Source organism: Nematostella vectensis, chromosome 10 (assembly GCF_932526225.1).
Source record: "Nematostella vectensis chromosome 10, jaNemVect1.1, whole genome shotgun sequence".
NCBI classification, from domain to species: domain Eukaryota; kingdom Metazoa; phylum Cnidaria; class Anthozoa; order Actiniaria; family Edwardsiidae; genus Nematostella; species Nematostella vectensis.
In genome coordinates this window covers 9,588,299-10,149,106 of record NC_064043.1, presented here as the reverse complement: position 1 = coordinate 10,149,106, position 560,808 = coordinate 9,588,299, and the positions used below count along the sequence as shown (strand labels likewise).

Genomic DNA, 560,808 nt, shown 5'->3' with positions numbered 1-560,808 from the left:
TGGTGCTGGTGGTAGGGGGAGGGGGTGGTGTCCGCACCCCTTTTTATCTTAAGTATAAGTAGAACATATTTCCCAGAAAAGCATATATGTTAATCTTGGCGCAGTGTATATTATGTGCAAATAAAAAAAAAACGCGAGTATGAAAACCTGTTACAATACAGCATAATTTCGGAGTGCAAAATAAAAACAAAAAAGGCAAGGAGATCTAACAAATAATAAAGTTTTCGGAAAATCTCTCCATTCAAAAGGTTCTTTCCTTTCTAGCCCCATTCCCATCCCTTTCATCACTCCGTTTACCCCCCCCCCCCCCTCCCCCTTCATCCCCACCCCTTTCCATTAAACTCACGTATAAAACACGTATAAAATCCTATTTTCATAAATATAAAGCCAGCAGTATAAAGGGGTTATTTTCGCTGATTGAACTGCTTGCCTTACTGACAAGGTTACAATAAAAACAATAAAAATTCACTCTCTAGATGCATTTTATTGTCAAGGCGCCACTGAAATCCATATCTTGGAAGTCTCTCCGGAATCAACACGCTATAACCGGCGCGACAAAAGTCAGAGACCGCCATTGATGCCGAATTTGATTCAATCAAGCCTTAAAAAACGCGCAAGACATGTCAAAATACTTTTATCACAAATACTATGGATTTTCCTTGACTATTTAGGATGAAAACCACGATTTTGATGAAGACAAATAGCGCGACTCCTATAAAGAAGTAGCTTTCAATCATTTTTTTCCTCAGTCAAAACAATACTGATGTCAATTAGCCAGAAACTCTTTTAATTGCGTCCTTCGACGCCCTCGGGAAAAAAAGATCTTAAATTTCTTAAATAAACCGATATGACCGCCGATAGATAAAGCGTTCAATTCTCCAGGAAAATGAGTTACGCTTTTAAAAATTGGTGGCCTAATGAATTTGGGCCAATTGGTTATTTTGTCCCACATTACTCCATATAGCCCTTGGTAAATTGAAAGCTATAGGACATGGTATAAAACAAATGAGAGCGACGAAATGATTGGAACTTTTTTCACTTAAGGTTTTAGCTGGTGGAAAATGATTTTTTTTTCTGGTAAAAAAAAAACTGAGAATCCAAAATTCAGAAAAAGTTATTCTGCTTTGATTTTTGTTGTTACTGTGCAGCTGTTCCTGACTTTGTTATTGTTTACGTGTTGTTGGTGTCTTTATTTTTGTTGTTGTTGTAGTTTGCTGTTAATGTCGGCGCTATTATTGTTGTTGTTGCTTCTGTTTTTATTCTTTCATGATTGGTGGGTTTGTAGTTGTTACTTTTGTCTTCATCATCGTAGTCTTTTTTATAACAGTAACCTTAAAAAATGTAACAGGCTGCTGTTGCTGGTAGATATGGATGATGCTGCTGATCATTCATGAAGCTATGTTGCTGTTTTGTTGTGACATACAAACGAATCGAACCCGAAGCTTTTGCGATGATAACGGTGTAGTACGTAAATCGTTAATCATGCCTAGAAACTTACAGTCTCTTACAATAAGAATATTTTTTTACAAAAACACCAAAAATTAAAAAAAAAATTAACCGCGAAAGGCGGAGCTACATAATCTGCCAACTGAATGAAACGTCCTCAAAAAAAAACTTCTTGTAGCAATTACACTATTGCTCACAGACGTAAACATCTAGACGATCCAAGAGTGCAAATATGTCATTGTGAAGTGCGATGGGCTGGGATAGGTTACAAATAGAGTGAAACGCATATATGATACAACTAACTAGACAACCGACGCGCGATCCTCTCATATACCCGGCACAGGTGCCTAGCTCAACTTTGCATAATATCATAATCACAAACGATCTAACGTTTCAGAGACCATGCGTACGAGACTTGCGAAGATGAAAGCATATATCAAATGATAGACGAAGGATTTGCTGTGGGAGAATAACATAAAAGATGCCTCGAGTTGACCGGCACAGTTTCAAGCTGAGAAATCCCTCCTACAACCCTCATTTGGGCATTCGTGGGCTGGTAAGTTAAAACACTGTGGATTTTCCTAGCAGAAAGGCTTATTATTCGCTTATTAGAAAATTTCTGTAATAATTGTAGAAGCACAAACAGCAAAATAGGGGGATTTGTAAATAAAACAAGAAAAAAATTATCCCTTAGAGAGCATGAATTATATGTATCGATCGATATGGTTTTGTAGCAACACTATTCATTGTTAGTAAATGGCTTCATCCAGTAAAAACTGCAAAAATGAAACCAACGTTTAAAAAATACCGAGCTGGTATTTTTGGATTTGAGATATCTTTGCCTCCTATGTTACTATAAATTCAATGATTTTCTAAAGCCGTAGAAAATAGAAAATCGATTTTTTTCGCTCATTCACTCACTCTCTAAATTCGTTAAAAGCACTCCAATCGCTAGTGAGTTTTTCCAAAACATCAAACTGCTCTTCTATTGAACTTCAATAAAAACAAATATAGTCTATATACACAAATCAGCTGTTGAAAGTAAATTAGAATTCATAATTCGGATTTGAAAAGTGTTTGTAATACATTTTGCAATGAAGAAGTTTTTAAGACAGCTAGTATTTGCATTTTTAAAATTTCCGGAATCTCGATCTAGGTACTCATTTGCCGGCCAATAAGCCTTTCATTTGATTTCCACTAAATAGGATAAATATTGGTTCGCAGCACTTTGCGATCAGAAATTTCTCCTATACACTGTTTTAAATTAGAAAATGTTAGCTTATGTATTCACAGTAGCTCAACTGCGTTTTTTTGTTTGAGGAAGAACTGATTGTCTTTTAATTTATTTCTTCACAGCAATTGATTTTTTTATAAATTGTATAAGAAAACAGCAAACAAATCGCAGTTTATAAGATTTTGTTCAAATATTTTTTTCTCACTTGTACTTCGGCCTTGTCTCAATAAATTCGAGCTATTAAATATGTTTGTGCTCGACCGGTGGACAGTCAAGGTGACATTATCAATGAACAGTTCCGCTGTTCATTTGATCAGAAAAAAATGGTAATAAATTTAACAGGAAAAATGTATTCTTTTTCTTTTATTATTTAAAAACTTAAGTAAAAATGTCCTTAAGAGTACAATTCTTTTTTCTAGTTTTATATATGCTTTTGTCTATTTTAATGTAATAGAACTGTTATCCGGTTCGAAAGTTTATTTTGTTCGACTCAATCTTCTAATTAACTGTTCTTTTTCTGGGTTTTACCACCCTTGACCCATGATAATTGCGAGTATTTTTTTCCTGATTAGCCAATAAGACCAAAATAAACTTCAAAGCACATTATCAACTAAAATACTGTCTTTTTTCTTTTTTTTTTTCAAACAAACGTGTTATTTTTTGTGTGAAAACCGTTCCCAGTATAGCGATCTACAATCTTTTATTCAAACTGTCCATTTTCAAAAAGTTTTTGCAGTTATTTCCTTTTATTTTATTTATTTTATTATAGAATTACTTAAATCTTGAAATGCAAGGAGGTACCTAGTACTTAAATTAACCGGGGAAGGATTTCTAGTAAAACACACAAACGGGCTTTTGCTTTCATCGCATTAATATTTCATATCAAGGTAGTGGTTGTCGGCTTTCCTGTTTTAATTTTTTAATACGTTTTGAGCCAGCCTGAATGTGTAGTTTTAGAAAATATCCATACCCCCCTCCCCCCACCCCATTGAGGGGATTGGAAATTCCGGGGTTGTGGGGGTTCAAACGCCCAGGAATCTCCAGAGGGGAGGGGAGGGAGTAAAATTCCCTTTTTTCTTAACAGTTACTGTATTTTTTTTCTTTTTTTTTTTTTTTACAGGGGTTTGGAAATTCCAGAGGGGTGGGGGGTCATACCTCCCACCCCTTCAATAGGGGAGGGTATGGATATTTTCTGGAACTACACAACAAAAAAATCATTGAAAACAAGTATATAGATGATTTCTCTAAACAATTTGCAAGATTTTATGACTAAAAGTGAAAATAAATGAAAATAGTAACTTTTCCAAAAAGGTAAGTTTGATTGCCCGACGGTGGGGACAGGTCTTGGATGGACCCGACAGTTTTCAATTTATTCAAATAACCCAGTAAATTGTCTTCCTAGTGGATTCAAAGTATTCTATATTTTTTCAGAAAGGGCAAGCGAATCTAAATTGAGCTTAGTTGTCGGTATTGGATGTTTTCCGTTTGTCTGTACACCATAAAACCGTTATCAAAGTGACACTGAATTTTATCTCCCCTACAACTGTCGGGACATGTCTTCAATGAACTAAATGCCCGACAATTTGCAATTTATTCAAATAAGCCAATAATTTGTAAACCAAGTGAGTTCAAAGTATCCTATATATGTCTAGAAATGGCAAATGATTCTAGATTGAGCTTTTCTGTCGGAATTGAATGCTTTTTCTTGCTTGTATAAACCATAAAATCGATGTCAAAGTGACACTACATTTGTTAAGAGAGGGCAAGCGAATCTAAAAAGAGTTTCGGTGTCGGTATATATAGGATGTTTACTGAATTGTACCGTTTTCCTTTTTATTTGATTCGTGTCAACAAAGCTGAATTCAGATTTTACCCTTTCACGACAAATATAAAATATTTTGAACTCACTAGGTAGACAATTTGTCGTGACGTTTTCGTAAATTCAGGACTGTAGACACGTAAAAAAAATCATGTCACTAAAATTACGATATATTTTATAGTTACACAGACAACGGAAAGCATTCAATACCGACAGCAAAGCTCAATTAAGATTCGCTTGCCCTTTCTCTACTAATATAGAATACTTTGAACTCACTAGGAAGACAATTTACTTGGTTATTTGAATAAATTGAAAACTATAGGGAATTTAGTCCATCCAAGACCTGTTCCGACTGTCATATAGCCACTGCGTAACTTCAAATGCCACACTTTTTAGAAATAACACTCGTTTCTGATCAGAGCTGGTCACTCAACAATGAAAGTTTGCATTATATCTTAAAATATGCCAATGCCTGAGTTTGATTTAAAAACTAGCTGACGGCGTTTTTAGAACTAACTCAATACCACCTTCTTTTTTATCCTCAATGTCAACCGCAAATTATCTTATTTTGTTACACATTTTGATTAATTCTCTCGAAGGCTAAGAGGAAAGCTTTTTCGTACTCTGTTTCTAAGTAGAAGATCGAACTATCAATAAAGATATCACATAAAGCGGTTTTCAGATGTGGGCTCCTTTGAGCCTGATGCTCAAAGGAGCCACACACAAAAGGTCTGGTGCGAACGCATATTGAGACTAAAGCTTACCTCGCTGGTAAAGGCGCTCTTTGGGCGGGAAACGTTTAACTCCTCGGAGTTCTCCTTTTCTACTTATATGCCCTGTAACCCGTACACTTTTCAGTTGCTAGTTGTCTCGCAAAAAAGGTCGCACGCGCCATGTCACACGTAAAGTTTTTGCTGCGACTTCAAGAAATTTGTTGGGAAAGTAGAAGCGCCATTCTACTTTTTGTGGGACTTTGAAGTGTCACATACGTGAAAAAAACCCACGTCAGACCTGCGATACGTTTTTGGCGAAACTTATTGCAAAAGAGAAAATGTACTTGTGATAGAGCCTTTATACTTGCTATTGTAAGTATAATGAGAAAGCATGAAAGCAACTATAAAGCACGTGCTTCAACCAGGATGAAAAACCAAGGCTCGTAAGTGATTGTGAAGCCAATGTCAGTTGAGTTACTCTTCACAGGTGGTGATGACGTCATTGGGCGCTCGCGCTCCTAATAAGGCTATACCTGGCAAGTGCATTATTCGCCATGACTCCATCTTCAAGGCCGTCTGGGACTGGGTAATACTCGTGTTCGTCATTTACACGGCGTTCGAGATTCCTTTTTCAGCCACATTCCTTTTACCACAGGTAAGTCTTGCTCGATCCCATTTCACCTCTCACCTCACCTCACCCAGCCTCGCCTCGCCACGCCTCGCCACACCTCACCTAAGAACGCCACACCCACTCCACGAACGTCATACCACCTCAAACCATCTTCCACTCACGTTGCAGCTCCGCCCACCTCTCTTAGCAGCACCAGCCTTGAATTGTATTCAACCAACCCCAGCTTGGCTCACGCGAGAAAGGGCCTTACCAGGCATTTTCTAGCACCAGGAACTATCCGCTAAAATGATATCATGTGGTCTAGGAACTGTCGCGTATGAAGTCCAGTAGCCGATTCGCAGCACTTGTCTCAGGCTCCCCCCTCGCCATATGCAACCTTTGTGTAGATCTCCTTTTCGTAGTGGACATTCCCATCAACTTCCGCTCAACCTACGTCAGAGAGGGCACAGACGAGCTTATTGTTAACCCCAAAAAAATCGCGCTTAACTACTTCAAGAGCTGGTTCCTGATCGACTTGCTGTCCGCGATCCCGTTTGAGTTCATGGTGGACCACCGCAAGGATGGAGTAAGTAACCAGGGAGTAAGTATGCCATTGACAGGTCTAGTTACCATGTATGCCATTGACAGGTCTATTTACCAAGTATGTCAATGATAGGTCTAGTTACCAAGTATGCCAATGATAGGTCTAGTTACCATGTATGCCAATGATAGGTCTAGTTACCATGTATGCCAATGACAGGTCTAGTTACCATGTATGCCAATGATAGGTCTAGTTACCATGTATGCCAATGACAGGTCTAGTTACCATGTATGCCAATGATAGGTCTAGTTACCATGTATGCCAATGATAGGTCTAGTTACCAAGTATGCCAATGATAGGTCTAGTTACCAAGTATGCCAATGATAGGTCTAGTTACCAAGTATGCCAATGATAGGTCTAGTTACCATGTATGCTAATGACAGGTCTAGTTACCATGTATGCCAATGATAGGTCTAGTTACCAAGTATGCCAATGATAGGTCTAGTTACCAAGTATGCCAATGATAGGTCTAGTTACCATGTATGCCAATGATAGGTCTAGTTACCAAGTATGCCAATGATAGGTCTAGTTACCAAGTATGCCAATGATAGGTCTAGTTACCATGTATGCCAATGATAGGTCTAGTTACCAAGAATGCCAATGATAGGTCTAGTTACCATGTATGCCATTGACAGGTCTAGTTACCATGTATTCCAATGATAGATCTAGTTACCATGTATGCCAATGATAGGTCTAGTTACCATGTATGCCAATGATAGGTCTAGTTACCAAGTATGCCAATGATAGGTCTAGTTACCAAGTATGCCAATGATAGGTCTAGTTACCAAGTATGCCAATGATAGGTCTAGTTACCAAGTATGTCAATGATAGGTCTAGTTACCAAGTATGCCAATGATAGGTCTAGTTACCATGTATGCCAATGATAGGTCTAGTTACCAAGAATGCCAATGATAGGTCTAGTTACCAAGTATGCCATTGATAGATCTAGTTACCATGTATGCCAATGATAGGTCTAGTTACCATGTATGTCAATGATAGGTCTAGTTACCATGTATGCCAATGATAGGTCTAGTTACCATGTATGTCAATGATAGGTCTAGTTACCATGTATGCCAATGATAGGTCTAGTTACCATGTATGTCAATGATAGATCTAGTTACCATGTATGCCAATGATAGGTCTAGTTACCATGTATGCCATTGACAGGTCTAGTTACCAAGTATGCCATTGACAGGTCTAGTTACCAAGTATGCCAATGATAGGTCTAGTTACCATGTATGCCAATGATAGGTCTAGTTACCAAGAATGCCAATGATAGGTCTAGTTACCAAGTATGCCATTGATAGATCTAGTTACCATGTATGCCAATGATAGGTCTAGTTACCATGTATGTCAATGATAGGTCTAGTTACCATGTATGCCAATGATAGGTCTAGTTACCATGTATGTCAATGATAGGTCTAGTTACCATGTATGCCAATGATAGGTCTAGTTACCATGTATGTCAATGATAGATCTAGTTACCATGTATGCCAATGATAGGTCTAGTTACCATGTATGCCATTGACAGGTCTAGTTACCAAGTATGCCATTGACAGGTCTAGTTACCAAGTATGCCAATGATAGGTCTAGTGACCATGTATGCCAATAATAAGTCTAGTTACCATGTATGCCAATGATAAGTCTAGTTACCAAGTATGCCAATGATAGGTCCAGTTACCAAGTATGCCAATGATAGGTCTAGTTACCAAGTATGCCAATGATAGGTCTAGTTACCAAGAATGCCAATGATAGGTCTAGTTACCAAGTATGCCAATGATAGGTCTAGTTACCAAGAATGCCAATGATAGATCTAGTTACCATGTATGCCAATGATAGGTCTAGTTACCATGTATGTCAATGATAAGTCTAGTTACCAAGTATGCCAATGATAGGTCTAGTTACCAAGTATGCCAATGATAGATCTAGTTACCATGTATGCCAATGATAGGTCTAGTTACCATGTATGTCAATGATAGGTCTAGTTACCATGTATGCCAATGATAGGTCTAGTTACCATGTATGCCAATGATAGGTCTAGTTACCAAGTATGCCATTGACAGGTCTAGTTACCAAGTATGCCATTGACAGGTCTAGTTACCATGTATGCCAATGATAGGTCTAGTTACCAAGTATGCCAATGATAGGTCTAGTTACCATGTATGCCAATGATAGGTCTAGTTACCAAGAATGCCAATGATAGGTCTAGTTACCATGTATGCCATTGACAGGTTTAGTTACCATGTATTCCAATGATAGATCTAGTTACCATGTATGCCAATGATAGGTCTAGTTACCAAGTATGCCAATGATAGGTCTAGTTACCAAGTATGCCAATGATAGGTCTAGTTACCAAGTATGCCAATGATAGATCTAGTTACCATGTATGCCAATGATAGGTCTAGTTACCATGTATGTCAATGATAAGTCTAGTTACCAAGTATGCCAATGATAGGTCTAGTTACCAAGTATGCCAATGATAGGTCTAGTTACCATGTATGCCATTGACAGGTCTAGTTACCATGTATGCCAATGATAGGTCTAGTTACCATGTATGCCAATGATAGGTCTAGTTACCAAGTATGCCAATGATAGATCTAGTTACCATGTATGCCAATGATAGGTCTAGTTACCATGTATGTCAATGATAAGTCTAGTTACCAAGTATGCCAATGATAGGTCTAGTTACCAAGTATGCCAATGATAGGTCTAGTTACCATGTATGCCAATGATAGATCTAGTTACCATGTATGCCAATGATAGGTCTAGTTACCATGTATGCCAATGATAGGTCTAGTTACCATGTATGCCAATGATAGGTCTAGTTACCAAGTATGCCAATGATAGGTCTAGTTACCAAATATACCAATGATAGGTTTAGTTACCACGCATGGCAAAACTATTAGCGGTTTATTTTATGCTTCCCTAGCATCTGCTTTTTTAGTACAAATTCCGATTAAGCTAACGAACGTAAACAGGTATAATTTTAGAAATCCACCGACTTCAAAGATCTGGTAACCTAGTGAACTTTTTTAGAACTATGAGGGGTATGAGGGGTGTTTAAGGTGTGATGATGATAACTATGGTTGTGGCTATGGCTGTGATGGTAACTATGGTTGTGGCTATGGTTGTGATGGTAACTATGGTTGTGGCTATGGCTGTGATGGTAACTATGGTTATGGCTATGGTTGTGATGGTAACTATGGTTGTGGCTATGGCTGTGATGGTAACCATGGTTGTGGCTATGGTTGTGATGGTAACTATGGTTATGGCTATGGCTGTGATGGTAACTATGGTTGTGGCTATGGCTGTGATGGTAACTATGGTTGTGGCTATGGTTGTGATGGTAACTATGGTTGTGGCTATGGCTGTGATGGTAACTATGGTTATGGCTATGGCTGTGATGGTAACTATGGTTATGGCTATGGCTGTGATGGTAACTATGGTTGTGGCTATGGCTGTGATGGTAACTATGGTTGTGGCTATGGCTGTGATGGTAACTATGGTTGTGGATGTGGCTGTGTCTATTGTTGGGGTTATGGAGTTGGCTATGACTGTAGGCTTAGGGTTAGGTAAGGGGTTGGGCTCTTTAAAATCAAACATAGTCCTCGTCAAACATATAATGTGATTAAATGCTCCTATACAGGCCACCACACTTATGGGGCTCCTTAAAACCGCCCGCCTTCTTAGACTCGTCCGGATTGTCCGAAAATTCGACCGGTATTCCGAGTACGGTCAAGCCGTCATCATTTTACTGACGTGCTTCTTCCTCCTCGTCGCTCATTGGTTGGCTTGTATCTGGCACGCGATTGGTCAAGCGCAGCTCGGGGACCATAACAGTTGGATCGAGAAGTTATCCCGCCACAGTCAACACGTTTCATCGGGAAATGTGACGCACACACCTGGCCTTCAGACACGGTACATCACGGCGCTCTATTTCACCATGACGAGTTTGTCTAGCGTGGGGTTTGGGAACGTGTCGCCGAATACGAACGCAGAGAAGGTTTTCTCAATCTTGGTTATGATCGTTGGAGGTACGTAAGGAGTAGAAGCATTGTCAGAACCATCTATGTAAGAGTGTGCTTTTTCAAAACCAAGTTTCTGTTGCTGTTAAAGACTGGAGTCGCCATTGGCGGATACACGGACAGGCGCGTACAGGGGGAGGGGAAAGAGTGCGCAGATATTAATACAGGGGTGACCAATATCTAATAAAATGCCGCTTATAAGATGTTTTAAGAGTAAGGGTATTTCATAGGCATGCTTCACTTTATAAATTTGACATTATCGACAATCCCATATACTTTTGTAGCCTTGATGTACGCATCCATATTTGGAAATATGACTGCGATCATCCAGCGGTTGTACTCACGAACATCACGTCACCGGCGCAACCTGCGCATCATCCAGGATTTTGTGCGCTTTTACAAGATCCCGCGGAACCTGCGGGACGACCTCGAAGAATACTTCCGGCACGAGTGGTCGTACACCAAGGGCATGGACATTGACACAGTAAGATAACCCGAGAGAGGGTAGGGGAAGTCGGTGCTGATGAACCATAGGGGAGGGCTGGGTTTATAACGGGGGAGGTGGACCGGTGATGATGGCTGCGCTTGAATAGTACTGCCAACACTAGTGGTCGCACAAGGGTATTGATATTGTCACGTAAAGGCTGGTTGCGACAGCACGATTTTGTCGTATGCGACTTGCCCGCGACACCTCTACAACTCGAGTCGTAGAGTTTAAATCAGCCTACTACTCCGCTAATATATAGAATTTAGGCACTGCCTAAAAGCGGAGCCAGCATTTAACACCTTGTTGTGTTGACTGATAGGGGTAGTTTTAGAGGGCTCTTGGTGTCTCTAGAATGTTTTATTTAATGAGATTAAAAATATGTCAAATTTTACTGCCATGTAATTATGAATTGTATTGGCCCCTCCAAATGGATCAAGCAAGTACTCATTCAATAATATTAATAAATATGCAGTATGAAAGTTAACAAAATACTAAAACTTGGTGTGAAAAAGGCTGTCAAAGTTAAAGGTGTCTTAGTTGATGAGAATGTTATTTCAAGAGTCTAATGGTCAATTTATATTTCCCTTTATAGAAGTTCCACTATGTATATTTTTTATCAAAACACCATTCTAACAAGCTTTGACCTTGTGAAGAATATATGAAGGATGTAACAGCATTCCAAAGATTTAGATGCCATACTGTAGTTCAAGGGAAGATCTAGCTTTTTGCCAAGGGGGGGGGGGGGTGGATTTGGCCAAAACACATTTTCGTCATTATTTTTCATTTATTTGAAACTAAACTCCACAAATATACCTCCTGTCATGCATTACATATTGGTGCACCCACCCGTTGTCCTGTTGGTTTTAGAAACCCTGGATCCACACATACTGGCTACTCAAAAATGAATGCAATAGAGGCAAATCCTAAATTATTACTGAAAGAGCTTAATTCCAATTTCTAATTTCAAACCAAACCATGTTAGGGTTATAGAGAAATAAATATAACAAAAAGTCAATGGGGAGAAGAAAAAAGGAGAAATGAATTACTCTATTTGAAAAAATGTGACTACTTTAAAAAAATATATAACAATAATGCAATGAAAGCTTAAATGAGCATATTCCTAATACTTTCCCGTTTCTCTTTACATATGGGTTTGATATAAAACTGTTTTCTTTACAGATTTATTATTGAAAAAGCACAAGTTTGATGTTGTCTTTATATAATTTAAGTACCTTGCTCCCAGGGGGGAGGGGGGGGGACTTTGAGAAACGTGAGTTAGAGAGACAGGGGTGCTCGACAGCATAATCAATTTTAACCCTAAGGGATAGCACTAAGGGCGTGGTAAACAACAATTCTTACCCCTAAGAGATAGCACATTGGGTGTGGCCATACGAATTTTTAACCCTGAGAGATTAAAAAAACAATGCTGGTTTTAATTTGGTGACGGATCCTATATTGTTATGTTACTGAAAAATAAAGTAGAAAGCATTAACCAATCAGTTGACTTGTGGTTTATTGTAAAATACATGTCAAGCGGGTGAGACACCCTTAAAGATAGCAGAATTGGAAAAATCCTAAAACACACCCTAAGAGATAGCAGTTGGTAAGAATTTTATACCGTAAAAGATAGCTCGAGCACCCCCGTATATCTTTCTGGAGAGTCCCCCCCCCCCCCCCCCCCGGGGTTTCTCTAATGAAAAACCCTTCTCTTGATAGGAGTTTCATTAATGTACACTTGTATCAAAGCTACATTCTGACCAGCTTGCAAAGAAGCAAATGATGGATGCAACAGCATTCCAAAGATAGAATGATATAGTTAGATACACATCAGGTGCCATATGGAAGATTAATAATTAACTTATTATGCCTGCTTTTTTTTTATAGAAACCATCGATCCACATATGCTAATGCTACTCCAAAATTAAATGCAATGGAGAACAAATTGATTGAAAATGTCTAATTTCAAACCTATTACCTATTTTAATTTATTTAGGGTGCAGAGAGGAAACAGCAAATAATATCAATAGTCAAGAGAGAGAGAGAGAGAAAAGGAAGAAATTGGACTATAGCTTTGATAAAAAAAATTATCAGTAATGCAACAACTTGGTTGAGCACTCTCCTAACATTTCCCCTTTCCTCATTATCTTTAGGTTGATAGAAAAATGTTTTCTTTACAGATTTATCATTGAGACAAAGTATCTTGCTGTAAAAAGACTATTACACTTAACGGCTGTATCAAAGTGAGAAATCCCCTATTTTATTATCTTTAAGACATTTGCCTATTCTCATGCCTTCCAGCCTTCTGCATCAATCATGGCCTTTCGGGTAGTCCTTGGTTGGTTTTACCTAAATCAAAGTGAAAAAAATATATAAGTATTTTTTTCTTTCAAAACAACATTTTCATCATGCCATTTTTGACCTTATTAACTTTCCACAACTATTTGAATAATAAATAAATTATTTGAATATTTGAATAATAAATAAATAAACACAATAGATAGTATGCAAGATGCAGACAATATAAGCTAAGCCAAAAGAATATAGGTAATAAGGGTTTGCATTTTGTGTTTTTATTTTCGATGAGCAAATTCTCTTTTAACTGTAAAGTTAAGTATGTTAATGTTGAAAAAAATGTTGCTGTATCTTTGAAAAGACTAAATACACAGAATATAAAGACAAGAAAGGTCTTCTTTAGCAATATATGACAGGATGGTATTTGTCAGCCTTTATTAAATAACTCAACGCAGTCAATAAAGTATAGAGAATAACGAAGAATATAAAATGATGTTGTTATGCTCAAATTGTTTGATTTAGACCACGAATTCTCAAAGCTAACTCTATAAACAAATGTATAAATCGAACAAGCTAAGTGACATTGATGCAGTAACTAGACTACTACGTATTTCTGTCGTTAAATTCTTACTTTCCGTGAGGAATATATGCCTGAATTTATAGAACTTGTAAGTATATACACTTTCATGGCAATTGCCAATTTAACACTTTCATGGCAATTGCCAGTGGAATGAAAACCACTTAAGTGCACGCCAAAATTATAAGCTAATCGGAATCCAAGTATATGGTATTAGCCAATCAAAACAAGGATAGATGACTTTGATATGATATCTTGACGTCGAACTGGTACGGTGTTTTAGCATGAGCGATTGGTTTTGGAAAAAAAACACAGGAAGAAACGAGCATTATAAAAGCACAATAAAAGAAAAATAACTGTGATATTCTCAATACAAACCGTCTTTCAAAACTCACCTTGGCAGTGTTTTTTGTCGCTTTCTGTTTGTCGCTTGTGTGGTTGTGTTCGCTTTTTGTTGTAAACTGTGAACTGCTAGCAAGCGTCGACACAAGTGAATTATTTTTATAGCTGAAAACATACATCAATCCAAGGCCCTTTCTTCTTAGGATCTCCTTATAGATCTCCATAGTTATATAGACGTGAAGGAATATTATTAGAATGGTAGTGTAGAGCCTCTAAGTAGTCCTCTTTTCGCTGCTGCAACGGTTGCTTCACGAACACTCGAGTAGATTTTACTATTGGCTCGTACTTCAGAAAAAACGGTTCCTCAACGATTTCAGCCCATTTGAATCCGCATATTTTCTCATTAAATACTATTTTTAATCTGCCTTTTTTGCTGTGAACATACGAACTTTGAAGGCGGTAAAAAAATAAAAATACGTAAAAACGTAAGACCGAGTGGGGCCTGGGAGTTGCACGATTGACTGGATGGATTGTGACACCACAGGATACCCGCGCGATGACCACAAAACCAAGTCGCATAGCTATACCATATTTCTATACCTATGGAGCTCCGCGCTGGCTCCGCTACTACTCGATACGACTTTCGACTACAAAAGGCGTAGTGTGTAATTCAGGGCTAAGACATGTCGTAGGCAGGTTGCATACGACTAAATCGTGCTGTCTAAAACAACTTTAAGATTACCCAAGGGAAGGACATGGGGGTGGATCGGTGATGATTAACCATGGAGAAGTAGAAGGGAGGCTGTAAAAAAGCCAACCGTAGAACAGGAGAAATTTAGAGTTTAGAATTTTGAAGAATTTCCATATGTTTTACCATTAAAGAATGTCGATCAACCACTCCTTTGTTATTGCTTATAATAGAAAATACAACAGCTTATTCGCATTAAAATGGCGGCGTGATTGGCGTTCTTTAAATAATTTGACAGGTTTTGAAGCGCTTCCCAGAGTCCCTACAGGCTGACATCTGCGTCCACTTGCACAAGAAGCTATTCGCTGAGTGTTCCGCGTTCCAATGTGCGAGTGAGGGGTGTCTTCGTGCGCTTGCGAGACGGTTCGATATTCGGCGACATCTTCCTGGCCAATACCTCATCAAACAAGGTGACGAGGTCAAGAAGCTTTACTTTATCGCTAAAGGCTTTGTCGAGGTGCTCAAGGACGGACATTGTGAGCTGGTGCTAGGTGAGTGCAGTTATTTGAGATTCTAAACTGAATTACCAAATGTTTGCCGAACGAAACTTAGATTTTCGTCGGGTTTTCGAGGAACTCACCTGGTTTTAAATTCCCACCGGGTCAACTAATTTTTATTTACCGCCGGTCACTTAATTTCCCAGTCGGGTAAGAAAGAAATTGGTCGGCTTGATTTAGAAATTTCACCGGGTGCCGGGGAGGCAAAAAGCTCGTCGGATAGGCCGAAAATTTCCGTCGGGTCGGGTTTCGTCGGATCTGTTACAGGGGGTTGTTAAAGACTTTTAAAATCCTCGATATGTTTGTTAAGTAATCTTGCAAGGAAATGAAATGCCAAAACTCTAGTTCGCTTAAACCTCCTGAATGGCCGTGTTTATTTATCTTTGTCTTCGTGGCCACGGTAGCGCAAGACGGTATCGCTAGATATACATCTTTTTTTTCTTTTATTTTTCTTCTTGATAACAGGGAAGGGAGACGTTATCAGTTGTGACTATACATCCCGGCAGTCCTTGCGCACCGCCAAGGCGAATGCGAGCCTTCTAATTCAAACCTACTGCCAGATCCACGTGGTCGATTGGCAGGACTTACTCTCCGTACTCAGGGTCTATTCCAAGTTTAGGGAAAGTTTTACAAACCACCTTAAGCTCGCCTATAACCTCGATGACTCGGAGGTAGGTCAAACGTGTGTCATTGAGACCCACTCCCCCCTCCCCCCTGGGGAAAGTAAGATGGATATCGTATAGAAAAATGCACAAAAGTCCCTACAAAAAGGTTGAACAAAGTCTAGGTCGTTATTGTCTACAGAATGAGGTCATCGAAGACGAAGCGCAATTTATCCTTCGTTGCAATCAATACAATAAACTGCGCAAGGATTTTTTTAAAAGATATTGTACATTACATTGGGCTACCTTCTGGTCCAAGGCTCGAAATGTTAATATTATAATCAACGACAAGTTTCATAGCGGCCCGAGCAGGGCGTTATGCATATGATTGATTAGCTCTAAGAGCCTCTGCCCTGTAATGTAATGTAACGTATCCGTAGTCTTTTACAAAGTTCCAATATCAAATTTATCTATATATCGTTAAAGATGAACATCCTCGGGGACCCAGGGCGTCGCGGAGATCGAGCACACAGGGAGCGCGCGAGAAAGAAAGAAAGAACACTGCCTGTTTCTTTCTCGAGCCTCGCTCCCTGTGTGCCCGATCTCCGCGACGCCCTGGGTCCCCGAGGATGTAAAGATGAATAGATGAAACAAATACGCCTTATACACGTTCGAAAGTTGAAGAAATATTTGCTTTGCTGATTTTTGTCGTGCGCTCAAATCATTTAATTCCCTTCTGATCTCCAGTTACGGCTGACCTCCGTTATGACTTAGCAATTAATTTTTACCATATAGCAGGTAGACTAGGCAGCCAAGAAGATTTTCTCTGATCTTTCAGATCGAGAGTCCCCTTTACCCGCCCCTGAACCAACACGTGTACAACCCAGAGCACATCGAGATCGGCTACAACAACCGGCCGGACTGCAGCATCGTGAGTATCGAGACAAAGCTCGATAGTCTGGAACGAAAGCTGGAAGATTTCGACAAGAGGTTCACCGAGATGATGAGTAATGTACTTCCATTAGTTAAAAGACTGACAGACGGACCAGAATGCACCGATTCGCCACGCGACACTGGCACGCGACACATCGCGGAGATCAATCACGTGGCCAAATGAAACGGGAGGGACGAGAGGCAAGGGCTATATATAGGCAAGAGACGTACCGACAGGATCCCCGAAAGCTGTTTGAAGAAAGCAGGGGTTGATAAACCGGACATGTGCTTAAGGAGCAGCTATGAAGAAAGCATTGGTGGGCTGGGAGCAACCCTCCCTTAAAGCAAAGGGATGAGTGGATACAAGAAAGATGTGTATGGTGAAATGCAATGCTACAAAAGAAGGAAGGCATAGTGCTATGGTGGAACGCGGATATATCGAAGCACAAAAGACGTAGCCAGAAGGAAGTCATAGGTTAAGCTTGTATCACCGCTTAATGTAACAACTGCCGCCTAATGTAACACAAATCGCCGCATGTCACACTAAAGCTTAATGTAACAAAAATCGCCACTTAATGTAATACTAACGCTTAATGTAAGAACAAATCAACGCTATATATTAAAACAGTTAACGCTTAATGTAAGAAATTTTCAACGCTTAATCTAATAACGGACTTAACGCTTAATGTAAGAACACTCGACGCTTAATGTAATAACCATAAATTTAACTAAGGACGAAAATACTCATATCTCGTGATAAAAAACATCGTCGGACAACCACACTTGGAGAATGTCATGTTGGTGTCAAGGGGGTGCATAAACAGTCATGTGAGATATGACGTCATGCAAACGAAAATACTCAAATCTAGTGATTGAAACATCGTCGTACAACCACACTTGGAAAATGTAATATCTCTTGATAGAAACATCGTCAGGCAACCACACTGCGATGACGTCACACCTTACATGACTGTTTATGCACCCCCCTTGACACCAACATGGAGACTGGGGACTCAGGCATAAACTTCATATGTAAAATATCTGTAAAACATACCGCGTTTTTTTAATAAGAAAGAGGGGGGTTGGGGTATTGCGATTCTCCAATAAGGGAAAAACGCTTTTACGGTTGAGGGTGGGTGGGGCCTGCTAGAGCCTACGAGACTACTATGCAGACAATTTTGCTCCGATAGAGCAACCCTCCCTTAAAGCAAAGGGATGAGTGGATACAAGAAAGATGTGTATGGTGAAATGTAATGCTACAAAAGAAGGAAGGCATAGTGTATGGTGGAACGCGGATATATCGAAGCACAAAAGACGTAGCCAGAAGGAAGTCATAGGTTAAGCTTGTATCACCGCTTAATGTAACAACTGCCGCCTAATGTAACACAAATCGCCGCATGTCACACTAACGCTTAATGTAACAAAAATAGCCACTTAATGTAATACTAACGCTTAATGTAAGAACAAATCAACGCTATGTATTAAAACAGTTAACGCTTAATGTAAGAAATTTTCAACGCTTAATCTAATAACGGACTTAACTCTTAATGTAAGAACACTCGACGCTTAATGTAATAACCATAAATTTAACTAAGGACGAAAATACTCATATCTCATCATTGAAACATAACGGACTTAACGCTTAATGTAAGAACACTCGACGCTTAAGTAATAACCATAAATTTAACTAAGGACGAAAATACTCATATCTCATCATTGAAACATCGTCGGACAACCACACTTGGAGAATGTCATGTTGGTGTCAAGGGGGTGCATAAACAGTCATGTGAGATATGACGTTATTAAAACGAAAATACTCACATCTAGTGATTGAAACATCGTCGTACAACCACACTTTGAAAATGTCATATCTCGTGATAGAAACATCGTCGGGCAACCACACTGCGATGACGTCACACCTTACATGACTGTTTATGCACCCCCCTTGACACCTACATGACATTCTCCAAGTGTGGTTGTCCGACGATGTTTTTTATCATGAGATATGAGTATTTTCGTCCTTAGTTAAATTTATGGTTATTAAATTAAGCGTCGAGTGTTCTTACATTAAGCCCATTAAGTCCGTTATTACATTAAGCGTTGAATTTTTCTTACATAAAGCGTTAACTGTTTTATTATTACATTAAGCGTTGATTTGTTCTTACATTAAGCGTTAGTATTACATTAAGCGGCGATTTTTGTTACATTAAACGGTGATACAAAGCTATGGTGGAACCCCGATAGATCGAAGCACAAAAGACGTAGCCAGAAGGAAGGCAGAGGTTGAGCGATGGAGGAACTCCGATAGATCGAAGCACAAAAGACGTAGCCAGAAGGAAGGCATAGGTTGGGCGATGGAGGAACCCCGATAGATCGAAGCACAAAAGACGTAGCCAGAAGGAAGGCATAGGTTGAGCGATGGAGGAACTCCGATAGATCGAAGCACAAAAGACGTAGCCAGAAGGAAGGCATAGGTTGAGCGATGGTGGAACTCCGATAGATCGAAGCACAAAAGACGTAGCCAGAAGGAAGGCACAGGTTGAGCGATGGTGAAACCCCGATAGATCGAAGCACAGAAGACGTAGCCAGAAGAAAGGCAGAGGTTGAGCGATGATGAAACCCCGATAGATCGAAGCACAATAGACGTAGCCAGAAGGAAGGCAGAGGTTGAGCTATCGAAACACAAAAAAGCGTGGTCAATTCGCTGGGCGCAGGGGGGGGGGGGGAGGGGACTCAGGCATAAACTTCATATGTAAAATATCTGTAAAACATACCGCGTTTTTTTAATAAGAAAGAAGGGGGTTTGGGTATTGCGATTCTCCAATAAGGGAAAAAGCTTTTGCGGTTGAGGGTGGGTGGGGTGGATGGGGCCTGCTAGAGCCTACAAGACTACTATGCAGACAATTTTGGCCGAGGCGGAAATACGATGTGACTAAAAGTTAAATAGCTGATTTGGATAGGAGGTTCCCTGTAGTAGGTGTCGAGAGAGAATTCTGGCTACGAGTGGATAGTATAAATATTTATTATTATTATTATTATTATTATTATTATTATTATTATTATTATTATTATTATTATTATTATTATTATTATTATTATTATTATTATTATTATTATTATTATTATTATTATGCTTACTGTAACATATACCGATGCAGAAGATAATATATACATTTTGACATTATTTTGTATAATATTAGTTTAAATGAAAGGACAGTTTAGGAAGTTTTATAATAGTTCAGAATAGTAAAGGCACAACAAAAAATCTTGACACTACCAGTCTATCTGCGTTTTCAAATCGTAAAGCCTGTGTCATATATCTTTGCAATGGGTGTTGTAATAAAAAGAGTGCACCGTATTCATATGTATATTGGGAAAATATTTCGGAAAAAAAAAAGAAAAGTACCCCTGCTTTAAATAAATGTCCGCCTAGGATTATCCAACGGATTGATTCACCCCTTTGAACTAGTTTAGCATGGACTAAAAGACTAAAAGACTAAAAGACTAAAAGACTAAAAGCAGCGATAATAGAGAGCCAATCGTAGCGAAGAAAAGCAAGAAATCTGCTACTTTGCACTGTATTGACTCTGCCATGAAAAACGAAGGTTTGAAGTGGACACAGTAAAATGACAGGCAAGGACCAAAAATGGACACGAAAATCTCGAACAGAATAAAATTATTCATTTCAAACGTCTTGAAAGTTACCGTAAAGAATGATACAATCATCACGCAAGCGTTACCTAGGAGACAGCAGAACGCGAGGCCGCTGACCAGCACTACTTGTACGCTCATCGTGATTATTCTGATTTTGTTGCTGGAAAAACAATTGATGATTAGGGTTAGTTCATTTAACAACAAGATTGAGTTAATAGTAATTCTAGTGCCTAAATATGCCTTATATAACCCCTTGTTTTGAGGCAAATAATAACGGGGGGAGAGGGTGAGGGGGTTGGGGCAAAACCAGTTCAAATAAATGCACTTGAAGCAGCATTATCTTGTATTATTGCCTCGTCTGAAGAAAATCTAAAATCTATTTATTTTATCAGCTTGAAAAGATATATGATTTAAATGTTACAAAAAAGGATAGCAGGAGGAGGATAAGTAAAGCGACTAACGATTGATTTGATTGACGATGTTTTGAAAATGCCTTCACTATTTCATCGAAAATTTGATCTCAAGGCAATGAAATAGGGAAAACCAGCCGCAAGAGTTCTACTCTTGTAGTAAACCCGTTTAAGCGCTTTCATATTTAATAGATATATAGAAAGTTCATTGAGATCTACGAAGATTATTTGTTACAGGTTAAATAACAAGAAAGAAAAAAAAGTCGTTTGTCACCGCTTTCCTCGGAACAATCCTTCCATAGTATTACATAAAAATGTGTTCTTATGCCAAGTTAAATAATCAAAACACCTACCTTCTGCGAGAATGCTTTTCAATGCCGCTCTCTTTCCAATTTTCGCTTTTGCTCCTGTGAGCGTTGTGAATGAAAAAAAGATCAAAAGGTACCAATAATGAATGTGAAATCACAAGAGAGAGAAAGCTGAATACTCGCGATGCGTGCGAATACTACCTTGTGACGTCAGCGACTACGTAGCAAGGACTATCGCTACGTCATCATTTATCCGGGTTTGGATTGGTTCGTTATGTCAGTGTGCATTTAATTTGGTGGTTATGGCATGGAGAACAGTTACAATTCTAAGACTTCAAAGAACTATATGTTAACTAAAAAATGAATAATACAAAAAAACCAAATAGTCGTGTTCGTGAACCAGAAGAATGAATACAATACACCAAAAACTGGAATTCGACTCTGCCAAATTTTTTGTCTTTAATAAGACTTCTTCAGGGCAAAAAAATGAATTGAGCTTACAGCTATGCTCTCCGGATCCTATGGGGTGCCTTGGTCTGTTGTGTATATGAAGATGATCCTGAACAGAGTCGCAAAATATCCATGTTTCGGACTTTTATTTCATTTCGAAATGTTGGTGCATTTGCATTTTTTATAATTGATATAAGCATACGCTATAAACATTAGAGGATATCAAATCTAAAAATACTAGAGGAAAAATACGGACAAGTTTTTCAAGAAAAAAGCTAGACTTAGACCTCAGGTAATTCAATGTAACATAATATTTTACAACATGAATTGGTGGGTAGGCAGATAAGAGTGAGAGGAAGCGATCCCCACCTTTCCCTTCCCCCAGTTCAGATGTATCATTCAAGTGTCTTTACCTTCCTCTAAAATTCCCTCTTTTGCCTTAAATTCCAATGTCTTTTCCTTCCTCTAAAATTTCCTCTTTTGCCTTAAAGTCCAGTGTCTTCCCCATCCTCTATAACTCCTTGACTTCCCTTAAAGTCTAGTGTCTCCCCTCTATTACTCCCAGCTTTATTTAAGGTCCTGTATTTTCCCCTCATCTATACCTCCTTGCCTTCACCTAAAAATTCATTATTTTACCTTCTTTTATATCTCCCTTCTTCTCCCTAAATCCAGTAAAATGCATACAGTATTCAATAGATGCCGCGTTCACTCTCATCCACGAATGGGCTTGAGTTGTCAGGAACTTCTAAAGAGCACTTTCAAAATACTCATCTAAAAAAGGCGGTGTGAGGGATACTTCAATATCTTCCTGCTTTCTCCTCGAGTCCAGTTTATTTCCATTTCTCTAAAACTCCTGCTTTCCTCTTAAAATCCTGTCTTATAGGATGCTGACCGAACTAACCGGGACATCCTTACCCCAAGCCTGGTATTGAGTTTCCAGCTTGACTAACTCCACGGAGCCCTTTTTCCGATTGATGCGTGTAGCAAAACGGCAGCATTTGAGCTTAAATATCATCGTTACGAAAGCTTCTCTATACTCTTTTGATACTAGTGGGTAAATCAGCGGAGAGAACACAGGGCGAACGTAAAGCAGCCATTCAGCAAATACTAGCAAGAGCTGTGGAACACTGACGTCAGCTGTTGACATAGCAACTGTCACATAGAACAGCATCCAGCCAATCAGTGAGACAAACGTGGCGACGACTTTGAGCTTCAGGAACTGGATGTTCTGCTTGTCTTTTAAGGCGAAGTTAGTGGACCGGAAGTGGGCTAGCCTAGTCGTAAAATGCTTTCGGTATCTATAACTTCGAATGTGGGTGAAATCTTTAGCTGAGCTACTTTCAGCTTGCACATTTCTTGATAAGCTAGTCGCACCCTCTTGTTCTTCTTGTTGATTTATTTGCTTGTGCCTTACCGTTACACTAGGAAAATCGTTCTTTGAGTTTGCCAAAGCAACCAGGAGATTTTCAAAGGAGGAGTCACGACTGGAGTTCCCGCCTGAGCTTTGCACGGTGGTACATCCAGGATCATTCACTCTGCACTCTTGAGCATGCCGCAGCCACTGTAAACACAACTTGTGACGTCTATAGGACCGGAACGCGTCACCACGTGAGCCAACACACTTAGCGAACCAATCATGAGCGTGTATCCTCGACCCTTGTACCCAAGATTCAGCCAGCAGGAAGTTCAGGGGTGGCTGAGGTGAGTATGCGTTCCAGTTGACCAGCGGTGGAATGGCAACAGCTAAGCCTATCACCCACGTGACGAGAATAATCACGCGTAGACTTTTCACCCGAATCAGACTTTTGGATTTTCTCCGTCGGTAGATAACTAAGCTTAGGATTGCTAGGGGTGAAGCGATGTGTGTGAAGTTTCTTACAAAGCCAATCGCTTCGCATGACCCGTGGACGCTTTCGAGCCACTTGGTACCGAAGCACGCGGTCAGGAGCGCTATGATTGGACCGACTATCGACGAGAGAAGATCCAGCCCTGTTAGACTAAGGAAGTACTTGGCGCGGAAAGACGAGGTGAAGATTGAGTCGAAGAGGACGCATATGTTACCAAGGAAACCAAAGACAGCGGCGACCGCGAACACTGCTACCGCTAGGACTTGCATAGCGAAAGGAATTCTGGGAGACAAGGGAGACAATTCAATTTGTGGCGAGGGAAGGGGGTGGGGGGGGGGGTTACCCAAGTGACAATAGACATAGATAGGGGCATGTACCAAAAGAAATTGTCTGTGTGCCTATGACATTTTCCCCTGCTAACACAAGAGGGAGGGGGGGGGGGAGGAGAAATCTCTTACATATGCTAATCATCCGCCACTGAAATGATATACTACACGAGAAATACACGTGCAAACGGTGAGAAAGATGTGAGACACAAAGGAAGATAAGTCAGTTGGTAGCGAGGGGCATATATAGATGATCTGCAATTTATAGTCAGAGGAAAGATTTGAGACAAAGAAAAAGGCATTGCTTAATAATTTGTAATTGTGGCGATTAGCATCGATCAGAATAAAATATACCTAGATACGAGTATTGTCAAGAAAGTTTTGTTGTCTCATCCAAGATAGGATAACCTTGGCTTGATGGCAGTCAGCTAAAGATAAACAACAACTAAAAAGAAGGCAACAACGTGTTATTATACTCTGAATGCACACTCGAGACAGAGAATTTGGTTACGATTTCACTTCCGTTACGACTTCTCGCGAACAGGTTTTTTTGCTACACATCCCGATGCAATGGACAAAAAAACGTGAATTTTGAGTGAAAAAAGTCCCCTGGTAAGTGGAATGAACTAAATTTGAAATCGGAAACAAAAAATGGATTATTGATAGCCAAGCTCAAATGATTTTAACACTCAAGTGTTCTCACTTTTGATCAAAACAAAAAGAAAATCCAGCTATTTCATATCAAAAGCTCTACCGAGCATTTCCTTGACATCCAAGCAAAAAGAATTATAATAGATTAGAATAAAAAAATCTGTCCTTTCCCCCTCTATGAATCGTCCCACCATATAACGATTTTCATGCTTTTCGAAATCCTTACCTGGGAAAGAGATCGAAAGAGTTCGCTCTAACTTGACTTGGTACGAAATCCAAATAAAATATTGGCAGAAACTACCGCGGCAGTTTGTTTGAGCGCAACCAATCCGACAGTCGAGAGACTATGCAAATTATTCAGGTTTTGGAGACCAGGAATCCTTACATAGCTACAGTGAGCGGAACGTGTGCTATAAATACCTTGGAATAATTAGAATTGCATTCTTTTAATGAGATACTTTTATCAGGATTTTTTTTCGCCTCTCCTATCCATTTCAGCTTCATATAGCGCATTTCCATCTAGTAACTAAGCTCGCCTTTTCAACGAGTCGAATTTAGTCCATTAATTGTATATCAATGTTTTTAATTCTGCACAACTCAGACAAGACGACAACGAGTTATTTACAAGCATTTGCAAGCATCTAAATTGCAATCTGCTTCGTGACCAAATCAACGCACCATTTGTTATGTTCACTCGTCTTTTATTTGCAAAAAAGACGAGACTTTGCTGGAACATACAGGAGACGATAAATCGGCGAATGCGTAGTTGCAATCTGCTTCGTGACCAAATCAACGCACCATTTGTTATGTTCACTCGTCTTTTATTTGCAAAAAAGACGAGACTTTGCTGAAACATACAGGAGACGATAAATCGGCGAATGCGTAGTTGTTCCCCAAACAGTCCTCTGATTGGATTACTATTAAATAGCATGGAAGAACCCATGAAACATAACTATCACAAAAAGACCAATCATGGCACACAGTGCTATCATAGAGTTTCTATGATTCTCTTTTCAACGGGGCTTTGATTGGCTTCCGATAAGACCAATCAGGACACGCGAAACATCGTTAACGTTACGCATGAAACAAGCCAAGAAAGACGCGACTATGTAACCATGAGGAGACCAATCATGGCATGCGCAGTATCATAGGACTGGCTTACAAGAAGGCCAATGAGGGCACGGGTAACTCCTTTAATGTTACTCTGATTGGCTCACTATCTTAGCCGTGGAGAAAGCATGAAACAAGCCAAGAAAGACGCGACTATGCTGATTACGAGGAGAACCACGCAAACACGGCTGACGATCATGGAGGCCGCTTGCCAGTACTCATGGTTTTCCCGCCTTTGCGCTTCCCGTCTCGAGTGCTCAGCTATGAACTCGAGAGAAACATCGAGGTCTCTCGGGTTTGACAATACAGCCAGTGATGGACCACTGCTACCAGTGCCTAAATCTGTCTCTTTTTCAGCATCAGTGACTTCCTTGTCACCCTTTTGAATTCCAGTTGACTCACTTGATCGGGCTCTACTACTCCTCTTCTCATCACGATCCTCTTTCTCGACTGCCTCCTGCGCATGCGCACATAAGCCCGAGTCATCAGGTTTAAGGTCGTTTACTTGCTCCGTGTATTGCTTCTTGGATATACTGTTTACATCAGTGATATTTGTTTGGGAACTTGTGGCGACATTGATGACAGTCGGAGTAATTTTTGAGCGTTTGAGGGGTTTGTATGGATATCTGTTTGGGGGTCTGTACGGGTATCGAACCAACGGTCCTAGCCAATCAAAAATCATCACCTGGAAAGCAAAGCAAGCTCATTAGTTCATCTTCATAGCGGTAATTAGAAATTCTAGAAATAGCCGATTTTGATGACCTATGAGAATATCGCTGCGGTTTTTTTTTTTCCCGGATTTCAACACAGGTGTCAAATGAAATTTAGGTCAAATTCTCCAGGAAAGTACCTACACGCAACTCGAAACAGCGATGGGAGATGACGAGAATGAAGATGGTACCCTTAAACTAGTTTAACTAGTTTTTAATAGCTGTAAAACAGGCGGCATGTGATAGAGGTCCCATCCTGACGGGTTCGTGAAGTAAAGTGCGTACACGAAACTCGAGCAGCGCATGGGGATGACGAGAATAGAGATGGTACCCTTAAACTAGTTTAACTAGTTTTTTATACCTGTAAAACAGGCGGCATGTGATAGAGGTCCCATCCTGACGGGTTCATGAAGTAAAGTGCGTACACACAACTCGAACAGCACATGGAGATGACGAGAATGAAGATGGCGCATGCGTAGAATTTTGTCAGGAGAGGGAAAGTGAGCGAGGTACTTGGCATCTTGGAGTTAACAAGCAGAAGGTACACGGACAGGCTCAGCAACAGGTTGATACCAGCCTCTAAAACGACAAAAATAATCTATGAATGCATGGCAAGCAAGCACAAGGCATTTCGTGTTAAATCCCTCAACACATCACGTTACTGAGCGTCACGCAAACGTCATGGAATCACATGACAAGAGTTAAACACATCACCTTATGCTACAACACGTATTGTTTTCACGCTAGGCTTCAGCATGTGATAAATAGCGTGACTGGTCACACATCACGTCACATCACATCTCGTCACGTCATATTATGTCACGCTACATCATGTAGCACAGCACGTCAAACGGTATGCTTTGTGACGGCATGCGCAGAGACCCAAAGGTCTTGTGCGGGTGCTCTCTCTTGCTGGATCCGTCAGCACGCGTCACATGATCACGTAACGACAGAAAGCATTGTGTCATGGCACATGTTTAACATCAGGTTCTGATAAGCTTATGGGGACAAAGAAAAAAGGTAAACTTTGTGCGTGGGGGTGAGGGGGCTGGGGGGGGGGGGGGGGGGGCTTGTGACATTTTTGTCTCCTACCTCTTGGGGTTACGTACCCATGCTTTTGCCAACTTCGGGAGGAATAAGAAAAACCAGGAGAGACAACACAGCGATATTAATGGCCGGAAAGACGTAGTTAATCGTTCTAAACAGCGGTCGCCTTGACAGAAGTAGAGGGAAAGATATGTACCCATAGGGTCCGGGACAACACTGATCGTAGAATTCTTTTTTCCTAATTTCCAGCGGGCTGAGATTCCATTCGTTATGAGTAGAGTAGTCTGTCAAAATGAGGCCCATGGAGATCACATTCACTGCGGCAGTGTTCATAGACCAAGGACCGATCTCAATGAAACACGTATGCTCGTCAAACGGGTAGAAAGCGATGTTGACTTCACAGGTTGTCGAGATGGACGTTGGTTGGAATATTTTCACTAAACCTTCGTGGGTTATGATGGCTCTAAACTCCAAACTGCCTGGAATGTCTCTCACAAATTCTACAATCTTTCCAGTTCTGAAAATTTTTACATACAAAAAAGAGATCTAATTAGGAGATTAGAGATATATTGTCATCTTATTGTACATACGTTGCGACAATAGATTATCAGTAATCTTATAATCCCTGATAATATTACATATATGGATCTTTTATCTCAATACTATTGTTATCATGTTGTTGCGTTAAAATCATTTAATGAGTTTTTAGAATTGTCCGCGATTTGCCAATGACATGATGATGATTGGTCATGGGCGAATTGGTCGAATCCATGATTTCTTGTAGGAGGGGGATTTTCTTTTGCTTTTAGGTACCATAAATAAAAATAAAGCAGGAGCCATATGTGTGCCAATGTATTTCCTGAAAACAATTAGCCCAGCTTGATGTATATAGCAGTGGCTATAAAAAATGAAGAGAAGATAACAAATTGGGTGTAAATGAATTAGTAATAACACCTTCGTGCAACTCACGCTAACGTTAACATCATATCCGGGCTCCAGATTTTATCCACCTTCATAGTCAAATAACTTATGTTTCCGAATTCCGTTGGGTTCCATGTGAGACGTGGGTCTTTCCACAGCTGAACAAAGAAGAAGACACAATAATAAGTATCTCCATTAGCTAGAACCACTCCCGCAAGTGAAGTCGTGGATAACAAACCGCCTTATAAGGTGAAGTCGTGGATAACAAACCGCCTTATAAGGTGAAGTCGTGGATAACAAACCGCCTTATAAGGTGAAGTCGTGGATAACAAACCGCCTTATAAGGTGAAGTCGTGAATAACAAACCGCCTTATAAGGTGAAGTCGTGGATAACAAACCGCCTTATAAGGTGAAGTCGTGGATAACAAACCGCCTTATAAGGTGAAGTCGTGGATAACAAACCGCCTTATAAGGTGAAGTCGTGGATAACAAACCGCCTTATAAGGATGACAGGGGCAGATTTAGCTTTTCACTAAAGCGGGGGGGGGGGGGGGGTGGCTCACGGGCAAAGGGGGAAGGGGGTATTGGTACATGTGGCTTTCTGGCAGCCCAAAGGGGGGCTCAAACCACCTAAACCCTCCCCCTAGATACGTTACTGCGGTGGTTCTTTTTTAACGCTACCGTGGCTACCTAGAAAGTTTTGGGAGGTTAGCCAATAAGAATGCGAGGAACGTACTATCTGAAACGATGCGCGCTACCGTGGCCACCTTGACAGTTTTGTGAAGTAAGCTAAAGGATGCAAGAAACGTGCTATCTGATACGACGCCAGCTACAGTGGCCACCTTCATATTTTTGTGAAGTAAGCCAATAAGGATCCCCCTAAAAAGTTTACTCAGGACTAAATGAGGGGTGCGCAGTTATTATATTGAGAAAGGATGGTATATTTGGCGGCCAAATAAGGGGGAGGGGAGGGTACGCAACTGTGAGCCACTGTAGCGCGCGTCGCACTAAGGAAGTGAGGTAAAAGAAACTTACAAAACTCATCCATACGTTAAGCGCTATCTCTCCTTTTTTGACGTCCTGGAAAAAATTACCACATTTACACTGATATATTCCTCAGTAAAGTACCCTTCTGTATTATGCGGGATTCGAGATCACACAAAATCTAGTAGTCGGTCCAGCAAAACTTCTTGTATTACTTAGTTGTCTGTATCAAGCTAAGAGAAAGAGAGCAGGATTTGGCCCCAAGTGCTCGCTACAGAAAAAAAAATAACTTTGTAACGCGATGCAAATATACCCATCTTTTAAGAATGCGAGATAAGAAACTTAAGATTTAACCCGCCGTCGGGCTCTAGTGTGTGGGATATACCATCCCTCTTCGGGACGCGGGATGACACGCGGGTTGCGTGATGGTTTTACCCATCTGGAAGCGGGATCACACAAAAAATTGGTGCGAATGAAATATTGGCCTATTATTCCCTATATTTAACAATATACGGTACTACTTCATGTAGGACTGCTCACCATGTATTTTAAGTTCCTTATTGAAAACCCGACGCTCACGTTGATTGGCTTAAGTTCGGAGTGTGGATGCGAATGCTCCCCTTCATTAAACAGTTTCTTAGTGAGCGCGTATTCGTGCACGTTTCTCCCGTTTGCATCTGTCAAGAAGAAATCATCCATGTCAAGTCGGTTGCAATAAAAAATCAGGCTTCATGTGGTAAATAACTCACTACCTTGAAAAGCCGCTGACCAGTACATGACGGCAAGCACAATTCCGACCAAAGCGGTCATCGCACTTCCCTGTAGAATTTATGGTTTCATTTCTATACAAAAAATAAAAAAGAAAAGAAAAGAAAAGTCTGGCAGTGTTGAATTTGAAAGCAAATGAAACTCTCCGAAAAAAAGAAAAACTAGCGATCGTTCTCGCCTGCATTTTGCAATAACATTGGCACGATCTTATTTTATTATTCATCTAGCACTTTCGCGCTGAATTGATAACTAAATGCACGAAAACAAAAACGTAAACAAAAAGAAAGAAATTGTAGTCACCAAACAAATATTATGCCATTGTATAAGTCGATTATCAAATGGTTGTTGTCTTTAGCAAATGCGTTCTGGAAATTCAGGCGTTTGCAGGTTGCAGGTTGCAGGAAGTTTTCATTTTTTTTCGCAAGACAGTTCTCCTCTCTCGGTTATTAAATCGAACTTGTTGACTGGTAATTTCTTTGATAATAATTTGCACTTCTAATACGTAATACACAAGAGACCGCCCAATAGCGCATTTTAAGCTTTATACCACGGTTAAATATATATATATATATATATATATATATATATATATATATATATATATATATATATATATATATATATATATATATATATATAAGAGTTGAAAAAACAACTGCTTACCTTAGAGAAAAAGTTGCCAGTATTTCGTTGATTTGTTACATGCCATTTGTTTTCTATTTGAAATTGCGTTTCCATAGAAGCAGACAATTTTGGTACCAGTTTTAACCATGAATAGGCGAAGTATGCAAAAATAAATTCAAATAAATCATTAAAAAGTTCTCAATCCCTGGCATTTTTCAGGGTCCCTGTGGTTCATGATATGCTCGGAACCGGCGAGTCTGCTCTGACGAAGGACTAGCGCTCGAAACGTCAGCGAAATTCTTTGTTTTCACTTCAACCGAACCTACCTTAACCTTTCATTTATCTCCCTCGCCTTTCTGGTTTGGTTCTCCCCAGTCCTTCTTGCCTCATGGCAAACCACAGGAATTCCAAGAAAAACGCAAGCGTTTAAGCTTCCCTATTCCTAAGTCATTTCTGTAAAAAAAATCGTACGAAATTATACAACACAAGCGAGGGATTTCTATTTGATGAATAGAGGGGGTCGAGTAGTAATCTATCTGCAGTAGTTTAGCTTTTCGTGCATTTTACAATGACACGCCCACAAAACAACAGTCTTTTTTACTTGGCGCAGCTAACTGTTAAACTTCAGGATTCTGTAGATACCTCCGCACACGATCGGTATGATCGTTTAGTGGCGGATATGTTTGATTAGGGGCGGTTAGATTTTGTCGTTAAGCTTCGAAAGCTTACCCTTGCTTTTGATTGGTACAATATCCTAGAGCTTCCGACCCTACCGACCTTTGATTGGCCTTTGATTGGCTCCCCCCTCCCTCGAAAATAAAGACGACACTGAACACCTATATATACGGTTTAATTAAATTAAACAGTAACTTAAATTTATATTTGCTTTTATTGTGCATGCTTTGCTATCTTGTGTTCAAATTTGAAATTCATATATGATTTTGTGTGCTGGAAATACCGCACAAAATGAAGTAGTTCCTAGCAATTTTCATAAGAATTCATAAGAACTAAATATAATTTGAAAAAGTGTTTGTGTTCGTATATTTATACTATTGTAACATTTATCACTGATTTCAAGTCCTTTGTAGACGGCTTGTTTGTGGTATGCATTAATTGAGCCAAAAGTGATTTAATTTTGCCAATTAAAAGACCCAAGTATCGACACTTGGTGAAGCCATTTTGCTTGCTTTTGAGCTACATGCTTTCTTCCTTCCAATTTCTCTCTTTTTCTTCTTCGTTTTCTTTAAATACTCTACCAGATTCTCAAAAAGAAGAATCTTATATATATAATTTCATTGTTGGCTTTGAAATTCTAATAGTCGTACTATTCAGCTTCTGGAACTACGATACTCCGTGTCTTTACATGGTTTGGCGCATCTTGTGCTTTTGATATCAAATACTTTTTATAAATCATCTCGTCGGAACAAGGCCCCAAACGAAACAAAGGGAGAGGGGTCGATAGATGTTACGCGCGTATTTTGCAGATGTTTCACTCATCCCTAACTCAATTTTTTGTGATCATTATGTCCTCGTTTATCCTTATAGGTAGGAAGACTCTTTGAACATTCCATTGGAATCGCTCCGACTTTTCTTCAAAAGGAATAAAATCTCTTCCAGCCTGTCCTCGACTCTCACTAGTCTTTCATCCAGACTGTCAATTCTACACAAGACTCCGTTGAAATCCGGCTTCGTGCCACATGGCGCTGAATAATGCTTTGCTCTCGTGCTTCCATTTGCTTTACCAGGTAACTTCACCGGGTTTTCCGCTTTAGAGTTTACGTATAAAGTGTTCGAGTTCGTGTCATCCTTGCTAATGCTAGCCTTGCTTTCTTTTACCATTCTTTCTTGGGATGGCGTTGAGGGCACGTTCAGTGTAGATACGCCGAGAGGAGCACTCAGTACTAAGGCTGACCACGGGACATTGCCCACTAGACCTGACTCCGCCTGCAAATAATGAACACTAATGAGTGAATCGAAAGCTTCATTACGAATACCCGATCTCAAAATTCGATATGAGCTTGAAAAAATATATTCATTACACGCGTCCCTGAATAACTTTTCAATATTCGGGTTCCTGCAGTGAAAAGGCCGTGCTAGCATCAAACGCCATTTTCGCTTCGATTTGATATGAATCTTAGTAAAATCCGTTTTGTATATGAGAATGCGTGATGGGTGATTCATACACTTGGTCAGAAGATGCAGGGTTTATCTTATGCAAACTAGGCCACGTTAAGGTTCGTGCGCGGGGGAGGAGGGAATACAGACGCAAACTAGGCCACGTAAGCTAAGGTACGTGCGCGGGGGAGGGGGGAATACAGAAACATTAAGAAAATATTTGAGGGGGCAGACATGCTCTTACTGGTCATTTCCTTTTAATTTTAGAAAATATTGGGGGGGGCGGGCTGGTGGGGCATGCCCCCATATCCCTACCCCTTGCTATGGCCCTGTGCAGGTACGGGGAGACGTGCATTAAGCTCCTTATTTGCGGACACATTTTGATTGTAATCTCTATAGCCGCAGTTTGGGTTTGTTTGATTATAGGCCTTCACGGCCAGTTACACAGACTGTCAATGCTCTGGAATGGTTTTTATCATTCCTGAAGGTGTCCTTTTATATAGAGTTTGGCAGACTAGCAATCCAATAGAACGTTTGCAATCCTATTTTTGGTCTCGGGGGGGGGGGGGGGGGGGGGGGGGGGGGGGGGGGGGGGAGGGTGTCCCTTTAATCGAGGTACCGACACATGGGCTTCTCGTGAATAGGGCGTGATTTGTGGTACATGCTTCGTAAAATACACTGGTGATGCATAACGTGTGATAGTGATTAAGTATCTCTTTTACTTCCATCCTTTTTATTCTTTCTTGTGCTCAATTGAAGCATCACAAAAACTAACAAACAAAAAGCGGTACAGAGTCTTGGCCTTACCTCAACCCACTCCCGGACCTAGGGAAACATAAGACTAAGTTACATACAACCCACTCCTGGAACTAGGGAAACACAAGACTAAGGTACATACAACCCACCCCCGGACCTAGGGAAACACAAGACTAAGGTACATACACCCACTCCCGGACCTAGGGAAACATAAGACTAAGTTACATACAACCCACTCCTGGACCTAGGGAAACACAAGACTAAGTTACATACAACCCACTCCCGGACCAAGCGAAACACGAGACTAAGTTACATACAACCCACTCCCGGACCTAGGGAAACACAAGACTAAGGTACATACAACCCACTCCCGGACCAAGCGAAACACGAGACTAAGGTACATACAATTTTACGATCAACTGAAATGTTAGTTGTTCTTTGAAGCACAAAAGCACCAAATCTTTCTGTAGATAATTTGTAGTGCCGGAATTTTTTTCCCTGAAATGCTCGATTTATTGGGATCAACTGCATAACTGCATCCTAAAAAGTCTTTTGCGTTTTTCGCATCCCGCGCAGAGTCTAGTCCAAACCCCGCGATCATCCTTCCAGGCCCTGATGTATTGTGGGAAAACATCAACACAAGAATAAAATGATTATTTTTCACGCTTCTGTCAAAACAGAGTAGTTGCGAGCGTTAGCCTTTCGGAGGAACAGCAACTAGAGCCGGATGGGGAATGGTATATATAGTGTGGTATGCGAACAATAGGTGGTCGGCAGACGCTGTTCACGCAAGCCGAGAAAGAGTCGAAGAAAGACAATTAGGCGATTAGAGCGGGGTGCGCTAAGGGGGTGGAGTACTGATAGGGTACATACCGAGATATATCTGCCGAAGTCGTGCGTAAATGTCATTTGCTCACTCATTACTTCTGCCAACTGTGGAAACGAGTTGGCGACATCATACAAATCTTCTAACTTGACATAATGAACTTCTACATAATGACGAACCATCAAGCTGACGTTAGCCTTCAATGGCAAATTACCACGCATCTCATCATAATTTCCACCGGCGCTGTCTCCAGGACCTGTCAATCAATAAAATTGATGCTGTCAATCATAAATAATACACCAATCCTCCAATCAAACATGTCACGATTGGAGCTGTCAATCACACAGGTCGAGCTGTCAGTCAAACAAAAGAAATGTAATGACGTGCCAATTAAAAACAACATGTCTACCAAGCACGTAAAGGCCTGTCAATCAAAAACATCATACGTCAGACCTGTCCATCAAATAAACTATACGTCAGGGTCTGTCAATCACATAGTACATACGTCAGGCCGACAGTGCTGAATAACGTTTGCGCGTGCGCGTGTTCTGGCGAAAACAAACAAATTCACAGTATTGAATCGTTCGAGTAAAGGTACGAAAGGATGACTTCAGTCGTTGTTTTGACTTACTGTACAGCATTAAAACCATACTGTACAAAAGATGACAGATTTGTTTGATAATGAGGGAGTCATAAAGAAAATTATAGCCTTAGCTATGCGCTAGTTTTCTTAGCATTCGCCGAATTGTGACAGTTTGCCGGTAAAACGCCGCAATTTTAAAACAAAAGGCTGGTTTAACCCTTGCGTTTATCAGCACTGCTCGTCAGGCCTGTTCGTCAATAGCAAGTTGCACCTCACGTACACGTTAAACGTCGTACGTCAAACGCCAGTAGTGAGAATAAAGACATAACACTATATCCAAGGTCTTTTAACTCTTGGTGGAGACATTACATATTCTCAACCTCTTATCAATGATGGTATCATGACAAGGGGGACCATGGCCTTATATGGTCAACATACCTAATATAGACAAAGACTTCCCACTCTTGATGACATCTACCGTTCCCTCCACGACGAAGTACAAATATTTAACCTCGTCCCCTTCCTTGATAATATAATGCCCGGGTAGGTAATTCTTGATATTGAACTTTACAGAGAGAGCCCGTACGCAGCCCTCGCCGAGCTTATGAAATACATGATGGCTGCCGAACACGGCGCGATGAATATGCACGCACACGTCAGACTGAAGGCTGTCGGGGAACCGCCGTAACACCTGGACGTTAAAGGAATATATTCAGGAAGCGAAGTCATACTAATGGCATGAAACTAGCCCCTGTGTTGCGTGATTTGATTGTGTTACTTACTGAGACCCCCCCCCCCACAAGTCAACCCAAGTGTTGTGTTACGCCATATGATGCCATGCTCTAGCCCCTGTAATGCGTGACGTCATGGTGCTGTTTATGATCTCCAAACGAAGCAGGGGCGTATCTAGATAACAAAAACGCAGGGCGTGGTCCAGAATAGTAAATCACTGATCACGGATCAATTTTAAGATCAAATCGGCATTCTTAGTTCTGTTCACTAGATCCATCAAGAAACTTTTTCTTTGCAAATGATTACATAAAATTGACCGTCTTCTTTTAACTACCAACAAAGGGGTCAACCGGAGTCAAACTCATCTCATCGCATGAGCAGATAGGGTGACCCCTTGGGCACAACCTCCACACACGCGCATGCCAAGTACACCTTAGTGTTGAGTTACGCCCTCTTTATGTCACGATATAGCCCCTGTATTGTGTGACGCTATTGTGTTACTTACCGTGTCAAGCTGTTGGTCGTGTCGTGACGACCACTCATGGGTAAAGTACTCGGTGAGCGTGTCTCGTAGAGTGTCGGGGATGTTGTGAAACCGGATAAATTCCTTGATTACTTTCAAGTCTTTGTGATAACGTGCAGTTCTTGTGTACAACCGCTGGATAATAGCAGTCATGTTTCCAAATATGGCAGCATACATCAAAGCTAAAAATAAATGTAAGACATTAAGAGCTAGGCAAGGTTGGGATGTCACATCAAATGGGACGGAAAATAAATAAAAGACATTAAGAGCTAGGCAAGGTTGGGATGTCACATCAAATGGGACGGAACTAAAAACAAAAAGACGCCCATAACATTTGTTTTATTCGACTCGTCGTTTTTAAGCGTCGTGTAAACAAGGAAGTATATCATGTCCTATTTCTTCAGTGTGCGTCCTTCTTACTTCCCAAGCTCCTTTCCCTCGCCCGCTCCCCATCCCTCCCCAGGCGGGAACCTAGGATTGGCTGAAGCGGGGGGGGGGGGGGGGGGTAGGGGGTCATAGTTATCATATGGATAAAGCTTAGTATTTGTAGATTTTTCAATAAGAAATGACTTATTTTTGGCCGCCAAAGGGGGTTGCGCACACACCCTGCGCCCCCCCCCCCTGTGTACGCGCCTGTTCCCTTCCCCTCTCCCAACACCCACTCTGTCTAACTCTAATGACTTCAGTCTTTCCCAGGCTGACTTCGCCATGCAAACATGCTCACAACTCACCTCCCACTAACATCATCGCCACAGCAAATAACTTCTCCGCATTGGTGTTCGGCGCAACATTCCCAAAGCCAATACTAGTCAAGCTGGTTAGGGTAAAGTATAATGACGTCACATAACGCGATTTCATAGAAGGACCACTGTTCTCGGGGGCGGACGTGTTCACGGGCTGGCCGGTCTGTTCCCCTAGCAACGTTATCCAGCCATGCTTGTTGCGTATTTCCCCTCGACCAATAAAATACCAGATGCATGCTAGCCAATGGGCGACGAGCGTGAACAGACATGTAAGGAGAATCACGACAGCCAAGCCGTACTCGGAGTAACGGTCAAGCTTGCGTGACACTCGAACCAGTCTTAGCAACCGCGCGGTTTTGAGGAGGCCGGCAAGAGAGATGGCCTGGAAACAAAGAGAACATGAAATAATGAAGGGATGTACATGTTCTTGCTTCCCTCTTCTTTCTTCACTTATGAAATTCTACCGCACGTGTTTTATTGAGAATATAGTCCTAGTCTATCGTTTGAAAATAAAAAATAATTTGCTGAAAAGAAAATTGCGTTTACTATTGGGTTTATATTCACGTTTTGCGTGTTCTCTGGCTTTATTGAAGCGTTCTGAACATTGATTGAATCGGATTCTTCAAAAACACCAAAGACGCTTTAATATGGCGAGTTATTTGTTATTTCTCGCTGTTCTGTGTTTCGTAAAAAGTTTTCCGTAAGATCAATAGGCAGAAATACAGAACTTGGGCTACCTGTGAGTTTATGTGGTGAGAGGGCATAGGCAACAATGCTTGGAACCTTCTATTTCAAAATGTCAAAAAAGTTGTTCCCTCTGTTATTACTTGTCATTATGAAGGCCATTATGAAGCCATTATGATTATTAATAATAAACGTGATGTTCGATTAGTTACAGCAATTAACCTTTACAAATTCTCATTAAAAAGCCCCCCCCCCCCCCCACTGTCGGCCTTTACATTTGATCTTCATATGAATCCACAAACCCTAAATCATATTATACTCTCTGCATTTTATTTAATATGAAGATTAGAAAGGTGTGCATGGGATATTAAAAAAATTAATGAGCCCGAATCTAGAAATGGGCGAAAATCATTTCAAAATCTAAAAATTGACCAGTTCAACGGGTGTCTTTATTAACGGAGTACACTTAGAATGACTCCATCGTGTCATATACTACAATAAACGCTTCCAAATCCCCTAAGCCCTCTCCCCTAAACCCAGACCCAGTTGACAACGCCCTCAAAATTCAATTCTCTTCAACACTCATCTCGCATATTAATGGCGAAAACTTCTACATTCCTTTAAAGGGGTACGTGGTGTTATCAGTTGTGCTTCTAGTCATCTGCGCATGTGGCTTTAAGGGCCACGATAAAGAAGACAATCACAAGTATTTTTACGAAATTATTCAGAATTCTCCAGGCTAAATACTTTTTTTTCTAATCGATGTTTCGTTTAGTAAACCATAATCCAAGGCCACAGTGCATCTTTACATGTTTATCCATAGATTCCAAACCGTCAGAGAAAATCATAAACGCTATCATAAAAAACCTTCTCCATCGAGTACGCATCCTCTTGACATCATCTGAGTTTGACACATTGTCTCATAATCGGGTAATATTTCGGACAAATTCTTCTTCCTCTAGGAATTCGTGACGCGCAAATAATGCCCCATGCTAGGCTCTTGGTTACTCTCAAAACAGTTAAAATTTTTTGAAAATTTATTCAGAGAGGAAAAAAGATAAGAATTTAGAAAAAAATCATTTGTGTATCTAAGCAAGATTTGTCGATGAGACATTCTAACCACTAAACATGACTAATTCCTCGATCTACTTATCAGTTCAAGCCATGGCTTTTCACTTATTGTGTCTCTATATCATATACATTAGCTGTCTTACATTACCACACGGATCATGCGATGATAAGCTGGTTTTAGGAAAGAACAAAATGGTCATTTTCACGAGAACCAGAGACTATAATATCGCTAATAAGCATTACCTATTGATATATTAGTTTTCTTAGTTAGTCGATAAACCATAGTGTAAATATTAGTTTTTCAAAATTGACGTTACATCAAATATTCACGGTATATCTGGAAAAATGATATAAAGTCAAAAGAAACTAGAATGCCTGTCGGACGGGAACACCGTCATGTTTAGGGGTGGAGTCCGTAACCATGAGTGTTTAGCTATTTTGGACGATTTTCGTCCAAATCTGCATGTTTAAACGAGAAAGTCAAGTTTGTGAATTCGTGATGAATGAGTTGAATTCATTCATAAAGATTATGGCAGGTGTTTATGGCGTGTTGCAGCTGGTAAATATTCGCAGTATACTATGCATACAAAACGAGACTAAGGCGAAAGCATTTGTAACCATTCTAAACTATAGAATTACTTGTGTTACATTTTAGAGTAAAGTTGAATTACTTAGAGCTACATAGAATTTCGTACCGTGTTGTAAATATTACTAAGAGACTTGCAAGTGAAACAGGCTATACTTCAGCTAGGTAATATTAGCAATAAGCAAGGCCCTAAATGATCATTGCTCATTACGCGTAGAAATTATTCTTCAGCCTTAAAGAATGAAGTTTGAGTATTAGCTTGCTCGACGTGCAAGCATTAGACAATCACTCATTGTCAAGACATCTTTAATAGGAAATACGGTCTGACTGCTGTTTGCGAATGTTGAATAACATTAAAGTTTATTAAAGATATTCCGTATGCTCAAAGCACAAGTCGAATATTCAAATATTTCTAAATGCGAAACCACGTAACGACAACGTTAAGTGATTAGTACCGCAGTATTGAAAGAATAAAGACTCTCGAGATTTTTTTTCGCGGGGAAAATAGAAGTGAATGGGAACGGGAATTATAAATATGTCTCCACACGACTGGTTTTCACGCGTAACGATATCGTAGATAAAATAACCATCGGCGATAACTTACATGTCAACAAGCTGAACAAGAATAAAACAGAGAAGCAGCCTTACCCCTTTTCCACCGGCTTCGACGAATAATTCAAACGGTATGGCAGCCAGAAAGTCAATAACAAACCATGACTTAAGGTAGTTGCAGGCTATCTTTCTTGGGTTTAAGACTAGTTCGTCTGTTCCTTGTCTTGTATAGGTTGAACGAAAATTGATGAGAATGTCAACAACAAACATCAGGTCTACAATCAAGTTTACGATGCCAATGGCGCTGCCGGCTTTGAGTTGTTGTAATGGAGACTTTTGAGATTGTCCAAACGCTGCCGTATATGGAATCTCTATGGAAGTATAGATCACTAGTAATAACACGAACCAATCCCAAACCGCTTTGAATTTTGAGTTGTGCAGTATAATGTATCGGGGAAGCTTTCGACCCTTTGCATTTTCTCGAATGTTGAAAGTAAGCTTGTCCAAAGCTGAGGGCTCAGGCATTTCCTACGGATAACAGCAATAAAGTACTATTAGTACAACCTAAACACGTATACTTACTACTTAAATGCGCGCGTAATCTTCATTTACGCATAACTGTGGGAAATAGTACCTTGGATTTCTTGAGCGGGGTGGTCAATTCGTGAAGTTCGGGTGCTGCATCTCGCTCGACCTTTTTAAAGAATCGCATTATTCAACAGTTTGCGATCTTTGGTGTACAAGACTTCTAGCTGTACAAGTTAGGGTTTGATGTTATTTGGGTACAAAGTGTAAAAACATTTCCACTGAGAGATCCCAACGAGGAGTTCCAACTTAGAATGAGGAGAAGAAGTTATGTACCTTGCGGCAATTAGCCAAATAAATCGACTTAAAAAAAGGTCCGGTCTACCCTGGCTGACACAAGACCGATAGAAGCATATAAATAAAGTATAACTTCTTAATTTAAACTTTGTTTTGTTCTCAAGTAATAGAGAATTGTGACGCTCCGCATTCTAAATGAGTTTTTGCCGCAGCAATACTAACGTACTCGTGCCGCGCAATTAGCTTTTTTAACCTTTACAAATTGGAAGTATTTAATAGCATTTAGGGTCCCACGAAGGTGGTTTGGCACCAAAAGTCGTTTTACATACGAAACTCGGTTGCATTTAACATTAAAAACAATAACACATTATGGAAATGAACTGGTTGTGTTCAAGGTTATTCAAGTTATCTGCTAAACATGAACTTATAAGTCAATCACAGTTGGCAGTTTATCAAAAAGCGGCGTCGCGTGCATATTTTACAATATTTCGGTACAGTGAGTAAATTTGAAATTCGCCGTTATGGAATTTGAGTGAGATCTGTTGCCATGGAAAGAGACTACGCACTGCAAATTAAGACTGCTGTTTAATCATTTAAATATGTCATGTTATCGGAATACTGCTCAAGACCGCTGTCCCTAAATGCCTGATAAGTAATTCACTACTTAGATACAGATGGCAGTTTTGTAACTCGTTATCGATCGCGTGATAGTATACTCAAAATATTCGCAAAAAGTGAATTGTGCGTCGGTTAGAATTCCTATTCTGCTGATAAAATTCACTACGTAAGGGCCTCGTGGCCCTAAATTAAGACCTTTTTGCTAAAAAATAATTATCTTTAGCGATAATATTTGCGTAATTTCTTTGTGTTTGCATGTTTTAATTTCTCTCCCAACAAAGGCTTTGCTAGATAAAAAAAAACATTATTATTGCTAGCATGACACTATGTTTACAAAGGCCCTTCAAGGGATAACTCCGTCGCATGGTGAGCGCATAATAAATTCTTTTCATTGATAAGTGAAAAATTGAACGAGCAAAACAAATAGTGATGGAAAAGACATCAATATTCATGATGGAATGAAACCCCCAGCTAGAACGGAATAAGAGGGGTGGGGACAGGCTGGTTATTACAAGGGTGAAGGTACGTCACAATAAAAAATTCTAAACATGGTAGAGTTTTGGCTGTAGAAGGTGTTTGATGAATTCGTCACTCCCACTTTTTTAACACACATTTCGCTTAGTATGAAGACCACCTTTAACCCTTATTTAGGTAATCGTTCTTTAAAAATTGATTGAGAAATTTGTCAGTTCCAAGAGTTAATAGTTAACGCATTACTAAAAATATAGCCATGACCTGATAACAACCATTTTCTTACTCAATAGCATAACCCTTGAAGACACGTTTGTAAAATCGTGCCGAATTTTAGTTGGTATTTTTTAAATTGTTAGGAAGAGCCTTTATCAATAAGCAATCAATCTCAATAAAAGATATCGTTTAAATCTCTCCCTATTACGCACGAACCTCCTACCATCCCCTTATCACACTCAAAGCGAAACCAACAGATACAGAAAGGGCTTGTCTGTTTAGTTGGAATTGTCTTCATTTCAGAAAAGCCTTAATGCTATCAGTGAGTGAGCTGATATCGCAGATGTCAGGGTTAAATTACCAATCGTCGTGCTGCGCTAATTAATGTAATAGTCGCGGTATGTTCTGTAGGGCTTAATGCGACATAAATTGGTCGAATGTCCTGCCCAGAACACCGCAATAAACGGTAATGAAGGATCCGAGGAGCCTGAGTAATTAGTTTAAACAGACACGCCTTGAACGATAGAGCAAAAAAATGGCATGAAATTTTCAAATTCTCAATATATAAGCTCAAGATTCCGCATACAAGGAGTTCCTCTCACCAAAAGGTTAATTCCAAATTTTTAAGAAATTTAGAAGATATGAAATTTAGATATTAGCGAGCAAAGTTGGCTTAATTTCTGATCAGAGCCCGACTTCTCCCTAAAAACGAGGAGAATTCATACTTTAAACATTTGAAAATTGCACTTCAAGTTTTATATCTCGAAGACATTATTTAGAAAAAAACATTTTTTGATATGTTGGTTTACATAACATAAGGAACCTCTATGCAAAAAATCAAGCTTACCGAAGTTAACCAGACCTTATTTTGGGAAAACTTGCCATTTTTTTGCTCTGTCGCCTTGAACGATTATGTATTATTCATAGTGGCTCAGGCCTTGTACAATGAACTTATCTGCAAGGGGGATATAATTAATTATTTTATATAGATTAGGGGGAAGCAGATCTTGGGTGCTTCGTTGCGTTGTTCAAATTTATATTTTTGTCAAGAGGCATTTGAAAAGATTGCAATTCATCAAGCGTCTGTGTAATTGTGCACATAGCTCTTCTTGTATATCGTTTTGCTGTTACAAGAAATAACGTGTCTTGTGGTCACTGATGATTTCATGTATAAAGGAAGGGAAGGCACTTCCCTTTCAGTTCCCCCCTCTTTCCTCTGTTCCTGTTAAAAGGGGGAGGCTGCCTCTACATGCCCCTACATTTAGAACATGTGAGTTGAATCTTATAGCTTTTTTAGGCGTAGGATTGGGTAAAGAAGACAGGTTGAGATGTTGTTTGTGTGAGAAGTGCGCTGTCATAGAAATCATGCAAAAGAAGTTTGCTGATTTAAGTAATAGAAAAAGATCGTTTTATGGGTTGGGAGCGGGGAAGGTAACACACGACACGTCACAGACAAACGATAGGGCACCCTAAAACACGGCACGTCATAGATAGATGATAGAGCACGATAACACACGACGTCACAGACAAACGATAGAGCACGATAACACACGACACGTCACAGACAAACGATAGAGCACGATAACACACGACGTCACAAACGATAGAGCACGATAACACACGAGGCGTCACAAACGATAGAGCACGATAACACACGACACGTCACAAAGGATAGAGCATGAGAACACACGACACGTCACAAACGATAGAGCACGAGAACACATCACACGAACAAAGGATAGAGCACGAGAACACACGACACGTCACAGACAAACGATAGAGCACGATAACACACGACATGTCACAGACAAACGATAGAGCACGATAACACACAACACGTCATAGACAAAGATAGAGCAAGATAACACACGACACGTCACAAACGATAGAGCACGATAACACACGACACGTCACAAACGATAGAGCACGTTAACACACGACACGTCACATACAAACGATAGGGCACGCTAACACACGGCACGTCAACGACAAACGATAGAGCACGATAACAGACGACACGTCACCAACAAACGATAGAGCACGCTAACACACGGCAGGACATAGCGAAAAAATTAAATTCCCTTTTCTTCACAAATTTTATTCAGATGCAAATATATTCTCACTACGGATATAGTTTCAGAAAATACCTATATTTTTTCCTATCGTATGGTAATAAAATACTTTCCCTTTTGATTCTATTTGTCTGTTTTACTGACAGTGACACGGAGACCATTTGATCCTTGAGGAAGGAGTTTCTTGTCTGTGCAAAAAACGTTTTTGTCATCAATCGTGGCACACCTTATGTCGAGCAAGACGACTTTTAAGCCATGGATTTTAAAAGGATTTTCTGCACAGGCTGAATCATCCGCCCCACCCTCGAATATTATGCCTGCTTGCGGATGGCAGACTGAGTTTGTATCCTAAACTTAACAAAACGTGCAGCCTTAATGAGAGGCTATTATTTTGAGAAAAAAACGCACTCTCATACGTCCACTAACTTCGAGCAGGCATTAAGCGCTATTTGATGGTCAGTGGTTAAAGGTTAATAGCACCCCAAGCACCGGTCAGCGGTTCACTTCAGTAATATACCAAACTGGAACAAATTCTCTCGGATTTCTTTGAAAATATTTGTATTTCTATCTAGTCCTTGACTGTCACGAAAAAGGCAGTACAACTAGCGCACACCCCCAAACAGCAGATACAGAAACATATGGATCCCATCAGAATATAACTCGCAGTGATGACCCAAAACGCGAACATGTAGAGCGTAGGGTTACAGTAGTTCAAAGGGTCTGTCACCGGAGGTATCGGGTTAGGCTTGTATTTACTGTACACCCAAATGTTCCCAGCTATAAACCACGTGAACAAGAACAGATTTAAAACGCCGTCGATGAATTTGCTGGACATTGATTGGTCCTCGTCCATGTCAAGGTCGTCGTCATGACTACGCGCCCGCTGACATAGCACAATAATTGTCTTTAGCATGCCAAACGAGCCCCCCACTATCAGGTAGATGGGGATGAATGGCTCTACAGGGCACTCGTCCTTATACTTGGCGCCTGGAAAAAACAATCAGAAAGAACCTTCAGAAAAAAATTTCTGAGCAGCTCTCAAATAAAATGCAAAATAACTAAGGGATGGTACTTGCGTAAGCTTACCATATATATAGCCTAAAAGATAAGAAGTTTCCTCTGGGAAAGCGGAAAGATCGACTTTCGCAAAGTGTCAATCTTTAACAAAAAGTCAAGGCAAGGCGCAAGAGAAAAAACGTACGTGTGACACGTATTAACAATTGAAATCTATGAATCATTCAACATCAAGCAGATGACCAGGAAGAACCATTAATATTCATGACGTGTATTCTCTTCTCTAATACCTTTTTTTTTAAAAGTTAATCGTAGCGCACGGGAAACTCTTGGCGTGACCCCTTTAACAATGATGCTTTTACTGAAACTTACCCATGATGACCATAGCCATGGGTAAAGCCATAAGTAAGCTTAGGGCTACTGTGCACCCGACTGGAAAACAAAAACAAATATGGATCTTCATGACGTGTAATATGGTTCTTTAATATCGTGTACGTATACTTCATTGGAGAACATTTGACAACGTAATAATGCGACCGATAAGATAATGTTTTCACGCTAAGCGATCACTTCCAAAACATTTCCCTTGGAGAATATGCAGGTGTCCTATTTTCCAAACAAACAATAGCTGTCCGGCTATCAAAACAATAACGGCCCCCCCCGGGATAAAAACGATAAATTGCTGCCAATAAAGTGTGGGGATTTAGCCTTTCTAGTCCCATACCCCTATCTGATGCTCATTTTTGAATAGCACAATCACATACTTGTTCCTGCAAATAGCTGCACAACACGTTTACAGAAGTCCAGTGAACCGTCAGACGTTTCCTTAGCCTCCTTGATCTGTCCGAACAAGTCAGCCTCATATGGTGGCGGCGGTGACTCATCCCAAATCTTCTCCTCATCTCCAGCCAGGTTATTCTGGCTTCCCTTCTCTTGATACTAAAGTTGAAAATGCTAGACATGAATAACAGGAATTCAAGAAGTATAGCTTTAGGGCATCTCACGATAGCGTTACTTTAGGTGTGGTTAAGAAAGGGGAAAGCCCTCCATGGGGCATAGCTAGGAATGGGTGTAAGGCCTCTCATTTTAGTGCTACTTGGGGCGTGGCTAGGAATGGGCGCAGGGCCTTTCATGATGATTGTACTTGGGATGTGGCTAGGAATGGGCGCAAGGCCTTTCATGATGATTGTACTTGGGATGTGACTAGGAATGGGTGCAAAGCCTCTCATAATAGTGGTACATGGGAGTGGCTAGGAATGGGTGCAAAGACTCTCATGATGATTGTACTTGGGGCGTGGCTAGGAATGGGTGCAAAGCCTCTCATGATGATTGTACTTGGGATGTGGCTAGGCATGGGTGCAAAGACTCATGATATTGGTACTTGGGGCGTGGCAAGGTGTGAGCTCAGGGCCTTTTTGGTTGGCACAATACTTGATCCTGTCAGAGGGAAAGTTTTAGAGTCATTTTTTGGTAATTATTTTTGGTATGGAGCAATAGTACATGTAAGTCTAAAAAAACTGTCCTGAATATCTTGTACTAGTAGTGTTCAATTATCTTCAAATGCACTCTTCATTCTCATTGTGGTATATTTTTTTTTAAATGAGAGATATGACTTTTGTGAACTTGTCTAATTTCTTGGACAACATTAAATGGTATTGGCAAGATTAAAACCTATTTAAAAGAATTTTTTAATTGCAAACAGAGAACAGCAAATTTGTGGTTTCAGGATTGACTGCTTATGGTGCTAATGGATAATAATGGATATTGGATGATTTTTTATATTTTCTTGTATTCTGTAAAAATATGACTCTGTATATCTCTCTTGATAGTGGATCTGCTATTTGACGCTGGGAGTAAGATGAGTGGGAGTAACCCTCGCCCTAACCCCTCCCCCAATAACATTAAAAGTCATATAATTTCCATCTGCCATGCAGTGTTTTTCAACTGATATTTTCGTAAAGACAACAATAGTGTGTCCAGCCAGTAATCATGTTTGCCTCCCCAATATTCACTTTTCTACAACACTGCTTGACAATTGGCATTTGTTATATGGATTGACAGTATTTTTAGAAATAGTTGTAAATATTTTCATAACAAAATTCTTAATTCTAGTATGTCAAAATTAGTATGCTATGTTGTAATTAATGTAATAATGTTGTAATGTAATAATTTCTCATGCAACAAGCGCTGCTATCAGGTAATTTATATGCAAATAATAAAAGTAATATTAATTATAATCCATCAGTGAGTCTGGAACTGCATTGTTGCAAGGCAATCCTGTTGTCATAGCAGACAATGAGATTATCAATACTCCTATTCCAAAGACACCTCAACAGACCATGATATAACAAAATGTATAACACAATTCTAGGGATTTTTGATAGTTGTAGATTTGAGGGGATACTGTCTATTTTATCATAAATTCTTGCATGTGTATTTCCTGTGTATTTTTCAAACAACATTTGCTGAAGGTAAAAACCCTGTGAATTCCTAAAATTTTTTGCATTTAATCAAAAAGGTTCTTTTGAAAAAAAATATGTTCCAGCATAACAGTAAATAACCCACAAAATAATAATGTAAACTGTCTTCTGCACATGCTGATGTGTACTAGAATGACACAAGTGCATTCTGTACTGATTTTTCTCTCTTTCTTTTGATCATAGTTACAGTAGTAGAGGAGACTTATAAGGAAATTTGATGATCCTCCAAGGCCAAACTCTTTGTTTAGTTTTTGGCCCTGACCATGGTCAAAGCCATTTTACAGTTCTCATGGAGTTTTGTTGCGTAGGTCCATAAGAATCCACCATAAAGGACATTTCTTTTCTGACAATCTTTTAGAGTGATTCAGCTTTTATTGGATCAGATAATCCATTAGCACCAGACATCTTACCCTGGTCCCAGAGCCTCGAGCGTCTCTCTTTTCAGAGGCCAACCTCGCTGGCCACTAAAGAGAGAGACGCACGAGGCTCTGGAGCCAGAGTACAGACATCTAAGAGATAGCAGAACCAGGAGAAACTTTGAACACCCAATAAGGGATAGCAGTTATAACCTATAAGATCTAGGACAATCACACTAATCTACTATTGGAGAGTCCCCACCCACCCCCCCCCCCAGGATTCAGGGGTCGTCCACACTTACATGGATTCGTTGGGATCCGTATACTTTCCCGTCCACACTAACACGCATGCTGGATCCAGTGAATCCAGATACTTTTGAAAACGCAGTCGAACTTGAATAAAAACAGATCAGTATTTTTTTAGATATGCATGCGCATATCTTAAAAATGACATCACCCCCTACCTTTCAGCATTTTCAAACGTTTGAATCTGTGTTAGTGTGAACCACTGGATCCAGGCGAACACGCTGCGAAAACAATAGTGTGGGAGCAAATCAAGTGATGTGTTTCGACGAAACGAATCCTAATTCTTTTGAATCCATGTTAGTGTGGGCGGGGACCCCTCAGAGAGCGCCCTAAAAAAACATTCTTTTTGAACCTTCATCACACCATGGTTTTTGTTTAGGATTCTAGAGCAGACATAATGTATGGTCTCTTGCTTGATTGCTTGCTGTTCGAAATCAAACTCATTCGAATTAGAAACTATTTAAATGTTTGATTCTGTGTGATTATCAAAAATAATCGAATCCAATCATTCGATTATGTTCGATTGCGTTCGATTTCCGAAAATGCTTAGTATCACAAGTTTGGTGCAATTGCCACTAAACAGATTAAACTTAAAACCCCATTTTAATATTGCCTGCCTTAAAATGCACCTTGACCTTATGGCAAAAGAGCAAGGATAAGAGAATGGAGGGAAAATTAAATACCATAATCACGTATATCAAGTTACACAACATATTTATCTAAAAAGAACAGCGATTCAAGTTATATAAACGGGATATACAGAAACAGATAAACGCTATTCTATTGTGCTACTAGAGAAAGTACAACATATTCATAGTTTAGGTTTTATTTAATTTGAAACCAAATTTAAATTGGTTTTATGAATCACATTGCAACTGGAAAATGACCGCTTCTAGAAGTTTTTGGCGGTGCCAGTTATTCTACATGAAAGGTTGTACTGATAAACACTATAGAATTATAATCAACGAGAACAATTAAACCCAACCGTTGAAAATGAGCAGTTAGTTCTGCTTTAGTGATTCTAGAATTTTTCTATTCAAAACGTTTCGAGAATTCGTGACATAAACTTGGGGTGCGGGAGAACATACAAATTTATAGCGAGAAATTAGTGAAGACCGACTCAATGATCAAACGCTATATTTTATCTAAAAGTATAAAGTCAGGGAAGGGTAAATCGACTGTAAAATATCATGTAGATTTTACCTTCAGCTGAAACGCGCGGATATTGTTCTCAAGTCTTTGGATAGTCCGCATTTTATCCGAGTCGAGTGGCAATTTGCTAGTAAACCGAGGACGACAAAACATAAGTCTTTACTGGAACAACTAAACGACTGATATCAGCTGTTTTCAAAGAAACATCTGCCTCTTAACCGGCTCTATTAAAACATAAAAGTGGAACCGGAATATGAATATGCCTCCGATAACAAAAGTTTAAAGGATCCGGTTCGGGTGAAAAAGTGATCATGGCCAACACATTATTCCATCACCTCAAATTTGATTACGACAGCCAGATATAAGGTTATAGATAAAGGGAAAATATGAAAGTATAAGCCATAAATATATGCACTTACCATTTTATTCTAGGACGGTTGGCACACAGGGAAGCACGATAAAAAATAGGTAAATAATTCTAGGGGCGAAAGGTAGCAGATTTGACTTGTGAAGTTTCGTCTCCGGCCATCTTATAAAGCAACAGGTCCTTTTGTCAGGTTTTTCAAGGCCAAATCTTCATATTCATTCTAAAATTCCTAATAAGCTTATACAAGGAAATATATATTCAAGAAAAATGCAAAAAACTACGACAAGGATTCGGCGCCAGTGTTGTGATCCACGTTTATGCGGACGTAACGGAGTGAGAATAAGGTCGAATTATCAGCCAATCAGAGCTCACGATAGAACAAAGGCCATATACGAAATCATAAATATTGTACGGTTTGCAGAGGTCCGATTACGATTATTGCCCCTGGTTGTGCTTCTTACGAAATTATAAGTCTTACAAAAATCCAAAAATGCACAATGTAAAGTTTGGATAGCATCTATCATCACAAGTTTTCTACCAATGGTGCTTCGCTTTCTTTTCGCTTGACTTCCCATCTTGGCTTCGCTTGTCTCGCTATGCGGTTATCAGTGACGCGAATCAGCGTCTAAAAAAGCGTTCTTCATAAAACCCTGTAGGTAGGGGGGGGGGGGGGGAGTAATAGAAGATTTCCGTCCAGGACACCTTTTAGAACAAAGGCTCATAAGTTAATAATAGAATTTGAATGAAATTCGTTGTGTCCGGACGGACACAATGAAGCTATTACCATGATACTGCCCCTTTAAATTTCGTAAGCCTTCCATTCCTAGTAATATATTTTTTCCGGAGCGCGCCTTCTTCAACCCCCACCAACAACAAAAAAACGGAAAAATGAAAGCTTTTCTTTGTGGTATTTTTTCCTATCCTTAGAATCAAAAGATGCCCTTTCGGTACCTTGAGGGTGTGAGCAAACCCCAAAACAGCTGTAGTAGTCTATTTCTATTTGTTTTTGTTTTTATCATCGTTATTGTTTCATTTGTACATGTTAGCTGATCCAGCAGTTATGTACTATACACAAGAATTTGAAAATGATCTAATAAAATTGACAACTGGACTCAAGCTCCATCCACAGAGTTTCAAATCATACATGAAAAATTAAAGAATACAGAACTTGGGGGGGGGGGGGGCAGAGTATGAAAATGGTTTGCAACACTGGCTTCAGCATCTTTGTCTTCTGTGTTTATTTAGTAACTTGAATAATACACATTTACTTTAGTTTGCAGTTATTTGATACAACAGATTATTTACTTTGATGCCATTGTGTAAAAAATATTACTTTGATCCACATAATGCATGAGTATGGAGAACATATATTACCATGGTCGTCATAAAAACAAATCTATCAAATTCAGTTTAATGAAGAAAAAATGCATATTCGTTGTTAACCTCAAATAAGTCAAAAACAGAAACAGCTTGGAATTGGAAATAGTGGATCATCATATCAAGAAACACCCTAATTGCCTTACTTTTACTGCGAGTGATATGTATCCCATATACTTAGACAACGAACATTTACCTAATGATTTCATTGCTAGGGAAATAATTATTAGGTTGACCAAGTCAAACAATTCTGACAAAACACAAAATCACAGTTTCTAGTTTTCTTACAGCTGATTATATCATTAACACTATACTTCTTAACATATTGCTTGACTATTTTAAAGGTTTTCACTAGCACACATTGTGCCATGATAATACCAATGTCCTAGAAAAGAATGGTATTCAACTCTGTTTAATCAAATTTTACCTTACAGTAGTTCACAATCCTAAGACTCAGAGATCGCAGCGGCACAGATACCAACGCAGCACAAACAGAAACAGATGGTACCTAGCATGATGTATGTAGCTGTTGTCAACCAGAATGCAAACAGGTACAGGGTTTGATTACAGTACGCGTTCCCTGAAGAAGGGTCATAGTTTGGCTGGTAGTTGGAGTAAATCCAGACATTGCCGGCGATAAACCAGGCTGTCAAAAAGCAGTCAAGGACAGACTCTAATGGGTTACGGCGCTTCTGTTCTTCCTCTTCCCCCTCTTTCTTCCTTGCTCGCTGGCACAGTGATACTAAGTTTCGAAAGATCCCAAAAGAGCCACCGACAATCAGGTAGATTGGGATTTTGTCCTCAATGGGACATTGGTTCTTGTATTTCGCACCTTAGAAAGAGAATTTCATAGACATGAAATCTAATAAAACATGAATGAACACAAAAACACATCTAACAATTTTACAGTAGGTATTCTTAAGAGAGGGCATAACAAAAGGGTGTAACAAAATTTACAGTCTGCTTGTTATTCTCTGTGATTAGCCTTTTAAAATAGAACTCAAAGGCTAAACAGAAAGTATGTGAAAATAGCAGTTTTTAACTAATTAATTTAGCTGAAAATAGGTTCTAATACAATTAATTAAGGGGATTAGGCTATGCTTGTTGTTAGCAAAAGAAACATGTTATTTCTTGATTCCTTGCAAAACTTTTGTTCTTTTATAAAATTACTTTTTTGATAAAATAATCTTCCATCCGCCTTCAAGCAAAATTCCACTGTTCACAAAAAAGTGAAAAAATTCTCAACCTTTAAAATAGTCTGGAAGAACCTTTTAAATTGTAAATATTATCTTTTTGTAATACTCACCAATAACAATCATAGCGATTGGGATAGCCATAATTAGAGCAATAGCAACAGTGCATCCAACTGCAACAATAAGGGGTGATTAAGAACACCTGAACATATGATCTTATCATGATAGCATTGATCAAAGATTATAGAAAATAACCTAGATTAAAAAGCTCCCCTTTTTAAGGGTTTGCCCAAAAAAGTCTTAGCCTTGTTGTAAAAACAACTTAATGTGATGTATTGAATGCTATGATTCTTTCAAAGAATGATTTGTTATTCTCTATTCTCCAAGGGGGGACTCCCTTGATAGGGATATATTTTTGTTTACTTTTGAGTGTTTTTTTTTGTATAAATGACTGAGTACACTCACTTGTGCCAACCAGGAGAATAATAAGCTTCAGCAGGAAGTCAAACACTGATGATGACCTGCTTCTCACATCTTTTATCTCACCAAAGAGTGATGAGTATGGTGGAGGTGGCTCTGGAATGGAATGGTGAAAATGTTAAAAAAAATGTTGAGGGCAACAGTAGAACAGTAACACATATATTACTTCAGCTTAAACATGGCCTTCTCACTAAGCAGATATTGTTTTGATTTCATTTTCTGGATAAATAGTACTTTAGTATTTGTTTATAATTCGACTTGCAAAATAGCTCTTGGTGACTGTAGTCCAATTCCTCCCCAAAGGAAAGGATGTAAAGACCAACTACACCAAGAAAAGATTTAAGGGAGATTAATTTCTTGACGACTTATACTTAGGGCGTATTCAGGGGCATTGCCTGGAGGGGGTACACAATAATAGATATCCTACAGAAAAAGTACAATATTTGACAATTCTGAATAAAACAGAATCAGACTATGGTAGTCAAGGAGGCGTGTGAGTACCTCCTGCTCATCCCCCTAGCCACGCCCATGAGGGCAAGAACCAAATGAGCCTCCACTGCATTAAAGAACAGTGTACACCAAGTAAAGACTGTAAAGAGGTTTCAGGGGAGATAGTCAACATCTACCCTCTTTAGACACAGGATGAGGTCACATCGAGGTCACACTGAGTATGATGGACACACACCTGTTGCCTCTTGGTATGACGGCAGACCCCCTGTCTCGGTGCCACCGTAAGAGGGCGGAGCATTTGACTGTGCTGCTGCTGCAGCTTCTATATCCTTAAAACAAAACATGTGTTTAATATTTAAGAGTGACTATCATTTATTAGTGACTATCATTTATTTTTCGCTCCTTCACATTACCAAGTCACACAAGGCACCCTTTCCATTGGCTATTTCAAGTAAGTAACATGGCCTGCACCCAGGATTTTTTCTGGTGGAGGGTGGTGCGAAATCCAAAAAAGTTGGCCTAGTTTTTCCGGGGTGGGGGTCAGGAGAGATGAGGTTTCGGATTAAAACCTTACCATCCCCCTTTCCCTTCAAAAAAGGATATTCTAGGCCATTTTTATGCCACATTTATAATCGGATTTGTCTACAAAAAAGTTTGACTTATTGATTTATGACATCCCAGATTGATCTATAACACCTTTTTTATCTAATTATCTTATGCTTTATAGTTTTGGCTACAAAGAGCATGTTTATTGTGAACCGTAAGTTTACTCTCCGCCGTTTTGGGGGGTGCGAACGCACCCCCTGCACCCCTCCCTGGGTACAGGCCTGGTCACCAATATATTTTTAATCAAATACCATCAATAACGTATCAGACTTCATTTAAGGATTGTCATTTCAAAGTATTCTAAAAAAAATCGCTTATCTTACAATTGTAAACAATAGCAAAGAGTGGTTGATCAACATTCTTTAAAATACACAGGTTATTATGTTTTTGTAAACACACATTTAAGAAAGATATAAACTTTTGAAACATTTAAAATTATTATTTTGTATTGCATTCTTGAGCCCATCAAGTCAATATCCCGGCCCAAGTGGTTTAAGCCATTAAGTGGGTTTACAAGAAATCACTTTAAATTAACTGTGTCCCAGATTGTTGGTCAAATTTCTTTTAAGGCACATGAAATATGTACAGTCTTTGAGGCATTGCAATACCTTATTATACCAGTAACAAATTCATCGGGTATGGTAAATGCCTTTTATACAATAATCTTTTTAAATTGGTAAAAGGATCTATTCTAAAGTTGAAAGAATGGAAACATATAAATAATCATAAATACCTAACATAAGTAAGGGATATATAAACGTATCAGCATAACATCTAATAGAGCTATAGGCCATTTGTGGTTAGCGGTTGTTTTCCGTGCCAGGGAAACAAGTTCTGTACTACAATAGAAACACATTTAAATCTGTGTACACAACTTGGGGAGGGGGAAGCTCATCTTTCTTCGGCGATACTCGCTTCCTCCTTGACGAAGCCAGAAACCGAATAACGCTCCATTTCACTATTCTATTTTCTAGTCAAAATAGGCATTCGTATTAATGCATTATTAGTGTTTTTAAAGCTTAATGTAATCTTCTTCACACGAAACAGAAAAACGAACGAATCCGAAGAAGATAGGCAGGCGTTTCGAAGAACAAAGAACCGGAATCTACATTTGTGGCGATGAGTTACCTTCACTTTCTCGATTTGCCTACGAAAGTTCTACATCGTAAGAAAGATCTAAAATATCGAGAAAGCTTTAGGTAGATACTCACATCTAAAGGCCTTTTAGCTGGCTCCTCCATCAGGAAGAAATGTTAAGTCAGAAGTACAAAACTAGACAAGAACTCTGGTTTACGCAAAACCCTCTTTGCCTTTGGTTTCGCTCTGCTTATTTGCGACTTTATTTGGTAGTCATCTGTACCACTTGATCGGGTACCCTGTGCTCCTCACGTGACTTGTCTTATTTTTCGCATAAAGAAAACAATCGATAAAAATAATAAAATCATAGTTAATTTTATGTGATATTTTAAAGTCAAAAATCGGCAAAATCTGCAGTCACATATATCGGGAAAAAAATTCGACGTTAAATTTTCAACAAATAGATCCGTGATCCGGCAAACCGCTTTATTTTTTTCCTTTCAATCCGTAATACGCGTGCCATTTTAGGTCGGGATCCGCCGATCACTCCCCAAGTAATAGATGTATCAGTCTTCTGCTGTTCGCCTCTCACCGTACCCCGGTAATGATCTTCCATTACAAAAGGTCCCCCCCCCCCCCCCCATCAACTTTTAACTAACAACTATTCTGTCATCACTGGTGTCTTCATTGTATTGGCTGACTCACATGAATTTATTTTCAAGCAATTCCGGAAATTAAATATGATCTCTTACCATGGTGCCACGCGCTAGCGTGACATTTTTCCGACAGCAAATATCAGCGGGAAACCTTTTACCTTAAAATTAAGGCATTAAGTACAGAGACAAAGGTGCGACAGCGTAAGTTAAACGTGAGAGCCGAAGCATGACAAAAGGCAGTAGCGGATCAGCCCCTTGGGCTGCCAGAAATCCATATAAAAGTAAAAATAATGTTTCTTTTCTCGCCCCCTCTCTCCTGCCTCGTACCCAGGCGTCTCAAGTCAGTAAAAACAAGTGTACCCCTGCACGCGCTTAGTCCTGTCACGCTAGTAAGCGCCTCCCCGTCCAATACCCTTGAGATGCTACCCAGGCTACTGAAAGGACAGTTTGTTATCACAATCCAGCTATATCCTATTACGGGTAGGGAAACTTGCCTTCGAGCTTCCACAAAAGCAGGTTTCATCCTCGCGATATCGTCATGTCCTTTGTCGCCATCGCTTTCATCGGGGCAGTACTTGCGTTATGGATTGCCTTTAAGTTCCTTGTGCCTAGAGGCCGGGTAGGAAACTACAACAACAAGTATGTTCTTATAACTGGCTGTGATACAGGATTTGGACGGGACACCGCCATTCGCTTAGATCAAATGGGATTTAATGTGTTTGGCGCTTGTCTCACTGACAAAGGAATAAAGAGTCTAAAGGAAGCTTGTAGTGGAAGACTAGTGGCGTTTTTGATGGATGTTACCAAGCACGAACAGATAGAAGCAGCGTACGCTAAAGTAAAGAGCTGTTTGCCGCCTGATACGGGTAGGTACGCGCAGACTGTCAAAACAGTCTAGCGTCAAAAATTTATTTGTTTGAACATCACGGATTGTAGAAATAGGAATTGGCTCAAGGGAAAGTGGGAAATCGATGGTTGAGTTATATATGATATACTAACAAGGCATTTATGGTAAATTATAAGTTTATAATGTTTATATACCACACATCTAACTACAGTGGAACCTGGATTTTCCGATACTGCATTTTACGATAACCTCCCGGCGGAAATACAGTGAAATGTATGAGTAATAACCTCGATCTAACGATATTGGATAAAACGATATTCTCGATTTTACGTTACAAATCTGTTCTCCCAAGCGTAATTTTGACCTCTAATGATATTACTGTTTCTGTTTATAAACAAAGAGAGAAAAACACCACACACGTACAGTACAGTTAATCGATTTTCTTGATTTGACAGATCTTGTTAAATGCAGATTACATACAGAGAGTAACTGTACAGTCTTACACAGAGTAAAGTTACAATATTATTATTTTATAAAAGATGATAATTAACCCGACCTCTCTACAACGATATTCTCAATAGATTTACTTTTTTATTGTAAAATCGAGGACCTCTTTCTAACGATACCTCGATTTTACGATACATATTCTTTCTCCCGAGTCTCGTTTGCGTGACTCTGATACGAGCCTCTACAGGAGACTGAATCTAACTCGGCAAACACGCAGTGCGAAATACATTGCTGCTATTTTTCGCGTCTCTTTTATTTTGCGATTTTTCAAAAATCGAAATCGAGACGCAAAATTAAACTCCCGCGAAATTAACCACTGCGAAATTTAACAACCTCTCAGATTAAGTTTCTCTCTTTTTTAAAAAAATTGATGAGACGATTAAGAACTCTGCAATTTTCACTTTTGTTTTACGGCCTTGATCTAAATATGTTCGAGTCAAGCATAAAATGAAGCATTTTTTTTTGTGTGTAAAAACCTATAATAACATTCTCGAGGAAAAAAGCTTTATAATTTTCGCGAAATTCAATTCCTTTAGAAAATAAATTTGTCTCCAAACACGGGCTATAAAATAACCACTGCAACGTGATGTCTAATGCTTGTAAGAGCCGAATAAACTACGTTTTCTTACTTCAACTTACGACCTTTCAAACGACGCTCTATCTAACCGCCTCCTGGCGAATGAGTAACTCGACCCCCAGCGTAAGCGCGTAGGGACTGAGCTCGCTGGAGGAACCGAAATCAAAGCAAATAAATCCAGTTGAAGTAGGAATAAGTAATTTATTTGGCACTTACAAGCACTATACATCACTTTGGAGTAAAGTCGTCCTATAGCCCGTGCTCCAAATCGCGAAAGAAAGCCAATGCAAATACCCGCAAGTTATACAACTCGTGTTGATGACGATAATTAGTTAACGTCAAACCTACCACCTATACCAAAATTCAAACGAATAGCCAAATCGACATCTAAATGACCCCCCCCCCCAACGCACAGACCTCATAGTACGTTTTATAGAGAAGTTGTTATCATTTAGGTCTATGGGCGTTAGATAATAATGCGGGGTACATGGGCCTTGGTCCACTGGAGTGGTTCACTATGGACGATTACAAGATGCAAGCCGACATCAACTTGTGGGGGCTGATTGATGTGACAAAGACCTTTCTACCACTTATCAAGGTCGCTAAAGGTCGCGTGGTTAATTTCTCTAGCATTGCAGGTGAGTCTTTTTCAACAGATTCGGTTGACATTTTTTCATTTCACCGTCATGAGATTATGCCACTGGAGCCAGTGTCATCCGATAGACACTGTTCGTTTGCTTACTGTTTAACTTACTGTTTTGTTGCAGTTAGGTGTGGTGACACTACATCCTAGTATACTTCATTTAGGGGGGGGGGGGACGTTGGGGGGTCTAATTACCGCAATACCACACAAAATTTTCGAAAATACTGCAATACCGCAGAACAAAATCGGAAATATCGCATACCGCACAAAAGGACGAGATTTTGAAGAGAATGCGCGACACCTCGACATTTCCTAGATTTCCCGCTAAATCATCCCGTACTACCGGTAAATCCGTGAATCGCAGCACTAACACCGCAATAACGCAATATTTTTTACCGCAATACCGTCGTTTAAAAAGCAAAATCTCGCATCTCGCAGTGTTTTGAAAATCGCATCCCTTCTTTTTTTTTTGTTCTTTTCCCGCAATATCGTACCAAAAAAGAGGCCAATACCGCAATACCGCAAACCCCAACGACCCCCTAGTTTTATTGTGACTTGCTGTGTTGCTTCTACCCTTAGTGTACTATTTGATTGTTACAATATGTGTTGGTCTGTCTAGTAAACTGACTGTGTTTTCTTATGGTGTGTTCACCCTATACTACTGTCTATTTTGTTGTGACTAGGTGAAGTCACCCTACACTATAATACTGACTGTTTTTGTTGTGACCACGTGGTGTCACCCTATACTAGTATACAGTCTATTTTTGTGACTAGGTGTAATCCTATACTATAATACTGACTGTTTTTTTGTGACCACGTGGTGTCACCCTATACTAGTATACAGCCTATTTTGTTGTGATTAGGTTTAATCCTATCCTATAATACTGATTGTTTTTTATGTGACTAGTTGTGGTCACCTTAATTAAGCATACTGTTTTTTGTTGTCACTAGGTTTTACCACTCTTTACTAGTATAATAATACAACAAATAGAAAGTATACTAGTATAGGGTGACAAAACCTAGTCACAGCAAAACACACTCATTATACTAGTATAGGCTATTTGCTGTGACTAGGTGTGGTCACCCTATACTAGGTTATACTGTCTATTTGTTGTTGTTGTAGGTGTGGTCACCATATACTAGGTTATACTGTCTATTTGTTGTTGATGTTGTTGTTGTAGGTGTGGTCACCATATACTAGGTTATACTGTCTATTTGTTGTTGTAGGTGTGGTCACCATATACTAGGTTATACTGTCTATATGTTGTTGATGTTGTTGTAGGTGTGGTCACCATATACTAGGTTATACTGTCTATATGTTGTTGATGTTGTTGTAGGTGTGGTCACCATATACTAGGTTATACTGTCTATTTGTTGTTATAGGTGTGGTCACCATATACTAGGTTATACTGTCTATATGTTGTTGTTGTTGTTGTTGTAGGTGTGGTCACACTATTCTAGGTTATACTGTCTATTTGTTGTTGTTGTAGGTGTGGTCACACTATACTAGGTTATACTGTCTATGTGTTGTTCTTGTTGTAGGTGTGGTCACTCTATACTAGGTTCTATACTGTCTATTTGTTGTTGTTGTTGTAGGTGTGGTCACCCTATACTAGGTTATACTGTCTATGTGTTGTTCTTGTTGTAGGTGTGGTCTCCTTATACTAGGTTATACTGTCTATGTGTTGTTCTTGTTGTAGGTGTGGTCTCCTTATACCAGGTTATACTGTCTATATGTTGTTGTTGTTGTTGTTGTAGGTGTGGTCACCATATACTAGGTTATACTGTCTATGTGTTGTTCTTGTTGTAGGTGTGGTCTCCTTATACCAGGTTATACTGTCTATTTGTTGTTGTTGTTGTTGTAGGTGTGGTCACCATATACTAGGTTATACTGTCTATGTGTTGTTCTTGTTGTAGGTGTGGTCTCCTTATACCAGGTTATACTGTCTATTTGTTGTTGTTGTTGTTGTAGGTGTGGTCTCCTTATACCAGGTTATACTGTCTATTTGTTGTTGTTGTTGTTGTAGGTGTGGTCTCCTTATACTAGGTTATACTGTCTATTTGTTGTTGTTGTTGTTGTAGGTGTGGTCACCCCTGCTCTCCGTGCTGCCTATAGCGTCACTAAGTACGGCGTAGAGTCGTTTTCTGACGCCCTTCGGCGCGAGATGGCTCCGTACGGAATCCGAGTCAGCATCATTCAGCCCATGCCTTTCAAGACAGCGCTGTGGGCAGGGATGGCGGAGCGCAAACTGATGTCACTTTGGGACAATTTGAGCGAGGAGATGAAGCAGGAGTATGGTATTGAGTACAGAGACAAAGGTGCGACAGGCATCGGGCTAGCCTGACAAGGCTGGAGAGAAGTCATTACAAAATTTAGAATCAAAATGGGAAAGAGGAAGGTTTTACAGTAGCACTTCTCTTTAAATGCCTCTATTTAGCGGTCACCGATAAAACCACGAATCTTTGAAGTCCTTGCCAATCTCAACAGCGCCTTTCTAAAAATTTTCATTAAACCAGGGGCTCCTGATTAAACCCATATCAAGTTTTACTAAAATCGTATTTCCATGGCTAGGAATTGTTTCTTTTTTTTGCAGTTTGCCAGAGCTTCGAGAAGAACTTTAACAACGCATCGGCCGAGACCCACCTCGTGATAGATGACGTCATAGATGCTATCACGTCATGTGACCCGCAGACGCGCTACAGGGTCGGTACTTTCACCAAAGTCTTCACCTTTCTTGCATCGCTTCCTACTGCCGTGCTAGACACAGTCTACCAGATTAGAAGCCCGGTCGCCGTACCACAGGGAGCCAAGAACTCAAAGTAATATCGTACCGTGATGGTGTTAATTAACGAGTGGGCTTCGTGGAGCATGGAGCTTTATTCTAAACTACAAAAAAATTTTTTTAACATCCCTGGTTTTAGTAGTTTGTATATGTCCCCGATATCAGGGATCTTACGCCAAGGGAAGTCAACCGTGACGATTGCTAACCCAGTCAGTCATGTGGCTCTCAGACTATGTGCAAAAATAAATTGGAACACCGTTTTGTTATCGAGACAATAATGTAAACATGTTTTCAAATAAATGAATAAAAATGTCGCTTTTGATTGTGACAACGATGAAACAGTTATTGTAGGAAAACGTCACACTTCAAATGAAGGAAAGTTGGAGTACCGTATTTGAGTGGGCCCAGTGCCGGTGATTAGGTGCAAGCTTTGTTTCGCGCGCATCGCAACAAAAGTGTAAACTCACACTAAACTCCGCCAACCTGTAGCATTTTAGCCGTTCCCTTTTTACCGATTACAGGTAATCCAGAGAATAATATATATTTTGCAAACACGTACACTTGTAATCCGCATTCCAATCGCGTATAAACTCTTCATCCGAAATCCTGCAGATGTTGAACTAACTGACTTCTTGTAAACAGGTAAGGGGATGTGAGTGCTTGGTACCTATTAGTTAAAAAAACACATATATTATCCATCGATCTACTGAATGCTTTCTAACTTTATGCACGCGAGATATCCATAATTTAATAAGTTCAAAGTTCCGCGCTCACTCACGATTAAATCCTTCCCAAGTCCTTTGCGTTCGTTGAACTAACCAAACCAACAAACTGAACTAAATAGACGCGGGACACCTTAAGAGTGGTGTCGTCTATTCTTCAAGTCCTGTTGTTATTGGATAGATTGATCCATTGTTGTGAGACTACATAAGGCATAGCAGAATCGGAAGTATTTTTGAACATCCCCTAAGTGATGGCAGTTGGTATAACTTTTTACTCTGAAAAACAGGAGGACACACCCAAAAAGCAATATATGTTTGTCATTTAGGGCAGTCAAATAAAGTAAGAAATTGCGCGCGCGCACGATCTGCCCTTTTTTCACGCTCAATTTACATTTTACGTCATTTCTACTATTACGTCATGAAATTTAGTCAATATTATTCGATAGCCCAGACCCGCGTTTGGGATCGGTGCGAGGACGTCTTTAAAAGAGAATCCAAGATGAGTGTTTTCAGCAACAAACGCTTGCTAGTCGTCGGAGCTCTAGGATTGGGCGCTACAGCTTTCGCGGCTTTGAAGTTTTTCTCGAGTGGGAGGAGCTTTGGGCGATATGTCAGTCATCGTACCTTCCACGCGATGGATGATTACCCGGATCTGCGCACCCATAACAACTGCATGGCCAGACACCTGTCGCCTCGCTTGTACACGAAGCTGAAGGATAAGGTCACTCCTAATGGATACACGCTGGATATGGCGATACAAACAGGTATTACAGGGGGACATCGACAACCAAATAGGGGACTTGCGCAAAGAGATCACGTGACTGTTTGGGTGGCAAACAAGCGAGCGCTCAGGTTTTTAGCAGTAAAATAATAGCAACAAAAAGCAACTTATTCAGCGCTTTTTTATAGAAAAGGTTTGGTTTCATTTAAAGATTTTATTTCTTCGGTTCTCTGGTGTGACAATCGCAGTCATTTCTGATTTGTTTGATCATTTGGTTTTGAATTTACCACCCAAAGAGGTCACGTGATCTCTTAGCGCAAGTCTCCTGTTACTTGAGTCAACACGCATGATCTGGTCTGCTAATACAGAGATTTCAAATTTTCATGTTCATACAAAATGTCGCAAGTATAACTGGAATTAGACAGTTTTTTGTCTGTATTTCAAGAGTCGAGTTTAAAGAATTACTTCCCTTTTTCAAACTTGTATACCACATTGCAGTGTTCATTGATATTTTTTATTGTGGGAAAAACTGATTCTTCTAAGCGATGAAGAAACCCTGTTGTGATTCGTTTTGTTTCATAGGCTGTGTGTATTTTTTTGTTTGTTGTTTCATAGGCAGTATGTATGTTTTGTGTGTATTCACATCATTGGTACACCTTTGATACCCGTAACCGGTCATTACCTAGTCGTAGGAAAGCTGATCTCTTGAAAAAGGTAATGATGGCGCGGTAGGTCTCTTGCAGCGGCGTAGCCAGGATTTTTAACAGGAGGGGCCCCAAAAGGCCCTTTAAGGCATTTTCTCCTGTATTTTAGATAATGTCTCATACATTTACTGTATTTTTGACTGCTTAAAAAGGGGGGGGGGTGGCCCCTCTAGGCCACCCATGGCTACGCCCCTGTCTTGGAAGGACTTAGAAAAATAAACAGCCTGATTATGGTAGCAGTTTTTATTGTACTTTTCCCACACCGAGATGTTTGCTTGTGGTCCCGCAGGAGTTGATAATCCCGGCCATCCGTTCATAAGCACTGTAGGACTTGTTGCTGGTGACGAGGAATCTTACGATGTGTTTGCCGATCTCTTCGACCCCGTCATCGAGGAGCGCCACAACGGCTACAAGAAGACGGACAAGCACGTGACGGACCTGAATCATCGCAAGCTGAAGGGCGGTTCCTTTGATGAGAGGTAGGCGCGTGCGAAAATGTTGTTATGTCGTCAAGAGGCTTCATACAATTTCTAAGAAAATCCGAATGGAATTTGATGGAGTGTGTGCACATAGGCCTGTTTTTTTTTTTTTCGATCGCGTGTGCCAAGTAGTGATATCCCTTCTTTAATGGGGACTTTTTTCGCGTCACGTCAAATTTCAGGTATGTACTGTCGACACGGTGCAGGACGGGAAGGTCCATACGAGGATTCAGCTTACCACCTCATTGCACACGCGCAGAAAGACGCTCCGTTGAGAAGGTCGTGGTGGACGCCTTAGACCAGCTCGGAGGTGGGTTACACGACTATACACCACTACCATTTTCTACCATTACTCATACTTAAGAGAAAGAATGCGTGAACAATTGATCTAAGCCCCTTCAACTTAATGTGAATGACGGCTTAGGTGCGATTCATAAACGGGTCTTGATAGAACCGATAACATCAATAATCGATTCCAATTTTACAGGCGACTTATCTGGTACGTATTACCCTCTGGGTAAAATGACCAATGAAGAGCAAGAACAACTCATCAACGATCACTTCCTGTTCGACAAGCCCGTCTCCCCTCTTCTGACGTGCGCTGGAATGGCACGGGACTGGCCCGACGCCCGCGGGATCTGGCATAACAAAAACAAGAACTTCTTGGTGTGGGTGAACGAGGAGGACCACACTAGACTCATCTCCATGCAGAAAGGCGGGGACATGAGGGCGGTCTTTGAGAGGTTCTGCCGGGGACTGAACCAGGTACGATGGAAGGACCACAAGGGGATGGGGATGGGGGGGGGGGGGGGGGGGAGGTTAGCAGCGAAGGTGTGTGGTGTGGATATAGAAGAGACATTGAGGGTGTTGCGACGGACAATAGGGGCTTTCAAAATGCGACAACGGCTACGACGGAGTGACCGAGATAACACTTTAACGCATGGCGACAAATTCCAGAGTAGTTTCGATGATATTACCTAGACTTTAAATTCAGGAACTAACAGAAAGTAACCGTAAGTTTTTTCTAGGATAGGAAACAGAGAAAGGCAAATTTATACTCCAACTGACCCGTACTCGCCAGACCGTAAAACTTGGAATTTCACGTCATGTTTTGGCGGAAAACCGTTGAAAATCTATCAAAATGCATTTTCACGTGCAGCCTTTCAATTCTCAACTTAATTCAATTGTTTTCTACCGTCGCCGTACTCGTAGCCGTACTCGTATCTTAAAGACCTCGATGAGGGGCTGAGGGTACGTCACAGGATTAGCAAAATTTCACCATAAAGCTAGTCTAGGGACGGCGTTGGCGAAACTAAGAACGCCTTTTGAGCAAGCTAAAAGGGGAATTCTAACACTTGTCATTACATGTTCAGGTGGAGGCTTCGATAAAGAAGAAAAATCATGAGTACATGTGGAATGAGCACCTCGGTTACATCCTCACGTGTCCTAGCAACCTGGGCACTGGCCTACGCGCAGGCGTACACGTCAAACTACCGCTGCTCGGAAAGGTATCGCAGGCAGCGTAACCTGATGCTATGTAGAAACCTAGAAAATTCATTTTGAAAAATTTAAAGATAAAGAATATGTTATTTATCACTCTGATCTAGCGCAGCTTTGGTGTACTTTAGTAGAATCTCCGATAACAGATCACACTAAGTTTTAAAACATGTTTTCAACACGTTTTTGTGATAGTGTGAACACAAAACGAGTTGTCAGAAGTAGCCAAGAATTAGTCTAGTAGCTTTTGAGAAATCGTCGTATGGTTTTCGGGAAAACTTGAGTAGGACATAAAGTGTACGCTTTACTAGCGAAGAAAAATATATGTCACCAAAGGTAGTTTGTTTAAATTTTCATAATTGCTATCAGATCAAAGTTTATGTTTTCAATATTGCAGCACGCGAAGTTTAACACGATTCTGGACTCGCTGCGGTTACAGAAGCGAGGCACAGGTTAGTAGTAGCTAAACTATAAGTTTTAAAGAACTCGCGCATTTTGATGATACTTCACTTGACTTATGATGCTCCAATCACAAAGTGCTCTCGTGCGTGTACTTCAGTTCAGAAATGCACCAGGTCTTTCACGGGTTGTTTTGTGATAAGCGGGGTTTTATTTCACGTGTGCTCTACTATTCAAAATGCTCAAAGCAATGTCTTATTATAGGTGGGGTGGATACAGCGGCCGAGGGTGGAATCTTTGACATCTCAAACTCTGACAGACTCGGATTCTCCGAGGTACGACCACGTAGGATTGAAGTGTGTCATAACGGCACCAAATGTAGCTGTTTTTGTTTGTTGGCGGTATTGTTGGTGATGACAATAATAACTCTTGAAGATGATAGCGTGATGTCTGTTATTATGTAAATGATAGGAACTTTTATGATGATGAAGATGATTTCGGTGATAGCTAATAAGTGATGATGAGTATTATGCCCATGACAATTGATGGAGGAGGCTAATTGATGGAGGTGGTTAATTGAGGGTGGGGGTTAATAAATGTTGAAGGTTATGACGACAATGATAATATGATGGCGATGTTACCTCCATTGTTACCACCCTCACCATGCCGTAGCAGGGCCTTCGGGTAGCAGGGGGTGGGTCACTCAATTAAAAGGAAATGACCAGTAGGGTGTGCCCCCGATGAAAAAGGTGATCTTCCTGTCATCATCCCATGTGTGGTATCTATAGGTGCAGCTTGTGCAGAAGGTGATTGACGGCGTCAGCCTGCTCATCCAGATGGAGATGCGACTTGAGCGCAATCGCCCGATCGACGACCTCATCCCCTCGGCCTGAGCACCCAGCCCTCACATACTTGACCAAATGACCAAGAACACGGTGAAATTGAACCACGTAAATGCAAGAGAGATTTGTCTGGATAATGTATAAACAGGATTTGTCAAATTACTCTTTCTGAGGAAGCTTTAACCAGGAATGTCCGTAAAACATTAAAACATGACGTCTGTAAATAACTAGAACAATAAATCAACTTATGAAAATTTCGGGAGCTGCCTGCATCATATATGACTCGCCGATACTTTTGGAACGAGATAACAAAGAAAAGGCTGAGCATAATATTGTCCTCAAGCCAACCTCGTGTGCGAGCCACGTGTTGTGTTTCGGCGCACTCACTGATTCTGACCAATCAATCCATAAATCTGTCTCACGTGACACCAAGTCTTCGAAGCCCGTATGTTACCTCTTGTCACGTCGCGTATTTCTTGTAGCAGAAGCCAGCAATGGCTGCGCCCGCTATGCCGAGGAGTAAAAGCGGAGCCATTATTGATCTTGATTTCTGTGAGCCTTCTGTGCTGTACTTCGGGTTTATCAGATCCGCGGATATAAGCGCTGTCTGAATCGAGAGCTGAACATAAAAAAAAATGATTACAGTTTACTAGTGTTAATGACCATGTGTCCGATCTATTGCAAAACAATCTATGGAAACAGAATGTGTATTTCCGTTAGTAAAAAACAAAACAATCAATCCTTCAGTAAAAACGGCGCCTATATTGTTAATACATAAAATATTACATGCATTGAATATCAACGATTAAATAATAATAACAGTAGTGTAACACAAATTGAATCCAGGATCTTAAATACATCATCGAAGTAGGAGTACAGGATACTTACTTCATTCACACGTGTCTGCAGGGCAGCCATGTCATGCTGTAGAGATGCAGCGGTTGAGGATGCTTCTCTGGCGTACAATACAAGTCCCTCCGCCTCGCTAACATCCTGAAATCAAAACAGACAGTTCCAATAATAGAAACTAGTAAATGGTGGCGATCAGGGCCAACAATGTTGGGAAAACGAGGCGTTGCTTGGTCAAGTTATATGTATGTTTTAGACACGGAGCAGTAAGTAGTATTGCTTGGTCAATTAATGATTAAAACACATAGCTTTGCTTGGTCAATTGGAAAACATTTAGCATTACATAGCATTGCTTGGTCAATTGGAAAACATTTAGCATTACATAGCATTGCTTGGTCAAGTAACGATTGGACAAGCATTGTTTTGCATAATGATGGTTTGAAATATGGCGCATTATGGAACAGTGCTTGGTCAAGTTATGTTGAAGCACGGAGCATTGCATTGCATAGCATTCCTTCGTCAAGTGGTGTTTGTAACATGCATATTTGGACACTAAATCGCACGATGCTTCGCAAACATTTTCCTATCTTGTGGTCAACAGAGCGTTATCAGACTTTGGAGTTGGCGCTTTTTGTTTCATTTTATCTAAGCAAACATACCTTTATAAACATAGTAGGATCCGAGATGGCTTGAATCTGTTTTTGGGCGTAGCCGACACTAGCATGGATAACCGACAGATGCTTGCTGATGTTTGCCAGTACGTTTGTCACCTCCGGGGCACTGGGAATAAAGATGGGAAACTTTGAAGATCATAATATTAACAATTACATCATTACGGTCACAATTAACATAATCATTAAAACATAATCCCAAATGGCTACCAAAAGGACATCATTATTATCAATGCAACAATCATCATTTACCCGAAATAACACCTTTGTCATAACAATCAAGTTATCTAACCAGACGCAACATTGACCACCATCACCAGCAGTATCACTATTGCTATTATCAATCAACATCATCAACTCACCGCCACCAACATAAGCATTGACATCACCACCAACACCAACACCAACATCAACACCAACATCACCACCAACACCAACGTCGTCCCAAAAATAATCATCAACCAACACCAACACCATCAACCACAATAACCATCAACACCAACACTAACGTCGTCCCAAAAATAATAATTAACATCACCACCAACACAATTATCTGTATTATCAACATCACCATAAACATAAGCATCATCAACATAAATATCAACACCATTATCAGCATAACCACCAACAACACCATAAACACAACACCATTATCAACATAACAATACCATTATCAATACCGTTATCTGTATTACACCATGTAGAATCCATTCATAACACTTATAAAACAGTATTGACGCCTCCTGAAGCCCACCTAATTAACTTTTTATGTTGCTGTAGCGAAGTGGTTGTCCATTCTTTGCTGTGCACATCACAGATGGCGTCAAGAAGCTTCTTGCGTACCCCAACCTGTGAGATTCCCATCTGTGGAATATTAAAAAAAGGAATATTCGAGATAAACTAACTAAGGCAGTTCTCCATGTCTATATCTATCGAACACCAGCATTAGAAACTGAAGCCTTACAAATTATGTATAAGAAACTTGTGTAAAATACAAGCTACATACAAGAAGTAGCTGGTGAAAATATGTAATTAACGCTAAGAAGAGACTGATTTGAAAGAAGAAATTAGAAACCGTAAACTCTTCTCTTCTGATGTTCATCATGTAAAGGTGGGCTACCCCTTGTAGATACCATTCGCATTCTAAACACACCTGTTTAAGGTCATGTTCTGTCATTTTTAGTAGATCTGTAAATACAACCTTGTGCTCCTGGAATGCAAGTCAAGGATGAGTACTGAGTGAAAAATAGTAGATGTTTACAGGATATTCTTTAAAAAGTAAGAAAAGAACACAGCAAGAGGTGTGCATACCTTGAATTTTGGTACTAAATGCCCAAGCTCAAGTCCACTCAGAAACAAATGGAGCTCATCACAAACAGACTCGCTGGGGAACAAGGGACAGGGTTTGAATTTCAGGTGAAATTCAGGTGTTATAACCTCCTTTTCAAAGGAACAATCACTCTGGATGGTTTGCTACTGTTTCTCTGAACAATTTCGGGGTTTCAATAAGGTATATCAGGGATCAGCTTTATTTTTTTGGATCAGGGATCGAAATTATGTTGGCTGGATCAGGATCAATATATTCTCAAAATGTTGGGATTGGGGATCATTTTTTAACGCAAGAATCGGGATATCACTTGAAAAAAAAAACACAGGTTAGTACCTTGCAATTTATAATTTGGACTAAGCCAACTTTCCCTATGTCTTATTGTACCTGCACAGTAACTGTCTACTTTGCTACTTTAGCACTAAAGCCTTACTTGTCCCCCTCTACTCTGTTAACCCTAGCCAGCCTTAGTCCCCCAGATGAAGCAGCCTCAAGGATCTCAGCTATCTGTAAGGAACAAACAAAGGAAGCATATCAGCAAGCTTATCACAGGAGCAAGTAGAACAGGCTATAGATGCCACATCCTAGGTGCCACAGCAGACCACAGTTAAGTACAACAGGATACAGATGGACCAGAATATATAAAGCAGAAAATAATGCCATGGACCGACATGATGGAAAACATGACATGATGCTTTAAATAAGCCAATTTCACATATAATAAGGCGGAAAATTTCTCTAAGTACTTAGTGAGTAATAGCAAACAAAATATCAAATGTGACTTTTTTTAATTGATGCCACTTTTTGTAAAGTGTCATTGAAAATTGGGCTTTTCGTCCCTGAGCCCATACATAGCGCAAGGATGATCAAGGAAAAAATATCTTAAAAAGCCAAAGTCTTGCTATGTGCTTCTCGACCTCACGTTATTTGTGAAAATCAGTTCGGAATACAAGGAACTGATGGCAATTTTACAGGTTTTTCCGTCATGTCCCATGGACCCCTTCTATTATTACTAGATGTCTAAAGCACCAAGGGTATTTCCCTTCTATTTTTTATTCCCTCTTGTTCCCCATTTGCTTGACTGCAGTATTTGGGTCCCTGACAAAGAACTGAGGTACAGTAATCTGGTGGGCCCATGGAAACCTCAGCCAACAAAAGAATCCATTAGAATCTGCGCTATTCAACAGGCTATCTGCTCTAAATTATCAGTCACATCCTCAAAAAAACTTCCAATATACACACTGCCTTTGGACGTTTTCTGTTAAAATCATGGCTTTAGGGAGCCTAGGAGCTTAGAGATTATTATGTAACTGACTGGAAGTAAACTGGTACAATTGCCGCTTCAATACTTTTGCCACTTACCGTATCATGCCCTTTAGAATAGGCAATATCACAAGGCGCTTGGCCATCACTACTATAGAGCTGAGGGTCTGCCTTGTAATCTAGCAGCACCCTTACAAGCCTTCCATGGCCCTCTGATGCAGCCCATGATAAGGCCTAGAAAGACAAATAATGTTTTTAAAAGTAGAAATCCCCTCAAACAGGACTGGGGTGGGGCTGAGAGAGGGGTGCGACAGCTCAGTGGTAGGGGCTTTGCTTCTCAAGCAAAAAAACTGGCTCTCTATGTAGCTTAGGGACTGTGTATCACTTGTTGCTCGGGTGACTATGTTAAATGGCCATCATGTCTTGTAAAAACCTTGCCAACCAACCTGTTATTGTGGGATGTGAAAGTTTGATGTCGCAAAAATTTAGTGTAATCTCTCTTTGGGATCTGCAAGTAATGATTGAGATGAACTCTTGCCATCAGTAACACAGCAAGATGCTACACCTTACCGTCCACCCCCTGACGTCCTGCTTGTCCACCTGTGCACCCTTTTCTATTAGTTTCTTGCATAGAGACACTCTTCCTTGACGAGCTGCATACATCAAGGGCGTTATGCGGTGCCTGCGATACCACAAACATTTCTTTTTAAAACATATTCCCTATTCAGTGGAAAAAACAAATTTAAAGAGCGGTTTCATAAAGTTTCAGAGTGGAGACTTATAAGTAGGGTGTGGAAGTTATTTCATTCTATTAGTTCAAATAAAACATTCAAATTGACATTTTTTAAAATTTGACGGTGCTTGGAGCTGGCAGTTCCACCGGCCGCCAGGCCCTTAATAAAGCCCCTGTTAATCAAACGAAGTATACCTGTCATATACACCTGTTCTTGCACCATTCTCAAGCAGCAACTCACAGCACTGGAACGCCTTCTCCTCCTCCACACTGGGTGCAGCATCGCACACAGCCATCAAGACTGTGTACATATCTAATAATCCCAGGATATTGTCAGTCACACAGACCTCTGCAGTTATTGACCTCAGTTACTGAAGACACATACTAAAGAGCATATATGCAAAGCATAATCCTAAGCAAAGATTAAATGCAAAGAAAATACTCCATACTTCCCCATACAAACAAGTTTATACTATTTACAGTATAGTATATTACAAGTAAAGGTTATTATCCTTTACAATAAGAAAAATTACTAATTTTAATCTTAAAGATAAAAAAGGACTGAATAGGAAAAATCAATACAAAATGCAAGGAACTGAAGGCAATTGTAAGAAATTGTCAATTATTTAGTATACTATCGCAATACACATATGCAAGGTTTTTCCATCATGTTTCATTTGCAATGTTTGTCACATACCTTTGTGGAAATTTGCATTAGCGCCTTGGCTCAGGAGATTCTTTACCAGTTCAGTGTTGCCAGAGTTTGCCGCATGCATTAGAGCTGTCCAACCAGAACTCAGCACTACATCTACAGGAATGCCTGAAACATAACAGTTCAAGTTTCACATGTAAACTAAGTTATTTAAAACAACTTAATTTTTTTGTCTTTTTTTAAACAAATTCATAAAAACATATTCAATGTGAACCCAGGCTGGTGCATCAGGGATATTTTAAAATAATTTTCTATTTTTACTCCATACTGAAAATGCATCAAAGTACCTTCATCAATAGATTTCTGTACTACCGCAATATTTCCTTTTACAACTGCTACTTTAAAATCTTCAAGTTGTACTGGACTAGGGCCTGATGGCTTGTGAGATGCACTTTTCCTTTGGTTCCTACAGCAAAAAAAGGTTAAGTTTACAAAACACACACAATAGACAGTAGTCCTCTGCCTCTCTGATGTAAGAGAACCAGCCCCGTTAAACCATAAACGTATGGGCTTTTTTTCTCTCGCATTAACTGAATTTGGTGTTACAGTAGCAGCCTTCCTCTGTCATTTTACTTTTTTCTCTCAGCCATTTCCCATATTTAGAAAAACTGCTATTATTGTTGGAAGAAAGAAAAAAGAATACAGACAAGCTGCAGAAAAAATAGATGGTCTGCATAAGAATGGTGTAGACAAACTATTAATAAATACAAGGTTGAAAAAGTACTGTATGATGAATGCCTTGGTGAAACCTCTGGGGCCAGTTGCACAAAGCTTGGATAAAACTTATCCACCAGTTAAATCCGGTTAAAACTTATCCAAGTGGCATGATTCGGTTGCACAAAGCCTGAATAAAAGTTATCCAGCGGATAAAGTTATCCGGATAATACAGGTCGGATAAAGTTTTATCAACCGAATAAATGTGAAGAAAAAAAAATGGTGTCTTGCTTTCTAATTTATTGTCGGAATTAAGATAAATTTTAGACTCAATGCAAGTTGAAACACATGCAAACAACTAATTTTACAGTTGATTATTATTATCCCCCGGATAACTATTCACTCGGTAGGGTTTTTATCCGGTGGGTAGCGCCTATCTGGCGGATAAGTTATTCAGGCTTTGGCAACCGGCCCCTGACAGCCAACTACCCATTGTTCGCAGACTACACTATGAATACCACAACCTATCTGGCTTCAGTTTCTTTATGTTTTAAAAATCCTTTGAGTTTATGTGATGTAGCTAAGTCTTGGTTCAATTTACACTTAACAACAAAAGTTGTAGACATGACATTGCGATGTTGCATGTACTGTATGACTAGATCAGTTTTTAGGCTCGGAATATGGATACATACCTTTTCCTTCCCCTGCCAGATTGTGGAGGGGGAGTTGGGGTACCAAAACCTCCCCTACCCCTGTTGTCCAACATTCCCCTCCCTCTGCCCATTGACTGCGGCTTTTCCACAGTGTTCCCAGATGTCACTACCTCTGAACCACCACCATTGTTTTTATAACTTGTGGTGTTTTTGGAAACATTTCGATCTGCAAACGATCCAAAGCAATCAAAGTCGTCGTCTGAGGATTCCGCACCAGCTGGGATGCCATACGAAGTCGTCTTTTTAGTTGAGTTCGTTGTGTTGTGAGATTGAACGTTTCTTCTTGGCTCGTAGCTAAAACTAAACCCATCATCATCTGAACTTTCCTCGGCTCCAGCTGGTAAAAAATTCATCTTGAGAATGACAGCACTCTCTCCCTTAGGAAATATGGCCGAAACTTTTAGTCACAATGCTCATAGTATACGAGTTATCCCCAATGCATTCATTCACATGGCAGTGCAAACATGGCGCCACGCTTTCCTCGGGCTACCTGTGGATTAGTAATTCCAATTCGCCACAGAAACCCCAACAGGACAATTAAAAAAAAAAATCCTGCGCGGCTGTCACTGATATATTGCGTGCATTTTTTTCCAAAGAGCGCATCCAATTAGGCTTTGTGGCCTCTATGTGATAAGAAAGCAACCTCAAATACCATGATGATGTACAAATGAGAAACCGCTTCGTCTTGTTTATTGACTGTCGTAAATGATTAACAGTGATTTGGAGGTAATCTAATAGAAAATCAAAATTCGACATCTGAGCTATTGTAATTGCCTGTCATGTTATCTTAGCTGACTTCACGGTTTTAGCGCGTCCTTTTGTGGAACTAAACTGTTTCCATCGTCTCCAAGCCTTACTCGTCGGAACTTCTTCAGAATGCTTCTTGTTCACAAAGTGGTTGTGCTGTTTAGTTCGGTCACAGTAATATCAGTGATAGCAACGGACCCGTGTTTCGAATCGCGCTATCTGCAAGCAGTTCCAAAGGATCATCTGTTCCATACAAAGACAAAGCCTCTTGTAATAGGGCATCGAGGCAATCCGGTGCGATACCAAGAGAACACTCTAGAAGGGTTCACGAGTCTACTTGGGACGAACGCAGATGGATTCGAACTGGATATTTATTTAACGAAAGACGAAGAGCTTGTTTGTTTTCACGATGATAATACAAAGGTGAGCAGCTGTTACGTGTCACTCGACAATATATTCGTAGAGTCGGTCTCAATTCAGTTGTTTTTTCGGCTTGCATCGCTTACGTTTTCTCTGGGGCGTGTCGTCTTTATGAGGCCTCAAGGCTCAATTTGAGAGATATGCACTCCAAGATGTACCGAACAGATTCAAAGCCAGTGATAAACATCTCCCGATAGAGGGGGGGGGGGGGGGGGGGGGGGGAGGTTGAGCCAGTGATAAACATTTCCCGATAGAGGGGAGGAAGGCGTACGTACCACTATACTGCTTTTTTACAATATATGTTTAACGAATCCTTTTGCCAGCTTGAAGGAAATGTATAATACAGACAGCATGTAAAGTTGGCGAACACCGCGTTCGCGTATTCAAGCGTGCATCGGACGAGTCGGACAAGAGAACAGCAGACTTGAACAATATCGTGAATCTCGCCGTACTGTTTATAAGTGTCTCCTTCTAACACGAAGTGTTTTGTTAACCTTTTACTCGAGCAGAGTATTCAGTCCCTCCTGGCTACGGCTCTGTGACAGAATGGAACGTGATGAATAAGTTGTTTATTGTGTCTAACTGACTAAACATGTTGTAATTTTTTAAATAACCTGTTCCTGCACACATGCGAAACAATATACATGTTGTTTCAAGATTCACGATAACATTGATTTGCGTGTTTATTTAATATCCTGAGGGGGGGGGAGGAAAGGTTTTGACTTAGGACATCCAAAAAATCCAGAGCTTTAGAGCGTTCTGTACAGGACCCGAAACGATCCCAGGACCCGAAACGATCCCCCAAAGCCCCCCAACTGATCCCGGGACCCGAAACGATCTGTACAGGACCCGAAATGATCCCAGGACCCGAAACGATCCCAGGACCCGAAACGATCCCCAAAAGTTCCCCAACTGATCCCGGGACCCGAAACGATCCCCAAGAGTCCCCGAAATGAACCCCAAGGAATTGCAGTAATGGACAACAAAAGGAATGTGTAAGGATTGGCTTTCAGTTTTAAAAACATATGAAACATTTAGCTTTATTTGTGTTATCAAAAGGGAATTTACATTAACTAAAACTATAGTATTAAGATATTAAAATAGTACTGCGGGGGAAATACAGTGGTTGAGTCAGAAATTGGTGTCAACTAACAATTCCTGTGATAGTAATTTGAAGAACACGGCGTGGATAAATCATTTTTACATAACAAGCCAAAAAGAAAGGATAGGACATGCTGCTTTCCATAGGAAGCGAAATGTGTTAAGGTTATTTTTTTGCATGTTTGTATTCGGCGAATGAAAGACCTATCCTATCATGAGATCATGCCGGGGTGTACGCACGAGGAAATTCAAAACTCACATAATATTGCTTTCAACAAATGCCACATCCTCTTAATATTTTGCATCGGTGGTAGAAGGGTTGTTCGAGTGTATTACTCAGTGACCATCTTCTCGGCCAAACCGGCTGCCTAAATATAATGTGTCGGTAAATATTCGCTCGTGTAAACAAGAATTTCGTGGTGAAATACATGTTCGGTTGTCAAATGAATATAAATTTTTAGGGGTGATGTTTACCGGAAATGAGATTTATAGTGTCAGAGTCATGTGTCGGAACCGCAAAATGTTTAGAGTGTGATGGAAGGTCAAAAGTATGGTTGATCTGAGCAAAGCTGCGCTATGTTTATGCTATATTCCTTTCAGTAGCAAGTTAAAGTTGTGTATTTGTTTTGGACTCTGTTTATGGGTTTAACGCCGGGCAATGTAATAAATAGAAGTATTGCGTTGGAATTAAATATTTTTAAGTCGCGTTGTTTAGAAATCGAGTCGCTGTTAACCCTTTATTATGCTGAAAGAATTGAAAGTATTTCTTCTGCTTTCCCTTTGTCCATTACCGCAATTCCTTGGGGTTGATTTCGGGGACTCCTCGGTATCGTTTCGGGTCCGAGGATCAGTTGGGGTACTTTTGGGGATCATTTCGGGTCCTGGGATCGTTTCGGGTCCTGGGATCATTTCGGGTCCTGTACAGATCCCCAAGAGTCCCCGAAATGAACCCCAAGGAATTACAGTAATGGACAACTAAAGGAATGTGAAAGGATTGGCTTTCAGTTTTAAAAACATATGAAACATTTAGCTTTGTTTGTGTTATTAAAAGGGAATTTACATTAACTAAAACTATAGTATTAAGATTTTAATATACGACTGCGGGGGAATACAGTGGTTGAGTCAGATATTGGGGTCAACTAACAATTCTTTGTGATAGTGATTTGAAGAACCCGGCGTGGATAAATCATTTTTACATAACAAGCCATAAAAGAAAGTCTTTGCAGATAGGACATGCTGCTTTTTATAGGAAGCGAAATGTTTTAAAGTTTTTTTTTTGGCATGTTTGTTTTCGGTGAATGAAAGAGTTTGTTTTCGGTGAATAAAAGACCTATCATATCATGAGATCATGCCGGGGTGTACGCACGACTACATGAGGAAGTTCAAAACTCACATAATATTGCTTTCAACAAAAGCCACATCCTCTTAATATTTTGCATCGGTAGTAGAAAGGTTGTTCGAGTGTATTACTTAGTGTGCTTTTGTCATTCCATCTTCTCGGCCAAACCGGCTGCCTAAAATGTGTTGGTAAATATTCGCTCGTGTGAACAAGGATTTCGTGGTGAAATACATGTTGAGGTTGTCGAATGAATATTAATTTTTAGGGGTGATGTTTACCGGAAATGAGATTTATAGTGTCAGAGTCATGTGTCGGAACCGCAAAATGTTTAGAGTGTGATAGAAGGTCAAAAGTTTGAATGATCTGAGCAAAGCTGTGCTATGTTTATGCATGCTGTATTTCTTTCAGTAGCAATTAAAAGTTGTGTATTTGTTTTAGACTCTGTTTATGGGTTTAACGCCGGGCAATGTAATAAATAGAAGTATTGTGTTGAAATTTATAAGTCGCGTTGTTTAGAAATCGAGTCGCTGTTAACCCTTAATTATGCTTCAAGAATTGCAAGTATTTCTTCTGCTTTCCCTTTGTCCATTACCGCAATTCCTTGGGGTTGATTTCGGGGACTCCTCGGTATCGTTTCGGGTCCGAGGATCAGTTGGGGTACTTTTGGGGATCATTTCGGGTCCTGGGATCGTTTCGGGTCCTGGGATCATTTCGGGTCCTGTACAGATCCCCAAGAGTCCCCGAAATGAACCCCAAGGAATTACAGTAATGGACAACTAAAGGAATGTGAAAGGATTGGCTTTCAGTTTTAAAAACATATGAAACATTTAGCTTTGTTTGTGTTATTAAAAGGGAATTTACATTAACTAAAACTATAGTATTAAGATTTTAATATACGACTGCGGGGGAATACAGTGGTTGAGTCAGATATTGGGGTCAACTAACAATTCTTTGTGATAGTGATTTGAAGAACCCGGCGTGGATAAATCATTTTTACATAACAAGCCATAAAAGAAAGTCTTTGCAGATAGGACATGCTGCTTTTTATAGGAAGCGAAATGTTTTAAAGTTTTTTTTTTGGCATGTTTGTTTTCGGTGAATGAAAGAGTTTGTTTTCGGTGAATAAAAGACCTATCATATCATGAGATCATGCCGGGGTGTACGCACGACTACATGAGGAAGTTCAAAACTCACATAATATTGCTTTCAACAAAAGCCACATCCTCTTAATATTTTGCATCGGTAGTAGAAAGGTTGTTCGAGTGTATTACTTAGTGTGCTTTTGTCATTCCATCTTCTCGGCCAAACCGGCTGCCTAAAATGTGTCGGTAAATATTCGCTCGTGTGAACAAGGATTTCGTGGTGAAATACATGTTGAGGTTGTCGAATGAATATTAATTTTTAGGGGTGATGTTTACCGGAAATGAGATTTATAGTGTCAGAGTCATGTGTCGGAACCGCAAAATGTTTAGAGTGTGATAGAAGGTCAAAAGTTTGAATGATCTGAGCAAAGCTGTGCTATGTTTATGCATGCTGTATTTCTTTCAGTAGCAATTAAAAGTTGTGTATTTGTTTTAGACTCTGTTTATGGGTTTAACGCCGGGCAATGTAATAAATAGAAGTATTGTGTTGAAATTTATAAGTCACGTTGTTTAGAAATCGAGTCGCTGTTAACCCTTAATTATGCTTCAAGAATTGCAAGTATTTCTTCTGCTTTCCCTTTGTCCATTACCGCAATTCCTTGGGGTTGATTTCGGGGACTCCTCGGTATCGTTTCGGGTCCGAGGATCAGTTGGGGTACTTTTGGGGATCATTTCGGGTCCTGGGATCGTTTCGGGTCCTGGGATCATTTCGGGTCCTGTACAGATCCCCAAGAGTCCCCGAAATGAACCCCAAGGAATTACAGTAATGGACAACTAAAGGAATGTGAAAGGATTGGCTTTCAGTTTTAAAAACATATGAAACATTTAGCTTTGTTTGTGTTATTAAAAGGGAATTTACATTAACTAAAACTATAGTATTAAGATTTTAATATACGACTGCGGGGGAATACAGTGGTTGAGTCAGATATTGGGGTCAACTAACAATTTTTTGTGATAGTGATTTGAAGAACCCGGCGTGGATAAATCATTTTTACATAACAAGCCATAAAAGAAAGTCTTTGCAGATAGGACATGCTGCTTTTTATAGGAAGCGAAATGTTTTAAAGTTTTTTTTTTGGCATGTTTGTTTTCGGTGAATGAAAGAGTTTGTTTTCGGTGAATAAAAGACCTATCATATCATGAGATCATGCCGGGGTGTACGCACGACTACATGAGGAAGTTCAAAACTCACATAATATTGCTTTCATAAAAGCCACATCCTCTTAATATTTTGCATCGGTAGTAGAAAGGTTGTTCGAGTGTATTACTTAGTGTGCTTTTGTCATTCCATCTTCTCGGCCAAACCGGCTGCCTAAAATGTGTCGGTAAATATTCGCTCGTGTGAACAAGGATTTCGTGGTGAAATACATGTTGAGGTTGTCGAATGAATATTAATTTTTAGGGGTGATGTTTACCGGAAATGAGATTTATAGTGTCAGAGTCATGTGTCGGAACCGCAAAATGTTTAGAGTGTGATAGAAGGTCAAAAGTTTGAATGATCTGAGCAAAGCTGTGCTATGTTTATGCATGCTGTATTTCTTTCAGTAGCAATTAAAAGTTGTGTATTTGTTTTAGACTCTGTTTATGGGTTTAACGCCGGGCAATGTAATAAATAGAAGTATTGTGTTGAAATTTATAAGTCGCGTTGTTTAGAAATCGAGTCGCTGTTAACCCTTAATTATGCTTCAAGAATTGCAAGTATTTCTTCTGCTTTCCCTTTGTCCATTACCGCAATTCCTTGGGGTTGATTTCGGGGACTCCTCGGTATCGTTTCGGGTCCGAGGATCAGTTGGGGTACTTTTGGGGATCATTTCGGGTCCTGGGATCGTTTCGGGTCCTGGGATCATTTCGGGTCCTGTACAGATCCCCAAGAGTCCCCGAAATGAACCCCAAGGAATTACAGTAATGGACAACTAAAGGAATGTGAAAGGATTGGCTTTCAGTTTTAAAAACATATGAAACATTTAGCTTTGTTTGTGTTATTAAAAGGGAATTTACATTAACTAAAACTATAGTATTAAGATTTTAATATACGACTGCGGGGGAATACAGTGGTTGAGTCAGATATTGGGGTCAACTAACAATTCTTTGTGATAGTGATTTGAAGAACCCGGCGTGGATAAATCATTTTTACATAACAAGCCATAAAAGAAAGTCTTTGCAGATAGGACATGCTGCTTTTTATAGGAAGCGAAATGTTTTAAAGTTTTTTTTTTTGGCATGTTTGTTTTCGGTGAATGAAAGAGTTTGTTTTCGGTGAATAAAAGACCTATCATATCATGAGATCATGCCGGGGTGTACGCACGACTACATGAGGAAGTTCAAAACTCACATAATATTGCTTTCAACAAAAGCCACATCCTCTTAATATTTTGCATCGGTAGTAGAAAGGTTGTTCGAGTGTATTACTTAGTGTGCTTTTGTCATTCCATCTTCTCGGCCAAACCGGCTGCCTAAAATGTGTTGGTAAATATTCGCTCGTGTGAACAAGGATTTCGTGGTGAAATACATGTTGAGGTTGTCGAATGAATATTAATTTTTAGGGGTGATGTTTACCGGAAATGAGATTTATAGTGTCAGAGTCATGTGTCGGAACCGCAAAATGTTTAGAGTGTGATAGAAGGTCAAAAGTTTGAATGATCTGAGCAAAGCTGTGCTATGTTTATGCATGCTGTATTTCTTTCAGTAGCAATTAAAAGTTGTGTATTTGTTTTAGACTCTGTTTATGGGTTTAACGCCGGGCAATGTAATAAATAGAAGTATTGTGTTGAAATTTATAAGTCGCGTTGTTTAGAAATCGAGTCGCTGTTAACCCTTAATTATGCTTCAAGAATTGCAAGTATTTCTTCTGCTTTCCCTTTGTCCATTACCGCAATTCCTTGGGGTTGATTTCGGGGACTCCTCGGTATCGTTTCGGGTCCGAGGATCAGTTGGGGTACTTTTGGGGATCATTTCGGGTCCTGGGATCGTTTCGGGTCCTGGGATCATTTCGGGTCCTGTACAGATCCCCAAGAGTCCCCGAAATGAACCCCAAGGAATTACAGTAATGGACAACTAAAGGAATGTGAAAGGATTGGCTTTCAGTTTTAAAAACATATGAAACATTTAGCTTTGTTTGTGTTATTAAAAGGGAATTTACATTAACTAAAACTATAGTATTAAGATTTTAATATACGACTGCGGGGGAATACAGTGGTTGAGTCAGATATTGGGGTCAACTAACAATTCTTTGTGATAGTGATTTGAAGAACCCGGCGTGGATAAATCATTTTTACATAACAAGCCATAAAAGAAAGTCTTTGCAGATAGGACATGCTGCTTTTTATAGGAAGCGAAATGTTTTAAAGTTTTTTTTTTGGCATGTTTGTTTTCGGTGAATGAAAGAGTTTGTTTTCGGTGAATAAAAGACCTATCATATCATGAGATCATGCCGGGGTGTACGCACGACTACATGAGGAAGTTCAAAACTCACATAATATTGCTTTCAACAAAAGCCACATCCTCTTAATATTTTGCATCGGTAGTAGAAAGGTTGTTCGAGTGTATTACTTAGTGTGCTTTTGTCATTCCATCTTCTCGGCCAAACCGGCTGCCTAAAATGTGTCGGTAAATATTCGCTCGTGTGAACAAGGATTTCGTGGTGAAATACATGTTGAGGTTGTCGAATGAATATTAATTTTTAGGGGTGATGTTTACCGGAAATGAGATTTATAGTGTCAGAGTCATGTGTCGGAACCGCAAAATGTTTAGAGTGTGATAGAAGGTCAAAAGTTTGAATGATCTGAGCAAAGCTGTGCTATGTTTATGCATGCTGTATTTCTTTCAGTAGCAATTAAAAGTTGTGTATTTGTTTTAGACTCTGTTTATGGGTTTAACGCCGGGCAATGTAATAAATAGAAGTATTGTGTTGAAATTTATAAGTCACGTTGTTTAGAAATCGAGTCGCTGTTAACCCTTAATTATGCTTCAAGAATTGCAAGTATTTCTTCTGCTTTCCCTTTGTCCATTACCGCAATTCCTTGGGGTTGATTTCGGGGACTCCTCGGTATCGTTTCGGGTCCGAGGATCAGTTGGGGTACTTTTGGGGATCATTTCGGGTCCTGGGATCGTTTCGGGTCCTGGGATCATTTCGGGTCCTGTACAGATCCCCAAGAGTCCCCGAAATGAACCCCAAGGAATTACAGTAATGGACAACTAAAGGAATGTGAAAGGATTGGCTTTCAGTTTTAAAAACATATGAAACATTTAGCTTTGTTTGTGTTATTAAAAGGGAATTTACATTAACTAAAACTATAGTATTAAGATTTTAATATACGACTGCGGGGGAATACAGTGGTTGAGTCAGATATTGGGGTCAACTAACAATTCTTTGTGATAGTGATTTGAAGAACCCGGCGTGGATAAATCATTTTTACATAACAAGCCATAAAAGAAAGTCTTTGCAGATAGGACATGCTGCTTTTTATAGGAAGCGAAATGTTTTAAAGTTTTTTTTTTGGCATGTTTGTTTTCGGTGAATGAAAGAGTTTGTTTTCGGTGAATAAAAGACCTATCATATCATGAGATCATGCCGGGGTGTACGCACGACTACATGAGGAAGTTCAAAACTCACATAATATTGCTTTCATAAAAGCCACATCCTCTTAATATTTTGCATCGGTAGTAGAAAGGTTGTTCGAGTGTATTACTTAGTGTGCTTTTGTCATTCCATCTTCTCGGCCAAACCGGCTGCCTAAAATGTGTCGGTAAATATTCGCTCGTGTGAACAAGGATTTCGTGGTGAAATACATGTTGAGGTTGTCGAATGAATATTAATTTTTAGGGGTGATGTTTACCGGAAATGAGATTTATAGTGTCAGAGTCATGTGTCGGAACCGCAAAATGTTTAGAGTGTGATAGAAGGTCAAAAGTTTGAATGATCTGAGCAAAGCTGTGCTATGTTTATGCATGCTGTATTTCTTTCAGTAGCAATTAAAAGTTGTGTATTTGTTTTAGACTCTGTTTATGGGTTTAACGCCGGGCAATGTAATAAATAGAAGTATTGTGTTGAAATTTATAAGTCACGTTGTTTAGAAATCGAGTCGCTGTTAACCCTTAATTATGCTTCAAGAATTGCAAGTATTTCTTCTGCTTTCCCTTTGTCCATTACCGCAATTCCTTGGGGTTGATTTCGGGGACTCCTCGGTATCGTTTCGGGTCCGAGGATCAGTTGGGGTACTTTTGGGGATCATTTCGGGTCCTGGGATCGTTTCGGGTCCTGTACAGTTCTTCAGTAGAACTCGAAAACATTCAGAGCCAACCCGCCTTAGAAAGCCTATTTTTTCAGAGCCCCATAATCTCCCCCCCCCACTCCTCAGAATATTTAAGGAACACTTCCTAACGGACTAGATACAGGCATTAAAAGCATGTTTAAAAAACTGCTCTCACACACGGCTTTTAGCCTCACCCTTTCATCCGGTATTTGCCGTGACTTGTCGTGCATGTTGATGCGTTGCAGTTTTTGACCGGCGAAGAACACGTGATGTGGGAGACAAACGCTGAGGATCTCACGAAAGTGTACACGCTGCAGTCATTCAACTTCAGTACGTACAGAATAGCCAACCATGAGGAACCCTCCTCCACAAACACTTTTTATGGTGTTCCGCGTTATTATCATTTTAACTTACAGCAGCTCTTACTAGGAACATTTTGCGGTCTGTATCTGTGGGCTGAAGGGTTCATCAAATACCCTTCCAGTGTTGTTCGTTGGCCCCTTATTAACAATCCCAAAAAAATCAGAGCCCTTACTAAAAAGGCTAATTAATCCCCCCCCCCTTTTTTGGTTGGTCAGGGTATTGAACACTCCCTTAGACTTGCCTGACTTGCTGTTAAAGGTGGGAAGGTATACAAGTTCGACAAGAAAAGGCCATTACCGATGTTAAAGGATGTTCTTACAAAGATGAAGGACACAGGAAAGCTTATGTATCTAGAGGTAGGGTATATTATTTGAATTGTGAATCAAAGCGTAATTTATGTCATCCAATCTAGTGGAGGGGGAAGGGGTGGGGACAATAATAATCTTTGTTTATCGAGGGTAGCATATTAACCGAATTTACAGTTTTCTAACATATGACCCTCGTAAGCATTGTAAGCACTGTCCTTGCGGGTGGTCACTGCCAGAGGGTTTATTGTGTCGTTTTGTTACGTCCCTTACGTTCAGGTTAGTGTAGTGCAGCTTGAAGAGACGGGACCTCCGGTTTAGTGTCCTTATCAGAGAAGACTGGAAACACGGGAGAATAAGGGGAAGTAACACGGGGCAAACTTATGTACCTCGTGGAAAGATGTGTATCGTAAGAGTGAAAGGGATGAGAAAAAAAGCGCCAACTATCCGCATTGGAGGGGGAGAGGGGTGGGGAAAGCTATTTCTTGAGGTAGAATATGCAACTTCACTAAAGGGGGATCAAAGTACCATTTTTCTAAAGGCAGTGGAGAGAGGGGGGGTAGTGAATAGATGACACAGGAAATGTTGTAGGGTGTAACCCTAGTTCTGGCCCTCGCCCTTTAAAAGAGGTATGAAGTCGCCAATGGCTCCAAGTCTTTTGATGAATCAGTCGAAATAATTCATGTCAGGCTGGCTACACACCCCTAAAATAGCTCTAGTAATTTATTTTCACTGTTCCTCTACACTTCCTTGGGGGAGCACTGGTGTGCTGATTTTAGTAGCCGCCATGCTCTACCTACAGGTGATGGGGCGGGGGAGGGGGACAGCTATTATGACTCTTCCAGCCCTAGAAAAAACTGCACCTTTTTCTGTATGTTTTGCGTATTCGTATTTATGGGTTGTTTAACTTATTTCAGATGAAACCGAGCCGATTGAGGAACATGACCGAGAGCAATAAAGTCGGTAAAGCCGTAGCTAAACTAGTCACCGAGATGGGCCTGGTGAAACAAGCAATGCTCAACTCATTCGATCCGTTTAAGACTCTGGCAGCCAAGAGAGAAAACCCCGACATCCCAATAGGGTTCTTCTATTATTCATCTTACTGGAATCCCTCCACTGCAAAGGTTCTGAGAGATACTATTCGCCAGCTCCCGGGAATGGCTAGCTGTGTAGATACGAGCCCTAGCGGAGTGGACTTCATTCACAAGATGTTCCAGAGCGGTGCAGCGGCCAAGTCCATCAACGCCTCCTTTCTCGACATGGACTACAAGATATACGACGATCCGAGGTACTCCAACGACACGTTTCAGACCCTTCGCGGCAACTACAGCGCCAGTATCAGTGCAGGGGCCTGGACACTATACAGTATGAAAAATAGCGACGAGCAGGACAAAATCCAAGATGTGTTGATTGACAGATTGGTGAGACAGGGGGCGGAGCGTCTGATAACTGATGATGTGTACCGGATGCTGAAGAAGCTCGGTCGTCCCCAGACTCCTCCGATATCCGCCGCTAATTATGGCCGAGTGAGCCTGTCAGGCATCTTGCTTTTACTATTCTTGTCTTTTGTTATTTACCTGTGAACTGTTTAGCGCATAAAGATTTTAACCTCGTATTACTCAGCCGCTTTATTTCATCCAGCTCCTTATGTGATATATCTGGAACTGCGTATATGATTGACTAAGAGCTGGGCGAATACAAGAGAAAGGATTCAAACATTTTAAATTGCTTGTTTGTAGCCTGTGTTCGCTCGTCCTTTCTTCCCTCCACAATATAAAACGAGGGGGGTAGGGCTATAAATTGCCTAATTGCTTGACGTATCAATAAAAACACTCATAATATTTTATCATTGCAAATTCAACTTTATTACTAATTCTTATTTTAAGAAGAACTCGTCGAGTTTCAGGGATGTTTCCTGCGCAAATAGTGTCAACATCGCGAGCATTTGCTGGTACCGCTACTCCCCGGTTGACCAACTACTTCTCAGTACCTCCAGACATGGTTTGGAAACTGAGCGAGCGATGCCTACCAAGCAATGCTGGCATGTTTTCCAAAGCGACGCTGTCACTGCTGACTGTTTGCTAAGTGGGCTTTATTTGCCAAACGAGACGAATTTAGTACCTTTTTTACAGTAAAGCCTCGTAAAAAAAGCGCCAAAACCGGCCAGCATTGCTGGCGAAGTCTTGCACGGACGAACACAGACAAAGGCAATGCTGGCGAACTACTCCACAGCACACCCAACATTGCGCTAGATTCACTAGGCCATCGTCTCATCGCCACCAATGTTAACGCTTTTGGCACGGGGCTCCAAGCAAGTAAAGTGTAAGCAAAGCACCTCCCTACATGGTGCACAGGCAGCGCCAGCATCGCTGGTCCAGAAATGTTGTTGGTTTTGGCCAGCAATGCCGGTGCTGTTTGCTTGAGGCTGTAGCCATGTGGACAATACCTTCAGCTTTTTTTAGACGAAAAGCGCGCGTGAAGATCAGAGGGCACGCAGCCCGCAACTCTTTCCCATAGAGGATATTTCAACTTTGGCTACGTTCAAACTACGTACTATCCATGAGCCGTATTCAATGCAAATGCGTGCAAATGAATATAGTCGATTGTTTCATCTTTATTTGAACGCATTTGCATTGAATACGGCCCATGGATAATACGACGTTTGAACTTAGCCTTAGTTGAATTTAGGGGTGGACCACTAGAAATTTGGGGAGGGGGTGGCAATTAAAAAAAAAAGCGTGCATAGCCGATTCTAAAAAAAAACTTGCAGAACTCCAAACAATAAAAAAAAAAGAAAAACTTGCAAAACCTAAATGTCAAAGTCTGCTTTTGTAAGCACAATAATTACCTGGAAAGCTGTAGTCTGTTAAAAGCGGTTTCTTTTCCTTATTTTTTTATAACATGTTTTCCTTTTTTTTTGGATTGACTTACAAAAAATCTGTATTTTCTGCCCTTAGAAGTATTCAATTGAACACCTCTACCCAAATCTTTTATGGGCCTAGGCCTGTGATCACCTCAAGGATTTCTTTTGTCACACTGTTTCTACTTTTCACTTCAAGTGTCGGTGTCCCGTCGGTATGTATTCAATATACCATGTAGAAACGCAATTTGCGAGTAATCTCAAGCAAAAAAAAAAAACGTTCACAGCCTTTCTGGTAAAAAAAAAATCCTACACACTCCGGGCCCACGAAAAAAAATTGCCAACCCCCTCCCCAAATTTCTAATGGTCCACTATTTACAGTCTTTCGTAAATATTATAAGAATCCCTTGGCTTCATAACGGCTTTAGGAAGTTTAACGTCGTTGAGTTCGCATTTGGCGCCAAACGCAGCATTGGATGGATTGTACTCATAATTGAAGGAATGACACCCTTTGACCAAAAGGCATTCACGTGCACACCGCATGACGTCATCGACGAAATACCACGCAAACACGCTGCCTTCAACAACTGCGTCGTGCTTGGCTTTGGCGAAACCTCCGTTCAAAAGAGGCAGATCTATAAAGATAAAATGAAACATTAACAATGCTTTAGCCCCAATATGTTTTGGGATAAGGATGTCTTATTGTAAGCTACTGGAAAAGTTCTCCTCATTTCACAAAACAATATACATTCGCACATGTCAAAAACATCAAAGACATCTAAAAGAAATATGAACATACCATAATTGAACGGGTTAACAATGTTGGACGGTAAAAGAACAGCTGATCTAGAGATAGCACATAACTACACACTACCCGAGGTATGTTCGAATATAGCACATAGGTATGTTCGAAAAGGCTAGTTCATGTAGCTTTATCAACTTTAATTTCACGGACTTTAGCCCACCCCACCCACCACGATTATAGAACTCTTCTCCGCCAATATTATGAAGAACACCCCCTCCCACACCCCTTGATGACCAACCTCTTTCTCTCTGACACATCACACTGCCATCTTGGTAGTTGCACGCAAGCACGTACCACGTGAGAGCACCGTGCTTCAGAGCACAAACATAATCCCCGGAGCTGAGTGGGGGAGGTCCGAGAGTGGAGTTGTAAGTCTCCCAGAGCGGCAAAATGCCTTTGTAAGCTCCTTTGCCCAGCACAATGACTTTTGTAGAGTTTAATCGGTGCTTCTCGTCTAGCGTACGTATGAGGCGATCTGCCATAGTGAAGTCTCCGGAGGAGGTGGCTAGGAAGAAGGTTCCCCCTAGGAGGCGGCAGCGCTCAGCAGTGCTTTCGGGGTAGGTGGCGTTCGGCATGAGGTATATACAGCGAGATGTGGTTGAGTGCCATCCTGACTTACATCCTGCAAAACAATAACAATAGAAATAAGGGACTAAGTTACCAGTAGCATCCGGAAATAACAGGTGTATACTGTAATCTACAAGAGACAGCGTTTAATTAACCGGCTAAGTCGTAGCCAGGTCGCATACGAGTAAATCGTGCTGTCAGCCTTAACCAAACCAAAAACCCAACTGTCTCCCTCCTTCCAGGCCCGTAACCTTTCTTGGAGGGGAGGGGTTCTGTGATAAAGATCTAACCACCTCCGAAAGAACAAAAACGGGACGTTTATTGTCGGATTTGGTTACATACCAGAGTGATCACGCTTATGACTCTTAGTTTTATCTACAAATAGCACGTCTATGTGTGTGTGTGTGTGTGCGTGGGGGGGGGGGGGGGGGGGTGGCACATCCCCCTGGGTACGGGCCTGTCTACGCCATCTTAGAACGTACACTTGCTTACAACACGAATAGTGTGAACATTTATAAGGAGGCAGAGAGACAAATGGAAATAAGGAGAAAAAGTTACAGACTTCGCAAGTAATAGCAATGAAAACATCACTCAAATCACCGTACCTTCATCCTTTTCGTGAGTTTCGTACAATCTGTAGACTAAGACTCCGTCTGCTCTGCCAACACCTCGGAGGCAAGATACTGACACGCCGTTACGAGCGTAAGTCTGGTCAGCGTTATCAGCACCTGCTCTACACTCTCCGTAATTGTGAACACCAAACAATCTGCAGTGGAACAACACAGTATGAGAGGGGACTAGTGTCTCACGTAGAGAGCAGTGGAAGAAGCCACAGCTGTGAAACAGTGCCGATGGCAAGTGACGATAGCAACAAAAACACACACTAACTACAACCGTACCATTAGAACATTGCAACAAAACCAGCAGTAATACAAATGGCAACAATGATAATAAGACAGTGATATAAACAGCAGAAAATGCACTCAATACTCAAGATAGTAAAAGGTACGTATTAATAATGGGCTCTGGGAGCGAGATTGTACTTACTTATAACCGCGCGCATGCGCTAACGAGGCACATTTCTTGATGACGTCATTGATGTCGTTCCATGTCATGTTTTCACGGTAGTTGTGAAGCAGCTCAGACAAAGGGCGCGGGGATTCACCACTATCACCATAGCAACCAATTTCTGCGTACTGCATACTTAATAAACCTAGTAATAGAATATAGGCGTTTGAAGGTCGGGTACTTGTACCCTTAAATTATTCTACTTACATTTTAGTTTTATCATGTACAAACATAGTTATAGGTCTGACGTTGAAAGAAGTTTATACAAGGTAAATTGCATTTCCTTTGCCATAAATGATGGAAAAGCATATGTACAAAGTAGTAGTATTGTAATAATATGTACAGGTTCAGCAAAAAACCACTTGCTCGGGTGAATTTTAAGATCGTTTAAGTTTCACCATCAAGAAAGCATATAATGCCACATAATCCCTCTCGACTAAATCAAACACTCTTCTTGAAAAATCTTTATCCATAGCATTTCAGTCGGAGAAATGTATAGGAGAAAATGGCAAAAAAAAAGTCCACCTATCCGTAAAAGCTCGATTCATTTAGAGTACGCAACGAAAACAATAGCAACATTAAAATTCAAAACGCGGTTCACCTAAAGTCAAACATATAGTACTTTTAAGTCAACAACATCTATTACCGTAAATTGTATTCATTTTGTTAAATGCTTCATAAAGGTTTCAAGGCATTGGAAATCCGTGCTCAGTGACAGAATATGGGAATCCTTCATACCTTTTTTGCTATTTCATATTTCACTCCACAATATATGAAAAGATAAATCTTTCATAAAAATACATTTGTGTCATTTTCTTTGTATAAAGGCAACCCTAAACAGGAATACTCACCAAGAACTGTTGAGAATTGTAGGAGTGTAATATTGAGCATTGCAATTATTGCCATAACTTGCAGGAAAACCAGTGCCATCCTGTGCTCGAGTGTCTTCGTCTTGTAATCGTCAAAAAAGCCCAAACGCAAGGGCAAGCTGTCAGAAGAAACAATCCACCATCTGGCGCTATATTTGACTTGGCCCCTGCACGGCCCGAATAGCTAAGTACGCAACAGTCAATATCTAGCGAACAGATAATTGCATTTCCCACAATCCCTTAATTTTTACTTTTAATTTATTATTTCTAGGTGGGGGCGGCTGCCCATTTTATTGGAATAATTTTCTAGGTAAATGGAAAGCGTACTGGGTATCCAACAAGACTAAGGGATTTTACTAAACAATTGGTTCACCGCCAAGACAACTTGGCGAAGTCCCATTGAATTGGCACGATATTATTGTAGAAATAACGTTATTTGGAATCTGAAGATTTCGCCTTTAAGAATGCGAATATCCTTTTGAAACCCGAAAAACTATTCAGCCATTAAGGTTTTTTTTCTTTTCGCCATATTTCGAAGCTATTTGAACAGATGTTAAGTGAAATCTTAAAAGTCGCAGCATTGAACTGTTATCAAGAAATTAGCGTACGTGAATTAGAAATGTTAGCTAAGCAGTGCGTTAGCATAACAAAAACAGCAAACACGGGGGTGAAAACTTTCTATGGATGATACATTTAGGGTGTCGAAATGGGAATCGAAGGGGGAAAAATAGAAGTAGAAATATTTCGGCTTTAAACTTAGGAGTTGGTAGCAGAAATTCTCTGTCATAAATTGTAATTTCAGACGACTAATTAAAATCATATCTATTATAAATTTTCACAAGAACCCTTCCTGTTTCCAGTTGTTAAATACGCAAAACAAGAGAATTGCATGAAATTAATTTCCCTGCCAACTGATTTGTTTTCCAGTCGTATGGCGGAACCGCCATAAAGAGCCCTAAAACAGTAATAACGATTCAAAGAATTAGGGAAATTGGTCTTTATTATGCCCTCGCCATCTGCTTTTTTTTCTGATGACTATTCAGTTTTTTTACGGTATAATGAGACATGGAAATTCTGCATTCATTTCACTCCAAGGAGACAACTTGCTGTAGGCATAATAATGTATGACGACTATATTCTATTCTATATTCTGTCCTTGCATAACTTTTGAGGAAGCCAGTATTTCTAAGTAGTTAAGAAAAATAATCAAGAGGTAAAAGATATATACATTTTGCTACCATAGCAACACATGTTTCTTAAAATGCAAACCATGTTTATATCCAAATACTTTTACAATAAAAACGTTTTGAACCTTTTTACTATATATTTTTTTTTTTTTTTTTAACAATCTCTCATTTTTTTCTTTGTTTGTTGCGGTGACGGTATACAATACGAACTGCTCGAACTATCCAAATCGTACCGTCAGGGGGTTCCTGTGTTAGTAAGCCCAGCTCGCGGAGACTTTCGGAGCTCCCCAGACCTGGCTTGTCCATTGAGGCATTATTCTTTCGCAAAAGGTTTTAGTGGAGCTATCGGTATCGTACGTCAGGGGGTTCCTGTGGTAGTAATCCAAACTCTAGGAGGCTTTCGGAGTTCCCCAGACCTCGGTTGTTCATTGAGGCATCACTCTTTTAGAGGAGCTATCCGTATCGTACCATCAGGGGTCTCTGTGACGGTAACGCCAAACTCTCGTATCCGGTCGGAGCTCGCCAGACCTCAGTTGTCCATTGAGGCATCACTCTTTTAGAGGAGCTATCCGTATCGTACCATCAGGGGTCTCTGTGACGGTAACGCCAAACTCTCGTATCCGGTCGGAGCTCGCCAGACCTCGGTTGTCCAGTGAAGCAATCAGTTGTTGATTCGCCTGGTTATTCTCGAGTAGGTTTCTTAGGGCAAATACTGCCCATTGGCAAATGTCTACACTTAGTCAAGGCTTTGTTTGTCCTGTCGTACGCAATGTTTCAGACCACGGGCACAGTGTTTCTCAATACGATCTGACTTTGTTATTGTTGATACGAATAAAGCCTGGTACGTTATTGACGACATTCTATTGAAAATATCTGGGTTACTCGCTTGAATTAGCCGATTGAAATGTAAGTAAATCAGTCAAAATCTCTCGATTCCTGATTTCTGCCTGTTTGCTTGACTAGTGCGGGCGAATTGCTAGCGTGCCCGCAAGACTGGCAAGGATACATGGGTTGTAGTCGTCTACGTTGCAGTGGTCCAGTATTAATGGGAGCCCGTCAAGCTCTCGCGTCTGGAAAATAAATAGGCCATTGGAATGTGCTATATACCCCCTACTCTTAGCCCTAAAGAGCCTGACCTTGGCCCTAACCCTAAACAGCCCTGACCTTGACCCTAACCCTAAAGAGCCCTGACCTTGACCCTAACCTAAAGAGCACTGACCTTGACCCTAGTCCTTAAGAGCCCTGACCTTGACCCTAGCCCTAAAGAGCCCTGACCTTGACCCTAGCCTTAAAGAGCCCTGACCTTGACCCTAGTCCTTAAGAGCCCTGACCTTGACCCTAGCCCTAAAGAGCCCTGACCTTGACCCTAACCCTAAAGAGCCCTGACCTTGACCCTAACCTAAAGAGCACTGACCTTGACCCTAGTCCTAAAGAGCCCTGACCTTGACCCTAGCCCTAAAGAGCCCTGACCTTGACCCTAGCCTTAAAGAGCCCTGACCTTGACCCTAGTCCTTAAGAGCCCTGACCTTGACCCTAGCCCTAAAGAGCCCTGACCTTGACCCTAACCCTAAAGAGCCCTGACCTTGACACTAACCCTAAAGAGCCCTGACCTTGACCCTAGTCCTTAAGAGCCCTGACCTTGACCCTAGCCCTAAAGAGCCCTGACCTTGACCCTAGCCCTAAAGAGCCCTGACCTTGACCCTAGTCCTAAAGAGCCCTGACCTTGACCCTGACCCTAAAGAGCCCTAGACTTGACCCTAGTCCTAAAGAACCCTGACCTTGACCCTAACCCTGAAGAGCCTTGACCCTGGCCTTACTTTAACCCTAAAGAGCCCTGTTTGCGAAAAAGGCCAGTTCTTCACCATCTCATTATGTATTCCTTTATTTGGCCCTTTTGTACCTTGTCCTGATTAACACGATGTCTGTAACACAGGTTACCCACAAGTCGCACCAAGTCACGCTTGAACCCATGACTCGGGCTCAGGTCACCTGAATCAGCACCTTGTGGCACGTGGCTGGTTCGACAGAATGCTTCACGGTTTTCCTCTTTGTTTGTTTCGTGTAGAAGCTCTTTTGGGAATAAGGAATAATTGTTGACAGTGTGTATAAATACAGCTATTATGCTTTATGAAAGCAATCCTGCCCTCAGGATAATAAGATAAGCTATCCTGCGAACAGGAAGCATAACACAATAGACAAGGGCCGTATTCACACCATTATCATTATCAGTAGCATGGTGAGGGAAGCATAATACAATAGACAAAGGCCGTATTCACACCATTATCATTATCAGTAGCATGGTGAGGGAAGCATAATACAATAGACAAAGGCCGTATTCACACCATTATCATTATCAGTAGCATGGTGAGGGAAGCATAATACAATAGACAAAGGCCGTATTCACACCATTATCATTATCAGTAGCATGGTGAGGGAAGCATAATACAATAGACAAAGGCCGTATTCACACCATTATCATTATCAGTAGCATGGTGAGGGAAGCATAATACAATAGACAAAGGCCGTATTCACACCATTATCATTATCAGTAGCATGGTGAGGGAAGCATAATACAATAGACAAAGGCCGTATTCACACCATTATCATTATCAGTAGCATGGTGAGGGAAGCATAATACAATAGACAAAGGCCGTATTCACACCATTATCATTATCAGTAGCATGGTGAGGGAAGCATAATACAATAGACAAAGGCCGTATTCACACCATTATCATTATCAGTAGCATGGTGAGGGAAGCATAATACAATAGACAAAGGCCGTATTCACACCATTATCATTATCAGTAGCATGGTGAGGGAAGCATAATACAATAGACAAAGGCCGTATTCACACCATTATCATTATCAGTAGCATGGTGAGGGAAGCATAATACAATAGACAAAGGCCGTATTCACACCATTATCATTATCAGTAGCATGGTGAGGGAAGCATAATACAATAGACAAAGGCCGTATTCACACCATTATCATTATCAGTAGCATGGTGAGGGAAGCATAATACAATAGACAAAGGCCGTATTCACACCATTATCATTATCAGTAGCATGGTGAGGGAAGCATAATACAATAGACAAAGGCCGTATTCACACCATTATCATTATCAGTAGCATGGTGAGGGAAGCATAATACAATAGACAAAGGCCGTATTCACACCATTATCATTATCAGTAGCATGGTGAGGGAAGCATAATACAATAGACAAAGGCCGTATTCACACCATTATCATTATCAGTAGCATGGTGAGGGAAGCATAATACAATAGACAAAGGCCGTATTCACACCATTATCATTATCAGTAGCATGGTGAGGGAAGCATAATACAATAGACAAAGGCCGTATTCACACCATTATCATTATCAGTAGCATGGTGAGGGAAGCATAATACAATAGACAAAGGCCGTATTCACACCATTATCATTATCAGTAGCATGGTGAGGGAAGCATAATACAATAGACAAAGGCCGTATTCACCCCATTATCATTATCAGTAGCATGGTTTGGGAAGCATAATACAATAGACAAAGGCCGTATTCACACCATTATCATTATCAGTAGCATGGTTTGGGAAGCATAATACAATAGACAAAGGCTTTATTCACACCATTATCATTATCAGTAGCATAGTGAGGGTATGTACATGTTAAATACCGTACAGTATGTACATGTTAAATACCGTACAGTATGTACATGTTAAATACCGTACAGTATGTACATGTTAAATACCGTACAGTATGTACATGTTAGATACCGTACAGTATGTACATGTTAAATACCGTACAGTATGGACATGTGCACTGCTGGACCCACTAAGATTGCAGCCACAAAGGAACAAAGTCACTTATCATTTTAAGTACAATTGAACTGTGAATATCTGAGTAGTAAAGAAAAAAGGATTTTTGAAATGGGTCTATTTCAGAAATATCCAGACTAAACATCAAGGCTAAACAATGATAGAACCCTGAATGAGAACACAAAAGTGTGTTTCTGACACAAAAGGTACAAATGCAAGCTAAATGACTGCAAAGTGTAGGGAAAGGGATGTAGGGAAAACCATTGGTGTGAAACACAAATACATACTGTTAAAACCTCAGGTCTACTTGACACTTCATTAACTAGTAAAGAATGTGGTAATGAATATCAAATAATAATGCTTCAAAAAGTGTATACACATATTTCAAATACTGTTGTCAGTGCAAATGACAGTGTTTCCATCCAAAACTCAGGCGTGTTCCCAGGGTTGGCTGAGGGGGGGGGGGGGGGGGGTGCACAGTCATAGGTATCATATGGAAAAAGTATAGTATTTGAAGATTCCCCAATTACCCACTTTTTGGCCACCAAGGGGGGGGGGCACCCTGAAAACCAGGCCTGAAACTACCAAGGGACTCCTCATATTTCGCCGAGAGCAGGAAAATGTGTGAATAACTCGTGCGATTGGTTTAAGAGTGTATCCAGGAGTGGACCAGGCAGGGGTGATACATGCCGTCTCACCGATTTCAATGAAACTTGGTCAGATTGAAGTATCACCCAACAACTCAAACTGCCGAAGTGGTTCAGATTTTGGAATAATCCGGGGGGAGTTATGACCACCCCCCTGGTTTTTGGCCATCAATTCGGGAAAATCGCCGGAAATAAGCATGAAATGTTGACTCCACTCCTGATCACGGATTACAAGGGAATTCCATGATGTTTTATGTGAGTAAAGATCCATCCTTTCTTGATTCACAACCAAGGTTTCAAATCATTTGGAGTGACAGGTGCCAATCAAGGGCTATACGTGTCTACCATGTCACGCATGATTTCACTGATCGGGCAAAATAGCTCCATTTCAGTGTCAAATATCTCCGATGCGCAACTTTCTTTTCACAAATTGTTTATACCATTACTCAAACTCATCTTCAAACCTAACAAATCCGTAAATTCTCAGGACTTGGTATTTTTTCCGACAAAAATTATTCTAATCACCTGTGTTGACTGAAGGTAATATCCGAATAAATATCCGTCACAAATTATGTACGTTACTGCAACAATGTCAGTTTCAAATCAACATTTTAGTAAAAAGCGCATTTGTGCCAGTAGTGCCGTTTTTTTTCGTTTAAGGCTACTGAACTATTTACTTACAAGCTCAACATGATCTTGTCTTGCTATCTAATACATCCTTCTTGCGCTTTTCAACGACTGGACCTAAATATCTTCTTTGTGCAAAATCGATAAATTAATGTAGTGCACATCGGTAAATCGGTGCACCATCTTTTTGTTAAACATCTTGTTTCTGAAATACAAGTTCCTCGTAGTACATAATCAAATGTATGGCTTATAATAATTTCAAAAAGCAGCTTTCTTTATAAACAATAAGTACTAGGTGAGTCAACACCAGGGGTCAACACAAGAACAATTCACTGATCATTGCGTGACAGCATTGTCACGCAATGATCAGTGTGATTGATTGTGTGAATGATTTGTGACTGAATGTCTACCAAAGTCTTGTTGACTTTGGTAGACATTCAGTCACAAATGGTGCACAGCCGCGCGCATTCGCAGTATTTTCATTTTTTTTTTTACAGCCAAATTCATTGTTGCGCGACCTCTGCGAATCCAAAATCCTTGTCTCGTTGGGGAATAGCGCGTAGTCAGGCACAAGCTTTTGGGGGCGGTTTGTCTTGTTTTGATTGTTTGGTTTGATTGACTAAGTTATCCTATACACAGGATTTAGCAAAGAGCGATATCATTAACAACCTAACCGCAAACCAGGTTCTGATGATAATGAATTGGGCCATAAAATTTGTACCTGCCAGTTCAGAGAAACATAGCGAGACTCAGGCGCGTACCCAGGATTGGCTGAGGGGTGGGAGCGCGGTCATAGGTAACACTAGCGTTTGAAGATACCTTAATAAGAAATGACCCACATTTTGGCTGCCAAGGGGGGGTGCGCGCGCACCCTGCGCACCCCCCTGTGTACGCGCCTGAGACTGGTATGTTAAAAAAAGGCAAATCATAGCATGTGACCGTAGCGATTACCAAGAGTATGGATGCTATTGAGGTAATATATACGTAGTTAAAGCAAACTAGATTTTGACTTACTTTCTACTTGTTGATAGATGGTGAGCAGCCAAAAACACAAGCTTTCGAACAAAAGTATTGGTAGAAAAAGGATGCTTTGAAAAGCTAGGGGAGTATACTACGAGTAGTATTCTACGAGCAAAATAGTCAACACGGCGCTACGCCCCTCGTTGATTAGTTACTCATAGAAAACTCAACTCTTTATGTTAAAGATCGTGTAATATTTTATGTAACATCTCTGATAAGGTATATACATTTTACCTTGCTACCATGACAACGCCGCATTAACGAAGGAATTCTCAGAGCCCGTTGTACATAAATCTTATTTGGTTGTTATGATCGTATGTAGCCTGTCGTTATATGGGGGGGGGGCATATTACACGCACAGCACACCACAAAGAGAAACATGACAGAAACCAGCTGTAAACAAAATGTTCTGTCCATAAATTACAGTGTGACTAAAGTATGTGTTATTTTTACTCTTCTGTTTCATACCACAACGTACATACGTGCATTTGAGGAATGTACACAAAACTAGTTTGCAGTTGCTTCAAGAATAAAGCACACCCTTGAAACCCTTGAAGCTGCCAAACCACACCTCACCAAAGCGTTCCTCGGGATGTTATCATTCTGCCTACCTTGTCCTGTCCCTGCCCTCCATTGGGGAGCGTGCAGGCATAAACGTAGCCAGGTATGATTTTAGTGACCCACAGGCGGGAAAGGATGTATGCGACAAGCGCACCGCTACAGTCAAGAGCCACATTCGAAGGTTCATCAACGAAGGGGACGACATAAAATGTGCAAAGGCGTGAAGGTTGCAATGGAGTCGTATGGTGGAATAAAAGGATGCCTGGCAGAGGTTGCTAAGGTCAACGAGGACAGCCAAACCATGAAAGCCCATAAAATATCCAGGCTCTTAACAACTTCTGCTTTGAGTCTAGAGATCTCCGAGCTTGGAAAGCCTACAATGTAGGGCCTGGTAAACGTTTTACGCCAGAGCAGCTAAGACGGTTCGGGCCAACCCAGGGTGCAACACGTCTAATTGTCTGTCTGCCATTTGGTAGACTGCAACAAACTGGCATTCTAAGATCAACAGTCCACAGGCAACCTCGTCAAGACCAACCACTGCCTACTCTCCTGTCCAGAAGATGGATGTATAAAGACATACCCGTCTTTTGAGAGTCTTCAAAACCACCTGGACACAGAAAAGCATCTGATACGACAAGAAAGAGAGTCTACTTACGACACACTATAAAGAAGAAGTGGGCATAAAACGACAAGGGAGATGACTGGTAGCTACTTGCATAGGGTAGTGCCAAGTGGAAACGTCGCCAAGATTGCACCATCTACGTCTAGCAGCCCTGTACGCCAAGCTGGTTGGGCGCTCAAGACAACCCATAAGGCAACAAGATTCTATAGCGACTGCTATAGATGTCTGTGCAAAGATGCAATCAGCTCATGATGCAAGCAGCAAGAAACTGTTCAAAAAGGGAGGGAGCTTTCCGCAGATCAGATTGCCCGATATTTCAGCCGATTGTCCTTTCTTTATAGGAGTGGGCGACTGGCCATTGATCAGGCAAATCTCGACCCCGACCAGGACAAAGAGGACTTTGTTCAAGACGCTGAACAAATGCAGACAAGACTCGAGATCCAGAGAGAGCTAGAGCTTTAAAGATACACAGATATGTACTGTCTCAAAGACATTCACTCCTTGCTGTTTTAGTAGTTAATTCACTTTGTGTAGTGTCAGGCTGCTATTGAAATGAGTTATAACGTCATGAGTTACATGGCGCAGCTATATTACTGATTTTTGTCTAAAATTCCCAACTGGAATGGCATTGTTAGCATACCTTGTCCCTTTTTCTAGCTTTTTTAGGAAATTCAGTTTACTGACAAATCAAAGATGGCGCCAGCCTTTTTCTTGTCCATTCTTGAAAATGTCACGACCCCCTGCAGCGCCCTAATATATGTAGATGTGGAGATATGGGTTGGCGTGTACGTCCGAACCGAAGGTTAAGGTAGTTATTGCCGTTATTATATTAATAGAAGAATAAGGTCGTGAACAACTTTTAAGTAAACAATTTGATCCCTGGTAACTGATATATCAGATGTTTTGCTTATATAGAAAAAAATGGGATTTGACATTCCCCCATTATTGTTGTAACCATGCCAACCCAGTTCTTAACTTATGCTTAACGTATAATTGTCAAACATATAAGCTGCGAATTGTTGCCAAAGAATCACAACCGCTTTTTTTATAAGAAATTCGAAATTTTCTACATACCATCATCAGTGAGTAGTAGGATGATTAAAATAATTACTGTTGGAAAAAAATATCAAGTCCCGAGAATTTTATTACGGATTTGTTAAGTTTAAAGATAACTTTGAGTGATGGTAAAAACAGTTTGTGAAAAGAAAGTTGCGCATTGGAGATATGTGACACTGAAATGGAGCTATTTTGCCCGACCAGCGAAACCATGCGTGACATGGTAGACACGTGTAGCCCTTGATTGGCACCTGTCTCTCCAAATGATTTGAAACCTTGGTTGTGAACCAAGAAAGGATGGATCTTTACTCACATAAAACATTATGGAATTCCCTTGTAATCCGTGACCAGGAGTGGGGTCAACATTTCATACTTATTTCAGGCGATTTTCCCGAATTTATGGCCAAAAACCAGGGGGGTGGTCATAACTCCCCCCGGATTATTCCAAAATCTGAACCACTTCGGCAGTTTGAGTTGTTGGGTGGATACTTCAATCTGACCAAGTTTCATTGAAATCGGTGAGATGGCATGTATCACCCTTGCCTGGTCCACTCCTGGATACACTCTTAATTACTCTTTACTCTAAGGGGTGTATTTATACCTACAAGCAGTGATTTGCTTTTCAACTGCCATTTGCACTGACAACATTTATTGAAATAGGTGTATGTACCTATTGCTGCATGGAGAAGAGCAGGCCGATCTTGTAAAGGCGAAGAGTGCAGACCAGACACGGTGCACAGAAGTCTAAGGAGACGAGATATTACCAGAGCATCAAGCTGAAAAGACATGGTGACATACAATTAACTGACAATCCTTGAGAATTGAGGGAAGGAGGAGAGCATGTGATAACCAGGGCACTGAGCTATGGTGCGCACTTAACTGTTTGCTAGAGGCATGAAAGATTGCCATAACATCAAGACAAAAATTTGAGGCATTGTGGCAACTGTCAGCTTGTTCTTTTATTTTACAAAAAATACATCCATGTGCTGTAATGTCATTTCTCCAAGGACCCAGTCATAATGTACAATCATGGTAGTAATATAACTATGTCAAAAAGAAAATGAATAATTTACTGTGGCATAAATTTTGAGTTACAATTGATTAGTGAAAACATCAAATAGCTCCAGTAATTGTGCAAAGTGAGCAAGAAGAGTGAAAAGGGGAGCAGGCCACAACCAATTTGTCTGGTTATCAGCAAAACGTTGAGTGATCTTTTCATGCCAAAAGCATTTTAGAGAACTTTTTAAACTTACAATATGTTCAGCTTCTGAATCCTCCTTGTGCTCTTGGAAAATACAGATGTTGCAATTCTCTTCAAACTCTCTTGATAAGAATAGTAAGGACTCCTCTGAGAAGCCAGCAGCAGATATATTTGCCATCCCATCTAACCCTGACATCATTTTTGGGGTAGCCCCTTCTGTGATATAACAACCAAATATAAGAGGTAATTGGGCTGACATCTGTGATTTCACATCTCTCCAAAAGCTATATTAATCATGTCACACAAAAAGGACTTTGATAAGATTACTGCACATTACTAAATTCTATCATTAAATATCTTTGTTTGTAATTCTTGATTTTTCCACTCTTTAGGAGCTTACTCTTAGACTTTAAACATTTTATTCAAATACATAAATAACTTTGGTTTGTGCCATTTTGCATAAACATGGAAAAGACCAGGCACTTTATACAAATGTAATAAGCATTCAAAAGATACAGTACAGTACATAAAAACCTATTTCTGACCATCTTTCTCTCTGAGCCTTAAAATACCATCTTAAAACAAAAGCTATATGCAGACAACTTCCAATCCTTTTGTACAGCAGATGTCATGTACTTTCTCTAAAGACCCATACATAGTGATGTTAAACATGAATGGGATTTCTGAGAAAAAAAAATAATTTAGCACAATATTTGAGCTACAAGTTGATAGTACTAATTGCACAATTTACTGAAGCTATTTGATGTTAATTTAACATCAAGTAGCTTCAGTAAATTGTGCAATTAGGACTGTTATACAAAACATTGTAAACAATTTTAAATCCAAAATAAACAACAAAACAATAAACAGTACCTGAAAGTTGGGCCCCAATTAGATCAAGAAGAATTATTCTGCCAAAAAGAAGAAGTTAAAAAATATAGCAACAAACATTATTGAGCCCACACAAATAGTATAAAAGGGAGTTTGAAGCAGGATTGGCAACAAGGTCTTTCAATCTTTGTGCTCAATTCCAAATGATAAGTACAGTAGCGGACAAGTTTTCCTGACAATGTTTGCTGGAAAACAGCTGAAGTGTATTAGACAGGACAGAATTTTCACATACTGCTATTTCCACATGCTGAATATCCTATTCTCAATCTTATTCTCATGCTTTTTGCTGTTATCATCCACATTGTCATCATTGTTACCCTTATCCAGCAGTATTTGGGATAATCTAGGCAAGTGGGTGTTATAGTCAAACTGGAATTGAAGACAAGAGACTAATAACGGTATAATAGAACTTTGTTTGAGCACATTAGAAATTAGCTTACAACATGGCTGCCACGTACTGTATGTGTGGACCCAGAGGCAGCAGGGTACAAAGGACTTGGTCATAACTAACACTTTTAGAGTTCCGTACCTGGCACCAGGGTCAAACACAAGTCCTCGGTACAAGTCAGGCATTTGTCCATTCTTTTGAAGCTCATCAAAGATGAAATATCTACAGTAAGATCAGAAGTTTCATTAAATCATTATACCCTGACAATGATAGTGAGGTTCGATCACTCATATTTATGAGGTCAACCTGCCTGTGTTGCTAGTCATGATACCATATTTACCAGTGTATAACAAAATGACCTTGAAAATTGGGGTGCGCATTTTAACGGAACCCATTGTTCTCAGTGTAATAAAAAGCGGAAATCAAAAAGAAAATGTGGCAATCCCATTGTAGGTGGGAAACAGTCGCAAAATTTCTTAAAAATAACGTAGTAAAAGATATTCCAAACAAAAAATAATCTTTAATTTCCTCATTGTGTGTTTTGTAAGAAAATAAGCCCAAAAACTCGCCAGAAAGACAGCAATTGTTTACGCTTCTTTCTTGATTTTCTTGTTGTCCGCCAAGTTGGAATCTGCTCCACCAAGTCTCTCTGCACCTCGTCCAAAATGGCGGTAATTGCCATGAACAAACACAAGCTTGCATTTTGATGTTCCACGTGAAAATACAAATGTTCAGCGATACGAATAACAGTTTTACAGTTGTGCTAAGATGAGCTGCTTATGCCTAAGAGGTTCAAAGTGATTATCACCTTCAAGTTCAGATGTAGAAAACCATTTAAATTACCATACTTATGCATAAATAAAATAAATTGTGAATCGAGACATTTATCTCATCTTGAAACTTCTGTTTCCTTTTTTGGTCGTTACTCATTTCCTTGCTATTTCTATTGGAGTTCGTATTATACGTGGGTTTTCAAATTTTCTTTGTAAAAAGGCCTTGAAAATTGGGGTGCAGATAATGTGCGGGTGCGCAATATTAGCACGTGAATATGGTACTGGCACAGCCACTTTTGAAGGTCATTTTGAAATTTCGGTGTCTTGTGCATATATGTCTTTGATAAAGTACCGTACAAGTGTCAAGTCTTCAAAAGGCATGTATTAACTACTTTTTAACCAAGCGTGAGGGCTGTACGGAGTAATATCAGACCGAGGTCTTAAAAGTACAGCCCAAGGTCCCAGAAAAGAAAGAGGTCAGATATTTCTCCATATACCCCAAGCAAGCAAGTGCATCGATATTCGTGCATTCGCACAAATATGGATCAGTTTATGGATCGATTTCGAAAAGGCGGGAAAAAAGAAACCCTTGTGCCAGTCAAACATTCAACTAAGACGAAGACATACCTTGGAGTGAGAGATGCTGGTATAAATAGCCCTTCAGAAGTAAAACGAAGAATGATCCATGGGCCCAAATGAATGGAAAGCGAGGCAAAAAGGCTAAAATACTTGGTTTATTTACAGTTCAGCATGGTTTTCATTGTTATGGCAAGCATACCCTGGTTCCAGAGCCTCGTGCGTCTCTCTATTTTGCGGCCAGCGAGGTTGAGACGAGGCTCTGGCCTCTCGAAGCGCAATTTCGACTTCTGCTAGGTTCAGAATCTGAACTTGGTCGCTGATTGGCCAATTGATGTGTGGTCATGGAAACCAAGAAATTCTGACAGTTTTCTATTGTATTTTCGCTTCAAGTTCAAAAGGTCATAATCGGTTTTTAATTCTTATTGTTCGCAATAACAAACATCTAAACGAACGAAGTACATGAGCTAATGTAAAAATTGTTCAAGAGGAGTCTCTTTACGAGTTAATCAAGCGGCGAGATGTCTTCTCTGTGCTGCCAACCGGCTACGGGAAATTGCTGATTTTCCAGCTTATTCCCGGCGTTTGCTCTCGCCTCAACGATATTGGATTCAACTATCACAAGAATGCGATTGTTTGTCTCTTGAGTTCTTTGATAGACTCATTCCGAGGAAAACTGAGAGCTTATCCGTGATTTTCTCCTCCTTGAAGCGCTTTCCTGAGAAAATGTTGTATTCTCCACCTCCTATGGGCATATTCTTGTCACTAACTCTACAGTAGTGATCCCATGGGTTTTCAGATGAATGTTGTTTTTAAATAGGGTGTTCATGCGCTTTTTATACTCGTGAATTCAATTCCCGAGCCAAGAGATGTTTACATCCAAGGTAGCACCACGTGAAACTGACACATGCTAATCACAAAACATTAACATGGAAGTGAGGCAGAAGTCAAATAGCGCTTTGAGAGGCCATAGCCTCGTCTCAACCTCGTTGGCCACTGAATAGGGAGACACTCGAGGCTCTGGGAGGGTATGACAAGCACCGTGATATCATTCAATGACTTTTCAGGCAATTCATTCCTATTTTCACCTTTTGGAAGCTACAGGCTTCATCCCAAAGGTGCTATAGATCCAAACAATTGGAACGATAAATCAGATATCAGTCTTCACATCATGAATGGACTGTTTGGTGTGAAAACTACACGGTCTGTAGAAAACATAGTTTTGTTTTGATGTAAAAGAAAACACCAAACACTTTGTGCTGCTTTATGATTTGATGGAAATATTGCATTTACAAAGAAGCTGCAGTCTCTTGAAAAGACTCTTTTGGGTATTTGCACCCCTTGCTATATATTCTTTTGTTTGTTTGTCTGATATAAATAAGCTTTGTTTTTCTTGGCTATGGGTCGCGCTTGCCGCTTGTCAGGTTGTTTTTCTTCTTGCCAAAATTTAATTTCACACAATCTTGTCAGGATAATAAAACTCAGACTCGAAGTGCTCATCGCCTATAAGTTATCAACTTCTAAGACCAGTTTCTTTTTTTTGGTTGATTTTGGTTTTTTGGTCAAAATTCTCCAAGTCATTTGTCTATGTAAACAAAGCCCACTGCAAAAAATGCTGATTCAAAAAGGGCATTAAAACCATTTCTCAAACCCTCTTTAATTGTCTAGTACTTAGTAGTCACATAAAACATAGCCACATAAGATGTAGTCAAAAGACGTTTTAAACTGCTTTTTATATCTACTCACCCCCAATCTAGATCCTTGTGATCCGCACACAAGTGCAGCACATAAGACAGGACTTTATTTCCCTCATAGCTGTCCACAAGTTGAGCCCTTATAATGCCCAATAAATATTAATTAGTCATGGTTTGCCTTGGTTAACAAGCCCCATCATCATAAACCATCAACTATCAGCTACTGGTGTATCTTTGATTAGCATCGAGTGGTGTTTTGTAAAAAAGGTATAAAGCTGATGACAAAGATCCCCAACATCACCCAGCATTGTCAATATCACTAAACACTGATGGCAAAACACCTCAAGCATCAAACATCAGCCATCTACGCTGGCTGTTCAGTCCAACAAAACAAGAACTGTTTGCATGGAGCTTTACCCTAAACATTTTCTAAGCAATCCAGAGCTGCTTGCACAAGAATGACAACTCTTTACCTGGTTTGTTCTGACAAACAATTGAATATCACCATGCATACGGCCTCCTGTGCTTGATAACATGCCGAGGAGAACAACTCCCTAAAACACACCAAATTAGTACACACAACAAAAGCTGACACTGGTGTGCAGTATCCACTGTTACAATTATTGCTTTCTATCATACAGCTTTATGGCAATTCCTAAATTATGCATTAGCTACAAGAGGTTATAAATAGTAATAGCTTGTAAATGCTATTCGTCTGTTAACTGCTCGGTAGGATTTCTACTTGCCAAATGGCACTGGTTACAGCAGCAACAGTACAGTAAACAGTTATTAAATTGCACTTACATGAAAAAAGAGGGAAAGCATTTCTTCCAAACATGCTCTTGAGTTCTGTTGTTTTTGACAACAAGGTTACCAATCATCTGGAGACCACTTTTGATGGATTCTTTAACAAACTGTCCATCTAGGATTACAATCAGCATGAGTTCTGCATACTGTACTGTAAAATGATAATGATACTAAAAAATGATGAGAATTTTGAATATTTAAAACAAAGACAAAACAACATGCAACTCAGATCTATGGACTTTAAGTTTAGTCATTTGCAAAAACATAAACTACAAAATTGTCCTCATTCATTATTTAAATTTATCATCTTAAGATAAAGTCATATGTCAAGTCATATGTGCCACATGTTGTTGTGAGATATACATATTACAAAAAGACATATTCCAATATATACTCCTTGGAATGTTTTAATACTGGAGAGTGTGTACCTTCCTTAGTTGATTCTTGGTATTTTGGTTTCAAAAGAGCAGTGATAATTTCTAAAACCTGATCCACAATTCCACAATCCCTAAGGTTAAAACATGGTAGATTTAGTACAGAGACATAAAACTATTTTTTCAAAGCAGAGCTATGGCCCTTCTCCCTTTTTTGTTAATAATTGAAAAAACAATGGTTCATTTGCAGTCTGATAAGTAATTGACAATATTTAAAGAAAAACATCTTTGTTATTATTTGCTTGAATCCGCCAATGGAAATGTTTTTTATGGCACTCGTGATTGAGCGGGAGCATAAAATGGTGGCGTGATTGGCCTTCTCTAAGTCGAGTGAGGTACAGTATAGCTTGTCTGCGCCCCAGTGCTCCACCTAGCTATGAGCCTAGGTAAGCTGTATTTTTTGATGATGATACAAATGATACAAATTTCACAACCCACAACATAATCTTCACATACATAATCATTATCTGGTTTTCTGGTACTTCTGCAGCTGTGTTTCGGAGGAAGCGGAAGGCTTCAGTAGTTGAACTGAGACAAGGATTTTCCAGATCATCACCTGCACCTTGGTAAGCTTTTATTACTAACAAGCTTCTTGACAGAACTGAACTAGCCAGTTTGACATCCGATACCTCTACTTTTACACTGAAAGAATAAGTGAAATCGTCGAAAATGTCAGATGCGGGTGTTTACGATCTCCAAAACCTGACTTTATATTATTTATATCTTCTTAACAACTTAAAGTTTAAACTATTGAAAAGAGTACAAGATTGAGGTGTACCCTCGATGTATGTCAATCGGAAAGACTCGTGGACACGGAGTTCAAAGACATGGAGTTTTAGTTTAAATTGCTTTTTAGAGAACACCACGTACCGGTTGTCGCGATTTCTAGTCCAGGTCTTGAGCTTTTCCAATATATCCTTTATCTCTTTCCATCCATTTCCTCTTTTTACACTAGATTCTAAAAAATAGGCCAATTTGTGGCACAGCTCGATTTTCCTCGTGTCGGCCGCCATCTTGAATATCTTGTTGGAAATCCTGCTACGCGCATAAAAGCAAAGACCGCTGTCCTGCAAAACAGTGGAGCACGGACAAACCAGACGAAATGTTCGTGTATCGAATAATATTTTTAATTTATTCACCAAATATATCTGTAATAAAGCCATTTTTTAAGCTGTTGTCATAGATTGATCTGGTTCCGTTTTAGGCGTGATTCATAACAGTTTAGGCGATCTTCCTCCCTCATCTCGGTTCACCACCTCCACACTCGTAATAAAACGAGTGGAGAGGAGGTGAACCGAGATGATTGTGGAAAATCGCGTAAACTGTTTTAAATCACGGCTAAAAAGGAACCAGATCAATCTACGACAACAACTACAATAAATTGGCTTTATGACAGATATATAATTCAGTACACAAATTTAAATAAATATTCGATACACGAACATTTCGTCTGGTTTGCCCGTGAGTGGAGTAGCGAAATCCGAAACCATATGTGATACTTGCACGGCTTCCGGTAAAGGAGGAAAAAAAAAACTAGCTGCACGGCTGTCTCCCATTTTCTCGATTTTTAGCCTAAATAACAAGTTTCTGGCTTTGAAACACTTCCACGATTATTATGAAAAGCCAGGAGATGTTTTTTTAGCTTGAAAAGCTGTGCATTGAGGGGGGGGGAGTGAAAGGGGGACGTAAATCCCACGATCCGCTACATTTTCGGGGCAAATCCGTGGATCCGCAGATATTTTTAGATCCGCATGGTTTGACAGATAAACAATAGCATCGACCGAAATTCATTTAAAATCCGAAATTGGACAGTCAAAGCAGTCAAAATCCGAAATCAGCGCCCTAATTGTCGACAGATCCGTGATCCTCCGTATTTCCAAAATCCGCCAATCCGCTGAAATAATCATCAAAATCCGTAATCCGTGAGCATTTCGGGGCCGAATCCGCCGATCCGCCCCCCATTAAGTGACCCGCAAATGCTCGGCACAGTATATGAAGCCTGGAGTTCGACACCTCGTTTTCGCCATGTGCAAGGAGAAAAAAAAGTAGATGCACTTCCCTTTTTTCTTTTTGCCATTAAGCCAAAATGAAAAGTTTTGACTTTAAAAACCTCCCACCGTTAGTTAGAACCGTCAAACGATGGCTTCGAGCTTGAAAAAATTCGCTGAAGGCGACATGCGAATGCTCGGCACATAAGGGACGATGCATGAAATGTCGAACTCCACGCTTCGCTTTTGCCGAGTATTTGCGGGAAATACGCATTAGATCGATATATATATATATATATCTTGCTACGGAAGATGCCCCTAGCATGTTCTTACAATTTGGGCGAAATCTCAGTGTTCTTATAATAAAAAGTATGTTAGTCTTAAACAGCCAACTCCCTCCCCCCAATAATAATCTGCTTTTCTTGGACAAACTCTTATCAACTGTTTGTTACATATTTTTCTTACACGTTAATATCCGAGTTTCTTTAGTTCCAAATACAATAGGAAAAAACTCCAAGCGTTAATTCTTGTTGGGATGATAATGTTTCTAACAGCATCAATCAATCAATCAACTCTATTCTATTATATATAATAAAAGCTTACATGGCTTTGAGGGCCATGCGCTAGAAAAATGTAAATTTAATTAATATGCTACCCTCGATAAACAGATAAATAAAGATAATTGTATCGCATTGTATTGTATTGCATTGCACATGTATTGTTCTTACATGTTGTCATTATTTCGAGGATAAAAAACCTACTAAAAGTCGTAGACTTATTGGTCCGTTTTGGATTATTTTAAAATAAAGGAAAATTAATCCTAAAATATAATGATGATGATGAAATATTACAAATATCAACAAATCAAGAAATATGAATGTGCATGAATGCACAGTGCATTCACTAGACGAAGTTTCCAGTGGAATTGAAAACTGTGATTTATCATTGGCTTTTAAGTTTTTAGTTTTTTCTATATTCGTAAAAAAAACAGTTGCAGAGGACAATTAAAGAAGAATATAAAATAGTAAAATAAGAATGTAAAATAGTACTAAAACATGAAAAGTTAACTCTAGTAGAAAAAAAATTGTAAGATATTGTAGACTCTATGCTAGAGAGCTGCGTTCGGCATAAGCTCTTTGTCTGTGCTTTAATACTCGATACAGTTGTTTATCGTTTCTCGATAAGGCACATGACTCCATCTCTGGGCTGAAGCGTTCCTGTCTGTCTGAGGGCCGTGGTCTGGCCTGGACACAGCTTGATGCGAAACTTCTGCAGGAATCGAGCGAGTAGAACTTTGGCCTCGAACTACAAGTAGGAAATAAAGAATTATTACCCAGACAATACAAGACAATAACAAGAGCAGAAGGAACATGATTTGTTAGGCAAATTCTAACGATAAAAGCAACGAAATCCTCTCCAAATTTGCTCTGCGTGTTTACCAGGTCACTTTCCGTTGCGCTGGAAAAAACAGACCGTTTTCACGATGTTGCGCGCGCATCCAAAATACTGCTGATCCAAAATGCAAAGAAGGGGTATTTGACTCTAGCGCCAACTACACTTCGTGCGCCCTGTTATATCAGCAGTAGCCCGCCAGTCTGTGGCATTTTGGATGCGCGCAACATCGTGAAGACGGTCTATTGGTTAAAATGTGCCTTGCTTTCGGACGTAGGATTTCCTGGTTTTATTAGAATTTAGCCTTTCAAATTCTGCTAATTCTGCTCTTGCAATATTATATTACAAAAGAAGTAAAGTCGGGGAAATAAGTGGGGAACTGGATTAATATATTTTTTTCTTTTATAACAACTGAGGGGCTAGAGTGCCTGACACCGCCTCAAACTAGAAAACAAACCTGCGCGAAATGCTGCCCAATACAGCTGCGAGGTCCCAGAGAAAAGGGCAAGAACGTAAATGGTTTTCTAAGTAGAAAAACAAAGGAATAAGCGCTAATAAAGTGCTCCACACCACAAATACATTATAATTGAGGCAAGTTATTACAGAAATACTTACATATTTGGCGCATTCTCAGCATTGAACCTCTCTGGGTCGAAAACCTCTGGATCTTTCCAGTTTGTGGGATTATGATGAGCCCCGTAGATATTGAGCTGAAGAACGCAAAGAGCTCATAAGAGATTGGGGGTGCCCAGGGTGCCCTATTCTTTTTTTTTTACTTCAATTAATAACGAAGAACAAACGATTAACACTGTTTCTTGTCTCGTCTCCTCAGCCGACTAAAACAGAACCCTTCCCCCTTTCTCTGTCCGTCTTTTCGACATATCCATTCACTTATCTTACCCCTATTCCAGTCCCCGCCGGTATCACGTGACCATTCAGAGTGATTTCCTCCGGGGAGTGACGAATGACGCCAGCGGCTGGTGGGTACTTACGTAATGTTTCCTTCAAAACCTTCAGCACAGAAACACGAAAAGTTTTCTTTAAAATATACAGCACAGAAACACGAAAAGTTTCCTTAAAAACCTACAGCACACAAACACGTAAAGTTTCCTTTAAAACAGCACAGAAACACGTAATGTTCCTTTTAAAACCTCAGCACAGAAACACGTAAAGTTTCCTTAAAAACATACAGCACAGAAACACGTAAAGTTTTCTTTAAAACCTACAGCACAGCCACAGAAACATGTTTTTTTTTCTTAATACTCAAAATATTCTTCATTTCTATTTTACCTGCGTCATGTAGGACAGATTTGCCAGGTCGTCATACTCGACGAAGTCCACGTGAGATCCGATGACTTTGTCTACCTCCTCTACCACCCTGACGAGATACGCGAGCTTTTAATAGGGACAACTTTTCCAAACACAGAAGAATTAACCACAATCCTAGTATTTCCAGTTTTCCAACCTAGACATTTGTGGTTCCCATATAATGGCACTCGTGCCTGGAAACCAAATATGTTTTAAGTGTCCACGAGTAATTTTCTAGACTTTGAAGACGGCTTGTTTTTGTTTGTTTTACAGAAGGCCAACCCGCCCGCCATTTTACGCCCCAGCAAAATACCGACTCACTCTAAGAATCCATGACTCAGATACTTTTAACAAAAACATCGTTAATTAGGTATCAAACTTCAATCGTGGGTTGTTATTTTAAAGTTTACTTAAAAATAAACCGGTTTTTCTCGTGATTTCATACTTTGACACGCTTTTTCTAGACAGCGGCGTAGCCAGGGTTTTTAACAGGAGGGGGCCCATAAGGGGCTTTCAAGGCATTTTCTCCTGTATTTTAGATAATGTCTCATACATTTACTGTATTTTTGGGCTGCTAAAGGGGGGGGGGGGGGGGGGGTGTGGCCCGGGCCACCTAGGCCACCCCATTGGCTACGCCCCTGTTCGAGCTACTTACTTGTGTGTTATGTCCGGATGCAGCCCAATCTCAAGAAGAGCAAAAGACAGCTGATTGGCGGTAGTTTCTTGCCCTGTATAATTCGCCAATACTGCTTGGTTATTACAGTTTGTAACTGTTGAACACTAAGTTAGTGAATGGAAAAGAACCAGCCTAGTCCCAGGCGTTTTTACTGGGTCTCCTGTGTTCAGCCTAGCCCAGGCGTTCTTACCGGGTTTCCAGTCAATCTCGTTCCCAGAGCCCACTACCTTTATGCCAGCGGCAAGGTACAAGGCCCTGGGATAATCAATTCCTAGGGCGATTCTTATTGGCTTTCGAGCTTGCTTCAGTGAGCATGCGCAAATAAAACGGAAGTAAATAGAACAATAGAAAAGCTTCACGATACGCTTGTCACACATTCTGTCATTACCAGTAAGATCTACCCCGGAAACCAGAGGCTCCGAGGGTTTCTCGAGCGAAGCAAGATTTTTTGAGCGAAGGGAGAGTTTTTTGAGCGAAGTGGGAGTTTTTTGAGCGAAGCGGGATATTCAGCCTCTGGAACCCAGGGTAAGTAAGATCTGTTTTGAAAATAAAATTGCAGAGAAAAGTCCCACGAACCAGCGTATATATTTAAAACCAAATTTTGTTATTGCTGCTACAAACGTTTAGTACCTTACAATAATCAATTGTAGCTTTTTTGGTCTTACAAAATAGAGGGAGGCCTAGTGGAAAGCCTTTGGGAAAATAAAGAGAAATGTAGAAGCGTGCGTTGGCAACATGGTTGGCAACATATACAATATACCAAAACCATCCTTTCTATAAACGATGATTGACTTCAAAATCTGGGATTGAATTTCTTTCAGCGTAAAATCTTTGGCTTTTCCTAATTTGTTAAGTAGGGAAGATCGATCAGTGAAAGAGATCAACTCTTGTTCTCTCCGGTCGCTATTTTGTTTGGACATGCGCAGTAAAACCGGAACCAACAGATTCTGTTGGTGAAAAAAAAAAGATTATCCGTATCTTGCCGCTGGCACAAAGGTACGTGGGCTCTGGGAACGAGATTGGTTTCCGGTGGATGGTAAGAGTTGTGACGTCACAGGAGACCGTCTGTGGGTTAGCTCTTCCCAGCCCCCCACGCTGTCTCACAGTTCATCTTCGAGGACAGGAAACACAGTATGAACGCCTGGTACTAGGCTGGAAAAGAACGTCTTTGATTCGTAAATTACATACACGCTGACAATAATGTCCTACCTGCGATGAAAAAGGTAACGAAATCATCCAGCAGTTCCTCAATATCCAGTTCCCTCGATTCTGAAAACGATGAATAACAGAGATTCAAATTTTAATGGTCAAGCAATGGTCAAGCAATGGTCTAAAAGGCAGACGCACGAGAAGACTCAAAGGCTTGATTTTCTTGCAATTGAGCCAGCTGTTTGACCGACAGCTAATGCTGTCGTGTGTGCGCTTTTGCTTGCGTCTCTAGTGATGATAAAACTTGAAGAGGGGCAGTAAGGCTAGGAATATTGTATAAGGGAGTGCTTTTTTAGTTCCTTATCAACATTTTAGAAGAAAAACTAATCTCCCCGCTGCCTTGTTCTCGCGCCTGTGACCTCGACGCCCTGTGTTTCCGAGGACGGTCTCATGCCATCATTAACAAACCTTGCAGTTCAAGCTTCATAATGGTGGATAAAATATCGTTGGGTATTTCCTCCCCCTGAACGATAGCTGCTTGTCGTTCTGCGATACAGTTTCTCCCTGTTTCACGGATCATCCTCAGACTGTTCGCCACTTCCCGCTGGTATTTAAACGTCCGCGGATCATACTGAGCAAAAACAAGAAACAGAGATCATCTTTCCCTTAAAGAATGTCGATCAACTTCTCCTTTGTTATTGTTTATAATTAAATATATGACGGTTTATTTGCAAGGAGACTTCAAAATAACCATCCACAATTGAAGTCTGATACTTTATTAATGATATTTAATTGAGAGTTTCTCAGTTACTGTCTTTATTTAGCCGATGGAAATGGATTCTTTGAGTTACTTTGCATATATTATAGCGGAAGCATAAATTGATTGGCCTTTTGAGCGGAGCGAAGCGAGGCGCCGCGTAAGCGGAGCCCCATACCTGAGAAAAAGTAGTATAAGAAAAATATGGTATTAACAAATATTGGTAACCCATCGACTCGAGTTTTGGTGAGGCGTTTTGGCAGGTATCATGTATGTGTCAAGGGAGAGGCAAAACTGTTGTCAGGTGGTTTGTGACCTCATCGATGACGTCACTAGAACCAAAAATATAATGACGTCATCAAAATAAAAAATATTTATATTTCACGAAGGAATCATCGTATGGAAACCAAACTCGGTAGGTGTCATGCAGGTTACAGGGGGGTGCAACAATATAATCATGCGTTGTGTGACATCATCGATGACGTCACTAAAAGCAAAAAACGTGATGAAAAGCAAAAACATTCATATCTCTTGAAAGAAACATTGTTTCACAACCAAACTTGGAAGGTGTCATGTTTGTGTCAAGAGGGGGTGCAAAAATATGGTCACGTGATTTGTGACGTCATCGATGACGTTACAAAACTATCCCGATGTCATGAATATAGATATTCATATCTCATGAACGAAACATCATATGACAACCAATCTTGGTATGTGTCACGAAGCTGTCAAGGGGGTTGCTCCAATATGGTCTAGTGATTGTGACGTCATCAATGACGTCACTTTAAGCAAAATATTTTGACGCCATAAAAATAGAAAACATTCATATCTCGTGGAGGAAACATTGTATAACAACAAAACTTGGTAGGTGTCATGTATGTGTCAAGGGCGAAGCCAAAATATGGTTACGTGATGCGTGAAATAATCGATGACGCCACTTTAAGCAAAATTATCCCGATGTCACATCTATATTCATATCTCATGAACGAAACATCATATGACAAACAATCTTGGTATGTGTCATGTATGTTTCAAGTGGGGTGCAATGAGATGGTCAGGTGACGCCATCGATGACGTCACTAAAAGTAAAACTACCCTGACACCGAAACATCGTATATGACAGCTAAACTTGTTATGTGTGTGTTATGTGGGGGGAAAGGGGTTAAACAAGTTGGGCGCGTAATCAGTGAAATCGTTGAAATCGCCAAAAACAGCAATATAATAATAATATTTAAAATTTCTTAAATTATTAAGCGAAAATAAAGCAAAGATTTGTTCGTTTGGAGCGCCGCTTTTAGGCAATGCCTAAATCAATATTTTAATCTGTCGTTTAGGAGTAAAGGTGCCATGTTCGAGGCTCAACCTTCATATTAACTTTGTCGTATTTGAAGAAGCGCTTTGTGCATTTTGCTCTGACTTTGCGCTTACACTAAGGCCTAGGGCAAACGTCCGTCTCTTCAAGTTCTGTTCCGGATGCAAATGCCAGCAAATACGTGAATAGAATTGGTTATTAGTATGGATTTGAATTTGGCCCAAGAGAACCAAAAAGCATCCAAGTCACACAGGATAGACTAATCACCTTATGCCAGGGGTTCCTGAATCGAAACATAACAGCTTCCAGCATCTTGTTAACAGCTTTAGGGAAAGTACTGTCTTTGTCGTCAAGCGTTTTCAAATCCAAACTGAAGGCGACCTAAATAAAAAAGGCATGAAGTGGCATAGGGAAAGACCCACTGGCATAATATAACTGTACCTAAAAAATCAAGGGCGGGTCTAGAAGTGGGCCGAGGGGCACCCGGCCCCTGCTATTTTCAGAACAATAAAAATATATGAAAATCAACGGAAGAACAATGAATCCAGCCCCCCTTTCTTGAAACCATCGCTTCGTCCCACCCCACCCCCCCTTTTTCAACTCCTGGATTAGTCCCTCCCTAAACAGGATTTCAAGGCGGTAACTTTCCTCTTTCATGCAGAATTGTAATAGTGTCTGAACTTATGATGACTGTAAAACGTTTTTGCTTGATATTGGCGATATTGGTAAAAGTGCTTTTTTGTTGACCATGTTGAATGATGCTAAATGGCATTATATACTATACTAGTTTGTTTGGCTGTTGGGGCTTTATAGCATTGTCTGACCACATTTTGCATACCTTCATTATGACATCCATGGTGATACGATGGAACTGATCTAACATGCAGACCTCAGTTTTTCCATCTGCTAATGGCTTCAGGGTTTCTATGAACAGGTCACAGCTCTGATTGAATGATGATATGAGAGTCTTGAGATGTCTAAAGATTCAAACAGGGGAAAGAGTGTTGAATATGCCTTTCCAACACGAAATATCTTATTGGTATTCTTAATTTAACACTCATGAAGGATCCGTTTTCACTTCTATTCTATAAGAACTAGAAGTTTTTCTGAGGAAAGAAATTCACACAATGCTACAAGATAGACAAACATACTCATTTTAGATGGGGCAGGGAAGATCATGACATAGATTGTCTGGGGCTTAAAAACGTTTTTTATTACCAACAATGTATTTTGGCAAATTCAAGGGTACAAATTCCAGGAGTTTGGGTGGGGGGGTGGGGGTTCTTGCTAAGAAAGGGAAAAAAGTTACTCACGAGCGAAAGAAAGCTGGATTAATGGCATTCCTCTTCTTCTTCCAAACCTCATGATAGGGGATTGTTACCAGCCCATCCTTCATAAAACGTACACCAAACATCTCAGACATGCTCTGATAGAATTTGACAGGCTTTGGCAAATTGTATTTGATAATTGCTTCCTGTAAAAAAGAAACATTATGCATATCAACATATCAATTGAAAGTTCAATTATCAAAACACCTTACCCGCAAAGCATCTGGATGAGAAAGCGTAACTGAGGGATGCCAGCCTCCAAACCAGGACACATACACTCCATCGTAACGATTAGACCTGGAACATTGTAGAAATAATAATACATATCGGTAGCACTATTGGGGGGGGGGCATTACAGTGCACAAATGATGAAGTCCCCCTCCCGCTGCAATGCAGGCATTTACCTGGTGTTTTTATAGCGGTTCAAAGGCTTTGTGAGCCAACTCGTGTGCATAAAAGATATACAGGATACTGAACAAAGAATGAACACATTCAAGATTCAAGATGCTGAGAGTACATAAAAATGTCCAATTATACAACTAATTTTTAACCGGAAGATAAACACTGGAAGGTTACAGATGTTCTAAGGATTGCTGTGTTTTGAAAGCACAGCAAGACCACAAAAAGTTTACGGATGATCCATCCGAGGATCGAGTGTCACAGAAGTCCCTCCAACACTTTGCAAGCAATCACAAGTTAAAAACAAGCCTTGAGCGATTTGTAGCTGCCAGCTTGGGTTTTGAGCGAAAATTAAAAACAGGGGGGAATAGGGGTCCTCCGTGAGTCGCAAATTTGGACTTCATCCGCTGGCGGACAAAGTGATTAGATTGGCCGGTTGGTTGTCAATGAATTTGAAATAACAAGTAGGAATGTGTGACATTGTTTAGTTTACAAAATGATGAATGTGAGATCAATTGATAAGATATAAAAAGAGCTTTACAATTTATGGTATTCATCAAATAAAAATAATTGTAAGTACCTACTTCAAATACCAGTCCTACTATAAAAGGATACTGTATTGTTCATGTGTTTACTGAATGCAGGAAATTTTGATAAAGCATATATAACTTTACTTTTTTTCTTTATGCCCTCAGACAGCAGCAGTCAAGCCACTGACAACATTTTTTTGTATTATTCATTCAATCAATATCAGCAATCATTGCAATTTATGTGTAGTGATGTGTGTTCCAGAATCGAGAACTGACTTTGGACCCTGTTGGTCTGGTCTGGACAGTTATTATTATTATTGTGTATTGTTAAATTATTATTAGTACATTATTAGCTTAGTCGAGTTCGTGCAGAAAATGGTGTTTAGTAGCTAGCGTGCTCAGTTTTAAACCAAAACATTCCTACGCTTACATAGTCTCCAAACCACAGATAGCCACACAAGCTCTTTATTGGTCCCTATTAATTATTACGGTAAACATAGGGCGAAAAACAAAATTAGTAAAATATAAAAAACAACTTGTTGAGAAGACGTGTGTAGCAAAGTGTTGTGTTTATGTTTACTTTTTGTTTGTTTTCTGGCTAATTTTGTTTTTCGCCCTATGTTTACCGTAAAAATCAATAGGGACAAATAATTAGAGGTTGGGCTACCTGTACTCGAACTCTACCAAACTAATAATACATACTCACTATGCTTACCATTCAAGTAACAACTCCTGCAATTCTCTGCCTTTCATTATATTTTCCTTTATCAGTGGAATATGACCAAAGAAAAAACTGAAAGAAAACAGGGAAAGGGATGGACCATTAGAAAAATGAGGGGAGGGGGGGGTAAGAAAAAAAAATCATATGATGAAAAGACTATTAGAAAAAATATGCATGCAGCCCAAACCAGACAAACAAAAAAAAATGTATACAACTATGAGAAAAAATTCAGGCCACATTTGTTATAATGAAACGTTCTGCATATTTGTAATAACAGACACATTTGTAATAAGGTGATATGTGACGTCATAGATGACGTATACATAGCAGCCCTCGCCCTGTTATACAGGGTGCCTTGAAGTGAAAATTCTATCAAAAAATATTTTTGCATCTTTAAATTCCCTACTACATTACCTTTATTATAGCAAAGAAAATGTTTGGATTTTTATTATCTTCTCGATATAGTAATTTTCGACAGCAGGATAGCCTACGTGTAGCCGCTGACTCGCGAGATCCTCTCGTTAGACTAACAGCAGGATAATAAAAGTCGATTGTTTAGTAATAAAAGTCGATTGTTTAGTAGTACCGTGATACCTTTCGGTCTACGTTTGTCTTTACCCTTTTGCACCGACAACATTTTTCGGTTCATTGAAAAGGCTATATTTATTGTATGAGACAGTGTATTGTAGGATGTGGTTGCGTAAGGGAGGAATGCGGTATGATGAAAAATATACAGATAACGAGTGATTATTTGGGAAAATGGTATGATAGAGGCTGTATTGTTGGAGATATATGGATCAAGGACTATTGTGTGATAACAGATTTAAGGTTAAAAATAAGATAGAATTACCTATATACATACCTTGCGCGTTCTGGACCAGGTAAGTGATCGTATTTCTTATGGAGAAGAAATAAATACAGCGAGACAAGTAAAAACACTAGCGAAGCAAACCCAACTACAGTAGCAAAAGCACCGAATATTATCAAGAAAACCCCCATATTTTGTAGAAAAGGAAGAGCTTTCTTTGAATAGAATACTAGAAGCGCGGAGGCAATGGAGGAGAAAATTATTTCCTCATAGGACACGCGACACTTTTGGAATGCATGTTCAAGAGATCGAGACATCACCTCTTTACACCACAGGCAGCCCAATTGTTTTCTGGCGTAGACTCCCGTAACCCGGCTTTTCGGAGAATTCGAAAAATACCCCTAACAATTCCTGAACACCAAAAACACCCCAAAAGCAAAAACTACCCTTAAAAAATAAAAACGTAGGAAAAAAAAAACACCGGACACCCTCTATGGGCTCTATCTGCTGGTGTGCGTCGGACCGTGTGGTCTGCGTCGACAGTTGCCGGGATAACATGCAACAAAAACATGGATACGATATATTGTATCGTATCAATTCTGACATGTTGCAAAACAAATGTTACACGGAATAACTTTCCATATTTCCATATTCTTCATTCTGTGCTGCATGTTTTTGAAGCGGGTTCATAAACACGCAACATGTTGCCGAGTGAAATAATGCGCGGAAGGTTGTGTTGCGCGATATCGTTACACGGTCAAAAACTTTCTACGATACAATGTATCGCGAAAAGTTTTTGTTGCATGTTATCCCGTGTAACCGGCAGGACAATCCCTGCCTTCTTCAGGTTATAAAAATAACCTAAAGAATAACTATACTGACGTGCGTGCGTAAATATTGTTTGAAAAGAACAAAACAACAGTGACGGATCTAGCTTTTCGCTGAAGGGGGGGGGGGGGGGGGGGGGTTTGCTCAGTGACTAAGGGGGATGAGGCAATTATTTTTTGTTGCGTGTGGTGGCAGCCCAAGGGGGGCTAAACCCCTTAAACCCTTCCTCTGTATCCGCTACCGAACAAAACAACTCTGCGTTGTTGTCGACTTCTTTTAAAGGTCTTACCCAGATTTAAGTAGTGGAACCTGGATTTTACGATACTGGATTTACGATGACGTACGTACCTTTCTTCCGGCGGAAAATACAGTGAAATGTATAGGAAATTACCTCGATCTTACGAGATTACGATACAAATCTGTATTCCCAAGCGTAATTTGACCTCGATACAACGATATTACTGATTATGGCTATCATAAAAGGGAAAAACTCAAGACACGACCCACGTTGTACTGTACGTTAATCGTTTTTGCACATGACAGAACTTGTAAAATGCATATTACAGAGAATAGCTGTACAGTTTTAGGGTATCGATGGGTAAATCCGGGACTTGCCGAGGCGCCGAGACTATCAGAGCACAAGACTTTTGTCAAATTTTGGAATCCGAGCCAGCCCGGGCTTGTTTTTGGGTAACTTGCTCGAGGTATGTCATAAACATCATTTGAAAACAGAATAAGTAGAGTTACAATACAATCTTGCTACAGTAGCTTAAGTTTCTGTTTAGAGCGGAGGCTCAAGAAATGGAGACTCGAAAAAGAAGGGGAACGTAGCATGTTAACAAAAGAAAACAGACCGCGTTTAACAAAATCATAAACTGCAAGATCGCGCTTAAAATTCCGAGACTCCAAGACCACTAAAATTGAAAAAAAAAAAACGAGACTTCGAGACTTGCGTAAAAACCGTCGAGATTTGGGAGACTGCGTTTTTTTTGCGAGACTTTCGAAATTTCGAGGTACCCATCGCTACCCCTACCCCTAGAGTACAGTACAGTATTATTATTTTGTAAAACTTATTAACAGAATTAACCAGACCTCGCTACAACGATAAATGGATTTTCCTTTATATCGTAAAATCGAGGACCTCTTTGCAACGATACCTCGATTTTAGGATTCATATTCTTTCTCCCGAGGCATATCGTAAAATGACAAATTGTCAAAGTGTTCAGTGTTCTGTTTAGGTAGGAAGTATTAGATAATGCAATGGTCAATTGAAACCCTCACCCCCATGGTCCCGGGGAAGGGTGGGGGATTAGACTTTGACACTGTACAAAACAGAGAAAAGCCCCCACCCCCTCGGGACAAAACTACAGTCAAATGCCCCTATCCCTTGGGATGCAAACTATAGACAAGTACCTGACATTTAAAACAACAAGTCATCTAAAATAAACCTTTATCTTTTAAATCTAGTACACCTCAACGAGTACATTTGTACTAATAACTATGGATAACAGTTACTAAAAAATGAAAAAAAAACTAATCATCTTCATCTGGTGTTAGTTATCGTTCATATTCGTTTTCGCACATTTCGCAGTGCAGCTTGCCACGTGCTGCTGATGCTGATACATGGAATTGCTTGCTACAGAAGAGAAAGAGTCTCAAACCAGAAACTGACATGACTTTTACAAAGTACATTTTCTTGAAAAGTACAATTGTCCCCAGGGTTGGGACAATTCTTAGAGTCGAAAAACTGTCATTTCCCCCACCCCCTCGGGACAGATTCTCGTTCACAAGTGCCCCTAAACGAGCAAGTACGCAGCTGCTTTGTCTCCTATTGTCTTTGTTCCACAAAGGAGTTCTTTTGTCTCTATTCTTCTCGTTCTTTGTGTCGAGGTGCGGATATTGTTCATTTGCCCAATCAAATTGCAGCTTGTAAGAGCTGCGTACTGACCCCTCTAAACCCCCACGTTAACCCCACCCTTTCCCGGGACCATGAGGTTGTGGGTTTCAAATGAATAGTGCATAATCTAGGAAAATATGGCTCGTACCGCCTCTTTCTGCAAACCAAAAACCGCTTTGGTTTCGAAACAGACCAGTAAACCAACTAAAAGAGAAAAATTACATGTGGTCAAGCCTTCTATACTACCCTAGGTACCAGAGCCTCTAGACTTCTCTGGTTCTGTGACGCTCAGCCATAATGCCCCTACAAGTTTTGGCTGAGCGGGACTGGACGAGAGAAGTCTGTAGGCTCTGGTCCCCAGGGTAGGTATCTACCACTTGATCCTCGAGCACAGGGAGACTGGAATCATAGGATTTTTAACTTTTTTTTTGGTGGTGGTGGTGGTGGTGGTGGTGGGGGGGGGGGGGGGTGGTGGTGGGGGGAGGGGTCACATGCCCCCAGTGTCCCATGCTTGTCATGGGGGTAGTCACAGAAGTTTTTATTAATCTAGATATTTCTAGAATTCAATGCACCAATTTCGTGATTTTATTAAAGTTTACTCCTTTCTGATCCTTAACTAGAATGAGATACTCTTGGTAGCAGACCTACAGGAATATCCCTAGGAAAACTACTTGGACAGAATGTGTGCCCAATAGAATGACATGGGTTGATCTAAGGGAGAGCGGGCCCTGCCCCTCTCTACTTTCAGATATCTGGTTTACAAATTACAAGAAATAAAAGGAAATATATGGAAGAGCAATGAAACCGGACGCCCCCTTTTTTGAAACTCTTGCTTCGGCCGCTCCTTTATGGGTCTCCTACATATCCACCCCTGAATTAGCAAGTGCATGTGGCTAGTCCAGGCAATACAGTAGACTCATCTTTACCATGTGGCCTAGTGATTCTTTATAAAAGTTCTTGCAATGCTTGACAAAGTCAACAGAGAGCCCCCAATATCTATTGCTACTGTTCCATGAAATCCAATATTGGACAACACTGTCACATACTCGCACAAGGCAAAAAGGCTATATACTGAAGAAATGGTCAAGGAATAGTGAACAGTACTTATATTATTACATACAAGATTAGTAGATAGTAGATTATTTCACATAGTCTACCATTTAACAATTCAACAACTATACCTCTTACTCAGAAGATTAAAGATTGATCTATATCATGTTGAAGAGAAACAAACTCAGATGTTCAATCAAAAAAGCTGGTTTAAAACCCTGAGCACATCTTGCAACTTTCAGTTTCAGGAATATTGAGAATATGAATACAGTGTACATTTCCATACATATAGAATTTCATCTTGGGGTCAGAGACAAGCCTGAAACAATATTCCATATTTGTTTATTTGGGGAGGAAAGAGAATGAATGAATTAGTTATTAACTGTATACCCAACCCTTAAAAAGGATACCTCCACTCTCACAGTACCAGTTATGCCTAAAAAAGAAGTACACTGCCATTGCAAAAGAGCTATAATTGAGAAGAAGACATATCACCTTCCATCTCATGGAAACTGATTCCTGAAACGGAAACAAAAAACAATGTATCAAACCAAACACACAGCTAAAGATGAGCATGATTAGGCTCTGAACAGATAAAGCACAATGATTCGTTAGAGGATAAAAATTCTATTTGATTAATACTATCCCATGGATCCACTAGATTTCTACAAGACTAAAATGGCTAAATTGAGGTTCAAACATTCTGGACATGTTGAAAAATCACCGGAATTTATAATTTGTAAAATAAAAACCCTGAATACCTGATGTGTAGGTGGAGAAGACAATGTCCATCTGAATATTATACAGTTAGTAAGCATATACACCATAGCAGAGACTTGGAAAGTAATAAAGCTTGCCTCATGGACACCTGAAAATGAGCCAATAAGAATGCTATACTTAACAAAGTGTCTTGTTATGAATGTAGAGTAGTGTACTGTATTCTTTGATATAAAAACATGACTTATTTGGATAAGCCAGTATAAAACAAGATGGCTTTCAAGACAGGATGCATAAAAAAACACAATGTAAAAGTATGCAAGGAGGCTATGGCATCATTGTGTGTTGGGTGGCCAAACAAGACAAGAGTTATCGAAGTTAAGAAAACTCAACATTAAACTTGAATGGTTTAAAATAGATCCAGCTATCATAATGACAAATGTACGTAATGTACAGATAGATAAAAATGTACGCAGTTCTTGCAGAAATGAACCATGCACAGTTTTTATGTAAATGGCCTTGTATTCTATCTGGATATAGCAACTATGTTGATCTCCCTTCTCTATAGTCAACACTAGAGCCTTCAAAAAGACTCTTATGTGGTTTTCTGCATGTACTATAAATAAGGAAATGATTCCAAGAGCAAGAAGGCTTTCTCATGCAGCATTGTCACCAGCCTCCCCCGCAGGCATTTTTAAAAAAATATTTCAAAATTGTTATAAGCAGTGTGTCTTTTGGAAATTTCTTTGAGGATTTGACTGATAATTCAGAGCAGATGGCCTGTTAAAAAGCTTGGATTCTAATAGATTCTTTTGTTTCTTGTCAGTTAAGGTTTCTGTTGTCCCTCTGGTGACAATGATACTTTAAAAACCTCCTTCCTAAACTGTTCTCCCAACATCTTAATGTGTTACCAACACTTACTATAGTTCTCAGAAGAGGAAACATAGGTAAGAAGTACGAGTGCTAAGTTTTCTACTACAGTGACACAAGCATTCAGAAAATTAAGCCATGGAAACCACTTGCTTTTGATATTAGAGCTGGCCTTGTACTTGTAGAAGTTGTAATTCACAAAAGGAAACACCATCCGCAAAAGGCTGTGATAGGCAATGCCAATACGCCAAATGTACTTCTCTGGTGAAAAATCTCCAGTTGCTGCACTTATGGAGGGAACATAATTTGGTACCTAAGAAAAACACAATATTCAATACATACTGTCAAGGAAAAAAAGAGAAAATACATTGTCATTTCTAGCAGAGGGAATATTATTTTACACAGCTCCTTTGATTCAGCTACCAGTTTAATTGTAAAGAAATTAATTTTTAATCACAAATAACCCAACAAGATTAATTAATAAAAACAGTAACAATGAACTTGATAAACAATGACTTGGCTTTATAGTAGTTAGGATTATTGGTTCAATTGGAATCATATACATCCTTTGCACTATTTGTCAGACAAATGTAAAATGATTCTCAAAAAAAAAGGAAATATTAAGAAATGAAAACTGAAATATCCCTTTATGGCTTTGTGAATAATTAAGCTGCCTAAGCTGTTTGATAAAAAAGATAAACTGGGAATGGTGTGAACAAATGTGATATTAATTAAAATCAAAAACATTTTTTTCTGTCCTGTATCAGATTCACTATTATTGTCAATGGGAACATAGACTATGATGGGAATAAGCCTTTGTATTTCAGGAAAAATACTCCCTTATATGGCACAACCGACGCCATTTAAAAGACTCATGTTAATGAAGAGATTGATATCATAAAAGAAGCTTCTTTAATTAACTGTTTAATAATGAAGTCTTGGAACTATTGTAGGTTTATTATCATTATACAATAACTACACCCAAAAGATGAAAAACATGTTCATATTAAAATTATAAGTACTATCTGATAACAATACTACTAGCATGTAAGTAATTCACTTTATTTTCTCTATCCCTTCTATGATAAAATATACTTATATGACATACTCCTTAACTCCTCCACTGGCTCAAAGAAATTCCATCAACCAATACCGCCATCTTCAATCAAGACATGCAGTCTCTACGACTCCATGTCTGTACCTATATGTTGAATTTAGATCGCACTTTTTGTCACACTAGAAATATTCATACTCCAATCTCATGGTTTATTATACTTACATTGCAGTGTGTTTTGGTTACTTGATCCCAGTGAAGAAAGATTGAAAGAAGGATACAAATCACAAACGAGCCAAATGGCAGAGCGCATGCTAGAGCGATCACGCTGGATCCTCTAACTTCAAAAAACGGCTCCGAAACCATATTCATCCCAGTTGATGCTTCAAAACTCCTATTAGCTCGTTGTCGTCCTACTACTCAGTTTGTTGGGCCAATAATGAGGGGAAGTGACAGATAAATTGGACCACATCAAATAATCCTACCCTTTGAACACATCTATACCCAGACAATAATGCGCCGACAGTTTTTGTATTAGCGGATAATAACACAGGTAAACCACCGATAAGTAATTTATCAGTAGATAAATGGATAAACCTTTACCAAAATCGGACATTTTTTCCATTTGAAACACGTTTTGTGGGTATATAATTCAAAATAAAAATTGCACACTATTCAATTGGCAGTGAAATGCTATGCAAAATGAGCTTTTTGGTTAGCGGGTTTCCTGTGGACAATTAGAATAATGTCATGCGCATTGAGTGGAAACAACATGGCGGAGGCAGCAGAGGTAAAAATGTTCTCGTCTTCGTATAATGTATTGGTTTCCTCTCTGTCCTCGTCTTTGCTGAGCTGTGTGCTATTGAGAACACTATGAATGGGATTTTATTCTTCTATTTATATCTAGTAGGTAAAAAAGATAAATTGAGAAATGACAGGTGTGACTTGTTTTTATCATTTCCAGTCTGAAGATCAGGCTATTCCTGGACCAATCACGTTATCCAGCCAAGTATTTGACGTGGGTTTCCATCCAGAGCGAGATGTGATCGCAGTGGCTCAAATTGCGGGTACCGTGTCCTTGTGAGTCACTGTCTTTATTCCCAATAACAGGGATGGATCTAGACCTAAACTTGACTGATTCCAAATGGTCACGGACCAATCAAGGGCGGGGGGGGGGGGGGGGGGTTGCTAGGGGCTACCCCACGGGAAATTTGTGAAATTACATGTTTGAAACATGCAATCTGCAGAGTATATAGTCAGATAATAAATCCAAGTTTAAGTTTCACCGGTGCTGTATTAAACTTATGGTCATTTAAAACTGAAGGACTTCATTCATCCATTAGTCAGATAATAAATCCACTATTCTTACCTAATTCAGCCAAATTTGTGTTCTTGAAAGTGTGGCGAGGCAAGTACCAGTTATTTTTTTCGAATACCCCTTGGCAATATCCAAATGGTGTGATAGCAATATAAAAAACAAAAACCTCCCTCACATTGTAATGTAGCTCATGCCGCGGACAGTAACTTGTATCAATAATTGACTCCATGACCTCTTGATTCCAAGCAATTTTACGGCGCATCATCTCATCTAGTTGCTGATCTATTGACATTGCTCCTCTTTGCATGTTTCTCCTAAATTCATCCATTAGAGGAACCGAAAATGCGTGTACTGGGCAATTTGCTTGTGTGGTATCATGCACTAATGTCGAAAGTACAAGAGATGATTTTACCAGCTTATTTACCTTACTAAAATAACGGCTGAAAATCTTCCAAAATAATACACAAGGCAAACAAAAATGCCATTAATATACTTAGAATACCTTGCCCAGGGGAGGTGATGCTAAAAACTTTATGTATTTTACTTACAAAGGCGACCATTTTTTATTGTTATAGAGAATTTTAAAGAGCAATCGTGCGGTCGCCACACTTTCACCATTAATTCCAACTTCTCGGGATCTGAATTAAAACAAATTCTACACCATAATCAAAAGGATAACAGTCCTTCTTTTGGCAGACAGGCTTTCCACGAGAAATGTCTGCATTTTGTGAAACCATGCTTCGATTTTCAAGATTTCGGTTCGAGAGATGTGTATAAGAGGTCACACACCACAGCAAACAGAGGCCTTCTTTCTCACGGGTAGTTTCGGGATTTTATTGTCAACTGATTTCAAACTGATTCACACGTTATAGCAAACAATCAAGACAGAGTTTGAGTGATCCTGCATGGACTGTAACCAATCGGTGAAGAGCTTGAGTGGTTCCAGAACACGCACAAAATGTCTAAATGGGTCCCCTCCCCCATCAGGAGCAATATTTCCTGTGAGGGGACCGGAAATGCCGTCTTAGTGGTAAAGGAAATAACAGCGAACAACCCAGGAAGCAGGTATAATAGTGGTTATAAATAACAGACAACAGATGGATGTTTTTTTACCACCTTTCTACCACCAGTGTGTCAAAATTGTGTGACTTGTCTCATTCTAAATATATCGATATAAACACGAAGTGTAAACAAAGGTCGGTGTTAAACTGTATCACTGATCATACCCGAGCTACTGAAATTGAAAATAAATAGTTGCTTGAAACTATGTATAGATATACAGTTCAGAGATCAATTTGGTGTAAGTTTTGTTGGGATTCCTAATATAATGAGAAAATAAAGGAGAAAGTTTTGTTCTGAGTTCGTGTTGCTTACAGCTTCACAAGCGAAGCACAACACTTGTCTCTGATACCCAGGTTGCATTCAGCTAACACTCATGGAATACTCTACTGATCGCCATAATCTTGATGCTCTACTGTTTATGGAGGAAACAGCTGGCGTTCATTTCAGAAAACGTGGTCATGGCATAGTCTCAACATTTTCTAATCCCTGATTGCATTAGCACCATTTTATGAAATAGATGAGATTGAAGATTACAGTATACAGGATGGTTTTCTTTACTTAAATTAAAAAAAATAATTAAATCCCAAGTCAGTACTTCTGATGGTTTTAGTACAATACTAAAGGTACCATCACATTTTTACTTAGTGAAGGAGAATTTGGATAAATTATATGATGGATTGGCTGGAGTTTGTTTATGGCCTTTATTCTTACAATTAATTTATACCCATTAGCACCTTTAAACACCCGGTCAATACTTGATTGTTTCTTTTGCAGACACTCTTATGAGGCTGGCAAGGATAGCAAAATGCTAATGGAGTTGAATCATCATAAGAAGCCATGTCGAGCCCTAGCATTTTCTAAAGATGGTCTGCGTAAGTGTATTAATTAGTAATTTACTGTAGTATATATAGTGATATAAAAAACCTTATTGAATGGAATAGAATCACATTTGATTACAGCTAAACAGCTAAAAATTGTTTCCAAATATAATGCTTAATGAAACAGTATTATAAAATAATTGAGATAGTACAGGCGCTCTGATTGGTGGGATTGGTCACTTTCACTTCATGATGAAGATCATGCGATGACGCAGCATAAAATTGTGTAAGGGGAATTCTTGCATCATCAGTCAACAACCCTGTGAATTCCCACAAACTTTTACCTTTTAACACTAAAAAATATTATTCTTCAGGAGAAAAATGTGTCCAAGGTAAATAGGAAATTGCAAAATAAGTCCAAATAGATAAACCACCAAACGATGAAGTAAATATTGCTTGGAATTTGAAGCCAGTTTTTCAAACTGTTTTCTGTGCGTGTGCTGACCTGCACGAGAATGACACTAGAGCTGGTTTTTTTTGTCTTTTGCAGGATAAGAGTAGGAGTAGGATAAGAAATAATTTTATATAAAAGAAATAAAACATTCTACGCTGCCTTCATTGAGTTTTGAAAACCTCAGTGTTTGTTTGGGAATTCTTGAGCAGATGTGATCTCGAATTCTCCCAAACAAAAACACCTGGGTTTTCAAAAGTCAATGAACACATGCAAAGAATATTTTATTTCTTAACTGTCAGTAGTTTTAGACTATTACATAAGACTATAATTTTCTCTTCAAAACCTGCTTATATTTTATTAAATGTATGTTTCCTTTTTTTTAATACTGTATCTTTAAATTCAAATAGTTTTGTATTTTATTAAAGATTTGTTCACTGCATCAAAGGATAAGTCTTTGCAAGCCATTGATATGAACTCAGGATCTATTACACATGCCATTAAAAAAGCCCATAGGTAGGTACTGGATGATATTTCTATGAATATCTATTCCCTATCTGTTGCACATGTCATTTAAAAGGCCCAAAAAGGTAAGTACATACTGGATAATATTTCTATTAATACCTTTTACCTATTTGTTGCACATGCCATTAAAAGCCCCTAAAAAGGTAAGTTGTTGATAATATTTCTATTATATAGCTATGATCTTTCTGTTGTGTACTGTAGGTTGCATTTAATAAGGATAATATTTAGTTATTAAAATAACTGTTCTATCTTTTCTCATCCCATTAAAGGCCTATAAGTAATCAGCGGATAATATTTTGCTGTTATATCTTATTATCTACATATTGCACATGCCATAAAAAAGGCTCATAAATAGGCAGTATTTGGTGTTTATACTATGACATGTAATATCCAACGAGCTCATTACAGCAGCAGGCATGGCTCATGGTTTCGGAACCCTTCACTCACATGTGTGACCATTGATTGCAGCTGCCCCGTCAACTGTTTAAAGGTGATCTCAGATCATCTTGTTGCAACTGGTGATGATGAAGGATCTGTCAAGGTTTGTGGCTGACTTATCAGGGCCGTAGCAGGTGGTGGGGGACTGGGGGCACGTGCCCCCCCCCCCCCCCCAATAATTTGAAAAATTATAAGGAAATGACCAGTGGGGGCTAGGCTGTGCCCCTCCAATATTTTCTTAATGTTTCAGTATTATGCCCCCCCCCCCCCAATATTTTGAGGCCTGCTACGGCCCTCCTCATTATTCTCCCATTTAATGGGTCAACAAATTCTAGTGAGGGAGAAGTTGAAAACACTACATACCAACTCCGTCTCCAGCAGATCCTCAATGCTGCTGCTCGTGTTGTACAACTAGTAGTTTGTTTCAGTTTCAGTTTAATCTTTGTTTATCGATGGTAGCATTTTTAACCGAATATACAGTTTTCTAACATATGGGGGTGGTCACTGGGGGTGGTCACTGCCAGAGGGTTTATTGCGTCCCCAGTGGTTCTTTTACGTCCCTTCGGTTCAGGTTAGTGTAGTGCAGCTGGAAGAAACGTGACCTCCGGTTTAGTGTCCTTATCCGAGAAGACTGGAAACACAGGAGAATAATTTCAACTCACTTGTGACACAAATTCGAATCAAGGCAGGAACCCGAAAAAATCCCCAGTTTGAGCCAAGATTCGAACCTGGGCCACAGCGGTGAGAGGCCGACGCGCTAACACACTAGGCCACCCATGCTTCCACAGGTAGTACCTAAGTTTGATCACATCACACCCATCCTGATTTACTTACATTGGCTACCTGTGGAATTTAGGATACAGTTCAAGATTGTTCTTTATGTTCACCACAGCATTAATGGCAACGCTCCCTCCTAACAACTGCAGTCGCTTTTCCTAAAACCTCAGATCAACACTGCTAATCTCCTGGTAGTCCTTAAGACTAGATGCAAAACCCTAGGAGACAGGGCATTTGCACATGCCAGTCCTGAACTATGGAACAATTTGCCTATTTTTATCATCAGGCGGATAAGAGGACTATAATTATTATTATTGCATGTGTAGGGTCTATATAGTCAGATACTGTATATTTCAGAATATCAGATTTTGTTATTTTTTTTATTGTGGCAGTTGATGGTAAAATTGTTTGAGCTAGTGTTGAAGGATTGACCTATTGTTCTTGTTTTCATATGGAGCACCCCAAAAGGCTGGTACAAAATCTTACTAACTTTAGTAGCTTGTAAAAGTGTTGATGACACAAGTATGATTGTTGTTAGGTGTGGGACAGTAGGACTGTTGCTTGTGTGATGGAAATGAAGGAGAATGAAGATTTTATTTCAGACATGGAGTGTGATAGTGATTGCAAATTACTATTGGCCACCAGGTAAGACACCACCCCAAACGTTACAAAGAAAGGACATTTGAAATTTGGCACACAGTAGGCTCGTAGCTATGATTTGCCAAGAGAGGTACCTGTATATGCAAAGAAATTCGTCAAAAGTTAATAATTCTTTGATGACAAAGAAGGAGCTATGTATTTCTTGCTCTGAACCTCTTTGAACCATGTGCGATTGTCAGACATAATCCATAAGTATTTTGAAGGCTATATACATAATGTGGGTTGCTGGAGTTGTTATTGTGAAATATACCTCTGTTAACTGTTTATTAATACAGGGTCATTCTTTAATTGTCTTAAAAATTTACTGACAAAAATAAAAATAGTATAAGCTTGATGCTGATATGTCCTTATCATGTGTGCTGCAAGACATATAAAGCTGTGTGTTGGTGAGGGGTTGGAGGGCAGTGACTTTGTCAGTGTTAGGCTGATGTTGGTAATTGGAAAGGTTTTTATATAATTGGTCTGGGAAGGTTTCCACGATAGGTTGCAGCAAGATACTTCCCAGTCCTTGTCCAACCATCGCTGTCAGAAATGAAAATATACGGTGGGGCTTGGGTTATTACAATACTCCAATATACATTTGTCAATTATTGCTTGCAGCGGTGATGGTTCTCTATCCGTCTTCAATGTGCGTCGCCATAAACATGAAGACAGCTCCGATAACGTGGAGACAGAGCTTCTCTCCCTCGCTATAGTCAAGGTACAACACCTTTAGAACATCCCCACAAATGTGACATAAAAGCATTACTCTTAGTGAGTCTTTTTGAATACCATTTAAAATGCACAATTTTACACCTTTCATAAGGGGTAATTATGCTATAGTTTCTAGCGAACATTCTTAAAATGGCCTTTATTCATTAAATCGAGGGCTCCTTTATAAAATTAGTTCGTCTAAGCCATTTTTGCATACTTTATTCTGGTCTGGTTCCTTGATGAATGGCCAAAATCACACAGTCTATAGCCATGTTTATTAAGTCTTTCATTGCCATAACGCCCTGAGACGCCTGTAAAATATAGGCCAAACTCCAAAACGTCAAAAATGCAAACTAAACATCACCAGACCCGGATACTCATAGATTCATCCAAGGCATAGACGACCTTCAAAAGCGCATCGAAGCAATGTAATAGAATTGACTCTTTTGTCAAAATATCAACCATTAATTTCTGACCAAATCATGGGAGTCTTGGAAACACCTTGACAGACAGGCGGGCAATCTCCTCCCCCACAATCATAACAGTTTTTTTATAAGTCTCTTTGCCCCGAAGCCAAACAAAACATTTCCAGGTCCAAGGAACCCAGAATAAGCCTGAAAACAATTTTTGAATAAGGTTGGGTAGCAAAGATGGCCCACATTGGAGAGTATGAGGCCATTCACCAGAAAATTCAATTCTCACTTGGTGAAGCCCAGACAAGGAATTATCCCATTGAATCAACCTCAGCGTGCAAACATCCATAAGCACAGCATTAATTATGCCCAAAAAGACTTCATGATGTCCTAAGGCACTCTCCAGATGTGAAAAAGCTGTAATTTTTAAGCAAATTACAAGCAAAACTGTTGCAAGCAACAGGCTGTAGCAGTGCCGTCGCTAGAAAGAAAAGGCACCGCAGTGCATTGTTGGAAACTTCAAGGCATACCGTCTTGGGTCTTGCTTTTTTGGGATAAGCGTATCGGTAAAAAAATGACAACTATGGGTAGGGTAAATTAAGAAAACTCCCGTAAAAGCGTAGGCGTACTAGCAGATTATTTCTCGTAAATAACCAGTTCTTATATCAAGGTACAAATACCGCTAACCACAAATTTAGAAAAAGGGCCGAAGAAGACAAATGATGAATGTTTTTCTATCATTTTATACCGTTACTAAGAAAATATTACGTAAGTGCAAAAGTGCAGATTTTGATTTTATGTTGTTTGAGTGCTCTATAGTACTTAATACCTCATATACTTCTGCCTGCGGTGCTAAGTAGCCTACTTAGCACTGTATGACAGTGGTTTACGAAAAAGCAGCTGCAAAAACGTCTAGAAGTCACGCTTTTCGTCAAATCTCGCTCGCTCCCAGCAGTAACCTGTTTCATTAATTATATTTTCACCTTTGTCCCTAAGATCCAATAGTGAAATTGTCTCCATTCAGTGGTATCCCCAGTTAAGCAGCCACGGTCACGAATTTCTGGTACATACTGTATTTAATACCTATATTGAGCGAACAGAAAACCTGCCATTTGCCCAAATCACCCTTTGGTAAAAAAAAAATAAAAAAAACTTAAACTAAAAGCTACTTATTTTGGCACTGCGCTCAACTTGATCGAAAAACACATGCCTTCTACCGCGTAAAGATCAACTTTATAATTACATTGATTTCTTGAAAAAAATGTTTAGCAGACCCCCCAAAGTGTTGGACCTTTTATTTCATCAAGCTAAAGAAATTTCTATCGCGTTAAGATCAATTTTAACATTTTCTCGAAAATTGCGCTGATTCCTTGAAAAAAAATGGTTAGAAAACACCCGAAATATTGGAAAAGCTATAAAAATGACAAAAATAAAGAAAGTCGCCGCCGCTTTTTTTTATTATTATTTTCATGTAAATTCGGGAATAAAGAAGAGCTCACTAACAAAGAATCTGTCTGTGTAGATTCGAAACTTGAACTTAAAACTCGTGCCTGACAAACAGCGCGAATATCTTAGGATTATACATGCAATATCTTCTACCAAACGCCCACTCAATAACCCAATAGAGGTGATCTAAGAAAACAGTCAAATTCGCAACAGCAATTCCGGTTTATTCGTTACAGTAATATCTATTTGCAAAGCAGGGAGAATACTGTAATGAATAATTTTTATCTCATTTGATTTACCTACACTATAAAAAATTTAGACTATTCATTGCAATCGATTTTCGCTGCCGGTGTGTTTGAATTTATCGTTGTGTGTCCAGCGGCATTTGCTAAAACCCGGTAATATGACGTGGGCGGTGAACATACACCCCCGAGCCCGAGAAATCTCAACCTCAATTAACCTTTTTATGTATTTATTATCAATTGGCCCTCCTTCTCCATTATTTGGTATCGTGTTTGTATCCGTATCTTACACATTTCGAGATAAAGCTAGCATAAGCAGTGGGTTTTAATTTTACATGACGCCGTTCTCTAAAAGTAAAGAAATAATAAAACACCAGATGTTTGAGTTGACTAGGCTTTTGCGCGATGCAAATTTAGCGTACAAAGCGCTGAAATAAATGTTAACAGTTCAACAAACTCTATGCACACCTTATATTTCAAATAATGTTGCAGTCGAGAATCCACGTGTCGTGACCCGCGTTGGCTTATGGGTATCGTATAAAGGTCTGAATCCTTGTCTTAGAAAACCATGTGAATGTTCACAGGTACATAAATAAGAATATGCTACGACTTTCCAAAAATAAAATTATTTCTATTTACGCCTATTTCCTTATTACTGCGGTTTACGGCATATGGATTCTTCTAGAGTAACCTTATTTAAAACAGATTTATACGGTCACCAAAGGGGACTTAAACACGAAACCGCGCTATAAAGGGGGCGTGCCCAAGGCAGCGACACCGATTCTCTTATCGAAATCGAATATTTGGTTCCATATAAACTAGCAAAGGTAGAGAGGAACATTAAGTTGAAAAAGATGAGGAAGTTTTTTTGGTTTTAAAGGATGCATTCAAAGTTTTATTAGGAAATTTTGTGTCTATCGCTCTGCCTAACGGTTAGTCCGCCATGTTGGTTCTGATGTCAAACTTCTCGAGGTGTGGAAAGTGGGCGTCCCTATCCCTTTTATAGAGCGGTTTCGCGTTTAATCATCGCAACCTCGTTCCCAGGGCCCTCTCCCTTTTTCATTTCCCGCCGACCTAAATGACAGGAAAGGGAGAGGGCCCTGGGAACGAGGTTGTCAATCATCGTTGCTTCGTTGGTTCTAGGGAGGAAGAAAGGTCGTTTGTGGCACGGGTGAGGGAACACTCAACATTTTCAGCTGGGGGGAGTGGGGAGACCTAAGCGATCGCTTCCCCGGCCATCCCCAATCAGTAGACGCTTGTGTTGCTATTGGCAACAATGTTGTGTGCACCGGCTCGATCGACGGAATTATCCGGTAAGTTTGACCCGGTAGTATGTTTAGCACTATGTTAGGCACAGCATGTCATTCTTTACGATTTGCAGATGCTTTTACGGGTATAATTAATTTAAAAAAACACTGGGTGCGTTAAAGTTAAATTTCATTTGCCATCTCTACAATGTCTTTTGGGGGGGGGGCGTTAATTTTTTACCCGTGTTTGTTTATCAGTTTTTGATGGATGAGGAGCGTTTGATAGAAATACAGGCATGAGCACCACCGGATTGTAAAGCTTTTGTTAAAAATTTGAATTCTTAAAAATAATACAGAAGAAGCATATCGTTTTCTTTTCTGACAAATTTTATTGATATTATCGAAGACTTTCTACCCGCAGTGCTCCACAGAGCTTTTTTTAAAGTAATGTTCAAAGATTGGTGCATTGTGTATTGAAATCGCTAGTTCGAGCTTTCGATCCCAAACGTAATTGCCTTTTAGTCTCACCCTGATTAGTAATAGGAGGTGATGCGGTTAGTGCGAGGGAGGTTTTATTATTGCTACGCGCTGCTTTCCCCGCTAACAGAGAAGTTTCTTGTGTTGTCGCGGTTGAAAAGAGGACTACACGAGATACCTCTGTTAGCGGGGAACCCGTCGCTCTGAATGACCCCGCTGTCCATCTCTCTACAGCGCCGTACACATTCTCCCGAACAGACTTCTGGGGCCTGTCGGTGAGCACGCAGACTTCCCGATCGAGCGCCTTCGTTTGTCACGTGACGGGAACCTGTTGGCTAGTTGCTCGCATGACCAGACTGTCAAGTTTTGGGATATCGAACACTTAAAGGATACCTCCCTCGCCCCAGGCTCCAAGAAGAGCGCGGAGTCTACAGATGCGAGTGATTTCTTCGCTGATTTGTGAGATGAAGTGATAAGTAGGTATTGGATCAGATAGAAGTGGATTCTCACATTGGTTACAAATCGTATTTTATTAAACTAAATTAACCGGTGTAAAAAAAACTGCCTACGATACGTATATTGGGATTACCCCGCCAGGAAGAGAGAAGAAATTTGCTAGCCGAGCCGTACGGCTAACGATTCAAACTTTGAACACAATTTTGAACAGCTGGAAAATTTGCGCTCCTTCCTTGCTCTTCAGAGTCTGGGTTATAAGTATGGCAAAGAAATGCCTTTGTGCAGGAAAACTTTTTGTGTAGCGGAAGATCTTATCAACCCAACCTGCGAGCTCCGCTCTGTGGCAACTTTGTTACTGCTTCGTCGTGAAGCCGTACTCCCACACTCCTAGAGCATTTCTCACTTCAAGCTGAGCCGTACTCCACCATCCTACAGCGTTCATATATCACTTTTAGCTGAGGTTTTAATCAAGCAAGGGATGGCCGAGGACGTTCTTTTTTCGCAAGAAAAAAACACCCTAAGATATGTTTACGAAGAGTTAAAAGCGAAACTCGAGGCTTTATATTATGTAATACCCTCAAGCGCCAGGTTAACCTTTATTTAACGGACACACTTTTCAAAGTTCAGATATTTGTTCACAAGAAAAATAATCCCTAAGATATGTTTACGAAGAGTTAAAAGCGAAACTCGAGGCTTTTTATTATGTAATACCCTCAAGCGCCAGGTTAACCTTTATATAACGGACACACTTTTCAAAGTTTCGATATTTGTTCACAAGAAAAATAATCCCTAAGATATGTTTACGAAGAGTTAAAAGCTAAACTCGAGGCTTTATATTATGTAATACCCTCAAGCGCCAGGTTACTTTTTATAACGGACACACTTTTCAAAGTTCCGATATTTGTTCACAAGAAAACTGTAAATTGTACCCACATTAAATAGACCTCCCGGTTACACTCCCGGTGTGTATTTGTTTTTTTGTTTTTAAGAAGATGGGATTGTGGGGAGCTTATCATGTCGCGTGCGAACAATGGCACTTTGTAAATAGCACTTTGTAAATAGTTTGTTATTTTATTCTCAAAATATATTACATCAAATAAATATTTTTTTTCAAATATATCTGTCTGGTGGATCATATAAATATATTCTTTGACTTTTTTTACTCAATAAATATGCTGCCATTAAATGTAATTTCATAAATAACGTGAAATGTTCACTTGTTTTTCTCACCCAGTTTGCTTTATGTCATCGTTACTCAAGCTTGATTTCCGTTCTTCTAATCTCCCTTATAAACCTATATTATCTACTATCAGTTTAAGGAGTCAACAGGGTACTTCATCTATCAAACGCTTCTAAAAGGTTGACATTAAAATAATAGGAGAGGCTAGCATTGCTGAGATTGTTGAGAAATTTGAGGTTTTCTCTTTTGTCACGCGGATTCCAATTATAAGTGGCCCAGCAATGAGTAATTTCAAACAAAAGTTATTTCAATTAATTGCTTAGCTTTTTGTTTTCGTGACTTCGTAGGTGACTAACGACTTCGTTGAAATAACTAAACTGTATTTATAATGTGTAAAATCTGTGCGGTATCTTTCAGCTTTGATGAACAAGAGTAAAACTGTAGTGGACTCCTTACTTTCTGTGATAAAATAAATATTCGTTCAAGTCTACTTTTCGCAATGTCATGTTAGCGGTTCTTGTATAGCACGTGGTGCGTGGGTGTGCCTTGAATAATTCCTTATTTTTTAGATCGTTTTCTTGACTGTGCTTTACTGTTGCCTTTCTAATTTAGAATGTATCGTTTTTTGTAATTCTTTGCCGGGTCACACGAGAGTTCTGATACGGTGTACACCGAATCTTGTCTATAATGTTGACTCAGTTTTTTTTTCTGTCTCCTTAGTCATCGCCTGTGCGCGGATTCTCATTGCAACTGCTTTTCTATGTCGAACAACTTGTACATCAATTTGAGCGCTTTCTTGTGTAGCATCGCCTTGCATTTGTCGGCACAGCGTTGGTACGGTTTATCGCAAACTTGGCATCCAATATAACCATTGCAAGCAAGGGAATTCTTACAAATTCTGTACTGAGTAAAGCAATCTGTCCTGCATTGTCCGAGGGACATAACAGGCTTGCTGTCGGCCAGGCACGCCATGCAAATGAATAGTGCTGCTGCTAATAGAAGTACAGTCTGTGCTTTTCCCATTTCTGAAAGACAAAATTAGCCATTAGGAATCCGGCGCGCACTTCAATAGTGGCGTTGCATACTTTAGTGAGTTTTGGTGACGCGTAACATTCTTTGCGTGTTGTCTGAAGCGGCTTTACACGTGGCCTTTAAAAGCAAATCATTTTTAAATTATCTCTTAAGTCATAGAGCGTGTATTCACGTAAGATAACTTTACATTCTTTCTCTTTCAATAATTGGGACTCAAGAAAGCAATGGCTTTCAGGGGTTAGAAAATCCAAGATAAGTTTTTCAGATTGCGGCATATATATATCAATTTTATTACATGTGCAATGATGGAGATATAAAACAATTTAGATATTGAATAAAGAAAATGTATAGGTACCTGTTTTTTAAAACGCGCCCATTTCTAACGAGATAAAATCTTTTAACCGGTAAGCTAAAAACGGCGCATCATAATTTTTAAGACCTTAGAAATACTACAGTATTTTTTTTCTGCGTTGAAATATAAAGTAAATATTAAAGTTAGTAAAATAAATACCAAATTGAAAAATCTTACCTGTTATATTAATTGGTGGGTGCCGCTGAGTTGAGTCTAGGGTGATGTTGGTGCTTTCGCGACTGAAGGTTGCTATTTATGAACGTTGCCAGAGCTCCTGCTATAAGTACCACTTAATACCGTCCCACGGGACTCGCTGTTCGCTATCGCGCGCATTCTTAGCATTTCGCGTGGGGGGGGCTCTGTGATTGGCTGACGCACGCACGCCTTCGCCATATATGGCAGTCTGGCAAACCGGAAGTAACTTGGTATAACAAAGTTTCAAGGCATGAGCATCTTACCGGTGATAAAGCACGTGTTAGCAGAAAGACTATCGAAGCATCGAAACTTGCAAGAAATGCACGCAGTTTTAAAGTCTGTAGCTTTTCTTTTCGCTTTAAAAACTGGTTTTGCTAAAATTCAGACGCGCATACTGTATTTGTTTGTGTTACTATGGTGTTGTTTGTGTGTCATTCTATTTCTATGGGATTTGTAATCGAATGCTGCGGCTTTACTTGCCACCTGTCACGCATTACTCACATTCCTAAGCAGTAACGTAATCCGCTTGTATAGTAATAGTCACGCTCAGCTGTATCCTTCAATATTCTCTGTGTTCCTGTTTTTGTCACCAGATCAGAAAAGCAATTTGAAACCCAGCAAGTGGTGGTGGTAATGTAATTATTGTTTAATCGTTGTTTTTTGCCATTCTAAACTAAATGATGTTTTCTCCCACACTCGTGTGGAATTTCAAGCTACTTCCTTGTCATTGCTCTTTGACGTCTTTTTCGTCCAAACAAAGCCATCAATAGATTGTTCTTATTAACATCTACACCCTTAAAACACTAGCTAAACACTGCCGGTATCTAGCAACAATCCAGTAATAATGATGAGATCGCCTAAATTTAGTTTAGTCTATTTTTATTGTTTACAGCTGCCTTTGTAACTCGTTTAAACGTAGTTTTGTTCTTGTCTGTTCGTTTGGGTGTGTTTTTTTTTTCCTCTCATGAAGATCAAATTTAAATTTAACTTTCTAAAATTGCATTCTTAGCCTTCTTTTTGTGGTTTGAGGGCATTAAAACCTTGAAGCCATTATGTTTAAACAATTTTTATAAGTTAAAAAATTATTTCCGTTGGCAATTACTATTGAACAAAGTTTTTTTTTCGTAGCTTAAAGTTGATAGTTTCGTTTGGACTATTATTCAAATTATTCTGAGGCTTTCTCAAGTTAATGTGTAAAAGATCATTGGCACTTTATTGTTTCTTATTATAAAGGTTTTCGAGAGTTCGTCATAAAAGTCAAGCGAGCCCGGTTACGTCATTTTTTTTTTCCGCTGCCGGCGCCAATAAAGGAAAGGCAATATTGAATTTCTCAACAAATATGTGAATTCAATACAATATTTTTTTGTGTGTTTTATCGCGGATAACATCGCATTGCACAAAATTTTCCTTGACTTGTTGAATCGTTATCGCAATTATGACGAAATTGTCAAGCGTTCGTTACCGTTAATACTATAATACTGTAGTTCTTCTAAAGCCTGTAAGCACGAAACAATCCTAGATGTTTATGTTACTCTAAATCCGTTGTTATGTTTGAATGCCGCTTAGTTAGGTTTTTGTCCTTTATTAAACGGCGTTCCTCCCACATTTCGGATGTAATCTCCACACATTACTGATGTAACTGATATAGAATACGACTTTCTTCTGTAGAGATCGGTGTATGCAAGAGCTTGGAAAGTTTGTAGCTGCTTATCACGACATCTTTTATTCCTGTTCTAGTGAGATTTCCTCCTTCTCTTTGAAGTTCCGACTTGGAGTTCTCTAAGGTAATTTAAGATAGTCTGGCTATATCGTCAAGTGTTACGTGATGAAATATCTTGGCTCATTTCTCTGTTGAGGTACTTTCACCTCTGCTGGATACTGTCTTAAGTCTCCGCCGACGCGACACACGCAACTCTTTCTTATTTGTTAACTGCATGGCATGCTTTGTCTCACGTAGTTTAGAACGAAATCTTGTGAAGAGGACAGTGGGTGGTATAAACCATCGTTTCTAGAAAATTGAATCTCGCACCTCGGGCACCTCCCATCTTACGCTAGTCCCCCGCCTTTTTTGAACTGCCTAGCATCGACTCACGTTTCCATCGATCTTTTTTCTGTTAGTATTGAACTCTTAAAATAGATCCGCCTCGTGTTTTTCACTGATCGATTTCCTGCGGGTAGACAATTTTTGTAATGAGCTAGGCAATTTTAGATCCGGTTAAAAGCGTTTGAACAGCCTAAGAACCCACGCATTTTCTAGAAACATGATAGTTATTATTACCCAAACAGTCTTCACGTGCTTTATTTGATTCCATCCAATTAAGCTCGACCTCACCATTCAATATTACTTCGCCAAAAACAAGACCCTTGCGAACTCATATAGAGCCTATTAGTTCAATTATTGCATCTCATGCACGATCGTATCTATGTAATCGTAATAATCGTAACATGTAATCGTAACATGTGGTGAAGTGAGGCACTTAACTCAGTCATGTTTAAGAAAAACTTTATCTAAATAAATCGATTGGTCTCTATTTATTTCTCCATGTTTTCTTGTTCAAGAAGTTATGTAGACTGATAGTCTCATACGTGAGAGACCGACTATTACATATCTTACTCCTTGAGGCCTTGTCTTGCTCGAAACTCTTTTTAGGATTTTCTTTACCTACCCGTCAATGTATCATACCCTAAACAATCAGGCATGATTCTGAGCCCAGCATCCTTTGCGGGCGCTAATCAAGGGTCGAAAAAAAAATAATAACGCTAGACCCTCGATAATGTTAAATAAGGTTTTGTTCTCTATCTTTTGCGTCTGTCAATCGCACATCGTCTCATTAAGAGGCTTTTCGCGGATTATCTGTCTACATTTGCTTATTCGTCGGCTCAGCCGTCTTACACTTTATATTCGCCCCCACGTCAGACATCCCTCCGGCCCCTGCCTGAAAATCTATATATCACAATCATTTTGTTTCAAAGAAACAATGTCTTGTTTATTTTCCGCAGACACACAGAATACCCCGGATGTCGCGTGCAAGCATCGTCAGTCTCAGACTCGTACCCAGTCCTTATTTGCTGTTGCGGGGGCATCCACAGGAACCCTGAAGCGGACCCCGAAACCGCATCCTGACCGTCATGTACCGTGCGCGCTTGTTCAACCTCTCCAAAATGCATCGCGCGGCGTCTGGGTACCAGACTTCGTCAGTCTACTTTGCTAACAGAGGCTTTTTACTGGATTTTAACGGTGTACTACTTGTATTCGCGGTTTTGGCTACCGCGTTGTTTTGGCCTTCTTCTCGGCATAAATATAGACTAACAACGCGAAAACCCGGAAACGCGAATCGGCAAATAAAGTGCTAAAAACAAAGAGAAGAAATGCTCTGCTAGCAAGGGTACCGTCAGTCAGTCGGGCTTAGAACACCGTGGTGCGTTGGTGTGCCTTGTATAAATCCTTTTTTTTTTAATCGTATTCTTGACTGTGCTTCGCTGTTGCTGACCCATAAGTTCATAGTTGCGGAGTGTAGGCGCCTCTTTTGGAATGAGCTTCGTTCCAGACAAACGCGTCCCCTAGACAATTTAAAGTGCCCCTAGTGTCTAGTGGACGCGTTTAGGTACAGGCTTCCAAAACTGGTGTTCGAAGCACCACATCTTGTAATCATAAATCTTCCAAAACTGGTGTTCAAAGCACCACATCTTGTAATCATAAATCTTTCATCCCGCCGGGACCATCATCATAGTTACATCATCATAGTTTATAGGAATACAAAAATCCTTTCCAAATGTGCCAAATTATGCCTTTTTGTTCAGGGCTCGTGCCATCCTCGAAGTATGCAGTCTTATCTGACGCACCTTGCATCACCATTCTCCCTTCGGAGCTCCGTCTTGCAACGCCCAGTTAGAGAGGGCGGGACTATTATGTCGGTCAGGCGTGCTCAAGCTTGCACCGTTGTGATAAGAAGAAGTGCCCGGCATCTCCTAGGAGGGTATGTAAAGTGTGCTATCAGCCACAGATGGACAACCACTTGCAGGCTCTAGAGCATTTGTTGGCCGCTACGATCGCGAAACAAACGCTATTAAACAACCGCATTCAAGCTTAGATCTTCGCTCTTGCTCAAAATGTTTAAGGAAAATTGTGTTGTCGTACACTATTCATTGTGGATATATTTTCCCTTTTAAAAAGAGGCGGTTAGTCCTCAAATCTTGCAAATGGTATAGAGAAGTTGTTTTCAATCTGGTCTACCATTATTTGCATAGAAATTAGTTACACATTTTAAACATAAAGTTCCGGTGTTTTGCTCAAAATTGGAAGCTATATTTTGATACCCCACATACTGAGTTCTCTCACCAGTATAGCCGGTTGCTGTCAGTTGTTGTTGTTCGCAGTAGTTGTTCGGCTCATCATCCACACAAAAGCCGCTGTACTCAGCGTACCGAATATTTCCGTCCCAGTCCTCCATTTCCTCACGGAGTGTCATTGGCCCCTGATTTGTCAATCGCTTGATTTGTCATAGATTTGTCCAGACCTAGCCAAAACTCGCATGACAGGTAACCAAAACCGGTTTTGTGGGTGGTCCAGCCGCGACTTACAAAGGCAACACCGTCGTCTTGTCTTCTTTTAAATAAAAGCCAAGTCTTGGCAGTTGTAATCGGGTAAAATACTTGCATAGACTAAAATCACAACAACAACAAGCGATTGTCTTTCCGTCTGTCTGTGATAAGAAGGTTGTAAGCTTTCCAGCGTCTCTTAAACACGAAGACGCGCTATAAAAGGGAACGCTCCGCTCCCTTTTTGCATAATAATTAGGTTCCAATATGGCGGTTACCGTTAAGCTTCTTGAGCGTAACAGCCGATCTAGAATATTTGCTTTTTCTTTCCTCGAATAGTCCGTTTTTAAAACATACTTTGAAGTTAATTTAGCTTCCTTGTGTGAAATCACCCACACACCCACTTGGAAACCCCTTCAGCGCGAAGTACTCACAATCCAGCTTTGGAAAAGCAAAGGTAAAAACGACATTTTTCAAAAGATTTTTAATATTTATAAATCCGGAGCGCACGGCCAATTGTAACCGCCCTTTGTGTTGCACGTGTTTTGTTTGTTTGTTACATTTTAGTCTCCCAGATACACATTTATTAAGATCTGTGGTAAAACAAAGATTCATCAGCGTGCACCATGTACAAATATCGTTATTATGTTTTCTATAATAATGTCACGCAAAAATAAGATTTTACATTCGATCTTGAGTGACACAAGGCTTGACGTAACCCCAATATTAGAAAAGTGATAGGGGGGGGGGGGGGGGGCAAAGCAAAAAAAATTTCTGGCACGCAAAAATCAAATAAAATAAAAAAATAGCAGCATTAGTGTGCCACCAAAAAAAATTAATGCATGAAGGTCATTGCTTCTGAATCGACCAACACAGAAAGACTGTCAAGCCAAATGATGAAGAAGGACTCCAGTTCTAAGGAATGATAGCTATCCACGGGCACCTCTCCCTTTAAAGTGTGTTCTTTTGGTCACCGGCAACCAGGAGCAGCCATCCATACATTGTTCTCCCTACTCATGCACCAGAATTCCCATGGATTCACCCCTGATGCATGATTTTATAGTACCTGGTTCTTTGAGAAGAGGCACATCCCAAAACGTCAAAATGTTATTCAGGATTAAAATATACGCTAACCTGACAGCCATGGCATCCCTTATATCCTGTTATACCAGTAGAATATATTAGACTCTGAGGACATTATCATTGTGAATCAAAATGCAACATCCTACCCTCTGAGAGGGGGCATAATGATTTGCAGTTAGACAGTTTTGTCTTAAAATTAGTGCAGTTTATTTGTTTTGTAGCTATTTTTTGTGAGGTTTCGTAGTTTAATGTGAAGATGTCATCAATGTAAGCTACAGGTAACTTATAGGCACTTTTATCACCAATTTCATACCAGAAATGTCTCAGAGTAATGGTTTTTAGTTTGATTTGTGTAGGAAGTTAGGATGTAAAGGTTGTTTTGATTGTGGGTAGGGGGGTTGAAATGTGACTTAAAATGATGCAAAACTTTTGGTGTAGTCTCATCTTTTTTATTTGATCCTGGGCTAACCCAGAAGAAGGACCTTTCCACTGACGGCAATAAAAAAAAAGATCAGGCAACATGAAGAGGGAGGGGCTGGGGGCACGGCCTCACCACTTATTGCGACAGATACAAATAATTACATGAAAGATAGAAGTGAAAAAATATTTTGAAAAAAGCTTTCAACAGCTTAGTCCAAGAGCACAAGAAACCCAGTACCTGACTTACCAGGCCCGTACCCAGGTGCATGGGGTGCAAACACCCCCCCCCCCCCCCCCACAACAGCCAAAAGTCCACTTTGGGTTCTCAATAGATGTGCTATTTGTAGACAAAACTATAAAGCATAAGCTAGATTACTCTGGTATGTCATTGATCTATAAGTCAGACTTGTATTTGTTGCCAAATCCAACAACACGCCCCGTGAAGATACTGCAAAGGCAGTATCAGGGGTGGTCAGATTATTATCAGAAAACTCCCTCCACCCCAGAAAAATTAGGTCCACTTTTTCAGATTTTGCACCCCCCAAGAAAAATCCTGGGTACGGGCCTGCTTACTATAATATACTACTGTGTACACTACACTGCATGTAAGGCGGGGGGGGGGGGGGGGGGGGCATACAAAATACGTTATTAAAATTAATAAATGATTATTTTTAAATGGCTGGATAAAGCATGTTTGGTTTAAAGAGTCTCAAAATTATCACCAGGACTCATTTCTCCCTCATATGACTGAATATGAACCCCAGAACTTCCATCTTCTTCATTCTGGAACATATGATGATGATGATGAACCTTCCTAATCCCAATATCACAAGAGTACCCAACAGCAAGCAATATAGCAACACTTAGCAGCCCTATACCCCCTAGCAACCAGTAGTACCTAGCAACCTGGCGTTTGTTAAGGTAGACCATATCACTTTCCACATGGGATGGGTACCAATGGAAAGGTACTACGATTGCCATGGTAACGAAACTGAGAATGCTTCCAATGCAAATCATGATGTTGTAGATGGCAGAGGTGACACTCTGAGGGGTGCTTGGGCAGAGAGAGTAGACAATCTCAAGACCTGTAATCAAGAGGATACTAAATGATCTTGTTCATAAAAGACTTTAAGTACAATCATTTAGATTCATGAAAACATTGATACCCCTACCCCTTTTACTTCATTTTCGAAGAGCCCCCCACCCCTAACCACCTCCTGGGATTTTCATCCAAGTTACTTTTAGTCATTGTATTCTAATTCCACTTGGATTATTTTTTACGTCCATATAAGGTGTTTATAATGGCTGAGCATTTGTAAGGTGAGAGTTGACTCATTCCCAGTTGAAATTCTAACAAGATACAGTGAAGAGGTTGGATGCTTGACGGAGGTTCCCAAAAAAGCATTTAAACTTAAAATATGGTAACGTTCAAAGCTGCTGCAAAATGTTTAAGTCACATTGTCAATTTTGATTAGTATCTGGTCAATAATGAGCTTATTTGGTTGGACTCGGAAATGGTTGCTGTGGTATGAAAAACAGTGTTTGATTGAAAAATATTTCAGAACTTTTGGAAGTCTGCACATTTAAGAGTATACCTGTCATACTGGCAAAGACTTCGCTCATGCCGAGCAAGGCATACTGGGGCATCTGCCAGAGTATATTGAACCCTTTGACCACATGATACACTTTGCAGCTTGTTGTCTGGTTGGTGAAGCCATTCTCTGTGAAGTAATCAGCTTTCTCCATCTCCAAATAGCCAGCTAATCAGGAAAATAGTGGAAACATAAATCTCAAAATTAGTATAACATAGGCAGTTCTAACATAATTTCAGTTACTTCTATTCATTTCCCTGGTGCTGATTCAGTGGCCTCAATAAGTATTTGAACAGTGGTTCTATTCACCTGATGTATATATTAATATTAACTAAATGTCCTATTGTTAGTTCATTTATTATCATGAAAGAGATGTGTGAGGGGGGGAGGCAGTTAATTTTAGCCCTTATTTTCATCAAAATCCTTACCCCACCCCCCCCCCCCCTCCTAGGGATAATAAATGAACTTTTCCCCCTTCCCTACAGATCAAAGTTGTATATTATTGAACAATAGGATACCTTTAATAACAACTTGCTAACTTTGTTTAAAGGTTAAATTTATATTACAAAGAAACATTGCCAGTGCAGCCTATTTCAAAGTAGCCTACATATTTCGGTAGAAGGGGCTTAAGAAGTAAAAAATGTATCATGATGATGGAGTAGAGGGGCTGATTCAGAAAAAAATAGTGAATGTAAAAAAGAGTAAAAATAAGTTAAATAAATAGATATTAAAGGCAACCCAGACCTCCCTTCTTGTCACACCCATTCAGATCAAACATATAAAACATACCCATTGCCACCGATGCTACAGCAAGTAGCATTCCAAAAGTCACCCTCCATAGAAGTGGCAAGCTGAAATTGCATTGAATGCACACTGGATAAAGAATCTTCTCCATCAGGGGGAGCATGACGAGAACAACGGCAATTTCCAGCAAGCTCATCCATGCAGCAGGAACGACCAGTATGCCAAAGTCTGCATGTAGGTGAAGTCCTTGCAAGATATACGTTGTATACAGCTGGCAAGACAAACATTAATGCCAAAGACATGAACCTAGTTGGCACTAAAATGAGCTATGACTTGTGTTTTTCATGGGCCGCATATGGCACACCCATACAGATTTACCCCAACTACCTGTCATTTGAAGAGAATGAGTCACATTTGAACTACTGTTTGCTTAGTCAGTGCACAGAGGTGATACCTCTGTGGTCAGTGGGTACTGTATTAATTTTTTGTCAATTTATTTAAAATAATTTTTTGTGAGTATTTATCCAACTGGGAACATCTAGACTCAAAGGGCAGGATAATTGTTTTATGTATCCCAATCACAACAGGAAATTCTTTTTAGGCAGTTTTTTTGTTTTGTTTTTGTTATCTGTCATTTAACATATTAACCAATAATAATGCTGCATTTGTATTATACAGTCATTTTTATATTACCATATCTGCTCAATTCTGTCAGGTTCTTTACTCTACCTGGGAGTAGATCATCCAATATGGTATAAGACAGAGGGAAAAGGCAAATGCTTTTCCTAAGGACTTGACCTCACAGACTTCAGAGTTTAGAAATGTCCCACCATATTGCACACTGGCTCTGTCGAGCCATGTCATCTTGGATTTGGATTTATGTAATGATGTGAATTCCCTGGCAGAGAACAGATGAGATACTCATAAACAAGTTGTCATTGTGTCCCTAGAGACAGAGGATTGTGGGGATTTGGGATTCTGGGAATTCTAAATTTTTGTAAAACTTAAAAAAAAGGGCAAACATAAATAGAAAAAGGATCTCATTGGCCCCACTTCCATTAACGTATGCTAGCCTTATTTATGGCTCAAACTTAAGTATTTAAAAGGTAATGTTTTACACCTCTGTGGAACAGGGTAGTTTCCCTTCTGCTGTTTTGATAGTTAGCTCCTTGTAAGTGCATGAGGAACTAAAGCTAGATGGGGGTTGTGGCCTTGTCAAGAGAAGAGGTACATATGATGATTGGCAAAAACAGTTTGAATTGATAGGAACCATTTGGTCCTGATACTTATATTCTGTTTATGATATGTTGCTATTTCTAGCCCAAAGTAATATATTTACTGCCAATAAATATATGTTCTAAGTAAAAAGTCAGACTGTCATCTTGGAACAGCACAGGCTACAAAATTGACTTCTAAGTTCCCGGCCTTATAAAATATGGTACAGCTTTCATGACCAAGAGAGTTCTTCTTCTGCAAAATTTAGCTGGCAACCCTTACTTATGGACAACTCTGCAGTACATACATCAAGTAAATAAATCCACAATATCAAACTTTAACGCTGTGTGGATTCATTTACCTGATTCCACAATACCTCCACTGCTTGACCAACAATAGGCATACCTTGTTTCAACTGTATCATTTCTTTTACTCCAAGCTTGTTTAATGATCATCCGCACATTCCGCAGCCCTGTCCCACGAGGACGATTTATTACAAAATGTTTTGAGCTACACAGAAAGGCTGCAGCAGTGATAGTAAGTGACACCAAAGGTATCCCAAATCCCAATGTGTACCCATAAGTCCAGGATAGGTCTGTTTGCTGAATGTAAGTCACTGCTGCTAGCCCAAACAATGCAATCACATTAGAAAACCAATAAAGACAAGTAAAAATTCCTTTCCAAGAACCACTAGGGCTTTCTCCTTGAAACTGTTCAGCACTAAATGCTGATAGGTTCGATTTAACAGCACCCTCACCGGCAGCAACTGAAAGCATTATCAGAACTAACCAAGGAAGAATCGGTATACTGTCTTGATCACTCGGCTCCTTGTGTCTGTAGTCCAGCCAGACAGCCAGTAAAACGAGCAATACACTGCCGATGTAATAAACTAATAAACCGCTAATTATTGTAGAATGTCTTCCAAATCGTCCATCCGCAAGAAGTCCTCCCAAAGCACACATGAACCAGGCGACTGATGTATAAACAAGAACTCCTCCCGCAGCTGCAAACATGGACCAACCAAAATTATCCAAGAATAAAACAAAGTTGATTGTTATACCATAGTAAGCAAATCTTTCGCAAACCTCTGCTAGGATAAGGCAAGCGATTGGTAATCGTCGCATTCTAAGTTTTCTAGGGAGTTTTGTGTGGTTTAGATGGCGCTCTTTGAGTGGTGTCGTTTCTGTGGGTTCTTGCTCGGTTGATGGTGTTGTTATTTCGTGTGGTGAAGATGTATACGATCCACCAAAACTCCCTTCTGCTCGCACGATCAATGGCATATTTCTTGATCAAGATTCTTTAGAGAAAAGACAAGGATTATGTCAATAGTCCATGCTTAACAACAAACGCAACACAGGAAAAACCTGAAAAGGAAAAACCCAGTCTCGTACCTCGTACCCAGACGCCGCGCGATGCATCTGTCCCCGGGTACGAGTCTAGAAAAAACCTGCATCAATCAACGGTCATCCTGTGTGAATCACCACAGGAAGACCACAGTAAAAGCGTTCTCAGTTTACTCCCGGTAACAGGAACTCAAAAATGGCGGCGATATCAGTCAGCTATGAGGGCGCCAAAAACTTTTTCTATCAGCTGTTCTCTAGACGAAATGTGATCAAAGGTACCATTTATCAGGTTTATTCAAGCAGGTTTTTACTGGACTTGCTAGTATTCTATGGTAATCTTTCTCTTTCGTTTGACTGAAGAAAAATGGCGGAAGCACCTAGTACTAAATATCAATTTCTTTCTAATCTTTATTATACTTATTTCAAGGCTCAGATCCAAACGTTGCAAGGAAATGTGTTTTTTATATGCGTTTTCTTGCTTTTTTTTTTTTTTTTGGGGGGGGGGGTGGAGATTTTCTCAAAAATTGGGAGTTTTCCGATAAATCTTATCTTCGGTCATTATCTGCTCCGATAGTCTACAGAAACGCTTGCTTTACATGCTAAGTAATTAGCATTGATCAAGATTTGATTATTTTTTGGTTTGTTGCAATTTTCCCTTACAGAGTTCCCAAGAGCCGCTGGCAAGGTTGCCATAGTGACTGGTGGTAATTGTGGCATTGGTTATGAGACAGCTAGAGGTCTAATCAGATCAGGGATGACTGTGATCATGGGTGAGTGTTCACATCAAAGACAGCAGCACATAGCTTTTAACCCAATATGGACAGAAATCTTGTGAAATCAAGTGAAATACAGTAAATATATAAAAGAAACCCAAGAGAGCCAATGCAGGTAAATACAGAGAATGTATGAACATTCTCACAAAAATTAGGCTTGTGATGAGGTCCAAAATCTTGCGACACCCGCCTAAAGCAGGCGAGTTGACAGCTATGGAGGTAAATTATCAAATACTAATCAAGTGTTCTGCAATAAGCAGAATAAACCACCATCCCAACCTTACAGCAGGCTACAAGACCCCTTTTAGTGAAAATGTGAAAAAAACTGAAGCTGATACCTTGAGGAATCAAGCTAAAAATTTTTTCGAGAATTACAGTAAAACTGATATATGTTGTGTCTTTCATATATGATTGATCCTTTTTACTTTATAATTTTTTTTTTTAATCTGTGCCTTAATGCCAATAGGTACCAGTTCCCCCAGGCTATGCCCCCCCCCCCCCCCAGTTTTCTTGATATCTCTTTTATGGTGCCCTTCCAGCCAGTTTTTCAATGACTGTTACAGCCCTGTCAAAAGAAGTTATTGTTATCATCTGGGAAAATGATTCCTTTAATGCACTCTATGTCTTTGTTGGATACAGACGGAAGATTGAAAAGGGTTTTTTTTTTTAAAAACATTCTCTTTATCTGTTTGATACAGGCTGTAGATTGAAAAGGGGGATTCCTTTAACATTCTTTATATTTGTTGGATGCAGGCTGTAGATCAGAAAAGGCAGCAGAGAGTGCCATCCAACACCTTAAAGATGAACAGCCAGATGCAAGAGGTACCAAACCCCCTTAGAACAAGCCTTCCTTGTATTGAACCCCTTGATGCCCCACCTATACCCCTTACATAGACAGATGCTCAATTTAATCTCCCCTTAAGATAAGCTTTTCTTGCCCCCCCCCCAAATATTTACAAAAATGATTAAGAAAACGAGGGGCGTAGTAAGGCGTGGCTAAGCCCCCATTGTTTTCTTAATGTTTCTGTACCATGCCCCCCCAATAATTTAAAGTTTGCTACACCTATGCCTATTCTGTCATATGCTCAAGGTAACCACCCATTCTCACAACAAGCTTTTCTTGTCCTGATTACCCCTGACCCCCCTTACTCTGCTTAAGGCAATTACCATCTGCAATGCTTGAAAAATCTAGGTGACAAGGAAGAATATTTGCCATCCCTGACCTGCTCCCACATGGTTGACAAGATATAATTTGTTAAATAACTCCTTTATCTCTTAATTTTAGTGTGATATTTACTTCAATCAAAGTAATTTATTCCATTATCTTTTAGTGCGATACATCCATTTGGATCTAAGTGACTTGTCTTCAGTCAGAGCATTTGTAAAGAGTTTCCACCAATCAGAGAATCAGCTAAATGTTCTTGTTAACAATGCTGGAGTCATGCTTACTCCATATGCTCTCACTAAAGATGGATTTGAACAGCAGATCGGTATCTGCCATTTTGGGCACTTTCTTTTGACCATGCTTCTACTAGATACTCTAAAAAAGTAAGTGACTGTATATAACCATCTACCTAAGATGTTTTTTTAAGAATGAAATTTTAAAAGATAATGTTAAAGTTGTCTCCTAATAAAAGCTGACATAAAAATAGATGCTGCACATGAACCTAAGATTTCAATTAACAGTCAATGAGAGCGTCCATATAGAGTCAAGTGACTCTTCAAGCACTCTATCAGTTACTCCATTTCATATTGCCTAGATCTGGGACAAAAGACTGTCACTCCAGAATTGTCACTGTATCTTCAACAGCACATAGCTCTGGCTCCATAAACTTTGAAGACCTACAGAGCAAGTAAGTATAGAATGGGTGTCATGTATGGCATGCATATACACCTATTTTAAATAAGGCTGCACTCAGAGCATATGTGTATCCTAACCTGCAGTGCTTCATGGGTTTCAAGTTAATTGAAAATATGGATAAAATCTAAATCTGGTTTCAAAATCTGTAGAATTCTTGTTTATGTTCTTATGAACATTCACATGGCTTTCAGATACAATGATTCAGCTGTTTATCCTCTACCGATGAACCACTGCAGGTTATGGATTCTTGAGTGCAACTTCATATGTCTGCCCTATTTGCAGAATTGACCAAGTTTCAACTGCACTCAAAATCCACAAAATTCTCAGCCACGAAAGGAAATGAAAAGAAAGCAAAATAAATTTAATAAGGTATCTTTATCCTATCTTCTAGAAAATCGTACTCCAGATTTGGCGCTTATGCCCAAGCTAAAGTTGCCAATGTCCTGTTCACCTATGCTCTACAAAGACGACTGTCCATAGACAGTACTCATGTGACTGCCAATGCACTTCATCCAGGCGTTGTCAACACCGAGCTGTTTCGACACCTCCCTTGGATTGCTCGTGCACCCATGGGACTTTTCTTTCTGGTATGGGCCACTCTTGCATAATTGAAAACTGCTTGTAAACACAGTATAAATAGAGAAGATGAAAATCCATACAATGGTTCAAATCTTAAAGATTGGGGTAATAGGCCATTCCAGCTATAAGCATGCACGCACACTCACCATGGCAACCTACCTCAACTACCAGCATGCAGCCCGTTCTCGTTTGATGTGAGCTTAAAAAAGCGCGCGCTGCATTCTGGTAGTTGAGGTAGGTTTCTATGGTTATGCGGGTGCAAACTTATAGCTGGAATGGCCTATTCTCCAGTGTTAAATTTCAATATATCCAGACTGGACACAGAGAAAAATGTGCCAAAGCCTTGGACTATTCAGTTGAAGAGTAACCTTTTTGTTTAACCCAAACCCCTTACATCCAACCCTGCCCTTTCATATTATTGGCTTGTAATTATAAATGATTAATTGAATTTAGGTCCTTTGTTTTAGGCCTATATTTTAGAATTTTCTAGTTAAATAATTTCATGCATTATTTCAAGTTTCACCTTGATTTGCTTAAGCAACTGAGGCTTGAATACTGGGGCCCTTAGTGTCAACTTGACACCCTAAACAGATACTAATGTCGTTTTCATTCTTTTATCCTCAGACTCCAGAACAAGGGGCAGCTACAAGTCTTTATGCTTGTCTGTCACCAGATTTAGAGGGAGTCGGAGGCAAATATTTGGCGAACTGTGAGGTACAATCGTCGTCTGCTTACAGCTACAATGAGGATATTCAGGAAAGGCTGTGGTGTGTAAGCCGCGAACTGACGGGTATTGGTAATGAGTAATCTGGTAACAAGGATGCCGAATTGCCTACGGATTTGCGGGCATTTGTAAATGTTTTGACTAGCCGAAAGAACACTTTTGTATTTAGGTTGCAAATTGCTATCTCTGATAGATCAGATTAGTGAAAAGGAAAAAGCGGTTTAGTTAACGGGCCACTTCTCAATCAAATATTTGTTGGTGCAGACAGTTTATTTGTAAACCCACCCCACTTATCTTAGAAACCGACCGTCAGAGGAAGGGTATTAACCACTGAAGGTTATTTTATTTCCTTATCAATATTTTATTATTATTTTACCTAAGGGGTTCCGCTGTATCTTAAGGCTTAGATTTCACCAAATTTTAAGTCTTATGTGTTCTAACAAGCAGAGTTAAATTCAATTGTAGGGATGTCAAACTAAAAATTGGATAAATTCACACATCAATTTTGATGCATATATCTTCAAGAGCTCACCATTCTGAGCATTTTGATACCACCCCCATCTCTGAAGCACCTTTGGTTCAAAATTTATTTTTTTATAAACTAGGTGCCAAAATATGGCATATAATTAGATTAACACATTGACCCCTCAACCGGCCTGTACCCACTACCCAAAATATTCATAAATGCAAACTAAACACAACAAGATGAAGATACTCAGGCATCAGTCTAAGGGATAAATGGTCTTGAAGATATGCATCCAACCAAGGTGTTGGCAACTACTCTTAAGCCAAATAATAGCACAGGTTATTTGACAAATTTCAAATCGAACAAGGAAAGAAAAGCAGAATCACCCCTCTCAATAAACTCTCGAAATACAACACAAGGGAGAGAGATCAGCAAACACAGCTCAAGACACAAATAGATACCTTTATTCTGATCCTCCAGGTACATTTCCATGGCCTCAAAACACAATGTCCACTCCTTGAAGGATTGTAAAACCACGAAGATGCCTTTACGGATTGAAAGGCATTCTGGGGGATCCAGGGAAAAATTCACGAGGGAAGGGCCAGTCAACACTCCTCTCCCCAAAGTCAGATGGTTTTTTATAAGTCTTTTCACCCCGAAGCCAAACAAATCAAATCCAGGTCATACAGACCCAGAATAGCAGTGTAAACAATTTTGAAATCAATTTGGTTTCAGAAAAGACAGCATTTAGGAGAGCTGTGGTGATCCATTAGAAAATTATTTTCTCATCCATGCAAAGCCAAACAAGAAAAAATCATCATGAATCCACCTTTGCTTGCAAATATCCATAAGCAAAGCACTCAATTATGCCCCAAAAGACTTCATGATGTCCTGAGACACTCTCCTGATATGCTCATAGCTGTATTTTTGATGAAAAATTCAAGCAACCACCAACTTGTGCTGGCTTCAGCACAACGACGAGGGATTAAAAGTGGGGACCGCAAAGCACTGTTGGAAAGCTTGGATACCGCTGACTAGGTGCAGCAGTGTTTGACTTTGACGGGCTGTATAAAACTCAGAATAGGGAGGGAGGTATCTGTTTTCAGTTTGTTTTTTGTAAATTCAGCTCGAAAATAGCCAGGAGTCAATGGGTTAAATATCGCCTATTTTAGTTACAAACAGCCTATACTGTGATGGCACCATTGTTGTGGTGAAACTTAGCAATATGGGAATATTAAATATTTAGTCATAACTTTTGAATCAGCCAATGGATTTTCCTCAAATTTTCAGGATTGCTTGGTTGTCATGAGAGCTTTCGAAAAATATCAAAAGTTGGTAACATGGTAACAAATGTGACATCACCGAGGGTGAAAACGCAAATTTTAACAAAAAAAGCATTTTTTTATGTAAAAGTGTATTTCTTGTTAATACTAATGTACCCGACAGCTGCTAAAAGACCAATTATAGGTGCATATTAACATTTTGACACCGTTACCATGGTAACAAACTGAAATTACCCATAATAATTGCAAATGACTAATTGCACTAGCATAGTAGGTAATCATGATATTGACCCCCCATCTAAAGTAGTTCAAAATATTGGCCAGGTATTGACTTCAGTTTATGGTTGCCATGGCAACCAAAAGGAACGGTTGAGTACCCTTAACCATTTGTTAAATCATACTTTATATCAGCCAGATAATAGAATTTGGGTGAAAATAAAAATGTGTTAACCCTGTATTTTTATAGATTATTTAAGCATGACCTTAAAGATTTCTCATAAGCACCCTTAAAGAGCAGGTCCCCAAATAACCATTCAGAATTGTCTGAGAATCTATCCATCCTCACTACTTTTGTCCCAATAGCATAAAAATATTCTATAATAATGATGATTAATGATAGTTTATATAATGCAGACACATGTTCATTCCATATTTAATAGCTTTAAGTTATGATAGATTGTACAAGTTGTAAAAATTGTACAAGGACCAAGCAAAAATGGAAATAATCAGATGTCAGTTATGAACTCACAAGACCTCTGGCAGCACCAGTGGTACCGGCCTGTTTCACTGGTCATGCTGATACAAAAGAAAGAAAACATACTGCAATTACTTTATTCAACTAAAGATCTCAAATGACAACAATGACGTCACAATTTCCCAGTGTCCTTTTCGAAAAACAAAATGGCGGCGCCCTATAAATAGCTACTTGAAAAAAACAAGACAAAGCAATAGTGACACAATGACGTTTAATCGTTTTTTTTCATCTGGGGGTGTCTCGGGGTAGCTGAAGTGTCAGATTGACGGATGAGGATTATGAATGATTGAATTTTTGAAATTAAAATTAATAAACAACAGTTGTAAAAAGCCTGGGTAAATCTTTTTCCAGCGGATGGAACTTTCCCAGGGTGTAGGGACGAAAAAAATCGACAATTCCTTTTGCATCAGTTTATCCCAACAAAAAAAATATAAAAATATTAAAAATTTCCATCAAAACCAAGTTATTTTTGGTGAAAATACTCTAAATAATTTTTTTTACCGAATCACGCGTCCGCCAATCCGTGTTTAAGGGTCTTCCAAACAGCAGTGTTTGAGCGAATTTAAATTTTATTGTGGTTATTTTATTATGGTTATGTTTGGGATGGGATGCTGGACAGCATCGCTAATATAATCTGAATCATTTCCCTAGTTAATTGCGGACATAGGATCAAGATACTGTTGAATTTATTCAATAGGTGTTTCGGTAAAATTGTGAAATAAAATTTAAAATACATTTGAAATAAAATTTAAAATACATTTGAAATAAAATTTAAAATACACGATCGAGTACCCTGGGTACCAGAGATTCCGAGCTTCGCGGCGATGCGCGCCGACAACGATTTGAGCTCGGAGCCTCTCTGGTACCCAAGAAATATTGAACCACGCGCATGCGCGCTAATAACCAGAAGTTGAACTAACGGCTTTCAAGAAACAACGAAGTTTGTTAAGAAATGACTTACGCGTAACCCTAAAACGAATTTTTAACCGTATCCGAATGTGAAAATGAAAAAACCTGCATCAGAATCGTATTTTTCAAAGATTTAACATAACAGATATAGAATAATGTTCGACACATAATGAAAAAATAGTTCGGTTTTGTAGGTTTTAAAAATAGCGTTTTCATTGTGTTGTTCGCTAAAAGCGTCTAAATAAAATAACGTAAATTTGTCTCAGACACCCTTGAAATAAAACCTAGCACTCAGTAATAATACCTCTTGGCTCAAAACCTGCATCGGAATCATTATAAAGACATGTTTACCTTGAGTCTTCATCGAGAAGATTGTCTTTATCGCTTCATCGTAATTCGGTTTTTGCGATATAAAACGCATGATTTCCACATCCCCCTTGAAGTTTTGTTCGTAGTTTCCTGACATTCGAATGACAAATCGGACGTTTGTCGAGAAAGTTGAAGCATTTTATCGCGCGCCATCTCTTTGAAAACTGGCTGTTGATGTTGCTACGAATTGTCTAAGACTGCCGGGAGCCCTGTATTGCTAAAGGCCGTTCCTTTCCAGGCTTTATCTGTCAATCATTTTGAAATTTAGCGGGAATTTCATTGGCGGGTAGTTCATGAATGAAGCTGTAGTTTTATCGTAGTACGCGTGTAGAAAAAAAATACTACGCAATGTTTACAGTTTATAATGACTGAGTAATCAAAGAAATGGCGACGTAACGAGAAAACAAAAACACCAGTCGGTAGGTTTTCATCCTGGCAACACACTATGTCGGATATATTACAAAGGGCGGATCCATTCTTCGAGTTTTTTACTTTTGGAAAGTGACTTCAGGTACGAGCACAAGCAACGCCTTGCAGAAAACGATGTCATCAGTTATACAGTCGAACCTCTATTAAGCGGCCCTCTATTGAGCGGTCACACTCTATTCAACGGTCATTTACCAAAGTCCCGAATTTTCCCCCTTATGTTTACTGTAAATTTGACCTCTATTGAGCGGTCACCTCATTAAGCGGACGCTATCACCAAAGGAGGGTCCCAATTAGTTGATTTCATTGTTTTTCACCTCTATTAAACGGTCATCATCAATATTTGTCAGCATGACAACAGATAGTGCACGTCATATTTCGTCATATTTTTAACTGTCTAATCTAATTACTATGGCTAATCGTCTTGTGAGACTTGTGTGGTCTTGTGCGAATCAGTCGCATCAAATTCCTCGATTACCAATTTCCGCTTTAGCCAGCTAGAAGAAAAACTGTCACCTTCAAATATGTATTCACAAGGAATCTCGAGTCCATAGCCACCACCTCTGTTCACCCACTTCCCTTTGACTACGACTTTCTCACAGTTCGTAGGTCTCTTGAGATATTTGGTAACCCACGTTGACATCAGTTTGGAAATATGCCTGATAACTTCGTAATCGTCAACTAGAGTATTCGGGTGACCGGCTCCATCCATCACCGTTTTGTCGGCTTTTTCTCTTACGATTGCAACAGCATTCGGATCCTTTATGTTAGTTGGTTCCCGCATAAGTTTGTAAACATCTTCTAGTGCTGGTTCTCACTCAGTCATGTATTCATGGTATCCCCGAATGAATGCAACTGGGTCAGATTTGTGAGTTTTTGGGTACGGCAACGCACTGCGAGTTTTTGATTCGACTTCCAAAATCGCGCAAACGCTTAATGACGGATATCGACGGAAACGACGCGTGTAACATCAACCTTAACGCACTCACTTACTTTACATAACGCCAGCGAAAGTAGCTCATGCCTATAGAATTGGGCAAAGCCACAAGAGCCGTATAGGCAAAAACAAACTGACTAGGCGGTTTCAAACATTTCTGGATCAAATTGGAATGCACCAGGCCCCGTCTTAGGTCTAACATGATTGTTACTGTTGTTTATTATAATAAAAAGTTCTTACGTATAATTACAGCCCGATTTACGCTAATTTATGGGCGAAAATAGCGAAACCTCTATTAAGCGGTCAACCTCTATTAAGCGGTCACTAAGCTAAGTTCCGAGGGTGACCGCTTAATAGAGGTTCGACTGTATAACTTTGCCGCGACCCCTACTTGCTGGCTGGTATTTAATCAAAACGAAGGACATTCGGTACATCGACCTGCTAAAGTCTATAGGGGCCACTCTGAATATCAGCTCAGAAAGCGTCTTACTTGAAAAAAGATTGGACGATCTATGCAGGAGAAGTTCGGCACAGAAAAAGAAACTAAACGTACGGGGATCGGTGAAACCACGCTTGGACTTTTGCACCAGCGCTTGCAAAGTCCGACTCTTGAGGAAAGAAGTTGTAGAAATAAAGGATTTGGTGGAAGAACGAGTCGAGGAAACTTCTTCCATTGCAGAACGTGATGAACTAGTTAAAGCCTTGAAAGATGAGGTGCGACGGCTCAAGGGTAATGACTCCTTGAGACAGCAAATTAGGCACTTGAAGAGAGAAACATGCGATGCAAATGTGGGGACTCCCATCCCTGAATTAAAGTCCGAACAAAGTAAAAACCGAAAAATAAAAATACTAAAAAATAAAGCAGAGAAAGCACTTGCATTTATAGAATTGTTTGGCTTAGAGCTTGATTTTCTCCAAGTAACTGACTCTGTCAATGAGAAAAACTACAATCTGGCCTTGTCAACAGCATGTCAAGGTGGATCCAAAACAACAGGCCAGAATGCCCAATACCTCTCACTTAATGAAAATGACAAAGCCACTGTAGAAAGTGTTCTATTTTTGATGGACAAATTTGGTGTTGGGGATGATTTTATCCAAAAGGTGTCAAGCATAGTCGATGGCTTCGCTGAGGCTATATCATAAAACAGTGTCACTCAGAGCTCAATAAACAGTGCAACATCAGGCCCACTCCAGGACAAGTTCCAGGAGCCCAGTTCTATTTCAAGGAGAGACTGGTAGAGCAAATCAAGAGTCTGGTGAGCTGTTAGTAATTTTAATCAGAATTGATTCATGTACAAAAATGTATTAAGAACTGATACCCCCCCCCCCCCCCCCCACACACACACACACCCCAGGAAACAACAATGCAACAACAAATCACACCCCAGGAAACAACAATGCAACAACAAATCTTGATTTGTACATACAGTACAGTAATGATATTTACAAAAATAAGCATATGCAATCATGATATTTACTAGATAATCTGGTTGCTGGGAATATTTATAGCAGGACTGCCTGCTATAAATCATAAATACCCAAGTTAAAATAGAAGTGGTATCCCAATTCTTTCAACATAGAGCAAGTGGTATGGTTACAGACCATGTCAGGATAAAGCTCAGTGGTGACGGGGCCAGAATGAGCCGCTCCTCAAATTTCATCCTTTTTAGCTTTGCAATAATGAATGCACCTGATGATCTGCTTTCCTCGAAAGTTTGTGTACCTCATTTATATGCTATACCTCTGGCTATACATGGAACAAGGCTATACATTCCAATGTTTCTCATACCATCATACAATTACATTTTAGGTACGCACGCAGTGGCAGTTATCAATGGGCCAGAGAAGTATGAGACAATAGCAGAGAGCTTGAAAGATGTTCTTGATTGATGCAGTGCAAGATGATGGCTATGTAGAACTTGATGGCAAGAAGATAAATGTAGAGTTCTTTCTGGGCGGAGACTATAAGGTAACATTCGTCTACAGGTTTGTTATAATATTATTTGTTTTGGGCCCCCTGTGGCCCCTTATTTATCTTATGGGCCCCCCGAGGATAGGGCTCCTCGTTGTCTTATGTTGTAGTTTTTCACTCGGTAGATTTGATTTTGTAGAGCTTTATTGTACAAAAAACAACCGAATTTTGAAGTAAACACCATTTATTACATGGTGTCAGAAGTGGTTAACCACTGGAGAATATTAATTGTTAAAGAAAAGTCGACAAAACAAGGAAACGATGGCCGAAAGTGGGGAAATGTATCATCGAGCTCCGGGACCTTTGGTGTTGGATGCGAATGCATCAGAAAATTGGAGAAAGTTCCTAATGCAGTTCGAAATTTACTTGGTTGCAAAAGGAAAGGACGACAAGGGAGATAAGTTAAAAGTTAATTTGTTACTTAACTGTGCTGGACCGAGTGCAATTGAAGAGTATAGCCACTTTGTGTATACTGCAGGCGAGAGTAATGAATCTTATGGTGATGTGTGCCGAAAGTTCCATGAACTTTGTCGAGCAGCTAAGAATGTCATTTATGAGCGACTGCTCTTCAATCTTAGAAACCAAAAGGAGGGTGAACGAATTGACAACTTTGTTAGTGAGCTAAAACGGCTTTCATTAAACTGTGACTTTGGAGCACTTAGAGATTCATTGATACGAGACCGTATTGTGGAGGGAGTAACCAGCGATGAATTGCGAGGGGAGTTGTTGAAAAAGCCAGACCTTACCCTACAAACCGCGCATGATTACTGCAGAACTTATGAGGCGACTGAGCTGCAGAAGTATAAGTTTGTTCCACAGACAGTAGTCCCAAGTAAAACAGTGTCTGTGCAACCAGTCCAAGTTAAGAAAGAACAGCCGTCTTGTAAGTTCTGTGGATATCGCCATTCATTTGCACACCCAACACGATGCCCAGCCTTTAAAAGGAATTGCAAGATTTGTAGCAAAACAGGCCATTTTGCAAAGATGTGTAAAAACAAACAGAAAAAAGATCCAGAAGTGCATGTGGTGGAACAGGAGTATGACTCAAGTGACAGCAACGAAACCCACACATACTTTGGATCCATTGAAGTCGGAAGCGTGTTACAGAACCAGCAACCCAAAAAGAGCTTGATAAAAGTCATGATAGCAGGAAAAGAGGTCAAACTGAAAGCAGACACGGGTGCGGAGGCTACTGTCATCCCCTACAACTTGTACAAGAGCATCACCAACAAGCCGTTGAAACGTGTACACCAGCCTTTGAAGGGCTGGCTTGCGACTAAGCCCATCTACTCTAAAGGATGTGTCCGCCTTCCAACACAGTACAAAGATCGAAAGATAGATCTGTTATATCTTGTAGTTGATGGAGAGTTCACCCCACTACTAAGTTGTGAGGCTTGCCTTGATCTTGAAGTCCTACAGTTCATGGATCTCACATTGCTAGATTCACCATCAGCACAAACATCAAACATCGACTTGTCCAGAGAACAAAGCAAAAGTACCACAACCCTCACAAGTGACCCTGTTCTGAAAGATTACCTTGATTGCTTCAGTAACAAACCAGGAATGTTACCCAACAAAGTACACCTAGAGGTAGACTCTGCAGTAACTCCAGTTATACACGCACCCAGAAAGATCCCAGTATCCATGTTAGACCCAACTCAACAGAAGCTGAGAGAGATGGAAGAAGATGGGATCATTGTTAAAGAAGAAGAACATACCCCTTGGGTCTCTTCGATGTTAGTAATCGATAAACGAAAAGGCAAAGAAAAGAAAAGCCCACCAACCAAAGACAACATCAGAATATGTATAGACCCACGTGACCTCAATAGAGCCCTCAAGAGACCCCATTATCCGATGGCCACAGTGGAACAGGTTGCCAACAAACTCACCGGTGCTGAAATATTCTCAACGTTGGATGCATGCAGCGGTTTTTGGCAACTACCAGTAGACGAAGAAAGCTCGAAGCTCCTGACTTTCAATACCCCCTGGGGTCGATACAGATTCCTGCGGCTCCCATTCGGCATAAGTTCCGCGCCCGAGATTTACCAACGAGAGATGGACCGACTCTTCGCAGGAGTACCAGTAGAAATAATCGTTGACGACTTTTTGATACATGGTGGAAATCAATGTGAGCTAGATGACAAGATGATTGCAGTATTGAAGAGGAGCCGTGAGATAGGTCTAAAGTTAAATCCACGTAAAACCAAACTTCGAGTTCCTGAAGTCAGCTACGTTGGACACCTATTTACTGCAGACGGTTTAAAGCCTGATCCTGAAAAGGTAAGAGCTATCAACGAGATGCCTGCCCCGACCGATAAAGATGGCATACTACGTTTCCTAGGAACTGTAAACTATCTGGATAAATTTATTGAACATAAAGCTGATCTCCAGGGCCCTATCTCGCAGCTAACAAGGAATGATACCGCATTCGTATGGGAGACACCTCAACAGCATGCATTTGACAAGCTCAAAGCAGTCATTACCTCAGCGCCAGTTTTAGCCTATTTTGACAACACCAAAGAGACAGTGCTTAATGTTGATGCAAGTGGCACGGGATTAGGTGCTGTGATTCTGCAGGACGAAAGACCTGTAGCATTTGGCTCAAAAACACTATCACCTGCTGAGACAAGGTATGCCAACATCGAGCGAGAGCTTCTGGCAATTGTCTGGGGAACTGAAAAGTTCCATACTTATGTTTATGGACGTCGTGTTGTAGTTGAAACCGACCACAAACCACTAGAAGCCATCTTCAAAAAGCCCTTGAATGAAGCACCACCGAGATTGCAGAGGATGTTGTTAAAGCTGACAAAGTATGACCTTGATGTTCGTTATGTGCCAGGAAAGAAACAATTCATCTCAGATTGCTTAAGCAGAGCCCCAGTTAGTGACACTAAACCAGTTAGTGAACCAGAAGAGATGATTGGAATCAACTTAATTGACAGTCTTGGTGTAGATTCAAGCACTTTGCAAAAATTCAAGGAAGCATCAAACTGCGATGTTACCTCTCAAGTGGTCATGGAATATGTCGTTAAAGGTTGGCCAGCAGAAAAACATCAACTTGATGAGCTAGCGAGAGAATACTGGAGTTTTAGAGAGGAACTTAGCGTAGAAGATGGTTTGTTATTCAAAGCAGACAGAATCATTGTCCCGAGATCGTTGAGGGCAGAGGTGCTAGAAGAAATTCATGGCGCACACATGGGTGAGAACAAAAGTCTCAGTTTTGCAAGAGAATATGTTTTCTGGCCCTCAATGACTGCACAGATCAAAGACAAGATTAGTTCCTGCTCCATATGTAATGCCTTCCGAAACCAACAGCCAAGAGAGACCCTACTACCACGTGAGGTTCCTGGATTGCCTTGGCAAGTGATCAGTACTGACATCTTTGAATATGCCGGACATTCCTATTTGCTTGTTACCGATTTGTATTCAAAGTACTTTGAGATTGAGTTGTTACGCCAAACCACTGCTAATTGTGTTATCAATAACTTAAAGAAGATTTTTGCAAGGTTTGGGATCCCGGTGGAAGTTCTGAGCGACAATGGCTCCCAGTACAGTAACACTAGAAACCTTTTTAATAGTTCACATGAGTTCAAAAAGTTTGCAGATGAGTGGGGTTTCCGTCACACCACAAGCTCTCCAGAGTATCCACAATCAAATGGAGCTGCCGAGAAAGCAGTTCAGACCGCAAAACGGATTTTAAAGAAAGCGGCTGCTGACAACAAAGATCCTTTTGAAGGATTACTCAAATACAGGAATACACCCTTTGATGACTTAGGTGTGTCTCCAGCTCAGCTGCTAATGAGTAGGAGAACACGTACCCAACTACCGACTCATCGACGTTTGCTACTGCCTCAGCCTGTTGACCCAAATCAAGTTGTGAAGACATTGAAACATCGTCAGAGTGTTTCAAAAAAGTATTATGATAGTCATAGTCATGATCTCCCTCCTTTACAAGTTGGAGATAAGGTGCGTATCCGTCCAAACCGGGAGGCTGAGTGGAGGAAAGCAGAAGTATTGCCCCGATCGTACTTATTAGGAGATGAGCGTGGGCGTGTCTTCAGGAGAAATCGACGAAAAATCATTTCAACACCTAATGATCAATCGATGAGCACAAGTCCTTTTGTTATACCAGCCATTCCTCAACTACCACCAGAAAGTACCAACAACCCCACACAGTTAAGCAATAATGTGACAGCATCGCCTACACCACCAAAGTCTTCTGAGAGGCAACACGAGACGACACCGATGAGCACAGCATCTGGCAGGGTTATCAAAAAACCACAAAGACTTATTGAACATTGTTAAGAACATTTATTGAACACTTAACCTAACACTTTGTTGAGAAGGGAGATGTTATAATATTATTTGTTTTGGGCCCCCTGTGGCCCCTTATTTATCTTATGGGCCCCCCGAGGATAGGGCTCCTCGTTGTCTTATGTTGTAGTTTTTCACTCGGTAGATTTGATTTTGTAGAGCTTTATTGTACAAAAAACAACCGAATTTTGAAGTAAACACCATTTATTACAAGGTTCTTAGCAGAATGTGACATTTTAAAAAGAAAAACATCTAGTAATTTGCTTCTTTTTTTTCAGTTCCTCTTACAAACAATGGGTTTGAGTGCTGCAAACTCAGCATATGCTTGTCTTTGGTGCAAAGTTCACAAGAAAGACAGGTAAAAATTGTTAAGAATACTAGGTCTAAGTGACCTACAATACAAGGTAATTGTTTTGTAATTTCCCCAGAGGTGACATGAGCAAGGATGATGAGTATTATGAGAAGGACCCACTACGCAGGACCCTACAGGATATCATCGAGTGTGGAAAAAGAAAGGAGAGAATTACTGCTGTGTAAATAAACCCCTATTCAACATCGAACCTGACCACATACTAATAGATGAGCTCCACTTAATGCTGAGGGTGACAGATATCCTGATAGATAATGCAATAGAAGATGCAATGCAGTGGGATGAAAAGGAAAAGGTCAATACAATCTACCTGATTATAAACTTTTTATGACAAATAAAGCACTTATATAGGACACGAATCTGTCCATGTACAATTACTATAAGAAGTGGAAAAACTGTAAGCAATGGAATTGTAGTACGTTGTAGTAAAGTTTAAAAATGTAAAGCGCCATTGAGCTTTAGGAAATGGCACTACAAAAAGTTGACTCAAGGCAGAAAAAAATGTTTATATTTCAGATCAGTAAAAGATCAAACAAAGGAAGCACAAGCCATCTGAGTCAATTAGTACAAACTACACGGTCGTGTGGGTTATCGTTTCAAGTGTGGGAGAAGCTTAATGCAGATGGTAGGGGAAGTGGTACCTATGACTTCACAATTTTGATGGGTAGCGATAGAAAGAAACTTCTGAAAGAGCTCCCAGAGAAGCTCATTGGTGTCCTACAGCCATCTACAGCTGCTAGGGTAGCAGAAATCTGGAAGGTAAATTTAGCATTCTCACTGAAAATTAAAAAGTAAGCTATAGAGATATAAATAAATTGTATTTTCATGATTTCCACCATTTGTATTTTGATTGTGTTTCTAACTGGAAACCACCATCCATGAAAGTCTATCAAAAAGAGGTAAAGCTAGAAGTGTTTTAAATTTAAAAAAAAAAACCTGTATGATCTTGATAGAATCTGACAAAACTACTATACCTGTTTTTTGTATCAAAAATTCCACAGGCTAAAGAATGGATAACCAAATTTGGTAGCCTTGGTGATGTGAGGCTTGGCTACAAAAAAGAGCGAATGACACGCTACATGCATGTTGCAGCCTTGATAAGGCGCTATCAAAACCTGAAGCAGTTTAGTGGTCAAGGTGGGTAAATAATATTATTTTTAGTAAAAATCAAAAAGTGAAAAGTTTTGAAATGTTCGTATATTATAAATACTTTTATAGGTCTGGAGAAAAATAATGATGATGCAAGAAAAGTGGTTTTGAGGAAATCTAACCACCTTGATGACCCCTGTGAGGTTCTGCGAGCAGAGTTTAGGTTGGGCAAGCTAATCACAGGGAGAAACTCCCTCATCCCTATGTCAAATGGAATGCCCAATATTGGGAAGAGGAAATTAAGATGAAGCGAAGATGAGGGAACACAAATTAAGGCTCTACTAACTTTATTTGTCACCAAGTGCAACTTTAACGAAAGAAATTGTTACTTTCTCTTGAAAAGCCCTAGGTAATGAAAAGGCAGGGGTTGTCTGGAGTATTTCTTTTTTGTAAAGCTAACAAAGCTTCTAACCTTCATGGGATAAAATACTTTGATCCCCTGTCCATGCATGTCAGCCAGCTGATCCCAGCCCTTTGGAAAATATGTGGCAGGGAACTGATCTCTTTCGAATAATTCTGATTGGAGTCATTAAAATTAAATAAATATCTAAAAACATCTCCCCTGAAATAATAGGTTACTGGTAACCTTGACCTAGATTTCAAAAGCACTTCAACCTCAGCTCGAAAGACTGCGACATTGGAATGAAGGACACTTCCATCAGGCATAGGTGGGGAGTAGAACAAGCTGAAAGACAAATACATAGGAGGATTTAAGTAAAGCATCTGAAAATAATTCTGAGCTAGATTTTGTGAAACTTTCTATTGTGGATCTGTTACATATGCAACTTGCCTATTATTTATTATTCTGTAGCCTCATTTTTTTTTAATTTGGAAACTAATAGGTGAAAAAAGCCCTAGTGGTAAATAGTAGGTTCGCATCCCAGTAAAGTTGAGCTTCTGAAGCTTCTGACGTACCGGACACACTCGGACGTCATGTTTTCGACAGGTTCCCATGTTGCATCGTAGGGAGAGAAGCCCTTCCATAAAACGAGGTATTCATGCTGATTATCAGAATGCAGAGTAGTATATTTTCATCTACAATATCGTAAATAGCAAGAAGCCATCGGGGGCAATGGACCCAAACAAAAATACGATGACACGAGGCCGGTAGCGATATGACCTGTAAGTTAAAACTTTGTCAAACTCACCTTGCCTTCTGTTGTCTTGCGCTCTAAGACAAGCCGAACAACTTCCCAAAGCCGACCTTTACCTTGAATTCGTTTCAAAGGCCGATCGCAAAAAAGATCAACGGAAGAGATCGAATAAAGCGTACGATAAAAACCCTTCTCTCTTCTAGCCGCCATTTTTCCCCGGGTCTTCGAGATGTGGATTTTGGGAACCAATCAAATGCGCGCAAACACAATAGATATGCAAAATTGGAAAAGCTCGGCCCAACTCCTGTTTTGGTTCAATATTTCTGCCCATGACGAAATCTATAAATAGAAACGCGTCACCTCACAAACAAGGGAAAGACCCTAGTTCTTGGAACTACGGAAAATAACATATATAGATGCCAAGGAAACTGAGTTGAAAACTAAGCACAAAAACGATGGCATGGTATTTCGCGCTTGTGGGCTTTTTGTGTGTTTGCATAGTAGTTTATTTTCTCGACAACTGGCGAAGAAGCAAATCGACCATAGATCCTAAAAAGATCCGTGGCAAAACAGACTCGCGGACCAAAAACGAAAGATACCTAAAATCTGACAACAACCTGACAATTGCAAAGATACGGCAAGGCAGAACTGTACCTGTGAGTGTAAACTATCACTTCACCAGGCAATGCAACTACCAGTGCGGATTCTGCTTCCACACAGCGAAAACATCGTTCGTGCTTCCCATAGAAGAAGCAAAGAAAGGGCTCTTGATGTTGAAGAAGGCCGGTGAGTGTTTGCAAGAAAAGGATTGATACTGCGAGAATTTTAGCTGCAGATTTTTTTTCTGGCGTTCTTTCTGCATTTTGTGTATGTGGGAAGTCGTGTGTAAGAGGACAGCCGGGCCGCCGGAAGCTGGTCAACGCATGTTTTTTGGTTTTGGTTTATGTTTTATATGCGAGAACTCGCGAGTATTTTATTAATTTTACGGCTTTTATCTGTTTATAATGGCGAGAATACTCATAGGGGTCTTTTTAGATAGAATTTTAGATATTACAACAACATGACTCTACCTAATATTGAATACATTTTAACTTACAAATGTTAAAAATAAATAAATAAATTTGTTATGAACCAAATCTGGTAATGTTCCGCACTGTTTATAATGGCGAGAATACTCATAGGGGTCTTTTTAGATAGAATTTTAGATATTACAACAACATAACTACCTAATATTGAATACATTTTAACTTACAAATGTTAAAAATAAATAAATAAATTTGTTATGTTTAAGTCGAATTGTTTTTTAATACATTGCATGCAGTCAGCGATCCAAAAAATGCATTTAGTCTTTCATTACTATAACGTCCTGAGACGCCCGTAAAATATAGGCCCAACTTCAACACGTCAGAAATGCAAACTTTGCATTTCTGACGCGTTGAAGTTGGGCCGTGCGAGATGGATTCCTAGGTTTTTAGTAATTCCTAGGTATTCCTAGGAATTTCCTAAGATTTCCTAAGTTTGATCTAAAGGTGTTAACAAAATATGATTAAACTTCCTAAAATTCCTAGGATTTCCTAGTATAAGCAGTAGACCAGAAAATCAGAATAATTGGGATTAGGAAATCTTAGGAATTCTTAAGAAGAAGATTTGAAGCATTCTAAAATATTTAGGAACTCGTAGGAAATTCTTAGGAAATCCTAAACGAACATTTTTATCACAAGAACAGACCTCAGCACACTTTTGTAAGCTATACTACAACAATAAGAAACGTAATCAAAGACAGGCATTGGACTCGAACACGAGTTTTATGAGGCGTACTTTTTTTCAGAATTAGTACTACATTGAAAAGAAAGATACGAAGGGTGATAATTGTTTTAAAATCTTAGATCTGATTTAGACATAATATATATTGTTTCTAATTGAAATGCTTCTTGAGATTATAAGAAAAGAAGTCCCGCTTTGCAGATAGAAATGTACCGGGCGTCCTTTGCTTTAGTGGCCGAGAGGGGCTTGGGCCCAAGGCGCAAAACCGTAACGGTCGAACGAACGCCATTATCATAACCTCCAAACGGATAGCCGTTTACTCCCGTCTTTTCTACGCGAAATTCACCTATTTTAAGGACTTGATTGCAGTGAAAGGTTAGTGTGCAATGGGCTTTATAATGTAATAGGATCAATAATAAATTTTACTTTAGCATAGAATCATCGTATGTGAGCGGACTTTTCGAACTAGATGTGTTTTGTGATTCTTTTCTTCTTAACACTACTACCTTCTTATGTGTTTCTCTTAATATCTTTGCAGGACATTATGATAGATAGCAAAATTTGCCCGAGCTGCAAAGCCAGAAAAGAAAGAAATTTGAGGTACAAGGAACGTATCAATGCGTGAATAGCAAGAATCGAATGAAAAATTTTCAAACTGATACACAAATTCACTGCTTGCATATAAAGTTTCTATGCTTTATAAACTGTTGCTTGAAGCACAAAATTGGCTAACTTAGCCTAGTGAAAACCTAGTAATCAGTCTTGCACCTAAAATTTGTCCAGGTATTTGTTTTGAATATCTAATGTTACTGTAGTTGGTTTTTGTCCGTATATTCTGATCACAGTAAACCCTGCATATGAAGAACCTAGTTATCTTTTCATGCTAACCTACTAGGCTTTAGGCTTCTAGCTTCTTATCTGAATATACAAAGTTATAAACTATGACTATACAAAGATGCCTATTATAATGTAGCTAGTATCCTTTTTTCCTATACCATTTGGCTTCCATTTTGTTTTATACTGAGGCACTAGGGTTGCTTGAATGAGGTTAGATTATTTTAAACATGAAACTCATCCAAACGGGACCCACATATATTAGTTGTGCTGGAATACATGGGACTGGTTTTCTAAGTCCAAGATTTTGCACAAATAGACAATAGTCTTGTTTATGTGAGTTCTAATGTATGTTTGTATTTACAATTAACCTGCAAGAAAATGTGATGCACCTAAACTTTGAATAAAAAAAATTTTGAATGTTTTCATTGTATGTGGTTTAGTGTTTATCATTTCCTCTGAAATTCTATATTGCAATCCTAGGAATTCTTAGGCTTTACATGCAATTTTCTTCCTAGGAATTCCTAAGAAAATCTTAAGAATTTCCTAGGAAAATCTCAGGAAACTCTTGTTTGTTTTGTCCCAATTTACCGTGGAATTTCACACCTCATTCCTTAGGATTTCCTAGGAATTCCTAGGAATAAAATCCTAGGATATTCCTAGGTTATCCTAGGATTTTCCTAGTCCACCTCGCACGGAGACCCGGATACTCATGGATTCATCCAAGGCATAGACGACCTTCAAAAACGCATCCAAGCAATGTTATAGAATTGGCTAAATTTCAAAATATTAGCCTTGATGTCTGACCAATTTGAAACAAGTGCTTAAACTCAGAAACGTTTCATACCAAAAAAGACACTACAAATAAAGACAAGCAAAAACAGATCAAGTCACAAATAGATACCTTTATTGCATTCCATCAGGCCCCAATACAGCAATCAGTCACAATAATCAATGCTAAAACCTCCATTAGAAGCGAGTCTCCATGTGAGTCTTGGAAACCCCTTCACAGAGAGGCGGGCAAAAGTCTTTTTGCCCCAAAGCCAAACAAAACATTTCCAGGTCCAAGGAACCCAGAATAAGCCTGAAAACAATTTTTGAATAAGGTTGAATAGCTGGGTAGATGTACCACAAAGGAGAGTATGAGGCCATTCACTAGAAAATTCCTTTCTCCCTCTGTGAAGAAAACGACGAATAATGTTATAAGAATAGTTTGGTTGTTTCGATGGGACCTCTGACAACACCTATGGGTGGGACCTCTGACAATCGCTAAATACCAGTGCGTAATATATGCGATTTAAGATGCACAAATGTTTCACAGTTCGATTAGTTCTGTTCGTTAATGATGCGTATTACGCGTAATGCGAATTCATTTGCTTTTCGAAAAGACTGCTAAGGGTATGTTTGTGTGCTTGTTTTCCAATACTTTTGAGAACGACGAACAATGTAATAGGCTCGCGTATTATGCGTCATAATTCGCTTTTCAAAAAGACTGCTAAGGATATGTTTGTGTGCTTGTTTTACATTACTTTTGAGAACGACGAACAATGTTATAAGGGTAGTTAAGTCATTTTGATCGGTCCTCAATCGCTAGTTGGCATACAAAACACCACTTGTACGAGTGGTGACCCATTGTCCCACCACTCATACCACTGGTACCAATGGTGCCCCTAATCATATGCAAAACACGTACCACTGGTATTTTATCACATGATACCCAAACACCACTAAATAACTTTTACAACACAGTATACCCAGATACCCAAAACACTACTTGTACGACTGGAGATTTCCGCTTCACGACTTGTGCCACTGGTATTTTGTTTGTGTATCGGACATGTATGTGTCCTAAGGCACTCTCCAGATGTGAAAAAAGCTGTAATTTTTAAGCAAATTACAAGCAAAACTGTTGTAAGCAACAGGCTGTAGCAATGCGGTCGCTAGATTGAAAAGACACTGCAGTGCATTGTTTGAAACATTCAAGGCATACTGTCTTGGGTCAGCGGTAATAGGGGGGAGGTTTCTGTTTTCAGTCTGTTTTTCTTACAATTTTGCTCAAAAGTACCCAGCAGTGAAAGGGTTAATCTGAATAATAAGTCCTGATGTAACTAATTGATAAAATTATTAAATTGGCATCATTTGATAATAATTGATATCGATTTACTAAATTGATAACAACTAATAATCAAAATATGGTTGAGAAAAATAAGTATGCATAATATATTTTTTTTCTACAGGCAGCCAAAAAGTGGGTTATATTTCTTTTTAAGGAATCCTTAAATACTTAGCTTTTTCCATATGATTCCTATGACTGCATATCCCCAACTATCCTGATCCTAGGTACGCGCCTGGCTTTATTTCCCAAATTATCGTTAATATATTATGGTAACTTCTTTTATATCAGGTGCGTACACAGGGGGGTTCGCAGGGTGTGCAAAACATGGGTCATTCTTTATGGAGAAATCTCCAAATACTATGCTTTTTCCATATGATACCTATGACTGCGCATCCCCCCCCCCCCCCCCATCCTCTGCCACTGGTAATGCACCTGCATATACGTTACCCAAGGGGGCTGTTTGGTATGCAAAACCTATGACATACCACAATGATGATAAAATGCTCTAAAGTCCACTTCCGTTTGGCATTAGACGTGCTATTTGTAGACAATAAGCGTCCCATGGAGATACTACAATGGCATAAAGACCCTTTTTTGTTTTTTCGGGTGGTAAAATTCTTATTAGAACCCCCTCACCCCGGAAAAATTAGATCAAATTTCTCCGGATTTCTCTCCTTCCCAAGAAAAATCCTGGGTACGGGCCTGTGGTAATGCATACATCATCGAAAGTGATCTCGTCACACAATACTTCACCATTACACAGATCACCATTACACAGATATGGTCACTGTACTGTGTCAGTGCATGTGCCCACATACTATTGAGCTTGTGCTTCATGGATAACACATAAATTACTCTTATTTAAAAAAGGTGTGTACATATTAGTTCTAATATTTTAATTTTTCAATACAATCAAATGTTTTCAACCACAGGTATGGAAAAAGTAAATTTTTCCGGTGGTGAACCGTTCCTACATGATAGAGGGAAGTTTGTTGGAGAACTCGTACGTTACTGCAAACAAGAGCTTGAACTGCCCAGCGTGTCAATCGTCAGCAATGGCAGCCTGATACGGGACAATTGGTTCAATAAATACGGTAAGGCTGGATCCCCCTCCCACCCTCACCCCCAGAAATGGCATCCTCATAAGGGACTATTGTATGGTGGCCCATCGTTATCATAGCATTTCTCAAACATGAAAAAAAAAAAAAAATCGGAGAAAAAAGTTAAGAAATTAAAAAAAAAATGGAGAAAAAATATTCAAGAAGTAAAAATCTAAGAAAAAAAATAAAGCTTAAATGAAAATGCTAAAAAAATTCGACAAATTAGAAAAAACTTACTTGAAAATTCTAGTAAGAAAAAAATTATGGGAAAAAATCTAGTAAGAAAAAATGTATAAATAAAACTAGTATGAAATAATATAAACATCTAGTAAGAAAAAAAGTCAAAGAAATCTATAAGAAAAAATAAAGTTGAAAAAAAAACGAATAGGAAAATATGTTTAAAAAATATTTGAGAAAAAAAAGTTAAAACAAATTCTTTAAGAAGATAAAAAAAAATGTTGAAAAAAAAACTTTAAAAAAAATCTGTAAGTTGGCCCATGGTTATCATAGCCTGCAATAGATGTTCAGCGGAGGTTCTTCGGTAAGTACTTCATGTAACCATACTTTGTCGGAAACTGGGTCGAACAAAATGGCAGAATGACTAAGATCGTTTTTATACAATAGTCATTTAAAACCCCCACCCCTATGGTCCAGGGGAAGTGGGGGTTAAAGTGGGGGTTTAGAGCACTTTTGAACAAGAATCTGTCCCAAAGAGTGTGGGGACAAATGAATAGCCTCACAAATGTACTTGCAAAAAGTCATGTCAGTTTTCTGGCTTGAGACTCTTTCTCTTCTGTAGCAAGCAATTTCATGTATGAGTGTGTGTCAAGCTGCATGGCGCAAAATGTGCAAAACGAATGTGAATGATAACTAACGCCAGATGAAGATAAATTATATTTGAAGATAAAATATTTATTTTTTCCTTTTTTTGGTTACTGTTATCTTCATAATATAGTTATTAGTACAAATTTGCTAAAGTGTATAGGCTTTGAAAGATAAAGGATTATTTCAGATGACTTGTTTGTGGGTAGTTGCCTAAAGTTTGCATCCTGAGGGGTAGGAGCATTTGACTGCAGAAATTTGTCCCGAGGGGGTGGGGTCTTTTCTCTGTTTTGTACAGTGTCAAAGTCTAATCCCCCACCCTTCCCCGGGACCATGGGGGAAATGTTTCAATTGACTAGTGCATTACCTGCAAGCAAAAAAAAATTAACTTGAAAACATAGCTGAAATTAAAGTTTGATAACACAAATGATGTTAAAGATCTTAGACTGAGAAGGAGAGGGGATGGCATGTTTCCCAGAAGGGGGGAGGGGGTAGTGGTTAGTCAAGTCTGTGCTAGGGTGCTGGGGTTAGGGATGTGAAACCCCTAACTGCTTATCTGATGCATTGCTTCCACTAATTTCACAGGGACTTGAGGTTAAGCTCAAAAACCCTATACCCAAACATAGTTTGAATATATCTCCCCTGGCTTGGGAGAGTAAAAACGACTGAGAGGAGCATCATCGAGCCATAGCGAGTGTTTAGCCCCTAGGACCCTATTGTTTATCCCAGAGTTATCATTGTTATCACTGTTTTACTCACAATTTTTGGCCCACAATCTTGGCTTCGAGTGGTGCATATCAAATTAAGTAGACGTATAAGTTAAATATATTTCTTGCTTGGTTTTGCTGGCAAAAAGCGATTGATAAATTCGACGATGTTTAAATCTGTTTGTAACTTCCGGACATTTTTATCCATACTTTTGGCCGTAAACTCCCAAACAAACTTCAGAGCACCGAATAAGTTAAAGTATACTTAAAGTTAAGGTGGCGCGCCCGGAGGTTGTTTTGGCTAAACATCTTTTACTAAGTTCCCTATAGAAGACTCATTTTCGGCTCGATTTTCGTTAATTTTTCAGATTTTATTAATACATCTATGCTTTGTCAGATCCCGCAAGATTCACTCATGTTTAAAATCAAGTTATTTTTTTAAATGCAAGGTAAATGGAAGCGATTTTTTTATATTAAAATAAAAATATCGAATCTGCGCGATGAATTTTTTTCTAAATTCACAGTAACACCTAACAGTACTCCAGCTTGAAGCAGACGAATTTTTGGCTTAAAACTGACCTGTCAAACTTCGCGATTGATGAATCTTTCTTTTACTTCAAAATTGTCCTCGCAATCTTTGAAAAAATTAATGCACTCTTGCCTACAAAGATCCATTCCCGAATTTACGCCCCCTGCTAAGTCCACACCCTAAGGCAACTTGTGTGAGAGGGGCAAGAGGACCAGTGTTGCACAAGAATAAATTCCAGATGGTCAATTCGAGAGTAATTTTATTAAGATAATTTGAAAACTAACGAATTTATTCCTTTTCAACATTTGAGCCCAAGCCGCGCCTCTTCTAAACTATTACCCGACTCTATTGGTGAAATAGGCCTTACCGAAAGTACTTGCTTGATGTAGTTGTATGTCGAACCTGCGTTTATGAGAAATTAGAATCAAAAGTTGAGTATCTGAACGCGCTTCAAACGAAGCCCACGCTAGTGTCACACATATGGTAATCGACGATAGCTGTCTTGTTTGTTTCACATGTGACAAAGTTGCACAAGCGGAACTGAGATCCCGAGTTGTGCATTTCGTACAGATATCTCTATTCTATGAGAACGCTTACTGTGAAGATGTGAACGCTGAAAGAAACACTCTATGCAGTCTAAAGTACGGAAGAATATAAAAAAACTTCTACGGATATATATTTTGAAGAGGAAATTTGTCAATCTATGAAAAACTATAGATAAGAATCATATAAAACACACATAACCCCCTCTTACTGAAAAAAAACATTGTTATTAAAAAATGCAATTTCGCAGTTTTTGACAGTTCGCACGGTGTTTTTTTGTCTACGTTTTTTAAATTTTTCACTGGACTTGAAAACCCCCACACCCACCCCCGCTATCCAGCATCTCTCTCTCTCACTATGAGTAAAATGCGGCTTAGAACATGACGGGTTTTTGTTTTGTACTTTATGTATTTTTTATTTGAAAGAATCGAAACGGTTAAACGGGTAGAGTCTAGTAAAAGAGTTCAAAGGCGGTAGCATAACCAAATGGAATAGAATAGGAGATATCTGTATGAAATGTACAAACCGGGATGCATGGGATCTCAGTTTCGCTCGTGCAAATTTGTCACATGTGAAACAAACAAGGCAGCTCGTCGATTACCATGTGTGACGCTGGCGTGGGCTTCGTTCGAAGCGCGTTCATATCCTCAACTAGTTGTCTGTATCTGTAACCTTTAACTACTGCTCCTTTTGTCGTAACGACTAAAAGAGACAATATTCCCAGAGTGCACCGCTTGCTTAGCTCAGCAAAAACAGCAGGATGTGATTAAAGGAATGACATGTGCGATGGGGGGCTATTTTGTCATTTTTGTAGCTTTTATAAACTTCATATGCATTTTATATTGTAGGGGAGTGCCTTGATATTCTCGCCATTTCCTGCGACAGCTTTGATGAAGAAACAAATGTTTTGATTGGACGTCGCCAAAAGGGCAAGAATCACGTGGAAGCTCTACGACGCGTGCGTGACATGTGTCAGCAGTACAAAGTTGCATTCAAATTGAACACAGTGGTCAACACATACAACAAGCAGGAGGATATGACATCACATATACAGGAACTTTGTCCTGTCAGATGGAAGGTAAAAATCCTTTCAAAACCAAATCATAGGAAAATAGGAATAGTATAGGTCCACCATCCTCCCTCCCTCTAGGGTCAATTATACGAGTTATACCGCTTCTTTCCCTAATGGTACAATCATACGCTTGCTGGAACCTCCCCTTCGGAACCACCCTCTAAAAGGATCAATGATGCTGAGTTATACCGACCCCTCCCTATTCTAGGAGAATATCGATGATATGCTTGCTGTCCTTTTCCCCTAGGATTCCCCCAACCACCCCCCATTCCCTAGAAGGACCAATGATACAGCTGAGTTATACCGACCCTCCTATCCTAGGAGGATGTCAACGATACGTTTGCTAACCTCTAACCTGATGACCCCCTGCCTCCCCCTCTAGAGTAAGAACGACCTATTTCTGACCTATTCCTGTTTTTTTGTGTGTTCAGGTCTTCCAGTGCCTTCTGATTGCTGGTGAAAACAGCGGTGACGATGCATTGCGTGATGCCGAGCGATTTCTTGTCTCTAATCATGAGTTTGATCAGTTTATCTCCCGACATGCATCACTGGAGTGTCTTGTCCCCGAATCAAACGAGAAGGTCTGTGAATCCCTGTTACGTGGCTAATTCATACAAGACGATTTTGATATATGCAACTTGCCCGCGACACCTCTATAACTCGAGTCCTAGAGTGCAAATCAGCCTACCACTCCGCTACGATGCTCGACTACGAAAGTCGTAGTGTGTAATGCAGGGCTAAGATATGTCGTAGGCAGGTCGCATACAACTCAATCGTACTGTCTAAAAGAGCCTTAAAACCTCTATAAATACGTTCTTGAGCGCCCTTTCCAGGAATACTAGTCACACAATATGTTCATCTTTATTTACAGGCCACGTCATCTTTAGATATTTACTGTCGAATCCGTATATCGCGACGCCGCATTTTCAAAACATCGATTTGTTTTTTTGTCTTTTGGGGTTTTCTGTTCCGCCAGTCAAATTATTCTTAGCCAATCAGATTCTTTCCATCTTTTGCCTAGTGCAGTTATTGCCTGGCTTTCTGTCGCGACACTGTCTGGTTTTCGTCCAGAGGAAAGCCGGGGAAGTGCACAAAGCGAGACTCTGATTGGCTCAGAGTGGTTTTACTGACGGAACAGAAAACTTAAACAAATCGCGTTGAAAACGCGGGTCGCGATACAACGGATTCGACAGTAAGATACGAATGTTTTCCATCTTTTGCCTAGTGCAATTGCCTGGCTTTGTGTGTAGCGAAACTGTCTGGTTCTCGTCCAGGAGGATAGCCAGGGAAGTGTACAAAGCGAGACTCTGATTGGCTCTGAATGGTTTTACTGACGAAACAGAAAACCAAAACAAATCGTGTTTTTAAAACGCGGGTCGCGATACAACGGATTCGACAGTAAGATACGAATATTTTCAATTTAACTTTTTTGTGAACCTCTGTTGCAAACCTAGCGGTCTATTGTCTTGGACCCGAGAGTGGTCGCTTATATTGAATAATCTAATTGGTAATATTTTCTCTGTTTTCAGATGCAAAACTCGTACCTGATTCTGGACGAATATGTGAGTACCCCATTTTTTTTATAAGAACCGTTTTTTAAGAACGTCCAGCCTGAGATTTCACCAAATTTTAAGAACATGCAGAGGCTCAGATAGCAAAAAAAATTCCTTGGTTAGTCCAGATGCGTTCTAAAATGCAGAATAAAATTGTGCTCATAGTAACGACCTTATTATTACTATTGTTCATTAGTATTAATTATTATATTTTTATATACACTGAAATTAAGAACATCGTTAAGAACATATTCAGTCTTAAAATGCTCCTGAAATAAGAACGGCTAAGCCTCAACTGAAAACTAGACGCTTTCTTATATAAAAAAATGTATATACTCTAATTCAAAATGACAAAGTTAGTTGAGTGCCTCATTTCGTCCCATACTGGATACCTCTCTGAAACGAATAAAATACACAATTTTAATGAACTAGTCAATTGAAACCCCACCCCCATGGTCCCGGGAAAGTATGGGGTTAACGTGGTGGTTTAGAACATATTTGAACAAGAGTCTGTCCCGAGGGGGTGGGGGAATTGACAGTTTTTGACTCGGAGACTTGTCCCCACCATGGGGACAAATCAATAACATCACAAATGTACTTTGCAAAATTCGAGTCAGTTTCTGGTTTGAGACTTTTTCTTCTGTAGCAAGCAATTCCATGTATCAGCGTGTGGCAAGCTGCATGGCGAAATGTGCAACAAAGAATATGAATTCTAACTAACGCCAGATGAAAATATTTATTTTTTCCATTTTTTGGGAAACGGTCATCTTCATAGTTATTAATTATTAAGTGCACTTGCTTTGAAAGATGGCTTTTTTTTCAGATGACTTGTTGTCGGGTAGTTGCCTATAGTTTGCATCCCAAGGAGAGGCATTTGACTGCAGTTTTGTCCCGGGTGGGTGAGGGCTTTTCCCTTCCCAGGGACCAGTGGGTTGGGCGTTTCAATTGACTAGTGCTTAACAAACATATTAACCGTTTCAGATGCGTTTTTTGGACTGCACTGGTGGCTCTAAGTCACCATCCAAGTCAATCCTCGATGTCGGCGTCGATGAAGCCATGAAATTCAGTGGATTCGACGAGAAAATGTTTCTGAAAAGAGGCGGCAAATATATGTGGAGCAAGGCGGATATGAAGTTTGACTGGTAGCCAATCTGAAAGGCCAAACAAATTCGCCATAACTCGGAAAATATAGTCAACAGGGGCGTATCTGCCTTTAAGCCCGGGCTTAACTAATTTACAGGCCCGTACCCAGGATTTTCCCTGACCACCCCTGAAAGAAAAAAGGGATGTTTTATGCCTTTGGGGTATCTCCACGGAACGTTCATTGTCGGATTTGGCTACATACCAGAGTGATCTAGCTTATGCTTTATAGTTTAATCTACAAAAGAGCACTCCTTTTGAAAACCGGAAGTGGACCTTCGGCCGTTGTGGGGGGTATGTACCCCCTTCCCCCCCTGGTTACGGGCCTGTTAAATCATAAAGAATTTTTAAATCCCGTAACAAGAAAAAAAATACTTTAAATTCGTTCGTTTTCAAGATTATAAGCCGATTTCAGTGTATCGCGATGCCGCGTTATCAAAACACAATGTGTTCTGGGCTTTTCTGTTTCGCCCAGTATACTAGGCCGAGCTCGCTGGGCCTAGGGAAGGGTCAGTACGCAGCTCTTACAAGCTGCAATTTGATTGGGCAAATGAACAATATCCGCACCTCGACATAAAGAACGAGAAGAATAGAGACAAAAGAACTCCTTTTGGAACAAAGATAATAGGAGACAAAGCAGCTGCGTACTTACTCCTAGGGAAGCGGGGTCCCTAAGAGCGGCGCGTAGGAGGCTATGTGTAACCATAGCCTCTAGTGTTCCTTCGTATTTAGGTTCTATATAAAATAAGAAGGGAGTGAAACAACGCTCGATTCCATTGTTCAAAAACCTGCCTAGTTACGGCCAATGTTGTGATGTTGGTATGAGACATGATTGATTGAAAGCTCACCTCTGAACTTATCTCGCCGCCGACACACGCCCGGGCATGCGACAAGTGCAGGGATAGGGACTTATTTTTTAAATGTTTCTACGGACCGTTGCGTTTCTTCATCCAAAAAGTTTAATGGCAGCCGATGATCAGCTAATAATTAGATTTGCTCTATTCCCCCTTTTCCACTTCCCCATTAAAAAACTTAAAAAATTTTCTGTTGTTCCGGGTAAAAATTCAAATTCATGTGGCAGTTAAATAACATCTTTCGATATTTGAGCGGGAAAACATTGCTTTTTCCGGGCCCGGGCGTGTGTCGTTTGCTTAAAATGACATACGCAAGTTAAAAGCTGTATACTGAGATTGGTCCAAAGGGTGTGGTTGCCTTGTTAGCTAACGGTACGCCTAGAATAACAATGATGATATAAGGGACATCATAGCTGAGATAATACATGCTCTGTCAAAAATCTAAAGGGCTTCAGAATCTCAGTGTTTTGTAGATTTTTTCTAGCTTTCGTTATGCTTTAGTTAATGTGGCTAGTATAAATTATCTACTTCTATCTAGTTCTTTTTAATATTTCAAAGCAAGCAATACATTAAGTATTAAAGCAAATATTAATTACACGTAAAAAGGTTTCCCTATAAAACTTTATTGCTCTTAAAATTCCGTTGCTACCGATGGTATTTTGAGTCTCCAGTCAATCCCAGTACTAGCTCGAATATTTTCACGATTGATCACCTTCTGTAATTGTCCTATAATTGTCTTATATCCTAGAATAAAGGTCACAGTAAACTCTCATTGTTTTGTGGTGTGTATTTATTCAGAATAAGCGCTATTGTTAGAAATATTCGAGATAGTTATTGGAGACTGAGGGGTGACTGATTGAGGGGTGTCTACAAAACGAAGACCTAAAACCTAAAACCTGTGACCCCAAAAGCTACGACCCTTAAAGCTACGACCCCCAAAAAATTTCAGTTATTATTTAGTCTACCTTGTTTCTTAAATGACTACACAGCGCGAAAGTTTCATATGGAATCAGTGATCCTAATGAGGTAATTCAGCGAATTTTGTTGTGCTTTTCATGGACGAAATATTCTCATGTGCACGCCAATAAACTATTTTTAATCGTCGTTTATTTGTCCCATTAAAAATTGTAGTTGCACACATTTTTCAGACACGCTCCTTTGCCCGAAAAATTATCCCAAAAACTCTCCCGGTAACCTAACAGACCCGGCAATTACCGGTTATTTAGAAAAATGCCCCCAGAAAAGTTTTCGAACTTCCTGGCGAGGAAAAGTGTTTATCAAAACAAAGCTTTTGCGTAGCGTGCCAATGTGGGTTCCAGACAAGTAAATCATAATCTTTAAAGTTTATGAATAGATTGGCTAAATAGTTATTGAAATCCTGGTTTTGTCGATATCTGCAGACAACGTGCACCCAAAAATTGCTGTGGCATCGACATTTTTCGAAAGAAAGACAAAGAACAAGTACATATAGTCTCATTTTGTAGAAAAACTAATGATTTCGCAAAGCTGTTTATATTTTTATGCGCACTGTGACAGCTAAATGTCAAATCATTTGACAGAGATGAAACCTGATTGGTTGGGAGGAAATCTGATGGAATGATGTAAGCCTTGTTTGGCCCACTTTTTACCGGGCAGTGGAATGGTTTTCTCTGCATGAAAACTTTCTACAACTCGACACAACTAGAACATGAAGCGATTTCCCGAAAGTTAGCGGGCAATTAAGATTTTAGAAGAAACACCCGAAAATGTTTACCGGGTGACATTCCGGTTTCTGAGTTTATCGGCGTTTTAAGAAACGACCAAACGATGGCTTCGAGCTTGAAAAAATTCGCAAAAGGCGACATGTGAGTGCTCGGCACATAATGAACGATGCATGAAATGTCGAACTCCACGCTTCGTTCATACTTTGCCGAGCATTTTGGGGCCGCTTGTTGCATAGCTTTTCAGGCTAAAAATGGTCGCTTGGCTGTTCTAAATAATCGTGGAAGTGTTTTAAAGCCAGAAACTTGTTATTTAGGCTAAAAATCGAGAAAACTTCTTCATTGACATTGGCGCGCACATGAGAAATTTTCCTCCATGAAAAGCACAACAAAATTTGCTGAATTACCTCATTAGGATCACTGATTCCATATGAACCTTTCGCGCTGTGTAGCCATTTGGGAAACAAAAGGTAGACTAAATAATAACTGAAATTTTTGGGGGGGGTCGTAGCTTTTGGGGTCACAGGTATTAGGTTTTAGGTCTTCGTTTTGTAGACACCCACTGACTGAGAGGTTGGTAAGCCTGTGTATTGCGTCGTTACCCAACTGCTTTTCCATACCCTAGCTTTGATCATATTCAAGCCGCAAGTGTCAAAACACAGTCTACAAAAAGTTAAAAGCGATCAAAATGGATGCATTTGAATTATAATTTAGGCGGAAATGTTCTGCTTACTTCTCCAAGCCCAAAGCTCGAAATCACGGTCACCAAATGTTAATACTTACATTTTTTTTTATAAAGAGACATATATGGTAGTATTCTTCCTGTGAACGATTTGATTGGCAGTATAAAAACAAGAATGATAAACATACATGTATGTATGTTCATCTTTCTTTAAGACGTCTTTCTAGAGATGTTCAGATTGTTATAGTCGATTTAGAGCAAGATCGGCCAAACCGAATATTGTTATATTTGACAGGCGTGATCCTTGAAGCTCCATTCATAGTCTAGTCAATCTACGTCAAAAAAGGGGCCAACATCGGGCTTATTGCAACACAAGGTTTTTAAACGGTTTCTTGCACAGAAAGTACCCCTCTATAACATACTAAAAGTCTAAAAGAATTGGAGCAGGCAAACACCCCGAAAAACGGGATCGAATTTTCAAATACAAGGCTTGTATGAAAAAACACAGGGTTCCCAAATCATGGAAATCACGAAAAAATACATACTTTAGAAAAAAGGAATTTATACAACTTTAGATTACTAGGGATAAATATTTCTACACGATTAGGATAAAAATTATCGTTATTTGAAGTAGTTTAGTTGTTTTGGGTGAAATGCACACGGATTTTTAGGTCCTTGTCACCATCACTTTGATATCGCGGCAGACATTTCGTTATCATAAATAATTATACGTGATGAAAACAGGTTTTCATACAAATAGTGCTTAGTGGCTCTTAATAATAATGTCATTGATTCGATATAAAACAAGAAAGTACATAGACACATTACTTATAATATAATCATTCTCATGGTTTCGTTTTTTTCGTGAAAATAGATTGACTTCTCAGAATGTTTGAAGTTTTTATAATTTCTTTAAAATTAAGAGCCTGTTACACGGATTATTAAACTCTAGGTTCTTACTCGTGGGTGCAGATTAAATCAATGGAATCCGTGTCTTCGATTAAGAGGGACTTATAATACGATGGCCCTTTGCATTAGCCGTAGGGCGAACATGCGGCAGGAGCATAAAACGTGCTGCAGTCCTGGAGGTCTCTCAAGATCTGCTAAGGGTTCAACCTGTCGTTGACCACCATCTAGGCTTAGAGTTCAGACGGCCTTTCTATCGCCTTTCCATTGGTTGACTTGATAGAATATTGGAACTTGGAACTGTGGAACATGGCTGCTGCTGAAGTTGGGGATTTTGTGGTTCTCTTAGCTCTGTCTTGTTAACAGCTGCCTGTGCGCGAATGTAGGGTGAGGAGACAAGCTTCTTGGACGATACCCCCTTTGCTAACCGTATTCATGGAAGGTGGTATCACAACCAAGAAGCGCATGGATATAACGCTAAAAATAAAATGAGAAATAGAAATAACATTAAAACTTTTCCCTAGTAGCTCATTTATGGCCGTCATTCCCCACATCTTCGTGTAGTTTGGATTTCGGCTCAGGTAGATGTCATGGGCTTCCATGCAGAATCATCATCACCAACAGGAACGGTGATGCTAGTCGTGTGGACGATTTTACCGCAGCTTACCACATAAGCAATCATGTATTCGATTCGCCATCAGCTTCCGTGTCCATTGTGCCACAACCGCTTCCCCTCGGGTACTTGCTCAACATTTGAATAAAATTCTGACACACTTATCATAGAGTCTAACAATTAAAACTTTTCCCTAGCAGCTCATTCAAGCCGTCATTCCCCACACCTTCATGTAGATTTGGATTTCGGCTCAGGTAGATTTCATGGGCTTCCATATCGAATTATCGCCACCAACAGGAACGGTGATGCTAATCGAGTTGACGATTTTGCCGCAGCTTTCCACATAAGCAACCGTATCTTCGATTCTTCATAAGCTTTCGTGTCTATTGTGCCACAACCGCTTACACTCGGGTACTTGCTCAACATTTGAATAAAATTCTGATTGTTTTTCTTTTTTTCCAAAAAAAAAAAAAAAAAAAACCTCTTTCTTCATAGGGACCGCCATGCTTAAAAAAAAAGTAAGAGGCTCCGATTTTACCTGACCTTTTTTTTCCTTTCATGACCTCTGTTGAAGAGCCATCGGCGTTAACGATCAAAACACCATGATAGAGTTACAGCAGGTCGAAGCAGGAGTTTAACCTTCGTAAAATAAAGTGTTTACTTCCTTGGGCCAGGGTATTCAGTGTATAAGAGAACATCCAATACATAATGTAGCACGGTAGAGTGTGTTTTGGTATCCATCCAATTGGACCAAATGACCTCGGCCAAAACAGGCTTCTGCACCACTCTCACCATAGAGTCTTACAATGCTGGAGGAAAACTCCAGAGCTCAAAGGAGAAATGTTGTTTAAGGTCTTCCGGGGATTCAGGTGTTTGAGCATCCGGGAATTTGCCATCTATTTTTAGGGACTGGTGTGATGTCACGGGGATTCCCCAAATAGAATGACCAAAACGACTCGAATAGCCGCTACGCTTTCACACAAAACCTGAAAAATACGGGAAAAAATATCAGTAACGACCATTTCATTTGTGGAAATTCAAAGAAAAGTCTTCAAAGATTTGGAGAGTTCAAAGAACGAAGTGAATTAAATTCGCTTGGAGAAGTTTTAGGACAACTTGAGCAATCAATTTCATGGAAGCTGCTATCCTCCATTTTGTTTCGCTTTTTTGACTGATTGAAAGAAAGCCAGAAATCGCTGGGGTTTCTGTATGGTTGTCTAAAGTTTCGTTTCACCGCTTCTTTAGATTAAAATGTCTATGTCAATGCCATTCCCAGCCACTTCTCCGCCTAATAGTGGAGTTTTGAGTCCAAGCTTTAGTGGATTCGTGATGGTTTCAACACATAACGACATCGATGAGAAGATGGTTGAGAAACAATTTTCCATCGCCAAGGAGTCGCCCCTCAGCAGGATTGAAGCACTGACGAAAGAAAATGAAGAATTGAAAGGCATATTAAAGCAAAACAACGGCCTTGTTCAGGTTTGTTTTTTTTAAATTATGTTTAAATCAAATTATGATTTACTGTAATATGCCTAACTTAGATACTACTTTATTCATAAATCTATTAGCAAGTACTATAACTTATGTCGTTGTGCATCTAAAGTTTTCTAATATTACAACAACAGTGTTGTGTCCCTTTGCTTAAATGGCTTTATTTTATACATTATTGTCACATCTATAATTTGAATTGTAAATTATTTATTTTAAAGTGTTCCCATTGTGTATATTCTGAATTCTATATTAAAATTAAACAATTGAACACAAGTGTTTTTTTACAGCAATACTTACAAGAATTGTCAAGAATGCAACAAGATCAGAGGCAAGCAAGTGACACCATCAAGCGAGAACATTCCAAAGCCAAGGAAGTTGTCCATAAGCTTAAAGAGAAAAATCAGAATTTGAAGAAGGAGTTAGAGGAGGCTAACACCTTGAAAAAAGAGATGGAGAAAACAATGTCTGGAGATAATGCAGCTCTGACTGTTAAAGCTGAGGCGCTTCTTGCAGAGAACAGACTGCTCCAGTCGCACATTTCCTCCTTGCAGAAACATATCACTTGCTTTGATGAACAGTTCCGGAACTATGAGGTATGTCTACTTCTTTAACTTCCTCTTTTTGATTATAGCAACGATTGCTTGTTGCTACATACAAGTTGATATTGTCTGCTTCTTACTGTAAGTAATTTTTAAAAAGGTACACACCCATTTAACCCATTGACTCCTGGCTTTTTTTGAGCTGAATTTACAAAAAACAGACTGAAAACAGATACCTCCCCCCCTATTCTGAGTTTTATACAGCCCGTCAAACACAGCTGCACCTAGTCAGCGGTATCCAAGCTTTCCAACAGTGCTTTGCGGTCCCCACTTTTAATCCCTCGTCGTTGTGCTGAAGCCGGCACAAGTTGATGGTTGCTTGTATTTTTCATAAAAAATACAGCTATGAGCATATTAGGAGAGTGTCTCAGGACATCATGAAGTCTTTTGGGGCATAATTGAGTGCTTTGCTTATGGATATTTGCAAGTAAAGGTGGATTCATGATGATTTTTTCTTGTTTGCCTTGCCTGGATGAGAAAATAATTTTCTAATGAATCACCACAGCTCTCCTAAATGCTGTCTTTTCTGAAACCAAATTGATTCCAAAATTGTTTACACTGCTATTCTGGGTCTGTATGACCTGGAATTGATTTGTTTGGCTTCGGGGTGAAAAAAACATCTGACTTTGGGGAGAGGAGTGTTGACTGGCCCTCCACTTGTGAATTTTCCCCTGGATCTCCCAGAATGCTTTGCAATACGTAAAGACATCTTCGTGGTTGTACAAGCCTTCAAGGAGTGGACATTGTGTTTTGAGGCCATGGAAATGTACCTGGAGGATCAGAATAAAGGTATCTATTTGTGTCTTGAGCTGTGTTTGCTGATCTCTCTCCCTTGTGTGGTATTTTGAGCGTTTTATTGAGAGGGGTGATTCTGCTTTTCTCTCCTTGTTCGATTTGAGATTTGTCAAAGAACCTGTGCTATTATTTGGCTTAAGAGTAGATGCCAACACCTTGGTTGGATGCATATCTGCAAGACCATTTATCCCTTAGACTGATGCCTGAGTATCTTCATCTTGTTGTGTTTATTTTGCATTTATGAATTTTTTGGGTTGTGGTACTTCCCAAAGCCGGTACAGGCCGGTTGAGGGGTCAATGTGTTAACGTACAGTATATCCCTGCCATTACTTCTCCTAGAAATTCGTCATATTTTGTATGGAACTTGGTCATTTTCTCTCCTTTCCAGGTACTATGCTTAAAATGTACTTTGTTTTTCTTCTATAATATATTAGAATGTGGAATTCTCCGAAAGCTGGAAAAGCTTGCTTGAGTCCATGGTGTCATCCAGTCTGAGCAAAGTTCCTCCAACACAAGCAGCAGACAAAACCACATCCAGTCTGGAAGATAGCAGAAATCTAGCTCTGAAAGGTGATTTAGAGAAAATAAGAGATGCAAACAAGAAATTAGATGAACAGCTAGAGAGGTTGAAAGAAGAAGGCAGGACCTGTGAAATGGGCGAGGTCACCTTTGAAGTTGTGGCTCTCAATGAAGAAAGAGATAAGCTCCAAAAGAGTGCTGAATGCTTGAAGGAAGAGAAACAAGAGCTGTGTAAGCTTTTATCAGAATCTCAAGAAAATGAAGTTAGATTGAACCAGGAGAAACAGTTGACAGATGCAACTATTAAAAAGCTGGAAGAAATGATTGCAAAGCTTCAAAAGGAAAAGCGAGAAGAGCAAACTCTTGTAATGGATGGAAAAGGTTTCAAACAGGACATTGAACGAATGAAAAATGAACTTGAAACCGAGAGGAAAAGAACAAGCCAGCTTGTGGAGGAAAGGGATGAGATGGCAAGGGAGCTAGATAATGCCAAGAAGGAACTACAGTATCATAAGGTACTGTACTTCACAGTTTTGCTCAGAAGTGTGCACATGATGAATGCACTTGAAAATCTCCTTCAACATTGTGTTCTTGTTTTGCTGGGACCCATAAGTTCAATAGAGAGAGGTGGTTTGGTTTCACTAGGATGATTTAGATCCAAATAATTTCGCCTTGCGCATGTTTGATTGCACACTTGCATTTCTGGCTGGCATCGCGTCCTGTTCAGGACGACATGACCGAAAAACTGGAAAACGTGCAATTCAAGATAGAGAAAGAAGACACAATTTCTTACAATGGCTATAGGTTCCTTGTATTATGGACTGATTTTTAAAACACAAATATCGTGAGGCCGAATTGCGCATAACCAGATTTTGTTTTTTTAAGGTAATTTTTCCTTGATCATCCTTGCGCTATGTTTGAGCTCAGGGAAGAAAAGCTCAAATTTCAATGACACTTTACAAAAAGTCGCATCAATTTAAAAAATGTCGCACTTGATATTTTGTTTGCTATAAGTTACTAAGTACTCAGAAAATTTTTCCGCCTTATTCGATGTGAAATGGGCTTATTTGAAGCGTCATGTCATGTTTTTCCGTCATGTCTTTCAGGACAGCATTTCATGCTTTCTTGTGTCCTCTTAAGGATGCGACACTGGCAAAAATCAGTGTGCATGCACAATCAAACATGCGCAAGGTTTCATCCTTTTGCCGCTGTCATTGATGTAAAACACCCTTATCTAAGGAAGACCTGAGTTCTTTCCAGTGTCAGATAAGTGTGTAAAAACCTGACTGTCTTACATTGAGTGAATCAATTGTTTTTAGGATAATGGTGTTAGGCATGAGATCCCATCTTGCACTTTACTATGTTTAAGGGGACATAAAATAACTGCTGATCATTATGGTACCATCTGACACCAAGTGACAATCTTTACTCACAAACTCAGAAGTGTGAACAATTCACTGTATCATTGAGCAGTCCAATATCTATACTGATTAGTGTTTTGAACTATTTGTGAAGTACATTTGACATTGATTTAATTTTGATAACACCATTGCTTAGGCTTTTGACATTACTTTATGTGAGTTTGGTGTATTTTGTCTTACTTTCCTTGTTTCCTTATTTTTCCCTCAGCAAACCACTGAGGAGTGTGCAACTGCTGATGACGATGATTATGCCATGCTGAAACTAAAATTGAAGAGTACAAAGGATGAGCTGTTTACTTATCAAAAGAGAAGGAATGAATACGAGGAGAAGTTGAATGCTCTGTTAGAGAAAGAAAAAATAGTTGAAATGGTTAGTAATGATTTACTGGTATATAGTTTGCTGAATAAGCCTAGGAGTCAGCACTTACTGATTCTTTAGATTTTGATAAGGTTTTTTCATTATTATATCGTTGGTATATCTCTCACCAGACCACACTCCAACTTGAGGATGAAAAGGAGAAGATAAAAAATGAGCTGGAAGAAACAAAAGAGCTGATGCAGGCTGAGTTAGAGTCTCAAGCAGAGACCTACACAGAGCAGACTCGTAAAATGCACTCAGAGCTGCAGGAAGGCCGTGCACGCGAAGGGAGTCTAAGAGACCAAGTGTGTCAGCTCATCCAGGAAAATGAATTACTGGAAGTCAAGTGCAACAGGCTAGAGCTGGAAAATGCTGAGAGGTATTTACTATGCTTTTGTACATATATTTTGGAGAAATAATATGTTATATACTCACAGTATATACTGTATCTTATTTGTGATGAACCAACTGTATCTTATGAATGAATCATAAAAAGCAAGATCAGTGTTTTTTTTGTCTTATAGTCACAAGGTTTCCCACAAAATCTACCTTTTATTATTTTGTATATAGCTTTTAACCCTAAACATAAGATCTTTGATTACTAAGAACTAAACTTAACTTTTTATGTGTATCTTTATGCTAATTAATGTCAAATTTGTAGTATTCACAAAGCATTTCGACATGCCAGCACAGTATTTGTCTTATGGAAAAAGGGTAGTATTTGGGGTTCCCCAAGAAGAAACTTTTTGGTGGCCAAGGGCGGCAGTGATGTTTGTTATGTTTAAGTTAAGATGTTAGTTGTTTCAGATTATACATTGAGGAAAAGAGGGTTTTTTTTCATATAAAAATGTATTAAACCTTTTTCAAAGTTCTTGAAAAGGTAATTGATGAGTACTACTAGTACTGATAAGTAAAATTCAGTTGAATGTGGATCAATATGATAATTTCTTTCGATGTTCCCAAGTATTTTTCTAATGATGATGACTGTGATACTGTCATATGATGATGGTGATGGTATTATATATATTGCTGTGGAACTTTTTTTTCATTTCGTCAGGAATCAGGTGATGGAAGACCAAGTTGCCACATTAACAGATCATTCAGAGATCCAACTAAACAATGCTAAAGAGGAAATTGGAAAGGTGAAATCAGAATTGGCAAACTGCAAAGAAAAGTGTAAACGTGCTGAGCAACAGTTCAATCTCCTAAAGTGAGTGACATAATTTTGTAAAAAAAAATGCATTCTTTTTTTTTCTCAAGGTACATCACTGAACATTATCAGTTCATCAGTTTATATCCATTATCTCCAATTATCCCATGACCCCTGCCCTCTTGATACTTATACCCCCCATACACCCACTCCCCACAAACACATACACAAAATATATACAGTATTACTCACTGAAAAACCTGTGTCATTGTCACTAGCCTCCAAATAAGCCAGTCCCTATAATAACACACCATCTCTAGCCATCACAAGCCCAAGTTGATGGGTTTCCTTTGTCTCTGTTGGCAGAGAGGAGCATGATACTACGCTGACTCAGCACACACAGCTTATGAATGAATATGAGGAACTAATGAGGTCATTCCAGAATGTCATTGATAACAACACGGTGGGTATTCCCAAAAAATAAGATCATAAATTAAGAGAGCTCTTTGATTACTTTTCTGTGTAGTGAACTATATGTAATGTTGCTAATATAAGTGGCGCTCACTCCTCCAAAATTGATTTTCTGGCTAACAAAAGTGAATAATTATTCGATATTCATGTAATGATTTTGTGTTATTGCTGGATATTTTACTGCTGTCATCTGTATGGGCGCGACGGGCAAAAAATGGCAAAGCTTAAATTGTAAGGTTGTGTTTGCTTATATTTGCTTGATTTTTTGCATAGATGTTCCTTGTGTAATATAAAACAAAATAAGCTTTAGTATCTTTTGGTAGATGATCCGTTCTTGAGATATTGCAAATTGTAAGACTCTTGTTTTGTCTGAAGTGCCCAATTTGGGCGAAATTGCTACTTTTTCATGATCTATGGCAACTTTGCTCAATCATATCTCAGGAACGGATCATCTACCAAAAAATACTAAAGCTTATTTTGTTTTATGCTATACAAGGAACCTCTAGGCAAGCTTACACAACCTTACTATTTTGCGCTTTAACTCAAAATATTACAGTGTATGTCTTCTAGCTACATTAACTAGATAGGTTAGACTGCAAAGCATCTGTTCATTGCTAAATTGATTTGTCATCTTATTTGTAGAGAAGGGATAAAAGTGCGTCCAGTGAACGCAATAGCTACAAAGCCCAGTTAGAGCAGAAAACTGCTCAGCTTTTCGCAGCAGAGGAAGCCATACAGAAGCGTGAAAGCCAACTGCGATATCTTGATGAAACTCTAACGAAGGCGCAGGAACAAGCGGACAGAGTGCCAATGCTAGAACAGCAGGTATTGAGTTGAGGAGAATGAAAATGGTGACTATGCTTATAGTGGTGTGGATTATGATGATGATAATAATAATAAAATCCCATATTTCGCCATTATCTTCTCCATCTTTATATCCATTATCTCCAATTATCCCATTACTCCTGCCCTCTCGATACTTATAATGGTGACTATGTTTATAGTGGCACGGATTATGATGTAATGATGAGGAGTTAAGGAGAATCAGGATAGAGTGATAATAGTGATGATGGTTATGGTGATGGTGATGGTGGTGATAATGATGGTGACTGGTGAAAGTAAAAGATAAGGGGGATGAGGATAGTGATTGTGGTGATTATGTTTAGACTACTGATGCTTATGATGATGATGGTGTTGAAATGACGATGAGTTAAGGGGATGAGGATAGTGATCGTGGTGATTATGTTTTATGCTGCTGATGCTGATAACGATGATGATGATGAAATGACCATGAGTTAATGAGAATAAAGATGATGATAGTGGTGATTGTGTTTATGGTGTTGGTGCTGGCTGATAATGTAGATCATGGTAATGATGTTAAAAAAACGATTAAGATGATGACCATAATCTGATGGTGAAATGATGATTAGTTAAAGAGAATGAGTGTTGTGATAGAAGTGATTATGTTTATGGTGCTACTGCTTCTGATGACAATAATGTCATAATGAAGATGTTTATGATGACAAAGATGTTTTAGTGAAGATAATAATGATAGCAATGATGTTTTAATGATAATTATGACTATGCTGTTTTAAGGAAGATGATAATGATGACAATGATAATGATGATTATAATGATGCCAATGATGTTTTTATGAAGATGATAATAATGACAATGATGTTTTAATGATGATTATAATGATGACAATGATAATGATGATTATAATGATGCCAATGATGTTTTTATGAAGATGATAATGATGACAATGATGTTTAATGATGATTATAATGATGACAATGATGTTTTAATGAAGATGATAATGATGCCATTGTTGTTTAAATGAAGATGATAATGATGACATTGATAATGATGATTATAATGATGCCAATGATGTTTTAATGGAGATGATATGATGACAACGATGTTTAATGAAGATGATAATGATCACAATGATGTTTAATAACGATGATAATAATGACAATGATGTTTTAATGAAGATGATAATGATGACAACTATTTTGCTGAGGATTAGATGATGGTTATGAGATAAGGAGTAGAAGGATTAATCTAGTTTTAATAGTGATGATAAGGATGACACTCAGACAAAATGTAAAAATTATCGTCACGTCATTTCATCGCATTCATTTTTATGCTTTCACAGGTAAAGGCGTATCAGGAGGATTTCAATGCCGAACGCGAAGCGCGGGAAGCAAAAAACACAGAGCTCCTCAGCCTTCGTGAGAGAGTTGATCACCTGCAATTCGAGAACCAGGAACTACGTGCCGAATTGGATAACGTCAACCAAGAACAGATGGCTGAAATGCAACGTCGCCATGGTAGTCATGTACCCGTAACCACGGCAACGGGCTATCCCCCTCAATACGTCACAGGAAACCCACAGAGCTGGTACCCAGGTGCAGAAGCACAAGGAGGATTCTTCCGACGGGGTGGAGAACCAGCCCCCCCGGATCAGGGACCTGGTGCACCAAGAGCAGAGGTGCACCCCCCTGAAGGCCCGGATGAGCCTTGGATGTGTCCCGGATGCCGTCTGATTGTGGAGAGCTTTGATCAATTGCAGATTCACTGCGCAAGGTGTGGCCCAGCGAACGGGGAAGGAGCTGCCCAACCAGGCCCGGACCACTCCCAGCATGGGTGTTGTCCAAAGTGTGGTGATCACTTCCCTGATCTCGACACGCTCGGAATCCATGTCAACGAGTGCCTGGATCGCGACTAGATCGCCTAGCGGGACACGTAGCATCATGCTCGGGTACCCAGCGGTCTTAGCACGGGAATTAGGATACTTTGTCAGCGATTTCTTAAGAAAATAACCCAAAATGCATTCCCAATTCTCTGAATATTGTATTCAGCGAATAAAATATCTCTAACCTTTGTGCGAAATGTCTCCTGCCTCCCGATTCAGCAAAATCTTTTTTCTTTATATTTCTATTTCTCTTTCTCTAAAAACCCACGCGATCGTTGTTTTCAACTCTCGAAACATATTTGAACAGTACTGAGTAACCATTGCCTCTTGAGTGTTCGTGACTAGCCCGAACGCTCTCCGAACCTAACTTCGTATTTAGGTTCTATTTCATATAGGTTCTATTTCATATTCGCTAAATAATATTCAATACAAATTGAATATTTTTGGTTATTTTATTAAGAAATCGTTGACAAAGTATCCTAATTCCCGTGGTCTTAGCGGGCAAAGGTCTCTATATCGCAGTTCTTTCCGGCGTGACTTTCGCGGCCGAAAAAAGAAAGCGCTTGGGTCCACGAGCATAATGTCTTATTAGAAAAACTGTAAGACGTGGAGACTTTCGCGATACTCTAATTTTACCGCTCTCGCGCTGGATTTCTTTTGCGGAAGAAAAAGAATAATTCTCCCGTATCCTCCGAGACAAACGCACATAGACACACCCTACCTCATATATTCAAAACTTCTTCAAGAGATTGAAAGTCTTAAAAAAAAACCGTGAAAAGTAAATGAAAATTGCTGCAAACGTTAAACCAGTCAAGCTCGCGAAAAAGCGACTTGACAGTTTGCGAAATTATCCACGCTTACAGTGGCCATATTTAAAATACATTTATCTAATTAGGCTTGCACAAAACTGCAAATAAGGTAAAGTTAAGAGTTCTGTAGACGGGTCCCTAGATATTGATAGGTCGACATCGGTTAACGACCAACCATTGCTTAGAATTCTAGCTAATTTTGTTTGAAATTGTTCAGGATTAAGCGCCAGGCCGATAGCGCTATCGGTCACGTTGTCATGCTAAAATCAGCTTTTGTTTTACTGCGCGGCTATTGCGCCGTCGCAGTGTACTCGTGCGCTTTTTTGGGGGTAAGTCTATTCAGTCATTTTACAGTTAACACTTGGCTAAACAGGGCGACATCTTGAGCGCGCGTTAGACATGTCTCCTAAATGTTTAGCCACTACCAAGAACATGTAGTGCGCGACACAAAAATATTTCTCAACAATCCGAGAAATATTTCTTTGTCGCTGCTACAGGATTAGGCGCGCGCTACAATGTTTTCGAGGTGGCTAAACTAGGAGACATGTCGCAATCTACATATCTCCTAGATTAGCCAGGCCTTTACGGTCACGGTTATCACGTGCACTTCGCGGCTACTGCGCATGCTTCACTGCTGCTTTCGAGTACAATGTGCCATCTTTGATAACGAAGACGGTTGTTTTAGTCTGTTGATCAAAGTGTTTTGAAGAAGCATAGGGGTATATTGTCTTTTAAAACTCTGGAGCTGATTCTTATGACGAACTATTACCAAACATTTCAGTAACTAAATCTTTGAATCACAGTAACTAAATCTTTGAATCACTGTAAATCTAATCCGCGCTACAGTAAAAACGGATCCATTCTTTCCAAAGCATGAAAAAGTCTATGGATAATTATTATTTTCCAAAATGATATTTCAAAAAAGTATCTCAATGTTCAAGTCGGCTCCAGAGTCATTTGTTGCAAATAACGGTTTCTGTAACTGGTTTATTAAATAGTTTATAATTTCCAGCAATTTTAATGTTAATGATAAAAAAAAAACTATGGAATTTATAAAAGAATTCTTTTTATATTATAGAAAGTTTCCTAAAAATGAGTAACCACGAAAGGAAGATAGCGTACGAGAAACGCTGTTTTCTCTCTTCCCCATAACTTTAAAATGTGGTTTCATAAGAATGAAACAGAAGTTGTATTGCTGCTTAAAAGTAATTCTAACCCTTAATGTAATACAATTTGCCGCTTATAGTCCCAGTCAATTTACGTCAAAAAGGGGCCAACAACACAAGATTTTGTAACGGGTTCTTGCACAGAAAGTATCCCTCTATAACATACTAAAAGTCTAAAAAAAATCGGAGCACGCAAACACCCCGAAAAACGGGATCGAATTTCCCCATACAAGGCTTGTATGAAAAACCACAGGGTTCCCAAATCATGAAAAGAACGAAAAAAAATACATACTTTAGATAAAAAGGAATTTACACCACTATAGATTACTAGAGATATATATTTCTACACAATTAGGATAAAAAATTAACATTATTGAAAGTGGTTCAGTTATTTTGGGTAAAATGCACAGTTAGCTATTCTTGTCACCGCCACTTTGATCTTGCAGACATTTCTTTTTCATAAATGACTATATGTGATGTAAAACAGGTTCTCATACAAATAGTGCTTAGTGGCTCTTACAATAATGTCATTGATTCAGTATATACAGGAAAGTATATGGACACATTATACTTATAATCATTCTCATGGTATCGTTTTTCTGTGAAAATCGACTCTTTAATGTTTGAAGTTTTTATAATCGATAATTTCTTTAATATTAGAACCCGATTGAGAGGGAATTAGTACACGATGACCCTTTGTATTGGCCGTAGGACGAAAACACTAGATTGTTCATGCGGCAGAAGCACTAAACGTGCTGCAGTCCTGGAGGTCTCTCAAGATCTGTTAAGGGTTCACCCTGTCGTTGACCAACATCTAGGCTCAGACTTCAGAACGCCTTTCTATCGCCTTTCCGTTGGGACTTGGAACTGTGGGACATTGCGGCTGCCACTGAAGTTGGGAATAGATATTGTTGCTCTATTAGCTCTGTCCTGTTAACAGCTGCCTGTGCGCGGATGTAGGGTGAGGAGACAAGCTTCTTGAACGATGCACCCTTACCTACCCGTCAGGGTGGTAAAGGGTATTTTCGTGAAACGAGATTTGGACATTTTTCGCCCACATGAAATCGTCCATTCCGACGTCCGTGAAACGTGATCCAAACACCCCTTTGCAAGCCTGTACCCGTATTTATGGAAGGTGGTATCACAACCAAGAAGCGCATCGATAAAAAGCAAAAATATAAAATGAGAAATAGAAATAACATTAAAACTTTTCCCTAGTAGCTCATTTATGGCCGTCATTCCCCACATCTTCGTGTAGTTTGGATTTCGGCTCAGGTAGATGTCATGGGCTTCCATGCAGAATCATCATCACCAACAGGAACGGTGATGCTAATCGTGTGGACGATTTTACCGCAGCTTTCCACATCCATTGTGCCACAACCGCTTTCCCTCGGGTACATTTGAATAAAACATTTGAAATATAACATTTGAATAAAATTCTGCCACACTTTTCATAGAGTCTAACAATGCTGGAGGAAAACTTAAGAGCTCAAGTGAGAAATATTGTTAAAGGTCTTTTGGGGATGAGCTAGAATTGAGGGCTGAAACGACAGCTATAACACGTACGACGTCATTGTCAATCGGCACTGCCGATTGCGAGGTTGTGCTTCTCAACATTAAATGCGCTGTCGGCTTAGACACCCGTACAGGTTTTTTTCAGTGTATACTCTTGAAAAAAAAGTCTTGCAAAAACTCGCAAAGTCAAACTCAAACTAATGATAACTACATGATGTGCTTGATTCCCCTTCACCCGTAAAGATAGATAGAAACCTGTGGATTTTGCCCAAAACAAATAAGCTATATCATTGATTTTTATCCAGTATATATATTTTTTGTCATTTATAGTGGTATAAATTCCTTTTTTCTAAAGTATGTGTATTTTTCGTGAATTTCATGATTTGGGATTTCTGTGGTTTTTCATACAAGCCTTGTATGTGGAAATTCGATCCCGTTTTTCGGGGTGTTTGCGTGCTCCGATTTTTTTTTTAGACTTTTAGTATGTTATAAGGGGAGACTTAATTAATACAAAAACGTTGATAAACCTTGTGTTGCAATTAGTCCGGTCTTAAACCGTAGATTGATTGGACTAGTGTAATAAAACAGCTTATAACCAGCTTTTAACCATAACCAGCGCACAAATTAAGCAAATTTTGATTAGGTTCCAAAGTAATGGTAAGTCGTCTTAGGGTCAAGGAGCGTACAATAAGAGGCCAGGTGACGTTACGTAATCAGTGATTTCATCATGTGCGATGCATTATGGGGGGGTCAGTACGCAGCTCTTACCAGCTGCAATTTGATTGGGCAAATGAACAATATCCGCACCTCGACAAAAAGAACGAGAAGAATAGAGACGAAAGAACTCCTTTGTAGAACAAAGATAATAGGAGACAAAGCAGCTGCGTACTTACTCTTATGGGGAGGTTGAAAAAGCTCACGTGTGCCGTTCAGGATGCGGTTTGAGGGGTCGGAATTTTGTCTCGATTCTCGTGCAAGCAAATAACGACTGCGTACAAGTTTGGACGTCTCCAACTATTTCAACGGCCAATTCTTGCCCGAAAATCACGATTCACAATTTCTTGTTAATCACTTAAAGGTGTTTTATGTTTCATGATTATGACAAATGGCCGCTCACGAATTGCGAAAGCATCCTTTTTGCTCCTTGTTGTGACGTCACCACACTTATTTTTTTTTTTTTGATTATTATTTATACTTCGCTCCATGGATACTTAAAGGTAACGAACAGGATTAATAATTGAATAAGTTGTGAAGAAGGTTCATTTCTACGGCATGTCTTCTAATGATGGTTGATGGTGGCAGAAGTTCTTCAAGGGTTCTTCAATTTTGTTAGTTTATTTGTTGGTATTTTCTTATATACTCATGTTTATGACCTACATAACATTAAGACAGTTTTCGTTTTATTTATTCAGTACCTAAGACAGTCTCCTTTAATTTTCTAACAAGCAAGTATTTTTTTCGGTTGCACCATGATATACAAAGATGAAATTAAGCTGGCCAAACAGAAAATCCCAAAAGACAAAAACAAATCGATGTTTTGAAAATGCGGCGTCGCGATACAACGGATTCGACAGTAAAATCGTCCATTTCGAGCGATAGATTTCGATAAATGCATTAAGGCACCTTATCATTTGTCTAAGATCTCGCATTTTGAACGCTAATTCGTTACGTATCTCATCCACAAAAACTACACATTTTGGGGGAATAAAAGATGAGATAACTAAAAGTAAACTATTTATCAGGATTTTTGTCATATGGAAAAGGATCGTATATGACGATCCTTTAATAAGAAATTACCAACATTTTGGCGGCCAAGGAGGGTTCGCGCACACCCTGCTAACCCCGTATAGGCGATTCGCGCCTGTCAAACGATCGCTAATTTAAGAAAATTTTTAGTTGAGAAAAATTTTTGCAAAGCCCTTATCCTCCTTATCACAACAACAGTTTTTTTCTACAGCTTGCCCGTAGTCCCATTTAGTAACAAAAACTGTATTAATCTCGCACTCGAGAAAATCCATCGAGATTCTATTGCCGCTGCTTGTAACTAAAATAAAAACTATTCTGTATTCTGGCCACAAAATAGAATAAAAAATGGTTAAAACTAGAACTACATGGGACTGTTTTCCACAAGAATGTCTAGTTTTTATAGCTTAAGAGGAAAAAAAACTCAAAATCTACCCCGTTTTTGCTCCTTTTTGGATTTTGACTTTTCCGACTATAGATCAGAGACTAGGAAGATTAAAGAAGATTAAGAAAAGCAATTAATAAATTAGATAAATCCCCTGGAGGACTTTTTCGTATGACGGTGTTGCCCTAGTGATAAGTTGACACTGTTAATTGAAATTGAAAGATAGCCACGTATCGTTGCAGAGATTCCATGTTTGTTTATTTTTGTTAGTTGTTGCAGGTAAAATGTGTTGTTGTTGTTTAACGTTCTTTTTATCTTTTGAGACAAGGAATTGATCTATCTTATCTTGTTTTGTAAGGACACTTCATGACATACATAAAGGCAGTTTTCTATTCGGTTCTTTTTTACTTAAATCTTTCTTTTGGTGTTGACACCAACTGTTCAATGTCAAAATTGTTAGAAATTACATTTAACATTCGAATTGATATCGTTCTTTTATATTTAATCAGAATCTGTATGATTACCCGTTTCTCTCTTTCTAAGCGAGTGCATTTTTTTTTTTCAATTTTAATTGCTTGATCACAAAATGAAAATTCATTAGAAAGTTGAATTACACAATTAAAATTAAAACAATCAAAACGAATCAAAACACTTTCACTCGTTTCGGCCTATTTTCGGTCTCGTACCCAGACGCCGCGCGATGCATTTTGGGGAGGTTGAATAAGCGCACGGTGCATGACGGTCAGGATGCGGTTTCGGGGTCGGCTTGGGAGTAGATTGTGGTCGAGTCTGCGGACTTCCAGCTGTCATACCCAGCCTCTCAGTCGGAAATTTCCCATCACCACCTTCGTAAAGTGCAAGATTGTCGGAGAAATCCAAGATGGCGGTCCGGCAAAAGAGGTGACAGATCATAAAAATAGAAAGTCTTTAGGTCCTTAGCAACTTATTATAGTTAGTGTTTGTTGCTTTATACGTCATCACGCAGATTAAAAGTCAATGATCAAGAACGGAAGACTGAGTCAGTTATTAGTTAATTTATAGTCTCCCAATCTCAGCTAGGAACGTGCGCGTTCGTCGTTTTGCGTTTTATCTCTGGTAAGCATAATAAAGACCGTGAACTTTTGATTCAATGGTTGTGTAAGGAAAAGGGGGTTTGGATTACTTTGCAGGCGCTTACAAAGTATTGGCTGAGGGGATGGGGGGGGGGGGGGGGTGCGCAGCCATAGGTATCATAGGAAAAGAATAGTATTTGACGATCCCTCAATAAGAATAAGAAATGCCCCCACTGTGGACGCACCTGGTTTGGTTCCGAGTTTAGTGTTTTGGAGGGGTAAGGAAAACGGTCATTTCCAGATTGAGATGGAAATTTAGGTGTTGGGTGAAGGAGACGAACGTCATATCCTTTCCAGCTTGAGAGCTGGACAGGACAAAATACCCGGCACCTTCCCCGTTTACCCTTAGAACCCTAATAATGAGGGACCCATCTCAAGACCAAAGCGATATTATTCAACATGACAAAGATATTTTGTTTGAAAACTTTACCACAATCAAGCAAGAAGATGCAGGCCCAAACCCAGGACTTTTCTTGGAGGGGTGCTAAATCCGAAAAAGTGGACCTAATTTTTTTAGGGGGGAGGGGAGGGGGAGGGAGTTCCTGAAAAAAATCTGACCACCATCGAAATTACAAAAAGAGATTTTTTTATAACTTTGCAGAGTCTCCAGGGGAGGTTTATTGTCGGATTTGGCTACATACCAGAGTGATCTAGCTTATGCTTGATAGTTTTGTTTACAAATAGCACGTCTATTGAAAACCGAAAGTGGACTTCGGTCGTTGTTGGGATGGGGACAGATTCTCCTTCAAAAGTGCTCTAAGCCCCCACGTTAACCCCACACTTTCCCGGGACCATGGAGGTGGGGGTTTCAAATGACTAGTGCATATTGATAGAACTCTCTTTTTCCCGACACTAGTTATGTCTCAGATACTAAGGGTCTAATAGCACTAGGAGGACAAAGTTTGTCTGGCCGGGACAAACAGCAAGCCAAATTTTGTCCTGGCCGATCGATTGGCTTGTAAATCGCATTCGCACTAGAGGTCAAACAAAAAGCCGAACGCCACCCAAACGTCATTCAAAATTAGACCCGGATTTCTCACGCGAAAAAGCCGAGTTGCAGAATTTGTTTACGTTTGATCACAATGCTTCCTTGGAATATTTTTGCACAACTCATCGCCTTGGTAGTAAATTCATTTTATGAATATCATGAACAACAACTTCTGCCCAAGTCAAGCTGGGTGTTAATTAAAAAACCTGACAGATTTGACGTTTGGCCTAGTTCTGGCGAGCTCCAGAGCAATACAGCGGCGCCTTTGAAGATTGTTCGGCTGCACAAAAATTGTCCTGGTCGAACAAGCGCATTCGCACATGTTTCAAGCTAATTTTTGTCAAAACAAACAAACTTTTGCCTAGTGCTAATAGGCCCTAGGCTAGTGTATATTAAGCCAAACAAGAATCTACTGCTTGTAAAGTTGCATTTCGTTCACCCCCACCGCTAAATTCCTAAACGGGCCCTAGTTTTGCCGTTGGCCTCTGTCAGAGTTTGAACGAAAATATAGTTTTAAGGTTTCAAACACCATGACACATCTACATTGGTGTTATGAAAATCTCAACTTATTTTCGGGCCAATGTCACGCAAACTTTAAAAAGATGGCTATCACGTATGATCCGGGTCTTAACATTTAAACTCTTTACATTTATTTTTAGGTTAATGAGGAAATGCCTACAAATCTCCTCATTTTGACTATTTTTGTGTTACTATGGCAACGTGCCAAAGCCCAATCCTGTCCAATCAAAGGTGGAATACCAAATAGAAGCCTAGAGGTCCACGTGATCAGAACCGTTTCCATGGCGACACTAGCTGCATGTCGAAATGCCTGTGAGAGTGACAGCGAATGTTTGGCCGTCACCTTTAAAGAGTCACAGTGAGTAGCACTCAATGAGAATATTTATTTACAAACGTCTCGTGATCTGTGAGTGAGAATGCACGTGCCGTGATCTGTGAGTGAGACTGTACGTGCCGTGATCTGTGAGTGAGAATGTACATGCCGTGATCTGTGAGTGAGACTGTACGTGCCGTGATCTGTGAGTGAAACTGTACGTGCCGTGATCTGTGAGTGAGACTGTACGTGCCGTGATCTGTGAGTGAGACTGTACGTGTCGTGATCCGTGAGTGAGACTGTACATGCCGTGATCTGTGAGTGAGACTGTACGTGCCGTGATCTGTGAGTAAGAATGCACGTGCCGTGATCTGTGAGTGAGACTGTACGTGCCGTGATCTGTAAGTGAGACTGTACGTGCCGTGATCTGTGAGTGAGACTGTACGTGCCGTGATCTGTGAGTGAGACTGTACGTGCCGTGATCTGTAAGTGAGACTGTACGTGCCGTGATCTGTGAGTGAGACTGTACGTGCCGTGATCTGTGAGTGAGAATGCACGTGCCGTGACCTGTGAGTGAGAATGCACGTGCCGTGATCTGTGAGTGAAACTGTACGTGCCGTGATCTGCGAGACAGCGGAAGCACGGGTGGCCTAGTGTGTTAGCGCGTCGGCCTCTCATCGCTGTGGCCCAGGTTCGAATCCTTGCTCAAACTTTGAATTTTTTTCTGCCTTGATTCGAATTTGTGTCACAAGTGAACTGACGTTATTCCCTCGTGTTTCCAGTCTTCTCGGATAAGGACAATAAAACGGAGGTCCCGTCTCTTCAAGCTGCACTACACTAACCTGAACCGGAGGGACGTCAAAGAACCATGGGACGCAAACCCTCTGGCAGTGACCACCCTCAGTGACAGTGCTTACTAGCAATACACACAAGTGGGGACTTGGTGTGGAGCTCAGCTCTGTTGTGTCTTCCGCACCAGTATATAGCTGGTGGAAGTTAGTACATACATGGCGAGTTCGGTTAGGATTTGTTTTGGGTCAAGCTCACACAGTCGACAAATATCTCACCGTACCGTCCCTTTCTAGGTTTCAAATTAATCAATATTTATTTTTCCAGTTCTGAGTGCAAACTGAACAATGCGTCGCACCTCTCGCATCCACAGCACATCAAACCAGAGCCAGGCACATACTTCGCTGTCGTCAAGCCGCTGCGTAGTTGCAGCAATAAATTTTGCAGCACGGGCTCAGAGTGCCTCATCGAGGATGAGGAAAACATCAAATGTGGTGAGCTGGGAATTCGTGTGAATAGCTGAAGGTTTTAGGATATTTTAGGAGTTCTACATGCTTGCTGAACTTTATTTCAGTCTAAAAGGGAGTGTGGAGGATTATTGACTCAGGGGTGCGTGCATGTTGGAAGAACTAACCTGAAGGGAAAATTTTGTATTATTTAAGTAATATAAGGATTTAACTTTGAAGAGGGATCTTAGTGGGGGCGATTTGTCTAAAAGGGGTAGTCTGTAAGAGTATCGTAGTCGGAAAAGGGAGGAATTTAGTCGGAAGGGGGCAATTGTGCTCTGTAGAAAGTCTGAGAACTAGTTCTGCGATTTTCAGCAGTGTCGGTACCATACCTGGGGGAGGGGTGGGGTATATTAATTTTTTTGGGGAAGGGGTGGGTTTAACCTGCAAACAAATCCACTGATAGATCTCACAAAGGTGTTAAATAAATTGCGCTACGCAAGGGAATTATTGCTTCAAATATTTTAATAGAGAATAGGCAAAATGATGATTTTCTATAAAATAATTTTTCGGAAGCGATAAAAATCGCTAAAAAGCGGGAGATTTGGTGCTCAACGCGGGAGAGCGGGTAGAAAATCTTGAGACTCCCGCCTGATGCGGGAGAGTTGACAGGTATGCGGTACAAGCTTAACAATCTTTCCTTCCCATAGTGCTCTGCGAGTCTGCTCTAGGTATGGAGGATGGAACGATCGAAGACAGGCAGTTAACAGCGTCCTCCTTTATGTCTGCTGATTGGAGTCCCGTCTGGGCCCGTTTGAATAACAAGTTCGTCCACCGTGTCACCTGGGGTTGTTGGCGGCCAGCCGCCTCGCAAGTCGGTGAATTTTTCAAAGTGGATTTGGAGAAAGTGTTTGTTGTCAGGAAAGTGGCTACTCAGGGTATTCCCCAAAATCCATTGGGCAAACATCTCTGGGTGACACGTTACCAGTGTCAGTATAGTACAGACGGCAACAAGTGGGTCTATACCCAGGTAAATGATCGTGATGCTTTCCCAGTCGAATAGTTCAAAGCGGCTATGCCACCAGTTTAGTCCGGTCAATAACGTAACAATTTTCGATGATCTTAAACGGAAAACGCGAATATTTCAAAATTGTAAAAAGCAGTTTCTTTGAACTTGTGACTGATAATTTAGAGAGCGGATGTCTTTTATCGGTTAAGGTATTCGCCGGTCCGACGGAAGTAAACTGATGGATTGCCACTTTGATAAAAAAAGATAATTTGTTTTTGAAGTACGACGCGCTACAGTGGCCGGTTGAATTTAAAGTTCATGTTAATCAGAAGTAATACGCATCATCCTTATTGTCTTTCTTCCCAAATCTGTCAAGGTGATTCTGAATAAAAATAACCTGACACACAGTTGACAAGTTTGAAACTAAGAGAATTTGTATTTCCTTTCCCCAAGGAATTAACTGGCAATTCTGATCAGGAGACTGTAGTGACTCACGTGATCGCGGGCGCGCATGGAGTGCAGGCTAGATACGTGGCCCTCGTGGTGAAGGCTTGGAACCAGCAAATCGGCCTCAGGATGGAACTTTATGGCTGTAGTCGAGAGCATGCTCTTTTTTCCCCCTCTTTTCAAACAGCGGATCAGACAGCGATTGTGTAGTTAGTTTTATGGATTAATTAATCGTTTTGGCGATTGAAGATGATTAAGTAAAACCAAAACAGAGTCGCAAAATACACAAAAGTTTCGGACTTTTAATTCAAGCCTGATTCAGAGCGACTTATCGTTACCATGCACTACAGGGTTAACTGTCGTTTGCGCCAAATAATTGTGATAAAGACAAATTTGTCAACAAATATTTTAATGTCATAAATGAAAGCGATTGATTAATGCAAAATTATCTTAAACTGCAATAGTATTGGTCTCAGTGATTTTTTTCTAGCATGCTTTATTTACTTGATCTAGCTAGTGGTGGACGGATGGAGGGCAATTACCCCCTCCCCTCCCCCAAGCAAACTAAATTGGTATTTTCTCATAGAAGAATCTCCAAATCTTTTTTCGCATTATATCACTCCCATTGTGTGAGCAATATTATGAAGGACTAAGTAAATGGACCTTAGAATATATTATTTATAAGTGTGTTTGTAGATATGAAATTCTAGTAAGTTCTAGTATTGTAAAAAGTAGGGTCTAGATTGTTAGTTCTAGAATAGTCGGATAAGTCTTTGTAAATAAGACATATTTTGTAGATATTTCGTGAAAGTTCGCAGTCACGCGATATTGTTTATTTGATACAGAGATTAGTTCTAGAGTGTTCTAGAATGTAGCGTGACAAATACAAATGAAAAGCCATTTAGTAGTTACTAGATCTTGCTCGCGTGAGCGTTAGTAAAATCACATAAGTTCAGGAAAGTTCATAAGTGAAGAGAAAATTCCAAAAATAGCGTTAGGTTAATTCTAGAATATTAGGTAATTAGCTATATTTAGTAAACAGAAGAGTATAAAAGGAGAAGCGTTAGTATCGTCGTGAGTTTTTTTTAATATAGTTGAATAGTCGAATCGAAAGTCGAATTGGAAAGTTATAACAAGTCATCATCGGAAGAATTATCGTCGTATATAAATAAAAAAGATCATCGGAGAAACAAAGTACTTTTTCTGTGTTTTGCTCGACAACAAGCAAGGAACTCGATGGACCCAAAAATGGTGTAGTTATTTGCATCTTTTGAGTATTCGCTACTCGTTTTTGAATTGTCAAGTTTACTATACATGATTATTGAAAATAAAATGATGGTTGAAGGCTTTCATAGAAAGTGCTCAATACTCGAAAGTAGAGCGGTGTATAGTGTTGGTTTGAGAAAAATACAAACTACATAGGTTTCCCTACAGGTCTGTTTCGTGGTTGCCCACTCATCAGGGGATTTAATGAGAATATTCCTACCATCGTATATATACTATTAACATTGAAATTTACATAATAATAGACTGATAGTTTTAGCTAAGGCGGTAAGAGGAACAATAGCGAGTTACATTAAATATGCGGGGCGAAAACTAACAGTGCGGAACGTGTGAAAAATTGATAGCGCGAAAATTTAATGGTGACGGGATTAACAGTTCTAATTGTTTCGTAGCAGGGCTTTGTTTCTGTGGCGGCACGAGGACACGAGTTCATTGTGTTTATTTAGAGTTGATAGTTTGGGTTGGCAGATGATCGTCAGCTTTTCCTTGAGGCAGAGGTTGCAACGCTTAGTGGTACTGTTGTAGGCGGAGTGGGAAGAAAGAATGCGCCATGAAATAAAGTACTCAATCATGCTGTCCTTGAGAGTCCAGACGTGTTTGCTGAGTTCGGTGGAGTTTCTGTGTTTGGCGTGTCGGAATGATGCGGTGTGGTTTCTGTACCTGGTCTTGAAGCTGTTTTCAGTGAGCCCGACGTATGTTTCCGAGGTGTTGTTGTCTTTTCGAGTTACGGTAGCTTGGTAGATAACAGATGTCTGTAGGCAGTTTCCGTCTAGAGGGCAGGTGTCTTTCTGTCGGCAGTTGCATGTCTTGTTGTTGGTAGTGGTAGGGGCGGAGCTGGCGGTCTCGGTAGCCGACGATGCGGTGATGATGCGCTTGTTGTGGTTGTCGATGATCTGTTTGGTGTTGTTCATGCAGCTGTAACTGATTTTGATGGTGTTTCTGTTGAAGATTTTACGGAGGTGGTTGTCTTTCGGGAAGTGTTTGTCTATCAGGGTGAGGAATCTGTGGCCGATGTTGGTGCTGGTGTTCTTGCTGAAGGGCGGGTTGTACCATAGGATGTTGTTGCGTTTGCGGGTTTTACGGTTGGTTACGGTGTTGGGTTCGTAGCGTAGCGTTAATTGTATCCGCTATCGTCGAGTGCTTTCTGGTAAGGTGGCGCGGTCTGGTCAAAGGAGGCTTGGTCTGAAGATAGGGCAGATAGGCGTCTGTTGATACCAGCAGGGATGTTCTTGGTGATGGAGGGCGGGTGGTTGCTCTCACGGTGGACATATTGTAGCGAGGAGTTCGGCTTTGTATAAGGCTGGTGTGCATTACGTTTTGGGTCGAGGGTGACGTCTAGGAAATTGACAACTTGTTTGGCAAACAAACAAGCCCTATCTTCAGACCAAGCCTCCTTTGACCAGACCGCGCCACCTTACCAGAAAGCACTCGACGATAGCGGATACAACTACACGCTACGCTACGAACCCAACACCGTAACCAACCGTAAAACCCGCAAACGCAACAACATCCTATGGTACAACCCGCCCTTCAGCAAGAACACCAGCACCAACATCGGCCACAGATTCCTCACCCTGATAGACAAACACTTCCCGAAAGACAACCACCTCCGTAAAATCTTCAACAGAAACACCATCAAAATCAGTTACAGCTGCATGAACAACACCAAACAGATCATCGACAACCACAACAAGCGCATCATCACCGCATCGTCGGCTACCGAGACCGCCAGCTCCGCCCCTACCACTACCAACAACAAGACATGCAACTGCCGACAGAAAGACACCTGCCCTCTAGACGGAAACTGCCTACAGACATCTGTTATCTACCAAGCTACCGTAACTCGAAAAGACAACAACACCTCGGAAACATACGTCGGGCTCACTGAAAACAGCTTCAAGACCAGGTACAGAAACCACACCGCATCATTCCGACACGCCAAACACAGAAACTCCACCGAACTCAGCAAACACGTCTGGACTCTCAAGGACAGCATGATTGAGTACTTTATTTCATGGCGCATTCTTTCTTCCCACTCCGCCTACAACAGTACCACTAAGCGTTGCAACCTCTGCCTCAAGGAAAAGCTGACGATCATTTGCCAACCCAAACTATCAACTCTAAATAAACGCAATGAACTCGTGTCCTCGTGCCGCCACAGAAACAAAGCCCTGCTACGAAACAATTAGAACTGTTAATCCCGTCACCATTAAATTTTCGCGCTATCAATTTTTCACACGTTCCGCACTGTTAGTTTTCGCCCCGCATATTTAATGTAACTCGCTATTGTTCCTCTTACCGCCTTAGCTAAAACTATCAGTCTATTATTATGTAAATTTCAATGTTAATAGTATATATACGATGGTAGGAATATTCTCATTAAATCCCCTGATGAGTGGGCAACCACGAAACAGACCTGTAGGGAAACCTATGTAGTTTGTATTTTTCTCAAACCAACACTGATTATTGAAAATAGATACAAATTTCACAAAAAAATGACATTGTGTAATTCTAGATAAGCGCCATACCCTGAAAGAGAGGGACTGTTGTCGGGGTACTTTCCTAAGGAAATCGGGGGGAAGAATCAGCTGGCGAACAATCGGACTCTTATTTATGTGTCACTGACTGACGCTTCTTACTCGATTCCTCTGATACTATTCGTGTGTTTCCCATTCCTTTTTGGGGATTTCTACAATGTTTCTTCTCATAAAATTAAGGTTCATTATAAAAGAACTTGTCGTGGTATTGTTGGCCCTTCATGAACACCAGCGCCTTGATTAGAAATTGAGCGGAACAGGCGTTGGCGAACCCTCATTCTTCTGGATGAGAGAGGCCCATAGCTCCCTCATATATGTCCATACACTAGATCTGTAAGTATGAGCAGATTCGACTTGCACATATGCTAGAGGAACGGCTCTGATTATACTAGAATCTTATTAACTCCAAACATGACTGCTTCCAACATTGTTGGCGGCCACAAAGCTCGTAGATTTTTCTTTCACAATTAATTTCACTATCTTCTACGATTCATTTTGGTTAACCCGTGCTTCTTTGGAAGGACACTGAAAGACCACAGGATCTCCAAGCAGCGAACGAATCTTCCCACTTAAGCTTCTCGTTCTGCGAAGAGGTTCGGATAAAAGCGCAAGCCCTCCACACTGTCGTCTCTACACGCTTTGCCGGCTTTTTCAGTGACAACTAACCTAATGGGAGAAAGCGATTTTGAGTAAAACCTGAAACCTCACACTCGTGAATTCCAAGCGCAAAATATAATACAGATTCCGTCCATCTAAAGCCTTAAACTGTTTTCATTCGGACACACTTGCTCGGATAACAATCGCGCAATCTCACCAAAACATTTGACCAATCCAAAATGTGTTCCGTTACAAATTCAAAACTTGATTGCCGGAAATAAGAATGGGTTAAAGAAACTGTTGGCAAGAGTTCTCAAAAGCGCAGTAAGGTGGGCCATCTCAATCAGTTAAAGAAAGCATAGGAAAAGGTTTTTCTAGCCCTTTTCATGATTGGGCTTCCTTTGTTTGAGTTGCATGTCGGTACTGATAGCACGAGTCAAACAAACAAGTTTTCTTTTATTATCATTGAATGTGTCCTCATATGCAGGTCCTATTTAAAGAGTTGCACTTAATAATTTAAAATCCGACTTTTGTGTATGTTATAAGGAGGGTGTCCGCTTAATAGATGTTCGTTATATTGAGGTTACACTGTACATCTACAATATACTATGATATGACGTACCTCTCCTTGGCAAGCATGACAGACACTTCAGCAAAATGCGCCAGCTCTTCCGCGGTCAAGGAGCCCTTGTCATCGAGCTGTTAGTACATTCACGGAATGTAGACAATAGTTGTGAACAAGCTTTGATCAGCAGGATCGGGTAATGCGTTAATTGAATGGAATGTTTAGGCTACGCTCAAACAGCATAAGTATTAATACACACAAAAATAGACATCCACACATCTTCCTTATTTGCCCCAAATTCATTAGATATATTTTTTTATGGATCATCATAGTTTCTGCAGCTATAAGACTGCACACACACTTGACATGGAAACCTACCTCAACTACTACTGTCATGCAGCACACATTTTGTTTGGTGGAAGCTTAAAGAGACATGTGCCGCATTCTGGTAGTTGGGGTAGGTTTCTAATGTACAGTAATGTGCACAAGCTTATAGCTGGAATGGCCTATTTCCATATGGGATGGTTATTAAAAGAAAAGTGTCAAAACCAAGTCTAAATGTAAACATTTGGTTGCCATTTCTTTCCACTATTCCTCGGGAATCAATAACGTTCAGCCTTACAGCGAGGACAGAGAAAGCGGGCCATGCTGAACAACTTTGACCAATCAGATTCGGCTTGAACACCGTAAACATTTTGGGAAAAAAGTTTAGCCAATGAAAAACGCTTAACGTTCCTTCCCACGATCCACTATACGTACAAGATCAAATAAACAACCCCCGTTTCTTATTGGCTGAACTGTTTTTTTTTTCAAAATGTTTACGGTGTTCAAGCCGAATCTGATTGGTCAAAGTTGTTCAGCATGGCCTGTTTTCTGTGTCCTCAATATAATAGTCTACACTCAAAAGGACATTAAATCAAAGAAAGGTTACCATCACGCTACATACAACAGCACTTACAGCTTTTTTGGTGCTGATGACGACTTCCTCGTCGCTATGGGAGATTGACTGCACAACAAGGACACCACTGTCAAACCGACGCAGCCTGACAATGGACAAAAAAAAGGTAAGTAACAAGCCTCTACCAATGTAAGAGAAATAGGGCTCAAATTCACCTCAGCGGTATTCTAAGTTTCTCAAATTGTTGTGAAGCATTCACCAGGTCTTCAGGTGATACAAGCTATAAGACAACAACAACAACAACAACAAAAGAAGAGTGATTGGAGTTGCAGTTACTCTGGACATGTTGATGCTTGCATAGTTTAGCTAATGGTTCAATGGTATTATCATATGCTTGGTTCAAGGTCAATTTCCTCCATCAGAAACCATGAACTTGAGGGCAGGATGGTTTTTAAGGGGAGGCTGTGAAAACCTTGGTCAGAGGGCTATAACCAATGACTTTAAACTGTCTGGTGCATGGCCTGGCCTGTCAGTGGATCTGTGGGGTGCTATGCAGCCTGTAAATATGTGAGTTAAAGCAAATGTACTTTTTAATTTGTAAAAAATCCACAATTATTACAGTATTGTTTTGTTGTATATTCCTACCTCCATGCCTCTGGCTCTGTTAAATCGACAATACACATCGCTTAGAGCCATCATACCTCCTTCATCCTAAATTAGAAAACAAACAGTCATAGTTAAGATCCATTTTCGTGAAAAAAATGTACTATGATGTACTGTGAAGAAATATGTATTCTGCACAATAGTCCAGTGTCTTTACTTAGTAGGAGAAAGGCCTCTAACATAATCTTTAACACAGAGGTGTCTTCTGTCCTATCATCTGTACAGTTTATTCAATGCTTGTTGCAATAAATTTTGGCGCAAGTACTTACCTTGATAATGGCATCTAAGAATTTCCCAAGTTCTTTGGCAAGCTCATTGTGGTAGTTAGCCCCTGTACCAACTGTATCTCTAAATATATTGAGGTATGATAAGCAGAGGAGTTTACAGTAAAAGAAGAAAAAAAGCTATACTCATGTTACCTAGTGACTGGGTTGTCAATTCCCATGCTAAGCAAGTATGATTTGAACATCACCGTCTGGAAATAAAAAAATGGGCTTTCGTTTAGAGGAATCAATACAAGGTTTTAACCTAAAAGTATTTTGTAACATATAACGCTTCTAAGTATGCACAAGGGGGAAACTATTAAACCACCTCCAAAAATAAAAAAATAAATGTTAATAAAATTTTCAGATTGTTTTGACCCATCTATCTTGGTAAGTGATCTATCTTAGTTGTCTTACACTCCACCCTACCTCCTACAAGTACCACCACCCAAACCTGAGGTCATTGCCCTTGATTGCACAACAGTTTACATGCACAACGTTTGCAAGCAGATGATTATTGTTATTTCTATGAGCAGTCTCATTATTTGTACCTCATCTTCAGTGATTGAACCTTTTTTCTCTTCAAGTTTAGAAGCAACTTTGTCTGCAATTTCCACCATTTCTTTAGCCTGACATTGAAGAGTTAAAACTGTTGAACTCTGTCCTTTTATTTAACGTGTTTATGGTGTTTATTACTTAGGTTCATTTATGTACAGTACAAAATAAAATACACCATTTTTTACATTACCTTCTCCATTAGGGCGTCCAGGTCTTTGAAAGCCTATTTAAAGGAAGATAAAGCTGAGCTTATATAATTGTGCAGGATTGTTAAAATTTGGTTAGAATCTCAAACCTTATTGATATTGTCATCTGTTTGCTTGCTCTGTTGTTCTAGTTTTCTCTCAATACCAACAATACCTCCAACACCGCGTGATCTCAACTATGAGGTAAACAAATTTAAAAATTAATGTTTTCTATACCTTATCCTGTTTATGTTATGAAACAACATTGTATTTTTGTGCCAAAAGTATTTTTTAAATTCTTGCTGCAGTTTCAACTAGTGTATGGTGATTGCTGAAAGAGTACTTCTTTTATTATTTATGAAGCTTGCTCTCTCTCAGTCACATATAAACAAAAATATAGTTTATTACAGATCTGCTGTTTCATTTTTTAGATCTTTAGATTTGTAACTGCTGAAGTTGTGTCTTTGCTAGTTGCTATTGTTGTCTTGCTACAGTTGCTTTATTTTTATACTATAGTTGCTGTTGTTGTCTAGCTACATTTGTTTTATTGTCAATACTATTTTTTGCTGTTGTTGCAATTGCTGTATAATTGTTTTTTTTAGTTGCTGAGTTGTAGTCTTTTACAATACAATATATTTATTTGTACCACAAGATGAAATTACAATACAAAACTAAATACTTTAATACAAATCGGGTACTGGCTGTCTAGAAATAACTAAAAAGCTAATCTAGCTAGACAGCCAGCTTGTGACAGCTTTTGATGTCTTTCTTCAGCTGTTTTTATTGTCTTGCTACAATTGCATTTTATTGTCTTTACTATAGTAACTGCTGTTGTCTTTAATTAGTCACTGTTGTTGTATTGGCTATAGTTGCTGTTGTGTTTAAAATTACTTGATGGTCATTGGAATGATTAACATTGTTTTCTTGCTATAGTTTGTGCTATGTTGTGCTAAGTGTTGTAATTGCTGTAGTCACCATACATTAGGAATCTCACCCCTGATTTTGTGGTGCTTGTGGAAGCAGAGGGAAGAGTCTGCCAAGCTTTCTTGCCCAATTGTTCCACAAGCCTGCTGAATAGCTGAATAGACAAAAGTAAATGGTTTTATCCTATTCCTCAATGTTCTTCTTACTATGCATTGATTTAGAAATGCTAGAGGTAATCATAGAGTAGCCAGATTTTACTAGTTTCACTACTGGTCGATTAGGTAACTTCACTATCTTTTGCTAAATAAAAATTGAAAAGGGGGAGACAGTCATTTGGTAAAAGGGTGGGTGCAAAGCAGTAGCAAATCATTGCTATGCACCTATAACCTTGTGATGATGGCCCAGACAAATTCTAAAATGGAAGGTGTTTTCTGGACATACTCAGTCACCAATGTTGGAGGGAGGGGGGATGTATCCCCTGTTACTCATTCCCTGCTATGGCCATGACTAACAGGAGGTTAGCCAGAGGGGTGGCCTAGGGGGCCCGCCCCCTTCCTTTTTACCAGCCAAACATACAGTAAATGTATAAGGACTTTGTCTAATATACAGGAGAAAATGCCTTGAAAGTCCCTTTTGGCCCACGCCGCTGACTAACTAAATTGACCCAAACCATAGACAAATAGTATAGCTACCATGAATTTGAGCTCACCTCTGAATGCCCCCCTTGTTTGAATGAGAATCGGATATAGGAGTAAGGACTTGACACACTTGGACCTGGCTCTTTACCTGGGGGCATGGGGTGTAGATGAATTGTCACCTTTGCACTAGAAAACAATGACATTGTGTTTATTATCAGAATCTAAATGCTTACATATAATCAGACAAAGAAAGGGCTTTAGCCATAACAACTTTTACTCAAAAGAGCTAGAAGATTTTACATATGGGACATGGTCTACTAAACAATCTATAGTAAAAGTGAAATGATTATTTTTACAGTTATATGTGGCTTTTCATAACAATTTACTTATTGATGCTGCTTGTTAAAGAAAGCTCTGCTTAAGCATGGTGTGCCCTAAGGGAGAATTAAAAATTCAATTGAAAACTTGATTGCAACTGCTTGGTTTTATCCATGTTGTATTTTTTTTTTGTTATGAAGATTGCTTTTTATGATAATGAAGGGGAAATGTTTATGGTCATATTGATGGAGATGACAGTGATGAGGATGTGGTGATAGTGGTATAGTACATTACCTGCTCATAAAACCAGAGCCTTGTTCCTCTGTTCTACTGACCAGGGATAATGGGATAGATATGGCACGATTCTAACACACCGAACAATAACATAAGTACTTTATTACTTAATTATTAAATAGTATAACTTAATTAACTTTAGTTACTAAATAACTTAGAAACACCCAGAAAAGAACTAAGATAATTTTCATGTGCTTACCTGTTGTTGTGTGTCATCCCAGATAACTCGATGGGATGTCAGTTTTACAGTTCCATTATCAAACGTTGTCTGTAGAAAGATGAAAATAAAGTGAAATGTAACCAATCACTCGATGCATAAAGTGCAGCTCGACAAATATCTCATAATCTGAACGTCTTAAAACAAGCATAGCTTAGAAACTAGCCTTATTATCTCCATCGTATATTCTGACTCCTGACTGCTCATGGACAAAAGTCTCTCCGGGGAAAATTGACAGATTTGAAGACGAGCACCAAGTGAAGCGATCCATCTTCAAAAACTTAGATGAGCCGCCGCTATTGTTAACCAGCGGATACTCAGACGGCAAATGTACTTCAAAGGAGGGTATTTCTTGGAACCAAACAGCGATTTATATTGAATCGAATAAACACGAAGGATATTGCTTGTCTGTAATGGCAACGGAAAGTGAGTCGGAAAAAGACGGGGAAAAATGTCCCATGTAAGATGCCTTTGCTCTAATGCGTCTAAGCAAGATGGAAGGAATTCGCTGGGCATTTAGATCCGAGGCATGGAGACCAACCAAGCAGGTCAATTGTGAATGTTGTTTTGATATATACAGTATTTTCTTTCTTACTTTAAGTAACTGACTCTTCTGAAATCATGATCAAACAGGAATGGCTTCTAGCTCTCTCCTTAGTGCAAAAGGAGGAAAAAGAACGGGTGATGAGATTTGTCTTTAAGAAAGACGCCAAATCATCTTTGGTAAGCGTATTTAAACATTATCTCTCTTTCTTAGAAGGGGGGGGGGGGGGGTGGTATTCATCATACCTGCAGAAAATCTCAAGGCTCGCGAATTTTTTTGGGGGGCTGGGCGGTGGTAGAGATTTTCTTTTTAAAAGATGAATATAGCAGATGAAATACAATATGCTAGGCAGACTTGAATTGCCTAATTTTTCGATAATAAGTTTTGGGGACACATGCTTCCTGCCACAGCCCTGCCTTATTTGAATCAAAATGTGATCTCAGATTGGTCGACTTTTATTAAGAAAAGCAATTGCACAGATGTTAGCTGTACCCTACCATGATTTGCAGTTGGCTCGCACAGAGAAAGGAAAGCCATTTCTGGTGAGAAAAACATCACAGCTTTTTAGGGGATTTCATAATGAATATGAATGAAGAACCCAGAGGTTTTTTTCACCTTGTAATAACAATAACTTCCTGTGGATCCTTTTAAATATTATTGCCACCAATAATAAATGACTCTTGTCATTATTATTATGATTATTATTATTGTCCCTTTTTGTCAGATTCTTTAGTTATTTTATTTGGTGGTATATTGCCCAATGGCTTCTTCCAAAGTATTGAGGAACAGGGTGGAGTAAGGATGTGAGGAAATGGTCACACCCTATGTTTTTTTTTTGAAATTTTTTAGATCATTTGAAAAGCTAATCCTTTTCCATGGTATTAACAGGTAAATAAAATCACAGATGACAGACTGAAGAACTTTAGCTTTAATGTATCCCATCAGGTACTGTGGATAGTGTTTTGTCATAGGGTCATCTTGCCATCATAGATTGAGTATCCATGTTATAAAATGAGAACTAATCTGGGTTCATAATTATTTTTTCAAAAGGGGGATTTCACTGTTCTTGCAGCAGAGCCGTGTTGTCAAGGTAGGATAATAGCTAATTTTAATAGCTACTTTACTCTTTGAGTAAAATATTGGCTGTAACAATGCCACTTATACTTATTTGACATAGTGAACCATTCCTTCAGCTCTAAAGGGCAAGCATTGTTTGTCTATAGCCAGGATTTTAAGCAGGGTGGTTCACTTATCGATTCAGCCTGCTGTCATGTACTTCTTGTTCACAGTTTTACTCATTTTTCTTCTCATTAAAGCATATACCCTCCAAGTTAGGTGGCAGTTTAAGGTCCAAACTGGCTATGGTCCTACCTATATCGCATTGAAGAATTTAAATAGAATCAAAAAGCCCAAACTGTCGCGATCTCCTACCAGAACAATGAATACAATACACCAAAAACTGGAAATCGACTCTGCCAAATTTTCGTCTTTAATAAGACTTCTTCAGTATTGAAGAATTTAAATATATCAAAATCCCTAGATATAATTTTATATTAAGTATATTTTAATGCCTTTTCTTCTAGTTGGTGTTGATGTCATGAAGACAACTTATCCAGGTTGGTGTTCTGCTAAACAAAGATGGCCTTCCCCTGGATAGTTGTTAGAGATTTTTTATCTACTGTAATAATGTGTTGCATCTGATTATGGAGAAAAGAGATTGTGATCTTTGAAAAGTGTTACCTCAATTTAACAGGTGGAACAGATGTGCAGGGATTTTTTCACCTCATGAGAAAGCAATTCACCCCAAGAGAATGGAGAACAGTCAATTCTCAGCCCACAGAGTGGACCCAATTACAGATGTTCTACAGACACTGGGTAGGTTGAATCTTTGAATAATCCCTAAGGGATATTAGTATGGAGTGTCCCTTTCCTCCAGCTAGCAGCCTCACATGCTCTGGCCCTGTAAGGGGTGTAACCATCCTCACACCAAGGAAGAGGGGTATCCTTTTTTCTAGGGCTCACCTTGCCACACTCTTCTGTATGTGCACAAGTCAGAAAAATATTTACTGGAATTTTTCTGTATAGAGTTTTTTTGTTCATCATATTTTTCTTTGTCAGCCTTTTATTGATACTGCTATTTTTTGTCATTACTTCTGAAGAGGGAGGAAAAAACCTCTTAAACTGTTTTGTCTTTGCAGTGCTTAAAAGAAAGCTATGTTAAAGCAGTTGGTGTTGGCATAGGGCATGACCTGCAAGCAGTGGAATTCAACTTACCAACTCGACTTTTATCTACTGAGGTATGTGAAATACTAGCTGTCTCTGACAAATGTAAAAAAGGTAGCATTCCTCCTCATGGATAGACCTCTGTGCAGTCTTTAACATATTTCTTCGTGGTGTCTTTTATTGCCAGGAGATTACTTGTGATAGTCAGCTTTATCTGAAGGGATCAATTTCCCATGATTGGAGCTTCCAAGAAACAAAACTGGATGAAGAGGTATGATTTAAAAAAAGCAAGTTCTGATGGCAAATACTGTGTTTAAATCTTTATTTTGAAATATTTATCAAGAAGTAAGATTGGTAGCACCCTCCTCCATCCCTCCCTTCCTGCATCGACCGTGGTGATGCATCTTGGTGACAGGGATAACAAGTCTTCTTCGTTTTGCTCTTGCTGTATACATCTTGAATGATTATTTTAAACAGATGCACTTTTATTTCAGACCCTATTAGATCACTGACCCCCTTAAGCAATATTCTGCCTAATGTTTCTTCAGGCGTGGATACAGGGGGTGGATATCCACCCCGCCCCTTTTTTAAGTAAAAAAAATTGAAAAGTCACTTTGTTTGAAGAGAGTAAATGTCAGAGGGGCGGGAGATACTGTCCATTTTCCTTCGCCTGCTTGACTTTGCTGATGCAACAAATCCAATTCAGTATTGTATGATCTATGTAGTGGCCTTCCAAGAACCACTTGATCAGTTATAAGCTGTTTAACTGGCCATTATACACCCCACATTTTGAAACCCTGGATCTGACCCTGTTCTTTTCATCTTTTTTTCAATCCCAGAGGATACCATTTGTTGAATTTGCACCTTTTCTATTTTTTCATTTCCTTACTCCATACCTCTTACTTCAAGCACCAAGTTGCGGTTGCTTTGGGTGCACTGGATGCTAATATCTCCAAACATCAGAACAGGTAGAGTATATATTTATTACCTAACAAAGTAAAGTTTTCAGGGGAATACACAGCCTAGTCTCAGGCGTTCTTATCGAGTTTCCTGTGGTTGGGTTTCCTGTGGATGGTAAGAGTTGTGACGTCACAGGAAACCATCTCCCCTCACTGTGGGTGAGCTCGTCCCAGACCCCATGGTTCATCTCCGAACACAGGAAACCCAGTGTAATGATTTGCGGTCTTTATTTAATCAATTTATTGGGTATAATTGTCAGGATGTAGCATTGTGTGTTGATGCGAGCGCATGTAGTCGAGAGAGAGAATTAAGTTTCATATTACAATAATATTGCGTGATTAATCAGTAATTATAAAAAATGTTCTGACTGTTCCAACATGCAAACCGTTCCATATAAGTTTTATTCCAATCCGAATAATAATGGTCATCTAAACAAATCTGTCAGGTGGTTTGACGATCCTTCCACTGCGTGTGACCGTTGCTCCGGGAGGCTTGTTACAGGGTGGCTTATCAGCAGTTATCTTTGGTTCTTGGGGAGCAGGTTGCGACTGGTCCGCGTCAGCGTTGCTGTTAGGTGTTGCTGGTGGGACACTTCTGAGGTGCAGTCTGTTGCGCCTAAGTTCTCCTCCTGTAGCTGTTGTTAGTCGGTAGGATCTTGGCACGTCCTGGAGCTTCTCCGTAATGACTGCTGGCTTCCATTGCATCGTCTTGTGATCTAGAACGGTCACAGGCTGTCCTGTGTGGAGTCGCGGTAGTGGTTTCGTGTGGCGGTCGTAATAGTGTTTCTGAATTTCCTGTCGATATTTCAGTCGTGTCGTCACTGTCGCTTGGTCGTGGTATGTTGCGTGGTAGATTGTCCTGTAGTTTCCCGCCCAATAGGAGTTCAGCAGGCGATGGTAACTTAGGCAGAGGAGTGCGATGTTCAGGTCTGCGTTGGTTTCTCGCGCTTTTATGAGAGCGTTCTCGACAAGTTTGACTTTGCTCTCGATGAATCCGTTACTACGTGAGTGTTTCGGCGAGCTTGGTATGTGTTGGAATCCGTATTCCTTTGCGAAGTCGTCGAATTCTTCACTTGTGTATTGTGATCCGCTGTCGGATCTGACTACAGTAGGAATTCCGTGTTCGGCAAACACTTGTTTCATGGCGTCGATCACAGATTTACTCTTGCAGTTGACCTGGGGCATCTTCCTCACGAATGGGTATTTTGAGTAATAATCAGAGATTAGCAGAAACTCCGAGTTGTCGATATGGAAGAGATCTGACGCGATGGTGTGTCACGGTCGTGGTGGTATTTCTGATTGGATCAGAGGCTCTTTGCATTGCGCAGGTTGGTATTTCTGACATGCGGTACAGGATTGTGTAAGCTTATCTATGTCCTGGTTTAGATTTCTCCAGAAGACAGATTTTCTCGCGCGGAACTTTGTTTTCTCATCTCCTTGGTGGGCGGAGTGAAGCTTTGCGAGAATCTCGCCCTGGAGGGCTGATGGAATTATGATGCGATTGCCCTTTAGTAGGATCCCATCGTCAATAGAGAACTCGTCGCGGTATGACCAGTAGGCTTTTACTGTAGGCGGCACTTGCTGGATTGTTTCTGGCCATCCGTCATATACGGGTCTTTTTCAGTGCATGGAGCTCATCGTCGAGGTTCGTTAGGTGGGTAATACGAGTGAGCATATTGTCGCTGAACTGGGTGCATACTTGATGAATCTGCACGTCCATGCCTTTGATGGGTTGTTTCTCTTCGGGTAAGAGACTTGATAGTGCGTCCGCGATGTGCATGTCCTTGCCAGGTATGTATTTGATTGTGAAATCATACGGTTGAAGTCTCAGGAGCATTCTTTGCAGCCTTGGCGGTGCGGATGTAAGGTGTTTGGTATGTATGGATTCCAGCGGCTTGTGGTCTGAATAAACTGTGAACGAGTGTCCAAACAGGTATGTATGGAAGCATCCATACACTACAGCCAATAGCTCTCGCTCGATGTTTGCATATCGGGTCTCGGCGTCTGTTAGGCTCTTGCTTGCGAATGCCACTGGTGTCCCTTCTCGTAGTAGAGTTGCTCCTATACCTTTGATAGAGGCATCGACCTGAAGGACTATTTCCTTTGATTTGTCGAAATATGTAAGTGATACCTCGTCACTGATTGACTTCTTTATGCGGTCGAATGCTACCTGGTATTCGGGTGGATCCCATGTAAAGTGTCAGTAGTTCTCTCAAGGCAGCTGTGAGAGTGCTCAGGTTGGGGATAAATCGGCCCATGTATGTTGCCAGCCCAAGAAATGTTTGTAGTTCCTTGCGGTTCGTTGAATTCTCTGCATCTGTTGCAGTACCGATACTTTACAAGGGTCGGGTTTGACTCCTTCTTCTCCACAGATGACTCCGAAGAACTTGATTTCTTGCTTTTTGATAAAGCACTTTTCGTGGTTCAGCTTGAGACCGGTTTTGATGCATCTGTCGATCATCCCGTGAAGGTTCTCGTCGTGTTCCTTGGCGGTCTTTCCGAACACGACTCGTCGGCGGAATCGTTGCCGATTCCTACGACTCGTTGGCATCCCTCGAACGTCTGGTCGATTTTCGCCTGGAATACATCTTGTGACATTCGTAAGCCAAATGGCATCCGCGTGTACCGATATCTGCCGAATGGTGAATTAAATGTCGTCAGATAGCTCGACTCTTCGTCAAGAAGTACGTACCAATAGCCGCTTCTGGCGTCGAGAATCGAAAAGTATTTCGCGCCGGATAGTTTCGGGAGGAATTCCTCGAGTGTAGGAGTGACGTGGTGCTCACGTTTGATGGCTTGGTTCAGATCTTTTGGGTCCAGGCAGATCCGGAGCCTGCCGTTTGGCTTTCGTCTATACACAAGAATGTTGACCCATGCTGTTGGTTCGCCTTCCCGTACCTTTTCTATTATGCCTTGTTCAACCATGTCATCCAGCTCTTGCTTGATGTCATCCTTCAAGCTGATGGCCACTCGACGTGGCGGGTGGATGACAGGTGTGACGTTAGCATCAAGGGTAATATTGTATACCCCCTGAAACTTGCCTATTCCGTCAAAGCACTGCGGGTACTGATTGACAAGGTGTTCGCGATCACGTATGGGTTCCTGTGCAGAGGTGTGAGCGGTATTCCCAGTTGGAGGGTCAGCGCGCCTGTGTCAAGTTTCGCCTTTAGTCGTGTGTCTTGTTTGCTTGCGCTTGGCAATGTTATTCCTAGTGTTAAAAAGGCTTCGTTTTGCGTTTCATTCGGACCAATGGCGTCGATATTTATCGTTTCAAACACCAGGCTTTCGAAATCATTGTCTTCCGCTTCGAGTGCGAAGACACGCCCCTTCCCCTGAGCCCTTTGCCGATTTTGGCGCGGTTTCCCTGATGCCGGTTTTCTACCGAAATTATTAGGGTTTCGGGGCTTGTTTTGCGCTTCCTGAGATTTTTGCCTACAAACCCTGCTCCAGTGATTTAATTTGGATCAGTTATTACAGACTGAGCCATTTTTTCGGCTCATGCTCCGAACCACAGTTTCCGCATTTCTTATTCTTGGTTCCGGTTCAGGATTTTCATTTAGTTTCATGAACGTTTATTTGTGGCTCGCTATGAAGCTGTGCAACATGTTCTGAAGTAGCTTCATAAGTTGTTCACGAGTTGTTCGATAAAACGCTCGTTTATTTCGTCCTGGTCACGAAACTTACACTTTGCGGCCTGATTCCTGCATCGGGTCATAAAATCATCGGTTGTTTCGCTGGGTAATTGTTTGAACTGTTGCAATTGATATCTCGCAATTCTAAAATTTGTTCTGGGGGCCAAATGCTTCTCAAACCTTTCCCAAATCTTCTTAGGTTTAATGTTATCACCCTCGGTTTCCCAGACAAAACTATTATAAATGTCTACCCCCTTACGGCCTATCCACAATAAGAGGTACAAAGCTCTCTCGGTATCCGGTTTTTTGGAGAATGGCCCGTCAAAAACTAGGTTGCAATATTGTTTGAACCTTCTAAATTCATCTGGGATGTCTTTGGCTTCCCAGTTCATGTTGGGAGGCGTAAACCCATCGTTTGCACTAATTCTCGCAGTAAAAATACTAGACAACACAAGCATGAGTTTGGCACAATGAGAAGTTTATTGAAAGATAATACACTAAAAATGGTGAAAGCTGTACTGAAAACAACCAATAGACTTCTCAGCCCACTGTTAGGTGGGAGGGTGGGAAAGGAAAATAGACTATAATATATAGACATCCGTCAAAAGGTCCAGCTACCGTTCGGGCCCTGAGGTCGTCCCGTAAATACGAAGAAACGGCCGGTTCAAATGGCATGGCTCCGGCGTGATTACCGGCACCGTCGCCTACCGAAAACCCATGAACAACATAGTCATAATTCACTGGAAAACCGAATTCCAAGAGATCGCATAATTGCGCGTCCTGATAACAACAAAGCTTTTCTCGCCAAACTGGAACCCGTAAATTAGAAATCACCGGTACCCGAGCTCCTCGATAATTAGGCAGCCCGTCCCGTATGACCGTCTCATGTAGTCCAATGAAATGACCGGAAGAAAAACAAGATGGTTCAGAGTCATGTGGTCCAAAGTCTTGCACGATGTCACTAATCTCTGAGTCCTGATAAAAACTTACTGAATCCTGGCAAAATTCCTGATAAAGTCCTGAGTCTTGAGAAAGTCCTGAGTCTTGAAAAAGTCCTGAGTCCTGATAAAGTCCTGAGTCCGGCATAATTCCAAGGTCACGGTCCAGCACGTGAGAACACGAATAATCCTCAGCTAAAGTATAAGCGCCCTGAAAGCCATAATCCGTGATTGAAGGTGAACGATCCTTGTCGAGTCAGGCCTGAGAACCGACATTTGCTGGGCCTTTCTCCTTCTTAAGAGGGCACTCGGGTGAGGACTCTACGTGCCGCATAACAGTCTTGTTCGTTGTCAAACACGCTGCGCAGATGTGCTGCTGGGACTCCCCTTGATTAATCCCGAATGGTCTCCTCCCTCTGCACAGCGACCGCGGTTGAACTCCCGGCAAAACAACGCGGGCTTTTGCCCCTAACCCATCGCCTTCCTCGACTGCGCACGATCCGCCTTTGCGCGCCCTAGAAAAACACACTGCTCAATGTGCCCGAACGAATCCTGAAAGGATAGTTGACCTCGTTCGGTTTCCACTAGAACAGCCGCATGGAAATCGCGCACTGCTGCCCACTCAAATTGTAAGGCCAAATACATGAGCCTCGGTAAATGGGCTATCCGAGCCTTTTTTTCTTGGGATGAAAGGCGAGCCCTCAACAATATGTTAGAGTAACCCGCTACGAATTCCTTTAATGTAAGATCGTCGTACTTCACGTCTTTGGCTACATAGCTAAGATTAAGCTCGCTGTACGGCCAAACCTGCGGCGAGACAACGCGAGAAGAGACTTTTGCCATTTTACCGGACTTAAGCTTGCGCGACTGTTCACCTATTCTTCGCCGTCTCTCTGAATGCTCGTCGTCCGACGTTTCGTCGCTCGAGTCGCTTGAGCAACCACTGCTCTCTGCGCCTACCCGCCATATTGCGCCTCACTTTTTTCTCAATGTTCGCTACTGAACGCAGGTCCTTGATCGTGAAGTCGGACTTGACCGCTCTCATTTCCTTCCGCGCGGAGCGAGAAGATGGCGATCCGGCTAGCTCTTCCAGTCGGCGGTTCTCCTCAAGCAGGCTCTCGACCTGCCGGGAAAGCTCCAGGATGTCGCTTTGTGTCACCTTGGGCTTTTTTATCCCACCAACGGCCAGGGTCTTCGGTCTAGCGCCTTGTTCTGCGGTCTTTGCTTTAAGAGTCCTAGGCTCCTTGCCGACCCGCCCCCGAATTCAAAATCTAAATCATCTAAACCAGCGTCCAAAGCCGCGTAATTGACTGGAGCGAGGTCACGGAGTCCGCTTCTTCTAGATGTGGCACCACTTTCTTTCTTTGTAAAGAAAAGGAAAATAGACTATAATATATAGACGCGTTAACTCAAAGTCCGTTCGCTAGCACTAGCTTGAACATAAAAGACAATATCTGATTACAGTGTGAATAGTACAGTACCAGGTACCAGCCTCACTGCCATAAAAGGAAGCGCGAATTAAAGATTTTAATCTAGTTATCAAAATAGCCCGATTATGTTACGGTTCGATTACACAATACGTTTTCGCTATTCTTTGTCTTTATTCTTCTTTTGCCACTTACCGGCTTGCTGTGCGCTCTTGTTGATGTTCTATCCCACTTCTTGGCACCATGTAATGATTTGCAGTCTTTATTTAATCAATATATTGGGTATAATTGTCAGGCTGTAGCATTGTGTGTTGATGCGAGCGCATGTAGTCAAGAGAGAGAGAATTTTAATTAAATTATTTACTTATTATTATTATTAAATTATTTTATTTAATTAAATTAATTACTCAAAAGTTTCATATTACAATAATATTGCGTGATTAATCTCTAACGATTTAGTTCTATATTACTAGTGTGAGCGAAGCGTTGCATAATATCATGACACCCAGTAAGAATGCCTGCGACAAGGCTGGGGAATACATTTAACCCAGCTTATTTCAGGCTTATTCCCATCTGTTTGATTGGTATTGTGTGTTTCATTTTATTCACACCTTTCAATCTTTGGTTTGGGCTTTGGGTTTATCTTTGTAGTCACTTATTTCCTTTACTAGTAGCTTGGTTATTATTTACTTCCTCTTTTTATAGGAAATCTGCACCATCATTTCAACAACTTAACTTCAAAGAAGTAATATGCACAGGGATCCCATGGCAGGAGTCAGATGAAAAGGACTGGGATGTATACCTCCAGAAAAAGGAAACTTTTAAACAATAGAACCCAACTGAGGGGGGGGGGGGAAGGGGTATATTACAGGGGTCCATCAGACCTTAAAAAGTTAATACCTCCCAAAATAACCAAATATAGAAACTTACAGCTACAGTAAATGTTGAAAAATTCGCGACAGGAAAATTCGCGAACACGGAAAATTTGTAGTCAAGTCTTAGACCCCAAAGTTTTTTGGACCCCCCCCCCCCCCCAAATACTACTAATTTACCAATATATATACAAAATAACTACAAAATACCCGCTGATGGTTTAATTTGCGGATTTAACCCTTGGACCCCAAGAATTTTCCAAAAAACTTTCTCCAGTAACAGTTTTGCAATGAAGCAAGTGCACCTTTCATTATAAGTTGGATAGGAATGGTGTTTCTATCCCTAATGTAGGGATAAGTTTGAACCCTCCAATAACTAACAAATTTTTTATATTCCCTTCTAAAACAATATTTCAAGAATTATTAAATAATATTCTTGTAAATAAGATTATTTGCTTATTCTTTTAGAATCAAAAATAATATTTTTTAAATGTTGATTTAGAGTTATTTAAGAGTTGTGGTGTGGGCTGCAAAGGTTTGGTTTGTGGATCTGCCATCTTTTGTGTAGCTCTCAGTTGGTTTATTCTGAAATCATTGTTATCGATTTCCTAATAAACCCACTGAAGGGCCAGCTAGCAGGCTATCTTTTGTGAATCACACAGACTGCAAGATTTGAAGAGAAAATCTAGTGAATTCACAGATTCTGAAATCTGCCTGATCTATGTAAAAATCAACTTTGTAGTGTGTTTGTACTTACCAGATAAACATGTTCTTCTGTACTTGCAAATTTTAATGAAAAAGAGGAGGGAAGTAACGAAGCGTTTGGTTCAGTTCTTTGATGATTTTTACTCCTTGCTAAAAGATTTTAAAATAAGCGCCTCTTGCATATAAGCAGCAGTAAGCGCCTCACCTAAGAGGCTCTAAGAATCACGTGACTTTTGGGGTGGCAAATAAAACACAAAAAATTGTTGCGCCCATCACGCCAGAGAGCGATGACACAATAATATATTTCAATAAAAGAAAGCCCTTACTGACAAAAAAAAACTCCTGGCTGACTCGTTAGTGCTTAATTAGTTGCTTTTTGTTGTTGTTACTTAGAGCAGGTCACCTTTTACGATTATTTGAAAAATTCTTGTGCTGGGTTTCCTGTGGAAAGGAGAGCAGGGACTCGGTCAAACCGAAAAAGTCGAACGAGTGACTTGATCCAGCATAGAAACGCGGGAAAGTAGGGTTATATTTTCTGAATACACTGTTATCGCACACATCGAATAGTATGAGGTGATGGAAAAAACGCTAGGCATCGTGAGGTACAGGATTCAATTCTTTACCAAGTCTTTTTGTGGACAACGAGCTGGGGTGGCCGCCATTTTGAAATCACAGTCAAGTGCGTCTTGTCTGCTTCAACAAACTACGCGGGCAGTTTCCACTCGAGAACTTACTCCACCTATAAGACTACTGAGGAAGGATCTGTCGATATTTGCTGGATTGTCTTATTTGAGTGCTAAACAGGTTATTGTCCGATCTCTTAAGAATGGAGAACAGCAGAGAGCATTCCTGTCTCTTGGTGGAACAGTCTGCAGTAGAAGTCTGCATGAGCAGCCGAGAAACGAAAAGATTAGAGCAAGAACTGTTGTTCTTATAGACGAAGATGGTAACAAACTTGCGACTATACCCCTGCAACAGGCTTTGCAGGCTGCAAAGGATAAACAACTCGAATTGGTAGAGTTACAAAACCAGAAGGGCACCAGAGCTGCTGTGTGCCGAATGTATTCCAGGAAAACTTTGTACGATGCAGAGAAGAAACACAAGCATTCTCCACAAGGCAACAAGGTAAAGGAGCTTACCATTACAGGCCATATAGCACCACAAGATCTGCAATGGAAAACCAAAAAAATACATGGTTTCCTGGAACATGGTTTTTCTGTGAAACTCTCGATTTCCAGGAAGCCTTATCATAAGATAAGTGATGAAGAAAAGCTAGAGATTGTGAAAAAAGTTGTTGATGGTGTCAAAGAGGTTGGAGTGTTGGACGGCCAGCCAAAATCTGTTGGATCCTTGGTGTTGAGGTGCACCCTGAAACCAGTCAGTCAACAGTCCAAGGCGCAAACACAAGGTGATGGTTCTGAGACTGCATAAGTAGCTCTATGGGCTCTAGCAAGCTGATAGGCTAGTGTAGTGGTGGTGTCTTCCTAGAACATTAACAGTGTTTGTAAACACTATCTCCTTTCCACCTCTCCATGCCTATAGGTTTGTTAAAGATTTTAAGATCAGTGTTACATAAAACAATTATCTGTCAACCTCAACCTAGCTTTCCAAATTCCCTCCCACTTTTCTTGACTTCATCCTATTTTAGTAAAGCCCACAACTGTATTTAGAATATGAAAAAGTGGTGATTTATACGTAAAACATGTTAGGGGGTATTGGTGGGCTGCTTACCACAAAGCAATCTAAAAAATGAGAGAAGCTCTAAAAGAGAAAAATAGTAAAATAGTATAAAATGAAAAAGATGAACACAGGAGAAGACTGGTGAAAACATAAAATGAAATTAATAGGTAACCATCTAAAAGTAAGCATTACTGCAAAGCTCCCATGCTTCCCAGTCAGAGATACTGTAATCTTCATACCCCAAGAGTTTTTTCTTTTGGTAGTAAATGGATACAGGATACATATAATATGTCTCACATTTTATTTCCAAATAAATAAACACAGAATGAACTGCCCCCATCTCACCAAAGAACAACGAAAAATACTGTAAAGCCTTTCTGAGAAAAATCTTTCTTGCTTTATTCGTTAGTGCTAAATAATTTGCTTTTTGTTGTTGCTATTTTGCCACTTAAAGCCTGAGCGTGGGCAAATATGCCACCCAATAAGTCATGTGATCTCTTAGCGCAAGTCTCCTATTGATACAGTTCAAACCACCTCTATATGCAATTGTACGGATTGTGTCGATTATCTGTGCTGCGTCTCTTTTCTCTCCCATTTTCGTTGTTTTTTTTTTTGTCAGCAAGAGATACCCCGTGGAAAGCTGCTATATGCTATAAGCAGCTGCTTCCGAGCCCAAACACTTTTGCATGACAGAGTTTAGTGTCTGTGGTGAGGAATTACAAATTACAGCATCAGGTGACAAGAAGTCAGAAGAAGAAATTGTGATTTGTGTAAAATTAAAAATAATTCTTGTTAAAACAATAATGCAAGGGTAGTATAATTATTCATTTTCTTTGTGGCTTATTATCTCACAAGTTTTAGTTTTTAGTAGAATACAGAGTTTTTATCGCTTCACAACACAGTAAAAAATAATACCCGTCCCACAAAGTAAGTGAATCACTACTTTAGACCTAACCCTTTCAAGTGTCCCAGTGTCACCTCCTTTTGAAATCTATGGGATAATAGCTTTCTTGATAATGGGTAGAAGGTGAGAATCAATTATCATGATCATATGGGTTAGTATGCTTTGCTGTGAACACGTTAAGAAACAAGTAAAAGCTTCTAATCTTTGCTATGAACAAAACCAAGTAAAAGCTGCTATGCTTTGCTATGGACATGTTAAAGAAACAAGTAAAAGCTGCTACGCATCGCTCTGGGTGCTGAAAAAGACACAAAAGACTTCACTGCCTTTAAACTTAGAAAACACTTAGTTGAATCTCTTGTGATATCAAAACTCTGCTATTGTGACACTGTTTTTAATCTTTTACCTGAATACATCTTGATCGTTTACAGCACACCCAGTTTGCGGCCACCAGTTTTGTGTTGATATGTCAACAGCAAATCAGACCTTCTAAATCTTGGATGGCTACCTTTACATGAATTAAGAGATGACTCACTACTTAGAAACACTTTTAGAGCTATGTACTCTTTTAACTGGCCTTCTTACTTGAAACTTGAAATAGCTAGACCTACCCGAAACTTATAATCTTCTGCAGCCACCAGATTAGTTACTCTACCCCTAGCGAACACCTTCCAGCACTCATGAGCAAAACTGTTTAACTCATTACCAGCCCCCATTAGGAACTGTACTGACTAAAGCATTTCTGTAACCTTTGCAAGAATTTTCTTAAAGACCGAGCGTAAATCTATAGATACCATGCATATATGTACATAAAATACATAGTGTAGATAGGCAAATAGGTAACGCTACTCATAAGGTTTTTAGTTATATTTTCATACCAGATGAGCCTTTTATAAGTGGATACGCTGGTAATAAACCATTATTATTATTATTTTTATTATTATTGTTATTATTATTATTATTTTTATTTTTATTTTTATTATTATTACTATTATTATTATTATTATTATTATTATTATTATTATTATTATTATTATTAGCTTTATTTAGGTCTAGACGGTTTGCTATAGTTTATCAAAAAATATAGACAATCAGACGTTATCCGAATATTTGATAAAACTTCATTGTGATTTACATCAAAAAGGACACGCAGAGTCAGCCCTTGGTAAGCTGCTAGCCTGGGCCCCCTGTGTTAAGGGCTATTATATATATATATTTTTAACTCATGAATGCTTGCAAAGCATTTACGAGTTATTGGAGGGACTTCTGTGTCACTCGATCGTCAGATCGTTGGATCGATCATCCGTAAACTTTTTGTGGTCTTTCTGTGCTTTCGAAACACAGCAATTTTTAGATCTTCCTGTAAACTTCCGGTGACCAACTACCGGTTAAAGTTAAGTACTATAAAAGAGCAAGAGAGCAAGATGTAAGAGAACGAATCCCCCGTATTAGGGTATGTTCCAATGATGACGTCCGTGAAAGCTATTTTTAGAACAAGCAGTTATTTTTAGATACGCCTCTGATTGGTTAGCGCTCACGTTTCTAGCAACATGAGTCAAACGCGCGATCACATCTTGAGCGATGTGAACCGGCAGAGGTTGTTATGGAAATCTTTTTGACCAAAAAACCATCCTTTTTTACAAACGCTGTGAAAATGATCTTCCATAGCGTACGCTGGATCCAATCAACCGTTTCTCGGACAATGAAATGCATAGAGTGCGTGATTTTAGGCTCGGGGATCAATTTCCCCAGTAAAAATTTTCACGGCTGATTCGCAAATTATAAGTAAAACAACAATCAATCATAAATCTGTGTTTACAACTTACAGTTCTCTTCCAATTCCCTTTTAATGAAAACGATACATCCAGAACTTAATACCATTATATTCACACCGATATTGTGGTAATTAAGGCAGGTATTTCACAAATAAAAGATTTCAAGTCTCCATAATGAAGTAAATCTTATTCCGGTGACAAGGGTTTCTTGAGTGACATGATTTCTGAACATTTGCGTGAAGAATTCAACATCTAAAAATATTGTAAATCAAAGAAAAATAAAGGCCTTCTTGTATTTAAATACATAACATAGACTGAAAATGCCTAAGTTTTTCATCTCACCGTATTGAAGAGAAAAAAAAAAATTTAGGAGTCGGCCTGATGCATTTTGAATGAACTCCAAACTCGCAGTTTCCCCGACGTCTTCCCGTTCAATATTTATGTAACATTTAGATAACTTAACATTAGATAACTTAACAGATACCAGGACACCATCCTACAAGTAGCATTGTAATCATGAGCTATGAGAAGCAGCTAAAAGGATAAAAACAGGTAGCGAACGAAGTCAAGAAGTGCAGAGGGAAAAAATTGGGAAAATGTACTATAGCTCGCGCTAATCAATAACCAAATATGGCGCGATGAACCATATATGGATGCTATGATTGACAAGCTCGCGCAATCTAAAAATAGCTTTCATGGACGTTATCATGGGCCACGGGGATTCGTTCTCTTATATCATGGTCTCTTGAAAAGAGCCATGTCATCGACCTGTGACCGCTACGGCCATTACATGATATAGCCATAAAGTATATATAACCTAGTTTTTTTTTACAGAAAAGTCTTCGATGTGGGTTGAGCGTGCGCATGCGCCTTCGTCACTGACGTCAATCGATCTTCTACGGTTCAGTCCAATTCAAGTTGTTAGTTTACAAAACAAGTAAAATGCTAGCAAAGCTTTTAATTCTCCTTCTTCTAGTACTTGAAGATTCGCATCTCTGGGTTTTCGCATTATTTGTTTGAATTTTTGCTGAAAGAGTGATTTTGTGCTGAAAGGGTGGATAGCCAAAGCTGCGACTTTTAAAGTCAGAGAAACACAAGGGAAAAGCCTCTGTTAGCAGGGCCTTTCTTTGCAGGGCAATAAAAGAAAGCCTCTGTTTGCAGGTAAAAAAAAAATAGTATGGACTTTCATAAGTTTTTTCCATAATTCTTTTTTTATAAATTAAGTGCTAAATATCAAACAAAACTCGTTCAAGCACGCTTATTCATCAAGAAACGATCAATAACGATTTTGCGAATTTCTAGAATGTTGACATGCTTAAAATACATATGACTGTAGCTTGATTAATATTATGTCGGGTATTTAACTTCTGTTTCCGGAGAGAATAGGGCGAAATTTGACATGCTAGCAAAAGCAGTTCGAACGGTGAGATACCAATTAGGATAAAAACTAATTTTACTCATAGGTTACTTCGGCAATGCCTCGGTGGTATAGTTGTTCTGTCGTTTGTCTAAGACGTCAGAGACCGGAGGTTCGATCCCTACTTGTGACGTCTAATTGTTTTTTCCTTTTTTTCTTTACTTTTTATGATAATAATAAATAATCAAACTGTTCTTGGTGTTTCATCACATCGAAAAGAAAGGAAATTGTTATGTACTCCCAGCATCTTGGATGTGTTCATCCTTTGTTCAAAATTAATCCTGCATATGTTTTTTTTTTTGCACACAAGAAAATAACTAGAAAAACAAATTTGCATTCACGAGTTGCCTCACAGAGCCCTTTGATTTATTTCGTCTAGTGGGGGGTTTGTCAACGCCTTCAACACAAAGCAGTATATTTTAATTGTACCTTGTTAATATTGCTTCGGTTTTTCTAGCTGAAAAAAAAATGTGCGTCAGATTTCTTTAAATTGGCCCCAGTTTTTTTTTTTTTTAATGCTAGCGCAAAAACTGGTATTCGAATATTTTAAGATATCTTTTGAGACGTAAAATGTCTGGGTTCGAAAATCCCAGGAGACTGATTTAAAAGCTTCCAATATTTCAGCCGCTTGTGATTTTAAATGTTTACACAACTTCCCTTCCGAGAATATATTTGGTAGAATATGGTCTTTGGGTACCCCCTTTTGTTAATAAATTATCCCAATTTTATTTCCTTCAATAAGACATTGTTCGATTTTGAAGAGGTAAATAATTAATCAGTATGCTTGGTCTAAATAGACCATTGATTGTAATCATATAGTACCCAAATTAAATATTAACTAAAATAGCAGCAAGAACAATGGATGCATTTGTGTTATCGACACAAAACATGCCCGACGATCTCTAAATATTGTTATAACGTGAAACGAATTAAATTGTTTTTACAAAAAATAAATTATATAATGACTATTCATTGAAATCCAATCCTCAGGATCTCGCAAGTGTGTAACATACATGACAATCTTATTCGAGTAGAAGATTTATTTGATACACATTTGTCACAATACTTTAAAACACTTGAACTAAATACCCGCTCGTGGGTTAAACTTATTATCTATTGATGAGCTAGTTCTGTAGTGTGTCCTTAAAGGACGTGTTAATTGGCCGCCCGCCGGCAAATAGCGAGGCAGTGTAATATGAGCTTGATATACCTCGCGAAATCTTCAGATAGCCGCTGTAACAGGTGCAGTGTCTAGCAAATGCTAAGAGAATTCCTTGGGCAAAGAAATTAGCCTTAATTTTCGTTTGCATAACCGGGCAGTTTCCTTTTCGTTTTTTAAACATTTTTTTTAAAAGAAAGTGTGGATGGGCAAAGAAAGGAGTGAGACGACTGTCTTGAGATTACGTGAGAGTTTTGAGAAATTGCATAACAACCCTTTCGTCGTAGCGTCGAACTTTGTTTAGGATAGGAAAGACGTGTTTGCTGCTCAATCCTGAAGACATTTGCCCTTTTCTTGTAAAAGGTAAGCAATCTTCATAATAAAAGAAGGCCTTTTTACTTTACCGAAAAAGTTAGAAAAGGTTTTATAAAACGTTTATAAAGAATTATACTATCCTTTCTTTCCCTTAAGAATTATACTATCTTTGATAAGCACAAAACTTTCACAAAGTTTCAAAGAACGCTCTTTTTTCACATAAATTATCCTTTAAGGTTCTACTAACATTCGTATTACTATTGAATACAAACGATGCATGTGACTGTCTCTGCTTCGGATTTTTAGCAGGAATAGAATAACAGCTTTAGTCATGGTTACAACACCAATGAAAATTAAGGTGCTTCTGCTGCTAATATGGATATTAATCTCGTCTCATAGCGCAGGTATGTGGATAAGGCGTAGTATTTTCTTTTATTTCCGAGTGAATAATCGTTCATCTAAAGTCGATGTTATTTAGTAAGGCAAAAAATTGAATGACGTAATATTTATTCATCGTTTATACCAGTTGAAGAGGTGAAATCGGGTAAAAAAGCGGCGAAAAATTTTTTTTAAAATTATTTCCATCTCATTCTAAAAATATAGTAATTCAGATAAATTTGGTTTCAATTAAGATGGTAAAGATTTCTTTAAACTTTTTACCCTTATTTAAGCAAAACAAATATTTGTTGGAGTTTGTTCCTCTATTTACAACATTCAGACGCAAACTGCGGAGGAAATGTGCCAGAATGGTCCGCGACAATCCAGTCGCCAAATTACGCCAACAACCTGGACTGCTACTGGTTGCTCTCTGTGTCGGATGGTAGCATTATCAGCCTGAGTTTCTCCTACTTTAATGTAAGGCCGCATCTTTTTAAGTGACTTTGATTTAGATATTAATATTCCTAGTCAGATTAATTCAAAATACTACTCCCCCCATGAATTTCACTCGTCTTATGAGCTTTCAAATTTATCAGACAAATCGCTCTCACTTCTTCATTGTAATATAAGAAGTATTTCAAAAAACTTTGATAAATTACAAGATATGCTTTCTACTTTAAATCATCCTTTTAAGTTAATTGCTCTATCTGAAACCTGGCATTCTGACTGTAGAGAGCATATTGCTAATTGTTCTCTCCCAGGTTTTACTTATATATCGAAACCGACTAAATTTTCAGTTGGGGGAGTAGGTTTATTTATAGCTGATTCTTTTAATTTCATTTTGAGGGAGGACTTATCCATTTCAAATGATCAACAAGAATCTTTATGGGTTGAAATACAAAATAATAAGGGTAGCAAAAACATATTATGTGGAGTTATTTACCGCCATCCAAATAGTTCTCTTGACCCCTTTTTAGAACATTCCTATAAAACCATGGACAAAATCAGTAAGGAGGGAAAGCTCTGCCTTTTTTCAGGTGACATAAATTTGAATTTATTAAATTCAGACTCCCACCAACAAACAGGGGAATTTCTTAATACTTTATTTTCATATTCTTTTCAGCCACATATCTTGCAACCTACTAGAATAACTGATCATTCGGCCACGCTCATAGACAATATATTTTTTAACTCGCTCGAACATAAAACTTGTAGTGGCAATATTGTTTATCCCTTAACAGATCATCTTCCCAATTTTCTGACAATAGATTCAATTAATATCAATGTCTCAAAAAATGACTTCTACCAAAGGGACTATTCTAGGTTGGATCAGGAAGCTTTAATTAATGATTTTAGCCAAATTGATTGGTCTTTACAGTTTTATGGTATGGATAATGTTAACGATATTTTTTCCTGTTTTCTTGCTAAGTCTAATGAAATAATTAATTCCCATGTTCCAATGAAAAAACTTTCTAGAAAAGAAATTAAATTCAAAGCAAAACCTTGGATATCCAAGGGCATCAGAACTTCGATTAATTATAAGAACAGGCTCTATAGGAAGTTTATTAAATCTAGAAATCAATATCATTTTGAAAAATACAAAATCTATAGAAATAAATTGAACCATTTAATAGCAATAAGTAAGAGAAAATACTATGAAAAGTACTTTAATTTTAACAAATCTAACATAAAAAATATCTGGAAAGGGATAAAAGAAATTGTCGTGCTAAAGCCTAAGGCTCATTTCACACCTTCAAAAATTGTATCTTCTAATAAGGTTTTAACCAATGTAAATGAGATAGCAAATGAGTTCAATTACTTCTTTGCTAATGTTGGCAGAAATATCAGCAACAATATTCCAAAAGTAAACACTTTATTTTCAGAATTTCTTCCAACAGCTAATTCTAACAGCTTTCTTCTAGCTCCCACATCTACAGAGGAAATTAGAAGTATAATCTTAGGAATTAAATCAGGTAAAGCTTGTGGTTCTTATAGCATTCCAATTACAGTTCTTAAAATACTAAGCTCTATTATTTCAAGGCCTCTGGAGATATTATACAATCTGTCCTTTTCTTCTGGCATTGTACCTGATGCCTTCAAAATTGCACGTGTCATACCTATTTACAAATCAGGCTCTCATTTTGACACTTCTAATTTTAGACCAATATCATTATTATCTATTTTTAATCAGTTACTTGAAAGGTTAATGTATAACAGAGTGATAAAATTTCTAGACAAATACGATATTTTGTACAAAAATCAATTTGGCTTTCGAGCCAATCATTCTACAGAACATGCTCTTCTGCTTATTACCGATAAAATCCAAAGATCAATTGAGGGTGGTCAATACTCTTGTGGCATATTTCTTGATTTTAGCAAAGCTTTTGATACTGTTGATCATAAAATATTATTAGCAAAACTTTATTCATACGGCATCCGTGGCATAGCTTATGAATGGTTTGTTTCCTACTTATCAAACAGGCAACAGTTTGTTTCTATTGGTAATGTGTCATCTGCACCACTACCAATAACATGTGGAGTGCCTCAAGGTTCAGTACTTGGTCCACTTCTCTTTCTTCTGTACATTAATGATTTTAATAACTGCTCCAACTTATTTGACTTTCATTTATTTGCTGATGATGCCAATTTATTTTGTGCCGATTCTTCATTGACATCCTTAGAGACCAAAGTAAACACAGATCTGTATAATATAAATCGTTGGCTTTGTGCAAATAAATTGGCTTTGAACATCAGTAAAACTAATTTTGTCATTTTTCGACCAGCACAAAAGAGGCTGGCTAGTTCTATTTCTTTATCAATCAATAATAATACCATTAAACAAAAAAATAATATCAAATATCTTGGTGTAGTTATTGACTCCTTTCTTAACTGGAAGGAGCACATTAACCAGTTAAGTAAGAAAATCTCCAGAGGTGTCGGAATAATAGCAAAGCTGCGTTACTATGTATCACCAACAATTCTCACTCAGCTATATTATTCTCTAATTTATCCATTTCTTACTTATGGTGCTATTATTTGGGGCAACACATATGAATCAACAATCAAGCCTCTTTTTATTTTACAGAAGAAAGCTGTTAGAATCATAACTTTCTCATCTTACATTGAACATACTTCTCCTATCTTTAGAAAACTAAATATCTTGAAATCTCCTGATCTAATCTATTACTTAAACACAATATTTATGTACAAATTTAATTTGAATCTACTTCCAACTCCTTTTGATTCTTTTTTTACTACGGTTGCTTCAAGGCACAAATATAATACAAGACTGGCTTCTAAATCATCGTACTGCCTCCCTTTACCTCGAACTAATTATGGAAAGTTTAATATTCGTTTTAAAGGTGCCTCAATTTGGAATAACATCAAAGAACCTACCAAAACCATGCGTTTGCCTAGCTTCAAGGCTGCAATAAAGACCTCAATCCTTGAAAATTATTAGCCTCTATCTAGTTTTTTTGTTTTATTGCATTTTATTTTGCTGCTGCTTTCATGTATTTTGTATTCGTGCCTTGTACGTCCTTGCTATACGCTCCATTTAATTGAACTATTTTGTGCTGCCTAGCCAGATTAGCTTTTTAGTTACTTCTAGGCAGCCAATACCCAAAATCTGTAATTATTATTTATTTTCTTACTGTAATTTCTGTGTGTGGTATAAATAAAGTTATATTGTTGTTTGTTGTTGTTGTTGTTATCTTGACCAACATTTATTGCTTTCAAAGTATAAGTAGGCGCGTACACAGGGCGGGTGCGCACGCTCCCTTTGCACCCCTTTAGCGGCCAAAAAAGGGGTCATCTCTTATGAAGGAATCCTAAATGTTTTTTTTCCATATGATACCTATGACTACGCACCTCCCCCCCACCTTAGCCAATGCTGCCTACGCGCCTGATATACCCTCCATCCTCCGTCTTATACTCTGTTTTATTAGGAACGGACTATAACAAAATGGGAGAGGGGGTGGGTCTTCAAGCTACACTAGCCCGAGTTTCAGGCGATTTTATTTTTCAAAAGTCGGAGAGGTAAAACAAAACTACGCTTGACACAAATACTAAACGCAACGCCCGCCGCCCCTTTTCGGGCCGCTTTCAAAATACATCGGCTGTCAAATTGTCCCACATAAATGACGCGCGTGGTAGCACAATCAAATGCCCAAATCAAATTATCAACAGCATTTATGTAAAGCAAAATTACATGGTGTTATATGCAAGGTTAGTAGTTTTAGTAACGACGAACCTCGGTGAGGTAACTATGTAAAATGATTTCAATGCTTTCAAAAACCTGATAGGAAAACGCAAAGATAGTTCACGGCGCAAGAGATTTACAGTTTACGTATTTGACTGCAGATCCACACATCAGATCAAACCAAATTACTACAGGATATTAACATCACCAATTTACTAAACAGGGTTTTTCGTCTACATAGAAAAACCTCTTCTTGAACACAAATTTCATTGACAAGCTCACTCGATCAACTCGCGGGAAGTACCGCAAACAATGCCAATAATTTTTCGCTCTCACAGACAAATTTATTGAATATTCGGCACCTGGTTCCTGGTCTATCTAAGAATTTGATAACTACTACTATTGATATCCGTAGTATTAAGGCAGCTTCTACGGCATCCATATTTCCAGCGCCTTTGTAGATCTTAGCATCGAAAAATGATACCGATGAGATACCGGCTTGGGCAAGATATTTGTATATGCCGCTAAGGGCCAGTCAGAGCGCGCATTTTTATGTGCACAACATGAAAGTTTTACAGTATTTGTATCAGGCCCTCTTTTTATTGTTTCCCGGTATATACTCCATAGGGAACGATAAAAGGGCCTGACACTCGGGCACTTATTTGTTTCAGGGTTTTTATTATATTGACCCTCCCCACCCCCTTCACTTTTCCAATTGTCCGTCCCTTAGCCCATAATGTCATTGTATAAGCCTTTCTTTAAACTGCGTGCCTTACTGTACCCTACCTATTCCATTATACACGTGAATGTACTTGAAAGTTCGACCCTAGCCCTTTTTTTTTCTTGAACTTTTATATAATCAAGATGAAATTATTTAGAAAAATATAGAATGAAATGACTCAATCTAACTTTACCCTGACCTGACACGATTGGGCCATCTTGGTTTTGGCTAGCCTGAAATATACCGTTATGGTTCGAATTAGCGCCCGGGCGCTTATTTAATTTTTCGGGTCTTTTGGGGGTGCTTATTGGGGAGGGGACGCTTATTGGAGAGGGGGTGCTTATTTCATTTCGGCGGTAAGTACCAGCTTCTGAATCGATTAAGAACAAAAATTTGCTCACATAGTTATAAAGAAGTTGAAGTTATAATAAATAGACCGTGTTGTAATGTGAAGATGTCAATGAGAGCTAAAAAAATTAAGATTTACACCATCCAAGTGGTGCTTTTGTTGGGATATTTTTAGTGGGAGAAGAGGGGGCGCTTGTTTAAAGGAGGGCGCTCTTTCGAATTATTACGGTATTTGTCTTTTCACGATCGAAAGGAACATGGCTGATTACTTTGCATGCGTAAAGCCCTGTTAAAACTGCGCTAATACTGGAAGACAACGTAAACGAAGTAAGCGAACAGCCTTTGGCAGCCGCCATTTTGTCATTCTTACACTTGGTACTTACCAAGTGTGAAAAAGCATCCGTTTCCATCGGCTGATTTGGGAAAATCAATCTGATATTTTAGTTTGGGGTTGGTAAATAAAGTGTTAAACTTTGTTTTAGATCGTTATTTCGAGATTTTAGCACATTATGTGCTTTCCAATATTAAAATAAAAACATTAACAAAGGCGTGGCTGACAAGGGCACTTTAAGTGTCCGCGTCCTTCTCTCTATGAATTTCCTTTGCTAGTGACAAATTACCTTAGCAGCGCATGATTTGGCCTCATCTACCCTGATCTAATATGGCCACTTTAACGAGGAGGGAGATACCGGGTAAACCTTGTTGTCTGTGATAACTTTGCTAATGATGTTATCTCTGTTCATGCTATCGATACTGGTGATTGACAACCGTTCTTGACGACTAACGATGATACCAATAAAATGCTATCTCCACCTATATGATGTCACGCATTGCCAACGACTTGGATGAATACCCATTCTCAACAGCTTGCCAACTCGGTATGTAGAGATAATTCCTATCATGTCAATTTGGCCAAGAGACGAGTTTATGTTTAACAAGGGCATACAACGAGCACCCCATCCCGAAACACGTTAAAATGGCATATTTAGTCGTTTTAATATGTTATGATGCCTAAAATATCCATTTTAAAAGTTGCTGGGGAAAAATATATGTTCCTTTTTTCCACCATCCCTTTTTTTTTCCAAGCCAGTGGTTATTCATTTTAGCACATGAATAATTGCCTGTATAACCGATCGGGACGATTTTTTCCCAAGCAACCGAGGGGTCTAACATATTCCTAGCCCAAAAAAACGGGCTGCGGAACAGATATTTTGCGGTTCTTCCAGAGTTCCTTACTATTGCCTGTATTTTGATTCCCTATTTGTACCATCAGATGGTTTTATGTATAGTTCATTGCTGAGTGGTGTGAATGGTTAGCTATTCCTTTATATTTCCTGGTATGATAGGTTAAGCCTTTATGCATGGTCTCTGCGTGATGAAATTGGATAACTAGTCGTTACCTTTCCTAGTATAGTAGGTACAGCATATACAGTCGTTTGACAAAAGGTTGTCATCAACCGGCTTTGCGACTACGCGACAAGCCCGCATGTAAACATGGGTAAAAAACACTGAAGCGCTTAGCTGCATATATTAGTCACTGCATAACTTCAGACTTAGACGTTGTAGCGGTGGCTAATATATGCAATGCCGGCTTGTCGCGTAGTACCCTGGGTAGCAGAGGCTCGAATCTTCGCGGCGACCACATTTTGAGCGAAGCGAAAGAGCTTCGCTTCGCTTAAATCGTTGTCGCTGCGAAGCTCGGAGCCTCTGGTATCCAGGGTAGTCGCAAAGCCGGTTGATGACAACCTTTAGTCAAACGACTGTATATGTAGTGTCTTTGTGATGTAACTGGACAATTATTCGTTAACCTTTCCTGCTATGATAGGTAAAGCGTATATGTATAGTTTTTGTGCGATGTTATTGGATAACTAGTCATTAACCTTTCCTGCTATGATAGGTAAAGCGTATATGTATAGTTTTTGTGTGATTGTTGTTGAGTTTTTGTGTTTTTGGATAACTATTCATAAACCTTTCCTGGTATGATAGGTAAAGCGTATATGTATAGTTTTTGTGTGATTGTTGTTAAGTTTTTGTGTTATTGGATAACTATTCATTAACCTTCTCTGGTATGTTAGGAAGGGTGCAAGAACGATTATGTCGAGCTGTATGACGGGAAGACTACCACTGCTCCCCTTATTCGTCCGCGGATGTGCGGATTGATGCTTGGAGATACTGTGAGGTCAACTGGGAAATATATGCTTATGAAATTGCACTTTAATGAAAGTGGACAGCCCGGTGGTTTTTTTGCTCAGAAAACAGGTAGTCAAATCACGGGCTATATGACAATTTTATTCCAAAGTGATGTCTAATAAACTACGTATTCCTACTTCAACTGGATGTATTTGCCTCAGTTTCGCTCCTCCAGTGAGCTATGTCCCTACGCGCTTACGACCTTTCAAACGACGCGCTATCTAACCTCGTAGATAGTAACTGGACCCCCAGCGACGCGTTTTTTTTCTTATACGCAAGGCTAATACAAACAGTTGAAGTAGGAATACGTAGTTTATTCGGCACTCCAAAATGACATAAGTCAAATTGGTCTATAGACAGTGGGAGAATTTTGAAACTACATTTATAATTTCGTTGTGTATCATCTAGTTTCCCGTTTGTGTTAATACGATGATGGTGGTGATATTGATTATGATAATAACGGAAAGTGATGGATAGTGGTAAATAATGAAGATAATTCCCCACTCCCCTAGGTATTTGTAATGTGGAGTTGAACGCTACTAGCGGATTTATCACGTCACCTAGCCATCCGCAGAATTACCCTCACTCGCTGTCGTGTCTCTGGCTCATTAATCTTGGGATGGGCTACAGAATAACAACCAAATTCCATTCGTTTGAATTGGAGGAGGAAAAAGACTGTAAATTTGATTTTCTTAAGGTAAGGTTCTTAAAGGTAGGCAGGGGCTCTTCAGAAAAGTAGACGGAAGTGATCGGACTATCTTTTAGGGTGTAAAATTTCGACCTACTGCATGAGAACATGTTCTCCTTCCTATACCGCTATCACTTAAGGGGGGTTGAAGGATTCTGCTATCTCTAATTTCTGTTGACCACACCCAAAGTGCTATCCCTTAGGGTTCAAATTGATTTTGCCGACGATCACCCCGGTCTGTTTTTATCTCTCCGCCTCGGGGGAGGGGAAAGTGTTTAATAGTAAAAACAATTATTCGCTGAAGGCTCGGTGTACAGCATTGATTAATCCCCGTGACTAGAAGCGTCATGACTTTGTTTACCTCACGTTCGCGGGAGGCGAGGTATCGCTTCTGGAAGTTTTGTTGATGTTCATTCTCATAAAGTTCCCGCCAAAAATATACTAAGGCCATTTCATGCAAGCAAATATCCATAAGAGAGAGAAGAGTTTCTTGGTCTCTGGCTATAAGAAGGTCACATGTATGGCATTATGTTTTTTATCATATCGGGTACGGAAAAATCGCAAGCTGCCAACACTTTTCCATCAATCAAATGTGATGAAGACATGAACTTCGAATACACATATGTGTAAAAGAAAATAGCGGATGTTTCTCTTATGGACAGTTTCGTTAAGAAATAGGCTTTCGACTGATTTTGAAAATGAGCAGGCTTCGAGTTAGTCTCCCATGCAGTCTTTTTAAGTCTCTTGTCCTCTCTGACAGAGGTCAAAAGAGTTAGAGGTCAGAACGAGTGACAGAGGTCAGAACGAGTGACAGAGGTTAGAACGAGTGAAAGAGGTCAGAACGAGTGACAGAGGTTAGAACGAGTGTAAGAGGTCAGAACAAGTGACAGAGGTTAGAACGAGTGAAAGAGGTCAGAACGAGTGACAGAGGTCAGAACGAGTGACAGAGGTCAGAACGAGTGACAGAGGTCAGAACGAGTGACAGAGGTCAGAACGAGTGTAAGAGGTCAGAACAAGTGACAGAGGTCAGAACGAGTGACAGAGGTCAGAACAAGTGACAGAGGTCAGAACGAGTGTAAGAGGTCAGAACAAGTGACAGAGGTCAGAACAATGTAAGAAGTCAGAACGAGTGACAGAGGTCAGAACAAGTGACAGAGGTCAGAACAAGTGACAGAGGTCAGAACGAGTGTAAGTGGTCAGAACGAGTGACAGAGGTCAGAACGAGTGTAAGAGGTCAGAACGAGTGACAGAGGTTAGAATGAGTGTAAGAGGTCAGAACAAGTGACAGAGGTCAGAACAAGTGACAGAGGTCAGAACAAGTGACAGAGGTCAGAACAAGTGACAGAGGTCAGAACGAGTGTAAGAGGTCAGAACGAGTGACAAAGGTCAGAACGAGTGACAAAGGTCAGAACGAGTGACAGAGGTCAAAACAAGTGACAGAGGTCAGAACGAGTGACAGAGGTCAGAACAAGTGACAGAGGTCAGAACGAGTGTAAGAGGTCAGAACAAGTGACAGAGGTCAGAACGAGTGTAAGAGGTCAGAACAAGTGTAAGAAGTCAGAACAAGTGACAGAGGTCAGAACAAGTGACAGAGGTCAGAACGAGTGACAGAGGTCAGAACAAGTGACAGAGGTCAGAACAAGTGACAGAGGTCAGAACGAGTGACAGAGGTCAGAACAAGTGACAGAGGTCAGAACGAGTGAAAGACGTCAGAACGAGTGACAGAGGTCAGAACGAGTGTAAGAGGTCAGAACAAGTGACAGAGGTCAGAACAAGTGACAGAGGTCAGAACAAGTGACAGAGGTCAGAACAAGTGACAGAGGTCAGAACGAGTGTAAGAGGTCAGAACGAGTGACAAAGGTCAGAACGAGTGACAGAGGTCAAAACAAGTGACAGAGGTCAGAACGAGTGACAGAGGTCAGAACAAGTGACAGAGGTCAGAACGAGTGTAAGAGGTCAGAACAAGTGACAGAGGTCAGAACGAGTGTAAGAGGTCAGAACAAGTGTAAGAAGTCAGAACGAGTGACAGAGGTCAGAACAAGTGACAGAGGTCAGAACGAGTGACAGAGGTCAGAACAAGTGACAGAGGTCAGAACAAGTGACAGAGGTCAGAACGAGTGACAGAGGTCAGAACAAGTGACAGAGGTCAGAACGAGTGAAAGACGTCAGAACGAGTGACAGAGGTCAGAACGAGTGTAAGAGGTCAGAACGAGTGACAGAGGTCAAAACAAGTGACAGAGGTCAGAACGAGTGACAGAGGTCAGAACGAGTGACAGAGGTCAGAACGAGTGTAAGAGATCAGAACGAGTGACAGAGGTCAGAACGAGTGTAAGTGGTCAGAACGAGTGACAGAGGTCAGAACGAGTGTAAGAGGTCAGAACGAGTGACAGAGGTTAGAATGAGTGTAAGAGGTCAGAACAAGTGACAGAGGTCAGAACAAGTGACAGAGGTCAGAACAAGTGACAGAGGTCAGAACAAGTGACAGAGGTCAGAACGAGTGTAAGAGGTCAGAACGAGTGACAAAGGTCAGAACGAGTGACAGAGGTCAAAACAAGTGACAGAGGTCAGAACGAGTGACAGAGGTCAGAACAAGTGACAGAGGTCAGAACGAGTGTAAGAGGTCAGAACAAGTGACAGAGGTCAGAACGAGTGTAAGAGGTCAGAACAAGTGTAAGAAGTCAGAACGAGTGACAGAGGTCAGAACAAGTGACAGAGGTCAGAACGAGTGACAGAGGTCAGAACAAGTGACAGAGGTCAGAACAAGTGACAGAGGTCAGAACGAGTGACAGAGGTCAGAACAAGTGACAGAGGTCAGAACGAGTGAAAGACGTCAGAACGAGTGACAGAGGTCAGAACGAGTGTAAGAGGTCAGAACGAGTGACAGAGGTCAAAACAAGTGACAGAGGTCAGAACGAGTGACAGAGGTCAGAACGAGTGACAGAGGTCAGAACGAGTGTAAGAGATCAGAACGAGTGACAGAGGTCAGAACGAGTGACAGAGTTCAGAACGAGTATAAGAGGTCAGAACGAGTGACAAAGGTCAGAACGAGTGACAGAGGTCAGAACGAGTGAAAGAGGTCAGAACAAGTGACAGAGGTCAGAACGAGTGACAGAGGTCAGAACGAGTGACAGAGGTCAGAACGAGTGTAAGAGGTCAGAACGAGTGTAAGAAGTCAGAACGAGTGTAAGAGGTCAGAACAAGTGTAAGAGGTCAGAACGAGTGTAAGAAGTCAGAACGAGTGACAGAGGTCAGAACGAGTGTAAGAGGTCAGAACGAGTGTAAGAAGTCAGAACGAGTGACAGAGGTCAGAACGAGTGTAAGAAGTCAGAACGAGTGACAGAGGTCAGAACGAGTGACAGAGGTCAGAACGAGTGTAAGAAGTCAGAACGAGTGACAGATGTCAGAACAAGTGACAGAGGTCAGAACAAGTGACAGAGGTCAGAACGAGTGACAGAGGTCAGAACAAGTGACAGAGGTCAGAACAAGTGACAGAGGTCAGAACAAGTGACAGAGGTCAGAACGAGTGACAGAGGTCAGAACAAGTGACAGAGGTCAGAACGAGTGACAGAGGTCAGAACGAGTGTAAGAGGTCAGAACGAGTGTAAGAAGTCAGAACGAGTGACGGAGATCAAAACGAGTGACAGAGGTCAGAACGAGTGACAGAGGTAAGAACGAGTGAAAGAGATCAGATCGAGTGAAACGTCAGAACGAGTGACAGAGATCAAAACGAGTGACAGAGATCAGAATGAGTAACAGAAATTAGAACGAGTGACAGAGGTCAGAGCGAGTGACAGAGGTCAGAACGCGTGGGCTAGACAACAGTTGTAAGTCAACAGGTTTGTTTCACGGAAGAATGTTTGCAGATTGAACGTTGAGTCTCGGGAATGGCTTCCTATGAAACGGCAGTAATTGGATCATCTACAATGAAATCCCGTCCAAAATGCTATGCGGCACATACGATAGATCCCAAATGATATTTCTGCACTCGAGGCTATTCAGGCATATTAATAATAAAGTTTTAATAACTTAAAAGTTTATTTCAAGTTTAAGGAGAAGTGGGAGAGCTAATTTTAGCGCAATTTATGGATCGTAGTCGCCATTTTTCTTGATAATTATTCACTTAGGTTCAACAAGGTGCGACGGATAGCGCTACATTAAAGGGTATTTTCTGTGCATCTATCATTCCCCCGGACCTGACGACCATAGGACCTACAAGAATATCATTTATAACGGATAAGGACAACGAGCTTTCTGGATTCAATATGTCCTACTCATCTGTCGGTATGTAGAAGTATTTCCTACACTTCTGTCGGTATGTTATAACTATATGCCTCTAAGGCAACGAAAAGTATACGCATCGTGTTAAATAAAGTCTAACTCTTTAGCCTGTGTACCGGCTTGCATTTAAAATCATCTGGATATGTGCCCTTAACATTAGGAAGGACAAGAAGTACTGTATCGTCCTGCTCGTACACTTGGTCCCAGTGACCTTGGCCCCAGTGACCTTGGCCCCAGTGACCTTGGCCTTCGAGCGTTGGAAAAGAAAACATTTCCGAATTACCCTAAATGACAGCCGGCAAGTGCGTTAAGCGTAGCAAGATCGTTCCCTCCTTATCTTCGAAAGCGTTTCCTGGTTATAAAAAAACGTTCTTAAATCTTCTAAACTTGCCAAAGAACGTTTTTTTGAGAAGGATTTATATTTTTTTCTACATGCCAATGTCGCGCGAAGAGAAAGAGTTTTAAGGCAGCACAAACAATGCCATTTTAACAGACGGTAGTATTATTTTATGTTGTATTTATTTATTCAGTAGTATTCTATGTTTGTTGCGGTATTATTGTTTGATTTTCTTATTGGTTTTTCTAGATCGCAACGAGTGCCTGCTTCCTGGATCGTGTCATTCAAATGCTACATGTGAAAATACGATCGGCTCATATATCTGTACTTGTAAGATCAGTTATACGGGGGACGGTAAAACGTGTATCTGGTACAAAGGTACGTGTATACGTACTTAGGGGACTTCTTTTTTTCCTCCCCTTCCAATCTTAAAATCTCTGCCAGTCCTGTCTTCCATGCTATTCAATTATTTGTTTATTCCTTCCTTCCCTTATTCCTTTCTTTCTTTTCTTATTTTCTTTCTTCTTTCTCTCTCTCTCTTCATCAATTTCTTCCTTCTTTACCACCATCCTCTTTTCCCTTTCTAGTGTGCTTTCAAAGTACTTATTTACTAATTCCTTTCCCTCGTCATTCTTTTTTTCCTGCCTGGTTCTTCTTCCCTTTTATTCATTCATTTCTTCTTTGTACTTTTCTACATTCATTCCTCTCTTCTTTTCTTCCTTAATTTTCTTCTTTCCTTTTCTCCTTGCTTCTTTCATTCCTTCCTTTCTTCCCTCCTTTCTTCTGTCCGACTTTCCTGTCTGCCTGTCCTACTTAACTAAATCCCTTTCTTCCTTTATTCGTTCGTTCATTCATTCCTTCTTCACCACCATCCTTTCCTCCTTCCTTTTTTTCATTCGCTCATTCATTTATTAATTCCTTTCCCTCGTCATTCGTTTCTTCTTGCCTGATTTTTCTTTCTTTCTCCCTTTTATCATTCATTCATTCATTCAATTTATGAATTCATTCATTTATCCTTTCTACTTTTCTACCTTTTTCCCTTTTTCGTCCCTTCCTTCTTCTCTTCCTTCCTTTTTTCCTTCCTTCTTTCATTCCTACCTTTCTTCCCTCCTTTCTTCTGTCCGACTTTCCTATCTGCCTATCCTACATAACTTACTTTCTTTCTTTCTTTCTTTCTTTCTTTCTTTCTTTCTTTCTTTCTTTCTTTCTTTCTTTCTTTCTTTCTTTCTTTCTTTCTTTCTTTCTTTCTTTCTTTCTTTCTTTCTTTCTTTCTTTCTTCATTTATTCGTTTGTTAGTTCATTCATAACTAGTTTTCCTTTTGTCGCAAATTCTTTTTTTTACTACCTTTCTTTCTCAATTCCTTCCTTTTTCTTCTTTTCTTTCGTTCATTCCTTTCTTTAGTCATTCCTTTCTTCTTTTCTTCCGTTCTACCTTCCTATTCTCCTTCCTTCCTACCTTTCTTCCTACTCTCCTACTTTCCTTACCTCCTACCTGTTTTCTTCCTTCAAACCCTTCTCTATTCCGTTCTTCCTACCTACCTTCGTACCTTTCTTCCTTCGTTCCTCCTTTCCTCACTTCCTTCCTTGTTTCCTTTGTACCTTGGTACCTTGCATCTTTCCTTCCTTTCTACCCTCATCCTTTCTTTCTTTCTTTCTTTTTTTCTTTCTTTCTTTCTTTCTGTCTGTTTGTCTGTCTTTCTTTCTTTCTTTCTTTCTTTCTTTCTTTCTTTCTTTCTTCCATCTTCCTTCCTTCCTTCCTTCCTTCCTTCCTTCCTTCCTTTCTTCTTACTTACTTTCTTTCTCTCTTACTTTCTTTCTCTCTCTCTCTCTCTCTCTCTCTCTCTCTCTCTCTCTCTCTCTCTCTCTATTCTACCATACTTCCTAGCTTCCTTTTTTCCGTCCTTCCGTCCATTTACCTTTCCTATCTTCCTTATTATTTATCTTTTTTTCCATTTTTATCTCTTTTTTTCCATTTTATCCCTCCCTCCCTCCCCCCCCTTCATCCCTCCCCCCCCTTCATCCCTCCCCCCTCCTTTCTTTCTTCCTTGCCTCCTTGCTTCCTGCCTTCCCTTTTTCACCCATTTATGCATTCATTCTTTCTTGACTTTTTTAGCCTGGCTTTCCTTTCTTCATCAATTTCTTCCTTCTTTACCACCATCCTCTTTTCCCTTTCTAGTGTGCTTTCAAAGTACTTATTTACTAATTCCTTTCCCTCGTCATTCTTTTTTTCTGCCTGGTTCTTCTTCCCTTTTATTCATTCATTTCTTCTTTGTACTTTTCTACATTCATTCCTTTCTTCTTTTCTTCCTTAATTTTCTTCTTTCCTTTTCTCCTTCCTTCTTTCATTCCTTCCTTTCTTCCCTCCTTTCTTCTGTCCGACTGTCCTGTCTGCCTGTCTTACTTAACTAAATTCCTTTCTTCCTTTATTCGTTAGTTCGTTCATTCATTCCTTTTACACCACCATCCTTTCCTCCTTCCTTCCTTTCATTCGCTCATTCATTTATTAATTCCTTTCCCTCGTCATTCGTATTTTCTTGCCAAAATTTTCTTTCTTTCTCCCTTTTATCATTCATTCATTCATTCATTCATTTATCCTTTCTACTTTTCTACCTTTCTTTCTTCTTCCCTTCCTTCTTCTCTTCCTTCCTTTTTTCCTTCCTTCTTTCATTCCTACCTTTCTTCCCTCCTTTCTTCTGTCAGACTTTCCTATCTGCCTATCCTACATAACTTACTTTCTTTCTTTTTTTCTTCATTCATTTGTTTGTTCGTTCATTCATAGCTAGTTTTCCTTTTGTCGCAAATTCAGTTTCAAATTCTTTTACTACCTTTCTTTCTCAATTCCTTCCTTTTTCTTCTTTGCTTTCGTATATTAATTCCTTTCTTTCGTCATTCCTTTCTTCTTTTCTTCCGTCCTACCTTCCTATTCTCATTCCTTTCTACCTTTCTTCCTACTCTCCTACTTTCCTTACCTCCTACCTTTTTTTCTTCCTTCAAACCCTTCTCTATTGCTTTCTTCCTACCTACCTTCGTACCTTTCTTCCTTGTTTTCTTTGTACCTTGGTACCTTGCCTCTTTCCTTCCTTTCTACCCTCATCCTTTCTTTCTTTTTTTCTTTCTTTCTTTCTTTCTTTCTTTCTTTCTTTCTTTCTTTCTTTCTTTCTTTTTTTCTTTCTTTCTTCCTTCCTCCTTTTCTTCTTACTTACTTTCTTTCTCTCTTTCTTTCTCTCTTTCTTTCTTTCTTTCTTTCTTTCTTTCTTTCTTTCTTTCTTTCTTTCTTTCTTTCTTTCTTTCTTTCTTTCTTTCTTTCTTTCTTTCTTTCTTTCTTTCTTTCTTTCTTTCTTTCTTTCTTTCTTTCTTTCTTTCTTTCTTTCTTTCTTTCTTTCTTTCTTTCTTTCTTTCTTTCTTTCTTTCTTTCTTTCTTTCTTTCTTTCTTTCTTTCTTTCTTCAATCCATCCATACATCGATCCATCCTTCCATGCCTCCTCTAAATCTTTCTTCCTTCCATTTTCATTCATATCTATCTTTTTGTCTTCCTGCCTTCATCCTTCTGACTTTTTTCTACTCATCCTACCGTCCTTCCTATCTTGCTTGCCCCGTCTCTTCCTTTTCCCTACCTTTCCTTTTGTCATCCGTTTCCTTATCTACTACCTATCTTTCTGCATTCTTTCCTATTTATTCATCCATTTTTCATGTCTACCTTTTTTCGTATCCTCCCCTCCTCTTCTTGCTTCTTTATTCCTTTCTCCCTTTCCTTTATTACTTCACTCTTCCTTTCTCCCTCCCCTTGCTTTCTCCCTCCCTCTACTTGCTTGGCTTTATCTTTTCTTGCTTTCTTTGTCTTCATCCCTCCTTGTTTGGACTTTTAAAGTTCTACAGTGTCGATCTTCATCTGTCTCTTGTTATTTCTCTCTTCTCATTATTGTGTTGCTCTTTGCTCTCTTCTCCACGGCTGAGCAAGAAGTGTCTGCGCTATAAACTCCCCTAAGCCGTGGCCAAATGACTTTATTTTTAGAATTTAACGAATGCGACCTAAATCTTGACAACTGCCACCCTGATGCGAACTGCATTGACACAAGAACCGAGTTTTACTGCAGATGTAAGCCAGGATTTCTTGGAGATGGCCTTAGCTGCACAGGTAATATAGTTGAACAAAATAGCTCTCTAAAGTCAATGTATTTTCTTTACAGGTATGTAGAAGTCGTTGAGACATCAATCGATCAAATAAACATAATGAGTGTGAAGGCACTGTCGGCAAAAGTCGGCAAAATTCCGAAAACATTGTCATTTGTCTATTTAACGCTAAGCTTATTTGGAGCATTCTAATTTTAAACATTCCAATCAGTCAAGCCCGAACCTCTGTTCATAGATACGACATTTTAATCGCGCGCGCACGAATAGCCAATCAGAAAAGAGATACAATAACAGCCATATGGCCCTGCGAGTCTGGACAAGCAAATAAGCATTTTCGGGTCAGTGTGGAAAAAGCTAGCCCTGTTTTCTTTGACCGGCCACTTTTAGTGTAGAAAAACATAAATTGAAGAAAAACACGTAAAATTTACTACAAAGAAACGAGAAATAAAAAGCAAACAAATCACTTACAAGAGCAATGTTAGTCCTACCATTAAACTTGTGTTTGATTTTACCTAGGTTACTTCAATTACATATAAGAATGAGACTTTCATATGTATTTTTGCTGTAAATCTTGACGTTTGCCGATAAAACTTGTAGTTAGAAGTCAGACGTAAACAGCGAATTCGGCTTTCCATTTATTTTTACCGCACTTTAATCACTGCAAGTTGACAAAAATAGCTTTGAAAACACACAGTACCTACCGAAGAGAGCACCGCTTTATCTAATCATTTCCAAGTTTTCGTATTTTGAGCTGGATTCGTGACGTTTCCATTCAACAACCAAACTCGTAGGCATCTTTTTCCATGCTACAAGATTTTCACCATGCTTGGACAACAAGACAAGTTTCCATCATGCTGGGTTTCTGTGTTTAATTTCGCAAGTCGCAGAAAGACCGCTATAAACGTCTGTATTTTAGATAAATCTGAGCAGCTGGCTTCTATTTGCTGCTTTCTGATTGGATATTCATGCGCGCGTCGGATCTATATGAATTACTGCGACTGACATATCGTTTGCTTGTACTGTGAGAGGTTGCTCAAACCTTATGAGTGTGAAGGCACTGAAGTCGGCAAAATTCCGAGAACGTTGTTATTTGTCGATTTAACGCTAAGTTTAGTTGGAGCATTCTAATTTTAAACAGCCCAATCAATAAAGCTCGAACCTCTATTACTTCGACTGACATCTCGTTTGCTTGTACTGTAGAGATTGCTCATTACTTACTAACACTGGCAATTACTGACTAACATGTCAGAGGCAATTGCCTCATATGAGTCTGCTTTGTTTTGTAGATATTGATGAATGTACGACTACCTCACTTCAGCATCGGGACAACTGCCATCGTAACGCCACGTGCGCTAACACTCATGGGAGTTTTACATGCACGTGTATTGCCGTCTACACTGGTGATGGTGTGAACTGTGTCGGTGAGTAATGGTTTTCGTGCTCTCTACAATGTTATTTTATCTGGGCAATGTTTTTTTAACAGTTTCAATTTTTAATTTTGTAAATCTATTGTTGCCGGCCAAAATAATGACTGACTGATTTAAATAAATTTTGCACGACACCTTTCCCGAGAACGAGGAATGGGATTAGAGCTTGATCGAAAGCTACGAGGGTTGAAGCCTTTCCCTTTCTATAAAGAGCAAAAGACGTCCTAAGATAGTTTTTTATGTTATTTTTTTGTCGAGATGTATTGAAAATTGCTAGTTTGGTGGCTATTCTTATGCCGTCTCTAACTTGTGTTTTTCTTAGGTACTTTTGCATTCACGTGACATATCTTTAAATGTTACCCAGATATCAACGAGTGTGAAGTTGGTTCTCATAACTGCCACGCAGACGCCACCTGTATTAATACTGATGGATCCTTTACGTGCGCCTGCAATGTGGGATATGCCGGGAATGGCGTTTTCTGTCAAGGTAAATAAAACAGTATATTAAATTCAAGGTGAAAAAACACACACATACCTTTAATTCCACATGAATAAGAACCCACATTTTGGTCCATGAAGCAATGCATAACTTTAACTTTATTGGCCAAGGTATCCTTTCCTAGAGTATATACATGGCGTTTAGTGGTAATTGTTGAATAATCGTGTGAACGCACCGTAAATCCCAAATGAATTCTATAAAGCCTGTAAAGGCATGCGTTTGTGTACCTTCTTACCGAACTTTTATTCGATCACAGACATCGATGAGTGCAGGAAGGGGACACATAACTGTCACTCTGACGCCAACTGCACCAACACCAAGGGGTCTTTCTTCTGCACTTGTCATGTGGGATACTCAGGAGATGGCGTCACGTGTGTTGGTATGCCACGTTATGTCAATCAATCTAGAAATTGCATAAGAAACTTTCTAAGCTTTAGGACAGGATTCTCGACCAGTTCCCGGTTGGAGTAAACGAAATCTTTCAGATTAATTTGTCTTAATCAGTTATGGAATCAAACGAAATCTAGTTTTTGGATATGTGTTTTTTGGATATGCATAATTTAGAACAACCTTTAGTTTTTAGTTTGGTTAGAAAGTGAGAAATTGAAGCTGCTTTATCACATTAGATAGACTTGACTAGTAATCCCTGGTGCTGTTAATATAGTCAAGAGAAAGCTTGCTATGAACACACCACTCGACTTAAAATTTATATCAAAATCATATGAATATCTTTTAGTCTCTCAAAGAAATCACCTGGTGCAAATTTATAATGAATCCATAGGTGGTTTACTAAGAAATTCGTACATAAAATATCAACTGTAATATGTATAGGACTAGGCCTTAGTCTAGAAAGAATTTCCGTTGTTGAAAGTCGTTGATAAACCTAACGAGGGTTGTCTTAGAAAACCCTAAATTAGGTATGAACGATCATTTAAAAAAAATCTAGGACAAAGATACTATCTCAAAGAGATTCCCTGGTGCAATTTGTTGATACAACAAGAGGGATTTGACCGAGAAAACCCCACTTTAGATATCAACGAGTGTCAGCGTGATGCTTTGGCGCCAATCCATAATCACTACGCCCACAACTGCCACGTGGACGCACACTGCACCAACACCAAGGGATCCTTCTACTGTACATGCAAAAACGGCTACTCTGGGGACGGCACGGCATGTGTCGGTAAGTGTCAGCTCAGTTAATCAAGCTAGAATAACAGTTTGCTTGAATATAGCATCGCTAATAGGGAAAATCGCGGGTTAAAGGCTTGGGTAAAATGAGCTATTCTTTAAATGACTTTTGGTAAAGAATTGGCTGGAGGTTTTTGTTTGGCATTTGTGATGCCGTATTCATCAAACGCAATATGGATCAGGAGTTGCTATAAACCCCCAAAACACCCCTCTTAACTGTGTACAACAGCACAGGCACGTGACTAATTAACTTACAAGGTAAGTTGACTTGTGGCTCTGTGAAGCCCCTGCACGTGTAACCATGACTACGACAAAGTGACGTGGCGGCATGACTTCCCCTTTGTACCAAGACGAACAAGTCTGACTTACAGTTGCCGACGCTCTAGCCCTTCAGGTGGGTATGGAAATATGACATTTAACTGTTCACAGCTAAGACTACAGTATCTTTATATGAACTGAAGGACAGCAGATCTAGTAAAGCAAGTGCAAAGATATTAGAATATCGATTGTTCGATAAATAATTGACAAAATTTGACTTTAGTCGTGTTTGAATGTCTTCTGAAAGACAAATACCAATGACAGATTTGTGTTCATCTAACAACTTTGCCTCCTGTGTAGAGACCATTCACTTTCAGGGTTGGGTCTCCCAAAGTGATGTGATCCACTCTGCCGTAAGTTCACACTTCTAAACTACCCGACTTTGCTAATAAAGAAAAATATATATAACAACATCGATTAATAATGTGCATGCACTTATTCCTTCTATCTTGTTTTGCATGTACGCACTTTTAATATAGACTGATAACAAGAAAGCCAGATAATCTCACACTGAAAAATAGAATTTTGAAGAACTAAACCTCCGTTAGAATGGCTAAAGTTAAAAAGTAATATTATTAGTAAAGTTTGTTTTTGGATGCCATTACTTATGGTTGTCCTGCGGGCTGTTTTCTCCCACCAGATTCCACGGAATGGTTAGGAGTAAGGCAAGCAATTACGTACGACAAGGTAACAACAACCGTGAATGCTAGGCCTTTTAGATAACAAACAATGACGATGACAGACCACACCCTTCCGGCGTCGTAACCCAGATAAACCATGGCTGGCTGCTTATTTTCACACCAGCTTTTTGTGATAACCAAGAAAACAGGATAATAAAACTAGTATCGAAATATGAAGTGAGTTGGAGATATATAAGGCAGGAGGACTTCATAGAACAAAGGAAATATCTTCCCTCCCAAAGATAAAATTTTACACATCTAACAGGACGCAATGACTGACAATATCCTATTATTGTAAGCCTGATCCATATTGTGTGCAGAAAAACACAACGGTTTTCCAATACCTGTGATTGAACTATAAATGAAGTTTGTAAGTCATATAGTTGTCTTGAGTTACATACTGAACAGTATAGACACCAACGCAAAATAACGTTGCTTTTTACTGTTCGGTAAATAGTCTGATAACTATTGCTGAAACTACAGAATTGCATTATTTAATTACTTGGTGTTTTCGAGATTCCCGTGCTCGTGTAGTCCGCGAAGACATTCTTTTTGGACATATAATTATTTTATTTCTTTAGCTCATTTTACCTCATGGTGTTGGAAGAATTTACCTGTATATTCTCAATATACAATAAATATTACATTTCCAATTGCTTTTCGGAATATTTTTCAGACATCAATGAGTGCGTTCTTGACTGGCACAACTGCCATTCAGACGGTTACTGCATAAATATCCCAAGCACCTTCACGTGCGCCTGTTCGGTGGGATATACAGGAAACGGAACCAACTGCACAGGTATATTATTAGATCCTGTCATGTCAATCGTTGATGCCAATGATAATTTCAAAAGGACAAAACATCGTTTTGCCTTAAAGGTTTGCCGGTGCATATGTAGCCTGGATTTGATAACAGCTTCTTATTCGATTATATTTAAGTAATGCTCCGTGTAAGAACCAGGCAAAGTCCCATTGTCCTGCAGCAAAAAGCTTTATTATAACTTTCCCACATCTTTTTTTATACCAAACATGCAGGCAGGGCATATAGAAGATAGTAAGATTTTGGAGAAATTGCGTGAAATATGTCCTTTGCTATATACCTTAAAATTTACCTGAAAAGCTGGATAAGACATAGAAATTAATCCTATTACCAAAATATTAAAAAATATTATGAATCATTTTGTGTTATCTCTATCTTATGCTATAATGTTTTGTCTTGGCCAATCAAATTTCTACAATAAACAAATGCATTTCTGACCAGCCAGCGTGCATTTGCCGTTGGATTGCCGAGTTCTTAAACGGAGTATTACTTGATTAAAACAGTTTTGAATGTCTGTGGCTAAGAAAGGTATTTGAAGAAAAGTTAACAAATTGATTTTTAGATATCGATGAATGTGCACTTGGCACACATAACTGCCACTCTGACGCCAACTGCGCCAATACCAAAGGGTCGTTCTACTGCACCTGCCATGTGGGGTACTCAGGAGATGGCGTCACGTGTGTAGGTAAGTACGCCTGAACAGTTTTTACCACAAGCTGTCTTCGCTCCCTTACCATGTCCATTTAAATCGTTGCTCTTTACTTTGTAACGTTTTATATGCCTTGTATCATTATCTCTAGTATAAGTTTATAACCAATATAATAAAGAGGCTACGTCTCTAATAGCGCAGATCCCAAGTATCTAAACTCATATTTTCCTCTGAAAGTACAGTTATAAATCTTACTTCCATTTAGACATCAACGAGTGCAATCCCTTTGCTCTCTCGGCAAATCATAGTTACTACGCCCATAACTGCCACTCTGACGCCAACTGCACCAACACCAAGGGGTCGTTCTACTGCACTTGCCATGTGGGATACTCAGGAGACGGTGTCACTTGTTCGGGTAGGTTCTATTTGCCATTTTTAAGTAATATTAACTAAAATTTGTGCAAATAAGGAACCACAGTAATTCAAAGGCGAATATGTGTTGCTCTTAATATTGCTGATGATAATTTGAATTTATATTTTTACATTTGTTTCATAGATATCAATGAGTGCAGACCGAATGCACTGGCATTCACTCATAGACATTACGGCCATAACTGCCACTCTGACGCCAACTGCACCAACACCAAGGGGTCGTTCTACTGCACTTGTCATGTGGGATATTCCGGAAACGGCGTTGCTTGCTATGGTAAGAAACACTCCGCTTACCTTTCCAGGTTTAAGATAGAAAAAGGTTTATTCCAACAGCAAAGTAAAACAGAAATATATTTAGTTTAATGAAAACGTGAACTTTTTCGGGCGCATACATTTTGGCGGCCGTCACTCTTTCCTGAAACTTATTTATTTCCTGTCTTTGATTTCGCGGATGCATTTAATGTGCAAGAAATTAAAACCATTTGATTTGTGTGCAATGTTCCCTTCCTAGTGAAGACATTTTGTGGAATGTCATCTTTAGCATCTAGCATCTCTTCATTCTCATTTATTTATCTTAATATCTTAGATCTTGATGAATGTGCTCTCGATGCCGATAATTGTCATGCACGTGCAAACTGCACTAACACCAAGGGATCCTTCTACTGTACGTGTCATGTGGGATATTCCGGAGATGGCGTCACGTGTGTCGGTATGTCAATATACCATCTTAAACTATCTTGCGATTGACCTATTTATAGAAGAAAAACATGGTTGCTATTTTTTATAATTTTTCTCAAAATTTGCCCTCCAACCTTAAAAAGAGGTGTGGCTTAAAGGGGTTTGTAATTTTCCCAAATATCTTTTAGATATTGATGAATGTAGAACGGATGCTCTCGCATTGCACCACGTTCATTCCCGCCACAACTGTAACTCTGACGCCAACTGTACTAATACCGATGGATCCTTCTATTGCACGTGTCATGTAGGATATTCCGGAGATGGTGTTGCATGCACAGGTATGTGACTCAAATATTCATAGAAAAACATTTCGTCAATCAATTTTGGTAACTCAATCAAACTGTATTTTCTTCCAAAGACATCAACGAATGCAAGACAACGGCTCTTGCCCCGTACCATACTCACTACGCCCACAACTGTCACTCTTACGCCAACTGCACCAACACCAAGGGATCGTTTTACTGCACCTGCCATGTGGGCTACTCCGGAGATGGAGTAACTTGTGTTGGTAGGTTTGAGCCAATGTCCTGCGTCAGAAAACCGAACTATCTTATTTATTGCATTTTATTATCAAGTACCTTACTTGTAGGAGAGCGACTAAATCGATTTTTCTTGTTTAGATATTAATGAATGCAAGACTACCGCTCTGGCCCCGTACCACAGTCACTACGCCCATAACTGTCACTCTGACGCCAATTGCACAAACACTAAGGGGTCGTTCTACTGCACGTGCCATGTGGGATATTCCGGAGATGGAGTTACATGCCTAGGTGGTTAGATGTTTGTTTGTATCATGTGGCTGTTGTTTTGGTATGAATTTATCCTTGATGATGTCACAATAGTGCCTTAAGATTTGAACACTATCGATCTAAAGCTGTGTTCTGTGACTAGACACGCTTCTTATGTTGGCTATTTAGGCGCTTAAGCTTCCAAAATCTATATTCAGTCCAATCTAAATTTATTCTCCATCAGACATCAACGAATGCCGCCCTTCGGCATTATCCTCAACCCACAGTCACTACGCCCACAATTGTCACTCCGACGCCAACTGCACCAACACCAAGGGGTCTTTCTACTGCACGTGCCATATTGGATACTCCGGAGATGGCGTCACGTGTATTGGTAAGTTGTTATTGTCTCAACAAATTATTGAAGTTGTTCTCCTTTTTAATCCCTATTGTTTTTTTTAGATATCAATGAATGTTATCCCTCAGCGTTATCTTTAAGTCACACTCATTATCGTCATTACTGTCATTCTGACGCCAACTGCACCAACACCAAGGGATCGTTCTACTGCACCTGTAATACGGGGTACTCTGGTGATGGTGTGATATGTGTGGGTAAGTTTTTTTTATTGCTTGAATCGTCCGTATAATTAGCTTGAAATCTCTTCTCAAAATACTCATGTTAAAAAAGTAGATATGTAATAAGTGTATGGATGAAGATATGTTGCTTGAATTACCAGATGACCACATGACTCTTTTATTCCGATAAGGGTTAATTCTTACATGAGCTCGTTCTTCAGCTAATTTTCTTGTATCGCACTTGTGAGGCGTTTCACACGGCTAAACCTCAATTTCTTAGCATTTGAAGGCGAATTTCTCAACATCTCCTTTCTCTGAGATAGAAGGGGCAAAGCGGACGCCCTCCCTTTATGCAGGAAAAAAACATGGATGATTATTTGTTATAAAAGTCTATCTCAATTCAGAAATGTTTAAAATCTCAGGGCGCGAAACTAGTTGTTTAACGGCTTAGATTATTTCTAGATATTATTGAAGTAATCCTTAAGATTCATAACCTTCGATTTCTCGTATTTCTTTCTAGATATCAATGAGTGCAATACAGACGCCTTGGCCCCATACCACAATCACTACGCCCATGACTGTCACTCAGACGCCAACTGCACCAACACCAAGGGGTCGTTCTACTGCACCTGCCATGTGGGATATTCCGGGGATGGAGTGATATGCTCAGGTAATTGGATTGAATTTGAGAGTTATATTGTTATTATTTCTGGTTTTGTTGTTTTTGTCTTTGATTAGAGATCTCATACAGCTAATTCTATTTCAGATATCGATGAGTGCCTACCAGCAAAGTTATCTTCTGTTCACAAGTTTCTTGCTCACAACTGTCATCTAGATGCCAACTGTACCAACAATAGGGGTTCCTTCTACTGCAATTGCCATGTGGGATATACAGGCAGCGGTGTGCAATGTAATGGTAAGGGTAAGCTTAGAAATCCCTTCAACAGTGTGCGTATGGATGATATTAAAACCGATAAGTATTTAGTGCTCCGACAAAATAAACAAATGTTTTTTGCTGCAGTATGGGCGGGTATTTATTACATAGCTTTAAGTAAGACGTTTCGTTGAATTTTGACAACTTTTGACATCTTTGTAACAAAATGCGTATTCTAAAATAAAGGTATTGCCGTTTTGCAATTACTTATTATCAAGTGTCTATGATAATGATGTTACAGTAGCAGCTATATCGGCAATAATATGGTTATAGTAATATATCAGGGTTAACTATAACAAGTATCTATGTTTTTAGAAACATTTATCAAGATTCAACATTTTTGTTTTTTTAATCGAAGATGTTGATGAGTGTGCATTGGAGACTCACAACTGTCACTCTGACGCCAACTGCACCAACACCAAGGGGTCGTTCTACTGCACATGCAACACGGGATACTCGGGAGATGGTGTGTCTTGCTACGGTGAGAAAAATAGATTATTATGATCTATTTAAAAAATCGATTAGTGCTCTACGTTTGCTCTGACACATGCCAATCTTGCTAATAACACCACCCTTATCCAGGCTTAAATGTTTACTATTGCTATTACCTCTGTGGCCAGAAAATTTCATTAGATTAGATTATTTTAAAAGTGATCAGGTTATGTTGAAAGCAACAGAAACTGTATGAAACGTTCAAGCACTAGCCCACATATATATCATGTTTTGGCGCAATACCATTCTCTCTTGTCAGCACTATTAATTTTACAATAATAGCAATAACATTCTTACGATAAAACCCTCTTGTGACCACCAAGGTTATTTGTATTTACCTTATGTCTTACTTTGTGTTCTGTATTCTAGATATAAATGAATGCGATAGTAAAAGTCTAGCATCTTATCACAATCACTACGCCCATATTTGCCACTCTGACGCCAACTGCACCAACACCAAAGGGTCGTTCTACTGCACCTGCCATGTGGGATACTCAGGAGATGGAGTTACCTGTGTTGGTACGTTACCCAATTTTTTCATTCTGTGAATATTTTGTATTTAATGTTTCAATTTTAATATGTCAAATTAATTTCCTTTATTTTAGATATCAATGAATGCAAGCCTTCGGAGCTCTCTTCCATCCACAGTCACTACGCCCATAACTGCCACTCAGACGCCAACTGTACTAATACCAAGGGGTCGTTTTACTGCACTTGCCATGTGGGATATTCCGGAGATGGAGTCATGTGTAAAGGTAAAAATTATAGACTTTGGTTTCTGTTGTCTCGAGCTTGAATTGAAGATGGGCTTCTCTTAAAGATTTTGGATTTAAAGATAATAGATATTAGGATTAAAATATTCAATTTTATTATACACTCTTTTCATATTTAGATATCGATGAATGCACTCCATCGTCCTTATCGGCTTTGTATTCCCATCTTTCCCACAACTGCCACTCCGACGCCAACTGCACCAACACCAAGGGTTCTTTCTACTGCACTTGCCATGTGGGATATTCAGGAGACGGTGTATACTGCACAGGTGGGAAATGAGTTTTGTGATCTCATGCTTTCGTCATAAGGATTTTTACCATCTACATGCTTAATCCTTCCTGATCAAAAGACCGAATAGTTTTGTATCATTGTTATGTAGAAGAAATGAGCAATAGATAAATGTTGTAAAGACTTTTTAAAGCGCCTTTTCTTCTCAGTATGATATGCAGTAGAGGCATATTTTTATTTTATTTAATAATCACTGAAATGATTCATGACTTACTTCATTGCGTCTTCCACAGTAGGATTCTCACGTTCTGCCGGATATCATCATACACTGTCTAACTGAGCACTAAAAACTCGCATGACAGACAGAACATGCATGAAAAAATGCAACTCTCGTGGAATTTATCCACTTACCAGTTTATGGTCGTCTCACTGGCCCTCTTCACAACTTGCATGGAATTCAGAACATGCATGAAAAATAACCACTTACACAAAGGATACCAGTCAATACCCAATTATTGTGTTCAATTTTAATACCCTGATGGATTTATGACATTACTGGGGCAAGTTTCAAGGAATAATACGCTAATACTAATTATTTTGACTATATTGTCTGAAATAGTTAACTTTTATAGATATCAACGAATGTAAAACTACAGCCTTAGCTCCGTATCACAGTCACTACGCTCATAACTGCCACTCTGACGCCAACTGCACCAACACCAAGGGGTCGTTCTACTGCACCTGCCATGTTGGATATTCAGGAGATGGAGTCACATGTCTTGGTAGGTTTGATTTGATGGCCATTAGATAAAAACCCATACATCACAAAACTCTCTTACCCTCTACGATTTTTTAAGATAAAACACAATTTTATATTGAACAAGAAAGCAAATAAGGGTTGAACATTTGCCAGGTCGAATCCGAATACCTTATACCGTTCTTGATTTAAGGTTGCTGCAGAGTCATTTTTGCTCCACGATAAATAAATATTTATAAATTGGTTATTCTATTTTTGCAGATATCAATGAATGCAATTCTTTGGCATTATCGTCTAATCACAGCCACTACGCCCACAACTGTCACTCTGATGCCAACTGCACCAACACCAAGGGTTCGTTCTACTGCACCTGCCATATTGGCTATTCTGGAAATGGAGTTATCTGCACAGGTAACGATCGTTTTTCAAGAAAATATTCCTTTAGGGTAGACATGAGTTAATGATATCTTGTTTTCAGATATCAATGAGTGCAGAACTACCGCCTTGGCCCCGTATCACAGTCACTACGCCCATAATTGCCACTCTGACGCCAACTGCACCAACACCAAGGGGTCGTTCTACTGCACTTGTCATGTGGGATATTCAGGGGACGGTGTCGCATGTTATGGTACGTTTCCCTTATACTCCACATACTACACGGAAACGATTTTTAAATTTGAGAAACAGATTGGTTCTGTATCACTGGTTCTGTTCATCTTTTTAGATATCAATGAATGCATGACTACTGCATTGGCCCCGTACCACGGCCACTACGCCCATAACTGCCACTCTGACGCCAACTGCACCAACACCAAGGGGTCGTTTTACTGCACCTGCCATGTGGGATATTCAGGAGATGGAGTCACTTGTGTTGGTATGTGCTATCAATGATTAGCATTATTGCTAATCGCATACTCTAAAATTAAACCGATGTGCTTCTTCAATAATAATCAATGACCAAAGATCGTACAAATAAGTTGTAATTATTAAAATATTAATGAAATAATTAAATAGATTTCAAACAAGCGTAATTACTGTGTACTAAACTGAAATGGTGAATTATTTCAGATATTAACGAATGCAATACAACTGCCCTGGCTCCATACCATACTCACTACGCCCATAACTGTCACTCCGACGCTAACTGCACCAACACCAAGGGGTCGTTCTACTGCACATGTCATACCGGGTATTCAGGAGATGGCGTTACGTGTGTTGGTGAGTTGCGCCAACAATTGTCAAATGATAGTCAGTGCAATTCTCATGTTATATTAAAGTTATATAATGTACATACCGTAAATGACCTATTAAATTTGGATGGTCCGAGTGTGTGTGTGTGTGTGGGGGGGGGGGGGGGGTATTAGATAGGAGGCGATAATTAGATAAGGGCGTTCTTTACAAACTATGAAAATATAACAAATATCCAACAGGCCTGTAACCAGAATCAAAATTTTACCGGGGCAAAGTTAGCCACTGGATGATAAATCCAACAAAAGCAGGTGTTTTATCTCATACTTTTTAATTGTGAAACACTAAACATCAAAATTTTGCCGAGGCGAGTGCCTCATTTGCCTCATGCTGGCTACGGCCCTGCCCAAGTGCAGTGGGGTTCTAGTCTCAGCCACTTTAAATTTTAGCCTGCGTAGCAAGTGTTTATTGTGCGACGAATGCATGATTTAACGGTGCAAGTATGCGGTAAACAGAAACGAGAAGTAGGCTTTATTCCTGGATGCTACACTGCGAGTACAAAACGAAATAAAATAGCTGACATCCTAAGCAATGAGATCGGGAACGTTAGAAAGCGGTACCCTTATTTTGATAATTGACATTGAACAAGACGCTACTCGCTTTCCAGTGTTGATTTAAGCAATAAGGCAATCAAATTACCATTTCGATTTCCGGAAGTCCTATGTCGTTTGTTTTAAGCTGGCAGGGAAGGGAGCGGGGGAGGGGAGGGGCGTTATTAGAGAGGGGCGCTCATTACAAACTTGTACGCTTAAGGGGGGCGTTCCTTAGATCAGAGGCGTTCTTTATATAGAGGCCGTTTATTAGGTCATTTACGGTATTTGTGATCTAATCTAACACTTGTCTTTTTTGTGTGTGTAGATATCATTGAGTGTAATACTAAAGCCTTGGCACCGTACCATAGCCATTACGCACATAACTGTCACTCTGACGCCAACTGCACCAACACTAAGGGGTCGTTCTACTGCACCTGCCATGTGGGATATTCAGGAGACGGCGTTGATTGTCTTGGTAAGGGTTTCTTTTCTGTGTGTTTTGTCTTTTTTATTGACGATTTAATTGTTTAATGTAATATATGAAAAACGAGTGCGAGTGTTTCATCAGGGATTCCAAACACCGAGAGAAATGAAAGCACGAGGCCGTCTGCGGCCGTTTGGAGTCGGAGTGTAATAAAGTATACCAAGGCTTAAGTTCAATTTTACACTCTGCATTATTTATTTTCAAATTATGAGGCTAACATAATTGTAAACGAAAAAAAAGTAGGACTACCTGCTGTTTCCTAGGCTTGATTTAGTTTCCTTGATTTAACCAATTGCCCAATTGTGTGATTGAAATTATGATAAATTAAGTTGTCATTGATGTTTTTGTTCTATATAAGTCACATGCATGGATCTTGATATCCAATAAGAACCCAGATAAACATGACTAGTGGTTTGAATCACATATCCAAATCAATAGTGATGTTCATCTGGGTTTTCATTGGGTATCAAGACACATGCATGTGACCCATATTCTCTCCACTCATTGGCTAATGCATGCATTAATAATTTTAAGTTTGGGAAAGATATTTCACGATACTGATTTCGTAGGATTTTGGCAGCGAAAAGGGGTGGAAACAGGTCGAAATACTGTAGAACTAGCCTATCCCGGACTTAATGATTAGATCTCTTTTTCTTTTGATTCCTGAGATTTGCTTGCGTTAATAGATTCCTTATATAATAAGTCCCCCATCTCCGTTCATGCCAGTTCTACTGTACTGTAGTGGCGGTTGAAAAGATCACGATTTTCAACCTGTTCTCAAACCTCTTGTTGATGAACAACATACTTCTGTCCCGGCAGTTCGGTAAGCCGATTTCCATTGATTTTGCTTTTATTTTATCTCTTTTAGACATAAACGAATGCCAGTCTAATGGACTTGCTCCGTACCACAGCCACTACGCCCACCATTGCCACCAACACGCCAACTGCACCAACACCAAGGGGTCGTTCTACTGCACTTGCCATAAGGGATACTCAGGAAATGGAGTCGCGTGCATGGGTAGGCTGTGTTATTTAGCTGGCAGAATGGCGCCTTTTTCGTGCATGTTGGAATGCTGCTATACGCTTATATCCTATTCGTTTGGACTCACAACGCAGGAAGGTTATTAATTGGTGTTAAAGTGTTTCAGAAGCAGAACCTTCGGATTAAGATAACCAAGTTGTTGTGTGTTAAAGGAATAAGTTGCATGCATATGTCATGCTAGCTGATAATGGTAAACCTTGAGTAACCCGCCTCTCATTTGATGCCTTCATTTGCAGTGGATCCGTAGATCAGGGAAGTTCCCCTGTATTTCAGACGTCGACTTTAGTAATCTAATTTAACCAAGTACAAACATTTTATAACACTTTTTATAAATTTCCAATCTATCCCCTCTCAATTGTATCAAGTCCAACTCATAACAAGTTATTTATTCATATTGCACTCAATTCATAAGCTCAATGCACTTTAAGCAATAAGGACATTGGTTGTGTCTCAATTACTAACACCAATTCTGTAAAGTTGTCCAGACTGATTTTCAGGGAAACTAAACCAAGTATGTAGCTGTTGATGTATCAGTATTAATTATACCCCGTCCACGATACAGAGTTGAACGAATGCACGCTGGGCCTTCACAACTGCCACGTAGATGCTTTCTGCGTTAACACAGGTGGCCAGTTCTACTGCGTCTGTAACCTTGGGTACTCCGGGACGGGAGTCCTCTGTGCAGGTACTTATCACGGGAGAGTGGATTTACCCAGCCCTGAACATCATAAAGATGTGCTTTTTTTAGCTTACTCAGTGTATCATAGACATGTTGTGCGTAACATTAAAAGATTTTACATAATACTGACAATGACAACGATTGCAACCTGATAAACAGACGTTAAAACTCTGCAAAAGACAGCACACGACGTGGTAAGGTAATACTAAAGAAAATATGTTCTTTTATTGCTATTTTTCATGAAATTTTTGTCACCTTCTATTCCTTTTGTGTTTGTCCCTTTTTCCCATGTTTTTCCCTCTTTCTTTCCTTCTTTTTCTTAAACTCGTCTTTTTTATTACATTGACTCCGAAGTATGTTTGTTCACTCTTTAAATCTGTAACATCAGACGACTGAATCGGCGGATGACTTAACTCCTTGGATGGTAATTGCCAAGACACTTTAAATACAGGTGTTATTATGCAATATCCTCTCTCCGGCTGAATTGTATACCAAAGGCCCTTCTTATATAATGATAATGTTTCTACTGCTATACTGTTAATCAACAAATTTTAAAATAAAACTGGACAAAAGACCAGAAACTAAAACACAAATATGCATGGTGACGAAATTAACTATTCAAGTATATGAATGACATACAGTTCTTTACCTCGATTTATCTGACATCCATATTCTCGAATTAAATGTCTTCAGACATTGATGAATGTTCTCCGAGCAAATTAACGAGTTTTCACAAAAACTACACTCATAACTGTCACTCTGACGCCAACTGCACCAACACCAAGGGGTCGTTCTACTGCACCTGCCATGTGGGGTATTCCGGGAATGGAGTGTCTTGTGTCGGTAGGTATTTCACTTTATTTTTACAGCGCAACCGGTTAAACCGTGAACACCTAAAACATGGTCTTCTGACAAATCAGACTCGAGAATTCAGACACTGAGACGTGTGGACACATGACAAATGGTTTGTTGTTTGAATATCTCGCGGGTGATTGGTCGGAACAAACATTCCATACATACTTCCGGTGTTCACATTTTCACCGGTCGCGCTGTAAAAGTAACAAGAATTTTTATAAAAAAAATTATTCCAAGAATACTTTCATGGTTGAAAAATAACCTTTATCTTTACTTCAGATATTAACGAGTGTGATGCGAGCACGCTTGCGCCTGCACACAGCCATTACCGACATAACTGCCACCCTCATGCTCAATGCACCAACACCAAGGGTTCGTTCTACTGCACGTGTGAAAAGGGATATTCCGGAGACGGCGTGAACTGTACTGGTAAGCTCTAATCTTATTCTTACTCGTGCGCAATCAAAGAACTATTTCACCTATGATTTCCTTAATCTGTTTAGACATAGATGAATGCAACTCTGAAACTTTGTCTGGGGATCACAAGCATTTGGCTCATAACTGTCACTCTGACGCCAACTGCACCAACACCCAGGGGTCATTCTACTGCACCTGCCATGTGGGATATTCAGGAGATGGCGTCACGTGTACTGGTAGGTCTGTGAAATGTCTCATGCAATTAAATATGAACCACAAAACAACAACAAATGCTAATATCCAGGTAGGAAAAAAAAAAGAAAACTAACAGAATTTCATTTATAATATATAGAAAGAAAGAGAGTCATGAATTGCTAGTATTAACTGTGGCTGGTTGTGAAAACCGTAAGGTGTGGTTATCTGTGTTGCACTTTGCCTCAGAAATCAATACGAATAGAATCAAAAAGCCTAAACTGTCGCGATCTCGTACCAGAACAATGAATACAATACACCAAAAACTGGCAGATTCGATTTCCAGTTTTTGGTGTATTGCCTCAGAAATCAATATTTTTTTTCTACTCTCAAAAGAAATCACGTCTTACAGTGTTTATCAAGGACAATCGTCTTAGCAGAATACAAACTTTTATTAGGCTGAGAAGCCCATCTGGAGAGTACAATAGTGCTCAAGATTCGAACCCTTGGCCTTGCCGTTTAACATGTGAAAGCCCTCTTATGCCACATTAAAAGCAGGGATACAATATTCTGCAAAGAACTAGTGTAAGCCCGGATGAGAATGTAACCATGAACATTAGCTCTTCTATTTTATAGATCTCGATGAATGTCAACCATCAACGTTATCTGCAAACCACAGTCACTACGCCCATAACTGCCATCCTGACGCCAACTGCACCAACACCAAGGGATCGTTCTACTGCACCTGCCATGTGGGATATTCCGGGGATGGTGTCACCTGCGTTGGTGGGTACTTTAACTTATTAGACTTTAATATTGTTACACGGAATATATTTGACTTTGTGTTTTCATTTTTTATCAAATGTGTTAGATCTCAACGAGTGCAAAACCACAACCTTGTCTCCGTACCACAGTCACTACGCCCATAACTGCCATCCTGACGCCAACTGCACTAACACCAAGGGGTCGTTCTTTTGCACCTGTCATGTGGGATATTCCGGAGATGGCGTCACTTGTATCGGTATGTGCTGAAGTCCAAAGCGCTTGTCAAAATTACGTCTACATTGAGTAAGTTGGATAGTAATGATATGCATTAGGTTTTAGAATATTTGGGTTTAGTGCTCACAGCTAAGAGAAAGTCAGACAGTTTTCTTTTAACAACAAGTGGAAGCTTTCAAAAAGCTACTTGTTTTAAATCTGACTATTTTGCCTTAGAATCTGAAATCAAATAGACAAAGGAAAAAACATCCTGTTTAATTGCTGTACTTTTGCTTTTCCCCAGATTATGAATTACTCCATTACAATCCTTTCTATTAATAAAACAATAACATATTTTGACCTGGTGGTAAATATTTTAGATGTTAATGAGTGTCCTCCATCAACGCTATCCTCAAACCACGGTCACTACGCCCATAACTGCCACTCCGACGCCAACTGCACCAACACCAAGGGGTCGTTCTTCTGCACCTGCCATGTGGGATATTCCGGAGATGGTGTTACGTGCGTGGGTAGGTTTATTGCGCCTGAAGGTAACCTACAAGTGAATTCCTGTTTGTTTGTCCTTTTCGTGCGTGTTTCTAATGGAATGTGATTTATATGTTAATTACCAACTAATGTAATTCTACTTTGTAGAAACGTCGTGGCCTACTTTCGAACTGTCGCTCCTGATCCATACTGATTTTAAACTTTGTTTTATATGTTACTGTTAAAATCCCTATTTGGTTTGTAATACAGCCAATTCTTTTGTGAGTACGAGTCATTATATGAGTGTTACAGTAAACCATCCGAGCACTTTTGTACCTTGATTCTTCTGTAAAGAATTTGCTGTATTGCTTTTTTTTGTCCTTTTTATCTTGTTGGGTCTTATATTTTCTATATATTTTCTTTTTCCACACGGATTTTGATTTTGTTCCTGTTTTTCAGACATCAACGAATGCCGCCCTTCGGCACTATCCTCAAACCACAGTTACTACGCCCACAACTGTCACTATGACGCCAACTGCACTAACACCAAGGGGTCGTTTCACTGCACTTGCCATGTGGGATACTCAGGAGATGGAGTCTCATGTGTTGGTAAGTGATTTTAAATCTATTTTCAAACAGTGGATTTTTGTACGCTAATTGATGCGAGCGGATGGGCATAAGAAGTACGCAATAAAACAACTTGAGAAGTATGTAACACTGTTTTTGTTTCACAGATATTAATGAGTGTTTTCCAAACGCTATTTCCAATCGCTACAAGCATTTGGCCCATAAGTGTCACTCTGACGCCAACTGCACTAACACCAAGGGGTCGTTTCACTGCACCTGCCACACTGGGTACTCGGGAGACGGAGTCATTTGTGTTGGTATGTATGCATGGTAAACTATTTGATATGATATGTTTCTTTATTTTTGTTTTATACAACTTAACTCAAACATGCCCATGACTCAACCATTTTCGTAAATCGCCTTTATGAGACTTTATGAGTGCTGCCAAACACTAAGCTAATAGTCATCATCTTTTGCTATCAGATATCAATGAGTGTAATACCACAGCATTAACCGTATATCACGGTCACTACGCCCACAACTGCCACCTTGACTCAAATTGCACCAACACCAAGGGGTCTTTCTACTGCACCTGCAATGTGGGATACTCAGGGGACGGAAATACATGTGTAGGTAAGTACATTGGGCTTGTGGCTTGAGTTAAACCAGTCACAGGAACCCAGGGACTAGACGGTCTCGTAGCCACGCACTGTATACAGTAGAGCTAGAGATTGTGAGTAGATTATGTACGTCAGCCATAAGGAAGTTCCATTCATTTGAAAGCACCTGCTTTCCGCACAATTTCACATTAGCGATAGCACAAAAAATAATACCAAAACGCAAAGCAATGATGTACAAAGAATGCTTTGTGTCGCTATGTTTTGCATTTACCGAAGCCTGTGTGGCAAGCGTTGCCTTGCTGTTTCAGCCTCAACGCTGGCTACTTTTACCGATATTCAATTGAAACTTGCGTATCTTTTTTCAGACATCAACGAATGTAAAACTACGGCGCTCGCGCCATACCATGGTCATTACGCCCACAACTGTCACTCTGACGCCAACTGCACCAACACCAAGGGGTCGTTCTACTGCACCTGCCATGTGGGATATTCCGGAGACGGAGTCACGTGTGTGGGTAAGAGATTGATTGTTGCCGGTTCAACCCGAGTTTTAATGTACTTAGAATTTTTATCAGAAAATGCATTTGTAACAAGATAGATCGTATTTGATAAAAGGTTATCATGATTTGATTGTATTGTATAGCCTGTGACGAAATAGAAAAATGTATGCTAGACCATATTTTAATGTTTTCTAATTACATTTCCAATAGATGTTACAATTGGGAAAGCGAAATAATCATATATTTAGAATAAAATTTATGCTGTACAAGACCGCTGTGTTTTTTGTCGTTTAGACATCAACGAATGTCGCACCATTGCGCTAGGCCAATATCACAGCCACTACGCCCAATATAATAAAGAGGTTACGTCTATAATAGCGCAGATTCCAAGTATCTGAACTCATATTTTCCTCTGAAAGTACAGTTATAAATTTTACTTATCTCCATTTAGACATCAACGAGTGCAATCCCTTTGCTCTCTCGGCAAATCATAGCCACTACGCCCATAACTGCCACTTTGACGCCAACTGCACCAACACCAAGGGGTCGTTCTACTGCACTTGTCACACAGGGTACTCGGGAAACGGAGTCATTTGTATTGGTAGGTTGGTGGAAAAATAGTTGAAATTAAGAGTTAAAATTTGCTTGATCATAACCTATTGTTGGCAGACAATTTTTCAGTTCCTAACTACTGTCTTGTAATGCAGATATCAACGAGTGCAAAACTACTGCATTGGCACCGTACCACGGGCACTACGCCCATAACTGCCACTCCGACGCCAATTGCACCAACACCAAGGGGTCGTTCTACTGCACCTGCCATGTGGGATATTCAGGAGACGGTGTTACTTGTACAGGTGACTCTAACTACTAAGTAGTGTTTCTATGCTCCTATGTTGTAAGTTATTCTTTCATGGAGAGAGTGCGTACCAATTCTATTTTGGATATCGGGTGGCTGCTGTACTAGGTTAAAATTGGTTTTTGATCCCTATTTCTAGATATAAACGAGTGCAAGCCCGATGCATTGGCATTAGTCTACAGCAACTACTCCCATAACTGCCACTCTGACGCCAACTGCACCAACACCAAGGGGTCATTCTACTGCACCTGCCATGTGGGATATTCCGGAGATGGTGTGACATGTGTTGGTTAGTTTGTTAATTGCTCTTTTCTCAGTTAGTTAGTACTGTAGTCTCTGATATTCGCCATGTAGGGTAGTTCTTTACATATTTAGTAAGGAATATATTGTCATAAGTACGTCCATATTCTGAGTGTGGCTATACAGGGCTCCTGTTGGATTGAGCTTCTTCATATACCTGGTAAGTGTGACATTTCTTTTTTTAGACTAGTTGTCTTGCTTGCATGCTCCACGCCACTTTGTGTTCTTTTTCTATTTCTTTCACAATCAAATTATATATACGCGAAAGTATTCTCACCGTAGCCTGGCCCATGGTCCGTAGCCTGTTTTCGTTTTCTGAGTGCGCGATGATCATGCTTGAACACTTTTAATCTTGAAACAGTATCCTCGCATACCCTCGGCCTCAGTCCTTTCAAATCTGTCTGTCTATATCTATCACATACAATATTCCTCAATTCCAGTGCCTGTCTTGCTGCAGTAACAAGTAAACTGAGTGTATTTCATCTGAATTCAAGGCATGGCATTTCATTGCACAACTCGTCTTTGTTCACCATCTTGCACGGCGTACAACATACAACTTGAACCAAGTGTTAATCGATTTTCCTCTTGTTATACCCCCCTCCCTGTTAATTTTGAGTCCTTGCGTGGAATGCATGTTTCGATTATGTAAAATGCTTGAAAAGTTTAATTAAAAAGGTAACCTCAATCCTTGCATAACTGCTTGACCGCGATAAGTACGTGCAGGTAAGATAAAATGCATGAATGCGCTGGTTAAGATAAGCTTTTGTGGTTATTCACTTTACTGCATGTGAAGAGGTCAACAAAGAGATTTGATATTGTCAGGCTCTCGCCTCATTTTGTAATGAACCCATCCTGTACATTTCAGAACTCGAATCAATCTTGTTGCATGCTATAAAAAATGTGTTGTATTGTTTTGCTTGCATTTTGTTGCATTGATACATCGAATGGTTTGCAATATCGCTTGAATTGTGATACGCATGGTGTGAGAAGATTCCCACAAATTCTTAAAACAGGCTGTATGCTAGCCCGTAGGTAAATGGCGAATATCGATATTTTAGAACATAAACACGACGTGAACTTTTTACAATGCTTTTAACAATAATAATAATAATAATAATAGTAAATAGTGTTGTAGTAACAATAGTCGTGTATATGTTGTAAAATTCCAGGCTAAAACATGTTTTTGGTACATTTGCATTAATGTAAATTGCTTAAGTTAAGTGTTTTGCGGAGGACAAATTTTCTTGCTTCCATATTTGTGGTGAGAGCACAACTTATGAAACTTTAAAATAAATGTCGACTCTGCAGATATTGATGAATGCGCTACTAGTACACATAACTGCCACTCTGACGCCAGCTGCACCAACACCAAGGGATCGTTCTACTGCATCTGCCATGTGGGATACTCCGGGGATGGAGTCACTTGTATTGGTGAGTTGAACATGATATTTTTTCAAAGATTTCTCTATGAAATTTGTTTTCCATTTGGCTCTTCTTTTTAGACATCGACGAGTGTAGGGTCGACGAACTTGGAAAAAATCATAGTTACTACGCCCATAACTGCCACTCTGACGCCAACTGCACCAACACCAAGGGATCGTTCTTCTGTACTTGCCACGTGGGATACTCGGGAGATGGCGTCACGTGTGAAGGTGAGGAGGGTTTTCCCTATAGATAACGCTTACAAAGTAGGCATATTTGATTTGTCGTTGTATGACTTTTATGTTGCTAATTATTTTTAAATGATTATTTTGACAGATATCAACGAATGCCACGCAAACGCATTGGCGTTAACCCATGGTCACTACACGCACAATTGTCACTCTGACGCCAACTGCACCAACACCAAGGGGTCGTTTTACTGCACATGCCATATGGGGTACTCGGGAGACGGAGTCATTTGTTTTGGTGAGCTTGCCTTCAAAGGAAACATGTCTTGATGGTTATCCAGTTATTGCCATTTTTTGATTATACATTAGCTTAGCTGTATGTTTGTCTTTTGTTTTAAGATGTTAACGAGTGCAACAACACCGCCTTGGCCCCATTTCACAACCACTACGCCCATAACTGCCACTCTGACGCCAACTGCACCAATACCAAGGGGTCGTTCTACTGCACTTGCTATGTGGGATACTCCGGAGACGGAGTTACCTGTGTCGGTATGCCCAGATGATTATGAATGCCTTTGTTTGACCAGGTTAAAAAAAAAGTTAATATGGCCTGTTTTTTTTAAAGATATTGTAGAGTGCAACTCCACCGCGCTTGCTCCATATCACAGTCACTACGCGCACAATTGCCACTCTGAAGCTAACTGTACCAACACCAAGGGGTCATTCTACTGCACTTGCCACGTGGGATATTCCGGAGATGGCGTCATTTGTGATGGTGAGCTATAAAAAGGAAGTGATTATCTTTTCTAACTGGCGAAACATATCGCAGCTCTTGGTAATTTTCAAACTGTTTTGACTATTTTCCTTTAAAAATGACAACCACAGAGGTCAACACAAACTGCGTTATTTGGTATGCTAGCCGTAAAAAAATTATGTTGTAATGGTTACCCATTTATTACCATTTTTAATTCTACTATAGCTCAATTGTATATTTGTCTTTTGTTTTAAGATATAAATGAGTGCAACGCCAACGCATTGGCCCCGTATCACCGCGACTACGCCCATAACTGCCACCCGGATGCCAACTGCACCAACACCAAGGGGTCGTTCTACTGCACTTGCCATGTGGGATATTCCGGGAATGGTATGACTTGTGTCGGTACGTATATTAACTTCATTTGTTAAAGGTTAGGCCAATTTTACACGTCAACACCTTAAAATAGGTGTTGACGTGTCGTATTTGGATGAGTTAGAACTTTAAAGTGTTTTGTAGTATAACAATAATTAAGGCAGTGCCTTAAGACTAAATCTTCTAGTTAATCTACAGTCTCCAGCGATAAATGAAAGCTCTAACATTTTGTTTAAATGTTAACATGCGTTGATAAAGAAATTAGTGGGGTGCTAATGATCTTTGTTAAATCTCCAGACATAAATGAGTGCAAAACTACAGCCTTAGCTCCGTACCACGGTCACTACGCCCACAACTGCCACTCTGACAGCAACTGCACCAACACCAAGGGGTCGTTCTACTGCACTTGCCAGGTGGGATACTCAGGATATGGCGTCATGTGTATCGGTAAGTTTATTTTATTACTGGTTTCCTTTGTACAATTATCGTAAACACTGTCTGTTTAAACTAAAACCGTTGCTTATATCTTGTTTCTGTGTGGTGAAATTTGCAATTTGTATGTTCTGACCTTCTTTCTTAAGCGAAAAAAAAGCTCAATGGAATACGTAAGTGTCGAATACTTGATCTTAGTATAAAGTTCCCAGCTCCTGATCCACTTTGATCTCAAGTATCTCATTTTGTTCAAGCAAGGCTTCGCTTCTCTTTGTTTAGTGAACTGTACTTGTAATAAAGCCCAGCGCATATATTAGTAGCATTGGCCTCATCAAGTATAATGTCATTTTCTGATATTTTTCCGGACCGCTGTACTTGATAAGAGTCACGCTTACTTGCATGGTACAAACTTGGCGAATATCAGTAAAATATTTTAACGCTGTGTGCACATAATACTTAGTTGTTTTATTTAAAGCGTGAAATTCGCTTTAAGTGAACAGTAACTAAAATCATGCTGCTTATTGCTGTACTTGATAAACCTTTCTCATGTTATGTACCCTTAAAAAGGTTGCTTTGTACCGATCTAGATATTGATGAGTGTGCAATAAATACCGATAATTGCCATTCTGATGCCAACTGCACCAACACCAAGGGATCGTTCTACTGCACTTGCCACGTGGGATATTCCGGAGATGGCGTTACTTGTGTCGGTATGTGCTGTACTTCAAAGTGTCAGTCCAAAATAATTCAAAAGTACTCCATATTTGCTCGACTTAAAATGACTCTGGATTCAAATTTTTAAGAATCTTCAGAAAGTCTGACATGGTCTTATTACTCTTCATGTTATCATTATTAGATATCAACGAATGTCGGACAGATACTTTAGCTGCGAATCACAGTCACTACGCGCACAATTGCCATTACGACGCCAACTGTACCAACACCAAGGGGTCGTTCTACTGCACCTGTCATACGGGATACTCAGGAGACGGTGTCACTTGTGTTGGTATGTAAAAATGGTTATTATTTATCATCATGTTTATCAAGATATTATTTCTCGTTATCGTTTATTAGATGGTTAACTTCCAATTAGTGTCTTGATATGCAAATTGTAACTTTTTCTAGACATAAACGAATGCCACACGTCTGCTTTGGCGCCAATTCATAATCACTACGCACATAATTGTCACATCGATGCAAACTGCACCAACACCAAGGGGTCGTTCTACTGCACGTGCCATGTGGGATATTCTGGTGATGGCGTTCTTTGTGTCGGTAAATTGCAATCCAATTGATTATTTATATATTTATTTGTTTGTTTGTTTGTTTGTTAATTTTTAACCTTTTCGAGTAAATCACTTTTTTATATACTAAACTCTTATAGATATTAACGAATGCAATGTCGCTGGTCTGGCTTCCTACCATGGCCACTACGCCCATAACTGTCACTCTGACGCCAATTGCACTAACACTAAGGGGTCTTTCTACTGCACTTGCCATACGGGGTACTCCGGAGATGGAGTCACATGTTTAGGTAAGATTAGAAAAAAGTATATTATTCTTTTCTTTCTTTTGTTTAATATAACATTTAAAATAAGGCTAGTAAAACAAACATGTGAACTGTGTTTTGTTCTTACTGTCAAATTTGATTTAATTTGATTAATTTATTAACCGATGTTGCTTTGCTTTAACAACGAATAACAAATTTCAAAACATTAAAAAGGACTGACCGGGAAGTCAATACAGCAGGGCCGATTAAACTGATCGTTTCACGTTAAGAACATATGAAACATAGAATCGTTAAGAGATATTAACCCCGCCGATGCTATTTTTATATTATCAGATATAAGCGAATGCAATTCCACGGCTCTGGCCCCATTCCACGGCCACTACGCTCATAACTGTCACTCTGACGCCAACTGCACCAACACCAAGGGGTCGTTCTACTGCACTTGCCATATAGGGTACTCTGGAGACGGTGTGCTATGCTCTGGTGAGAACTACATTTAAAAAACATTGCCGTTTCCTATATATTGTTGTCACAATACTTGATGTTCGCGTAACAGATCTTGATGAATGCTTCCCAAACGCCCTTGCCCCGTTCTACGGGCACTACGCCCATAACTGTCACTCCGACGCCAACTGCACCAACACCAAGGGGTCGTTCTACTGCACTTGCCATGTGGGATATTCTGGAAACGGTGTTACGTGTCTTGGTAAGAATATATTTTACTATTAAATTATGAAGAATTTGATTTTCTTTCGCCATGAAATGAAAAAAAGGAATGTTTTGTTAAGATAAGGTAACTAGTAATTCCCCCTTTCAAAGATATCAACGAGTGCTTTACAAACGCTTTGGCGCCGTACCATAGTCACTACGCCCATAACTGCCATCTTGATGCCAACTGCACCAACACCAAGGGTTCGTTCTTCTGCACTTGTCATTTGGGATATTCCGGAGACGGAGTGACTTGTATGGGTGAGTTTATATTCTTCTGCTGTATTCGAATCGAATGATCTAAGATAAGGTGAGTCATTTCTAGCAATTTTGAAGTATAAAGGTGTTATGTTTTATTTTGTGCATGTTTGTTGTTCGTGCTATAGAGTTTAATTGAGTCCCTATAGAGCTCCTGATCCAAAGTAATCCAAAACCGACATTGCTTTGCGTATTCTGTTTCACGTTGTACGTGATAATCGTGACAGCACGAAGATACCGAATCAATGCTGGTTTTAGTTTCTTGTTCAGCTAAATTTGCTGTTCAATCTATTGGTACTTTTCTTTTGTCAAGTCTCCCGACTTAACACCTAAAAAAAGGAACAGCTTCCCATCTTTTTTTCTTCTTGTATTCGATTATCAATAACTTCAATAACATATTTGTTTCTTATGCACTACTAACACTTACTTTTGTGTCCAGAGCTGATTCACACCATTGGGAATAGAAGTACAACAAGACAATCTATAATACATGCTTTCTGCACTGTCGCTATCATTACCATTGTGCCCATGGCGAATATCAGTATAGCAACACACCTATTCCACCAATAACTTCTTTCTGAATGTCCTTTTTGGTTACGGATTGTCTAAAAGTAATCTTCGTTCTTTATTTTAGATATCGATGAGTGTTTTCCAAATGCCATATCTGATCGTTACAAGCATCTGGCGCACAATTGCCACTCTGACGCCAACTGCACTAATACCAAGGGGTCGTTCTACTGCACCTGCCATGTGGGATACTCAGGAGACGGCGTTGCTTGTACAGGTTAGGATTTTTTTTGTTATCCCTTTTTCTGGCGTCTTGTATCAAGAATGCATGACATATTACTACTGATGTGATTTTCTCTTTCTGATATCGTAGATATCAACGAGTGTCAAAACACCGCTTTGGCCCCATACCACAATCACTACGCCCACAACTGTCACTCTGACGCCAACTGCACCAACACCAAGGGGTCGTTCTATTGCACGTGCCATGTGGGATACTCCGGAGATGGAGTAATTTGCACCGGTGAGAAAGGCTCTAAGTTTACCAGGAATATTATTTCATTACTCGGTCCAACTTGTTTTGCATTTATTTCTTCAGATATCGATGAGTGCTTTCCAAACGCCATCTCCGATCGCTACAAGCATTTAGCTCAAAACTGCCACTCTGACGCCAACTGCACCAACACCAAGGGGTCGTTCTACTGCACCTGCCATGTGGGATACTCAGGAAATGGCGTTACTTGTGTTGGTTAGTCTATTTGTATGCTTTATTGCTTACTACCTTACTTTACTGACTATACTGCAATAAACGTAATTTCGGTAGTTTCTTGGTGTTACGGAGCACCAGCACCAAAACCACAATGGAACAAAAGCCAAAAACAAAGACCTTAGAACGAGACAATGAAATACAAAGGCCTTGAGCACCAAAAACAAAGCTCCCGTAACACCAAGGAATACCCGTAATTTTTCTCAACAGATATTAATGAATGCAAGACTACAACTTTAGCCCTATACCACAGTCACTACGCTCATAACTGTCACTCTGACGCCAACTGCACCAATACCAAGGGGTCGTTCTTCTGCACCTGTCATGTGGGATATTCCGGAGATGGTGTTACTTGTATCGGTATGTATAGGTATAACAACAACACTCGAGTTTCAATAAAAATATTTTTTGTAGCTATTTTGGGCTCACTATTTGTAGATATCGACGAGTGCAAAGACAACGCCCTGGCCCCGTACCACAGTCACTACGCCCATAACTGCCACTCTGACGCCAACTGTACCAACACCAAGGGGTCGTTCTACTGCACCTGCCATGTGGGATACTCTGGAAACGGGGTGACATGCCTCGGTAAAATGAAATCATTTATAGACTTTTGTAAACATTTTGATTTGCTGAATAATTTTTGATGAACTTCTTTGCAACCCTTTCAGACATCGATGAATGTTTCCCAAATGCAATATCTGATCTCTACAAGCATTTAGCTCATAACTGTCACTCTGACGCCAACTGCACGAACACCAAGGGATCGTTCTTCTGCACTTGCCATACGGGATACTCGGGAGACGGTGTTACTTGTGTTGGTATGTGCTGTATAATGTATTCTTATTTCCTTGTCCTTCCAAAGTCGCAATTGAACACAACTTAGATCATATTTTCCATCTTCATGTATAGATATCAATGAGTGTAAGACCACAGCTTTAGCCCTCTACCACGGTAACTACGCCCATAATTGCCACTCTGACGCTAACTGCACCAACACCAAGGGGTCGTTCTACTGCACTTGTCATGTGGGGTATTCAGGAGACGGCGTGACATGTGTCGGTGAGTTTGATTGTTCAATTATGGAACGTGTTAAGGTATGTATCATTAATATTCTTACATCCCTAGATGATTTTGTCTGGAGTAATAGTTGTAAATCTTGTGTACCAGTAGATAGTAATTATCTGCTCCTGATCCGAGTTGTCTTATCACTAGTAAAAATGTTACAATAAAATACTTGAAATTGCCTATTGATATACCTTGGTAAGTAATTTCTTTGCATTTTGTTGTAACATTTCAACTACTCTGTTTCCATAGAGTGGTTTCCATTAACCTGTGAAAGAAAATGTGATGTTCATAGAGTAATAGTCAAGGAAAACAAAAGAGAACAAAGGAATTAGAGCGTAATAAAGTGTTTTACACTGAAGTCTATTTCACGGGTGATGGAAATTACCCTAGTGCACGCCATTTTTGTCACATTACGCATCATTATAGTTCGATTGTGCTTTTCCGAAATAGGACATCTAGTTTAAAGACTAATCAGTATCTAGCCCATCTACTCTAATTTCTTTTTGTTTGTTTATCCTGTCATTTTATCACAATTTTAGATGTGGACGAGTGCTTTCCTAGCGCTATATCAGAAAGATACAAGTACTTGGCCCACAACTGCCACTCTGACGCCAACTGCACCAACACCAAGGGGTCGTTCTACTGCACTTGTCATACGGGATACTCGGGAGACGGAGTCACATGCTTAGGTATATGCTACATATTAGTAGTTTAGATATTACTTCATTCTAAATACTTTTGACTTTTGAAGCAGCTAATTAAACCAGGGTTTTAACTTGGAATAGGCCATTCCAGCTATAAGTTTGCGCGCTCATAACCATAGAAACCTACCTCAACTACCAGAATGCAGTGCGCGCTTTCTCAAGCTTACATCAAACGAAGCGCGCGCTGCATGCTAGTAGTTCAGGTAGGTTCCCATGGTGAGTGCGCGCGCATGCTTATAGCTGGAATGGCATATTGTTATAGAATAGCTGCCTGCATATATTATCCTTTTCCTAAAATAATTCTATCGATTTCTAAACAATATATGATCAAACTTTTAGACATCAATGAATGCTTTTCAAACTCCTTGGCACCGTACCACAGTCACTACGCCCATAACTGCCACTCTGACTCCAATTGCACCAACACCAAGGGATCGTTTTTTTGCACCTGCCATGTGGGATATTCTGGAGATGGTGTCTCATGTGTTGGTGAGTACGTTAAAAGTAAAGGTTACTATAATTTTCTTCGAAAACATTTAAAAACTGCGTGACATCAATCTATTTTATTCCAGATATTAATGAGTGCCAGACAACGACACTTGCACTGCACCACAGTCACTACACCCATAACTGCAACTCCGACGCCAACTGCACCAACACCAAGGGATCGTTCTACTGCACTTGCCATGTGGGATATTCCGGAGATGGCGTGGCCTGCCTTGGTAATATTTTCTGTGCAATAGGTTTTTGACATATAGTTTTTTTTGTTCCTCAGTTACTATTATCACCAGAACAACGCTAGTTTGGTTGTAATTCATGTCCAAGAACTAATTTATAGATAACACTACCCTAACCCTTTTAATATTATTGTACTTTGTTTTCGGACATGAATTTACAACCGCTAGTTTCATATGCATTGATCTGATGATATTATTTGAAGCTATTGTAAGTTATATAATAACCATTTTACTTTGAACTCTGCAGACATAAATGAGTGTAAAACAACAGCCTTAGCTCCGTACCACGGTCACTACGCTCATAACTGCCACTCTGACGCCAACTGCACCAACACCAAGGGGTCGTTCTACTGCACCTGTCATGTGGGATACTCAGGAGATGGAGTCACGTGTGTCGGTATGAGATTGATCGTTACGGTTTAACTTGAGTAGTTTGTAGAGTGTATTTACTTTATGTTTTCCCTCGCTTGATGGTAAACTTTTATAATAATAACTCGTGCTGTTCGAGCCCTGCCCTGCAAGACATAAAAGGAGGCAGACTTGATATTAATTGGCTTAGGACAAGCACCCAAAGCCGTTTATTACAATCCATAATTATGAAATACATATTTGTAAAATCTATAATATATCTAAAACTGTAGCTTAGAATAATTCCCAGTAAAGGTGAGGGTAGCAAAGAATATGACGTGACTCTGGACGGGAGGGAAGGGAGGGAAAAGAGAGATTTACCTGTATTTTCACGGGTCAAGAGCTAGGAACGAAAGGTCGCACGTATGCAAAAGCTTTTCTAATCACAAAGTGCATTTGTAAGACTGTATCTTAGCGTCACAGGTGAGCCATTCATGGACAAAAAATTGAATTTAAGCATGGTCATTATGTTAAGACGTTTTAGCCTAATCGATTTGACACGTTACGTATCATTTCTTTTTCAGACATTAACGAGTGTAAGACCAACGCTTTGGCTTTGCCATATTAACGATTCTATTTTGTACTATGCAGACATAAATGAGTGCAAAACTACAGCCTTAGCTCCGTACCACGGTCACTACGCTCATAACTGCCACTCTGACGCCAACTGCACCAATACCAAGGGGTCGTTCTACTGCACCTGCCATGTGGGATACTCAGGAGACGGAGTAGCTTGCACCGGTAAGAACAAGGCATGCGTCGCTTGGGATTTGCTGGGGATGATTCGTCGGTAAGGCCTACTTCTAAAATTTTGTACTACATTCACAGAGATGCTAGCAAACATTATTTGCGGGAATTTTTGTTTAGTATTTTTCTTTTGATCACGAACGTTAATAATCATTTTTGTTTAGATATCAACGAATGTGAGAGTAAAGCTCTAGCTCCGTACCACAGTCACTACGCCCAAAATTGTCACTCTGACGCCAACTGCACCAACACCAAGGGGTCGTTCTACTGCACCTGCCATGTGGGATACTCCGGGGACGGAGTATCATGTGTCGGTAAGACTTACTGTTTAAATATTTGTTAATCTTGACATTTATGACCAACCAATATATCATCAATTTATTTAACTATGAAAGGGGTTGTTTCTCTTTCTCCAAGGCGAAAATTCAATATAAAAATATTATATATATATATCAATATAAATATCTGATTTATTGTGTTTTTATTCTATCTATAGATATAAATGAGTGCCACCCTCTTGGCATATCCAGTCGCTATAAGCACCTTGCCCATAACTGCCACTCTGACGCCAACTGCACCAACACCAAGGGGTCGTTCTACTGCACTTGTCATGTGGGATACTCCGGGGATGGTGTGGTTTGCGCTGGTAAGATTTTTTCATGATCCCTTATGGCAAACACCATGCTTCAATTGATGTTGACCTTTGCAATAGTTTTAAAAGGGATGCGAAGCCAAGTGCCGGTATAATGATTGGCTTAATGATTGGTTTTATTTTCCTTATTTTCATACTTATTTCCTTATTGTGTTACCTTTATGAGACCTTCAACTGAGTGACATTGCGGTAGCCTGATAAATGATTACGTGACTTTGCAACCTTTTTTTACTTATCCTTTTTATAACTATAACTAGACATTGACCTGCGTGACATTGATATATTTGATTGCGTGACATTTGATTTGTTGACTGTGTTACTTACGTTCTATTTGCTTCTTTACCTCGACAGCTTCATCGGCAAACTCCCTACTTTCACACTTCTGTATTCGTGTAACGCATTCCCCCATGACAACAAGCATTGATTGTATAATAGCCTAATGTGGAATACGAGTTTCCCATCGAATTAATATTCAACTATCGCTGTTATGACTGGTCAGCTGTTTGTTTCCATGGTGACAGAGGCGTGGCGAGTACAGCACTGATCCATATTACCGCACGTGACTTCACTCGTATCTTGACTATTACTATGACTTGCATGTTTTATCAAAATATTTTTTACAAATGCTGTTCGCTTGATTTACCTTACTGTTACTTGATCTACTATTTTCCATAATTATTATGCGCATATTTTACATTAATGAAGGACTAGTTATGGGATTGTGTGTTGAATTAAGTGCACTCTTTCAGTGATGCAATAAGATGACCCTTTGTATTTAACATCCACAGATGTCAATGAATGCTTTCCAAATAGCATATCTACTGGGTATAAACATCTTGCGCATAACTGCCATTCTGACGCCAACTGCACCAACACCCTGGGGTCGTTCTACTGCACTTGTCATGTCGGATATTCCGGAAATGGAGTAATTTGCGATGGTAAATTTTAGTATCTTTTCATTCATTTTCCCCGTGTTCTTATTTGACAAATATGCATATTCAAGAGTCATATCTTTTAAGATATCGATGAGTGCAGATCAAATGCTCTGGCTCCGTACCACAGTCACTACGCCCATAACTGCCATTCTGACGCCAACTGCACCAACACCAAGGGGTCGTTCTACTGCACGTGCCTTCTTGGTTATTCTGGAAATGGTGTCTCTTGTGTCGGTAAGGTCAACGCTATCTCTTGTTATTCTGTTTTATTCTTGTTTTTAAAGCTCAATTTAATTGCAGATATCGACGAGTGCACACCCAGTACAATATCAGATCGATACAAAAGTTTAGCCCACAACTGTCACTCTGACGCCAACTGTACCAACACCAAGGGGTTGTTCTTCTGCACGTGTCATGTAGGATACTCAGGAGATGGCGTCACGTGTGTTGGTGCGTACCGTTCAAATATTCATGCTTAATACGCATAATTTATTTTAAAACAATTCTAGTAACCTCTATAATGGATCATTTTTTTACTCCAGATATCAACGAGTGTCGAAGTGATGCTCTGGCCCCGTATCATAGTCACTACGCCCACAACTGTCACTCTGACGCCAACTGCACCAACACCAAGGGGTCGTTCTTCTGCACCTGTCATGTGGGATATTCCGGAGACGGCGTCACTTGTATTGGTGAGCAGTTGTTTACATTTTAAGAACCTTGAGGATAAGTAATATATACAGTGCAGTGAAACCCCTAATAACCAGCACCCTCTTTCAAGCGTCCACTTCTAAAACTCCCAAAATATTCGTCAATCAAACACTGTAAACCTGTATCAAGCGGTCACCCCCATTTAGGTACCGGGCCATTAGTATCCAGTTTCAAATGTGTTATTTACCTACCTCTAATAAGCGGCCAGAAACGTTATTATTGCTCATTATAATACTATTGCAAAAATTATGCTTCAAAGGTTACACTGATAGCAACATAAACTTGCTGTAAAACGAGCACTAGGCCACTAATTTATAAATTATGCATTTTACGGAGGCTTTTACGGTAAGGTATACCCACTTCTTCTGTCAACATTGTAGTATTTTACACGATAATATTCTTATCAGGAACCTTTATGTAACCCTAATGTCCAAAATAACTTTTTTTACCTTTTATCTAACTTTGTGTTCTGTATTCTAGATATAAATGAATGCGATAGTAAAAGTCTAGCGCCTTATCACTATGATCAGTACGCGCATAACTGCCACTCGGACGCCAACTGCACCAACACCAAGGGGTCTTTCTTCTGCACCTGCCATGTGGGATATTCCGGGGATGGTGTCAAGTGTGTTGGTAATCACTTGATTTGTTTTGATTTGATTTGTTTAGAATACTTGAAAGTATATCCTGGGAAACATTTGTTTCCTTTCCTTATTTTACTTTTTTCAATCACGGTTATTGCTCACCATGCTTTTGTTCTCTAGATATCAATGAGTGTACCTCCAACACACATAACTGTGACTCAAATGCAAACTGTACCAACACCAAGGGGTCATTCTACTGTACCTGTCATGTGGGATATTCTGGAGATGGTGTAACCTGTGTTGGTAAGGGGTTTTCTCTGTCGATTGTTAGTTCCTTAAGGTTAAACTCATTAATGTTTATCAAGCGTTGTGGCGTTGTTTTATTTTTCTGTTAGCTTATTTTGCCAATTTGTTTTTTTGGTATATTGTAGATATTAACGAATGTGACAACACCACACTTGCTCCACACCATGCTTACTACGCTCACAATTGCCATGGTGATGGAATATGTTACAACACCAATGGATCATACTATTGCGCCTGTCAGGTTGGGTATACCGGCGATGGCGTCAACTGTACGGGTATGTCAAGTTTTATTTTCCACTTTGAGAAACACCACATTCTCTCAAACCACACATTCCTGTTATGTGATATCTTATCTACGTAGATATGGACGAGTGTGCCTTAGGAATCGACACCTGCCACAGCGATGCTTTATGTACCAACACCAAGGGTTCATACACGTGCGCTTGCAAACAAGGATACTATGGAAATGGATTTCGCTGTTTTGGTAAGGTTTTAATTTCTACGAACAGACCCTAGTATTACAAAAATAATTATTGAGTTATGAAGAAATCTAAACGAAAGTCATTTTTGTTTATCTATCTTAGGGAAATCTACCATATATAAAAATCGCGTATCGAGTAATTACCTTTTTAATTTTTTATTCTTCTTCTGTTGTAACCCAGTGGGATATTTTCCCCGTTTTTATTGTATTATGGTTCATTTTTATACTCTTAGGTATTTGCTTCAATCGTGTCCAAAAAGAGAATTTAAGATTGGTCAACGAGGCAATTGAATATTGACTAGTGTTTTAAAGAAACTTAAATGATTACTCGTTGATGTCATCTTATCATTTACTCCAGATACTGATGAATGTACATACGACCTGGATAATTGCCACGCAGACGCCCTCTGCACCAATACCAAGGGAAGCTATAACTGCACTTGTCTTCGTGGATACTCTGGCGACGGATTCACATGTAAAGGTAACCTCACCCTTTCTGAAGCAAAATCACGTGTCTTTATTGCGTCCAAGGGATGGGGTAGGGTACTGAACCATAACTTTTAAAAATCCAAAATTGTATGCCCAAAGGAATACCCTAAAAAAGAAAACGGTGACAAATACTAAGTCAGAAAGAAAATTTTAGGTTAAAGAAACATCTGGACTTCGGCATCTCAAAACATCTCGAAAAACACAATATTTGTTATCTGCCTCTAGATATCGACGAGTGCGCCCTGGGAATACATAACTGCAGTAAAGACGCTGCTTGCATCAACACAAAGGGGAATTTCTATTGCACGTGTCTACCTGGGTACAACGGAACCGGATACGTCTGCTCAGGTGAGTGTGATATCATTTGATCAGTCCTTTTATTAAAGAAACCTTTGCTCGTTTTCAAGAGGTTGTTCGAAAATAGCTTATATCTACAAAATGTTCTAATGTAGTTTTTATTTACAGATATTAATGAATGTCTCGATGGTTCTCACAACTGCCATCCTAACGCGGAATGCTTCAATTTCAACGGTACCTTCCAGTGTAATTGTTCACGTGGATACAAAGGAAACGGCACCTACTGCGTTGGTAAGGGAACTCTGTAACTCGTCACACATCCGTGCTAAAAGGGAATCATTTGTCCTCATAAAGGATAGCTTCTACTATGTTTATCAGCAGTCACGGCTTTTGTTTTTGCCGTAATACTTTATCTCTAAATGAAGATTTTGAACGCAAAACGCGATAAACGAATTTTTTTAAAACTTTATAATGTTGACGTTTAAAAAAAACTTTTGTTTCTAGCTACTACTTTATAAATTCCCTGAAAATGCACGTCAAATTTCATGATTTTGCAGTGTTTGTATAACTTTAAAGATTTAATTGGTCGAAACTCAGTTGAAGTATCGTTTTGCGCTCAAGCGCTCTCGGGTACAAGTTAAGATAATGCACCTTTGGCCTTTAAATAGACTCGCCATGCGGACACCTATCTCTCTCTTCAGATATCGACGAGTGTCGGGCAGGTACACACGGCTGCCAGGGCTTGTCCGTCTGTGTTAACAGCATCGGGGGGTTCGTCTGCACCTGTGACCCGGGCTTCCGTTACAACGGGTCTGACTGCTGGGGTAAGGCAATCAGTTGATTTATTCACTTTCTTGCCCAGGCCTCGCTGTTCTGCTAGCTCGCACTCGCCTGTTTTTTTCTTTTCTTTATATATAAAGCCAAACATTTATTGTTTTCATTCTCTAATGAATAAAACACCTTTTATAAACAACTGTTTATTTATTTACCAATTCAATAGAAAATATTGCTATAGCTTTATAAAACTAAACAATTGAATCTTATTTTTTATCACAATTGGTACATTGCGAAGATGACAAAAGAAAAGACATTGAAATTTCCTTCGTTATTTTATAAAAAATCGATAGTTTAGCGGAAAGCATCTTTTCAAGCTTTTATTATAAGTAATGATGTCTCTGTGTTTTTCACGATGTAGATATAGACGAATGCGTGGAGAATACACACAACTGCGACAAGAAGTTTGGAGTTTGCACAAACCGTGCACCATTCTTCAAATGCGCATGCGCACTAGGCTCCAAGGGCAACGGGACCGATTGTGTTGGTGAGTAGATTCGACACACCATCACTCAGGAACGCATGCTTTTGGACGACGAAACGAGGCTTGACGATTGTGAATTTTCGCCTCTGACCAGTGAAGGTAGACGTATTTGCTGACACCCAGCTGACATAAGAAAGCTGCCAGCGGTGCGGTAGCGTTTGAACATTTAGGACCTTAAGCAAGGAAGACGACGACGGCTAGGAAAACGAGAGCGAAAAAAAATTGTTTGCGCTTGGCGCTTAATTCCAAACTAATTGCAAAGGAATAAGCAAAACCTTAGGGCCAGAAACTAAGTACATTGTTTTACAGTAGCGTTCAAAGCGGTGGCGTCCTCAATTGATTAGAACTTGAAGTTTTCACGTCGTAGCTTTTGGGAAAACGACATAAAGGTATCAGACAAAACGCATTTTCACGTGCTGCTATTGAATTTTCATTCCAGTTTTTATTTTTTTGTTGCCATCGTCCGCGTTTTCGTCGTCGCTCCATTATCCGGTAACCGTCGATGCCTCAGAAGCATGTGATTGGATCCCTTGATCGGCCTGAACAATACTTCATGGACTATTCCTTTCATTAATAATCGTTCTCTATGTCTAGCTTTGGATCGTGTTTACCACATCAACTTGCGTCTGTCTAGAACTGTCTGGCGCGAGAACTACAGACTTTCTAACACCACACAATACCAGATGCTTGCAAAAAGGGTTACAGATGAGGTAAGTTCCGTCAGGTAGTCAGGCAGGCAGGCAGGCAGTCATTCACACCCGAACACACTTCGTTCAACATAAAAAGTAAAGCTAATCGAATAAAAAGTACAATTGAGTGACTGACATAACATATGTGTATCGGAGTATTTGTTGTATCGCATGCCCAATTTTACTTAATTATATTTCAACTAATTGAAGGTTGACACCATTTACGGCAATGACAGAACCTACATCGGTTCGGAAGTTCTCCATTTCTACGACAGGTAAGCAGAAACCATTACTATGTATTGTCAGCTGGGTATACAAGCTGTGTGCAGAAAAAATTCTACAGTCGCAACGGGTTTCCGGTTTCAATATTTAAGGTCATTCTTCTCTTGAGTATTTTTGAGGAATATTCACCTACTTGAGTTATTCTTCAGTAATGGAATGACAGAGGCTGCGTTCAAACTAATCTTCACGCCATACCCCACCCTCCCAACGAAGCCCCTTCTACTGTCAGTCAAACGAGGCCAAGTGGGTGTTCTTAACGTTGAAATGGAGAATTTCTTGATCACAGAAATTGCCCGTAAGTACTCCAGAGTTGCCCAGAAAATGTTTATTTTTAATATAAAGGAAAATTGTATAAAATATCGTATAATATCGTTTTTAATAGACTTTGTCGAATGTCCATACAAATGCTCTAAACACGCGATTTGCAAGAGGAATGAGTCGAAGTTCGAGTGCGCCTGTGATAGAGGGTACATCGGGAATGGATTCGAGTGTATGGGTGAGCATCATATGAAGAATCTATTTTTCCAACGATTTATTATTTGGGTGAACAGTCTTATCAGTCTTTGTCGCATATTTTCTATGACTTCAGACCAAAACGAGTGCGTGGTAGGGAATGGCGGTTGTCAGCATGGCTGCGTCAACAACCCTGAGGGAAGCTATCACTGTATCTGTAACTACGGCTTCGTACTGGACGCTGACAGAAAGAAATGCAAAGGTGAATTTTTGGGATCTATGCTTAATGACGTTCTTTTCATACACGGCTGGAAAATCTATAAATAAATGTGACTTTTAGTGTTTGAGCAATATTTTTGAACCACAGAATCACAGCACGGAATTAACAGACTATTCAGATAAATATTTGATCGTGATATCTTCTTTTTAAAGAAGGATAATCACGCCGCCATTTTATGCTCACGCTTCATGCCGAGTCACACAAAGCATCCATTTCCATCGGATCATTCAAGCGAGTTACCGAGATGTTCTCAATCAAATATCGTCAATAACATATCAGACTTCATTCGTAGGTTGTTGTTTTGAAGTTTCCTTGCGAATAAACCGTTGTATTTTCAATAATAAACAATAACAAAGGAGTGGTTCATCGACATGCTTTAAGCCTCAAAGCTAAATTGTATCTACCTGCTTTGCATTGTATTGCTTTACTATGAATAGGGAAGTTTTTACACCATCTGCTTATATGTCTCACATTTTGTTCTTACAATCAACTATAGCCTAGTCTCTGAGGTTCGTTTCGGGTTTCCTGTGGTGTGGAGTTTCATTCTGTGGATGAGAGTTCACCCGATACATTCTCTCAGCCCCTTTTCCCCAAGATCACGGCTTACCACAGGAATCCCGAACAGAACGCCATCTTGTAATCTCAGTTTCTATCCCGCTTTGTATTCCTTACACTAGCAACCACTGGTGAGACAGCTTATTGTGGAGCTGAATGGAAGCAAGATGTGCTTTGGAGTCCGACAGTCGCCGGTGAAACTGCACTACAGATTTGTCCAGACCCGCTGCTTGGTACGCTTACTGTACATCGTCCTATCCTTATATTTATTTATACGCGTATGACAATAGTACGCTCTTGGGGTGTACGTTCAGGGAGCAGGGCCGTAGCAGGGGGTGGGGCACTGGGGGCACGTGCCCCCCCCCCTCCCCAATATGTTCAAAAATTAAAAGGAAATCACCAGTAGGGACGTGGCTGTGCAACCCACAATATTTTCTTAATGTTTGTGTATTGCGCCCCTCCAATATTTTAAGGCCTGCTACGGCCCTTCGGAGTAAAAGTCATAGCCTGCTCGCTGGCGTTTATCCGATGCTTTCTCGATGCGACGTGTTGCCGTAACTGGAAAGAAGGGAAAGCGGTCAGAACAAAGGCACGGCTCGGCGAATCGTAAAATCACCGGGAAACCGGCTTCAAGTAGGCTGTAAGAGTCACTGAAGCGCCTTTGCTTTCAGGCGGATACTCTGTAGTTATTCGTTTACCAGCTATGCCTTCAGCATTTTAGTGCATGTTTTTATTTGTTTTATCTTTGACAGGCCAAGCAAGGCGGGGTTGTTACCGAGGAGTTCTGGGCGGGGTCTGGGGAGTACCGGATATGACGCAATGCATCACAAGAGCTATGCAACAGCTGCAAGCTCAGGTATAGAATACCAACGAGACCCTTGTCTTGTTATTCAAGAAAACTCTTGAAACATTTCGCGAAATACAGTTATCTATACATATTATCTATACTTTAGCAAAACAAAAATGGAGCTATTTTAAGGATGTAGGAAGTATTTGACAGTTATTTCTGCGGGTTTAGATCGTACCTAAAAACACTCGGTAACGTTGTTTTGTTATTGTTGTGTGGGTAAGGCTAGACCGGTGTTTTCAACAGCATTTTTACATCTCTTTTTTACAGGAGAATGTTCTGCTCTCCAGTGGCAACATAAGCCTGACCCAGTTATCGGACATGGCGGACGCACTTTACAATGTGATCAACCCAGAGCGCGAGAAGATATACGGGGGGGACATCAAGATATCCATCGATATATTAGGGCGGCTCGTGAGCGCGTCTAACACATCACTTATAAATGCCACCAACGAGGAGCTTACCACCTATGTCACGGTATGGCACGCTCGTGACAACCATTGTCACGTTTTGTCACGCCTATAACAACCAATCACACGCTCGCTATAACCATTGTCACACTATTTTTTTACAGAAAATGGCACGAGCTGGTGGATTACTTTTAGATAAAGGCAACCGAGATGCCTGGGACGGGATTGAGAAGGTATGTATTGAAAATGTTGAAGGCTCGTCAAAAGAACCTTTTCTTTTTCCTATTTTTTTTCTTGTTTATGGTACACATAATTTCATATACATGATCATTTATAATCTCATTTATTTCTTTAGAAAAAATTATTTAGTCTTTTTTTATATTATTTGATATGCAGTGCATCACGCGTCCGGGTTAGCCCTGTCAGCCACACATTTGTTACCCAAGGTCTTTTATCCAAAATTTGACGGCATATTGCTTTAAGAAATCTTGACATAACCATCTAAAAACAAAATCTTATTTGTTTTTTACCAATTTCGATCGAAAATATCGCAATACATTTCTTTAATAAGCCGATGGAAATGGATACTTTCTCGGACTTGGTATTTTGCTAAGATGACAAAATGGCGGCTGGCAGGGACCATTATATGCTTGTTTGTTCCCCAGCCCGCCGTGAAGGCCAGGGAGCTGGTGACTGTGGTGGAAAGACTGACGTCTGTGGTGGCCTCCATCCAACAGGATATCATGAAAGCTTATACAATCTCAGAACCGGACAAATTCGCAAGTTTGGGAATTAAAGCTTCTACCAGTAATATCGGTACGGTTTTCATTATCATCATAATCATCTTCTTCATCATCGTCATCATCATCATCACAATCACCATCATATTCATCACCAAAATTACCATCATCATCATCACCACCACCACCATTATCATCACCAATATTACCATCATCATCATCACCACCACCACCACTATAATCATCATCATCATTATCAAAATTATCATCATCGTCATCACAATCGCAATCACCATCATCGTTATCGTTGTCTTCATAATCATCATCAACGTCGTCATCATCATCCTTGTCGTTATTATCACCATCATGATCATTCGTAATCGTCAGTAGAGTCATAATCATCGTGTAACTACCGCCCACCAGAAGAAATATCGTTCATAATGCACAATTATATTTCTTATACCTACTTTTTTTTTACTGCTGACCAGGTATTGCTGTGGAAATGATCGAGATGAATCAATTCCGTGGGCTCATCTACCCCAACATGACCGGGAAAAGTAATGACAGCCAAGAAAACAGCATCTTCTTCCCGCCATCACTATTCACTCTCGCCATCCAAAGGCACTCCAACGAAGGTATAAAACAGCTTGCGGATCATGATAGGCAAAATCCAAAGTAAACACTAGATGCAACGATCATAGACATAGAATAGATGGGAATATATGGTACCTCTACTTTTTTCATGAACGGACTGTGAAATAATTCCCAATAGATAAGCGAATATGTATGCTCTCTTTTTGCTCCTGGATGATACTGAGTCACCCAAGCCAACCCATCTCGTATTGTTATCCAGGAATGAGACTTAAATCGTGGATTATCTTTAAGTTTTCCTTTTAAAGAGATCACTGCAACAAAAATATTTTTAAGAGACGCTTCCCTCTGATTTGAAGCCCTGTGCCACTATAAAACTCCAAGCAGTCGCCGTGTTGGCACCTCTCTCCCCAGCAAGAGATAAGGGAATCCCTACACACAGTGCCGACTGCCGGGAGTCTACACCACTACCCGTTTGTTATTACATGATGAGGATTAAAATTTTCATTCAGATCTTTCTATTTGCTGCTTTTTCAGGATTCTACACCAGTCTCGGCTGTTTTGCTGATAAGGAGAACGACCGCGCCATTGCCACAATGGAAGGCACGCATGCTTCCCTTGTGGGCAGCTTCCTCACCAGGAAACGCGCGGTCGACAAGTGCGCAGAGGTCGCCAAAACACGTGGATGGCAAGTGTTTGCTATACAGGTAATAACGTGTTTGTCACGTGCGAATCACGTGTGGATCACTCCTAAATGCGCGTTCGAGAAGTGCGCAGGGTTGACAATTGGATGGAAGTCGTAACCGCCGCCTGCCTGTTGCCGTCAACAAGAAGGGCACAACTTTTAGCAAATAAAACCACATGACCGAGTTACTTAGCACACTAACCGGCATTACCATGGCTGATAAGGCCTCGACTCTGTACTGTTTGCAAGAATCTATAATCGAAATTTTAAAGCTGACACTCTGTAAATGATGCGCAAGATAATTGTTAGTGTTTACATTTGTGTTATCAAGTATCGGTACACTAGCTCACTCACGATTCATAAATTACGCATAGTCTACGATCAGTAGTACCTGAGACGTGGTTTAAAGACACCAGGTTTGTTTTCTCCGCAGGATGGAGGTTGGTGTGCTTCAAGCGCCACCGCACATCTCACTTACAACAAGTACGGAACCGCCGAGAACTGCGTGGCCGGGAAAGGTGGCATGTTCGCCAACGACGTCTACATCATTAACGGTACGAGTAAATAATTAGCTGAATTCTACTGTTCCAAGGGGCAATAATAGGAATAATCTTTCCCATAGTGCATTTTTCAGTATGGCCATTTTGAACGACAAGTATATTCATTGTTTTACACTGTTGGCTGGCATCTGAGAACATTGAAAAGTCAAAAAAATTAACTGATATAAATTAACAACAGAGCACCTCACCGCCGATTTGGTCCGTTTAAATACCAAAAGTCTCATGCTGTGGCAATATGTGTCGTTGCAGCTTATTACGCCAGTGTCGGCACATTCCTGTACAAGAACCTAGCTGAGCTGCTCTTACTCAACCCTCTCGTCGCCATAAAGTGAGTATGAGATCGCATGTGACTGAGTTTTCTCGTCAGTATAGATACGGAACGCTCCATGCAGTGAACACTCATGAGTGTTAGAGTCCACAGAATTAAAGAAGGATTTTTGATTGTATTATCTTCATCTTGATTTCACACTTTACTTATTTGATACAGTAATCAAACTTCTAGCGTTTACTCTCAATTAAACGGGAAGCGTCATCGTACTGCACATATCTGGAGTGTTTATTGTAGGCTTTTAATTGTCAAACAGTTGAGCTTTAAGCTGTCCATGTCTTGTTAAAATAATATGCAATATTTTGAAAACTATGTTTATTGACAGTTCGTTGTCTTCCACTTGTACCAAAGGCTCATAAGTCATAGGAATTTGACTGAGTTTGACTGAGTTCATTGTGTCCGGGCCGGAGAGAAATTGCAAAGCTCTTACCATGACACTGCTACTTTAAGCAATTGGATTTCTTGAGAAGTGTTTCTAGAAGTTAAAGGTGACGGCTAGTCTACCGTGAATTTCAAACAAACCACGACATGAGCACTTCAATCATCGGAAAGCCTCTTCTCTCTCCCTCGCCTCGTTGCGTCACGACCAGCCACAGGGATCCCGAATAAAACGACGGAACCAGGCTAAGGGTCTCACGCTTCTTATACCTTATACCGTCTGACTTATCACAGTATAAAGGTGTCTATTGTTTGTTCTTATAGCAACGAGGTCCAGACGGGAGATCCTAAGGTTACTAACGCCAGTATCGCGGATTCGGTCGTGCTCTCGGGACGAGTGGTTGGCGAGGACGAGGAGGTCTTCCACAACCTGGAAACACCCGTTGAACTTGTCTTTCGTCACATGGTGAGCCAAATTGCTTCTCTAAATGACTTCAAAAGTTCGTAATTACTTAATAATGTCGATCAGCTGCTTCATTGTTAACGTTTGCATAAAAAACACCCGTCTGTCAGAAGAAAACTTTAGAATAATCGCCCACATTATAAGCTGAATACTTGAAGCAAAATATTTGATCGAGATTATCTCATTTACCTTCTTCATTTAGCCGATGGAAAATAAGTACTTTGCTTGACTTTTCGAGAGCGTAAAATAACGAATAGATTTAACCATATTTACATCTGATACAGATGATTCTGCCCCCTCGATACGGTGTTCACACAGCGAATATTGCTCGTAAAAAGGCTAATTTATTCTGATACTTAATCTCTCAATAAACGCCAAAATAGGTCCTTGCATTAGCCAATTACAAACAAACCATATTACTCTGGCTATAGAAAAAACAAGACTCATCCACAACAAGACTCACCCACCCTCCAAATGCCCTCTGATTTTGTTAGAGGTATAAAGGTCATTGTATGTTCACCATGTGGAGAAAGGACCTTAGAGAACAATTCGCCTGCCTGCCTGGAATAATAGTTGTAATAATTGTTTTCAGTACGAGAACGAGACAAACCGGGTCGACACAAGGCTTCATTGCTCGTACCTCAACATGGATATCACGTGAGTATGACGCCACACTATTCTGGTCGACGCATGCCTTTTACCTAAGAAGTCTTTTAATAGCTAAAGACTGAACGCTACTTAGGGTATTAATTATCTGTCGGGAGGGAAACCATTAGAAAACTAGCGATACCGGAGCATTTATGTAAAGGGCCCTTAATAAATACAGTCGAACCTCTTTTATGAGGTCACCCTCCGGACTTAGCCAAGTAACAGCTTAATTGGTGTATCGACATGCAATATGAATAAAAAAATCATTTTTATAGACTTTGTATAGTGATTTCTAAGGAGAGGGCAGAGCTTAGTGCCGGCTTTTAATGTATATGGTTTTTATGAGGTGTACTGCAAATATATATATAACAAATGTCATGATTTTGTTGTGTTTTCTGCAGCAATCCGGGCCAGTTTTGGCAGAGAGACGGCTGCACCTTGTCCTACACTAACTGGTCACATACAGTATGCCACTGTTATCACCTCACGAACTTCGCGTTACTCATGGAGGAATACCAAGTCATTGTGAGTTTGAACTGAACTGATCTAAACTGTATTGGGGATGGGGAAGTATAGAGGGACTGAAGTATTATATTGCTTCGTGCGCTACCGTGACCACCAATAAAAAGTTAACAATGCGACGCGCGCTACCATGGCGACCATTACAAAGTTAACCATGGGACGCGCCCTACCGTGGCCACCATTACAAAGATAACCATGCGGCGCGCGTTACCGTGGCCACCATTTAAAAGTTAACCGTACGACGCGCGCTACCCTGGCCACCATTACAAAGTTAACCATGCGACGCGCGTTACCGTGGCGACCATTACAAAGTTAACCATGCGACGCGCGCTACCCTGGCCACCATTACAAAGATAAGCATGCGACGCGCGTTACCGTGGCCAGCAATACAAAGTTAACCATGCGACGCGCGTTACCGTGGCCACCATTACAAAGTTAACCATGCGACGCACGTTACCGTGGCGACTATTACAAAGATATCCGTGCAACGCGGGTTACTGTGGCCACCATTACAAAGTTAACCATGCGACGCGCGTTACCGTTACGACCATTACAAAGATAAGCATGCGACGCGCGTTACCGTGGCCAGCAATACAAAGTTAACCATGCGACGCGTGTTACCGTGGCCACCATTACAAAGATAACCATGCGACGCGCGTTACCGTGGCGACTATTACAAAGTTAACCATGCGACGCTCGCTACCGTGGCCATAAATACAAAGTTAACCATGCGACGCGAGTTACCGTGGCCACCAATGCAAATTTTTTAAAAAAGTAGCCAACTAGCATGCGAGACACAGTTTTGATTGACATGAGCCTCACAACTTTTAGTTCCTTGACTTATCCACACGATTCCTTTTATCTCGTAGGAGAAAAAGGATGACTACCATCAACGGTTGTTGGCTCAGCTGTCAATGATCGCTTGCGGGATTTCGGTTTTGGGTTGTGCGGCGGTGTTTATCGTGTATACAGGCCTCCAGTAAGTGCTATCAATCACTCACTCCACTTGCCTTGATCTTATCCCTTCCTACAATCCGCCAGGGCCATAGCAGGCCTCGAAATATTGGGGGGTGGGGCACAATACAGGAACATTTAGAAAATATTTGGGGGGGCACAGCCACGACCCTACTGGTCATTTCCTTATATTTTTTTAAAATATTGATGGGGGTGGGGTGGGGATTTGGCACGTGCCCCTAGTGCCCCACCCCCTGCTACGACCCTGTCCACAGAGTTACTGTATGTTAAACACTGTGCGTGTTTTTTTTTTCTTAGCTAAAAGTATGATTTATTCTTGTCGTTTGCATTCTTAGGCTTACCTCCGATCGTGCGCACGTGCATAAAAATCTTGCGTTCACCATGGGCGTGGCTCAGGTTGTGTTTCTACTTGGAGGGCATCAGACGCACAACAAGGTACCCATAACGCAGAAGAAACACACACAGTAGCTATTATAAGACCAGGGAGGGGGAAGATCTAACCCGTCCTTTGGCTTATGGTATCAGCACCGCCGCTAAAAAGTTCATATTTTTCATAATTGTCGTGTTACCATGTGGTTGATATGATCATCATTATTTTCAACCATGGCCGCCAACAAACGTCACCGTCATAGAATCAGAAAACAGGCATGCTCACACTAGTCGGGTTTGTTGTAGGTTCTATGTATAGGGAATTTGTTTTATTTATTTCTGACCGCTATGCTGGTCGGACTTGTTTTAGCTGCTGTGTATAGCTGCAGGAAATTTGTTTCATTTATTTCTGCCCCGTCGCTGGTAGGGCTTTTTCTATATATAGCCGTAGGGAATTTGTTTAATTTGTTTCTGACCTGTTTGCTGGTCGGTCGTGTTCTAGATGCTGTGCAAGGCAGTAGGTATACTGCTGCATTTCTTCCTCACCGCCATGTTTGCTTGGGTACTGGTGGAGGGCTGGCATCTTTACCTAACACTCATCCGGATCTTCAACACGCAGAAGAAGAATTTCCGCCAGAAATACTACGTTTTGGGATATGGTAAGTGCGGATTAAACATAATTATAAGCCCTTGTCCCAAGCCGCGTTTAAACAGCGCTAACATCGGCCAGCACCGCTGACACCACCACGCGTCACGCCGCGGGCTCGCAGAAAATCGTACGGTAACAATTTCTTTTTTCTAACAGGTCTCCCCACTGCCATCACCGCCTTGTCCATGGCGGTATTTTGGGAAAACTATGGTGGAGAAAACTTGTAAGTAATAGTTTCTACGTTATGTATGAAATTTATTGACCGGGACAGGGGGCGTGTCAAGGGTAAAACGTAGGGTGGGATCCAGCGGTTATTATTCGGCTTTGGAACAGAATAGTCATAAATTGCGTCTGCTAAATTCATCCCAGCATGCTGTTCGCTTATCAACTCGACCCAATCCCCTCGCAACTAAAGAATGGCGAATTTGTGGTGACTTGTAATAATGCTAATCTTGCCTTCTCTACCAGGTGCTGGGTGACTCGTATTGTGTTGGTATCTTTGTTTGTCCCCCCGATAGCCGTCATCATACTGGTAAGCATTAAAGCCGTATTGTCACCAGTTTACTTCCGGAGGTCCGACGGAAACCTCAACCGTTAAAAGACAAAAGAATCTATTAAAATCGGAGATATTAAACAGGCCATCCGCTCTAAATTATCAATCACATCCCCAAAGAAACTACCAATAAACACACTGCTTTCAGTATTTTGAAATATTTTCCGCGTTTTCCGTTAAGAATCATCGGATATTGTTACGTAATCGACCGGAAGTAAACTGGTGACAATGCGGCTTAGAACAAACGAAAACCAGCCTAGTCCCCGACGCTCGTTTCGCATTGGGTTTCCTGTGGTTGGTATTGTGGCGTCTTCCGAAACCCTCTCCCCAGTCTATGAAACCCAACGACGAACCAAAGGAGTCTGGGGCAGAACAGGAACAAAGCTGCAAAAGCAAAAACGAACTCAAATACGTATATTTTATATTGCTTATTTATATGTGCTGAATCATCTGTCATCGTGCAAATGCTATACTAGACTTATGCTGTATTCACACCAAAACCATGTTTAGTTGTACAAAGTTTTTCTTTGCCTGATAACTTGCCAAGTTTCTCTGTGTTGAATTCTTACTTAGCTAGATGATCACTTAGTAACATGTACAGCAAAGTCTATTCAGGTTTTTTCTTGGTTCTCTCCACTTTTGGATTTGGATTTAAACCAGTTTAATTAAACCACCTTTAAACTGGTTTAAGTGCTGGTTGGCGGGGGGGGGGGGGTGTTTTTTGCTTTCGAGGAAAGCGAGGAATTTCCTTCCACGTAAGCCACATATGAATGACTACAAAAGAAATGTTTATTATGGAATTTCGAATTGTTCCGACACGAGATCTCTGATAGCAATTTAGTTCGAATTGTAAAAACTGTAAAAAGTAATGAAAACGCGATGTTTAGTTCTGCCGTCTCTTTCCTTAGATGAACACGGTGATACTTGGTATGGTCATCGGTGTGTTGATCTCACCCAACTCCGAGGCGCATGACGAGCGAGCTGGAAATGCACTCATGCTTGAAGTCAAGTACGTACGGCTCTCCACTCAGGGCTAGGGGAGAGGGGCTGTGATTTGTAGTGTTAAAACCGTGGACAGTCTCGTGACATAGCATCTTCAACTAGTCACCAGGTCCTATCTAGGCCAAGACTTTGAAGGTTGTTTCTGTCTGTGTAGGGCTGGGCTCAAGACATCCCTGGTTCTGCTGCCCCTGCTAGCTCTCACTTGGGTCCTAGGGTTCGTCCAAGTCAGCGCAGGCTCTGTGGCACTCTCCTACATATACGTCGTCCTCAACGCAACCAACGTAAGTCATCACAAGCTCTCCAGCTTGCTTGGATAGTCCTTTTCTCACAGAAGCTTGAGTAAAACAAGTACCACTGGTCACTTTTACTCAGTGACAAAACCGATTTGGATTTTGTAGGCCGCTTAAACTATCAGCAAGGAGAAAGCACTAAGTTCTAAATGACTAACAAGAACGAAAAGACCTAAAAAAAAGTGCAACAAGATTTTTCAATGAATAAACTTCATATCTCCTACCCTGGGTACCAGAGCCTCCAGACTTCTCTCGTCCAGAGACTATATGCCATATGACAAGCGACATTTTGGCTGAGCGTCAATGGGCGAGAGAGGTCTGGAGGCTTTCAGCAAGGCGAAATCACTAAGTTCTAAATGACAAACAAGAACGAAAAGACCTACAAAATGTGCAACAAGATTTTTCAATGAATAAACTTCATATCTCATACCCTGGGTACCAGAGCCTCCAGAATTCTCTCGTCCAGAGACTATATGCCATGACGAGCGACATTTTGGCTGAGCGTCAATGTGCGAGAGAGGTTTGGAGGCTTTGGTACCCAGGGTACATATCTCCCAATAAGCCGATGCCTAATCAAAAAAGCAATCTGTTTCCATAGGGCGTTTGGTAAAAGGTTACCATAAGTTATTGTCTAATGGGTGGAATTGTTTGTTAAAATGTCTACATGAATCACAGGATGGTATATGTTTTGTAAAAGGTTACCATAGCTCATCGTCTGATCAAAAGTGATCTATAACTTTTCAGGGCATGTATTTATTTGTCAACTATTGCTGGTTGAGCTTCGACGTCAGGACAACATTCAAGAAAAAGTTTCTTCGCATGAAGTTCGACCACTCAGACTCCGTGCACATGTACGGCATCGCGGGGAGGCAGAAGTCGGTGTCGCGCCAGAGCTCGCCCACCTCACACGATGAGGATCTCTTTTCCTCGTCTGTCAGCAAGGTGAGACTAAACTCCATTCTTGTCCCTGACTTCTGCTCGGGATTCCTGTGGTGGGCCATGAGGCTAGAGGGGCTGGGGAGAGATTTTCGGGAGATGACATCATTTCATCAATCACAGTTGTCTTATCTCCAGTTTTTGTTTTCCCAATGATCGCACCCATTTTGTGCAAAGCCTGGTCACAGCCAGATTTCCGAACGGCATTCATTCGTCGCACTTTCGGGCAGTGCGAAAGCCTCAGGCACTAACGTTGTACTACAAGCGCGCTGTTCATGAAACCACTTTCCTGGCAAACGCATGCTTTACGAGAAAATCAAAACAAAGTACTTTGGAGATAATGATATTATTATAGAGGCGTCATGCTAATTTGAGTTGGGCCGAAAAAAGAAGAAAGGACCAACGCCCCCTCCCCCCCCCGTCTCCGCGCTCTTTGCGCTGTGTTAATATACTAGTTATCCTCGGTATCCTTCGATATTCACTCGTTGTTGACTGTAGAATAAACAAGACCCTTGCGTTCACGTCTTTCTTGTATCCAACAGGCGAAAGCCTACAACGACAGCTCGTTTGGCAAGGCTGCGTCGAAGAAGAGAATTCATCGAACCAGCCAAGAAAGCGTGTTGTATGGCTCAAATGAAAACGTCAAGGTCGGTTTGTGCATTCAAAGACTCTGAATGTACTTGTGTCCTGTACTGACGCAAAATAAAGCAATGCAATTGATATATCGATATGTAGTTTTTAGTAGCGAACGGCTCTATTTTATTGTTCCATACTGAAGAGAAGGGGGTAGTGTAAAATAAAATAACCATAACTAGATAGACAAGGATAGACAAAGTATTGTATATGACACTGCATTGATGTGTTTTTTTGTTTGTTCTCATTTCAGAATCAATGGAGAGCTGCTAACCAAGACACCTGACCAAAAGATTTCGGCGGGCGTTGATTCACGGGAGGAAAAAGTTATGTATTTCTCAAAAGCAAGACCTCGATGTTCATTACTAGACAAAAATATGCTGATACTCAAGCCCTGTTGTTTGGGATTGCGTCGATGTGTGGTCAACATAACACAAACACTGTGATCTGTTAACAGACCTGTTATGTCAGAGACTAAGGCCTTAAACGGCATGCCAAAGTCGCACCATTCTGGTTCGGTTGAGGTTCAACCAAGAGCGGTTCCACAGCAAACGTGGGGTCAGGGAGTTTCTTATTTATATAATTGTGTACGCAATAAACGGCGTGCTAACGTCGCATCATCCTTCGAACTTTTCTAAAGCGGAACGATCATGCGACCCTCCTGGCCACGCCTAAGAGGCCTCTTGTAGATAAGCAGTTTTCTGGATGATTTGATAATAAATCTGGTCCTATTTTTGGATCTTTGCCATATCTTTGCATTTACTTTTTTCTCATTTGACTGCTACTTGTTCCTATCCCCGTGTCAGTAATGCTTGAGTGGGGGGACCACAAAACAGTGGGCCTCTAGTTTGATTTTCGAGAACTTTATATTGGGATTCCTGTGGCGCGTGTCAGGCGAGCGGGCAAGGCTGAGGGAGAATGACACCCTTCCCATGATGCATCGCGTCAAATTAAGGTCTTTGGTGACGATAATTCAAGTTCTCATTTTTACCCCTGTACAACTAAAAAAAATCCCCCAGCGGGAGATATTATATGCGCACATCCCCGTCCTCTCGGTCTACCATAAGTTTTTTTTTTCTATTGAAAAATCGATGAAACGCCGTGTGGCACTTTGAAGGTTTACGCCTAGGCAGAAGATTTCGGTCCCAAGCACCGAAATGTCGATGCAAGAGGCACCCGCGCATTAATAGGCAGAGCGATAAACAGGTAGGCAATAAACAGGTTCCTAGCCATGTCTTATAAAGTTACGCCACGCACAGAAGCTTAGATTTAGAGTGAAAAATTCAGAGGGCATTTTTTACACGCTTCGCTCTATTTCCGAAACGTGTTGGAAATTGAGCCTCTTTTCACGCTTTGCATCTCTTATATGTTTGTTCTTTGGTCATTTCTGAGATACAGTTGAAGCTCTCGTAAGCGACCACCTTAGGAACTGAAACTTGTGGTCGTTAACGGAGCTGGTATCTTACAAGAGCTTGCTCTCATAAGCGACCACTGGGCGTCAAAAACTTGAACAATAGGTGTTGGTCGCTTACGGGAGCTTAATTAAAATGGAATCTAAAAGTTATCGTGATAATAACAACGCTGTATTTTTTTAGTTTATTGCTTGATTTTAATGAGAAATTTTGACTGAAAATATCTACAAAGAAGGTGCACCGGCACGCAACCACATTTCTACAATTCATTTTTCTTTTTCCGAATATTTACAATGCCTAATAACTGTAACTGTGAACAAAACAAACTTAAAATAACTGACTCATAGATACATGGAACCATGTTGGCAAAATGTTCGCAAAACTAGGTATTTAACTTATTATGAGAGTGATTTGTTTTATTAGCAATTAATTTTATGCAAAGTAGCTCGTATGCTCGATTATATCTACGACTTCAGCGTCACGAGAATATCTTCTGCGTCTACGACGGTCGCATGGCGTCTTGTTAGCCGATTTCTAAAGCGTGCAACAAACAAGGGGATGGCTATTGTAACATGAAAAAGGATAAATCGTGGAGCTGGCAATGGACTAGAGATTCCTTCAATTTATGCATTTTCTGGAGACAAAGAAATGTCAATCCCATGGTTGAAATCAAAGTTAGAAAATTGTAATTATGAAATTCTTTAATGGTTGCCTACTGAAAAAGGCAGCTTTTGTGAAACATCACAACATTTCCGCTTTATAGCGGAGCCAGCGCGGAGCTCCATAGGTATAGAAATATGGTATAACTATGCGACTTGGTTTTGTGGTCATTGCGCGGGTATCCTGTGGTGTCACTCGCCAGCCAGCCAGCCAGCCAGTCAGTCAGCCGCGCGACTCCCAGGCCTCACTCGGCCCCGTAATGGCGGCTTAATACAAGCACAGAGCAAGGGAAAAGTTCTTGTCATGCGTTGATTATTTCTTTTTGCCTCAAATTTTGTGACTTAAGGATAAAGTCAATTAGAGGAGATCTACTAACATTCAATCACGCCAAGATTTATGTAAGGATATGTCTGGTTTTTGCTAGTAAATTTAAGTAAGTAATAGTTCACATTAAAAAGCGAACAAAACCACAAAAAAGCGACAAAATTCAAGGTGAGTTTCAGACGACGATTTCTTTTGTCTATTGAGATTATAACAGTTATTGGGCTTTTTGTTGTCCTTTTTGTTTGCTTTGAGAATGAGCATAACACATTTTGTTTTGACATTCTTTGTTCTATCTTTATTCTTGATTCTGTTGAAATATTTCATAAAGGCTAACCAATATTGTGTTGCATTTGTCATATACTGGTAAAGAAGACCGTTCTTGTCTTTATATTCTGTGCTTTTAGTCCTAAGAAGATACATATCCTTAGAAGATACAGCAACTTTTTCAACTTACAAGAGAAATTTTCCTTACCGAGGATAAAAACAAAACAAAATTCAACCCCTGTTGCCAATATGTATTGTTATTGTCTGCATCTTACATCTCATGTGTTTATTATTATTTTTTCAAATATTTGTGGAAATTAGTCAGATTATAAATGTCTTGATGAAAAGATTGTTTTGAAAGAAATTTTACTCTTTTATGAACCAGGGACTACCTGAGGGCCAAGATGAATGCTAAAGACTGGAAGACATGAGAATTGAAAACCATGTCTTGAAAGACGTGTATGAAAGACAGTACGGAGTTCTTATTCACTAGTCATTTGATACCCCCACACACATGGTCCCAGGAAAGGGTGGGGGATTAGACTTTAATAAAAGCCTGTTTCCAAGTTAAGAGTCAAAAACAGTCAATACCACCACCCCTCTTGATATATTCTGGTTAAAAAGTAATCTAAAACCCCACATTAACCCCTGACTTCCCCAGGACCATAAGGGAGGGGGCTCAAATGAGTAGGGCATTACTATGTGATTCAGCAGTAGGACCATAAGGGAGGGGGCTCAAATGACTAGGGCATTACTATGTGATTCAGCAGTACACACTCAATAGGGTTTTTTTAGAACAAGATACTTATATTATATTATAAAACTAAAAACAAACTTTTGCTTTTTAAATAATAAATCTGTATCTTTATTAACCTAAAGATAATGGGAAAGGGGATATTTTAGGAAAGTACTGAATATAATTATCACATTATTGTTATTATATTTTCTTTTCAAACATTTTTTAAAGAAGAGTCATATTTCTTCCTTTCCTTCTCCATGTTGACTATTTTTATGCAATTGATGCTCTTTGCTATTTCCCCTCTACACCAAAAATAAATTAATAAACAGATTTGATTTTTAAATTAGAAATTTTCATTTAGTACTTTCACTTATATCTTCTTTTTAGGATTTCCTTTCCTTTTCCATTACATTTATTTTAAAGGTTTAGATTTATTTCATTGGAATGGTTGGATCCAGGGTTTCTAAAAACACCAAAATATAATGCATTACTGGATGTATATTTGTAGATATTAATTCCCATGGGGATGGAAAATCACCACTTAAAATGGTACATTAAAACTTCAGTATTGCATCTTATCTAAAATTGTGTCTGACACTATATTCTATCTTTGAAATCCTGTTTCATCCATTACTTGTTCTTTGCAAGGACAAAGCTTGTCAGAATGTAGCTTTACAAATGTACATTAATGAAACTTTTATTAAGGAAAGGGTTTTTTAGGGCAAGATACTTAAACTTTATGACACTAGCAACAACCTTGTTCTTTTTCAATAATAGAATTCTGTTCACATAGTTTGGATAGCATAGACATGGCCTCTTTAGAGGCCTGTGGTGATGAAAGGGTTAAGATAATGGGAAAGGGGGAATGTCAAGAAATGCTCAATCAAATTATTTTCATTACTGTTATTTTTTTTCAACAAACCTTTCAAGTTGAGTCAATTCCCTTTATATCTCCTCCCCCATCGACTATTTTTTAGTCAATTGATATTCTTTCCTTCCTCTCTACCCCAAACATAGATCAATGAAAGGGTTTGGTTTGAAATTAGAAGTTAGCATTTTAGCACTGTCAGTGATGCCTTAGATGTTTTTTTTTTCAGGATTTGCTTCCAAAATCAATTTGTTTTTTCTTCATTGCATTCATTTTGGAGTAGGCCACCAACAACAAGGCCACTATATGGTAAATGGTGGGTGCACCAATATGTAATGCATGAAAGGAGATATATTTTTGGATTTTAATTTCCAGACATTTTTCTGATTTGATTGATTTCAGCTTGCATTGGATATGATGTTTATCAGGTGTTGACTGATGTTGTAAAGCAAAAAATCATTGTGGTCGCTTACGAGAGCTTAAAAATAAAAGAAAATCTCAGTTGGTGGTTTGAAATTTTGGTCGTTAACGGAGCTGGTCGCACCGATAAGTTGGTCGCTTACGAGAGCTAAGAATCACAGATTTTGTGTGACAATTCAATCGGTGATTCGTGATCGTGGTCGTTATCGGAGCTGGCCGCTTACGAGAGCGGTCGCTCAGAGAGCTTCGACTGTACATGAATTACCTGGCTCAAACACTTCGCCGCTGACCATCTCCCACGTGGTATACACAAAACAAAATGGCGACTAACTGTATAACACTTTGACTACCTAAACTTTGGTAAAAAAATAACTGAGTCTCTTGTATCAGGACGTTTAAAACATGCTGCGAAGAAAAGCTAAGCGAGAAGTTCACATAACTACGGACGAAACTCCCTCAGAGAACAAGCGAAGGAAAGCTGTTGTTGACAACGGAGACGAAGAGTCGGATTTGGAGAGATTGGTGTTTGGCGCAGAACACGATTTGTTCGCCAAACTCGACAGAGCAGTCGAGACTAAGTCATCCGATTCTGAAGACGAGGTATTTTGAAACACGTTAGACTATGGAAACTATCTCTTGCTCAGCCAACATAAGATTTATAATTACTGTAACAATCTTCAAGAATGAGACATGATGTTCTTTTGAAGAGTGTGGAAACCCTTTCAAAGTTTTATAGTAAAAGTTTTCATAGAAAAAGTAAAGTAGACAAGCCAGTTCAAAAGAGAACAGAGATTAGATTACATCAATGAAAAATTGTATGGGTTTTTAAAACCACTCTTACTCCTTATATAATAAGTCATTAGATTTGATATTTACAAAGCAAGCACAGTCCAAGCCTTAACCATTTCCTTTGCAATAAATACTGGTAATGACTGACTTATTTGATGTTTTCTTAGTCTGATGAAGACCATGATGGTGATGATGACAAGCCTGGGAATATTGCGGCTGATGGGCATGCAGCTAAATGGGTTGATAAAGATGATGACATAGAAAGGTAAGTGTACATACATTAAATACATTCTCATTGGACCTTTAAAACTGGTTGAATCTCTTGTTAACAGTCAAACCCCTCATAAGTGTACCTTACCAGTCCCAATAAGTCAACTCTCTTGTTAATGGACACCTTCAGGAACCAAAACATTTGAAAAAAGGTGTCCATACTGTAGGGATTTCTATTTACAAGGTGTCAGAACAGAATTTTGGCAAGGTGTCCATGAGTATGGCTGTCTGTTTACAAGAATGGTTGTTAGTTTGATCAAAGTCTACTGTTTGAGAGCTCCAACTCTCCTGTTTTTTTTGACTGTTCACTCTCATTTACCTTCTTTTAAATTGAATGTGTACTCATGTGCTTTTTTAGAGCCCTCTTTCATTTTATCTTTGTATTAATGTTATTCAAAGCCCCATTTGTTAAGAGAAGTACCTTAGCATGCATTTTATTACGGCATTTACTTGAAAAGTGTATAAACTACGAAAATTGTTGTAAAACATTTATAGTGTTACCCCCCAGTAACAAGGCACCTATTTTCCTTCAATATATAAAGGTTTCCCATTAGCATACCCATAGGGTAACCATGACGATTTCTTTTTGCATTAGCATTGATGTGTCAGCAGAGGCCAAGCTTAGGAAGTTAAGAGACACAAAGGACCAAACAATTCTCAGAGGCACCAAGTATACACAGAAACTGAGGACACAGTAAGTAAACCAGATTAAAGTAAACTGACCAAAATTTATTAAGAACTTAGCAGAGTAAGGTCTTTAGATGAAATGCTTGAACATTATATGTTTCCATTGTGCATAGATTCTTAACAGTATTTCCAGTATTGTGGAGGAGGGAAAGGGGAAATTTGCTTGCAAACAAACTAAACAGATACAGTACACAATCAGTAGGCAAAACCCTCTTTGTGTAGGGTTTTGTCCTATTCCATGCACCATCTGGTAAGTACTCCATTGTGGATGTTGTTTTATAGATTTGAAAAGATTTATGGAGATGGAAACTGGGCCAGTCTGGAGAAGAAAAAGAAGAAAAGAAAAGGTGTGTAATACTTATGTCTACGTATATGTAGTAGTCTAGTTATTAAGGTATTGAGGGCTTTTTTTATCGTTTCTGGAATGTTTAGACAGTGAAGGTGATGGAAGTACTGATGATGATGATGATGATGAAATACTGGCAAGAACAGGTAGAAATCTTGCTACACAGTCAGAGAGGCTGCCAAAAGGCCTCTTAAGTATCAAGCGGGTGAAGGACGCCAATGCAGCCAAGCCAGCAAATGTAAGATCTACTTCAGTACTGTACAGTATAATGCAAAAAGTTTGATGGCAAATTACAGTACTGTATGACATAGGCACTGTACTGTTATGAGATAATATGTATCTGTAGATACATACCTTTACATTGTGAACTTTAAAAACTCAGTTGAACCCTTTTCTATGTCTGGTTTCAAATGTTAAGCTGGGATAAAATGTACCGTACATTTAATCTTTTAATGAGCAAAACTGCTGTGTGGATTTTGGTGCGTGGGCTGATTTTGCATAAAATTACAGTACACTCAGAATCCAGAAACCATGTGCAGAATGTTAAAATACTTTCAGTCTGTACTGTAATTTCTTATTCCCAGGTTACTGTCCAGTCCCTGGAATTTCATCCAAGTGCCAAAGTACTTCTGACTGCTGGGCTAAACAAAACCCTTGATATTTTTCAGGTGAGTCCAGTACTCTCTAAGCCATGTTAAAATCACAGACTATTTGCATACCTAGATCCAGCTCACCATTGTTAATACCTTGTACTGTAGGCATGGTTCAGCTGTCCAACACCATGCAGTGGCTCTCTGTACATTGTGCTTACTTTTGTAATTTTGGTGATGTGATTGTAAAATGTAATTGAAATTTGTTTGTAACTTTTGTCACTGCATTTATAAATAGGGTGAAGATGATCGGGGCCAAATTCACAAAATAGTAAATTTTACAGTCGCTTCACCAAAAAATTACTTTACAAAAGTTGATATCTTGTTTGTTGTTACTGTACTTTCTAAGTAATTCAAGGGATTCTCCGCTTTAGGATGACATTTTAGTGAGGTCTGTATTTGATGGGAGAAATGGACCAGCAGATTTTCTGGTCTCTGCAGAGGATGTAGGTTGGTGTCGCCCCAAGCTGAATGAAAAGTATTGCTTATTTTTAGGTTGATGGCAAGGAGAACCCAAAACTACAAAGCGTGTTTGTCAACAGGTTCCCAATCCACAATGCACATTTCACCTGTGATGGTGAACAAGTGATTATGTCCTCTCGTCGGAAGTATTTCTATGTGTATGATATGATCAAGGGACAAGTAACTCGAATACCAGGCATAAGAGGTATGCATGCTGTTTATAATGTTCAAAAAGTATAAATCATGCCACAAAGGTAACATTGACATTTCAAATATTATAACGCTCAAATGTTTTTTTTATCTAGGTCGCCATGAGAGAAATTTAGAAAAATTCAAAGTATCCCCAGATGGGAAGCATCTTGTATTTCTTGGTGATAATGGCTACATGATTCTTCTATCCAGCAAGGTATTGCACTTTGCAATTATTTTTTTTAAGTGGTCTATATAGCCCCATACAATACCAATGCAATGCAATACATATACAGTAATAGATATCTTTTTTACCTTGTTTGCTTGGGCTGTACAGGATCTTATGGGCCCTTGGATTTTTCGTGAGCTTGACTCTTGGGCCATAAAATAAAGAACAAATTTTATGCCCCATAAGTTCTTGTATGGCCTGGGCACTCAGTCAATAAGAGTTACAGTTACAGCATGTAAAAATCACAATCAGAAGCAACAATTTTTATAATGTTCCTCTACACACACAAGGTACAGTATACTTAGCTTTAGAAAAGTAGGTGTTCTTCATAGATATGTTGAAAACAGGGAAATAAATCAACGAAAGTTGAAATGGTACAGAATACTTATGCCTATTCAGGGTCCAACAAAATGCTAATCCTCAAAATGCACTGTGAAGCCTGCTAATATATTACTTCAAGCCTTTGAATGTTTATATTACAACACGCTGTATAGTACTGGTACACCTGTACCAATTGCCCATGTTACACCTGTACCAATTGCCAACGTGGTAGAACTTGTATTATTGTATGCATACAGTACAGTTGATGCTTCCATCACAGTTTGGAGTAACTTATTCTGTAAAAGTTTTGTTTTTCCTTTATTAATTACTGAATGTTTCAAGCTACAGTAAATACTGTACAGTATTGAGAATGTGTTCTTCTTTCCTGCTAAACAGACCAAGCAGTGGGTGGGTAATCTGAAGATGAACGGCTCTGTCAAGGATGTCACTTTTTCAGCTGATGGATCTCGCATGTATAGCACAGGAAGTAAGCATTTGACTTGCTACTACATACTTATGCTGCATCACTGTAAACCTCGCTTTAGGGAAAATCTTGAGAAAAAACAGTGAAAGTATTAGAAGTACCAAGATGGTTAATGCGGGAGAATACAGTAAATGTATGGATATTTTCAAGAAAATTAAGAGTGAGAAAAGGTTCAAAATCTTAAGACTCACGCCTAGCGTGGGAGAGTTAACAGCTATGATACTGACACTGTTATACTGGTACAGTAATACTAAAAAAGCATCTTGAAATGAGAATGTTTTTCACCACTCATTTCAACCTTATGGATTCAAAGAAGGCACAGACTGGATGTTGTTTTTTGGTAAAATGCACTTGTGTAAGGATAGAGATTAGTTAGTTGATAAGTCCATTCATTATTCAGGGCTTCTGGAATTACGTGCTTGTGCGGAATCTCTGCGTACAGTAATCCACAAATTGCCGCTTAATCCTGCGTAATTTGGCTAAATATGAAAGACAAAACATTTAAGTGCGCAGCTGATGTGTTCTTTTAGGGTTCTTACCTCTATTTCTCATAAAAAAAAGAAAGATATTCTTCGTAAGAGTGCGATATTTCGAACTGAATTTTGTAAACAAATAAAATGACTAGGCGTTCTTTGCTAAACCGCGAAGGCCCAGGACTAATAATAAAATACCTTTTTCAATTGGCTGGTGGCTAGGAGCCAATGAAAACTCGCCTAAGATATTTTCGGGCAAAATATAAACCTTTTCAAGTTATTTGGTGCTTTCCTTTGGTACAAAATGTAGTTTGGGCGTAACAGTTGATATTCAGTGTAATTTTGCGCGTAATTCAGTAAAGAATCCCACAAAATTTCGATTTTGAAAGAAAAATGTATTGCAAAATCCCTCGTAATTTAGCGCTTGATGATTGATTTTCCGTGTAATTTAGTGCATAATTTAGCAAAGAATCCCGTGTAGTTTTGAGTTTTTTCCGCGTAATTCCAGAAGCCCTGATTATTACAGTATTATCTGACCTAAAGTACATTATCACTTGCAGTATTATTGCAACATCTAGGGCTAAAACTCCTTCAAATCGTATTATATAGTGTACTTTTAATGTGTTACACAGGTGATGGAGAGGTGTATGTCTGGGATATGACAACAAGAAGCTGTGTGCACAAGTTTGTGGATGATGGATGCTTGACCGGCACAGCTTTGGCAGCATCAAAGGATGGCAAATATCTTGCTTGCGGGTACATATACTTGCCTACTGCAAATGGGACTCTCACATTTACACAGGGGCAGGTTGAGGAATTTGTTAGAGGGGTACTGTAGGGTTTGCAGGATGAAGTTAGACTCATAAGTATAGTAAAACAGAAAATGACTTTTTACCACATTTTTCTGTCATAGGAGGGGGGGGGGGGGGGGGGAATGTACAGACTTACTTTTAAATACCTTCTTATAACTCTATCATTTTGAATTTTCACAAAGCAGTTTTGTATTTAACAGACAGTGTGTCCTCAATACAATCACATTGGTTGTCTTGTTTATTTTTTACCAATTTAAATTGAACTCATGATAAAACTTGTGTGTTTAGCTCTGATAGAGTATGATGACTCCTACTATATATTGTTAACAACTTCTCTACAGGTCTGATAGTGGCATTGTTAACATCTATGATGATCAATGTTTACTCCAGTCTCAGCCAAGACCACTAAAGTCAGTTACCAACCTGGTGACATCTGTCACAGGCACTCAATTCAATTCATCCAGGTACAGTGAAACTCTATGGAATCTATGGATCCAGCTTTCTCATTTTATCTGTAGGAGCATCTTCACAGGCCGCTGGGTGTCTTAGTATGGAATCAGGCATACAATGTTTCTTTACAGTATTTATTCATTTGTTTTGCCCTTGACTGTGTGCTCAACTCTACTCTACAGGGCTTCTGGAATTATGCGCTTGTGCGGAAGCGCGTAATTTGTCTTTTTCCGTGCAATCCAAAAATTTCCACGTAATCTCGCGTAATTTGGCTAAATTTTGAAAGACAAAACATTAAATTGCACAGCTGATGTGTTCTTTTAGGGTTGTTACCTCTATTTCTCGTGAAAACTGAATTTCCGAAAACAAATAAAATGACTAGGCGTTCTTTGCTAAACCGCGAAGGCCTAGGACTAATAATATATACTTTTTTTTAATGGCTGGTGGCTAGGAGCCAATGAAAACTCGCCTAAGATATTTTCACGCAAAAAAATTAACCTTTTCAAGTTATTTCGTGCTTTCCTTCGGTACAAAATGTTGTTTGGGCGTAACAGTTGATATTCCTTGTAATTTAGCGCGTAATTCAGTAAAGAATCCCACAAAATTTTGATTTTTAAAGAAAAATGTATTGCAAAATCCCGCGTAATTTAGCGCGTAATGATTGATTTTCCGCGTAATTTAGCCAAGAATCCCACGTAGTTTTGAGTTTTTTTCCGCATAATTCCGGAAGCCCTGACTCTAGCATGTGCAAAATCAAATTGATTGAGTCATAACAGGATACTGTACTGTAGTTCCTTTCAAGATTACATGGCTCAACCATAAGGCATGTTTATTTTTTCAGGGCTGGTCCTATTTAGAATCTGTCCACCATAGATAAGATGATTAGATTGACTAGACTAGATATATTTGATTGCAAACAGATTGTTATGATCTATGATAGTTAGATTGCAATTGTTTCCACTTGATCCAATTTCACGAATTTCTCTCTGTTGTGTCTGTCAGTGAAATATTGGCAATATCATCTCGAGTCACCAAGGATGCCTTTAAACTTGTAAGTATATACTTTGTGTGTACTTACGTATTTACTATTTAATGTTTTATGGTTAATGGTTTAGTTTTTTTGCAACACAATACCACCTCCCTCTCTTCCCCATGCCCACCCCTTTTCATAGACCATGTTATGTATCGACCCCATGTCACCTCCCTTCACTGACCTTAACCAGGGTGAAAGAACATAGCCTTGAAGGGAGGAAGTTAACGAAGGGGAGAGAACAAAGTAAGTGAACATGGAGAAGCAAACACGTTCATTGAAAAGACATGGACATGGAGAGGAAAACACTCAGTGAAGGAAGGTGGACATGTGGAAAGGAACATATCCACCCCATTTCACTCACCATGTTCTCTTATTCATGTCCACCACCCTTCACTTACTCTAATCCAAGGGAAAAGAACACAATCAGTAAATGGTGGTAGACATGGAGAATAGAGCATAGTCATTGAAAGGTGGGGGGCCAGAGGAAGGGAGCAAGAACATGGCCAGTGGATGGAGGTGGGCATGGGAAAGGTACATTCCCACAGTGTGTTCTTCTCCATGTCCCCTCCACAGGGTGTGTTCTTCCCCATGTCCACCTCCTTTCATTGACCAAGTTCCCTTCTACAGGGATACTTCTTCACTGACCGTGTTCTCCATGTCCACCTCCCTTCACTGACCATGGTCTCTTCCCCATGCTCGCCTCCCTTCACTGACCCTGTTCTCCTCCCCATCTTCACTTTCCTTGACTAACCTTGTTCTCTTACCCAGGTCCACCTTTCTTTACTGACATCATTCTTTTCCCCAGGTCCACCTCCCTTCAATGACCGCGTTTTCTTCCCCAGGTCCACCTTCCTTCACTGACATTGTTCTTTTCCTCAGGTCCACCTCCATTCAATGACCGTGTTTTCTTCCCCATGTCCACCTTCCTTCACTGACATCGTTCTTTTCCCCAGGTCCACCTCCATTCAATGACTGTGTCTTCTTCCCCATGTCCACCTCCTTTCACTAACCTTGGTCTCTTCCCCAGGTCCACCTCCCTTCAATGACTGTGTTCTCTAACTGGCCTAACAGTAAGGTTCCATTGCGTTACGTCAATGCCTTTGACTTTTCACCAAACAGTGGCTTCTTGTCCATTGGAAACGATCGTGGTACTGCCCAGCTCTATCGGTAGGTGGAAGTCTCTAACATATTTGTTTTGGACGCTATTCTTTGTCCCCCAAACACAAGTTTGTATATACCCGCTTGCAGGAATCAGACTGTAGGTCTGAGATTCTAACAGAAGGTGCTTTGTTATTCGAATCAGGGGCCACACCGAGTCAAGACTTAATCGATATACCAGTAAGAATAGAAATAACAGTTTTCCATGTTGTCTTGTAGGTTAAATCATTATACAGACTCCTGACAGCAGTGAGAGAAAATGGGCGAAAGATCCTATACCATATGTATGTTATCCTTCTCATCATCATCATCAGTCATCATTGTAATCACATCATTACCAATGGCAATGTTTTGAAGTCATTGAAATGTATGACAGACGCTTTAAGATGAAGGTCTCTACTATCTGAATTCATGATTAGGGTCTCTATCTGGTTTTAATACAGTAGAGGGCAGTTTTTCGAAAAAGGTTAAGATGGTGCCTCGAAAAAAAGTAAAGACGGACGGTACATGCAACAGCTAGATTGAACCTATGTTTCATACATCGTTCTGTATTTTATTACCATGGAAGAGAAAAAAATATATCACAATCAAATACATCGTTCTCGTCTATTTATAAGTGAAAGCATAGCTCTTGTCCTGTCGTCTCAAGCATTCTCAAGGGCCCTTGATCTCGTCAACTTGGACGTCTAGTTGTCTTTTTAACTGCAAGACCTTGACTTTTCCTCAATTGCGCATGCATGACACGGTTGTTATTGTTGTTGTGAATATTTTTTTTTTTTTGGGGGGGGGGGGGCAAATTAACCACAACGGCGTTTTGCGAAAAATCGAAACTACCCGCTTTCTTTCAAAGCAGTACGCCTTCCCCTGTTCTAAATTTAACACATTTTACGCATTTTGATACGCTTACGTACGCTACTTCAAGAGCTAACAAGCTTTGTGCAAAACATTCTTCTCACCATAGAAAATTAACCACAACGGCGTTTTGCGAAAAACCGAAACTACCCGCTTTCTTTCAAAGCAGTACGCCTTCCCCTGTTCTAAATTTAACACATTTTACGCATTTTGATACGCTTACGTACGCTACTTCAAGAGCTAACAAGCTTTGTGCAAAACATTCTTCTCACCATAGAGATCTGTGGCTCCCCATTTTCAACATTTACGGAGCTCTCTTCTTGACGAGCTCTTTCGAGAATGGCGACTTTCCCTTGGCGCATCTCTTTTATAGCGCGCCTTCGAGTTTGTGTAAATTGTGGCTTGCCTTCTAAATTAGTCTCCCGCGCAGCCGTCCTTACAACAGAGTAAGCCTTTATACCGTAGAACCGCACAGCTCAGCCGCCAGGGAAACCAACGCAGTGGTATTCATGCAGACATAGCAAGATCTTGATAACTATAATAGACATCATATCATACAGCCGTAGAGCTCTGCTCTAAGGTTGATGAAGTCATACCAAGCCAACACTACAATCCGCACATAGCGCGCTCTCAGAACTGGAACAAAGGCGTTGGTCACCACGCTATCTTGATCTGTGTTCCCATTAAAGATCTATAACAGGACAGAGCAATGAAACTTATGGGCTTTACCAGGGAGAGAGCATGGGGGACTCTGCTCTCCACTTCCCACCCACAAAAATTTTGAAAGAAATATGATTTAAGCTGGTGGTATGCGACAATTAATGTTTGTAAAACAATCCCTAACTTCAATATTGACTGTGTTTTACAGCACTGTTTTTGAGGTAGATGTTTGGAAGATGACAAAAAGGAGAGGGAGATAAGAGGGAAAGGGTTGTGCAGGATGACGGAGGGTAAAAGGGAATGGGTTGTGGAGAATAAAGAAGAGAATAAGAGGGAGTGAATGGGTTGTGGAGGATAACGGAAAGGATAAATGGGAAAGGTTTATGTAGGCTGACCGAGGAGATAAAAAGGAATGGGTAAGGATAGGAGTGCATGTGTGGTGTGGATGAGGAAAGGGATAGGAGAGCATGGGTGGTGTGAATGAGGGAAGGGATAGGAGGGCACGGGTGGTGTAGATGAGGAAAGGGATAGGAGGGCATGGGTGGTGGAGATGAGAGAAGGGATAGGAGGGCATGGGTGGTGGAGATGAGAGAAGGGATAGGAGGGCATGGGTGGTGTGAATGAGGGAAGGGATAGGATGGCATGAGTGGTGTAGATGGGGAAAGGGATAGGAGGGCATGGGTGGTGTAAATGAGGGAAGGGATAGGAGGACATGGGTTATGTAGATGAGGAAAGGGATAGGAGGGCATGGGTGGTGTGGACGAGGGAACGGATAGGAGGGCATGTGTGGTGTGAATGAGGAAAGGGATAGGAGGGCATGGGTGGTGGAGATGAGAGAAGTGATAGGAGGGCATGGGTGGTGGAGATGAGGGAAGGGATAGGAGGGCATGGGTGGTGTGAATGAGGGAAGGGATAGGAGGGCATGGGTGGTGGAGATGAGGGAAGGGGTAGGAAGGCATGGGTGGTGTAAATGAGAGAAGGGATAGGAGGGCATGGGTGGTGGAGATGAGAGAAGGGATAGGAGGGCATGGGTGGTGTGAATGAGGGAAGGGATAGGAGGGCATGGGTGGTGGAGATGAGGGAAGGGATAGGAGGGCATGGGTGGTGTAGATGAGGGAAGGGATAGGAGGGCATGGGTGGTGTAGATGAGGGAAGGAATAGGAGGGCATGGGTGGTGGAGATGAGGGCAGGGATAGGAGGGCATGAGTGGTGGAGATGAGGGAAGGGATAGGAGGGCATGGGTGGTGTAGATGAGGGAAGTGATAGGAGGGCATGGGTGGTGGAGATGAGGGAAGGGATAGGAGGGCATGGGTGGTGTGAATGAGGGAAGGGATAGGAGGGCATGGGTGGTGTGAATGAGGGAAGGGATAGGAGGGCATGAGTGGTGGAGATGAGGGAAGTGATAGGAGGGCATGGGTGGTGTAGATGAGGGAAGGAATAGGAGGGCATGGGTGGTGTGAATGAGGGAAGGGATAGGAGGGCATGGGTGGTGTGAATGAGGGAAGGGATAGGAGGCATGGGTGGTATGAATGAGGGAAGGGATAGGAGGGCATGGGTGGTGTGAATGAGGGAAGGGATAGGAGGCATGGGTGGTGTGAATGAGGGAAGGGATAGGAGGGCATGGGTGGTGTAGATGAGGGCAGGGATAGGAGGGCATGGGTGGTGGAGATGAGGGCAGGGATAGGAGGGCATGGGTGGTGTAGTTGAGGGAAGGGATAGGAGGGCATGGGTGGTGTAGATGAGGGAAGGGATAGGAGGGCATGGGTGGTGTAGATGAGGGAAGGGATAGGAGGGCATGGGTGGTGTGAATGAGGGAAGGGATAGGAGGGCATGGGTGGTGTGAATGAGGGAAGGGATAGGAGGCATGGGTGGTGTGAATGAGGGAAGGGATAGGAGGGCATGGGTGGTGTGAATGAGGGAAGGGATAGGAGGGCATGGGTGGTGGAGATGAGGGAAGTGATAGGAGGGCATGGGTGGTGTAGATGAGGGAAGGAATAGGAGGGCATGGGTGGTGTGAATGAGGGAAGGGATAGGAGGGCATGGGTGGTGTGAATGAGGGAAGGGATAGGAGGCATGGGTGGTATGAATGAGGGAAGGGATAGGAGGGCATGGGTGGTGTGAATGAGGGAAGGGATAGGAGGCATGGGTGGTGTGAATGAGGGAAGGGATAGGAGGGCATGGGTGGTGTAGATGAGGGAAGGGATAGGAGGGCATGGGTGGTGTAGATGAGGGCAGGGATAGGAGGGCATGGGTGGTGGAGATGAGGGCAGAGATAGGAGGGCATGGGTGGTGTAGATGAGGGAAAGGATAGGAGGGCATGGGTGGTGTAGATGAGGGAAGGGATAGGAGGGCATGGGTGGTGTAGATGAGGGAAGGGATAGGAGGGCATGGGTGGTGGAGATGAGGGCAGGGATAGGAGGGCATGGGTGGTGTGAATGAGGGAAGGGATAGGAGGGCATGGGTGGTGTGAATGAGGGAAGGGATAGGAGGGCATGGGTGGTGGAGATGAGGGAAGGGATAGGAGGGCATGGGTGGTGTGAATGAGGGAAGGGATAGGAGGGCATGGGTGGTGTGAATGAGGGAAGGGATAGGAGGGCATGGGTGGTGTGAATGAGGGAAGGGATAGGAGGGCATGGGTGGTGGAGATGAGGGCAGGGATAGGAGGGCATGGGTGGTGGAGATGAGGGAAGGGATAGGAGGGCATGGGTGGTGTAGATGAGGGAAGGGATAGGAGGGCATGGGTGGTGTAGATGAGGGAAGGGATAGGAGGGCATGGGTGGTGTGAATGAGGGAAGGGATAGGAGGGCATGGGTGGTGTGAATGAGGGAAGGGATAGGAGGGCATGGGTGGTGGAGATGAGGGAAGGGATAGGAGGGCATGGGTGGTGGAGATGAGGGCAGGGATAGGAGGGCATGGGTGGTGGAGATGAGGGAAGGGATAGGAGGGCATGGGTGGTGTAGATGAGGGAAGGGATAGGAGGGCATGGGTGGTGTAGATGAGGGAAGGGATAGGAGGGCATGGGTGGTGTGAATGAGGGAAGGGATAGGAGGGCATGAGTGGTGGAGATGAGGGAAGGGATAGGAGGGCATGGGTGGTGGAGATGAGGGAAGGGATAGGAGGGCATGGGTGGTGTAGATGAGGGAAGGGATAGGAGGGCATGGGTGGTGTGAATGAGGGAAGGGATAGGAGGGCATGGGTGGTGTGAATGAGGGAAGGGATAGGAGGGCATGGGTGGTGTGAATGAGGGAAGGGATAGGAGGGCATGGGTGGTGGAGATGAGGGCAGGGATAGGAGGGCATGGGTGGTGGAGATGAGGGCAGGGATAGGAGGGCATGGGTGGTGGAGATGAGGGAAGGGATAGGAGGGCATGGGTGGTGTAGATGAGGGAAGGGATAGGAGGGCATGGGTGGTGTGAATGAGGGAAGGGATAGGAGGGCATGGGTGGTGTGAATGAGGGCAGGGATAGGAGGGCATGAGTGGTGGAGATGAGGGAAGTGATAGGAGGGCATGGGTGGTGGAGATGAGGGCAGGGATAGGAGGGCATGGGTGGTGGAGATGAGGGAAGGGATAGGAGGGCATGGGTGGTGTAGATGAGGGAAGGAATAGGAGGGCATGGGTGGTGTGAATGAGGGAAGGGATAGGAGGCATGTGTGGTGTGAATGAGGAAAGGGATAGGAGGGCATGGGTGGTGTAGATGAGGGAAGGGATAGGAGGGCATGGGTGGTGTGAATGAGGGAAGGGATAGGAGGGCATGAGTGGTGGAGATGAGGGAAGGGATAGGAGGGCATGGGTGGTGTGGATGAGGAAAGGGATAGGAGGGCATGGGTGGTGTAGATGAGGGAAGGGTTAGGAGGGCATGTGTTGTACAGGAGGAAGGAGGGGTTTTATTCCATTTAATTTGTCTTATATTTAAATTGCGGCATATAAAGTGAACCTCGGGTCATTGAAAAATATTTTAGTATTTCGCAGGCCCTTGCAAACGCAAACCCTAACAGGCTAGCCATACCAGGGTCGGATCTAGCTTTTCGCTAAAGGGGATTTGGCTCAGGGACAAAGGGGGAGGGGGTAATTTTGTTTTTGTTACATATGGTTTTCTGGCAGCCCGCCCAAGGAGGGGTTGAAACCCCCTAAACCCTCCCCCTAGATCCGCTACTGCATATATCAAACAACTGAAATATTTGCGAACTACTAAATGCACATCCCAACGTGATGTGACATCGTCACCAATTCTAAATCGCGACCTAACATTGTCCTTAATTTCCAACCCTAAGTCGTGCCTTAAAAACAGGAAAATAATATATACCTTGTATGAAGAACCCTGCATAAAGTCTTTCCATCCGCTGCCTACAAGACTGTACTTCACTCGGTATTGCTTGACATACTTAGGGTAATCAGGAGGAGGTCGTCCCTGTGTTGCTACGTGCGTGACCCACATGACTCGGCCCAAGTCCACTTGGAGGTACTCTCCAGTGCTGGAAACCGCTGGAGCCCAGGCTCCGATGCCGCTGCCTGTTTTTTGGTTATGAAGACGGGCGAAAGAGGCGAGGCGAAATCTATCCTTTTCAGACGAAGCCGTGATGTTTTCGTCCGGCAATGTGCCATCCTCCATCCCAAGAGGGTGGGGATAGTTGCCACAACCTGAAAAGATACACCACAACGTGATAAAATGAGCCCGTTACTTTGTTACTTCGTGCAACGAACAAATCCTACATCTTCTCACCACAGCATCTGAGGTATTCCTTGGCACTTGTGGAATTTGTCTATAAAAAATGGGTATATGGGAAACACGCTGCTAAAGCCCAAAGTAAAACAACCCCCACATCGGCAAGCCATTGCTGGTCTTTTCTCGAGGCACCCACCCCATATCTCTCCCACCCAAGTGAGCAAAACCTAGCTCTGATACGCAAGAACGTAAGGCCTTTGATACATTAGAACGTGTACTCGGGAGCCCCATCCTATCTATCCCACCCAAGTGAGTAAGGCCTACCTCTGATACATGAGAACGTGTACTTAGGAGCCCCATCCCATCTATCCCACCCAAGTGAATAAGGTCTTTGATACATGAGAACGTGTACTTAGGAGCCCCATCCCATCTATCCCACCCAAGTGAGTAAGGCCTCTGATACACGAGAACGTGTACTTAGGAGCCCCATCCTATCTATCCCACCCAAGTGAGCAAGGCCTTTGATACATGAGAACGTGTACTTAGGAGCCCCATCCCATCTATCCCACACAAGTGAGTAAGGCCTCTGATATATGAGAACGTGTACTTAGGAGCCCCATCCTATCTATCCCACCCAAGTGAGCAAGGCCTTTGATACATGAGAACGTGTACTTAGGAGCCCCATCATATCTATCCCACCCAAGTGAGTAAGGCCTCTGATATATGAGAACATGTACTTAGGAGCCCCATCCTATCTATCCCACCCAAGTGAGTAAGGCCTCTGATACACGAGAACGTGTACTTAGGAGCCCCATCCCATCTATCCCACCCAAGTGAGCAAGGCCTCTGATACATGAGAACGTGTACTTAGGAGCCCCATCCTATCTATCCCACCCAAGTGAGCAAGGCCTCTGATACATGAGAACGTGTACTTAGGAGCCCCATCCTATCTATCCCACCCAAGTGAGCAAGGCCTCTGATACATGAGAACGTGTACTTAGGAGCCCCATCCTATCTATCCCACCCAAGTGAGCAAGGCCTTTGATACATGAGAACGTTTACTTAGGAGCCCCATCCTATCTATCCCACCCAAGTGAGCAAGGCCTCTGATACATGAGAACGTGTACTTAGGAGCCCCATCCTATCTATCCCACCCAAGTGAGCAAGGCCTCTGATGCATTAGAACGTGTACTTAGGAGCCCCATCCTATCTATCCCACCCAAGTGAGTAAGGCCTACCTCTGATACATGAGAACGTGTACTTAGGAGCCCCATCCTATCTATCCCACCCAAGTGAGCAAGGCCTCTGATACATGAGAACGTGTACTTAGGAGCCCCATCCTATCTATCCCACCCAAGTGAGTAAGGCCTTTGATACATGAGAACGTGTACTTAGGAGCCCCATCCTATCTATCCCACCCAAGTGAATAAGGCCTTTGATACACGAGAACGTGTACTTAGGAGCCCCATCCTATCTATCCCACCCAAGTGAGTAAGGCCTCTGATACACGAGAACGTGTACTTAGGAGCCCCATCCTATCTATCCCACCCAAGTGAGTAAGGCCTCTGATACATGAGAATGAGTACTTAGGAGCCCCATCCCATCTATCCCACCCAAGTGAGTATGGCCTTTGATACATTAGAACGTGTACTTAGGAGCCCCATCCTATCTATCCCACCCAAGTGAATAAGGCCTCTGATCCACAAGAACGTGTACTTAGGAGCCCCATCCTATCTATCCCACCCAAGTGAGCAAGGCCTCTGATACATGAGAACGTGTACTTAGGAGCCCCATCCCATCTATCCCACCCAAGTGAGTAAGGCCTTTGATACATTAGAACGTGTACTTAGGAGCCCCATCCAATCTATCCCACACAAGTGAATAAGGCCTTTCATACACGAGAACGTTTACTTAGGAGCCCCATCCTATCTATCCCACCCAAGTGAGCAAGGCCTCTGATACATGAGAACGTGTACTTAGGAGCCCCATCCAATCTATCCCACCCAAGTGAGCAAGGCCTTTGATACATGAGAACGTGTACTTAGGAGCCCCATCCAATCTATCCCACCCAAGTGAGCAAGGCCTCTGATACATGAGAACGTGTACTTAGGAGCCCCATCCAATCTATCCCACCCAAGTGAGCAAGGCCTCTGATACATGAGAACGTGTACTTAGGAGCCCCATCCTATCTATCCCACCCAAGTGAGCAAGGCCTTTGATACATGAGAACGTTTACTTAGGAGCCCCATCCTATCTATCCCACCCAAGTGAGCAAGGCCTCTGATACATGAGAACGTTTACTTAGGAGCCCCATCCTATCTATCCCACCCAAGTGAGCAAGGCCTCTGATACACGAGAACGTGTACTTAGGAGCCCCATCCTATCTATCCCACCCAAGTGAGCAAGGCCTCTGATGCATTAGAACGTGTACTTAGGAGCCCCATCCTATCTATCCCACCCAAGTGAGTAAGGCCTACCTCTGATACATGAGAACGTGTACTTAGGAGCCCCATCCCATCTATCCCACCCAAGTGAATAAGGTCTTTGATACATGAGAACGTGTACTTAGGAGCCCCATCCCATCTATCCCACCCAAGTGAGTATGGCCTTTGATACATTAGAACGTGTACTTAGGAGCCCATCCCATCTATCCCACCCAAGTGAGCAAGGCCTTTGATACATTAGAACGTGTACTTTGGGGCCCCATCCCATCTATCCCACCCAAGTGAGCAAGGCCTCTGATACATGAGAACGTGTACTTAGGAGCCCCATCCTATCTATCCCACCCAAGTGAGCAAGGCCTTTGATACATTAGAACGTGTACTTTGGGGCCCCATCCCATCTATCCCACACAAGTGAGCAAGGCCTCTGATACATGAGAACGTGTACTTAGGAGCCCCATCCCATCTATCCCACCCAAGTGAATAAGGCCTTTCATACACGAGAACGTTTACTTAGGAGCCCCATCCTATCTATCCCACCCAAGTGAGCAAGGCCTCTGATACATGAGAACGTGTACTTAGGAGCCCCATCCTATCTATCCCACCCAAGTGAGCAAGGCCTCTGATACATGAGAACGTGTACTTAGGAGCCCCATCCAATCTATCCCACCCAAGTGAGCAAGGCCTCTGATACATGAGAACGTGTACTTAGGAGCCCCATCCAATCTATCCCACCCAAGTGAGCAAGGCCTCTGATACATGAGAACGTGTACTTAGGAGCCCCATCCAATCTATCCCACCCAAGTGAGCAAGGCCTCTGATACATGAGAACGTGTACTTAGGAGCCCCATCCTATCTATCCCACCCAAGTGAGCAAGGCCTTTGATACATGAGAACGTTTACTTAGGAGCCCCATCCTATCTATCCCACCCAAGTGAGCAAGGCCTCTGATACATGAGAACGTTTACTTAGGAGCCCCATCCTATCTATCCCACCCAAGTGAGCAAGGCCTCTGATACACGAGAACGTGTACTTAGGAGCCCCATCCTATCTATCCCACCCAAGTGAGCAAGGCCTCTGATGCATTAGAACGTGTACTTAGGAGCCCCATCCTATCTATCCCACCCAAGTGAGTAAGGCCTACCTCTGATACATGAGAACGTGTACTTAGGAGCCCCATCCCATCTATCCCACCCAAGTGAATAAGGTCTTTGATACATGAGAACGTGTACTTAGGAGCCCCATCCCATCTATCCCACCCAAGTGAGTATGGCCTTTGATACATTAGAACGTGTACTTAGGAGCCCCATCCCATCTATCCCACCCAAGTGAGCAAGGCCTTTGATACATTAGAACGTGTACTTTGGGGCCCCATCCCATCTATCCCACACAAGTGAGCAAGGCCTCTGATACATGAGAACGTGTACTTAGGAGCCCCATCCTATCTATCCCACCCAAGTGAGCAAGGCCTTTGATACATTAGAACGTGTACTTTGGGGCCCCATCCCATCTATCCCACACAAGTGAGCAAGGCCTCTGATACATGAGAACGTGTACTTAGGAGCCCCATCCCATCTATCCCACCCAAGTGAATAAGGTCTTTGATACATGAGAACGTGTACTTAGGAGCCCAATCCCATCTATCCCACCCAAGTGAGTAAGGCCTTTGATACATTAGAACGTGTACTTAGGAGCCCCATCCAATCTATCCCACACAAGTGAATAAGGCCTTTCATACACGAGAACGTTTACTTAGGAGCCCCATCCTATCTATCCCACACAAGTGAGTAAGGCCTCTGATATATGAGAACGTGTACTTAGGAGCCCCATCCCATCTATCCCACCCAAGTGAGTATGGCCTTTGATACATGAGAACGTGTACTTAGGAGCCCCATCCAATCTATCCCACCCAAGTGAATAAGGTCTTTGATACATGAGAACGTGTACTTAGGAGACCAATCCCATCTATCCCACCCAAGTGAGTAAGGCCTCTGATACATGAAAACGTGTACTTAGGAGCCCCATCCCATCTATCCCACCCAAGTGAATAAGGTCTTTGATACATGAGAACGTGTACTTAGGAGCCCCATCCAATCTATCCCACACAAGTGAATAAGGCCTTTCATACACGAGAACGTGTACTTAGGAGCCCCATCCTATCTATCCCACCCAAGTGAGCAAGGCCTCTGATACATGAGAACGTGTACTTAGGAGCCCCATCCTATCTATCCCACCCAAGTGAGCAAGGCCTCTGATACATGAGAACGTGTACTTAGGAGCCCCATCCTATCTATCCCACCCAAGTGAGTAAGGCCTCTGATACATGAGAACGTGTACTTAGGAGCCCCATCCCATCTATCCCACCCAAGTGAGTATGGCCTTTGATACATGAGAACGTGTACTTAGGAGCCCCATCCAATCTATCCCACCCAAGTGAATAAGGTCTTTGATACATGAGAACGTGTACTTAGGAGACCAATCCCATCTATCCCACCCAAGTGAGTAAGGCCTCTGATACATGAAAACGTGTACTTAGGAGCCCCATCCCATCTATCCCACCCAAGTGAATAAGGTCTTTGATACATGAGAACGTGTACTTAGGAGCCCCATCCAATCTATCCCACACAAGTGAATAAGGCCTTTCATACACGAGAACGTGTACTTAGGAGCCCCATCCTATCTATCCCACCCAAGTGAGCAAGGCCTCTGATACATGAGAACGTGTACTTAGGAGCCCCATCCTATCTATCCCACCCAAGTGAGCAAGGCCTCTGATACATGAGAACGTGTACTTAGGAGCCCCATCCTATCTATCCCACCCAAGTGAGCAAGGCCTCTGATACATGAGAACGTGTACTTAGGAGCCCCATCCTATCTATCCCACCCAAGTGAGCAAGGCCTCTGATACACGAGAACGTGTACTTAGGAGCCCCATCCTATCTATCCCACCCAAGTGAATAAGGCCTTTGATACATTAGAACGTGTACTTAGGAGCCCCATCCCATCTATCCCACCCAAGTAAATAAGGCCTTTGATACATGAGAACGTGTACTTAGGAGCCCCATCCAATCTATCCCACCCAAGTGAATAAGGCCTTTGATACATGAGAACGTGTACTTAGGAGCCCCATCCCATCTATCCCACACAAGTGAGTAAGGCCTACCTTTGATACATGTAAACATGTTTTTGGAGCCCGATCCCATCTATCCCACACAAGTGAGAAAGGCCTACCTTTTATACATGTAAACATGTTTTTGGAGCCCGGTCCCATCTATCCCACCCAAGTGAGTAAGGCCTACCTTTGATACATGTAAACATGTTTGGGAGCCCGATCCCATCTATCCCACACAAGTGAGTAAGGCCTACCTTTGATACATTTAAACATGTTTTTGGAGCCCGATCCCATCTATCCCACACAAGTAGGTAAGGCCTACCTTTGATACATGTAAACATGTTTTTGGAGCCCGATCCCATCTATCCCACACAAGTGAGTAAGGCCTACCTTTGATACATGTAAACATGTTTTTGGGGCCCGATCCCATCTATCACACACAAGCAAGCAGGGGAAGGCCTACCTCTGATACAAGAGAACGTATGCTTGGAATTAAAGTCAGGTTGACAGCTGGTGTCGTTAGGGCAGGGATTTGACTCGCACGGGTTCTGAAAGCGAAGTCATATCATATTCATATTTTGCTCCGTGACAATCATAAGTGTGAGCAATTATAAACTTTAATGAAGCTTTTTGCGTACCGTAAATGGTCTAGTCAACACAGGGGGCGTTCATTAAATTTCGATGGTCCGAGAGGGGCGTTCAATAGATAGGAGAAAGGGGCTTTCATTTTAAACCATAACAATATAACAAACCCAACAGTGGGGTTCTAATTTCAGTAAGGATCACTTGCCTGCGTAGCAAGCGTTTCTTGACATTGAGCAAGTCTCACTCAAAAGCCAAACTCAGATTAAGCAAGCAGGCAATTCCTATGTCGGTTGTTTTTTTCAGCAAAGAGGGAGGGGCGTTTAATAGAGGGGGCGTTTGTTAGAAGGGGGGGTCAATACAAACTTGTAAGCTTGGGGGGGATGTTTATTAGATAGGAGGCTTTCTTTAGATAGAGGGCGTTTATTAGATCATTTACGGTATGTTTAACACGTCACAGCTCCCACTACCAGGCAAGTTGGGTTGTTGTAGTAAAACGGGCTAAATCTTCGATAGTTGTGTTGCAAAAAGTAGTCATCTTTCTACAGCGACAAAAGTTAGTTTGCCGGTTTGCTACTTTTGTGGCAACGCGGCCACAAAAGTTGTAAGATTTTGCGGCTCGCATTAAACTATTATCCAAACACTCAGGCAGTAGATATTTCAATAAATTATTGTAGTTCGGGGCAATCTATACTTATTTTGTTCCATGCACGTACGTACCATAAAGCTACAGTAGTTGTACCCAGGCCTGGTCACTAATTTATCCGGCTCTCTCACGTGATCAGCGGCACTCAACTCGCACGGCACCGCAATGGCGGCGTTTGTTTGACCAATGTTGTAGGATACGCAGGCCGGCTCGTAAAAGCATTCTTTCATGCACTGTTCATCGTCTTGAACTAAGATGGCTTTTTTAAGGATTTTCCGGCTAGTATTCAGTGACTTGTCAGACGTGCAGTCATAATTGACTAGCGCACGGCATTCAAATGCTGAAACTTAAGGGTGTTGGTAAACATTTTAAACTGACTTTGGATTCTTATCCATGAGCCATACGACAAATCATATATATATTTATTTTACGGCCAAAAAAGCAAAAGTTTTTTTAATCTTGAAAATACCAAATAGTCCCCAGAATGGCCCCTAAAATTTGAGATTAACAAAACCGATTGCTTTTATTTTAGGTGTGTTATTAAGCAATCAAAGGGCGCATGAAATGTAGGCAAATAACAGAGCGACTAAAAATAAAAAATGCGCCAAGAACTCGGAGTTCCTTTTATAGATTTAAATAAAACTGCCTCTTAGTGTCGTCCAAGATCGACAGTATAATATCCTAAAGCTGGTTTGTTTTTTTTTGGAAATCAAGGAATTCATATTTGTGTTCTATGTTTAAGTTGTCGCAAATACAACGGGATCTGTATTTACCGGTACGAGTACCATGAAAGAAATAAAATGATTATGATTATTTTGATACATGGTTGTTTTTCAACGCATATGTTTACTAGCATATACCAAAATTATGTCCAAAAAATAAAAAAAACAAATGAATACAAAAATTGTGGAGCCTTTCTCAACTCTAACATACATTCAACATCTCATAAACTTTTCTTCCGGGGATATTTTCTATAACTTTTAATTACATAGGTGAAATCTCTAAATCTCGCGACTTTCCATTTTGAAGTAAAACTGTAACACTTGTCAATTCACTACACCAAAAACTGGAAATCGACTCTGCCAAATTTTCGTCTTTAATAAGACTTCTTCTGCCCTGAAGAAGTCTTATTAAAGACGAAAATTTGGCAGAGTCGATTTCCAGTTTTTTGGTGTATTGTATTCATTGTTCTGGTACGAGATCGCGACAGTTTAGGCTTTTTAATTCTACTTGTCAATTCACTATAGATTAAAGTGGTGCTAGCGGGCGTATAGTAATTTAAGGAGTTAGCATAAAATGTAAAGTGTTTGAAAATTTAAAATCAACAAGGTAAACAAGAAAACTTAAACACTTACCTGTGCCCTTTGAAAGGAGATGAAGTAACACATAAGAGGTGATAAGCAGTCGTGCCATTTTTCAAAACTATCCCTTACTTACACCACTTTTTGAAGAGGTTTTTTCGCTTTAAAACTCTGGTGAGCATGCCGAAACGGCGAAAAGCGAATAACGCTAATTAAGACATTCAGTGACTTGACACACTTGCGCAATTTATAATAGCAATAATCTAATTTAAAACAATATCTTGTGGCAGCTCATTCAAATGGAAAAAACAATAACATAACTAAAAACGTTTTCATATTTCGTCAAATAAAAGGGGACAGGAGGACATTTGCGAAAAATATCCGAAAAGTATCCGAAACTATTCCGTAAAAAGTTTAAGAAACAACAATATTTACGCAAGCCTTGATAGATTGAATATGAATTATTAAAGTCCCCTTCCCAACCTAGTGTGAATGCATTAAGCCTAGTCCTTGGAAGGGCATCGTCTCGTCTCTAAAACAAGCGGCTGCAAACAGACAAAGGATAGCATAAGACAGAACAAGACCCCTGCCTTGCGTGCGACTGTTTTGCTAACACGATGAAAATGTCGTGTGAATTAGTGCGTGAAAAGACAGTCAAACTTAAGAAAACCGAATTAGGTAAAACGGTTCCTAGAAGGCTTAATACTTTAACTCCTTTGTTTGTTTGAGCGATAAAATCAAGTCAAGAAAAAAAAAAAAATAACGAACGATAACAATCAGTGTCGTGCCCTGTTTGATTCAGATCTCCGGAGCTCTAGGTAATGTTTATTGAAATAATTGACCGATGACTGAGTTTGCTAATAGAAATAGTTGTATTAGAGGTAATAGTAGCTTGCTAACCGGCTCTGTTTTCAGAGAAAACAAATGTTTTCGGAAAAACAAATTTTCTTTATTTCATTTCGAGTAATTGGCATTCCAATGGCGATCTGGTAGTTAGTAGATAACGGCAATTATTAAGCTGTCAGTTTATCCCGAGCCATCTACAAGAAGTATACAGTATCAACTCTAATCTCGAGATTTGCATATTTACATCTCCTTTGAGGAGAAAATCCTGGCAATTCTATCCGCGTCGAAACTCGACAAAGGCGGGCATTCGTCCTTCTTCGCCTTGTAGCGCACCTTCCTTCGAGCAAATTCGCGCGACACCCCCTCAATACCCTCCCCGCCCTCGAGCGCATTGGCCGCTCTGGCTAAAAGCTTGGACCGAGGCGGCGGGGAGCCTTTCCCAGATACTGAGTAAGGTCTCCCAAGCTTGGCGTCGAGCCGTAAGGCACGCATGGATTGCTCCAGCTGACGTGTCGGCATGAAGAAGTTCGGTAACAGAGACGCGATATCGCCAGCAGCAGAAGGCTTTGTGTTCGTGACAATATTGGTGACGTCTTCGTCATGGTTGCTATGACTATTGGTGTCATCCATGACGTCATTGTTATCATGGCCACAGGCACAAGTGGCCGTATTGGCTTCCTGTGGGTCGCTATGGCTACCAATATTGATAACGTCAAGGTTACTGTCTTTATCAGTGAGGTCATCTTCCCCGGAGTCAGTATCGATTTTATCGTTCTTGTCGTTATCAGTGCTACCGTTATTATGGGAGAAAGACTCCTTACGAGCGATTCTGCAAAAACTATGGTTATCAAAAAGCTCCATCGCATTTTTGACAGAATCAAATGCGTCATTGCTTTCTTTTGTTTTTCTCGGTTCTTTGCTTTCGTGGCCATCTTTCTCTTGGATTTCGCTATCATCAATCAACACCGCACTAATAGGCAACTTATTAATGGGACCAGTTTCGTCGTCACTGAGCCAGCTATCCATGTCCAAGAAGCGACCAGCGGTATTCACACCCTGATAACCGCTGACCCCTAGAGATACGTCCCTTCCAAACTCGCTCTCAGAGTCATCAGTATCGATATTGTGATCGTCTGGGACGGTTTTGTCTTTACCCTCTTGAAAGTTTAGATCGCTCGCGCACTCTAGGCCCGGATCAGGGGTTATTTTTACTACAGTGTCATCAAACTGACAGGGCGAGGAAGCTCTTCCACCATCTCGGTAAGACGTACCGCCGTCAGATGGATAATGGTTATTGTAATGGTCGGCTTTGTTTAAAACATTATCTTGTTGATGGGGATCTAGTGTGAATCTATGGGGAATGCACTCGCTTTCAAGCCTCTCGGATACTCCGACATGAGTACCATCGTTATCCGAACCATCACTGGTATTAGAGCTCCTCTCAAAAGAATTAAAATGTTTAAGGCGTTCCGAACCACCCCCTTGCTCATAGTAGACTGTAGAATCTGTCTCTTCAATATCACTCGATTTGGCAGTGTTAGATGGCTCCTGATCGAGGGGAATTCTACCCTTAGTGTTTCCAAGACGTGTTTGAGGGTGTTCCGAGAATCCCTCTCTAGCATTATCATATCTTGCCTCCCCGCTACTCTCGACATTTCCAAGACGCGTTTCAGTAGAGTGTTCCGAGAACCCCTCTGTTGTATTATCATCTTGTGCCTCGCCTCTACCCTCGATATTTCCAAGAAGCATACCAGTAGAGTGTTCCGGGAACCCCTCTCTTGTATTATCATCCTGTGCCTCTCCTCTACCCTCGATATTTCCAAGAAGCATTCCAGTAGAGTGTTCCGAGAACCCCTCTCTTGTATTATCATCCTGTGCCTCTCCTCTACCCTCGATATTTCCAAGAAGCATTCCAGTAGAGTGTTCCGAGAACCCCTCTCTTGTATTATCATCCTGTGCCTCTCCTCTACCCTCGATATTTCCAAGAAGCATTCCAGTAGAGTGTTCCGAGAAGCCCTCTCTTGTATTATCATCCTGTGCCTTTGCCCTGCTTCCCTGCGCGCCGTTGATATCCGAGTAGCTATCCTGGTCTGTACTCAACCCTATGCCTGTGCGAACTTCGTCTTGCGAGGTATCAGGGCGAAGTTTTTGCTCCAAGCCACGCTTAAGGTTTTCTAGCTCTGTCATGTTCCGTCTAAAAAAGGACAAAGGGTTTGTTACAAGATTATCTGACTAGCCAGTCTAAATAACAATAACAATAACAATAACAATAACAATAACAATAACAATAATAATAATAATAATAATAATAATAATAATAATAATAATAATAATAATAATAATAATAATAGTAATAATAATAATAATAATAATAATAATAATAATAATAATAATAATAATAATAATAATAATAATAATAATAATAATAATAATAATAATAGTAATAATAATAATAATAATAATAATAATAATAATAATAATAATAATAATAATAATAATAATAATAATAATAATAATAATAATAATAATAATACCAGGTTGGTGTCTGGCGCGGGATAACCCACCACCTCACAAAAGTGATGAAAATGAGTTCTAATAGTAATAGAGATAACGACGTGAATGAGAACGGAGGTGTTCTCTCGTCCGGCAGAGAAGGTGTGGGCGGACAGGCACCACTCGGTCGTCAACAAACAACTGGCCGTAGGAAGTGGAACAATGTGTTGTATAGAGTTGTGATGGAATGCTATTTTGAGAGCAAACCAGGGACTCGGGGCTACAGGAGGAGGATGCTGAACAGCTGGCAGAATAGAGGGATGTTCAGAGTGTCTGAGCAAAATCTGGCAGATCATGCGCGAGGAATCAGGAACAACAACTGGCTCTCTGACATCGAGCTGGAGGAAATTAAGCGACAGGTGAACAATGTGGAGGGTATGGAAAGCAATAATGTTGTTGTAGATGAGGTTGAGGTTGTAGATGAAGGGGATGGGCAGCAAGATCAAGAGGTGAATGATGAGCAGAGGTTTGAGAGTAGTGACGATGAAGGTACCAACGAATTCCAGGCTTTGAATGTGGAAGAATTGTAGGCGAGGCAGAGAGAAATCTTGGATGATATCAAACGGGCTTTTGAGGAGGGAGACGTGGAAGAATTGAGGTCCCTAAAGCATGTTGAACGAAGTAAACTGCGTGAAGTGTCACAGGAGGTAAATAAAGTATTAGAGCACATCAAAACGGTAGATATAACTGGAACCAACCGGCTAGTGCGTGCTGCAGCTATTGTTGTAATACAGAGGCTAGGCCTGAAGAAAAGAGCAAACCAGCCAAGAAAAGAACCTTTTTGGAAAAGGAGAATAAGGAGCAAAATCGATTCGCTGAGAAAGGAAATTAGTAAGTTTGAAAGTAGCAAAACTATGCAGAAGAAGGGAGGGAGAGGTTTGACCCAGATTATAAAAAAAGCACCAGGTAAAGAAGAAAGGGCTGAATGTTGTAATTGAGGAGTTAAAGCAGCGGGTGTTAGCTAGTGCTGCAAAACTGAAAAGATATGAAAACCGGATAAATCAGTTTAGACAAAATCGTCTGTTCCAATGCGACCAGAAAAAACTCTACCAAGAACTCGACGGGATAAACATGGAGAATAACATCATACTAGACCCACAGGAGAGCTGCGAGTTTTGGAAGAGTATATGGGAAAATCAATCAGAGCACAATCGAGAAGCCGAATGGCTTGATGATGTAAGAGAGGAGCTTAGCCAACATGTCCCCCAGGAAGATGTGGTGATTAAGGAGGCAGATGTGAAAAAGCTACTAAAGAAGGTTGCAAACTGGAAGGGGCCTGGGCTGGATGGAGTGCAAGGTTACTGACTGAAGAACTTTAGAGCCCTCCATCATCCAATTGCTGAACAACTTAACCTAATTCTTGAATCAGGGTTTGTGCCACAATGGATGAACCAAGGAAGAACTGTCTTATGTGTTAAAGACCTGAAACTAGGGAATACCGCAGAAAACTTCCGGCCCATTACATGCCTACCGCTGATGTGGAAACTACTCAGCGGAACACTCGCAGACAAAATATACGATCACTTAGAAAATGCAGAAGTGCTCCCTGTAGAACAAAAGGGATGCCGCAGAGCTTCAAGAGGCACCAAAGATCAGCTCGTAATTGATAAAATGGTACTAAGAAATTGCAAACGAAGAAAAACCAATTTGGCAATGGCTTGGATTGATTATCGGAAGGCTTACGATATGGTTCCACACTCCTGGATTTTGGAAACGTTAAACATGACTGGTGTAGCTCCAAACATCCAATTGTTGATGCGCAACAGCATGCTAAACTGGAAAACGACACTAACATCAAGTGGACAAACTCTGGGAGAAGTGAAAATACAACGAGGCATTTTTCAAGGCGATAGCCTTTCCCCTTTGCTATTTGTAATATGCTTAATACCACTGTCGATTATACTGCGAAGTGCAAGTGGGAGGTACCAATTAGGCAAGGATGCGGGATCCCTAAACCATCTGCTGTCCATGGACGACCTAAAGTTGTATGGGAAGAATGAACTTGAAGTTGATTCATTAATAAACTCAGTGCGAGTATTCAGTAGTGACATTGACATGGAATTTGGCCTTAAGAAGTGTGGGGATCCTCCTACTTAAGAGAGGAAAAGTTGTGAACTCGGATGGAATTGAACTCCCAGATGGACAGAAGATGAGAAGATGAGGGATACAAGTACTTAGGAATCCTTGAGTACGATGACCTACAACACGGAAAAAATAAAGGAAGACCTAAGCCGGGAATACTTCCGCAGACTTAAGAAAGTGCTAAAGGCAAAGCTTAACGGAAAGAACACCATAATGGCCATAAACACTTGGGCGGTATCAGTTTTAAGATATGGAGCTGGTGTAGTTAAGTGGACCAAGACTGAGTTGGAGAACATAGATAGGAAGACAAGGAAACGGATGACGATCTATGGAATGCTACACCCTCGAGCTAATGTTGGCCGTTTATATCTACCAAGACGATGTGGAGGACGCGGGCTGATAGGGGTTGAAGATTGTATACATCTAGAAGAAAAGGGATTGGCAGACTATGTTCACAAAAGCGAGGAACCGTTACTTCTAGCGGTGAGGAATAAAGGAATACTTCGTGTAGAGGAACAACAGACTGCTAGGGTCTTAAAAGAAAAGCTCAAAGAAAAAAGACAAGAGGATTGGAAGTCTATGCCATTACATGGTCAGTTTCTTAGACAGACGGAAGAAATAAGGGATGAGTCATCGCGGGACTGGATGACAAAAGGAAACTTGAAGAAAGAGACAGAAGGACTGATCACAGCAGCTCAAGACCAGGCGCTGAGAACGAATGCAGTAAAGGCGAAAATAGAAAAACAACAGATATGTCCCTTATGCAGAATGTGTGGCTTGAAAGATGAAACGGTGAATTACTTACTGTGTGAATGTAGCAAGATGGCACAGAGCCAGTATAAACACCGACACGACAACGTGGCCAGAATTGTGCACTGGGCAATTGCGAAAGAACATGGATTTGAGGTTAAAGAAAAATGGTATGAACACGAGCTATTACCAGTCATCGAAAAACCTGACCTAAAAATACTGTGGGATGTTTCCATCCAAACAGATAGGGAAATCCAAGCCCAAAGACCGTAATAGTGAACAGAAAAGAAGGTGAATGCATAGTCATTGATATTGCTGTGCCTGGAGATGCTAATGTCGGCGAAAAGGAAAAGGAGAGAGTCCTGAAATACCAGGATATAAGAAGAGAAATTGCCCGATTATGGGACATAAAGACAAGTGTTGTCCCAATCGTTGTTGGCGCTCTCGGAACAGTCAGTAAAAACTTGACAAAGCATTTAAGTTCGATTGGCTTAAAGACAAGGATCGAGTTACTCCAGAAAGGAGCTCTCCTCGGATCAGCGCGGCTACTAAGACAGGTGCTCGAGATCTGAGGTCGTAGGATACGACTTGACCTCGATACATAACCTACCAGCTGTTAACATCTGTGATCGAATATGTATAATAATAATAATAATAATAATAATAATAATAATAATAATAATAATAATAATAACAACAACAACAACAACAACAACAACAATAATAATAATAATAATAATAATAATAATAATAATAATAATAATAATAATAATAATAATAGTAATTGTAATAATAATAATAATAATAATAATAATAATAATAATAACAACAACAACAACAACAACAACAATAATAATTATTATTATAATAATAATTATTATTATTATTATTATTATTATTATTATAATTATAATAATTATAAAAATAAACTTACATAAATATTATACGATAAAAAATACATCAAAGAAGAGAAAAGTGTAAATATAAATATTTAAATAAGAAACTATGATTTAAGAATAGTTAATGATAATGTATAAAATACGATAAAAGTGTAAAAATAAATATATAAAGAGATAATGACTAAATATAAGCAATGTGTAAAAGATGCGTTTTAAGCCGGCGCTTGAACTCCGGGATAGATGTGCAGTAAGTTAATTTATTCCATAGGCTAGGCGCGCACACCGAGAAGGCTCTCAGACCGTAAGAATGGAGTTTATCTGCCGGCTGCTCCAATAAAAGTTGACTCGCGGACCTTAGTGCTCGCTTTGGTTGGTAGAGACATATGAGATCGCTGATGTATTCTGGAACCATGCGATGAATAGCCTTATATATAAGAAGTTAAACCTTTAAATTAATACGCTGCTGCACAGGGAGCCAATGTAAATGCCTTAAATCTGGCGTATATGATCGTATTTCCTCGTAAGAGTCGCGCAGCCGAGTTGAGTACATATTGAAGGTGCTTGATGAGATAGTCTGGCAGACCGACCAAAAACTATCTAGTCTGGATGTCACAAGAGCATGTACTAATTTCTCTGTTGAGGCGAGGCTAAGGTGTTTGCGGACATGTGAAATGTTTCTTTTATGGTAAAAAGCTGATTTACATATTTCACTAACGTGAGTCTCATAGTTCAAGGTGCTGTCAAATATCACGTCTTGGCAGAAAATTGTTTTTTCATTTTTTATTTTTTATTTTTAACAGCTCAATTTTAAAGGAGGCACCTTTCATAGGCTAATCGGACATTAAAAAATATATATAAAAGACGTACTGTAAATGCATGGGACACAGTCGTGTTTTCTCCCTTAAATCGCAAAATCAATACAAGAATATTCGTAATTTTACGCCAAAACTGCTCTGATTCTTAGTCTCGTTTCATGCACATAAAATTTTTCTATTAAACGAGGTGTCCTTATTAAAAGTTATTTTTTTCATTTTTTAGAAAATACATGCAACTTTTTATCGGGATCGATATGACCTTCCACTGCATCGCATTTTTTGACTTACCGCAGTTGACTGAAGAGGAAAGAAGTCGAACAAGAAGACAGGGTGCCAATCGTACTATCTCTTATTTCTCCTTGTGCCGCGTCATGACGAGCACCTGTCATGTCTGAAGAATTCTGATTGGTTCTCGCAATATATGGCTCAATCTGATTGGTTGATGTTGAGCGGTGTGTCTGAAGTCGCTTAAGATTCTCTGCTTGCTCTGCAATCTGAGAGGAGAAGATGTCGACCATTCTTGATCGCTCCTCCTCTGGCGTTCGACTTGTAGGCACCGAGTTGTTGATCAGAAACGAACTCGAGGGAGCCTGAAAGACGGAAAGAATTCGACTAATATAATCGGCGCGGGAGTTGCTTCACTGCACTTAAATCGTTCTTGTTTAGACATGAATTCAAGTCAGGTTACGGCATACAATGGTCACGTCATACCTGTGTGCTACTTGTTTGCGGAGGACTGAAGACGAGCCTTGACTTTGTTGACAAACAACGGCTCGGAGAAACAGGCGTCAGCGGTATTACCCCAACCTGTCAAATACATAGTCGAGATATTATATTGGTAACCTAGATATTTATCAAAACGAAATTCGGGATGGCTTTTGTCAGTCATTTAATGGACCGCATTTTTATATTCCGGCTGCGTTGCACTAAGGAAGACGAGACTGGAATTCTGTTTAAAATTCTGGAGAACATTTTGACAAAGCGCCCCTCCCCCCAAGCTGTCTTTAAATTTAAAGGTCTAAGAGGAGAGTGCAACCAATTTGTTTGAGAAGCAACAAAAAAAAGGGAAAGTGCTTTGTTATGAGAATTATATAATGACATCGCTACAAAGTACGATGGTTTAGAATTAATGTAAATAGGAATATAATTGAAAAACAATTGTTAATTTATTTTAATATGAATGTATTTGGAGCAACGCCCGTAAATCAAAGATGAAAAGGTGCCAAATAAAATAATTGAATTGAAAATCTACTGTACAATCATTAAAGAAAATCGATTAACCACTTTGTTATGGTTAACACTTGAAAATTCAACGGTCTATTTGCAACAAAACTTCACAACAAACTACCCACGAATACTTTAGGGACGATTTTTTATAACAAAATTTCTCAGTTACTCACTCCAATAGGCCATTCCAGCTATAAGTTTGCGCGCGCATAACCATAGAAACCTACCTCAACTACCAGAATGCAGCGCGCGCTTTTTTAAACTTACATCAAACGAAGCGCGCGCTGCATGCTGGTAGTTGATGTAGGTTTCCATGGTGAGTGTGCGCGCATGCTTATAGCTGGAATGGCCTATTGGACGATGTAAAGGATTCTTCGTGTCACTCAGAAAGTAGAATGGCGACGTGGTAGATCCTCATAAAAAGCTCAGGTGTCTATCATCCAGAAATGTCAATATGTCTTATCACTTCAAAAAATCTCACCTTCATTTGTCCCTTGCACTCTCCTGCGAAGCTCATAACGTTGTACCAGCCAATAAGCTCCCGCAATCCGGCGGCCAGCGGTGCAAGGTCCATGGAAACAAACCCAAGAGCGCGGTCACCCTGGGCACCTTCAGCCGATGGTGGCCCGGGCCTAGATATGTCTGCTCGATGCCACACCTTGAAAATAAGGCTCTGTAACAGTAAAAAAAAACTTTGTAACAGTAAAAAAAAAACTGTTTCATATATAATAAGTCATTAACTAGAAAAACAAGAATTGATAAAACTTAAACTGCTTAAGGAAAAACTGGCAGTTTCGGTAGGGAATGAGAACTAGTTTTATATTCACAGACAGAAGTAGAGCTGGGGAAAAATCAAGATTAGAATTTCTCTGTTACGACTATATGGTAACCAGGCTGAATACAGCGGGAGCCCTGGTTTCAAGAGAACCTTTCGCAAATATCAGATACGCAAATACCAATACGAGGTTATGATACAAGTTTCTGTATTGTTTTATCCAAGCTCCCGAGGATCTTATGCGTCGGAACTGAATTGGACTATAGGAGCAGATTTTAGGGCAGATTAATATAGCCCTCTAAACACCGGCCAACACATACCTGCGATTTGAGCGTCGATAACTTGATTCTCTCAAGCTTCTGGTACTCCCAAAGTGGACTGGTGGCTGTTACTACTACAGGAGTGCAGACTGGGCACGAGTCTGCTGTGGCCTGGTACGAGACGTACACATTTGGGGGAATCCTGGGAACACATGTGGGTAAAATCCTATCAGTTACACACCTTGCGCTATATTCTAGTGGGAACCAGAGAGGATAGGCAAGAGCAGGCCCGTACCCAGGATGTTTCATCTTTCTTGGGGGGGGGGGAGGGGGGGAGATGCGAACTTCTAAAAAGCCTGGACCTTATTTTTCCGGGGGGGGGGGGGGAGGGGGAGAGTTTTCTAAAAAACAAATTAAATTAATTAATTAAAAACAAATTAGGATTTTTTTTGGCTCATGCAGTATCTCCCAGCGAGGTTTATTGCCAAATATGGCTTCAAAAAGTTTGACTTTTAGATTTATGTCATACCAGAGTGATCTAGAATTACTTTTTTTATCTAATTCGTTTATGCTTTAAAGTTTTGACTACAAAAAGCACCGGAAGTGGACTTTCCGCCGTTGTGGGGGAGTGGGAAGGGTTGCGGGAAGGGTCCCTGAGCCCCCCACCCCCCCTGGGTACGAGCCTGGCAAATCCAAATACAAAACACGAAAAAACAAACCGAAATTTGGAGACACACCTTTCCCCCGAGGCAGCCGGGACAAGAGGCAAATGGCGGGCTTCTTGTACGATCACATGAGCAGCGAACGTATCTTTGTCCTCGCTGTTCGTACGCGGAGGGGTCGATGGGATCTTTTGTGGTGTACCCCAGCGGTCCATACTCGACCTTGAGGAGGATTCTTCACCATTGCCGTGTCCCTGCTCTGTGCTTGGGTACCCTGTGCTAGCACTTTCGTCCATGTCTTGGGTCTGTTTTAGTTCCGTAGAGTGAAATTATTTATCAATAGGACTCAATATCATAGCGAACACTCAATTTATTTTATGCAGCTTTTTCAACAACTAATCTGAGTAAGGAAAACGCGGTTTCTTTGGACACTACGTTACAAACAGCTGGTGGTACGGTCGAGAAGGGCAGGTTATATCTGTACTGTAAACGTTTTTATTTTTACTGCTGCCGCTCGGCTTAGTGAGGGAAGAAAGCAGCGATCGGTAAGCGCCGATAATAGGGGCCTCACGCAACAACGGCGGCAGATAACAGAATCCAATAGAACCAAGTGAAAAGGCGTTCTGTCTGATAAATTTCAGCTGTTTTCCACCAAACCACGACGCGAAAACTCCAAGTCACACGGTTAGTTGAGGACGCAGATGTTTACTCTATAAACTCCTCTAACTACGTTCGCTACTGTAGAAATAATGTCCTAAGTTTATATTCACATGCTTCTGCCTCTAGTGTTTCCCTTTATGCCATTTAAATCAAATTGGAATTCATCGTGCGAACATATTTTTTGTCCTAGGTCCCTAATATTCTAATCGTCCGGGTAAGTAGACAGTGGTCGTATATTACAGGTGATATCGGTATACTTTACCTGCTCTTCCTGCTGCTGTGATGCCTTATCGCCCGGTTTGGTGAGGGAGACTTGAACATGGACACCGCAGTTCGACAAGTCAGCTGAGCCACTCTTGAAGAGGCAGAAGTCTCTACTGAACAGCAAAAACAGAACAGTTGAATTAAGAGCACGATGGGTTGAAGAATTACAACTTTACTTTACTTGCGGCAAAGGTTCTTTTCACGTTTATTCTCCTCGCTTCGGACATAAGACGATAAGCACAAAGGATCTATATAATCCCAGCTCCCCTTCAAGGCACTCAATACCTTTCTTAACTTATCCTCTGAGAAAGGACAATAAACACATACACACATTCGTTTAACAGAACAGAAAGGAGCATACACTCTCGCAAAAGGGGAAAAAGTTCTGTTTTTGTGTAGCACTGCTTATGACAAATTTTACTCGCCACGAGTTTTACTCGTCAGTAACTAGATACGGACGGCTCCACGCAGACTACATTCATGAGTGTGAGTAATTTTGAAAGCTCTTTCACTCAAGGTGTTAACAAGGACCAGCGTCTTCGGTTGTTCTGTTACGTCCCACAAGACAGGTTAATAAAGAGCGCAAAAGAAAGAATAATAGAAGAAAATAGAAGAAAATTGATTTGAAGTAGAGAGCCGGGTGTTAAAGCCGCATTGTCACAAGTTTACTTCCGGTCGATTACGTAACAATCTCAGATGATTTTGATCTCTACAAGAAGATTAAGGGTTAACGAATATTAATGGAAATACCCTGGCTTAAAGTACCTGATCTCAGCCCGCTGTCTGTGTGGAGTTACAAGCGACGACAACTCGACAAAAGCTGAGCCTACCAGACTGTCTCTGCGCCCAGGGAGGGAAGCACTAGTACCTCTTCCTCCGAGCCACACCTGCATCTCCAGCACCTCCTCACTCAGGTACCACGCGAGGGATGAGGAGGCAGGCAGGGGGAAGCTCTTTCTGTGCTTGACCTCGAGCGAGAAGCATGACTTTGTTTTCTTGAGGGGGACAAGCCTTGAACAGATGGGACCTGGGCAGGCGATGAGAACCCAATAGACACACGTTAGTCAACAAGCCGCGTTGGCCGTTACGATGCAATATGATCTTTTTAACCAAAAAGCTGAACCCTTCTACCTTACTCCTTAAAGTTTTATTTTTTTTTTCATCTAAAAGGATAAAACTTTGAATCTACTTCGTACAAAATGTCCAGATCAAAAACTTTATGACGTTTGGTACGAATGCGTGAATTGGTGTTCTCAGTTTGGAAAACTGATATTATACTATATTATTATCCATGCATGTTTTCAAACATAAGAATAAATCCGTTTGAACACCAAAATGATTAAGGCAGAATCAGTTGGCTGCTGGGAATATTGGAACTGTTCTGTTCACTGAACTCGTTTCTCACCTATATCTTTATCCTAGGGCATTGCATGAATGACAATAAAATCCTAAATTAAAACATGACAACTAGGAAATCTCCAAGGCTCAGACTTCTAATGCACATACTTTTATCGTAAAACTTGAAGCGCACATAGCCAAGAACCTCATTTCTTCCCGCGTGACTGCGAAAATCATCCGCGATGGATTCAGAGACCCAGGCCCTACTTGTCCTTATACGCAGCTCCACACCCCCGTGGGCTGATGGGTCTTCATCCCCATTCTCCCACAAACCGTCCTCAGTAGCCTCGACTCCAGGCGGGGGACACCAACCCATGCTGCGAGCAACATCAACCACGGTCTCAAGGATGTTCGACTCGGAGAATTTGATTGACAGCTGAATTCCACCAATGGGCTTGGTGGTCACGTGATCGTTACCGTGTAAATCCGTCCCGGGTTCGAGATGTTTTGGCGGGAAAAGCGCGTGCCACCCTCTTATCCCTGTTATTGATTAAAATGGCATATGCTGCGTTATGCGTCAACTAAAAAGCGACCGGCAAAACAGAGAGAGTAACTTTACCTAAGCTTGGAGCACATCAGCGACATAACAATAACAACACGGCATTAGAAAAAATAGAAATATTATAATGATACAACAGAAAAAAAATACTTTCTTCGGTATATCATAATTTATTATAAATTCAAAATTAAGATATTCAAAACAGAACAAATAATGCCATCACGCATTTCGGATCTGTCGAAAACTTGAAGTAATCTAGATTTTTCTTGAGAATCGATTATCGGGATTCACTGAACTGTTTTTGATAAACTACAAAAGCTACAAAGAAGCTGCAGAATAACTAGGTGGTCTGCGTAGGTGTGGTGGAATCAGGTGAATAAATCAACACAAGGTTGAAACGGTATGTTTACGCTTTGTGAAAATAGAGTAGTTTTCCTCACGTTTAGAGCGTTGTAGAGATCGCGTTAGCCGACGAAGGGCTACGCTCGAAAAGCGAAACCTCTCCTAAACTAAGTCTGTTTAACTCGTTTCATTTAAAACTGGACTCCAGTTTAACTGGTTTCTTATAACCTACTCTACCTGGTTTACTCGTTTGGGCTAGCATTTTTTAAACGATTTAAAAAATACTAACCTGTTTTGTGAAAGAGGAGGTCCACCAGAGGAATCGTCACGTATCCTAGCAACACATCGTCTCTAGTGCGCATGCCTTGATCACCTGGCCCATTGTCCATTTCACTTCCCCCACGTGACATCTGATGCCTACGGGAAAAAAAATCATTGAGAATTTCTCGTATGTCAAATTCAAACAAAACATTTCTTAAAGAAAACAATGTTAAAGAAGGATATATATTCTTTAAATAATTTCCGGGAAACGCCACTTTTTCAATCGGCGTATCAATGCGATTTTTGCCAATCTGAATATACCATATTCAGATTTTGACCGCACCGTATTGATACCCGAAGGGTATGACTATTTATTGATTATAAAACTTACAAATGCCTATCGAAAACTATAATCGAAAGTGAAGGAGCAAGAGGGAAAAGTGTGCTAATTAAAAGTGTTCTTTAGAGAATACTTGAAGTGGTTAGGGTGTAAGAAAGTTATCAGATTTGCAGAAACTAGTTATAAGGACAATTGTCTCCCCTTGAACAGCACTAAAAGCAATAAGAAACAATCAAATTCGGTCTAAAAAATAAAGTGTCTGTCATATTATGGGATTAAAATGAAATTACTGTCGAGCACATAACCTGATATATTCTAGCAGTTTCCGGGAACAATAAATATTACCTATCCGTGTAACAATGAATTAAGAAAGCCCGAAAACATTTTGAATTATACTTGAACAAGCTCTTACGCATCACAAAAGTATACAATCCAACCCACGCAATGTAATGACCAACGTTTGGACGGTCGAACGTGTCGATTCTGACAAGGAAATCATAAACTAGCCACTTAGAGAAGATATTTTTATTTTTTGTTAATATCAAAGCATATTCACTGAATATGCGGCATTCAGACATTAAAAGACTATTACTAGGTTCCCTGTAGGAATGAAAATCGGCGTATTCTCAGCTGCTTCAGCATTAGGATTCCGACTGTCAGAGGATGTACACACCTTGCCAGATACACGAGGAAAAAGAGGCCCAAAGTCAACAATGCCACTTTAAATGAGAAAAAAAGCCTGACGTTTGGTTGAATATTTGCGTAAGTTATCCCAAGATGCAGAAATACTCGCATGTTGATTACCGCTAAGTGGAAGAACAGTGCAGGTTAAGACTGGTTCTGTAAAATTTGAGTCGCATCGAATTATTGAGAAAAATTGGAATTCCCGCAAGGTATCGTGAAGTGAAGGTATCCGACCTTGGATGTTTTGTTGCATTTAACACGAAATAATGGCGACGGGGTTGACACAATAACCAACATCCTGCCGCAGGGAATCTAAAAAGCTTGAATTTTTAGGGTGTTTTTGTGAGCAGTCAAATCAACAGAAAGGCAATAGAAAAGAATAAGGCTAGAAAAAGGGTAATTGCCAGAATTAAAACTGAAAAACAAAAAAAGGTAAGGAAGATTAAAGTAGAACATAGCTCAATTAGAGGTGAGCTTCACGGTAAAGAAAAAAACAGCAGCAGAACGATCGAGATGGATCTCCTTACCCAAACAAACGTTTCTCTTGCTTATAACGCCACAATGAGGTTTACTCCAACGTACCAAGGCCAAGGAATCCCGACGGCACAGAGAATTGCCTTTACGTGCGCTTACACCTTGATCATCTGCCTGTCTTTATTTGGCAATACGATGCTAGTGGCGATCATTTACAAGTTCCCTCGTATGCGAACAAGGACGAACTACCTGCTCATGAATGCTGCCATCTCGGATATCGCAGGGGTGGTGATTCTAGGTAGGACTATCTACGTGTTCGCCATGGACGATAAATCGTTCGACATCCCTGGCTGGCTTGGGGAAGCGCTGTGCAAGATCTTCCCATTCTTGAGAGACACCTCCATAATGGTCTCAGTACACAGCATGGTGTCGATCACATGTGACCGATTCTACGCCGTGGTCTTCCCGACAATGCAGACCCCGAGTCTTCTCCGAGTAAAGTTCGTAGTCCCGTTCATCTGGGTAACCTCCATAGCCTACTTTAGCCCATACTTCTTCGTATACCGCATAAGGGTCATATATAATGCTAGGTTCTGCTTAAGCGTGTGGGACGCACCCTTCGACCCTTTACAATCACCCAAGAAATTCCAACTTACGCTGATTGTAACAATGTTTATGATTCCGCTGTCTGTAATTGTCGTTCTGTACACGGCCATTGCTATCTCCCTGCGTCGTCAAAAGATTCCTGGGGTAGCGCAAGAGGAGAGCATAGCAAGACGCCGAAAGCGCAACAAGAAAGTATGCATCATGGCAGCAGTAATAGTCCTAGGATTTTTCATCTGCTGGGTTCCTTATCATGCCCTAACACTCTATATTTCCTACGTGTGGAAAAACAAACCACCGCGTCATGTTCTCTCATATCTACCGGTGATGTACGATATATTCGTAACCATGTCTTTCATGAGTTTCGTTATCAACCCGTATATTTGTTTTATGTTTAGCGAAAACTTTCGAAAATGCTTGAGGCAGATATTCTGCAGGAATCGTATCGGCCCAATAACAATTTCGACACAAGCGACACGATCGTTGCAAAATCGTGTGGCGGAAGCATCTCTCTAGATCGTCAAAAACGTGTGTGGATCTACTAGTACTAGGGGGATGCACAGTGAGTGAGTATAGCGGAGCGAGAGGTATATATTCATCCTATAAGGCTGTTACTAGAGGTTATATTAGATTTCTGCTCCTTCCAAGAGATACTATTTGCTTGGATCAAGTATCACAAATTGGTGCTAATATCGCAGACAAGTGCGAATAGCGCACATTCGAGATGGTGATTTGACAGAATGAGATGTCTTCTTTTGACGACAGAAGCAAAAATGGCAAAGTTCAAACTGTAAGGTTGTGTTAGCTTATAATCGCGTGATTTTTTGCATAGAAGTTCCTTGTGTAATATAAACCCAAATAAACTTTAGTACTTTTTGGTAGATAATCCGTTCTTGAGATATTGCAATTTGTAAGACTCTGGATTTGTCTGAAACTGCCGAATTTGGGCGAAATTGCTACTTTTTTCATGATTTATGGCAACTTTGCTCAATCATATCTCAAGAACGAATCATCTACTAAAAAGTACCAAAGCTTATTTTGTTTTAAATTACCCAAGGAACCTCTAGGGAGATTATCAACAAAATATAAGCTAAAACAACCTTACAATTTGAATTTTGCCATTATTTGCTCCTCTCCGTTTTGACATGGATTTTATCAGGATAGGTATATGACATCTCTATCTTTTTTCTCTTTTTGTACGGGACGTCTCCTAGATGCGATTTCGATATGCGGGCTTTGCTATGAGAGGACAGCATACACCTCTTTCAAAGAAACGTTGTCAGTCAAAATGGCGAATGACAAAGGTAGTTTTTTAGCACGCTGCTTAAGGGTAAAATTATTTGGAACAAATAAAGACGAGTGATGTGATTCATCCATATTTCCCTGCACTTTCCTGCACAAATAAGACAACTCTTATGGTATTTCTCGATAACAGACCTGCCATTTGCGCTGACAGCGTATTCTAAGATGGGCACCCCAACCCGGGATAGACCCAAGATTACAAAGATAGAGTGTTAGGAAAATAGGGTTGAGATCAAAACCTTTTATCGGTGGGTTCATATAGATGTAGCTTTAAATCAAAGCAAAATCTTTGAGATCTTATAGATATGCCCAGGTAAGCATCAGCCTGTAATTCAAATTCTAATTCAAAGCAGTTCAACCGATCATTCTTATCATTTAGTGCGAAATTACATATCCTACAATTAAAAACGATATTACAAAATACGGCGGTTCACGGCAGAGATAAATACTGCGTATTATCATCCTTTCAGGTGGAAGCGGTAGAAAGGAGCCAAAGTCAACATTAATTTGGTTAGTTAACAAACACTATGGCCAAAAAGTCAAGAATAAAAATTGACATTTAAAAGAGGACATTGTTTGTGAACGATTTGCTTTAAAAACTCCTATTCTAATTTATTTTTGTTAATAAGATATAGAATTGATTTTCAACTTTGGTACCTAATATTCGGAGAAATAAAAAAAATCAATTAGTATGTTTGGCCGATTTCCTAATCCTCTCACTTTCGGATGGGCCAACGAAGAAACACTATCGAATAGAAATTGACTTAATCTAATGGTTGAAGTCCTTTCGTAGTTTCGATTTTCTAGAAATAAAATAATAAAGAATCTCCTCTTTCCAAAACAACAAAATATATAAGGCAGTCACACCCCTCTCTGCAAAGGTAAAAATGCTTTTTGTTTTGTTCAAAAGTTAAGAGGACACCAGACCTTTCTGTAAGCACTAAAGCTCTAAACCTTATAAGAGCTTTTACGGTAGGAGAGTCACACATTGCACACCAAACTTCTAGGGTGGCTTCAGACATTTCCAATTTCTCAGCAAGGCTCATCTCTGCCTGGTTGCCACCGTCCTTCCTGGACTCAGAAAGAGGAATTGGAACCTCCACATGGTGATTGAATTCTGGGGTGAATTTGGAAACTTTCTTACGATTAACTATCGAAAACTAAAATTGAAAGTGAAGTAGTACGGGAGGGGGGGGGGGGGGGGAATTCGTGAGTTAAAAGTGCTACTAAGAGAACGATAACAAGTGGTGGGGGGAAAGAAAGTTCTTAGATTTGCAGAAACTGGTGATGAGGACAATTGTCCTTGAACAGCACTAAAAGCAATAAGAAACAATCAAATTCAATCTAAAAAAAAATTAAGTGTCTGTCATATCATGGGAATAAAATGAAATTACTGTCGAGCACATAACCTGATATATTCTAGCAGTTTCCGGGAACAATAAATATTACCTATCCGTGTAACAATGAATTAGGAAAGCCCGAAAACATTTTGAATTATACTTGAACAAGCTCTTTCGCATCACAAAAGTATACAACCCAACCAACGCAATGTAATGACCAACGTTTGGACGGTCGAACGTGTCGATTCTGACAAGGAAACTAGCCACTTATAGATATTTTTATTTCTTGTTAATATCAAAGCATATTTACTAAATATGCGGCATTCAGACATTCCCTGTGGGAATGAAAATCGGCGTATTCTCAGCTGCTTCAGCATTAGGATTCCGACTGTCAGAGGATGTACACACCTTGCCAGATACACGAGGAAAAAGAGGCCCAAAGTCAACAATGCCACTTTAAATGAGAAAAAAAGCCTGACGTTTGGTTGAATATTTGCGTAAGTTATCCCAAGATATGCAGAAATACTCGCATGTTGATTACCGCTAAGTGGCAGAAAAGTGCAGGTTAAGACTGGTTCTGTAAAATTTGAGTCGCATCGAATTATTGAGAAAAATTGGAATTCCCGCAAGGTATCGTGAAGTGAAGGTATCCGACCTTGGATGTTTTGTTGCATTTAACACGAAATAATGGCGACGGGGTTGACACAATAGCCAACATCCTGCCGTAAGGAATCTAAAAAGCTTAAAATTTAAGAGTGTTTTTGTGAGAAGTCAAATCAACAGAAAGGCAATAGAAGAGAATAAGGCTAGAAAAAGGCTAATTGCCAGAATTAAAACTGAAAAACAAAAAAAGGTAAGGAAGATTAAAGTAGAACATAGCTCATTTAGAGGTGAGCTTCACGGTAAAGAAAAAAACAGCAGCAGAACGATCGAGATGGATCTCCTTACCCAAACAAACGTTTCTCTTGCTTATAACGCCACAATGAGGTTTACTCCAACGTACCAAGGCCAAGGAATCCCGACGGCACAGAGAATTGCCTTTACGTGCGCTTACACCTTGATCATCTGCCTGTCTTTACTTGGCAATACGATGCTAGTGGCGATCATTTACAAGTTCCCTCGTATGCGAACAAGGACGAACTACCTGCTCATGAACGCTGCCATCTCGGATATCGCAGGGGTGGTGATTCTAGGTAGGACTATCTACGTGTTCGCCATGGACGATAAATCGTTCGACATCCCTGGCTGGCTTGGGGAAGCGCTGTGCAAGATCTTCCCATTCTTGAGAGACACCTCCATAATGGTCTCAGTACACAGCATGGTGGCGATCACATGTGACCGATTCTACGCCGTGGTCTTCCCGACAATGCAGACCCCGAGTCTTCTCCGAGCCAAGTTCGTAGTCCCGTTCATCTGGGTAACCTCCATAGCCTACTTTAGCCCATACTTCTTCGTATACCGCATAAGGGTCATATATAATGCTAGGTTCTGCTTAAGCGTGTGGGACGCACCCTTCGACCCTTTACAATCACCCAAGAAATTCCAACTTACGCTGATTGTAACAATGTTTATGATTCCGCTGTCTGTAATTGTCGTACTGTACACGGCCATTGCTATCTCCCTGCGTCGTCAAAAGATACCTGGGGTAGCGCAAGAGGAGAGCATAGCAAGACGCCGAAAGCGCAACAAGAAAGTATGCATCATGGCAGCAGTAATAGTCCTAGGATTTTTCATCTGCTGGGTTCCTTATCATGCCCTAACACTCTATATTTCCTACGTGTGGAAAAACAAACCACCGCGTCATGTTCTCTCATATCTACCGGTGATGTACGATATATTCGTAACCATGTCTTTCATGAGTTTCGTTATCAACCCGTATATTTGTTTTATGTTTAGCGAAAACTTTCGAAAATGCTTGAGGCAGATATTCTGCAGGAATCGTATCGGCCCAATAACAATTTCGACACAAGCGACACGATCGTTGCAAACTCGTGTGGCGGAAGCATCTCTCTAGATCGTCAAAAACGTGTGTGGATCTACTAGTACTAGGGGGATGCACAGTGAGTGAGTATAGCGGAGCGAGAGGTATATATTCATCCTATGAGGCTATTACTAGAGGTTATATTAGGTTTCTGCTCCTTCCAAGAAGAGATACTATTTGCTTGGATCAAGTATCACAAATTGGTGCTAATATCGCAGACAAGTGCGAATAGCGCACATTCGAGATGGTGATTTGACAGAATGAGATGTCTTCTTTTGACGACAGGAGCAAAAATGGCAAAGTTCAAACTGTAAGGTTGTGTTAGCTTATAATCGCGTGATTTTTTGCATAGAAGTTCCTTGTGTAATATAAACCCAAATAAACTTTAGTACTTTTTAGTAGATAATCCGTTCTTGAGATATTGCAATTTGTAAGACTCTGGATTTGTCTGAAACTGCCGAATTTGGGCGAAATTGCTACTTTTTTCATGATTTATGGCAACTTTGCTCAATCATATCTCAAGAACGAATCATCTACCAAAAAGTACCAAAGCTTATTTTGTTTTAAATTACCCAAGGAACCTCTAGGGAGATTATCAACAAAATATAAGCTAAAACAACCTTACAATTTGAATTTTGCCATTATTTGCTCCTCTCCGTTTTGACATGGATTTTATCAGGATAGGTATATGACATCTCTATCTTTTTTCTCTTTTTGTACGGGACGTCTCCTAGATGCGATTTCGATATGCGGGCTTTGCTATGAGAGGACAGCATACACCTCTTTCAAAGAAACGTTGTCAGTCAAAATGGCGAATGACAAAGGTAGTTTTTTAGCACGCTGCTTAGGGGTAAAATTATTTGGAACAAATAAAGACGAGTGATGTGATTCATCCATATTTCCCTGCACTTTCCTGCACAAATAAGACAACTCTTATGGTATTTCTCCATAACAGACCTGCCATTTGCGCTGACAGCGTATTCTAAGATGGGCACCCCAACCCGGGATAGACCCAAGATTACAAAGATAGAGTGTTAGGAAAATAGGGTTGAGATCAAAAACTTTTATCGGTGGGTTCATATAGATGTAGCTTTAAATCAAAGCAAAATCTTTGAGATCTTATAGATATGCCCAGGTAAGCATCAGCCTGTAATTCAAATTCTAATTCAAAGCAGTTCAACCGATCATTCTAATCATTTAGTGCGAAATTACATATCCTACAATTAAAAACGATATTACAAAATACGGCGGTTCACGGCGGAGATAAATACTGCGTATTATCATCCTTTCAGGTGGAAGCGGTAGAAAGGAGCCAAAGTCAACATTAATTTGATTAGTTAACAAACACTATGGCCAAAAAGTCAAGAATAAAAATTGACATTTAAAAGAGGACATTGTTTGTGAACGATTTGCTTTAAAAACTCCTATTCTAATTTATTTTTGTTAATAAGATATAGAATGTAATTTTCAACTTTGGTACCTAATATTCGGAGAAATAAAAAAAATCAATTAGTATGTTTGGCCGATTTCCTAATCCTCTCACTTTCGGATGGGCCAACGTAGAAACACTACCGAATAGAAATTCGGAATCTAATGGTTGAAGCCCTTCCGTAGTTTCGATTTTCTAGAGATAAAATAATAAAGAATCCCCTCTTTCAAAAAACAACAAAATATATAGGGCAGTCACACCGCCTCTTGTTTTGTTTAAAAGTTAAGAGGACACCTGGGGCTCGTTTCTTAAAACACCCGAGAACTCTCGGGCCCGAAAACGCTTAATTCCTTAAATTTGAAAAGCTAGCTAATTCCTATAAAATTTAAGGTATCTAAATGTGTTGAAATATCTTCAAACATCGTATTTTATCACAAAGAAAGAGATGATTCTCTTTATAGATGTAAAGATTTTGATCTTTCCCGAACTTCTCGGAATAAAATAATAAAGGAACTCCTCTTTCCAAAACAACAAAATATATAGGGCAGTCACACCGCCTCTCTGCAAGGGTAAAAGTGCTTCTTGTTTTGTTTAAAAGTTAAGAGGACACCGGACCTTTCTGTGAGCACTAAACCTTATAAGAGTTTTTACGGTAGGACAGTCACACATTGCTCACCAAACTTCTAGGGTGGCTTCAGACATTTCCAATTTCTCAGCAAGGCTCATCTCTGCCTGGTCGCCACCGTCCTTCCTGGACTCAGAAAGAGGAATTGGAACCTCCACATGGTGATTGAATTCTGGGGCGAACGATCTGGCCACGGTTCGCGTGGTGAACCTGGACTTCCTGGGAAATGGTAGTCTGACCACCACGTATCCGTTGATGCCCACGTCTGCAGGATAAGCCATGGAGGAGTTCGTTCGTGCCTGGTACGATGCTGCCGCCTGGAATAGTCAGAAAGGTTAATCAGGTATACGGTAAATACATAACGGGTTATCGTTGTAGTCTTCTTACCAAACAAAACGCATGTTCAGGTGCTGCTATAATTCTCAAACCAACATTGTATTTACCGCTGTATTGACATATGCAATTTCAAATGAGAAAAAATAGCAAAGAAGTGACCAATAGACATCACTCTATTTCAGCCCATTACCTTTAAGCCGCAAGCCCTTATAACATCAAAATTCAGGCAGACTTGGTCCGGGCGCGCTGTCAGCCCCTTAGTTGATAACGTGCTGTGGCGGTACTTGACAGTGATGTTCAGTAGACCCGTGTCCTGTACCATGGCCTGTCTGGACCCATCCTCGTCGCCAGGTATTACCACGAGAGGGAGGGAGAACGCCTGAACACTCGGCTCCCTTTGTTTTTGCATAGTCACCATGGCGCACAGCTTAGCGACGGGTAGACAACCCTGGGAAGTCAATCATAGTATATATCATCACTGGCATCATCACTAAAATCATCATCATCATCGTCATCATCCTTATCATCATCATCATTTCTACCACTGACATCATCACTTCAAGATCTCTCTTATCATTTATGAAACAAGTACCTTATTCCATTTTAATTTCAACTATTATCACAATCATCATTATTTTAATCAACCCTATAATTCACAGACATCCTCCTCCTTAACATCACCATGACCATTATCATTAACATCACTATCCTTGCATCACCATTATCAATATCATCGCCTATGTCGTTAATACCTACTATGGAACGCCCTTATTACAATGACATGCATCGCTATACATCCCCATGATCATAATGCAAAAGCACCACAAGTATCACCACTATAACCATCAAAAGCAATCAAGATCAGGGAGATCTCTGGCAAAATGCAATGTCAACAATAGGTAACACAAATTAACATCACTGCAGGTCTAATACTAAAAAAAAAGGAGATTACCTTAGCAACTAGTTGGTCTCTTATATTGGGGTAATAATACCGCCGCCACAGCTCAAATGGTATCCCAGACATGCCTGGGAGTGACCCCACCCCTGTCCAGGACCCGCTGAAGGCCGCCAGGAGGTACTTTTGTACGGGTAACCCACCAGGAAGCAGGAAGGTGTGGCGGGCGACGTCCTGGAAGGAGGGGTCTGGTACACACAGGGTCGTGGTGCTGCGGTGTGCCTTGAGAGAGGGGGTCACTGTGGATAGAATGCGCATTCATTAAAACTCTCAGGTCAGTCTGCTGATTACTTAGCTATGGAACGTTGGACCGTTCAGAAACGTGTCCAAGTGGCCTGTTCTTACTTTAATCCTTTACTTCGTCATAGGTGTTTGGTAAGGGTTGTGTTCTGCGTCGTTCCTGCGTCTGTTCATACCTTCGTCCTGTATGTCTTTGCTGCGTGTCTGATGAGGAAAGTGTTCTTACCTTCGTCCAGTCCTTCGTCGCTGCGTGTCTGATAAGGAAAGTGTTCTTACCTTCGTCCTGTACGTCGTCGCTGCGTGTCTGGTGAGAAAGGTGTTCTTACCTTCGTCCAGTACGTCGTTGCTGCCTGTCTGGTGAGGAAAGTGTTCTTACCTTCATCCAGTACGTCGTCGCTGCGTGTCTGATGAGGGAAGTGTTATTGCCTTTGTCCTGTGCATCGTTGCTGCGTGTCTGGTTTGGGAATTGATCATACCTTCTTCCAGTGCGTCGTTGGTGGGTGTCTGGTGAGGGAAGTGATACTGCACAAAGCAGTCCGTCTCGCCCCACACTGTGCTTCTGAACACTGACAGGCCCCGAATGTCCTCGACGACAACCTCAAACTGGTGCTCTACATGCCAGAAAAAACAACACAGGTATGCTTGGTAAGCTTGATAAGACAATTGGGTTTAAGCGCTACGGCTGTGAGGCACCGTTTAACATGGAAGCTGATGATGAATATGTAGGTTTTTTTTACTTTGTTCAAAGTCAGCCTACGTTGGCCAAAACAAACAAAAACCACAGGACTGGCAAGACCTGTTTATGGAAAGCAGACAATTGGGGGCATATGTGCTATGCCTAGTATATGACAGGCACTGCTGAGTTGGAAGGGTTTAGGCTTTTCTTTTAGGCGGCAAAAAGGGGGCCTGGGACGTTTGTAAGTCTAGATTAGAGAACGTTCAAAGCAAACACGTTTCTGGACGAAGGACGGCGAACTGCAGTGAATTGATTTTGCGTTAAACGCTACCGCATAGCTGGCAGGTTTCATAAGACTGTGTTACGGTACAGATACGTCTTCTTTTATTTGCTTTGGGAAAAAACATCACAAAAAAGGAAAACGTAAAACTTCCAGTTTTAATAATAAAACTACTTCGGGTTATTGTGATTTGGCTAATATAACAACAAGAACCGACTGCTGCTGTGTTCAGGGACAAACTACAGTTTGGTTTTAGGCAATTCTGTCAGTTCTACTCTTGGTAAAACAAAAGTTTTGAAACCATTACCGACTAATGAAGAGTCGTGGGAAGTCTTCTTGGCATCGTTTTGGTCACTAGAAGACAACCATACACCTTACATGACACATACTATCATTAATGTTCTATTTACCTCCATTTAATTTAGGGCAACATTTTGAAGAAACAAAAGAGTAAAAACAAAGAAAAACACCTTAGGTTCCTTATTACAGAAAGATATTCACGCTATCTGACAATCTCTTACCTCTTATTATCCAAGTGATGCAATGGCTTTTCCTGTGGGCTTGGCTTCTCAACAACGCCTCTTATCACTAATAAAGAGGAGATCTACAGAATGTCATCAAACAAGGGTTAGAATAGGTGCATCGTTGGCGACTTTCTTTTTTACTTATAATTTAGAATGTTTCATTTATACTTCGTTCTTACAAATATAGCAATAATTACCTGACGTCCATTACAAACTGAATCACTGTATTACCCAGGTGTTTTGCCTACTCGCCAATATGGCGGAAGAAGCTGCGATACATAGTGTATTTATCGTGACTTCCATATTGGATTGAGCGAGAAAGCGAGGAGCACTTGGCTCGCGTTTTCTATGACAAAACATTATCAAGTTCCTGCAAGCAGGGATACTTATGTTGTAATTCTAGTTACCTGTTCATCCGCGCCTACTGCCAACAGCACTTTGAGTTTTCCGTGTGAAGCACCAGTGAAGGGGTTGGTAATGTCGCACCACTCGTCAACACATACCACAGGGAACTACCGGGCAAACGATAAAAAGCATTGTTTAACTGGACAGACCACAGCCAAGCATGGTAAAAATAATAATTCTCTTAGAGAGGGGTGGCTGTTTCGGAAAATAGGTGCTCTGCGGAGGCTTCGTGGAACAAGGGAGATAAGACAACAAAAGGTTGAAGTTATATGTTTACGCCTCTCCAGGAACAGTGATTCCGCTGATGTTTCGAGCATAAGTCCTTCGTCGGAACAATTAAAAAGTCTGACGAAGAAGAGTTCAGCATAAAACTCATCTCCCTGATTTATCAGTTCGTCAGTACAATCAGTGGACAGTACAGTCAGTACATGATAGACAAAGTAGGGCGTTCTAGTAGAGGCGACGACAAAGGGGACGACGGCGGCAAAAAATAATAGAAAATCCAAAACCAACACGTGGGAATGCGCTCTGTCTGTTACATTTAAACCGTTTTCCACCGAACCACGACGTAAAACACCACGTGTCACGGTCTAGCTAAAGAAGAAATTGAAGGTTCTAGTCTTTCTTTGGAATATGAACTCTTGTTTTGTAGAAACTTAGAATTGAGCGTTTAGGGTGAAGGTACTTTTCTCGCGTCTTACGTCGAAACCGCCGCCGTCGTCGGTGCTAGAACCCTCTAGTAATGCAGCAAGGGGGTGGCAAGGGGATATCTGCACGAACGATACCTTGGATTTAAGGAGCGTTTTGGTGATCTTAGGGTCCCTGAAGGACAGATAAAGCTGATGAACAGACACCTTGATAATGCCGATCAACTACAACGAAAAATAGAAACAATAATATGACATAGCATAATCAAGAAGAATAAAATACTTTTTGGAGTAGAGTAACAGGCCTTATACTTTGATATTGTACCTGGTCTGTCTGGGGGACGCGTTTATTCCAAACTTCGACGACTATGAAGTTGTTGCACGCACGTTGAAGGAGTGTTGGGGTAAGCAGAACTGGGGCAACCTAAAAGAGAAAAAAAAACTGTGAAAATAATTTAAAAAAAGCTTATTGTTTAAACGTTATAATAGCATTCATGCGAAAGGAAATTATAATATAAGGAGAAGGGAATGGGCAGGAAAGTGGTTCAAATGTGAGTAGCTGTTTGGGTGCAGCGCAGTGGATAAAGGTTTATGTGGTGTCGCAATGTGGGGTGCTTGATTAGTTTGATCTCAAGCGCAGTAGATAATGGTTTATGAGGTAAGGTGTTACATTTGGGGCATTTGTTCTACCCGCCAAAACACAAGAATGACACGGCACCAAAAGTGTTCAATACTTCTGTCCGTTTCATAGAAGAGCAAGTGAAATTAGCGTGACATCCCGAGTCTTGGCAATAGAGTTTCTTTAAGGACTGTTGTACAATAAAATACCAATATGGAGAGGGTTGCATACCAGCTTAAGAATATATCATACGAAGTTGTATGTTGTACTGAAGAAATCAACGTACAACATTCAAATTCCTACAAATCCAACCCTGTGTTTAAGCATTTTAATGTTTAGCAGACCACCTAGTTGTTTAACAAGTTGCCTGCAAGTCTTTCTTTTTACTTATGAGCTACCATGCTCACCTGCTTGAAGCCAAATCGAGGATTGCTCGTGGTCCACGTGACCGCAGACTTGGTGACGTCGTCACACCAGAACATTCGGCATACCAAATAAGGGCTTGGCCTGCTTAGGGGGGAGTCGTGAAGGTCTTGAAGGATATCCTTTCCCTCGGGTATCCATAGCAAGGAATGCAAGGTGAACATCTCCGAGGTAATGGGGTCCACTTGATGAAGCTCACGGACATGTGGTGACGGCCTACAAAAGGGCGATTCATGTCATCGGATTATCTGAGGGGAAGTGTTCGTTAAATACTCTGAAATCTGATTTTGACACAGGACAGCGTTAAGTATTCAGGATTACGACTGTAATGTTATTAACAATACTTGTGTAAGAACAAATAGACATCGATGCTTATCATGGTAGTACTTTTGTTTATGTGTTTATGTATAGTTTAGCTTCGGTCGAACGATGGAAGTCTTTCGACGCGCGCTAGCGTGATCACCTTGAAAGTTTTGTCAAGTAAGCCATATAAAACCAATGAGGATGCGAGAGAAGCACTATCATCTGACTGACACGAGCCAGCTAGAGAGGCAAATAAATGCTTGAATGCGCATCAGAGAACGAAGGAATCCTCCTAGCTATGAAGCTAATGTGCGATTCGCACACGCTGCTTGGATGATTGGTGGCCACAGTATTAGAGCGCGTGGCATTATATTACTATTCTTACCCTCTAGGGAGTGGTGGTTTTGTTACCACTTGGGGGTTGTGGCTAGAGGACTCCGTCAACACAACTGGTTTGGAAATCGCGGACACAGATTGTATGGATGGCGTACGTATCGATACATTAGTAGGGAGTATGCTCAATTCTTTTCCATCCACTCCAAGCTCTACCTTAACCTAAAAAGTCAATCAACATGACATTGAATTAGCAATGCAGTAATTATTATAATGAAAGAGGGTAATATTCGGGTTCGGTTTGTTTCTTAGCAATAACAATACAGGGTGAAGGCAAACATTGTTACCGGCGCCGTCATCTTGCCGTCATCAGCAATGTGAGCGTCAACAGCATTATCAAAACTAGCTTAATCCTTTTAAGTGTCATAATCATGGATTGTTGACTGACCACCTTCTCCAGTAATAAATATTGGCTTATTGTTATGACCTGTCGACAAAGCACCTTATGTAACACAACATATAGGTGCCATAATTACGGACTGTTGACAGAGAAGCTTCTCCACCACTACATACAGGTGTCATAATTATGAACTGTTGACAAAACACCTTCTCCACCACTACATATAGGTGTCATAACTATGAACTGTTGACAGACCACCTTCTCCACCACTACATTTAGGTGTCATAACTATGAACTGTTGACAGAACACCTTCTCCACCACTACATATAGGTGTCATAACTATGAACTGTTGACAGAACAGCTTCTCCACCACTACATATAGGTGTCATAAATATGAACTGTTGACAGAACAGCTTCTCCACCACAACATATAGGTGTCATAAATATGAACTGTTTACAGAACAGCTTCTCCACCACTACATATAGGTGTCATAACTATGAACTGTTGACAGAACACCTTCTCCACCACTACATATAGGTGTCATAACTATGAACTGTTGACAGAACAGCTTGTCCACCACTACACATAGGTGTCATAACTATGAACTGTTGACAGAACACCTTCTCCACCACTACATATAGGTGTCATAACTATGAACTGTTGACAGAACAGCTTCTCCACCACTACATATAGGTGTCATAACTATGAACTGTTGACAGAACACCTTCTCCACCACTACATATAGGTGTCATAACTATGAACTGTTGACAGAACACCTCCACCACAACATATAGGTGTCATAAATATGAACTGTTGACAGAACACCTTCTCCACCACTACATATAGGTGTCATAACTATGAACTGTTGACAGAACACTTTCTTTACCACTACATATAGGTGTCATAACTATGAACTGTTGACAGAACACTTTCTTTACCACTACATATAGGTGTCATAACTATGAACTGTTGACAGAACACCTTCACCACCACTACTTATAGGTGTCATAAATATGAACTGTTGACAGAACAGCTTCTCCACCACAACATACAGGTGTCATAATTATGAACTGTTGCTGGATATGGGCTTACCTTGAGGGTAGCAACAGGCTCACTGAACAAGCGATTCTTTTCTTGATCAATAAAGTCTCCTTTGATAAGCACATCTGATGTATGACTCAGATTTCGCGATTGAAGAACTGTTTTCAGTGGAAGCACTCCAAACCCAATCTCAGCCGGCTATAAAGTTAAAAAAGATCAGTGACAAACACGTAAATCATCTTTAAATTGAAGAGGCCTTAAATAGGGTCTACTTTATTCTGTACTTTTGCCATTTGTCTATAGAGGGGTCAGGTGGAAACCACAGAAATGTATGGTTAGCTGGTAGAAATAAAACAATATTTTGAATTGCACATATGCTTTGCGCACAAGATCAACATAGGAAAAATGACACAGCAGTCCAAGCATTATCATCAGAAGAATTGCATACATAATTAGGGAATACCTTAATAGGGAGTCCATATTATGCATGCCCTTGCTCCGGTTCAAAAACTTTTATTGTATTAAAATACATACCTGTCGTTGGCCAGAATCTCTTCTGAAGACTCTAAACGTCAGAGCTAAAGACAACCATCTATCCACGATCGACGCGTTGAAAAATACTGGAAAAACTGAACGATGGGCGAAAGACACAGCTATGGAGTAAAAACAAAACACAATGTTAAAATAAATGATCCTAACAATCTAACAATCGCTACAATACTAACCGCTATTCTCTATCTTCTTGGATGCAATCCTTGTTATCTCACTAGCCAAGAAAACTTCTTTTCCGTGCTCCTTTTTAGATGACACTGCAGGAAAGCTGTACTCTACCAAAAAGGTACTAAAAAAAAACAAGGGTAGATAGGATGGATAAACAGACACACAGGCATGAGTAGATAGGATAGTTATCGAACAGAGAGTCAGAAAGAAAGACAAATACAAAAGCCGACTGATGAATGGGGTTGGCAGGAGGGACGGACAGATAGTGCCCAGGGACGGACAGGAAGTGTCCAGGGACTGACAGGAAGTGCCCAGGGACGGACAGGAGGTGCCCAGGGACGGACAAGAAGTGCCCAGGGATGGACAGGAAGTGCCCAGGGACGGACAGGAGGTGCCCAGGGATGGAAAGGAGGTGCCCAGGGACGGACACGAGGTGCCCAGGGACGGACACGAGGTGCCCAGTGATGGACAGGAGGTGCCCAGTGATGGACAGGAGGTGCCCAGGGACGGACAGGAGGTGCCCAGGAACTGACAGGAGGTGCCCAGGGACGGACAGGAGGTGCCCTAGGATGGACAGGAGGTGCCCAGTGATGGACAGGAGCTGCCCAGGGACGGACAGGAGGTGCCAAGGGATGGACAGGAGGTGCTCAGGGATGGACAGGAGGTGCCCAGTGATGGAAAGGAAGTGCCCAGGGACGGACAGGAGGTGCCCAGGGACGGACAGGAGGTGCCCAGGGATGGACAGGAGGTGCCCAGGGACGGACAGGAGGTGCCCAGGGACGGACAGGAGGTGCCCAGGGACGGACAGGAGGTGCCCAGGGATGGACAGGAGGTGCCCAGGAACTGACAGGAGGTGCCCAGGGATGGACAGGAGGTGCCCAGGAACTGACAGGAGGTGCCCAGGGATGGACAGGAGGTGCCCAGGAACTGACAGGAGGTGCCCAGGGACGGACAGGAGGTGCCCAGGGATGGACAGGAGGTGCCCAGTGATGGAAAGGAGGTGCCCAGGGAAGGACAGGAGGTGCCCAGGGATGGACAGGAGGTGCCCAGAAACTGACAGGAGGTGCCCAGGGACGGACAGGAAGTGCCCAGGGATGGACAGGGAGAACCCAGGGATGGACAGGAAGTGCCCAGGGAAGGACAGGAAGTGTCCAGGCACTAGGAAGTGCCCAGGGATGGACAGGAAGTGCCCAGGGATGGACAAGAAGTGTCCAGGCACTGACAGGAAGTGCCCAGGGACGGACAGGAGGTGCCCAGGAACTGATAGGAGGTGCCCAGGGACGGACAGGAGGTGCCCAGAAACGGACAGGAGGTGCCCAGGGATGGACAGGAAGTGCCCAGGAACTGACAGGAGGTGCCCAGGGACGGATCCGAGGTGCCCAGGGACGTACAGGAGGTGCCCAGGGACGGATAGGAGGTGCCCAGGGATGGACAGGAAGTGCCCAGAACCGGACAAGAAGTGCCCAGGGACGGACAGGAGGTGCCCAGGGACGGACAGGAGGTGCCCAGGGACGGACAGGAGGTGCCCAGGGACGGACAGGAGGTGCCCAGGGATGGACAGGAAGTGCCCAGGGCCGGACAGGAAGTGCCCAGGGACGGACAGGAGGTGCCCAGAAACGGACAGGAAGTGCCCAGGGACGGACAGGAAGTGCCCAGGAACTGACAGGAGGTGCCCAGGGACGGATCCGAGGTGCCCAGGGACGTACAGGAGGTGCCCAGGGACGGATAGGAGGTGCCCAGGGATGGACAGGAAGTGCCCAGAACCGGACAAGAAGTGCCCAGGGACGGACAGGAGGTGCCCAGGGACGGACAGGAGGTGCCCAGGGACGGACAGGAGGTGCCCAGGGACGGACAGGAGGTGCCCAGGGATGGACAGGAAGTGCCCAGGGCCGGACAGGAAGTGCCCAGGGACGGACAGGGAGAACCCAGGGATGGAAAGGAGGCAGCCTTACCTTGGCTTCATCTTCCCTCTGTCTTCATCCGTGTCTTGGTGGTGAAGCTGCAGACTGTCTATCATAATCCTGGCAGTGTTAGCTCGCCCTAGGGCAGTCAAGGTATCTGCACCGACTCGGTCAGCAAGGTCTGATGGAGATGTAGAGTTACCTCCAGTCGAGATGGGGTCTGATGATGTGGTGTAACTTGTTGTCACTGTGCTGTCTGAGGCTGTAGCCAAACTGCCTGTAGCTGTGCTGGGGCTGTTAGAAGGACTGCTTAGGGAGGTCCTTTCAGACGACACATCAGCTACAACAAAAAGAAGTTTTATTATAATTTACCTTAACGCTATTTTAGCATGATAACCTTATAAGATGAACAGTTTCGAAACGTGAACATTTCGTTTTTTGGGGACGTTTATTTCGCAAGACTTCATTTTCAATTTTTTGTTTGACACGAAGGGTCTACTACAACAATAATATATTTCAGAAGTTTACCATTTTAACGAACTTTAATGACTGAACCTGGTTATTCATGGTGTGGCGAGACCCGGACACCATCCAGTTTGGCCTTCCGAGTCTTGAGACCCGGACACCCTTCTAACGTATCCTTCCAAGGAATAAGGGATTTACGCAAGTTTGGTATAAAGACCTCTTGCAACTCACAAGCTGCCGGACCCAAAATCAGGCCTGGGTCGTTGGACTTGAGACCCGGACACCACCTAACGTATCCTTCCAAGGAATAAGGGATTCGCGCAAGTTTGGTATAAAGACCTCTTGCAACTCACAAGCTGCCGGACCCAGAATCAGGCCTGGCGCCCGTTTCTCGAAACTCCCGAGAATTCTCGGGCCCGAAAACTTTATTTTGCATTTTTGCTCAAAATTTCGCATGTTTTTCTTTTGGAGAACCGCTTTCATGTTTTAGAACAGTTTGAACTTCCTCTTGGTTCATATTCCAAATAATTTCGCTCAATAGGGCTATTTTCGAAGTTTTGCTGAAGCCAGATAGTTACCCGAATCTGCAAGGTCCAGAGAACTTTCTAAATATTTAAGCCATGTGAATTTCGGGCCCGATAAAATCGGGAAAGATCAAAACCTATAAATCTATAAAGGGAATCATGCTTTACATGGTAAAATACGATGTTTGAAGATATTTCAACACATTTAGATACCATAACCTTTATAGAAACTAGCCAGCTTTTCAAATTTGAGGAATAAATCTTTTTCGGGCCCGAGAATTCTCGGGTGTTTTGAGAAACGAGCCCCTGGACCGTTGGACTTGAGACCCGGACACCATCTAACGTATCCTTCCAAGGAATAAGGGATTCACGCAAGTCTGGTATAAAGACCTCTAACAACTCAATAGCCCATTAACCCATGGCGGACATCATCATAAGCTAAACTTCTTTCTGTAGCGATGATGATGATGTACCGTTTGGGAGATTCTTTTTTTAAAAAAAAACTTCGTAAACAAAAAGCGCATATCGTCCCATTAAATTAATCAATTTTCTTTTACTTGATTTGTCGCATCATTTAGTCTTTTAAATGAAAAAGATGCAAAACTCGAAAATATTTGAAAAAGCGCCATTTACAATTAATTCATTTGTAGCAATACAAAAAGAATGAAAAAACACAGGCATCATTGGTTTACTACTAATAAATTCTTTCCAATAAAAAACTTTAGAAACATTGTCTCTATCGTGATTGTACAGGTAACTAATTGGTTAATAATGTCGAACGTAAGACTCAACCTATTTCCTATTAGTTATGAAGAAGTCATATTTTAATTAAAAAAAGATCGGCTGTCGAGTCTTTAGGGTGTTATTTATTTATTTATTCAGCTTCCACTCAACTCAATAAAATGTAATATACTTGAAATTTATTTGCAATCAGAACATAGCCCCCCCCCCCCCCAACAAAAACATTATTTTAACATAATATTCCTTCAACATTAAAATTCAAAGTTTATCACAGGTATCAGAAAAAAAAGGTTGTTAAAACCGCCGTTAAGAGACATTATCATTCTATTATCAGTCACATCCAATATACACACTGCTTTCACAATTTTGAAATATTTTTCGCGTTTTCCGTTAATCATCGGAGTTTGTTAACGTAATCCACCGGAAGTAAAATGGTGACAATACGGCTTTAAAAGGAAGGTTAGAATACTCAACTTTGAAAGCCGAAATCCTAATAACGGGCAAACAATGAATTGAGGTTGTCACGAGTCTTTGACAGGTGTGATTACTTGGACTTTAGCTTAAAATGTTACGTAATAAATAAACCCAGTTCAAAGAAAGATAAGAACAAGAAGTGGCAACTACTCGAGCTGGAAAATCATTTGAGCGCCCCTAACATAACTACAACACACAAAGGTATTATGGCTTATTACAACAATGAATCTTCTTCGGACACATTATCGGTTTTAACCAAGATGAGATTGCCCGAAGGTATCGTGATAACCTTCGTGAACTCTCTGGCACTCCTTGTTTTTCTGAGCAAGACTTTTCGCGTGAACAAGTCGACCTACCTTCTCGTCAACCTGACAGTGGCAGATCTACTTGTTGGACTGACATTAATCATCATTGGAGGTTATGATTTTGGAGGGGATAAAAAGGATAACGTTCTAAACATGTTTCGCAGGATAAACATTGTCTCGGCTATGTGTTCATTGTTCACGTTTACCGTCATCGCAGTCGAGAGAGCGTATGCAATCCTAGCGCCTTACAGACATCGCCAGTTGGGAAGAAGGCCTTACCTTTGTTCCATTGCTCTCGCATGGGTCGCCCCATTAGGCGCTTACATTGGATTTATCTTTGAATCGAATGGAAAGATCATTCAGGGTATGATTGCACTTATCTTTGTGATTTCGTCCCTCGCAGTAATAATGTCTTGTTATCTGGCAATTTGGATCAGAGTAAAGTTCAAAAGGAATTTCAGTAATGGAAGGCAAAATGTCAGTAATACTAAACTGGCGGTGACGCTGTTTCTTGTCACTGTGGCATCTCTTCTCTGTTATTTGCCGTTTTCTGCAATCCTTATACACTTTATTTGGATTGAAATGGAAAGTAGTCCAATCATCGATTATTTCGTCCCCCTCCTTTACGCGAACTCATTCATTAACTTTGTCCTTTATTCACTTCGAATGCCGGACTTTAGAAGGCAGTTGTACAAGCTAATACGACAGTGTTTCCCAGTTAGAAACTGTACAATTAGTAAGATGCCGCAAGGTCAAGACATGGACCATAGAAGTGACAGGAACCAGAGTTCTACAAAAAGAGAGCGTGCACAAGCATCTCAAGATAGTGTCTTTGGAAGACCCGCAATTATCGCAATAAGTAACATGCGATCACCTCGAAGATACGCCCTTGATTCTAGAGAGAAGCAAGCCAGAAGACAACCTGCAGTAATTGCAATAAAGCACATGCAATGACATGGAAGATACACCCTCTATTCCACACAGCAAAACGAGTAAAACAGGTTTAATTTAGACGAGTCTAAGACAAATCCCTCAGTGATTCCAATAAATCACATGCAATCACCTCAGGAAAACGAAGCGCTCAATTGAGGAAAGCTAACATAAGACAGAAGGAGCCCGCAATAAGCAAATCAAGGCAAATCAAGACACCTTTAAGGAATGTCGATCACTCACGTCTTTGTTATTGTTTAATTGAAAATGCAGCTGTTTATGCGAAAGGAAACTTTAAAATAACAATCTACGAATGAAGTTATTTACGATATTTCATTGAAAATATCTTGGTTATCTAACTCGCTTGACTTAGCCGATGGAAATGGATGTTTTGTGTGACCCGCCATTAAGCGGGAGCATAAAATGGCGGCGGGAGAGGCCTTCTTTTATTATGAGAGCGCTCAGATAACAAGTACTTCACAGAATCATGATGAGCACCTATCACCAAGATTTCCGTTTCCAACGTCCAACAATGTTTAAAAGTATACATAGCATATACATAGCTGGAAATAACGCCTGCATACAGTGGTGGATCCAGTATGTTAACTGGTGAACTGGACATTAAGCCTCTTACTAAGAGAATAATTTATCTTAAGCTTATCTAGTGTTAAAGGCACTGAACAAACTAACTCTTTTGTATGTCAGGGACATAGCAATGAAGTCCGCTGAAAAGATAGTAGCAGCAGCAGCAGCAGCTTAGAAGAGCTGCCTGACATGAAAACCTCGTCTTCCCAAAAGTGAGCTCGTCAGCCGCTATGTTAAAAAGCCTGTTAAAAAGCGCGTTAGGTATGCGGCAGCAAACGGATGGAATGAATTTCTAAACAAGCCAAAGACCACTCGGTCCGTGGTCGTCTTTGCCTCTTAATTGTGAAACCACATTTGAAATAAATAGTCTTAGACTTTTGTATATAGTATTTCAAGTATTTTTTGTACATAGCGTTTGCACATTTTACTTTTAAATTTGTAACTATTTCATTCGACCCTTTGTTGAATAAAGGCCATGTAGTGGAAAATTTTGTCAGGTAAACGTTTTCCTTCTTTCTTTATTATTTGTTAATTTTACGCCTAAACAGATTTTAAAAATTTCAAGTGAATCTTGGAAAATTTGCGAACTCACTTTTCCTTATATCCCTACCCAGAGAAGAACCAACATACAGTATCGAAGGAAGTGTACTGTTTTCTGATTAATTCTAATTCTAATGAGCAAATACGACAAAACGCGTGATAAAAACGAAATCATATTAATGGAATTAATATTATTAGAGGTGCCAATTTAAAAAAAAAAACATTTCCAGCGTTGTGGTTAGACCTTAATGACATCCCGACACTGATCATTATTGGAACAAAAGAAGCAGGCCTCGCTAGAGATGTATATACAAGTTGTACAAGTTCATTTTCTAGAGGGAGGCAGAAGGCTTTTGAGCTTGTACTGGGCCTTTATATTGAAATATAATTTAGTCGAAAATAATATTTATGGCCAAACATTATTTCATTTGTGAATTAATTCTATTTCATTTGTTACCTACTGAAGTCCAGGCACATGTGCTGTGATGGCTTTTCAACACATACCTCGATCATCGTGGACAGATGTACGATTTTCTAACGTTTTAGCAGGTTTTGGCTTGGTAGATGCAGACTTTGAGACTTTGTGCCTCTTTTGCCTTCTGTCTACTCGTGTCTGCTCTTTCGTGTGAACTGGGGAATATTTGCGTCTTCTTTGTCTCTGAATATAAAACAAAGAGATCGATATGTAATAAATTGTGTGCTTCTTACAGTATGTACAACAACAGTGCAATGTAAATTTAGCACGCAAAAAAATAATAATTTATTTAGAGCCAAAAGTGTATGATTTAAAAATGGACAAAGATTTTACACTCCTGAAGATCCAACCATTAATCTGTCAGAAATTCTATAAAGATGTCAAAAGTGAGCGATTGAATGGGCAAAGATCTGACATGTGAGCATCTGAGTGATCTATGGGTTGTGTCTTTCAAACAAAATTTGACGTTCACACAATATGAATTTAAGCATGTATGTAGCCAATACTGTAAAATTTTAAGAGGTGTATTTTGGTGGGCAACGCATGTCACTCAAAAAAGTCATTATACAATATAATAATATATATCCAGTACTTGTAGCCTTCCCCTGACACCCTTTTCACAATGACTTTGAAATTTCCCTGTCCTTGTTTTTGTTTGTACTCACCATATTTCCAGGGTCTTCCAATGTAAGATTACTCTCATCATCTGAGAGAATCGTGTATTCTTCTGAACTAACAGTCTGGCCAGAGTCACTATCAGATTGCCCCTTTCCACCCTCTGCTGTATAGAACAGATCCTTAAGCAGTGACTCGTCATAAATGGGATGCTCAAAGTCACTTATGTCGCCACTGTGATCGGACACGTCTGACAGTGAGCTGTCTATGTAGACAGGGTGTTGGCTTCCCATCAGGAGGTTGAAGGCCTTATCATCCGTGCCAAGGGTATGGTCGTCTGTCTGATCTAAGGTGTCATCAAGACAGACAGCATGTTGCTTGGTTTTAGGTTTGGAAAGAATTTCCTTAAACAGCTGGCCTGGAAGTATATGGCTGTAAAGTACAAATAGAATAATTTGCATCAGTAAATTATTTTCACCCAAACCCAGTCGTACTTATAAGCCAATTATGGTCGCATTAAACTTGTGAATTGTTTTAAGCCATACATGAGTAATGTCCCTGGTGGTATGAGTATTTTATAAATAGGGCTTTTGTGCTAATGCCTAGTGCACAATAGCAACATAACGACATGGGCAAGTGCACTATGTTTAGCCCGACATAACGACATGGACATGATGACAAAAAAGAAAAAAATATGTTTTTTTCTCTTATGTCGTTATGTCGAAGATAAGAGTGCATGCGCCCATGTCGTTATGTCAATATGTCGCTAGTGTGCACAAGGCATAAGAGATCACCTTTAGCATAAAACAATTCAAGCAAAATAAACACAATGAAAAAACACTCTCTGAAATAATCTTTCTGTCTTTAGTTCATAACCGCTAAATAACTTGCTTTTTTTACTGTTATATTACTGCTTAAAGCCTCAGCATTTGCTGGTTTGCCAACCAAAAAGTCATGTGATCTCTTAGTGCAAGTCCCCTATTAAATGTCAATTAGTCACTGTCACAAATCCTTACCTGCCACTTGCATATGAGGCTCTTTCATCAGGGACTAGCCTCTGATGAGCACCAAAGTCATCATTATTATCATCATCACCATCATCTAACAATGCAGTCTTCACCATTCCCTCTCTCAATTTTTGTCCCTTTTCCAGTAAGGTGCCTATCCAGTCCATGCCCGGGTAATGGCTAGAAGAACCTCCCTGGAAAGTGTGGTGGTCTTCCTGGTTTGTGGTTGTATGAATAGATGTGGTGATGCTTTTCCTTTCACCTACTGAGTAAAAAAAATGAAAGCTATTTTGTGATTCAACAAATACTTCAAATTCTTTAACTGTAACAGTGGCATACTGTACTTTCATTTACCCATCTACAGTTATAGACTTTAGGCAGAGACTTTGGTACTGTATGTATAAACCTTCACACACCAATCTTTTTTTTAATTTTCATGCATTTAGAGCGATTTTTTAGCTAATTTTGATCATTTTGTACCACAATTTAATATCAGATTATTTATTATACGACTAACTAAATTCATGTTTAATGTGAAAAGCATGATAACATGAAGACTAAAAATTCCTAATCTAACAGCAGGCCCGTAACCAGGATTTTTCTTGGGGGGGGGGGGGGGGGGGGGGTGGGGGGGGGGAATCAGAAAAAAATACCTAATTTTTCCAGGGGGGGTGGAGGGAGTTATCTGATAAAAATCTGACCACCCGCGAAAAAAAATGATATTTTTATGCCTTTGCAGTATCTCCACGGGACATTTATTGTCAGATTTGACTACATAACAGAGTGATCTAGCTTATGCTTTAGTGTTTTGTCTACAAATAGCAAGTCTATTGAGAACCAAAATCGGACCTACGACCGTTGTGGTGGGGTGCGTTTGCACCCCCTGCACCCCCCCCCTGGGCCTGAACAGAGCATCTTTCATCACACAGGATATGGGACTAGTTGGTATATTCATTGTTTGACATTCTTTCTGCTTGTTCACTCAATAGGGACATAGGTAAGGGCAAACCTTCTGGTAGCTCTGTCATTGTCTGTGACTTCCCTGCAGGAGCATTTCTATGATCTCCTGGAGACAGCTGCTTGTGTTCTATATCCTCATCAAGCAATGACAGCATGGATGGTTCAATGGTGTATTCTAGCCTTTCAGGGGGATCCGATGAAAACTTCACACCCTGAAAAAGAGATGGGGAAAATCCCAGACAAATTGTCAACAGAAAGTAAGAATCAACATATAAGGCTGTAACATAAATGTGGATAATAAATTTTAAAAATCTATTAGAAAAGAGCAATCATTAAATATATTTTATACTATACATTTTGTCCTAGTAAATATCACTGTATCAAAAATAATAATCACCCCTACCTGTATGTATCATCTTGTGAGCTTACAAGATTTTTGGAAAATTTCTAATAACAAAGCATTTAAATGTGTACCCAACACATTTAAAGTCCAGATTCCAACACACACTCTCTTCCCTTTTTATAGGCTTCAAGCAGGTCTTTATGACAAAGTTTACAAATAGTCTGTTGTATGTTGTTATTAACAATACCCAAGGGAAAAATTCATTACAGTACTTCCTAGCTAAAACTTTTGCCAGAACTTTTTAATAATCACAGCATTAAAGTCTAGTACGGAAAAGAGCAATATCGTACCTTGGCTGCAGCAGGGGAGGTGAACAGGTCATCATCAACTGCAAGCTGATGCCTAGGGTGAGTGACAGGGGTGGCAGGGTTGGTGTACGGTGGGGGAGTAGGGTGGGGAGCTGTGCCAAGAAGATCTTTCTCCAATCCTGTGTCTGTTGTTGGAATCGAGGAAGACAGTCTGTTGTAGGCAGCTGTCAAACATACAGTAAGCACATACTGCTTGAGTAACATGTTATTGCATTTTTTATTGGTTGCTAAAACAGTTGGCAAAAACTTGATTTGAAAATAAGTTTTAGCATACAGTACAATGTTATTATTAATTAATTAATATTAATTATAATATTCAATATTTTGCATAGAATGCATTGAAGGAAAACAATGTTCACTTTATACAATATGTACTAGAGGTGTTCCAAAAGTAAAACATTAAAAAGCATTTACCTTTACAGTAGCTCTAATTGAATTTAAGTAGACTATACACATTTATCATTCACTGCATATATACAAAATATTATACCTGAAACTGATTCAAACTTGACAGACACATAGATCTCAGCAACCTTACTGGAGGGCTGGCTAACAGACATGACTGGAAAAAAGCTTTTTCAAAAACACAATTGATAAAGTTGAATTATGTACTCATCTTCAGAAATCAAAAAAGGTAAATCATGATCTGTTTACGCTCACCCTTTAATGGGGTAACTAGCACTCAAATCTGCAATGTTAGGCACACTTGCTTGGCCAAGGAGGAGCTTTGCGGGACCATGGACCATATCCAACACAAGGGTTCCCATGTCTGTGGAATTGTTGGTTAAAAGGTCAATATAATTCTAGATCTAAATAAAAAAGAAGGGGGGCACATTATTACTAGGACACGGCAAACTACCTTTTAAATATGCTGAAAACTGTTTGGGACCACTGCAGATAGGGTACCTCACTGAAGTCCAGTCAGTCTTAACAACACCAGCTTTTTTCTTTACTGGTCTGTAGAGAAAGAAGCAACCTCAAACCAAACATGCGTAACCTCTGTCTGATAGTATACTAACACATTGCATAGATAGACCCCCATTCACAAAGAAAGTACAGTAATAGTCCAGTAAGGCTCAGTATTGTACAGCATTTCCAGATTTCAAGACCTTCTTTCCTCCTTTATCAAAACGGACAGCCCTGTTGCATCTCTATTTCTTCTATTGTATACATTTCCATAACAAAAATCCAAGGTCAACCATTACAATCGTGATAACCGCAGAAAAGTATATTTACCTGAGCAGAGCGCTATCACCCTGTTCACCCCACCACTTCACCCTAATCCCTACATCATCAGGTGGGTGGCGCACTGTCCATGTCACCTTGCTGACTGATACACGTAAGAAACATCGTAACTGACCATCTACTGCTGGTGGCAGACTGTTTACAACAGAAATCTGCTCATCATCTGAAGACAGTGAGACTAAACACAAGAAGATGATGAGTGTTTAGGGGAACGCACTTTCTACGAATCCTGTTTGCTTTTTTATATACAAACAAATAACTGCAATGTCTTCCGAATTAATTGTGAGTCTCCCAGTTTTTAGCCTGAATCCTCCAGCCAAAAATGGGACTTAAGTGTAAGTTATACCCCCGAGTTAATTTCTAAGTTTCTTATTACTTATTCTATTTGAATTCCAATCTCCAAATTTCCAAAAGTTTTCGTCGCTTTCGAGGTTGACAGATATAGCATGATATCAAAACTCAGCGAATAAAGCTAATACAATAGCACGAATAAAGCTACTCTTCAAATCCATATCGAGGCCTTTATTTACTTTGGAAATTTCTCAAGTCGAAAGTTAAAAAGTCGTTCCTCTTTGCAAGCTACCATTAACATTATCAACCAAACAACCTTTCAGCGTTTTTCTGTAACACTTAGAGAAGGAACAACGACGTTTTCCTCACCTTTCCTTTTGGCGGATGGTTTAGCTTTCTTTCCTGTCTTTACCTTTTTCTTCATCACTGCAAATTGTGCTATAATTGGTGATTTGAAACAGCACAATAATCGAATGACAATAAATATTCACTTGAATTATCAAACTCGGACATTTTCGACTTTCGCGCCATGTTTATATCCCAGAATGCAATCGCGCCTCGTTTCATCATGACTCGTTTTCAATCTCTGGCTGTTTTACAGTTTTTTTTTTTCTCTACCGTCGCGTTTCTAGGGTTGGGGCGGGGGTTGTTTTTCTCCTTCAAAGGACTCCAAAAAGAAATTGTCAAATATTTCAGAGTATTTCGTCATTTAGTTTTGTTGCTAGCAAATCGCTAACTTTTGGGTTTCCTGTATCTTAGCCCCCTTCCCACCTGGAGTTTACGGGACTCCTGTGTTCCTCTACCCAAGGTGCTCTTGGTGCTTGGAGGCAAGATGGAGGAAGTTGACAACATTATCATCCACACTTTACGGCAAATCGGCTGGTAAGAGAAACGAATCGCTTTATTTAGTAACAAATATAGAGTTGCAAATAATAGATCATAATACTGTGTAAAAATATTGGCTGTTTTTTTATTATTTATTTTGCTTTCAACATGGAAATCGAAGTTATCGGCATCATAACATCAACTTAATCTCTTTTCGTTCCTTGTCTAAGAAGCTCCCTTGTTTCGGTTGATCATTGGGTTTCATACTTATGTATGGTTTCTCTTTTTTACATAGGGTAGACCTGTAACTAGTAAGGTAGTGGTACCTATTATCGGACAGTGCCCTATTATCGGACACTCGAAAAAAATCGTATATATCTCAAACAATAGGAAAACACGCCGAAAAATGACCCATCGAGTGGAAAAAACAACATTCAGAAAACATGTATTCCAAAGCTTTTTACTAGTGTTTATTGTTTCGCAAAACTAGAAATAATTTTTTCTCCTGTACCACAAAATGGCGATTGAAATCCTCTTTTTGACTTGAATATGTGAGGATGAAAAGAAGCCTTAAAAAAGTCCAAGATTTACCGATCGTGATGAAAGTCCCCTGGCGAATCCTAATCGTACCTAACCTCGGTGCCCCATTATCGGACAGCTGAGTAATCATCGAACGATTCAACATAAATTTGAGCGATCAATGAGCAAACACACATTTCACAATGCAGTTTGTCATGCATGCGATGCATGTGTTTTGAATCGCTTGCTACAGAGAAGAAAAAGCCTTACTAAAATCTGTCGTGAGTTTTGCAATGTACATATAGCAACAATTATTTTCTGCAGTATTTTAATGAAAATGAAGCATGATTTTCCCATTTATTTTTTAGAAGAAATCTGCTGTCGGATAATAGGGCTAGGGTGTCCAATAATAGGGCTAGGTATCGGATAATAGGGTTCACAACATGTCTCACAAGCGATTGTTATCTCCCAAATTTAACCATCAGTGATTTCTTGCTGTAAAACCTAAGACTCAATTGTGTTTTGTACGCGAGATATTTTAGCGTAGATCTAAAGTGTCCGATAATAGGTACCATTACCTTATTTAACTTGTTTATTTTGAGAAAGGGGCGATTTGTTTATCCATTGTATTAGAGGCACCTTTACTCTTTCCTCCTTCGATTTTGCATGCTATTTTTAAGTGGACCACCTCATGGGGGGCTTTTCCGCCTAACTCACCCCACCCAATTTTGTTGTCACTCCAGATTTTATTGATGAATTATCAGAGATGAACCCAAGATGAACCCATATCCCTAAGGGCCCTTTAGGGTGTGTAATCTAATCCCTTATTCTGTTCATGTAATTTCTTAGTGAAATTCCAGAGGAAATCCAATCTCTTCGTGAATTCACCACTACAGTCATTGTGCAAGCTTCATCGAAATGCCTGCATGTCATCAATGAAGACATTGACATCCCTTCCAATCTTCCATCCAGCATGTCGGCCAAGTTCAGGGTTGGGACTATGCTTGCTGCTGCACTACAGGTATCTCCTGCACCAAGACATTCTCTAATCTTTGGTGTTTCTATGACATAGGTATTCAGTGTCTCCTTTTCCCAAACCCCACAATTCAGCAAAGTTATAATTTCTGTATCAAATGTTGGTACCCACTTATTAGAAAAACAACGTTCATCTGTGCCGTAGCTTCCATAGGGGCTGAATAGATGGGGCACACACTGTTTACAAAGTTACAAGGAAATGACCAGTAAGGGTGTGGGGGTGTGGCTGTTCCCCCCTCCCCCCATTGTGTCCCTGAATTGTGCTGGCTACCGCCCTGTGCGATTGATAGCGAGGTACAGCACGTGCTATAAGTGTCCATTAAGCAGAAATAACAATAATCAAGAATAAAAAAGCTATTGGTGTTTTTGGTAACTGCTAACTTTCCTCTTTTTGAAGTAATCTTGGCTGAACAGGTTCAAAGTGCAAAAATTGAACCCTGATTTGTTGCTGAAGTCTTTTTGCTTTCTTCTTGTAGGACCTTGGATATCGTGGGGAGATTGGTTACCAGACATTCTTGTATTCTAACGAGAAGGACATCCGTTCTGTCTTCATGTTCCTTGTGGAACATTTGCCAAAAGAAACTTCATCAGCTGCCAGTGAGCCTCTAGGTAAGTACTCTAACAACAAACACACAAGATATTTGTTACTGCAGCTTCAAGTTATTATTAATGGCACCATGTTTGGGAGTTTTCTCACCAATGAAAACATATATTGTTCTGTAGTATAAATAAAGAAGAGCATAAGATTTTGGAGAGTATACTATATGGTATTCATATGGTGTGGTTTTGATTCTCCCCAGGTTCCTCTGTTTTGCTGAATAGGAGAGTAGCTAGTGATCTGGCTCAGAGATTAACCCTGTCATGGATGCCGACATTCCTTAAAAAGGGTGGGGTCAGATGGAAGGGGAGCAAACCCAAGACCTACTTTAGAGAGGTACAGTATGTGTTTATGTGTTGTGTGTATTGGACAGTAAACAAAAATATTATTATGACAGATAGATTTAGAACTTCGACAATTTGAGCAAGCAATGATCAAAATCTTTTTATATGGCTTTTTTATGGCTTTGTACATGTTGCACCATAAGATGATAGCATGCAATTGATAGTTTATTGTTTTTCAGGGAAGTGCTTCTATGAGGAGGTTCCATGCTTGCAATCTCAAATCACCTCAAGGTCTTACTGATTTGACTGCAAAAATATCTAAAGGTGCTTAAGATATAAGTTATAATGAGTGCTTAAAACAATAAAACCCTCTCTAGTTAATTCAGAATGACCTGGATTATTGTTTTCTGTGACCAATTAATGGTTTAATAATATCCATCCATCCCTTGTTTTCATACTTACCATGTTTAATTATGTATAATACACACTTTTTTATGCCCAAATGACCTCCAAAATCTGGGTGCGTATTATACATAAAACTTTTTGTTTGTGAGATAAAAATTTGCATAACAATTAAATCTATAGAGAGAAATCAACCACATGGAAAGGCATCCTGTAGAATATTATTGTGAGACCATCCATCAAGTGTAACGTACAAGGATGTAAATATAATCTTGAACATAAAAAGTACTGTTTTCGTGTTAAGCTATGCCTCCAGCATTATTGTTAAATAAAATTTTTCGACATATGGTTTCATCTAGGGCTTTTGTCAAATAAAGTTACTTTTCTATGTTTCTTTGTGGAAAATGACCTCATGACTCAGTGTGTATTATAAGTACACGAGTAAATATAGTTAGTAGTCATTCCAAAAAGCCTTCACATAACAACAATGAATTCTGGAACTTACATTTCATAATCTGTTTCTTAGAAACAAAGGCATATTACAGTGTCATTCCCTACGTCACCAGTCAACCACCCTGCCGCCGGGATGTTGCGCCCTCCGTCTTGGAGAGTAACTCCCTGTCTGTGACCGCTGTTGCTGAGTGGGAGTTGGAGTGGAACCAGAGTGGCTTGTCATCCAGGCTCACAAAGGAGGCGAGTTAGACACCAAACAAACAGCGTTCTATTCATTTACTGTTCCAAATGCAAATAAACATAGCACTAGACTATAGAGTACTAGCAGCATCTTTGATGAGCGAAAACTTTTGGAAACATTGGCAATAAATTCATTATGTCAATGGTATCATTTTAAAGGTATAGTAGCAACAGTCTAAGAATGGCTGCAAAAAAACAGCTGATACTGGAATAGCTGGTTGACTTTTCCCTCATTTTTGTAGGAGTACCTTGCCCGTAAACGGCAGAGGCTTGAGAAAAAGATAAAGGACCATGTCTTAGCTGAGATGCAGCGAGTGGAAGCTGGAGGCAGAGCTGCTTCTGACTTGTCCGACATAGTGTCATCATTCTCAGGTTGTCAGATAGACATAATTTTCATCACTTTTTGTTGTTTGTTGTGAGGTTTCTAGTTAGATTCTCCTTACCTTTCTTTGCTGTGTACCTGTTAATACTCTTCTGTACAAGTCATCACCTATTAACTGAAACCTCTATTTTTATAATTAACTTTGAATACTTGTTACAGATAGGGTATCTACAATCGAAAGTCAGACTCAAGGTTCAAGGTTTACTCGCACTGAGAAGCTACAGTTCGCCCAGGATGAGCAGAAGGCAGCAGCTATGGCTGGTCTGAGTGAATCTGGGCCACCTAAGATGGATACCGAAGAGGTTTGTAAAAGGCAGCTTACACCAAAAAATCATGTCTTTTTTAGTGACAAACTCATGCTGAATGAATTAAGCAAATAGTTGTTGCAGTCATATTGCAGATATATGAAAAAATAAAGTATTTCAATGAAAATAAGGCCTTTCTGACCTAGACACTTTCCAGCTGATGCCTAAGAGGTGAATGAGTTGTTTTTTCCCGTCGTTACTTTGCCAACAAAAGTCAGTGCGCACACACGTTTGCCACCAAAAAAAGTGATGTGATTTCATGTGTGGTGGCCTATTTGAAGCTCTAAAAAGTATTATCTCTACATTTTTTTTCAAATCAGCCAACAGTTTCCTGTGGTATGTAATTAAAAGAAGCATTTCAGAAGATAAACCTTCTTAGTAAAATTTCAAAGCCCTTTCTATATTTGTTTTTTTGCAGGAGTTGCAGAAGAAAAGGGAGCAGGAATTAGAGGCTTTGCAAAATAAACTGAAAGACCTTGCATCTTCAGTTGATGAAAAAGAGTCAGAGATCAAAACCATAAATGCTGGCCTACAACAGGTATGTAATGGAAATCAGTGCAAAAAAGTATTTTTCAAGGCTCTAAGCATTAATGTATTCATGAAAACTGCTCCTCTGAAGATGTACTTGTATACCAACACCACAATCGGCGACTCACTCACTGCTACTCCTCAATCAAGTTGTGAATTTGTAAAAGAACACATTTTTGTACCCTCTGATTAGTCAACACATTGTTGGGAGACAGTGCCATTGGAAGCCATCTACAACTCAGGGCTTTTGATTGACAGAATGTACAGTATTTTGTCAATTGGGATTCTTAATGGTGAGATTGAACTGTATGGAAAAACTCTCGTAAGTGAAGCCATTGTTTGATTATCGATTTTCTATCCCTTCTTGCCCTAGACCTTATGTATCCTTGTCCTGCCCTTAGTCATGTAGGACTTAATTTCCTTCTCTCCTTCCCATAGACCAATGAACAAGTCACAGCCACCAAGGTTCAAAACTCTGAGCATGAAGAGTCTTATAAAGTGAAAAAGCGGACTGTGGATCTCTTACCAGATGCAGAAAACAACATTGCAAAACTTCAGGTAATAAAGATGAAAAAGGTCTCATAAGTTAGTCACTAAATGTTGGTTCTCACTTGGACGTAAGCGCAAGCGCAACACACGTAATTTTCCGATTCTCTTTAGAACGCAAGCGCAAGGGAAAGCACAAGAGAAAGCAACTGCTTGATTTTCTTACGCTTGCGCTTGTGTTTGACCAACCTTAAGACTCAGATTCGTATTAATCAGAACTTTATTAAGATTCAGGCCCCTTAACAAGATTCGCCTCAAACATTTGTACCGAAAACAGCATTAACATAGAACACCTTTGTCACACTGATCACACCACATCTCGTACTGCTAGCTGTCTCCTTAGTCCAGCCGGGGCTGGCCTAAAACAAATGCGTAATTGTACAAATTTTTTATCGGTAGGAAATTCGACCGGGACCATGTAAAAGGGGCCACACCCTTTCATAATTTTAAGGTGGTTTACAGCTGACTGGATTAGATTGTTTATTTCTGGTCGTAATACTTTCCAGGTGGACAGTTGTAGAAAAAACAGCTCTCATAAGAGAAAAGCTGTAATTACAACCAGTTTATATTTCTAATTAAGAGGTGATTGCTAACAAAAGCCAAACACTGATATGTGAAAGTATTTATGTTCGTTTATAGGGTGTGGTGGACAGCAGCTCCCAGCGGTTGGTTAACCTGGCTCAACAATGGGAAACACACCGTACTGCACTGATAGATGAGTATCGAGAGCTCAAAGTAATCAATGCCAAGAAAGTGGTGAGTCTCATAGTCTGTGATCTTTCTCAAATGAAAAGCATTGGGCTTGAAGTACTGTCATAGTGCTTTTATGCTTCAGTTAACAACGCATGCTTCTTAGATTTTTTTTATCTTCAATGCTTTTCCTAAGCGGTTTTGGTACCTGGCTCCTGTTGCCTTTTAGCACAGAAAAAAACTTCCAGTTATCCACAATTTTTTTTTTGCTTACTGTGCGATATAAAATACTCAGAGGGTGATTGTCTGACACATACCCCATTCCTTAAATCGTTTCAGAGGAAACCCTGTACATGCAATTCGCATTCTACCCCAGATTTTCCATTATATCCCAAAAACAACCCACGGGGTTTCCAGGACCTTTAAACGTTGGTGTTGTTTCATATTCCACTTGTTTTATGTTTTGTACTGTAACGTGTTATAATGAATACTGTATCATTTCAGTCTGAGACTCAAAAGAAGCTGGAAGAAATCAAGTCGCTACGTGAGAAGATGAAGGAAGTTGCTGAAGAGACTCGAGGAAAAGACGACCTCTACAAACAGCTAGTAAGTTCGTGTTACACCTAACCACAAACGACTAGTAAGATCATGCAACAGTGTCACACACTACCATCTACATAGGAAAAATAAACCTATTATTAATTTTATTGTTAAAGGGTCATTAAACCATAACGATTTATATCCCAATTTATCTTAGGGGTAGTTCATTCGCGAATCATTCTTACCACGTGTGTTTTCGTTGTTCTTCACAGGTTTCTGAATATGAGCGAATGAGTCGTGATGTAAATCGGTCAGCGTACACCCGTCGAATTCTGGAGATTGTTGGGAATATCAAGAAGCAAAAGGAGGAGATAAATAAGGTTTGTCTGACGTCATCTATAAACTGAACTATTAGCCTGCTAGACGGCACTCATTTGGGGTATATGGAATGATTTATTTTCAAACAGTGGGAGTAATGTGGCGCACAAATGGACGAAAAGCACTGTGTTCGAAAACAAAGCATTTCTGCAAATATCCTCAAATGGGAACCAGTTAGCAAGCTAATATACTATTATCACTAAACCATATCATCATTATCATCTGTTGTCATCATAATCAACATCAACAACCTCATCATTATTATCACATTTTCAGCACCAAAACCATTGGCGTCATCACCACCAATATCATCATTATCATCATCATCATCATCATGACTTTCTCCACCATCTTTAAAATTGGAAAAAGCTCTAGTAGCTTGTACTACGTGTTAACCATAGTGCTTGCACTGCAGATTCTGGTTGACACCAAGAGTGTCCAAAAAGAGATCAATCAACTGTCCGGAAAGCTGGACCGGACATTTACTGTCACAGACGAGCTTATATTCAGAGTAAGTCTTGCTTCTTGTAGGATCCCTAGTTGGCACGACTTTCTATTACTTATAAGGTATTCTAGTCTGACCGTTTTTATTTCAGGACGCAAAGAAGGATGAGGCATGTCGTAAAGCGTATAAATATCTTGCAAGCCTTCACGAGGTACCTGACCCGGCCTATTTAGCTTATAAAAACCTTGCTAGGTTGTTAAGGTTATTACATGTAGTATAGAGGGTTGCACGATAACTCAGTTTCACGAGTTCAAATCCAGATCAGCGTGGCTGTCTTCATTTGAGGTTCCCGCCTCTCATCGCACTTATTTGACCTGTATTTTTGTTTGTTCTATAATGACTTTTTTACACGCACAGAACTGCAAAGAGTTGATCCAAGCTGTGGAAGACACTGGTGTTATCATGCGCGAGATTCGAGATCTCGAGGAACAGGTGAGAATGAAACAAGGACTAACACTATAAAAGGGCTTAGCTCCGCCCTCTTTCGGCTGAATTAAATTCATAATTCAAGATGACAACACGCCGTAGCATTGCGTCGGTAGTGATACTTTTTAGTTGTGTTATAATTAATAAACTGAACTAATTTTTACTGTATATTCCTGCTCTTTTGGTGGGTTAGTCATTGTAAGTAGCCAAGAGAAAATAAACCGAGCAAACGAGAAAAGCGCTTCAAAAGTTGAATTTGGGTTTCGCTATTCGTGGGCAAACAAGACACGCTTGACTGAACTCCGGTGCTCCGCACGGACAACTGAGCCTTTCGTGGACCTGGACCAGGCCCTTTTATAGTGCGGGTCCTTGTTTAAGGCAACGCGGGAAGTCAAATGGTTGGGGGGGGGGGGGCTAATGGGGGAAGAAAGAGGAAATCGCCATAGGATCAGAAAAACTGATGTAATCAAGTATATTGATGTTGACTCATTTCAAACTGTAGAGGGTGGAGTAGGGGAAGTGAAGGGGTAAATAGAGAAAGCGGGGAGGTGATTGAAGAACGGCCATTAGACCTTTGTATGGATCACTAAAAGACATACATCGGTACCTCCATTCCAGCGAATGCCCATTGAGGCCATCCTTATTCAGCGGCCACTGTCCCATTTGCTTGTCACTATAAAGTAGTTTTCGAACACTCATCACCATCATAGAGGTACCACTGTAATGATGTCACTACAACTGTTTTTTTTTTCTCAGATTGATACGGAGTCTCAAAAGAACACTGCGAATAATCTGGAACGCATCACTGCGGATCACAAGCAGATGAAAGAAGAGAACGCCACGCTTACCAAGAAAATCAAAGCATTGAAATCTAGTTAGAATTTTTACACAGTCGAGGTTCCGATTACTGTAATAAACACAAGATTTCTTAGAATTCGTCATTTGAAATCAACAATCGAGAAAAAGCAATCAACAAATCAAAAGAAAATATCAGATTAAACAAATATTTTATTAAAACGACGCGTTATCATTATACCCTGGGAAATCGACACATCCGTTGTCAGGGTTTTATTTAGCTCACAAGGCACTTGTGATCCTAGCTTGTAGTACTATTCGCGTTATCATTATACCCTGGGAAATCGACACATCCGTTGTCAGGGTTTTATTTAGCTCACAAGGCACTTGTGATCCTAGCTTGTAGTACTATTTTTTCAATTTCATACAACCTTACAGTCCAAGAGCCTTCCATTATACTTACTAAGACATTTATTTTATACATGATTTGCCCATCCCAGACAGGCTCAGCGACACGCGGCCGCCTACTTTTTATAGTCTAACTCTTTGCCTGCTTAAGGCAGGAAAACCTCGTCTCGCGAGGACTGCCGGGATAACGAAGAGTTTAATTAACTACCATGCTATAAAAGATACCCAATTATAAGAAACGTTCTGATCCTTCGATTTCGTTATAAAGGGGTCCTAGATTTTCTAGTGATTAAAGCACAAGACATATTCTGGTACTGGTCCCTTGATTTCGTTAAAATGGGGTCCCAAAGTTTGTAGACATTAAAGTTCTGTTACCGTGCGCGGCCGAATCGTGTTCAAAATTCTCCACGACAGACTTCAAAGTGAAATAAAAGCCAATAACGGAGCCAAACACGCCTATGACGATGATGCCGATGTCCTTGATTAAGGAGAGAGTGCTGAGGGACTTGTCGTAGCAGAACGTAGCTATATGCAGAGCGGCAGGGAAAGTGAAAGCCAGGGAGGTGCTACCCAGGGAACCCACCAGCGAGATCATGTTACCTAGCTGCGGGATCCCAATTGCGAGACATGCTACGGAGATAAATACAGGAGTTAGTAGATAGCAGCCTAGTCCCAGGCGTTCTAACCGGGTTTCCTATGCTCAGAGATAAACCTGAGGTAGCTTGGGGGCTGGGACGAGCTCGGGGAAATGGTTTCCTGTGACGTCACAACTCTTACCATCAACAGGAAACCCAACCACAGGAAACCCGATAAGAACGCCTGGGACTAGGCTTAGTAGATAGCTCTTATTGACCGAGTGCGTTTCCCTCGTTGGCGTACACATAGACCTCGCTAAACGGGACACGCATTGGAGGGATGAGGCTACCTGTACGCAAATGCATATACCATCGCGCACACATACGACCTCGCCTAAACGGGACAAACATAGAAGGGATACTTCTAAAAGGATGTGGCTACCTGTACGCAAATACACAATGGTGTAAACGGGAAAACTGCGTGTACGCTTAAAAGAATTTGAGGCTCCATTTATTTTGTATGGTCCAAGCAAACGGCGATAATAGGATAATTATAATAGCGTTTGTCAGAGATTTTCATCGCAAAGTGTTGCATTGTTTCTGAGGTCACTAATCAGCCAATGAGAGTGCGCACAGTACCCTCTATGAACCTTATTACACTATGGCTCCCCACCTCAAATTGACGTACAAAGAGATGATAAAATCCCGTTATATTTCGCGACACTGTATGTTAGTTCATTTTATCGATTTAGGGACAACAAAATAAAGTAAAATAAGAGGGCTTGAAGTTGCTATCATCAAAACATTTGCAAGGAATAGTTCTCTACTTATTAAAAATGTGAAAACCAACAAACACAGGATAGCCGCACGTTCAGCGCGTTCTCACCTGTGAAACAGACCAGCAGCATTCTGAACGCGATCTCGACGAGGGGGGCTATCGTTTGCTTTACTCGGTTCTTGACAAACGGGGACAGTATACTTATGATGACGTAAAACTGGATGAAATACGTCAAGAAGATGGAGGCCGCAATGATCAGCTTCACCGACATGTAAAACCTGCCATAAACAGATCCATTAGAACGGAAAACTCAAAGAAAAAGTTAGTTCCAAAAGCCAAGTCACGCGCTATAATCGCATAGGTTCGATATATTCTGTGCATGTCACTGAACGATTTCAAAATCTATTTAATTTAATTAGTTAATTAATAACGCGTGTATAACAGTACAATAAATATGTATTGGAATCATTTTGTCCAATTAAGTCGCGTAAAAAGCGCACTATTTGCACGTTTTGAGAAAATAACACAGTCAGAGACGTTCTCTACCATTGTCCGATAGGCGGGTACACTTTTTTTTTTTATAAGAACGTATAATTTTAAGTTGAGGCTGGGCCGTTCTTATTTTTGGGACATTTTAACGATGTTCTTAAATTTTAAGTGTATATAAGAATATAATACCCAATGAATTATTAGGAAGAGAATTACACTAATTATGTATAGCAACAATAAGGTTGTTGCTATAAACACAATTTGATTTTGCATTTTAGAACGCACCAGGACTAAAAAAGAAAATTTTTATTTCTGCTATCTGAGCATCGGCACGTTTTTAGCATGTTCTTAAAAACTGGTGAAATCTCAGGCTGGACGTTCTTATAAAAAAGGTTCTTATGACAAAAGAGTGTAAACTTACGGTGTGTTGGGGAGGTTTAGAGTAATGCTGCCCTGACAACTGGTTCCACAAGACAGGTATCCCAACACACCCATAAGTAGATATAACAGCGTGACGAGACTCATGCCAGCGTACAGGACCCACCGGAAGCGACGAGGGATCGCCATCATGTTCTCAACCGGAAGTATCTAGAGCGACAGAAAAAGAGACTTTCAGGCACTTCTTCACTGCCCATGGAATACGAAACACTATACAGAAGGGGAGGAGACAAGAAATAGAAAGATGAGGGGGAAGAAAAAAAGGAGATAAGGGGAACAGGGCCGTAGCAGGGGTTGGGGCACTGGAGGCGTGCCCCCCCAACATTTTCAAAAATTATAATAAATTACCATAAGGGGCGTGGCTCTGCACCAATATTTTCTTAATGTTTTGCCCCCATTACATGGCGCACCACAGCTCTAGTAAAGAATGGGAGGGACAAAAATAAAAGTTTTACGTGCCTGAGGCACCTAAGAAAATTTAACGGCTGAACTGTCTCAAACTCATGAAAAGAGTGAAAAGTCCCCTTGGTAATAAACTTAACAATAAAAAGGGGGGGGGGAGCCTCTTAACCCCTTCCTTTCCACTGTCCCTGAGTTGCTTGAGAGGTATGATAATTTACAAGTAGAGGAGTAAAGAATTGTATAAATAAAGATTTTGGGAAAGGGAAGAAGAAGAGGGGAGGTGGAGGGGATGAAAACAGTGGAGATTAAAATAACAAAAGGTAACAGACAGATTAAATGACAAATGAAGCCCAATTTGGCGATATAGGGAGCAGGCCTGTAGCCAGGGGGATTTGGGGCTTCGAGAAAACCCCCAGCTGCTTGAAGGTCCACTCTAATGAAGGAAAGTATCAATGTGAGCTGTGACGAGTTACTAATGGTCCACTAAATAGTTAAACAAACCCCCCAAATCAAAATTCTTGCTGTGAGCCTGGAGAGTTTCACAACCTGAGGGAGTTTCACAACCAAGTATCCATAAAAGAAGATTTATTAGTGATTTTCTTACCACGCCAATGCCTTCATATGTGAACACCACAGCACCAAATGCCAGAGGTAATGTCTTCCACTGGGTCAAGGGGAGTGTACTGGGGTCATGAACAGTGCTACCGGCATAGCTCAACACACAGACTGTCCCAAACAAAGCTAACACATTAGACACAGATGATAGGACCGCTAGGATCTTGAGTGTCCGGATGAAGGATAACAGAATCACTGGGACTAATATTATTAGGACCCAAAGCTTGACATCTAACTTAAATGAGGTATACGCATCAAATGCCTGGAAGAAATAGAAACTAGGTGAGTATAAAAGTTCAGGTTAGAGGAAGGAGTCTAAATGGTGCATATGGCCTTCTTTTAGGGTAAACATATGCAATAAGAACTGTAAAAGTGGTCAGTTTATAACCATATAACTAATAAATACAGGCTGTGACTCTAGGAGGCTGAGCCCCGCGCCCACAAATATCTTTCCCCCTCAACCCACCACTATGCACTAAAAATTTAGAAGACATGTATGGGGAAAACCCTCTTCACCAAATGCTGGCTATGAGAGGACCCTAATGGATGGGTATGTGTATACATGCTGGCTATCACATTATATTGTTACCTGTTGTAGGCTTTCAGCAACAAACAGAAAGTAGATAGCACAGAAACCAAACATTGTGATCAGAAGAAATATGTTGATTAAAATCCTGAAGAGAAAAAAAGTAGATATCTATCTATCATTATATAACTAAAAAAATAACTTAATTTTATATAAGTATATATATAATTTCATCTATAATCTCTTATTATTATTGGAAGGAAATGAAACAGTATTGGATTAAGGCAGGCAGGTTAATGTAAATAAGCCACAACCCTTCCCACCCCACCCCCATCCCCTCTCATTCTCCCAGGTTAAACCCCTGCTGCTGATCCTTCCTCTCCCCAACATAATAACTTGATATTTGAAGCTTGTAAGTCATACTACAACATCAATTCTTTTTCTTGCAAGCACACACAAATGCAATAAAAGTGAGCTCATTACCTTCCTATGTGTGAGTTGTGTTGGGTAATACTGCCCAATAAATGTGAGCTCATTACCTTCCTATGTACTTCCCAATAAAAGTGAGCTCATTACCTTGCTATGTGTGCTTTGTGTAAGTAGTACTGCCCAATAAAACTGAGCTCATTACCTTCCTATGTGTGCTTTGTGTGGGTAGTACTGCCCAATAAAACTGAGCTCATTACCTTCCTATGTGTGCTTTGTGTGGGTAGTACTGCCCAATAAAAGTGGGCTAATTACCTTCCTATGTGTGCTTTGTATGGGTAGTACTGCCCAATAAAACTGAGCTCATTACCTTCCTATGTGTGCTTTGTGTGGGTAGTACTGCCCAACAAAAGTGAGCTAATTACCTTCCTATGTGTGCTTTGTATGGGTAGTACTGCCCAATAAAAGTGGGCTAATTACCTTCCTATGTGTGCTTTGTATGGGTAGTACTGCCCAACAAAAGTGAGCTAATTACCTTCCTATGTGTGCTTTGTGTGGATAGTACTGCCCAATAAAAGTGGGCTAATTACCTTCCTATGTGCGCTTTGTGTGGGTAGTACTGCCCTATGCACTTTTCAGCTACCCCTGCATAACCAAGGTGCAGCATACCCCCCCTGAAAAATAAATGAAAAATAAAGTAACTACACTCAATCTGACCATGTCGGGGTGTGAGATTCATTAAGCCAAAAATATGAAAATATACACATTTTTAAATTAAATGGAAAATTTAAAAAAAATATCACATTTGATCAGATTTATCAATCATTTATCTATTGATCCCTGGGGCTTTCTGATGTGTTTCACACTAAAAACTCCAGGGATGGCAGTCCTGCTGGATGACATTATTTGTTCCCATAGTAACATCACCTGTCACAATATGCATGACTGCATTGTACCAACATCTGCATACAGTGAACTGCTACAACAGACACAGCAACCATCAACAGTGGACCTGCCTAAGAAAAGAACCCACATATTAGTTTTGTAATTAAAGTAGATATCAGATGTTTCAGGGGCATAGCCAGGATTTTTCCTGTGAGAGGGTCCAAAGTGATTTTTCAAGACGTAACAACTAAGACATTATTGGACCAGAAAGGGGGGGGGGGGGGCTTCTGTCATTTACCTTTGCTGTTTTAACTATATGTTATTAAAATATTTCCTCTTGAAATAATTAATCTAATGCAATATAACTATGAAATCTAACTATCTGGAAATGAAGCCTTTCTATCACTATGTCACTGTATATTGACATACAAGTTTACCCCCCCCCCCCCTTTTATGCAGATCGTTATGCCGTAAATGTTACATACCACAGTACCAGCATTCATCATGGCAAGGGGAAGGCTGAATATACCAATGCCAAGGTTGCCTTTTATGACATGCATAAGACTGGCAGAACTCCTATCAGCAAAAAAAGGAAGGATATCGGACATGAGTATGACATTTATCACAGTTGACAGGGTTTAAGACTGCAAAAAGCCTTCTTCCCATGGCAATGCAAGGTGGTGCAGATATGTAAAAACTCTTGTCCTTTCAAGTCCAGTCAGTCTGCACAGCAAGCTTATGATATATGGCAAACTAAAATTTGTCCTTTTTTTGGGGGTCATCGTGGGGAATAGGGCCAGGGTGAGAGTTTGGGTGAAGCTAGGCATTATTTCTGTTAGGGTGTTTAAAACAAAAATATAATATCTAAATGTTATAAAGTTGTGAGTTTTTTCCCACCCCTCCCCAGCTGTCGTCTCATGGATATGGGAAAGTTACGGTACAGTGAGCCAGCGAGCTTGTGCTGGGGAACTTGTCAGTCATTCTTCGTCTTTTTTTTTTTTAATGTCTTTGTGTCGTGTTGTCTGCCCAAAGCTGCTCAACATATACGTTGCAGCTGTATTTAACCATACTCTACAAGCCTTGAAATCGAATTTACACGTGTACAAAAGCAAAAAATTACGATAAATAATTAAACGGTTTATCTACCAGTTTGCAATATAAAAGCCATAGCCGATTAATAAATAATGAATGATTCTTATGTTACTTTAATTCATTACTCACGAGGTTGTATTATCCATGTAGAGGCTTCTATCAAGTTCCACTGTATTTGGATATCGATTTTCGCTTTCCGTTTCCGGGAACGAGGTCGTTTGGTACATTTTATTGTCAGCGCTTTTGAGAAGCTCTGATTTCTCTGATCCAACATTTGAATTGACAGATGCCTTGTCGCAGGATTGAATATCTTCCATGTTGTCTTGAGTTTGTAATCCAGGGTTCTATACATCACGAGTCCGCCGCCTGGTAAATGAGTAATACGACCCCCAGCGGCGCGAGGGAAAAAAAAACTGCTGGGGGTCGTATTACTCATTTACCAGGCGGCGGCGGTTATATAGCGCGTCGTTACGTGCTTTATTCAACACTAAAAACGACATAGACTTCATTTCGGAGTCGGATTATCCTATAGCCCGTTGTCCGTCATATTATCGTTCGTTATGATCGGTGATCACGTGCTCGAGTCCGTAGTAATTGGTTAAAAATATTGTGGGTGTCTCACTAGCATATTCTGACAAAAAAAAAAAAAAAACAAGACACAGGAAACCCAAACGTTTAATATGAGGAATATGAAACTAAACGGATTCGATCGCAGGAATGCTGTATGATTAGCGCATCCAGCCATATATCAGTGGGTATGACTCACGTTCCGTGCGTTTGCCTGCTCAGAGAACAGCCCATCAATCATCAAGATTTTTGGGTGAATACTGTCTTTCGTTGGGAACACTAACCAATGATGGAATTTTAACTGATCTCGCTCATACTAGAACTAGTAATTGTTTTATATTGTAAGCAGGAGGTACTTTATGGCATTTATGTTTCTTGGAATCATTCGAGATATTTTAATTAAGTAGCACCTTTATGTACAATGATATCTCTCCTTCCCTTCCTTCTCGCCCTGATCAACAGAACGAACCATAACAAATGAAAAAGAGGGGATATAATAGCTCATCGAATTCTCGAGTAAGATGCACTACATACTTATCCTAGCATTACCACTCCATCGCTACTTTCCTTTCTATCCCTCTTTCAAAATAACTTGGGTGAATAACTTTGGGTGAATACTGTCTTTCGTTGGGAACACTAACCAATGATGGAATTTTAACTGATCTCGCTCATACTAGAACTAGTAATTGTTTTATATTGTAAGCAGGGGGTACTGGATGAGTTAGTGGAGCTATTGTGAACATTCCGGCCCTTATTGGTGTATCTTTCGTTTGCTTACTAAAATAAAATGCAATGCAGTTCCTATCTGTTGCGCGCTACTCTGTCCGCTGTTTGTCTTTTTCGCGTCACTGTCCGTGGCTTTGTCTGATGCACGCCACTCCCTGTGGCTTCACTCAAGTCAAGTAGAACGAGCAGAGTGACATGCTGCTTGTTCATATTTAGGAGATGTCGCTCTTGACTTTCAGAAGTGCCGTCTCTGTTGCGCGCTACTCTCGGTGGCTTTGTCTGTTGCGCGCTACTCTCGGTGGCTTTGTCTGTTGCGCGCTACTCTCGGTGGCTTTGTCTGTTGCGCGCTACTCTCGGTGGCTTTGTCTGTTGCGCGCTACTCTCGGTGGCTTTGTCTGTTGCGCGCTACTCTCGGTGGCTTTGTCTGTTGCTCGCTGCTCTCGGTGGCTTTGTCTGTTGCGCGCTACTTTCGGTGGCTTTGTCTGTTGCTCGCTACTTTCCGTGGCTTTGTCTGTTGCGCGCTACTTTCCGTGGCTTTGTCTGTTGCGCGCTACTCTCCGTGGCTTTGTCGGTTGCGCGCTACTCTTGGTGGCTTTGTCTGTTGCGCGCCACTCTCGGTGGCTTTGTCTGTTGCGCGCTGCTCTCGGTGGCTTTGTCTATTGCGCGCTACTCTCGGTGGCTTTGTCTGTTGCGCGCTACTTTCCGTGGCTTTGTCTGTTGCTCGCTACTTTCTATGTCTTTGTCTGCTGCGCGCTACTTTCCGTGGCTTTGTCTGTTGCGCGCTACTTTCTGTGTCTTTGTCTGCTGCGCGCTACTTTCCGTGGCTTTGTCTGTTGCGCGCTGCTCTCGGTGGCTTTGTCTGTTGCGCGCTACTTTCCGTGGCTTTGTCTATTGCGCGCTACTTTCTGTGTCTTTGTCTGCTGCGCGCCACTCTCCGTGGCTTTGTCTGTTGCGCGCTACTCTCGGTGTCTTTGTCTATTGCGCGCTACTTTCCGTGGCTTTCTCTGTTGTGCCCTACTCTCCGTGTTTTTGTTTGTTTCGGGCTATTCTCTGTGACTTTGTCTTTCGCGGGCGTCCATTGCTTTTATTATACTATCCGCTTCTTTGACATTTCCCACAGAAAGTAATGAATGCTGCATTTATGTTTCTTGGAATCATTCGAGATATTTTAATTAAGTAGCACCTTTATGTACAATGATATCTCTCCTTCCCTTCCTTCTCGCCCTGATCAACAGAACGAACCATAACAAATGAAAAAGAGGGGATATAATAGCTCATCGAATTCTCGAGTAAGATGCACTACATACTTATCCTAGCATTACCACTCCATCGCTACTTTCCTTTCTATCCCTCTTTCAAAATAACTAGCTACATCCCAGACTCCTGCGTTCTCAGGACGAAAATTGAACCCATTTCTAATTACAAATCCACTTTGGCACCATGAGACCAGAATCGTATAAGTTTGGCCATGGACATGTAGAGACCAGTCACGGACCCTGTAATGCCGATAAGAATGATGACAATGTCTTTGAGCAATAGGTACCACGTGAGCTTTGAAGACATGCGCAGACTCGCTATGTCCATCGCGGCGGGGAAAGTCATACATAGTGTTGTACTCGCGAGAGAGCCAATGACAGCAATCACGTCTTCCAAACGCGGAACACAGGCGGCGAGAACAACTGAATAAAAATCAAGAAAAGCGTGATTATTAATACGTTGAATTCGACTTGGAAACTGGGTGAGTAACGTTAGACAAGGGAGCCTAAATGGTACATGTGACCCCCTTTTTAGGATAAACATATGTAATAAGAACTGAAGTTGTCCAGTGAAAGAGACATTCCCAACACTAGAAAAGTCACCTGACTCACTATAGTTTCACTTTTGCAAGTGGAGAATATCAGGTGTACCACAGACTGTTACAGCGGGAAGTTAAAAATCAGATAACGCGGCAGCTTCTTGGCAGAAAGTTTACATAAAGAGTCACGTAACACGGACTGTATAAAACAGGCAAGTATCCACTCTCACTCCTCCCTTCTTCACTCCCCCGGCATCCTCTCTTCCCTTGGTGATCTGAGTATATCCACTCCCACTCCCTCGGCCTCCTCTTCCCTTGGTGATCTCAGTACCACCCACAAGCCATCCCTTTCTCGAGACTTCCTCCTTGTCAATTCAGGTGGACAACCGTTTTAAGAAGTGTTGTATTTTTTAATTTATATTCATTTATTGTTATCCGTCAAATTCTCCAAAACATGAAAGAGCCAAAATCTTGCCTGGTTTTATTTGCACTTTAAGGCACATTGAAAGTGTCCTCTGTACCTCTATTAAAATGTAGGCATTACCCCCGGGTAGGTCACTTTGTCATTTCTCACCTGTGACAAGGACTAAGGATGTGCGAAAGCCAAGGTCGGCGACCGTTTGATACTTCTTGGAAACGCGCTTTAAGACAGATGGCAAAAGGATCTCGACAGGTACGTAAAACTGAAGAAAATACGTCAGGAACATCGAGCCGGCGATCAATAACTTCAGAGTCGTATAAAAACTGAAAAGAAAAAATGAATATAATATCAAGACAACTTAAATGCAACAATCTTTTGGCTATCTATATAGTTAGAGTGGATACTAGACAGGTAAGGTGATACCGTGTAGCTAATTATTAGGGCAGGTGTCACGCACCCGAACACCCCAAACTCCCAACTTCACCACGCCAACACACAAGTTTCTCTCCAGGCGCGTACACAGGGGGGGCACACCCCCCCCCCCCCCTCCCCCTGGCGGACAAAAAGTGGGTCATTTCTTAATAAGAAATTCCTTGCATAGCATTTGAAAATTAATTTTTAAATGCTATGCCTTTTCCATATGATACCTATCACCGTGTGCGCCTCCCTTGGCCGATTTTTGGAACGCGCCTGCCTCTGATAAGGAATGTACAGAGTTTCGTCTGTTTTCTGTTATGTGACTATTTGTGCAGCTTTTGTAGGGCAGAGTCTTTTTACGGCCTTCTTGTAATGTTTTTTTAACTTTTTGTGAAACAGTTTTACGAACAGCTTGGTAAGAAAAAAAAACCCGGCTCATTCCAGTAGCCATAACTACACTGCATACCAACCCTCATCATTCAAGTGTATTCTAGTGCCCGTAGTAACGAGTGTCCGTAATCAGAGGTGGATCAAGGGATGGGCCTAGCAGAACCCCCACCCCTCCGTTATTTTCAGATTATTGGCTTAAAAATAACAGAAAATCTTAGAGTATCCACGGAAGAACCATAAGCCGGCCCACCCTTTTTTGAAACCCTTACTTTGCCCCACCCCCCTTTTTGGAACTCATGTATCCGCCCCTGGTAATGACGGGAGTTTTGATTTTTTGAGTTAGGAGTTTTGAGTCGTAAAGGATTATATCTTTGTCCGCAAAAGAGATTTGATTGTGAGTGTAAAAAGTGGTGAATGTTTGCTTACGGAGTGTCGGGTAAGTTGAGCGTGAAGCTCCCTTTGCACATCGCGGCACACGAGATGTATCCCATCGTGCCTACGACAAGGTACAGTATGACCACGACGCTCATGGCGAGGTTCAACACCCAGGTGAAGTCACGTGGCGTTCTCATCATGTTCTCCACGGGAAGGACCTGTTCATAGGACAATCACGTGATCAAGCATTGAACGCACGTGATCAAGGTATGCTAATCACCTGATCAGGTAAGTCACGTGATCAAGGTATATTCATCAAGTAGTGGAGCACGTAATCAAAACATGCTAAGCACGTGTGATAAGTTAATCAGCACGTGATCAAGGTGTGCCATGTTCATGGTCACTTAGCACAGACATGTTGTAACGTGACGGATCTAACATTTGGTATTTGGTCGAGTCAAATCAAACAAGTATCAAGTGAACACAGAAACAGTATGGCAATGAAACGGGTGACAACCTATGAACCTCAGAATAACATAAACATTCCTTTGTGTCGTTGTAGGTTTTAGGAACAGTAACACGACTTTTTTATTTTGCCACAGCCAAATATGGTGGTTAGTTGCTTGAGACCAATAAATGAGTGGACTACAACTGTATAAATGGACATGTGGACTAATCGAGATATAACCAAAAGTTTGTTCTAATTTGACGTAAACTGTTCTATTAATATCATCATATCTCTCTTGAGACCAATACGTGAGTGGACTACAACTGTAAAGATGGACATGTGGACAATTGAGAAATACCCAAGACGCGAGTCTAACTTACCACGCCTATCCCTTCATAAGCATACACCGAGAGCGCAAACGTCAATGGCAGCGTTGACCAGTTTGCGAACAGCGGTAAGCTTTTAGTATCATGTAGCGTGGTGCTGGCATAGTTAAGTGCACCCACGATTCCAAATATGGTAATGACGTTCGAGATGCCAGAAACAATGACCAAGAATTTGAGTGTGCGGATGAAGGAGAAGAGAACCAAGAACGGGAAAACGATCACCATCCAGATGCGAACATCGAGGTCCACGGAACCATCGGCAGCCTGGAATACAAGGAGGAACATGGGCTTATTCTTATTGTCGTTTGATTTGAAGAAGGCCAATCACGCCGCCATTTTATTTTATTCTCCCGCTCAATGCCGAGTGGCACAAAGTATCCATTTTCATCGGCTTATTCACAAGAAACCAACCAAGATATTTTCAACCAAATAGTGCCAATAACTTAACAGACTTTATTCGTAGATTGCTATTTGTAAGTTTCCTTGTAAATAAACCGATGTATTTTCAATGATAAACAATAACAAAAAGTGAACGACATTCTTTAAATATAGGCTAGTCTGAAGGCTACAGGGGGGGAGAAAAGGGGGAGGGGGGAGAAAAGGGGCTTGATGCGGATGAGTTGTGGCGTATAAAGCGATATGAATGGAAGTCCTCGGTCTTGGTTATTATTTGGAGATGGAAAGGGAAAGAGGTGAATATAGAGAGAGAAAATAAAAAGGGAAAGGAATATGAGAAGGAACGAAAGGAGAGAGCAGTACCGTAGAAGATATCGAAATATTGGGGGGGGGGGAGGGGCACAATACAGAACTATTAAGAACATATGGGGGGGGGGGGCAAAATACAGAAACATTAAATATTGGGGGGCACAATACAGACACATTAAGAAAATATTGGGGGGGCGCAATACAGAAACATTAAGAAAATATTGGGGGGGGGCACAATACAGAAACATTAAAAAAATATTGGGGGGGGGGCACAATACAGAAACATTAAGAAAGTATTGGGGGGGCGCAATAAAGAAACATTAAGAAAATATTGGGGGTGCACAATACAGAAACATTAAGAAAATATTGGGGGGGGGGGGCACAATACAGAAACATTAAGAAAATATTGGGGGGGCACAATACAGAAACATTAAGAAAATATTGGGGGGGGGCACAATACGGAAACATTAAGAAAATAATGGGGGGGGGGACAATACGGAACATTAAGAAAATATTGGGGGGGCACAATACAGAAACATAAGAAAGTATTGGGGGGGCACAATACAGAAACATTAAGAAAATATTGGGGGGGCACAATACAGAAACAGTAAGAAATTATTGGGGGGGGGGGGGGCACAATACAGAAACAGTAAGAAAATATTGGGGGTGGGGGGCAAAATACAGAAACATTAAGAAAATATTGGGGGTGGGGGGCAAAATACAGAAACATTAAGAAAATATTGGGGGGGGCACAATACAGAAACATTAAGAAAATATTGGGGGGGGCACAATACAGAAACAGTAAGAAAATATTGGGGGTGGGGGGCAAAATACAGAAACATTAAGAAAATATTGGGGGGGGGCGCAATACAGAAACATTAAGAAGGTATTGGGGGGCACAATACAGACACATTAAGAAAATATTGGGGGGGGGGGCACAATACAGAAACAGTAAGAAAATATTGGGGGTGGGGGGCAAAATACAGAAACATTAAGAAAATATTGGGGGTGGGGGGCAAAATACAGAAACATTAAGAAAATATTGGGGGGGGCACAATACAGAAACATTAAGAAAATATTGGGGGGGGGGCACAATACAGAAACAGTAAGAAAATATTGGGGGTGGGGGGCAAAATACAGAAACATTAAGAAAATATTGGGGAGGGGCAATACAGAAACATTAAGAAAGTATTGGGGGGTGGGGTGGCTTGTGGGTGGTACTGAGATCACCAAGGGAAGAGGAGACCGAGGGAGTGAAGAAGGGAGTGAGAGTGGATACTTGCCTGTTTTATAGAGTCCGTGATGAATACCACATAGGCACAGCAGAACCCGAGTTGCGTGAACACGAGAAAGGCATTCACAACTACCCTAGAAATTTATAGAAGATTTTTAGTATATATGGCAATATTATGATAAGGAAATATCAGTCTAACCATATTCATAATAAAATCGTTTCTGTGTACTATTTGGTCATGTAATACAATTCCAACAGTATATCTTATTCTTTTTTTATTTTCGCGCGTCTTTTGCAATTTTCTTAGCACAATTCGCGAGTCTTTGATTTCGCGAAAGCGGAGAAAAATTATGTTTGGAGGGAATATAATTTCGCGAATACGAAGTTCAAGTTACTTCATTTCTCGTTAAAAAAAAGACGTTTGACCAACAACTAGACAGGACTAATACTTTGAAACAAAACCAACAAGCTGTTTCTAAGCGGTTCAGCGATGGAAAATTGTTCTCATTCCTCGAACCATTATTAGAGCCATTATTGATAGTTTCGTTACATGTCCTTACTAGGGGGATCTCAATAGAACCTTCAATCTCTGTGACAAATTTTTCCATATCCATTAAATTTCTCGAGAGTAATGTTCGTGGTCTTTAGTTTTCGCTAATTATTTTAAATCGAGAATTTAAGTACGCGCGAAAATAAAACAGAATAAGGTAGTTAGATTTCATCAATAAACAGATATTTCGACGCTTCAAGTCAACATTTGTTGTAACGCTCTTTGGGAGTTACCTGGAAACGTTGCCTTTGTTGGGGAAATATACTTCTGTGCACTTCGCAGCCAGCTGCGCGTAATCCATACAGATCGAGCCAGTCCTAAAAAAGGAAATGTATCAGTGAATTTGAAATCAACCAGTTTAAAGACAAAAATTAATTGCACATAAACATGAACGCAATGAAAGATGCCTGTCTAGTAAACTCATTTTTGCATGATTGACATATTCGCAATACAAGATGCTGGTCTAGTATACTCACTTTTTGCATGATTGACATGCACGCAATACAAGATACTGGTCTAGTATACTCACTTTTTGCACATAAACATGCGCGCAATGCAAGATACTGGTCTAGTAAACTCACTTTTTGCATGATTGACATGCGCGCAATACAAGATACTGGTCTAATATACTCACTTTTCGAACGATTAACATGCGAGCAATTCAAGATACTGCTCTAATATACTCACTTTTAGCACGATTAACATGCGCGCAATTCATGATGTGGGTCTAGTAAACTCACTTTTAGCACGATTGACATGCGCGCAACACAAGATACTGGTCTAGTATACTTACTTTTTGCACATAAACAAGCGCACAATACAAGATACTGGTCTAGTAAACTCAATTTTCGCACATAAACATGCGCGCAATGCAAGATACTGATCTAGTATACTCACTTTTCGCTATGTAGGTGCGCACACCGCTTAAGAAGATGCATACAGTGAACTGACACGATCCCCACGAGAAGAAGTATCGCCGGTCCCATCTGGAAAAAAGGGGATAAAGCAGTTTGGTGAAGTGGTAAAATATGGTAGAAATCTTCCATCAGGAAGCCTTACCAGCAAGCCCGCGTAAGCCACGGCAAGGGGCATGCCATAGACCCCGATACCAACACAGCCTTTGATCAGGTGCATCAAGGAAGTGAAGCTCCTGAAATCAGATGGGAAGCACGAGTTTTTCGAATTGATTATTATATTCAGGTAAATCGTGAGAGAGACAGTGGGGTATGGGGTGGATAAGAAAGTTCGTTATGTTTTATATATTGATGCCCCCTCCTTTGGGTTGGTCCCCCCTCCCCTCCTCTTTGGGGAATCCTGGATTAGCCCCTGAAGAGTTATCGGATTTCCACTTTTTATCGAGAAACAATAGAATGCAGGTTCGATTCGATAGCAGCGCATCACTGAAGGCTGGTTTTCATACAATCGCACACGATCGCTTGCAATCGTGTGCGACTTTGCGACATATGGAAGTCCCATAAACATCTATTACCGAGTTCGATCGTACTGCACTCGGATACTCTTGGATACTTACGAAGTCGTGTTAGACGTGAACATGCTTCTACCGAGGTCCATCGTACTGTACTCGGATACTTACGTAGTCGTGTTAGACATAAACATGCTTCTATCGAGGTCCATCGTACTGTACTCGGATACGGGCTGGAGTTCCCACGACTTTTTCCCAGATGATGAGCCATCATCGTCACTAGCTGTTATAAGGGAGGACTGTTCTGAGTTGCCTTCGAGCTGTGTCACCTCTTCAGCCATTCTACCGAGGTTTGCTAATGGCTAAAGAAGATAATCATAGCATTTAAAACACAATAAGCTGTGGAAAGCGTAAGAGATTTCCTCTTCGGGTCACACATACCATGGATAACCTTCTCCATTACCAGATAACAAAATAATTTCTTAATAAGGGTTCTTAGGGAAGCAATATTTCACCGGTTCAGCCGTTTCGTGATCTTCTTTACTATGACCTGCATTTAAATGGGTTTTCAGTCATCAATGCACTTATTGGCTTTTCGCATTTGGTTATTTTACGGGTTGATTTAATTTCGTTAACATTTATTTTTAGGAAATACGTCCTTAAAATTCTAAAATGTTGCTTGGCTACAGACTGAAGCGTAGCTTACTTGAATAATATCTTTTCTAAATAGCTTTATTTCGTTCTTTTTTTTTTTTTTACAGCAGCAAATACAACGACCATTTTCGTTCTATAAGAGCTTTAAAAATGTTTCCTTTCAGAGATCTGCTTTCTTAGATTTAATAAAGTATAATTTTTGAATGCAAATAATCTTGCTCTCCTGCGCATATTTTACTGTAAGTGTTTGAGCTAAACTAAGCTGAAAAAACTGAGCTAAGCTAAACTTGTAACATAACACCTGTCTTCCGAAAATCCTTGTAGAAACGGGTAAATAATTAGTTTCCCGGCTATATCTTCTCTAAATAGTACAAATGAAATAATTCTATTTGTAATCGCTATTTTGTTATGAAGCACAAAGATAATACTATGCCCACGCGTGAGATAACGACTGAGAAATTCGATTCCTGTCTTTTCGCGTTTCCTTTTTCCTGGAATACCTCACGGTTTTTGCCTTTTGCACTATCAGTTGCTGTCCATGCTATACATAAACCTCTACTTTTGGATATTCTTTCAGTAAAGAGTTCATTATTTATGTAATCTCAGCTGTGTTGAGAATGGCGGAACAAACAGACACCAACAGAAACACAGGGTCACAGCGAAATAATTTACAAATTAGAATAAGTTTCAAAAAAGTATTTACTAACCCAGCAAAAGTTGTCTTTTTTCCAGTTGTTTTTTTTAGCTTTCGTCAATTTCACGTTGCATGTTTGAATGTAGGCAAGAAGTGACTCCGGATGTTTAGAGAAATTTGAATTTCAAATGAGTCCTTGATATTTTTTGTGCAACCAAGCAAGTCTGATAGTCCAATCTTCATTTCAGCATAACCATTAATACTGTACAGTTTATTTCGCGTCTTAAAATTGAATCATTATTTATAAGTGTAAGATACTTTGATCTTAATTCAGTGTTCAAGCATTTAAACTTTAATAAATAACTACCGTGAGCTTCAATTTCTTAAAACTGAAATCAAATATTCACTGTCAAAAAAATTACTCCAGATTTTTTATTTAGATATAAGAAAAAAAGGGTTTTGCCACTTTTGATCCGTTCCGAATTTTGAACAGAAAGAACCATTATGGCACTGGTTGCCTGTGGTAGGCGAGGCAGCCAGGCAGCGCAAAAGTCGCGCTAACATCTTCGTCACGAGAGAAGTAAGCTTATTTGTTGGTTTCTCGTTGGATATTTTAAACAGTGTACAAACAGGTGATAATTAAAATATATCTAGTTTGGTACAAAGTTTTAATGTTCAATTGTACAAAATGTCCTCTTGTCTCGTTTAAAGGCAACCTTGATTTATTTTCTGACTGTGGATTCGAACCTTGTCATAAGAAAGTGCATTGTACCGTCATCATTGATTTTCTACGGCTAACAAACGCAAATGTAAACGTATCGTAACAATATTTTATCGTTTGATAAAATCGTTCTATAGAGTATTTCACGCACTGAATTCTCAATTAAAGTAATAGGTAATACCTGTTAAAACAGGTTCTAGTTTGTGACTAGCTAAAACCGCTAAAACAACTCGTACACAGTCGTTAGCGGGGCATCCACAGGAACCCTGAAGCGCATCCACGTCATCCAAAATGCATCGCTCGGCGTCTGGGTACGAGGTACGGGAAACAATTTGCCACGGGCGGGAAGGGAAGAGCGCCCACGATAGATTTTTAGGGACAGCGGATGGTTAATCAATTACTGCGACCACAGGCCTCCGACGTTTAATGCAACAACTCAATAAAATTGCGAGAGGGGTAATGTAAAGAACTATATCTGAGTGTAAAGGAAATTAAAAAATGTATAAGTACTATATTGCAATGTATGTTTTAAGGACCTTTTATCTAATAAATAAACTATTCTATTATTTCGTAAATCAAGTTGATAAGGTAGGAAGCCTCGGACAAAGTGGTCGGAAATTTTATTAAAAAAAGGGGAGAGAAATAAGTAATGGGGGGTTATTTTGTTGAGACGGTGTATTGAAGGTGGTTGCGTAAGGGAGGACTGCTGTATGATGAAAGATATACAGATAACGTGTGTTATTTGGTTAAAGAGGGAAAACGATAGAGGCTGTATTGTGAGAGATATATGGATCATGGATTATTGTGTGATAAAAGTTGTAAGGTAAAAGAATAAGTAGAAATTATCGTTTATAATAGTAGATTAAGCGTGTGATGGGGAGGGGGACGTTGGGTTTTGCGGTATTGCGGTATGGGCCCTTTTTGCAAGAGATTGCATGCGGTGATGCATTTTCAATGGTATTGGATGGTATTTCAAAACACTGCGAAATGCGAGATTTTGCTTTTTAAACGACGGTATTGCTGTAAAAAAATATTGCGGTGTCAACGGAATGTCGGGCATGCTATTCAAAACCTCGTCCTTCTGTGTGGAATGCGATATTTTCGAAAATTTTGGCGGTATTATTTGATTGCGGTAACTAGACCCCCTAACGTCCCTCCCGTGATCAAGTGTGGTGATGGTTTAAAAAAAGTTCCGTGTGATGGATGGCGAGGCTGTCACCACAATATCGGGAGATAACGCAGTAAGGGTAGGGAATGTTGTGTGGAGAACGTGATAAGGACGACTAAATAGGGGATGAAAAAACATAGGTAGAGGATGTAACAGGCAGCAAATGCTACATGGGTGCTCGAGGAAAGTATGTATGTTAGACAAATGTAAAGTAACAATATGCGAACAAAGGAGCAAAAGAGAGTGTAATGAAAATAAAATAAACATGTGCAAACTTTGGTGTGAGGGTATTTCATAGAGCTACCACTCTATAGCCAATGTTGGTACCCAGGATTTTTCTTGGGGGGGGGGGGGGTGCGAAATCCGATAAAGTGGACTAAATGTTTCCGGGGGGGGGGGGGGGGGGGTGGTGGAGGTAGTTCTCTGATAAAAATCTGAACACCCGCAAAAAATGCCTTTGCCTTTGCAGTATCTCCACGGGACGTTTATTGTCAGATCTAACTACCAGAGTGATATAGTTTATGCTTTATAGTTTTGTCTACAAATAGCACGTCTATTGAGAACCGCAAGTAATAGGACTTTCGGCCGTTGTGAGGGGGGGGGGTGCTGCACCCCCTTCACCCCCATATAGTTCTTTACATTTCTCGCAATACTTTTATTGAGTTGTTGCATTTGGGAGACCTGATGTGGTCGCAGTAATTATTTAACCATCCGCTGTCCCGAAAATTATATCGTGGGCGCACTTTCCTCTCTGCCCGTGGCAAACTGTTTCCCACGAGGTACGAAACTGCCGCTAAAACAAGGGGAAACCGGATTTTCGCCCACTCAAACCAGTGTATTAGTCACAAAACTTGATCAAACGACACGTAAAACAGGTTTATTTTAAAAACATATTTCAAAATTGTGTTTAGCCTCACACTCCATTCAACCACGTTCTCTTACATATCGCTTTATCTCGCGGACCGCAATAATTTACCAAGCCATGGACGAAGAAAAGATGGAACTACTGAATGCCCCAAAGACTGTCACCTTCAAAAAGCAGGCACATCGGTCTAAACTGAGTCGCTTCTGTTCTATCAATCGCTCTACATTACGGTACAAAGTGTTCTATTTCGCCCAGCAACTTTCTGCGGCGACGATTCTCACTTTCATGTCCGTGTTTTTTCGCTACATGGGAATGAGTGCGACCCAAACGGGTGTCCTTATCGGCCTACGACCTTTCGTTCGTCTACTCGCCGCACCAATGTGGGGAATAATCGCTGACAAAACTGGAAGGTATCGGTGTATTTTACTTATGAACATAGTGTTAAGCGTAATAATCTACTTCTCATTGACCGGGGTGCTTGCTGTTCACGAGTATGACACCGCAAGAATGAATGTCACGCAACCTGTTAGTCCGACTAAAGGTCACAACACTACAGCTTTGATGGATGGCGTATTAGAAGCCAGCAAATACCACCCTTATCTAACTAATAGTCAGACATTTTGGCTGTTACTGGTTATTGTACTGTGTGGAGATGTTTTCTATGCGCCTATTTTACCTGTCATGGATGCAACCGTCACATACTGGGAAGGCAGCCAAAATTTTGGCAAGCAAAGAATGTTTGATGCGCTTGGATTTTCCCTGGGCTCTTTGCTGTCTGGGCTTGCTATGGACAAAACAGCTGGCATGGACTATTTTGGAATCGGCAACAATGGTGTCTCATCTTGGACGCCAAACTACATGACGTCATTTTTCATGTACTTAGGAGGTGGTATCTTCATGATTTCTGTGACATCTATCATGAAGTTTAATGTCATCATGAAGGAAAGGAACGAGTTTCCTTTGGATCAGTTGAAGAATCTGCTTAAGTCTGGTCCAGTGCTTGTCTTCCTGGTAGTAGCAGTTCTTCTTGGACTGATCAATTCGGCCGCTACATGGTATGTCTACTGGTTTGTCCAAGACTTGGGAGGAACACAGTTCAACGTGGGCTTGACGGAGACCATCATGTCACTCTCGCAGGCTTTTTTCTACTATCCAGGAAATGTGCTAGAGGGTAGAATTGGCATCACCTGGTTTATGGCTTTAGTATGCATTGTATATGGTATCCAATTGGTGATTTATTCCTTTATGCATTCTCCTTGGCTCATACTTCTAGTTGAAATTCCCCATGGCTTCACTTACTGTGCTATGCAGATCATTTGTACCACCTACGCCTCTGCAACCGCACCCAAAGGCCTCTCTGCGACCCTCCAGACCGTTGTCTACTCCACACATTTTGGGCTTGGCTGGTGTCTTGGCTCCTTTATTGGTGGACACTGCTATGAGAAGTATGGGGCGAGGAATCTCTTCCGTGGATTGGCTGTTGCCTGTGTGGTAATGCTCTTTCCAATTGCTATACTGCGAGTCTTGATCAAGAAACGTGCTAAGAGTGGGGAACAGGTTTTCATTACTGATGCAGTCAGGACGGTGGAGTATGAGTACATTCGAGGAGACTACAGCAGGTCAAGCTATGTTCGTTAAGGATCTTAAAGCCGCATTGTCACCAGTTAACTTCCGGAGGTCCGACTGAAACCTCAACCGTTGAAAGACAAAAGAATCTATTAAAATCTGAGATATTAACAGGCCATCCGCTCTAAGTTATCAATCAGATCCTCAAAGAAACTTCCAATAAACACACTGCTTTCAATATTTTGAAATATTTTTTGCGTTTTCCGTTAAAAATGACCGGATATTGTTACGTAATCGACAGGAAGTAAACTGGTGACAATGCAGCTTTAAAACCATTTGATTTTGGCATAGTATTTATGAATTTGATGATTGTTAATCGATAATTTAGCGGTAATATATTTTTGTGTCATTGAGATTATCCCATGGTACCATATTAGGCTTACCTGGTTTTCAAATGATTTTGAGCTGTGCGAAAGATCTACAACAAATTCTGGTCACTGAAAACCAACTAATATAAATATTATATATAAACCTGTATTTTTGTTGTCATGCAATTCAAAAGGTCAGAGAAGAAAAATAGAATACCAAAAAGTATTATGTTTATGTAATAATTTTGATTGTGTCAATCTTGTTGTTACTAATAAAAAAGTAACATTTGTTTCTGGCATCTCACTGAAAGTTTTCTTCATGATTAAAGTTTCTAATGCTGTCAGATGTGTAAATTTGGGAAGGCAGGCGTATGGCTAGATATGGTCATAGGCCGCACAAACAAGCCCTTTAGACCACAAAAATGCAGTCTTCCCTTTATTTGAAAGATTGCATAAAGAAAAATCTTACACTTTTTGATAAATAACTACATACCTGTCAACCCCCCTTCGGTTTTAGTGAATTTTTTTATGGCTTCAGAAAAATCAATAGGAAATCAACATTTTACCTACCTTATTACACTTAATTTTCGTGACATCAAAATTTCGCGATTTTGAGATGGCAATATTTCACGACACTTTATTTCCGCGATTTTCCCTAAGCTGAGCCTCAGAGTTACCCTTATCTATAAGTTGTACCATAACATTATTAAGACCTAAATGATTGTCGCAATGACATCAATGACACAACTTATAGATAAGTGTAACTCTGAGGCTCAGCTTAGGGAAAGGGAAGGCCAGTGGGCTTATCAGCTTAAGTCTATCTACCCGCGGGGTCTTAATAGTGATGACTTTTTTGTAGTAGGAACCCACGTAGAGATGTGTAAATTCTTTTTATCCATAGCGCGCGCTATTCTAGAAAATGCGCGTTTTTGTCAGTTTTAATGTTTTTGCGTCTCGCGCCACTATTCTGATGTAAATAAGCTTGTAACAATTCACCTTCTTCAGTCTGCCCTGAAGAAGTCTTATTAAAGACGAAAATTTGGCAGAGTCGATTTCCAGTTTTTGGTGTATTGTATTCATTGTTCTGGTACGAGATTGCGACAGTTTGGGCTTTTTGATTCTATTTACATTTGATGACTAAATAGACTGTTTCCATAAAGCTTATTAAACGGCCAATATTCCCCCAAAGGCTTCTTATGTACTCACTTAATTTTCACGCATCCTAATTTTCGCGATACTTAATTTTCACGTCACTTCATTGCAAAATGAAAGTGACACAAAAATTTTCTATCAGTAATGAAAAAATAATTCCCCGTGTAGCGCCATTTATGAAACACACTCAAGATCTGTGTGCGAAAGCTTTCTGAATGGCCAAAAATCCCCCCAAAAATTCCCAAGCCTTGAGGTTTTCTGGGGTTGACAGGCATGTAAGTATATCATAATTGAGGAATGGGTGTCTCCCCCTAAGCACCTAGCCTTGTGAAGTATTGAAAACTATGGTTCTTTAAAAAACAAACAAACATGCTTCTTGCATATACAAAAATAAGCACTTTTTTTCTAGAGGAAAAATGGATTTTGAAATAAGCACCTCCCACAAATAGGCATCTTGTCTGGACATGAAATGTCTTAAATAAGTGCAATGGTGCTTGTTTGGACATTTACAGAACTTTCCCTCCCCCCCTAAGCAACTCCTGGCAAACTACATGGAAAGGGAAAGGTTTACTTAATCACAATGAACATGTGGTTTTAAAACAGTGTATTTTCTACTTTTTTCATTACATCTATAGCATTTTGACAGTATTCCTGTACACAGACATAAATATGCTTTATTATTATTATTATTGTTATAGTCTTTTTAACACTGTTTTTATATTTTGAAATTTGTGCTGCACTATAAAATTGTTTTTTTAGGAAACCTTTTATGTAAATTGGTAAATAAAGTTGTAATTCTATTGTACAGTAGAACTTGTATACATTAGACTCAAGTAACAGATTTTTGCAGTGCATTTGTTAACAGCTTTGTATACACCTATTTCAATAAAGGTTGTTAGTGCAAATGGCAATTGGCAAATGGCAGTACCAACCAAACGTACAGTAACCATGCCTCTTGAAGAATATGGATAAATCAAAACAATTATCCATTAACGGTTACCAATGCTTGGCTCTGACATTGCTGGACCTATAAGCCATTAACCATTTGCCATTCACAATTTGCACTGACAACCTTTTGTGAAATAGGTGTATATATCTGATTGGGTCCAGTTTATGCAAGCTCTAGTACATCACTATGGATTCTACTTTATTATATAAAATGAACTTTTCGTAGCTGTGAAAATGAATAATTTCAAAAGTCTACTACATTAAAAAAAATCAAAAATTTACTTCATGAATACTTAAAAAAATCAATTATTCAACAATAATCCATGAATGTTTTCTCTTATTATGTATTCTAGACAAACTGTGTCTTATCCTGATTATGTACTAACAGTGAAAAGGGCATTTTGAAAGGGGGCCCCACTTGCTATTCCCCAGGCTCTTTACATGTTAATAAAACCTTTACATGTTGAATTATGGTGTTCCAGAACCTTCGGACCTTTCCCCCCAGCTTCTTGGAAATGTCCCTGTGTAATAATCTTATGAAAGTATTTGAAGAAAGCTAAACACTATACTGTGTACAAGAACTGTGTGTTGCCTTTATCAATAAGCATCTGAAGGTGTATTCTTCCCTTACCAGTTAATAAAGGTTATTTCTTTTTATTTAATAAACCCTTGCCATTTTGAAGCAAACATCTACTAGGCAGGGGGATATTCCCAACATTAGTCCTATGAATAGGTGTTTGGCGTTCCACTGTTTACAACCCTATATAATCCACTCTGTCACTATCAGAAAGGTATGTACCCACATTCTTATCTCTAAGAATGTTAAGCCTCTGCAAGATGACTGTTTTTTTTTTAACTATCTACATAAATGCTATAAAGTACTTCGCATCAATAAATACTACTGTCTTTCTCCTAATTTCTGTCGCTTCATCGTTTCTCAGCCAGCTTGGTGGAGCGGTGGTCTGGTTGAGAATTCTAACAATAAATATCTATATCTCTCTACCTTCACTGAAGTCCAGGAAGAGTGTGATTACTTGGTCAGTTCACAAACTGCTAGCGCAACAACCACATGAAGACCAGCAACGAGGCGAAGAGGAGATGGGTCAAAGGTGTAACACTGGAGACTGAAGAACAAGTCTTATCCTCCTGAATAAGATTCAAATATAAATAATCAAATTATTCACATTGATGTGAGTTGGATTAGTGCAACACCAAAAGAGTCAGCCCTCTTAACTCACAAATTCACTTGATGCATAGCATTTGAGCTGTGGTAACCGTCTGTAACGCTCACTGGGTGGTGTGAAAGGTGCGTTCTCCACTGCAACAAAAATAACAATTTTTACAACTTTATTTTTTTTAATGAATGAGCAGTTTTATCAGGTTTTAAAATATAATTAAAAAAACATCAAAGGGCAAACAAAATGCGAGTTAATTATATAAATAGCTTCATAAACACGATAAGAGACCTTCTGGAAATAATCAGGAAGAAGTTATGCCAGAAGGGGTTACTCTTGTGAGCATGGTGCATTTAGAGGATTTCACTTGTTTCTTTGGATATTCTTTCATAGTTCAGTCAAGATAGTGAGCTTACATACAGGCACGTACACAGGGGAAGGTCATTTCTTATTAATGGGACACCAAATACTACACTTTCTCCATATGATACCTATGACTGTGCCCCTCCCCCCAGTATGGAGCTCGTGGAAAAGAGCCAGAATGTTAAGTGCAAAGAGAGTCCAGGTCTGGACTACCCTGACAGTAGTGGTTACTTCGACTACAAATGCATCCTTTTATGCGAGGGGAAAGGCCAGCCATATGGTAGCATGGGTCACACTATGATAATTCAAGAGTATGCTATTTTTGTTACATTTCCTTCAGTCTGGGGACTAGCAAAGAGAGTCCAGGTCTGGACTACCCTGAAAGTAGTGGTTACTTCGACTTCAAATGCACCAAAATGCATCCTTTTATGTGAGGGGAAAGGCCAGCCATGATAGCGTGGGTCACACTATGATAATTCAAGAGTATGATATTTTCGTTACATTTCCTTCAGTCTGGGGACTAGCAAAGAGAGTCCAGTTCTGGACTACCCTGACAGTAGTGGTTACTTCGACTTCAAATGCACCAAAATGCATCCTTTTATGTGAGGGGAAAGGCCAGCCATAATAGCATGGGTCACACTATGATAATTCAAGAGTATGATATTTTCGTTACATTTCCTTCAGTCTGGGGACTAGCAAGCATCATGGCAACCAATGTGTAAGTCCTTCCATACGTCATCAAACTCCAGATACATGATGTCACACATCACTTACTGGACCTCTGTAAACCAATAATTGGTCATACAGTAGAGATAAAAAAAGGGCTCAACCTACACACAGCATCTAAACCAGCATAGAATAAAAACCTCACCTTGCTGAGGAAGTGTAGACATCTTCATTTTTCGACATTTACTACAATGTTTGACAATAACTAGAACGAGGTTGGTGTCAGGTACTGCTGTTGCTAAGAAGTAGGGTCTACAAGAACAACGAAGTGCTATTAACAAAAATCGGATGAAATTCAAACATCACATGGCCTACAAAAACAACAATATTCTATATAACCTGACCTCCAGGGTTGTTACATTTAAGTTGTGGTAAGCAAAAGAATACTTGGAGACCATAGGCTCATCTTTGGTCAAATTCAATAATTTAAATGCTAATGTGTAAGGATAGGGCGATGTAAATGTGTTTTTGACTGGCTTTATAGATGCATTATCTCTATGTACTTACTTAAAGCAGTCCACTCTGTCGCTATTACAGTCTATTGCAGAGTCTACCAAGAAAAATTTTTAACGAAAATCAAAATACCAATAAATACATCATTCTTACGGTTGACACTTTTGATAGAAAGTGTACTGGAAAGGAACTAGTCCCGTAATTGTGGGAGTTCTCTCAGGAGGCTGAATGGTAGAGAAAGTCAGAGAGTAAGCGAATCCAAATCCCTTCACCCAAACACATACACACACTCTTAGGCCTAGCCACCACCCTAATAGAAAGGCTACTCACCAACATTTGGAGGGTTGTACCCATTCTTCATGGCATCTGGGTTTGCTTTGAAGAACTGAATTCTCTTAGTGCACGATATCATCGAAGGGTCATCTTCAGCCAAAACTACACCAGAACAAATAAGCAATATTGGGACCCCGATCTGGTAGCTAACAGGTAAGTTTGGCTAGGCTTGGATAACTTAATTCCGGATGCAAAATCTACTAAAGAGTTTGAAACAGTTTATTATCTGCAACAAACATCATCACTACCACAAAACTAAACACATCTCTTATCAATGTCATCACTGTGCTGGTGTTCTTCTAAGAATACACACACATGGGCACTTTGTTTAAAGTCTCGCTCTGTTGTCCCTTTCACGCAAGTATACTGTACATGGTTAACTTTACATACACATTATCACCATCAACATACATACACATTATCACTATCGACAACATCATGCACATACACATTATCACCACTTTTGTCATCACTACCATACCATCTTCCTCAAAACAATCACCACCTCCACTTTAAATCTTATGATCACCTTGCGTCTTGCTGCTAAACAGACTGAAGACGTTGAACTGGGCCAGCGTCCTAAAACAGAGTTTTTAACAGGTTTAAGTAATTATTTAAGAAAATATACACAGCGACCTTAAACTCACCAGATCAATGACTGTGTCCACCAAATGGCATAGCTTGAAAGCGCCATCAAGGGCTACGGAAAAAGGAAAATATGAAGGATATAATATGAAAATAAACTTAATTTTCAATAGTGATAATATTGCCTACAAATTTGACAGCGACTTCTGGGGGGGGTGCCATTGATAAAGGTAAGGTTGGATCGACAAAAGTGATTGTGTTACCTTGTGACAAGGACATCGCTAGCTTTTTAACTTTCTGATGTGACTTGCTAATCCACGTTGAATGGAACATTTTTGTATACCACTTACATTCAAATGTCGCATCGCACTGGACGCAGTATTCTGCTGCTTGGAACACTTTGCTTGGATGTCATCGAAATAAAAGCTAGAGATAATGAAAAGAAATGTGGGATGGTAGATTAGTAAATATCTGCTTCTTTACTTATGAACGTCTTGTAAAGTTTCATAGCGTTCGAAATTTGTTAAAAAAAGGCTGAGACCAGGTTGATGTTTTCTATCCGAATATTTTATGTTGTCCAAACAATGACTTATCAGAGTTTGATACCACGGTTAAATGTTTAGTGTTGGAAATGGAAAGTTTTAGTATTAACCCATTTGCTCCTATAATGCCCTGGGAAGTCTAAGAAAAACAGTTTTCTAGCTCTGTAAGAAAAACTTTGGAAAATTGCGCTTTGCAAATGGCAAATAATTGACCAATCAAGCTTACCGTTGAAAGAGAGACTCATTGACCATCTTCTCCATGACTTGGCCATACACTGCACCAAACGATTTACCAACCTAGATCCGAAACAGAGCAGGTAATCAGAAATAAATTTAATCAATACTGTGGGTGAGGTTTATTCCATGTGCGCTTAGACTGATGTCGTGGAAGAGAAGGTAGATGAAGAAGGAAGAAAAGATGAGAACATGGGTAAGGATGACAAGGTGAAAAGTTGAAAAAATAACAAAACAAATTAGAGAAAGAAGAAAAAAAATATGAAGAAAATAAATATGAAAAATGACCAATAAGACGACTAAGATGAGGACAAGTAGGGAAAAGAAGACCAAGCAAAAGCAGAAAAACACGCAAATAAATCACAAAAACATTGACAAACGCAGCAGCAAAAGGAGGTAAGGCAGATCGGGTGGAGGGGAGGAAAGAAGGGGACGTGTTACTTACCTCCTGTTTTGCTGAGTCTTGATTTGAAGCGACAACATAGGCATCTTCATCAATCAAGTAACACGAGTGTGTCTGCAGAGAAAACAGTCTTTTTAAGACCCTCTACGTACGAACAAATGTTAAAACCCTACACCCGACTTGTTTTAAGGACCTGGCCGACTTCTAGTAAAATACATCCACTTGCTGTTTAATCCAATACATTCTACAATAAAATGACTCTGTTATGAACGTTTAAAATTATATTTTAACAATTGCCTTCGACAGTAAACAAAGAAAAAGTACTCGAGAGAACACATTGACTCCTTACCTCATTATCAGCACAAGCCTGCAGAAAAACAAATGATATCTTATCAAGAACTTGCTTCATTTAGTGTATCGCTACTAGTTTTACAGCAAATACTTTGTGAACTCTTACTATAACAAACTGCTGAAACTGACTTTGTGAACTCTTGTTAACGTTAACAAACTACATAATTAACGCGAGGCTTCTGTCAGTCAGCATTCAAAGGGGCTAAGGTTTCTGTTGCCCATATTTTAATTAAAAAGTCGCTACTCAGGGAGGAGCTGAAGAATATAAGACTTTTGCCCCTTGACTCACAGGGAACTCAAACAAACAACTTCGTGTTGGCCTGTGGTTTTGATGAACAGGACACAGTTTGCTGGTTGAAAATCCATAATAGTTGCAGTTAAAACCTTATAAACAGAGTGTGCAATAATAGATTTAACTATGGTTTTAACTGATCAACACTAAAGTACCTCTGTTCCTGATATGATATTTTGGAGAATTGCGTCGTCCTTCATCTGTATTCCAACAACTGAAAGAGAGATCCTCAGTCATTACAGAATGTACATTGAACCCGCTATTTTACACTACCAAATAATACAGCGTCACGCAAATTACCTATTTCCGTCACGCAAATCACAATCGGCTAATTCAAGTAACTGAGATACAAAAATAGAATATTCTAAGAGATGTATCAAGACGTTCATATTGATTAAAGTCGAAAAAACTACTTATTCATATTCCGCCAGTGTCCATCATCATTTTACCACCCCAACATGCTCAAACTTAAAGATGGTTGCTACCGACCTGCTGCTACCGTCGACTTGCCACTTTTGTTGATGGTCAACGCAATACTGGCATTCAAGACCTTGTCATCCTCGGTTTTGTCATCTAGACAGAAACGGGGGCAACATTAGAGTACCCTGAGACAATCGTTCTACGAAACAACTTCACTCCTTAATTTCTAAAGGACGAGATGTCAAGTCCAATGGAAGCCATTTATGTGGCATGGTATTCCGAAGTTTATATCAGAAAGGAACGATTGCAAACACCAATATGCAGGGAACAAAAACAGGATAGAAAAGCATTTACCTGGATGTTTGTAAGGCGCAGAAATAACAATGGTACCGGGGGAATCGGCTGCCCGCTCGTACACGGGCTCACGAGTCATGTCACGCGATACTGGAGGGTCTACTTGCCTGTGGAGTAAAAATAATCTATTATTGTTGTTGTTGTTGTTGTTGACGATAGTGATCATGGTAGGTTTGTTGCATTGACAAAGGTGATGATTGTGATAGCGGTGACGATGGTGACAATGACAATTTTGGTTGATAGCTATGATATTTATGCTATGATTAACAGTGCTGATGTATATGGACGGTGATGGGGGAGGGGGAGAAAGACACAATGCTTACCCAGGTGCTAGTGAGCGGACCATTCCTCCACTAGTTCCAACAAAAACAGACAGAACGCCGCTCCTAAATTTTAACGAAAGGTAAAGCAACATAAGAATTGAGGAATTTCGCACTCTCTTGTATGATTCCATGGATCATATGCTTGTAGAGGGAAAAGTCCCCATAGTCGAGAGCTATTGACTTAGAAGTCAGATGGGAAAAATACTAAAATGCTACCTGAGGAGACGGCAACCTTTCTCGAGCAGATTTTAAAGTCCACACTTACGTGTCATTCTCAACTACGTTCCATTCATTGACGAGTTTGCTGGTGGTACTCGCGTCAAACATGAGATGGGAAAAGAGGCTTTCATCACCTGACAACACCAAATCCTGGCAATTAGATATTGCACCAAGCTGCGATATAGAATAGTTGGGCATGTATAGCGCAGTTCACAATGTGTCAGAAGTCGTTTAGATCACGAGGTGGAAGAAAACCCCATTCTCAAAAAAACCCCAACAAAATAAGTATCAAAATATCAAAATAACACTCGTTAGAGAGAAACTGATGGAGACTTTTGAAACGGCATGCCGTATAAACAAACTAAAAAAGACAGAATACAAAAGACCATCTGAGACGGGCATAAAAGTTGGATTGACTTTGCTCCAGCAGACAGTTGAATTTCGTGCGTTTTCGACATAACGAGTGTGAAGTCAAATCCTTACCACGAGACCGTGTCATAGTATGACATGGGTACATCTTATCGTTCAGATTGTCGAGTCTTTAACCATCATCTTGCACAGTATACTTACACAAGTCCTTAGCTTTGGTGATATCGTTGTATATATTGCTTATAATGTCTTGCCAGCTGGCGTAGGTAGGAATGTACCGAGGCGTATTGTTACGAGCAAACGGAACGATGCCCTCGCAGATTTTCCTTAGGAGAGAGGATAAACGTTAAATGAACAGTTCAAATGTAGGCATTCAAACGCTTTCCACAGCTTAATTGCAGGACTGAAAGTATGCAGTGACTATCCACATTTAAGATTATGGTGGACCAGCCAAAATCGGAAAATTCGTCCCACAATACTACAGTTAGAGTGGGAGTTTCATACAAACACTTGGACAATTCGACCTGCAATACCAGCGAGGTGACTGTTTCATTTAACAACTCACCATGAAGCAACTTGAGTTAACGTTCCTTGAACCGACTTTATGAGATCATCTTTCGAGCCTGTAGAAAAATAAGTAATCAGTGCTTGCAATACAAAACAATGTTCTTTATTTTAAGACATATAACTATGAACAAATTGCTTGGAGGGATTGGAGTTTGCCTTGATTAAAGTCTCTTTGAGCTCATGCGCCTGCACATCAGGGTCTACACGATCTCGCACTATAGCAGGCAAGAGCGAAAGCCTTCTTTGGCAAATATTATTGTTATTCTTGTTTAACTGTTTCTTTTTTTGTGTGAATCTGTTGTGGACCTACCTAGATATTCAGTACCGAACTTCATTTTGTACAAACTCGACGTGGGAATGGCAACCGCAGAGCTGAGAAATAAAAATAGCATCAAAACACTATGACTTCCAACCACACTGCATGTATAATTATCAATATTTTTTTTTCACCTAAAATCTCAAGTGCGTTGCATGGATCATCCTTGTTAAGTCACACAGTCGGCTCACCTGTTACCCTGGTTCCAGAGCCTCGAACGTCTCTCTATTTCGTCGCAAGTTCGCTGGCCACTAAATAGAGGTCCGACGCACTGGAACCGGGGCACTCACCTGTAAGAAGTACCATTGATTTCTGTGAAGAAGATGTGATATTCTCTTTGGGGGCTGATTCGCTTCTGTGAGACAAAGAAGAATTTGGCTTCGAGTTCTCGAATCTGGCCAATGAAATTATAACTTTCGCTATTTCTTGAACCATGAATTCGGAGGAATAAATATAAGGAAGCAATCGTTGTGTTGAACATCGATTTTCTTAAAATTCCAGTCCCCTTTCCTTTCCCACTCCCGATAAAAAAGCTGAGAAAAAAGATAAAGCACCCCTTACTCAAATAATTGTTTGCTTATTGTAAAGTTCTTAACTTACCAAGTCTTTTGAAATGAGGCGATGGTTCTTCAGGGTCACATTTCCTGTCAGTCGATCAATCATGCTCCGAGAAAGCTGAGAAATAAGATTAAATGCTACTCAATGACAACGATATTATATAAATATCACTTTATAATTCTTATTCTCAAACTCAAAATGTTTCAATTTATCACACTTTCCTTTTATTACACAGTTTATTTCGTTTCCTTATGCTTTTTCCAAACCCCAGTCTCTCCCTACCCCAATCCCGGAAAAAAAATATTCAACTGTCGTAAACTTCTTCATTAGACTTTTTTTTCGAAAGTACTTTGGTATAAAAGATGTCCTGACGATCATGCTATCAACAATTTTATTGTTGCTTGCCAAAATTTGAATTGCATATTCTTCTAAAGATAAGAAAACGACCCCAAGCATCTCGATAATATCACAATGAGCTTCAGGAGAAACAGAAATGGCACACACCTGGTCTAGATTTGCGTTTTTCAATTCCACGTCAGCGAGGTCTAAGTTTGGTGGATTGTCCTGGGATAGGATGAAAGAAAAACTTAAGAATGACGCTTCGAGAACATCACAGAAAATTTTGTCAGGATAATTTGGAACATGCCATGATTGATGGTGGTTGGTGCAAACAACGCAGTGAAACACATTGGCCAAGATCAGAAACGTGCAAGATATTGGATAAATCATGATTGGAAACGTGTAATCATTGAGAAATCAAGATGAAAAACATGCACTTTTTGATCGAGATCAGAAACTTGAAATATTTTGATGAATCCAGATCGGTAACATGCATAAATTTAACAAAGATAATTTTAAAAAACATATAAGATTTAAAACCATCCAGATCAAAAACGTGCAAGGAACAATTGAACCAAATAAATAAAGGCAAAATATGTCAGAATTAGAGTGATCAAGAATAAATAATAACAATAACACAAGAGGCCATACAAACCAAACATATACAGCAGAGTACAACAGAAGACAGAATCATAGTCAGAATTAGTACATAGGTAGAGAAGAGCGTAGAATTTTTGGGAAATTAATAAACAATAAAGTTTTGCAGATACGAGTAAAAATGTAAATGAAATAATGATGTTGAAAGGAATGTCGCGCAGAAATGCGGAATTTCAAGTAGGACGCGAATGCGAAATAAGTGGAAAAGATTTAAAAAGATTAAAACAATCCGGTGAAACTCCGTAATCTGGCACACATCAATCGACCCAAGATCCTCTGAGAAAACAACACGGTATTTTAAGTTCAATATCGATACGCGCTACCGTGTCAAAAACAAAAATCGGGAACGGCAGTTTTGATTACAATGTATCTAAAGTCGTATCCGCGCTTAATAAATAGCTTTCCTGGCATACTGATAAGCTATTTCTAGTTTTTCTCAATATGGCAGAACACAAGAACCGCGAAGAGGGGCAGGGATAGGAAAATACGGCCCGCGCGCATTCTCAAAACCAACCGCTAGGGCTAAGAATAGGAAACCAATTTTTGATTCAATAACGAGGAAAAGTGCAAACATCAATGGCCAATTGATTCACTCTATCCTGAAACCGGTTTTGGGCACCCTGTGCCAGTACGGAGTTCCACATGTTCTTAGAAAACCTCAACACCGGGACTTACAGGATCATATTCTTGCAACTCTGCGTCGGGCGAAACGGAGCCTGGGATAGGATTCTGATCGGGGCAACACAGGTTAACACTAAGTTACGGCTAGTAGGCACAGCCTTCATGCTCACAATTACATTATTAGTTAGATAGGTTATATAGAAAATAGGGTTAACATAACAAATAAAGAAATATCAAGATAGGCACGTCTTCTTAGACTTACCCCCTCCTTGAGCAGGGGGTGGAACAGGATGAAGCCATTGTTGTTGGTAGCGAAACCGTATCCATTAGCACCGACCTAAAAGGGAAGTGTCCCGTGAAAATAATTACCAACTGGTCCTTCCCTTTGCGAATACATTTTCATCGCGATCCCTATGAGGCTAAGTTCAAACGTTGTATTATCCATGAGCCGTATTCAATGCAAATACATGCTAATGAAGACGAAACAATCGACTTGATTGATTTGCATGAATTTGGCATATTTTGCCTCAGGTAAAACTGAACATCATCTATAATACTATATCCCTTTTATTTACCAATCGAATGCTTTGGTCTAACAGCTCTTGTTAGCGACCAGCCTCTATTGTTTAAGGACGTGGTCGCTCTTCTATAGGCCCGATTGTAAGCGACAACCTCCAAGTACATCCATATTTTCGAATCCCTGGAGGGGTCGTTTTAGAGTGACTTTCACTTGTAAACTAGCCTGCTTGCAGGCGGTACTCGGTGTTATCATCACGGTAAACCCTCTCCGTTCGATGATCGGGCGCTATATTGTATTCTAAGCCGCACGGTTCCTGGGGGCGAGCGCAAAAACGGACGCAGGGTAGGGGGGAAAGGAGAGGGAAGAGGTAAAAAACCGCCTGCACTAAAACCCTGATTCTCAGGACAAACTTCAAATCGCGTCCACCGTTTTGCGCTCGCCCCCAGTAACCATGCGGCTTAGAATACAATATGGCGCCCGATCATCGAACGTAGAGGGTTTTCCGCGATGATAACACCGAGTACCGCCTGCAAGCAGGCTACTTAAATCTTTTTTTAAATAGGCGTAGTAACATTACGGTGACGCCCCTTGGTTTAAGCCCCTGGATGTGCCCCTCCCTTACTAACGCCATAGCAACTAGGATAAACTTTTGCTATTATTTATTTTTCAGAATTTAGCGTTTTTAGTGTTTCTGCTTATATTCTAATTTAGTGCCATCAGTTCATTATTTGTATAACGCAATGAAAGTCACAAATAAACAAATCAATCAGGTTATTTTAAGACCCTAACCTCGTGAAATGGTACGGACGCCGTGAGTTGTGGGAGAGCCACATCAGTCCCGACCACGCCTAGAAGGTTGTTCTTGTTCTGAAGAAGACAAAACGATTGCATTACGAGAAAGGTGTGGTTAATTGAGCGACAACAACATGTCGGCGTTCTATCTAATACTTTTAAGCTATTTTATGCCAAACCACGACGTGAAAACTTCACCGTTTATCGATAACGCGGACTTTTGCCATGTCAACCCATCTAACTGTGCTTGCTACTGTAAAAATAATGTCCTCAGTATATTTCCAGTTTATTTCTCAGTATATTTCCATATGACGTGGATATTACTCTACTCACCCTACGATCGAAGATAGGCGCGACAACAGTGATCATCAAGCCGAGACCCTGAGGCAAAAATAGTCACCAGAAGTTGGAGGTTAATGGGTAGGAAAAGATGTACATGATGTTTGCTGTGGGTTTGCGTGTGAGTGGGTATACTCGGCTGTGTAGTGACACTGGTGGGTGAGGTTGTGAGTAAGTTGGTTGCGATGACAGTGCTTGAGGCGGGTAAGAGGAGGGGAGATATTTGGATAACAATGGAAATACGCTACGGTGAGAACAATCGCAAAGGCAAAGTCCCCGCAAGAAAGTGTGACTACGTGAGCAAATGCATCAACAGCAGTAACCATGACGTCACAACTATGAAACATCAAGAGCAGCACCAAGAGCAACAAGTACAGCAACAAAAGCATCAACCACAAAAACAGCAATAACGATAATGACCAAAACACCATTATCTTTGTCGTCATCATAATCATCGCCATCATCTTTGTCGTCATCTTAATCATTGCCATCATATTTGTCGTCATCTTAATCATCGCCATCATCTTTGCCGTCATCTTAATCATCGCCATCATCTTTGTCGTCATCTTAATCATCGCCATCATCATTATTGTCATCTTAATCATCGCCATCATTATCGTCATCATTGTATTCGCTATCATTATCATTATCGTCGTTGTCATCACAATTACCACCATTATCTTCATCGTCATCATAATCTCATGATGGTCGTCGTCATTATTATTGCCTTCATAATCATCGCCATCAGAATCGTTATCGTCGTTGTTGTCATCGCCATCATCATCTTTATCATCATTGTCATCAAAAAGGTTGTCATCGTTGTCATTGCAATCACTATCATTAATATCGTGGTCATCCTTATCGTTTAAGGATCAATGAGGACGACGACTTCAGGGGTAAAAACAACACAATACTCTTCCATTAGAATCAGCCACTACAGACAATCTGATTCAGCCGTGCGAAACATAATCCATGCAAATAGGTAGGCGTGTGAGGGGGAGTTGTGTAGGATAACATGGTTGTGCTGATTTATGAATATGACATGGTTCATAATTCAAACATGATGAGAAACGCACAGACACAAAAACGAGGCTACTCGCCGTTTCTACTCACGATAACTTGACCGCGCGAGTCACCATGGAAACGCCGCGCAAATCACCATTGAAACGCTGTGCGAATCACCATGGAAACGCCGAAAGTGGAGTGCATACTTACCGTGTGACATGCGATTTACCGTGAGTGGCAGTGGAGGTCTGGTGTCTAGCTTTAGTACACCAAGTGCGATTGCATATTATGGGATGAGTCCACGCATGCGTAGGAACGACATGGATGCATGCATTAAACGAAAACCCACAACAAACGAACATGCAATAAAGAGAAAGTTAAGCAAGAGATAGTAATGTGCCATGATCATCTGTGTTTGTTATATATTAATTTATTAGCAAATAAAAACATTATCTCATATTAAATTAAAATGGAACTATATATATCTTTAATATAAATGAATTAATTGAGGGTTAAGGGAAAGCACTGAAAGGTTGACGAGTGACAATGGATAAATAGTTAGTTTTCATAGTTAAAATTAATGGACAACAACACTGCTTGACTTCTGTATTCGCGTATTTTTTGTTTATTGATTAGTTTAATTATTAATATCTTTTATTGATAATATGCAATGCATCTTGGTAAAGGAAATAATAATAAAAAAATAAACGCTTTCTGGCAATTGACGCAAGATAATCCCTCCCCAAAAATCATTTAGCAATTTCTCCTCAGAAAAACGTTTTGCTACCTAAGAGACTAAGAGCCACAAAATAACTGCTTTGTCGCCCTATAAGGTGATGGAAACGATTTAATATACACGAATGAGTCTGATACGATGACCAACTAAAAGTTCTTTTTTCCCCGCCAATAGGTTTCCCGCCAAAAGGTTTCCCGCCAAATAATTCTTAGTTCCCGGATTAACTCACGTTTTAGCTTTTCTTTTGCTCTTCTCTATTTTGTTGTTTAACTGTTTTGAATGTTTGGCTCTTACTCTATTGCCAGAATACGCATGTTAACCGCACTCACCCCGCCATCACGATAAATAGGTGTCCAGGAGGTCAAATTGCGGTCCCGGGACAAACCTTGCGGTCTCCCGAGCACGGTCATATACGGCTGTAAGGACACACAACAACACGCGCGTCAGACTAGCGGTACACGAGACACAGGTAACCCACTCACCAGCTGGTCAAGATATATAGGAGTCCACGTGGGGGGGTGCTGCTTAGTGAGAGCGAGAGGACGACTCAACACGCTCATGTACTTCTGAAGTGCGCAAAGTGCAAAGATCATGTTAGTGGAGCCAGGGGACCGCAGACACGATCACGTGCAATGTGACCACAGGTCACGTGCACTCGGTGGTAGTAACATGTCTATTTGATCACGTGATCGAAAGTCTTAAAGTGCTCATGTACTTCTGAAGTGCGCAAAGTGCAAAGATCATGTTAGTGGAGCCAGGGGACCGCACACACGATCACGTGCAATGTGACCACAGGTCACGTGCACTCGGTGGTAGTAACATGTCTATTTGATCACGTGATCGAAAGTCTTAAAGTGCTCATGTACTTCTGAAGTGCGCAAAGTGCAAAGATCATGTTAGTGGAGCCAGACACGATCACGTGCAATGCAGGGTTACGTGCATTAAGTGCTGTAAGGCCTGATGATGAATGGTGAATGCCTAATTCTATAACGTGGAGCATGGTATAGCAGAGCTCGCCTTTTATCCACGCGTTAGAAATACAAAAAAATATTAGACATCCATGGCTGCAAAATATACCAAGAAATCGATAAATCATAACTGAGAATACAAATCATGATGCGAGGATGGCTAAAAAAGACGAGGGTTGGGATCACATCATGGCCTGTCGAGTAAACTTACGGAAATGTTCTCTCTGACATCCGAAAGAGTCTCGATGGTGTAAAAGTAACCTAGAACAGAAACATAACAAAATATTTTATCGGGGATGCATGTTACTTAGCTCGGGATATGTACTTATTGGCATTCCCCATCCCCCAAAGCAAGCTAAATTATTTACCTTCTGTGCCATAACAGACCTCTAAATATTTGGGGCACAATAAAGAAACATAAAGAAAATGGCCACGCCCCTACTGGTCACTTCCTTATGTTTGAAAATATTTGGGGGGGGGGGGGGGCAGTGCCCCACCCCCTGCTACGGCACTGAACTTAATAGATAGACCCAGGCTGCTATATTCCAAGTTTCTCTAACAAGTCAAACACTCACCCTTGTTTCTGCACGCGATATCTTGCACAGGTTTGTAAGGACTGCCCTTCTCCCGACCGACCAGATACCCAAAGACGCGGATCTGAACACACAGAGAAAGACTCTAAGCCTCTACTTGATACATGAAAGAAAATATCAATGCGGATTTATAGTACCGCCCGTAGATTCTTTTGCTACACAGCTCACCAAGACATAACATCGACATCCAAAATTCAATTTTTGTTTTCGCTAGCTTGATTTATCACACATGTGGTGAAGGTTTGCTCCACTACCCCTCCCCTCCCCTGAAGCAAATAATTGCAAGCACTGGATGAATCAGGCTAACAAAATTCAAACCAACAGGACTTTGATCAGTCGTGCGCAAAGTTTTTCTTACAATACTTGCTTGCATGGAGAATATCAGCTATGTTCTACGAACGATTTCCTCAAGTTCGAGATCCGACTCGCAGCTCGTTTATCGTTTGATAATGTTTGTATTTCCCTTACACCTAGTTTCTGGATTTCAGGATCATCTAGGAAATCGTTAGTCTTCTTGTGTACAACATCCTCGACGCCGTCCGTGAAGAAGTTAATGGTTTGGATGCAGCCAGAGCTGGTCTGGTTGTTGTTTCGCGCTTTCTGTAGAGTAGAAGAAGAAACGACTGTGATTATAGCTTTAAGTTGATGGTGATGTTGTTGTTGATGATGTTGTTGTTGATGGTGATGATGTTGTTGATGGTGATGTTGTTGTTGATGGTGTTGATGGTGATGACGTTGTTGATGGTGACGATGTTGTTGATGTTGTTAATGGTAATGATGTTGTTGACGTTGTTGATGGTGACGATGTTGTTGATGGTGATGTTGTTGATGGTGATAATGTTGTTGATTGTGACGATGTTGTTGATGGTGATGATATTGTTGATTGTGATGATGTTGTTGTTGATGGTGTTGATGTTGTTGATGGTGATGTTGTTGTTGATGGTGATGATGTTGTTGATTGTGACGATGTTGTTGATGGTGATGATATTGTTGATGGTGATGATGTTGTTGATGTTGATGTTGATGATGTTGTAGACGTTGTTTATGGTGACGATGTTGTTGATGGTGACGTGACGTTGTTGATGGTGATGATGTCGTTGATGGTGATGATGTTGTTGATGGTGATGATGTTGATGTTGATGGTGATGATGTTGTTGACGTTGTTTATGGTGACGATGTTGTTGATGTTGTTGATGGTGATGATGTTGTTTATAGTGATGACGTTGTTGATGGTGATGATGTTTTTGATGGTGACGATATTGTTGATGTTGTTAATGGTAATGATGTTGTTGACGTTGTTGATGTTGATGATGTTGTTGATGGTGATGATGTTGTTGTTGATGGTGTTGATTTTGTTGATGGTGATGATGTTGTTGATGGTGATGTTGTTGTTGATGGTGATGATGTTGTTAATGGTGATGATATTGTTGATGGTGATGATGTTATTGATGTTGTTGATGGTGATGATGTTGTTGACGTTGTTTATGGTGACGATGTTGTTGATGGTGATAATGTTCTTGATTGTGATGACGTTGTTGATGGTGATGATGTTGTTAATGGTGACAATGTTGTTGATGTTTTTAATGGTGATGATGTTGTTGACGTTGTTGATGGTGACGATGTTGTTGATGGTGATGATGTAGTAGTTGGTGTTGATGGTGATTATGCTGTTGATGGTGATGATATAGTTGTTGATGATGAAGATGTTGTTGATGGTGATGATATTGATTATGCTATTTTTAATTATAGTGGTGATGTTGTTGTAGATGATGGTGATGTTGTTGATGGTGATGTTGTTGTTGGTGGTGGTGATGTTGTTTTTGATGGTGATGATGTTGTTGTGATTGTAATACTTTTGCTGCTGATGGTGATGATGTTGCTGCTGATGGTGATGATGTTGTTGTGGATGGTGATGATAATGTTGTTGTTGTTGACGCTGATGATATTTTTAATAGTAATGGTGGTGAGATGTTTATGATAGTTGAGGACCATTGTGATTTACATATGATGATGATAAAGCTAGTAATGATGCTTATAAGAATGATGATGATGATGTCAATGATGATCACACATTACCTTCAGTACTTCGACAGCTTTCACAAAGCCCATATCCACATTTGCTACCTCTGTGGCCCACACATATGTCACTAGATTCTTTAAATACTAAAAAAAGAGATAGGTAGGCAATCAGTTAAGTGGCTCAATGCAATTACTTGAGGGTTAAAAAGTTGACATATTCAGCTCATTTCATCACTGACCTTTTTGTTTTGGTATGTTGCCTGAAGGAGAGTGTCATTACAGTTCCCAAGGTTGACGCCTTTGACTTGGTCAAGCTGATTATGAGAATAAGCAAAGAGAAGGGTAAGCAAGCAAGTAGAGAAGAAAATTTATTCCACCAATTCAATTTCGCCCAAAAAACATTGATTGCGATTTCTATTAAAGATACCCATTGCCAAAATACAGATTTTTTTAATTATGGCATGTAAGCAGTTCTTTCTATATCTTGCAATTCAGTTTTACTTTGCAGTCAGTATTTAATTTCCATGCAATGCAAGTTCCTCATGAAGATCAGAAACTAAACGCCCACACTAGCGACAATGTTTGATAATGACAAAACAGAGTGGCCACAGTTGAATTTGCAGTCCAAGTGGCAGTCATTAATCCACAGGTAGTCTCAAGCTACTTGATGAGTGTACTTACCTTAGTCTCGTCTGATGTTAAATACTCGCACAGCATATAGGCTTTTTTATTAAACTAGAAATTTAAGAAAGATGCATCATTTCCAAAGACATGCCCTTTATGAAACAACATTAAAATATGCTGACTTTCAAATATTTATAATTTATACTTATACTCTGCAATTTTAAAACCAGTTTACACTTAAATTTATCAACAAGCACATAAGCCCAAACTGTTAAACCTGTTTAAAATTTATATTGTAAATCAGGGCCGTAGCAGGGGGTGGGGCACTGGGGGCATGTGCCCCAATATTTCTTGAAATTATAAGGAAATGACCCCCAATATTTTGAAGCCTGCTACGGCACTATATATTTATATCAATGCTTATTAGTAAATTAATCTCTTATAGAAATCCAACCCATATAGAGTGAAACGATTTGTGATTTTTACGACTTTTACTTTTAATAATATATGATAATTTATAACGTTTACTCACAACAACAACATTAACAAAGTCATTTTCTTGCAGAGTGTCAAGAAGATATGTGGCAGCCAATTTAACAATTGCTATCTTGCTCCCAGTCATACTTCCACTCCTGCGAGATAGCAGGTAAGTCAGTACATTCGTGTATTAGTATATAGGTAGCAATTTTATCACTGTCATTTATCAATAATATATCATGAAGATTTTTACCCTGGTTCCAGAGCCTCGCACGTCTCTATTTTGTGGCCAGCGAGCTAACTAAAATTGAGAGACGTTAAAGGCTCTGGAACCAGGGTAAAAGATTTTAGGTAACTGTTTAATCGGTTTTGTTTATCATTAATTAAAACTGTCATTTAACGAACAAGGGAACATTTTTAAGGAAAATTGTTACAAATAATAGTTTTATTTTAGAACGACTATTTTCAGGAAGATTGGAGAGACAGTACTGTATGCCAAGGAGGATAATTATATCCTTAAGGAAGTAAACCCTTAAAAAGAGGAAAAGGAAGTTAGCAGAATAGTGACCTCTTACCATAAGTCCTTTGGGATCTAATTATTGAGAGACAATTCAGTAAAGGCCTTGTCCAGCACCAACAGTAGCTTCTAATAATCTCCCCTCTTAAAATTTTTAAATAAGTGGCCCTCAAAATAAGGCCACACTTTCAGCAACAACAAGTTACTCTTTATTATTAGAAAACAATGAAACAGTTTAAAACTTGGAGGCTGTTCTTGATTATTTTCTCACTGTTCAATGATTAAGCATGATTTCTTTTAATTTAGAACTTATAATTAAGACATGATTATGTTGATAAAGAGCTGAAGTCTAAATTTTTAATTAAGTGTGCTGCGACAAATAAGCATCCAGGTTTCTAAAACAAGCACTTATTGAAAGGAACTGACTCCTTAAAATAGAAAGACACTCACAAGTCTAATAAAATAACCATGTCTTTTGGTGAACTGGACCCTTGGATGTACCTGTGAAAGATGGCATTGTTATGTGAGGTTCAACATTACAGGAAGGAATTTGCCTCAAGTGTAGATTCAGATATGGAAGCATACGCCTAGTTTAATTTGTCAAATGGCAGTTCTAAGACATAATAGATCTTGTGATATATCTACTGAATGCAGAAATATGGATGAATAGTGTGTAGTTATAAGTTCCTAACACATAATTCTCATAAGAAGCGGCCAAGTCTGGCCTTTTGTTTTTAATAGGTGCATTTAAACAGGATTTTTTTTTTAGACCCACCAGCCTCTCCTTCGGTGATCATACATATCCTTGTCGTTTGGCGTTCTCCATTTGTAGCCTGTCAGGAAAAAGGGACAAGGGGATAAACTGTAGTTATAGACACTGATGGACCATATATCTTTACACCGGCGTAGTTTAAATGTTGTCCTGTAATTTTTCATTTTATCAAGGCTTGGTAAATTTATTTGCAAATGAATATTTTAACATGATATTTTAAGTTAAATCAAACTCCTATGTAATTTCAAAGCCTGATAACTTGATGAACCAAGTGGGAATAAGGTTGGAATAGGTTAAGCTAAAATCAGTATTGTCAAAACTAATAGCCTTTACCCCCGCATAGACTGACACTTATTTTTAAGAAGATTTGATAATAAAATTTGTAAGACCTATAACCAAAAATTGATAGACTTCTTTATTTAAATTTCAAATAACTTAAATTTTAAATTATTCAAAAATTGTTAAAAGCACCTTAGAAAACTCAGTTGACTCAGCAGGTGTATTTATAAAACTACAGCCCCACTTAAATTTGCATGGAAACTGGGAAGTTTGATATAACTGGTAATAAAACCTTATCAGCTTTTCAAAGAAAGCTGCCAGCTGTCAAATAATCATATAATTGCCCCTGACTGCTAAACTGCCAAATGAAATGGTAGATGTAAGATAAGAATCACAAGGTTAAGAGTGCTTAGACTTAGAAGTACTCTGGAGAAATGGTAAAAAATTCAGTGCCTATACCCATATACAAGTATTCAATTTACAATCTAAATAATTTAAAACTTGAAAACAATTTGCAGCTTCCTGCTCCCAAGACATGTAATTGCTCTACAGACACTCTATAATATATACACACTATAAAGTATTTTATATATAAAATGTTGATTTTAAACTAGAAGCTGGTAATGTCCAAAACAAATGAATACTAAATCAGTTAAACTCGGCCTCCTAATCACTTTTTAGAATGAGTTGGCTGCAGTAACTGCCAATTTAGTATTTCAGCGAGGGTCATTATAGTACATACAGTGTTTTCCTGCTAATCAAGCTAAAAAGTATCACACAGTAAACAAATGAGATAACTATCTAGAAACACACTTTTTAAAAAGGATCCACTAAAGGGTAACTTTTCATTTGGAATCTCAAGCAAGGGCCCCTATACAGTGTTTACTTTATGCATATCAAGCCTTGGCTTTAAGATCGTCCTGTTTAGTGGATTAAATCCCTTGTGGATTAAATCAATCAATCAATCAATAAAAGGAATATCAGCTAATTTCTGTACTGAGATCATAAAAGCTAAAAATAGCAATGCAAGACTATGGTCTTAACTGGAATACATAGTATAAATCAGCTGAAAACAGCTGTACAAGGCTATTGTCGTACCTGATATATGTGAAGTATACATCAGCTGAAAATAGCTGTGTAAGGCTACAGACTTACCTGGGTTTGGGTGGTAGACAGTAGCTGAAAATAGCTGTACAAAGCTATGATCTTATCTTGTATAGGCAGTAGACATTAGCTTAAAATAGCTGTACAAAGCTATGGTCTTACCTGGTATAGGCAGTAGATATTAGCTTAAAACAGATGTGCAAGGCTATGGTCTTACCTGGGTTTGGGTGGAGTAGTTAAAAATAGCTGTGCAAGGCTATGGTCTTACCTGGGTATGCACGGTAGACTCCTGTTGATGTGCCAGCCAGTTGCCAGAGCAGAGAAGGTTCTTTTTCCATATTTTCTCTGAAGTACTTATCAAGACCTTCTGTCCATTTGGCAGAGTTGAGGATAACTTTGCCTAGAAAATTAAAAAAAAAAGTTAATTACTTGGGGATTCTATTCAAAATGTGTATGTATGCAAACCATTTTCTGGATAAGTTAATTTGAATTTATCACTGATAATTGAACAGGAATAGCACTTTCAAGGTCCTAGAACTGAAACAGTCTCAATGGAATAACTAGAAAGTTTACAGACAAGCTGTAGAAAAGCTAGATGATTGTCCATGGGCAGGGGGTAGAGGCTATAAATCAACAAAAGGTTGATACAGTATGTTGTTTGCCTCGTTGAAACTGATACTCCGACGAAGGGCTAGTGCTTGAAATGTGAATGCAACTACTATGTTTCACAGAGGCATTTAACATACCTATTCAACCTTGTGTTATTTTATAGCTTGTAACAGTCTCAGTTGTATTATAAAGGTTTAACCACCCTTATTCAATATGCTCTCTTTTTAATTCCACACTTTTGTTACTTACTTCCTTTGTATACATCTGTTGGTACATGGACGGTACTGTAAGTCATGTTTACTGGAATACTTGCAAATGTTGGTACTTCAACTAGAGTGAAGTTATCAGCTTCTTCAAGGTATTTGCTGTCATAGAATTTAAACTGCAAATAATTCAAAGGCACGTTGAGATTTGTGCATAATGTGTGATGGAAAAACGATAATTTAATTATATATTTTGAATATGTAAAATCTCTATATATAATAACATTATTAACTGCCACATGTATATTGTTTTAAAAATAATTAAAGAATACAACAGTACCTTGAATGCAACAAATAGTTGAAAGAGACTATCTTTGGTAGATATCTTATTTGAGCTTCCTGATTTGATTGATAACAATTTTTGCAATAATGTTCTTTTTAAGGACTAACACTCTTGATTGAATAGTAAAATTATTTGTTATAACCAGTAGTATTTGTACTTACATTATCAACTGTAAGAGAGCTGTCATATGTGTAGTTTGCATTAAGTTCCTCAGCCATTTGTGATAGAGTCTGAAGAAATCAAAACTTTTGAATTAAACACTAAGTTTTATTTTATAAAAACAAATTATGTTTGTTAAAGGCATTCTATAACTATGACAAAGTGATGCATGAAGTGATGTAAAATATAGTATCACATATCAAAAGCAAAGGACTTTATTCCATACGTTTAGAGTGCATGGTATATTCTTACAAATTAAAAAACACAATAACAAATAACTGAGAAAAAACATACTGTAAACTTAAAAAAATTCCACTTTAAGAGTAAAAAATTGTGGAGTGATCCCTTTTAAATCACAATTACAAATTTGTACTGGAAAATATTACCTACTGAGCAATTTGAGGTTCAGAAGGTGTTTCGCTGATAGAAATTAAAATATTAGAAATGGGAGTCGTCAAATGCATGCTCTGTATAGGTGATTAGTATTTCTATGGCCTGATGGAAACGCAGATAAAAATTACTTCCATAGCAGTTGAATGGGTTCCCAGAAACCATGCTACTGTTCATCAAAGAGACACGATACACTTAAGGAAATTAATGCAAAAATTTCGCGATTTTAGGAGGGCCATTTGTTTTTCAAAGTGAAAATACCTCATGAAAAAATTATGACAACTACAACAAGCTTATGCCGCAGGATGACTCGGAGAAAACCACTTTCGATTTTCCAAAGCCTTCGTAAAACTTAATTTAGTACGGAGCGTATAACTCATGAATGTTTTTAAAACTGAAATTGGTAAAGTGAAATTAGGAAAGAAGAAGTGAGTCGTATAATGAGAGATTGCTTTAAACGAAGGGCGAAAACATAGGGCAGGACTTAAATTATGCGTTTTTACAAGCAAGAAAGTCAAAAGTGTTTAGTTAGAAAGTGAATGATGGTCAACCAAGGGGAAATTCACGAAGTCTGGTTAATGCTTGCGCTAAATAATAACTTGGATTAAAGAGTGTTCGTCTGAGGGCTTCAAATAACCAAGTTTACTCTTCGCATGTGTTTACTCTTATCTGGTTTAAATTTTACGAGTTGCTTTTCTACCCCACTTACCTGTACCGATTGGATTTTAGTTCTCAAAACTTGTTCTAAATGTTGCTTCATTGCTTGGGCCATTGCGGGTCCATCCCTTGATTGAAGGTTAAACGTAAACTTGGTCTGTTCGTCATCGTACTTTTTGTATTCCTGTGTAATATCATGGCCATAAAAATGCTGAAAAATTTCTAGCTGAGTGACAACAATTACGGATTTCGAGAATTGCCTTACTTTTTTCAAATTTCCGCAATGACAGCGAAATTCAAACCTCGAAAACCTACCCCTTGTAAAGTGTCAAACTGTGTTTTCGTCTTCACGAAAGCCGTAATATTCCTTCCAATCTCATCTGCCCATTGTTTAGCTCTGAAACGAAAACCCCGCATTTCTATATTTCTCCATTTCCATAAACTCACAAGAAAATCACCAAAACGTAACGGCGCAAAATCATACCTTGAATAAGATAACTGGGAGTGTGTTCCCGAAAGAAAAACACACGCGAGTAGCGTGGTCAAAATGGCTAGCGTTCTCGGCACGTCCGCCATTTTTTTGCTCCTATTCTGTTTATAAAACCTGTAAAAAATTGCGGTTCGGCTTTGGCTTACTATTTATCATACTGTTTGGGCTTCTTGCGAGACGTAATTGCATCCTAGCTACAAATAAGGGCATTGCTTCATATATTTTTAACGGGTTCTGAAGAAATGACAGGTTTTTCTAGCTTCCTGATTGGTTCAATTTTGCCTTTTGCTAATATAGATAATTTGCATTTAAAAGCGCTCTCTTTTGACTACAAACGCCAAGATATTACCAACGCTAGAATGTAATGCAGGGCATAGAGCTAGTTAATCTACATCTCCCGATTTTGATATTTATCCAGGTAGGATAATATCAGGATGAAGCAACACTCTGCGATCGACTTCGTAGAGAGACTTCGGCATGTCTGAAGGGGGTAGGATAGATGTGTCAAATCGAAGCTTACTTATGCATAAGGCATTGACTTACTTTGCATGTGAGTCATACCCTATACTTTCCATCACAGTTTGCTCATGATTTGCGTAGAGACTGATTAAATTGTCGTTTTTGAGACGAATTCAAGGCGAGCTCCCAGAATTTTCGTTTAGCGAATCTCCATTGACCGAGTGGGACTAGGGATAGGCGCGAAAAACAAATATCACCACAGGATGCCCAAGCTGAAACAGTGAAGGACATTTTATTTGTTTATATTTAATTCGTCCTAACTCCAATTATTACCAAGAACTTAATGTAAACTCTAGCTCAGCTCTTTATTCCAAAGTGGGTGTAAATGGGCTTCTCTATTTTTAAATGTTTTTTTAAAATCCTGATTTAAAACAAGCAAAAAATAAAACAGTTATATTCCATTTTTCATTCCAAGCAGCTGGATCTTGAAATACTTGACATGGATAAGTTTTTATATTAGATAATGAAAATAAATAACAAAAAAAATTGTAATGTGGGTTGTAATGTGGTCAGCGGAGCTCCAATGCACATTGCATCCTGGGTAATCTTGCCACGTCGCTGTGGCTTTGCGCATGCTCGGAGTTTTGGGCTCCATCTTGAAAGTCACGAATATCTTCAGAAATTTCTGCGAATCCGTCTTTATTATTGGTATCTGTCAGCTCTTAGGAAGCTTAAACTTACACAGATGCTTTAACTACAACTACAAGCATGTCCGGAACAGGGCCTTTCTCAAATATCCCGGTTTCGGGAGGCGAAACGAACTCATATTACAATCATGATGGGGTGAATCATTTCGATTCTTCTGGTACAGGTCCGTATGCCAAACACGGTATGCCACAGGAAACGGGACATCAACAGGGCAGTCAATCGCCTCAGCTTAACGCCAGACCCGTGAACAATCAGCCTGCTAAATCGAACAACGCCGGGCATTATCAAACTGCCGGTAGGTTTGTTTTGTTAGCGAGATTTCATCACAAACCTAAAAATACTATCACATGATTGAGAAAGCTTTTCTGTGTTGATAACTAAAGTATCGCAAATGACATTAATACATTATTGAAACAATTTTACAAGAATAGTCTAGATTCAAATTTTTATTCATATTATGTTTTTTTAGATAAAAATGAGATCTACGTATAATTCGTGATGACTTGATTTATAGCTGATGTGATGCAACTTTCTCCACGTCATTCATTCCCTGTAGAGCAAAATCACTTGTCAGTTATGTTTGTCTTACAAGACATAGCAATTATCAAATTGTCTGTTTTATTGTTATTACCTGCTTTTGTAATATCCCTCCTTTATTTAAACAACCAAATTTAGTCTCAAATGTCTGGTTAGTAGTGGTTGATGTTTTTAAAACTACAACCCTATTTTTATCATTTTAGTCATTTTCGTTGTATGTTGTAATTTATGTAAGATATTATTCTATTCTGAACACCATGTATTTTTGTATTGAGTATGTTTCATAAATAATTATATCCATGCTCTACTCTTCCAAATTCGTTTTATTTTTTTCATCCATGACTTGCATCCCATTAGTTCTTTAAGGTCTTGCTAAATATTCGTAAAACATTGCATTGGACACAAATGTTGGTACGTTTAGCCACCCACAAAGCATGGCTATTAATTTGGCTTCCAAAACACCTCCAGATGTTTGAACGAGATCAAAATATTTTCATCAAACATTTGTGTTGAATGTACATGTTTGTTGTTTAGCCACTCATCACACAAAACATTGCATGCACATGCTTTTATCAAATCACAGCTTGAAATTCCCATGGCACCACTTTGATCTCTTGCGTAGTCATTACACAAAAAGTGCACATGCTTATGTTTTAGGAAATGTTTTCCTTTCACTTTCTATTTTTAATTGACTACTTTTGCCACAAAATATTATCAATTGCATCAGTCCCAAACGTGTTGGGCACTAGTCTAACCCAACTGTTTGGTTCTGTATGATGGAAGGTTCTTCCTGGACCAATATTGTAATTGTCAGAGCACTAGAACATGTTTCATCTAGACAATGTATGAGTTCAGTCCTTACTTGACTTTGGTTTCATTAGAATATGATCAATTTTTTTTTCTCTACAGGTGCTTATTCATATTGGGGTCAAAATGCTGGCAATAATAGCCAGGGAATGGTGGGTAATAACACACCAGGAAGACCTCAAGTTCCTCCTGCATCACATCCAAACTCTGCTCAGTACCCACCTAGCTCTAGCTTTGGGGCAAATATGCCTTCAAATCAAGTGCTTAATGGTCCTTCCTCTCGTGGGACACCACCCCCTGGATCTCGGCAGATGGATCAAACTGGTGCTTCTCAACAGACAAGACAACCCTCTCGCAGTGGTCCACCAGTCCAGCAGCCTTATGGCATGGCCAGCTCAGGACAACACGCACAACCACAATCCCAGCGGCCTGTCCAGTCAATAGCAGGATCTACAGCAACAGGTCAACATGCGACACCTACAGGTCATGGAATACCACCTTCAAGTACCCCACAGGCTAGGGCTCCACCTCATAGCAGCACCCAGCCACTGAGTAGTCACTCTGGATCATCCCCCCAGCCAGGGTCAGCTTTCTCCCCTGTGAATACACCTCCCAATGCGCAAGCTCAACAAATGACCCCACCTTCCTCGGCAGCACCCCCTCAGTCCCTACCTGGTCTGCAAACGTCACCATCTTTGCAGCCTCCATCGCAGAGGTCTACACCCAGTCCTCAAAGCATGTCTGCTTTGCACTCTGGGAAGCCTAAGCGTCCAGGAATGCCACCCTCTCCTTCAGTCCCTCATCAAAGTCAGCCTGCGGTGCCTCCTGCATTTGCCACGCCTCCCCGATCAGGTGCTTCAACACCGTCAGGGGCACCACCAACAGGTGACGAGGGAATGGCACCGCAGCCTGGACAAGGGCAAGCAAGACCATCATACATGAACAAGAGAAGGCAGTACCCAGCACAGGTAGAAAAATTATTGGAAAACAACTGTTATCAAGTAATTCTTCAGGGATTGATTTCAAAAGTTAAAAAAACTGTTGAACAGTAACCAGGTTTACCCACATGCATTTATAATCTTGGTCACCTTGGGTCCAGGATCAGAATTCTAGAGTAGAAATTTTATCATTGCATTCTGTTATATGGTACTCGGGAAATCATTATAAGCAAGGTACTTGGATTTTGTTTAACAATCAAAAGAGAGGATTATGGACTCAGATAATTTTATTTGTTTAAATCTATCAGAATTACTATTTATTTGCACATTTTTAACCTCTCATTCACACTTTGTTTCTCAGCAACATCCCCCACCATTGCCTGTTCCGGGAGGAATTGCAAATACTGCAGGTGCTGGTCATGGCTACCCTGGTCCTGGGGCGGTGCCAGGACACCTGTCACCTCCATCGCCTGGACATATGACCAATGCACAGACACATTTTGGCCAGATGCCTCCCCCTATGCCTGGTGGTCAGATGCCTCCGCAGATGTCTGGCCAAACCCCTAGTGGTCAAATGCCTATGCCGATGCCAGGACAAGTAACTGGCGGCATGCCTGGCCAAATGCTACCTCAAATGGTACAGTAGATAATGCAATTTTAATGAGATTATAGCTAATTTATTACTCAGACTAGGATGCAGAATGTTGGAACCCAGAAATTTAATACAAAGTTTCGCATTCTTTTTATTTTCATGTTTGTTATCTATTTGTTATTATTTGGCAGTTTATATTAATTTAATACATGCAATTCATAAGATCAATTTTAAATGGGGTTGGATGCCTTAAAGATACATAATGTAAGTCATTCTTGTAATTCATAAAACAAGGAGGATTTCCCTACCCTCGTTGATGAGGGTTCAAGACATCCTAACATTTTAAGAGGCCTTATGTTAAACTATCCATGCCCAACAGACATCGATGTTAAACATAAACCATTGTTTATGCTGCAGGGGGGGCAGCCAGGATACGGTGCAATGCCTCTTGATGGTCCCATGGGGAGATTAACAGTACAGGTATGTCATACTCAAGCAAGGGGCACATGACGAGAGGAATATTAAATGAATGTTTACTCCCTTTTTTTTTCAATGTTACGATCATCAAAGCTGTGAAACAAAAGTGAAAAAAAGTATAAAAAAAAAAGAAAAATTGCTGTTTTTTTCTGGAGAGTTTTCGGGCTTATTTTCTTACAAAAAAAAACATGATTGGTTGGAATTTGCAATTTTGTGACTGTTTCTCAATGGGATCGCCACATTTTCTTATTGATTTCCGCTTTTTACCATACTAAGAACAATGGGTTCTGCGTATAATGCGCACCCAGTTTTTCGAGATCATATTGGGAGAAAAAAAGTGTGCATTATACGCCGGTAAATATGGATCTTAAAAATCACGTAATTTGAGTACCTCAAAATATAGTACCAATAAGGTAGAATTTTCACCCAAAATCAGAATCAAAATCAGAAATAATTAAGTGTAAATATTATCCCAACAGCAACCAGTAGGAGTCCAGCCTGTGAGTTTGATGGATCAGCGGCACATTGTACCAACCACACCAATCGAACACCCTGCACCACCATTGAATGCAGTAAGTGCCATGCTTTGGCTTACATATCTCAAGTTCCATGTAACGTCAAATCTCACTAATTCTTTGAATATTCTAGGATCTTCAAAAGAGAAACTGTGACCCAAGGTGGGTTTATATTGATCTACTTTTTCTAGCTTTGTGCATGGTAACTTTGATTTGACTACAAGATGTTCCATTAACAAATCCTTGGTTAAAAAACATACATTACAAGCATCAAGTAATTGATTTTCCATGGTTCCTTTCTCTTTAGCGTTCTCTGCTGCACTTTGAATGCTATCCCAGAAACCAAGAGCTTACTGACGAAATCAAAACTTCCACTAGGAATCCATCTCCATCCATTCAAAGACTTGCAGGTACTGAGTCTTCAACAAACCACCTCTACCTCTGATACTATTTCCCAGCACAAGGTTTCATGATACAACAAAATTGGTGGCCCACTCAACAGACTTTGACTCTGCAACATTGGCTGAGTGGGACCACCACTTTTCAGTGCATCATATTCAGTATTCTGGTTTACAAACACTCATGGCTATTGAACACTTGAGAGTTTATATGCTCTTAAAGAATAAAACAGAGTAACGCTAACAGATGGATTTTCCTAGGATAGGGACTGTAGTAAAAGAATAGTGTCTGTGGACAAACAAGATCATTGTAGTGAGAAGGTAAAATTAGGGTCTTTAAAATGTATAGAAAATTGGTACTGTATCTGGTAGATGTTGATGTATGTACAGCTTAAAATAGTAGGGATGGAGTTAAGAAATATAAAAAGTAATCAGCTTTAGAATTGCTGTTGTATATTACCAGAATTTTAACTCTCTAAAAATTACTTGTACAATCAATGTTGAGAACTTAGTAAAACATAGAGGTTCTATACGTTTAGCTCAATAACATCATAATCTCAATAACCCCAAAGCCAAGTTGCATTCTTATGAACAGCAGCATTAACATGTCCCCTTTATTTGTCCCTAACCTCTACTTGCCAGCATGTTCTTATATTGTTGCCAACACAAACCTTTTAAACGTTTCCATAGTGTACATCAGTGATTAGCTTTCTTACTCATCCCCTCCCCCCCCCCCCCCCCCCCCCCCCCGTGCTTGCTAGCTCCCTTGTCAGTTATGGAATTTGTGTTTGTGCCAGATATGAATTAACTAGTTGTCCTAGAGATTCAAAAGTATCTTATGTCTTTTTATGTTGTTGTTTTCCAGAGTCTACCTGTTATTCACTCATCAGTGATTACTAGGTGCCGATCATGCAGGACGTACATCAATCCTTTTGTCACTTTTACTGATGCAAGGCGATGGCGTTGTCCGATGTGCTTTAGGTCAAATGAAGGTAAGAAATGACTTTTAGAGAACCACATGCTATTTTGGCGGTAAAAGGCTTGGTCTTCTACATAAAAGCAGACGCTCATTGACATCCAGCCATTACTTGGAGAGGTGACGGGCAAAAGCCCTCCTATAGGGTTAGTCTTTATTTAAATAAATTAAATAAAATATTGTTGTACAGTTCCAGAGGAATTCTGCTTTGATCCTGCCACCAAGACCTATGGAGATCCCTCTAGAAGACCAGAAATCAAGTCAGCGACCGTTGAGTTCATAGCTCCTTCTGAGTATATGGTGAGGGCATTATGAATACCTGAAAGTCTGCAGCAGTATTCAAGGTTCCTTGTCAGCCACACCTTTGTTATTGTTTTTATTTAATATTGGAAGGCACATAATGTGTTAAAATCTCGAAATAACTATCTAAATAAAAAGTTTAATACTTTATTTACCCAATTCAATTGAAAGTTTCACCTTAGCTTTCCCAAATCAGCCGATGGAAATAGATTCTTTTTCACACTTGGTTTTGCCAGGATGACAAAATGTTGGCTGACGTAGACTTTTTAAAGATTCAAAACATTAGTTTGGAAAAATGCAATTTGCAACTTCATTGTGTATTTGTTGTTTGTTTCAGCTACGACCTCCACAGCCTTCAGTGTTTTTGTTTGTTTTTGATGTTAGTTTTAATGCAATAGAGACTGGTAAGTGGTTTGAGTTATACATGAATGTATTTATCTTATCAGGCCTAAAAGTTGCAAATGCAACAAATCTTAGTTGTTTTTAGAATGCTTAGTCGTTTTATGCAATTACAAGAAATGATTGATTACAGGAGAAACCTGAAACTAAAATATTTAAAAGTGCTTCCTAATATTAAAGCAGGTTGAGAAAATATTTTCATTGCTTCACACAAGGCTGATAAACCACTACAGTATCTATGGGAATCACATGTTTATAATGTGCCATTGTTTATTAAGTTTGACCAGGAAAGTGTAAGATGATGAAATCGCAACTGAATATATTAAAGGCGAATGGTGCACTTTGATTGGCTACAGCAGTTTAAAATGTTTGTTTCGCGCCTGTCACTACAAGCATCGGTACACATTTTGCTGTGAACACTATCTCTAGCAAGCCCCGATTTTCAGACGTAGAAGCTTTAGGTATATTGCCATCAACCTATTTTGTCATTTGTGTGTAAAATATCAAAATTCAACGAGTAATAAACAGATCTTGATGCTCTGTAGGGCCCGGCCGCACAACAACAAAGCAAATAGTTTGGAAACTCACACTATAAGCATCGGTACACATTTTGCCATGAAAACTATTTTTAGCAAGCCCAGATTTTTAAATTTAAATGCTTTAGGTTTATTGCCATTGACCTATTTTGTTATTTGTGTGTAAAATATCATATTTGACAAGCAATGCATAAAATTCAAAATTCATTTTCAAAAACTCAAATTAACAAAGCGAAACGAACATAGAATGTGCCATTCCATCTCCTTACACTTCCATGGTTTGACTGATATTTTATATCAGCCACAAGATTTTGGACCTTATCACAAGCCTAATTTTTTTGTTAGAATATCCATTCATTATCTGAATTCACCTACATCGGCTCTCTTGTGTTATTTTATATTTACTGTATTTCACCCTATTTAACAAGATTTTTTGTCCAAGTTGGGTTGACGGCTATGTAAGCCACCCTAAATTCTATATAGTTGCACACATGCAGCTGGAGCACTAATGTATTTACATTCTCTGTGTTGTTCCATCTCTCTCTGCTACACCAGTGTGACTAGGTTTTCTCTTCTTTCAGGTTATCTCCATGTTGCTTGTAAATTGTTAAAAGAGAATCTAGAAAAATTACCTGGTGACTCTAGAACTCTTGTTGGGTTCCTCTCATTCGACAGCACAGTCCACTTCTATAGCTTAAAGGTGAGGCTACAGATGTGTAGAACATGCTACAGTTTACTCTCATTTAAGCAGATATCCTTAGAATAATAAACAGTTTTAACCAGTGCAGACCAAAGAACAATGTGGCAATTATCCATGTGCAGGACTGGTTGGGTAGTAACTGCAGTCAACCCTCTTGTTACTGGGTCCCTTTTGAACCAAGTTCTTATCTTGGAAAGGGATAATCCTTGTTAAATCATCCTCCTACTCACAGTACATTATTGTTTCCCTTTTTTAGCCTAAATTAACACAACCACAGATGTTTATAGTATCAGATTTAGATGGTAAGTTGTGAATCCTTAGAACTAAGCTGTCCTCCTTTCTTTGACCAATGTCTCTTTTGTACCAAGTACTTCACTGACCTGTTTGCCTGCTCCTCAGATATATTCCTTCCTGCGCCAGATGATCTATTAGTCAATTTAAAAGAGAGTAAAGAGGTAAGCAGTCTTTGTATTTTTTATGTGTTGGGTTATCTATTTCTTCATTTTCTTGTTATTTGTTTGCCACATATATTAAAATTCATAAGAGGAGTCCACTTGAAACCTTAAAACAGTACTGTATGTTGCTAAATTCTTTGGACATTAAAACTATTGTGCAAAATCACACACTTTTGTGTTATTTCCCCTTTCCTTGACTTGATGCGCATGTGTTGTGTTAATCTGTACTGTTATTGTTTCCCAACAGCTTATATGTCAATTGCTGGATTCCTTGCCCACAATGTTCTCTGGATCACGGAACATCCACAGTGCAGCCGGAGCAGCATTGCAGTCTGCACTAAAGCTCTGTGTAAGTTTGCAGTCTGCACTAACGCTCTGTGTAAGTTTGCAGTCTGACCTAAAGCTCTGTGTAAGTTTGCAGTCTGAGCTAAAGCTCTGTGTAAGTTTGCAGTCTTACCTAAAGCCCTGTGTAAGTTTGTAGTCTGACCTAAAGCTCTTTGTAAGTTTGCAGTCTGACCTAAAGCTCTGTGTAAGTTTGCAGTCTGACCTAAAGCTCTCTGTAAGCTTGCAGTCTGACCTAAAGCTCTGTGTAAGTCTGCAGTCTGACCTAAAGCTCTGTGTAAGTCTGCAGTCTGACTTAAAGCTCCGTGTAAGTTTGCAGTCTGACCTAAAGCTCTGTGTAAGTTTGTAGTCTGACCTAAAGCTCTGTGTAAGTTTGCAGTCTGACCTAAAGCTCTGTGTAAGTCTGCAGTCTGACCTAAAGCTCTCTGTAAGCTTGCAGTCTGACCTAAAGCTCTGTGTAAGTTTGCAGTCTGACCTAAAGCTCTCTGTAAGTTTGTAGTCTGACCTAAAGCTCTGTGTAAGTTTGCAGTCTGACCTAAAGCTCTGTGTAAGTTTGCAGTCTGACCTAAAGCTCTCTGTAAGCTTGCAGTCTGACCTGAAGCTCTGTGTAAGTTTGCAGTCTGCACTAAAGCTCTCTGTAAGTTTGCAGTCTGACCTAAAGCTCTGTGTAAGTCTGCAGTCTGACCTAAAGCTCTGTGTAAGTTTGCAGTCTGACCTAAAGCTCTGTGTAAGTTTGTAGTCTGACCTAAAGCTCTCTGTAAGCTTGCAGTCTGACCTAAAGCTCTGTGTAAGTTTGCAGTCTGACCTAAAGCTCTCTGTAAGTTTGCAGTCTGCACTAAAGCTCTCTGTAAGTTTGCAGTCTGACCTAAAGCTCTGTGTAAGTTTGCAGTCTGACCTAAAGCTCTTGGTAAGTTTTGCAGTCTGACCTAAAGCTCTGTGTAAGTTTGTAACCCTACCATGTGCTTCAAAACCCTTTATTGATCAGAAAACACCCGAAAAAATATTAGAGAGAGGTGCGACATTAGGTGTGATGATATTTGCTGGCAGAAAAACTGCTTAACTGCTTACCACTAATACACTCTGTCTTTGTTCTGTTTTATGCTGGCTTGACTGCTTTACTACTTTGATTCAAAACTCCTTTGTTTCTTTGTTTGAATAGTAGTCCTAGCGAGATGAAGGTTTTAAGAAAGGATATCTATTCATTTCATTTTCATATATGTATATACCTTTCTGAATATTCTAACAGAAAGCCCCCTTCTTTGTCTTATTACTGTAAGCATCAGATAACATAGATCTTATACGTCCTGCCTAATCACCACCTAGGGTCCCACTGGTTCCAGAGTTACGCTGTTCCAGACAACACTCCCCAACTTAGGGCCAGGAGAACTAAAGAGGAGGGAGGAGCCAAACCAGAAATCAAGTCCCAAGGTGCATATATAGGAAAGTTCTACTCAACAAAGTTTTATTTTTATTTTTTCTTTATTTTTTATTTTTTTATTTTTCACTTTTCCACATTAATCTTTCTGTACTGTCACTGATATTTTCACATTTATATGATGCTTCAGCTTCAGTAAACATGCAGAGTATCTAATATTTCCCCTCATTGCTTACTTTTTGGCAGGATTTTGTAAATCTGGCTCCAGCTACTGATTTCTACAAGAAGTTTGCCCTGGACTGTGCAGCAGAACAAGTTGCTGTGGATGTCTTTTTACTTGCTGGACAGTATGCAGACATTGCAACTTTAAGTAAGCACTTAAACTCAATCATTTTAAACTCAACTATATCTCCAGAATAGTTGCACTCAGATGACTCAAACTGTTCTTACTTCATGCTATAATTCACCTCAGTGTGACAAATTGCTGTGCTGTGCCTCACTGATCATGTTCTTGTTTAGTGTGTGCATCCAAGTACTCTGGTGGGTGTGTATACTACTACCCTGACTTCCATGCCTCCAGGAATCCAACTGCCGTGGAGAAGTTTGAGAATGAGTTCACGTGAGTGTATAAGATGTAGAAATAAAATATCTCATTAGAAATGGATCCATCTGTGATAGTCTAAAATGTGTTTTTATCTACATTACAAATCCCTCTTGCAAGCCATTTTATACTTTGCAGTCTGTTATTGTTTATTCTGAACTTGGTTGATGGTTATGGATAGAGTACAATGAAGGACTACAAATGAGATGTAGAAATAAATAGCCTGCAAAGGTGTTGAGAAAATAGTGAAATGAATCAGACATTGTTGAAGTTTTATTTTGTATGCATCTTAAAGCTGCATTGTCACCAGTTCAATTCCGGGGGTCAACGGAAACCTCGACCGTTAAAAGACAAAAGAATCTACTAGAATCTGAGATATTTAACATGCCATCTGCTCTAAATTATCGATCACATCCTCAAAGAAACTTGCAATAGACACACTGCTTTCGATATCTTGAAATATTTTTCGCGTTTTCCGTTAAAAATCATTGATGATTGTGTTACGTAATTGACCTGAAGTAAACTGGTGACAATGCGGCTTTAAACATAGTAGTTTTCTGATGTTACAAGCAAAAGCCCTTCAAAAGGCTTTGTTTTCAAAGAGGCATGCAGAGTTTATCCCTGTGTGGATGAGGTGATCTCTTCACCTTGTGTTTTATGGGCTTGGTTTGTTCCCTTTTTTTGCTTGTTATTGTTGTCAGATTAATTTTATATTCTGGTCTTTATAGGCGGTATCTGACAAGAAAGATAGGATTTGAGGCTGTCATGCGAGTACGCTGTACTAGAGGTACTGTATGGTTCATATTTGGCTGAGAAATTTAAATACTAAATTTGTAAAAGAATAATTCTTGACCTCAAAAAGATAATATTTGGCCTCATCTTAAGGGCCTATGGTACTATCTCGTTGCTACGAAACACTGTTGCTATGAAAGAGAAAAGAGCTACATTCGCTTAGACTAAAATTTCGCAAATTGGATGCGTGAAGTTTTGGAAAACAGTGACGTTACAAAGTTTCTGCAAAAATGAGGTTTGCTTTAAACAGTAGCTTCTTTGACACGTTTTGACACTGGGTCAAGTGACCATAGGAGAGGTCACATGACATCATCACTTTATGTCATTTAGGTCTAAAACACTTATGTTGAAAGTTCCAAGAGATTTGACAAAAAACAGAAGCTTTTATAAAACAAATTTTCCTAGCAACAGACTCAAAAGATAGTACCATAGGCCTTAGGTACAAAAAGGTTTTACGTTTTTGACCAATAAACGTTTTGTCATTTGTACTCTTATAGGACTTGCCATTCACACTTTCCATGGAAACTTCTTTGTGCGCTCCACGGACTTGGTGTCTCTACCCAATGTCAACCCGGACAGCAGCTTCTGCCTACAGATAGACATAGAGGACTCACTAACAGAGTCAAACATTGTCTGCTTCCAGTCAGCTCTACTCTACACAAGCTCAAAAGGTTAGTGCCTTGCCATTATTTTTACTACTTAGAAATGTTTTGGCCAGGGCTTTAGCATCAGTCAAATTTTCGTATTGCAACTTAACTTGGTTTTCTAAGAAAATCACAAAGAGCACAATGCAAAACAAAGAACATTTCAGCAAATTGAAAAAAGATTTTGGTGTTTTTATTAAAGTGAGCCTCTGAAAAACTTTCTTACCAATTTACCCTGGATTGATATCTTGATGTCTTCAGTTAAAAAGCATTATCAGCTCATGAAGAGTTGCCTCTTGTTATCACAGGCGAGCGGCGGATTCGTGTGCACACTCTGGCCATGCCAGTTACGACTAAACTACAGGATGTCTATGCACACGCAGACCAACAGGCCATTGCTTCTCTGCTATCGAAAATGGGTAAGTCGCGCAACAACCGAGCCACGTGATCCAGATAAGCTACATGCCTCCTATTCTCTACCACCTTACCTACCTACTATAACCATGATGGCTTTGTAATTGATGTTACTGTATGTCTTATTCTTTTATTTCCAGCTGTCGATAGGACTCTTTCTTCATCATTAGGTGATGCGAGAGAGGTAATGTCACAAGTATATCCTAAATCTAGACCACCATGATTTACTCATAGGCTGTTAGTCAGAGTAGAGGTTTCTTCAGTCCCAGCGATTATCCTATGCATAGCTCCATGTCTTTTGAAAGGCTGTTTAGTGCTGACTTTAAAAAAAGCCCTTATCTTTTTGTAAAAATAATTAAGATTTTTAGTTGTAATATCACTGTAAAAATATTTGTGTTTCGGGATCCTTTAGGCTCTGATGAATGCATGTATCGACTTCCTTACCATCTACCGTGGATCTGTAGCCAACCAGCCCCAGAGTAACCAGATCATTGCGCCATACTCACTACGTCTGCTCCCCCTCTTCATCCTGGCCCTCCTCAAACATGTGAGTATAGTATAAACAGTAAAAGCAGGAAACGTCACCATATACTGTATGTAATGGACTGTCTTCAGAGTGCAGATCTACCATCTTCTTTTAAAGCCATAAAAACTAAATCACATATTGTAAGGGTTTTTGTAACAAGATTTTGGCCTATAATAGATGGAAATTTTGGTCTCAACTCGTTAAATTTCTTGTAAAATTACCTAACATACATCCTTCAGTCTCTACTGAGTGGGCGGACTGTACAGTAAATCATTTCCATTGGGAAGCTCAGCCCTTTCATTTCCCTCCCACCTTTCCCCCCTTCTCTTCCATCTTGGCATCATAAACAAATAAGTTTTGTAAACCATGCCTTATGAGAATCTCTTGACAACACTTTCAATCCCGTTTCTCCCCCTCATCACACCCTTATACATCTTGGCATCATAAACAAGCAGGTCTTATATGTAGGTTAGAACTTCTAACCCTTCTCCTGCTCACATACAGGTGTCTTTTCGTCTGGGTACGACAAATAGCCTTGATGAGCGGTGCTTTGCCATGCAGCAGCTGAAAACAATGCCCCTGTCGCTAGCTATGCTGACAATCTACCCCAGCTTGTACCCTCTGCACGACATTTCAGATGAGGTGAGACATACCCACATGTTACTAGTGCTAGTTACTAGGTACCTACTGCAGGGCATTTCACGCAAAGTGTAAAATTATCTTTTCTAGCTCGATTATCTTTTCTTATATGATTTACACCATATTACACACACTACACTTTGTCTTTGAAGATAGGAAGTTCTGTTTTTGTGAGAAAATGTAATGAGAACAATTGCTCCCTCCCCATTATCGTTTGGTTAAGCCCCTCCCTCAGTGAAAAGCTAGATCGTCCCCACACTTTGCACCCATCACAGCTTAAGTATCTTTTGTAGTTCTAACATCATACGATTAACACCATTGCACCAACTACACTTTCTACCCATGACAGCCTGTAGTTCTACTACCCCAAAACAACAAAATGCTATCAAGGGTTTAAGATTGTTTTGTTGCTTGAAAACGAATGTGATTTTTGAATGTTTTAGGGAGCATTGCACACAAAGGCTGGCGTTATTCCACAGCCTCACCGCTATCACCTGTCAGCCGAGAAACTGAGCAGACAAGGGGTGTTCCTCATGGACACTGGCCATGTAAGCCCCTTCAACTGTTTTGTGGTCAATTATTATAGAACTGTTGCATGTTGATGTTGTAAGTCACTGTTAGGAGGTCCATTTCTTAGAAAAGTGTTGTATGACCATAGATGTCACTTCAACTATTTTACGTTTATTTGTTACTAGTAGTTACCTGTGAAATATTCACAAAAAGCAATCCTTTGTTGTACAAACTTTTTAAGGTATATTATAATCCTTCAATGTTTTGGGCTTCCTGGCGCTTTAGGGAAATAGTATGCGTCGTCGTAAACATTAATTAAACAAATGCCTCCCTTTTGAGTCCCAAATATATTTATTTCATATTTAATTTACCTTATAAAAATGTAAAAAAGGCGCTTTCTATAAAATACCGCCTTTTTTTAAGTATTCCACCTTTTCCTGTTTCCGTGTTGGGAACCCTGTGCATGATGTTTTGGCGGGAATCGGACAACCAAATTCAAACCATGCAAGTTCGCACGGTCATATGTTGGGTTTTGTGAATAAGAGAGTGGATCGTGAATCCTTGATTCGTTCGCTTTCTTGGGCTTCTTGGTGTGTTATTTGGTGGTCGATTCCATACTTTTAAATGAAAATCGATGTGGCATAAAAGGTATGTGGGTCTGAAAACACAAAATGACCGCCAACTATTTGTAATGAACAAAACCTTTTGCTTTTTAAAAAAATCGAATTAAGTAAGTTACTTATATCGAGCTTGATCTGGTAAAATAAGAAGTGTTGTGCACCATCCCGGTCTGATTAAATAAGCGTTTATGCACCGTCCTTTAATGGATTGAATTGAAGTTCAAAAGTCAAAAGTCAGTTGCAGAAAAAGCTCTTTTCTTCTGTTTTCTTGTTTGCGAACCGTCTTGTTTTTGCGCGATGGAGCTAAAGAATCTACTTTCTTTTCGAGGTAGGAATAATGCCTTTCTAAATAACGATAAAAAGACGGTTGTGTTTTCAGCTACAATTTATCTATGCAATGAAACTACGGCAAGTATTTGAATTCTTTTTAAGATTTGATTTTCCGCGCGCTCCAAGGTTTGTTTACACATTTTCCGAAATTGTCTAGAATAAGATTTCTCTTTTACTTTGATATTTTTGGAGATAGACTTTTTTTACTGTATACTTTTAGTGTGTTTTTCTTGTGAAACACGGAGGTCTGAATGTCATTAGTCCTTTTTGTTGCGAGAAATAAATTATTTTTGTGATTCTGTGAAATCTTAAAAAATGCGCCTTTGCGAGTGTGATCCTCTCGCTTACAAAAACGCGTGAGGGGGGGGGGGGGGGGTTGAATAGGGGTATGTAAATCCGCCGATCCGCTACATTTTCGGGGCAAATCCGTGGATCCGCAGATATTTTTAGATCCGCATGGTTTGACAGATAAACAATAGCATCGATTGGAATTCATTTCAAATCCGAAATTGGACCGTCAGAGCAGTCAAAATCCGAAATCCGCGCCCTAATTGTCAACAGATCCATGTTATGCCGTGTTTCCAAAATCCACCAATCCGCTGTTATAATAATCGAAATCCGTAATCCCCTAGCCGTTTTTTTTTTTTCAAAAAATATGGTCAACAGTCCATTCCTTAGCGTATTATATATAGTAACTTAAAGATAGAACTGTTCTATGGGCATGTAACATGCCTCTAAGTTGTTGGCTGTTCTATGGCCATGCTATAGTCATGTGTTTTCCTCCCACTGAATAGATGGTTACCAACGCCCTTACCCTCCCCCCCCCCCCCATGTACTTCTTTTTCATTGACCTTTGAATATAATATGACTTCAACTTGTTTGCAGGCATTTTATATCTGGGTTGGCAAAGACACTCCCGACGAGATTATCCAGCAGTTATTTAATGTAGCAAACTACAACAACATTGCAGAGAATATGGTAAGAGCACAATATCACACCATTCAAACAGATACCATAAGTCTAAAATACAGATTTCGATAAAGACTTTATTGCCACACTTCAGTATAAATTCTCAGAAAAGGTTGAATCAAAATAGTTCTCTAAAGCATTGAATATAGGAATGCCAGATTAAAAATACAGTGGAACTTTTATTATGGGGCCAGCCTTCATTGACGCCCCTTTGTCATGCTCCTGGGGTGTGACTGCTTGATAGAGGTAACAGTGGTACCTCTCTTATTTGGTCAACCTTTATTAAACGCATACTTGCTTTTTTTGAGGGTGACTTCTTTTCAGAGGTAACACTGTAATTGTAGGGAATTTTTTGATAGCGTTGTTTCTCTGGATGGGTTAATATGATCGGCATGTCATTGCAGGGTTGCTTACCTGAGCTTGACAACCCACTCTCAACAAAAGTACGAAGCTTTGTGGACTACCTGCAGAGCCAAAGAACGTGTCACGCCGTTATGCACGTGTTCAGGTAATAATAATGATGATGATGGTGGTACTAGTGTAGTGTGTTAATAACGATATGATGATGATGATGGCGATGGCGATGGCAATGGCGATGGTGGTGGTGGTGGTGGTGGTGATTACGATGATTGTAGCCATTCTAATAATGGTAGTACTTGTGGTAGCCACATGGGCTAATTGTAACGATAGTGGCTTACATGGTGATAATGGCAATGTTAGTGGTTTTCATGTTAATAATGGTGATGGTTATGATAGCGGTTTTATCGATAGAAATGGTTATGTTAGTGGTTTCCATGGTAATAATGATGATGGTTATGTTAGTGGTTTCCAAGGTAATAATGGTGATGGTTATGATAGTGGTATTATCGATGGTAATGGTCATGCTGATGGTTTTCTTGGTGATAATGATGATTTTGAAAGTGACGGTGTTGATGATGGTCATGATGGATAGGGCTGCATTGATCACTCATGCGAACTCGTGTTAGTAATCGAAATCCCATTCTTCTCACTTAAAAATCTCGTTTTCTATTCACAGGGAGGAAAGTCGTTCACGGGCCCTGTTTATCAACAATTTAATGGATGACCGCTCCGACTCGGTCATGTCTTACTACGAGTTCCTCATGCACATACAAAGACAGATATCCAAGTAATTTGTACTCTTCTCAAACCCCACCCAGCGAACTGGCAGCGCTAATCTGCCCACAGGTCGGGAGATATTAAATGGCTAGCAATAATGGCAAGAACAGAGAAAGACAAGAAAAATGAAAAAGAAGACTCGAACTTTCAGTAATCACAGTGAGCTGTTGCGCGGGCAAAATTGACAATATTTTTTCCTGAAATACGAATTATAATTTATCAAAAGTTGCGGTTGTACGGAGTGCCGTTTTTATAGCGTTTTGATCGTGCCCCTGAAGTAGGTCTGGTTAATTGGTTATTTTTCGAAATTTAGAATATGTATTTGGTTTATAGATATAAAAATACATTTAGATATGATATGGAAACGTTATTTTTTATTACTGGGGGGTTTGTAGTGGATAAAATAGGTATGCACCATTCTACAATCTTTTCAGCCTCCAGGCTCTTGTATCAGAGCTCGCCCCAGTAGCCAGCTCACCACCACAGGGAACCCAAATAAGATACTGTGGATTGCCTTTTAAGGTAATTCCCTTGAATTGCACTGCGCACCCCTTCTGCGCATAGTGGCGCGAGCTGTTCGAATTTTCCGGTATTAAGTGCGCGCGCGCGCCACAGTTGTACAAGAGAACACAGCAAAAGGCGCGCGTTTTTAATTAAAATCGCTTTGACAGAAAAACGAAGTCGGTTACCCCCATTTTTTTTTTGCTCAAATAGTTAAATATATACGGAAAAATGATATACTGAAAAAAGAAAAAAAGTTGGGTTGTAGAAGTTTTCTTATTTCTCTAAAAATCCGTAAAAATACTTCAAAATGGCGCTTTTTACCGTATGAATAGTGGCGAAAACAATGTCTTTTAGTGCGATCTCTTAAAATGTGATTTGTTTTGAACATTAGCTACTACGGGTTATTGTTTAGGAGATCGGGTTTTGGCAGCTCGACAAACAGAACTTAATTTTCTAAAGACTATAGGCACTCTTTTTGAAAACTAAGAGTTGGGATTTTTCCTTGCGCGATCAGTAAAAACGCGTCAACTCTACGCCCCTCTGTTGTGAAAACGAGGTCGGTACCCCCATTTTTTATTACATTTTTTGAAAGCCCTTAACTTCAATATTGTTTATGCCAAGTTTTAAAAAAATTCTGGGTTGTACAACTGTTTCAAGGGAATTACCTTAAGTGTGTGCTGGACAGATAGCAAATAACTTCTTATTTCTCCGTCAAAAAAAATCTTTTGAAATAACAGCCGATTTAAAACAAGACGGGACATCCAGGACAGAACCGAGGATTGATTGATATGGAATTTTTGTGTTCCCGTTTATAAGTACACTGAGTCGTCCAGGCTTCACCGGACCAGTTATTGGACGCCATATTTGGCCAATAACAGACCAACTAGGCCTTATCTCGACTACGCCTGGAAATTTCAATTATTCTCTGTTCTTCTGTAGCGCAGTCAGAGAATGCTTTTAAATGTAGAGAATTCATATCGAAGAGTATAGGGGTCCGGCGGTTGGAGCTCCCATGAATCGCAAGCTCCCGCCATAGTATGTTAAATGGTGATAAAATCTCAAAATGACCATCTCAAAACAAAGTGTTATCTTCATTTATCAAATTCAATAAAAAAAGCTTCACTGTAAATGCCGAGATGCTTTCTCACGCTTGGTATTTTACAAAAAAAAAGTGTTGGCTCATTGAGACTTTAACATAATACACATATGTTGCTTATTCGGTTGAGAACTTTAAATCAATCAAGTGGGAAATGATTGTTGTGAATGCTTTTATCGGTTAATAAACACGCAGATTTTCTATTGATCTCTCTGGTTGGTCTGGGAGGGGGGGTGGGGTATTTCTTACGACGAGCGCACGGTTTAATGTATGCATTGATTGCTTGATAAAAGGTATTCACATAAATTTTCGCACTAAAGCCCTCCCCTCCCCAACAATTAACGCTGGAAGTTTTTGGTGCCGACATTGTTAAAAGAAGTTGTTGGTGCTTCTCATCTCCTGCGCTTCAATTTGTATTCTCTGAGCTTTCTATGTTGCTGTTTCGTGAGTATTATGGAAATTTTATTTGTTATGAGGGCGACGTGAAACTCGAGAGGAACCTTTGGCGCGACTAGAGCGCGCGAGCATTAGCGGAAATATGATTAGCATAAATGCAGATGTAACCTCCAATAACCCCTCCAAATGAGCGTATGAAAAGCCAGTTTATGGGGATCTAACGTCGTAGTACAAGCCAAAACAAAGGTGCTTTTTGTGATTGCAGATGTCTCCATGTAAGGTACAGTAGAGTAAATTCAAATGGAGGCAGCTTTAGAAACACACACACTGTTGTTGTTTTCTTGTTGCCTCCCGGTTGCTATTATGCTAATGTAAAGTACTGTGTTAGTGCTAGGGTGTTCTTTAATAACTTGTTTCGTTATAGGTACCTTAAGAAGACGTAAAAGAAAATTAAAATGTATATCGAAAAAAATCAACTACTAGAATACGGTGATATCAGTTTCGATGAGGAAGACGACGATGAAGGATTCTTTGCAATTTTATCGGATTCCGAGATGTCCCCGAAAAAAGGCCAAATGTCTTCATGGCGAGCCGTTGTAAATCTGCTAAGCTACATTGAAGGGCCCGGGATTCTTGCGCTACCCTTTGCGCTTAGCAAAGGCAATGGCGTGGCCCTAGCTGCTTTAGTAGTCGTCCCAATGGTCGCGTTTTACACAGGAAAAATCCTAATTGAGTGTCTCTACGATCTGAAAATAAACGGTCGAATAGTGCGCGTCAGAGAAAATTACTACGGCATCGCAAGAGAGATATGGCCGCGGTTTGGCGCGCATGTCGTCGTGGCATCTCAGTTGATGTCTTTCTGTTTGTTGGGATCGCTTTACTTGGTACTCATGGGGGACCTGTTGAAGACGTCACTTCCGGATTTGAGGCTATCTACCAGGCAGTGGATGGTGATAATGGCGTGCACAGGGGTCCCGTCGAGCTTATTCAGGTCGTTAGCGCAAGTAGCGTGGCTTAGCCTACTTAGCATATTCGCGCTTATCTTATCAGTGGTCCTAGTGGTAGTCTACAGTGTTTATAACCACTCGACCTGGGTCATTACCACAAGTAATATTCTCCCGCAGGTGAATATTGAAAGCGTTCCTATTGCCCTTGCTATTGTCGTGTTCAGCTATTCTGCCCATGCGTCATTGCCTGGCTTAGAGGCGAGTTTGTCTAACCGCACGAACTATAACGCTATACTGGGACTTTCCTATTCACTCAGTTGCTTTATTAAATTGGTCTTTACTTTTGCGGCATTTCTAACTTTCCATCCTAATATCCTCCCTGTTATAACAACCAGTATGCCAATGTCGCATATCTACATAGCTGTCACTGCCTTTCTGATACTCAATTCGCTGTTCTCCTATCCATACCGTATAATGGCCATGGTGCACATTGTAGAGAATTCTCTTATTCCGGAGTCCATCCGTTCCAGGGTCCCAGACTTGGTCTGGTATACTGTAGTTCGCTTAGTGCTAAATTTCCTAACGTTAATTCCAGCGGTCCTAATCCCTCATTTTGCCCTACTCATGGCCTTCATGGGCAGTGTAATCAGCATCTTAACAGCTATTATCTACCCCTGTGTGTTTCACCTGTTTCTGAAGCACAGGGAAATCTCCCTGTGGCAGACCTTGTTAGATAGAGCGTTTGTAATTCTAGGATTTTTGGTCAGCGGTATGGGTCTTCTAGCAACAGGAAGGCAAGTGTATTCAACCGTGTATTCAGAGAGTGAATAAATTAGATTGCTGATGAGTAGTTATCATTACGGGGGAGCATGGAGCACATCTTATCACTGACAATAGGGTGATTTAGATCCACGACGCCGGCAAAAAGACGCCGCCTCGCGCACGTTCGATTGCGCGCGCACGCTAATTTTTGCCGGCGTCCCGCCCTGAAGAGGACGTGAAAAAGCATGAAATGCCGTCCTAAACAGGACGCGACACCGGCAAGAAAAGCGTGCGCGCGCAATCGAACGTGCGCGAGGCGGCGTCTTTTTGCCGGCGTCGTGGATCGAAATCACCCTATTGTTTAAGCGATGTGGGTAGAGCACCACTTATTACTAGCAGCACTTAAGGGGGGAAGGGCACATGATATCACTGACATTTCAGTCACTAACATTTCGGGGAGGAAGGGTGGGGCACATGCTATCACTAACATTTCAGGAAGGGAGAGTGGGGCATATGCTATCACTAACATTTCAGGGAGGGAGGGTGGGGCACATGCTATCACTAACATTTCAGGGAGGGAGGGTGGGGCACATGCTATCACTAACATTTCAGGGAGGAAGGGTGGGGCGAATGCTATCACTAAAACTTCAGGGAGGAAGGGGTGGGGCACATGTTATCACTAACATTTCAGGGAGGGGCACATGCTATCACTAGCATTTCAGGGAGGGAGGGTGGGGCACATGCTATCACTAACATTTCAGGGAGGGAGGGTGGGGCACATGCTATCACTAACATTTCAGGGAGGAAGGGTGGGGCGAATGCTATCACTAAAACTTCAGGGAGGAAGGGGTGGGGCACATGTTATCACTAACATTTCAGGGAGGGAGGGGCACATGCTTTCACTAGCATTTCAGGGAGGGAGGTTGGGGCACAGGCCATCACTAAAACTTGAGGAAGTTGATCATGTCAAGTCACTGGCAAAATTTTAGCAACAAATTATTAATATTTAATACAATTAAATACTTGTAAATATTTATATTTTGTAGTGTTTACCTACAGCTGCCTGATCCTTTAATAAACACTATTCATTAAAAAAATGGAAATTATAAAAAAATGGCAATTGTCAAATTTCAGTTTAAATAAATTGTGACATAAAATACAATACTGGTGGTTGAGCAGAAAACACTTTGTTCTATTGACAGAATTAAACATATGAGCTTTGGTATGACTAGGAAAATTGCAGACAAGCTGTGGAATAACTAGGTGGTCTGCATAGGTTTTGTGGAATCAGGGAAATAAACCATCACAAGGTTGAAGTGGTATGCTTAATGCCCCTGTGACAACAGAGTAGTCTCTGTGACATTTTAAATGTTGGCTTATCAAATAGCGGTATTATAAGCACTTACAATTACAAATAAATTATTACTGCCAAACCAGTAAAACCATGAAAAGTGGAGATAAGAATGGAATGTTGTTTCTGACAAATCACATGCAAGATTTTCTAACAGTAAACTAGGGACATCTCAACAAATCTCAGTGTCTCAATATTTTTGTCTGATTGGTTAGAAGACAATAAACATCCCACGCATATTTTGGGTGTGAATGGTTTTACAGTTAACACTATAAATTATTTGGATTTATTTAAATGTAAAATGACTTGTAATCTTCTTTTTACAGCAACCATAATACAAAATATTATTCATGGAGAATGATGCATGAGGCCAGAGGCTGTTCAAATATTTAAAATGAGGGTGTATAATAGCAGACAACAAAGCTGTAAAAAAGTGATGCCCCTAAGCCAAAATTTATGTCAGCAAATTTCATAGGGACCTATTTCAAAAAAGGTTGCACTGCAGTGCTTGGTGGTTACCACACAGTTGACTGTTTCCTAACAACTTTCCAATCTGGAGTTTTTATTGATGCATATTTGCTCATTTATTTGATATCCATAAACCACTGAGCGTTACGACACATGGATACTCCAAGTGCAGCCTTACAGAAAGCATAGAGCAAACATATAGAAGTACTGTTTGGTAAGAAAATGAAACAATACTTAATCCATCAATGTATGTGAGTTGGTTTGACAACATTTTCTTTGTCTTGTAGTAAACTGAGCAAGGTGCACTTTAAACATCACATTCTACCATTCCAGCTCCACGGGGTACTTGCCACTGAGGCAGGCCGTGCAGTGCCCAACTTTGCGTCCCTTGGTCTCTTGTATTCCTGATTGTACAGCAGTTTCTAGGCCCTCTAGACTGAGGTACACCAAACTGTCGGCACCCACCTTCCATGCTAACTGCTCTGCGTCCATCTTGTTGGCGACAAGCTCCTCCCGCGTTGGGATATTGATGCCCATATAACACGGGTGCTTTAATGGTGGGGATGCAATTCGAACATGCACCTAGGTGGATGATATATGCATTAGTCTTACAGACATTTAAGAAATATCTGTCATTACAATATTAAAAACTTAAAAGCATTATGATGATAGAACAGCAATCATAAGAGATTTATGTATATGCATATGTTCCTTTGCTCTAGAGCTTGTTTTGATGTAGGGATCTAATAATAGTGAATATAACAATCATTCACGTAGCTGAAAAAAATGAAATAGACTGGTATATGTACCTGTTGTGGTTGGGAATTTATTTTGAGTGGAATTTTTACCAACCAGTTGGAAATTCTCCAACCAGTGAAAAATCTGGAAGACCTCAGAAGTACCAGGCATTCTTTTTTGATAAGTACGTTGGGGTTAGGGTTAGGGAATGGTTGGGTAAGTCTTTGTCGAAATAAACTTCAAGTATCTTTTGGTTAGGGTTAGGGTATGGTTGGGTAAGACTTTGTTAAAATAAACTTTACGTAACAAAACTTGTGTGGAAGATATTTTTATTTAATTAATCTGGGCGCCTTTCTTACAAGCTTCTGTAAACGTGATTTGGCGATCATTGTCAAATCGTGGAGGTACTGATGACGTGCAGTGGCTCAACCGATTTGGAGCAATTGTTCCTTTGATGCGCCCATGAGTTCAGTTACAACTGTGCAGTAATTACTCTCTTCGACAGACACTACTTTTCCAATGAGCATACGTGGGTGAAGACAAGAGGTTTTGTCAGGTCTTTCAATTTGAATGGCCACAATATCATCCTTCTTGAACTTTCGCTTTTTCTTTCTCTTGGTTTGTTCTACCATTTTCTGGTTGTATGCTTCTTGCCTTTCAATTTCAATTGTTTTTTTGTTCAGATTAGAAAAAAAGGAAATAAATGGTGATCCTAGTATGACATCCCTACCCCTATAACTAAGCGAAATATACTGGTTCCGCCAGTTCCACTTTTTAGTAATGCCGTTCTATAGGTTCTTGTTCCAGCGGTACATTTCATAAACATCTGCTTCTTTAGAACAGAAAAGTTAAACAAAATCGAGTAATGACGATGCCACGAAGAGGACAAAAAATAATTATTCAAGAGAAACAAAAGAACACTATTATTGCTCTAATTATTGGGCAGTCTTACATGTCAGTCATTCAATACCCGCTTTCGCGGGTTGAGGGTTCGAATCACGGTAAGGTAAGAAAAAAAATGTAAATTAGACACAGGTAACTCACTCAGTAGGGTAATGAATAAATAGATAACTCTAAGAGTGTAGAAAGTAGAATGGAGGGAGAGGAGAGAGGGAGAGGAGAGAAGGTGTAGGGGAGTGGTGTTCTTTGTTCCTATAAAATCCAAGCCCCTGTTTTATAAATGAGTCCCCAAAAATATAATCCCTTTTAGAATGACAGATAACCACAATTTGAAAAATTTCCACTGGTTTGAAAATTTCCAGCTGGTTGTAAAATTACCAACCGGTTGAAAAATTTCCAACTAGTTGAGAAAAATTTCCAGCTAAGATAAATTTCCAACCACAACATACCCATGTATGTACTACTTCTAACAGTAGATCTGTGTAATTATTATAGTTGACCATCTAAACATTTTTTTGTGTTAAGAAAGCCTATCAATCTGCCGTTTAATGCTCCTGCACGATAACGATTGACCATTTCCATCTGCTAATTCAAGCAGGTAACTGAGAAACTTTCAATCAAATATCATTAATTAAGACTTCAATCATGGATGGTTATTTTGAAACAAATGAACCATTGTGTTTTCAATTTGAAACAATAACAAAGGAGTGGATGAACAACATTCTTAATTAAGGTCTAGCTCAAGGGTTTTTTTATTCAATAGAACAAAAGTAAACTCCACCAAATTACAAAATACTTAAAAAAGTGTGATTTTGGTCATTTTTTAGGGACAATTCCCCCTCCCCTGCTATTGATTTTATCCTCAAAATGAATCAGTGAGTAATAATTACCTCTGCAGCCCCAGCTTGCTTTAAAAGCTTTATGATTGGTCCGATTGTATTTCCTCGCACAATAGAGTCATCCAACAGCACTACCCTCTTCCCGCGAAAATTTTCAGTCAGAGGTCCAAACTTCTTGTTTACACTCAGCTGGCGCAGGCGATTTGATGGCTGTATAAAAGTCCTGCCTACATAGCGGTTCTTTGTGAGAACTTCCACGTAGGGTATTCCTGTCTGCTGTGAAAAGCCAAAGGCTGCAGGAGTGGCTGACTCAGGAATGGTACTGACAACGTCTGCTTCAACAGGGGACTCAATAGCCAACTGCTTGCCACATCGCTGCCTCACTGTGTAAACCATTTGACCTTCAAACATGCTATCTGCTCTGGCAAAGTAGACGTACTCAAAGATACAGAAAGCAGGGTAGTTGTCTCTCTCTGGAGGCACGATGGCTAGAGACTTAGGCCCAGAGGGGGTTAGCTGGACAATCTCTCCTGGTGCTACTTCGTGCATTAGTACTGCCCCAATGGATGGGAAGCTGCAGGACTCAGACGATGCAACCCACGCTAAGACATCATCTTCTTCATTGATCTTGCTCTCAATGTTGGTAAGGCTGTTAAATCGCTTGAGTTCATGGTTTAAGGAGCTTACAGACTTTTTTAACATTCCTATACACAGTGGTCTATTGCCATAAGGATCACGCACAACAAATACTGAGTCCTTGTTCATGATGGCTAGACTGTAGGCACACTGTGTTTGCTTCATTAGGTATTTAATCCTTGCCACCCAGTCAGCGCCATTTGGTTCCCCACATGAGGGTCTGGTAGTTAGCAGTTGAGTTATTACTTCAGTGTCACTCCCAGTTGAAAGACCTATGCCCTGGTGTAGCATGCGATTCCGCAGTGATGTAGCATTTATAAGCTCCCCATTGTGCGCTACTGCAATATGACTAAAGACAGTGTCCACAACAAATGGTTGGCAATTTAACAGTTCTGAGCTACCAGCGGTAGAATAGCGAGTGTGGCCTATTCCCATGCAGCCCTCCAGTTCCTTCAGACATCCATCTTGGAATATGTTAGATACCATACCCATGCCTTTCTTGGTATAGAATCTATTTCCATCATTTGTAACAATACCAGCACTTTCTTGGCCACTGGAAAAAAGGAAAAAAAGATAAGTCTAGCAGACAGAGTCAATCTCCACAAAAGAACAGCTATACAGGCGTGCCCAGGGTCAAAGGGGTCAAGGCAAGCTGCTTATCAGAGTAGCGGCTTATAAACTGTCTATCTCTTGATAAAAAAGTGCCTTTTAACAATGTGCAAGAAGAAAAAATGTTCCCAGAACCATGAAAACACAAGCTTTCAATGTGTCTGTAATACTTCCAGTTATTCTAGCTTTCCTTCTAACCATCTCCCTAATCGCTGAAGTCTACTAAAAACAACACATTTAGGCAATGCACTTTTTTGGGGGGGGAGGTGCTTAATCAAGCTTTTTCAAGCATTTACATTAGTTTAGAAAGTGGTTGAGTTATGATTTTCATGGCTATTCAGATAGAATAAGTGTTCCAGTGACCTATTCACCAGAGTTCATGCTTTAGAATCTAGGGAAAGTTATTGCCATTTTTTTAACCATTCAGGACATGTACCTGTTTTTAAATCTTTAAGTGGATTATCATTTCTAGAGGAGTAATAGCTAGAGCCAATGCAGCAGGTGAGAGCGACACTAATTTTACTAAAGTAGCCATAAGAAAAGCAAGCTCAATCGATTTGGGCTTCCTGTGTAGCTAGCCACTGTCATCTTGGAAGTTAATGTATCTCATCCCCTTCCCCTATGAGCAATAAGTAGTCTTGGCTGCTTGGTTTTGGGTGTTGTCAGCAAAGTGTACACCAGCTTAGGCTCCCTTTTGCTAAAAGTCAGAAGTACAAAGCAACTGCATGATTTTTCGTATGTGTTAACGATAACATTGAAAGCTTTTTCTACAATTTATACTACTAATACAATGGCAAAAACAACTGGCCTATTCAAATCAACAAGATGGAACAAGTGTTATTTCACCTCTTCTAGCATAAATGACCAGCTAATCTTCTAGCTCAAGCACTTCACTTCTCCAAGACTTTTAGTCCCGTGGAGGGTTCTTCAGGGAAAAAGTGATAGGGATGCTCGTAGGGAAATTCAAAAAATACCCTAAAAATACCTGCAACGGCCAAAAAAGCATCCCTATCAAGTCGACATGGGAAGTTACGTTATTCAACTCCATCTAAAACAAGGCACGTGTAGAGCACACGTGAGTGACTTTGACAGCTCAACCTTATCCACGTGACAAGAACATTATGCCGACAGCACCATTAAAATGGCCAAGGCTTTCCACTCTTACTTCTCAGCTTTTAATACTTCTTAAATCGAGACTTTGTTGCGGGTAAAACGTAAAATTTTGAAGTGTTAAAATAATTTTCGGCTAAACGGTTAGTCTATTCGTAAACTAAGACTATTATTATACGACGGCATCCGTTTGATTGCATGATATACCAAAGTAATTATGCAAGCATAGACTATATAGCTTGATTCAAGCAAATTGTTTGCAAGGTACTTACTTATCCGGTACAAAACTTACTTAAATTAATAAAAAATACCATGACAGCTTCTTTGGTACTAATTTAAGCTTACCGATGCTGTAGCCCGACCAATCCAAGGCAGATCACATTGGCGACATCAGCTTCTTCGGGGGAAACACCTTTCGCCGCCACACAAGCAAAGATCCCGCATTTATCTTGGAGTTCCCTCAGATCTCGATCGTCCGCCATGACAGTTTCGAAATGATAAGTGCCCTGTCGTGTTTAACCTGTCAGGGAGCTGGGGGTGAACACCAAAAGTTCCACAAGACGAAAGATAACAGGGTAAGAAATAACAAGTCACCAGTCACGTCCACATTACAATACAACAATCGAGTTGAAAAAGACAATAAATAATTTCACCGCCGCGCATCTACTTTCAGCCTAATTTGCATTCTAGAGCCGTAACTCCTAGAGCGCTGATTGGATAAAAACAATTTTCCCGCTCATTTTATTGTATTATCTCGATTCTGATTGGTTTTTGTGTTCCACGAGGTTTCAAGACCTCCTGTCATTGATATCAGTGATCACGTTCGCTACAAAAGCGACTGTGGAACGACTGAGTGTTCATCAGTTCTGCCATCTTCAGGGCTAGTAACTTCCACGTATTACCTCAACGGTCGCATCAACTTATCGAAATGGCAGCAGCAGGTGAGTCTAGCTGTTCTGTATTGTACGAAATTTCTCATCTTTCCGATATCTAAGGGTTAGCACGTGCTCGGTTGTTCATTTCAGTTTTGCTCATTTTGCCTTCGTGACCACCTTCCAGCCCATGAAAATACAGCCTCCAACGATAAATTCTGCACGTGTCTAAACTAGCAGTTCTTGGGAATTTATTTTACTCAATACTTATGAGAATAATACAAGGATGAAATGACTGAGTTAATTAAAATAGTAGTGTGACTAAATATATATTCCATGAAACACCCAAAAATATCAACAAAATATGGCTTCTTGTGTTTGTTCCTTCAATATTCTTTCTTTTTAACCCCATTAAAATGATTTTTTGTAGCAAGAGAGCAAATTATATATTGCGTGTTATTCCCCTACTCGTTTACACGCGGAACAAATAGTAAACACGTGAATACATATCTTTGGTTATTGCATAATGCCGTTGCATGTACTAGGTTCAAGCTCCATGAATATTATTAACAAGTTTATGTTTCTGTTTTAATGTAGTAATGAAGATTGGAGAGAAGATCATTGAAGGCAAGACAAAGATTGTTTATGCTCTCCCTGACTCTCCCGATGGCAACCATGTACTCCTTAAATCCAAGGATAAGATCACTGCCTTTGACGCCACCCGCAAGGATGAAATGTCAGGCAAAGCAGCCCAGAGTACAGCAACTACCTGCGCCATCTTTGAGATGCTTAAGGCATGCGGGTTGAAGACCCACTTTGTGAAGCGGTGTGAGTCCGACCCTGAGGCATTCATTGGAATTGCATGCGAAATGATCCCCCTAGAGGTTGTGTGTCGCCGTATTGCCACTGGCTCATTCCTGAAGCGCTACCCAGGTGTGAAGGAGGGGTACAGGTTCACTCCTCCAAAGCAAGAATTTTTCTTGAAAGATGATGCCCAGCATGATCCCTTCTGGACCTACGAGCAGTGTGTTGAGGCTGCATTTGAGATAGGGGGAAGAAAGATCGGCAAGCATGAGCTGGACATTATGAGCGAGTCTGCAATTGCAATCTTTGAAATCATTGAGCGTGCTTGGGCAACTGTTGATGTGGCCCTGGTTGACATGAAAATAGAGTTTGGTGTCAACCGCAAGACCGGAGAGTTGATGCTAGCTGATGTGGTAGACAACGATTCCTGGCGTATCTGGCCTTCTGGTGACAAGCGTCTGATGCGTGACAAGCAGGTCTACAGGAATCTGCCAGAGGTCACTCCTGAGGCTCTTGAACAGGTCAAGAAGAACTATGCCTGGGTTGCTGGTGAGAGCCAGAAACTCAACAAACACAACCCTGGTCATGTTGTTGTCTTCATGGGCTCTGCAAGCGACATTGATCATTGTAAGAAAATTGAAGCTGCTCTAAAATCTTTCAATGTGCCATGTGACCTCAGAGTTAGCTCTGCCCACAAAGGTAGCGAAGATACTCTTAAGGTGCTGAGGGTCTATGAGGGGCAGGGAGTACCGATTGTTATTATTGCTGTGGCTGGTCGTAGTAATGGCCTTGGACCAGTCCTCTCAGGCAATACTTCCTTTCCTGTTATAAACTGCCCCCCAGTATCCAGTGGCTGGGGTGCAGAAGATGTCTGGTCGTCTCTTCGTCTGCCGTCTGGTCTTGGCTGCACTACGGCTTTGAACCCAGATGGCGCTGCTGCCGCTGCAGCTCAAATTCTCGGCCTCCATGACCACATCATTTGGGGAAGCCTGAGAGCTAAGAGGCTCAATATGGCAGTGGGCCTACGTGAGGCAGACGACAAACTTGTCTCAGGAAAGTGAACTATGACATGGGAACAATTTCATTCTTAGGATTATAATGGATTGCATGTCTTCTGTATCCATTAATGCTTTTGCTACATGTAATGCATGCATTGTTCAAAAAGAGAGAATTCACAAACAACACAATGTATCAAATTGCTTGAAATAAATCAATAATAATTTGTGCTTTCAATTACTGTCACTTTGTTGCTTTTGCTAATATAAAAGAGGATTTGCCACCTTTGTATTTAAAACACTTATTTTTGTATTGCATAGAATTTCAAGAAAAAAAATTTGCAACAAGAGATGAATGAGATTTCAGATTTGAACCCCAGAACTCGAATTTTTGATTTCCAATCAATATTCTCACTCTCTGTTATAGAGTTGTTAATCGGTCAGCCTATCAAATCATTATTGCTCCATTTTTTTTTTTAGGTCCAAAAATAAATAATAGCCTTATAGAAAAGCTACTTGGATACATGTGTATATAATTTACAGTGAAAGCTCTAAAATTTTGTTTAGGAGCTATTTTTTGACAAGGCAGTTGCCACTAAAAATCTTTATTGTATGTAGCCAACTAGCCGTCTATCGTGGTTATTCGGAAATGTTTTATTTTTGAATATTGGTAATTCTGTGGGGCGCACCCTCGCCCCAGCGCACCTCGGCCTTCGCTCCCGCCTCAGAACTCCAAATGGAAAAAAAAACATTTCCGAATAAACCTTTGAATAAGCCCGAATGATAGCCGACTAGCAGGCTAAATATATGCAGCTAGGAGCTTCAGTGTTTTTTCCCCACGCTTATATCCGGACTTGTCGCGTAGTCGCGAAGCCGGTTGACGAAAACCTTTTGTCAATCGACTGGAGCATTGCTCTAGGGTGTAAGGGAGTTTTTTTCGTGAAACCAACTTTAGACAGTTTTGGCCATTTTTTAATGTCGGAAACCGATTACGGTGAAATCGCCCATTTTGACGTCCGTGAATGTGACTACTTACTATCGGATTCTGGACGCGGTACTACTGTATTTGCGATTTTGGGACGCGATATTACGGTATTTGCGAGTTTTATTCGAAAATGTGAAAGGTCATTTTTCGGTCCGTAAAACGTGATCCATACCCACAAACTTCACCACCCGTTGCTCCCCGGAAGTCTGGTGATTCCATGATTTCCTTTAGTTCTCATTGGGTTACCTGCAGCTTTGATCAGGCCACATCACGTGGGTTTTCCCCTGAACTGCGCTTTGCACAATCTTCTTCCCTATGTTTTTTTTTTATCAGTATTCAATTTCTAAGGATAAATCTTATAAACAAATATCAACTTTAATTCAGGTAAAATTTAAAAACTTAAGATGGTTATATATTGTTTTCAAGTTGCTAGTGAATAGGTAGAATTTTTAGTACCACGTGGTCATAACAACAGTTCGAAGTTTGACTCAGTTGGATTATGAACTGTTAGCGGGGAATAAACAGATCTATATCACGAGTAATTCCACAGGAATCCTCCGCCAACTCTTGCCAAGATGGACTACGAGAAATATGGTTGCCTTCATGAAATTTTTACTCGACAAGCCTTGAAAACCCCAGAGAAAACTGCGGTAGTTTGTGACGATGGAAGACATTTGAATTTCTCAGAGTTGAATCGACTTACTGATATCCTAGCTTCAAATCTTCGCCATAAGGGATGCGGTAAGGACAAGGTTGTTGGGATATACATGGAAAGATGTTTGGAGTATCCAATTGCTTATATTTCTGCCCTGAAAGCCGGCGGTGCTTATATGCCTTTGGAATTATCATATCCGGAAAACTTGCTAAAATCAATTTTCGAGGACTCGAGCCCGGTAGCAATTATTACTACGGACGAACTGAAGAGCCGACTTCCCTCGAGTGTCCCAGTTCTTGTGTTGTCGAAAGGCTGGGATGAAAGACTGCAGAAGGAAAATAAAGAACTTGGGTATTTACCCCCGGTTGAATCGAGCCTCGATGATTTAGCCTACGTGGTTTATTCATCGGGAACGACAGGAAAACCTAAAGGTAAGTAAGTAATGATATTGTTAAGGAAATCTTTCAAAAGTACATCCATTCGTTCAGGTTATGAATTATAGATAAGACGCCCGAAGTTTTGATTGAATATGAAATAAGTAGGAACTAAATACTTGAGGGCCTTTTTTTAGATGGTTTCATTTTACAAGGCCAGTCAAGGTTGAAATACGATTCTCTTACAGTATGCGTGAAGGGTCTGAACACGTTTTTCATGATATGACAGACTTTTTTTTAGCATTTTTAGCGTTATCATTATGGCTCGAATAGATTTAATTATTAAAGAGCTCGTTAATATATATATATATATATATATATATATATATATATATATATATATAATATATAATATATATATATATATATATATATATATATATATATATATATATATATATATATATGTATTTCAACAAGTGTAGTTTTCACCTCATTTACTTTCCACTCAGTCTCTTATGGTTTTGTAAATAATACAGTATAGATTGAATTTAGCTTATTGTACTGTTTGGGGCAAATTTCAAAATCCTAATGTTGCGTCAGATGCCCTGGGTAAATTCTGCTTTTTCTTATCAATTGAAAAAACAATGTAATTTAACACAGAAAAGTAGAAAATCAAAGTCAGTGCAATTATGTTACATCTCCAGTTGGTCTAATCTTCTTTGTGATTCCCTTTTATTATCTTTCCCATTTTTTTTTTGTTATTGAAAGATATTCTCGATATGAAACCACGTTTAACGGACAGCAATCTTATTTATTCTTAGGAATTGCATGTCCTCATCGCGGTGCTGTGTTTTCCTATACATGGCGGTTCACCAACTACCCATACAAGGACGGAGAAAGAGTGGCTTGCAACGTGTTTTTCGTTTGGGAAATGCTGCGAAGCTTGCTTGTCGGTATACCTCTCTATGTAATCCCAGACGATATCATTTATGACCCACCATTGCTTTTGAGGTTCTTACAAAAACACAAGATTACAAGAATTTTGTTCACGCCATCATTGTTTGGTGAGTATTATTGATTGCTTCGGGTGGTAGTCTAGGTGGGATGTATAAGCATTTCCTATCATGTTTGAGTTCATATCAGGGATTTTGCCCCAGGGAGAGGGGACTCTCCATAAAAGTAGACGGGCTGATCATCCATCTTTTAGGATATAAAATTGATTTAGCTGATCCTGTCTGCTTTTATGGGAAATCCCCCCCCCCCCTGTTTTGTCCCAGGGGTTCTCTCAATATTTAAATAGTTTGTAATAATAATAATAATAATAATAATAATAATAATAATAATAATAATAATAATAATAATAATAATAATAATAATAATAATAATATTATTATTATTATTATTATTATTATTATTATTATTATTATTATTATTATTATTATTATTATTATTATTATTATTATTATTATTATTATTATTATTAAATTATAATTATAATTATAGGTTTATAATTTTATAATTATTAATATTATAATTATTATTATTATAAAAATTATAATTATATAATTTTATATTATCTATTCATTATTATATAATTATTATTTATTATTTATTAATATATAATTATATATTATATAATTATATATTATATTATAATTATAATAATCTTCAGTGAAAATGCTTACACACGCTTATTTATTTATGTATTATTCAACTGTTCCCCATTTTCTATCAGAGGCCATTTTGAATTATGAAGAGGAAGACATCAACAGCTATTTGTCATCACTGCAAGTTGTATGGCTTTGTGGGGAGGTTGTTACCTCAGCTCTACGGGACCGTGCAATGAGGGCAATTCCTCAGATTAAGCTTCTCAATCTCTACAGTATCTCAGAATGCCATGATGTTGCTGTTGCTGATCTGACAAATATGAAATTCCAGGAAGAGGTAAAATTCTCTAAAAAATGGGAACAAAATTTCTCAATTTCCTTGCTGCTATTACTAGAATCATCAGTAGGATACCCAAGATAGAAGAATCTAACATGTCTATTTTGGGAAATTTCCCTCCTCCCTTGAATACAATCAGAGTCAGAGGAGGTTGACCTCCTTCCCTGGAAAATATTTGTTATTTTTTATCATTATTTGTGTCATTAATGGTTCTTTACTTTTGAGCTAGAGCTTTTGTCAATAAGGTCTTTCGTCACCCCTTTCTGACTGGTATATTGTTTAAAATGTACTCCTCAATAAGCCATTAACAATAAACCATTAGCAATACTAAGGAGGTAGTGGTGCCTCGGCATCACTGCTTATAGTACACTTTTGTGTATTCCAGTGGTGTTAGTTCCTAGACATTTTATGGGATGCTAACATATTTTTATATATTATATTTTTTATATATATTATAAACTGGGATCCCCTAGTTCTAAGATTTATATTGTTTGTTTTCAGCTCCCAGAAAAAGATGAAAACAAGCGCAAGTTTTGTCCAGTTGGCAAACTGCTTCCTGGTGTCCAGATTGTGATTATGGACAAGAAGATGAAGCCATTACCTGTTGGGCTGCCAGGAGAGGTAAATCCAGCACCCAAGTTATTTGTTTCAGAGCCGTAGCAGGCCATGTAAGATTAGGGGGGCACAATACAGACACATTAAGAAAATATTGCGGGGGCACACCCACGCCCTTACTGGCCATGTCCTTATAATTTTTTAAAATATTGTGGGGGGGACACATGCCCCCAAGGATCATCAAATACTATAGTCAGGTACAAGCCTGAGTGGCCTAGTGGTTAGCTGACTGGCCTATCACCAGTGACATGACCAAAATGCATGTCCTGGCTCTGAACTACAATATAACTGTATTTTTGGTCTGTTGCAGATCTTTGTTGGAGGTCCAACCCTAGCACGTGGCTACCTAAACAGACCAGAGCTGAACAAAGAGCGCTTCATTTCCAGGCCTGCGTCAGTGCCTGCTAGTGTCGGGGAGCGTCTGTACAGTACTGGGGACTGGGGCTATATGCTCTCAAGTGGCGCTCTTGAGATCTGTGGGCGGTGTGATTCCATGGTCAAGATACGAGGGTACAGCATTGAGATACAGGTAAACATTGTCAATAGATTGACACGTGATGGTCAAGATACTGTGGGTACTGTTAAAGATCTCTAAACACACTTCTTGGCCTTTTTTAAACAACCACCAAAAAGCAATGTGGCATATCTATGTGGCATACCTATGATTCATTTTACAGGCCGTAGAAGCAGCTCTTCTGCAGCTCCCAATGATTAACGCATGCGTGGTCCTGGCACTTGGAGAAGAAGGGACCGATAAGTACCTTGTGGCGTATGTAGTTCCTGAAGGCAAGGTAGGGCCAAAGCCATACAAAAGAATATGTGTCTGTGTCATGAGGACCCGTACCGTAACAAGAAATGCTTGACTTTGCCGCCTCGTATGTGTTCCCAAAAAGGATACAATGGACTAGTACCACTTTTTTTAAATGGAGAACATCGAATTGCTTGCTGTTCAAACGCTCTTAGGTGACAAGGAATACAGAGCTGAGTTCTTGTCTTTTAATGCGATGACCTCGCCTCGCTTTGTTTATTTGTCAGGTGACCAAGAAAGACATCCGGGCTACTCTGAAGACTCGTCTCCCCTTCTACATGATCCCCGCGCACTTTGTGCTGCTTCAAAGGTAATACTGATGCTTCCCCCTTATAATACCAAATATATCTGCCTTATAATACCAAAGCTAGACTTTGCCCTTTTTTTTTTTTAATTCCCTTATCTTCTTCTGTAGTCATCTCTTTAGGCTTTGCGCGGGTATTTTTAAATACCCACATTATTACAAATATACCTTTTCACACTTCGGAATATTAAAGACAAATAGTCTAAATTAGAGCATGTACACAAGTAGGAGTACATTTGGTATTTCAAATCATCCCCACTCAATGAAGCAGCGGCTGAAGATAAAACCTCTGCAAACCAAATCCATTTCAATGTGTCATATCTACTTTAACTTATTCCACTCGCACACCACCCCCAACCCAAATATTTCTCGCCCCTCATTTTCGCGACACTTTCACGCGCCACGTCTCCACGCTCTACACCCTGGATCGCTGAGAATAAAATGCTAGGTGGGGGGGGGGGGGGGGAGGGGGAAGAACAAGCCACCTTCGGCTCCTCCCCCTACTACTGCCCTGCTAATATTTTCCAATTGTTTCCTTGTTTTCAGTATTCCCGTGGCGCCATCTGGTAAACTGGACAAAAAGAGACTCCCACCCTTTGACTACGATGACGGGGATGAGGAGGGCACGCCCAGCACCCCTACCGAGAAGCTCCTGGCCGAGATCTGGTGCGAGGTGCTATCCCTTAGGACAGTGGACGTGCAGGAAAGCTTCTTCGACTTGGGAGGGTACGTGCAACACGCATTTAATTTGCCATCAACACATGCCTTTGTATTTTACAACACCATCATGCGTGAGACTGGCTTACTACTTGCATATCTTTTATGCATTCTTCGGCTTGGTAGGGTGTGTGCAACACACATTAAGTGTGCGAACAACTCACGAATGCAAATTTGTATGGTACAACACCCACATGCAACCTTTGTGCGACTAGCTAGCAACTTGCATATTTTCCATGCAATCTTCGACTTGAGAGGGATATGCGACGCATATAATGTGCGATCAACATAGGCAGCCTCGCATGCAACCTTTGAATGGTACAACACCCACATGCAACCTTTGTGCGACTAGCTAGCAACTTGCACATTTCCCGTGCTTTCTTCACCTTAGGAGGGGGGGATGGTTAAAGCCGCATTGTCACCAGTTTACTTCCGGTCGATTACGTAAAAATATCCGATGATTTTAAACGGATAACACGAAAAATATTTCAAAATATTGAAAGCAATGTGTCTATTGGAAGCTTCTTTGAGGATGTGATTGATAATTTAGAGCGGATGGCCTGTTAAATATCTCGGATTCTAATAGATTCATTTGTTTTTTAACGGTTGAGGTTTCCGTCGGACCTCCGGAAGTTAACTGGTGACAATGCGGCTTTAATGTGCACCGCAAAGTTAGTGTGCGGGAACAACACATGTAGTCCATGCATGCAAGCGTTGATTTTCCATGAATTCTTAGATTAATTTTAACAATTCTTTGCTCCATTTTCCATCAGTGTGGGTAAAGAACTATCTAGACATATTTCGTAATAATTCAGAAAACCTCTATTAGTGTTATTATCATCATAACTAAAACAAGGTGAAACAAACTAAAACAAGGTGGTACTTTCCTGTGACCCAATTTCGTGTGGTGAAGAAAGCAACGGGATAGTAGTGAAAAAAAAAATAATCGTCGACTTCAACGCTGATGATGCCATTAGGCTAGGCTTGGCTAGTGGTGTTCATAAATAACCCGGTTTTTTTTATTTTACAATAAATAACGTTTTGTTTAAGTTCGCTAATAAAGTGGTCATATTATCATTACTTATTTATGTCCCTTTTAGTCATTCGTTGTTGGCCACACGGCTACTCTCCAAGCTGCGTGACAAGCTGTCAATCAATCTCACTGTGAAAGACTTGTTCGAGTACCCGACGATCGCCGACATCGCGCACTTGATTGACGACAAGCTGGAGCAACACGGCGACCACAAGTACAAGTACGTCACGCAACGTCGTCACGCGATAAAGTAGAACTTCCCAAAAATAATTCTTTATGCGTCTACAAAAGCATCTGTATCTAGGTGATATACATTGCGTGTAGTCCTGTTTTGTAAACCATCGTAACGCGATTTCGAGGCGCGGATGGAAAAAAACCTTTCCTTTTTGTATGTCCCCAGCGGATGAGCTAGCCCGTAAAAATCATACTCCCTTTATTGAGTTAGCTGTGTTTTTATTGCGAGAGCAGGCAAAAAATAAAGCAAACAGACCGAAAAAGCTTGTTTGTGCTTAGGGCTAAATTCAAAACTAATGGCAATGAAATTATCTAAGCATATCGCTCCGATATAAACAAAGGATCTATTCGTGGAGATTACGGGCAATCGTCTGCATCCTCACGGCCAACACAGGAAACCCGAAGGTGGCCCCAGGTGTACAAAACTTTAATCAGCGACTATGATACCTAAGGGATTGTGTTTTTTATGTGGAACGTTAGCAAACCTCACATATCCCGGAGAAAACATCGTGCCCGCATACTCAAAAACATTGATCTGCTGGGGATGTGGCGGTAATGACTTTTCATCGATTCGGCAGCGCGTATTTGGTGCAATTTGCTCAAATGTTTTATACATGAGTATGTTTTATATTCTTGTCTTCTGTTTGCATTCTAGGAGCCCGTCAATGGAAGCTGAGATTGATTTGAAAAGCGAAGTTGACACTCACGACCCTGGATTTGTCAAGTAAGTGTCCTAGCAACAGTAGCAAAAATGCAAGTGGTTTCACGGTCTCCATAATAGAAAGTTAACTGACTAGGATGCGAGAATCTGGTTGACGTATTCATTCCATAGCTTGTGGTGTCCGTCATTTTGTGTGCTAAAGCATTTTTTTGTCGGGCTGGTTGGCTAGTGAAATTCCAATGTCATTGTCTTCATCTCCATCGTCGTAGTCGCCATTATCATTATCATCATCATCATCATTATCATTATCGTTATCGTTATCATTATCGTTATCATCATCATTATTATTATTATTATTATTATTATTATTATTATTATTATTATTATTATTATTATTATTATTATTATTATTATTATTATTATTATTATTATTATTATTATTATTATTATTAGGCTAAATGTGTGTTATTAAGTTAGTATTTTAATATGTTTGTCTGTTTTATTTTGTTGACAGCATGGACATGATTCTGCGCGCCTTCTGGCGGTCTGCAAACTTTCTCAACACCAGAAGATGGAATCGTGGCCGCGTCCTTCTTACCGGAGCCACCGGATTTCTCGGCGTCTTTCTGCTGAGGGATCTGCTCAGACATACCAAGGTACTGGCTAAAAACTCTCTTCCCCCGTGGCCTCCCCTATCAGCCTGAGGCTTGTAGCTTCCTGCTACCCCTCCCGTTTCCGCTTCCCTCCCCAATGCGCTTGCTTCTACGCCTTTATTTTTAGAGGATATCCCCCTCCTTATCTCCATTTTACCTCTCAATCCCACCCTATCCTTATTCGTACAATCTTTTTTTTTTACATTTTCAACTGCACTATCTCCGTCCTTCGCCTCCGGTCTTTTCACCCCCCCCCCCCCCCCCCCCCCCATTATTCACATTCCTCTTTGTTCACTCTTCTTCACTGTTCCTCTTTCTCCTCCTTTCTCCCTCCTTGCCGTTGTCCTTTATCCTTTCCATGCTATTATTCTTTTTTATCCCCTTTCTCTTACTCGTCCTTATTGTTCTTCTAATAGGTGCACATTTTCTGCGTGGTTCGCGAGCTACCGGAGATGACGTGCAAGAGTCGGCTGCGAAACGTGCTACAGCAGTACAAAATCCTCCCATTACTCCAGAACGGTCACCAGATGACTGAGGAGGAGCGCTACCTGGACTATGGCTTCGAGCACAGGGTTATTGCCATAAAAGGTAGGTCTCCCCCCCCCCCCCCCCACTCGCCATAGATGGCAGCTACTGGCATTCGTCGGTGCTCACTTCAACTGCCGCTTAAAACCTGTTGGCATTTGTTCGTCGCGTCGTCGGTTGGAACTCGGTGGAGCGGAGAACAAATGGAGTATCTCTGGAATAAATAGGGGACGACGACGACGGCTAGGACAACGTGATCGAAAACGATGCTTTCGCGCGTGGCGATCAATAATAACTTAATTGCAATGGAATAAGCAAAACATTATAGTCGGAGACAGATAAAAATAAACTAAGGGCATCATTTCTATAGCAGCGAACGTAGTTTATATTGTTTACAGTGCAAAAGTCCGCGTCCTCAATTGACCGTGAAACTTGAGTTTTCACGTCGTCGTTTTACGGAAAACGGCTGAAATAAATTAGACAGAACGCATTTCCACGTGGTGCTATTGAATTCTGAATCAAATTTAATTTTTTTCTGCCGTCGGCGTCGTTGTCATGGCTTAGAGACCTTAATGACTACTCTACACCGCTGTAACTGTGTTATGTCTTCTCGCTTTTCCTATGTCCCATGAAAGTCGACTTCTTTGCAACTAGGCTATTTAATGCCTAGAATTGAAAATTCGCTGGCGGGTTTACCCGAGCCCAGCTCGTTCAGAAAGGATGCGATGTTTCTTATCGTTTAGAAGGCACTGTAGTAATGGATGTTATAAGTCATGCTGCAAACACTGAAACAAAAGAAACCGCACAAGGCGCCAATCTATCGTAATATGCGAGAGTCCGTGTAACGGTAGTTACTTTCAGTTATTTTATTGTATGTTTCGCCAGAATGTCTGTAAGGCGAGTGTTGATGGTATTGTTCGTTTTTAACTTCAGGTGACGTGTCGCTCATGAATTTGGGGATGAGTGAGGAAGACTATACATTTCTTTCATCTGAGGTAGACTGCTGATGTTTTTACTCCACTCCTATTTGACAACTATAATGATTACCCTCCCATATACGCGTCTGGTTGATGATTGTGGGGTGGTGATGATGGCGGTGATTATAGTGATGGTTGTTGTAATATAGTGGTTGTTGTTGTAATGATGGTGATTATGGTGTTGGTGGTGGTGATGATGGTGGTGTTTATAGTGATGGTTGTTGTAATGATGGTGATTATGGTGTTGTTAATGTTGTTGGTGGTGGTGATGGTGATGATGGTGGTGTTTATAGTGATGGTTGTTGTAATGATGGTGATTATGGTGTTGTTAATGTTGTTGGTGGTGGTGATGGTGATGATAGTGGTGTTTATAGTGATGGTTGTTGTAATATAGTCATTGATGTTGTAATGATGGTGGTTATGGTGTTGGTGGTGGTGATGATGGTGGTGTTTATAGTGATGGTTGTTGTAATGATGGTGATTATGGTGTTGTTGATGATGGTGTTGGTGTTGGTGATGATGGCGTTAGTGGTGGTTATGGTGGTGGTGGTGATTATGCGATGCTATATAGTGGTGATGTTGCGGATTATGGTGTTGGTGATGTTGGTGTTGGTGATGATGGCGTTAGTGGTGGTTATGGTGGTGGTGGTGATTATGGTGGCGATGCTATATAGTGGTGATGTTGCTGATTATGGTGTTGGTGATGGTGGTGTTGGTGATGATGGCGTTAGTGGTGGTTATGGTGGTGTTGGTGATTATGGTGGCGATGCTATATAGTGGTGATGTTGCTGATTATGATGTTGGTGATGATGGTGTTGGTGATGATGGCGTTAGTGGTGGTTATGGTGGTGGTGGTGATTATGGTGGCGATGCTATATAGTGGTGATGTTGCTGATTATGGTGGCGATGCTATATAGTGGTGATGTTGCTGATTATGGTGCTGGTGATGTTGGTGTTGGTGATGATGGCGTTAGTGGTGGTTATGGTGGTGTTGGTGATTATGGTGGCGATGCTATATAGTGGTGGTGGTGGTGATTATGGTGGCGATGCTATATAGTGGTGATGTTGCTGATTATGGTGTTGGTGATGGTGGTGTTGGTGATGATGGCGTTAGTGGTGGTTATGGTGGTGTTGGTGATTATGGTGGCGATGCTATATAGTGGTGATGTTGCTGATTATGATGTTGGTGATGATGGTGTTGGTGATGATGGCGTTAGTGGTGGTTATGGTGGTGTTGGTGATTATGGTGGCGATGCTATATAGTGGTGATGTTGCTGATTATGATGTTGGTGATGATGGTGTTGGTGATGATGGCGTTAGTGGTGGTTATGGTGGTGTTGGTGATTATGGTGGCGATGCTATATAGTGGTGATGTTGCTGATTATGGTGGCGATGCTATATAGTGGTGATGTTGCTGATTATGGTGTTGGTGATGTTGGTGTTGGTGATGATGGCGTTAGTGGTGGTTATGGTGGTGTTGGTGATTATGGTGGCGATGCTATATAGTGGTGGTGGTGGTGATTATGGTGGCGATGCTATATAGTGGTTGTGGTGGTGATAATGTCTAGAGTTAAGGCTATGTTTGTGGTGAATTCACGTTCTCTTCTTTCTCAGATCGACTTCATCATTCATGCCGCGGCATCGGTGAACATGGTCTACCCCTATCAGGTGCGCGCCTTATAGCACCCATCGACAACCACTCGTCAAGTCTCAAAAATCTCATCGCCTCAAATCATCAAAGAATGTCCAACACATGCGCCTCAGAGTCACGTGACCCTTTTACCTTTCCATTGTAGGCTTTAAGAGGACCTAACGTCAGTGGTACCCAGAATGCTCTTCTCTTCGCCTGCAATAGTAAAATAAAGCCCATGTATTACATAAGGTTCGTTTGGTCAGAAGTTATAACATGTGCTGTTATATGTGATTCCAACGGCGTGTACGGTTACTCTTGTTGTGTTAATGCACAGATGCGGTATTCCCATATGAGATAACCTGTGTGTTGCGTTGCACTAGTTGCGTTATATCTGTTGATTGTGTTGCATCACAGTCGCTGTATTCCCGTTTTGCACGCCTGACAGTGTGTAGCGTTACACGGGTTGCGTGGCACTTGTCTATCAACAGGTGTAACACAGCCCGCCGGTGTTCCCACACGGAATACCAGGCTGTGTGTTGCGTTACACGAGTTGTGTTACATGCGTTGATTGTGTTACAGCACGGACGCGGTATTTCCGCATGGAATGTCTGACTGCGCTGAGGACGCAGATATGCTACAGTTCGCCTCCAAGCTGACAGATGGATATGCGCAGTCCAAGTGGGTGGCTGAACAACTAGTGATGCGAGCCCGCGAGCGCGGGCTCCCTGTTACCATCTACAGGCTCGGTAAGCATTTTCTTTTTAAATGTGAAATATTTCTTTCTGCATAGTGAAGATTAACATCGCAGACATGATCTAATATTACCCCAAATTGTTTTCTAGAATTATAAGGAATGACTGCGCCCCCGGTTTTCTCAATGTCTATCGTTTCCCCCTCCTATATTATAGGCCCGCTACGTCCCTGCAGACAGTTTAATCAAGAGCGTGAGCCATAACATTCATGATTGCCTCCACCTCCCCCCCCCCCCCCCCACCCTCCAATAAAATTCAATTCCACCCAAGATAATAGGACATCAAGGTCCGAAAGGAGGATTCAAAAGTTTGAGGAATTGAGGAACCACAAAGATTTTACTGTGCATATTGGCACCGCTTGTCTTATTAACATCCCCTGGCCCTTTCTTCTCTTTAGGTAACCTGGCCGGCGACAGGAAGACCGCGCGCTGGAATCCCATGGATTTTACGCTTCTAATGCTAAAGGGTTGTGCAGAGACGCTCAATGCCCCGGATGTCGACTGGCAGGTGGAAATGACCCCTGTGGACTTTGTGAGTGAGACGATCGTCAAGATGACCCAGGTAATAATATCATGTCATTGAAAGGATGACCTTATTTGGTCACAAGTAGAACGTAACCCCAACGTGACTCTAATTATAAATTAATATATATGGCAAACGTCACTTCTGTTGTTTCGCTCTAAGGAGATGACATTGACTGTTGGTAAAGTGTTCCACCTCATCAACCCACGACCTCTCGAGTCAAGGTACTGGACATCTGTTTGGTATTCCTGTGGTTTTAACTAGGCCATCTGAGTCAGCCTACCCCAGGGTCTTCCCCAGGCTTTAACAAGGGTCTTGGGTTTTCTAGCCTGCGCGGCAAGCGCGAGGAGCTGTGGAGGGGGGGGGGGGGGGGGGGGGGTAGGAGAAGAGACCACACGCGACTGGGAGAGTGTTGATCAAATTAACACTTTGGTCTTTAACCTTTGCGCTTGCTATAAGCTAAGGGACTAAGGGTCCGCCTTTTTAAATTGATCGTTCGGGACTATCCTGAAGACGAGTTTTTCAGTTATACAGGACTTTTAACACAACCCCTTCTCATGTGTATTACTTTAAGGTGGTTGTTCGAATGGATGACTGTTCACGGATACCCGTTGACTCTTGTGCCGTTTGCTGAATGGAAGAAAAGGTAAATCATCCATACTGCGTCCGATATTATCACCAATTCTGGCTTAGACATCGAAACGGGAAATAATATGCAATCTGCCAGAGGTTCCGTCTCTCTACATCCATATAGAATAAGCTGTATTAGATGAGGTTCCGTCTCTCTACATCTAATAGAATAAGCTGTATTAGATGAGGGGTATTAGAGGGAGCAAAATCAACCGCAAAAGGCAAACCGCGGTTAGCCGTTACCGGTTTGCGTTTCGACTTACTGGCGAAAACGTAGTTTAGCACATTTGGCGGGAAAATGTGCGAAACATGTGCTCGACTTCAACCGAGCCAAAAGTATTAGTAATTGTGCATATTGTTAATGAAAATATATTATTTTAAATGGTGAAATAATTTAGAACACTAATTCATGGTCTCAAACGTGAGCTCATAGAAAATTTGAGGGGGAAACTGCTGAGGTAAATCGCTTACCGCTAGACGGTGCTCCTGAGGTCAAAACGCGAACCGCAGACTGCAAACTTGACCGCAAGACCTTGCCACGTAACCCCCAGAGGTTTGACGTTTTCCGTTTCCGAGAAAAAACGCGGTGTTTAATGTCTTTAATCCATGTGAACGCAACTATTATTCTAAAATAAACCCTTTCGCTATATACGATATACACATCACATTGCCACGTCTGTCGTGTATCTCGTAGAAAGTTGTTAATCGGGTTAAACTGGTGTGTCGGGTTTCTTTGCTTAGTGTTGAAGATCTTAGCAAGGCGGACACGTCACCCTCGCACAGCATGCTGGTCAGGCTTCTGGACACGTGGATAAGGTGAGGTTACTGAAATCAATATCTCGGCCCAGTCCCTTCTCCCCCGCTGGTCTCCGGGCCTTCTCCACTTCTCCACTGCACTTCTACCCGTCGTTGTTTTTGTTGTAGTTGTCGTCGTTGTTGTTACCGCTTGTTGTTTTTGCATCCTCGGAAAACACTAAGATGGAAAAAGCCCTGTCGCTGTGTGTTCTTGTCGGCGTTGTTTTTCTTGTTGCTGTTTTTGTTCTTTTTTTTTTAAGTTAGGGAATGCAAAGGTTAATTGTTAGTGGCACTTTCAGTGGGTAAAAAGGCCTATCTTTTAGCGGTTTTGGGACCGACACATCGACAGACTCACAGTTCGACGATACAGAGTTTTAACCATATAGCATGCTAGAAGCACAAATTCAGAACTAGGGAGATTTCATCGTGCTTATATGTACACTGAGGCGTTTCTTTGCCTCGCTGGTTGGCTAAGTGAAGTTGTTGCGTACGTTTCCTGCATGCATCCTCATTGGTTTACTGCAAAAAAACTGTTATGTGATGTGAACACGGTAGCGTGCGTCCACTGTCAAAACCAACCGGAATCTAGCCAATCTAGGATTGATAAAAATTTTAATCAGTCTTGGAATGGCTAGAACGGCATCGTTGTAATAACAGGGCGTGTCTGGAGATAACGCAGGATGGGGTCCAGAGTAGTAAAAAGTGACTAAATCCTTAGTTCTGTTAATAGGTCATTAAATCCATCTAGAAACTTTTATATTTAAATGCACTCAAAAAAATTAAATCCATCTAGAAACTTTTATATTTAAATGCACTCAAAAAAATTAATCCCTCTTCCAACTACCAACAAAGGTGTCAACCAGAGGCGTAAATCAGGGTGCGGTTCGGGCCCTCGGACCCCCTCTGGAAACGCGCTTGAAAAGGTTACAGTTCTGTGGCCTATAAACAGATATATTAGCAGTGTTTTGTATTACTTTATTTTTCATGATTTTCTAGGGATGCATCGTTCTTTTCAAAGCTCAGCACCTACTCACAGAATAATTTTGAGGAAATAATGAAGCATTTCCAGGTCAGCTATCCACTCGTCACCAGCGAGCTGCTTATGTCGTACATCAAGTCGCTTGTCAATCAAGCGGTGCTCCCACCGCCTAAGAGGAGCATAAGAGGTAAAAGTAACAATGATAATGAAATAATAAAATAATAATCTTTATTCAGCGCATAGTTATATTCTACATTATCTACCTCATAAGAAGAATTGAACTTAGTTATCAAACTACCCAATTGTTTAACGGTAGATGTTTGGCAGGCTTTGGAAATGTGTAGTTCCAGAAAATATCCATACCCTCCCCATTGAGGGGATTGGAAATTCCGGGGGGGGGGGGGGGGTGAGGGGGTCAGACGCCCAGGAATTTCCAGGAGGTGGGAGGGGGGGTAATCGTCCGGAGCGAAAATCCTGAGGTTCCTGCTCGTCAGAAACGCGATTCTTCAGAACCGAATACTCAAAATCCCCCCGTCTGTACATAATGAACGCCGATTAATCCTTTGTTAGTTTAATTGATTATAAAATCTGCAATAAACGGTTAGATATTCGACGTCTTTTTGGATAAGGACGTTAAACCGTAGGTCCCGTCTCTCCAATACTACATTACACTAATCTGAACCGGATGGACGTAAAGAACCGCTGAGGACGCAAGTAGAAACCCAGGCAGTGACCACCCTCAGTGACAAAACTTACATTACTAATATACACCTATGATTGTAAACTGCCTTGCGCAGTCTGTTATTTAGGATGAGATATCCTAGCATGTGAAACGCTCAGAGCTATACGAATAAGCGCTATACAAATGCACATATTTTATTATTATTTTTTTTTGTATATCAAAAAAAAACTTACTGAAAGTCTGTCATGGATTTGCATCACATTTTTGTGAAATCAAATTTCCAAAGGGGGGTGTGGGGTACCGAGTACTTTATCTGTAAAATCTGGAGGGGTGGAGGCGGGGGTGGGTCAAAATGGTCACCCAAAATGGAAATTCCAGGGGTGGGGGGTCATACCTCCGACACACTCAAGGGGGGGGAGGTATGGATATTTTCTGGAACTACACAAAGAACATATGCTTGAGTCTTTTTTTTTTTGTTATAGAAAAGGGAAGGTCTTTCTAGAAATTGATAGCCAGTAAAGAAAAAAAAAATAGATTGTTTGCCAATATTGGTAATCACATTATTTTGGCAACAACGAGTAAGGGAGTATTCATTAAAAAGCTAAATTATGGCTTCATAAACCAGAATAGATATATATATACTTTCATCTTTCAGTATATAACAGCTGGATTTACCGATACAGTTTATTATCAGTTAAACACTAGGTTCCGCTATAAAAGGGAAAGCTCCTCCCACCCCCGGGCTCAAAGTTGCAATCATAATCAGAACACTGCCACGCTAGCAGTCACAAATTATAAGCCAAAGTCGGCTGGAATAAAACTATTTTTGCACAGGTAACAAGACAATTGTGTTGAGAGATTGATAACTTAGGCCTAAAACGCCGTACTTTCCATGAGCCGTATTCAATGCAAATGAGCCAGATGCATTCTTTTGTCTTCATTTGCATGCATTTGCATTGAATAAGGCTCATGGAAAGTACGACGTTTGTACAGGGCCTAAGTGATTTGCTCTCCAATTTTAAATTTTGCGCTATCCATAATCTAACGCATCTGCATAAATTATTCTCGCGCTGTGATGAAAATGCTCGTATTTTAGAGCGCACACATCTTGGTATAGCATTATTTTATGATAGATAGAAACATTTTTAGATGGACAACTTTAGGAATGATATTTATTTTGGTTAAGAGTAAGAAATTTGAATTTAGCGCTCAGAGCAATTTTTCTGACATGCTGACTCGTGACACGGCTGATTGATAACTGATTGTTCGTGAGCCCGGGGGGTGGGAGAAGCTATCCCTTTTAAAGCGGAACCTCGTGTTTAACAGGAACAAATGGGAATAAACATCTAACAGTGGTGGAGCCTGCAAATCCACAAAACGATATACATACAATGTTTTATAGGTTGGACGTTATCTCTTTTTATACAGAAATATTTTAGCTAACTTTTTATACAGATATATTTTTAACTAGAACAAATATATACAAATGTATACTCCTTCACAGGCATACTTAGGGCGAACCATTTGACTTTTGAAGGGGAGGGGTGTTGATTTTGAAAAAAAAAAAAAAACACCTTCAGGACGAATACAGGGGGGTGGATTGGGTGGATATCCACCCCCTTTTTGAGTAAAAAAAAGAACTTTGGTTTGAAGATAATAAATGTCTGAGGGACGGGAGGTGCTGTCCGATTTCCTTTGCCTGCTTGACTTTGCCGACACGACAAATCCTATACAGTAAGAAGTATTGTAAGATCTATGTAGTGACCTACCAAGAACCTCTTGATCAGTTATAAGCTGCCTATCCGGCCATTTTCCACGCCCTATTTTAAATCCTGGGTCCGCCCCTGAACCCTGCACCATTTTACACGATTTTACATGCAAAAAAAAAATTGTGCAAGTATGAGGTCCGCACCCGAAAGTCGTGAAAAAGAGATGTCAGACTCTGAAATAATGATGAATTTGACTGGATCATCTTGGACAAAGGGGTCAACTTCGCAGTATTACGGTTTTATTTTGTAATACATCGCAGTATTACGTAATACTTCGCAGTATTATGGTTTTATTTTTTCAGATTTAAAGACTTTCTGTGGTAAGGGGGGGGGGGGGAGGAGAGGCTCCTCCATCTTCTAGTGGTACTGAATTTGAGTAAAGTGTCAAAGAATATACCGCGAAATTTTTTTACATTTTCAGACTTTTTTAGCCTTTGTTGTATTGTCAATTTTTTTTAACTAGTTTTTTTTATTTCTTCGCCTTTTTCCAAAAAATAAGTGGTAGCAAGAGGGCATAAGATATGTTATGCTCTTTTGGTGGGAGTTTCGGTTTCGCTTGAGTTTTGATTTTAGCAGGCGCGGGAGACCAGATCGACAGGTCAGCGGTATTAACAATTTGGCGAACTTCACACCGTGGATTGACAACTTTTGCTTTATCAAAATGAGCTCTATCTCCCACAAAAAGCAATCTGCAGGTTAATAAGAGTCAAAAAAGTAATTAACTGTATTGTACGTGTTTGGTCCTTGAGTTTTTCTCTCGTTGTTGATAGACAGAATCAGTAATATAGTTGTATCGATCGAGATCAAAATTGCACTTGGGAGAACTGATTTGTATCGTAAAATCGAAAATATCATTGTATCCAATATCGTAAGATCGAGGTAATTTCTTATACATTTCACTGCATTTCCGCCGGGAGAAATCAACGCCATCGTAAACTTGAGATTATCGTAAAATCCAGGTTTTACAAGCATATGGCTGTAACCTATATATTATATGCACGTGTAACTTTTAAAATATTGTAACGACTATATTATTATACATGTTGAAACTTTTTATTATTATACATGTGTAACCTTTATATTATGACACATATGTGACCTTTATATTATTATTAATGTGTAATCTTTATATTTTTATACATGTGTAACCTTTATACAACACTTACCCTCTAGGACCTCGCCCATTGGAGGGACAGGTTGCTATAGTAACAGGTGCTTCAAGTGGTATTGGTGCCGCTGTTGCTAAGGCACTGGCAGAAGCTGGAGTTAAAGTTGCATTGGCTGCACGCAGGGAAGAAAGGTAACGAGACCTCATAGGAGACATGAGCAGATCTCAACAGAAGCCATCATCCAACAGGGGGAGAAAGGTAACGAGACCTCATAGGAGACATGAGCAGATCTCAACAGAAGCCATCATCCAACAGGGGGAGAAAGGTAACGAGACCTCATAGGAGACATGAGCAGATCTCAACAGAAGCCATCATCCAACAGGGGGAGGAGAAGTCAAACCAATATACAAAACATTAGGCCGGGAGTAGATTTGTGGGTTTTAGATTCTATACATTATTCTAGTATTTCAGTCTGACGTTGGAGAGAAGCACACTAACTAACATAACCAAATTGTGGTGGTACATGTACTGTAGCTCATTATTTTTGCTCACCTTTTTTTTTGTTCAGACTCACTCAACTTCGTGATGAGATTATAGCTAATGGAGACGTTGCTATATCTGTCAAAACAGATGTGACAATCAAAGAGCAGGTACTGTATTTTATTCTTTTGATGTTGTCATGATGTCACACTTGTCTCCCAGGTGCATAACTAGAGAACGGCCTACATGCCTTTTGTGTTCACCGATCAGGGGCCTAGCCAGGAATTTTTAACTGGAGGGGCCCTAAAAGGCCCATATTAAACATGTTCTCCTGTATTTTAAGTAATGCCTTGTTCATTTATTGTTTTTTTGGCTGCTGGAAGGGAAAGGGGGGGCTCCCCCTGTGGATTCTTTCAACTATGCATGCCACCCAAACCAAACTGCTTCTCTATCATCTCTGGTGATATCACCGGCATCTCTCCCATTAAATATTTGCTGGAACAACTTGTTCTATAGATGGAGAGTCTGGTCAAGAGGACAGATAGTACTTTAGGACCTGTTGATATCCTGGTCAGCTGTGCAGGAGTCATGTACTACCAGATGATGAAGAACTGTGCAATGAAGGACTGGGAGCAAATGGTTGACATCAACTGCAAGGTGATGCTTTTCATTCATCTTATCACCTTATGATGAAGGGCAAACACTCAAAACGTTAGTGCACACAACATCCATTTTCAACCTTGTGTTGATTTATAGCTTGTCTACACCATGCCTACACAGACCACCCAGTTTTATAACAGCTTGTCTGTAGTCTTTCCTATAACCTATATAATCTATATCATTTAATTGTCAGTTTGGTATGGGGAGTGATATGACATATCTTTTAATTGCCTTTTTGATACAGGGCGTGATGTTTGGTATTGGAGCTGTTTTACCAGGGATGCTTGAGAGAGCCAAAGGCCACATCGTCACCATCTCATCCAGTGCTGGAAGAAAGGTTAAACTAAATCAAAGATGTTCTTGCTATGAAATATTGCTGCCAAGTCCTCCTGGTGATTTATTTTTTTGGCTGTCATCTAACTCATTTGGAGTATATTACAGTGCATAGCTTGGGGGATGCACAGGGGGCTTGCACATTCCCCCCCCTGGACTGACAATAATGGTCCATTTCTTGTTTAATTTCTTGTTTTAATTAATAGTTTTTATTTGTGAAACCTTTGAGTGAACTCCCCCACCCCCAATCCTCGGCAAATCTTGTCTAACATTTAATGCATGATGGTAGCAGTCTCGAAAATGTCTTTAAATATGGACTATTTAGGATGATTTGTAGTAAACATGGCATGCAATACAGCATTCTGGGAAGCCTGGGCAGAACCATCTAAATCTAGAGTGGTTTGAACCTTTTTGTGTTTCCGTGATATTGTTCACTTGTTTCACTGCATTATTGAACTTTTTTCTGTAGGCCTTCCCAGGTCTTGCTATTTACTCAGGGACAAAGTTTTTTGTGGAAGCGTTATCTCAGGGTCTCAGGCAGGAGATAGCAGGCAGTGGAGTGAAGGTCACAACGATACAGCCAGGTTTGTTACAATGCCATTCACGCTACCGTGGCCACCTTTACAGTTTTGTTGGGTAAGCGAGGATGTGAGAAATAGAAACAAAATGTAGGATTGGTATTAAATTTGCTAGCCAATCGGCGTGGCAAAGAAATGCTTCAGTGTACATCGGAACAAGTTATAATTCTCCTAGTAAAGTATGTGTCCTTTCAAAACTGTAAACTTTGTCTTGGTGTAGGATAGCGTGTGTTGCACTATAAGATATTTTAAAGTAGAAGTTTTCGCACTACATTTATTTTAATCTTGACAACAATGGCAAGATTGTTGCTCAAAACAAAAGAAGAGCATTTGACAAGTCAATAAAGTAACAAAGCACGACTTTGTATTTTAAAACTTGCTTTTTAGCGTAGGTAACATTTATGAATCGTTTTAGGGGATGTTGTCACGGAAATTGGTCTCAAAACATACGACAAGGAGGCAAGTTTTCCATATGTTTAATACAAGATAACCTTTTTTGAATTATTCATTCTCTTGACCAAGGGATTATAACCCAGCGCATCATTTTATTTGAATTGTAATACAAAATTTGTCTCTTATAGGCTCAAGAAAAGTACGACATGTCAGAGACAACAAAAATCCTCGAGCCTTCAGACATCGCCAACGCCATTGTGTACGCAGTGACGCAGCCTCCTTACTGCGCTGTTAATGAGATTCTGGTCGAACCCAGGGACAATCCATGCTAGCAAGCGGAAGTCTGAATCAGAGAACCAAATTCATAGAAATCATTGAGAACCCGCCGATTTCTAAAAACCATTGAGAACCCGCCAATTTCTAAAAAGCATTGAGAACCTGTCGATTTCTAAAAAGCATTGAGTACCTGCCGATTTCTACCCTGGATACCATAGGCTCCAAGCTTCAATAGAGCCGCGAAGCGGCGTCAAACGACCGAGCGAAGCGATGCTAGGAGACTCTGGTACCCAGGGTAGCCGATTCGTAGATAGCATCGTCGCTTTCAAGAATTCTAAGGTTTAGCAAGACACCAATCCTTCAAACAGGGGTTGCAGATAGAGAGGACATGCTTAAAAGTTTAAAAATATCTTACATGGGTCGTTTATAATTATAAAAAGACGCATAATATATAGGTAGCCTGAGGAAAAGGGAAGAGGGCAAGACGCGCCTTTTAAGAAAGATGAAATAAAGAAGCCTCCTCCACATCTTTTGTCTTCGTACGATGTCGACTCGTACCCTCTGACCGTTTTCGCTTGTTTTTCCCAGGCTAAAATATAGGGGGAATTAGTCTTTTTTTTTTTTAATGTGATGGGTCTTTTGTAAAATTTGCATTCTATTTGTGGTATGTCTGATCACAAAGAATCAAAATTCAATATACGCAATTGCTAGTTTTTTTTAATAAATATTTTTCAAAATAAACACTTTGTTTACCTTGGCTCAAATAATATTAAAATGTTAAAGAACACCTTGTTGCATGATTCGCGTGGTATATGAAGATGTTGTTGGACTTTTGATGTTGGGGGTTACCCATCAGCCAAGACATTTGGGAGACTCAAATTGGGGTCAATTCCTCTGGTAAGCCGCTTGTCGTAGGTGCCTGTGATAACAATTGAATCTACGATGGCTGACAAGAAATCTATATTTTTCCATCGTTAAATTTTGATTTTCGCAACCCGCAAAAAAAAACACTAAAGTTTATTATTCATTCAATATTGCAAGTAGAGACTACCCCTTATTCTCGATAGCTGCTAGCGGTACACTGTTGCCTTCTGATTGCCCTCCTATCCCGCAACTTTATATATTTGCAGCCGCTGGAACAGTTGTACTACCGGCGCACCAATTTTTATCGCAGCAAAGGATAGACTTGTTCTTGCTGTTAATCCGCCATCCTTTACCTCCGTGACACTGATGTGTGACTTTCGTTCAACCAATCACAAATCTTATTGCAACTGCTTGCGTATGCTTGACGTCTGCTGCGAGACAAGTTGGTTGATGTAGTAATTAGGGCTACATCTCCGAGTTTTGTTTAAAAAGTAAAACCATCTTCTACTTTCTGCAGCAAACTTTTTCAACTTGCAACAAAAAACTGCTGCGACAAAAGTTGGCGCGCCGGTAGTAAAATGCGCAACGGCACTTAAAGCCGCATTATCACCAGTTTACTTCCGGTCGATTACCTAACAATATCCGATGATTTTTAACGGAAAACGCGAAAAATATTTCAAAATATTGAAAGCAGTGTGTCTATTGAGGATGTGATTGATAATTTAGAGCGGATGGCCTGTTGAATATCTCGGATTCTAATAGATTCTTTTGCCTTTTAACGGTTGAGGTTTCCGTTAGACCTCCGGAAATAAACTGGTGACAATGCGGCTTTAAGCCCCGTGCAAACTGCGCCAGCATTGCTGGTGAGACGCTGGGTAGACGTTGACAGCAAATGCTGGCGCAGTTTGAAAACCGTATTGGGAGGTGCTGGCAAGTGTTGGCAAAATTTTTGATTGAGTTCAAACTTTTGGCCAACACTTTGCTAGCATTTGTCTCGTGGTCATTCGAGCATATTATTACAGCTTTGCTGGCGCAGTTTGCACACGAGCCCAGCAATGCTGGTCTAACTTACATCGTTTTCATAGAAAAAAATTGCTTGCGTCCGAATAATGTTGTCATTTCGAAAAGAATGAACGTTACCACATCTATAATCAAAGAAAACATCGCAAATTTTTGGTCATGAAAACAATATATGACTGAAATGTATCATGCAGAAAAAATAGTCCCAAATCCAACCGAAATCCAGCGGAATCTTGGGTTGCCTTTTGAAAACACAAGTAAAATGATTGAGTCGGGTTGCCTTTGGTACCATCAAACGTGAACTTATCACCAACATACTGGCCATGTGTTGGGGCAGTTTGCACAGGCTTTACAAACTTTTTTTGCAGCAATGCTGCCACAAAAGTTGTATGATTTTTTTGCTCGTTTTACTGTATTACTGCGGTGGCGTTTAATTTCAATCAAGAGCGGATGGTGAAAAAAAAAGAATGAAGGACGTGTTGTCGTTTTGTCTTTGTCCGAGGTTCCGGGCATTTTGTTGCAATAAACAGAACCAAGAGACCATGATGTAAGAGAACGAATCCCCCGTATTAGGGTATGTTCCAATAATGACGTCCGTAAAAACTATTTTTAGAACAAGCAGTTATTTTTAGATACGTCTCTGATTGGTTAGCGCTCACGTTTCCTAGCAACAAGAGTCTTACGCGCGATCACATCTTGAGCAATGTGATCCGGCAAAGGATGTTTCGGAAATCTTTTTGACCGAAAATACCTTCCTTTTTTACGAACGCTGTAAAAATGATCTTCCATAGAATACGCTGGAGCCAATCAACCGTTTCTGGGACATTGAAATGCGTGATTTTTAGGCTCTGGGATCAACTTCCCCAGTAAAAGTTTTCACTGCTGATTCGCAAATTACTTACTTATAACACAACAATCAATCATAAATCTGTGTTTACAAAACACAATTCTCTTCCAATTACCTTTTAATGAAAAAGATACATCCAGAACTTAATACCATTATATTCACACCGACATTACAAATAAAAGATTTCAAGTCTTTATAATGAAGTAGATCTTATTCCAGTGACAAGGCTTTCTTGAGTGACATGATTTCTGAACATTTGCGTGAAAAATTGAAGTTCATTCATCTAAAAATGTTATAAATGAAAGAAAAATAAAGGCCTTCTTATATTAAAATACATATGGCGCGACGAACCATGTATGGATGCTATGATTGACAAGCGTGCGCAATCCAAAAATAGCTTTCTTGGACGTTATCATGGGCCACGGGGATCCGTTCTCTTATATCATGGTCTCTGGACAGAACGTTTTCGCGCATTTGCTAAATATGCGCGACAGTAGCGCAATTTCTTTTTTTTTCCGACAATGACGTCAAAGGTTTTGCTTGACACGTCAAAGAGGAAACGCGCAATAAAGGACTGGGTTCTAGGTTGATCCGAAAAAAATACAAGATGGCGGTTTCCACGTCCGCTTGGCCTTCGACGCAAGGTTTGTTTCACTGCACTAAATGCTCATACAAATTAATATTTCATCCTAGAACTGCTGATTTATTTATCTTGGTATGGTTTAGGTATAGCGACGTCTGATAGAATGTCTAGAGACGCCAGCGAAGCAAGTTCGCGAGACTTTTATACCGGTCTCGGACTCGCGATCAGTTCCAGTGTTTTTATCGGCTCCAGTTTTATCGTCAAGAAAAAAGGACTTTTACGTGTCGCTCAGCGTTCTGGTGTCCGCGCAGGTACGGGATATTTCTATTATCCTCTTTGGATGTATTATTTCAGGGATCATGGTTTCAGTTTCAATATTGGTGGTTTTAATGTTTAAGAGAGACTAGAAACTCAAGGCATGTTTTGGGATGCTCATCAATAATTTATCGTTGTTTCACGCAATTTTATATTTTTCTCTCAGGTCAAGGTGGTTATGCTTACCTAAAGGAATGGCTTTGGTGGATTGGAATGATATCCAGTAAGATTTGCGTAGTGTTCTATTAGTATTGTTCTATTGAAGTACTAAGTTTATAAAATTCCAATTGCAATTCACCCGCTTCGTCAGAAGAAAACACTGACAAAAAACATTTTTGAGCATTTCCACGATACTAAGACGACAATACGTGGCTTGATACGGCTGGGTTTCTGACGTTTCGACATAAACAGACAGACCATTCATTCATTTATTGACCTTTAGCTTTGGGGGTGTTAGCATTCCTATAGACTATGGTCTTATCACGTGTATTAAGTTATACTTTGTTATTTTAGTGATTTTTGGAGAGATTGCAAACTTCTCTGCTTATGCTTTCGCCCCTGCAATCCTGGTTACTCCTCTTGGTGCACTAAGTGTTCTTGTCAGGTAAATATATGTCCGGAATATGGACAGCTCCTGGCCTGCATGTGATTTCTTTATTGTGCCACTGACCTTCTGTATAAAGGCTTATTACAAAATGGACTTCATGTCCTATTCAATTGCCTGCTTCGGTTAACATCTCGTTAATGTAAAAATTAGATGAATAGTATTAGCCAGGGGGATATTCCGAAGAGCCTTCCAACTTGACTTGAAGGTTCGCCCAATTGAATAATAACATGAGCTTCTAGGGGTAAGATGAAAACAAGAGAGCATGAGAACAACAATGAAAACAGGAAAATTGACAGAACTAGCGCAAAAGCACTTAAAAGATTCAACCCCAAAAGAATATTTAGAAGCCATTTGATAACTCCTTTTAAAGATAATATTTAAAATTCACTTTCACTGTTACAAGAGCCAAATCCTATTTTACTTAATAATCAAGATAGAATCTTTGTGTTCTTTAGTGCTGTACTAGCATCCTATTTTCTGGATGAGAAGCAAAACCTGCATGGGAAGGTGGGCTGTATCCTGTCCATAATTGGCTCCACAGTGCTGGTTATACATGCCCCACAGGAAGAAGCTGTTGACACGATAGAGCAGCTGGAATCTAAGCTCATTGAGCCAGGTTAGTGGTATGGATATTGAAATCACTGTGTATGAGGTCAAAATGGTTGTGCAAAGATGTACTCAGTAGGAAAAATCAACCAGTTTGGGTTATAATCAAACCTTGAGACAGCCACAAATTGTTGGCCTGGTGAAAACGAAATCTCAGTATTTGAGTCTTCTGCACAGCCATTTTTCATGTTCTAATGGCAACATAAAGCAAGAATAGCTGCACAGGAGACAACAGGCACAACAGTCCATATTCCTATTACATTTACTCTAACTGTACGTCTAAGGGCATGTCAGAAAAGAGCACAGAAATATTTTTATTTATTTTTTTTGGAACCATATAAAAAACATGTAATTGAATAAAATACTCTTTATACTCACAAATATTTATTTGTTTTACATTGAGAATCATTTGGATTTAATAACTGTACATCTAAGGGCATGCTGGAAAAGAGCACATATAAATATTTGTATTTATTTTTTGGAACCATGTAAAAAAGCATGTAAATTGAACAAAATCCCTTTTATCTGCAGTAATATATTTATATATATTTTTATATTGAGAATCATTTACTATTTAACATGTGGACAGGGGTTGTATAAAAAAAACAGTTGCAGATCTCAAGGAATTTCCATACTCGTGTTTTGCCCAAATTAGTGTTTCTTTCACTGCTTTATCTGCTCTTTGAGTGAACCAGTGTGTCTTTTTTGTAGGTTTTATCATATATGCTGTCATGGTAGTCTTACTTGCCTTTGTCCTTATATGGAGATATGCACCCAAATATGGAAAGACCAATATCCTTGTGTACATTGCCATCTGTTCTTTGATTGGCTCTTTGTCTGTCATGGGATGCAAGGGAGTTGGCATTGTTCTCAAGCAAACATTGAAAGGAGACAGTCAAGTTGGGAATCCTGTGTCTTGGGCCCTGTTATTTACTGTATTGACATGTGCCACGACGCAGATCAACTACTTGAACAAAGCCCTGGACATTTTCAACACATCACTAGTGACACCCATCTACTATGTGATGTTTACACTTCTCACAATCATCGCCTCTGCAATTCTATTTAAAGAGTGGAAGTTGATGGACACAAAGGATACAATTGGATCCATATGTGGCGTCTTGACAATTATACTTGGGGTGTTTCTCCTTCATGCATTCAAGAATGTTAAGTTTAGTTTGAAAGATTTGAACTTTTTCCAGAAACAAAAAGGCAGCAGGTCAATCCAAATAGGTGATGGGGCTGAAGCAATGCTGATGCGATCAGTTGAAGAAGGTAGCCCTGATGACGAGGATGAGGAAATTGCAAGCTCAAAATTGTTAACAAACAATATAAATCACACATGATATTTCCAAACTGAATTTTATTGTATTTTAAGTTAAATAGTAAATAGGTCGGTAATTTATTTACACAATGCTTCTTTTCAGCATGGTCATTCTTTCTATACAGGAGATAGAATGGGACTATTGCAGCATGATAAACTTTTCTATCAGTCATATCCTTGGAAATAATACTGTGTTGCTTCAATGGATATGATTGTTGCACTTTATAGTGTGACGTATTGGATGCTTAGCTTGCCACATTTTTTTCTCTTTATAAGTGGCCCAGTAAGACAGCAGAAACCCTTGTTTCTAGAGGATGTAGATTCGTCAATTTTCTTGGGTTTCCATTATAATGAAATAAAAACACCACTTCCAACTATACTTAGTCCAGCTTATGCAAGTTTTAATTCATCCAAGTTCTACACATGGTACCTGGTAACTGTTTCAAGTTTTTGCAAATCAAAAAAAGTTACTTTTTTATGATAAATTCTACTCCTTATTTATATATAGTGTACAGCATGTTTTTTACAAAAAAATGTAACAAAAGGAATCTTATCATGGACATTCTGTAAGATTTCATTGGGGGTACATGTTCATGTTTACTAGAAATGCTACATTTGAATAAGGGTTCGTGTTAATAAACATGATATGGAATTAAGAAGATTAGCTATCTCTTTTGGATCACAAATTGTACAGAATTCATAAATAAACATGATGATTTGTAAATGTGGTTATCTCTTTTTTTTGGAAGCACTAAAATGATAACTCTAAAAATACTGAATGATACCCTAAAATACAAAATACCAGTTTATTACTATTCAAAGTTTTTGTACAATTTTTACATTATGTGCATTTCAATCACTTTCTAGTGAAATTTACTTTGCCTTTTTCTTTGACTTTCCTTGATGCTGATGAGAACATGCCTTATCTTGCTTAGTTAGAGGTGCTGAATTAAACTTTTTCAAATGTAGAAGTTTGCTTGTGGTATAACATTTGAAGTGATCATCATCCTCTATTGGGTTGCCCTGCAGTGAGATAGTGTGGAGATTGGGCAGTGCTGCCAGCTTGTCAATCTCACGTAAGTCGCTAATGTTGTTGCCTTGGAGACAAAGAATCTTTAAATTTGGGTAGTCCAGAAGAACCTGGATAATAAAGAGAAACATTTTGAAAGCCTGTCTGTAGACATGTTTGTTGATTTAAAAAAAAACTGTCAAAATATAGTGTGAAATCCATCTAAGCCTCAATAGCATTTTCTTTATTTACTCTTGAACAGTTTTCCAACGTTGGCAAAACAATACAAGCAATTTGATTTCTGTTTTCTTTTTCTTGGGTTAGCAGTCAGAGAAAGGGGGGTATTAGGCACTAGAACTGTCTATTTTGTAAGTCTGGGTTGGTCACTTGAAAGCCCGTAGCCAGTTTGTTTACCCATTTCGCCGACCATTTTCTTTTAGGGAGGTTGTTGTATCAGTAGTACTTTATTTTCTTTCATTAGAGCGGACCTTCCGGTTGAGTGTAGGGTTCTTCTAAACCCCCAAATCCCCCCCCCCCCAGGTTAGGCGCCGATTTGTTACATAAACAAGACTAAAGCCAGGATTTAGGGGGGGGGGGGTAATGGGACATTTGTGTAACTGACATTGGTATCAATATTTCTTGTCGTCATTCAAACCCAGCCGCGTCACAGTGGGGTGCACCCCCTTGTAGGCCAAAATAGGGCCATTTCTTTTTTGATTTGATTTTTCCGTTTTATATCTATGACTGTGCACCCCCTCCCCCCTCGACCAAACCTGGGAACGCGCCTGAAACTTACTGGATCTATGGTTGACAGCTCGTTAAAAGACAAGTCCAGCAGCTCCAGAGCCTGGGGCTCTACAATCAGCTTGTTGATTGTTGTTGTAAAATTATCATAACCGCCTAACTGGTTGTAGGCGAACTTGATCCCATTAGTCTTGTATTTTTCAGTTTCTTTGTCTTTCTAAAGAAAAGGAAGAAATGTGTTCTTTTAGAAGTACTTATTGAAAAGGCCTCTAAAAATTACAACAAAATATTTTCAACGAGCTGTTCTTGCTACAAGTTAAGCTTACATCATTACAAAAATTTAAAACACTATAAGATTCTTTACCTTAATCTTGCCTCTTGGACGTGTTTCAATAGCATCTATTTGAGAAACAAGGGCACTTTAAAAAGGTTATAAAGTCAATTCTTTTTAGTGACTAAATGACGACTTAACACAAACCTTCGAATTTCTCTAAGCTTGTGTAACAATAATCCAGCAATATTGAAGAATCATTTGAGGCATCTATTGCTGCAGATGCATTGATCTTGTTTTTCGTAGCTACCGACATCCCTGAAGTGAGATTATGAGAACAAGATCCGCGATTTTCAAGCGAACACTTCTGTTCTATACCTTGGAAGCCATTTTCGTTCTACGTCACCTAGGAAACTGATAGGCTTCTGCTGAGCCTTCGCCACACAGTCAGCAGTTTCAAATTTAACAACAGATCTGGAACAAAATGGCGGCCCCTGGTAAGTTTGTTGTTCTTTAGTGTATCTGAAATAATCCCTTTTGTGGGGTTATATGCGATGTTTCGTAGATATATTAAAACTTCGGATAGGCCGGGACTTCTAACCACTGTACTTTGATTTCAGGAAGAACTGTGATAGAAGTATCCTTTGCAATCTAAAACTTTTCATAAAAATTTTTTTTGACAGTGGTATAGTTATGTTCTACTTTAAAAAGTGAATAACCATTGCTTGTTAGAAAGTTTATCTTACAAGTTGGACTTTTCTTGCTGCATTAAAATATTTTGTTTTTGGCTTTGAGTTTACTCATCCCTTAACCTGAGAGAGATGTGTGTTTGTGTTGAAATAGTGTGCCACGGCCTCAGATATATCATTCAAAAGTGTTTCCCTAATATATATTAGCTTACTCACCACCAACCTATAAAGATATTCTATGTGAAATCTTATAAAAGGCAGGAAAGGGGAGGTGAAGGAAAGGAAAGCTGGCTATCAAAAACTATTTGATGGATCCTTCAGAAAGTTAAAACATTATTTCTTAACATCTTGTAGCTATCCTCACTACCTCTTCAGATATTTCTTTATCTAAATGTCTGGTACTCCATGGTGTTTTGTGTTGCAGAAATTTTACTCTATATCTACAAAGGTATTGTTCTTAGTATTTATTGTTTACGTGTCTATGTATATGTGAAATTAACTCAAGAAGTGCAAGAACTAGTACTACATATAATGTGGAATTGGGCTGCGGTGTTGAGTAGAAGGGACTACAAGTTGGCTAAAGTTTATTAAGCTTAAAAAAGAAAGCTGCAATATCTTACCCTTGTCACATATTTCACTATAAATAGGATGAAGTTCCCCCCTCCTTTTTTTTTTCTGGACAGTGCACCTGTCTTTCTTTATTTTGTTTGCTTCGCCATTCAAAGAAAACCACTTGCTTAAAGAGTTAGGGTGACCTAGAAGTTATACCACCTAGCTTAATTTTTTTGTTTTAGAGTGGTTTTCAAAATCCCGTGCAACAAAATATAGTTGTTAAAGTGTAATAGTCAAGCCAGAGCAAGAGAGAACAAAGACATTACAGTGTATTAGTACTAAATAAACTAAATAGTATTTCACAGGTTTTTGAAAACCACTCTAAGCTGTGTTAAAATTGTATAAATAAACAGTTAGTAACATAAACATATTGGATATATTTTTAATTGGCTGGATTCATTAGGGTCTTGTCATTATTCACATTTTATTATTTCATTCATTTAGATTGACTGGACATGGGAATTCTATTTTTTTATGTGCAGGTTCACTACTACCATACACAAGTGCTGCGCTAACTGTAGAGATTCTGCTGGTGATATTTTGGGCATTTATGGAAGGTGTCCGACTGTTTTTTGGTAAGAAAAATTCAACATTCAGAGCTATAATTTATTGTATAATATCTGCTGTTTATTCTGATAATGATGAAATGCATATCAATTATGATGGTCTTGATCAGATTTCATCTCTTAATGATTATGATTTCATGGTTGTGGTTGGTGATGCTGATGATATAATGATGATTTGGTTTGATTATAATGATAATAAAAGAGCAATTAGTGAGTTGATTTGTCCAATCCTTCAAACTATGTATATTGACAACTCTTTAACTAAGAAGAGTGATTTCTCCCAATATCAGACTCACATTGCTATATTCAATTATGAAGGTGGCATTGAATAACAATGATGATAGTTATTATTATGACAGTTGTGGATTTTGATGGATGGTGGCGAGGATTGTGGTGTAGGTGATGATTATCATATTATTATATTGCTGGTAGAGTTTTTAACTATATGGTGGTGGTGATGGGTCTAATGATGATTGCAGTGGCATTAATTTTGATGCTGATTAGGATACACAATTTTTTCAATAACTATATTTTATTTTATGCATTAGATAATATTCCTCATTTTGTTTTGTTTTTAATTATCCAAATCTCTGACAGGGTATAAAGGCAACTTAGCAGAGAGGTCCATGGCTTTGATAATCTCTATCGTTCTTGGCATCCCTGTTCTATTTATTGAGCTCTTTGTTCTTCTGTGGCAAACTTACGTGTAAGTCAAGATACAGTTTTTGATTATTCATGAATATTGATGAAGTTTGAGATAGTTCAAGTATATTTGAGTGTTCCTTGGACTTTCTAGCAGAATCATAAATGTATTTACTTATTTTTACTGATGTTTCTACAGATTGCGAATTGAAGTAATACTTGTGGCCATTTCTCTGGCTTTTCTTGGAATAGAGATCATTCTCAGTATTGCTGCCATGTTAACATTCAAAAAGTGAGTTTTTCACCATATGCAGGTTTTGTACTATGAGCACAGAAAATTATTTACGACTGGGTAATTTTTGGGAGGCACGTACAGTAAGTGGGAATTGGCACAGAGGGCTCTGCCACCAAAAAGGTGTACACGTTTTTTTTATAAAAAAACGTTTAATTTTCAGTTAAAGGCGGATTGTCACCAGTTTACTTCCGGTCGATTACCTAACAATATCCGATGATTTTAACGGAAAACACGAAAAATATTTCAAAATATAGAAAGCAGTGTGTCTATCTGAAGTTTATTTGAGGATGTGACTGCTAATTTAGAGGGGATGGCCAGTTAAATATTTCGGATTCGAATAGATTCTTTTGTCTTTTAACGGCTGAGGTTTCCGTCGGACCTCCGGAAGTAAACAGGTGACAATGCGGCTTTAAGGCTGGGCCGTTTTTATTTTTGGAGCATTTTAAGGCTGAATGTTCTTAACGATGTTCTTAAATTAAAGTGATAAAAATATAATACCCAATGAATTATTAGGATGAGAATTACACAAATGATCAATATCAATAATATATTAGGTTGTTATTATGGGCAGTATTTGGTTCTGCATTTTAGAACGAATCACGACTAAAAAAGCAAATCAGTTTTTTCTGATATCTGAGCCTCGGCATGTTCTTAGGATATTCTTAAAATTTGGTGAAATCTCAGGCTGGACGTTCTTATATAAAAAAAGAGTGTATATTTATATGAAATTAATGAAAATAACAGGTTTTAAATATTTTTTCGTGACTTATATACCCACTCTGCAAATCCTATGTGCCGTGATAAAGTTTCAATAAAAATACATTACAAAAAAAATCACAACCGAAAAATATGCGACTTTTTCTCTGTATACTGGAAATATCTGTGTCCTTCTGCCTTTCCGTGCACGTTTATGTTTCGTGAACCAGACTCTCTTATTTTAAACTGATTGTCTCATGATTCTTTAGTTGTTTGAAGCTTGCGTTATTTAAAATACTCAACCTTTTAGCAGTTTTCTCGAAAGAAAACATATTAAATAAATATTGCGACGCGACACAAAACCCAAAGGAGGCAATCAGAGAAGATTTGTTAAGTGTACTGATTATATTATTTATAATCTATATATTTTCATCTTTTCAGGTATCAATCAATACAGCGATAAATTTCGATGACAGTACCACTGCAGTAGTCCATCGTCTGTAAATATACTAGAGCAAAAGTTCCTTTTGAGTAATGTACATATTATTTTAGTGTATAACACGTCTGCAATAGAAAAGTGTAACAAGTGCTTGAAATTTCTTTGGTAACTTACTGCGTTCGAAAGCGCGCGTTGCTTTGATAAGTCGCAAGGGCGCGCGTTGTCATTGTGATGTCACGTAACTCGTGAAATAAGGTTCTAATGTTTTCGATTTGATTTATTGTTGATTCAATAATAATTAACGAAACTACGATCTTGCTTATGCGATGGCCCCAGTCTTACCACCGATCAAAGTGTAAACTAGTTCATTGGCTGCGGCGGTACGGATCTACTCTTCGGAGATGGACTTAGGGAAGGGAAGTAAATCACGGCACAAGAAAGAGAAAAAGAAACATAGCCCTGGCGAGCACAAGCGTCGAAGAACAAGGTCCATTCCAAATGATGATGGCGAAAAAATGGCGCGCAAGAGAGATTATGCGACGGCTTTACAAAAGCGCAAACAAAAAGCTCAAGTTGCACGGGAAAAAGAAGACGAAGAGAATACCCAACGAACAGAACTTAAAAAATCGGGGCTTCAAGAAAAGGAACGATTGAATCAACTTTTCGCAATTTACTCGGCACAACAAGGGAGTGCATACAGAAGACCAGCTAGGGTGGTAAAACCGATATTTCCAAATCTACCGAAAAGCAGCCCAAACAGAAACCGCAAGATACCAAGCAATATAGAAGGCGGGTTTTTACCAAATATCTTGTCTACCGGAAAGGCAGAGACCAGAGGGAACTCGCTCAAGTAGGAACTATCTTATACCCTAGAATGAATCCAAGTAAATATGCAACAGCAAATGGATGGTAGATAATACTTGTGTATATAAATTTGAGAGACTTGTCTGTAAATATTTTGTCTATTCGTTTAAGAAAAGAGTTGAACTTTGTCTAGTGTTTCTTTGCTCTCATCCTTGGGTACGCTGGGCGTCCATGTCAGCGTCACTTAGACGGAACCTCCCGTTTCCTCCCCTCCCCCTTCGCCGCCCTGGGTTCTAGAGGGTGATCTGTTATGGGTGGCGAACGCGCACCGTTAGGTAAACGTTTTTTTTTAACACATTGACCCCTGAACCGGCCTGTACCGGCTTTGGGAAGTACCCACAACCCAAAAAATTCATAAATTCAAAATAAACACAACAAGATGAAGATACTCAGGCATCAGTCTAAGGGATAAATGGTCTTGCAGATATGCATCCAACCAAGGTGTTGGCATCTACTCTTAAGCCAAATAATAGCACAGGTTCTTTGACAAATCTCAAATCGAACAAGGAGAGAAAAGCAGAATCACCCCTCTCAATAAAACGCTCAAAATACCACACAAGGGAGAGAGATCAGCAAACACAGCTCAAGACACAAATAGATACCTTTATTCTGATCCTCCAGGTACATTTCCTTGGCCTCAAAACACAATGCCCATTCCTTGAAGGATTGTACAACCACGAAAATATGTTTACGTATTGCAAAGCATTCTGGGAGATCCAGGGGAAAATTCACGAGGGGAGGGCCAGTCAACACTCCTCTCCCCAAAGTCAGATGGTTTTTTATAAGTCTTTTCACCCCGAAGCCAAACAAATCAATTCCAGGTCATACAGACCCAGAATAGAAGTGTAAACAATTTTGCAATCAATTTGGTTTCAGAAAAGACAGCATTTAGGAGAGCTGTGGTGATTCATTAGAAAATTATTTTCTCATCCGGGCAAAGCCAAACAAGAAAAAATCATCATGAATCCACCTTTGCTTGCAAATATCCATAAGCAAAGCACTCAATTATGCCCCAAAAGACTTCATGATGTCCTGAGACACTCCCCTAATATGCTCATAGCTGTATTTTTTATGAAAAATACAAACAACCATCAACTTGTGCTGGCTTCAGCACATCGACGAGGGATTAAAAGTGGGGACCGCAAAGCACTGTTGGAAAGCTTGGATACCGCTGACTAGGTGCAGCTGTGTTTGACTTTGACGGGCTGTTTAAAACTCAGAATAGGGGGGGAGGTATCTGTTTTCAGTCTGTTTTTTGTAAATTCAGCTCCAAAAAAGCCAGGAGTCAATGGGTTAAGGAATCGCAGAATAAGCAAAAACTTCCAACTCCAACAACAGGGTTATATGTAGCCAGGCCCGTACCCAGGAATTTTTCTAGGGGGAGGGGATGCGAAATCTGAAAAAAAATTGACCTAATTTTAATGGAGGAGGGGGGGGGCTGAGTTTTTTATAAATATCTGACCACCCCCAAAAGAACAAAAAATGGATTTTTTTTATGCATTATCTCCATGGGACGTTTATTGTCGGATTAGGCTACAAATAAAGTCTGACTTATGGGTTAATGACATACCAGAGTGATCTAGCTTATGCTTTATAGTTTTGGTCTACAAATGGCACGTCTATTAAGAACCGAAAGTGGACTTTCGGTTGTTGTGTGTGTATGGGGGGGGGGGGGGGGTGCACCTGGGTACGGGCCTGTGTAGCTGAAGTCGTCCCGCTAGACGACGTCAAGTGCAGAGCTCCGTATTGAAAAAGCAGAGCCGCAGATAAAGGGGGGGACTGGGGGGTTTCAGTGAAATGAGTGGGGGGCGCGAATCGCCCCTCCGGGCCTCCCAGCCCCGTCTTAGACTTGGGAGGCGCGAATCCCCCCTCCGACCCCCCAGCCCCATTCCAGGCTGGGGGCTTTCGGTGACACGTTTCGCGTAGACTAACAGTTGCTGGTTATTGATCTACGTCGGGACCACTTCGCGTAGATGGGTAAATCTACGCAAGACACACTCCGCGTAGATGGGTAATTAGCGATGGTTAGTCTATGTCGGGGACGCCAGCGCCTTGTGCTAGGGCCGTGAAAACGAGGAGGGCCGCCAACCTACGGAGCGCGGAACAACCGTTTTTCGGCCGTAAATTCAAAGCCGCTGGCGTGGCGTTTAAACCTGAGTTTTACTCGAACACCTCGCTCCCGAAGTCCTCGCGAATTTCCCGCAGCCTCTTTTTCATCTTTTCGCGTGTCTCCAGGGAGGGCCCTTTCCTGCTTTTCTTCTCGCGCGGTGCGAGGCCGTGTCGAGCTCTGATAGCGGCCTTGAACGCGTAGTATCTCTCTTGTTCCTGAAGTATTAGCCGAAACTCTCCGTCTGAGATATGCCCGTCCTGCAGAGCCTTAGAGACCAGCTCGCTGATCGAGTTTTTCTTACTCTCCGCTAAAACCATCGTGTCTTCGTGTTTAGCCACCTTGCTCGTAAGACCCCTAGAGACTACCCCCGCGCCCACGACACCGACCAGCCCAGCGACCCCTGCCAGCGGACCGCCGATCAGAACCCCTATCCCACTCAAAAAGACCCCCACCCCGGCGCTGGAAAGCGCCCCTGCAGCGATGCCGGATGCTACAGACACAGCATGGGTAACGGCAAAGGCGCGCTTATACTTCTTTCGCACCTGTCGATGATGCGTTATCTCGTTGTCTAGAACCGCCTGAGTGTCACATATTTTCTGGAGTCGGACGCTTTGCACGTCGCCGCCGATGCTTGCCGGAGCGGTAGGCGTCGTGTGCGTTTGCGGGCAAATCGGGAGGCAGACGCTGGGAAGCGAGGGGTATGTGGCACCGCTGCTAACGTCGCTGTTTGCCATGCTTGTTATGTCGGACCTAGGTTAGCTCTAATACGAGGCGAACAGGCTTGCCCTTAAAGTCCACCCGTCTACCGCGGTCATCCCTGATCGCCTTATCGGCTGCTCAAAGAAGAGCGTCAGTTCGCCTTCGGTGAACGCAGCATGTAGGACCACCATTGTGTTGAACATAGCCCGCCTTCGTGTTTAATAGGGCTGAGCATGGATTGGGAAGGCTGGAGGATGCTGAACGAGGAAGCGATACCCCGACGGGAGGAGGAGGAGACGAAGAAGGCAGCAGTTGCGGCCTGAGCCTCTATAGCCGAACATATCAAACACGCTATAGCCGAACAAGTCAAACGGGCAAAACCCGGTTTCCCTAGGTCTCTGACCCTCGCGCAAAAGTTGCTTTACGCCGTGCCCGCGGCCCCCGTGGAGAGCACGGCCTCGCACGGCCTCAGACATCACCCCACTACTCACGCAGCTAGAGATACACGTGGCTGAGGACAAATCATTCACGACTAGGGTTCGAGACATATTCAAAGAGACAGTAGTCACGCACAAGTCCGCCAAGGAGTCTCGCCGGTGGCTATCGGAGCCTTCCTATGGGTACTGGCCACAGCAACTCAACTTTGCGGTCTGGTGCGCAACCGCCGGGTGCGGGGTGTCCCTAATCGACCCCGCTTTCGCCACGCTCCCCTCTGTCATCAGGGGATTTCTAAGGTTTCACGTCTACTTTACCACCCGGAGGATACTCTACGAGCTCGGCGCCCCCCTGCCTGGCGACAGCCCGTTCACGCAAAAAGGGAACCCCTACAAGAAGGCCGCTTTCGAGCGTCTATGTATAGAGTTCGGTTTGCCGCGTAAGCCGGACTTCCGATGAAAAGGCGGGCGAAACCACGGGCTAGGCGATGTGTTTGTGTTCTACCCGGGGGAGGGGTATCGCAACGTGCACGTGATCCGTGGCTACGACACGGCGGCGGACGAGTACCCGAGCCACCTCAATCTGTTTAGCGACGAAGGTGGGACGTACAATAGTGGGAAGCAGGTGGGTTACATACGCGACGACGACCACGGGGGCGTGCAATATAGCTGGTTTGCGCCTCCCAAAGGTCAGGGGCTGACAAAAGCAGGGCTAGGAAGACTCGATCGCTCGGTCGAGGCGTTCGTCTACACAGTGCTTGGCGCGCAGGTAAACGTCCGTTCCTCTATCGCGGGGGCCGGTGGGCCGGCCATGGAGGCGCAGGCGGAGTCCACGAAGCTGCTTGAAGACGCGATCATAGAAAACGACATCGCTCAAAGCGTTCAAAGGTACCAGTTAGCAGTGCAGGAGGCCAAGGTGAGACTGAGCCTTGCGGTCGCACCAGGAGTGTGGCTGATGCCGAGCGATCTGGTGATAAACACGCAAAGCGTCGTGGGCTACAACAATAAGGTGCAGAAAGCCACAGACTCCATGACGCTCGGCGCAAACGCGATCAACACCGAGACAAAGCCAGTCAGTGCTCATAATATGGCCGGTGGGCATCCTAGGGTGCAACACGCGACTGACCCTGGGATCGACCGCGTGCCGTCCCGGCGGCGAAGCGAGGCTTCCGCCCCTGCGAAAGTGCACGCAGAGGGCGCGGCTCCTGCCCCCTCTCCACGTACGCACGCTGCGCATAGCATGACTGCCGCCGGAACGGCAAGCGCACCCGGACCGGGCGAAAAAAGTGACCACACCGCCCTCAAGGCGGGGTTGTCGGCACTCGCGGTGGCCGCGGCGTATTACTTGTTTCGATGACTGCTTTGCATTCGACGAACCAAGAACGCGGCTACGGCTAGAATGAGCAGCCACGCATTTTTGCCAAGAAATTTCACCGCTTCTCCTGCAGCCTTGAACACGAAGTTCGCGATGCTGCCTTCTAGCCCAGGGAGAAGCTCGCCTAGCTTTTTCCCGATGGCCTTAAGCCCGTTACCGACCCCTCTGGCCACGGAGGAGAGCGACTTGCCGAGCGACGTCACAATGGCCGCGATCGTCGTCACTACGGCCAACCCGATAGCGGTGACGGTAAAGCCGTACTTTTTGAAGATGGCTTTGATGCGCTCTCTTAGCGGCTTTTTGTTCTCGAGCTCTCGGTTTTCGCGTTCTAGTTCGCCGATCTCGGACAGCCTCTCCTCGCTGTGCTCACGGGCCTCTTGGCGGCGACTCTCTGACGTGTTAGGGTCGTCGATGGTCTCCCTGTCTGCGGCTACCACCCCTTGCAGCTCTTGGACTCGTTCCGTGTTTTCCTGGATGACCGCGTCTATCTCTGCCACGGACCCCATCGCCAGCTTGAAGCCTTTCAGCTTTGCAAAGTCCTGTCGAACGCCCCCGTCCTCATTGAACAGCTGTCTTGGTTCAGTCCAACCCCCTTTGCCGAGGTTACGAACCCGTATTAGCGTCTTCCCCCTCTGGTCTGACTGGAACCGTATCAGATTCTCGTTAAGGTCTAGGTATTTCTCCCTGAGGGACTGGAGACCGAGCCTTGTCGCTGCACCCTCTGTGGTGAACGAGGTTTCAGCGATCGTTTGCGTTGCGCTTCGCGTAGCCATGCTATGCGCAGCATGCATACGCGATGACGTGCTCGTCATTGGGATCGACTCCCCATCGTCGGGGTCAAACGGGATAAGGGGCGTCGTCTCGTCGTCCCCCGCTCCGCGATCGGCGGACGCACCCGGCAAGGTATCGTCAATGTCAATGTCAACATCACCCATGATGCGTGCGCATAACTCGTGCTATGCTATATTAGACATGTCTAACAGTCCGCACCATAGCCACGCGGCTTCGTACTTTATATATACATACGTATACGATATATAGTATACGTAATATACGTAATACGTAATACGTAATGTCAGTCAGCGATAAACTTGACCCCAAACGAACACCCAGAACTCCTCTGGGGTTGAAAGCCGAGAGAACTGTTCACCGGGTCACTCTCAACCCGTCGGCGACCTCCCCAGGCGAGACGCTATATGTGGCGGTCCCAAAGCTATCGGAAGGCGTCACGCTCGTGCCTGGCTCCTTGAGGGTCGGTCTCGATCTCTCTATCTCAGGCCATGCAAATAACACCGTCGTGAACAACGTCGGCCGAAATCTCGTGAGCCCCCGGAAAATCACGTTTGCAGGAGAAACGCTCCAGGACACCAACCGCTACGACGTCTTCAAGACGTATGAAGAGCTTTACCTGTCCAAAGTCGAGAGAGAGGACCGCCTGGGGCAGGGCATACAGTCAGAAAACATGCGCAAGCTTCGCTCCAAGGCTGGCGATAAAGCGACTAGTAACGCCAAGGAGAACGCTCTAAACGCCGCCCACGGGGCGAGGTACACCATCCCGCTAGAACATTCTCTGCTGACGGACCACGGCGTACTGTACCCAAGGGCGCTCTCCGAGGCGCTGCTCTTCGAGATCACGTTCGCAACGGTTGACCAGGTAGTAGTCGGAAGCGATGCTACCAAATTATCCTATGGCATCAAAAATCTAGAGCTGGAATACGAAAGCCTGAGGGACGACAACCACGCCCGGTCTGCAGCCGCCGCCTACCAAAACGGCACAACGTTCTTCTACGAGCAAGTGAACCTTCACAAGACCTTCCATATTAGCAAAGGGACGGACAGCATAATCAACGAGAGTGTCAACCTACCGCGAAGGTCTATGAGTGGTCTGTTGCTCCTCTTTGTGGAGCCATACACTGCAGGGGCTCGCGACTCTGATAAGTTCGTGTACCCCGGCATCAAGAGCGTTCGCGTTACAATCGACGGCGTGCCAAACAGGGTCTTCAGCCAGGGGATGCCACGGATTTCTGGAGGGAGGCGAAAAGGCGGTTCGTCCGCCCCTCCCCGGGGGGGCACAGCGGAGCGCCTGCCGCCCCAGCGGTCGGCCCGGAGTCGTTCTATGGCGATAACAAGTTTGCTCTGTGGATCGACCTTCGAACGACGGACGACAGTGCTATCCATGGGGGTGGTCTCCGATTGGTCAACACCCGCGACGGTGTGCACCTCGAGATAAAACGCACGGCGAGCGGCACTGGTACCGTAAACTGTTACTTGTTTGTGGTGGCCGACGCCCAAATGAGCGGACAGCTAGAGTCCATACAATACTGAGCACAGACACCGAAACGTGTTTCTGCGCGAAGCGCTGCGGCAGCGCGGTATGGACCCGAAAAACATCCCATTTAACGCTCTCATCGTGGGCCCGACGTCATGCGGGAAGACCCAATTCGTAGTGGACCGGCTGCGGGGCTCTTTCCGGGGCAAGTTTGACTACATCGTACTCATGTGCCCTACCTTTGTCTACAACAAAACATACGACGGCTTCGGCGAGGGCGACAATCGTCTTTATGTCATCGCACCTGAGGCGGGTCAGATCGACATACTGCTGAGGTTTGTCTCCGCTCTCTTCGAAGGCACTAATACGCTAATCATACTCGACGACTGTGCGGCCTCGAAAGACGTAAAGAGGCGCTCTGACCAGCTCGTCAACTTGGCGTTCAGCGCGCGCCACGTGGGTATTAGCGTGTGGGTGATCACGCAGCAGCTCACCAGCATCACGAAGCCGTTCCGTGAGAACATCGCGGCCTTGGTGGTCTTCTATACCCCGAGCAAGGCGGACATGAAAGCTATCCTGCATGACTACGGCGCGGAGCTCTCAGAAGAGAAGATGAAAGAGTACATGAAGGCCCTCAAGACGAAAAAGTTCTCGAAGTTAGAGTTTTGCTTGCGTCACCCTTATACCATTGCACTAGTTGAACGGTAAGCGCAGTAAACCACCGCCCTAGGGCATAACGTATATATACATATATAATCACACGTGTTGCACCTTAGCCACGGCAGAAGTGCATGATGAGCGACGAATACTTTGAGAGTCTTCTTGAGGGGGGCGCCGCCGGCCTCCCGGCCGTCGAGTCGTTGGGCTGCTCGACGCAGCATGCCGGAACGGCAACCGGAGGTGAGCAAACTGAGATAGCAGACGCGAGGGAGAAACTCGCAATTCTCGTAGCCTCGAGGAAGTCGAGAGAAATGGTAGGCAAGGCCCTGACTCACGACGACGTCAAACGCATGAGCGCCGAGGAGGTGAGGAAGTACGAGAAGCGATACGAGACCGCTCTAGCCAGCCGGACTACAGACGCCCTGGCAGACAGCTTTCTGAAGCTTACGACCAAGCTAGTAGGCATGGCGCTGCCGATAGACAGTGTGGTCGATCTTCACAATGACCTAGTGTCCGACTACATCATCAACAACGAGCTCCGCACATTGTGCGGAAGCCTGTCTCTACGCTGCGGTCGTTTGATGGCTTTAGCCGTCGGGGCGTTACACGTAGCACGTCATGTGAACACCGCCGGAACGGCAAGCGCTGACACGCGGTGTCAACACGAGTTAGCAGTCGCGGACTCACCAGTGGTTTGCCCGCAAACGCACAGTGGCGAGTCTGCCATCCCAGAGCAGACGTTCATTTGAAAGTTTGCCACTTCTTCAGCAACCAAGTAGTTGCACCACAAATGGAGGAACCTCAAGGAAGTACTAGTGCCCAGCATCTCGCGGAACCTGACGAACAAGCTGCGGAACAAGCTGCTCATGAACCTGCACGTACGCCTCCGGCGTCGGCGGAGAGAATCACGAGCCCCGAACCACCCGCGACCCGACCTAAACACCCTGGACAAGTCGAAGCCGGAAGGCGCTTGGCAAAGTGGAACCGAATTAACAAAGCGAAGAAAGAGACACTTCGTGTCGTGCAACACGTTGAGTCGCCGGTCGCTGGCGAGTCGCAGGGACTCGAGGGCTTGCGCGCGCGCGCCGAAGGCATACACACACCAGTCCCGGAAAGCAACTCTGCTTGGTCGGCTAGCTCGGTTATCGGGGTCGCTGGTCTTCTAGTGTCATTGATCGGCCTCTACACACGTAGGCGGGAGCTAGCTGCTGCGTTCACTCGTACACCAGCTGTTAACCAGCGAGCTACCGACGACGTGACTCCGCCCGCAAGGCCGCCGCTGGCGGCCGCACAGCAGACCAAGGATTGACCGCTTGCCGTTCCGGCGACAGCGCTTCGCGCTCCCGGACAGTGCAAATCTCGGCTCTTATCCATGGAGTAAGCAGACATTTAGACACGAAGGCCCCACCCATATCCGCACGTCCGTGCACCGCAATGTCGACGACGCAGCAGAGCAAGATTACAAAGACCATCACCGACGCCGCAGTCATAACCGGCCTCGTCGCCGGTATCGGCTGGGTTGGGCGCAAGGTCTTGCGCGAGGCTTTCACCAAAGACCCCTCCGCGAACGCCATGAACTACGCAAAAATGACTGCCGCCGTTGCAGGTGCTGTCGCTTTGAAGGGTTACCTCGAGCACCAGAAGATCCTGCCCATGTAGTAGTGTACTGTGGCACACTACCACATGTGTAGGCCATGTATTAGACTCGTGTACGTTTCACGTGCGTACACAAAGCACGTGAAGTGTGCGCACGTGAAACGTACTCGATGGCCTCTATCGCGATTTTGGTTGGCGGCGCCGTCCTAAACGCGACTGCATTCGTTGGTGGCAACTACCTCGCAAAGTTCCTGTCGAACGATGAGAGCCCTGTCTTAGCTGAGGAGAGGCACGACAAGGCCCTAGAGAAATACCAACAAGACTATGGACGCTACCAACAGCGGCGACAAAAAATCCTCGATTGGCAAGCTCAAAGTCGCGAGAGAGGGTCCCTCGCAAAGCAAAACTTCACCGACACTGACTACGCGCTCAAACTCTACAACCAGACCCGGCCAAAACAATCCCTGGAGTCGATGCGGGCTCCTGAGCTGTCCGACTACTACATCCCCAGCAAAACGCAGAAAACGCGTACATTGGCGCCGGCGCACTCGCCATCGGCTACGCAGCCAGCCGCTTGCTGTGATGTAGCTGCCGTTCCGGCGCTGCATCTAGGCGGCCTTTTTCCATGCTGCGCATACGCGCATGCGTATAACATGGTTGCAGACCGGCCTCAGAAAGACCACCTCGGCACTGCCCGAGCAGGCGGCAACCGCCTGTTGGAGACTGATACACCTGTTGCGATACATTATTGCCGACACGTAATGGCGGCCAAGCGCATGTCCGACGAAGAACTCGATGCGTTCCTTCGTCCCATATACTACGCCAGAGGTGGCTTCCAGGGAGTGACCGCTCTGCATGCCAAACTTCCCAAGGGCTCAGCCTCCATAGATCGAGTGCGCAGGTGGGTAAGCTCGCAGCCCGTCGCGGGCTACACACAGACACCCCCTCCTCCGACTACCTACGCCCACTTCTCGGAGCAGATACCAAACCGTATCAACCAGTCGGACCTGCTATTCTTGCCAACCGACCGCGGGTACAAGTAGCCCTGACTGTCGTTGACGTTGCTTCACGATATAAAGCCGCCCGCCCACTGAGGACTAAGAGCGCGGCCGTCGTCTCCCGCGAACTCGCTGAAATCTATGCAGAGGGACCTCTCACATGGCCTAAAGTCCTCATGGTTGATGACGGCACGGAGTTCAAGGGTGCTACCACAAAGCTCCTAGCAGACCACGGGGTGGAGGTTCGACGGGCTGAGCCAGGGCACCACAGGAGCCAAGCTTTCGCCGAGTCTTTCCATCGCTGGCTGGCACAGCGCCTATTTCGTGCGCAGTACTCGAAGGAGCTTGCATCCGGCGAGACAAACCGCGAGTGGGTTACTGCTTTGCCAATCGTCATCTCAGACATAAACGCAACGAGGACTCGCATGACTGGCTTTGCGCCTAAAGACGCCATAAAGCTGAGGCGCGTGCCTCTCAAAGCCGAAAAGCCTCCCTTAGAGGTCCCCTTAGAGGTTGGAACGGAGGTGTACATCGCCGTAAACTAGGAGGACCTTTAGGACAAGGGCCGAAGGCGAGCGACGGACCCGTGGTGGACAAGCAAGGCATTCCCAATACTAAAGAGGGTCATGGAGCCCGGACAGCCAGTGTTGTTTTACACGGCGTACTCTAAGCACGGCTTCACGCGTTCGCAGTTGCGTAGCGTCACGCCAGCGTGATCAGCGCTCGTGCTTTCTATTGCAGCTAAGGCACGTGAGTCTGACATTCCACTTGTAGTGACCCTGACTGTCGTCTAGCCGGTCGATACTGAAGCATTGGGGATGACTCTTGGCGTACCCCTGAAGCAGAAGCTGAGTGCCACAGACCGTGCACTTCTTTTCCGCGTCAGCAATCATGCCGAGCACGTGGTCTACCGTCAGAACGTGGTGCGGTCCCGTGTACTTTGTGCGACCCTTTTGCCTGTCGTCTATAAGGTATCGCTTGATTCGCGCTATAATGAGCTCTTCACTGGGCGTAGCCTGCAGTCCTGTGGGAACCAAGGCGCCGGGGGTGTTATCGGGGGGGGATCACGCGGACTATCTGGTCGGCGCGCCGCACGCGGGAGATGCCGGTGTATACAGCATTCGTGATCCAGCCCTCTAAGCTGTGGTTCTCCACAGACGTCTTGGAGCCTGGATAGTCTTGCCCTGCACCCGGTGGACTGTCCCCCAGCCCGCGTATTTCCACTCGAGGGGAAGCCCGTTAAGGACCGCGTCGAGAGGAACCTCGACTACCGTGCCTTTGTACGCGTCGACCTTCTCACCCCTTTTGCCTGGCACGGGCATCGGCCGCCCTTGCTTGCGATAACGATGCGCGACGCTAGGATCGGGGTCAAAGCGGATGGTCGCTGGCAATCGGGGGTAGTTTTTCCTGTGGTGCTCTACCAATCGCTGCTGAACAAGGGCCCCCATCTTGTTGGTCGAGCACACCCACATATCGCTTGGGTGGGCCTGCTCGATCGCCGCGTCGAACGCCACCCCATCCCACTCCTCTCGAAACACCTCAAGCTGTTGGGAATCTGGCTGACACCAAATCCGGCCCTTTATGTCGTGGAGCCTGGAGGAGGGCGCGGCAGAGCCGCAGTCGCATGTACTGTACGGCTTTCCGCAGTCTTCACACAGACAGCGGTAGTCGGACTCGAACTAGCGGATGTTCCCTTGTGCCCACTCCTTGAGCATATCGTGAGTCCCCTCTTTATCTCCCCAGGGCGGGACCTGCCTATAGTCGCCACAACACACTACCTGACACGGCCGCGTGGCGAGATACCCTAGGATGGCGCGTAGCACTTTAGTCTGTACCTTACAGCACTCGTCAATGATTATTACTTCTGCGAGACGGTCGAGTTTGTGCCCCAGCTCAGAAGGTCTCCACTCCTCTATCGGCTTCTCCGCTGGTATGCAGAGGTAGTGGTGGTAGGTTTGAGCCTTCACCGCGAGGCGCGGGTTGTTGCGATGGTCGTGGGCGAGGTCGTTCTCGGGGGTGAGCACCACAACGTTGCGGCCACGGGACATGCTCACCGCCCACTCGGTCTTCCCCGATCCTTCTTGGCCGGCTAGATACATCTTTGCAGAGGCTGCGGCCACTAGATCGCACGGCAGACTCGGCGCAGTGCTTGGCTCCCTAGCCAAGCTCCCCGACTTCTTCGGACCCCAAGCCGCTTCGGGTCGCCACTCGTACCCAGGCTTCTTGTGGCGCCACTCTCCATACCTCGGATTTCAGTCGACGAGCTTTACACCTCTGGGCACCGCCTTTGCGTATATGGCATCTGTGCACACTCGGAGGAATCCGCCTCAACATGCGTCGCAACACTATGTTTGTGTACGCCAAGACGAAGGCCCTGATATGGTACCATTGTGAGCGCCGGACACCGTCTTTGTATTGGATCAGATGAGCCCCGTCGGCATGCTCGAAGTTAAGTAAGTGGTCTGTGCCCGCAAGGAGGTTTGTCAGATACGCGGCTTCTTCACGGTCGCGGACTACGATCGAGGACTTGTCGCCATGGCGAGCGCACTTGCCTACGAAACGGACAGCGAGGTCTCGACCCTCAGGGTACTGCGAGCCCCCGCCGCCGGGGCGGCACGCGATGGAGTGGGGGACATTGATGGAGTCCTTTCTGCCGGCGCTATACAACACCTCCCTCGCCGTGGCCATGACGAGGTCACCCGAGTCTAACAGGTCCTTGAGCTCTGGCGTGGTGATCCAGCCCTCGTTTTGCTCCAAGTGCTGCCCCACCCTCCCGGAAGTGTAGGGGTGGCAGGCCTCAGAGAACTCCCACTCGGTCAGCTGAATGGCCCCGGTTAGTTGAAGAACCGCGATACGATACACGTAGGGAAGCCGTATTTCCGCACTTGATCAATGGCGTCCGAGGCGCCGCCGAAGAAACTGTCCTCGCATCCTAGGTACGCCGCACGCATGTCGATTTGCGCATGAGGCTGCGCCCCTAAGTTTTCCTTGCTATTCCACACTTTGGACTCAACCTGCGCCGCTCGCCAGACGTCCCTGTATTTAAGAGGCGTTGGCCTGATGTTCTCTCTTTGGGCCCTCTTCTTGAAGCGATACCCTATTGCACCGCCCATCGAGTGCGTAGCTTCGGTGTACTCTTGGTAGGCTGGGTGGTCATCAGGGAGCCATTGAGGATAATATCCAGTCTCGTCTGTAAACGCCCTGTCGATAGCCCATCCGTCTTGTCCCGATCGGTACAGCTTGCCTTCGTGCGTGACTATAACATGCCCACACAGACAGATCCTCGTGCTTCTGGGGATCGCCCTGTTTATAAAGCGAATGAGCACCTCTCGCACTTTCGCCTCGCGCGTTTTTGTGGCGGCACTGGTAGCGCGAGGCGCTGCCTTCTCCAGACATAACGAACGAGGCTCCCTCTCAGCCTCGAAGTCTAGGCCGTGGACGCTCGCGATCGCAGGTGGTTCAGTCGGAAGCTCCGCCCAGGCGTGGTTATTGTGGCAAGGGATGCGGATTTGTGTGTACCCCCTCTTGTACTTCCCCGAGTCCCACATAACGTTGCCCAGGGCTTTATCTCGAGCTTCTTTTCCATCTCAAAGAGGTCTTCTTTGGTGCATCCCGTAGTGGCCAGCTTCTTGTCATATCGCTCGAGGATCTTGCCTCGTGTCTTGGTTAGACCAAGGGAGCGCGAGGTGCCGCGATTCCTCAAGAAGTCGGCAACATAGCTCACAACACAGTTAGCGAAGGCGTCACTCCCCCCTCGCTCAAACATTGGCCCAGGCTCCCCATTTTGCTAAGGTAAAGGGCGAAGCTCGTATCTCACGTAGACGAGGTACTCTCGCCCTTTCTCCCAAATGCCCGCATCGATGCCTTCCAGGGCGCCGACTGCGATATGGTCCCCTCTTTTGACTAACGACCCACCAATCTTGTGCTCCGAGCGCCCTTCCTCCTCCGTGATCGGCGCCAATGGCTCTGCGGGGGCTTTACCAACGACCGTGAAGAGTCCGTAACGCCGGTCGGGGTCTACCATCTCGAGCACCAGCGGCAGCACTGCGTTTGCCCTCAGAGACTCTCGCTCGTGCGAGACCCACCACACCGAGCCGTCGTCATCAATATCAGGCCCCCGCATAACCGGCTTTAGAGCAATGACACCTGCTCCACCAAGATCTCGTATCTCCTGGTAAACACCGGCGCTTATGTCTTGGCCCCGTAGAGTGGCATCCACGCTCGGGAACCGAAGATGGGCGCCGCCGACGAAGAGGGAATAGTACCCCTTGGGGTCTAAGCCCTCTGGGCCCTCTTGCCGCCGTTCCAGCAGCAATGGGTCGAACTCGCGCCAGACTTCCTCTGGCCGCGAGCTCGCCGACATGAGCGGCTTAAGCAGCTTGTGTTTGACATCGTCGGGGATGTCCTCGTCCAGGATGTTCTGGACCAGCCCTGCCAGTACGGCGGGCGCCTCTTTGCCACGCATGCTATTGAGAACCTCCTCTATGTAAGCGTCCATGTTTGGGCACACCTTGTGCCACCCAGTCTCTACCTGCACGTACCACAACCGGCGGGGCGAGTGTTTGGGTACGCCTTGTGCCACCCAGTCTCTAATTGCCCGTATCACAGCCGGCGGGGCGAGTGTTTGGGTATGCCTGTGCCACCCAGTCTCTAATCGCCCGTATCGCGGGCCGCGATGTCAGACAGGACGAGCGTTTGGGTATGCCTCGTGCCACCTAGTCTCTAATTGCCCGTACCGCGGGCTGCGATGTCAGACAGGACGAGTGCGAACCATCCCCGAGCGCGCCTCTCGACGCCACGCATCCTCTGCCCTTCACGATTCGCTCCGCAGGGGCGGCACAACCGCGTCTCCGACTGAGTCCCTATGCCGCAGATCCTGCACGGCACGGGGAGGGGGCTGCCCTTACGGAGCCTTTGGAGGTGCACCTTGCAGTAGGTGTCCATGCACCTCTGGCCGCACGTGTTTGCGTGGCCGACCTTTGGCCACCCGCAATAATCTTTTCCGCACTTCATCCTTCGAACGCTCGGTATACCACAGGACAGACGGATGTCTAATTGCAAGTCCCCGGGGGTTCGAACTCCATTATTGGAAAAATATAGCTATGATACTTCATAACAGCTTTATTCATTAGAGTGCGTAGTTTGGCGGCCCTCCTCGTTTTCACGGCCCTAGCACAAGGCGCTGGCGTCCCCGACATAGACTAACCAGTCCCCCCCCCCCCCCGATAAACATTAATCATGACACGGAAAATAATGTATTACGCTTTTCCTGGCCCCCAACCTCCATACACTCTGTTGTGGCAGATAAAACTTTCTTTGGCAGACAAGCTAAGACCCCCCTTAACCCTCCCCCTAGATCTGCTACTGTTTAATGGCAGCCGCTTTAGAGGTATATTATAACCTGTCGAGCGACATTCAGGACCAATTTCCGCGCGACAAATTAGGTAAACAAGGTCGTTGTTGTTGCTGTTTTTTGTTTTAATCTATGATGGAATTATGTCCTCTGGCTCGCCTAATACACATTGGTCCGTAAGACGTGAACCGGGTATATTTCTTGAACAACTTCTTGGAAAAGAATTCGCGCGCGCTTGGTCGAGTTTCACGCTGTGACGTCATGTCGCTTGTATGCCCTGGAAACGAACGCGGGAACGCGAGCCAAAGAAAAGAACCAAAGACACGGGGCACCCGTGCAAAACAGCTAGAGAAATGTCCAGAAAACATGATCCTATTCGTGCAAGCAACGCCAAAAAGGCAGCTAGTCATGTAGATACACGAACTACCGTCCAACTTGCAAAATCTGCCAAAGACTCGGGGAAAAGTCAAAGCGAAACGAGCGTTTTCAGACGACCAAGGAAGAGAGTGGATTCATTCAGCCATGCGATTTATGAAGCTGCTTCGAAAATCTTCCTGCATTTAAAAGGGGACGTACCATCTTCACAGTTGCCTGTGTTCGACGATGATTTGGAAAGAAGGAGAGCTTACAGTATGGCATTTGGGGCTAAGAGATGTAAGTTAATATAAAAATCACAGTTGTTTTTATGTTCCAGTAGAATAGAGTGGAAATGTAGTTGTTCATATGTCAACATCGACTACAACAACAGAACGCGTCCTCTGTCAAAAGAACGTTTGGATTGCTGCATGAAATCACTTTTAATTGAAATTTTAAACTCATTTATTATGGGATGATGATTAGGTGGTTTATCTCTGTCATAACGCATTTTCTTTATATTTTAAAATTGAGCAATTGGTTGCATAGAGACCTCGGTATTCATAAAGACAAAATGTGAAAATTATCTTTCAAAAATCTATATATATATGAATAGTAATCGTCTTGATTTCTGACCTTCCTAAATAGCAGCCAATTTGACCGTGTCTTACTGATTCCCACATAGTAAACCGGACGAATATAGTGGTAAGAAATGTTTGTAAACACATCTATGACCGTAGGGTTGGTTTACACGCTAGGAATAACTGTTGGCAGTTTGCATAATAAAACGCACAAAGATACGCTTAATTGTCATTGTTCATGAAACCTTTTTTTAGATCATCCTGCTCCTCTTTTAGTAGTTTTAATTACCAAAGTCTCATTTCTGAAGCAATACATTACAACGTAAAATGACAAAATTTCTTCGTTGCATTTGAGCAACTTCTAAAAATCCCCTTCCCAGCGAAATACAGAGAAAAGAGGCCTCTGCTACGGGGAAACAATCCCCTGACCTGAAAAAGTGCTAAGTTAATTATTGAATATGCTATTGTTTTTTTGTATTTTCAGACGAATTGGTGTTAGAAGATGTGCTTCTCGATAGCTATTTTTTCTCCAGTTTTTTTAAGGTATTTGATTTATTCACTGTTATATAAACATTGTCGGGTTTGTTTACATTTTATGGCAGATTCACTTTGCGTTGTTTATAGCCCGAGGCAAACGGCACTTTAGTTGTAGTCAGTTTATTACAGAGCGTTCGAACATGGTACTAATGTATTCAAATTTGCATTGCGACTTCATATGTGGTTAGATGATGATAGATAGTCGGAAGAATATTTTAGGTGTCTCTAGACATCCGTATTGTTATAAAAAAAATATTATATAGATTTAGGCATCGCCTAAAAGCGGAGCTCCAAATGACCAAATCTTTCCTTTTTTCGTTTAATAATTTAAGAAATGTTAAATATTATTATTATATTTTCTGTTTTTGACAATTTTAACGATTTCACAGAGCCCAACGTGTTATACTCTCCCCCCCCCCCCCCCCCCCACATAACACACACCTAACAAATTTAGCTGTCTTACAATGTTTCGGCGTCAGGGAAGTTTTAACTTTTAGTGAGGTCATGGATGATCTCACCTGACCATCTCATTACACCCCACTTGAAACATACATGACACCAACCGAGTTTGGTTGTCATATGATGTTTCTTTAATGAAATGTAATTTTTTTTATTTTAATGACGTCAGCATATTTTTGCTTCTAATGACGTCATTGATGATGTCACAATCATGTGACTATATTGGTGCACCCCCCTTGACAGCTTCATGACAGTTGTCATATGATGTTTCGTTCATGAGATGGATATTTTTGTTCTTAATGAAATCGGAATAGTTTTGCTTAAAGTGACGTCATTGATGACGTCACAAATCACATTGAGATATGAATGTTTTTGTTTTTCATCACATTTTTTGCTTTTAGTGATGTCATTGATGATGTCCCACAACACGTGACCATATTGTTGCACCCCCCTTTGACACCTACATGACACCTACTGAGTTTGGTTGCCATAGGATGTTTCCTTCGTGAAATATAAATATTTTTTATTTTGATGACGTCATCAAAACTCAAGTCGATGGGTTACCAATATTTGTTACCATATTTTTCTTATATACCACTTTGCGTGGGAGCCCCCCTACAATAATCTTTCTCTTAGGAAAAAATATGATTTTATATTCACATTTTAATTTTGGATTGTGTTTTCTCCAAGATGGAAACTTACCACAAACACAGAGTATATGTGATGCTGTTTGACTACCAGCAAAATGGATTTTTCTTTGGTAATGAGCGAAAGCAAAAGGAAGTCAGTGAAGAGGACATACTTCCTGACATTGCTGAAATCCAGGCCGCACTTGCATCGCACAGGACCAAGCTGCGTGCTGCTCTAGCGAGGTGTAGGATACGTGATTGTGCCATCAGTGTAGAGGCTCTCCTACCCATGGAAGAGCAAGAGAAGATAAAATATGCCGCTGCACAACCTGTCTATGCTAGGGTGAACACTCTCAAGTCAAGCCTGGAAGACGTGATGGCGAGACTCCAGAAGGATGGTTATGTGTTAGAGGAGAAAAGCCCAGACTCTGAGGACCAACTTACAGGGAAAAACTTCATAAGTGATGAACATTTTGATAATCTGTTGGTATTCTCTGCAGAAGCTAAGTTTGATTTACATGGGAATGATTTGACCAATGAAGGTTGCCTAGTTATTCAGGTAAAAACTAAACATTAATCTGTTCCAGTTCTTTGACATTTGAATTCATTTGGATATTATTTGTTACAATTTGATGTGTTATTTCAGGACAAATCAACTGTTATATCAGTTGAGGTTGTGAGATCATTTGTCAATGAGATATCCTCACAGAAAGAGAAGGCCAACATTTTGATTCCTGGAGCAGATATGAAGAAAATGCTTGGAGATGGAGATGACATAATTCAAACTCATGTGGAGTCAGGTACTTGATGTTAATGTTACATATTATGAGCTGATCAGACCCAGTGAAGACTGTCTCTTACACACAACCAGTAAAACCGTGACCACCTTAAATATTTGTGGAATGTTTATTGTCTTCAGACGACTCAGATGCAAATATTTAGACACTGCGACTTGTTTAAAGACATGTTCCTGGTTGACTGTTTAAAAATCTCACAAGTTATTGGTCAGAATAAACATTTCATACTTACTTTTGGTGTTGACAGATTTATAATTGTAACAGGACACAAGAGTGTGCCAAATTCAAACGCAGCACATACAAGTGCTAAGTTTTGATGGGGGGATACAACAATTATAAGAATCAGTTTGGGATCTTGTAAAGTTAAACGAAATCCAAGGATTGGATGGGCGTGGCTGTAATTTTTTTTAATGGTCTAAAAAAGCCTCAGCAAGCACATGGGAAAGCGGTGATGGTCATTCTAAATTGGATTCTTGGTTGGGTGTAGCCACCTCTATCTAGTCAAGGTCCCTAAAGTTAAGGCAATTTGCAAGCAATAACTGACCATTACTGTAATATTGTATTTGTCTTTTACAACTCTAATCCTTGGTTTAGGGAACATAACTGCCTACCTCTCCTCCGTCATACATCCCGACAGAACAGTGTTCACATTTGGTGCCACACCTGACACTAAGGGTCATCTACAAAACAAGATGGAGAAGCTTGGGGCACGGAGTATCCTTTGTTCAGATGGCTTGCACAGCAACTGTTAATTAAGGGGGTAGAATAAGTGTTGTGGGATTGTCCCCCCCTAGGGCGTAGCCAGGGGGTGGCCCCTTTACGTTACGTCTCAGTTGGAAATAAATGTTCTTGAGAAATAACTTTGCCCCCCTCCCCCCCCCAAAAAAAAGAAAAATCCTGCCCTGCACCTCCTTATTACTGTTTGAGAGCTTTATATTGAAAGAAGAAGAATGAAATATGAATTTGCCCTTGCAAAGTGGATCAGAGGCAGTGGGGTATTTGATTGTGTTAAGGAGGTATTTTATAAGAAATGTTTGATGTTGTATGTGATAATACAATACAAAAATATTCTGGAGTAGATGTCTATTAGAAAAGTGCAGAATTTGTAAGATACTTTTTCCTTCCTTTACTATAATAAAGATGTGACTTTTCTAGAAGAACATTTCCTAGATGCCATTCCAAATGATGAACGTTTCCGCAAAGTCAAGATTATTGTTGTGAATGTCCCCTGTTCAAAAACTGGTATTGTTAACCCAGTGGACTTTGTACTACAAGAAGGCGTGTCTGCATCCATCAAGGAGCTAGCACGTGGTGGGCTGGACAATAGCAAAATTAGAGGGCTTGCCTTTCAGCATTTAGGGGTCCTTAAACATGCCATGAGCTTCCCCCTTCTGCAAGGGATTGTATACATCACTAGGTCCATCCATACATGGGAAAATATTGATGTTGTAAAAAAAGCAATGGAAGAAATAAGGGAAGCTGGAGGGAAGTTGGACAGTTACTATGACTTGGCACCAGCACTTCCTAACTTGGCCAAGCACCTGGAAGCAATTGGTGTAAGGCGTAAGGGGGAGGATATCTCTCTCACATCGCAAGGTTAGTGTTGCATAACTTGATTTCTCATGCAGTGACCACCCTTCTTTGTAAGAACACCTTAGTATTTTAAATGTCCCGATAATGGAAGGTTCATACGTCTTCCTCCATATTTTTTTAATGAGGTATTCATGAGGTATTAATGGTAACACATTCAAGAATTCAAAAATAGGCATAAGGTAGAGGCCATGTCTTGTTTGGGATACCTAGTGGGGTAAAAATGGATACATTTACTGACTGCACTTTCTTCTGGTTTTAGAACCTGGTCACAACTATTTGAAGCTTGAGCCATCAGCAGCAATGAATGGTGGTTTTGTTGCTCTCCTTACCAGAAAGGTAAGGGGAGGACTGCCTTATATGGGCTATATGGGGACGTGCCGCTGGACAGGGTATGGTTTTTTACCTCTCTGTCCTGAACAAAGTATACATTTCAGGCCTCTCTGTCCTGAACAAAGTATACATTTCAGGCCTCTCTGTCCTGAACAGGGTTATACATTTCAGGCCTCTCTGTCCTGAACAGGGTATACATTTCAGGCCTTTGTCCTAAACAGGGTATACATTTCAGGCCTCTCTGTCCTGAACAGGGTATACATTTCAGGCATCTCTGCCCTTAACAGGGTATACATTCCAGGCCTCTCTGTCCTGAACAGGGTATACATTCCAGGCCTCTCTGTCCTTAACAGGGTATACATTTCAGGCCTCTCTGTCCTAAACAGGGTATACATTCCAGGCCTCTCTGTCCTTAACAGGGTATACATTCCAGGCCTCTCTGTCCTTAACAGGGTATACATTCCAGGCCTCTCTGTCCTTAACAGGGTATATATTTCAGGCCTCTTCGCCTGAACAGGGTACATAATTTTAAGCAAGGCTGTCCTTAACAGGGTACCGATTTGGTTGACTTGCTAAAACTCGTAACTGCTGATCCCGCTGCCAATCTGATTGCCTTGCTTGCTCTCACGTGCTAACAGGGTCCTAAAATGTTTTTGTTTTTTTCAGAATTTTTGTCCTAAACACGGTCAGATTTCAAAACCCCCAATTGCACCCCTATACCCGGACATAGGCTGAGTCCCCCCCCTAGGCCTATTATGCTTTTTTTTAAAACTAGAACAACGCTGGAGCTCTGCCCTCTACCTCTTAATGCTCTAATCAACTTTAATTCAACATGTACTTAATGGGCCAATTTTTCTTGATTTCCCCTGGAGGCTTTAGTTTCGTCACTCAAATGTAACCCCATTATTTTCCTAGCAGAATTCACATATCACGACATTAATTAAAGCAGTCCATGTGGCTGAAAACATGGCCAGTGAAATGTCAAATTAAAAGTAGGTACAGAAATGTCAACAGCTTATTATATCAAGCAGCCAGAAGAATTCATTGTTTCCCTTTTTTCATTCAGCCCATTTTTTTATGTGCGTAGGTTGGATATTTTAATATGTAAATTCTATTGACGTACAAGGGAAAGATTATTAATTAACGTGTATTGAATGGTAGATGCTTATCCCACATAATCCTGAAAACGAGTAACGCGCAGTCTAACGATTAAATGTTCAGACCAGCGATTAAGCTCATATAAGTGTTGATAATCACATTTCTGACGTTATAAACTCCAGATGTTATTGATAAAAGGCTTTGAACAATGCTAACGTTGTTATGAATATTTTACCAGTTTTACTATTTTACCTCGCATTTTCGTCATCTCCTCTTACGTTTTATTTCCTCCTATGTTGGTGGATTTTTTTTTGCTATAAAAAGTAAAGAAAAATATTCTTCATCTCACTTTGTTTTGCTGCTTTGCACATTTTTTTTCTAAAATTGCAGAAAAAAAGCGGTTGTAATTGACATAATTTAAATTTCTTCATTGAATATGAAGCACACAAAAGTAAAAAAAAATGAAGCAAACAAAAACCTTGAACTATACGAGTTACGAGTTTGTTGATAAATTGAAAGCATGTTTTTACTTCCCCTATAAAAACAAATTGAGAAATAAAATATTTACATCAAACTAAGTGCTTCAGATGGGTATCAGACTGATCAAAATGCAAAGATCAAATCACTAAGTATACACCATTTCAGTAGAGATTACCTTGGGGGTAGAGTGCTCATCAAGTACCTCAAGTATTATCATGCCCTGAATCTAAGAAAATCTTGAAAATCTAAGAAAATCCCTTTGTAACCAATCCCTATTTCGACAGCCCCTTCCTCCACGGTAACGCCTCTTTATTTCACCGATAATTTGATTTTTGGACAACAGTCGTTGAAATAGATTTAAATAATATTTAATCGGAGACATCAACAATCTGCTGGCTGGTAAAAAAAAGTGTGTATATTTCTTTGTATATATATACTAAACCAAGATAAAAAAAATAAATAAAACAAATAGAATAATAATGACATTGCTAATGGCATAACTAAACGAAAATAAGAAAATAACAACAAAAAATATAGCAGTAGATGATGTGAAATATAGTAGTGGTAAGGCTGGCGAGGGGCGGAACGTCTGTCCTTTTTTTAAGTCCACTTGCAGTGGGAGGGTCTCCACCTCAAGCACAAAAATTCCCCCGCCACAGCATGCTTAGATGGCATTTATTTGTATTGTAGAAACCGGTGGAGTCGCCTGCTGACGTGCTGGAGCGTGCTGCAAAGAAAGGACTCATGAAACCCAAAGGCGGCAAAACACCGCGCGCACAAAGTCCAAAATCCAAACGAGTCCCGAGCGCGCAAAGTAAACGCCCCCCAGTCCCTAAACAAGAACTGGAGAAACTCACAATCACCGATACTACGGAACCCGTAGTATCCGATACAGAGCTGGACTCAGCGGTGAAGGGCAAAACTGCTAGCAAAAAGAAGGCTCGACCACACGGATCCGCGGACAGCGTCCCAGTCAAAACCCCGTCCAAGACGAAAGCACAGAAGAAGGCGGAGGAGAGAGCCGAGAAAGAGCACGAGGAACATATGCGTCAGTTCAAGTTTTAGCATCGAAATCGTATTTTTGTAAAAAAAAAAAAAAAAAGAAAAGAAAAGAAAAGAAAGAAAAAGAAAAGAAAAGGGAAAAAAAATTAGGCGTTGTTGGGTTATGGTACCCTGGTTCCAGAGCCTCGGACGTCTCTATTTAGTGGCCTTCGAGTATCAAGCTTGTTGACCACTAAATAGAGAGACGTTCGAGGCTCTGGAACCAGGGTAGGGTTATATTGAAAATGATATTATATTATATTTAGAAACCTATTTATGATTTTTATAGTACTTCGACGCATTTTCCTGTTAATAGTTCGAGATCTAGCAAATAAGTACTTTAAGCATAAGGTTTTTGCTGAAGACAGAAGGTTTCTAGTGCAGCACAGAAAAGGTATTGAGTATGGTATCAGTATGTAAATTTGATTAGGTTCGCTCTATACGCAGGCGTCATTCAGGTGGTGCGTCATGAAATGTTGATTTGAAAATACTAGATAAGATAAATTGATTTGTTAGTGCAGAAATGAACGATTTTATGAGATTGAGATTATATGAATAAATGAATTAGTTTTATGGCTGTCTTGTTGCGCCCAGGCCCAATATTTATCTCTATATAGACTTTGACTGTTTGATCTCGCCCCAAAACTAATCCTTTTCCTTCTCTATTCTGTTGGGTCTACACAAAGTTAGAAGAACTATGGTCTACACTATACAATATTGGCTGTAGCCCTCCATAGGAATTGCGATCGCTGTTGTTGAGAAATTACATCGCCTTTCTAGCTCGAGTAGAATTTGGATTCTCCGCTGATCATTTCGATGCAAACGTAATTATTTTTTCGTGCCTGTATAGATTAGACAGCAGTACTTATCATCTTCAACTCATCCCGAGTTATGGAAACTGCGTTTTTTTTAATTTGCCCTGGGGCGCGAAGGGGTGGGACTTAACTGGTTTGCCCCCCCCCCCCCCCCATCGGCAAGTTTATATTTGACAATCATATATGTTTACTACATTTTACATCGCGATTCTTCAATAAAAAATGCCAAATTTCCACTTCCCGTTGGTCGAGGGTGTTGTACGCACCCCTATAGCTACGCACCTGCAGGGGCTGAATTTAAAATAATGAGTAATTCTCTAAACCCCCAAATTGCATCCCAGCTCTAAGTGCTTTGACGTCTAAGTTAGTGACCTATTTGTGACTCAATCCGCTCGCAAAATCGAGGACTAGATAGTCCATCTGAGCTTATATATGGTAATCTAAAATACCAAGCAGGCAGTATAAACAAGATAAATTTAGACCAATAAACCGTGTTGAAACAATGCAGCCATAAAGATATCCTTGCGCATAAATTTCATTGAAGTCTATTTTTTTTTGTCGTATCTTTCTTTAATGCTCCGTTCTATTTTTTTTTTTTATTCCCTCCAAATCTGCATTTCCTGTATTGTCTGTTTCGCATTGTATTTCCGCATGCCTCTTCAAAATCCAATTCAACCCGTCGCCAAGACTAAATTTTTTCGACATCCCAAAGATTCTTAAATACTTGTGACTTCAGATTTCCGTGAAAAAAGCGAATGGGCGCGACTGAAACGAGTCTAAAACTCGAGCGATTGCTCAATATTCACATGACTCACTCTCGCAAAAATAAGACGTGGAAGTGAGGCTTGTGACGTCATACGGCACGGGATGTGGTTTTGGTTCTCATACATAAGCAATCCAATCTTCCTCGCGTATCCCCGGTCACTTCTCATGAAAAATGCACGGCTGATACTTCATCAAGAACCATGTAAAGGCCCTTTGGAATTTTCCTCGTTCAGGCACGCACTTTTGTGGTGATTCGTTTGGACGATGTCCCAATTTCGGGTTCAGAAAGGTAGGTCGAAGGAATGTCTGGGGTTTCGCTAGTCGCGTGTTGTTGTGTCAAAATCGGAAATTATTCCCAAAAACGCACGTCTAGTAGAGTGTGGCACCGATTGTACAGGAATTCAAATACAAACATTTCAATTTTTGACGTTTACTGTCTCTGTAGTGACTAAAGTTCGGGGCCTTTCTGAACTATCGTCGACAAAGAGTCCGAATTCTGAAACCAAAAAACCTCGAAGTACGTCCGCCGCCAACACAACAACAGCGCCAACGCAAACGAGACAAAAGGTAAAGTCTGGCCCAAGTCATACAAATAAGGCGAGAAAACGGTTATTTTTATGCGAACTTCCATGGTTTTGAAGAATTAGGGGGATTTATTCAAAAAGGGGAATTGTGTGATGTCAAGTTTGCACTTCAAGGTGTAGAATGTTTGTTTTCAACTTCTATCTAGCGTCATAGTGGGCCATAAAATTGGCTTTTATAATTTTCTTTATTTTCTTATTTTTTGTCTGGAGGTATATAAGGCTAGCCAGCATTGGTTTAGAGCTCTTTATTAATTCATATTGAGCTTAGAAGACCAAACGGTGCGAAATTTTGCATTTTCTCCTGGCGCTAGATCAATTTAGACATCCGATCTGATTACATTTCTATTGTAATAGATTTTCGCGTCTGTAAAAGTATTTCCTTCTTTTAAAATCATAACTTCCCCTAGGCTAAAGAGAACTTAATTTATCGAGAAAAATATAGATAGCATTTTATGGAATGATAAATCCGTGAACTGTTGTACTAGGATTATTTTTACTAGATTCATTCATCATTCAAGTAGGCTAGTTTTCGTGATAAAAGTTGTCGCATCTTGGTATGAATTTCTCAAAATTTTAAGTGTTACTGATAAAAGTGGTGATAAGAATACGTATTGGTAAAATTAAATGCAACCGATGGCTATTTCCTTTAAACTGAGCAAAAGCAATATAAAATTATTTGTTCGGGGTCTGTTTTGAATTGTTGTCAAATTACTTAGCTAAAGTGCTTTGAGTTACTTACGAAATCAGTTTCCTAATTGATTTTCTTATTAACATAACTATACCTAACATATTCTCTCGTTCGAAAATGCAATATTATTTTTTCTTCTTATATTATTGTCTTTCAAGATTAACTGGTTATTTATTTTTACTCACCTCTGCAGAGAATCAGAGGTTATTTTCCAAAATTTTGCAGTTTTTTTTTCCTTTAATTAAAATGGTGTGAGATATATTTAGATGCCTGCATGGTTTTTTTAACATGGCAAATAACACAGTCATGTATATATAGGAACCAGCATGCTATGTCAGGTTAACTGGTTATATATTTTTACTCACCCCTGCAGAGAATCAGAGCTAATTTATAGGTTAATTTCCAAAATTTTGCAATTTTATTTCTCCTTTCATTAAAATGGTGTGAGATATATTAAGATGCCTACATGGTTTCTTAAACATGACAAAACAGTCATGTATACACCTATTTCAATTAAGTTTGACTTTAAGGAAATGGAAAACTGTGAGTGCCTGAAACAAGTGACTATGGAGAATACAACTATTATATGCATTTATAACAGTCAGAGAATCCATTAAGTCTTGAGTGAAGCACATATAGTGCATGAATGCATTTATACAAGAAAACGACATTGTTTATCCAACCTACTTGGGCCAATTTCCTATTGTCAACCTTATTTGAAATGGGTGTATATAGGAACCAGCATGCTACGTCAGGTTTTATTTGGTTAGTATCAGTAGGGGGCCTTGGTGACTTAGTAAAGAATTGAAGTAATTCATGTGAATAATGCACACCCAATAAACATGCATTTTAGGAGCCAAGCATTTACTATCCAAATGATAATGGCTAAAGTTGTCACTTAGCAGAATCCTATAAGCAACCTATGCCAAATTGTGTTGGAGGAGGAATTGTGGTTTCGAGGAAGTTACTTTGGTCTTATGTAGAGTACAAACTAAAAATTGATACAAGCGGTTTAAAATATTATGGTATAGTCTTTTATCAAGCAATTGATTAATGTATACATGTTAAGCTTTATAAATTTTAGGTACATGTAAAACACACATTCGTGGAATAAAAGGCTCATCAACTCAGAAAAGTGGGGGACGAGCACCCCCCTGTCCCTCCCCATCTGCTGAAAAATTGTTATGATAATAGTGATAATAACAATAATAATAATGATAATTCTGATTTTGGTTATTTACATTAATAATTAATAATAAGAAGAATTGGTATCAAAATTCACCCAAAATACATGACTGCATAAAACATCAGAACACTTGGGACATGTCTAGGAACATATGAAATGTGCATTCATTCATGTAAAAAGAAAAAAACAAAACATATCTGCCCAGAGCAGGGGGCCCACTTTTTAAAGTGGGGGCAAATACCCCCCATGCCTTTACCCTACCCATCCCACACCCCCTGAGAGAAAAGCCAAATAATGATATTAAAAATAACAATAGTAATGATGATGACAATATTGATATAAAGTATAGTAATAAGGAATAATAATAATGATTTGCATCATTGCTTCAAAGTTCAAATAATCAACAAAATAATGCATTTGCATAAAATGTCAGAAATTTTATTTCATTTATTTGTTTATCCTGTTGGTTATATGTATTATATGGCAATGTTGTTGTTTGTTGATTTTAAGCATCTTTTAAGCATTTTCACAAATATTTTTAATTTATGATAAAAGATAAGTAATTTGTGCTCCAAACTAGTTACTATTGTCCATTGCAAATGAGCATGTAGAAAATAAGTGCAGTTTAAGCTCTAATTCAAAAAGATTAAGTACACTTTTTAATCAATATTTTAACAATTTGAACTAGGTTTTTTTTCAATATTTTAAAACCAATGAAATGATCTTTGCAGACTGCTGCATATGAATAAAGCAATCCAATTCATGACTGCCCCCTCAGCTTATTGCTATTCATTTCCCATTTTTGGTCATAAGATCGACGTCTGATATTAACATATTGATCATGGCTGACTGGTGAGAATATTATTGTCTTTCGTTCTTTAGAAAACCTCAGCCGGAAAGCCAGCAGCGGGGAAGAACCCAATAGACAGCAAGGGTTCTCCAACCAGTGAAAAATCTTCCAGACCGGCAACTAGGGGAAGACCTTCAACAGGAAGGAAACCCAGTGCTAAGGTACTGTATACAACGAAGGGCTGATGTATTTGGATCTGGAATTGTTTTTGTTTTTTTAGTGGAATAATTCCTCTGTTGCTAGCTTCCTGCAGATAATGCCTATATTGTAATGGTAACATGAGAAAACAGGAGGGGGATAAAGAGCCCAGTGAATTTTTCCCATTAAATTAAGGAGGAAATGGAATTTTGAAACAACAAATCTTATGCAGAATTTTTCTTCTAGAATGTTTTGTTGATTGGGAGAATATCACCATCTGCATTCAAATACTACTAAAAATGCATCACAGGAAGCTTCAAAGTCAAAACAGCATTAGATTTTCATAGCAAACCTAGATACTGTACCTACATTTTTTATAAATACTGTAATACTCTTTACAGAAATTAGCTGAGGCACACAAACTATATATGATTCCCTAGTTAATATTATATTTGGTTTATAGCCCCTCATAAATACTTCTGTGTATTATTTGTGATTTTAAATGAAATTGTTTACACATTTGATTGATAATTTTTTCAGAATAATTTCCTGTTACTAAAAGCTATAAAGTCACAGTGTTTTTATTTAGGTAATGAATGAGTACATCGAATTTGTGTTTCTTTTAAAATAGCTTTTGAAAAGCACTCTATGGTAGAATTGTTTGCTAATGGTTATTTATTTACTTATGCTAATTACACCTGTCAAAAATATAAAGTCTTTAAAATTTAAAATTTTGGAGTTGAAAAGTTGTATTGCAGAAGTCAAGTTTGATTACATTGATATACAAGGATTGGAGTTATATATTTCTCTGATATCATGTCATATTGTCTTACTGTCAACTTATGCTGTTGAGAATCATCCAATGTCTATATTTACTTCAGTGCATACATGTGTCTATCAATTGTAAAAGTTATTCTATATATGTTGCTGTATAATTTCAGTCTGACTTTCAAAAGAAAGGTAGGCATTTTACATTATTAATATGATAATTGTTGAACAATGTGTTCAAATAATTATTTAAACAGATTTTATGTTCTTTTCTGCTCAAAATTAGAATAATTGGCCTCTTTTGAAATAATATTTCAGTAGATATCCATGGATTAAGGTAGTTAATTCAGCTAAATTATTTAGCAGGAAATTTCTATCTAATTGTTTTACATCTGTGTGTTAAAAGTATGGTAAGCTGTTCATTTTTATCTTCATCTGATGTTTTCACTCCTGGATATTTCCTGTATGGGACCATATTCATTGCCTATTGGGTTCACAGTTTACAAAAGATAACATCTACATAATCTTTCTACTACCTGCTAACTTCACTACCTTCCATGCTTAAAAATAACCTGTTTCCTCTGATGAGTTGCTAATTACTTTTATCTTAATTTTTACTTTAGAAATACCTCCAATTTGTTAAATGTCTCTTATCTTCTACTTCTGTCTTCCCTAACCTAACATAATTTCCACACTTTATAGGAATAACAGATTGTGATTTATGTATTGCTCTCCTGTATGTTGTTGTTCAAACAAGGTATCATGAATAATTGATCACCTTTGTCTCACCACATGTAGATAGGAATGACTTACAAAGCCTCAAATATGCTAATTAAACCAACACGCATGTTTTTCACTTTGAGCTAGTGCCTAAGAGAGTGCTTAAGGCTTATAATGGGGTGATTTTTCTTGGGGTTATTCCTGATGAAGGAACCTAAGTGTAGTGTTTGTGAAGTGAATGAGCCAGTGATGTGTTGTGCCAAGTGTGAAGCACTGTACTGCATAATATGCAGTGAAATCTTCCACTACCAGGTATTGGGATAATCATCTTGTTGTTGTTGAAAGTGTGTGCTAATTTAGGTCTTGTGATTTGTAACCACATAGATTGATATCTAAAAGAGGAATTAAGTGATAACTCTAAACAAAAAGCTGCCTTAAAAGCTTCAAACTGGCTTTGCTGCATTTTGTATTAATTTTATGTTTTCAAAACAATTTTCTAAATGTTGTCCTTTTTTACTGTCTACTTGTATTAGCTAATTGTTTATTGCAGATTTCACACTTCGATTATGTTAAGTTGTGTTTGTGAAACCGACTATAAATTTTGTTTTTCTGTTTTATTATGAATAATTTGTCTGCTTGCCACACTATTCTCTGTTCAAATCCTTCTGCAACTTCTGTTCATTATACCAAAATATATACTATAAACATACACTCAAACTTAGATCTACACTTTTTCCTCCACTTAGAAATGCTTTTAATAGTGAATAATTCTGACGATTCAATAATATTTTAACTTTATCAAACGATTTTTCTCCTCTGCTGATTTCACTTGAAAGCTTTCTTCCCCCTTGCTATTTATTCCAATTGGCTTTAACATTGTTATTTATAAAGTTTGTCTTTTGCATTAATAGCTTAGAGTAACATACAGTATGTAATACACACTACAAAATACATATACTGTAATATTAAAAAAAAATCAAAAGGTTCATGGTTAAAGGTTGTAAACAAAGTGTCCACAAATGGACAGATAAAAAAAAGTGTCAGAATTGTCAAAATAGCATAAGAGCTTTAAGCTTTCTTCAAATTTCTAGATATGTTTCACAAAGGTGTCAATATTTTTGGGCTTGAAAAATTGGGTGATGACAACATTAAAGGTAGAATTTAAGCCATAAGCATTTGCAAATTCAAGTAAAAGGAGAAGAAGTGACATTTATTTTTAGGCTTAAAGTCGTTTTTTTTTTAATTTGGAAGACTGGGAAATTATTATAGGTATACTTTATAAACTAAATAACTTATACTCATGCACAATAATAATATCCCTTGATTTATGTAAGTGTTTTGATAACATTTAAGGTATTGACATTATAATCACCTTTTGCAGAGCTGTCCAGAGCAAGACAAAAAGCAAGCTCCCGCAGGTACATTATAAGACTTTGAAATTAGGATTTAAATGAAATGGGGCTGCCTTTTTTAAGCAGTAATCAAATAGAAGAGTTTGCTCTCATTTTTTTTTTGTGTGCTTGCTAAGGTGAATAAGTATAATTATTGATTTGAATAGCGCAAAAAAAGATATAAATTCACAGATGTTTTGAGGCTATTGCGTTTTCATCAGTGTAAAGTAGCAACGCAAGTTGCACTTCAGTTACTGATGAAGAGGCTGTAGCCTGGAAACATCTGTAAATTTATATCTTTTTCACGCTATTCAAATCAATAATTATACTTCTTTTCAGCGCTATTCAAATAATTATAATTATAGTTTTTTGTCTGATAACAACTGCTTACAGCCACCTACAACACTTCATTGCTTTTTTTAACAAGTTGTGCTTGCTAAGGTATTGGTATCATTTCTTTTTAGCTTCACCAAAATCTAAATCTGCAGTAGAGGCACCAGAGCTCCCACCTAGACCATCTGTGGCATCCAAACCCACCACACTTCTTTCACAGAACCCTACAAGCACCACAGTCAAGTCTAAACCAGAAGTGAAAAAAGAGAGTAGCTACGATGCCAGTTGTAGTGACAATGAACAAAGCAGTGAACAAGGCAGCCATGAAAAGTTAAACCCAGACGGAGATTTTGGGTATGAAACTGGGTCTTATGATGACAGTGATGTTTCGAATAGTGACCCACTCAGCCCGTCAGCAAGAGACGAAAACAAAATACTGCTTGGTGATGTGCAATCTAATGGGTATGCATACGCAGGATTGGAATTCCGACCTCTAATTGTGCAGGATGATATTGGCATCGCTGGGCCTATAGACACTAGACGCCCCAGTGAACAACAACAACTTGATACAGTAGAACAGTCCCAAAGGCATTCTTACGCATATGCTGGGGCAGAGTTCAGGCCATTAATTATTGGTGATGATGGGGGTGTTGCTGCCCCTGTAGATACAAAAAAACCTACAACAATGACGGCATATGAGGAGGTTGAAATTGTTGGTGGGGATTTTGATCGTGCAAATCCGAACATGATGCAGCTTAAGAGTGATGGAGAAACATCTTATGCGGATATCATTCCAGATGGAAAAAACCCAGATGATTCTAGTGGGCCATTAGGTGATGTGTATGCTGTTGTGAACAAACCGAAAAAGAGTGCCCCGCCCTCCGATAGTAATAACACAGACATTCCCCCCAGGGGTGTGGTTAGGTCTGCAAGTGGTAGTCTGTATGAATCGATAACTGAGGAGCTTCAAGACATGATAAAAGCCTGTGATGCTGGCGAGGGGCAGAGGAAGGACTCTAGGTCAGGGGCCGAAGGTGCTGCCCCGCCTCCCTTGCCCAGACCGTATACTGGGGCTGGGCCTAAGACTCCCAATGGTGAAGGTAAACCTGAAGCTGAAGTGACTAATGAAAGTGAAGGTAAGAATCCAGGTGATTTGCTTTATAACCTGCACCTATCTGCTGTGTGCCTCTCTCTGAAGATTTTTTTGTTGCAAGTTACATAGAAAATAAGTCACTGTAACTCTAGGCACTATAAGACAAGTTGCTAAATATGTAATGTATCATGCATGAAATTGTCAATGTTCCAAATTAATCACCAGTTATGAATTGGCCTTTAAGGGTTTGGCCTGATTTTATTTGATGAATTTTCTTAAATTTTTGTATTAATGCTTAAATTTATTGATAAATGTTCTAAATTGTTAAATGATCTTCTGTGCAGAGACATCAGAGATGCCTATCTATGCTGCTGTACAAAAGCCAAAAGACAAACCTAAAGCAAAGCCAAAGCCCAAGGAGCTCGACCGACCAGTATCGACAAATGAGCCACCTCCTCCACTCCCAAATAGACAAGGTCTCCTTAACAACACAGACAGTCTAGGAAGAGAAAACCAGTCCCCTGGTCATGTGCTTGACTTTCCTGAGAAACCAAAAAGACCTGAACTTGGCTTCCTGAAATTACACAGGAGAAAGCTATCAGATGGGAACATTGCACTGAGTTCTGAAAACGTCTCAAGATTAAATTATTCTACGCCTTCCAAGAAAGGCCATCGTCGTTGTAGATCTCAAGATGACCTTAAAGAAATCATAAACATTAAACATGAAATTGATATTTCACAGGATATAACGGCAAATCAGTTGTCAAGTAAAAACCGAACTGGGTCTAGTCAAGCTATAGAGGCTTATCTTGAGGTAGATGTGACAACAGACGTACCCATCACGCCAAAAGAACTGAAGGAGGCCGACCAGCCATGGGAGAGTAATGAGTATGAGTTGCCTGATGGATGGATGGAGGTTGAGAGTGGAACAGGGAGCAAGTACTACTGGCATGTATCTTCTGGGACCACACAGTGGGAGAGACCTCAAGTTGCTCCCAGACCAAAGGTAAGTTGTTGCTTTGGTCACTTTATGAACCAATGAAACCTCAAGATAATGTTGTTTGTTGAACCAATGAGAACTCAAAGTAATGGTCACATGTCTTGCATTAGCCAATGAGGGCACAAGGTAATAATCAGATGCCTTATGTTAGCCAATGAGAGCACAAGGTAATGGTCACATGTCTTGTGTTTACCAATTAGAGCTCAAGGTAATGGTTGCATGTCTTGTGTTAGCCAATGAGAGCTCAAGGTAATGGTCATATATCATTGTGTTACTTTAACCAGTGTTGAACCAATCTTGTTGCTCTTGCTTACATTTGCATTGTCATGCTGAAAGTGTGGTTCTCGTTTAAATTTTATGTTCATCGTCTTGTTATTTTTTATTTGTACATTGCTCTTTGTTTGTGTTATTGTCCTATTTTATGAATTTCATTTATATTAAGAACCAACTTTATTTCTTTGTTCCAACGCAACTGTTAACAGCAATGCTGGTCACATCATAAGGTTTTAGTGTTTTAGTTGCATATTAAGTCAATTTAGTCAATTATTTCTGTGGGTGAATAAAATTAGTCCTGAGCTTGCTTGTTTGCCCATTAATAGTCTGCCTCTATATCTTTATCCTGCTCTCTTTTAAAGCAAGACTGCTAGTACATAATATACTGACAAAACCTTCCAAGGAAATAAGCATGGCCTTAACAAAACCACTTGAGACGGCTTATTTAATTTCAAAGGAAGTTACTGCTTATGTATATTCGCATTTTATTTGGAGCCCTTCTTTTTTATGTGGCAGTTTTCATGTGCTCATTGCAGAACTGAAAGCCTCATTTTACTATCTACTTTTATAGAGGAAGTCAGCTGAAGTTCAAAAAGCACCTTTGCACGAGAAACAGAAGGTAGTGACTTTCGCTTTCACTGCTTATGCATTTTTCGTACATGCCGGACGCTGCCTTCAGATCACCATTTACTCACCACTCTTGATGATAAGTGCTCACTGAAATCCTTACAACCATTGTACCATATTTGAAAACTTGTAATATTTGTGTTTTTTAAACTATCTACTATGCATCTTAGTGTATACTCATTCTTTGAGAGAAGGAAGTTTTATTGTATACACTTTCTATATGTACTTTAAAGAAATGGGTTTATTAAACTTCTTGTGATTGTTTCTAATTTAGTAGTACTAAATTTAGTATTATGGTAGTACTAGCCTTTGACATCGTTTGATGATACTTAATTTTCATTCTCAAATTCAAAAAGTGTGTTTAGTTCGAATTACTTGTGCATTTTTAGATAAGATTTATGGCATTGCATCGTTAATGGGCATCTACTAAACCTAAAACTTAATAAACTAATACTTTGACTGATTAAATTCTATGGACTGTTGTAATGTCAAATTAATCAATCATTTATTGTGTATTTCCTTCTGGTGACCTTTTTTCAACACATTCATCATATTGTTTAAACATTTGATGAATATCAGACAATCTGAGCCAAACAAACTTTAGATTCTTAAAATGATTGTAAGTGCATTTATTGTCTTCTTGAAGTTTTAGGTTTCAAGTGGTTTAAACAATAGTTTTTGTCATCACCCTTATTGTTATTGTAAATGGGAGGCTTTCAACTACATGTTTTATTGTTGTCTGTCTGTCCTCCTGTCTGTCCCTCTGCCTCACTATTTGCTTGTCTGTTAATCTTATCCGGGTATATTTACATCTGGATCCTCAATTATTGATAACAACCACATTGCTAGTTCTAATGGGCAAATATCTTATGTCAATTCTATCTAATCATTCATATTTGCAAAAGTATTATATGAGTATTATGTGTATTTGTTAAGATTTGCTGATTTTGCCAAACATTCCATGGAATGGTAGCCTGACTTTTCAGACACTCAGATATTGTACTTCACAACGATTGATGAACGTCTGATTCGTCTCATTGGTATGAACTTGGGGTTGATATAGAGTTTGGGGTCACAGGTGGCCTAGTTAATTAGCTCGCTAGGGCATGTGGCCTCTCACCTTTGCTGAAACAGGTTCAATAAGAAATGGAGAGTATCTTTATGTTTCTCAACCTTGAATCAGCTTTGTTGAACAAATAAGAGCTTACTAGAAGCCTGTGTTCTTGAGTTCCAGGATTGGCCATTTGATTGATGGTTGATACTGTATACTGTATAAGTGTTATATAGACACTATATACTGTACCACCTGAAAATCCTAGCTGCAGCCCTTGGGGATAGCTAACTGTTGTGGCTGTGTTTAGGTGCTGAGTTTCCCTGTGCATTCTATGGGATGGGTGGAGTTAGAAGAGAACCAGGTTGCCCCACACAACATGAGTGAGACTATTGCAGATTGCATCAGCACTCTGGCCAAGAATCGAAACGACCTCTGGAACACCAGTGAGACATGGGGAGAGGTAAGAGTAATATGTCTTGTAGCTGATAGGCACCTGTGTTTTTCCTCAACACAATACGCATTACATAAACGACTTGCCCTGCCAAGGTCTTTAAAAAAGGCTTGTCATGCTCTAAGATAATGTAAGAAAAAGGAAATCATAACTTTCTCATCTGCTGTATGAGAGATACCATTTTGCCAAAATATTCGCTTTTATTATCAGAAATTATTCTATAATTCTTCTCCCCTTGCAGATGTAGGGATGGGCAAAGTACAGCCTACACCCCCTCCCCCCCTTCATTTTCAGAGATTTTGATTAGATATTCTCTTATGTCATTCATTTGGGGAAATACAACGAAGAACTCTGAACCCACCTTTTTTGCAATCTTTGCTTCCCCATGCTGAAAAGCCTGTATCTGCCCTGTCTTGTATGAGTTCCCCTTGATTGCATGACCTGCTTGTTTTAGGGTAAAGACATTCGCCTGCTGTTGGAGGGTGACACCCTCAAGCTGGTAGAGCCCAGGAATAAGGTGACACTGCTGGTCCAGCCCGTTTCTAAGATGAGAGTCTGGGGTGTAGGCAAGGAGGATCACAGGTATGCCATCTTCTTTTTACCCTCCTTCCACCGCCTATCTATACACTCCATGTGAGCTATTGGTGACTCTAAATATTGGGTATTTCAATGACAGCTGCAAATGTTGGGTTTCCAGTTAAAAAGCCTTGGCTTATTTGACCCATTGTTAGGGCAATATGAAGAATTTCACAAACTGTAAATCATCAGATAATTTTTTAAGCATATATAACTATCATAATATAAATGTGTTTATGTTGGGCATTCGGAATTCGCGCCTTGCACGTTCCCTAGAGGTTCACTCATGCTTATATATTTAGCTTATTACATTCGTCTTTCACTTGACCTTACCAGTTTGCATAATGCGTCGTTTTTTTCCGGGGTTGTTTTTCCCAAATCTTCTGCTAGTTGATACATGAACATGTTTGTGTATTTTACATTACATCTATACTTGTAATATCGTCTCCAATAAACTGGTGCATGTCACTCCTATCACCTTGTGTGTTGTTTATGTAGAATATACAATATAAACATTTTCTGTGCAAAGGATCGCAGAGACTAAGCACAGAATTATTTTTATGTATGGTTTGGCCACAAAAGATGCTCCATTACGATCAAGGCGATTTGCCCTGTCCAGAGAAATAGGGATATTTATTAAACATGCTTGCTACCTTTCAAGGGACTTTGCCTACGTTGCCCGTGACCCACACACCAGCAAGCACAAGTGTCACATGTTTCGTTGCCATGGTAACATATCAGGACGTGCCATCACGAATGCTTTGCATGAGATGTGTAACAAGATATTAGAAGAGAAAAGGCGGGCGCAAGAGAGTGTCAGCAAGACTGCTCAGCCTAAACCATGGTCTGACATTATGAACACCCCACCACCACCCTCTGCAAAACGTAAGACGTCAAGTACTAAGTACGGTAGGGTAGGGATATCCTCCCCCTTGAAACCGCCTTCATAGGCCTTCATAGCATTAGGTGTGTACTTTTGGCTGGGGCCCAATTTGGATACTCACAGAAAATCAGAAAAAGATATTCTTGTTTCCTGTGCTTTAAAGGCAAGAAATGAAATGCCAGGAGCTCATATAACTAAGGTTTAATTTGGTGTCTTCACTTTTTCTTCACTCCTTCACTCTTCATATATTCAAACCTTCCCCTTTTTCATCTCTTATAGGAAGCATACCTAATGTGTGCATGGTTTAATATACTTTTATTAACCTCCAGTCTAGGCAAACATATACTCATATCTTTGCCTTGGCTGGAGAAAATAGGAAAGGGAATAGGAATAAACCTCAGAGTTTGTTTAAATTGTTTGAATTAACTCCATTTTTTCCTTGTCTGATGAATCTGCATTCACCATTTCAGAGCATGCTGGCTTCAACGAAAAACCACTCCGAGAACAGAAGAAAACGTTCACGGCCAAGTTTGTGGGCTCAACTGATGTGAACAAGCCTACAGGAATGGACATGTTGAACAAAGCCATCAGCAAGGTGTGGTCAAGGGGTGGTCCTAAGAGAACAGTCCTCATCGAGGTCACCGTGTCAAGCATTAAAATCACAGACTGTACGGTAAGCAATCACCTATCACAATAACCTCAAGGACTGGAGCTAGCCTCCAGGTGGCACAACATGAAGCCAGTAAATTTAATTTAATTGTTATTTTAGTTGTTGTCTAACGTTTAGAGATGCCTCAAGGCATGAAGGTGGGCACACACTCACTCCTTGATGTACATTTCTGCTGATATTTTTTTCCTTTATATCCCTACTTGCTTTTTTTATAGATTTTTCTTTTAGATTTTTTTAAATTTAGATTTTTTTTTAAATTTAGATTTTTTCTTGCCTGATGTCATTTTGTTTTAATTGTGGGTATATTTGTTTAAAAAAAGGGCTTCGTAAGTGCTTGTTGCCTACAAATTCAATTTCATTTCCTTTTTTAGTCTCAAGAAGTGATTGCTGAGGACCGTGTTCGTTTCTTGTCCTTCATGGGTGTTGGCAAGGATGACAGGTGAGCCATTTTAGTTTGTACGATGAGAAGTCATTTTCCAAGAATTTCTCTCAGTCTATTGTTTGTTATTGTTTTTTGTTTACAGACTAAAATAGTCTTATTCTCTTGTTTGTGGCTTGATTTGTTGATGACGCATTATCACCAGTAACAATATCCGATGATTTTTAACGGAAAACGCGAAAAATATTTCAAAATATTGAAAGCAGTGTGTCTATTGGAAGTTTCTTTGAGGGTGTGATTGATAATTTAGAACGGATGGCCTATTAAGTATATCGGATTCTAATAGATTCTTTTGTCTTTTAACGGTTGAGGTTTCCGTCGGACCCTCCCCCCCTGCTACAGCTATGTTCTGATATTACAAGTCTCACGAACACCAGATCAGGCAGACTGACACAGTGCATTATGCCTAGTGCACACTACCAACATAACAACATAACGACATGGGCGCGCGCACTATGTTTAGGCCGACATAACGACATGGACATAATAACATTAAAGAAAATACGTTTTTTTTTCTGTTATGTCGTTATGACCATGTCGTTATGTCGAAGATAAGAGTGCGCGCGCCCATGTCGATATGTCGCAAGCGTGCACTAGGCATTACACGAGAGAAATGCCTAGTGCACACTAGCAACATAACGACATGGGCGCGCGCACACAAGAGTGAAGCAGGGGTGCATGATTTCGCCAACGCTATTCAACTTCTACCTAAGTAGCCTGCCAGGAAAACTCAACGCTAGGAATCGGGATGACTGTGAGATACACAATAGGGCCTTAACATGCATATGCTATACGCAGATGATCTGGTAATATGCTCAAAATCAGCAAAAGGGTTACAAAACTACCTTGATGTCCTAGGTGACTTTTGCGACAAAAGTGCGCTTTTCGTTAATCTAAACAAAACCAAAGTACTAATCTTTAATAATTACGTAAAAATACTAAATAACTACATATTCCGTTGTAAACATAATCTAAATGAAAATGTGAAATCATATAAATACCTGGGCGTTCATTTCAGCGCATTCGGAAATTTTAGCTTAGCCAAACAAAAAATAAAAAATAGCCCTTAAGGCTCTTTATAAACTGAGATGTACCCCTCACACTAAAATTATTTGACGGCTTATATAACGCCAATTCTTCTTTACGGCAGTGAGATTTGGGCTTTTTTAACTCTCACAAGTTAAAAACGTTAATCACAGAATTGCGCTAACAAAGCTTAGACTAAGCAACCACAAACTAGTTATCGGAACAGGACGCCACACAAAACCGTACACTCCCCCTGAACAAAGAATGTGGTGCCCAATATGCCTGGTCACTTCATGATAAAATGCCCGGCATATAGTGAATTGAGGGAACAAATGTATAGTGTTTTTCAATCCGCAACAAAACAGAATCTAAAAGCGGTGCCTCCTGCCATAGCATTTTTGAAGGTGATTACTCTGAATTAGTTTGAGAGTGCAACCAAAAAAAGAAATAGCTCAATTTGTTTGGGAAGCAACAACGATAAGGGAAAGTGCTTTGTAATGAGAACTATATAATGACATCGCTACAAAGTACGATGATAGAGAATTTATTGTAAATAGAAATATAATTGAAAACCAATTGTAATTTTTATTTTTCAATATGAATGTATTTGGAGCAACGCCCGTGAATCTAAGATGAAAAGGTGCCAAATAAAATAATGGAATTTAAAAAAAAAATTGAATTGAATATGACAATTGATAAAGTACACTCACCAGGTTAGAAATCAAGTAGGTGTGTGTATGTACTGTATTCTCCCAACATTAACCTTATTTAAAATAGACGAATACGTGTTGTCTATAAATGCTGCTTGGGTGTCTTACAGCCTGTGTGGGTATGTGATGGCAAATGGCGCCGATAGCTTCGTCTGTCACGTGTTCCAGTGTTCGCCTAATGCAGCCACCCTTACCAAAGCCCTTCGTGAAGCATGTCAGGTACTTGCTTTTTAATTGAAATAATAGCCTGCTCTCAGGCGTACACCCGGTTTACAGTCGCGGCCAACAACTTAATTTCTTCTGGACGTGCTGAGCTGGGAAAGAGTAAACAAGATTGCGGCTAGCTGCCACGGCTCGCCACATTCGAAAAACACCGAGTAAACGCCTGCCAGCACCCCTCCCCCAAGAGAATAAACAACAACAGCAACGAACCAACGAAAAGTTAACAAAAAGTTTGCATGTCAGTGAGTATGGTTTGCCTTTTCAGCTGCGATTTCAGAAGTGCTTAGACGCTCATCCCGAGGCAGCGGCGCGAATACCTGCCCCAGACGCAGAGAAATCTAAGGACAAAGATAAGGTAAAATGAAGACTTTCTTTGAATGGCGAGTGTGTGATACGGGAATGGATAGAAATCTAAGGACAAAAATAAGGTCAATTGAAGACTTCGTAAGAACGACGAGTGTATGATAATGGAATGGATAGACATCTAAGGACACAGACTAAGGTGAAGTTGAGACCGTAAGAACGGTTCCGTGGGATTTTTAAACACTTTCGATACTTTCCACAGGGTAACTTCATGTCCAGCGTGCAAGGATTCCTGGGAAAACTTGGTACTCGGAAAATTGGCGGGAAAAAGGTAATGACCGCTGAGCATTCGCTATCCATTTTACAGCTCACTGTGTCGTCTTACACTGCGTTTGCTGTTGTAGGATGAAAGTACTCAGAATGGCGGACCCGCGCTATTACCAAAACCCACTCACACTTTTATGGTGAAGTACTACGGAGCCCTGCCTGTTGCCGTCGGTACGGGCATCGAGACTGTTCAAGAAGCTGCTAAGGTATGTGCGGGTTACCTGTGGTGTGCGGTCACTCAGTGCTGAATTATGGGCTCATTTGACGTTAGTGATTGTATAACTATGTACCCGATATCTCAGAAGGCGTTACTGTACATCATAGTTAATATTAACTTATGTACGTATTAATGACAGCAGTTTAGTTTCTTTTGCAACCGTTGTATTGTCGCTCATTTTTAGCATCTGTTTTTCACAAACTCTTAAATTGGAATTTTAAAAAATACCAAAGCCTTTTTTCTTAGTTTTTTTTCTTAGTAATTAATTTAATGTTTATATCCTATCTTCATGTGACTGTGCACAGGCTTATGCAAAACTGTTTATTCCTATACAGTCATCAATTTATGTCATTTAAAAACTCTATCGATATTTGCATGGAAGTGAAACTCATTCCAAGCTAGGACGTAGCCTAGTCGAATTTCAGTTCGGGTTACCTGTGGTGTTTCGGGTTTCTTGTGGTTCATGATGTGGCATCACCTGAAACCCACTCTTGGGTTTTCTCTCCCCAGCCCTCTGCCTTACGGCCAAACACCGGAATCCCGAAGAGGTTAATGACATCTTTTTTTCTCGTAGCACTTGACCGGGGGTACCCTGCTGATCTGTCAGCTAGATGTAGCTATTAATGGCGTTACACTCTACGACAGCCAGCGCAGCGTTTTGTCACGCAGGCACATGGACGCTGACACCATCTCCTACTGTGGGCTCACCAGGTAAAAGCTCTCGTTATGAAGCTAGGGAATCATCGACCATGCCAAGCTAGAGGCGTTTTTAAACACAGTCTATTAGCTTGAGTAGAAAGCGTATCCCATGCGATTTAGTGGAAAGTTTGACAACTTGTCTTTGAAACCCTCGGCTAACAGTCTCTAATTGTGCTTAGCCAACAGCCGCCTCGCTTTCAAACGATGACTCTCCTTTCATAAAAAGCCAAAAGGACTACTTATTAGTTTTCGGTTAGTTGCTTGGAGACAGGCAGGCGGTTAACAAATATTTATCTTCTTTTTTTTTACAGTAACAACAGTCACTTTGGCCTGATACAAAGCCAGGGAGGAGGAAAGTATATCTGCCACGTATTTTCAGAATACAAGGTATGGTTTCTAACCGTAATGTCGTTCCTGAATCGATAAATCATGATCCTAAATATTATAAGAATTGACAGCAATAAAATGTTACGGAAATGCAGCGTAAACTCCCTTTGGGATATCGTCGTGAGAACCTATAAGATGTCTAGAGTATTGTTGGACTTTCTATACATTTATTTATTTTTTCTATTTTTTTCCAGACAAGAGCCGGACCAATAGTCGCGGCCATTCAAGAGACGATGTAATCGATCGTTCTCCATTGATGAGCACCGCTTGGTTTACTGCTTGTAGACAGGCAGCACGGTGGAAAGTATAGGTGGTAACCATGTGACTGGGTTTTGATGTGTATTTTTCCTGTTTATGAAATTTTCAGGTAATTTGTTGGGTCAAAGATTTCGATTTTTTCGTTGAACGAAAAATAATTATAATTGTTTCAATTGAATTCCCGTTTCTGAAAGGGTGAATTATTCGCATTTTTGGTGCCAATTTTTTTTTATAGTAAGATGGGTGGATCCGTCGGGTTATTTTGTATTTTTATGTCATTTTTTACAAACATAAATGATTATTTTTATTCGAGCGTCAAAGTAACAGCTTTGTATAATGGATTCGTGTTGGGAACTCGAGAAAGATGTTAAAGAAGCGTACTCTGTTCTTAGCCGAAATAAGGTGATGAAGTAGAAAAGGCGGAACAAGCTTGGTAATACTTGCTTTGACGAATGAATATATCTGTTGTAATTTACTTTAAACCTTTAGTTAAAGAAGCCCACTCGCCCTTCCTATGATGCATTGCATTAGCAGCTTAGATAGTGCTAGGTTACTGTATGTGTGCATATTTACAGTCTGATTGTAAAAAGTCTTGAAAAGCCGCAAAAATGCCTCTGAATCTAGGACTTTTTGCCTGTGTATAAAAACTGCAACAATGCCTTGCATTTTGGGAAATGTGAGCTTGCCCGTTTGGCTGAGTATAAAGTCTTCTACAGTCTTTACACAAATAGCTGCTACCACAGCATTGGTACTAAGATGGTATCGATAAATATTGAATCTAGAATAGTTGTATGTTTATCCCATCGGCTGTTACCGCTTAAAATGTACATAGAATTAACAGGTAATCTAACTCAAATAGTACTTCCGGCTCGCTACTAGGACCTCTCTATTCCTTTGTCTTGTTAGGATTAGGCGGCCTGGTGCCGATCCTTGCTTCTACAGGTTCTATAAAGACAGTATGTAGAGAAGGATGTTAATGTATGGTCCATATATTCGTGATGCGATAAACCAAAACAATACAAAATTAATAGGATATTATCAATTCCGATACAGAATAGGTGTTTTTTGTAGGATTACCTGTGGTTTATAACCAAGGGTAATCACTTTACTATAATTATATTCGTTTTCATTTAAACTTTTACTTGAATTATCTTATAGAAATGATATGAATTGACTGTAAGAGCGTTTTATGATATATATCAGATTATTTGCCCAAGAGAGGTTTCAGATATTTACGAATTATTTTTATATTTGCGTTGAAGGAATAAGAATATGAACAAACGTGAAGATATCGATGGTTAGTCATATATTTTAGTTAGGTAAAACAGAGTATAATTATTTATGAATCAGCTTTAAATGAAATAATAGGTTAAATTAGATTGTCTTTAGGGAAGTTTTGGTGATTGCTTTACATCAGTTTAACCCAACTTATTTTAAAGCAGCTGTGTTATGACCTTCCGTTGGCCATGGGAAACCTTTGCTCTGCTTTTGTTTAAATCCTTGTCGATCGAACTGTTTGAAATTTATAGGGCAACGCGCTACAAGACCGCCAAGACAAAGGTTAACCATGCAACGCGCGCTATCGTGGCCACCAAGGCAAATGTTTACCATGCAACGCGCGCTACCGTGGCCACCAAGGCAAAGGTTTGCCATGCAACGCGCGCTACCGTGGCCACAAAGGCAAATGTTTACCATGCAACGCGCGCTACCGTGGCCACCAAGACAAAGGTTAACCACGCAACGCGCGCTACCGTGGCCACCAAGGCAAAGGTTTACCATGCAACGCGCGCTACCGTGGCCACCAATTCAAAGTTAGGAATGTCTCCAGTGAGCATGCGAGATTCACTGTAAAGCGTTTCTTTGCCACGCTTGTTGGCTAGTGAAGATGTAGCGAATCACCGAGCACGTTTCACGCATCCTTGTTGGGCTTATTTCCCAAAACTGTCAAGGTGTTCACGGTAGCGCGCGTCGCACTAAAAATAGTGCATTACTTGAAGTATTACGCAGGATTTCCGTATGCATGCGCTATCTAATAAATCTTACAAATCAGAGGTAATTATGCCCTCGTGTGGTGTCAGCAACCCAAACTAAAATTACTGCTGTAGCGTTACTGCAATTTTCATATTTTTGCGAAAACAGGCGTAGAATCCCCCATTTGATTGCCTAACCTTGTTTTACTGCAACAAAACTAAATTTCGAGATCAGTAGCAGCAATTTCGAAGCCAGTAACAGCTGGCGAGAATTTGTTGGACATTGAAGATTGCAGTAACTTACCTTCTTATCGTCTAATATGATTCTCTACTAGGATGTCCTTTGACTTGTGCGTCTCTCCATAGGAAACCGATAGGAAACCAGCGCTGATCTGCCAGAACTAAAAACTGCATAGTATTACGTGCCTTTAGTAAAGAAAAGGGTTGCTAGAATATACTCGAGTGATTGTATTCAAAGTAAAACCTGTAGATCTTGCCTATTAAAACAGACAACTCGGGATTGTGTTATTGCCCTTTTTTTTTCGTCTGTGCTTCAGTGTGATAACGTTGGTGTATGTGACTCTTCTAGGGATGTGTGTGTGTGTGGGAGGGGGGATGGGGGTGGAGTCTATTGGCCTTGGGGAAAGAGGGGGCTGGTATCAAGCTTCTCCGAGTCGGTTTGCCTAGATGAGCTCCTGAATGCATTTTTTTTTTACAAACTGTGGAGATGACTTCTAGATACAATATTTACCTAAGACTAAGTTCAAACGTCGTATTATCCATGAGCCGTATTCAATGCAAATGCATGCAAATGAAGATGAAACAATCAAGTAGCCATTTGCCAAACTTTGTGTGAACGCTTTCTCAACGTTATTATTCGCAGTAGACTCGAAACCCCACACGTCACTGCCATAAACAGCGGCGTAGCCAGGATTTCTAACAGGAGAGACTTTCAAGGCATTTTCTCCTGTATTCTACATTGTATTGTATTCGTCCACAGCACTCACACCGATAGTTATTATAACGCCACCTCGGATTTCTATCTGTTAGGATTTCACTGATAGTTTATTTTCCTCTGACTTCGACTTTCTCCGATCGAGGCAATGAATAGTTCAACAACAAAATCCAATGAGATCAACAAGAAAGGATCAAATATCCAATGGCTGGAACCGGAATCTAAAGAGTTGTATTATTACTCAGTCATTTTATTACTTTTATAATAATATCGAGAACATGACAAAAATGATGAATGAAATTTGAGAAGATTTCAAGCGGGAAAAGTCAATAACAATAGCAATCGAGCGCGTTGGTTGAATGAAAGTTTGCCGTAAAATCGATTACAAATAATTTAATGTGTCATTAATCTATTAATACTCACATGAAACAGGATTTGCCTATTTTATTTAGTATGCCAAGCTTTAATCTGATTTGATTCAAAATAAAATAGGAAATGCAGGGAACCGAACAGGCAAATTCGAATGTACTAATTGTTTTGACAATCTCTACGGCGAACAAAACGATAGAAAACTATCTACCGATAAATAAAAACATTTTTATTTACCCCAATCCCACTTCTCCATGCTAGATTCATACGAGTCCATATTTATCAACCAATGCTACTTCATCGACAAGTACCTCTAAAGTTGAGTCATCGTCTTTCAGTTTCCCATTCAGCGTTGAAAAGCACGGGTGGCCTAGTGTGGTAGCGCGTCGGCCTCTCACCGCTGTGGCACAGGTTCGAATCCTGGCTCAAACTGGGGATTTTTCCGGGTTCCTGCCTTGAATCGAATTTGTCACAAGTGAGTTGAAGTTATTCTCCCGTGTTTCCAGTCTTCTCGGATAAGGACACTAAACCGGAGGTCCCGTCTCTTCAAGCTGCACTACATTAACCTGATCCGAAGGGACGTAAAAGAACCACTGGGGACGCAATAAACCCTCTGGCAGTGACCACCCCCAGTGACAGTGCTTACTAGCCGAGGGCCTCCTAGTATTAGCGAAAGCTACCTATAGGAGTAATAATAAATCAAATCAAAACAACACTTCCAATTCCATTCGTAAATCGTAGTTCTGTAATGTCAAGGGTTTTTTTTAATGCTTTCGCCTTTTACAAGTTCAGAATCAACTTCCTTACGGCTGGAGTTCACCATAGAAGACTGAACTGACATTTGTGTATTTTCACAGTGTTTTATAGTATTATAAAAAGCTTTGGCTGTGTCTCCTTTTCACCAGATGAGCCTTCAACGATCGGTTCGCCATGCGCTCTGATAGTGATATGGCGGAAACTCGCATCCACCTTCCTCAAAAACCATCTCAACTCCTTGTTGTTTTCTTCTGTTGAACTCTTGATTGTCACTGGGGTCCGAGCTCTAAGCCTCTTGGCCTGGTACTTTCGATCGACGACACCATTATTCGACTTAGTTCTGGGGCATTACCTTGAATTGCACTGCGCACCCCTTCTGCGCATAGTGGCGCGCGCTGTTTGTTCGAATTTTCCGGTATTAAGTGCGCGTGCGCCACAGCTGTACAAGAAGACACAGCAAAAGGCGCGCGTTTTTTACTTAAAATCGCTTTGACAGAAAAACAAAGTCGGTTACCCCATTTTTTATTTGCTCAAATAGTTAAATATATACGGAAAAATGATATACTGAAAGAAGAAAAAAATTTGTGTTGTAGAAGTTTTGTTATTTCTCTTAAAAGCCGTGAAAATACTTTAAAATGGCGATTTTTACCGTATGAATAGTGGCGAAAACAATGACTTTAAGTGCGATCTCTTAAAATGTGATTTGTTTTGAACATTAGCTACTACGTGTTTTTGCAGCCCTTAACTTCAATATTGTTTATGCCAAGTTTTAAAAAATTCTGGGTTGAAGGCGTGGGCCCACATCAATTCAAAATTGGGAGGGCCAAGCATAGCTCAGCTCCCCTGTGCCAGTAAGCCATGAGCCTGTCGTCTGTGGTATGGCAAATGAGTCGATGTAAAGCAATGACTAATTATCTTTAAAGTCGTAATAAAACAAAGAACAAATGATAAAATTTAGCGAGCCTCAGGTCCAGTGGGTAAAAGGTCATTTATTACTTTACACATTCAAGTCAGTATATTAGATACATATCATCGTTCGGCGATAATCTGGAACTTTATTTATTGTTCTGTGGGCTCTCTCTGGGGGGCAGGTATGGGCCCCGGCTTTGCGCCCTCCGCTCCATACACCTAGATATGTTTGTTGCAATGGTAGCATCGAGCCGCGCCAGGGCTCTCATTCCTCCTTGCTTGTTCTCTAGATAGTCCCGGACAATAAGAATCCTGAAACCTCAGACCCGGTGGTTGAGCTTGTCGTAGTTGAACTCTAACGGCTTCAGGTTGTTCAGGCCGGCCACGAGGGTATTGCACTTCTGCCATTTCGAGCAGAGAGCTGCTTTTCTGCTTAAAGATAACAATAAAAAACCCCCCAAAACAAGAACATTAGACTTTCTGAAGAAAAAGTCGGGCCAAAATACCCTCACAAATGAAGGAAAGGACAAACCGCTCGAAGTTGACGTCTTTAAGTGAAAGCTAAATTGAATTCACGGAGCTTGAAGTGATGTACGCCGCATCTGTAGTTAAGCACACTGTGGTAATTTATTCATGGTTGTAGATTATAATAGTAAAAAGTAAAAAGTAAAAATAGTAAAAAAAAAAGTAAAAATAGCTAAGGATAATAATAATTAACGTGTACAAAAAGATAGATTTGTTCATATAATAACAACGGCCTTGTTTGCATGGTAGGATGTTACTCTTATCATTCGTTCTCCTCTTTATTTTTCACTGGGTTTGGATATAAAATCGGTCCAGCTTGGCCTTGACCGGGCGGAATTTCCTGTCCCAACCAAACGTCACTTTGGATACGTTGGACTTCACACGCCACCAAGAGGCAACTGGGAGTTGAGAAATCAGTCTCAGGGGGTGGGACTCGATATGTCTAAATGAAATTCAAACAGATTTTCAAAGGTTTTGATGTTTTTTGTTGTTGTTTTAAGATTTTTAGAATTGTTCATTTTTTTAGTACAAGCTTGAAATTTGGCAAGGTGATAGATCTTGGCATCACGAGTAATTTGTGATATTTATTAAACTTACCTTTTAATATACTTACAGTTTTATAGAGGTGTAATTTATTATTGCTTAAACAATATAATATATAAATTTAGGCACTGCCTGCCAGCATGCTTTTTCCCGGATTCACTTGTGTAGAACCCCCTCCCACTTTCATTATGCATCATGTTCCATCACCCACCAAAAGGCACCCTATGTGAAACATATAAAGATTGTATGTTCTACAAGTACTGCAATTATTATTTAAAGTGGTGTCCTCCCAATCCTAGAACAAAAAATTTAGTTAAGTATTTATTGTTTTGACGAACAAAAAGGGACGAAACTCCCACTCAACAGTTTTATTTACCACTCCATTTCAACGAAAACTCCTCCATCAAACTCTCCGTAAACTCACCCATCGAACTCTCCCGAAAAAACTCCCCAAACTCATCTCGCACGTGCCCAAAAAGAAAGCCAATCAAATGTCTCACGTACAAACGTCACGCGTAGCGCAACATAATTCTCTTGCTTGAACATTTATTGTTATTTCTAAGGATATAATTAACTATAGAGGAAAAGCGAAGGGGTTGAGCTCTTAGTATATTAATACTTGATATACAACTGATACAGCAAAATTATCAAAATAAATTGATGCTTTGATTATCAGGGAAGGCTTTTAGGTTTTAAGGCTTTAAGGTTTTAAGAAACCAGTTCTCCATTTCTTTCTCAAAAGAAAGCTTGTTATAAGACGGTTGTCGACCAATTCAACACATTTAATCTCTTAGTTCTCTGACACAAACTCCATGCGAAACTTCATGTGACTGTTCAACAACAACGCGTGCGCCCGCGGTACGATGGGCTCAAATAACAAGTTCCAATGTCACTATGAAATAAAAGTAACAAGACTATGGTTTAGTTATAATAGTTAACTGTTCCTGCGGTAAACTCTTCCCCTGTCGTCTTGCACCATGTATGACCTTGGTAGTACTTCCGCTGTCTTCCACTGCTTTTCGCCGCCTGTTCGGATTCTGGCTTTCGAACCAGATTCCAGTGGTGGCAGGTCTTTGCTGTTCTGGTTGTAATACGCTGCAGCTTTTTCTTGACGCGTTTTGAGTGCTTTAACAACTGTATCAGGGTTCACTGGTTGAGGGAGTAACAGCCTTTTGTGAGTGGGAAGCATGGTACGGGTCCTCCGGCTCATCAACAGTTGGACGGGTGATACACCAATGTCCTCAAAAGGTGTATTGCGGTACTTGAGAAGTCCCTCGAATGGATCCTTTCCATCAGCATCTGCTTTCTTAAGGATGCGTTTGGCCGTCTGCACAGCTTTCTCAGCCGCACCATTCGACTGAGAATATTCAGGTGAACTGGTAATATGTTGAAACCCCTATTCTTTCGCAAACACTTTGAATTGGTGGGTGCTATCAAATAAGTTTCTAGTTTTACTGTACTGTGATCCATTATCACGGATAACTTGGTCGGGTATTCCATAGCAAGCAAATAGTTTCTTCAGGTTGTTAATGATACAGGTTGCAGTACTTTGACGTAGGAGCTCGATTTCGAAATACTTCGAGTAGAAATCAGTCACTACTAGGTAGGTATGTCCACCGTAATCAAATAGATCAGTACCAACGATCTGCCACGGAAGCCCAGGAATGTCTTAAGGCCTGTGTCAGAGCGCGATTTCCGGTCACTTGTTAAGAAAAGTCCTAGGCGTTCATGTAGCGCGCTCGCGCCGGCCTGGACCGGAGTCAGGCACCTTTGTCAGGACATGTTCAGTTATGTAATGGCGATCGAGCGTGTTGATAATTACACAGCGCAAAATCTCGTCGAAATTGTGTGTTAAAGTAGTCTTTCTCCGCTCGGAAATCTTTGGAAATAGTCCCCGATATCCCCTGTTACATTTTGGCGCCCAACGTGGGGCCCGTGGAGTTAAACTATGGAGATTACCGAAGAAGAAAAGATGAAAATCGAGCGCGATCGAGTTGTAAGTCTCCTTGGGGCAGAGACCGAAGAAATCACTATCGAATCCCTGGTGGAGAAGTATACAGCTAAGTATAACTGTGGTTTAGAGTTATGGAAAGGGGAGTTTGTAAAAATTGAGGCATTTTTAGCCCACTCGTGCAAAGCCAAAGTAACGGGCTCAAAGGTGATAATAATCAAGGAAGAACCAAAAACTGTTGCACCTACCACCACGATGCAATATTTTTCGAAACCACAGTTCTCACAGTTCTTTGGCTTTGTGCAGACCGATAAAGGGGTGTCGTACCGAGTATGGAGGTACGAAGTTGAAAGTGCACGAAAGGAGGCCATATATTCCAATGAATTAATAGCCGAGCAGATAAGGAAATCTCTTCAAGGAGAGGCAAAGAACGAAATGGTGGGAAATGTAAAATCCCAGTCGAAGTCACGAACATATCTGATGAGCCGGTTGTTATCAAAGGGAGAACGAAATTAGCGTGCATTTCATTAGCTTCTGCTGTACACGAACCAATCATCGAACCTGATAGGGGTAGTATTGGGGACATTGATAAAAGTAGTTTTCACGGGCTGTTTGATTTAAGTGGCGTCCAACTGAACTCTGACCAAAAGGAGAGAGTAAATATCATGTTGAATCGCATGCAAGGAGCTTTCGCTAAAGATGCGCAAGATCTGGGCTGCACCGGCGTCATTGAACATGAGATCAATCTTTCTGATGATGGTCCTTTTAAAGAGACAACTAGGCGTGTTCCACCTGGACAACTTGAGGAATTCAAAAATGCGCTTAATGATATGCTTAACTCAGGTGTCATAAAAGAGTCGAAAAGTCCGTTCGCTTCCCCAGTAGTTCTCGTCCGCAAAAAAGACAACTCCTTAAGAGTATGCGTGGATTTCCGAAGACTGAACAGTAAAACGATCAAAGATTCCTATGCTATTCCCAGAGTCGTGGATACCCTTCAGTCCTTGAGGGGATCTAAGCTATTTTGTACTCTCGATCTACAAAGTGGCTATCTACAAGTTTGCATTTCCGAGAAAGATCAACCAAAGACCGCCATGACAACACCGTTCGGACTTTTCGAGTTTACTCGAATGCCGTTTGGACTCACAAATGCACCGGCCACGTTTCAACGGCTGATGGAACATTGTCTGCGAGATCTCAATTATAATACATGCGTCGTCTATATGGATGATGTCATTGTTTTTGCGAGGAATTTCGATGAAATGATGGTACGTCTCGAGGAAGTTTTGACTCGACTCATGAAGTGTGGTCTAAAATTGAAACCATCCAAATGTAAACTCTTTCAGACACGTGTTAGATGTCTAGGTCATGTAGTGTCTGCAGAGGGAATCGAACCTGACCCTGAAAAGGTAGCTCCGTTACACGAATGGTTGTCGAACCCACCAAAGAACACAAAGGAACTGCAAACCTTCTTAGGTTTTGCTAGCTACTATAGGTCGTTTGTCAAGAACTTCTCAAAAGTTGCAGAACCTTTGCGTCAGTTACTCATTACAGGACCAGCCAAGAAACATAAACAATCCTCGCCACCTTCCTCGTTTACTTGGACCAGTGAATGCCAGTCAGCATTCGAGACATTGATTTCACATTTGACAAGTTCTCCTATTCTTGGCTACCCTGACTTCGAGTTACCTTTTATTCTGCATATAGACGCAAGTGGATCAGGTCTTGGAGCTGCACTCTACCAGAAGAAGCATAACAAGTTGCGGGTGATTGCGTATGGCAGCAGAGCTCTAACGCCTGCCGAACGAAACTACTCTGCTTATAGAAGGGAGTTCTTGGCTTTAAAATGGGCAGTGGCAGAAAAGTTCCGCGACTATCTGTATGGGGCAAAGTGTGATGTCTTAACGGACAGTAATCCATTAACTTACCTTGTATCATCTGCGAAACTGACCCCTACGGATCACCGCTGGCTTTCAGCTCTAGCCCCCTTTGATATCACCATAACATATCGCCAAGGAAAGTCAAATGGTGATGCGGACGGCCTGTCAAGAATACCACGAGAGGGGTCTGAACCCACCCCCGAGGATAAGGAAGACTACTTAAAGCCATTTCTTGAACGCCTTCAGACATCGGAAGAAGCGAGCACCTGCCCCAAAGAAGTATTTCAAGCTATAGTCCAATCACTAGTTGTAGACACTGACGACACTCCTGAATGGATCCCGGTTGCCGAGCAAGTTGGTGCCAGACCAGAAGCTGTTGCAGTAGATTTCCAGGAACATCAACGTTTTGTCCCATCTTCTACTCCATTTATTTCAGAGAACGACTGGCCGGGATTACAGCAAGCAGACCCTGTGATCAGTAAAGTGCTACCTTTTGTTACTAGTGGTTTACCCCCGACAAGACGCGAACTAAAAAAGCTGAACTCAAATGCAGCGAGATTAGTAAAGGAATTCGAACGCTTGGTAGTGATTGATGGAACCTTGAAACGCCGCCGAGAGGTTGATGGGGAAACATCCTTACAACTGGTTTTGCCCTCAAAGTTTCACGCCCAAGTGCTTAAGGGTTTGCATGACGATGTTGGACATTTGGGTCGAGACCGTACTCAAGATCTGATTCAGTCTCGGTTTTACTGGCCCTTCATGGCCAGAGATGTCGAAGCGCATGTATCAAATTGTCAACGTTGTATTGCTCGGAAAGCACTGGACCCACCGCCAGCACCCATGCTCTCGCTACAAGCAAATGAGCCGATGGATCTCTTGGCGATGGACTTCCTGTCTCTTGAGGAGGGGAGAGGGGGTATGTCAAACATCCTGGTCGTTACGGATTCGTTTACGAAGTTTGCATGGGCATTCCCAACTCGTAATCAGAAGGCGAGTACTGTAGCGAAGATTCTATGGGAGAAAATACTCATTAATTACGGGTTTCCAAGGCGTCTACACTCGGATCAGGGTCGCGATTTTGAGTCCAATGTTATCCGCGACTTATGTCTTTTGGCAGGAATTACCAAGTCGAGAACAACCCCGTATCATCCTCAGGGAAACGCCCAGACGGAGCGCTTTAATAGAACCCTGTTGGATATGTTAGGAACATTAGATGGAGATAAGAAGTCGAGTTGGCCGGAGTACGTGTCATCAATGGCGCATGCGTATAATTGCACACGGCATCAGACCACAAAGTACTCACCATACTTTCTAATGTTTGGCCGACATCCGAAGCTACCAATTGATGTAACATTGGGGGTTGCATCGGAAATCGCACCCACGAAATCCTTGTCTTCCTACGTTGAGAGTTTGCGTGCAAGGCTTGACTATGCTTACAAGTTGGCTTCTAAGGAGAAAGATGCAGCGGCTGATCGAAACAAAAAGAGATATGATGTTCGCGCTCGTGATGTAGCCCTCCAACCAGGAGATCGGGTCTTGGTTCGCAATTTGAGTATCCGAGGAAAACATAAGCTGAGTGACCGCTGGGAAGAGACTGTTCACATAGTCGAAGCGCGCCATGCCGACTTACCAGTCTACACTGTGCGACCAGAACAGGGTGGTAGAGCCCGAACTCTACATCGGAACTTGCTGTTACCAGTTGAAAGGACGTACCAACCAGTTGGTTTGCCACCAGATCACAATAGCCGACCCAGACGGCCACCGGAGGGCAAGAGACGTAGGAGAATACTACCTCAAGTGCCCCCAAGACCAATAAGACATGAGGCCCAGGACGATTCCAGCTCAGCTGAAGACAGCGATGGCCTCGACCTGTTTGGGGTTCCCACTGCGGGACCCCCAGAGCTGCTGTTTCAAGCCGAGGTTGAGGAGCAAGACCCACAGGTAGCTGACGAAATGGAAGACACAGCTCCACCGGTAGTGGAGAACCACGCGGCAAGGCCTCCAAGCCTTGCCTCATCGGATGTCTCTGATGTGCAGTCGGAACCAGAGCAGAGAACCAGATCAGGACGTGTTTCCAAGAAGCCGCAGCGTCTGGTAGAGGATCCAGTTTGGTCAAGAAAACTGACAGCGATTATTTATCTTATAGACTGTCGGAACCAAAAGGTTTCGAGGAACTGGAATTTAAGCCATTATTAGTAGACATTGAGATCGTATAAGACATTGTTTATTATTAACGTTTATTCTGTTAAACGTCGGGACGCCGTTTCCCACTAGGGGGGACCGTGTCAGAGCGCGATTTCCGGTCACTTGTTAAGAAAAGTCCTAGGCGTTCATGTAGCGCGCTCGCGCCGGCCTGGACCGGAGTCAGGCACCTTTGTCAGGACATGTTCAGTTATGTAATGGCGATCGAGCGTGTTGATAATTACACAGCGCAAAATCTCGTCGAAATTGTGTGTTAAAGTAGTCTTTCTCCGCTCGGAAATCTTTGGAAATAGTCCCCGATATCCCCTGTTACACCTGATATTTTTTTTTTGCTGCTGATTCCTGAAGGCATGACAGATTCCGCAGGATCGGACTCTGTCTTTCACCTGTGCACTCATACCTGGCCAGAAAACATAGCCCTAGCATAGGATAGACTTTTTGACTCACCCATTAGCGCGCCATGAATCTCATCAAGTATTTCAGCTCTCATCCCTCGTGGTACGACAATTCGATCAGACTTGAATAGTAAACCATCCTCAACACTTAGCTCCTCCCTGTAGTTAAAATATTCTCTTGCTAATTCATCGATCTGTCCCCTGTCTGAAGGCCAACCAGTGAGAACATAATTCATAACGACCTGCGAAGTCTCATCAGTATTGGTACAACTTCTAAACTTTGACGGAACATAGTTGTCAAGTCCTAACTTGTCAACCAAGTTGACTTGAACCTCATCATCGTCATTGCTAGGTGTCTCTGGTATATGTATGGGTGCTCTGCTCAAACAGTCAGAAAGGACTTGTTGCTTACCAGAAACATTTGACATTCAAATCATACTTTGTAAGCTGTAGGAGCATGCGCTGTAATCTGGGTGGGGCATCATTAAGTGGTATCTTGAAAATTGACTCAAGCGGTTTGTGATCTGTCTGTACAATGACTGACCGGCCATAAAGGTAGGTATGAAACTTCTGTACCCCCCAGGTAATAGCAAGTAATTCACTGTTTGCGTAATGTTTCTCTTCATTTTTTTTGTTCGTGATCCATATGCAACTGGCCTTCCGTCCTGCATTACCACTGCACCTAAGTGTTAAGATAGATATTTACGTAGTAACGTCAAGCACTTTTGACGCGTGAATATCAGGTGACCAAGGATAACCTTAGTAGTGTGTTGTATGGAGAACAAACAAGAGTCGTGCAATAAAGGGATATTCGTGGCAAGGTTGATTTACCTATTTTATAGGTAAATTAGTTACTTTACATTTGGGGGCTCAGACGGGAAAACATCTACAGGAGTTGGAAAGAATCTTATGGTTCAAGACTTAGGGATTCAAGTTTGTTGAGTGGTTATTATATGCTGGATCTCAACGTGAACAGTAACTGGTCAACACAAGTTATTCTTATGGTATTTGGATAAAAAGGAACGGAGAGATCAAGATTTGTCAAAAAGGTGTAGAAACGGGATTTGTTGAAGGTAAACAGGTAAAGGTGCTGGAAGCGGCCGATAGAGGTATGTGTTTTGAGGGCCTGTTTACATGGAGATAGGGTCACCCTCCTAGTAGGGTCACCCTACCAGAAGGGTCAAAACATAGCCCTCTTTTACATGAGAACTCGACAAGCTAGGGCTAACACGGGACAGGGCTATCTTTAGGGCCCGGTCGCTAAGCTTCGTAAACAACAAAATGGCGGGAAGACGTTCTCTATTGGCGTTGAACTCGATCTTTCTGTCTTTAGCGTCAATAGCTTCTGTTTTCCAATGCTATGGCCTCTTATTGTCGATTCTTCTCACTACTTTGCTGCTCATTCGCAATATTCTCGGCTTGGAATCTTCGGAAATACTCGCCAGGTTGATACTGACGAGACGCCATTTTTTGTTGTATGCTTGATTTGGCGCGGAAATTCGAGCGCAGAACTACGTAACTTGACGTCATTTGATGCAATTATAGAAAGCCCTACCCCTAGGGTCACCCTACTAGCGCGTTTACATGGCAAAAAGTTGGCTCTCCTGGTAGGGTCACCCTAGCTGGTAGATAGGGTCACCCTACCCCTAGGGTCACCCTATCTGACCACAGGTAGCCCAGGCAATGGTTTCGAAGCTTGTTCGTAGCTTGGAATCGGCTGTTATTCTTAGAGGTAAAACGAGTGGATTGAAGTCGCGATTTTTTGTGAAACATTGCCAATAAAATTGCCTTACAACTTAGAACATGCCTTGTTGTTGTCATATTTGTGTGTAATATACGATTTTGGGTTCCCTGCTAGCAGAGGCCTCTTTTCTCTGTATTTCGCTGGGATGGAGTTCGCGAGGAAAAGATACCTCTGCCATGGGTCGAAACTGTTTCTGTTGCGCATGCGGGAGCGTTAATAAGCGACCGACGTGCCAAAACCCGTACCATCGCGCGAAAGCTGTCAATATGCTTTGCATGGGTTTAGTCGGAAATCATGAATCAAACTCCGGTTAGCTCTCCCCTTCGAAAAAAGAAAACAACTGTTCAATTTCAATCACCTAAAACGTCACTAAAAAGATTGGACAACAAACGCAGCAAAGAAGAGTTTTGTCTTGTTTGTGGGATTAATTTCAAGACATCTGGGCAGGCGAGTTTCTTCAATGTAAATATCGCACAGTTGGATTCGAAGAAAATGTTACAAAACTTTTTGGTAAACTTAGATCAGCTATTCCCAGAAGAATATGCAAAACCTGTAAACGGAAGATTGACTCGTTAGTCAAAAGAGAGAAAATTCTGAATGAAGATAAGGCATTGAATGGCTTCTTTTATAATTCGTCGCGTGATATTTCTACGGAGGACGCCGTTTCGAATGCGGGCTTATTATCCCGCAGCGGATATACGTTTCATGCATGCGCTAGTCATTGTGGGCTCAAATAGTGGCCAGTAATTAATGAACGGAGCATGCGCTCTGGATCTCGTCCACGATCGTGGACGGCGGTTTGATCAAACGAACTTGCGACCCATGGCAGAGGTATCTTTTCCTCGCGAACTCCAGCCCATCCAAATACAGAGAAAAGAGGCCTCTGCTAGCAGGGAAGATTTTGGGGGGTTTTCGTAACGGAATATATGACTTCTCTCCCCCTACTAAGGAAAGAAACAAGGTTGGAGGCGCCATTTTTGGTAGCACTCAAATACCGTCGAAATTCGCGAGTAAAATACAACAAACGAAATATTTTTATCTCGCAGACCTATGCCAGGGTACATTTACATTCGATATGTGGCAAAACATCCGAGCTAAATCATTTTCCCTGGCCGCTAGCCATTTTTTAAAACGAGTAAGCAGCGATTTGAATCCTTGACCGGCGCCGTTGGATACGGAAGCCCATGAGGGCCACTCAAGGTTTTCGTTAACAACAACTCACCTTTCGGTCACGACTTTGAACTATTTGCGTCACGACAACTCACTTTGAGTGTCATGACAAAGCACTATTTTATTATCGCTTAAAACATTACAGGTTTAGTTCACCATATCGCACTTTGTGTCTCAAAACATCGCACTTTGTGTCTTAAAAAACTCATCATTTTGTCTTTGCTTAAAACATTTCAGTATATCGTTCACGGCATTCAACTTTGTGCTTATAACATAGCACTATTTGTCTATTGCATAAAATATTTGACTTTGTGCTTTATAACATGGTACTTCGTGTCTTAAAAATTATCGCGATTTGCCGCCGGCAAAGTACCATGTTATGAAGCACAAAGTTGAGAAGTTGCTGGTGGTGAAGCTGGTGTTGGTTTTAGTGGAGGTGTTGTTAGCGGAGCAGTTGCTGGTGGTGAAGCTGGTGTTGGTTTTAGTAGAGGTGTTGTTAGCGGAGCAGTTGCTGTTGCTGTCGATGTAGCTGGTGTTGATTTTAGTGGAAGTGCTGTTAGCGGAGTTGTCTGACAAACCAGGGGTGGGGGGACTCTCCATAAAGGTACACAGGGGTGATCAAGCAATCTTCTAGGTTATAAATTTTAACTGCTATCCCTTTAGGGGGTCTCACTCTAGTAGATCATCATATTCTAATAAGAGATTACTCGATGGTGACATCTAAGGATTGCAATGAAATTCAGGAAATAATTGATTTTGCTGTCAATCACCCCCCTCTGGTTTTATGGGAGTCCCCCCCTGGGTAGATTGTAAAAGCCTTTTGTTTTTTGTAGAGAGTTTTTATACTCAAAAGTTCAGAGAGCCCACCCCAACACACAGTCACACCCCTAACAAATTGAAATAATGATACAGGTCTGCCCTGCAAAACAATTTTCTAGCTATGGCTTTCAATACTAAAAGATACCATCTTTAGGTTGAAGGGGGTTTAATTTTAGAGATAGTCCATCCCTGTGTTATACCAGGTGCATATTTTTAACCTGTGGTACGATATTTCTTTTTATAAACGGAATTTCAGTTCATGAACAAGAGGCAATGCCGCAAAACATTACTGTTGACAGAATAGACGATACAGCAGTTCCCACTAGGAGAGCACCCCACTGCAGACTCTGCTATCTTGGATGGCCACGCATGGGCATCTTGCAGAGGGTCATGTACAGCCCAGCAGTGACTACTTCTATTCGGTTTGTGATTGTACACTCTAAGATAGATTGTCATTATATATATCCATGCATGCATAATGGACTCTTTTTTTTATATAACTTTGGTAATGTAATGAGAATCTACTGTATGTATTTAAAGTTTTATAACAAATTTCTTCAATAAATCGTGTATGAATTACAACACACAAGTAAAGCTGGCACATATTTTAACCAAATTGCAGTAATACCCTAGGCCTTATTTATATTTTACTTCTTGTCCTTCCAGTTCCTCATAACATTCAAAAATACACGAAAAATCTACACAGTCTTGAAAACAATAAATAGGTGAGACTGATCTAGGAGCTCCTAAACCCTCTTGCTTGTTGGTGCCTTGTGTTGAATCTGGATCTAATGTTTTGATAGACACAGGCCGGTAGAGGACGGGTGTTGTCCCAACCCATGTAACCAAAAAAACACCGAACAATCCATCTATACGCTACAGCACGTAGAAAACTGAAAACGGACATTGTAAATATGGTTAATGTTTCATTTTGCTAACACGGAACTCGCTTTTAGATTAACACATACACATAGCATCAGCAACGGGCAAATGACAAAAATTTTGACCGTGTAGATAACCTCATAGATACTCCAAGAGAATGGATAAATTACCTTGCACGGAAAATGCTTATCTCAATACGCGAAATCATTTGGGATTGTTTGCAAGAGAGCGCGAGTCTTGTGAGTAATAGTAGAATACTCACATCACTTGTTTGCACGCGCGCGCTTTCAATTAGCGCGAAGACCGAATAAAGATAAACAACACTACTCAGATGCTTTGCCATTTCTAAAAATACTTACTCATTCTCCGAAGCGCCAGGTCTGCGACGGTAGGATTGTCCATTTTTGCCCTTCAACAGAGGCGCGACATTTTTTAGGACGGACACCGTCGTCATAGATGTGAAATCTTCGTGCTCACAGATGCACTTTATCCGATCGATAGACCCGTCCCACACCAACTTGGCTTCAATGTTTTTTTATCTCTCTGCAGCAACGATGCTCGAGTCGTTCAGTTCTGCATCCCTCGCACCTGCACCTGAAAATCATCCGTTAGATTTCAGATTGTTAGCAACAAAATATAAACACGCGCGCAAGTTCAGGTGCTCTAGATATCTCACCATTGCTCTAGTTGAACGATCCCGTCCTCTCTCTCCGCTAGATGCTGTGGTGTAAGCTCGTCTTAATCCACATTTTCTTCTCCTTCTTCTTCGTCCTCTATAGTGCCGGGACGCGCAAGGGGTTCGTCTTCGTAGGGAGCGAAGCGTGTACTATACTCCTCGGTACTATCGTCGCTAACTTCCGATAAATGTCCTTCGTAGGAATCACTAATGCTTGATGGCTGACTTCTGTCAGCTGAGTACTCGACACTGTCACTTAAACTTTCATTATCCGACATTATTTCGTTCTTGTGCGCTTTCTATCGAAATGTGCCAAGAGATTCTTTGTAGTTCGCATTGTTATTGTAAAACACCTTGCGTCACATCCGGGGTCGCCCCAGTCCTTTCAAGCAAGCCAAAAATATAGAAAAAGTGGTATCTACTAGAGTAGACGCCAACAATTGCTAATTTTTGATAAAGTCGTGGGGTTTTCGGGAAAAGGTCGATGGAATGTTAGGCTAGACGGTGAAACTAAACTGATTTGATTTCAGTAACTCTTTAAAAAGGAATTGAGCAATCTTCAACTCAAACAACAGGCTATCGAGAATCAACTCGGCACCGCTCCCAAACAAGGCAGCAGTTTACCCACAATATTCCATAGGGATTTTAAAATTCAAGGGATAATTGGGGAGCCGGGGCAGAAGGAAAAGTTAACGTATCAGTCCTTAGTCTCTCAGATCGAAACCGGATTGGAAAAGGGTTACAAAGAAAGAGAAATAGTTACATCGGTAATCCGATCCGTGCAGCCTGGTTTACAGTTGCGAAGCTATTTAGAGAGCTTAGGCGATGTATCTCGCACAACTAAGAAAGATTCTCCGTTTCCATTTTAACGAAAAAAGCGCAACTGAACTTTATCAAGTTTTAACTAATATGAGGCAGTAGACCGAGGAAACCGCACAAACATTTCTAATGCGAGCTTTAACCGTTCGACAAAAAATCTCATTCGCATCAAAAGAGTCTGGTGGGGTGAAATACGATCCACATTCAGTACAAACCCTTTTTTTGCACGCGTTGGAAACAGGCATTAGAGATGAGACCATTAGAGACAAAATAAGACCGTTGTGCAAGCATGACGTTTCCGACGAAGAACTTATCGAGGCGATGTTTTTAGCAGTATCGGCGGAGACTGAAAGAAGCAAAAAGTTTAATGCGTTAGCGCCCAAAGGAAATAAAGAAAGCAAAGCGCGCGTGTCGGCTGTCCGAAATGAAAAAGGGATTGATTCTGAAAAGAGCGAAATAGTTGCAGCGATCAAATCACTCCAGGGTGAATTGCATGCGGTACAGACGGAAGTCAAAAGCCTTAGAGAAAAATGGAAACAAAATCCGAATTCACAAGCGCCAATTGAGCCCCTGCAAAACCGACCAGTTTTTAGGCCGAGACCTAATTAATTCGCCAATTGCACAGAATCCAACGCCGAATACTGTGACCATTGCTTAGCGTGTGGAGGTGATAATCACAAGGCTCGATTTTGCACCTTAAGACGTAGCTTCACAAAGCTTCACACTCAGAATATTACAAGAAATGGGAAACTGCGATGGGACAAGCATACAGCCAGGTACTTAAGACAACCACACAAAGCAGTCAGAGAAATTGCATTCAGTACAACAAAAGAGTTCGTTCTTCAGTACTAGAACCTGGAGATAGGGTCTTAATTCGGAACCTAACCCCTAGTGGAGGTCCAGGCAAGCTTCGAAGTTACTGGGAAGAAAAGGTTCATGTGGTGGTTAAACGAAAGGCACCAGATAGCCCAGTGTACGAGCTTAAACCAGAGGGGGCAGGAGGAAGGAATATAACACTCCAAAGAAACTTACTGCTACCATGTGACTTTCTCGAAGCTGAAGAGACAACCGCAAACAACCCAAGACGTCAAAGACAGCAGAACAAAACACAAGGTAATGTTGGGCAACCAGAAGTACAACCTCCAGTCGACCACGAGGACGTAGAATCCATGTCCGACGACGACGAGTGGCCGGCTCTTGTACCAAGAACAGTTCAAAGGCTGAATAAAGGTGAAATACCAGCGGAAACCGCTGGACAGCCGACAGAAGGACCGGTGGAATTGGGAAGCTCTCCCCAGGCGACTAGACCGTACGTAGTACCCAACATAGTACCGCCACAAGAACCAGAACAGCCGCCCGAGGTAGCTGGCTTAGTACCGCCACATCAACCAGCACCAGGCATACCACCTCAGCCCATGAACGAAGGGAACTCTGATCATCATGGCAGACCTCAAAGACTTCGGCAAGCACCGCAACGTCTCACTTATGTAAACCAAGGAACACCTGTATACATGAATCCAATTGCGCCTTATGAAATGCAGCCATGGATGTACAGATATCAGCAGTTGTATCCTTACAACAATTACAACCAGCAGTACTCCTTCTCATTTGGAATTCCGCAGTATCAGATGACGTCACCATATGGATACGGTATGATGAAACATGTCAACCAAGCGTCTCAAGCAACATATTAATTAGTGGACATATACATAACTACACTCGTGTATCTACTCAAAGAATAACATTTATTACAATTTAAAAATATAAAAAAGCCACTGACTATGAATATTTAAGTGCAAGATGTACACGAAGGAAATGTACGTGATACATATTTTTACATATATTAGAATATGATTTAAGAATAGTTAAAGAATGGTAAAATGAACAATGAAAGTGATACATCAGTTGAGGAAGGCCTGATCAACCCAATCCACATCTGTTTGTGACAAATGGATTCAAGATAGTAGCAACAGAGAAAGTAAACAGACTTTGACAACATTTCTTCAGAAGGGGAGAGTTAAGATAGATATTTACGTAGTAACGTCACGCACGAAAGTAGTTAACGATTAAATTTGACGCGTGAATATCAGGTGACCAAGGATAACCTTAGTAGTGTGTTGTATGGAGAACGAACAAGAGTCGTGCAATAAAGGGATATTCGTGGCAAGGGTGATTTACCTATTTTATCGGTAAATTAGTTACTTTACATAAGCCTGTACGGCTGGCATCAGCATTCAAAACTGTCTGTTTGTTATTGTCGAAATATGATGGAACAGGTGAACTACTGATAACACGTTTGAGCTGTTCAAACGCATTTTGTTGAGGTGTGTCCCATACAAAAACGGCATCCTTCTGTAGCAACTGGGAGATGGGTCCCTGAATCTCTGCTTTGTTTTGGAAAAACTTATCAAGATAGTTCACAGTTCCTATTAGTCGTTGCACCCCCTCTTTGTCTGTTGGTGGTGGATAAATGTCAATGATAGCCTTGATCTTCCCTGGATCTGGCTGCAAGCCTTGTGAAGTAAGCCTATGGCCGACATCACTTACTTCATCCACTCTAAGCTTTACTTTACTAGGATTGAACTTCAGTCCTACCTCTCGACTTCGCTCCAGTACCATTGACAGTTTTTTAATTCATTTCTGACTGGTCTTGTGCATGTATGAGGAAGTCATCAACAATGATTTCAACTGGGACACCTTCAAACAGCCGTTCCATCTCTCTTGCTCATCTTTGTGAGAATTTGACTAATCATTCATTGAAATGAATTAAAAATCACTTTGTCCCTATCGATTTTACGGTAAACATAGGGCGAAAATCAAAATTAGTGAAAAGTAAAAAACAACTTGCTGAAAAGACGTGTGTAGTCTAGTGTTGTGTTTATGTTTACTTTTTGCGTGTTCTTTGGTCGTATTAAAGCGCCTAGGTGCCCTTCTTCATTCTTCTGTTGTAGAAAAAGACACTTGATCGCAACCAGATAACCAGTTCTTTAATCTTTAATCTTTAATCTTTAATAGTTATACTTCTAAAAACAGTTAAGACTATACTAGGAGTTGAAAAAGAAAATACAATATGTAAATACAAAAGAAAAATATAATAATAATAATTATCGGCCATCGAAGAAATAATTTAGGTTAAATTTAAAATGAAGCATAAATATATATTACTTGAAAATTATTGAAATTAGATATTTGATAAAATTAAATAATTAATTATATACATGAAATTAAAATTATCATCAATAGAGTGAATGCCATAAATGCATGAAACAGCCAACCAACAAGAATCAACCCAGGCGCGAAACAAAGAATCTTTGCCTCACCCTCGAGCCAACTCCCGCTAGATTGGCAGCCGCTCCATGCATCCATGGCATGCACCCTAAAGATCAGAAACTAGTAAAAAATATGTTAATTGTTAATGTAAATGTTAAATAAAAATAAATATATCTTTTCATGCATATATATATCAATAGGTATTATTAATTGGTTTGGACTTTTAATAATAAACTGTCCTTGAACTTAGCTAACGAATCTGGGATTGTAGATAAATTTATACTGTTCCAAGTTCTTATAGTTCTTGGGTAAAATGAATATTTATAAGTGTCACTCAATGTTACAAGTTGATGGAAGGGCGCACAGTTGGGTTGTCTTGAGACTCT

At 40.5% G+C, this 560,808-nt stretch overlaps 45 protein-coding genes and 8 long non-coding RNA genes across 93 annotated transcripts in view; 27 read left to right on the top strand and 26 right to left on the bottom strand.

Annotated features, from left to right (window-relative positions):
• The window catches only part of LOC5519271 (potassium voltage-gated channel subfamily H member 6), a 20,944-nt gene extending 1,366 nt beyond the window's left edge, over positions 1-19,578 (top strand). Inside the window, exons 2-9 of one of the 3 annotated variants that reach the window (XM_048733742.1) lie at positions 1,844-2,002; positions 5,700-5,867; positions 6,148-6,408; positions 10,070-10,457; positions 10,733-10,932; positions 15,133-15,385; positions 15,857-16,062; positions 16,832-19,578. In XM_048733742.1, the coding sequence (XP_048589699.1) occupies positions 1,928-2,002; positions 5,700-5,867; positions 6,148-6,408; positions 10,070-10,457; positions 10,733-10,932; positions 15,133-15,385; positions 15,857-16,062; positions 16,832-17,110 (1,830 nt within the window). In that variant the 5' untranslated portion in view covers positions 1,844-1,927 and the 3' untranslated portion in view covers positions 17,111-19,578. Of the gene's footprint in view, positions 1-1,734; positions 2,003-5,699; positions 5,868-6,147; positions 6,424-10,069; positions 10,458-10,732; positions 10,933-15,132; positions 15,386-15,856; positions 16,063-16,831 lie in introns of those variants that run through there. The other 2 variants (XM_048733740.1, XM_048733741.1) reach the window with 2 other exon arrangements.
• Positions 13,081-14,592, bottom strand: LOC125573268. Its single transcript, XR_007314018.1, has 2 exons — positions 14,200-14,592; positions 13,081-13,281 (listed from the first exon to the last, which is right to left on the bottom strand). It is a non-coding gene; the product is annotated as an uncharacterized LOC125573268 (long non-coding RNA).
• Positions 19,579-21,877: 2,299 nt separating the features above from the next.
• Positions 21,878-23,864, bottom strand: LOC5519272 (alpha-2C adrenergic receptor). Its single transcript, XM_001639134.3, has one exon. The coding sequence runs from the start codon at positions 23,862-23,864 to the stop codon at positions 22,626-22,628; it is 1,239 nt and encodes a 412-aa protein (XP_001639184.2). The 3' UTR covers positions 21,878-22,625.
• Positions 23,865-25,002: 1,138 nt separating this feature from the next.
• LOC5519273 (neuronal acetylcholine receptor subunit alpha-3) lies at positions 25,003-31,098 on the bottom strand. 2 transcript variants are annotated; one of them, XM_032364051.2, is made up of 8 exons: positions 30,776-31,098; positions 30,097-30,186; positions 29,885-30,021; positions 29,396-29,440; positions 28,409-28,518; positions 27,502-27,956; positions 26,754-26,971; positions 25,003-26,367 (listed from the first exon to the last, which is right to left on the bottom strand). In XM_032364051.2, exons 2-8 carry the CDS (start codon positions 30,152-30,154, stop codon positions 25,789-25,791), a joined length of 1,602 nt encoding a protein of 533 aa, XP_032219942.1. In that variant the 5' UTR covers positions 30,155-30,186; positions 30,776-31,098; the 3' UTR covers positions 25,003-25,788. The 2 variants fall into 2 exon arrangements, with proteins under 2 accessions (XP_032219942.1, XP_048589792.1); XM_048733835.1 differs by lacking the exon at positions 30,776-31,098 and having other exon boundaries at positions 30,097-30,262.
• A 471-nt stretch (positions 31,099-31,569) lies between these two features.
• Positions 31,570-40,963, bottom strand: LOC5519274 (potassium voltage-gated channel subfamily H member 6). Its single transcript, XM_048733757.1, has 7 exons — positions 40,542-40,963; positions 40,004-40,435; positions 37,003-37,396; positions 36,254-36,453; positions 35,455-35,707; positions 34,481-34,689; positions 31,570-32,680 (listed from the first exon to the last, which is right to left on the bottom strand). Exons 1-7 carry the CDS (start codon positions 40,617-40,619, stop codon positions 32,276-32,278), a joined length of 1,971 nt encoding a protein of 656 aa, XP_048589714.1. The 5' UTR covers positions 40,620-40,963; the 3' UTR covers positions 31,570-32,275.
• Positions 40,964-44,111: 3,148 nt separating this feature from the next.
• Positions 44,112-50,313, bottom strand: LOC5519207 (transmembrane protein 272). Of its 4 annotated transcripts, none has more exons than XM_032364055.2 (6): positions 49,834-50,312; positions 48,421-48,483; positions 48,259-48,349; positions 45,885-46,059; positions 45,493-45,552; positions 44,112-45,093 (listed from the first exon to the last, which is right to left on the bottom strand). In XM_032364055.2, exons 3-6 carry the CDS (start codon positions 48,304-48,306, stop codon positions 44,675-44,677), a joined length of 702 nt encoding a protein of 233 aa, XP_032219946.1. In that variant the 5' UTR covers positions 48,307-48,349; positions 48,421-48,483; positions 49,834-50,312; the 3' UTR covers positions 44,112-44,674. The 4 variants fall into 4 exon arrangements, with proteins under 4 accessions (XP_032219946.1, XP_048589416.1, XP_032219945.1 ...); XM_048733459.1 differs by lacking the exon at positions 49,834-50,312 and adding an exon at positions 49,466-49,482; XM_032364054.2 differs by lacking the exons at positions 48,259-48,349; positions 48,421-48,483 and adding an exon at positions 49,466-49,541 and having other exon boundaries at positions 49,834-50,313.
• Positions 50,314-51,004: 691 nt separating this feature from the next.
• LOC5519275 (transmembrane protein 272) lies at positions 51,005-55,256 on the bottom strand. Its single transcript, XM_001639138.3, has 5 exons — positions 55,099-55,256; positions 53,517-53,610; positions 52,817-52,927; positions 52,465-52,524; positions 51,005-51,990 (listed from the first exon to the last, which is right to left on the bottom strand). The coding sequence occupies exons 1-5, from the start codon at positions 55,126-55,128 to the stop codon at positions 51,605-51,607; spliced, it is 681 nt and encodes a 226-aa protein (XP_001639188.2). The 5' UTR covers positions 55,129-55,256; the 3' UTR covers positions 51,005-51,604.
• Positions 55,257-56,052: 796 nt separating this feature from the next.
• LOC5519276 (retinol dehydrogenase 7-like) lies at positions 56,053-61,305 on the top strand. Its single transcript, XM_048733248.1, has 4 exons — positions 56,053-56,486; positions 58,007-58,189; positions 60,277-60,513; positions 60,789-61,305. The coding sequence occupies exons 1-4, from the start codon at positions 56,159-56,161 to the stop codon at positions 61,016-61,018; spliced, it is 978 nt and encodes a 325-aa protein (XP_048589205.1). The 5' UTR covers positions 56,053-56,158; the 3' UTR covers positions 61,019-61,305.
• Positions 61,306-62,115: 810 nt separating this feature from the next.
• On the top strand, positions 62,116-66,595 carry LOC5519208 (creatine kinase B-type). Of its 2 annotated transcripts, XM_001639059.3 has the most exons (8): positions 62,117-62,463; positions 63,414-63,603; positions 63,786-63,913; positions 64,091-64,368; positions 64,977-65,111; positions 65,498-65,552; positions 65,764-65,834; positions 66,288-66,595. In XM_001639059.3, the coding sequence occupies exons 1-8, from the start codon at positions 62,118-62,120 to the stop codon at positions 66,390-66,392; spliced, it is 1,308 nt and encodes a 435-aa protein (XP_001639109.2). In that variant the 5' UTR covers position 62,117; the 3' UTR covers positions 66,393-66,595. The 2 variants fall into 2 exon arrangements, with proteins under 2 accessions (XP_032219944.1, XP_001639109.2); XM_032364053.2 differs by lacking the exon at positions 66,288-66,595 and having other exon boundaries at positions 62,116-62,463; positions 65,764-65,963.
• Positions 65,691-73,764, bottom strand: LOC5519277 (ankyrin repeat, SAM and basic leucine zipper domain-containing protein 1). Of its 2 annotated transcripts, XM_032364052.2 has the most exons (14): positions 73,243-73,764; positions 72,184-72,302; positions 71,882-72,004; positions 71,380-71,497; positions 71,022-71,133; positions 70,551-70,685; positions 69,622-69,695; positions 69,173-69,245; positions 69,015-69,071; positions 68,616-68,725; positions 67,850-67,970; positions 67,230-67,334; positions 66,796-66,960; positions 65,691-66,470 (listed from the first exon to the last, which is right to left on the bottom strand). In XM_032364052.2, the coding sequence occupies exons 1-13, from the start codon at positions 73,614-73,616 to the stop codon at positions 66,802-66,804; spliced, it is 1,680 nt and encodes a 559-aa protein (XP_032219943.1). In that variant the 5' UTR covers positions 73,617-73,764; the 3' UTR covers positions 65,691-66,470; positions 66,796-66,801. The 2 variants fall into 2 exon arrangements, with proteins under 2 accessions (XP_032219943.1, XP_001639189.1); XM_001639139.3 differs by having other exon boundaries at positions 65,691-66,960.
• Positions 73,765-73,838: 74 nt separating this feature from the next.
• LOC5519209 lies at positions 73,839-85,776 on the top strand. Its single transcript, XM_001639060.3, has 4 exons — positions 73,839-74,433; positions 83,510-83,594; positions 83,886-83,983; positions 84,850-85,776. The coding sequence occupies exons 1-4, from the start codon at positions 74,140-74,142 to the stop codon at positions 85,513-85,515; spliced, it is 1,143 nt and encodes a 380-aa protein (XP_001639110.2). The 5' UTR covers positions 73,839-74,139; the 3' UTR covers positions 85,516-85,776.
• Positions 85,774-90,952, bottom strand: LOC5519278. The gene is made up of 5 exons (XM_001639140.3): positions 90,084-90,952; positions 89,212-89,377; positions 88,770-88,930; positions 87,836-88,219; positions 85,774-87,427 (listed from the first exon to the last, which is right to left on the bottom strand). Exons 1-5 carry the CDS (start codon positions 90,160-90,162, stop codon positions 87,168-87,170), a joined length of 1,050 nt encoding a protein of 349 aa, XP_001639190.2. The 5' UTR covers positions 90,163-90,952; the 3' UTR covers positions 85,774-87,167.
• A 131-nt stretch (positions 90,953-91,083) lies between these two features.
• Positions 91,084-107,534, bottom strand: LOC5519210 (ataxin-10). 2 transcript variants are annotated; one of them, XM_048733247.1, is made up of 13 exons: positions 107,267-107,534; positions 106,853-107,038; positions 106,391-106,470; positions 105,960-106,077; positions 105,629-105,709; positions 105,208-105,294; positions 102,254-102,334; positions 101,707-101,744; positions 100,886-101,046; positions 100,303-100,408; positions 93,189-93,358; positions 92,295-92,358; positions 91,084-92,018 (listed from the first exon to the last, which is right to left on the bottom strand). In XM_048733247.1, exons 1-13 carry the CDS (start codon positions 107,407-107,409, stop codon positions 91,837-91,839), a joined length of 1,497 nt encoding a protein of 498 aa, XP_048589204.1. In that variant the 5' UTR covers positions 107,410-107,534; the 3' UTR covers positions 91,084-91,836. The 2 variants fall into 2 exon arrangements, with proteins under 2 accessions (XP_048589204.1, XP_048589203.1); XM_048733246.1 differs by having other exon boundaries at positions 100,886-101,049; positions 107,267-107,530.
• Positions 107,535-108,801: 1,267 nt separating this feature from the next.
• LOC5519211 (cholesterol 24-hydroxylase-like) lies at positions 108,802-119,091 on the bottom strand. Of its 2 annotated transcripts, none has more exons than XM_048733675.1 (14): positions 118,819-119,091; positions 117,951-118,028; positions 116,519-116,603; positions 116,292-116,452; positions 115,817-115,955; positions 115,246-115,359; positions 113,378-113,540; positions 112,970-113,029; positions 111,740-111,812; positions 111,067-111,154; positions 110,677-110,787; positions 110,392-110,486; positions 110,234-110,300; positions 108,802-109,689 (listed from the first exon to the last, which is right to left on the bottom strand). In XM_048733675.1, exons 1-14 carry the CDS (start codon positions 119,079-119,081, stop codon positions 109,552-109,554), a joined length of 1,635 nt encoding a protein of 544 aa, XP_048589632.1. In that variant the 5' UTR covers positions 119,082-119,091; the 3' UTR covers positions 108,802-109,551. The 2 variants fall into 2 exon arrangements, with proteins under 2 accessions (XP_048589632.1, XP_048589633.1); XM_048733676.1 differs by lacking the exon at positions 118,819-119,091 and adding an exon at positions 118,371-118,389.
• Positions 119,092-122,064: 2,973 nt separating this feature from the next.
• On the bottom strand, positions 122,065-125,804 carry LOC5519212 (post-GPI attachment to proteins factor 2). Of its 2 annotated transcripts, none has more exons than XM_032364088.2 (5): positions 125,406-125,804; positions 124,280-124,439; positions 123,301-123,407; positions 122,950-123,058; positions 122,065-122,560 (listed from the first exon to the last, which is right to left on the bottom strand). In XM_032364088.2, exons 1-5 carry the CDS (start codon positions 125,550-125,552, stop codon positions 122,424-122,426), a joined length of 660 nt encoding a protein of 219 aa, XP_032219979.2. In that variant the 5' UTR covers positions 125,553-125,804; the 3' UTR covers positions 122,065-122,423. The 2 variants fall into 2 exon arrangements, with proteins under 2 accessions (XP_032219979.2, XP_001639193.3); XM_001639143.3 differs by having other exon boundaries at positions 124,178-124,439; positions 125,406-125,800.
• A 109-nt stretch (positions 125,805-125,913) lies between these two features.
• LOC5519279 (WD repeat-containing protein 55) lies at positions 125,914-142,740 on the top strand. Of its 6 annotated transcripts, XR_007314059.1 has the most exons (11): positions 125,914-125,970; positions 126,145-126,260; positions 128,335-128,432; positions 129,258-129,345; positions 129,823-129,895; positions 131,108-131,214; positions 131,830-131,929; positions 135,167-135,336; positions 135,982-136,223; positions 140,700-140,746; positions 141,963-142,740. XR_007314059.1 is itself a non-coding variant. In XM_048733841.1 (10 exons), the coding sequence occupies exons 1-9, from the start codon at positions 125,926-125,928 to the stop codon at positions 136,208-136,210; spliced, it is 1,026 nt and encodes a 341-aa protein (XP_048589798.1). In that variant the 5' UTR covers positions 125,914-125,925; the 3' UTR covers positions 136,211-136,223; positions 141,963-142,740. The 6 variants fall into 6 exon arrangements, 5 of the variants coding, with proteins under 5 accessions (XP_048589798.1, XP_048589797.1, XP_048589799.1 ...); XM_048733841.1 differs by lacking the exon at positions 140,700-140,746; XM_048733840.1 differs by lacking the exons at positions 140,700-140,746; positions 141,963-142,740 and adding an exon at positions 136,448-137,320.
• On the bottom strand, positions 138,094-139,390 carry LOC116603097. The gene is made up of 2 exons (XR_004290479.2): positions 138,945-139,390; positions 138,094-138,408 (listed from the first exon to the last, which is right to left on the bottom strand). It is a non-coding gene; the product is annotated as an uncharacterized LOC116603097 (long non-coding RNA).
• A 22-nt stretch (positions 142,741-142,762) lies between the features above and the next one.
• LOC125573302 lies at positions 142,763-143,640 on the bottom strand. Its single transcript, XR_007314061.1, has 2 exons — positions 143,302-143,640; positions 142,763-142,931 (listed from the first exon to the last, which is right to left on the bottom strand). It is a non-coding gene; the product is annotated as an uncharacterized LOC125573302 (long non-coding RNA).
• Positions 143,641-145,011: 1,371 nt separating this feature from the next.
• On the bottom strand, positions 145,012-149,947 carry LOC5519214 (solute carrier family 15 member 4). 2 transcript variants are annotated; one of them, XM_032364089.2, is made up of 6 exons: positions 149,641-149,783; positions 148,961-149,558; positions 148,070-148,238; positions 147,386-147,611; positions 146,600-146,764; positions 145,012-146,089 (listed from the first exon to the last, which is right to left on the bottom strand). In XM_032364089.2, the coding sequence occupies exons 2-6, from the start codon at positions 149,515-149,517 to the stop codon at positions 145,704-145,706; spliced, it is 1,503 nt and encodes a 500-aa protein (XP_032219980.2). In that variant the 5' UTR covers positions 149,518-149,558; positions 149,641-149,783; the 3' UTR covers positions 145,012-145,703. The 2 variants fall into 2 exon arrangements, with proteins under 2 accessions (XP_032219980.2, XP_001639194.2); XM_001639144.3 differs by having other exon boundaries at positions 148,961-149,947.
• Positions 149,948-150,040: 93 nt separating this feature from the next.
• LOC5519215 (dehydrogenase/reductase SDR family member on chromosome X) lies at positions 150,041-154,338 on the top strand. Of its 2 annotated transcripts, XM_001639063.3 has the most exons (7): positions 150,041-150,173; positions 150,561-150,668; positions 151,425-151,493; positions 152,003-152,219; positions 152,432-152,524; positions 152,924-153,119; positions 153,736-154,338. In XM_001639063.3, exons 1-7 carry the CDS (start codon positions 150,095-150,097, stop codon positions 153,916-153,918), a joined length of 945 nt encoding a protein of 314 aa, XP_001639113.3. In that variant the 5' UTR covers positions 150,041-150,094; the 3' UTR covers positions 153,919-154,338. The 2 variants fall into 2 exon arrangements, with proteins under 2 accessions (XP_001639113.3, XP_048589801.1); XM_048733844.1 differs by lacking the exon at positions 152,003-152,219 and having other exon boundaries at positions 152,482-152,524.
• LOC116603100 lies at positions 152,873-157,880 on the bottom strand. Of its 2 annotated transcripts, none has more exons than XR_007314060.1 (2): positions 157,599-157,880; positions 152,873-153,147 (listed from the first exon to the last, which is right to left on the bottom strand). It is a non-coding gene; the product is annotated as an uncharacterized LOC116603100 (long non-coding RNA). The 2 variants fall into 2 exon arrangements; XR_004290480.2 differs by lacking the exon at positions 152,873-153,147 and adding an exon at positions 156,221-156,379.
• A 3,085-nt stretch (positions 157,881-160,965) lies between these two features.
• LOC125573301 (uncharacterized protein K02A2.6-like) lies at positions 160,966-165,776 on the top strand. Its single transcript, XM_048733837.1, has 2 exons — positions 160,966-165,479; positions 165,544-165,776. Exon 1 carries the CDS (start codon positions 161,213-161,215, stop codon positions 165,254-165,256), a length of 4,044 nt encoding a protein of 1,347 aa, XP_048589794.1. The 5' UTR covers positions 160,966-161,212; the 3' UTR covers positions 165,257-165,479; positions 165,544-165,776.
• Positions 165,777-165,801: 25 nt separating this feature from the next.
• LOC116605799 (radical S-adenosyl methionine domain-containing protein 2) lies at positions 165,802-181,684 on the top strand. Of its 2 annotated transcripts, XM_048733838.1 has the most exons (8): positions 165,802-165,930; positions 166,152-166,394; positions 166,637-166,772; positions 173,525-173,686; positions 177,142-177,371; positions 177,797-177,946; positions 178,895-178,927; positions 179,900-181,684. In XM_048733838.1, the coding sequence occupies exons 1-8, from the start codon at positions 165,859-165,861 to the stop codon at positions 180,062-180,064; spliced, it is 1,191 nt and encodes a 396-aa protein (XP_048589795.1). In that variant the 5' UTR covers positions 165,802-165,858; the 3' UTR covers positions 180,065-181,684. The 2 variants fall into 2 exon arrangements, with proteins under 2 accessions (XP_048589795.1, XP_001639114.3); XM_001639064.3 differs by lacking the exons at positions 165,802-165,930; positions 166,152-166,394; positions 166,637-166,772 and adding an exon at positions 168,255-168,664.
• On the bottom strand, positions 167,055-168,088 carry LOC5519281. 2 transcript variants are annotated; one of them, XM_001639145.3, is made up of 3 exons: positions 167,933-168,088; positions 167,700-167,785; positions 167,055-167,469 (listed from the first exon to the last, which is right to left on the bottom strand). In XM_001639145.3, the coding sequence occupies exons 1-3, from the start codon at positions 168,086-168,088 to the stop codon at positions 167,199-167,201; spliced, it is 513 nt and encodes a 170-aa protein (XP_001639195.1). In that variant the 3' UTR covers positions 167,055-167,198. The 2 variants fall into 2 exon arrangements, with proteins under 2 accessions (XP_001639195.1, XP_032219981.1); XM_032364090.2 differs by having other exon boundaries at positions 167,700-167,761.
• Positions 181,685-183,839: 2,155 nt separating the features above from the next.
• Positions 183,840-185,652, bottom strand: LOC116603103. Its single transcript, XR_004290481.2, has 2 exons — positions 185,040-185,652; positions 183,840-184,677 (listed from the first exon to the last, which is right to left on the bottom strand). It is a non-coding gene; the product is annotated as an uncharacterized LOC116603103 (long non-coding RNA).
• Positions 185,653-185,814: 162 nt separating this feature from the next.
• On the top strand, positions 185,815-196,560 carry LOC116603102 (trichohyalin). The gene is made up of 9 exons (XM_032364091.2): positions 185,815-186,292; positions 186,592-186,897; positions 188,133-188,732; positions 189,847-190,008; positions 190,128-190,375; positions 191,054-191,206; positions 191,513-191,609; positions 192,260-192,442; positions 193,779-196,560. Exons 1-9 carry the CDS (start codon positions 186,065-186,067, stop codon positions 194,349-194,351), a joined length of 2,550 nt encoding a protein of 849 aa, XP_032219982.2. The 5' UTR covers positions 185,815-186,064; the 3' UTR covers positions 194,352-196,560.
• An 8,290-nt stretch (positions 196,561-204,850) lies between these two features.
• Positions 204,851-206,749, top strand: LOC116603104. Its single transcript, XR_004290482.2, has 2 exons — positions 204,851-205,133; positions 205,566-206,749. It is a non-coding gene; the product is annotated as an uncharacterized LOC116603104 (long non-coding RNA).
• Positions 206,750-209,442: 2,693 nt separating this feature from the next.
• LOC5519283 (vacuolar protein-sorting-associated protein 36) lies at positions 209,443-215,820 on the bottom strand. Its single transcript, XM_032364092.2, has 15 exons — positions 215,667-215,820; positions 215,483-215,551; positions 215,284-215,354; positions 214,743-214,857; positions 214,104-214,187; positions 213,220-213,306; positions 213,115-213,147; positions 212,918-212,995; positions 212,523-212,578; positions 212,373-212,451; positions 212,086-212,151; positions 211,656-211,720; positions 211,501-211,585; positions 210,600-210,676; positions 209,443-210,046 (listed from the first exon to the last, which is right to left on the bottom strand). The coding sequence occupies exons 1-15, from the start codon at positions 215,769-215,771 to the stop codon at positions 209,950-209,952; spliced, it is 1,167 nt and encodes a 388-aa protein (XP_032219983.2). The 5' UTR covers positions 215,772-215,820; the 3' UTR covers positions 209,443-209,949.
• Positions 215,821-215,839: 19 nt separating this feature from the next.
• Positions 215,840-226,136, top strand: LOC5519217 (L-aminoadipate-semialdehyde dehydrogenase-phosphopantetheinyl transferase). Of its 3 annotated transcripts, none has more exons than XM_032364095.2 (11): positions 215,840-216,048; positions 216,134-216,223; positions 216,524-216,586; positions 216,933-216,989; positions 217,095-217,134; positions 217,628-217,660; positions 217,798-217,919; positions 218,243-218,341; positions 218,455-218,538; positions 219,177-219,235; positions 225,929-226,136. In XM_032364095.2, exons 1-11 carry the CDS (start codon positions 215,980-215,982, stop codon positions 226,053-226,055), a joined length of 843 nt encoding a protein of 280 aa, XP_032219986.2. In that variant the 5' UTR covers positions 215,840-215,979; the 3' UTR covers positions 226,056-226,136. The 3 variants fall into 3 exon arrangements, with proteins under 3 accessions (XP_032219986.2, XP_032219985.2, XP_032219987.2); XM_032364094.2 differs by having other exon boundaries at positions 216,488-216,586; XM_032364096.2 differs by lacking the exon at positions 216,524-216,586.
• A 1,105-nt stretch (positions 226,137-227,241) lies between these two features.
• Positions 227,242-232,117, top strand: LOC5519218 (translation initiation factor IF-3). The gene is made up of 2 exons (XM_001639066.3): positions 227,242-228,208; positions 231,991-232,117. Exons 1-2 carry the CDS (start codon positions 227,377-227,379, stop codon positions 232,095-232,097), a joined length of 939 nt encoding a protein of 312 aa, XP_001639116.3. The 5' UTR covers positions 227,242-227,376; the 3' UTR covers positions 232,098-232,117.
• Positions 232,118-233,926: 1,809 nt separating this feature from the next.
• On the top strand, positions 233,927-303,264 carry LOC5519284 (fibrillin-2). Of its 4 annotated transcripts, XM_032364097.2 has the most exons (118): positions 233,927-234,095; positions 234,354-234,451; positions 234,766-234,902; positions 240,562-240,573; positions 241,771-241,954; positions 242,398-242,582; positions 246,698-246,854; positions 247,438-247,566; positions 251,201-251,323; positions 252,606-252,740; positions 253,111-253,233; positions 253,502-253,624; positions 254,276-254,425; positions 256,108-256,230; positions 256,814-256,936; positions 257,166-257,315; positions 257,457-257,606; positions 257,919-258,041; positions 258,199-258,348; positions 258,429-258,578; positions 258,691-258,840; positions 259,043-259,192; positions 259,261-259,410; positions 259,895-260,044; positions 260,141-260,290; positions 260,667-260,789; positions 261,170-261,319; positions 261,406-261,555; positions 261,693-261,842; positions 262,435-262,584; positions 262,821-262,970; positions 263,038-263,187; positions 263,284-263,433; positions 263,628-263,777; positions 264,666-264,815; positions 265,693-265,842; positions 266,429-266,551; positions 267,239-267,388; positions 267,680-267,829; positions 267,904-268,053; positions 268,646-268,795; positions 268,881-269,030; positions 269,368-269,517; positions 269,933-270,082; positions 270,208-270,357; positions 270,524-270,673; positions 271,026-271,175; positions 271,612-271,761; positions 271,868-272,017; positions 272,159-272,308; positions 273,628-273,750; positions 273,822-273,971; positions 274,078-274,227; positions 274,329-274,478; positions 274,555-274,704; positions 274,939-275,088; positions 275,356-275,505; positions 276,078-276,200; positions 276,347-276,496; positions 276,616-276,765; positions 276,875-277,024; positions 277,334-277,483; positions 277,557-277,706; positions 277,820-277,969; positions 278,601-278,750; positions 278,847-278,996; positions 279,072-279,221; positions 279,450-279,599; positions 279,678-279,827; positions 279,911-280,060; positions 280,152-280,301; positions 280,847-280,996; positions 281,351-281,500; positions 281,584-281,733; positions 281,996-282,145; positions 282,748-282,897; positions 283,068-283,217; positions 283,400-283,549; positions 284,344-284,493; positions 284,575-284,724; positions 284,791-284,940; positions 285,033-285,182; positions 285,682-285,834; positions 285,966-286,088; positions 286,217-286,366; positions 286,453-286,575; positions 286,931-287,053; positions 287,287-287,409; positions 287,527-287,649; positions 288,060-288,182; positions 288,554-288,679; positions 289,271-289,386; positions 289,576-289,640; positions 289,797-289,942; positions 290,030-290,143; positions 290,237-290,362; positions 291,058-291,168; positions 291,688-291,791; positions 292,053-292,259; positions 292,357-292,425; positions 292,858-293,008; positions 293,421-293,567; positions 294,061-294,230; positions 294,642-294,762; positions 295,018-295,096; positions 295,799-295,940; positions 296,530-296,594; positions 296,987-297,110; positions 297,977-298,086; positions 298,418-298,517; positions 298,954-299,110; positions 299,257-299,323; positions 299,569-299,632; positions 300,562-300,662; positions 300,810-300,936; positions 301,690-301,887; positions 302,424-302,528; positions 302,768-303,264. In XM_032364097.2, exons 2-118 carry the CDS (start codon positions 234,379-234,381, stop codon positions 302,798-302,800), a joined length of 15,978 nt encoding a protein of 5,325 aa, XP_032219988.2. In that variant the 5' UTR covers positions 233,927-234,095; positions 234,354-234,378; the 3' UTR covers positions 302,801-303,264. The 4 variants fall into 4 exon arrangements, with proteins under 4 accessions (XP_032219988.2, XP_032219990.2, XP_032219992.2 ...); XM_032364099.2 differs by lacking the exons at positions 273,628-273,750; positions 273,822-273,971; positions 274,078-274,227; ... (2 more) ...; positions 274,939-275,088; positions 275,356-275,505 and having other exon boundaries at positions 233,928-234,095; XM_032364100.2 differs by lacking the exons at positions 233,927-234,095; positions 234,354-234,451; positions 234,766-234,902; ... (8 more) ...; positions 253,502-253,624; positions 254,276-254,425 and adding exons at positions 254,479-255,104; positions 255,392-255,438.
• A 4,222-nt stretch (positions 303,265-307,486) lies between these two features.
• On the top strand, positions 307,487-316,150 carry LOC5519219 (U3 small nucleolar RNA-associated protein 18 homolog). 2 transcript variants are annotated; one of them, XM_032363991.2, is made up of 14 exons: positions 307,488-307,801; positions 308,158-308,255; positions 308,856-308,954; positions 309,230-309,294; positions 309,380-309,531; positions 309,878-309,961; positions 310,439-310,610; positions 310,711-310,811; positions 311,541-311,631; positions 312,734-312,857; positions 313,255-313,377; positions 314,366-314,414; positions 315,424-315,563; positions 315,774-316,150. In XM_032363991.2, exons 1-14 carry the CDS (start codon positions 307,604-307,606, stop codon positions 315,796-315,798), a joined length of 1,521 nt encoding a protein of 506 aa, XP_032219882.1. In that variant the 5' UTR covers positions 307,488-307,603; the 3' UTR covers positions 315,799-316,150. The 2 variants fall into 2 exon arrangements, with proteins under 2 accessions (XP_048589194.1, XP_032219882.1); XM_048733237.1 differs by lacking the exons at positions 315,424-315,563; positions 315,774-316,150 and adding an exon at positions 315,202-315,334 and having other exon boundaries at positions 307,487-307,801.
• LOC5519285 (lactadherin) lies at positions 315,365-330,599 on the bottom strand. The gene is made up of 5 exons (XM_001639148.3): positions 329,866-330,599; positions 328,585-328,856; positions 327,746-327,830; positions 321,370-321,704; positions 315,365-317,097 (listed from the first exon to the last, which is right to left on the bottom strand). Exons 1-5 carry the CDS (start codon positions 329,921-329,923, stop codon positions 316,954-316,956), a joined length of 894 nt encoding a protein of 297 aa, XP_001639198.3. The 5' UTR covers positions 329,924-330,599; the 3' UTR covers positions 315,365-316,953.
• A 139-nt stretch (positions 330,600-330,738) lies between these two features.
• LOC5519289 (C2 domain-containing protein 3) lies at positions 330,739-373,133 on the bottom strand. 3 transcript variants are annotated; one of them, XM_048733234.1, is made up of 35 exons: positions 372,925-373,133; positions 372,256-372,442; positions 371,879-371,976; positions 371,680-371,788; positions 371,510-371,592; positions 371,002-371,183; positions 370,358-370,520; positions 369,358-369,613; positions 368,392-368,773; positions 367,756-367,909; positions 362,739-363,027; positions 360,792-360,907; positions 360,601-360,719; positions 360,118-360,264; positions 358,676-358,845; positions 357,972-358,203; positions 357,271-357,369; positions 357,084-357,170; positions 356,301-356,405; positions 355,891-355,973; positions 355,677-355,723; positions 354,890-355,024; positions 354,171-354,412; positions 353,409-353,666; positions 352,934-353,199; positions 344,133-344,260; positions 343,111-343,482; positions 342,370-342,631; positions 341,603-341,717; positions 340,756-340,985; positions 340,079-340,220; positions 339,465-339,656; positions 338,468-338,563; positions 338,045-338,346; positions 330,739-332,851 (listed from the first exon to the last, which is right to left on the bottom strand). In XM_048733234.1, the coding sequence occupies exons 1-35, from the start codon at positions 372,977-372,979 to the stop codon at positions 330,898-330,900; spliced, it is 7,857 nt and encodes a 2,618-aa protein (XP_048589191.1). In that variant the 5' UTR covers positions 372,980-373,133; the 3' UTR covers positions 330,739-330,897. The 3 variants fall into 3 exon arrangements, with proteins under 3 accessions (XP_048589191.1, XP_048589192.1, XP_048589193.1); XM_048733235.1 differs by having other exon boundaries at positions 341,603-341,714; XM_048733236.1 differs by having other exon boundaries at positions 369,358-369,610.
• Positions 333,142-335,840, top strand: LOC125572982. Its single transcript, XR_007313906.1, has 2 exons — positions 333,142-333,194; positions 335,534-335,840. It is a non-coding gene; the product is annotated as an uncharacterized LOC125572982 (long non-coding RNA).
• LOC5519288 (substance-K receptor) lies at positions 345,239-346,847 on the top strand. Its single transcript, XM_001639069.3, has one exon. The coding sequence runs from the start codon at positions 345,642-345,644 to the stop codon at positions 346,719-346,721; it is 1,080 nt and encodes a 359-aa protein (XP_001639119.3). The 5' UTR covers positions 345,239-345,641; the 3' UTR covers positions 346,722-346,847.
• Positions 373,134-373,338: 205 nt separating the features above from the next.
• LOC5519222 (coiled-coil domain-containing protein 22 homolog) lies at positions 373,339-382,228 on the top strand. Its single transcript, XM_001639072.3, has 17 exons — positions 373,339-373,437; positions 374,749-374,920; positions 375,411-375,543; positions 375,735-375,868; positions 376,056-376,140; positions 376,745-376,911; positions 377,154-377,283; positions 377,453-377,595; positions 378,017-378,136; positions 378,565-378,684; positions 379,312-379,428; positions 379,867-379,968; positions 380,175-380,282; positions 380,696-380,791; positions 380,877-380,936; positions 381,143-381,217; positions 381,968-382,228. The coding sequence occupies exons 1-17, from the start codon at positions 373,388-373,390 to the stop codon at positions 382,088-382,090; spliced, it is 1,935 nt and encodes a 644-aa protein (XP_001639122.2). The 5' UTR covers positions 373,339-373,387; the 3' UTR covers positions 382,091-382,228.
• Positions 382,202-389,042, bottom strand: LOC5519291 (proton-coupled amino acid transporter 1). 2 transcript variants are annotated; one of them, XM_048733238.1, is made up of 9 exons: positions 388,770-389,042; positions 388,034-388,124; positions 387,591-387,679; positions 387,254-387,337; positions 386,301-386,385; positions 385,701-385,973; positions 384,801-384,844; positions 383,876-384,045; positions 382,202-383,044 (listed from the first exon to the last, which is right to left on the bottom strand). In XM_048733238.1, exons 1-9 carry the CDS (start codon positions 388,955-388,957, stop codon positions 382,746-382,748), a joined length of 1,323 nt encoding a protein of 440 aa, XP_048589195.1. In that variant the 5' UTR covers positions 388,958-389,042; the 3' UTR covers positions 382,202-382,745. The 2 variants fall into 2 exon arrangements, with proteins under 2 accessions (XP_048589195.1, XP_001639203.2); XM_001639153.3 differs by having other exon boundaries at positions 384,678-384,844; positions 388,770-389,040.
• A 534-nt stretch (positions 389,043-389,576) lies between these two features.
• On the bottom strand, positions 389,577-399,555 carry LOC5519292 (proton-coupled amino acid transporter 1). Its single transcript, XM_032364061.1, has 10 exons — positions 399,439-399,555; positions 398,249-398,439; positions 397,714-397,804; positions 397,552-397,640; positions 396,888-396,971; positions 396,154-396,238; positions 394,160-394,429; positions 393,383-393,549; positions 392,303-392,472; positions 389,577-391,612 (listed from the first exon to the last, which is right to left on the bottom strand). The coding sequence occupies exons 2-10, from the start codon at positions 398,416-398,418 to the stop codon at positions 391,353-391,355; spliced, it is 1,386 nt and encodes a 461-aa protein (XP_032219952.1). The 5' UTR covers positions 398,419-398,439; positions 399,439-399,555; the 3' UTR covers positions 389,577-391,352.
• Positions 399,556-402,080: 2,525 nt separating this feature from the next.
• On the top strand, positions 402,081-404,343 carry LOC5519293 (major facilitator superfamily domain-containing protein 6-A). The gene has a single exon (XM_001639073.3). It carries the CDS (start codon positions 402,237-402,239, stop codon positions 403,755-403,757), a length of 1,521 nt encoding a protein of 506 aa, XP_001639123.1. The 5' UTR covers positions 402,081-402,236; the 3' UTR covers positions 403,758-404,343.
• A 1,451-nt stretch (positions 404,344-405,794) lies between these two features.
• On the bottom strand, positions 405,795-429,618 carry LOC5519294 (voltage-dependent calcium channel subunit alpha-2/delta-2). 4 transcript variants are annotated; one of them, XM_048733342.1, is made up of 40 exons: positions 429,512-429,618; positions 428,415-428,483; positions 427,957-428,089; positions 427,367-427,498; positions 425,719-425,776; positions 425,394-425,444; positions 424,482-424,581; positions 424,007-424,060; positions 423,565-423,639; positions 423,383-423,469; positions 421,775-421,906; positions 421,289-421,370; positions 420,925-420,974; positions 420,228-420,311; positions 417,999-418,046; positions 417,663-417,740; positions 416,616-416,690; positions 416,408-416,461; positions 415,241-415,300; positions 414,779-414,853; positions 414,469-414,533; positions 414,173-414,234; positions 413,861-413,918; positions 413,497-413,621; positions 412,973-413,060; positions 412,708-412,770; positions 412,385-412,491; positions 412,100-412,183; positions 411,766-411,824; positions 411,317-411,334; positions 411,010-411,081; positions 410,557-410,627; positions 410,139-410,214; positions 409,851-409,903; positions 409,733-409,782; positions 409,201-409,305; positions 408,925-408,967; positions 408,563-408,669; positions 407,392-407,471; positions 405,795-407,299 (listed from the first exon to the last, which is right to left on the bottom strand). In XM_048733342.1, exons 1-40 carry the CDS (start codon positions 429,572-429,574, stop codon positions 407,207-407,209), a joined length of 3,039 nt encoding a protein of 1,012 aa, XP_048589299.1. In that variant the 5' UTR covers positions 429,575-429,618; the 3' UTR covers positions 405,795-407,206. The 4 variants fall into 4 exon arrangements, with proteins under 4 accessions (XP_048589299.1, XP_048589298.1, XP_048589300.1 ...); XM_048733341.1 differs by lacking the exon at positions 420,228-420,311 and adding an exon at positions 420,075-420,161; XM_048733343.1 differs by lacking the exons at positions 416,408-416,461; positions 420,228-420,311 and adding an exon at positions 420,075-420,161.
• Positions 429,619-429,777: 159 nt separating this feature from the next.
• On the bottom strand, positions 429,778-430,638 carry LOC125573040. 2 transcript variants are annotated; one of them, XR_007313928.1, is made up of 3 exons: positions 430,493-430,638; positions 429,944-430,063; positions 429,778-429,856 (listed from the first exon to the last, which is right to left on the bottom strand). It is a non-coding gene; the product is annotated as an uncharacterized LOC125573040 (long non-coding RNA). The 2 variants fall into 2 exon arrangements; XR_007313927.1 differs by lacking the exon at positions 430,493-430,638 and having other exon boundaries at positions 429,944-430,486.
• A 394-nt stretch (positions 430,639-431,032) lies between these two features.
• Positions 431,033-448,010, top strand: LOC5500617 (protein transport protein Sec24A). Its single transcript, XM_048733340.1, has 27 exons — positions 431,033-431,411; positions 432,563-433,428; positions 433,760-434,035; positions 434,408-434,470; positions 434,947-435,039; positions 435,116-435,144; positions 435,290-435,392; positions 436,246-436,372; positions 436,547-436,656; positions 436,994-437,060; positions 438,173-438,291; positions 438,548-438,593; positions 438,691-438,746; positions 438,994-439,095; positions 440,412-440,516; positions 440,710-440,833; positions 440,983-441,082; positions 441,793-441,851; positions 442,354-442,527; positions 442,809-442,919; positions 443,055-443,098; positions 443,327-443,461; positions 443,945-444,082; positions 444,523-444,627; positions 446,425-446,517; positions 446,913-447,016; positions 447,545-448,010. The coding sequence occupies exons 1-27, from the start codon at positions 431,177-431,179 to the stop codon at positions 447,657-447,659; spliced, it is 3,699 nt and encodes a 1,232-aa protein (XP_048589297.1). The 5' UTR covers positions 431,033-431,176; the 3' UTR covers positions 447,660-448,010.
• Positions 448,011-448,293: 283 nt separating this feature from the next.
• On the top strand, positions 448,294-451,432 carry LOC5500613 (vesicular inhibitory amino acid transporter). Its single transcript, XM_048733814.1, has 2 exons — positions 448,294-449,921; positions 450,066-451,432. The coding sequence occupies exon 2, from the start codon at positions 450,097-450,099 to the stop codon at positions 451,417-451,419; it is 1,323 nt and encodes a 440-aa protein (XP_048589771.1). The 5' UTR covers positions 448,294-449,921; positions 450,066-450,096; the 3' UTR covers positions 451,420-451,432.
• Positions 451,433-452,333: 901 nt separating this feature from the next.
• On the bottom strand, positions 452,334-458,662 carry LOC5500616 (amidophosphoribosyltransferase). 2 transcript variants are annotated; one of them, XM_048733227.1, is made up of 3 exons: positions 458,347-458,662; positions 455,698-456,835; positions 452,334-453,751 (listed from the first exon to the last, which is right to left on the bottom strand). In XM_048733227.1, exons 1-3 carry the CDS (start codon positions 458,481-458,483, stop codon positions 453,491-453,493), a joined length of 1,536 nt encoding a protein of 511 aa, XP_048589184.1. In that variant the 5' UTR covers positions 458,484-458,662; the 3' UTR covers positions 452,334-453,490. The 2 variants fall into 2 exon arrangements, with proteins under 2 accessions (XP_048589184.1, XP_032224900.1); XM_032369009.2 differs by lacking the exon at positions 458,347-458,662 and adding an exon at positions 457,738-457,883.
• A 124-nt stretch (positions 458,663-458,786) lies between these two features.
• Positions 458,787-460,910, top strand: LOC5500615 (multifunctional protein ADE2). The gene is made up of 2 exons (XM_001621991.3): positions 458,787-458,942; positions 459,471-460,910. The coding sequence occupies exons 1-2, from the start codon at positions 458,930-458,932 to the stop codon at positions 460,736-460,738; spliced, it is 1,281 nt and encodes a 426-aa protein (XP_001622041.3). The 5' UTR covers positions 458,787-458,929; the 3' UTR covers positions 460,739-460,910.
• A 1,039-nt stretch (positions 460,911-461,949) lies between these two features.
• Positions 461,950-483,492, top strand: LOC5500612 (glycine betaine reductase ATRR). 3 transcript variants are annotated; one of them, XM_048733225.1, is made up of 28 exons: positions 461,952-462,743; positions 463,511-463,753; positions 464,425-464,633; positions 465,135-465,254; positions 465,559-465,777; positions 465,926-466,039; positions 466,284-466,366; positions 466,907-467,086; positions 468,178-468,330; positions 469,000-469,068; positions 469,520-469,661; positions 470,075-470,246; positions 471,117-471,178; positions 472,775-472,828; positions 472,957-473,042; positions 473,373-473,539; positions 473,943-474,106; positions 474,230-474,291; positions 474,642-474,713; positions 475,439-475,513; positions 476,489-476,658; positions 480,096-480,222; positions 480,600-480,681; positions 481,028-481,168; positions 481,416-481,508; positions 481,974-482,088; positions 482,498-482,541; positions 482,664-483,492. In XM_048733225.1, the coding sequence occupies exons 1-28, from the start codon at positions 462,233-462,235 to the stop codon at positions 482,805-482,807; spliced, it is 3,873 nt and encodes a 1,290-aa protein (XP_048589182.1). In that variant the 5' UTR covers positions 461,952-462,232; the 3' UTR covers positions 482,808-483,492. The 3 variants fall into 3 exon arrangements, 2 of the variants coding, with proteins under 2 accessions (XP_048589183.1, XP_048589182.1); XR_007313904.1 differs by lacking the exons at positions 481,028-481,168; positions 481,416-481,508; positions 481,974-482,088; positions 482,498-482,541; positions 482,664-483,492 and adding an exon at positions 480,290-480,356 and having other exon boundaries at positions 461,950-462,743; XM_048733226.1 differs by lacking the exons at positions 480,600-480,681; positions 481,028-481,168; positions 481,416-481,508; ... (1 more) ...; positions 482,498-482,541; positions 482,664-483,492 and adding an exon at positions 480,290-480,596 and having other exon boundaries at positions 461,950-462,743.
• A 2,549-nt stretch (positions 483,493-486,041) lies between these two features.
• On the top strand, positions 486,042-489,641 carry LOC5502585 (magnesium transporter NIPA2). The gene is made up of 6 exons (XM_001623703.3): positions 486,042-486,126; positions 486,209-486,376; positions 486,547-486,603; positions 486,894-486,984; positions 487,443-487,603; positions 488,305-489,641. Exons 1-6 carry the CDS (start codon positions 486,090-486,092, stop codon positions 488,937-488,939), a joined length of 1,149 nt encoding a protein of 382 aa, XP_001623753.1. The 5' UTR covers positions 486,042-486,089; the 3' UTR covers positions 488,940-489,641.
• On the bottom strand, positions 488,942-491,284 carry LOC5502581 (leucine-rich repeat-containing protein 51). The gene is made up of 4 exons (XM_001623696.3): positions 491,149-491,284; positions 491,035-491,069; positions 490,723-490,887; positions 488,942-490,057 (listed from the first exon to the last, which is right to left on the bottom strand). The coding sequence occupies exons 1-4, from the start codon at positions 491,255-491,257 to the stop codon at positions 489,791-489,793; spliced, it is 576 nt and encodes a 191-aa protein (XP_001623746.3). The 5' UTR covers positions 491,258-491,284; the 3' UTR covers positions 488,942-489,790.
• A 37-nt stretch (positions 491,285-491,321) lies between these two features.
• LOC5502573 (transmembrane protein 216) lies at positions 491,322-495,028 on the top strand. 2 transcript variants are annotated; one of them, XM_032370853.2, is made up of 7 exons: positions 491,322-491,438; positions 491,562-491,578; positions 491,985-492,078; positions 492,725-492,817; positions 493,406-493,514; positions 493,650-493,742; positions 494,883-495,028. In XM_032370853.2, exons 1-7 carry the CDS (start codon positions 491,426-491,428, stop codon positions 494,902-494,904), a joined length of 441 nt encoding a protein of 146 aa, XP_032226744.1. In that variant the 5' UTR covers positions 491,322-491,425; the 3' UTR covers positions 494,905-495,028. The 2 variants fall into 2 exon arrangements, with proteins under 2 accessions (XP_032226744.1, XP_032226746.1); XM_032370855.2 differs by having other exon boundaries at positions 491,418-491,438; positions 491,566-491,578.
• A 247-nt stretch (positions 495,029-495,275) lies between these two features.
• On the top strand, positions 495,276-495,872 carry LOC116610144. Its single transcript, XM_032370852.2, has one exon. The coding sequence runs from the start codon at positions 495,282-495,284 to the stop codon at positions 495,732-495,734; it is 453 nt and encodes a 150-aa protein (XP_032226743.2). The 5' UTR covers positions 495,276-495,281; the 3' UTR covers positions 495,735-495,872.
• A 15,616-nt stretch (positions 495,873-511,488) lies between these two features.
• LOC5502577 (putative methyltransferase NSUN7) lies at positions 511,489-519,710 on the top strand. Its single transcript, XM_032370849.2, has 8 exons — positions 511,489-511,892; positions 512,658-512,716; positions 513,860-514,357; positions 514,445-514,598; positions 515,190-515,309; positions 515,736-516,191; positions 516,448-516,524; positions 518,787-519,710. Exons 1-8 carry the CDS (start codon positions 511,511-511,513, stop codon positions 519,159-519,161), a joined length of 2,121 nt encoding a protein of 706 aa, XP_032226740.2. The 5' UTR covers positions 511,489-511,510; the 3' UTR covers positions 519,162-519,710.
• A 990-nt stretch (positions 519,711-520,700) lies between these two features.
• On the top strand, positions 520,701-541,078 carry LOC5502580. 3 transcript variants are annotated; one of them, XM_032370846.2, is made up of 19 exons: positions 520,701-521,006; positions 521,163-521,284; positions 524,058-524,186; positions 527,033-527,069; positions 527,507-528,511; positions 528,813-529,474; positions 530,313-530,360; positions 531,730-531,882; positions 532,328-532,455; positions 533,111-533,334; positions 533,803-534,005; positions 534,374-534,441; positions 536,288-536,396; positions 536,665-536,754; positions 536,965-537,033; positions 537,107-537,235; positions 537,821-537,957; positions 538,257-538,332; positions 538,527-541,078. In XM_032370846.2, exons 1-19 carry the CDS (start codon positions 520,982-520,984, stop codon positions 538,569-538,571), a joined length of 3,459 nt encoding a protein of 1,152 aa, XP_032226737.2. In that variant the 5' UTR covers positions 520,701-520,981; the 3' UTR covers positions 538,572-541,078. The 3 variants fall into 3 exon arrangements, with proteins under 3 accessions (XP_032226737.2, XP_032226738.2, XP_032226739.2); XM_032370847.2 differs by lacking the exon at positions 530,313-530,360 and having other exon boundaries at positions 520,705-521,006; XM_032370848.2 differs by lacking the exons at positions 520,701-521,006; positions 521,163-521,284; positions 524,058-524,186 and adding an exon at positions 525,682-525,963.
• The last annotated feature ends 19,730 nt before the right edge of the window (positions 541,079-560,808 follow it).

What these genes read in the sequence shown, in the direction of transcription:
- LOC5500617 (XM_048733340.1), top strand. Translation starts at nt 431,177, where the DNA reads ATGTCCGGAACAGGGCCTTTCTCAAATATCCCGGTTTCGGGAGGCGAA. An exon ending in ACCAGAAATCAAGTCCCAAG is followed by an intron (nt 440,517 to 440,709) that starts GTGCATATATAG and finishes ACTTTTTGGCAG; the next exon opens with GATTTTGTAAATCTGGCTCC. An exon ending in TCCTCATGGACACTGGCCAT is followed by an intron (nt 444,628 to 446,424) that starts GTAAGCCCCTTC and finishes ACTTGTTTGCAG; the next exon opens with GCATTTTATATCTGGGTTGG.
- LOC5519289 (XM_048733234.1), bottom strand. Translation starts at nt 372,979, where the DNA reads ATGAAGAAAAAGGTAAAGACAGGAAAGAAAGCTAAACCATCCGCCAAA. An exon ending in CCTCCCCTGCTGCAGCCAAG is followed by an intron (nt 370,521 to 371,001) that starts GTACGATATTGC and finishes TCTCTTTTTCAG; the next exon opens with GGTGTGAAGTTTTCATCGGA. An exon ending in AATGACAGAGCTACCAGAAG is followed by an intron (nt 369,614 to 370,357) that starts GTTTGCCCTTAC and finishes TTTTTTACTCAG; the next exon opens with TAGGTGAAAGGAAAAGCATC.
- LOC5502580 (XM_032370846.2), top strand. Translation starts at nt 520,982, where the DNA reads ATGTCCCAATTTCGGGTTCAGAAAG. An exon ending in AAGTTGCTCCCAGACCAAAG is followed by an intron (nt 529,475 to 530,312) that starts GTAAGTTGTTGC and finishes CTACTTTTATAG; the next exon opens with AGGAAGTCAGCTGAAGTTCA. An exon ending in TTAAAATCACAGACTGTACG is followed by an intron (nt 534,006 to 534,373) that starts GTAAGCAATCAC and finishes TTCCTTTTTTAG; the next exon opens with TCTCAAGAAGTGATTGCTGA.
- LOC5502577 (XM_032370849.2), top strand. Translation starts at nt 511,511, where the DNA reads ATGCCCTGGAAACGAACGCGGGAACGCGAGCCAAAGAAAAGAACCAAA. An exon ending in GGAGAAGCTTGGGGCACGGA is followed by an intron (nt 515,310 to 515,735) that starts GTATCCTTTGTT and finishes ACTATAATAAAG; the next exon opens with ATGTGACTTTTCTAGAAGAA. An exon ending in TATCTCTCTCACATCGCAAG is followed by an intron (nt 516,192 to 516,447) that starts GTTAGTGTTGCA and finishes TTCTGGTTTTAG; the next exon opens with AACCTGGTCACAACTATTTG.
- LOC5519278 (XM_001639140.3), bottom strand. Translation starts at nt 90,162, where the DNA reads ATGGCACTGGTTTTCCTGCAAGTTATGGCAATAATTGCAATGCTCAAT. An exon ending in AACTCACGAAAAGGATGAAG is followed by an intron (nt 88,220 to 88,769) that starts GTACGGTGATTT and finishes ATTGTTTTGCAG; the next exon opens with GATGTAAGTCAGGATGGCAC. An exon ending in GATGTGTCAGAGAGAAAGAG is followed by an intron (nt 87,428 to 87,835) that starts GTTGGTCATCAA and finishes TTATCTTTATAG; the next exon opens with ATCTGCCTCTTTTGAACGGA.
- LOC5519281 (XM_001639145.3), bottom strand. Translation starts at nt 168,088, where the DNA reads ATGGCGGCTAGAAGAGAGAAGGGTTTTTATCGTACGCTTTATTCGATC. An exon ending in GCAAGACAACAGAAGGCAAG is followed by an intron (nt 167,786 to 167,932) that starts GTGAGTTTGACA and finishes TCTGATAATCAG; the next exon opens with CATGAATACCTCGTTTTATG. An exon ending in ATGACGTCCGAGTGTGTCCG is followed by an intron (nt 167,470 to 167,699) that starts GTACGTCAGAAG and finishes TTTGTCTTTCAG; the next exon opens with CTTGTTCTACTCCCCACCTA.
- LOC5500612 (XM_048733225.1), top strand. Translation starts at nt 462,233, where the DNA reads ATGGACTACGAGAAATATGGTTGCCTTCATGAAATTTTTACTCGACAA. An exon ending in ATACATTTCTTTCATCTGAG is followed by an intron (nt 471,179 to 472,774) that starts GTAGACTGCTGA and finishes CTTCTTTCTCAG; the next exon opens with ATCGACTTCATCATTCATGC. An exon ending in ACATGGTCTACCCCTATCAG is followed by an intron (nt 472,829 to 472,956) that starts GTGCGCGCCTTA and finishes TTTCCATTGTAG; the next exon opens with GCTTTAAGAGGACCTAACGT.
- LOC5519285 (XM_001639148.3), bottom strand. Translation starts at nt 329,923, where the DNA reads ATGGCACGACTGCTTATCACCTCTTATGTGTTACTTCATCTCCTTTCA. An exon ending in ACAACTACTGTAGCTTTATG is followed by an intron (nt 327,831 to 328,584) that starts GTACGTACGTGC and finishes CTTCGCTTTCAG; the next exon opens with AACCCGTGCGAGTCAAATCC. An exon ending in TACGTTCTCTTGTATCAGAG is followed by an intron (nt 321,705 to 327,745) that starts GTAGGCCTTCCC and finishes GTATCTTTTCAG; the next exon opens with GTTGTGGCAACTATCCCCAC.
- LOC5519208 (XM_032364053.2), top strand. Translation starts at nt 62,118, where the DNA reads ATGAAATTTAGTCAATATTATTCGATAGCCCAGACCCGCGTTTGGGAT. An exon ending in GGATATGGCGATACAAACAG is followed by an intron (nt 62,464 to 63,413) that starts GTATTACAGGGG and finishes GTGGTCCCGCAG; the next exon opens with GAGTTGATAATCCCGGCCAT. An exon ending in GGCGGTTCCTTTGATGAGAG is followed by an intron (nt 63,604 to 63,785) that starts GTAGGCGCGTGC and finishes GTCAAATTTCAG; the next exon opens with GTATGTACTGTCGACACGGT.
- LOC116605799 (XM_048733838.1), top strand. Translation starts at nt 165,859, where the DNA reads ATGCTGAGGGTGACAGATATCCTGATAGATAATGCAATAGAAGATGCA. An exon ending in GGGTAGCAGAAATCTGGAAG is followed by an intron (nt 166,395 to 166,636) that starts GTAAATTTAGCA and finishes AAAATTCCACAG; the next exon opens with GCTAAAGAATGGATAACCAA. An exon ending in CAATTGGTTCAATAAATACG is followed by an intron (nt 173,687 to 177,141) that starts GTAAGGCTGGAT and finishes TTTATATTGTAG; the next exon opens with GGGAGTGCCTTGATATTCTC.
- LOC5519273 (XM_032364051.2), bottom strand. Translation starts at nt 30,154, where the DNA reads ATGACCGCTTTGGTCGGAATTGTGCTTGCCGTCATGTACTGGTCAGCG. An exon ending in CTGGTCAGCGGCTTTTCAAG is followed by an intron (nt 30,022 to 30,096) that starts GTAGTGAGTTAT and finishes TCTTCTTGACAG; the next exon opens with ATGCAAACGGGAGAAACGTG. An exon ending in CGAAGTTGGCAAAAGCATGG is followed by an intron (nt 26,972 to 27,501) that starts GTACGTAACCCC and finishes TTGTCGTTTTAG; the next exon opens with AGGCTGGTATCAACCTGTTG.
- LOC5519283 (XM_032364092.2), bottom strand. Translation starts at nt 215,771, where the DNA reads ATGGATCGCTTCACTTGGTGCTCGTCTTCAAATCTGTCAATTTTCCCC. An exon ending in AACAAGGGGGGCATTCAGAG is followed by an intron (nt 214,188 to 214,742) that starts GTGAGCTCAAAT and finishes TTGTCTATTCAG; the next exon opens with CTATTCAGCAGGCTTGTGGA. An exon ending in AAACTTAGAATACCGCTGAG is followed by an intron (nt 211,586 to 211,655) that starts GTGAATTTGAGC and finishes GTCCATTGTCAG; the next exon opens with GCTGCGTCGGTTTGACAGTG.
- LOC5519293 (XM_001639073.3), top strand. Translation starts at nt 402,237, where the DNA reads ATGGACGAAGAAAAGATGGAACTACTGAATGCCCCAAAGACTGTCACC.
- LOC5519291 (XM_001639153.3), bottom strand. Translation starts at nt 388,957, where the DNA reads ATGGAAGATATTCAATCCTGCGACAAGGCATCTGTCAATTCAAATGTT. An exon ending in CACAAAGCGCACATAGGAAG is followed by an intron (nt 386,386 to 387,253) that starts GTAATTAGCCCA and finishes TTTTCTCTTCAG; the next exon opens with GATTTTAATCAACATATTTC. An exon ending in CATATGAAGGCATTGGCGTG is followed by an intron (nt 384,845 to 385,700) that starts GTAAGAAAATCA and finishes CTGTCGCTCTAG; the next exon opens with ATACTTCCGGTTGAGAACAT.
- LOC116603102 (XM_032364091.2), top strand. Translation starts at nt 186,065, where the DNA reads ATGTCTATGTCAATGCCATTCCCAGCCACTTCTCCGCCTAATAGTGGA. An exon ending in AAGAAAAAATAGTTGAAATG is followed by an intron (nt 190,009 to 190,127) that starts GTTAGTAATGAT and finishes ATCTCTCACCAG; the next exon opens with ACCACACTCCAACTTGAGGA. An exon ending in CAACAGTTCAATCTCCTAAA is followed by an intron (nt 191,207 to 191,512) that starts GTGAGTGACATA and finishes CTCTGTTGGCAG; the next exon opens with AGAGGAGCATGATACTACGC.
- LOC116610144 (XM_032370852.2), top strand. Translation starts at nt 495,282, where the DNA reads ATGGACTTAGGGAAGGGAAGTAAATCACGGCACAAGAAAGAGAAAAAG.
- LOC5519215 (XM_001639063.3), top strand. Translation starts at nt 150,095, where the DNA reads ATGGCGGCGATATCAGTCAGCTATGAGGGCGCCAAAAACTTTTTCTAT. An exon ending in TAGACGAAATGTGATCAAAG is followed by an intron (nt 150,174 to 150,560) that starts GTACCATTTATC and finishes TTTCCCTTACAG; the next exon opens with AGTTCCCAAGAGCCGCTGGC. An exon ending in TGAACAGCCAGATGCAAGAG is followed by an intron (nt 151,494 to 152,002) that starts GTACCAAACCCC and finishes ATTATCTTTTAG; the next exon opens with TGCGATACATCCATTTGGAT.
- LOC5519209 (XM_001639060.3), top strand. Translation starts at nt 74,140, where the DNA reads ATGCTTCTTGTTCACAAAGTGGTTGTGCTGTTTAGTTCGGTCACAGTA. An exon ending in GCTGCAGTCATTCAACTTCA is followed by an intron (nt 83,595 to 83,885) that starts GTACGTACAGAA and finishes TTGCTGTTAAAG; the next exon opens with GTGGGAAGGTATACAAGTTC. An exon ending in GAAAGCTTATGTATCTAGAG is followed by an intron (nt 83,984 to 84,849) that starts GTAGGGTATATT and finishes AACTTATTTCAG; the next exon opens with ATGAAACCGAGCCGATTGAG.
- LOC5519279 (XM_048733841.1), top strand. Translation starts at nt 125,926, where the DNA reads ATGTCATGCGCATTGAGTGGAAACAACATGGCGGAGGCAGCAGAG. An exon ending in ATTTTCTAAAGATGGTCTGC is followed by an intron (nt 128,433 to 129,257) that starts GTAAGTGTATTA and finishes ATTTTATTAAAG; the next exon opens with ATTTGTTCACTGCATCAAAG. An exon ending in TCTCCCTCGCTATAGTCAAG is followed by an intron (nt 131,930 to 135,166) that starts GTACAACACCTT and finishes CGTTGGTTCTAG; the next exon opens with GGAGGAAGAAAGGTCGTTTG.
- LOC5519272 (XM_001639134.3), bottom strand. Translation starts at nt 23,864, where the DNA reads ATGCAAGTCCTAGCGGTAGCAGTGTTCGCGGTCGCCGCTGTCTTTGGT.
- LOC5519276 (XM_048733248.1), top strand. Translation starts at nt 56,159, where the DNA reads ATGTCCTTTGTCGCCATCGCTTTCATCGGGGCAGTACTTGCGTTATGG. An exon ending in TAATTTCTCTAGCATTGCAG is followed by an intron (nt 58,190 to 60,276) that starts GTGAGTCTTTTT and finishes TTGTTGTTGTAG; the next exon opens with GTGTGGTCACCCCTGCTCTC. An exon ending in TATTGAGTACAGAGACAAAG is followed by an intron (nt 60,514 to 60,788) that starts GTGCGACAGGCA and finishes TTTTTTTTGCAG; the next exon opens with TTTGCCAGAGCTTCGAGAAG.
- LOC5519217 (XM_032364094.2), top strand. Translation starts at nt 215,980, where the DNA reads ATGCGTCTAAGCAAGATGGAAGGAATTCGCTGGGCATTTAGATCCGAG. An exon ending in GCTTTAATGTATCCCATCAG is followed by an intron (nt 216,990 to 217,094) that starts GTACTGTGGATA and finishes TTTTTTCAAAAG; the next exon opens with GGGGATTTCACTGTTCTTGC. An exon ending in CATGAAGACAACTTATCCAG is followed by an intron (nt 217,661 to 217,797) that starts GTTGGTGTTCTG and finishes TCAATTTAACAG; the next exon opens with GTGGAACAGATGTGCAGGGA.
- LOC125573301 (XM_048733837.1), top strand. Translation starts at nt 161,213, where the DNA reads ATGGCCGAAAGTGGGGAAATGTATCATCGAGCTCCGGGACCTTTGGTG.
- LOC5502573 (XM_032370853.2), top strand. An exon ending in CTTCTGTGGCAAACTTACGT is followed by an intron (nt 493,515 to 493,649) that starts GTAAGTCAAGAT and finishes ATGTTTCTACAG; the next exon opens with ATTGCGAATTGAAGTAATAC. An exon ending in GCCATGTTAACATTCAAAAA is followed by an intron (nt 493,743 to 494,882) that starts GTGAGTTTTTCA and finishes TCATCTTTTCAG; the next exon opens with GTATCAATCAATACAGCGAT.
- LOC5519274 (XM_048733757.1), bottom strand. Translation starts at nt 40,619, where the DNA reads ATGCGATTCTTTAAAAAGGTCGAGCGAGATGCAGCACCCGAACTTCAC. An exon ending in GGCGATGATGTTAGTGGGAG is followed by an intron (nt 36,454 to 37,002) that starts GTGAGTTGTGAG and finishes ATTTATTTTTAG; the next exon opens with CTTTGATGTATGCTGCCATA. An exon ending in ACTTCGGCAGATATATCTCG is followed by an intron (nt 32,681 to 34,480) that starts GTATGTACCCTA and finishes CATTATTTGCAG; the next exon opens with GCGGAGTCAGGTCTAGTGGG.
- LOC5519212 (XM_001639143.3), bottom strand. Translation starts at nt 125,552, where the DNA reads ATGAATATGGTTTCGGAGCCGTTTTTTGAAGTTAGAGGATCCAGCGTG. An exon ending in TTCCTCTTCTGAGAACTATA is followed by an intron (nt 123,408 to 124,177) that starts GTAAGTGTTGGT and finishes GCTCATTTTCAG; the next exon opens with GTGTCCATGAGGCAAGCTTT. An exon ending in CTGGTACTGTGAGAGTGGAG is followed by an intron (nt 122,561 to 122,949) that starts GTATCCTTTTTA and finishes CCATTTCTTCAG; the next exon opens with TATATAGCCTTTTTGCCTTG.
- LOC5519222 (XM_001639072.3), top strand. Translation starts at nt 373,388, where the DNA reads ATGGAGGAAGTTGACAACATTATCATCCACACTTTACGGCAAATCGGC. An exon ending in CTAAGATGGATACCGAAGAG is followed by an intron (nt 377,596 to 378,016) that starts GTTTGTAAAAGG and finishes GTTTTTTTGCAG; the next exon opens with GAGTTGCAGAAGAAAAGGGA. An exon ending in ATCTTGCAAGCCTTCACGAG is followed by an intron (nt 380,937 to 381,142) that starts GTACCTGACCCG and finishes TTACACGCACAG; the next exon opens with AACTGCAAAGAGTTGATCCA.
- LOC5519211 (XM_048733675.1), bottom strand. Translation starts at nt 119,081, where the DNA reads ATGTCTCGATCTCTTGAACATGCATTCCAAAAGTGTCGCGTGTCCTAT. An exon ending in CAGGAGTTGTTACTTGAATG is followed by an intron (nt 116,604 to 117,950) that starts GTAAGCATAGTG and finishes ACAATGTTCCAG; the next exon opens with GTCTAATCGTTACGATGGAG. An exon ending in ATCTGTCCTACATGACGCAG is followed by an intron (nt 110,788 to 111,066) that starts GTAAAATAGAAA and finishes TCTGTGCTGAAG; the next exon opens with GTTTTGAAGGAAACATTACG.
- LOC5519219 (XM_032363991.2), top strand. Translation starts at nt 307,604, where the DNA reads ATGCTGCGAAGAAAAGCTAAGCGAGAAGTTCACATAACTACGGACGAA. An exon ending in GAAAAAGAAGAAAAGAAAAG is followed by an intron (nt 309,295 to 309,379) that starts GTGTGTAATACT and finishes TGGAATGTTTAG; the next exon opens with ACAGTGAAGGTGATGGAAGT. An exon ending in AAACCCTTGATATTTTTCAG is followed by an intron (nt 309,962 to 310,438) that starts GTGAGTCCAGTA and finishes GCTTATTTTTAG; the next exon opens with GTTGATGGCAAGGAGAACCC.
- LOC5519284 (XM_032364097.2), top strand. Translation starts at nt 234,379, where the DNA reads ATGGTTACAACACCAATGAAAATTAAGGTGCTTCTGCTGCTAATATGG. An exon ending in AGACGGTGTTACTTGTACAG is followed by an intron (nt 272,018 to 272,158) that starts GTGACTCTAACT and finishes CCCTATTTCTAG; the next exon opens with ATATAAACGAGTGCAAGCCC. An exon ending in AACTATGGTGGAGAAAACTT is followed by an intron (nt 299,324 to 299,568) that starts GTAAGTAATAGT and finishes CTTCTCTACCAG; the next exon opens with GTGCTGGGTGACTCGTATTG.
- LOC5519292 (XM_032364061.1), bottom strand. Translation starts at nt 398,418, where the DNA reads ATGGCTGAAGAGGTGACACAGCTCGAAGGCAACTCAGAACAGTCCTCC. An exon ending in AACAAAGGCAACGTTTCCAG is followed by an intron (nt 396,239 to 396,887) that starts GTAACTCCCAAA and finishes ATAAATTTCTAG; the next exon opens with GGTAGTTGTGAATGCCTTTC. An exon ending in ATCCTTAGTCCTTGTCACAG is followed by an intron (nt 391,613 to 392,302) that starts GTGAGAAATGAC and finishes ATTTTTATTCAG; the next exon opens with TTGTTCTCGCCGCCTGTGTT.
- LOC5519214 (XM_001639144.3), bottom strand. Translation starts at nt 149,835, where the DNA reads ATGCCATTGATCGTGCGAGCAGAAGGGAGTTTTGGTGGATCGTATACA. An exon ending in AATGATACAGTTGAAACAAG is followed by an intron (nt 148,239 to 148,960) that starts GTATGCCTATTG and finishes GTTCTCTGCCAG; the next exon opens with GGAATTCACATCATTACATA. An exon ending in TGTAGCATCGGTGGCAATGG is followed by an intron (nt 146,765 to 147,385) that starts GTATGTTTTATA and finishes TTTCCTGATTAG; the next exon opens with CTGGCTATTTGGAGATGGAG.
- LOC5519207 (XM_032364054.2), bottom strand. Translation starts at nt 49,516, where the DNA reads ATGCGGACTATCCAAAGACTTGAGAACAATATCCGCGCGTTTCAGCTG. An exon ending in TCCGCGCGTTTCAGCTGAAG is followed by an intron (nt 46,060 to 49,465) that starts GTAAAATCTACA and finishes TTTCAACTTTAG; the next exon opens with TATCAAGAGAAGGGAAGCCA. An exon ending in CATGGCTATGGTCATCATGG is followed by an intron (nt 45,094 to 45,492) that starts GTAAGTTTCAGT and finishes TGTTTTTTCCAG; the next exon opens with GCGCCAAGTATAAGGACGAG.
- LOC5500613 (XM_048733814.1), top strand. Translation starts at nt 450,097, where the DNA reads ATGTATATCGAAAAAAATCAACTACTAGAATACGGTGATATCAGTTTC.
- LOC5519288 (XM_001639069.3), top strand. Translation starts at nt 345,642, where the DNA reads ATGGATCTCCTTACCCAAACAAACGTTTCTCTTGCTTATAACGCCACA.
- LOC5500616 (XM_048733227.1), bottom strand. Translation starts at nt 458,483, where the DNA reads ATGGCGGACGATCGAGATCTGAGGGAACTCCAAGATAAATGCGGGATC. An exon ending in TTGGTCGGGCTACAGCATCG is followed by an intron (nt 456,836 to 458,346) that starts GTAAGCTTAAAT and finishes CCTTTTTTCCAG; the next exon opens with TGGCCAAGAAAGTGCTGGTA. An exon ending in AGCAAGCTGGGGCTGCAGAG is followed by an intron (nt 453,752 to 455,697) that starts GTAATTATTACT and finishes TCATCCACCTAG; the next exon opens with GTGCATGTTCGAATTGCATC.
- LOC5519275 (XM_001639138.3), bottom strand. Translation starts at nt 55,128, where the DNA reads ATGGAGGAGCCAGCTAAAAGGCCTTTAGAT. An exon ending in TATTCTCCTGGTTGGCACAA is followed by an intron (nt 52,525 to 52,816) that starts GTGAGTGTACTC and finishes TTATTGTTGCAG; the next exon opens with TTGGATGCACTGTTGCTATT. An exon ending in AATCGCTATGATTGTTATTG is followed by an intron (nt 51,991 to 52,464) that starts GTGAGTATTACA and finishes TCTCTTTCTAAG; the next exon opens with GTGCGAAATACAAGAACCAA.
- LOC5502585 (XM_001623703.3), top strand. Translation starts at nt 486,090, where the DNA reads ATGGCGGTTTCCACGTCCGCTTGGCCTTCGACGCAAG. An exon ending in GTGGATTGGAATGATATCCA is followed by an intron (nt 486,604 to 486,893) that starts GTAAGATTTGCG and finishes TTGTTATTTTAG; the next exon opens with TGATTTTTGGAGAGATTGCA. An exon ending in GCACTAAGTGTTCTTGTCAG is followed by an intron (nt 486,985 to 487,442) that starts GTAAATATATGT and finishes TGTGTTCTTTAG; the next exon opens with TGCTGTACTAGCATCCTATT.
- LOC5519210 (XM_048733246.1), bottom strand. Translation starts at nt 107,409, where the DNA reads ATGGCGGCCGACACGAGGAAAATCGAGCTGTGCCACAAATTGGCCTAT. An exon ending in TCTTCTCCATGCAGCAATAG is followed by an intron (nt 93,359 to 100,302) that starts GTACATACACCT and finishes TATTCCCAAAAG; the next exon opens with AGCTTCTACACGAAACAAAC. An exon ending in ATCGTGTTAATCAGGACAAG is followed by an intron (nt 92,359 to 93,188) that starts GTACAAAAGGGC and finishes TTTATTTTCCAG; the next exon opens with ACGCGAGAGCTTGACGGGCT.
- LOC5519218 (XM_001639066.3), top strand. Translation starts at nt 227,377, where the DNA reads ATGGAAAAAACGCTAGGCATCGTGAGGTACAGGATTCAATTCTTTACC. An exon ending in GTCCAAGGCGCAAACACAAG is followed by an intron (nt 228,209 to 231,990) that starts GTGATGGTTCTG and finishes TTTTTTTTACAG; the next exon opens with AAAAGTCTTCGATGTGGGTT.
- LOC5519277 (XM_001639139.3), bottom strand. Translation starts at nt 73,616, where the DNA reads ATGAATTTTTTACCAGCTGGAGCCGAGGAAAGTTCAGATGATGATGGG. An exon ending in ATTCTAAAGGGCATGATACG is followed by an intron (nt 69,696 to 70,550) that starts GTAAGTGGCAAA and finishes TGTTCCTTACAG; the next exon opens with ATAGCTGAGATCCTTGAGGC. An exon ending in TGCAGACACGTGTGAATGAA is followed by an intron (nt 66,961 to 67,229) that starts GTAAGTATCCTG and finishes TTTTATGTTCAG; the next exon opens with CTCTCGATTCAGACAGCGCT.
- LOC5519294 (XM_048733341.1), bottom strand. Translation starts at nt 429,574, where the DNA reads ATGGCCCAAGCAATGAAGCAACATTTAGAACAAGTTTTGAGAACTAAA. An exon ending in AAGCTGTCGAAGTACTGAAG is followed by an intron (nt 421,907 to 423,382) that starts GTAATGTGTGAT and finishes TCTACTCTACAG; the next exon opens with AAAGCGCGAAACAACAACCA. An exon ending in AATGAGTCTCTCTTTCAACG is followed by an intron (nt 410,215 to 410,556) that starts GTAAGCTTGATT and finishes CATTATCTCTAG; the next exon opens with CTTTTATTTCGATGACATCC.
- LOC5502581 (XM_001623696.3), bottom strand. Translation starts at nt 491,257, where the DNA reads ATGTCGGTAGCTACGAAAAACAAGATCAATGCATCTGCAGCAATAGAT. An exon ending in AAGCTTAGAGAAATTCGAAG is followed by an intron (nt 491,070 to 491,148) that starts GTTTGTGTTAAG and finishes TTTCTCAAATAG; the next exon opens with ATGCTATTGAAACACGTCCA. An exon ending in AGCTGTCAACCATAGATCCA is followed by an intron (nt 490,058 to 490,722) that starts GTAAGTTTCAGG and finishes TTTATTATCCAG; the next exon opens with GTTCTTCTGGACTACCCAAA.